General features: G+C 44.2%; 4 protein-coding genes, 3 long non-coding RNA genes, 1 other non-coding gene and 2 pseudogenes across 22 annotated transcripts; 3 read left to right on the plus strand and 7 right to left on the minus strand.

Moving 5' to 3' along the window:
• Nucleotides 1-44,636: 44,636 nt before the first annotated feature.
• Nucleotides 44,637-44,743, minus strand: LOC133073136 (U6 spliceosomal RNA). Its single transcript, XR_009696846.1, has one exon. It is a non-coding gene; the product is annotated as a U6 spliceosomal RNA (small nuclear RNA).
• Nucleotides 44,744-49,774: 5,031 nt separating this feature from the next.
• Nucleotides 49,775-211,363, plus strand: TBXAS1 (thromboxane A synthase 1). The gene is made up of 13 exons (XM_061165908.1): nucleotides 49,775-50,092; nucleotides 88,050-88,143; nucleotides 91,473-91,525; nucleotides 121,972-122,068; nucleotides 133,836-133,952; nucleotides 150,712-150,800; nucleotides 152,788-152,936; nucleotides 154,587-154,717; nucleotides 159,629-159,943; nucleotides 202,874-202,965; nucleotides 207,505-207,642; nucleotides 209,404-209,566; nucleotides 211,138-211,363. The coding sequence occupies exons 1-13, from the start codon at nucleotides 50,004-50,006 to the stop codon at nucleotides 211,210-211,212; spliced, it is 1,602 nt and encodes a 533-aa protein (XP_061021891.1). The 5' UTR covers nucleotides 49,775-50,003; the 3' UTR covers nucleotides 211,213-211,363.
• On the minus strand, nucleotides 175,214-198,897 carry LOC133072543 (uncharacterized). Its single transcript, XR_009696761.1, has 2 exons — nucleotides 198,693-198,897; nucleotides 175,214-177,236 (listed from the first exon to the last, which is right to left on the minus strand). It is a non-coding gene; the product is annotated as an uncharacterized LOC133072543 (long non-coding RNA).
• Nucleotides 211,364-214,747: 3,384 nt separating the features above from the next.
• On the minus strand, nucleotides 214,748-256,376 carry PARP12 (poly(ADP-ribose) polymerase family member 12). Of its 5 annotated transcripts, XM_061165914.1 has the most exons (13): nucleotides 255,639-255,886; nucleotides 251,691-251,826; nucleotides 248,691-248,991; nucleotides 244,255-244,353; nucleotides 240,742-240,865; nucleotides 230,723-230,918; nucleotides 229,127-229,268; nucleotides 226,068-226,164; nucleotides 219,951-220,026; nucleotides 218,038-218,168; nucleotides 217,014-217,165; nucleotides 215,942-216,005; nucleotides 215,672-215,860 (listed from the first exon to the last, which is right to left on the minus strand). In XM_061165914.1, the coding sequence occupies exons 1-13, from the start codon at nucleotides 255,827-255,829 to the stop codon at nucleotides 215,809-215,811; spliced, it is 1,761 nt and encodes a 586-aa protein (XP_061021897.1). In that variant the 5' UTR covers nucleotides 255,830-255,886; the 3' UTR covers nucleotides 215,672-215,808. The 5 variants fall into 5 exon arrangements, with proteins under 5 accessions (XP_061021893.1, XP_061021895.1, XP_061021894.1 ...); XM_061165910.1 differs by lacking the exon at nucleotides 215,942-216,005 and having other exon boundaries at nucleotides 214,748-215,860; nucleotides 255,725-256,376; XM_061165912.1 differs by lacking the exon at nucleotides 215,942-216,005 and having other exon boundaries at nucleotides 214,748-215,860; nucleotides 219,951-220,023; nucleotides 255,639-255,884.
• LOC133072710 (thymosin beta-4-like) lies at nucleotides 231,726-233,396 on the plus strand (annotated as a pseudogene).
• Nucleotides 256,377-262,536: 6,160 nt separating the features above from the next.
• On the plus strand, nucleotides 262,537-279,305 carry LOC133072546 (uncharacterized). 3 transcript variants are annotated; one of them, XR_009696762.1, is made up of 6 exons: nucleotides 262,537-262,988; nucleotides 272,650-272,865; nucleotides 273,786-273,984; nucleotides 276,437-276,554; nucleotides 277,516-277,668; nucleotides 279,173-279,305. It is a non-coding gene; the product is annotated as an uncharacterized LOC133072546 (long non-coding RNA). The 3 variants fall into 3 exon arrangements; XR_009696764.1 differs by having other exon boundaries at nucleotides 262,537-262,947; XR_009696763.1 differs by having other exon boundaries at nucleotides 262,540-262,988; nucleotides 273,896-273,984.
• KDM7A (lysine demethylase 7A) lies at nucleotides 269,156-339,386 on the minus strand. The gene is made up of 20 exons (XM_061165915.1): nucleotides 339,193-339,386; nucleotides 306,252-306,337; nucleotides 300,245-300,362; nucleotides 295,848-296,008; nucleotides 293,869-294,010; nucleotides 293,391-293,577; nucleotides 292,274-292,436; nucleotides 287,165-287,252; nucleotides 285,861-285,967; nucleotides 284,533-284,624; nucleotides 281,163-281,252; nucleotides 279,224-279,433; nucleotides 277,608-277,732; nucleotides 277,241-277,395; nucleotides 275,923-276,020; nucleotides 275,285-275,433; nucleotides 274,886-275,094; nucleotides 273,451-273,536; nucleotides 271,361-271,634; nucleotides 269,156-270,761 (listed from the first exon to the last, which is right to left on the minus strand). The coding sequence occupies exons 1-20, from the start codon at nucleotides 339,384-339,386 to the stop codon at nucleotides 270,667-270,669; spliced, it is 2,829 nt and encodes a 942-aa protein (XP_061021898.1). The 3' UTR covers nucleotides 269,156-270,666.
• LOC133072711 (large ribosomal subunit protein uL16-like) lies at nucleotides 315,158-318,068 on the minus strand (annotated as a pseudogene).
• Nucleotides 339,387-431,459: 92,073 nt separating the features above from the next.
• On the minus strand, nucleotides 431,460-435,713 carry LOC133072903 (uncharacterized). The gene is made up of 3 exons (XR_009696824.1): nucleotides 435,626-435,713; nucleotides 435,162-435,297; nucleotides 431,460-431,629 (listed from the first exon to the last, which is right to left on the minus strand). It is a non-coding gene; the product is annotated as an uncharacterized LOC133072903 (long non-coding RNA).
• An 11,570-nt stretch (nucleotides 435,714-447,283) lies between these two features.
• Nucleotides 447,284-521,307, minus strand: SLC37A3 (solute carrier family 37 member 3). Of its 9 annotated transcripts, XR_009696766.1 has the most exons (18): nucleotides 521,166-521,303; nucleotides 512,983-513,142; nucleotides 511,504-511,615; nucleotides 502,816-502,908; nucleotides 499,534-499,617; nucleotides 497,512-497,657; nucleotides 493,005-493,101; nucleotides 490,278-490,362; nucleotides 489,357-489,535; nucleotides 487,025-487,166; nucleotides 484,527-484,628; nucleotides 483,882-483,929; nucleotides 482,816-482,967; nucleotides 477,955-478,020; nucleotides 465,378-465,474; nucleotides 464,018-464,101; nucleotides 449,805-450,219; nucleotides 447,284-447,395 (listed from the first exon to the last, which is right to left on the minus strand). XR_009696766.1 is itself a non-coding variant. In XM_061165920.1 (16 exons), exons 2-15 carry the CDS (start codon nucleotides 513,069-513,071, stop codon nucleotides 465,409-465,411), a joined length of 1,461 nt encoding a protein of 486 aa, XP_061021903.1. In that variant the 5' UTR covers nucleotides 513,072-513,142; nucleotides 521,166-521,303; the 3' UTR covers nucleotides 448,900-450,219; nucleotides 465,378-465,408. The 9 variants fall into 9 exon arrangements, 6 of the variants coding, with proteins under 6 accessions (XP_061021903.1, XP_061021904.1, XP_061021901.1 ...); XR_009696765.1 differs by lacking the exon at nucleotides 447,284-447,395 and having other exon boundaries at nucleotides 448,900-450,219; XR_009696767.1 differs by lacking the exons at nucleotides 447,284-447,395; nucleotides 449,805-450,219 and adding an exon at nucleotides 463,175-463,296.
• Between the last annotated feature and the right edge of the window lie 900 nt (nucleotides 521,308-522,207).

Here is a 522,207-nt window from a genome sequence, read left to right on the forward strand (position 1 = left end):
CTCCGCCGGGCGGCGGTGCATGCGCTTAGGTTCTGATTGGCAAAGGGAAGCCGGTCCGCGGGGGTGGCAGCCAGAACTTTGTGTGCGCGCGAGCTGGGCGGGAGGGAAACCGACTGGAAGGGAAGCCTCGACCGCCGGCGGCTCGCCCTTTCTCGCACCTGGTTGGCGCTCCCCGAGATGGGTTTGGAATGAATGAATGAATGGAGGAGTGGGCGCACGCGGTCCTCCCCGGACGCTTGAGTGAGTGGAGGAGCTTTGGAAATCCAAATGAGGTCAGAGATGCGGGAGCCATTCCGCGAACGCTTAAGAAATGCAGCCTTCGGGTGGTCGCTGGATTCCTGCGGAAATCTGGTTTCCGCCCCCGTCCTCAGGTCTACCAGGTCTTGAGGGTTAATCCCCTAACCCTTATCACCTAGACGAGTAGTTGCCACCGATTGGTTCCCAGGCCTCTGCCTTCCTCAACACTCATGCCTCACAGAGCTTCAGAAGCGCTCCAGACTCCCCAGCCCCGAGGCTCGCCAGTTTACTCTTGCAGCTAGCCTTGGGTTCTTTGATGGGATGCCTGCCATCGCCCCCAACTTAAGAAGACTTGATCTTCCTCTTAGGCAGTGTTTTTAAAACTGTGGGTCGTGACACAGTAATTGATCATAACAGACATTCAATGGACGGCAACCAACTTTTTAAAATAATAAAATGTACTAGAATAGAAAGTATTAGACGCCATTGCCCTTAGAAAGGATAATTATTTGTTTCATAAACACTTTGTTTCATTTATATATACTGGACAACTGTACTGGACCAAGATACAAGTTGAATTTCCTGCTGTGGGTCATGGGTCAAAAAAAAAAAAAAGTTTAAAGTCTGTATTTGGGGCATGTAAAATAATGAACAAACCATTATTTTCCCCCTCCAAAAAAACCCCCAAACTCACCTTGTTTTGTTAATAGCACATCTTTCCCCCTTTGCCACGGATGACCTTTGACTCTGTTGTCTTCCTTGCCCCGTATTCAATGCTACACTTTGCACTGCTTCTCTGAGCCTAATGTCATTCTGATTTGCAGAATCCTAGACTACCATTGCTGAAGGGGCTCTCAGAAATCACCTGGGCCAGCCATGCCCCCTTAGAACTGAAAGGATGAGGCCCAGGGAAATGAAGTATATTGTCCAGTGTTATACAGTGTTAAATCTTGGGGTTCAGTATGGAGATTCCTTTAAAAACTAAAAAATAAAACTACCGTATGATCCAGCAATCCCACTCATGGTTGTATATGTGGAGAAAACCATAATTGGAAAAAATACATGCACCACAGTGTTCATTGCAGTGCTATTCATAATAGTCAAGATGCAGAATCAACCTAAATGTTCCTCAACAGAAGAATGGATAAAGATGTGGTTACATATAGACAATGGAATATCACTCAGCCATAAAAAGAATGAAATAATGCCATTTGCAGCAACATGGATGGATCTACATTATCATACTAAGTGAAGTAAGTCAGAGAGAGAAGGACAAATATCACATGACATCACTCATATGTGGAATCTAATTTTTTAAAGGATATAGATGAAGTTATTTACAAAAAAAGAAACAGACTTACAGATATTGAGAACAAACTTATGGTTACCAAAGGGGAAAAAAGTCAGAAGTTTGAAATGAACATATACACACGACTATCTATAAGATAGCCAAAAAAGACCTACTTTATAATGCAGGGAACTCTACTCAATATTCTGTGATAACCTATATGAGAAAAGAATCTGAAAAAGAATATATATATATATATATATATATATATATATATATATATATAACTGAATTAATTTGGTGTACACCTGAAACTAACACATTGTAAATCAACTATACTCCAATAAAATTAAAATTTTTAAAAAGGGAGAAAGCAAAATCAATCAATCAATCAATCTTGGGGTTAAGCTCTTGGCTCCCTCTCTTGTGTTTTTTGCTTCACATCATTATTCATCCCTTCCTTCTATCCCCCCTGTCGTCTACAGGTCACAGCCCACTTTACCCTAAGCACTTCAGCCTTCAAAACACAGCTCTGACCATGCCATGCTCCTGCTAACATCCTTCAAAGAGTCAACCTCTGCACTCAGGGCTGAATTTCCTTGCTTCTTGGCTCTTAATCAAGGCAGGCAGGCTCTGACTTACATTTCTAAGCACATAAGTTGAGTTCAGCAAGTCACTGCCTCTCCAGCCAGACTGGTTTTCTCATGGTCCTCTGCCAGCCTTGCCCATCTGTGCCTTTGTCCAAGCTGCTATTTCCCCACCAAGGATGGCTTCTCCATCTTCTGTCTTTAAACAGACTACCTGTGCCTGTCTCATTTCCTCCACAAAACAGCCTGAGGGAGCATGAGATTAAGACAGGCCTCGGTTCCAATCCCAGCTCTTCCACTTAGTAGCTGTGTGAATTTGATCAAATAGTTTATCCTCTCAGAGCTTCAGTGTCCACATCTTGATTATAACATGAATAGTAATTGTTCCTCCATGCTACCTATAAGTCTCTATCATGACCTTTACCATATAGGTTTTATCTCTCATCCCTTTCCAGTATTACCTAATAGAACTTTCTGCAGGAATGGAAATGTAACCCTTGGTGGCTGTGGAGTGCATGAAGTGTGGCTGGTGTGACTGAAGTACTGAATTTTTCATTTTAATTAACTTTAATAGCCAACTATTATGGTAGCCAGGCTAGTGGCTACCGTACTGGATAATGCACATAAACCGTAAGCTCAATGGGGACAGAGACCATCTTGGCTGATGTTCTATCCCCAGCAGTGAGCACATTGCCCGACACATGGCAGGTACTGCACAAATATTTGTTGGATGAATAATTAGCTGTCATTTATTGCATGCTCCCTTATGCCAAGCACACCACCAAGAACTTGGTGTAATTTATTTTGTACAGTCCTCCCCACGGCCCCTGGGATGGGATTAGATTAGAGATAAAATGTGTACAAAGGGCTGACAGATAGTAGAGTTCCATAAAAGGTTGTTATTTTTATCATGAAAACCTCCCTGTGACCAATCCAGCTGATGTTTATCTCTTCTTCTAGGAAGCACAGTTCCTGCCTGTTGCACACACTCTGTTGTGCTCTGCACACCCCAGTCTAGATGGCTGACTCTTCTTTTCTGTAGCAGCGCCCTGTCCCCACAACTGGGCTGGCAGCATCCTGGGGCAAGGTCCATGACACATTTGTTTGCCTGTCCCTCGGCTCAGAGCTTGCACCGATCCACGTTTAGTAGTTGCTCCTAACTTCGTCCCAGCTGTTGTCTAGCCATGAGTGACTCTAGGCAGTCTCACTCTCTGGAATGCCTCCTCTGTCCTCCCAAAATTCATAGGTTAAAGCCCTAACACCTGAGAGCCTCAGATGGTGACTATATTTGGAGATGTGGGGGTCTTTAAAGAGGTAACTGAGTGAAAGGAAGGTCATTTGGGTGGACCCTAATCCAGTACAACTAGGGTCCTTCTAGAAAGGGAATTAGGACAGAGACATATAAAGGAAAAGTCACATGAAGACACGGAAAAGGAGGCCCTCTGCAAGCCAAGGAGAGGGGTCTTAAAAGAAACCAACCCTGTCAACGCTTTGATCTCAGAGCCTCCAGAACTGTGAGAAAATTAATTTCCATTGTTAAAGCTGCCTGCAGTATAGCAGTCCAAGCAAACTAATATACATCCCCTAGGAGGTGAATTAAAGTGAAGAAAGATCACTTGTGTCCAGTAGAAACATCTTGAGGGCAGCTTCCTTCCTATAGGAAGGAGGAAATGAGCGTGGAACTGGAGTCCCATAAAAGGAGAAGAAGATGCAGCCAAATAGACAAGGCCTCCTCCCACCCCTACCCGCTTTTCAGTCACTTTGACCAAAGCCGAACCACGTGATACACAACTTCAGCAGAAGACAGTCAGCTGAGCCAGCATACTTGGCTTCGCATAGGTGGGGAGATGTTCTTTGAATGGATTTAGGTATGTTTTCATGAACTGGCAGGTTGAGTCCACTTACCTGTTTCTCTTCTCTCCAGTGATTGCAATCAGGTGAGAGTGGGATATAAACCACACAGTGAAATGCCACGAGGGGCAGCGTGAGAGCTGGAAGGGAGAGAGTCTGAGACGGAGGCCCACAGGGCACCAGCGTTTGAAAGATGGGAAGAGAGAAAAGAGCGGGAGAGAGCAGGGAAGAAGCAGGACAACTTTGATGCATGGCCCCTCGACATCCCAGGGCAGAAACCACTGCAAAGGGAGGTGAGGTCAGCCGTGCTAATCAGAGGTCACACGAGATGCAGGTGGGGGGGCGTCCAAAGGGCTGAGCAACAAGAGTGACATCGGTCCTTTCGTGAGACTAATTATGGGGCAAATGTAGGGTTCTTAATTCAGCTGAAAAGAATGTGCAGTGTTTGATGGATGGAGACTGGAGGAGGGGAAAAGGGTCAGGGAGATACCAGGAGAGGGCACTAGATAGCATTCCAGACCCAGAGCAAGACCCAAGTCCTGGGGTGAGACCTGAGATAGGGCCAGGAGCTAGCATGATTGGTTTAGAGACAGTAGGCATTGTATTTTGCTTATTTAATAAACACATGAGCCCCTAGACAGTGTTCTAATGTTAGTTGCTCAGTCCTGTCTGACTCTTTGTGACCCTATGGACTGTAGCCCTCCAGGCTCCTCCGTCCATGGGATTTTCCAGGCAAGCATACTGGAGCGGATAACCATTCCCTTCTCTAGGGGATCTTCCTAACCCAGGGGTCGAACCCGGGTCTCCTGCATTGCAGGCAAATTCTTTACCACTTGAGCCACCTAAGAAGTTAACAAATATTAGCTCATTTAACAAATTCAGTATTTTACACCACAGAGAATTCTGGTTTGCCGAAAGACCACTTAACTTCGGTACACTTGAGAAACATAAAGCAAAGGCAAGAGAACTGGAAAGGATATAGTAATTCGCTACAGCAGTTCTCTCTTCTTCATTTGCCTTTCTACAAAACGGCACTGCCTTTCTCAGGGGTTAGTAGAGTAAACACGGGGGAGCTTGGACCTCGTTTCAGGTTCATTTTGCTCACAGAACCAGTGACGAAAGGTCTTTTCTTTTTTTGTGCCTATAGTTGTGAAAATGCACAGCACCACACTATCCTCGAGGCCACAAGATGGAGACATTTCTCTTTGAGGGGTGTGTGTTCAGGTGTGCACGTCTTCTTCCTTCCTCTCAGCCCGACGGTCCCTCATTCATTCTTGCTGTGAGCTACCCGCATTTTCCATCTTGGTCTGTATTTCTGGGTGGGAGCCTGTGGCTTTGTATTGGAGGATGTGGCCAGTGCGTGGGAGGGAGGTGATTCACTTTTCCGTATTCTTTTCAGATCACGCCTCTCTTTTGGCCTCTGGTTCTTTGGATATTTCCCTCTGCCTCTTTGACGGCGTATCTGTCTCACCTTCTTTTTCTCTGCGTCTTTCTCCCTCTTCTACACATGATTTCTTCTCTCCTTTCCTCTTTTTTATGATTATGTTTCTTAACAAGTCCCAATACAAGCCTATATTTGCTTTAGTTATTCTTAAGACATTCCTGGGCTTCCCTGGTGACCCCGTGGTAAAGAATCCACCTGCCAGTGCAGGAGAACATGGATCTGATCCCTGATCTGGGGAGATCCCAGTGCCAAGGAGCAACTAAGCCCCTATGCCACAACTACTGAGTCTCTGCTCTACAGCCCGGGAGTCACAACTGCTGATCCCACGTGCCGCAACTACTGAAGCCAGGGCCCTGGAGCCTGTGCTCCACAACAAGAGAAGCCACTGCAGTGAGAAACCTGAGCACTGAAACTAGAGAAAAGCCCCAGGCAGCAACAAAGACCCAGCACAGCCAAAAATAAATAAATCATTTTTTAAAAAAGAAATTACTTCTTATTTCTGCTTTAAACCTTTGATTGTCTCAAATGAGACATTTTGCACAGAACTGATGTTTAATAACTACAGGACACTCCTGAAACAAAACCTCCAGAAGCAAGGTATTATACCACAGAGGATGTGAAAGGCTGGACACTGCACTCAAACCGGGAAAAACAGGAGCTGTGGCTTTAAGGGCAAAGGGTAGAGCGAGGCTTGGCAGGGTGAAGGGAATCTGATTGTGGAAATGGCAGCCTTGGAGGAATTACAAGATCAGGGGAGTAGGGGGACATCATTCATTTTCCACTTCTGCTCCTAGAAGAAAAATGATCAGACACCTGAACAGGGATTCAGGAAAGACAGAGAGAGGGAACAACATTCCGCAGAAAAGAGAAGAAAGTAAAGAAACCCAAAACACCCCAAACCATAATCAGCCTATGAATGTAAAAGAAGGTGTGATGTACACACACGGAAGACAGGGTGTTTGTGTTGGGGTTTCAGGAATGGTAGGTCTGGGCAGATCTGAGGAGGAAAAGAAACAATCCAGCCCTGCAGGGAAATGTTTGTGATGAGAGGAGATGGGTAACAGCTTGGTTTGCCTGACGTGCAGTCCAGGCTGAACTTGGACAAACTGGGAAGACAGGGCGCAGAGGGAAGCCACTAGCTCAGGAGCGGATGTAGAAAAGAGGGTGGACACAGGAGAGCTCTTTTAAAAAGCCCGAGGGTCCTGTTAAGCCAAGTTAAACCTAGCTCTGTGATTAATCAGCAGGATTGGGCATTTTTGTGCTGTGCAAAAATTGTGTCATGAAGTCTCCTCCCACTGACATGAAAGTAAGATTGCCCCTCTGTGGCAACCCCCGCAGGGAGACTGACCGTAAGGGCCGAGGGCTGGCAGGGCAGACTCTGCTGTGAATTCCTGGATGCCAAATCGAGTGCCCTTTTCCAACCCCTCCCCTGGTTGATCTCTAGACAAACATTAGTTAGACGCTGTTAATCCCTTCATCCTACTTGAATCAATCTCCTCCCTTTTCATAACAAAGCACTTCTAGAATTTCCTTTCAACTTTTCAAATCAAGCTTCTCTCTTCCTTTCTCTCTCTTTCTCTCTTCCTTCCTTTCTTTTTCACCAAGAAATTCAGTTCATCAAATGTTCGGTGATTGCTTACTATGTGTTAGACTCTACACAGAGGTGAGAGTAAAAAAAGAATAAGGCACAGAGCCCCCTTCCCCGCTTTCGAGGAGCTCAAGTTCAAAACCTCCAGGTAAAGAGTGTAATACCATTTGGTGAGTACAGCAATTAAAGGATGCGCGTGGTCCAAAGATGGCACAGAAGGACAAATAGCAAGGAGTGTGTTTATAGGCGGGGGGAGAGTGGTGTCTGAGTCCAGCAGCATGGATTCTGCCCAGGGGACAATATATAGAAAGACATGTGTGTCCAGGATCTGCAAGAAGTCAGAATGTTGCTAAACACGGAGAAGAAGGCCCAGGCAGTGGTCCGGGATGGAGCTGAAGACAGAGGCAGGGTCTTGGATGCCAAGTCAAGGAATTTGGGCTTTATTCTATATATGCCAGGCGTGGGGAGAAAATGAGTTCAATTTTGAACTGCTGGGTTTAGGGTTCCTATGAAATATTCAGATAGGGATGCTCAGTTGCCAAGTGGGTGTAGGGAGCTGGGCGATAGAATTTTGAGTCATCAGCATAAAATGCGTGACTAATCCCTAGGAGTGGGGAGGTCACACAGAGAGAGGTGATACATGGTGTTTCTCAAAGTGAGGTCCTTGGGTCACCTGCTTCAAAACTCCAGAGGGGTTTTCTAAAGATGCAGATTCCTCAGGGGGAACCCCAAGCCTACTGACTCGGGAATCTCTGGGGTAGTGCCTGGGATTCTGCATTTTAAATTCACTCACTAAGGAATACAGTTACAGAAGGGAAGTTCAACAGCTACTGGTCTGGGGCAGCCACTGGTAAGAGAAGAGGCTGTTAGGTGTCAGCCCAGAGCCTTGACATCGTGGACATGAACCACTAATTTCCAAGCTTCTTGTTAAATCAGAGGAGTGAGGTCATACATCTCCTTCAGCTGGGGCTCTCATAACTTACAGCTCGTGTGTGTGTGCTCAGTCATTCAATTGTGTCCAACTCTTTTGTGACCCTACGGACTGTAGCCCATCAGACTCCTCTGTCCATGGGATTTTCTCAGTGATAGTACTGAGTGGGTTGTCATTTCCTCCTCCAGGGGATCTTCCTGACCCAGAGATCAAACCCTCATCTCCTGCATTGCAGGTGGAGTTGTTTTTTTTTTTTTTTCACTGCTGAGCCATCAGGGAAGCCCCCAAATAATAGCTCACATCTTTTGTATACGAAGAATTGAATTTGGTGGTTTCCAGATAGTTTTATTTTTTTAGTCTATTTGTAGATTTAAAAAAACTCTTCAGCAGCCTCAAAGTGTAATTTTTTGTTTTTAAAAAAGGACCTTTTGTCACAAAAGCCTGAGGACTTTCACTGTACATGTGAGATAAATTTGAATCTTTAAAGAATTCCTTTTGAAAAACATGGCTGTATCTTCAGCTCACATTCCATTCGCTATAGGTGATACACTTCATCAACACTCAGAAACTGCCGATTTGCTTATCTCTTCTTGAGGAGACGTATACTGCCTGACTAATTTGTCTGGTTGAGTTGGATGTTTCAATAGAAGGCAGAACAACAACACAAAATAAGATTTCTTTTTAATATTCTTGAATTTCCTTGTGTTCTTTCAACCCTGTTTTGTTGATTCTAAACTCCTGAGTGTTATGTGTGCTGAGTCACTTCAGTCTTGTCCGACTCCTTACGACCGCATGGACTGTAGCCCCGGCCCACCAGGCTCCTCTGTCTGTGGGATTTCTCAGGCAAGCATACTGGAGGGGCTTGCCATGTCCTCCTCCAGGGGATCTTCTTGACCCAGGGATTGAACCCTCATCTCTTATGTCTTCTAAATTGGCAGGCAGGTTCTTTACCACGAGCGCCCCCTGGGAAGGCCAGGTGTTATATCCTGTGGTAAAAAACCGCTGAGAGGGGAAGGCGGTGAGCAGCAGGAAGGGGTCAGAGTTCTTTCATCAGGAAAACTCACTGGTGAATGACAAGAATACATCATAGGGCACCCGAGTCTGAACTCTGGGCAAAGCCAAGGCCATGCCTGGGGACGGCCCAGGAGAGCATGAACTACGTCGGCTCAAGAGGACATAAGGCGTGAGACTGACCCTGCCCACCCTGTCTGCTCACCCCCTTGTCCTCTGCTGCACCCCGTTTCCCTTCCCCATGTTCTTAACCTTTTTTCTTCCATGAACTCCCTGGACAGTCTGGTGGAGCCTAGGGACAGGCTCCTTAGAGAAATGCTTTAAGATGCATTTAGAAAGATACATAAGGTTACAAAAAATCTAATCATATTGAGATACTTACCAAATATATGTTTCTTTATTGATTAAAGACATTAAATAACAAAATCTAACTGCAGGCCCAATAGTTACAAAATTTAATGAATATGAAAAGTAATTCAAGATACCCATAACAACTGTCAATACAACATAAAAATACCTGTGACTTCCATTGGTAACACGTCACAGGTTCTGCAGTTTCTCCTGTGGTTAGCTGCCTTTAGTCAGATTTGAAGATTTAAGGTTCATGAAAATAAAGACGTCGTTTCTTTTCCCCGTGTAAGTTCACGGATCTCCTGAATTCTATCCATGAATCCCTCATGGATACAGAACTCCAGGATAAGAATCACTGCCCTTATTCTATTCCGCTATCTTTCTACATAGTATTTATTATTTACTAACATATTATTTACTTATTTTTAAGTTCATTTTTAATCATCTGATTCTCCTTATTAAAATGTAAGCTCCACAAAGTCTGGAGACTTTGTCTTTTTTGTTTGCTGATGTATCATGAAAATCTAGAACAGTGTCCGGCACATCCTGCTGCTGCTGCTGCTGCTAAGTCGTTTCAATCGTGTCTGACTCTGTGCGACCCCATAGACGGCAGCCCACCAGGCTCCCCCGTCCCTGGGATTCTCCAGGCAAGAACACTGGAGCGGGTTGCCATTGCCTTCTTCGCTGGCACATCCTAGAGAACCGTAAATACTAGGGGAGTGAGAGAGGCCAGAAGATACTAGCTCTGAGTCTAGGTAGGAGGCATGGACTTCTCTTGTCTTCTCTCTGACTTCCCTTCCTCCTCTCCTTCTCCATTTTCTATCCTCTTTATTTATCTTTACAGTCTCTCTTTCCATTCTCTTTTATTAGCCTCTTTTTATTTCTCTCTCATTCAACAAGTATGTATGGTCACCCTCCATATCCAGGGTTCCTCATCCTCAGATTCAATCAACCTCAGTAATTTCTAAGGAGAAGACTCTACTATTAATCTGTCTATCACTTGAGGCTCCCCAGACTTTTGTATCCATGGGGGATCTTGACTCCCACCCCTACCGTGGAAATGGAATGATGATCATACTGACAATGCAACTGTGACAAGGCAGACCCAGGTGTCGGGCTCTAGAGCTCATCACCCCCTGGCTAAGGACATGGCCTTGTGTGTGCGTTCAGTCGTGTCTGACTCTGCGACCCCATCATGGACTGTAGCCTGCCAGGCTCCTCTGGTCATGGGATTCTCCCGGCCAAAATACTAGAGTGGGTTGCCATTCCCTCCTCCAGGGGACCTTCCCAACCTAGGGATTGAACTGGCATTGCCTGGATTTTAGGCAGATTCTTTACCACTGAGCCACCAGGGAAGCCCAAGGATGTGGCTTTTAGGCTAGTCCAAGTTCAATATCTGCCTCTACATCCTACTTGTGGTCCAACCTTGGGCAATCTCTTCATCTTTCTGTGACTTCGTTTCTTTTCCATCATTTATTCATTCATCGGTCAATCTTTAGAGGGCTTACCCACCATGCACCTGGTCCTGTGCTGGGTATTTGCAGTCTAGTGGGGAGAGAGACAAGGATACACATAAGAGTATAATATGGTTAATGCTTTGATGGACAAAGGGCACATGCGCAGGAGAGTAACTCATGAAATTCTGAGGCCCATGAAATTCTGTCTTAGAGCCATAGTCAAGGATGATCCATTGACTCCAAGTAATTTATATATATATATATATATATATATATATATATATATTGCATTTCTGGAAAAACACTAATGTGGATTCAAACTCATAGTGCTTGACAAGAATAATTAAATCTCCTTTCATTTTACCCTCAGATTTTTCTTCTTCCAAGCACCTTAGGATTTTGTTGTGTGGATGGACTTAAACCTTTGCCTTCCTTTTGGGGTTGAAGGAAGAAGCCAGGCAGAAATTACATGGCTGTCAATTTCAGGATTCTCTTTGGTTCGGTTCAGTTCAGTCACTCAGTCATGTCCAACTCTTTGCAACTTCCATGGATTGCAGCATGCCAGGCCTCCCTGTCCATCACCTACTCCCGGAGCCTACTCAAACTCACATCCATTGCATCAGTGATGCCATCCAACCATCTCATTCTCTGTCGTCCCCTTCTCTTCCCGCCTTCAATCTTCCCCAGCATCAGGGTCTTTTCCAATGAGTCGGTTCTTCACATCAGGTGGCCAAAGTAATGGAGTTTCAGCTTCAGCATCAGTCCTTCCAATGAATATTCAGGACTGATTTCCTTTAGGATGGACTGGTTGGATCTCCTTGCAGTCTCTTTGATAGATAACAAAATAGAGGGGGTTGTGGATGCCCCCCTTAGGGCTAATTTTGCCCAGACATCCCAGGGAAGTGATATGTAAGCCAAACACTGAAGGATGAAGAGAGCGGGGCAGAGTTCCTGGTAGTGTGGGGGTCTGGGGAATGAGAGGTCATGGCCCTTGACTGGGGGAATTCAGTCTGCCTGGAGCATAGAGGATGAGTAAGAGGCTGGCAAGAGGAAGAGTGATGGGGAAGGTGGAATGGAGGGAGATGGGAGCGGCAGTGGGCTAAGTCACGCATGGCCTTATAAACCTCATCAGAACATTGGGATGTATCGAGAAATAACAGAAAGTGATAATGGAAAGTTACAGGGTGACAAGATCAGGGTTTGTAAAAGTCCTTATTGACTGCAAAGTGGGAATAGATCAGAGGCCATAAGATTAGGAGGCAGAGGATGAGTGAGACCTGGGCCATGGTGGTGGTGACAGCAGAAATGACTGGCTTCAAGAGATGTTCCAGGGACTTCCCTGGTAGTCCACTGGCTAAGATTCTGCACTCCCAATGCAGGGACCTGGGTTTGCGCCCTGGTTGGGAAGCTAGATTCCACAGGCTGCAACTAAAGATCCCACAAGCCTCAACCCAGCACAAACACATTTTTTTTTCTTTTTTCTTTTTTTTTTAGAAAAAGAGAGAGACATTCCAGAGTTGGAATCTATAGACCTTAATGACTAGCAGTATATAGGGTAGGGGTGGGGGTGGGGGGAGTATTACCTGTTAAATTGTGTCTCCCACCAAAAAAGACATGTTGAAGTCCTAGCCCTCAACACCTCAGAATGGGAATTTACTTGGAAGTTGGGCCATTACAGATGTAATTAGTTAAATCAGTATGAGGTGGTGGTGGAGCAGTGTTAGTGCTACTCCAAAAGAACCGATGTTCTTATTTATGAGAAGACAGCCATGTGAAGGCAGAGACACTGGGAGGAGGCCCTGTGAAAATGGAAAATTGGAGGGATGCACCCACGAGCCAAGGAGTGCCAAGGGTTGCCAGAGCATCCTCGGAAGAGGCAAGGGTGGATCTCCCACAGGTTTCAGAGGGAGCATGGCGTGTAGACACTGATGTCAGACTTTGTGCCTCAAGAACTGTGAGATAATATATTTCTGGTGTTTAAGTCACTGAGTCTGTGGTACTTGATTACACCAGCTAAAGGAAACGAATACTGGAGGCCAGAGTGCTAAACATAGGCTACTCTGAACTTTGATTATTATAACAATTACAGAGCAAGAGGTGCTGGAAAATGTGAACACAAGCTAAAAGGGAAATGCCCAAAGGCTTCAGATGGGTTCAGAAATGCCTGGAGACCCACAACTGCTGCTGGAATTCAGCCTCCTCACTCCATGGGTTTGTCTGGTAGTTTAGATGTGGTGTTGTTGTTTAGTCAGTCATGTCTGACTCTTCACGACCCTGTGGACTGTAGCCCACCAAAATGGAACCCTCTTTCCATGGGATTCCCCAGGCAAGAATGCTGGAGAGGGGTTGCCATTTCCTTCTCCAGAGGATCTTCCTGACCCAGGGATCGAACCCAAGTCTCCTGCATTGGCAGGGGGATTCTTTACTGCTGAGCCACCAGGGAAGCCTTTAGATGCGGTGGTGTGTATAAAATTGCTTTGTACACAGAAAGTGCTCTGGGTATGTTAAAAGCTTTGTCTTCATTTTTAATTAAATAAAAACACAAAGCAGTGTGTTGGAGTTGTCCACATAAATAGTTCCCACCCACAGACCTGGTGACATAATTTGTGGAGCCCAGTGCAAGTTGAAAATGTGAGCCTCTAGTTCAGAAATTATTGAGAATTTCCAGAGTCAGCAGAGCATCAGGTCAAGCACACGATCCTGTGTACCTGCCCTTGGGAGGGGGGAGCTAGACCAAGGGGGCGGCATTAGAATGCTGAGCTGTGCTCAGAGCATCACAGGATCCAGCTGGAGGGACAAATGGAGGCAGGGAGGAAAAGTTCAGGGCTGGGAATGGAGGGATGAAAGTCACGCATCTGAATGGAGACTGCCCTGCTCAACAGAGGACAGAGGTTCAGTGAGAATGAATGCAAAATACATGTAGACAGATTGGACCTATATTGCAGACAGCCTTTAGTGTCAAGGATGTTCAACTCTATATTTCTATCAGCAAAGGAGAAGCACTGAATATTTTGGAGCAAGAGTCCAAGCTGGTAGGGAGTGAAATATAGAAAGGGATGTTGGAAACAAGAGCTATAAGGTTGTGAGTTTAGATCAATCTCACTTTGTAAACTATAACCAAAAGAAGACTTAATCCCTCTCCCAGCTCTGTATGCCTATTTGTGGAATCACATCCTTGGTGTGATGGTGTATCATTCCAACCGGATTTAGCACACACACCCACCCCAAGATATACCTGTTCACTTTTTGGTCTGTTTTGTAATAATTGGAGAAGTTACAGAAAATACATATACATTTTCTGCTGCTGCTGTTTAGTCACTAAGTTGGGTGTGACTCTTTGTGACCCCATGGACTGTAGCCTGCCAGGCTCCTCTGTTCATGGGATTTCCCAGGCAAGAATACAGGAGTGGGTTGTCATTTCCTTCTCCAGAGGATCTTCCCGACCCAGGGATTGAACCCTCATCTCCTGCTTGGCAGGCAGATTCTTTACCACTGAGCCACCATGGAGGCTATAGCTATATGTTTAGTATCTCTTTATTAATAAAATTTCCAACCCGGTGACTAGGATTTGAGGATCTTTTTACTATGGTCTCAGATCACTGTATCCTGAAAGAGAATTTTCTTCTATAGTATGTTGAGGTCTAGTTCTAGGTCAATTCTTCCTTCGACCCCCCACTGAGCTTTAATTGCTGCTTTGTCATCTGAGGGCTTCCCTGATAGTTCAGTCGGTAAAGAATCCACCTGCAGTGCAGGTGACCTCGGTTCGATTCCTGGGTTGGGAAGATCCACTGAAGAAGGGATAGGCTACCCACCACAGTATTCTTGGGCTTCCCTCATGGCTCAACTGGTAAAGAATCCGCCCGCAATGCGGGATACCTGGGTTTGATCCCTGGGTTGGGAAGATCCCCTGAAGAAGAGAAAGGCTACCCACACCAGTATTCTGGCCTGGAGAATTCCATGGCCTCTATAGTCCATGGGGTCGCAAAAAGTCGGATGCGACTGAGCAACTTTGACTTTGTCATCTGAACAACATGGCTAGTTAGGTCCATGGGTGAAATGCCAAGGCATCTGTTTGTATGTTCCATCATTTTCTCCGCATCATCAAGTGTACCTACCTCTCTACAATAACGCCCCTTTATCCCACAGACCTGTGATCACATGGCAATCCTTCTAGCCCAAAAGGCTGCATCAGGATCTCAGGCTTTCTAAATAATCTGTCTGAGCTATAGAGCCAGTGGAGCTCTAGTTTAAAGTGCAGGTAGGGCCAGGAGCATCCTTCAGGTTTTGTGCTTGAAAGAAATATTCAAATGTCCCCTATTTCAACCACAACCATTAACAGTATGATTTTTTGACAATGGGAACAGCTTGTGCCTGTGTGTGTGCTAAGTTGCTTCAGTCATGTTCAACTCTTTGTGGCCCTGTGGACTGTAACCCACCTGCCTCCTCTGTCCACGGGATTCTCCAGGCAAGAATACTGGAGTGAGCTGCCATGCCCTCCTCCAGGAGAGCTACCTGACCCAGGGATCAAACCTGCGTCTCTTATATCTCCTGCATTGGCAGGTGGGCTCTTTACCACAACTGCCACCTGAGAAGCCCAGGAACACCTCAAGTCCCAGTAGCTTCCTTTCATCCTCTTTTCTTTTTCCTCCACAGCTATTTTCTATTCACCTTTTATCCTACCTTTAAAGCAAGAAAAACTTAAACAATTATTTGGTAAATCTCCCCTCCTATCAAGACAACAAATATAGCATGAGTGATTGGGCAATTGGCAAAAAAACAATGCTCAAAAAGAGAAATGATTCCTTAAACTCTTGGAGGAAATAAATCAAGTTTGCACTGGGATCAAACTAAATGAAGTTACATGGTAGGTAGAAAAATGTTAATGTCAGACCATTTTCTCACTTGCTCCTATGTATTCAGTCTCATGGTAATTAAGGTGGGAGGTTTAGGTCTCCACATGAACTTTGTATGACTTAGTGGGTGTAATCATGGTGGCATTGCTGATTGATACAGGTTCTGGATTTTATGTCTGCTTATTCATAAATCAAACAAACAAAAAGAAAGTCTAATAGGTACAGTGGAAGCCATGGCCCCAGTTATGTAACACAGCTGATGTAACAGATCAAAAGTTACAACAGCCTAACACAATGGAAGTTGACGTCTCATAACAGTCCAGAGTCTGTGTTTAGCAGGTGGCCTTCTGAGCAGTGATGCAGGGACTCAGGCTTCCTCCACTGGTGTGTGGGACCTTGGGATCCTTGGCTTCCAGCTGAGAAACAAGAGAGAACGGGGGTTCCCAGGGGGAGGTTTTCATGGGTGAGGACTATGCGTGGTGTTCCTCTCTTCTGTCTTCACTCCAAGGGCTGTAACTTAGTCTTGTGGCTTCATCTAACCACATGGGGACTAGCAAACAGGTCTATGGGAGTGTCCAGGAGGAGGAATGCAGATTACAGGAAACCTCACAGTCCTTGAACCACCAAAGGTCTGGTTCTGCACCAGGTCATGTTCAAAGAAATAGAGGTCACAAGAAATCATCGCAGGAAAGTTAAATTTAAACCCTGGCTGCTGCCATTCAAGAAAACATCAAAAAAGAATCGTATTCTTAATGCACAAACTCTGTAAGTCTTCTTCTCTCGACCTCTGTGTGTGTCCTGTACTCATGGCCACACCCCAAAGTCCTCCCCTCCCTACTCCAAGCCCCTAAATCTCTTTGCAGCTTAGATCGCTTGGACTTTTTCCTTCCTTTCACCCTAGCTGTGCCTCACTTAACCCTCTGAGCTTCAATTTCCCCATGTGTGAAATGAGAAACTTGAACAAGATGACCTTCATGTATTCAACACTCAATGAATATTTATTTAAGTGCCCACTGGGCTAGACCAGTTCAAACATTCTCAGACACTATGAAAAGGGCAAAATGCTTAAATCAGGGACTTTCTCCCATGGTGACGGAGACTCTTACAAGAATTCACATCCCATAGGTTTTAACAGCCCTTTCGTGTAATGAGGAGACAGATTTTTCTGATAAAAGTAAGGTCCTTATCTTTGTGTCATTAAGAAATGGTCAGCAAAATTCACTGCAATTTATGAAAAACAGCTTATACAACTGAAACTACCATTTCTTTAAAAAAGGCATTCTCTTTGGGGAATCCAGTTTCTAGAAGTGAGAAGATCAATATGTAACAATATAGGCATGGGAGTGTTTGACACCTTATTGTTTAATAGTTTATTGTTCTTGTCATGGTCAAAGACTAGACTCTGATCTGAAGAAGGACCCTAGGCATATCTACCCAAAGCAGGGGACATGATGTAGCCACTAAAAAATAATGGATTTTTTTCAATAATTCATTGATGAATTAAGTGAGTTTCAGAGTAAGGTGCCTCATGTAAGCCCACATTTGTAAAAAGAATTTGAAAACTCCTAACTGTGCTGCGTGTGTCTTTGTGTGATCCTGGCAAAAGGTGCAGAAAGTTGCTTACCCCAGTCTTTCCACTTTGGTCATGACAAGGGTCAGGAATGGAGATGTGAGGTGATTAACTTTCTTTGCACATCTTTGGAGTTGGTGTTTTTCTTTTTTTCCTTTTCTTGCAATGATTGCATGCATGTGTGCATGCTCAGTTTCTTGGTTTTGTCTGACTTTTTTTGATACTGTGGATGGTAGCCTGCCAGGCTCCTCTGTCCACGGAATTCTTCAGACAAGAACACTGGAGTGGGTTGTCATTTCCTCCTCCAGGAGATCTTCCTCAACCCAGGGATTGTACCCATGTCTCTTATGTCTCCTGCATTGGCAGGCAGATTCTTTACCACTGAGCCAATGATTGCATACTTTGGAATTAAAAGAATTTTCAGTATGATTTAAAGATACTAGAAAAATGATGCAGATGAACCTATTTGCAGGACAGGAATAGAGGTGCAGCAGTCGAGAATGGACATGTGGACACAGTGGGGGAAGGGAGGGAAGGATGAATCGGGAAACTGAGGCTGACATGTATCACCACCATGTATAAAATAGCTAGCTAGCGGGAACCTGCTGTAGAGAGCAGGGAGCTCAGCTCGGTGGTGACCTAGGTGGGTGGGATGGGGTTGGGGTGGGAGGGAGGCTCAAGAGAGATGGGATATATGCATACATACAGCTGATTCGCTTCATTGTACAGCAGAAACTGACATAACATTGCAAGGCACATATACTCCAATTTTAAAGGGGCAAATAAAAGTGAGTGTTAGTCGCTCAGACTTGTCCGACTCTTTGCCACTCCATAGACTGGAGCTTGCCAGGCTCCTCTGTCCTTGGAATTCTCCAGGCAAGAAGACTGGAGTGGGTTGTCATTCCATCCTACAGGGGATCTTCCTGACCCAGGATGGAACCCCGGTCTCCTGCATTGCAGGTGAATTTTTTTACCATCTGAGCCACCAGGGAAGCCCCTTTAAAGTGTAGCGTGGAACAAAGATACTAAACATAAACAAAGATGCATCTTCTTTTTTTTTTTCTAAAAAATATTTATTTGATTTTGGCTGCACTGGGTCTTCATTGCTGCATGCGTGCTTTCTCTAGCTACAGTGAGCCAGGGCTTCTCTTCGTTGCAGGGCTTCTCGTTGCGGTGGCCTCTCTTGTTGCAGAGCACAGGCTCTAGGCTCGAAGGTTTCAGTTATTTCGGCACATGGGCTCAGCAGTTGGGCTCTAGAGTGTGGGCTCAGTATTCGTGGCATGGGGGCTTAGTTGCTCCTCGGCTTGTGGGATCTTCCTGGACCCAGGATTGAACCCGTGTCCCCTGCATTGGCAGGCGAATTCTCAACCACTAGACCACCAGGGAAGCCCCCAAAGATGCTTTTTATGATGACATGTAAACGGGTGGTAGTTTTCATGAAATTTAGACAAAAGTGATGAGGAAGAGAGTGCCTCTGCATCTCCATGCCATAACATTCTCTTCCCTGGGAAAGCACTTTCCAAAGCAGGACTTGTGTGTGTATCAGGCTATGCTGTTCACCATAGCAAGTGCCCTGTAGACTTTGCCTCCGTGTCTGGCAAGCTCTCTCCCCTTTAGAAATGTAATTTATCAGTTTTGTGTACATCAGAAGTGAAAGTGAAAGCCGCTCAACCATGTCCAACACTCTGTGACCCCACGGACTATACATTCCATGGAATTCTCCAGGCCAGAATACTGGTGTGGGTAGCCTTTCTCTTCTCCAGGGGATCTTCCCAACCCAGGGACTGAACCCAGGTCTCCTGCATTGCAGGCAGATTCTTTACCAGCTGAGCCATGAGCAAAGCCCAAGAATACTGGGTTGGGTAGCCTTTCCCTTCTCCAGTGGATCTTCCTGACCCAGGAATCGAACCGGGGTCTCCTGCATTGCAGGCAGATTCTTTACCAACTGAGCTATCAGGGAAGCCCATGTATCAGAAGGCAACGGGACTAAACACTCGGATGTAGATCTCTCACTCTCCTACACTGGTGCTGTGATTTGGGGGAAAAACAAAGCTAGTCTGTGGTTTGGTTACAGTGAATCAACTCATCAGATCCTGATGACTCTTGGATAAAATGAAAACCAAAAAAAACAGAGTTATCAAAACCACAAGGCTGAGACCTGGACCCCAGCTCTGCAAGATTTGGTGGAGACGCAATCCCTCTCAGGCAAAGAGCCAACCAGCCTGACTCATGATCTGTTTGGTGGTTGGCTTCTGGCCTGTATTATCACCCACTCTCTTGTCTTTATTCTCTCTGCAGTTCCCAGAGGTTGAAGATGCTATGTTTTACGTCAAGTTATTAGAGAACTTTGGGCTTCCCAGGAGGTACTAGTGGTGAAGAACCCACCTGCCAATGTAAAAGACTTGGGAGATATGGGTTTGATCCCTGGGTTGGGAAGATCCCCTGGAGGAGGGCATGGCAACTCACTTCAGTATTCAAATTAAAACATTCATAGCCATGTAGGTGGTTATGCTTCAGGAATTCCACGAAGAAAAGTTGGTTAGCCAGGATGTTGGAACAGTGAGAAGGGTCAGGCACCTGTCTACTTAGACAGTCGGAGGAGCTGAGCTTGCTCTGAGCCAGGCCTTTGTCTACTAGATCAAGCCTGCTGCGAAGGATGAATGAGGGAGAAGAGAAAGGATTACTCTTATTCCTCTCCTCCAAAAGAGATGTCTTGAAAAATGCACTTTTTAAGTTATAAGCACCATTTGGTATTATTTGAAGTTCAGACAGGGGCTTCCCAGGTGGTGCTAGTGGTAAAGAACCTGCCTGCCAATTCAGGAGATATAAGAGATGCAGTTTCGATCCCTGGGTCAGGTAGCTCCCCTGGAGGAGGGCAAGGCAACCCACTCCAGTATTCTGGCCTGGAGAATCCCATGGACAGAGGAGGCTGGCAGGCTACAGTCCATAGGATCATAGAGTCGGACATGACTGATGCGGCTTAGCACACACGCATGAGGTTCAGATAAGAGACCATCAGTAGGAAACAAGGCAAAATGGTAATGGAAGAGAGGAGCGGTGTGTATTTGATGTAACATCATCTGACCTACACCAAGAAGGGTCATATGGGCTATCTGTCTATAGCCTGCCAAATTCATGGCTAACTAGGATCACCAGTTCTACACATGCAATCGAGTGGATATCTATCAGGTGAATGGCACAAATTAAAACTTTGTGAGGAAGAAAACTAGCATAAAACATCTCTGCAGGTATCCCATTTGTCACGGGTACATTTTAAAAGTATTTATTGAACATCTATTATGTGCCACTGTTTTAGCACATGGCATCTATCAGTGAATGCCTCTCACAATCTTATAGTACTAGGCAGAAGAGAAACCCAGAAGAAATGAACAATCAAATAATATCCAGGCAGTATGTGATACAGGCCAAACGAAAGACTCATATTATAAATTCTATTGACTTTTAGGGGATGGAAAGATCACAGTCTGCTGAAATAGTCAAGAAAAGCTTAAATTTTGAGCCAAACATTTAGGGATGGATTTGATTTAGAAAAGCAGAGAAGAAAAGGAAACATATTTCACATGAGTTGGGACAGCATAATAGCAGGAACAATTACAAAGTGCTCTACGGTTTGCAGGGCATTTTCTCATCCATGCTATAGAGTGGAAAATGAGCAAAGTGTTTCAGAGCCAAGAGCTGAGATTAAGCTGACTTAACAGAAGGGAACCATCCCTCCTTTCACCTCCACCCTTCCTTCCAGGTCAGGATTCACGGTTTCACATGGACTTGCTAATCTAGAGCTCTGCTACATGGGAATTTCTCCCCACAGACGTGGCAAAGGGAACCAGGAAGCTATATTCTTCTGGATATCACTCACGAGTGTGTGTGTGTGTGTGTGTGTGTGTGTGTGTGTGTGTGTATGCACGCATGCAAACCGACAGTTGGCATGGGGCATTGTATTTGGGGTGAATAAGACATTTTGCAGCTTATAATTTCAAATTAAGTAACTGCTGGACCTTGAAGGACTTCTCTTTCTTAGCCAACCTTACTTCTCATCTGTTCACAGTTCAGATCTATTCTTCCTCCCTATCTCACAGCCCCACCCGGCTTTCCCCCTTCTACTCTTGCTGTGTGCTGCTTGCTCCACCAAACCAGATCCTACCATCACCCTTCAGTTTTCAGGTCAAGCCCTACTAGCGTCACTAGCTCCTCTCCATCTGTTTGTGCTGTAGTGATTGTTGGCACCCTCCTCATCTCTTCAATGGTTCTTACTGTTAGGTGGAGGTGCAACATATCCTTTTGAAAATCCGATGAATGCTTTGGACCCTGGACACATATTGCAAGAAAAAAAAAATGTGTCTAATTTCAAGAGACTCATGTTTCCTTGAGAGCTTCACTCTCATAGCACACATTTCTTTGGTGCAAACCATATACTTCAATGCTTTCAAATATACTTTTATATTATTTTGTCTAACATATATTTTAATGTCATAATTAGAAGTAACCTTGAAAATAAAGCTATTTCAGAATTTTTGGTAGCCCTCATAGAATTAGGTAGAATATAGAGTACATGGGAGGTATACAATAATAGAAAAAAAGAATGGGTAGACAAACTGTGGTACATCCGTACAATGGAATATCATTCAGTAATGAAAACAAATGAGCTATGAAACCACAGAAAGATGTGCAAAAACCTTAAATGCGTATTGCCAAATGAAAGAAGCCAGTCTGAAAAGGCCACATGCTATGTAATGTCGTCTATGACATTCTCGAGTAGGCAAGCCTTTGGAGATGTTAAAAAGCTCATTGGTTTCCAGAGATCCCAGGGGGAGGGCAGGATAACAAAGATCACAGGGGATTTGGGAGGCAGTGAAACTACTCTGTCTGAGCCCGTAATGGTGGATACATGTCACTGCACATTTTTCAAAACCCACAGAATGTATAATACCAAGAGGGAACTCTAGTGTGAACTGTGGACTTCAGTTAATAATGTATCAATATTGGCTTATCAATTGTACAAATGTACTATACTAAGGTTTGTAGTTGTTCTTTAGTCGCTAAGTTGTGTCCAACTCTCTTGTGACCTCCATGAACTATAACCTGCCAGGTTCCTCTGTCCATGCAATCTCCCAGGCAAGAATGCTGGAGTGAGCTGCCATGCCCTCCTCCAGGGAATCTTCCCCACTCAGGTATCGAACCTGTGTCTCCCGTGTCTCCTGCATTGGTAGGCGGATTCTTTAACATTGAGTCCCTGGGGGAAGTCCACTAAGTTAAGATGTTAATAACAGAGGAAACTGGGGAGGGGTAATAATTGAAATTCTGTATTTTCTGCTTCCTTTTTCTATAAAATTTCTGAACTTCTAAAACTGTCCTAAAAATAAAGTCTATGAGTTTTTTTTAAAAAAAAAAAAGAGCTTCAGATTTGACTATAGCCTCTAATGACTATTGGGATAGAGAATATGCAACTCCTAGCTGCGATGCATGTGTTTTAGATTCTCAGAGGCTGTACTTATAGCTGTTAAAGTCAATTAAACTTGTTGTTTGACATCATAGTGACACAATATCCAGGATTTTTAAATGAACTAACTGAACTATTAATATTAAGATATGTTCTCATGATATGCTGCTGCTGCTGCTAAGTCATTTCAGTCGTGTCCGACCCTGTGCTACCCCATAGCCAGCAGCCCACCAGGCTCCTCTGTCCCTGGGATTCTCCAGGCAAGAACACTGGAGTGGGTTGCCATTTCCTTCTCCAATGCATGAAGGTGAAAAGTGAAATGAAGTCACTCAGTCGTGTCCGACTCTTTGCGACCCCATGGACTGTAGCCTACCAGGCTCCACCGTCCATGTGATTTTCCAAGCAAGAGTACTGGAGTGGATTGCCATTTCCTTTTCTAGTTCTCATGATATAGGCTCAGTCCAATCCTAATGTCAACGAAAGATTCAACATTATTATCATCATTATTATTTTGGCCGTTTCATGCAGCGGATAGAATCTTAGTTCCAGGACCAGTGATCCAACCTGGGCCCCTGCAGTGAAAGTGGAGAATCTTAACGACTGGATTGCCAGGGAAGTGCAATGATTCAACATTTAATACACATTTCAACGTGAAAAACCCCATTAGCATGTAACTGATGAGTCAGACATAAATGGAAAGAAGGCCCAGAAAGACATGGTAGTTGCTTAAAAGAGTTCTTTCTTGGTTTGTGTCTATATTCCTAACAGAAGCTTTGAGGAAAGCCATATCTCTCTGGAACAAAATGAGTATTTGGGGCCACAGAATATCAGTTTAGTGAGTAAAGGGCCAATTCAGAGTCTTGTTCTCAATTTTGAAGGAACAGTTAGAGGTGACTGACCCAGGAAACTTCTCCCCCGAGGTTATTTATGCCTGAATTGATTACTCTGAGGTCAACCAAGGATTTTGGCCACAGTATTAGCCATTTGCCCCACATTGATTCTTACATAATATCATCTTGTTTGGATTTTTTTTTTTTTGGGGGGGGGTTTTGTCATACATTGATATGAATCAGCCATAGATTTACATGTATTCCCCATCCCGATCCCCTCTCCCACCTCCCTCTCCACCCGATTCCCCTGGGTCTTCCCAGTGCACCAGGCCCGAGCACTTAAAAGCCTGAATTGATGAAGTGACCGTTCCAAAGTCCTAGTATTCGGTTCGTCTTAACAAGTAAAGCTAATTATGCAGTGATTCAGCTGGTTGGGTGGAAAGCGATCCATTATGAGATAAGAAAAAAGGAACGCTTTCCTCTATTCAACCATCCTTTTCTATCCCAAACAAATCTCCCAACTCTTTTACCTTCCTGTTTGCTTTTTGGCTTTGGGGTGAAGAGAGGGAAAGAGAGAAGCGTTAAGTCAAGGATCAGCAAATGAAGGTTCCCAGGTGGTCCCTGGGTCGCTCTGCTGTCCCCTGAGTCCACTCACACAGGACACAGTGGACACAATATTCAAGCTTCCCAAGGAGAGCCATGCTGCCCTCTCAGTGACTTTTGACCTCAACCGCTGTTCTGGCCATGCAAAGTATTAATTTGATTCTGTTTATTATCTTCTTCAATAATTATAAAAATAAAGCTTTCCAGATAAAACAAAGACACTGCTTGCTTCAACTCTTCTCCTCGATGATTCGTGATACGCATTCAAGGTGCATAGCCTGGGGGTCGCCATTGTATACACATAATAAATCTTAGTTTATGGGGAAATCCAGGCAGTCATGAAGCTTGGATGACAAGGATTTTTCTTTTCTTTTTTAACAGACAGAAGTCAGGGAGGGCAGTCATTGCTCAGACAAGTGTTGTTCTGAATCTCTGAGCTCTGTAGGGGAGAAGTTGGGTGAGCAGGCAAACTGAGACAGAAGACAAGTGAGCCGGAGGGAAAGAAAGAAGTTGTTGAAGCAGGAAAAGAAAAAGGCATTTAAGGGAAGGAAGATAAGACATGGGAGCTAGGAGGGGAGAAGGGGATTGTCAGCAGGGGAGACTGCGGAGACTGAGTGGGTGGAGCAAGTTTTTGCTGTGCTGTGAACAGAGGCAACCAGGTACATTGTTCTGCAAACCACATTATTAGCTGCCTACCATATGGCTTCTGAGATAGGTGGGGAAAGCAAAGACAGAAAATAAAATGTTAGTCAGCTGTGCTAACACTGAAAAAGAATGTGTAAATTTTGAGAAGGGAGAGAACAGGAGCCCTCTAAGGTGGAGATCAGTGTCTTTGTACATTTTATCTATCAAGGTTCAAAAAGGATGTTTTCCCAAAGAGGATGTTAATTCCATCTCAAAGTTTCAAACCAACCATAACTCATGTTCTTAATGGTAACCCTGAAGCATGGTAAGAACCTAAAGGAAATTTCTGAATTTTCAGAGATTAGCTATGTTGAGCATGGTTTGATTGGCAAATGCAGATTGAATGTTAAGTGAGTGTTGGTGAATGTTAAGTGAATGTTGGTGTTTTCACATTTTTGGAAGATTGTGAATCCACGTGTGAGAAAGTCACCCTCAGTTACCTAGCATGCAGTCCATTTGGCAACCAGTTTAGACATCAGATCTGATACCATTAACTGTATTTATTGGCTGATGGACATTTCCGTCTGGGAGCCCTGTCATCATTTTAAAACATTATCGGAAATTGCCTCATCTCTCCACCTGTCCTTTTCTGGAACATTGGCATCATTCATCTTTCATCTCACCTTTGATTCTCTTTTCTTTATCTCCAAGGGCTGCCAACTATCTCTTCTAAATTTCTTAGTCCCTCCTCAACATCCTCACTGCCCTGAATTATGCCCTGGTGGGCTTCCGCGGTAGCTCAACTGATAAAGAATCTGCCTGCAATGCAGGAGACCCCGGTTCAACTCCTGGGTAGGGAAGACCCCCTGAAGAAAGGATAGACTACCCACTCCAGTATTCTTGGACTTCCCTGGTAGCTCAGCTGGTAAAGAATCTGCTTGCAATGTGGGAGACCTGGGTTCGATCCCTGGGTTGGGAAGATCCCCTGGAGGAAGGAGGCTACCTACTCCAGTATTTCTGGCCTGGAGAATTCCACAGACTGTATAGAGCAGAAAGTGAAAGTGTTAGTTGCTCAGTTGTGTCCCACTCTTGGACTGTAGCCTGCCTGGCTCCTCTGTCCATGGGATTCTCCAGGTAAGACTACAGGAGTGGGTTGCCATTTCCTTCTCCAGGGGATACGGGGTCGCAAAGAGTGGGACACGACTGAGTGATTTTCCTTACTTACTGGCCTGCCTCTCCACTCTTTTTATTCATGGCATTTTCATCCTAGAACAACTTTCTCAACATTGCTTTCATCTGGATCTGATCTCAGAGCCCAGAAGGTCTTCAGGTTGCCCTGGCTGCCTGCCTTAGCCTGCCCTGCCTGACTTATTATCAAGTCTTATCTGTTTATTTCTGGGCACCCTCCAACCACATCTTTTCCAGTGGGGAGCAAGTTTTCACACCAGAAACTTGCAGATCATCCTGTACTCTCCCTCTCTTTTGACTATCCACCACCAAGCTCTGCAGGCTTCCCTGGTGGCTCAGCAGTAGAGAGTCTGCCTGCAATGCAGGAGACGCGTATTTGGTCCCTGGGTGAGAAAGGTTGCCTGGAGAAGGAAATGGCAACCCACTCCAGTATTCTTGCCTGGAGATAAATGTGCCAGTCTGGTGGTACCAGCTCACCCGTGCCTTCTCACTGCACTGCAGATAAAAGTTCAAAACCCTGCTGTCACCTCCAAGGTCCTGCATGACTGCCTCCCTGCCTCCTTCCCCCAGACCTCACATTGCCTGATCACACCGGCCTCACCACGCTGCCCCACCTCACCCAGGGTCTCTGCCTGCTACCCGTTTGGACCACCCTTCTCTCTGCTTGAACTGCAGGTGCCTTCCCCTCTCTGGGCCCTTGGCTTCAATATCATATCTTCAGGGAAGACCTTCTGGGCCTCCCTAAGCACTGTCCTTCCTCCTTCCCACCATTATTCCTATTGCCATGTTCATTTCCCCCAAACGTTTCATCCTAATTTACAGTTATTTTGTTTATTTGCATTTTGTCTGTCTGCCCTCTGAACTCTATAAGTTCCAAGAGGATCTAGACCATGTCTGTCTTGTTGACCATCATTTCCCCAGCTTCAGCGCAAGGCTCAGCATATTAGGTTTGCATCAATTTAATATACTAGCTGTTGTAATACTATTTTACAGTTTATGTTATTATGAATTTGTATGTTATTATGTATTCTTCTTATTATTAAATTTTTATTTATGTTTCTTCATGATTCCAGACTTTGTGGATGGAATATCCTCTCTTCTAGTTAGATATGTCTGTGCCTTTTTCTCCCTCCCCTTGTCTCCTCTGGTACATTCTCCCATGGGCATTCTTACTCTCCCAAATTTTCAGTCTTTTCCCATCAACTGGTTAACTGTTTCTTTCACCTTAAAAAACTCTCATATGACTCAATCCCACCTTTCTTCTTCTTTTTATACAAAACCTGCCATAGGAATAGTCTATGCATGCATGCTAAGTCGCCTCAGTCGTGTCCAGCTCCTTGCGACCCTATGGGCTATAGCCCGCCAGGCTTCTGTGCCCATGGGATTCTCCAGGCAAGAATACTGGCGTGGAGCAATGCCCTCCTCCAGGGGATCTTCCCGCCTCAGGGAGCAAACCCGTGTCTCTGTCTCCTGTGTTAGCAGGTCCGTTCTTTACCACCAGCGCCACCTGGGAAGCCCAGGAATGGTCTATACCCAGCTATATTTCCTCACTCTCATTTATTTCTTCCCTGTATTCAACGTCTTCCTATCAAGTGTTTTCCATTACTTCAAATTAATTTCAGAAGCACTTTTTAGAAAAATTTGAAAATAATCCCACTGGTATTTTACTTAAGATCACACTAACTTTAGTTAGTTTTCTTAGTTTGAGGGGAATTAACATCTTTGTAATATGGAATTCTTTCTAATCAAGGACTCAATATATTTTTCCATTCATGTATTTTTAAATTAAATGATGTTTTCTTTGTGTTGGCCCTTTCATATTACTGTTAAGTTTCCCCTCAATATTCAACAGTTTCAATAGAGTATGTCTATTCTTGGACTCTTCTTACTAATTTTGCCTGACATATAATGAGCTTTGATCCATGATTGTAGGTCTTGCTTCAACTTAAAAAGATTTTCTTTTCTAATAGCCTTATATTATCATATATTATCCTTATAATATTATTAAAAATCTAGATTTCTGTTGTTTATCCTCTACTTCCAGACCTAGTTTCAGATAATTTTGACCTGTTTGCCCTTTTCTCTATTGTGAAATAAAGCCCCAAGCCAGTCTTTCTTTTCACGGCTTGAATTTATTTTGTGTCAGTACTAACCATAGTTTATGCTAAGTTCCTTCAAAATCCCACTGTCATTAAATGCTTTCTTTCATTATTTTCTTAATTTTGACAACTCCTTTATATCACAATATTGACTCATCTCATTTTTTACCTTTTATTTCATGGAGTCTATAATTTTTATTTTGCCTTCTAGCAAATGTAGCTTAAATTTACTTCTATTTTCTATGGCAATTTTTTGTTTCAATATGTAATTTTAACATTTCTTGAGTGTTGTGTTTATCTTCATTCATGTTACAGAATTATTTCATAGGTCATGTGTTTTTTTAATTTTCCTCTTCATTTATTTTAGAGTGAAGAAAGATCTGTCTTGACTAAACATTCACTCCAGGTCTCTCCCTCCTTCTTCCTTTTCCCTCTCTCTCCTTCCTCTTGAAACCCTCTTCTTGGCCTTCTCTCTTGCTTTGTTCTCAAAAGTGAGTCTCTGAATGAGCCTCTCTGTCCAGCCCTTTTCCCTCAGCACCTTGCTTCTCCCCTTTGCTCCATCCTCCACCTCCTGTTCTTTCCACTCTAGACACTCTCCTTGGCAGCCTCACATGCCCTGAAGTTTTCACTACCGTCCCTACACTGATGGTGTCCAGCCGAGGGCCCCAGCCCAGCTGCCTTTGCAGCTTCGTTTAAGCACCCAGTTGTCTGCTGGATAGTCTCTCCCAGTACTCATGGACCAGACACCGAAAATTCAGTACCCTGGGCTCACAGAATATGCCTCCCCCACGGTGAGTGAGTCCATCTAGCTCAGCAGGTGTCCCTGACCTCTAGTTTGGCCACTCTCCAAGCAGGTGATGCTCCCCGCTTCTGTAAGGATGATCACCCCTCCTAAACTTCCTTGACGTCTCCAGCCCCAGCTCCTCAAGGTGGCTGCAAGTTCATGTGGGGTCTGGCCTCCTATACCTTCCACCTGCTGGGTTCTCTCCCCAGCTCTCCACTCAGCTTGGAGGGCCCACCTTTATTTTCTGTGGTCTTGTCCTCGCCTGCTGTTAAATGACCTTCTGGGGAGGAAGTAACCCCTGATCTGTAGCCCTTGTGTCTTTCCTGGGGTAAACATGGCCATCACAGTCAATTTCAGTCTAACCTGATATGAGTTAATGTGGAGCTGGGAAGAGTAGCTACCATTAGACAGTATTTCCATCATACACATATTAATACAATAGCCCTAAAAACCCTTGAGGCATAGATAATAGTAAAATGTAATACCGTAATTAGGAAGTAATACATTTTCAGTATTTGTTATCTTTACTTTTCATATTATCTAATTGTAAATGAATATAATCCAATTGTTAATAATGACCATGTTTTACAACCAGCTTGCAAGATTCCTAAATATTTAATGATCAGTCCTAGTGAACTGATTTGAACCAGCTCCAGGGCACCACTGACCCCGTTCCCAGAGCGCCCTCCTCCCCACTGACATCTGGTCAATACGTGTTCTTTTAGGGATCAGTGCTGCTTAGGCAGGGAAACCTGAGTCTAATTTGTCTCAACCATTGTTCTTACCACACTGAGTCTATTTATACACCTATCTCTCCTCCTATTCCACGAGCTTCTGGAAGGCAGAGGCTGTGTCTTTGTAATCCTAGTACAATGCCTGGTACAAAGTGGACACTCTAGTAAACTATTGTTCAAAGAATGGATGATGCCTTCCCTGCTGGTACCTACTGTCCTTTCCTCATTCATATCCCTTCCCATTCACTACCGGAAGGGTCTTTGGCTGCAAGATGGAACAGTGTTCTGGGTCTTAATGAAAACAATGCTTGCTGATTGGATTAACTGACCAAGTGGACTAGAACGTTTACAGGTGAGAATAGTTTACCCATATATATTAGAGGTAGGAAAGGGTGTACTCTCCCAACAAGTCTCCAGACATGGGGCTCCCATGCGTATCACAGCTCATGTCAATAGGATGCAAATTCATCACTCCTGGGAAAGTGGCCATCCAAAGCACTTGTACACATTTGATGTCCTGCAGCCTTTGAAGCTCAGACCTAGTCTTTTTTTATGGAATGAAAATTAACATTCTAAAGCATCATTCTGGCTGATAAAATCAGACCACAGGGCTCCCCTGGTGGCTTAATGGTAATGAATCTGTCTGCCAATGCAAGAGACGTGGGTTCAATCCCTGATCGGGGAAGATCCCACAAGTTGTGGAGCAATTAAGCCCATATGCCACAACTATTGAGGCTATGCCTAGAGCCTGGGAGCCACAACTATGCAGCCCATGTGCTGCAACTATTGAAGCCCACACACCCTAGAGCCTGTGCTCTGCAACAAGAGAAGCCACTGCAATGAGAAGCCCAAGCACTGCAATTAGAGAGTAGCCGACACTTGTCGCAGCTAGAGAAAAGCCCTTGCAGCAGTAAAGGTCCAGCACAGCCAAAAAATAAATAAATAAAATTTCAAAAAAAAAAAAGAAAGAAACCAGACCAGTCCACCAGGAAGACGGAACAGTGACTGAGATTTTTGTGTAACAAATACTGTATTAGCCACGGGGATGGATCAATGGGAAAGGAATCTGGAAATGTCCTAATGATGTTTTTTTCAGTTTTTCAACTGAATGCTTGTCATTTTAATGACATAGACTCTAATTTCTCAGCATTTTCAGAGTCACTCACATTTTTCGTAGCCGCTGAACCACATAGACTATGATCTAGAGTGACATATTTGTAGATGTGAAGGGGTAGGAGTGCATTTTCTAGAACTGTTATTTCATACTTCACTGGGATGATGTGTTTATACAAGGAATCTTTCTGTTTTCCAAGAAGATTCAACTGTTCCATTAAGCAGCAGCAAAAGCAAGAGTCACTTCTCTCTCACAGATTTCAATCTTAGCAAGATTTATATTTCACAAATAAATATTTAAAAGCAAATCATAACAGACTGACAACCAACATTACCACACATACCCAAACTACGCCAGTTAGTCTGGGTCCACTTCTCCTAGGAATTAGGTGTTTTTGAAACCTATGTCGATTTCACTGTCAGCTGAAAGAAAAGTTTATGTGTCTTTATGGCTCTATCTAGACACACACACACACACACACACACACATACATGTCTGAAAAGAAAAATCAGAAGACTGAGGCTACTCTGCTTTAACTCATTCAAGTAAGTCAAATTTGAAAGAACTTGCTGTTTTGATTTGATTCAGCCTAAATAACTGATATTTCTTGATATCTCCTTTTATCAACCCTGAATATTCATTGGAAGGACTGATGCTGAAGCTCCAGTACTTTGGCCACCTGATTCGAGAAGCCTACTCATTGGAAAAGATTGAGGGCAGGGAAAGATTGAGGGCAGGAGGAGAAGAGGGTGACAGAGGATGAGATGGTTGAATGGTATCATCGACTCAGTGGATGTGAATTTGAGCAAACTCCAGGAGATAGTGAAGGACGGGGAAGCCTGGCATGCTGCAGTCCATGGGGTCAAAAAGAGTTGGACACAACTTAGTGACTGAACAACAATATCTCCTTTCACAGGGGACATTATTTCTTGCCTATGAGAGGCACAAATCTATATACACTCGGCACATACAGTCACTATTTGTCGCCTTGGGTAATGGGGCCCCCCTGTGCTGGACAGAGAGTTCCCAAGAGTCTAAGACTCGTGAGCAAAGGTATGTCATGGGGACAGTGGTGCCTCTTCTAGCTGACGTGTCAAAAGAGAGCTGTGTCCACAGTTCGTCTGGCAGCCCAGTGAGTTCTTTGGAAGCAGACAGAATGGCATGGGTGGGCTGTTTTGCTTGTCTTTGGAAAGATCAATATCTTTGGAGGATTGAATCTCTCTGTTCCAGATGATTCTGGACTAGAAATGATTCCCTGGCATGACTGAGGCTCTTGAAAAGGGACGCTATGGCACTCACTTCTACAAGAAAGATCTAGACATGGTCTGCAGGCTCAAGAACTAACCGTTAAAAGAAAAAAGTAAGGGAAGGAAGAAAAAAGGAAAAGGACTTTTTCACTCTGACAAGAACCTCAGGAATAGTTAACCCTGAAGATGGAAATAGCAAATGACCTTTGGTGAGGGGTATTCTCTGAGCATTTCAAGCAGGATTGACTACTTTATAACACTTCACAAGGCATGTAAAGTTCCCTTATCATGGGTGAGAAATATCCCCTTTAAAATGAGCAAAGCCTTAAATTAGTCCATATGACAGTGTCTGGCCAGGTGGAATATTTCAATCCTGCACTCCCAGGCCTGTACCCTTTAGAGCAATTGTGTTTCATAAATTAACAGGAATGTGCCTGGAGAAGATGGTTGAGACATGGAAATGGTCATAAATCTGGGGCTCAAGGGCTTCTAGCCCCCCAAATCAAGGCTCTCAAGTGCTGGCCTTGGCACAACTGGAATTCCTGCCATACGACAGTCTTACACAGGTGGAAGTTCAGTATCTTGTGTGTATTTCTGATCATCATCCTTGAAAAGCTGCAGTGTATAGGAATGTTAAAAGAGCTCTCTTTTTCCATTACACCATAAAAGGTTAGATGGAACCTCTTTCCAAAGCAAAGATAAGTAGGTTGAAATGTTCTACACTCTGTGGCCAAGGCTGAATTCCTACTGAGCAAATAATGCATGAACACAGGGAGGTGATATTGACCCCACATCGTTGGGGTGAACTTCTCAGAGAGACTCAGACGGAAGTAACATCTTCACCCATGAACTTATGCAGCCCAAATCAAAAGTTTTCCCAGAAGTTTTTCTTTTCCATTACAAAAGTAATACATATCCCAGCAAGATTTTTTAAGAACTCCAGACAAACATAAGTAAGAAAATTTCCCTTGCTTTCTCTTTGCCAAAACATGTCTTTTGCCCTGTCTTGCATTTTATGGATTAGGTCTCAAGAATGACAGAACTCTTCCTAGAGATGGGTTTCAAAATGAGTAGAAGGGTCAGGAAAGGAGAAGCAGAGGTAGCATATAATATTTCTCCACATATCTGTTTCCTTTTTGGGAGGAAAGGATCGAGATCCTCAATGTTCCTGCATGAATAACATGGCACTTGATCAGCTTCCCATGAAAAATCAAAGGCCAGGATGTGGTGGTCAGACATCTCCCAACATTGGGCCAATGATGTCCTTTTGCCCACCTTGGAGGCATCTTATCTTTCCCCTATTGTGTAAGTCATTTCATGCCACTACTGGACTGGCTGCCAAGAAAAAACACTGCTAGTCAAGGGGCTGAGGAAAACTTACTACCCAAGGGGCTGTTTATAGCTTCTGGAAAAGTGTTCGAGATAAAAGAATGCCAGGGTTCCTCAGGTTTATCCAAATGTTTAGCTATTTTGCATCCTCCTTCTTTTGAATAATAACACCCATTACAGACTTATGAACTATGTCTCCGGACCCTGGATTGGGTACCCAAATCCCATCATAACTACTTCTCTCTAATTATGTAAATTGAAGCCAAAGCCATTTTACCTGTGTCAGGAAAACTAGAACTCAAACTCTATGGATTTTTCCAGATCTTCTTTATAACTGTGTTGTTTAGTTGCTAAGTCATGTCTGACTCTTTTCTGACCCCATAGACTGTAGCCCACCAGGCTCCTCTGTCCATGGGATTTTCCAGGCAAGAATGCTGGAGTGAGTTGCCATTCCCTTCTCCAGGGGCATCTTCCCGACCCAGGGAATAATTGTGCTAAATGTTAGCAAATACTAGGCTCAATGATGACAGACATAGAATGTACTTCTTTTTTTCTGCCAAAAGCAGGTGTAAATTGGAGTTATGACCTTTGGAACCCACTGGAGCCTCCAGGGAAGTCCTGGATGGTATTTCTATTGGACTATTCATGTGGCTTACATGCCTCTCCCGGACACCATCCCCCTTGTCTGTCCTGAATGGACCACTGCACTGTGAGGGGGTGTCACCCCCTCACTACAGACAAATCATCGGAGAGCGAAGTAGCCTGAATCAATCTCTCTACATAGCATTGTGAGGAGCAGGCTTCCCTCTGACCCTCAGTTCACTTCTCCATCTGCTCAGGCCACCGCCTGGGCAATCACTCCTGTTCTCCACAAAGAGGAAATCCTGGAGCCCAGGGTTTCAGCCCTCACGCTGGCATGCAGGCTCACTGGGGAGGTTGGCTGGTGGGTCCACGTCAGATTCAGGAAGCTGGACTCTGACCGCTCTCAGCACGATGCAGCACGTGATGAAAGTGCTGTCGGCTCAGCGGGCGAGCAACCCGAGTTCTAGTCTTGTCTTTGTCAAAGTTCACTGAACCTGACCAAGCTGGAGTGTAACTGCTTGGTCGAGCAGGCACCCTCTGGCCCTGCCTAAACCTGAGGGTGGTTGTCACTGCATGCTCAGTCATTTCAGTCGTGTCTGACTCTTTGCGACCCCATGAACTGTATGTTCATGGGGTGCTCCAGGCAAGAATACTGGAGTGGGTAGCCCTTCCCTTCTCCAGGTATCTTCCCAACCTAGGGATCGAACTCTGGTCTCCTGTATTGCAGACAAATTCTTTACTGTCTGAGCCGCCAGGGAAGCCCTAGGAGTCTGAGCAGAGGTGGGGAAATTAGATGCACGTTCTGACACTGTATAACAAGAGAAGGGCAGCTCTACAGAACTGTGCTCCCCGGAAGTAGGGGGATTCAAGCAGAGACCCCCGCGGACTAGCTTCCAGGGATGCTCTGAAGGTGGGAGGCTAGATGAGGCGCCTGGAGTCTCTGCTTGATTTTCCAAAGATTGTGATTCTCCAGACTTGCCCAAAGATGGTGATTTGTGACCGAAAGAGGACTGGCCTGGAGTCCTCACATAGATGCCGCCTCCTGTGGTCTTGACTGGGGTCTGATGTCCTGGGTCACCCCGTGGTGAGCTCCTTCCTTGGGACCTTTCTCATACTTCTTCCTCTCCCAGACCCTGACCCTAAGTCTCTCACCTCCTGGGTGGTTCAGAGTGTTCACTAAAGGACGATGCCATGCTTGGCTCCTCTGACCTCAGCTTGGAGCCCAAGTCCTGTTTCAAATTCAAACTGGCTTGGCCAGTTTTTACAAAACTTGTTGGGAGAAGGAGGGCTTGCACGATACCGACAGTGAGCATGATCTGAATCTCAGTGTTGCCATCCAAGTCTTTTATGTAAGGGAATGTGAATTTGAGGCAGACCTTAGCCTGGCTGGTCTGTACTGTGCTGGCCTTGCGGTACCATGGCTGTGGAAGTGGCATCAGGAGCAGGACGGACGGGAGGACAGGGCAGATATGAAAAGGAGACAGACAGACAGACAGGAGGATGTTCAGTAAAGCAATCTATGGGCATAGAGCTTACCCTGCAGCCCCCAGCCTTCTGCTGGCAATTTTCCTAGCTTCCAGGTAGCCTGACCAAGCAGACAGAATAATGTGGCCACTTCCATGAAGAGGGTGCCTCTTTTCCTGTGTATGCGGCTAATCCATGGCTCACTCAACTAAGCAAAAGCAGCAACTGACACACCCCAGCTGATTTTGTTGGTAAACATCACCCAACTGTTTTCTTATTAATTTACCTTGGCAATACCTCTCTATTATGTAATTATGTGGAATTTCAGATCCATATTTACTTCTATCCCCCACACACCTTCTGTTCCTTCATCTTCCTGCCACCATATTGAGGGAAAGGACACACATCTTGTCTCAGCTCCTGCAGAACCTCAAATAGTCCTCTTGGGAGAGAGGACAGATGTCATCCAAAGAGTGGGGTGAAACCAGGGCTGTGGCAGGAAGTGGTGACCGGAGGTGGGGGGGGCGGCTAGGGGCGCACACCTGCTCAGCAGGTGAGCTGGCCTGCCCGGAGCAGGCAGGATCCACCTACAGGAAATGCCAAATAGATATTTCTGGGAACAAGAGCCAGAAAAGCAAAGTGACAAGTGCCTATTGTGAAACAACCTAGTTTGAAATAGTTCATGTTGATCATTAGGGAGGACTAGAGAATTCTGGCCAGTTGAGTACAACTGTCAGGGAAAGAGGGGAAGCTGAGATCTTTCCTGAGGTAAAGAGGAGGGCGTGAGAGACAAAATAGGGGGAAACTCATAAACCAGAAACCAAAGAATTGCACTGCCGCTCAAACCCAGCAACATCTTCAGAGCTTCAGCACCCAGAGGTGCTATCTTTGAAGCCACTGTGTAGGTGGAGGAAATCCCTCTGGGAGAGTCTTTTCAGCCAGATCAGATTCTGGTGGTTTGAGTAGGACTTCCCTGGTGACTCAGATGGTAAAGCGTCTGCCTAGAGAGTGGGAGACCCAGGTTCAATCCCTGGGTTGGGAAGATCCTCTGGAGAAGGAAATGGCAACCCACTCCAGTACTTGTGCCTGGAAAATCCCATGGATGGAGGAGCATGGTAGGCTACAGTCCATGGGGTCCCAAAGAGTCAGACATGACTGAGCGACTTAACTTTCACTTTCACTTTTCTGATTTAAGCATTAAAAAAAAAAAAAAACCAACTCCTGCTATGTTTATAATACAAGGGCTTCCCTTCCCTTGTGGCTCAGCTGGTAAAGAATCCGCCTGCAATGCAGGAGACCTGGGTTCGATCCCTGGGTTGGGAAGATCTCCTGGAGAAGGGAGAGGCTACCTGCTTCAGTATTCTGGCCTGGAGAATTCCGTGGACTGTATAGTCCATGGGGTGGCAAAGAGTCAGACACGACTGATTGACTTTCACTTTCACTTTCAGGGGCCAGAAGGAAGCTGTTCTCTAAGGGCAGGCCAAAGCTGCAGCATCAGAGTCACCTGGGAATTTGATAGACATGCAGATTCTCAGGCTCCAGCCCTGCAGAATCAGAAACTGAAGCGGGGGTCGGGGGTGCCAAGAAGTCTGTGTTTTAAAAGCCCTCTCATGTGTATCTGACATCCCATCTTGTTTGAAAATCACTGCGCTAGCGACATAGACACCTGGGGATGCTCCTGCGCTTAAAAATGGCTCTCCCTCTATCTTCCTCATCTCTCTAGAATCACCAGCCCTGTCTCTCTCATCCAGACTGGGGACCTTGGAGTGTGCCCCACAGGGCTGCTGGTGGAGGGGGGCAGCACAGAATAACTGAGTCGAGGGGTGCTGGTCACCCGGGAACTTGCTAGACTAGATAAATTGTCCAGCAGGCGGAAGTGTCCTGGGGAAGGCGTGCCTTATTTCTAAGTTGTACAAAGTCAGGGTTTAGTCCCATGGTGGGGTTCCATCACAGGCTCTCTTTGCTCTCTCTTCTTCCCAGTCCGTCATCGAATCCTCCAGGGGTTCTACCTACAGAGCATCTCCCGAATCCACCCACCACCACCATCCTTCTCAACACCATCTGATACATGTCCCTCCCTCCCCATCCCACTGCCCTTTCACGCATGAACACACACATGTGCATGCCCGCCCTCACATGCATGCACATATGTGCACAACACAGGAAAACTCTGCCAGTAACTCTTGCCTGCGGGGTAAAGTTCATGCTCATCCTGGTATCCAGAGGTCTCCTCCTGCCAGCCACTCCTGACTGCTCCCATGTTATCTCCTAGCCTTCTTCATGAACCCTCTGATCCAGCCAAACTGGTCTACTGGTAAACCCTGATAAGATAAGCTAGTCAAATTAGAGCCAGTGAACCCAGAACAGGTACAGGCAGCCACGAAGGTGTCTGGGTGGTACAGCTGCAGAAACGTGAAATACTTAGGAGCCCAGATGGACACTCTTTGATAAACAGTCCCACACTTAGATCAAGTGGAGAATGGTACTCACTTGAGTGGAAAGGAACTCACTCAACAGGGCTTTCTCTGTACCTCTTCCTTTCTTTTGTTATATCTTTCTTAGAAAGTCTAGATTGAGAAACGGTTTTGTGGTTGTTTCTCAACAAACAATATATTTTATAGAAAATTAATCAAGTACTTGGATTATGGGAGCAAATCTCAGTTGATTTCAGTGTTCCTGCACAAAGAACATGACCACCTACCTTCATGACCCAAAGAGCACTATTGCCATCTGGTGGTTGCTACCTGAAACACAGGCAGAAGTGCATTCATTCATTCGACAAACATTGCGGGAGCACCTATTGAGTGACAGACAGGCTTTCTCCTGGCCTCTGAGAATACACTGTTGAATCAGATAAGGTCTCTGTTCCCAAAACATTTACATCTACAGGGTAGACATGCAATTAGTCAGGCAACTTCAGTGGAGAAAGCTTGGGGACCTGTGGTAGGACAGGGAACTCATCACCATGGGTGGCCCTGGAGGACTTCCTTGATGAGATGGAGTCCAGCCCAAGTGTCTTGAAAATGCACAGGAAGGAGTCTGGCCTGTTAGAGGACATAAGATGACACAGGGCTTGCCATAACTCAGGTGGGCACAGGTACAAGGCCGGCTGGGACTTTAGTACACAGACCAGTGCAGCTGGGACCAGTAAAGGCAGGAACTTGACAAAGTTTTCAAGGTACAAGGTTGACTTCTTCAGGCAGAGCAAATGGTTTTGATTCACAGTATCCCCTGGGGAGTGGAGAACTGAGGCTTGACTCAAGTAGCACTGGAGTCTGGGAGGGTCTTGGTTGGGCAGATTAGTCTTGTCTAGTTAGGTCTAGATGAGCATCACATGTAGGAGGATGGTACTAGTGGCCTCATGGAGCTGCAGGAAGGCTCCTGGAAGTGAATTAGAGCAGAAACCTAGCTAGCAGCTGGGGCTTGGGTGGTAGGCTCAGTCTCCTGGAGAGAGATACAAAAACTTGGCCAGACATCAGCATCATTGTGGAGGCCAGACCCACTTTCTCTCTGATCCCTGAACTGACTACAAGCTTTGACTTTTAGTGTGTTAGTCTCTAAGTTGTGTCCGACTCTTGCGACCTCATAGACTACACGGTAGCCCGCCAGGCTCCTCTGTCCATGGGATTCTCCAGGCAAGGATACTGGAGTGGGTTGCCATCCCCTTCTCCAGGGGCTCTTCCCAACCCAGGGATCGAACTTACATCTCCTGCATCCCAGACAGATTCTTTACCATCTGAGCCACCAGGGAGGCCCTTGGCTTTTAGGGGGGCCTCAGTTACCATTTCTCACCCTGTTCTGGCAGCCTGTTTCCTATGTAGGGGTTGTTGGATGGAGAACATGCCCAGGACGGGATCGATCTGTGGCAGGAATGCTGTGTGTTCGCCAGCCTTGTTTCTTTCTCCTCCCGAGTCTGGGGCATTTCTCAGCCTTTTTCGCAGGCAGGTATGGCCCGTGTCTGAATTCTGTCCAAGGAAGTATAGGTGGGTGTGTTGATGACACTTCAGAGTCTGACCTGTGAAGACCTTCCTCCCATCTTTTTCCTTTTTCCCATCTGTCAGCTGGTTGTAGATGATCCAGCATCTGAGGGTTAGTAGGTGGGGGCGGGGTAGGGCCACAAGACCAGAAGAGCCTGCATTCTGGAGTCCCTGCCTGGAAGTTTGGCCACCAAATGCCCACTTTCAGATTGTTTAAGGTGAGTGAGAAGTAGACTTCTATAGGTAAAGCCCTTGAGATCTCCTTGTGTGTGTGTGTGTGTGTGTGTGTGTGTGTGTGTGTGTGTGTGTGTGTGTGTGAGTTGCTTAGTCGTGTCCAACTCTTTGCAACCCCATAGACTGTAGCCTACCAGGCCCCTCCATCCATGGGATTCTCCAGGCAAGAACACAGGAGTGGGTTGCCATTTCCTTCTATAAAAGCAACTATAGAAAGAAAGAAAGTAAAGTCACTCAGTCGTGTCCGACTCTTTGCGACCCTATGCGACCAGACTCCTCCGTCCATGGAATTTCCCAGGCAAGAGTACTGGAGTGGGTTGCCATGTCCTTCTCCATGAGATCTCCTTATTCAACACTTATTCTATCCATTCCTCCCCGCCAGGAAACAATTCTTTCTATATTGCTGTTCTGGGGTCTGGGTGGTCCTACTATCTGCTGATGGGCATATTTCCTTGAAGGCAGCTCCTGTGGAAATTTCTAATTATCTTCTGTTTGGGGACTCCTCCTTTGGGGGCCTGTGCATATGTCATAGTGCCCTCTTTCCTCTATGCCAGGAGTTGGTGGTGCCAACTTGTTGCCTGGAATAGTATTGCAATCTGCTATCAAACTCTATAGACACTGGATTCTACTTTCTGGGTGTGTCTCCACCATGTCTGCCCCACCTTCTGCAGCTAAGAGGTGAAAAATGGCTGTTCCAGACATTCACTTGCTAGAAAGCTCCAAGACTCGCTTTAAGGCAGTCAAGCTGTCTGCTGACCCTCCATCCACAAGCAGAAGGATGCTCAATTGTCCACATGTGACCACACTCTGCCATGAGAAGCGCCAGGAGAGCTTCGACAACAATTTAGGAAGTACGAACCTCTGACAAGCTGAGACGATGGGTGATGTACATTGACAGGCTGAGATGTGAGAGAAATGGGCTGGGCCATAGCATTCTTGCCTGACAAATCCCATGAAGAGGAGCATGGTGGGTGACAGTCCATGCGGTCACAAGAGTTCAACATGACTTAGTGACTAAACCACCAGTATGTCTGATTAGCAATATCAAGAGCAGGTTGGGACTTTCCTGGTGGTCCTGTGGCTAAGACTCTGTGTTCCCAATGCAGAGGGACTCGGTTCAATCCTTGGTGGGGGAACTAGATCCCACAAGCCACAGCTAAGATCCCGATCGGCCAAATAAATACATATTTTAAAAAAGAGCAGCTTGTAGTCAACAACTTCCAGTGACGATACAGTCAAGGTCTGGACGGTGGCACTGCTTCAGCATCCCCACTGTGTGACTGCGGACTTGAGCGACGTTGACATGCAGAGGGTAGACTGTAGTCTGATGAGCTCCATACTCGTTTCAATAATGAAGCCAGAGGAGAAACAGTTGACCTACGTAGAATCACATCACTCTCCTGCTTAAAGGCCTTTCTTCAGTGGTTCCCCTTTTCTCTGGGAAGGAAAGAGTACATTTTACACACCACAAACCAGGTCTTAGGTGTTCTGACCCTCCCTTTTCCTCCTCCATCATCCAATCTCACGTTTCCCTCAGTGTTTCCCAGGCACACTGGCCTTCTCTGCGTTCTTCAGGTCCTCCCAGGACAAACTCAGCAAATAAATGTTGATGAATGGACAAGAAACAGGGAGGCTGTTAGGAGACGGAGACCGTAGTGCTGCGATTTGGGTCTCGGTCTAGATAATATACAAGCACTCTCTTTATTTTTTTTTTTTTGTATTGGCTATGCTGGGTCTTCTTTGTGCCATGTGGGTTTAGTTGCCCTGATGCATGCGGGATATTAGGTCCCTGACCAGGGATCGAACCCACATCCCCTGCACTGGAAGGCAGATTCTTTTTTTTAATATATGTGCTGCTGAAGTGAGCACCAGAAGGCAGATTCTTAACCACTAGACCACCAGGGAAGACCCCAGATACAAGCTCTCTGAGATCAGAAACTTCCCATGTTTGCTGCCCCAGTGGATTCCCATTGCCTAGAACAGTAGCTAACACGGAGTAGAGGCCGATACATTTATTGAGCAAGTGAGATGAAGTGGAATGAATGAAAGAATGAATGACTTAAGGGAGCATAAACGGGAGAGACAGTCGGCAGAAGCAATAGGCTTTGGTGATTAGCTGGGTGCAGAGGTGGGGGGGCTAGGAGAGAAGGAAGAGGCAAGGATGAGCCCAAACTCTTGACTTGGGAGCTGAGGGGAAGGAGGTATGATTCACGGAGGTAAGAGACGTGGGATGAAGGAGAGGTTAATGCAGGAAGGAGGCTGCTCTGATGGGTCTAGTTTTTAGACATTTGGAGTCTGTAACATCTGTAGGGGATCTGAGAAGAGGTCCAGTGGGCAGCTGGATATATTAATCTGAACTCAGGAATGAGAACTGGGGGGAGAGAACAGACTGGAGAGTGATCAGCCTGTGGGTGTTAATTAAAGCCAAGCCAGTGTTTAAGATTGCAATGTGACAGGCGGCATGGCTGTATGATGATATATAAAATATGGTCCCTGCCCTCATAGCCAATACAAAATCAAGATTTGACACAGACCTTTAAACTGTTTACAAACTCATTCCTGTCTCCATAGCAACCTGGAGGAGAAAAGATAGTTCTGTCCTTATCTCAGGAGGGAAAGACACAGATGGCAGCCATGTCTTAACAAAGGAGATGTTCTGGTTTCACATGGGTTCCTCAAAAAGTAGACCTGTGCGTTCCCCCACATCTCAGCCATGGGGCCAGAGAGAAGGACAGAGAAGTCTGAATCAGTCCTTTCCAAATTGCCTTTTCTGTCCCTCTCTCTCTCTATACCCACCATTTCACCAAAGCCATTCTGGGGGTGGCAGCAATGATCAAATTGCTGAATCCAAATGAGGATGCTTCAGGAACCGCCTCACCTGGTTTTTCAGTAACGTTCATACCCTTGGACTTTTCCGGCTTCTTAAAACTGTCCCCCTGTGGCTTTGGTGGGAACGATCACAGACCATGTGCACAAGTGCTTCCCGTGTGTCAGGGCTCTGCTGAGCATGCTCCACGGGCACCTCATCTTCCCCACAAGAGCCCTGGGCAGTATGTACGGGTATCCCCACTTTACAGATGAGAAAGAATATATAAGAGATTAAGTAGCCTCCCTAGAATATCCAAGCTAGAGAGCTAAAGGGGTTGGGTTTGATTGAATCTAGGACTTGCAAAGAAAAAGCAATGCTTTAAGCACTAGAAAGAAAGTGTCCCTCGGGCACTTCCGTTGCTCCCTCTCAGAGCGACCCTCCTCTACTTCTTTTCAGGCCCCTCTCTGCCCCGTCCCCTGCAAGGCTGCTCTTGTTAGTGTCCTTCCCATGACCCACTTCTCAGCACCCTACCTTTTCTCCGTGGCCAATTTTGTCCTTATAGCCTTGCTCCATCTCTATACAAATGGCTCTCAAAAACTCCTTCTCTACTTCAGATTTCTCTCCCGACCTCGCCAGGGCCTGGGGCCTCCTGAGCATCCTTACCTGTCTGCCCACCAGGGACTTTGTGCTCAGCTTGCTCACCACGGAAGCCATAATAACTTCCCTCCACTTATTCCTTCCCCAAGCCCTTATCCTGTTACACGACACCACATGGGCCCCATCAGTGGGGCCCGAAATTGGAGGGTTATCTTCAGCAGCACTTCACCACCACACTCAATGACCAAGAACTGTTGGTTCTGCCCTCCCCGCAATCTCAAAACCCAGCCCCTTCCTCCCCATTTCCACATCTACTGCTCCGTTCAGACCATCCTCTCTCACTTAGCTGACCAGTGTCTCTTCGCTGGTCTCCCATCTCAGCTGTAACCCCTCTGATCTGCCTTCCGAGAAGTATTTCTGTTTAGAAATAATAATAATACTGTTGGTGCTCAATTTTTGGTCCTGCCCTGGCTTCTCACTGATCCTAGGATAAAGTATAAACTCTCTGGTGTGGCCCAACTGCCTTGCCTCACCTGACCCCCTCCACTCACCCCCAGCATCCGATGCCCTCAGGCTAGCCTTAGCTGTGCGCTGCCTGCCAACTCCGTCTGTCCTGTCGTCGTCGGTCCAGTCTAAGCTCAGGTGTCATTTGTTCAAAGCCTTGACTAAGGAATCCCCTGGTGGTCTAGTGGTTAGGACTTCAATCCCTGGTCGGGGAACTAGGATCCTGCAAGCTGTGCAGTGTGGCCAAAACTTTTTTAAAAAATAAATAAAGCCTTTACCAATCTCCTTCCTCCTGTTTTTGCCCCTTTCATGCCCTGTCTGTCTTTATGTCACAGTCTCTAGAACATGGACGGGAGGTAGGTGTTTACGTGTCTGCTTCCCTATCCTGGAAGCTGAGCTCCTTGGCGGCAAGACCTGCAATGTGAGGCCTTATATGCAAGGATTCTGTCCCCCAGTGCCAAGTGCACACAGACGGTCCAATGCTCGTGAGCTGATTGGAATGATAAATGGAGGAACCTGTGAATCTGACCCCTGTTCTCAGAAACTGGACAGGGAGTCCGTAATACACGGGATGCTGCTGAGGAGGCTGGGCTATATTAGAGCTAGCTAAGGTTTTCTGCCTTCCAAATAGTCCCAGCATCTTCTCCATGGAGATAAAGCAGCTGGCGCATCCCCTCTGTCTTTAACTGCAGCAACTCTGTACCCCAGGGGCAGAAACACAGAATAAACTGTATCATACCAGGCTCTGGCTGGGTGAACTATGAATATTTAAATCAATATGTGATTTTAAGTTTAGGGAACAAAACTTTGGGTTTAAAGCCAGAAGATTGGGGTTTGAGCCTGGCCTCTAGGATTTATGAAAAGTATGATATCAGATGAACTCCCTCAGTGGCTCAGCTGTAAAGAATCCTCCTGTAATGCAGGAGACGTGGATTCGATCCCTGGGTCAGGAAGATCCCCTGGAGGAGGCCATGGCTACCCACTCCAGTATTCTTTTTTTTTTTTTTTTACTTGAACAGATATTTAATATATATACATACATGTTATATTTGTTCTGGAAAACTATTATTTGTTTTTTTTTCCATTTATTTTTATTAGTTGGAGGCTAATTACTTTACAATATTGTAGTGGTTTTCGTCATACATTGACATGAATCAGTCATGGATTTACATGTATTCCCCATCCTGATCCCCCCTCCCACTTCCCTCTCTACCCGATCCCTCTGGGTCTTCCCAGTGCACCAGGCCCGAGCACTTGTCTCATGCATCCAACCTGGGCTGGTGATCTGTTTAAAAATATGGAACGCTTCACGAATTTGCATGTCATCCTTGCGCAGGGGCCATGCTAATCTTCTCTGTATCATTCCAATTTTAGTATACGTGCTGCCGAAGCGAGCACCCCACTCCAGTATTCTTGTGTGGAGGAATCCCATGGACAGAGGAGCCTGGTGGGCTACAGTCCAGAGGGTCTCAAAGAGCTGGGCATGAATGAAGTGACTGAGCACATACACACAAGATCTCGGACAGTCTTATAACATCTCTGAGCTCCAGTTTTTCCCTCTGGGAACCCAGGAATGAAAAGTCCTGCTCACCTACTGCCCAAGTTTGCTATGAGGCTGAAATGAAGTTACAGGTCAGTGTTCCTTGATCAGCTATGATGCTGAGGACACCCCGCTGTCCTTCCCCTCAGGGTCTCGTAGGGCAGAGGGAACACATTCTGAGGCTTCAAACCTTGTCAGAGACGTTGGGTTTCATGCAGGCCAGCTGGGAAGCTTCGACAGAGAAGGAAGGCATTTGCACAGGCAGTTTTTAAACACAGGGAACATGGAGGAAATACCACACAATTTATGGATGAAAGCTTTAAAAAGAAACACAAGACTTAAGTCAAAACAGTTGACTCAACTCTGGGGGAGGTGTCTGCCTAGATCTAGGAGACAAAGAAGCTAGAATTGGAGTGGGTTGAGACAGAGGGGTGTCCCACTGAGTGGGGTAAATGGACACATTGATACACAGCTAGGGGCAGGTAGCCAACTGCCTCTCTAGAGGGTATCACCTACTAGCATTTTTGAAATTCTACTTCTGAGACTGTCACTTGGGTTATCCTCACAGTAATATGTATAAGGATGTTCACCAAAGATTCATTTGTAGTTGGGAAAACTTGAAAACAGCTTGAATGCCATTTAACAGAGGATGGACCTGTATGAATTACAACACAGCCAACCAGGGGAATTCCAAGAAGCAAATGATGCATGTGTCTGTGGTTGTTTAGTTGTTGTGTCTGATTCTTTTTGAGACCCCATGGACTGTAGCCCACCAGGCTCCTCTGTCCATGGGATTTCCCAGGCAAGAATACTGGGGTGGGTGGCCATTTCCTCCTCCAGGGGATCTTCCCAACCCAGGGATTGAACTCGAGTCTCCTGCATTGAAGGCAGATTCTTTACCTCTGAGCCACCAGGGAAGCTCCATATGTCTGAGTATGAACACGGAAAGATATTCATCATAAGGTGAACGAGAAAGGCCAGTTGCACATGGCATGGATATGATGATCTTGTTTTCATAAAAACTAAAAATATACCAATGTTTGCATATGTGTAGAAAAAGATAGTGGGGGACATAGACAAATTGGTTAACCGTTTATCTCTGGGAGTTGGGATTATAGACTATTTTTTATACAGTTCTGTAGAATTGGTTGTTCGTTTTCTATTTTGGATGCATTGGGTCTTTATTGCAGTGCTCAGGCTTAGTAGCCCTGAGGCCTGTGTGATCTTAGTTCCCTGACCAAGGATCAAACCCGAGTCTCCAGCATTGGAAGGCAGGTTGTCAATCAGTGGACCACCAGGTAAGTCCTAAGTTGGTTGTTTTTAATAGATATATATTGAAAAGAAAATATCTTGAGAATCAATTCAGTTCAGTCCCTCAGTCATGTCTGACTCTTCGCGAGAATAAAAAATCTAGAGAATAAAGGCCTAATATTTAATGATGGTATATATTATGGCAACAGTTTCCTCCTCATTCTGGAAAAATCTCAACCAGCATGTCCCTGCATTGCATCACAGACACTCAAACTATAAAACATCCTTAATCATGTTACTCTACTGATGCAAAGCCTAAAACCTCTCTTGTTTGACTCTTCTGTTCCATCTGGATTAATTACTGTCCACAATTCACTGAGTATTATCTCTGTTCTGAGGCGAGCATAGAAAGGGGGTGATGATCTCTCTACAGCATTTACAGCTTCCACAAATCACAAATCCCACACAAAGGACTCCAGAAATACTAGTTGAGGAATTAGTTGGGCTTTCCTCATGGCTCAGATGGTAAAGAATCCACCTGCAAAGTGGGAGACCTGGGTTCGATCCCTGGATTGGGACGATCCCCTGGAGGAGGGCATGGCAACCCACTCTAGTATCCCTGCCTGGAGAATCCCCTGGGCAGAGGTGCCTGATGGGCTGCAGACCATGGGGTCGCAAAGGGTCGGACATGACTGAGCGAATAAACTCAGCACATGAATGAGAGGAACTGGTGTTACTAGGGGAGGTTGACCACCCCTCAGGACATCTCTGAACTGATTGCCAACATCAAAGTCATCTCCGTGAACCAGGCAGGGTCTCTGACAGGTCCATCAAAGCCATCTCCATGGAAAGGGTAGGGCCTATGACAGTCCCACAGGTCCATAGCAGGATGGGAGGCATATATTCTAGATGCAGAGTCTGAAAGAGAGATGAGGGCCCTGGTCTCTGTCACCAGGTGGCTGTGGGACTTTGTACCATCACTTTCTCTTTCTGGATTTCCGTTTCTTCCTCTGTAAATAAGAGCCGGGCTTGGTCGATATTTCTCCAAGCACATTCCTAAGAGCACAACATCCAGGCTGTGTTCATACATGTCCCTTAAGAGGGATTCTGTGGTCTAATGCACTTGAGGAATGCCGCTCTCTGCACCCCACTGTTGGAGAGTCACCATGCATGTCGGTAGGTTCAAGTCTCCAGGAGGTCTTACGTAAATAAACTTATGTATCAACTCACTCCAATATTCTTGCCTGGAAAATCCTATGGACAGAGGAGCCTGGCAGGCTACAGTCCACATGGTTGCAAAGAGTCGGACACAACTGAGTGACTTCGCATACACACACACATGGTACTGGTCACAGGGGACAAAAGAGATGTAGAATATGGAGAGAGGACAGGAAGTCCTAAAGGGCTTGGCTGGAACATGGGGCATTGTCCAGATAGGTGTAGCCGCTGGGGGACACCCAACTAGAGATGCAAAACAGGGAGGCAGGTCAAATGGTTAGAGAATAGCGAAGGTGCTTGGAAGGAAGCTATTTGGTATTTGCATGGCTCACTCTCTTATTTGGGGCTGTTGCTCATCAATGCATCTGGATTTAACTACCATTTGCATATTGGTGCCTTGAATGACTGACTATCGCCTTTTGATAAAGAGTATGGGCTTTGGAGTCATATCTCCTGTGCCTCAGTTTCTACTTCTCTAAAGTGGGATTAATAATTAAACATTGCCTCTTAGAGTAGCTTATGAGGATTAAGTGAGCTAATATATCTGGATGTTCTTAGACTAGTATCTAGCACATAGTAAGTACTCCATTAATGGCGTTGTCAGTATTAAGGATTATTATTTGTATTTCCAGCTGAGATTCCTCTCTGACTTGACAGCTCCACTCCGGTGTCTCCCAGGCATCTCAACAGCACCAAAACCCAACTTTTGACCCCAACAGTACCCCATCTTTTCCCAACCTTCTTCATCTCAGTGAAAGGCGTTTCCTCAAGTCAGGAACATGGGGGTCAGATATGCCACTTCCCTTCCCTTCCGTCTTCCTCCAACCCACCAGGAAATTCTGTGGGGTCTGTCTCCCAGAATAGATTTCAAACTCATCTACTTCTCTCCTCCTCCCATCCCTTCTCTAGTCTGAGCAGCCTCGTCTCAAGATGAGCGAAATCATCTTCCAAGCGGCTCCCTGCTTCTCTTTCCATGAATTCTTCACGCACGGTCAGAACAACTCTAACAAACAGAAATATGACCACACTAAACTGCTAAGTGGCACATAAAATGAAGCCCTGGCTGCTCACTGTGGCTCTGAGCTGTCTGGCCTCTGTGGTGTCTCCTCCTTCCCCAGCTGCTCCTCCAGCTGGCCCACTGGCCTCTCTCCAGTTCCCACAACAAGGGGAGTTCACTCCCACCTTAGAGCCTTTATCTGGTCACCTTTTTGGCCCAAAGGCTTTGCCTTTGGCACTTTACCTGATGTCTCCCCCTCATCTGCGGCTCTTGGCTTCAAGCTGTCCTCCCCACATTTCCCCCCACACTCTCCTAATGAGTTATCCCAATTATTCCCAGTCACAGCCCTGTGTTCACGACCTTCACAATGCTGTTCTCAACATAAAATTACTTATTTATTTATCTACTTGTTTATTGTCGGTCTGTCCCCAGAGAAAAGTCTCTGGAGCCCAGTGCTTCTCTTCCAAGCACTGTAAACTCAGCATACAGCCTGGCCCCCCGACCCTTGATGAATGAACAAAAGACTGTCATGGCGAGTGAACGGCTTCCTCTCTGATACACCCTTCCTGTTACTAAAGGTGTCACCAGCTGATTAATAAGCAAAAAATAATCCAGTCCACCTTAGTCAGATAAGCTCAGAGCTAGAACAAAGGGCCCTTACACAAACCTACAGGTATGCTTTTAGACATTTGAGAAATCCTCCAAGTCATGATGAGAGGGCTGACTCGAGGCAAGATCCTTAGGCATTGAGCAGGGACCCCGCTGAGCAGGGACCCCATGGACTAAATGACCTTGAAAAGGGAAAGTACAAGTCGCTCAGTCGTGTCCGACTCTTTGTGACCCCAGGGACTTTACAGTCCATGGAACTCTCCAGGCCAGAATACAGGAGTGGGTAGCTTTCCCTTCTCCAGGGGATTTTCCCAACCCAGGGATCAAACCCAAGTCTCCCACATTGTAGGCGGATTCTTTACCAGCTGAGCCACAAGGGAAGACCAAGAATACTGGAGTGGGTAGCCTATCCCTTTTCCAGGGGATCTTCCTGACCCAGGAATTGAACTGGGGTCTCCTGCATTACAGGCAGATTCTTTACCAACTAAACTATTAGGGAATCCCAAATGACCTTAGTGGGATGGATTTCCTCAGCATGGGATAGATGTCCTCAATGCAGCTGGCATTTTTCATCAGTCTGAAGTCTGGCCTCAAATTTTTCTGGGACATTCAGTTTCCTGATCCATATGACCATTTAATGACAAATTAATTTTTTTTTAAAGCATGTTCTTTCTTTAAGAAGTACTTGTCATGATAGAATTCTACGGTTGAAGCCATTTTCTTTCCCAGCAGACCTTGGGTCAGGTCTGCTGCTGCTTCTTCCCGGGGAAGTTAATGTAAATGTTTATTGGCGGTACAGTCATGAAGAAAATTAAGTTGCTGATTCATTGCCTTACAATGAAACCTTTTGCTTTTCCCTCCTCTTCCTTCCTCTTTATAAGGAGACGCTTCTGAGAAAGAGCACACTTCGGGGACCCACGTCTTGGGATATTTTCTTGGTTGCCTATGTCTTCTGTCTGCAGACTGTGGGTTCCTGTAACAGCTGGGGGATCAGCCTTTCTCTTTCCTCTTCAGTATTACCGCTTTAGGGTCTTTGAGGAACAATGGAAGTCTTAGGGTTCTTCAGGCTGGAAGTGAGTGGCCCCACGGTGACGGTGGCCCTGTCCGTGGTCCTCTTGGCCCTCCTGAAATGGTAAGTGCAGCCAGTATGTCCCAACCCCGGTGACATTGTCAGAAATTGCAGTCGCGGAGCCGTGCTGGAGCCAGGGTGGGGTCTGTGGGAGTGTGTTTTTCTTCCCCTCTAATCTAGAGGGAGTTGAGTATTAACACAGCTTCAGAATTAAAAGCAAACAGCCTGGTTAATCTTTTGCTCTAATGCATGCGATGGAGGTGTCAGGAAAGGCTGGTGATTCAGTGACTGAGAATGCTACACATAATTAAGTTTGAAAGAGAGGGAGAAAGCAACAGATTGGCAAGGTTTGGGCAGAAGTATTTTCTTGCATCCCCATCCTATCTCCCTAGTCTGGATTTACAGAAGATTCAGCCTCTTGGTTCTGATGATGTTAAAAGCAAAAAAAAAAAAAAAAAGAAAGATAAAGGAGCTGTCCGGTGTCGTGGTCTGGAGATGTGCATGGGAAAGTCACTGTGAAGGGATTTCTGTAGGTTCAAAGATAAAGAGGGGGAACTAATTTCCTCGTTTTCTAATATTTGATAGAAAGGGATGAATGTAGTGTATGCAGTGCCACAAAGTCTGAGACCTGGGAGGATCTCAGATTTAAACTGAAAAGAACTCCCCGTGATCTTATTAATTCAACAGAAGGTTTTCTGAAGTCTGACTTGATCAGAGACTGGATGTGAGGCCCCACAATATGCTTCATTTATGCATATTCACCTTGTCAGTGGAAGTTATTAAAATTACCCACTCCATCAAAAGCACCTGGATTTAGGCAGCTCTGGTTTTTGAGGGGAAAGTGGAAAAAATAATGGAGAGTTTGAGTTTGAACAGAATTTCAATTTACGTTTCTGGTAGTAATAAAGCCTCCTCTCGATTAATAACTGGGAAAGCACTTTGAAAAGCATCAAGCATTATGCAAATGTGAGGTATTATTCTTTTGGAATTTGCATAGCTGAAAATGGAATTCACGTTTGATGTTCTATGATGATGAAATTACTTCTTGGAAATTGGCTCTGAAACCCAGCTTCAGTCCCAGTGCTGTTTTGCTTTCTAACTGGTTTAATTATCTTTTGAACTTTTCTCAGTGTGGCTTATCTTGCCTTGAAACCAGCCACATGCAAACCCAGGAGCAAGTGGTACCCTCCCTCCCCCACCCTCCTCCATCCTTCCATCCATCTCCGTGTGTTTCTGCTCAGAGATGGACTTAGCACAGTGCCTGATATGTTCTGGGTGCTCAGTAGACATCAACCAGGACCATTAACTATCGTTTAATGTGACCTAAACACAGAGGGAAATAAGTCTTTTGTGCTTCAGGTATATTTAAAATTTCTCATGAATATGCTTATTAATATTAGTTTCTCATCAATAGTGCACTGACTGTAATTCTCCGTGTGTCCTGTTTGAGGGCCCCGTGGTCTCACAGCATCCATGTTTCTATTGTATACTTCACTTCACTTCTGTTTCTGTCTTTATTGGGCCTTTTCAATTTCTGTAGTCTTAATTTCCAGCTCAGTGCCTGATATATATAGTATGGCTCTGATAAATGTCTGATGAATGGGTGAGTGAATTGCATACATTAATGTTTGTGCTTGTCCTGGAAAGGGGCATGTGTCCTGAGTGATAAGCTGCTGTAACTGGGTGTTTCTAATCAGCGTAGATCAGAGTCACGGCTAATAACACCATACCATTCAGCAAGGCAGTTGTGCATTTGTAATCTGTTCTGGGGCCATGCTAATAACCTGGGTCAAAGACACTGAGATTAGAGACAGGCACGAAACAGAGGTGCTGAATAGGAAGCCAAAGCCGACTTCTATTTGTTCTTGCGAAAATATTTACCGATTTGTTCATGTGCGCCAGGCATGGCATGAGGCCCTGGAACAAGGTCAGAAAACAAGAGGTCTAGATCAGATGCCCAAGGTGGGGGAGACGTGAAGACTGTGGCTGAGCTGGGTGTCTGGGGAGGATGACGCTGAAGAGGAGGAGCCGCAGCCTTGAGGGGCCGTGGATGTGGTTCTTATTATCCTGGGTCTATCCTGGGATCAGCTCAAGGTCACCATCCTTGAGCTCTCAACACTCATTTTCCAGACAAGATTCCTGAAGTGAAGTGAAGTGAAGTGAAAGTCAGTTGTGTCTGACTCTTTGTGACCCCATGGACACAAAGAATTGCAGAGAATTGCAGTCCATGCAATTCTCCAGGCCAGAATACTGGAGTGGGTAGCCTTTCCCTTCTCCAGGGGATCTTCCCAACCCAGGGATCGAACCCAGGTTTCCTGCATTTCAGGTGGATTCTTTACCAGCTGAGCCACAAGGGAAGCCCAAGAATACTTGAGTGGGTAGCCTATCCCTTCTCCAGTGGATCTTCCTGATCCAGGGATTGAACTGGGGTCTCCTGCATTGCAGGTGGATTCTTTACCAACTGAGCTATCAGGGAATCCCCAAGACTCCTGAGCAACAGACATCGGCTTGAATGAGGCAGGGCCTCCCTCCCACTTCATTTTCTTGAAAATATGCACTTGGGAAAGACAAAGGCTCTCAGGGAGAGCTAGAGACCCTCACAGCATCTGCCCCCAAGGAGATCTTGTGCAGGGTGCAGTTTTGAAGGTTTAAACTCATTAGTCTTTCCTGTTAAGAGTTCCCCCTGCCTCTGGACCAGGAGAAGGTGCGATAAGAGCCTCGACTCTGGGAAGGTAACACGAGGAGGGCCGCTTCTTGCCTGCTCCACCAGCCTGGGGGTTCACTCAAGTTAGGGGTGAGGTCCCGTATCTCACTGCAGTTCTGGAAACTTCTGTCCATGACTTGCCTGTTCTAGTGTCTGCTTTCATGCAGACAGGTAAAGTGAAGAAGTACACACGCATCAGCTCAGCACTCAGGATGTAGGCTTTGGTTCTCGTCTCTTTCAGCAACATCATCCCCCAGATGCTGACTCCATCCTGTGGGCTTGGCAGTTCCGTGAATGGTCACATGCTCCACGCATCCAGGCCCCTGTTCTTGCTGTTCTCATGCTTGGAATCCCCTTCCTCTCCTCTTTCCTTGAAGGAGCTCGGGGGCACCTCCCCACTGAAGGTTCTGCTTGCCCACAGCACTGACCAGTCCCACTCACTGTGGCTTTCCTTATTCTCACCTCTGTCCCCCACTCCTCCACAATCCACACATGCAGTTGGCGCCTAATGAATGTTGGTTCTAACCTCCACTGGTATTTTCTTGCTGACTCTTCCCTTAGGCGTCACAGCTCAATACAAGTATTAATTTTTCTGCCTACATGCATCATCCTTTTCCTATGGCCTTTTCAGTTTGGACCAGCTTGGGGTCCATGTTCTAACTGGACCCCAATAGGTGTGCTGTGTTGGGATCTCCACTCACCTTGCAGAGCAAGACTATGGCATGTACTTAAACATTTCATTACGAAGTATATGTATGAATTTAGAAAGCAGGATAGAAAAGAATCAATTTCATTTAAAAAGAGACTAAACTAGGCATAGTATATTTTGATAGTTTTCCCTCAAATGGTATTTGACACAATTTTTTTTGATGACAGTCACTAAAATTGATAGTTATGAGGCTGAACAGTGTGCAATGGGGTTTAAGGGGATCAGGGTTACTCCACTGGGGGTTGGAGATGGAGCTGGGGATGTAGCAAGAAGCCCACGAAGCTCATGATCAAAACATGTGACAAAACATCTTAAAAACTCATTTTTCTGTATAAAATTGTTTGAAATCCTGACTTTTGGAAGAGATTTATGTCCAAGAAGTAAGTGGTATGAGTTGAATAGTGCTAGAGGCAATTTTAAGTACAATGTAATTAAACTTTGAAGAGCACCTATGAACTGGCAGCTTTTGGTAAGATGAGGATTTCTTTATTAAGAGAGTGTAAAGTGAAGTGAAAGTGAAAGTCGCTCAGTCATATCTGACTCTTTGTGACCCCATGGCCTATACAGTCCATGGAGTTCTCCAGGCCAGAATACTGGAGTAGGTAACCTTTCCCTTCTCCAGGGGATGGATCTTCCCAACCCAGGGATCAAACCCAGGTCATGTGGGCAGATTCTTTACCAGCTGAGCCACAAGGGAAGACCAAGTATACTGGAGTGGGTAGCCTATCCCTTCTCCAGTGGATCTTACCAACCCAGGAATTGAACCAGGGTCTCCTGCATTGAAGGCAAATTCTTTACCAACTGAGCTATCAGAGAAGCCCTAAGAAAGAATGTAAGGATTCCCTGTTTAATAATGTGCAAATTCACTTGCCCCATCCATACAGACAGAAAGTAGATTAGTGGTTGTCAGGAGCTGGAGGAGGGGAGATGGGAGTGGCCACTGGTAGGTGTGGAGTTTCTTTTGGGAGTGATGAAAATGTTCTGAAATTAGATAACACTAATGGTTACACAACTCAGTGAATATATTAAAACCACTGAATCACATACTTTAAAAGGATGAATTTTATGACATGTGAATTATATCACAATAAAAAATTCATCTGTACAGGGGGGAAAAAAAAAGCAAGAGAAAGAATGTAAGGAAATAGCCCAAATATCAATTGTGGTGGTTTAATTGCTAAGTCGTGTATGACTCTTGCGATCCCATGGACTGTAGCCTGTCAGGCTCCTCTGTCCATAGGATTCTCCAGGCAGGAATACTGGAATGGGTTACCATTTCCTTCACCAGGGGATCTTTCCCACCCAGGAATCAAACCTTCCTGCATTGCAGGAAGATTCTTTACCGACTGAGCTACGAGGAATAGTGTTAGGATTGTGGGGTTTTTTCTTCCTTTCCTCTTTCTGCATCTTCCATATTTTTAAAACAAATATCAATTACTGAGCAAAACAACAACAACAAAAAAGGTTTTTCTAAAACGAGTAGGGAATTCCTCCTCTGTAGCAATGAAGAGGAAAGCAGTCTTCTGCTTTGAACATGGAGGTTTCAAGACGTACTCTCGCTATTCCAACAGTGGAGTAGAACATACAGGAGAATTTGGAACAATTGGAGAACTTCCTGGCTGATGAAGCAGTGATAAAAGTAAACTGTGGTTGTTGCAATAAGTGGCTAAACAAGGAAGAGTTGTTCTGGGAAGGTGGAAGGGCTCTTAATGCCAAGCTGCATTTAAGTCTGAGGAGCCTGAGACCCAGAGGTATAAACTAAATGGACATTAAAATAGGAAACAGGGTAAGTTAGGGTTCTGATCAAGTCTCATTCTCAGTTCAGTTCAGTTCAGTTGCTCAGTCGCTTCCGACTCTTTGCGACCCCATGGTCTGCAGCATGCCAGGCTTCCCCATCCATCACCAACTCCTGCAGCTTGCTCAAACTCATGTCCATCGAGTCAGTGATGCAATCCCAGTCATCTCACCTTTTGTCATCCCCTTCTCCTCCCGCCTTCAATATTTCCCAGCATCAGGGTCTTTTCCAATGAGTCAGTTCTTCGCATCAGGTGGCCAAAGTACTGGAGCTTCAGCTTCAGCATCAGTCCTTCCAATGAATATTCAGGACTGATTTCCTTTAGGATCAACTGGTTTGATTTCCTTGCTGTCCAAGGGACTCTCAAGAGTCTTCCCAGCACCACAGTTCAAAAGCATCAATTCTTCGGCGCTTAGCTTTCTCATTCTAAGTCTCATCCTAAGATCAGGTTAAATTAAATTGTGAATGCTGCTGCTAAGTCACTTCAGTCGTGTCCGACTCTGTGCGACCCCATGGATGGCAGCCCACCAGGCTCCCCCGTCCCTGGGATTCTCCAGGTAAGAACACTGGAGTGGGTTGCCATGTTCTTCTCCAATGCGTGAAAGTGAAAAGTGAAAGTGAAGTCGCTCAGTCGTGTCTGACCCTTTGTGACCCCATGGACTGCAGCCCACCAGGCTTCTCTGTCCATGAGATTTCCCAGGCAAGAGCACTGGAGTGGGATGCCATTGCCTTCTACGACAATGAAAAGGTCCATCCATGTCTGTACCTGGAAGTTTCTTTCTCATAGAGCTTGCTTTACATGTAGAAAAACTAGATTCTAACTCTAGACCTACATCTAATTTCAGACCATATTTAAAAGAAACCACTTGAACTTCCCTGGTGGTTCAGTACTAAGACTCTGAGCTTCCAATGCAGAAGGCCCAGGTTTAATCCCTGATCAGGGAACTAGATCCCATATGCCACAACTAAGAGTTTGCATGCCGCAACTAAAAGTCCTGTGTGCCACAACTAAAAATTTCACATGCTGCAGCTACAGATCCCACATCCCTCAACTAAGACCTGGCACAGTCAAATAAACATTTAAAAAAGAAAAGAAACCACTGCTCCCAGGGCGCAAGTTGGTTCAATGTATGCAAATCAATAAACGTGATACACCACATTAACAGAATGAAGATACACCACATTAACAGATAATCTACAATTATCTCAATAGATGTAGGAAATGCAGTTGACAAAATTTGACTTCCTTTCCTGTTAAAAACTCTCAACAAATTAGGAAGGAAAGTACCTCAACACAATAAAGGCCATAGTTCAGGACAAATTCACAGCTAACATCATTCTCAAGAGTGAGAAGCTGAAAGACTTTTCTCTAAGATCAGGAACAAGACAAGAATGCCCACTTTTGTCATTCAGCATAACGCTAGAAGTCCTAGCAGAGCAATTAGACAAGAAAAGGAAACCATTGATATCTAAATTAGAAAGGAAGAAGTAAAACTATCTGTTTGCAAAGCATATGATCTTATACATGCAATATCCTAGACTCCCCCCCCACCAAAAACCATTAGAACTAATGAAGGAATTCATTAAAGTTGCAGGACACAAAATCAACATTAAAAAGTCAGTTGCATTTCTACAGACTAACAACAAACTTTCTGAAAAAGAAATCAATCCCATTTACAATAGCATCAAAGAGAATGAAATACTTAAGGATAACTTTAATCAAGGAAGTAAAAGATCTGTACACTGAAAATTATATGACATTGATGAAAGAAATGGAAAAAGCCACAAAATACATGGAAAAAATCCCATGTTTATATGTGGGAAGAATTAATATTGTTAAAATGTTCATAGTACCCAAAGTGATCTATGGAGTCAATGTAATACCTATCAAAATTCCAATGGCATTTTCCACAGAAATAGGAAAAAAATCTTAAAATTTGCATAGATCCACAAAAGACTGAATTGTAAAGTCACTGTTGAGAAAGAAGAACAAATTTGGAGCCGTCACAATTCCTGATTTCAAACTATATTACAGAGATATAGTAGTCAAAACATGTGGTTCTGGAATTAAAAACAGACACATAAATCAACACAATAGAATAAAATATCCAGAAACAAACAGTCAACTAATTTTGACAAAGAAGTCAAAAATAGACAATGGGGAAAAGATAGTCTCTTTAATAAATGATGTTGGGGAAATTAGATAATCATATTCAAAAGAGTGAAATTGGACCCTTATACCATAAATAAAAATAAACCCAAATCAGATTAACAACTTAAATGTAAGACCTACAACTGAAAAACTCTTAGAAGAAAACACAGATAGAAAGCCCCTTGACTTTGGTCTTGGCAATTATTTTTTTGGATATGACACTAAAAGCACAGGCAATGACATCACAAATAAGCTAGTGGGACTACATCACACTAAAATCGTCTACATAGCAAAGGAAACAATGAACAAAATGAAAGGCCACCCAGTACCTTCTAGATTTACTCCATGACTGCTTCATCTGTTGATGGTCTTGCCTGGGCTGATCTGTGCTAAATCTAGCTGCTACTGGTGCTGGTGAAAAACAAGTTGGATAAGACCCAAGGGGTCCGCTAAGGACTGCTCCCTCTCCTGCCTGGACACCCTACTCTTCCTCCTTGGCAGTTCCTATGGTTCTGAGTGTCCCAGGGCCCAGAAAATACCCTCAGGAGGCAGCTTTTGGGGGCCTCCTTGTAGCTTCATGCATGATTCTTGCTTCCCATCTTCCTGTCTTATTCCTTCAGCCTTTCTGGGTCACCAGCCAGGCACAGGTGGCTTTGGAAAACAGGAAGGTATTGAGCTAGGTCTTGAGATGCAGGGAAGCACTAGCAGAGAAGAGGAGGGTGGACACTTCAGGTGGGAAGGTGTCAGAAGTGAGGGCAACATCGGGCTTTGTAAAGTTTGGTGGAACAGACCATTCACAGTGTGAATAATGGCCACATTTTAGAAATACATTTTAGAGGCCATGGATAATTTCCGGTGCCCCAGAGCATCATAGAAAAGATGCATGCTGTTTCCTTATTTTTTTGTGCTTCTGTCTAGGATATGATGGGTACTTCGGTTTAATAATTCAGTGATGAGCTTGGAGATAAAATTGAGCCTGCTTATGAAAACTAGGTCTGTGTTTCCTTGAGGACCATTTTCACAGAATATTATTTTTTGTTTTCTCTCTTTTAAATAGTTGTACACAATATCCCCAGCCTTCTTCTCACTTTATTGATTTTCCAGAATGAGAGGACGAGGTGTGACTATAAAGTAACGTGACTGATTATTTTAGCATACGCATCAGAACTTATACAGCCAAATGAATTTTATGACCTTCAAAGGCATTTTCCTGATAGGCTGAAACCTTACTGCAGATATGCCATATCAGAAAACACATTCTTAGCACTTTTCTCTGGAAACGGTCCTTGGTGTGTGAATGCAGTCTTTCGACCACCCTCAAGGCACAAATCATTGTCTTTGTTGAGAACAGATTGATTTTTTCAAAAACAGCCCAAATTTTGGCAATTAGGCAATTAGACTGGGTAATATTATTTTTAATCCCAAGCAAAATGTGATTATAAAATAATAAGGCTTGCTGTCTTTTACCGAGAAGTTTATGAGCCATTTCTGGAAGCCGGGGGATTCTGTTGGGCCATACTCATTGGACATATGAGTTGCTCTTAGTCAAACTTAGTTTCACTTTAAAGACAACAGCAGCAATCATCTTAACACTATGGTCATACATCCTTTTATCTTGTAAGGAATTCAGGCTTCTGGAATTGGTAACACTGACTCTTTGGGCAGAGATGAAAGAAGATGCTCATTCACTCTATAAACAAAGCAGACCATCTGATTTGTGTTTGGGCCTTACTGAGCTGTTTGCTGCTCCCCCTGGGAGGGTGGTGGTTCTTCCAGAAATAAAACTACTGCAGGGACCCTCTCCTTCACCCCCGAACATCATGATCACAACCAACCAAACAGGCCGCCGTCTGACTTTGAAGGCAAGGGCCTCATCTTTGGGAACCTGAACAGTGTGGCAGGGACTTGTTTCTGCTGGCCAAAATGACACACATCTGCACAAGAAGGCGAGACTTTGGAAAGAGAGGGGATGGAGGCAGGTATCACGCAGCTAATGGATTGGCACTTCAGCGAGGAAGGGCCACCTTGTCCCTGGTTTGCCAGAAATATGTGATGCTGCACAATGTCCCGGGGCCTGGGGGACGGGAGGCACATCAGCTGAGCGGGGCGACCCCTGGAGCCCTGCTGTCTCACAGTCCCCACCCCACCCCACCCCGGACAGACCCTAGAGCTGGGTGACCCTGCAGAGCCATCTTAAAGTCCCAGGTAGTCTTGCAAAGACGTGTTTGCTTGCACCTCTGCAGACGGCAATTCCTGAGCTTGGTCCCAGAAAAAAGATGGCCCCCTCTTTTTTTGGCTCAAAGGTTTCTGGGAAAATGGTGTCAGAGAGTGAAGGCAAGGCCAACCACTTACCGATAGCAGCTTCAACCGAAACCCTGTTTCCCAAGCGTCGCCCAGACCCCCGGCAAGAGCCAGTGCCGGGCACCAAACCCCGCAGCTGCCTTTGCCCTCTGAGCTGGGAGGTATGCCAGGATCCTCCCGAATCACCTTCCTCTACACACAATCCGCCCCTTACGCCACACGCTGCACATCGCAGTCCCCGCTGCCCGGTGCCCTTGCCTCTCAGTTTAAAGGAAATCCAACCCATCCCTCAAGCACTTGTCTAAACATCGCCTTCCTGAAGCTCTCCTTAGCCAGGCCAGCCGTCAACGAGCCTGGCTTCCTCTGAATTTCTGTCTCTACTGTGGTCTTGGCACTCGCTGTACTATTCCATTGTCTGCGCCTGTGTCCTCCTTCCTGGCCTGACGATAAGGCCCTGAGGGCAGGAGCTGAATCTTAAACCCATGAGTGCCTTGTGTATAGTAGCTGCTCAGTAAACTTTAATGACCACATGCATGGCACAGCTTCTAAATGATTGCTGTCCTGTGTGTATGTGGGTATGTGTGTGAGCATCTGTGTGTGCTCTGATGGATACACTGTGGCACCATGACCTCAACATCTGGCAGAATGCCTTGCACATGGGTCATTGAAAGAGTATATTCCTTCTTTGTTCATATTCTCACTGACTGCTGAAGGCTTTCCAGGCTGTGTGCTGGTTCTACCTCATTGATGGGCTATGGATCACATGCCCATTAACTCAGTAATTATCACATTAGAAATAGAGGAGCAAAGCTCTGATGCAGAAGTTGGAGATGGGATAGAAGGCAGAACCCAGCCATTTAGAAGATGAGGTATGTGGGGAACACAGAACGCCTGCCGAGTAGGCAGAGTATCCTGACCACAGCATGGGGGAGGGGAGGCCCAGCCCCCAGCAGAGGCATCGAAGGACAAACCCTTCATCCTTCACTGTTTTATTAACCGCTAATCCCCATAGTTCAAAGCAACGCTATCTAAACTCTTCACCAGCATCTTTGTTTATGTTATTTCCCCATAGGTCCTGTGTTCTATTGTCCAAACAGTGATGTATATTTAAGTAATGATTGATTGATTTTCTCATTTTAATTATTCGAAGACAAGCTGATGGAAACCCTGCCAATGAGAATAGTGATCAATGAGAGAACTGGCATTTGTATACCCAGTTATAATTCTACTCCAAAGCAAAGAAACTTGACATTTTTGTTAACCTGCACAATCTTATTGTCAATAGAGGCACAATTTCCATTGAGGCTCTTTGAAATGTTGAAAATATCTCATGTACCCCCTTCCTATCTCTACAAATCAATAGGCATCTGGGATCCCCAGGCTGTAAGCATTGTGAAGGATAGTCAGCTATACATTTGATGGTTTGAATGCTATCTGTACAGAGAGTGACAGAAATTGGTAGCATCGTCTCATGATATAAGGGATGATAGAAGGAGGTAATTCGGCAGTTCTCAGGAGAAGTATGGCACCATGTGAGTCAGCAAGGCCTTCCTAGTTTAGGGCAGCTACACTTTTCCCCTAGAGGAGCTTGGGTACATCACTCCATCCTTGCCAGATTTTTCGCTGATAAGAGAGGGCTGACCGTCCATGGCTCTCCAACTATGGCATTTTTTCCACCCAAACCCCCAGGCCAGCTCTCCCTTACCTGGATAGTCAACCCAGTCTTGTTTCCTAAGTGGTCCCTGAATCATTCTTTTCCCTCTATCTGCTCTTCTACTCCTGGAGTTGTGGATTTCAAGATCATCTGGAAATAAGCACCCATTTTGTTTCCCTGTCTCCTGTCTTGTGTCCCTCAAAATTGTCCTTCACATCTGCAGCCCAAAGAACAACCAGCCTCTCACCACTGGGGCAGAAAGCCCTCCCATGGCCCTCCCAGCCTGCGGAATTGGTCTCTTCGGCTGGCACAGGAGGCCCTGTCCAACCTGTTCTCATCCACTGCCCCATGGTCACCTCCTCAACTGCCGCTTTGCTCACTCCTCCCTCCGTTCCTTCCACACACCATGTTGTATGCCATTCATTTCCTCCCCTCTCCTGGGATGCTCTTGATTCCTTCATTCTGGTGAGAGCCCTGCGTCCCTGTGATCTTGGCCCCACCACACCTGGTGCCTTCTCTCTCTCGAACCACTTTCCTGGCTCCCCTGTTAGAAGGTAAGCAGGACTGGATCGTAAGTGCCCGGCACTGTGCTTGTACATTTCTTTTGGGTAATAGCCACTTATTTATTTGCTGACAAAGTTGAATTAAGAGGGACAGTATATAGGATTTTGTGTGGCACATGCTTGGCATATATAGACACAAATTCATGTTGTTCTTTGAAGCTATGAATATCCTCATAGAGAATTTCCGTTTATTTCTAAATGCATATCATTGCAACCAAGCTGCCACCCTCACTTGTTATATAACAAAATTTCACTGCATTGAACTCTGGATCTCAGTGAAGGATTTCATCTTTATAATTCAGGTGTCACTAGGCTGTGGGTTGAAGTTCATCTCTGTACAGTGTATGAAGGAAGGATTACTAAACAAAATCTTATTGCAAAGGTGACTTTTGAACGTCTTTAGGAAAATAAACTATTCTCAAGCACTTTCACTGATGTTAGTTCATCAACACTGCTTTTAAAAACACACTAAAAATACTTCACTCTTGGCTGCCTTTCCCCCATGTATGTAATGTCTCAGAGCTTGGGCTTTGAAGTCTGATTGCCTGGGTTCAAGCCTTGGCTAGCTTTGTGATCTTAAGGAAGTTGGTAAGGTCACTGTGTCTCAGATTCCCCCACTGTTAAATAGGGATAATAACAGTGCTCACCTCATAGCATGTTGGAAGGATTTTACGAGTAGACTTGGAGCAGTGCTGGGCATGGTTAGTGGTCAGTAAGTGTTAGCTATTGTTGCTGCTGTTTAGTTGCTAAGTTGTGTCCAACTCTTTTGCAATCCCATGGACTGTAACCCACCAGGATCCTCTGTCCTTGTAATTCTCCAGGCAAGAATACTGGAGTGGGTTGCCATTCCCTTCTCCAGGGGATCTTCCCGACCCAGGGATTAAACCTGTATCTCCTGCTTGGCAGGTGGATTCTCTACCACTGGGAAGGTTGATATTAGTCAGCATGTGTTCAATGAATGACCCCAAACTTAGCAAACAGAACACAGGATGATGTGGATTAGCTGTTTGTGTTTACAAAGCACTACTGCAAACTTCAAAGAATTCACTGCCACAATTAGCCAGGTGGTGCTAGTGGTAAAGAACCGCCTGCCAATGCAGGAGACCTAAGAGACACGGGTTCGATCCCTGGGTCGGGAAGATCCGCTGGGGAAGGAAATGGCAACCCACTCCAGTATTCTTGCCTGGAGAATCCCATGGACAGAGGAGCCTGGTGGGCTAGAGTCTATAGGGTCGCACAGAGTTGGACATGACGGAAGCAACTTAACACACATGCATACACCCCATTATTAACTGCAGGCTTGTACCCAACAATAATCGTGTGGGTCCTAGGTTATTAATTTTATTTATTTTTTTAAAACACCATTTGGAATTCTCATATGATCTCGAGGACTGCATTGAAGTGAAAAGTAAAGAGAGCTAAAGTTCAACCAAGTGGCCTCATTTTGAATGATCCTGGGCCTATACCATTAGGGAGCTTCTGATCTTGAGCAAGGCAGATGAAGTTTAAAAAATAACTACTGGATTTAGCAGCTAGGAAGTTTTAGGTGATGTTGGAATTGGGGGTGGTGAGAACAGAAACCAGAATGCAGCAGGCTTAGAAGTGATTGGGAAAGAAGGTAGGAGGGGGTGCCCTTTCTCTCAAGAAGAAGGTCTAGAACATCAGCTGCCATTCTGAGCTTCAGTTTCCAGTGGTAAAGCAGAGACAGTCATCCTTTTCCTGTCTCCTTGACAGGAGTAGGAACACTTTGCTAATGGTAACTTTTACATCAACATATATTATTATTAGCCTATTGATGCAACCGTTGGTCTCTTAGCTGTAGGCTTCCCTGGTGGCTTTGATGGTAAAGAATCTGCCCTCACTGTAGGAGACTAGGGTTCGATCCCTGGGTTGGGAAGATCCCCTGGAGGAGGGAATGGCTACCCACTCCAGTATTCTCGCCTGGAGAATTCCGTGGACAGAGAAGCCTGGTGGGCTACAGTCTATAAAGTCACAAAGAGTTGACCTGGCTAACACTTTCACTTTCACTTGTAGATTTTTAAACTTAAAAAAAAAAAAAAATCTGTTTCTTGAAAAGTGCTCTATAAATGAAGTTTTAAACTCAATTTGCTTTTCAGAAAATTTTCAAATTTTCTCATGAGAAAATTTACATTTATCCTCTGATTTGAACAATAACAGCACGATTCTGTTGGTAGCCAAAAAAGTTTATTTGGACTTTTCTGTAACATTTTACTGAAAAACCCAAATGAACTTTTGACCAATACAATATTTTTCATTTGGCCTTTGTTTCACTGGTTGATGCTTGCCTTGTCCTTGGGTTTGAGAACTTGACATGTAAATGATGCATAGCAAATAAATCCTGGTAAGTTCTCACTCTAGTCTCTCTCATACACCAGACCTCTGGTTTTCTGCACACTCTGGTCCAAGACTCTGCCTTCATCTTGCCTTTATTGTGACACTGGAAATGTATTTCTGCAAGTTCAATTCTCTCCCATCTTAAAGCATACAAGCAAGCCAGCCAACCAACAACCACCTCTTCTTGGACTATGTATTCTACCCCCACCTCCACTCCATCCCACCTTTCTCTTTCCAGACAAGACCCCACACTCCTCACTTTCTCAATTCCCGTTTACCCTCAGCCCTGCAATGGGGCTTCTTCTCCATTGTCCACTGAAGGGACTCTCTCCAAGGCCACCACTAACTTATGGTTCCTGAACAGAATTCACATTTCCGTCTTTGTCTTTCTTTAGTGATTTGCAGTATTTGACTCTGATATGCTTAGTCCCTTATTACTCTCTTGAGTTCACAGTAGGAGTCTCAGTTGTACAGTTGTGCAGAAAAGCCTAAGCACCTTAAATACAGTCCAATGGCCTGCTTTTACAGATGAGGAAATGAAGGTCAAGAGAAGTTACATGAACTGACCTCTATCAGTCAGCTAGTGCTGCAATAACATTGTGTAACAAACCACCCCAAACCCATTGGCTAACAACAACATTAATTTTTCTCATGGTCTGGGTGTTGGCTGGGGGAGCTATGTTCTAGGTTGTAGGTGGGATTCATATCTGCTTCACATGGGTTTGTAATGGGGCAGAGGCTGAAGAGGATACTTCAGGAAAGTTCTACTTCTGGTAGATCATAGGAGTGCAAGAAACACAAAAGGAGGGAATTCCATGGTGGTCCAGTGGTTAGGACTCTGTGCTTCCACTGCAGAGTTTTAATCCTTGGCTGGGGAACTAAGATCCCATAAGCCTGTGAGAGATGGCAAAAAAAAAAAAAAAAAAAATGCTAGAGGAAATAAGCAATGTCTCTTCAGGGCTCAGCCTTAAAGTGGCTGAATGTTATATCTGCCTGTATTCTTTGGTTAAAGCAAATCGCATGCGAAAGTCTAACATGAATGAGATGAGGAAGAAGACTCCACTGAAGTGGGAGGTATTGATACTTCAGAGTATCAATATTTCCTCTGATCATGTAGAATTTTGATAAAAGCGGGGGACGTGACGAGTTGGGAGGAATGATTCAGTCTACCACATGCCCAAAGATCACCCATGTGCATTCTGACCTCTGAAAAAGGAGAAAGAGGACATGTGTGACAACAAAAGAAGAAACAAAGATAAAAACAAACAAAGAGCAAGCAAAACAAAAACGTAAAGCTAATGGAAGTTTGGATTTTTATTGTAAACGACAGCAATGATGTTTTCTGGAAAAAGAGCAGACATGGATGGGAGTTTGACAAGACTCCAAGGTGGTGAGTCGCAGTAGGTCTTGGCCGTGAGGAGCTAGCCCCAGGAGGGCTGAAGCAGGGTCGTGTGCGCCCAGTGCAGGGGCTCAGCTTGGACCTTGACTGAGCCTGGGGGTGAACCCAAGAATTTCTAGCTGAATAAGTGATGGAGATCAGGAACTGACCAATGATGGAGCTACAACTCACCCTGAGAAGGGTAAATATTGATTCAGGGATGGGGTGGGGAAGAGAGTAGCTGCCACATAGAGGGTCCAACTTGAGTCTGAAAAAGCAGGATTGGAGGGGAACATTTCTGAAGTACTCTGGAAGCCTGAAAGCCGAAAGTCTGCTGTGTTCACTATACCCTGAACTATAACAACCAGGGGACATCCTTGTAGATTGTGAGCTCCATTGTTTGGGACAAATTCATTGTTTTATACTTGGCAATACATTTATGTAAGACGTTATGCCAAGACATGGCTACAGCTGGAAATATAAACAGCTCCAGAATTACTATAAATATTCTCATGGATGCTGGGGCCCTACTGAGTTATTAAAGAAAAAAAAATGTTTTAGGATGATCACTTGCCCTTCCAGAAAATTTCCCATGGTGCTGGCTAGAGGCTGAAAGGAGAAAGGGTGTGTCACAGCATCACAAGGCCTGTGAGACAAGGTGAACTGAACCTGGATTCTGAAAGATCAAAAGAGCCATGCTCTTCCCAGTCACACGCTTTTGCACGTTCTCCTCTAGGAAGTTATTGGTGAGTCTCAACAGGGAGGTGCTCTTGCAATCCAAAATCAGCCATCAATTTCATTTCCTTTTTTTCCTATAAAAAGGATATGCTGACTCAAACAACTAAAATATAGATTAGTTAGCATACCAATAATAAAGACCGAAAAATCCCCAATAGACAAAAATCCCCACCAAAAAAACAAAGTCCAACATTCAAAGTGAGCCAGGAAAAAAATGATTTTGAATTAGCATTTTCTTTCGTGAGAGTCAGTTGCTTTCCATGTCACCTCCTCTGACTCCAGGGTGGACAAGAAGACCTGTCCCCATCCACCTAGCCATGTGTTGGCCTCTTCCATGGCTGGTGACAGCTCTGATGGTCTTTATACTGGATTGAGTAGTGTTAGTGTTCCCCCGCCCTCCCCAAATTCATAGTCACTTGGCACCTCCAAATAAGGCCTTAATTGGAAACAGTGTCTTTATAGAGGCAACCAAGTTGAATGCTAGTGAGTCCTAATCCAAGACTGATATCCTCCTACAAGGGGATCTGGACACAGAGACACGCAGAGTGGACGTGACGTGAATACAGACACATGAGGAGAACACCATGTGAGGATGGAGGCAGAGACTGGAGCGATATATCTGCACAGCAACCCCAAGGATTTCTAACAACCACCAGAAGCTAGGAAGAGCCAGGGAGGGGCTTCCCTCAGAGCCTCAGGGTGGGCAAGGCCCTGCCGACATCTTGATTTCAGGCTTCCAGAACCTCCAGAACTGTGAGAGAGTAAATGTCTGTTGTTGTAAGTCCCCAGTTTGTGATATTTGGTTATGGTAGCCCTAGGAGGTGACTGTGGTCTCCTTCCCCTCATTGGCCTTGCTGATCCAGAACAGACCAGTCAAAGGCCTGGCTATAGGCTCAGGCCCTTCGGTCAGACAGACTAGGATTGGGCTGCAGGCTGGCTACTGACCAGTGGGCTCAAAGTCTCAGTTTCCCCATCTATATGATGGACATAACAAGGATGTTGGTGGAGATTAAAGGCTGCCATGTTTATAAAGTGTTTGGTACAATGCCTGGCCCATAGCACATGTTTAGTAAATGTTAGCTGCTAATAGCCATTGGTTTTCACCTCAGTGTGAAGTTTTCTTGATTTTACTATTTTGATAAAAGCCAAGTGGACATCTATTCCCTTGGCATCTAGCTCAGGGTTCACACTAAAAAACATCTTTATGGAATGAAGAATGGAACAACTACATCTCATCATAGAAGGAAATGGCTTACAGGCTTCATAAGGTTTAGTAATCAGCTCAAAAAGACGAAGAAAAAGGATATATTTTTATCAAATTATGAAAGTTTGAGGCTTCCATCATGGGCTCTTTCTCCTGGGTTGCTTGTTTTGGGGGAAGCCAGCTGCCATGTTGGGCAGCCTGATGAAGGGCCCACAAGATGAAGCCTGCCAACAGCTACATAAGGGAACATGACTGTGATTCTCTAGGCCCAAGGCAAACTTTAGATCACTGCAGTCTCAGCTGACAGCTTGACTTACCCTTATGAAAAACTCTCACCCCCAACTGCCCAGGTAACATACTCCCAGGTTCCTAGAAACTGTGTAAGATGATAAATGTTTGTTGTTTTAACCCACTTAGGTGTTGGGGCTAATTTGTTACACAGCACTAGATAACCAATACAGGTGATGAGATAAGAATGGCCAGGATGGGCCAGGGCCGAGAGCAGGGACTGTAATGGGAGGCTAAAACATAGGAGGCAGAGAAGAGGTCAGACCCAGATGGGTTGGACATGGAGATGATCAGGCAGGTTCTGTGGGTCTGTGCCTCTGGCCCAGAGCCCAGGGCAGATAAGAGCCAGAACCAACCACATCACTGAGCAGAAGGCACTGAGATCTTGGTGATCTTGGACTAGAGTATCGCCTTTTGACATAATTTTACACAATTCCCAGTTGGACCTTCAGTTGATCATGGTAGCTATGAGGTGATCAAAGACCAATGAGTGAATTTGTCCAGAATTAGGTCAATACAAAGATTTGGGGATTCCAGTAACAAACAAAATGCAATGGGATTATAAATATTTTTGAAACACTCACAATATTCTTTTGTTATTTTGATATTCTTAGCTCTTTAAGTTGGCCGCCAAGCTGGGAGGCAGACTTAAGTTTCCTGTTCCAGGAAACTGTTTCCTGTTCCAGGCTATTGGGCTGGTCATGGTGCAATAGAAAGTTAAAGATATTGCCTGGGTTTATAAAGACATACCTCACATCCAATTGGCAAATGTTTTCTGAATGCTTACTAAGCTCATTATATAAGAACTTAGAGTCATTCTGTACATCTAGTATAAGTACCCACTGCTCCTTATCCCACCTGTGATTACTCATGAATATGGAACCTCAAGGGATCAAAAAACAGTTCCTCTATTCTTTGCACAGGCCAGGTCTCCCCTTTGAATTGACCTTTGTCTCAAGTCTTGGAACCCTGCTGACTTAGTGGCAATCACTCGATATTCAAGGGATAACAGGATCCCGTGAATAGCATCCACTTTTTCACCAGTAAATCAGAGTCCTTACTCTACAGAAGTGAGCAAAGCTTCCAACAGCCCCTGTCTTGTCGACAGGTTGAGCTCTAGGCAATTTGCTGCTCGGCAAATGCAAAATGAGAGACAGGCTGCTAGCTAAGGGCACAGGCTCAGAGCCAGACAGCCTGGGTTTATATGTCAGCTCCACTCCTTCCTAGCTGTGCAACCTTGGGTGAGTGACTTAATCTTTCTGAGCCTCAGTTTTCCCAAATGCAAAATGGTGATCATAAGAGCACCTCCCACACAGAGTATGGAGAGGAATAAATGAGTTGATGTATGAAGCACTTAGAACGGCTCCTGGTCCCTGGGAAATAGTCTGTAACTGCTGGTGATTATTATGCAGGATATGGAGGTAAAAGTAGCCCCCTCTGCCCTCTCTGGGCTCAAATGTCATTGTCTGTTGGGGTTCACTCAAGGCAGATGTCCCTCTTTCACAACATGCAAAGGGTTCTTCAAGGACTTCACGAAAACAAAAGGATTAACTACAGATGACTAAGCCCACATGATGGAAACAGAATCAGGTACAGTAAATAATGACCTTAGGCAGGATTATATTCCTACAAACAATACACTGAGTTCTTAGGCTTTCGGTGTGCAATCCATCTACCACAAGGGAGCCAGTGGCCAAGGACAATGTCCGTGTGCCCAGGATAATCTGCGTGGGCTCCTGGAGGAGGCAGCCCTCAAGCAGAGACTTGAAGAATTCAGGACTTGCCAGGTGGAGAAAGAAGATGCGTATACCAGGCAGAGAAGAGTGTGCTGGCACCAGGGTGAGATAAGCAGGTACCTGGGACACAAGATTTAAGGGGGCACTCACTCTCAGGGCTATGTGAGAGCCGTCAGCGTCTGCACACCCCTGGGATTAAGCGCCTCCTTTAGTTTTGCATCCTAAATGCCTCTGTTGTGTCACCCTAGTCCTGGCCCTGGAGAAGAACCTGGGTAAGAGCCTGGAAAGAAATGTCTGTAACTAGAAATGTCCAAGTCATGAAAAATGGCTTGAGGACAGAGGTCACTTGGAGCGAGCCTGAGAAGTCAGGCTGGGGTGAGATCATAAAAGGTCTTATGCTCCAAATAAAAGAATTTAGAGTTGGTCTAAAAGTGACAGGGAGCCAGTGAAGAATTCTGAACTGATCTACAACATGATCAGATTTGCCTGTTAGCAAGATTCTTCTGGCATTGGCATGAACGGCAGATTGGTAGATGAGGGAAGAGAGAGAGATTAGGAGGCCAATTCAGGACTCCGCTGAAGAGTCCATGCCCAAGGGAAAGACAATGATGGCCTGAAATAGGGCAGTGCCAGTTAGAAAACTAACTGAGCGTTCTCTAGAGAGCTGGTTTGAAGGTAGAATTGACAGTCCATGGTGACTGAGGGCAGATGAGGGTTGACGGCAAGAGTCAAAAATGGCACAGTTTAGGGATTTCCCTGGTAGTCCAGTGGTGAACAATCCGCCTGCCAATGCAGAGGAAGTGGGTTCGATCCCTGGTCCAGGAAGATCCCACATGCCATGGTGCAACGAAGCCAGTGTGTCGCGACTACTGAAGACCTCACCCTAGAGCGTGTGCTCCTCAACCAGAGAAGCCACAGCCATGAGAAGCCGTCAGACCGCAAACTGGAGAGTAGGCCCTGCTCGCCGCAACTAGAGAAAGCCCACGTGCAGCAATGAAGACACAGTGAAGCCAAAAAGTATAAATAAAGAAATAAAAATGCTTTCCAAATGGCACAGTTTAGAAGCCGCTGGGAGCTACTAGGTAAGATAGAAGCATACCAAAGGCAGTTAGCAGGGCTTCCCCAAGTCCAAGGGAAACCTCCCCACCCCCCTCCCTATTGGTTTTCCATAGGATACAGTCTCTGGGGGTCAGACATGCCTCACCCTCTGAATGGTACCCACACTCTCTTAGCATCGCCAAGCTGAGCTGAGCCACTTCCAGACCCCATTGGCTTTCCAAGCAGTCTTAAGGTTGTCAAAGTCCTTTTAAAGACAACCAGGCAGCTGGGCTCAGACCGACACCCTGCCACGCCCAGCCTCCCATTCTGGATGTGTTGACCCCCAGGGCGCTGACCTGCTCCATATGACCTGGCCAGGGGGCTCTGGGAGGTGCAGGGAGGAAGGGACGAGGGGGTGTGAGGGCCTGTCCAGAGCCCGGGAGTCTTCAGCCGCCTGTGAAGAGCCTTCTGAGAGACGAAGACCAGAAAGGCAACTGGAGGGCGGCTGGGTTCGGAGGCGCTGTCCAGAATGGTGGAGGCAGCAATGCTGGGGAAGGAGGGCAGTGTTCAGGGGCCAAGCCCGGGGCAGGGGAAGTACTAGGGCTGTGGGACTGCGCATGGAGGCAACCCTGGGACTGACTTCCTCTGACCCCGCCGCAGCTGCACACGCTGACCCCATGATCCACCGAAGCCCTCGGATCTTCTATGAACTTGAATGAAGCCATGTCTCCTGCCCTCCCTGCACTTGAGAAGTCTGGAGAAGGCTGGTTTTGCACACATTTCTCCATGTTCTCACAAAAATCAAGGGAGTGAAAGAGCAAGTCTGAGCTCTTTGAAACATTAATTAAAGACACCATCGTTTCCTTATTTCACGGAGGGTTGCTACCCCATTTGGGATTATTAGCAAAGCCAGACAGCCTTTGTTGTGCTTGACAAAGTGATTAATTCAGACTCTAGGTGAGTCTTGGCTTTCTCAACATCTTTTGATGTGCTAAGATTCCCCAGTGAGGCAAAAAATATCATCAATTACTTAAACAAGCCATTACCTTGAGAGCCCAATTACCAGTGAGGCCCAATCTACTAATTGGCAGATGAAGAGAGAGAAATGAACTTGGGCTGTGCCCTGGACACTTACCTGTCCAGCAGGTGTAAGAGTCCTTTCAGATGTGTCATGGCAATGCTCCTGCTGATCTGGGACTGCCTAGAAATTTTTCCGTCTCCACAAAAATTCATCTTGGGCCACTTGAGTCTTGGAAGCCAGAAGCTTCCCATCCGAGAACTGTATTCTGGTAGGCGAAGTTGTAGGTCTCAGCGCAATGGCAACACAGAAGTGTTCACAGAAGTAAACTTCTTGCTTGAAGGGAGCTGGGAAAAATTTCTTTGGCTTGCTCTTTTCCTTGAAAGTCACAAATTCTCCAGCTCCTGGGGCAAGCAGGGTGGCGGGGTCTTCTGCAGAATGCTACATCTGAGTGGACAATCCCTGACACATAAGAAATTCAAGGCCTAAATAAAAGAGGCAGGTTTTCACTTTAAAACATGTAAACATATGAAATTAAATTTATAAATTCAAGTAGAGTGTAATGCACTTAAATATATTTTATTTTAGAAATACTTACTATAAATATACTTTTTAACGCACTAGGTCATGACTGTTTTTTTCCCTCTCCTTGCTAGAAGAGAGGTTCAGGGGGAGATTTTTTTGCTGTACTTATAGATGTCATTGGTTTTTCCGAATGGGGAAGGGGAGCTCAGTCTAGTTAAATTCAGTCAAATAACCAATACATAAAAAAATCCAGAAGTGTTCCATAAATATCAGCCACTGCACTGGCCTTGTCACACAATTCAATTGTTCTGTCCTATTTTTAAAATAGAAAGATGGGTTGCATGTGTGTTCATATTGTGAAACTACTTTGGGTACTACCTTGATCGTTCTCCTCTAATTCTCACTGGTGCGAAAGGGCAATGCGCCTTTCAGAATTCTTCCAGGAGAAGTGGTGGAGAACCGGGGTGGGGGGGGCGGGGTGAAGGCAGAGGCGGAGGCTGGGCTGAGGCCTCACTCTGAGTCCCCTCCCTGCTTAACCACCATCTCCCCCTGGCTCCGCTTTCTTCCTTAATTCCCGGATGGTGTCAGCTGGGTGGGGCCGGGCGCCTGAAGGCACACCTGGGGAAGCAGAGCACACAGTGCCCAGGGCTTCCTCCACAGGAACCCCCAGCGCTGGCTCTTTCCGGGGCGGGGTGGGGGGGGCCCCCCCCAGGACACCCCTCCTCTCCAGGCAGCAGCCTCTCCCAGCACCTTCCCCTGCTGCACCTCTGTCCTCAGTTTCCTGGATTTTTGGAAACTGGTCTGCTTTGGAGGGCCCTGCTTTTGGAAAACTAGCCTTGGGGGAAAATAATAATGAGCCTAAGGACCACTTGCCATTTTTTTTTCCAAGTTCCACAAATATGCCCCATCCAATAGCTGGACAGAAGACGTGCTCTTAAGTGATCAAAACACAGTTCAACTGGCACACCCTGTGACACGTGACGCTTCTTTGCTGCAAGGGTCATCATGTAAATACTGCTTTGGCTGCTTGTCATTAGCCATTGATTGCATGTCGGGTCCGCAAGGCTGTAAGTACCGCCTCCCTGTGGCTTCCCCCAGTGCTTCGCACATGCCTGGCTTGTAGGAGACAACGTGTGTGTCTGCCTGATCATTCTTGTAACGTGTCACTTGTAACATGTCGGTTACCATCAACCGACAGAGATGAAGGAGGTCATTCCAGGACTCCTCCCCTTTGTGAAGGTAAAGTGCTATCACAGTTTGGAGTAAATCCAAATCAAATGCAGACCAACTCTCTTTAGTTCTTAGAAATGAAATACACAAGATCCATTAGATCTAATTCTCCACATCTCAGTCCTTTGAGAGGAGGCTGAGATTCCTTCATTGTTCTCCAGCTGTGGTTTTAGATTGTCAGCTGAGCTAAGGCAACCTAGACAGAGCACATTTGAAAATGTGGCCCACTTGGACCAGCCTTGAGAGCCCCATCTTTCCGGTATCATTCTTGTGGACCATCCGTGGCCAGTGAGATCACTTTAGGGAGTTCCTGGGCTTTAAAATGTCCCACGTGTTTATTTTTAAACATGTTTATTTTTTATTTTTATTTTATTTTAACATTTTATTTTATTTTAACATTTTATTTATTTTAAACATGTTTATTTTATATAAACGTGTTTATTTTTAAAATGTGTTTATTTTTACTGTTAGTTTTTCTTTATGGAAGTGGTAATGGTTTTCATTTATGGTCATGACATAAAGTTACCTTTTGTTTAAGTCTATATCAAAGAAAGTGGGAAGCAAGTGCTAGCCTAGGTGATTTGCAGATATGGCAAAAATTGTCAAGATGTTGTAGATTTAGAAGGTTAACCTCTTAATGCCAATTGAGACTCATTGACTCAACTCTCCTGTCCTGGCAAGGTGAGATAAAGCTGGAAAAGTTAGCTAATTCTATGCACTACATTAACCAACAACTGGATGGCACGATAATTTGTAAATTGTAGTCTTTTCTTTAAAATACTTATCTGTTTGGGTGGTAGGGCCCCCAAACCTGGTTCAGTGGTGCTTCAGACAGAGGCTGAGTGCTGTGGTAGCTCTGGGCGGTCCCTCCCCACCCATCCCCAGCAGCTGGCTCATCAGTTTTCTCTAAACAGGAAGCCTTGAGAACCTCAGCCTCCACCCCAGACACTTCTTCTTTTCAAGCACACTCCAGAAGACAGTCATCTGTACACAACAGAAACTGGTGTGGGAGCTGAATAATGGCCTCCAAAGATGTCCACATCCTAATCAGAACCTGGGAATGCCACTTTACACAGCAAAAGGGACTGAGGATGTGCTTAAGGGTCCTGAGATCAGGAGAGTATCCTGGTTATCTGGGTGGACCCTCAATGGGATCACAAGGGTCCTTATAAGAGGGAGGCAGGAGGAGTCAGGCAGAGGGGTTGATGTGATGTCTGGGAGCAGAGACTGGAATGACGTGCCCGCAAGCTAAGCATGCAAAAACTGGATGCTCTCCAGGAGCCCACAGAAAGAACCAGCCCTGCTGACATCTCAGCTTCAGACTAAAGAGACTGATTTTGGATTTTGGGCCCCAGATCTGCAAGATAAATTGTGTTATCTTAAACCACTATGCTTGTGGTTACTTGTTTTAGCAACCGTAGGAAACTAATGCAATTGAGAAAGATTAAACAATGCCTTAACTTTCTGATAGGTTTCACCACTTTAATCCTTTATGTAAGGTATCCCTATAAATTTAAAATAATTCTAATTACAAGAGATTCAGTTAACATGTTTTTAAAATCTATTTAAGTTTTTGAATCGGCATCCACGTGGTTGAAATCTCAAACATAGTATCATGAAGTATTACCAAAATAGAGTGAGAAGTCTTCTTCCTGTTATGGCCCCTAGACACTGTTTTCTACTGAAAGGAAACACGGTTTCTCAGGAAAATGGCTGATTCAGGTCTAGGGCAAGAAATGTACAAGATGTACCTGGAACAACTTGTCATTTCAGAAAGTGGGGAGGCTGTTCTCCCCAAAAGTACTCAGGGACAAACTTATAGTGCTCCCCCTAGCCAAAGATGGGACAATTTGATGAATAGAAAAATCATGGCAATGGATCAAAACACATCAAAATACTCTAAAACACAGTCGTCTGTACACAATAGAAGTTGGTGTGGGAGCTGAATCATGGCAGTGGATCAAAACACATCAGGTAAATTTAAATTCATGAGTTCATAATGATACAAAAACAGCATGCGTACCCAATGTAAGATGCTACAGAATCAACTCACTACTTCGAACACTAACAATAAAAGGAAAGAATCAAGCACTGATCCTGCTTTTCTCATGTGAACTGTCCCTAGCAGAGGAGGATAAATTCAGAATTATTCCAGCTGGTAAATGGAGAAGGAATAACATGACTGCAGCCCCTGGTGCATGAATGGACTCAGGTGATAATCCTCACAGCTGCTCGGGTCATAATAAAAGAGACAACTAGATTATGAACCTCCTCTGGTGTAGTCTTGAAGAAAAAGCCGCGGGATCAGTGGTTCCTAAACGTGGCTGATCACTGGAAACACCTGAGGATCTTATAAAAATTCCAAAGCCTAATCACACCCCAGGCAATTAAGGGGTATGGGGAAGGATGGGGATGGGGTGAATGGGACACAGGCACCAGAAGTTTTGGAAGCTTCTCCAGGTGCAGACAAATTCGGGAATCAAGGGTTTAGATCCAGCTACAGGGGTTTCCCTTGTGGCTCAGATGGTAAAGAATCCACCTGCAATGCAGGAGACCCAGGTTCAATCCCTGGGTCAGGAAGATCCTCTGCCGAAGGGAATGGCAACCCACACCAGTATTCTTGCCTGCAGAAATTCATGGACAGAGGAACCTGGCAGGCTGTAGTCCACAGGGTTGCAAAGAGTCAGGCACGACTGAGCGACTAACACTTTCACTTTTCACTAGGACTGAAGAACAGGTTAAACCACATCACGGGAGGCAACCAGCAGAATTTAGACTGTGGGAAACCCTATGAGACATCACCTGGTTTTGTTGTGTAAAAATTGCAAGGGGGAAAATGGGGGTGGAGGGGTGGGATTGGAAGGAGGATTTAAAGACTTAAAGATACTTACGAGACATCTGACCCAATTCTAGTATCTAGTCAGTGTTTCAATTTCCTCAATTGTCTCACAATTTTTCTTTGTAGTATGTTTATTGAGTGAGAATCTAAAGTCAGATGACACAATTCAAACTATAGACCTTAGATTCTCACTCAATAAAAATACTATAAAGAAAAATTGTGAGACAATTGGGGGAATTGAAAGACTGACTAGCTATTTGAAGATACTAAGGAACTATTGTTATTTTTAATTGTAATAGTAATACTGTGGTTATTTTTGGGAAGAGTCATAATTTAGCAAAGGGATATGGAAATATTTACAGTTGGAATGATGTGATGTCATAGATTTGCTTCAAAAAAGTCTGGGCATGAGGTGGGTAGGAGTGTAAAGCTGAGAAAAGATTGGCCACAAGTTGATAACTGTTAGAATGGTAGGTACATGGGAATTCATTTTACTCTTTTGTCTACTTTTGCACCAAAACATCAAACTAAACATCTCCTTCCTGCCCAGCGTCATCCCCGCAGTTCCTTCCATCTGTGCAACTGGTAACCTCTTCAATTAACTCCTTATTTAGACTTATAGAGATATTTTTAATAAGCATAAAAGCAAATATAAATAATGTTAGGTTTCCTCTCATCATTTTTTTTTTACATAAATGGAAGCACACTAAACTCAATTTTCTGCATCTTACTACTTTCATGTAATAGCATATTTTGATGACTTTCCATCTTTGTTGCATAGTATATTATTGAATGGATGCATCATAATTTATTTAAACAGTCCCAAACAGATGGACATTTAGGTTGCTTCCAATTTTTTGCTGTTATAAACACGTTAAAAATAAATACCTCTGTACATATTTGTGTAAAAGTATATGTGTAGAACAAATTCCCAGGGGCAGATTTGATGGTTCAGTGGATAAATGCATATGCAAGATGCTAGCAAATAACCCTGGCTTATACCAGGGTAGAAAGAGAATAGATGGAAAGAAGTGGGCAGATATGGAGATGGAGCTAATTTGAAGATGGAGCTAAAATTATTTGCTGATAGATCGTTTGAAAAATAAAAAAGAAAAATTAAGCATGTCTAAAACCAGTCAGCTTCAGGTAAGTTCTGCCTGGGTAACAACTGACTCCCTTCATGCCCACAGCGGATCTCAGTGATTTACATACTCAAATATTTATTTCTTGGTCATGCGAAACATCTATCATGGACCACTTCCTTCTTTACCCCTCATCATCTCCATTGCACGGCCCAGGCTTCAGGAACAGCTCTCATCTGGGAGACTACAGGCCTCAGGTCAGAAGGAGAAGGACAAAGGCTCATCACGTGTGGCTCTCAAAGCTCCCACTTGGATGTAGCACACTTGGCATCTTTTCATGATCAGTTGACCAAAGAAAGCCACATGATCAAGCCTCATGGAAATAAGGCGGAGATGTATAAGCCTCCAATTGGGAAAGATTGTCATATTTTACATAATTACACACTCCACTAGTGAGAAATCCCACCTGCTAATGCAGGAGACCTAAGAGATGAGGGTTTGATCCCTGGGTCGGCAAGATCCCCTAGAGGAGGAGGGCATGGCAGCCCACTCCACTATTCTTACCTGGAGAATCCCATGGATAGAAGAGCCTGGTGGGCTACAGTCCATGGGGTTGCAAAGAGTCAGACACAACTGAAACGACTTAGCATGTCAGCATGCACCACATCTCAACGGTTGCTGGCTTGAGCAATTGGTGGGTTGTGGTTGTAACAGGGATATAGAGATGAAAGAGGAGATAGAGTTCTAGGGGGAAAATTGAGTTCAGATTTAGATATAAGTTTAAAACGCCTAATAAAACCATGATCACCCAGGTATTTTGGATACTAGACGGGTAGACAGCAGTGCATTTCCAGGTTCCCCTAATAACTGGGCTAGAACTTCCAAAATGCTCCCAGGGGGTGACCCCACTGCCTTGATACCCAGGGGCAGCTGTACTGGACAGTATCCAATCCACCAGGCCGGCTCAGGAGAAGGCAAGTTTAGGCAGGACCAGCCAGGGCACAGTCAGCTCTATATAATACCACTTTAAGAGCCCCAGACAGTTTCCTGATTTTGAACTCAATGCTTCTGTACACACCTGTGTGACTGGAAATCAGCAGAGTTTTGAGGGACAGAAGTTTTCAATATGTTCAAGAACCTTTAAAGCCATGACAGCTTTGATCAGTCATGTAATGACTTGAAGTCTAACTTAATTTTAAAAGTCATATGGTAAAATGCTTCATATGCAAAAGATATTTATTGTAGAATTCTGTATTGAATTGAATTGTATTGAATTGAAAATAGTTTACATGTCAACAACAAGGGAATGGTGATGGTTTAGTTGCTAAATCATGTCTGACTCTTGTGAACCCATGGCCTATACCCTGTCAATCTCTGTCCATGGGATTTCCCAGGCAAGAATACTAGAGTGGGTATACATTTCTTTCTCCACAAGATCTTCCTGACCCAGGAATCAAACCTGGGTCTCCTGCATTGCAGATGAATTCCTTACTGATTGAGCTACAAGGGGAGCCTAACGAGGGAATAAGCAAACAAATTATGAAATGTAAAACATGCCTAATAAACATCAAGAGAGTGCAGCCAAGGTGATGTCTGGATTAAGATGAGTTCAGTGGAGAGAATGGGGCTAAAGATAGCAATGTAGAAATTATTGACATATAGATGGTGTTGAAAGTGATGGGACTAATTGAAGGAAAGGAGCCGGAAAAGACTCTGAGGACCAGCCCCTGAGGTAGGAGGTGTGATGTCATGGAAACCAAGAGAAGAGAATGTTTCAGGAAGAAGGAAGTGTTTATCTGTATCAAAATTCTGCTGAGCGCAAGTGGAAAAAATAAAAACAAAACTAGCTAGAAATGACTAGAATGACAAGATCAAAACCTTGGACAAGTGACAAGTGACCTTGACAAGGCCCCTTCCAATTAAGTGGTGGGTGCAGAAACCTAGTTGGGAAGATGGAGAAGAGAGTAGGAGTGTAGAAGAGGAAGAGAACATGTCTAGATCATGCTTTTAAGAGGTTTTACTGGGAAGAGAAAAGAAAAATAAGGGAAAATGAGGAAATGGCTGGAATCACAGGAGTCTGCTTTTCTTTTCTTTAGAATAGAAGACACTGATAGCAGTGATCCAGTAGAAAAGGAGAAATTGGTGCAACTGAAAAAAGAAACAGTTGAGAATTCTGAGCAAAAGCAGAAGTGCGGGCAGTGGCTTCAGAAAGGCAAAGACTCTCTCGCTCATTATGGTCACAGTTAATTAGTATCTGTTATAATTATACCTTTGGTTTCTAAGAAACCTGCCCTTGCTCTCAGTATATTCTGTGCTTGTTCTCCTGCAGTGGTTTGTCCACAACAGCCTACCTTAGAGGACAGGAAGAAACAGGTCAGTAGGGTTCACACGGCACCTGTCTGAAATGTGGCAGGCCTGGTTTCATCTCTGGCTCAATCTCTTAGCAGCACTGCCACCTTGGGGGTGCTAATTAATTTCCTTAAGCATTAATTTCTTCATCAGTAATATAAGAAGAATATTTATGCCTATGTTTATAAAATTGTTGGAAGGCTCATACAGGAGAATGTATAGAGAGTTCTTGGCATAGTCTCTGGTACACAGGGAAGGTTAAAAATTATAATAATGGTGAGTGTGTGTGTTAGTCGTTCAGTTGTGTCCAACTCTTGGTAACCCCATGGACTGTAGCCTTCCAAGATCCTCTGTCCATGGAATTTTCCAGGCAAGAATACTAGAGTGGGTTGCCATTCCCTTCTCCAGGGGATCTTCCCAACCCAGGGATTGAACCCAGGTCTCCTGCATCAGAGGTGAATTCTTTACCGTCTGAGCCACTAGAGCAGCCTCTTTGTTGATATAAATGTATTTTTCTTGTGCTGTGACAAAATTGTTGTCAGACTAATAACTACAGTGAGCAAACTCCAGGAGACAGTGAAGGGCAGAAGAGCCTGGCGTGCTGCAGTCCATGGGGTCACAGAGTCGGACACAACTTAGCGACTGAACAACAACAACGTTTTTGTGGTTCTTCTATTATCAGAGAAAGAACTGCACATCAATCAGATATTTGTGTATTTGTTCAGTAGTCCTCTATTTTTTTCCCAGAAGAGTGAAGATTGTAAACAGTCTCCTTTCCTGAGTCTTTGGGAACAAATTATAATGACTGTTACTTAATTTCTTGGATAGGGTTTAACAAAATTGAAAAACAATGGGAAATTCAACTCCAGAATATCTGTCCCACTGAGTTTTGCCTATGTATATTTTATATTCAGAAGTCTCCTGTTAGACAATGAACTATCAGACAATGAATAGTACGTTTCAAAATGCATGGGGTGCAGCTAAAGAAGAAGAGGGAGATTTATATTCTTAAATGTGCTTATTAGAAATAAAATAATATTGACAATAAGTGAGCCAAGTTGTTAACTTAAGAAGCTAAAAGACACACTCACACACACACACACACACAGAAACCCAGAGAACTAAGAAGAAACCCAAAGAAAATAGTAGGAAGATCGTAATAAAAAATGAGCATAAAATTATGCAACAGACAACAGCAAAAAGGCAACGTAGAAATGAGTGACAAAAGCAAAAAGTTGGGGCTTTGAACAGATAGATAAACCTATAGCAAGACTCTTCAAGGAAAACTCTTCCAAGCAAACTAGGAATGGAAGGAATGTCCTTTATAAGGACATTAACATGAAAATCTATGGCAAAATCCTACACTTAATTTTAAAACATTAGATATATTCCTATAGAGTCAGGAACAAGGAAAAGATGTTCACTCTTACTGAATCTTTTAAACCTTGTACTAACGGTCTTAGCCAGTGTGATAAGAAAACGAAAAGTGAGATAAAGGGATTAGGGAAAAAAGAGAACAAAGTGATACTGTTTGTATAAAATATAACTGTCAGCATAAGAAATCAAAGAGAATCCACATGTAAACCAGAAGAACTAATAAGAAATTTTAGAAGGATCTTGATTACAAGACTGATGTAAAAAACAAATGGTGTTCCTACACATGAGCAATAAAAATAACCCAATATATGTAAATAGCAAAAAGATACTCTCTGTGCACAAAACTGCAAAATGTTACAAAGGACAGAGAATGAGTCAAGGGAGAGATATATACATAGATGAGAAGACTCAGGGTTGTAATAACATTGGTACTGATTTATAAATTTAATGCAATTCCAATAAAAATTCCAAGAGGATTTTTCATCAAACTAGACTAATCAATTCTAAAATTAATGGGAGAAAGTAAGATATTATAAGGTGTTACAGAGTTATCATAGTTAAAATAGGGAGGCACTGGGACAAGTCAGACAAACAGTCAGAATAGACCAGAGCTCCGATATTCCTAGGGTGTAGGATGGAGCCAGAGCTTCCCAGCTGGCAATAGCAGCAAAGAAATTGCCAGCTAAGGCAGGAGACATAAGAGTCGTGGGTTCGATCCCTGAGTCAGGAAGATCCCCTGGTGGAGAGCTTGGCAACCCACTCCAGTATTCTTGCCTGGAGAATTCCATGGATAGAGGAGCCTGGTGGGCTATAATCCATAGGGTTGGTCGCAAAGAGTTGGACATGACTGAAGAGTTGGACGCAACTGCAGCAACTTACCATGCACCCATGATGGAGGCAGCCCTATAAACCAGTGGAGAGAGGGGTGGGTCTCTTTGTCAACCCATAATAGAAGTGCACTCAGTTGTGGGGCAGGATTATTTTTCCCCAGGGTCCCAGTGACATATGTTTTTGATGAGCCACCTCTTATTGTAGAACCTGCCTTAACACATCACCCTCTGATGATTGATTTGACTTCTCAAGTAGCTGAAAAGGAAGTCAGCATCTTGTTTCTGGAAAAGGACACCTACTCTTATAAGTTAATGAACATTCTGCTTTGCAGTTTATAACTCATGAGCTTCTCTAACTCCTGCTAACTGACACATGAGTGAATGCACACTGGATGGTTTCCAGTCCTGAGGGCAAGGTCTTAAGGCAATGGGTCTCAAGAGAGGGCACCACATGTGAAGATGAGGATGTGAAAAAAGAAATGAGGCACTAAAAGAGGAACTGAGATGATCTCATAGAGAAATTCTATTTCCAAGGAACTCCTGTCTTGAGACATGATTGAAGAAGCAATTTGTATACTTACTGTTCCTTTAAGTGTTGTTGTAGGGGAAGAATGGGGGAAGGAAGAAGAAAACAATTTAAAGTCAGCTAACAAGGCTGCAGCTAGTTATTTGCTAAACAAAAGCTGATCAGAATTCCTCTGCGTGTCCTCCTCTCCCTGCCCAAATACGTGCTTGCCGTCAGCTTGCAGTCACCTATTGACTACTGCTTGGTTCCCAACGAAGTTTTTAACCAATCCGTGCAGCACGATTCTGCCTGCCACCTAGATAAACTGTAATGGGAATAAGGGGGAAAGAAAGGGGAATTTCAAAGTTGGAAAATATTTTTGAAATTGGAGGAAAAGCAATGGCAAAAAACGTCTTCTCTCAAAAAAAGTACAGACATCGAGATATTGATACATGGATGTGTCTACAAAACTCGGAAAAATTTAATGAGAGTGTTTGTTCAAATGGATGTACACTGACACTGAAGCTAATTGGGGCAAACTTTCTGGAAAAGAGTCTGGTATTGCACGCCAGTGTTTAAAACCAGTGACTCAGGGATTTCAGATCCAGAAAAGCTTCATGTGTAAAATATTGGAAAAGCTTGATGTATAGAGTTGTAGTGGCCTAACTTAAATTAGCTAAAAAGCTGAAATCATCCTAAATATTTAACAATAAAAATAGTTTAGTAAACTTTGATATGTCCACAAGAGGCATATATAACCATAAAAATAATATTCATAAGGGATTTATAACATGGAGATATCTTCCTTATGCTGAATGGAAAAAGTAGAAAAATAAAGAAATAGAAAAAAATTACAGAGACTAGGATCTCAAATACATTAAAATATACTCAGAAAAAATTTACAATTTTAATAAAATGGGAATAGGCTTTCTCCCTGATATTTCTAGCTCTTTTGCCCAAATTTCTGTCAAGGATCTCAAGATTTATTTTCTGGAAAGCTGGCAAATCTCATCTTCTGCTCCTGTGTCTTAAAATCTTTTGACGAGCCAAAAATGTAAGTCCTTATCTAATAAAGTTTCCCATGTGGCCACACAGCCTTTTATGGAATTGCTGGCTAAGCCTTTAATGGCTGTGTGTGTCACAAGGAAAGCGTAACCATGACAAAGGCCTTTTCTTCTCCAGAGGTGGGACAGGTGGGTTACCTGGCGCCCTTGGGCTTCATCTCTTCCTGGAACACCATGATTTTTATCCAAGGAAAATTGCTGTTTGCCAAAGGAATCTTCCACTATTTCAAAAAATATCAATAGCCTCTGAAATTTCCAAAAGCAGCTCACTAAGTAGAAATTCTTTGATAGGGATCGTGAAGACATAAAGAATGGATTGAGGATCTGTGATTCCCAAAAGCACAGAAGAGAAAAGCCAAGTCCTCTATGGCTGCAGCTTAAGATACACAGTGAGGGAAACTTGTATAACAGACCACTGTTTGACTCTTTTCTACTTTGGCTCTGATCTCAGCTTCCCTGGTAGTTCAGATGGTAAAGAATCTGCTTGCAGTGCAGGAGACCCAGGTTTGATCCTTGAGTCAGGAAGATCCCCTGGAGAAAGGAATGACAACCCACTCCAGTATTCTTTCTTGGAGAATCCCATGGACAGAGGAGCCTGGCGGGCTACAGTCCATGGGGTGGCAAAGAATCAGACAGGACTGAATGACTCTCACTTCAATTCAACCAGTTCAGTCATCTCTATAATACATCAATTTAATACACAATTTATCAAAATATCCCTCAGTTTATTATGAGTGGCTTCTTTGGCTAAGCAATTGGCTGACCACTCTTGTTGAATGCATCAGGAAAGGGCTTTGTCTTGTGGAAGACAAAGTATTGGGGAATTTCTTATTGAAAACAATCCCATGTGGTTCCATGTGTTGTTTTTTTTTTTTTTTTTTAGAATGGTCAGTAGAAGGAGCATCACTGGTACTGCAGGGTTTGAATCCTCTGGGGATAAATGAAACTTTGGTTGTAAGCATAAAACCAAAGAATGCTATTTGAAGCTACTTCATATACTTTCCATTGTCATTTTCCAAGATAAGCGTCCTTACTATAAACAATGATAGATGTTCAAGATCATACTTGTGAAATACAGTTGCATTAATTCCCATCAGAGAAGCTGTTCTAAATATCACAACATGGCGGCCACACGATGGCTGAATATTATCTGATTTACTAGCATCCTGGGCCACCAGAACTGTTTTATTTTATTATTTTTTTGGCTTCACCATGTGGCATGCAGGATCTCAGTTCCTAGACTAAGGATTGAATACATGCCCCATGCAGTGGAGACACGAAATCTTAACCACTGGACCGCCAGGAAGTCCCTGCCAGTTCTTTTCTAATAGCCCAGGACTTAATGGTATAATTTGAGACAAAAAAGAAATTTCTTTCAAAATGATAATTTTTAAGGTAACAGGAAATTTTTTTAAAAAATCTTTTTTCATTGACTCTCTAAACTCGTCCATGGGTATTCCTGGTGTACCAGTTTCCTAGGGCTGCCATGTTAAAATAACACAAACTGGGCTTAAAACACCAGAGTTTGTCTCACAATTCTGGAAGCCAGAAGTCTGAAATGAAGGCTTTTTGCAGAGCTATGTTCCCTCTGTAGAGGAGAAGCCATCCTTCTTTTTCCTAGCTTCCAGTCATCTGCTGACAATCTTTGGTATTTCCTAGCTTGCAGGCATATAACTCCAATTTCTGTCTTTATTATCACATGGCATTCTCCCTGTGTCTCCATGTCTTCACGAGGCATCCTCCTGTAAGGACACCAGCCATAATGGCTTAGAGAGCCACTCTGCTTCAGTATGACCATCCTCAATCCTAAGTTGCTTCAGTCACGTCCAACTCTGCAGCCCCATGGACTGTAGCCCCCTGGGCCCCTCTGTCCGTGGGATTCTCCAGGCAAGAATACTGGAGTGCATTGCCATTTCCTTCTCCAGGGGATCTTCCCAAGCCAGGGATTGAATCCGAATCTCTTTCATTGCCTACAGTGGCAGGTGGGTTCTTCACCACTAGAACCCCTGAGAAGCCCCTCATCTTTAACTAATTACATTTGCAACCACCCTATCTCCAAATAAGGTAGTATTTTGAGAACAGGAATCCAACTGATTTTTGGAGGGGTGACATAATTCAACCCCTAATTCCTAGAGTCCATGGATTCTGGGTTAAGAACCTATTGAGACAGACAGAGGGGAGTCTGGGAGGGGAGAATATGAAACATGGATGCAGAGAAGGAGCTGCGAGCAAGACAAATGGAGCACACTTTGTAATTCTGCTCAGAAGTCTGGAGGCAATGATACATCCCTGTTGATTTCAGTGCAAGGTCTCTAGTTACTGACGGCAACATTTGGCCCATTCCTAGCTGAAGACGCTTCAGTTCTATACTTGACTCTGGGCTGCAAAGTGAAGTTTATGGTTATGTCCAGAACATTCTCTGCTGATGCCATATGTTTGGAAATGTCTGAATTTTGTGCAGAGACACACAAGAGGTATTTTTGTAAGTGGAGTTACATAATTAGGGCATGGGCTTGCATGATAATTAGCATGTGTAATTAGGCACAGACTTCTTGTCCTTTAATTAGACAATCAAGACATCTAATTACAAAATTAAGATGTAATTACGTGGCCCAAGATCGACATATTTCTTTCTACCCATTAGAGATTACATTTTAGAAAATAATTCATAAAAATTGATGAAAAAATGAACCAGAAACCAGATTTGAGGCCGTTGAGGGAAGTGTTAAGTAGACTGGTAAGTCACCTTTGGTCTTTCGTCTTAAGTGTTCAGGGGATTATTTAAAACATCACGGTCTACTTGAAATACTTTTACATTCTGCTGTCAACCTTTGGCATATGCACTAATGAAGAGGAATGCTGGCATGACAAGTCCATGTAATTCACACGAGGCTCTTGAGTGTGGTTTGTAATTACCCTTGAATGTGGACTTAAATGTGATGTCTGGGGACCCATTCAAACCCAATAGTACAGCCACTCAGTGGAAACCTTGGTTTGGAGAACTGGGAGGAGAACCCACTTTCCCTTTTCACCCTGGCTTGATTCTCCCTGTGGCCACTTTAAAGGTAGGCAACGTTGCTCAAAGTAACACAAATCAACAGTTAACCTGTTGTCCTTTCCCTGAATATTTGAGTATTCATTGCAATGTGCTTAAGTGCTCCTTCTTGGACTGCAGGCAAGAACAGGAAGGTCAGAGTCTACAGCAAACATTCCATCTTTCTAATGATAAGTGAGGCTTGGAGCTGCAGGATTTTTTAAGTTCCAGTGCACTGTGAAGTCTGACTGAATGGATATTCTGTTTCCCTTGCTCTGAAATTGAGATTTGGCTGATCTTTGTACAATGCTAAACACCCAGTTTGATTCATTAATTTTTCTGAACTAACTGAACTTTTGACATAATTGGCTGGCTGATTAGGGATTACAGCCATATGCCCAGGTTTTTCTAAGCTAGTTCTGACTTTCACTGTGTTATCCCTCTGTTCCCATAAACTGTTGAAATATCCTAGTAATTCCAATGTTTTGACAGCAACACTGTACTTCTCAAACTGTCGCTTTCTACTGGAAGGTGGCACAGAAATCTGTGGGGCCATGTTTCCTGATTTGGGGCTAGGAAAATATGCTTCCCATATGGTCTCAGGCCATGAAAACAAAGACATAAAGGGTTTGCAAGTGGTTGGTGATGAGGTCTTGTTCCATAGAGTGCCCCTTCCTTCCTTGTTTTTTATTTTTCCCTATTAGGTCATGGAATGTGATGAGGGATAAATTATGTGCAGGGGTCAATTTGACAAAGAAAAACCACAGATTTGTGCAGAGAACTGATTTTTGCCATTGTTACTATTTTCACCTCACCTTGCGAGAGAATTGTTGATGGTAGATTTAAAGGTTGAGGAGCCACTGAAGAAGGAAATGGCAACCCACTTCAGTATTCTTGCCTGGAGAATCCCATGAAGAGAGGAGCCTGGCGGGCTGTAGTCCATGGGGTCCCAAGAGTCAGGGAATCTGTGAATAAAAGAATGACTATATCAGGAATTCCCTAGTGGGCTCCATGATTCTACTGCTGGGGGCCCAGTTTCGAAAAAAAAAAAAAGAGAGAAAAAAAAAAAAATAAAGGTTGAGGAGCTGAAATGCGCAGAGGTGCAGCTTTTTGGGGGTGGGGTGGGGCTATGCTGTGCAGCTTGTGGAATATTAGTTCTCTGACCAGGATCGAACCCAGACCCTTGGCAGTAAAAGTGCAGAGTTGTAACCACTGAACTGCCAGGGAATTCCCAAAGTGCAGTTTTAAATACTATTTATTGACAGAAATTGTAGGTGGGGAAGGGGTGTCTGGGCTACATCATCTCTAAGGGGACTTTCAGCTAAGACATCTGAGGATGTCTTAATCTCTAGCCTGTTAATCAGGAGGAATTTACCGAGTTCATGCCACTCACACACCTCTAGGCCTCCACCTCGTCAGTCTTAAGATGTTGTCACTTGGAAACTTCTCCTACCCTTACATCTGAAGAGCTCAACAATTCTGATATCTGACAGGGCCAAAAGTGTGAATGTAAACCTGTGTCTCAGTTTTTAAAATGTGCTTTTCCCCTCAGGTACTCCACATCAGCATTTTCAAGACTAGAGAAGTTGGGCATCAGACATCCCAAGCCTTCTCCTTTTATTGGAAACTTAGCATTTTTTCGCCAGGTAAGGGTTGCCTTCCACTGTCTTCTGATATAAGATGCTCTGAGCCCAGAGCAGCTTTACCCACAAAGCATTGCTTCCACTCAGGTCACCCACACTCAGGGAGGTCTGTGTGTGAATTGCATCAGTGCTTATGTGATGAGAATGATCCATCACTGATCACTCATCAACACATATAGAGTCCTGGTATCCTGTCATTCATGTAAAAACCCATTTAATGAGTGTCTAAGTGTGCCAGGCCCTGGAATGTGGAAGAAAGTAAAAGTTGCCCATGCCCTAGTGCTAGTGTGGGTGGTAGACATGGCAATTGTGGTTTGTCCTTCAGAGGAGGGGGAGATCCGTCAGGGCTAGAGTCATCCTGGAGGACTTCCTGGAGGAGGGGGGTCTTCAGGAGTGATAGACACAAAGACAAGGAGACCCACACCAGGTGGGAGCAATGATGTGTGTGATGGCACCATATAAGAAACAGGGCACCGCTTGGGGAGCAGCCTGGACTAAAAAGCAGAGATTGGGGAGCACCAGGGAACACTGCTGTGAGAAAGAGAGAAGAGCAGGCTTCCCAGGTGGCGCTAGAGGTGAAGAACCCACCTGCCAATGCAGGAGATGTGAAAGATATGGGTTCAATCCCTGGGTTGGGAAGATCCCTGGAGAAGGGCACGGCAACCCACGTCAGTGCTCTTGCCTGGAGAATGCCATGGACAGAGGAGCCTGGTGGGCTACAGTCATGGGGTCGCAAAGAGTTGGACACAACTGAGCAACGAACACTTACTTAGATCACTGACAGTTCAGAAAGGCAAGTGAAAAGCTGTGCGTGTCCTACTGGTGAGTAGGAGGGGGACACCGAAGGGGAAGATTTCTCTGCGAGATTTAGATCAGGTCTGTAGAATCCAACTGCTGTTGAGGCCTCACTGTGAAGCGGTGAGGGCTTGGCCAGGGTGGAGATGAGAGCAAAAGAGAACTTTGGGGGCAAAATTAGTAACTCTCATGGCGAATTAGGTGAGGAGAAGTCAAGGCAGAATGAGTCAACTCGTCTTTAAGTTTGGAGCCAGACAACAGTGATAATGGCCAGGAGTCCAGGAAAATAAAAGGTCGGGAGGTCAGCTGGTTTAGGGAGGTGACTTTGATTTGTCAGAGTGACTCGAATGCCCTCTGGGCATTTGGAGATAAAGTCCTGGGACTTTATCTTAGCAGGTTATTTTTGTTTCTCACATTGGGTTTTCTCAGAAGCCAGATGATTTATTCTGCCAACTCCTGTGGGGGGTGCTGCCCCCAGACCCAACATTAGGAGCCTACAGATCCTACATGTGAAGCCACTAAGCCAAACAAAGGCAGGAAGGACTAAATTGGGGCCAATCCTGATAACACCCCTCTAAGATCTCTTTAGGCTTTCCCCACCCCTGCCCCCGGAAAGACTGGCCCTTGGCGTCAGATAGAAAATAACATACGCTATTTCTGTCCCTTTCCTTTCTCATCAGTTTCTCTTCTCTTCCTTTCTGTCCCTTTCTTGGTCCAACACCCCTTCCCACTGTTTATTGTTGTTTCTCTCTTTCCCACTGTTATTTTTTAGCACCTCCTTCTCTCCTCTCTAGCTCAGGGGTGGCCAGGCCACAACTTTCAGCCCACAAACAGCATCACAGTAAGGCTCCCCATCAGCTTCGTGAAGCAAGTGTGAAGACATTTCTTAGTGTCAAAACACAACAACAAACCAGATAGGAAATTAAAGCAAATCCATTTCACAAATTTCTATGGGGGAAATGATCAGTTGCATTCAGACTTGACTGAATTAATTCAGTATCAACATGTTGAGTTAAACCATATCCCTGTCGATGTGCCGAGAACAATGTGCCTGCCTTTGGCTAATTTCCACGTGTGCTCCTTTTTAGCTGCTCATTCTCGTGTGGGCAAACCCTGCCAAGTTCTTGCTAGAATATAGTCATTTCATTGGCTGTTTTTACAGTCATATGAGCTTTCCTTGGTATTAATATATGGCAAGCTTAGATGGAGGTGGAGCTATGGTTTTCCCAGTAGTCATGTAGGAATGGGAGAGTTGGACCATAAAGAAGACTAAGTGCTGAAGAATTGATGCTTTCAAACTGCGGTGGTAGAGAAAACTCTTGAGGGTCCCTTGGACAGCAAGGAGATCAAACCAGTCAATCCTAAAGGAAATCAACCCTGAATTTTCATTGGAAGGACTGATGCTGAAGCTCCAATACTTCGGCCACCTGATGCAAAGAGCCAACTCTTTGGAAAAGACCCTGATGCTGGGAAAGATTGAGGGCAGGAGGAGAAGGGGGCCACAGAGGATGAGATGTTTGGATGGCGTCACTGACTCAGTAGACAAGAGTTTGAGCAAACTCTGGGAGATAGCGAAGGACAGGGAAGCTTGGCCTGGTGCAGTCCATAGGATTGCAGAGTCAGATAAGACTGAGCAACTGAAGAGCAACTAGATGGTGGAGCTAGATTGAAAGAGCCTGGGATGGATTTTCATTAAGAACATCCACCTCTTCTACTTTCCCAACTCTCTACTCTCATCCACCCTTTATGTGTCTACTTGTCCACTCCATTCCAACAACACAAGTTTAGGGGTTTTCTCTCTTCCACTTCCATCCCAGTTGAAGCATGGTTTCATGTTTATTTCTTTCCTATAACACAATGGATCCAGCCGTTTTCAACCCTTTACCCTTACTATCCCCCTGTGTATATCCACACACAGACCCCATCTCAAAAACACGGTTCGTCAAGCATTTTCTGACCCTGCTCCATGCCGTGTATATCTCCTGGAACCCTCCTTTCCCACCCCAAAATGTGTCTCATATATAAAGTAGCTCTAAGGTTCTTATGCCTTGAATATGTTGATTTTAGTTAAAATTTAACTTGGATCATAATTCAGAGTTTGTGATAATTTGGGTGCACTCAGCAGACATTTATGCCTATAGTGGCTGTGAAAAGAGGCTCTGCCAAAAATAATAATAATATAAACCAAATTGCAGAGGGGAATGTTAGTATAGTTGAGAAAGCAAACAGTTTTCAAATATTTTAGCAGCAATTATACACAAATAGTATAAGTATAGATGATCTCATCTGTCCATTAAAACAGAGTTGACAGCGACTGTCTCTTGGCAATGTTATTTTTTCAAGCCACTAGTTTATTCTAATACTCCAAAGTACTGGAGTACTGAGAACTGAAACAGTTCTGAAAACAATACCACTTCAATGATTTTTTTATGGTTGATGTAATTGTGTTCTCATGATTGCAGACTTTTTTCTTGAAGAAGTTTGAATATTTGAAATTCTGTTTCATTTGATTTTTACTATAGTGCTATTTTCTGCAGGGTTTCTGGGAAAGCCACATGGAGCTCAGGAAGCAATATGGACCTCTGAGTGGGTAAGAAGAAAACTCCATTCTTCCCCCATGTATTTTGATTTGTGTGTGTTGAAGTGACATGGAAGGAATGATGAGAATGGGCATGCTGCCTGTGTTTATCACTTTTGAGGACCCACAAAGAGTATGCTCAGCTATACAGAAGGGGCTCCTAGAGAAGATCCCAGGGTGGCCCAGGCTACATGGTGCTAGCCTAAAGAACACCATTTCCCAGTCTTTAAAGCCCGACCAGCTGGGTCAGACGCTGGGTGCCTTGACCATCTCTGATCACTGTACCAAAGGTGTGTTCCAAGGGGGTAAGTGGCCCTCCACATCTCGGTCTAATTTGCCTTGACAACCCATGGCAAGTCTTTCCCCACGATCTTATGTAAACTGTTGTTGTTGTTGTTTAGTCACTCAGTCGTGTCCAACTCCTTTGGGACCCCATGGACTGTAGCCCACCAGGCTCCTCTGTCCATGGGATTTTCCAGGCAAGCATACTGGAATGGGTTGGCATTTCCTTCTCCAGGGAATCTTCCTGATCCAGGGGTCAAACTCACGTCTCCTGCATTAGCAGACAGATTCTTTACCACTGAGCTACCAGGGAAGCCCCTTATAAACCTTATTTGGGCCCATTTTATTCAACTCTATGGGTACAATATGCATCAGCCGTATGGCCATATCATCTGTTATCCAACACTGTACACATTTCAAAGTAACAGGGGGTGTTACTCATACTTACTGCAGGACAGCAGTGGAAACTAAGACTGGCCTCAGTAGACTGGGTTGCGTGGTCACCCTAATTCTCAGCCATGTAAAGTAATATAGGCCTTCCCTTTCTTTTTCCTGTATTTCCCCTTTTTTTAAAAAAAAATTCTTCATGTTTTCTTTTAATTGTGAGATATATAGGCCAAAGAGCATGTAACATGTAGAATTTAAAGAATATTAATAAAATGAACATATTCCTATCACCAAGCTTAAGAAATTGCATACCAGTATCCTGTGTAGATTTTTCTTTTATTTATTTTAATAGGAAGGTAATCACTTTACAGTGTTGTGTTGGTTTTTGCTGTACATCATTGCAAATCAGTCATAACTATATATACATTTGTTGCTGTTCAGTCACTAAGTTGTGTCTGACTCTGAGACCCCATGAACTGCAGCACGCCAAGCTTCCCTATCCTTCACTGTCTCCCAGAGCTTGCTCCATTGAGCCAGTGATACCATCCAACCATCTCATCCTCTGTCACCCCCATCTCCTATAGCCCCTATAGTTTCCCTTTTTATGCTTCAGAGTATGCTCCTTTAAAAAAAAAAAAATTCTGGCACCTGACAAACAAACCCATGGTCAGACCATTTACCCTCTTCAATATTTAATAGACTTGAATCATACTGATTCTCAGCCTATGTCCTTCTAGGCCGGAGTCCTAATCATTTTAGTCTGTTCTTGCACATCTTCTCCTCAGTTGCTGGATGATTTGGGGTAGCTTTTTTCCAGACTTTCAGGTCTCTGATAACTTTTCTAGGGGCAGCAAGGTTCTATGGTGTTCCTATTGTATATCCTAATGGGGTCCACTTGGTCTGTGAGCCCTTCTATCCATGGGGCATGTGATGCTTATTCTCTCAGTGATGATTTTCAAGAGGGATTGACATGTACTCTTTGTGGAAATGCCAGGAGACCCACAGTTTTGACCAAGTTCTTCTCATTTAGTTTGCTATGTAGCCCTGAAAATGTGGTACATGAAGATATTCTACTCGATGGTCTTGGATTAGTTTGTCATTTCTGGATAAGAAACGACTCTAAAATGCAGTGACTTAAGGAACAAGTTATAATTGATTGTGTGCCTAAGGGTTGGCTCTAGTTGGCTGATCTGAGCTCGCCTGTCTGGGAAGCTCAGCTGGGCTTCCTGGGGCTTCTGCAGGTTCAGCGGGGGCAACTGTGCCCCACCCTTTCTTCATTATCCTTGGAAAGGAAGGAGGGCCAGGGCAGGCTCGTCTTGGGAAGGAAAAGTATCGGGAGAGCAAGCCCAATGGTGCGAGAACATATTAAGTTTCTGCCAACATCCTACCAGCCAAACCAAGTTATATGCAGAAACCAAAAGTCTGGGAGAAAGCACACTCTGTGTGCAGTTAGGCCAAAGCAAGTTACTTGGCCAAGCCCGACACTGGTGGAGCAGGGAGATGTGTTCCTCTAAAAGAAGAGTGGGGAGATGGTGCATACTTTTAATAACAGGCAATTCCATCTCACTCTCTGTGATCCCTTTTAGCTTGGTCCCTTCCCACCCCTTGCCCCATTTTTTTTTAAGTGCATAGCTTCTTGCACTGAGTATAATAGGTACTGAGGAACTTATCTTTCCAACAGTCTCATTCTGCTGTGGATTGGCATTGACCTTGGAGACTGAAGTACATTTCCAAGACATAGCACTGACTCACGAGGACAGTGGTTTCCCCAGAACTAGAAAAAGGCCTCTCTAAGTCTGATTCTAGGAATCACTCCCTTGAAGTAGTTCTGTACAGATTTTCAGAGTAGAGCTCTTGAGTATTTTAAAACAATTTTAAAACCTCAGATGAAGAGTTTAAATGGCACTGTATTAGCTGGTGGATTGTGTGGTGGTGGTGATGGTGGTGTGTGTATGTGTGCATGAGACAGAGATAGAGACAGATTGCTTTCCTTGACGACAGGATGGCCAATCAACTTCCCACTCCCCCAACTTTAACACAATTTACCCTTTTCATTTCAAGAAAACTTGAATCATAGAGAACACTCTCAAATGAGGTTGCAGAGATAGAAATTGCAGTATGATCTTTGGTAAAAAGGAAAAAAAATGAAAGGTGATGGCATAATTTCTTCATACAAAGCTATCAACTTTCTCTGCTTTAGAAAAATTGATGAGCCTTAAAATGCTGACTTCTTTTTAAATGTGTCCACTGCCAAATTGAGAGGCACTGTAGTGGTGGGGTAAAGTCCTGTTTGAGCTCTGTAAAAAGTGAAAGTTGCTCAGTCGTGTCTGACTATTTGTGACCCCAAGGACTGTAGCCCTGACCCCCCCAGGCTCCTCTGTCCATGGGGATTCTCCAGGCAAGGATATTAGAGTGGTTTCCATGTCCTCCTCCAGGGGATCTTCTCAACTCAGGGATTGAACCCAGGTCTCCCATATTGCAAGTGGATTCTTTACCAACTGAGCCACCAGGGAAGCCCAAGAATACTGGAGTGAGTAGCCTGTCCCTTCTTCAGGGGATCTTTCCAATGCAGGCATCGAACCAGGGTCTCCTGCATTGCAGGTAGATTCTTTACCAACTGAGCCACTGGGAAAGCCTGTTTGAGTTCTGTAAACTGGGTGAGACTCAGTATGTTCACCCTTTCAGATGAAAGGGTTAAACTCGTCTGTATTTAAGGGCCTTTCTAGCCCTAAAAATTATTTTGTTACATTTTAAATTTGAACAAAATGGTTTCACTGATTGGGAATGGCAAGAATGGACCAAGTTCAATGAAAGACCTCCTTCTTTTGGGAAATGATTTGGTTTGAATTGTCTTAACTTTTGGATTCCTTCTGTCATTAGGAAATATTATTGATCCCAGATTGGTCCCGTTAACATTGAAATAATAGATTGATTCATCATTCGATGAGGGAATCCCCACGCTGTTGATGCCACATGGTGATGCATGACAGAGCATATATGTTGAAAGTGTGGGCAGACAGGATCTCTTTACTCTGTACCTGAACACCAAACATGATGAGTATTTATGCTTATTATCTGTGGTCATCATAGCAACTCAGTCAGAGTTTGGGTCCCCAAACTGGAAACCTGCCTCTTACCCTTTTCCCTTTCCTGTTATGAGGAAAGTTAATTGCTGGAGAAGCCTTCTGCCAAAAGGGGTTGAGAGCACCAATGTTTGTTACAATCACCACCACCACCACCACCACTGAGAATAAAATGACTTCATCAAGGGTCTAGTTTTGCAACTTGCTTTGCAAGATCCTGTGCAAATAAATCTAGGCACATTGTTGTGGTTTCTCTGAACTTGAATGTAAAACAGGAAGGCTGGCACACACACCTATACAACTGTCATGCACAACATAACATGACTGAATCTACTTAAACACACATGCACACACAGTAGCCTCTAGGAGTATGTTCCAAAACTCCCAGTGGATGCCTAAAACCACTGAACACTGTATATATCATGTTTTTCCTATACATATGTACCAAAGATTAGGCACAGCAACAATAATAAAAGAATCAACAACAATAATAATTAACTAGAACAATTATGGGCTTCCCTGACAGCTCAGTTGGTAAAGAATCTGCCTGCAATGCAGGTTCAATTCCTGGATCGGGAAGACCCCCTGGAGAAGGGATAGGTTACCCACTCCAGTATTCTTGGTCTTCCCTTGTGGCTCAACTGGTAAAGAACCCACCTGCAATGTGGGAGACCTGGGTTCGATCCCTGGGTTGGGAAGATCCCCTGGAGAAGGAAAAGGCTATCACTCCAGTATTTTGGCCTGGAAAATTCCATGGACTATACAGAGTCGGACACGACTGAGCGACTTTCACTCTCACTTTTCAGAACAATTATGAAAGTGTTAGTTGCTCAGTTGTATCTGACTCTTTGCGATCCTATGGACTGTAGCCCACACGCTTCTCTGTCCATGGGATCTCCCAGGCAAGGACACTGGAGTGGGTAGCTATTCCCTTCTCCAGGGGATCTTCCTGATCCAGGGATCAAACCTGGGTCTCCCGCATTACAGGCAGATTCTTTACCAACTGAGCCACCAGGGAAGCCCACTATAACAATATATTTAATAAAAGTTATGTGATTGTGGTCTCTTTCCCTCTCTTTCTTAGAATACCTTACTATACAAATTTAGTGCCTTTTCCATCTTAACTAAGCATTTATCATGCACTGTGGCCATAACTTTTATAGTTTGAGGTGCAACTGAAAAACTAGCAGAAATTTCTTTTTCCTTCTCCACACTTTCACATATAAATGATTTCCTCTTACTGTAGATCTTAGCAGCTGCTGAATATGAGTTTTTTTCTCTCCTTATTAAGTGGAGAACTTCCACATTTTCACTTAAAGGAAGTACTTTATTGCTTCTCTTCAGTGTATCCGAATCGCAATACAAGAACACTGTTCTTGTGTTTTGGGACTGTTATTAAGTAAAATAAGGGCTACTTGAACACAAGCATTGGGCTACCAGGACAGTCAGATGATCTGAAAACTGATTTGGCTACTAAGCAACCAATGGGAGGGCAGGATGTGCTGGACAAAGAGATGATTCACATCCTGGGTGGGATGGAACTTAAAGGTAGGAGATTTTATCACACAGAACATTCTAACACTTAACAATCTAACACTTATGAGTTGCTTATTTCCAGAATTTTCCACTTAATACTTTTGGACTACAGTTGACCACAGTTAACTGAAACCAGGTAAAACAAAACTGCAGATAAAGGGGGACTAATGTACCCTTGGCAACAAAATATGGAGAAAGAAAGGCTTTGTTGTTTTAGATAAGCTTTGATTAAAGATTACTGGTTATCTCCTTTAGTCTGAGATTGAACCCCAAGTTGGATCTATATTCCTCCCCAAACCCTAAAAGAATAGTATCAACATAATATGTTTGTGATTGGGCATGGCAGCCCACTCTAGTATTCTCTCTGGGAAAATCCCATGGACAGAGGACCCTGATGGGCTATGATGCATGGTGTCCCAAAAAGTTGGGTACAACAGAGGTGACTGAGCATGCATAAACAGGATAGAGATTATGTCCCCTTCAATTTGTGACAAATTTTGTAATCCAGTGGGTGACAAGGATTTATTGTGCCAATACCAGTAATTACTTCTACTTACACAGCGATCTAATTTCAGTTCATGTGCAACTCCTGAGGCTCCTGTTCAAAGGCCCCTTTCCCCATATCACCTCTCTTGTAAGCGATAGCTCTATTATGTTTTATTAATATAAAAAAGTATATATATATATATATATATATATATATATATATATACAGTTCCGATCAGAAAATCTTTTTGTATTGTTGAATTTAATCTACTTTAATAGTATCTACATTTTGTATCTTGCTCAGTAAGGCTTTCTTCACTAAGGATATATATTTTTTAACTTCCATTTTTTCCCCTAGTGTTTCTTTGTTTTATTAAAAAACTTAGATATTTGATCCATCAGAAATTCATTTGAGGGTAAGGGTGGAAGTAGGGTGGTGTTCCTTCTGGAAATGCATCCTTTCCCAATTGATTTAAAATGTCATTTTTAAAAATCATCTCTTGGTTCCTATATGTATTTCTGACTTCTCTGCTCCATCTTTCTGCCCAATCTCATGCCAGTGCCATACTGAATACCCTCCTTTGGTACAGTGCCTTCTTGTACCTAGTAGCACTAGAGTGTTCTAAGAACATCTTTGTAAGTATCATAATCTAAAACAGTCTATCTCCCAGGGAACCTTGGGTCTTTGCACTTAAAACAAATCAATCTAGCAAATAAAGAAAACCTTAGTTTGGACATAAAGAACCTGGCACTTAGACCCAAAGTTCAGGCCCAGGGGAGGTAGAGGTGTCTCATATGCCTCCAACCTGGACGTTCTTAGCACCATATTTTATTTAACTAGTGGCACTCATGAACTCATAGCACCTGGTCAACAGGGAGTGAGGAAGCTGAGAACTTTGGGATATATACAGAATGTGGTATCAGCTAAGAAAACAATAGGGTTGTTCAGATATTTTTTTAAGCTCAGCTTCCATCACGCCATCCATGAGGGGAGCGTGTTCTCTGGAAGTGACTAAGGTGTGAACACTTCTCTGTAAGTGCTCGTCACCATCATGGTTATGTACTATTTAGATGAAGTTGAAGAGCTGCATAGAGATGGTTTACTTCAAGGCAGTCAGCTGGCCCTGTCATCATCATGTGGGAGGTTTGCTGGCCTACTTCCAGAGGACCCAAAATCCTGGGAACGAAAGGGCTCCTAAGGACTCAACCTGGTGCATTCCTCTGCCACGGGACCAGTCTTTGTTTAGAGGACACCGAGACAGCTCAATATGCTGGACTTGAAAACAAGGGAGAGGATGAGTTAGAGTGGAAACTATTGCCAATTGGTTCAAGAAAATACAAATATTCAGACCCACACTGGGCAACAGATATAGGGAGATTGTTCTCATTTTTAAACTGGACTGAGCGCAATAAAATAGATGTGGAAGAATGGCAGAAATCTTAGGCAGGAATGGAGCCGCAGATGCAAAAGAGCCTCACAGACAATGTACAGGAGTCCAACTTAAATAAAGTTTCTGCTGCCAATATGGAGCACACACCTCAGAATGAGATTCACTTACTAAGTGACCTAAAAATGTGACTCTGTCTTAAGAGGAATTGATGTAAATGAAAACACAGTACCCTTGAAACTATGGAATTAAGTACAGAAATCCTAAATTATCTTCACATTTGCCCAGAAGGCCAGCCTGGGGGCAATATTTGGGTCCCCAAGCTTGGTAAAAGTTGAGCCTTTTATGAAAATGTTGAAAGCAAAGCTTAGAATTACTAGCTTCAAGTAATTTGAGTCTGAAACCAAAATTAATAGGAGACCTGATGGTCTCTATGCCACAATTATTGAGAATCATTCAATGAGTTAGCTATCAATACTCACTGGTCAACATAGATCAATCCTGATACTCTGCCTTTTAGAATACATGTTTAAGTGAGTGTTTATTAAAGTGATACTGTAGTTTAGGGGGCCACATGATTTCATAAAAGCAAATACCCTGATAAGATTGGCTGTTCTTTTCAGGAGGTCATTGAGAACAGGAAGAAAGCTGTCAGAAAGAACATATTTGACAGTTACCACCAATCCAAAGGAGCTTCCCAGGTGGCTCAGTGGTAAAGAATCCACCTACCAATGCAGGAGACGCAGGTTTGATCCCTGGATTGGGAAGATCCCCTGGAGGAGGAAATTGTAGCCCACTCCAGTATTCTTGCCAGGACAATCCCATGGACAGAGGAGCCTGGTGGGCTACAGTCCATGGGGTCGTATTGACCAAGCAACTGAGCACCCACGCACACACATCGATCTAAATGCCTAGCCCAATCGGGAGGATTATCGAAAGAACAACTGTTCTCAGACAAATGGGCGATTTAGACCAAGAAGAGAGAGATTTCTATTACAGCCCCATTTTTATCAAATGAAACTTTAATAGACTCTTCATCCCTGGCTGTCCCTCTCATGGCCTTTTGTGATCCCAAATGGTGAATTACTACAGAACTTTCTTCTTCTGTGCAATTTAAGACTTTCCCTCTTCCTAAAAGTCATCCAAAGACCCTTCTGAAATTTACCCACTCTCCTGGACCTCTGACCTCCTCTTTCACCCCTTATTTCACACCGCTTTCTTGCCCTCCCCCCATCTTCATTCTATGACAACCTATAGGTGACAGTTGCTGTGCATTTTAGCGACTACTGATGTCCAAGTCTTTGTGACCCACACTTCTAAACATCAACAGCCTATCCTAATTCCTCTTGTTCGGCTAGAGAAACATCAAATAGAGCATGCCAACTTACAATAGAAAACTGAGGTTCACATTTCACCTCCAACTCTCTTTCTATTACTACCTGTTGGCTTCAAGGATTTGGGTCAGTAGCTTCCCCTCTCGGAGTCTCAGTTTTCTCAGGCACAAAATCAGGGGGTTGGGACAAGATCAGGGACTTTGACCCTTTGTTTAATTATGAGCCTCAGTAAATAATATATTTTACATTATGATCCAGTACACACATATACCTGAAATCAAAGTTTTACTAAATATCTTTTACTATGCAAGATCTGCTTTGATCCAGTCTATTCTCCTCTTCTATTCTACTCTATTCCATGAAAAAACAAAACAAATGCAATCTGATCACGACCCACGAAATTGGTTTCATCGTCACTGGTGAGTCAAGATAAGCAATTTGAAGAGCAAAGGGCCAGATGATAACTGCAGTCCTTTCCAGTTCAAAACTAGGTGACTGCAAACCGGATGACCCAGTTCCAACCGTCTACATTAGAAACATTTTATTAGACGCTGGTTTTATCTTGCCCCGGTATGGTTTAAGATTCTGAGAAATCTCTGACCAAAGAGATTTTGTCAGCTGAAGTAGAATCAAAGATGAGACACTATTTCTCCAGGGATGGGGCTCCTGAACAATGAGGGCCTGAGCAGAGCTCTGGCTGCCCAATAGCTTTTCCTTCTTTAAAATCTGAAGTTAATTAATTAAAATTAATTCTCAGAATTAACCCCGAATATTTCAAGCTAAAAAGCTTACCAAAATATATATAATTTGTCTATATACAATTAGTTGACAATGTAAAACATCTCTCCATAAGATTTCTGCTCATCCCCTGGGGTGTCTGGGCATGGACACCCAACCAGGCTGTGTGCGCTGAGAGAGTGGGTTCCCGCCAATGAGCAAAGCAGAACCTTTAAAGGGGAAGAAGCTGACAGCTCCATTCTAGGAATCACTGGACAGTCCAGGAGAAAACTGCCCACTGAGAAGGTGCTGGCTGGTCAGTAGCCAGGAGTCCAGTAAAGTAGAAATCAAAAAAGCCCATTAGTGGCCATTAGGGCCTAACTCGGGGGTGTTTGGGGCTTCCCAGGTGCTTCAGTGTAAAGAAACCACCTACCAATGCAGGAGATGCAGGTTTGATCCCTAGGTTGGGAAGATCCCCTGGAGGAGGAAATGGCAACCCTCTCCAGTATTCTTGCCTGGAGAATCTCATGGACAGAGGAGCCTGGCGGGCTACAGTCTATGGGGTCACAAAAGATTTGGACACGACTGAGTGACTAAAAACAAAATAGAAAAAAAGGGGATGTTCTTGGCCCTGAGAAGAGAGTCTGGCAGGAGCCCAAGCAGGGCCTCACGGGGAGGGGCCCAGGGAATAAATCTTGTGCAGATTCTCAGTCCTGAGACTGAGAGCACGATGTGAGGCTTGGGACTCAGCAACCAGACTCAACCCCTGTGACCAGCTGGGAACAAAAGGTCCATCCTGGCTGGGACAGAGTGAGGCCGAGGAGGCTGGCCATCACTTCACCTCTGGGGGCAGCCGGACTGCGGGTGGGAGATGAACATCCCTCTGGGAAGTCAGCCATGGACCTTCAGTTTGATGTGTTTCCCAAAATCCACCAATACACCAGGTCCAAGGTGGAAGGGGGCTTTTGCTCCATTGGTGACAATCAAACACGGCATCAGTAACTTCTTTATCCCCCACAAATGACAGCCCTGCAAAGATGCGTTCCCAAACAATAGAACATCTTCAAATGAAAATCACATAAGAGCTGTTTCCAGCTAATATTTTTGAATAATAAATCCCATATTTAATTGTATTGTACCTGCAACAAATCCAAGTTTTTCAACCCCAAATGCAAAATAGAGTTATGTAACATAGTCATGAATCACTGTGGCATTTGCCAAAACATTCTCCCATCTGGAAGCAGGTCCAGAGAACACATGGCATGAGGCATGTATCTTCTGTCAACAACTCTTTTGCACAGATAATTCCCCAAACGGCACACACTTACCCCATTCTCATGGCTGTTAACCCTAATTAACTGAGAATGCAAATAGCTTCCCTATTCTATTCAAAGAGAAGAATGACAAACCATCTTCGATTTCATAATTTAAAAAACATCTTTGCTAAATTCAAGTTCAGTCACTTGGTCATGTCCGACTCTTTGCAACCCATGGACTGCAGCACGCCAGTCTTCCCTGTCCATCACCAACTACCAGAGCTTACTCAAACTCATGTCCATAGAGTTCGTGATGTCATCCAGCTATCTCGTCACCTGTTGTCCCCTTCTCCTCCTGCCTTCAATCTTTCCCAGCATCAGGGTCTTTTCCCATGAGTCAGTTCTCTGCATCAGGTGGCTAAATTCAAAGAAGCAGCTAATTCCTAGTTCCCATGGAGCTTCAAGTTCCTCTTTGATCACTATTTTGTAAGCAGAAAAACTTCTCTCAAATAAGTTCTCAGAACCCTTGAATGATTTAAAAAAAAAAAAAAAAACGGTTTTAAAGTGTGTTCCTCACAGAGGGCAAAAGGCAATGCAAAAACTAAATTAACTCTAGATCCACAGTGTAAGTTGTCAAACAAAAAAAGTCAGATACTGCACACATTTGAAATTCTACTGAAGATTGAGTAATCAAAGTTTATCTTTAAAATGGAACATGTTCTCCTTTCTTCCTCAGGACCCTTAAATCTTTCAGAGTTTGGGTTGTTTACTATACATTCCCATTCTTCCTGGTCAGTCTTCTGTGTAACATTTCTGCAGCTGTGGACACGAAGTAATTCCCAGCGAGGCACTGCCAAGTTTTATGATGCCTATAGGCCTGGGGCAGATCATAGAAACTTGACTACTCAAATAAGTCCCTTGATTATTTTTCACATCTCAAGACCATGTTCCTAACAACTTCTCCCCCATCTCACCCCCAAGATGCAAGAATTCTGCAGCCCACTATATCAACTTTTCCACTCTGGGTGAGGCTCTCAGTTTATTGGCCTGTTTTAAAAGGCCTGACTCTCTGACATATTTACCACGTTCCCCACATTAACCACTAAGGAGGCACTGTGAGCAGATGATTCTATTTTTGCCTCCGCTTAGAGAAGAACTCACTGATCTTTGCTCTGAACACACGGCTGGTGGATGGCCTGTCACCACATGGTAGGTGGACGTGGGAAGTGTGGTCTGTTGTGGTACAACATCCACCAACACCTCTTGATGCTACTCAGGCTACAGGGGAAATGGGCGTCCTGGTATTAATCAAGACCACGGCCCTTCACAACAGGACCTCAGGGAGAAGCAACTCCAAGACTTCCCTAGTTGGAGAAGCGATTCCAAGACTTCCCTAGTTTGTCCCACTCCATGTTCTCTGCTGTGAATGCAGTACCTGGGTCATAGGACCCACCAGAGAGGCAGTTCTTGAGTGGATCTTCCATTTGTCTTTGAAAGTTGTCTGTAACTCCTCAGGCTCTCTCCTCTATCTCACTGCTGGACCACAGGTTGTATCTTACGAGTGACATGGCCCCTGGATCTTTGCAAAGGACTCCAGCCCAAAGATTCTTAACTGATGCCCCCAAACCTTAGACTTCTCTGCTAGAGGTTGGGTTCTTCTGCACAGGCTCTAGGCACATGGGTCCAATAGTTGTGGCACACAGGCTCTAGAGCATAGGGTCAATAGTTGCCCCGTGGCATGTGGGATCTTCCTGGATCAAAGATTGAACTCTGGTCCCCTGCATTGGCAGACAGATTCTTAACCACTGGACCACCAGAGATGACCCCATCCTAGCCATTTTTAAGTGTAGAGTTCAGTGGCATGAAGGACATTCACATTGTGCAACCGTGACTACTATTCTTCTCCAGAACTCTTTTTCATCTTGAAAAATGGAAACTCTCTACCCATTAAACAATAACTCTTCATTCTCCCTTCCCCTAGCCCTGAGAAGCCACCATTCTACTTACTGTCTCTATGAATTTGGCTAGTCTAGGTACCTGATATAAGTGGAATCATAATCTTTGTCCTTTTGTGATTGGCTTATTTCACTTGGCATGATGTCCTCAGGGCTCATCCATGGAGCATGTATCAGAATTTTCTTCCCTTCTAGGGTTGAATAACAATCTATTTTTTGTATTTACTACATTTTGTTTATCCGTTCATCTGTCGATGGACACTGGGGTGGCTTCCAACTTTGAGCTATTGTGAACAATGCTGCTATGAACACCAGTGTACAAATCTCTCTTCAATACCTCCTTTCCATTTTTTTTTTTTTTTAGATCTATATCCAGAAGTGGAATTGCTGAGATCCTATGTTAATTCTAGGCTTAATATTTTTTATTAATTAATTACTTTATTTTTGGCTGTGCTGAGTCTCTGTTCCTACGAGGGCTTTTTTCTCTAGTTGCGGGTGCTACTCTCTAGTTGTGACGCATGGGTTTCTCATTGCTGTATCTCCTCTTGTTGCAAAGCACAGGCTCTAGGGTATGTGGGCTTCAGTATCTGCAGCACGTGGGCTCAGTAATCTAGATTCTCCAGGCTCTAGAGCACAGGCTTGGTAGTTGTGGTGCACGGGCTTAGTTGGTCCGTGGCATGTGGGATATTCCTGAATCAAGGATGGAACTCATGTCTCTTGCATTGGCAGGTGGATTCTTGACCACTGAGCCTGCAGAGAAGCCCTATGTTTAATTTTTTGCAGAACTTGCCGTACTGTTTAATGTAGCAATTGCATTTGGAGTTGCAATGCTGTATTTTTCCTTTTGACCGTGACTGAGTGGCTGTCACTTCTTGCCTTCAAACCTCACAAGTGACCTCCAGAAGAAATGTAAACCCCTCCCTGTGCTCCGGAACCTTGCTGGTCAGCCTGAATGACACAGTTGTGATCGGAATGCCCGGCCCTTGTCATCTTGCCCCAGCTTCCTGTTGACTACAAGCCAGTGAGCACATTCTTTACCACACTCGCCCCGTTATCAACAGATGCTTGTACTGCACCATAAATTCAGTTTGTTTTAATAAATTCCCAGTAGTCCTTACCCAGAGCCCCTTTTTGCCTTATCTCACTCCTCTCTGCCAAGCCTTTTACAATTTATATGTTTGCTTTTCAATTCTGCTTTTAGCCCCCTCCAAGTTTCCTCTTTCCCAGCAGGTCACTGTGGCCTTTGGGTCTCATTTAAACGTAACCTTCTCTATCTGGAACTCTTTCTCGTTCACAAGGCCTACTCTTCTCTCCCCGGCACTTTCCATCTCCAGGCTTCCTACCTGCAGCAATTTGTCAAGATCAGGTCACTGTCATTTGAAACCTCTGAGTTCTCTCCCTCTGTGCTTCTTTCACAGTCTTTTAGCTATTTTTTGAGGCCTATGTTCCAGCTTTGTGGCCGTTTGCTGGAGGAGACTCACTGAACTCCCCTGGGGTCCTCCCCAGGGCATAGCGTGTGCTTTCATTGAGAGATTAGCTAGCTCTGTAGCTACCCAGGTAAGGGAGAGCTGGCAGGTGGCCTATGGGCTCAGGCACATAGGCTTGGGAGGAAGTTTAGAGGTTTTATCTGAGATGTTGAAAGGGAGACTATAGAGGCCAAAGGTGTGGTGATGGTTCGGACACTGGAGAGGACAACCTCTCTGCAGTGGCAGGAGGGGAGATGGATCTAAGGAATGGTGCTAAGGAAGCGGGTTATTTGAAGTAGGTTATTGTACAGATGCACAGAATGGAGAAGGGCAAGGTGAGGAATGAAGGGGGTGTGTGTGTGTGTGTGAGTCACTCAGTCATGTCTAACCCTTTGCGACCCCATGGACTGTGGTCCGCCAGACTCCTCTGTCCATGGAATTCTACAGGTACAAATACTGGAGTGGGTTGCCATGCCCTCCTCCAGGGGATATTTCCAACCCAGGGATCAAACCTGGGTCTCCTGCCTTGCAGGCAGATTCTTTATCATCTGAGCCACCAGGGATGAAGAGAGAGGATGGAATTTGTAAAAGACAAGCAGACAACCATTCTAACAACCCAGGTGAGCGATAACAGTGATTTGGATCATCAGAAACATGAGGAAGAGAGAGATAGACTTTCATAAAGGACAGCAGAGTTGAACTACTAGTTAGTTACAAGGAATAAGGGCTAGGCAACATTAATCACTGATGTTGGCTTTGAATTCGAGAGAGAAAACGATCATTCCCTATGTAATGAGGAGATGGAGCATAGCAGAGGGGAAGACAGCACCATCCTCGCCACCATCAGTTGTAACTATGACTGAGACTTTGGGTCCAAGGTGGCTTGGGAACAGAGCACTGGAAGAAATTGCCTGGCCACGCTGGGACAGAGGAGTGGGTTGGGGAGCCCCAGGCTACACTTGGAATCTGGAATCTCCCGCCTCTTATCCTCCAGTGGCATTTCCCACAGGGCAGCTTCTGGACCATTTCCATTGACAAAAATAATAGTTACATGGAACTAAAGTGGGGAGTTCCCCTTGGTCAAAGGCTGGAAACACTGGGTTAATCCTTGGAACACAGGTCTCTACTGTTCACGTAATAATGTGCTTGGAACATCTCCAAGTGGGAAATTTAGTATGCAGTGTTTATTTGACCACAGAACTTTTTTTTTCATTTTTCCCCTTTCTGGAATGTCTCTTGGGACTAGAATATGGAGAACAGGCACTGAAAGGAAATGCTGATCTAATAAGCAGCAGCATTTTACTTCAAAAGAATTCCACATGAAAAACAGGCATTGATAAGAAGAGTTTACTTCACCGTTGTAAATTATCAGTGTTACTGCCAGTGATTATTAATCACCTCCCTTTGGAGGTTGTGTGGGTGGGAGTGTGTTTATTCTGTGGCGCTATGGAGAACTGGGGACACAGCCTCATGCTTTGCATGTTTGATTACCTTTTATTCCCACACCTTTCTCTCTGGTCCCTTCCTGTCCCCAACAGACAACCATTCCATTGTGCTTAATGTATATTTTGGGAGGGGGGTGAGTGTTGCAAGTTCTTGCAAACTGGGTATTGTGGTTCATGTGTGTTCTCTTTGTTGTTATTCAGTCACTAAGTCATGTCCGACTCTTTGAAACCCTGTAGACTGCAGCACACAAGTCTTCCCTGTCCTTCACCATCTCCCAGAACTTGCTCAAACTCATGTCCATTGAGTCAGTGATGCCATCCAACCAACTCATCCTCTGTCATCCCCTTCTCCTCCTGCCCTCAATCTTTCCCAGCAATAGGGTCTTTTCCAATGAGTTGACTCTTTGCATCAGGTGGCCAGAATATTGGAGCTTCAGCATCAGTCCTTCCAATGAATATTCAGGGTTGATTTCCTTTAGGATGGGCTGGTTTGATCTACTTTCTGTCCAAGGGACTCTTCAGCTCATGCCAATGGTGGTGTCACATCACTCATTTATCCCTTAGTTTCTTTACTTTGCACTACGCTTTGAAGCTCCATCACGACGCTGTGCGCCCATCATGTCTGTTACCTCCAACTTCTGCCTGTCATTCTGCAGTGCAACCCTGCCCAGCTTTCCCATCCACTCTCCCAGAGGGGGATACCCAGTGGCCTCCAGCAAACAACACTGCAGTGGACATCCTTTTTTGGGCACTTTCTGGACTGGTGCATGTATTCTATGGGCTATGGCCTGCTTTTAAGACCATAAGAAAGAGAGATCTTTGTAGTAGTAAATGTTATTTACCACATGTAGTGAAATGTTATTAATCCATAATAGTTTTCCAGTCCTCTGTCTGGGTCTTGACCTTTCAATACAGTATCTCATGTGACTATCCCAAGAACACTTCAAGTTTACCTGGCCTAATTGCATTAGCCCCAATTTATTGCAGTGACCAAAAAGTCTGTTTTGGACTTGATGGACTTTTTGGCCAGTGCAATATTTGGGAACATCAGTGACTTTAAAACAAGAATGACATGCAGTTAGTAAGAGGTACACACAGGGAAGAGCAGGTTCTCCTTGTTATGTACATGTGTGCTCAGTTGGGTCCAACTCTTTGCAACCCTGTGGACTGTAGCCTGCCAGGCTGTCCATGGAATTCTCCAGTCAAGAATAGTGGAGTGGGTTGCCCTTTCCTCTTCCAGGGGATCTTCCCAACCCAGGGATCGAACCTCTATCTCCTGCATTGGCAGGCAGATTCTTTACCACTGAGCCACCCGGGAAGCCCTTGTTGATCCAAAGCCTCTTCTGTTCCCCTGTCCGCTTGGTTGTTCCTGGGACACTCTGCACTCCTGCCTTAGGATGACGGCCCTCACAGCAGTTGTGTCATTGTTTACTGTCCTGCTGTCCTGCTAGAGTATAAACTCCATGAGGACAGAAACTCTGTCTCTTGTTTGCTTGCATACTCCCAGGGCCTAGACTGCACAAGAAATGCTCAGGAACTATTTGCTTAATAACCAAAGGAATCTCCACTGAATACGTGCCTTTCAGGACATGTTTGTCCCCAAGAAAACCTCAAACGGGAAGGTCTTGCTGTTTTGATGATTTTGGTAATTAGTGTTATTTCCCTGGAACATAATGAAAGGACTTGGGGAAAGTCTTTCATCCTAAAATCAAGGCTTTGGGTGGCAGCGTCTATAATCTTTCCCCTTCTGTGACCTATGAGCCATCCATCTAGGAATTAGCCCATAAAAATATAAAATTGATTTAATCCCACATCAAGCCATCTTGGGACCCATAGGATAAGGTGAAGGGCAGACTCTTATGATGTGCTCCACTGGGTTGGGCTCTGCTCTCAGATCACTGGTTTTCCCTCCCCAGGAAAGCCTTTTCTCTAGCCCTACTCTTAGGGGTCTGCCTAAGGTGACAGGAAGTGCATTGGATTGGGAGGCAGAGCTGGGTCTGGTCTGAGCTCAGCTCCTCCCAGCTGTGGGACTAGAATGAGTGACTTGACCATGATATTCACTTTTAACAGATACCCAAGCGCCTGCCCGCCTCGCAGGCTGATGTGAAACCAAAGGAACCATCAGTGGTCTCCATGAGCACAGCCCCCATCCCTGCAGGGAGCAGGGATCCTGACCATGATGCCTCAGCCCCTCAGGGTGGGCTTTCAAAGGTCCTCTTGCAGCCACCTGCCATCCCAGAGGAGTGCCCACTGCAGGAGCCCGTCCCTGGCTAACTCTGGGGTGAATCTCCCCAGTTCTGCATGTGGGTGTTCTCTGGCCTCTCATGCCTCCTCCTGCACAGGGGCTGCTCCAGGGCAGGGGCCTGTGTCCAAGTGCTGCCCCCTAGTCAGCTCACCTCTTGCGACCTCTGTTTTCCTAGCTATGAAATGGGGGTGTTTGGCTAGAATGATGGTCAAGCTTCCTTCTGTTCCTGAAATACTATGATCTGTGCTTTAATTTCCATCCCCTCACTGCCCTGCCTCTTATTTTTCCCCAGCTGTGTCTAAAATTCTGTGGCCATTAAATTCTCCTTTCTTGACAGTTCCACATCTGGGCTTTCTAATAATCCCTAGCCCGAGACAGCACATTCCTTGGGTGGCATGGAGTTCCAGGCCACACTGTCTTTTCAGGACTCATTCTAGCTCTTGCCAAGCCCCTCAATTCGTATTCTGAGTTCACACATCATTGAGAGAGAGGAGATTTTGCTACATACTCTCACACAAATATATGTCCTGCACATATTCTATGTAATAGCATGCGTGTGCACTCTCACACACACACACACACACACACACACACACCTCCTTCTGATGCCTGTGAATCTACACACTTGGGCATAACTGTGTGGGTGCAAATATTCTGGGACAGCCAAATGCCTATTTTAATGTTTCTTTGTCCCTGCAGTGCCATCTAACTATTTATTTAGTAGCTTGACGCTGTTTGCATCAACAACTTTGCCTTATAGGCTCTTCTTCATGTTTATGATTCTTACTGTGAAAAAAATTGCTTGCCTAACATCTGTTCTGAATTTGTTTTTTCTTCCTTTTTATTTATCTGTTCCCTACTGAATTAAATTTGCACCAAGGACAGTAACTCGAATTGGAAACTTCAGTGTCCTTCAGGATTTCTATACACTTCAATACATCTCTTAATTACTCTTTTTTTATTGTTATGAGATATACATATATATTCATGCTCACACGGGCAGATTGGTTTGTAGTTTACCTCTGTCTGTCCCCCTCTGGGGAATAAGTTTTATTAACTGAATAAATTAAATGGGCGGGTGTATCCAATAGAGTAGAGAGGTTTATCGTTGTAGATTTGCTTCAGATAATTTTCCCCCATTGCTGCCCAATTCCCTCCTTTAGCCACAGCTCTGTTTGGGAGAAAGCTTGACTAGAGCTCGATGCAGCCACAATTCAGCAGGAACTAGAAGGGCCCTTTGTCCTCCAGGCCCACTTATGTGAACTCAGATCCGATTCCTTATTAAGCCCCTATTCTGACTACTTATAAACCCCCACAGGGACCAAGCATGCATGTCCCCAGTGGTAGAAGGTCCCTAAAGAAGAGTAATGAGATCTGCTTTTCCACCCGCTATCTCTGCCAGGTGAATAGACTGTGACACCCAAGACTCAAGGAACTGGCCCCATGTCACCCAGTTCTAATTCCAAATGCAATTCCCTCTCTACCCTCAGGTCCTCGCTCATTCAGGGAGGCTCTCCATCCCTCCCCTCTTTCTGAGCTTTCCCATACTCACTTCAGTCTGTGTCTCTGTCTTCGGATGGCACAAAGACTGACAAGATGGTACCCCCACATCTGAAGAACTAGCTCCCTCTTGGCCCCTCTCCAGACATCATCCACTCAACAGATAATTCGATTTCCGCTAAGTGTCTATCCTTGGGCTGACGGTGGTGGGAGAAACCGCTCCACTCTTCTCCCAAAAGTATCACTCATGTCTCATTTCCTGAAGAAAATCTGGCACCTAATTTAGAAGAGAAACACAGACCTGGGCCAAGTCTGACAAGAATGCCGGGTGATATGAGTGACTGAATACGCCACATTGAACAGACAATCTGAAGCCAGGAATTGGGTAGAATCATGGGCCAGTGAAAGCAGAGAAGGCTTCCAGGAGGACGCAGCAGTCGAGCACAGTCTGGAATAATGGGGAGATGAGGAGGAGAAGGGAACAACGGTCTACCTGGTGAGAACAGTCAGAAGGACCTTAGGGTGGGGATGGTGGGAGGAGGGGTAGCTGACGGCTAGAGATGGAGACACAGAAGAGATGGGGACACAGAAGGGGTGGCCAGTTGCTGTTAGGTGACCCTGAAGGGATGCGGAAGGCTCTGGGCCAACTGCACTCTCTGCTGGAGCAAGATCTCGGCGCCAACACATGAGGGAAACTTTGATTCAAACACGCTTTCTGGCAGAGCCGTTGGCTTGCAACAGGAGCCTGGCTCACCTCGGTGACTCCACACACAGCCAGACCTGGGATGACCACAAAGATTAGCGCTCAGCTGAAGAAGCCAGTAGGGTGGACGCAAAGGTGATGCCCCTGCCAAGCGGTAGAAGAGAAAGACAAAGAGTTAGCCACACATTTCAGAGGGGATGGGGACCAGTGACTTTGAGAATGCAAGATAAAGGCCAGTAAAGAGAAACAAGGTTCGAGTCTGGCTTCAGATCTGCCAGTAGCAGGAACTGAGAATGCAGGAAGATAAGAAGTGATTTCTTAGAACTAGAAAGGCAGATGCAGAATCGTCTTCCCAGCTACCTGTTGGTATGAGGTGCTCTGCCAGCTTCTCAGGGATGCAAGACAAATCAAGACAGGGCTTTGTCCTCAAAGAACTCACAGAGTAGTGAGGAGACTGTCAAGGAAGCCCAAGAAATAAAACAGTGAGATGCAAGTCAATAAGATGAATGGACACGATGCCACGGAAACTACGGGAAGTGAAGGGTCTGAGAAGACTCCACAGAAGAAGCGACAGGTGACCTGACTGTCAGAAAGGTTTTCCAGACAAGATACAGACCAGGACTTCTGAAGGACAATCATGTGCAAAGGAACGGAAGCGTAGAAAAACAGTGCAAATGAAGGGAACTGCAAATAACTGTTTCATAGCAGCAATGTATGGTTACAGTTCCCAAACTGTGCGCTAAGGCACCCAAAGGTGCCATAGAGAATTCACAGGGGCTTCCTGGGATATCTTCAATATTCATGGTGAACACAGTGACATCTGTGGGTCATGATGAGAACTACTTAGTGCAATATGTGCTTTCTTTTTCAAATGTTTACTTAGTTGTTAGAACATGTGTTGTTGTCGTTGTTTAGTCCCTCAGTTGTGTCCCACTCTTCACGACCCCATGGACCTCAGCACGCCAGGCTTCGCTGTCCTTCACTATCTCTCTCCTGGAGTTTGCTCAAACTCATGTCCATTGAGTCAATAAGGCCATCCAACCATCTCATCCTCTGTCACCCCCTTCTCTTTCTGTCCTCTATCTTTCCCAGCATCAGGGTCTTTTCCAATGTCAGCTCTTTGAATCAGGTGGCCAAAGTATTGGAGTTTCAGCTTCAGCATGAGTCCTTCCAATGAATATTCAGGGTTGATTTCCTTTAGGATTGACTGATTTGAACTCTTTGCTGTCCAAGGGACTCTCAAGAGTCTTCTCTAGCACCACAGTTTGAAAACATCAATTCTTCAGTGCTCAGCTTTCTTTATGTGAACTTTCTCTCACATCCATACATGACTACTGGAAAAACCATAGCTTTGACTAGACAGACCTTTGTCGGCAAAGTGATGTCTCGGCTTTTTACTACACTGTCTAGGTTTGTCATAGCTTTCCTCCCAAGAAGCAAGCATCTATTAATTTCATGGCTTCAGTCACTGTCTGCAGTGATTTTGGAGCCCAAGAAAATAAAATCTGTCACTGTTTCCCCTTTTCCCCCTTCTGTTTGCCATGAAGTGAAGGGACTGGATGCCATGATCTTCATCTTTTGAATGTTGAGTTTAAAGCCAGCTTTTTCCACTCTCCTTGGTGGAAGAGGAGTGGGACAGGAGAGAGTTCCTACAGGGCTCCTCATTGCAGTTAAGAAGCTTGGACATTCTTGCTTCAAACAATGGAGAGTCATTAGAGGTTTGCTGATGGTGGGATAGCACGGTCAGTTTCTGTTTCACAAAGGTAGACTTGGCCTTGATGGGGCTGTTGGTCTGGGAGCAGCAATCCGTATAGTGAGCTACTTGAGTGTCCTAGTGAGAGAGATGGGCCTGGGCTCGGGGGCTTAAGAGGTCGGGCCTAGATACAGCCTGCTCCACTAACATTACAGAACCCCTGGGGGAGGAGCTAAGATGGCGGAGGAATAGGACGGGGAGACCACTTTTTCCCCTACAAATTCATCGAAAGAACATTTGAACGCTGAGCAAACTCCACAGAACTCCTATAATAAATTCAATCCTGTAATATAAATGTTAGACTTCAATGTTAGAAAATGACCAGATCCTTGCATTTAAACCACTCACAACCAAGTAAAAATATAGCCAAGAAAAGAACTACAGTTAGTGGAATACTGCTAGAAGTTAACCTGGCGAGATAGAAAGAAGGACGACTGATCCAGGGAGGCAGGGGACCAGCATATGCAAAGGCCCCCGTGGATGTGAGAGGTGATGGAGAGTGTCAGGAAGACAGGTTGATCATTGGTGCTGGCTCTTGTGTGGTGGGCAATACGGAGGGATGAGGCCAGAAGCAAGGCAGGGGCTGGGCTGTGAAGGACATTTGCACGTGCTCAGGACTCCCAAAGGCTTTCGTGGAAACAAACCACTGAAGGATGTTAAGCAAAGAGAGCTACAATCAGATTGGCTTCCCCACCCCTACCCCACTTAGGACTGCAACAAGAGGCACACAGGATTTTAAGTTCCCTGACTGGGGATCGAACCCAAGTCCCCTGAAGTGGAAATGCAGTCTTAACCACTGGACCATCAGGCAAGTCCCCAGACTTGCATTTTACAAAGCCCTGATGGATAAATGGAATCAGGGCCCTTGTGCAGATAAGCAGTTGGTCAGGAAGACAAGTCAGAGGGGCGGAGGCATAAATCTGAGTGCATGGTCCAATGTCCAGCCGGGAAGTGAAGAACCACAGAGTCCACCGGCATCTGAGGGCAGGAGAGGAGAGCTGACCTGGCTCCAAGTATCGCAGAGAGGGAAAAGGCTGACTCAGTCCTTGTGGCTCTGAGGGGCTCTGTGAGGTCAGGGCCCGCCCCCAGGCACCAGTGCCCTGAGGCTTCCCTAGGCAGGTAAGGCACACCCTGACCTGAGTGACAGGAGAGAGCCAGAAGAAAGCAGCTCCAACTCCAGGGACCTGTGTCTGTCACTGGCTCCTCAAGAAAAGCGTCCCCAGCAACTTGAGTAGATTCCGCCTCTCTGCTAACTCAGTCCTGCCTTGTTCTAATGACAGATCAGGTTGCTAATGAGAAAGGGCAGGATGCTCGGCTGAGTCAAGCTGGGAAGGAGCCACAGGACCGCGAAGCCATGGCTTCTCCACAGACTGTGGGTCGCCCAGCCCGCCTACGGCCCACCACAAGGCTTGGATGCCTACTTAGCTCCCTTGGAACATTTTAGAGACTGATCACTCATGTGGGATCTCCAGCGGTCAACGCCCACCCTTCCCCACTGAGCTGCCCACGACCTTCTCATCCACAGTCTAGGGCAGAGGTCAGACTGAAGGCCAGGACGACAGTTACCCTATTAGCCTCCTCAACCTGCTGGGACATGGCCCTGACACTGAGGCAAGGAGTCATCTGATGCTCACTGTTTAGCAGTCATCAGTTGCTAGAGGCCCGCATCTTTGGAAAAGACCCTAATGCTGGGAAAGATGGAGGGCTTGAGGAGAGGGAACGACAGAGGATGAGATGGTTGGATGGCATCACTGATTCAAGGGGACATGAGTTTGAGCAAGCTCTGGGAGATGCTGAAGGACAGGGAAGCCTGGCGTGCTACAGTCCACGGGGTCACAGAGAGTAGTTGGACATGACTGCGCGACTGAACACCAACAAAAGAGGCCTGCATCAGTTTTTCAGTCTCTACCTGGAAACCTGAAGTCTCCAGAAGCACATTCAGGTTCTTTGTACCTGACCTCCTGGGGACGCTTATCACTCAGCTTCTTCATTCCTACAAAGTGACACCAGCAGCCACCCACCCCACCCCCCATGAGCTGGGGCCTTCACTCCTGATTGGGAGGTTATCATGACCGGTATTTGCCTAAAACCTTACTACAGACAAAGCATTCTCTTGTTTCTCCTCTGACCCTCATAACAGCCTCTTTATCCAGGAAATTGGCTCAGGAAGGTTGTGGTTTGCTCAAGGTGACACAGCTGTTAAAACACAAGGACACGGCCTTGAACCTGAGTCCTGACAGCTGCACCACCGCCGACCCCCACCTCAGCTCCTGACAAGACGAACCTCTTTTTTTTTTTTTTTCCTTATTACAAAAGCACTCACTGTAAACTAGTGGAACATTAAAGACATTTGTTCGTTGTTCAGTCACTAAGTCATGTCAGACTCTTTTTGTGACCCCACGGACTGTAGCCCACCAGGCTCCTCTGTCTATGGGATTCTCCAGGTGAGAATACTGGAGTGGGTTGCCATGCCCTCCTCCAGGGGATCTTCCTGACTCAGGGACTGATCCTATGTTTCCTGCATTGGCAGGCAGATTCTTTACCACTGCACCACCTGAGAAGCCCCTATTAAAGATACACAATGTGAAAAGTAAAAGTCCCCATAATATGCACCGTTAGCTATACATCTTCCTCCAGAGTTTTTCTAGGGATACTGTTAACATACATGAGCCTAGTGCCTGACAGTTTGTGCTCAATACATGCTTGTTGAATGAGCTAACCATCAAATGGATTATTATTTTATTTCCACAACTGTATGTACTATTTCCCAATGTGCTTTTTCATTCAGCTGTGTGACTTAGACATCCTTTTGTACTGATGCTTGTAGGTACCTCCCGATCAACCACTCTTTATAGCTTAGCCAACCCTTGATGGGGGCAGACCTTCTGGAACAGAGCCAGGCAGCCCACAGGCTAAGAGCAGCAGGCCACCAGGCCTCAATTCCCAGAAGGCAATTGTGAACTATCTTGGTTGAACCGACTGGTCAATGTTTTTAAAAAATAAGAAAACAACTACTTAAACAAGCCAAACAAGTATTATTTTTGCCTGCACAATACTTCACTGATTTGCCTAAGTTTTCTCTTCCACCAGGTGCTTCAGAGTTGAGTAAGAACATTCTTATGTGCGTAAATAAGTATAAATGAGTAACTGGCTAAGAATTTTTTGCCCCCCAAAGTGACGATCCATACATTTCAGTTAGAAAGGAGCAAGAAGTTACCTTCGTAATTAGGCTGGGGTGGAGGGTTGTTTCTGGGCCATTAAACAAGAAGCTGCTCTGACTTTCCACCTTTAAAAGACACAGTCTGCACAGCTAGAAGCCTGGCTGTTCACACACCTGCTCGGCCTGAGGAAGAAGTGTCGCTGGTATAGATGATGGCAAGGTCCTGGCCACAGGCCCAGGCTCTGGCAGTCGTCAGATTGGGATCAAATCCCTATCTTGGGCAATTACTTAACAACTCTAACATCTCTTAACTTAACATCTCTTGTCAGTTTTCTATTCTGACAAGTGGGTATAGTAACTACCCTATCCATTTTCTATGAGGAAAAAATGAAATCCTACAGGCAGTGCACTCAGAACATGGCTGGTAGGTAGTAAGCACTCAATAAACACTAGCAATTGTGCTTATCAGATTCTGAGAAGGGTCTTCAAGTCATTCAAATACTTCACTGATTGATTCCACTGTTAACAGGATATGTTTTCAAGCCCTATAGTTGTTCAGTCGCTAAGTCATGTCCAACCCTTTGCAGCCTCATGAACTTTAGCATGCCAGGCTTCCCTGTCTTTCACCATCTGCTGGAGTTTGCTCAAACTAATTTCCATTGAATCAATGATGCCATCCAACCATCTCATCCTCTGTCATCCCCTTCTCGTCCTGCCTTCAATCCTTCCCAGCATCAGGATCTTTTCCAATGAGTTGGCTCTTCACATCAGGTGGCCAAAGGATTGGAGCGTCAGCCTCAGCATCAGTCCTTCCAATGAATATTCAGGGTTGATATCCTTTAGGACTGACTGCTTTACTCTCTATGCCCTATGGAAAGTAGACTTAAAATTCAAAGACTATTATTTAACTTCCTTTTTAATTCATAAGAACTACAGGATTTAAAGCAGAGCAAACTGTTGAGATTGCGTGGTTTTACTCCCATGTTTCAGGGGCAAGGAAGCTGAAATGCAGAATTCCCAGAGTCCACCTATAAGGCTTGTATGGGTAAGCAGCAGAGCTGGGTGATCCTGGATCCTGACCTGGCCCTAGGGCACATGGCTTTGCAGTATTCCACCCCCTCAGGGCTTCTTGGTGGCTCAGATGGTAAAGAATCTGCCTGCAATGCAGGACACCCAGGTTCCATCCCTAGATTGGGAAGATCCCTGGAGAAGGGACTGGCTATCCACTCCAGTATTCTTGCCTGGAGAATCCCATGACAGAGGAGCCTGGTGGGCTACAGTCCAAGAGGTCACAGAGAGTCAGATACGACTGAGCCTCTAGCACTTTCACCCCACCTCAGGAGGCAGTGACATGTGGCCATACGTTCACACCAGTGTACAAAACTGAGATCAGACCCTCTTTTTTAAAAAAAAAGAAAAAAATTGTTTATATATTTATTTGTCTTTGTTGGGTCTTCATGTGACGTGCAGGACCTTCATTGAGGCATGCGGGCCAGAGCATGGGGGCTCAGTAGTTGCAGTTCCTGGGCTTAGTTGCCCCAAAGGATGTGGGATCGTAGTTTCCTTACCAAGGATCAAATGCACGTCCCCTGAATCGGAAGGCAGATTCTTAACTGCTGAACCACGGGGGAAGCCTCTGAGATCAGAGCCTCTTGGGGAAGTATGTTTTGAGAGGCAGAATGGCATTAGGTATTCACAAGGTTGAAAAGGAAAAGGAATACCTTGCAGTATTTAGGACTTCTGGATTACAAATGATAGAAATCCAGCTCAAACACACTTAAAAGTGCAAGCTAATTTAAGCTTGGAAGATGCAAGGAACACTGCAGGAAGCATATCTTGACCTGGAGTTTGTGCCAGCATGTGGTACAAAGATGGCCACTGACTGTTCTGGGTTCATATATTCCTAGTTAAGCACCTTCAGGAGAAAAACAGAGCTTTCCTCAAGCAGCCTCCAAGTATATACTTACACATACACCCAATGAAGGATTCTGACTGGTCCTGACTCAGTCATGCACCCACCCTGTGGACCAGTCACTGTTGTCAAGGAAATGAGATACCGTAATCAGCCATGCCTGATGGTGAGTCCACCCCCATGGCCAAAAGGGCAGGCTCTGTCATCGACAGCTCCTCCAGAACTGGTGGTACGGGGGAGGGTGCTTCCTCAAGGAGGGCTGGGCAGACAAAAACAGGGCAGCCATTCAGACATCCGAAAGGAAAAACAAGCTTCATTTAAATGTTTCTCTGATCAAGATCTTTCCAGGAGCTCCTCAAACTACAGATGAGTGTTTGTATAAATATAAATCCATAAGATTACACAATTTACATGTAAAATGGGGCCAGTTTTCTCACGAGGTTCATAAACCAGCTCTGAAGCAATTCTAAAGAAATGGTGACAAAATTGTTTTTAGCATTAGCAACATTACTAAAAAAAAGCTCAAAGGCTCCCAAGGTGCCCACTTGGAAGGACAACTTTCGTCTGAATGTAGAAGTATTATTTGGGTTTTTTTTTTTTTTTGGAAATCCAGATTATATGGACATGAGTTTGAGTAGGCTCCGGGAGTTGGTGATTGACAGGGAAGCCTGGCATGCTGCAGTCCATGGGGTCGCAAAGAGTCAGACACGACTGGGCGACTGAACTTACTGTAAAATTATTTTGGTAATAACTAAATCAATACAAATGATTGTATTATTTGTAAATTATTTTGGTAATAACTAAATCAATACAAATGAATCATTACCAAAATAGGTGTGCATCTCAATGTAAATGCTTTCCTTTTAGAACTAAGAATTTAGGGAAATGAGAATCACAGCATGAGCTTTAGTTAAATCTAAAGCGGGGTTTTTAACATGGGGTTTGTGGGTCCCCCAATCTGGTTACTGTCGATCAGCTGTCAGTACTGGTTACTGGAGAGCTTATTAAAGTTAGAAGGGACTGGGTCCCACCCCAGAGATGCTGGTCAGGAGGTCAGGCATCACTACTTTTTGAATCCTTAGTCGGTGCTTTTGACCAGTCCTTGAGGCTGAAAACCACTGCCCTAGAACAGCATTTCTTGAATTGTGGGAGTAATCCTTTACATCAGAATCTGGAGAGCCTGTTCAAATGCAGATTTCTGGGCTCCTCCCAGCCTACTAGATCTGCTCCAGAGAGGAACAGAGCTGTGGCTATCTTTTAAGTTCCCAAGTGACTTTTAAACATTTGAAATTTTTTGAGATAATTATAGATTTACAGGAAGTTGCAAAAAAATGTACAAAAGATCCTGTGTACCCTTTTACCCTGTTTCCCCCAATGATTACCTCTTGCATAGCTACAGTACATCATCAAAACCAGGAAATTAACATTGATACAATCCATAATGGGCTTCCCAGGGGGCTCAGTAGGTAAAGAGTCAGCCTGCAATGCAAGAGATGCAGGTTCAATCCCTGGGTTGGGAAGATTCCCTGGAGGAGGGCATGGTAACCCACTCCAGGATCCTTGTCTGGAGAATCCCAAGGACGAGGGAGCCTGGCAGGCTACAGTCTATAGGATCGCAAAGAGCTGGACACGTCTGAAGCTACTGAGCACACACAGCATGATCCATACTTATTCAGATTTTATCAGATTTTCAAGCCTTTGTGTGTGTGTGTGTGTGTGTGTGTGTGTAGAATCCTCTGAAGTTTTATCAGATGTGTAGGTTTGTGTAACCACTACTGTACGTTAAGACTCAAAACTGGTCACCACAAGGCTCTCTTGTGCTACTTTTTACAGTCACACCACCCTATCACACCCCCCCACATCCCTAGAGTTTAGAATCTACTCATCTCTTTTCCTTTAGAAACAACTAATCTCACTGCTGTTTCAAAAACATATAAATGAAATCATATAATATGTAACCTTCCTAGATTGGCTTTTTTCATTTCAGGTGTCGAACAATTCCTCAAATTTCATTTTAAAATGCTATGAAAGGGAAATGTCTTGGGGAAATGTCCACAGTTTTTACCAGATTCTCAAAAAAATTCTATGACATGCCCCATAAAGTTTATAAAAGCATTGGTTCATGGTTTTTTGGGCGTTATTTCTGGTCTTCTTGGCTAAAATCAATTTTAAAAAAACAAACTAGTGAATATTTTTTCTTCTACCACATCTGTTGAATTCCTGTGTCCCAAAGATTTCTCTAACAGTTTGGGAAATATGATCACTCAGATGAATATTTCTGAGTGCCTGACATGTGCCAGACAAATATTATTTTTTCCCTAGTTAGTAAGAAGGGGAAGAGTTAAAACATTAAAGACTCTTTTAGCTTATGAAAAGTTCTAAGTAACTAAGAAGTCAGAGCAAACTTTGCTGCTTTCTTGCCATATGACTTAAACTTGCTCTGCTCTTTACCTCTCGGAACTGGATGTGCCAGTGATCAAATAACATCCTGAAAAATAATTCCATACACAGTACTGAAAACATGGCATTATGCAGTGGGGCTACTTGTCATCACTCTGGTTGGCTTTATACAGTTGCTAGTCAAGAGCTCATAGCTCTTCCAGGCATGCTTGTCCCTGGGCAATTGTTGAACTGATTCCTCTGCCTGCCACACCCTCACTCCCCTTTGCCACCCGCCTATCTGGACTAATTCTTGCCCATCCTTTGAAACTCACGTTAGGAAGCACCACCTCTAGGAAGATTTCATTCTCTCTTCACGCTTTCAGTGGGGTGTGCCCCCAATGTCACCCATGCTTGCCAGATGTCATGGTGGATGGTGATTATCTAATCGCCACTGCCACCAGGCTCTGAAACCCTTGAAGGCTATGACTGGGTCTTAGATGCTTTTACGTCCCCAACACTTTAACAAATAGCAAAATTTATTTAATAAATAAATGACAATATGTCCTTAAACAGCTTCCTTTTGGCGTTTACCACAACTGCTGACTGGCTTAGATTTTCCTCCATTTCTTTTTTTTTTTAAAGTTTTGATGTGGATCATTTTCAAAGTCTTTATTGAATTTGTTACAATATTGCTTCTGTTGGATGTTCTGGGTTTTTGGCCCCGAGGTGTGTGGGATCTTAGCCTCCCCAACAAGGGATTGAACCCGCATCCCCTGCGTTAGAAGGCTAAGTCTTAACCACTGGACCACCAGGGAAGTCCCTCTGTTTCTTCATTAGTGTCATAGTATCTCCTGAGCTCCTTCACATGTAGGTGTAACACCCAGCTGTTCGGTCTTTCCCTGCAAGTTTAATCTTCCCTGAATTCTTATAAAGGTTTATCACTACACTTTAGGCTTTTGCCTAAGAATCAGTATATACAAGTCACTGATCTTCTCTTGCTAGAATGCCTGTCTCCCCAGTTTTGGCAAATAGGGACAACACTGACCTGTACCATTTTCCTTCTTGGTCTTACTACTGGATCCTATAAATTCTGTATTATTGTGTTTAAACTTACAGATCTGTCTTTCCTATCAAGGGGGTGAGTTTCCTGGGGCTAAAGACTGTCTCTTATTCATCCCAGAGTCTCCAGGGACTGGTACCAGGTGGGATTCCATAAATGCTTGTGGAATGAAGTTTGGTGTTAGGTCATCAGAGCTCTGCCGTTCCTCACGCTTAGCACATGCATTTCCTCATCTTCTCCACACCGTCACTCCCTATTTATCCTTTATCCCTGATTCTAAGCCACTGTGAATTCTTTCTGGAAAGGAGAAGAGAACAGACAAATACAACATTTATCATTTTTAATTTAAATTTAATTTAAAGTCATTTTAAATTAAACATTTTAAAGTAATTCTCTTATTCCTCCCAGGTACTATCTTGGTCGTCGGATGTTTATTGTTATCTCTGAGCCAGACATGATTGAGCAGGTATTGGTTGAGAAGTTCAGTAACTTTACCAACAGAATGGTATGTAATTTTCTTTCTGCATATGGATGGAGGGGGAATCCTTCTAAGATGCAAGGACCACACATCACATCTAACAGGGACGTGATTGGGCCTCTTACAGGGTTTAGATCAGTTCAACTCAAAACTGAGCTCCCCAGTGAATTCAAGTTTTCAGAAGAGATGTACAGGACTGTTACAAAAGAATAGCGTTTACATTTAAAAAATGCTTCAAGAAAGCGAAAGCTCAAGAGAAGTGGTAGCTGATAAAAATGCTGAAACTGGGAGGGTTTTAAAAGCTGTGTTCAAAGCTAGAGGAATCCAGAGAGCATAGGTCAAGCATTTGAGGAAGACCAAGGAAGGTTAATAAATATCAGAGGGAAAGTAACATTTCAAGACTCCTGTGCTTACATCTTTCCCAGAGAGTATCAACGTCTTAAGATTGGAAAAGGAAGACAAGTAACATGACCAGGGAAATTCATCACCAAGTAACAAGTCTCTAACCCACTAAAGGAGGTACATATTCCATCTTTTTTTTTTTTTTTTTTTTTCACCCAGTACATATCCTACTCTTTGTTTTTGATGAGAAAGCCCAACGAATGGAAGAGATGACAGACAACGGCACAGGTCAGGGCTATCCGTATTTTCCGAAAATGAGGAGATAAGAATCCTAATAGAGATGATCAACAGCCTTCATGCTGACTTTTGGAAAATAGTCTAAAGTGAATGAATAAACAGTTGCTTGTGAGAATTCAGAAAATCTCTATGTGCCAATCTTTTTTTTTGTCAAATTAAACTCATCTTCCATTCTTATAGGAATAGTAAGCAATGTATTCACTCTTTTGTTGGTTATTTAACCAACCTTTGCACACTTGTGCTATATACCAGGCACTGTCTAGGTACGGATTAGAAAGAGATAGAAAATTCAGTATTGTCCTCAAGGAGCTCATAGGCTAATGACAGAGGCAGAGAGGAAGAAAACCAGTATAATACAGAATGGTGAGCATGGAAAACACTGCTCCACCCAAAATGGAAAAAGGGAAAGACTTCTTAGAGGTGAGGTGGCTGAGACTGTCTTATTAAAGAAATTAGTGCCCACCTGTGTTCTGTACTGGTTGAGCTGTCCAGAGTATTTCTTCACATTAAATTTCACAGAAACTTATAAGACTGGTACAGTTACCATCTGTATTTTACTGACAAAGAAATAAGACTCAGGTTATAGGAGGAAGACTAATAGAATCCATGTGCCATCTCCCAACTCATGTCCAGGACTTTTTCTACTGCCATTATTGTAACACCTGCCTAGGTGATATTTCTGGATTGTTAAGGTTTCACGGAGTAATTGGTTACTTACCCCAAACACACTCACCTTCCAGTCCCAGAGTAGCATGTCCAATTGCTATTAACAAGAGAATCCCTCACCTTTACTACACCCATCCAAACCCTTGGTATTCTTCCAGGCTCTCCTCAAATTCTTTCTCCCCCATTAAACTTTCCCTACTTCAACTTTTATTTACTATTCCCACCTCTCTTAAGTGTAACAGCATTGATCATCTGCATCAGTGGTACCCAACCTTTTTGGTACTGGGGACTAGTTTTATGGAAGATAATTTTCTCAACAGGCTTGGTGTGGGGAATAGTTTCATAATGATTCAAGCACATCATATTTATTGTGCACTTTATGTCTATTATTATTACATCAGCTCCACCTCAGATCATCAGGCATTAGATCCCAGAGGCTGGGCAGCCCTGGACTATGTCACTGCCATCATTTTCTCAGTCACTCCCATTGTGCCTTCGACTATTTACTGTAAATGAATGCATGACTTTCACCCTAACTTGATTAACTTTAAGCTTATCCTTCTATTTTATACCCAGGGCCCAACCACATAATGACTCCTCAGTATTCAATATACCCTTGTTCAAACTGAATTGACTCTCCATCAACTTAATATTCTCCCCAGATGATTGAGGTAGTACTTGGAGATTCAGTATACACTCTTCCTCTTGTAAGTCATTCACAAACATGTAAGAAGATCCATCATGAATTAGACCTCTAGGAAACCCTAATGTTTTTCCATCTGGGAATGTATCTATTTATCTTCAGCTTAGTTTATGGTCTTTAAGCCAACCCCATATTCATGATAAAAACAATCCTTAGTGACTCAGTTTTTAGAAGACCATCTTTAGAGTGGGATTTTCTCATAGGTTTTGAAAGTCAAATTAAACTGGGCTCTGCGGTTCTCTCTTATCCATATGCTTATATATCTGCTCAAAGAACTCAAGGAGATTAGTGAGGCATGATTTCTTCTTCCTGACACCATGCCGCCTCCCCTCTAATAAGCCATGTTTACTTAAGTGTTCAGCGATTCAGCTTTATTACACATTCATTCAGTAAACACTAAATGCTTACTCCATGCAAGCCTCTACCAAATGGTCCCTTGTGATACAGAAAATACCTCCGCATGTTAGTTTGACGCATTAAGTGAAAAGGAACTTAAATAACGCATGGTTTCATTTGCCAACTATGAGAACCCATCTCTGCTCACAAATCCAGGCTTGACTTACGTGGTACACATGACAGCCTGGTGGAGAGTGGTGCGGATGGGTTCACCTCTGAACTTGGATGTCGGCTGTAGGCATCCCATGAGGGACTAAATAGGGCACATTTGGCTGGAGGTGGGGTGACACCATGGGGAAGTCCCTGACATAAGTCAGTACTGATCATATATTTGAATTAAAAAACTGTTCAATGATACATTTTTTTTCCAGTTCAAGAACACGGGGCTGAACAAACTCTCTGGGTTGGACCCAAGGTGGCAGCTGCTATTTTGAGTTTTCCAATTCACATTTTCAAGGCACTCAGTGGAACGTGACTGCTCCGTCCTGCCTGTTTTCCAAATGGACCCCTTGGGTCTCTCTTACACCCTCAGCACTTCCTCAAGTTGCTTCCGGTTGGGTGCAACCACACTTTATCGTTAAACCCCAGTCAGTCTGCTTAGCATGTACAGAACCTCAGTTTTCCCAGCACTTCCGGTCTTGGTTATTTTTATGCAGATATTTTTACTTAGCTCCTCGTGGCTATCAGGTACTTGGTAAAGCCATGGGGCAGCTCTTTTTTTTTTTTTTTTAAATCTGCAGAAACTGGAGCTGGGTCCATGTGACTCAGCAGAAATGGTCTTACCAGTAGTAGACCACTTCACTCCTGGCCTGTCATAAAGGCTCAGGGTTGGGAAGCCGTGGGAAGGGTGATAAGAGGAAGGGGTGGGGGGTCTTTGATCCACATGAGGTTGGTCTAGCTGGATGCAGATCCGAACTGAGGGAGTTTAACCACTAAAGCTGCCACCTGGAGCTCTTGAGTTCTGGTCTGAAATGAGCCTGGCAAGCGGGTCAGGCAGCAGGCGTGCCCATTGCCAGGTTTTGTTATGTGTTTGTGGAGGGGACTGGAAGGTGGTGGTAGTCACATGTGTGTGGGGTGGGGGTGCCAACCCTCAGGTCCTCGCAGGCAACTCAGGGTCAACTGTCCAGGCACAGGTCCAGCCACACTGTTAACTCACATCTAAAACTACGTGATGGAGTTGGTGAGTGGTTTTATCCAGGACCATAAAACCTGCTTCCCAGATGGCACTAGTGGTAAAGAACCCACCTGCCAATGTAGGAGACAAAAGAGGTGCGGGTTCGATCCCTGGGTCAGGAAGATCCCCTGGAGGAGGGCATGGCAACCCACTCCAGTATACTTGCCTGGGAAACCCCATGGACAGAGGAGCCTATTGGACTACAGTCCATAGGATCACAAAGAGTCAGACACAACTGAGTGACTTAGTACATAACATGCACATAAAACCCCTGGGCCTGACTCCCCAGGGGCAGCCTCTTCAAGGCTACCTTCGCCATCTCACTGCATGGACACTGGAATCTTAGGACGAGTTCGTGTGAAGCCATGAAGCCCTTGGCACCGCAAAGAGTGCTAAAGTTCTGAGGCAAATGCGTCACTGCAGACCTTATAACCCACTGCATCTGTAGCCAGGCCCCATCCTAGGAGCAGGAGCGCGTGGCTGGTCGCAGAGCTCAAGAGCAAGGCAGACTCCACCCAGTGCTCCAGGTGGGTCAGGCCACCTGAGCTGGGCCCCCAGGAACCAGCCTGCTGCCACTCACTGAGGACAAAAGAGCCTTGGCCAGCTAGCCACAAACATGCCCCCTCCACCTGCAGCCAGCACCTCTCCACCAATGCTTTGGAATCTTCACTCATCTAGAGTTTCTGGGCCCCTTTCTTTTAAATAAAACATTGAGTCAGAGAAAACATTCCAGTTTTCAAGTGGGTGCAGGAAGATTTAAGTTGTGAGGATGGTTTTGGTCCATAACGGGGAAGCTCTCATCACCAAGTCAAATACTGACTACCTTTTTCAGCTTTGCATTTCTCAAGAAGGGTCAACTCACATGATGGATTCATAGCTCTGGGGGCCATTCTTGCTTAAAGCCTAAACAGACTGCAGAGAACCAGAAGCACAGGTGTGTGACCTAATTTGCCTGGCCCCTGTCTGTTTTGAGGCAGATCTCATTGGGTTTTTAATATATAATTGAATTTATTTATTTTTAATTGAAGGATAACTGCTTTACAACCAACCAATTGTACTGGTTTCTGCCAAACATCAACATGAATCAGCCATAGGTATATATATGTCCCCTCCCTCTTGAACCTCCCTCCCACCCACCTCCTCTCATTGAGTTTTTTGGTTTGTTTTATTATTTATTTATTTGACTGTGTTGGGTCTTAGTTGCGTCATGAGGGATCTTTCGTTTTGGGGCACAGGCTCAGTCCTTGTGGTACACGGGCTTAGTTGCCCCTTGGCATGTGGCATCTTCGTTCCTCACCAGGGATCAAACCTGAGTCCCAGCATTGGAAGGTGGATTCTTAACCACTGGACCACCAGGAAGTCTCAGGTCTTGTTGTTTTATGTGAAACACTGTACCGTGCACAGGAAACCCTGCAGCCTGAGCTGAGTGCGTCTCCTCCCGGGCTGCACTGCCCACGGGAAGCCCCCATGGAAGTGGCCACAATGGGATGCCTGCAACCTGAAGGTCTCTCCTCTCACCAGCTTTCCCCATTTCTAAAAAAGCCAGAGCCATGGAATTGCACTTGATGATCTCAAACATCTTCCAGGGCACCGGGTGTTCTGTGAAGCCTCAGTAATGTAGTAACAGTGCTAAGTGGTATTGATTGAACCCTCAGCTGTTCTATCAGTGCCTTGCAGAGCTTTTCTAAACTTCAAAATCTTGTTGAAAGTAATTTTATATTTTTGTCTTACTAGACCTTTGGTTCAGTGGGAAGCCATCTTTAAATTTTTAAAAGAGGTATAAGTAAAATTTGGTTCTTAGATTTGTATCTTCCTTCTCTGACTTTTGTGGTGGCAGAGGTAAAAATAAATGTGTAGGGACCCCCCTGGTGGTCCAGTGGTTAAGAACCCACCTTCCAACGCAAGGGACACGGGTTCAGTCCCTGGTCAGAGAACTGAGATCCCACATGCTGTGGGGCACCAAAGACCCAGAGCAACCAAAAATTTTAAAACTGTGTGAACCAGGAGATTAATAGCTAGAATTCTGGGAAGAGATCAGGAAATAAGCCATAGAAGTAATTCTGGTCTCTTAGTGGTTGTGTTCCTGAACTTTCTTGGGCAGGGCTGCCATAGGCCAGTTCTTGCCTTTGTTCAAATTAGAAGACTCCCCACCCCCTCACCTTTCATTGGCGGCTGCGGAGTTGGCAGATGGAGCCCAAGTTGGAGTTAGCCCCACCTGTCCCCTGAACCTTAAATAAAATGTGCTGGGTCCCCTTGAGCTCTGGGCATGCCACATCCCTTGCTTGGAGGCCATGCCCTTGGGCTGGTCACAGTCTGAAGCCGAGAGAGGGAAGACGGTGTGATATTCATGACCATCTTCTACTGGCAAAGAGTGAAGGGACAAAAATTGCCTTGTGGAGATGCAACACTTTAAATATTTCAAACACCGAAATAAAAGTCCTGCTCAGCTGGCTCAGTTGCTCAGTCTTTGTACAGCCAGATAGTGGTGGTCATAGGTTGAAAATAGTGTATGTTCTCAGGCCTAGGATTGTGGGTTCCCCAGGTGACAGAGTCCTAGGGTTTTCATTGACTGTAATAGACTGAGGGACCGGGCGCAGTGTTTCACACACCTGGGGGTAGGAGAGAGAGGGCCAGTAACCCTCTGCTTCCTTATCTGTGCAAGGTTGTGTGAGGAAGACTGTAACCATGGACCTGGCCTTTCTGTGATCATGGCATCCTTTCTGATAGCAATATTTCTGCAGCCTCCTTGACATAACACCAAGCAAATCAGCAACACTCTCGGCCTGACCACTGAAGTAGGACAGCATCTCCTGAGTGTTTAAATCACCTCGCTGCCTGCAGCTCTGTGTGGTCGTGGGAGAACTGCGGACTGCCCTGCAAGGATATCACAGAGCTGATACAGGCCTTGCGTCAATCCTCTGGCATGTTCCAGGACACAAGAAAACTATTTTTGGCTATGGCTTTATATCCCATTATGCCTTTTTCATGGTAACACGTGTGCCCATTTACAGCAAATGTGCATTGCATGCATCTTGCAGCACTCTGGGAAGACGCTGGCGGTTCTTACGTGGCTCCACTGGGCCAGTCGAGAAACACTGGTTTGGCCCGGGATAAACCACCCTATGACTGCTTCTTCGCTTCATGTGAGCACAGGATGCAAGGGAATCGGCTTGAAAATCTGCTCCTCAGGATTGTTTGATTCTTCAGTGTTTAAAGTTTATGCTTAGTTGGTCTGAGTTAGACTCTATTTTAAAGAGTCCTTAATTGAGGGGCTTCCGTGGTGGTCCAGTGGTTAAGAATCTGCCTTCCACTGCAGGGAACCCGGGTTTGATCTCTGGTCGGGGAACTAGTCCACATACCTAGGGGCAACTAAGCCCAGGCACTGCAACTACTGGGCCCATGTGCTCTGGAGCCCAAGCTCCACACAGAGAGAAAGTCCACACGCCCAGTGGAGACCCAGGGCCGCCACAAAAATGTTTTTTAAAAAGATCTGAATTGAAAAGACAAATACTTTCAACTGTCTGAGGGAAATTTAGCAAGGGAGCCATGAGGCCACGGCTGAACCAGGCTGCTCGTCAGGACAGCTTCCTAACTATTGGAGAATTATCCCCAAACTAATGAAATAATGTGAAAAGCACTTTGATTCTTGTGAGATCCACAGTATTGGTTATGAACCACCCCATCTCCATCTCCAAATCAGCTGTGAGCTCCTTGAGGACAAAGGGTTCCATTCTTTGACTCAATAGTTTCAGAGCCACCACGGCACTGACACATACTAATAGTAGGTGCTCAATAAACGTGCACAGCTTGGTAGCATGATGACTGACATGATTTCAGCTGAGGGTGAGGATGTCTCTCAGGTTTGGGGTTAGAGTAGGGTTTTCAAATGTTTTTGACTGTGACCTCCAGTAGGAAATGTATTTCACGTCGGGACACAACACATAGCACTTTCTCTCTCATATACACACACTCACATACTCTCTCCAACATTCTCGAAGACACACCCATAGATATATGCCCATCTTGAACAAAAGTTTGACAACAAAACCCTTCCCTTCACTTCACAAAATATCCCTCTAATATTTTCTACTCTGCCCCATTCCTTGTTTCTCTCTTTTCTTCTTTTCAATGCTGGTTGCCATCCACAAAATTCATTCGTGACCAGTTATGGCCTGCAGTCTGGAAGCCCCTGACCAGAGTCTGAGTGGAGCCTGGCTCCCTGGACCTCCCTTCCTCAGCCAGGTCTTCCCTTCCTGCCTCAGCACTCACAGTCTGGCCCCATCAGTTTTACCAGTCTCATCCCTGCAGGGCAACCCCCCCCCCCCCATACCTTTCAAAGGCCTCGCTCAGTACATCTAATCAGTTATTATGTGTAGATGGGGCTGGGGGAAGGGGATAGATGGGGAGTTATTGTGACAGGGGTGTGGAGTTTCAGTTATGCAGGATGAAGTTCTGGGGATGGATGGGGTGATGGCTGCACAGCAATGTGAGTGTCCTTAATACCACCGAACTGTCCACTTAAAAATGGTTAAGATGGTAAATGTTACATTATGTGTATTTTGCCACAACTAAAAAATACCTGTATTGTGTGTGTGTGTGTAAACAAACAAACTGGCTTCCCTGGTGGTTCAGACAGTAAAGAATCTGCCTGCAGTGAAGGAGAGCCAGGTTCTATCCCTGGGTGGGGAAGATCCCCTGGAGAAGGGAATGGCTACCCACTCCAGTATTCTTGTCTGGAGAATCCCATGGACAGAGGAGCCTGGTGGGCTATAGTCCATGGGGTTGCAGAGTCAGACGTAACTAAGCAACTTTCACTTTGAAACAAACTAATTTTAAAATAGCTGTAGTGGTTTAGAGAAGGAACTTATGGTTCTCAGGGGGAAAGGATGGGAGGAAGGGATAGTTAGGGAGTTTGAGAAGGTCGTGTACACACTGCTGTATTTTAGATGGATAACCAACAAGGACCTACTAGATAGCACCTGGAACTCTGCTCAATGTCATGTGGCAGTCTGGATGGGAGGGGAGTTTGGGAGAGAATGGATACATGTATATGTTTAAACTATACCTGGTGTGGTCATCAGGAGGTTAAGTCTTTGAGGTTGAGAAAGTTCTTAAAAGTCATTTAGACACCCCCCTCCACCCGGGTGTGACCCCGTGGACTGTAGCCTGTCAGGCTCCTCCATCCATGGGATTTTCCAGGCAAGAATACTAGAGTGGGTTGCCATTTCCTCCTCCAGGGGATCTTCCCAACCCAGGGATCGAACCCAAGTCTCCTGCATTGCAGGCAGACTCTTTACTGCCTGAGCCAGCAGGGAAGCCCATATTTTAAATGGATAACCAACAAGGACCTACTGTATAGCACCAGGAACTCTGCTCAAGGTCATGTGGCAGCCTGGGTGGGAGGGGAGTTTGGGGGAGAATGGATACATGTATACCTTTAAACTATATATATATATCTCGTGTGGTCATCTGGAGGTTAAGTCCTCAGGGTTGAGAGAGTTCTTAAAAGTCATTTATACTCCCCGCTCCACCCAGGCCACTCAAACCTCCCATGAAGAATTTCCAAGAAGTAGGATACAGTCTCCAGTGACAGGGGCTCACCACTCCAGGCAGGTTATTTTTATCTTGGAACCTTCTGACTTTATTGGGAAGTTCTTTAGGTGAACTGGAATTTTCCCCACAGCTCCCACTATTGACCCCAGTTCTACCACCCAGGGTCAAAAAACAAGCCAAGTTTCCTCCTCCATGTAACATGCATTCAAGAAATAGCTTTTGAGCACAGATTAAGGACCATGATCTGATCTCCCAAGCCTTTTCTTTCCAGCTATTCATTCCCAGATCTGTTAGCTTGTCCCCTCACCATCCGACCACTCTTCTGGAATGACCAATTGGCTGCTTTCCCTCTTTCAGTATCATATCTAGAAATGAAACCGTTACTCTAATCAGTGCCCCTGAAATCCTCCATCAAGGAAGGAAGAATTCTAATAGAAACTGTAGGCCCAGGGGACAGTATTGTCTTGCCAGGCCGATAAGGGAGACCAATGCTGACATATTACACAGGGACTGGATTTCTCCTCTAAGTGCAAGATAAAAATTTTCATGGAGACTATCCTTAGGTCTGAAGGACAGACATGAAATCCAATCAACCTTGGCTCATCTCCAATTTATTCTGTTTCATCAGAACCCTATAAACCACCACCCATCTTTCCTTGGAGTGAAATGCTTTATCACATGTAGTGTAACACAGGGCTGGCATTTGCCAACATACAAATAAACATAATGTACGATTTTCTCCTTTGACTCTGGAACCTAAACAAATGGGTTATGTTCTAAAAACTCCATAAAACCACAATTCTGTATAGTGACCACAGTACTCCTAAAGAATTTTATTCTAAATATGGAGAGGTATTCCTCTGCAGAAAAATATCCCAGCAACTTGGTTCTATTTAATAACACATAATTAAGTCCCTCCAGATATTTTGCAGTTATGTTTTATAGCTTATTTTGAGTGTTCATATTTTATCAGAAAATTATAATTTTCTTCTAAACAGGAGTTCTTACAAGGCTTTTGAGTTATGGTGGCTGGCTTCATGTTTCAGCTATAATTAAAATAGTGAAAAGAAATAGCAAAACCATACATCACATGTGTGGTTCTGAAGAAAGCTTGGTCCTCCAGTCCCCCTGCTTCCTCTCACCCAGCAGTCCTAGGGCTAGGGGTGCTCTGAACAGCTGTGGAGGCCCCCCAGTTTTGACCATTTGGTCAGAGTGGCTGGTTTTAGGAAGGAAGAAAATGACCTGGGAAGAAGGGATGATGAGAAGAGATTTCCCTGGTGGTCCAGTGGTTAAGAATCCACTGTGCAATGCAAGGGATGTGGGTTCGATCCCTGATCGGGGAACTAAGATCCCACATGCTATGAAGCAACTAAGGCAGCACGCCACAACTAGAGAACTCGTGCACTGCAACTAAGACTGGATGCAGCCAAATAAATTAAATATTTAAAAAAAAAGAAGGGACAAGAAGACCTCATTCTTCGCATGCTTCCAGATTCAGCAGGACTATCTCCTCCTCAGAGAAGCCTTCCTGGCCATTTAATCCCCTATCATTTTCTCACCTTGCTGCCCACCCTCCACTCCCTTCATAACGGGCTTCCCTGGTAGCTCAGCTGGTAAAGAATCTGCCTGCAATGCAGGAGACCCTGATTCAATTCCTGGGTCAGGAAGCTCCCTGGAGAAGGGATAGGCTACCCACTCCAGTATTCTTGGGCTTCCCTCGTGAACAGATGGTAAAGAATCCGCCTGCAATATGGGATACCTGAGTTCAATCCCTGGATTGGGAAGATCCCCTGGAGGAGGGCATGGCAACCCACTCCAGTATTCTTGCCTGGAGAAACCCCATGGACAGCAGGGCCTGGTGGGCTACAGTCCATGGGGTCACAAAGAGTTGGACATGACTGAGCAAATAAGCACAGCACTCCCTTTGTAACACACACTTTCCCCTGAACTATAATGATAGCTATCTGTCAGTTTAGGAGCCATCTGCTTCCCCACTAGATTACCAACTCGGTGAGAGTCAATGCAATGTCTTCTTCATGTAGCACTGTATAGGCAACTTCTCACATAGACATTCAACAAACATTTGCTGAATGAGGAAAATGAATGAATGAATGAGTGAAAGCACACACAAACATGGTGACAGGCGTTCTCTTGGAAGCAGCTCTGTTGATGCATGCTTCTTAAGGACTCTCTTTCTTCCCCTCCCCTCTCCTCCCCCATCCCACCCATATTCCAAGGACCCAGACATCTGGCCCAGCCTAACCAATCCAGCCACACAAAACCCCTTGCCACGTAGTTCAGACATGACATTCAATCCCAGAAAACACCAGCCCACCTCCAAGAAGCCTGCTGCTGGGTCTTCAGGGAACATTCACTCAGCAAGGGGCTACAGAACACACAGAAGCCTCTGAGTTCCCTATGATGACCACAGAGTAACGAGGTAAAACTGGGCCAGAGGAGCTCCCCGTCTGCTCCCAGGGGAACTCAGCCATGGATCTTGAGATCACTGTCCATGAGACTTTATATTCCTCATACCCTTGTGAGAGAAATCTAATTGTTGGTCACGGGTAACTTTAACCAGAGTGTTTATCGTGGACTCTGTGGCCACCGAGCTGGCTTGGGTGTCCTGGTGTCCTAATTCTCTGCTTGTCTCTTTCCAAAAGGCAACGGGTTTGGAGCCCAAACCAGTGGCCGACAGTGTCCTGTTCTTACGTGATAAAAGATGGGAAGAGGTCAGAAGTGTCCTGACTACTGCTTTCAGTCCTGAAAAACTGAGTGAGGTAAGACACAAGAAATGCAGAGTGTCTTCTATAAGGAGCAGGTTTCCTCTCTCCAGATTGTGAGGGGAGGGCGTTCACTTTGCGTCACTTGTCCAATGTCCTGCCCACTGTGCCCTTCAATCCTGCTATCCAGAAAGCACATGAAACTGTCCTGGAGAGTCTTCCCTTTCTCCAACCTATCACAGCCCCAGTTGCCATGAACCTGTAGTGAGTCAGCATGCACACGGGACTTTCCTGCTGAATCCCAAGCTCTGGCCAGGGCACTTTGAAGGCACCCAGGAGAAAACTGGAGGGGCTCTCCCCAGACTTTCCTGTATAACAGATCACCTGGAGATCTTGTTAAAATGCAGATTCTGATTCAGTAGGTCTGGGGTGGGCCCTGAGATTCTGCATCTCTAACAAGCTCCCCAGTGATGTGGACACTTCTGAGCAGTTTATGTGTTGTTGTTATTCAGTTGTGTCTGACTCTTTGCGACCCCATGGACTGCAGCTCACCAAGCTTCCCTGTCCTTCACCATTTCTCAGAGTTAGCTCAAGCTCATGTCCTTTGAGTTGATGATGCCATCAACCATCTCATCCTCTGTTGTCCCCTTCTCCTCCTGTCTTCAGTCTTTACGTAGTAAGGAACTAAAGAACATCCTGAAACAAACGGGAGCTTTGAGTCAAGTCCGAAATAGGGAAGAAATGGCCACGGATTATTAGGGAGGGGTATGAGAATGGCCTTGGCAGACCTCCAGGCAGGCAGGCACACCAAAGCTAATCTTCATGGCCAAGTCAGAGGGAAGAGTCTCACTTACAAGACGCCATTAAACCCGGGGCTCCCTCCTTCCCCCAACCAGGGATCCACCCTTCCCTACCAGTTGTACAAATAAAACCTACTGTTTGTCCTGCTTCCTGGCCGAGTTCTCTCACTTGATCCTCACTAAAGGCACCTCAACTGCTGGTCTGACTTCGATGTCTGTTCTGAATTCTGCAACAGCTCAGGACTGAGTCCTTGAGCACCGAAGAGAAACGGCTAAGGGGCTGCTATGGTCTTTCCAGTAGTCACGTATCGATGTGAGAGTTGGACCATAAAAAAGGCTGATCAGTGAAGAATTGATGCTTTCAAACTGTGATGTTGGAGTAGACTCTTGAGTGTCCCTTGGACTGCAAGGAGATCAAACCAGTCAATCCTAAAGGAATCAACTCGGAATATTCATTGGAAGGACTGATGCTGAAACTGAAGCTCCAATACTTTGGCTACCTGATGTGAAGAGCTGACTCATTGGAAAAGACCTTGATGCTGGGAAAGATTGAAGGCGGGAAAAGAAGGGGATGAGAGAGGATGAGATGGTTGGATGGCATCACCAACTCAATGGACATGCATTTGAGCAAGCTCCAGGAGATGGTGAAGGACAGGGAAGCCTGGAGTGAGGCAGTCCACGGGGTTGCAAAGAGTCGGACAACTGAACGACTGAATGCTAACGGAAGCTCACATCCCCTGGAGAAAGATACGGCAACCTACTCCAGTATCTTGCCTGGAGAAGTCCCTGGGCAGAGGAGACTGGCGGGCTACAGTCCATAGGGTCTCAAAGAGTCGGACACGTCAGAGCAACTAACACTTTCACTTTCGCTTCAAAGCTCACACATTTCTTACCACGTGCCGGACAACACTCTAAGGGTTCCCACTTGTTTCAGACAGAAACCTCCTTTCTCTCTAGTAAAGCTGTTTGAGAAATGAACTCTGTCTTCAGGGTGTGGGCTTGCTAATGCTTCACTGTGAGGGGGCAACAGCAGCCTATCCCAGCAGGAGGGCGTGGCCCGCATGGCGCAAGAGCAGGCCTGCGCATGCTCAGTTCCGCGCCAGGGCCTGATAACGGGAGGGCGTGTAGAGCCGGAGTGGGTAAGCAGTCCTGTCACCTGGGGACCTCTGCAAACTGTTGCTGTCTGGGCCCCACATGGAGACGAAATTGGTTTGGTTTGGAATGCAGCCTGGTTTTGAGGGGACTTTACAGCTCCCCAGGCAATTCTGATGTAAAGCTGGAGTTGGGAACCACCGCTGGTAGAGAAATTCCCCACAAGGAAATATGAGAAGGGGATTGTCCTTCTATAGCTGGAGCCCAGAGCCCTGCTCCACAGTCAGCAGGGTTATAGACTGAGGTTTCATGTGAGAATTAGTTTGAAAGAAGGGCCTGCTTCTTTTAAAAGCTGTAAAGCATTATCTGGATCACCTTTATTACACCTGGTCACTAAAACGTTGAGTTAACCAAAAGGAGGGGAGGGAGGAGCAGAGACAGGTAAACTGTGGGCCCACATCAGGAGCTCAAACAGGCTGCGGCACACTTCCTTATTCAAGAGTAAACAATGACTTGATAGTGCTGCAGATGCGGAAAGAATCTCATCATTCGTTAAAAAAAAGAAATAGATGAAGGGTATCTGATTTTTCTCTTTTTTTAAGTAAGAAAGAAAGATTTTGTTTGTTTTTGACAGTTTTGTGCCCTGTTTTTTGAAGGAACAAAAGAAAAAAGAGGGACTTCTTTGGTGGTCCAGTGGTTAAGGCTTCAACTTCCAATGCAGAGGGTGTGGGTTCAATCCCTGGTTGGGGAGCTAAGATCTCATATGCCTTGAGGCCAAAAAACCAAAATATAAAACAGAAGCAATATTGTAACAAATTCAATAAAGACTTTTAAAAATGGTCCATATAAAAGAAAAGATAAGACCCTTATCTTTTCTTGTAATTTCTTTAACATTTTAATGTAATTTCTTTAACATTTTACAGGATGCACTCTAGAAACTGATACAGTGTCATTGCCCAAACAAATTTCTCCTTTTGGTTCAGAAATCAAATTCTTAGTGCCTGAATTAGCTGCAGAAAACAGAGTTCCTCTAAGAGGTTCATAGCACTAAGATGTCTAGGAGAAAGGGGCTGGTAAGAAACAAGAGGGAGGGCGAGGAGAGTGGAGGAAAGAGAAAGGGGAAGAAATTTCATAGATTACCTAGGTTTTGCTTCAGATCCACCTAATTGTTTAACATATTCTGCAAGTAAACTTAAAGCTCCATTGGAAATCATCTTTCTACTCAATACAGTTCAGTTTAGGTTCTTGGGTTTCAATCAAAGGGATGCTGTTCCTGGGCAGAGGGAGTCACCTTTGTCCCCACCTGTGGAGAGCTTAGACCTGGTGACTTTAAGGTTTCTGGGTCACATCTAAGGCAGAAGTTGGCAGCACATCTTCGGCTCAGGAGAGAAAGGTAGGAAAGATGGGCCATGGGGATGTAAATATATAGTGTAAGGAATATGATCAATAATACTGTAATAACTTCATATGAGGACTGATGGTAACTAGACATAGGGTAGTCATCATTTCATAATGAATGCAAATGTCATATCAGCTTGTAGTATGCCTGAAAGTAACATAATATTGTATGTCAACTATATTTCAATTTTTAAAAAGAAAAGAAATTTTTTAAAAAAGAAAGAAAACCCAGATATGGGTGAGGTCACCCCAGGAGTATACAGAGAATGAGAAGAGAGTCACAGGGAGAACCATACATAAGTGAGGGGCAGAGGAGGGATCTATTAATACAAAGATGACTTGGGAAGAACAGCTTGACATTGAAGTCTAGGAGAATGTGGATGGGAAAATGTTTTTCGAGGATGAAGAAGTAGCCAAAGGTGTTAAATGCTGCTTAAACAGAAAGAAACACAAGGACTTATAAGCACGTGACAAGATAATAGTTTTTGAATGTTAAACCAATGTCTGCGTGCTTCATGCTCCATAAACCGTGGCCTGGATTTTCTCTTCCCTGGTGAATCCTTGCTTCAGAAGTAGGTGGCAGGTGCCATCTTGGAACTGGGAGTTTTGTAGGGAGTGAAGTTTTCCTAATTCCCAAAGCAGCTCTCTCTGCATGTGAACAGCAGAGTTTGGAGCTCTGAGCAAGGAGTGTTACTGTATACCAAGGTGTAGACAGATGGAGGCTCTTCTATCCTATGGAAGATAGGTGAAGGAGAGAAAAAGGGAGAGCTGGCTGCCAGATACCAGTGTCCTGACTGCCTCCTTTCCCAGTTTCCATGACCCTCAAGGTTTCTGGATGCTCCCCTGGACTTTAACCTCTCACTGGCTTTTGCTTTCTAAACACTGGTTCTCAAGCCCTGTGTGACAAGGGGCTGTATAAAAATTACCTAATATCCTTGTTTAAAACAGTTAATTCCAAGGACTTCTCTTCGGGAGACTCCATGCTCCCAGGGCAGCAGGCCCAGGTTCAATCCCTGATCAGGGAACTAGACTTTATATGCTGCAACTAAAGAGGTCCTACACTGGCAATGAAGACTCAGTGCAGTCAAATAAATAAAGAAATAAAAATGTATGGGCTTCCCAGGTGGTGCTAGTGGTAAAGAGCCCACCTGCCAATGCAGGAGATGCAAGAGATTCGTATTTGATCCCTGGGTCAAGAATATCCCCTGGAACAGGAAATAGCAACCCACTCCAGTATTCTTGCCTGGAGAACCCCACGGACAGAGGAGCCTGGTGGGCTACAGTCCATGGGGTTGCAAAGAGTGGGACATGATTGAGCGACTTAGCACAGCACACCACACCCCAGAAGCTGCAGAATGAGGATTTCTAGGGTGACTGAGAATTCTGTATGCTTCACAAGTTCCCTGGCAGGATTCTGGTTAGAGCCAAAGTGGAACGCACTGGTGGTTCCAATCTTCCTCTTGGTCCCTTGTCTGACCTTCTCAACCTGTATCCTTCCCAGGCTTGCAAGGGCTGGGCCCCAGAACCCCCCACTCCCTTCCCAGTTTTATTTTTCTCTGTAGTACTATCACCAGCTAACATTCCATATATTTTACTTATTTTTCTCCTTTATTGTTCATTGTATAGCATGAAGCACAAGATGGGCACACAATAATGATTTGCAGGATGGATGGATGGATGGATGGATGGACGGATGGGGAATCATAGAACCAGGAAGCTTTCTACCTAAGGATATATTACAACTAAGATAAAAAGGAAATGAAAGGGAAAGAGTTTCATCAAAGAACAATTGTGTAAGAGGATGCAGCCAATTGTTGGCTCTCTCTTTAGAGGGTCTCAGGCCTACACATTGCAGAAATAGAGAAAGCAGATCACAGAGACACAGAGATGGGAAGGAGGCTCACCGAGGGCCTGGGGTGGAGGAGATGGAAGAGAGAAGCTCAGGAACCCACAAGGAGCCCTAAGTCCACTCAGATGAGGGTACCTGACTCAGTTTTCCCAGAAATAGCTTTGAAATATCAATATAATCTCCAGTCCTTTCTGAATTTGTAAGTTGCTTTTTTATCAAACCTCAGAGTTTATTATTATCATTATTTTGCTGCACCGTGCAACAAACAGGATTCTTAGTTCCTTGACCAGGGATCAAACCCATGCCCCCTGCATCGGGAGTGTGGAGTCTTAACCACTGGACTGCCAGGCAAGTCCCACTTCAGTGTTTATTCTTGAAATAAAGATTTGTTTTCTTTATTCAAATAAAGATTTGAATTCTGAGGCTTTTCCCTTCAGCCCCTGGCAGCCTAAGTCTTTCACTTCCTGGGTCTGTGTCATTAATATTCAAAAAGCTTTGGATGGCACCATCTTTATTTGTGTGGATATTAGGCTGCCTTGGCCAACAAGGCTTGAAAGCTCCTCTAAAATCAGCATTCTTTCATGAATCCTTAGTTTTATTTAAAATAAAATTGGTTTTTGGTTTATGTCTTACCAGGGATAATATAGAGAGATAAAGAAGGAGTGAAAATTTGATTGACGGTTCCCTGGTTTCAGAAGAGACCATTGCAATCATGGTCCAGTGACAGACAAGTTATTGGGGTTTATATTAAAAGATGGCTGAGAGTTACAGGGAAAACAACTTTTTTTTTTATTAGAGAAAATCTTGTCTGATTAGCCTGCCAAATTTTCACCCTAAAAGATTATTTTTTTAAAGGGTGCAATGAGTAGATTTATGTGAATTTTTACAGACTCTTTGCTAGATTCTTTCCAAAGACTATTAATAAGTAACCCTGGGATTGTGTAAAAATTTATTATGGGTCAGGAAGTAAATAGATTTAACTTCAAGGAACAAAACTGGGAATAAATTAATCCTTCTCTGAGGGAAATATATAAATAATAGGATTCACTGGGGACCCAGGTTAGTGCTAATTTTATTTTCAAATTTTATAACTCATCTGAGAAAGGGAGAACACCATGAAATTTATGCATTTGGATATTTCTCCAAATTCTTCTGATGTGAAAAATATTAAATCAATTGGGATAAGTTTCTAAAACTCTTCTAAGATTGTGTAAGTCAGCATGAAAGCGACAGATAACCTTCAGGGTAAGCAAGAATAAAATAGTACATTTAGGACACAAGCATTTAAATGGTACTTATATGATGATGAACTTCAAGCTATGAATTACTACCAAGGAAAAGGATTTGAAATCCTTGAGGACTGGGAAGGCCCCATGGTCATCTAATTCAGCAAAATATTGCAAACCAGATTTCTCTATGCATAGCGATTCACTATGCATATTAAAGACTTAGGGGAAAAACTGCAGTAAAGAAATATGTTTACTTTTGTTTATTCTGGGTTCAAATAAGTTTCTAATAAGTGAAAACAGAAGGAGTTAACATCAGAGTTGACTATGGAAAGAAATAAGGCATTGAGCACTGTGCCTTTGGAAGTAGATTCTACCAGGAACTCCATGACCAAGCATCCCTAGCAGAAACCAAGTTCCAAATTAGATGGACCATGGATCCAACCGAGTATGGCAGCTCGAATCTCGTCTGTCCTTAAAGCCTAATAGAAGAGATGGGTATTTGTTCATCACCCAGATAACTAAGCCCATGGTGACCCACAGAGCAGATAGAAACAGCCCTGGCAGCTCCATACATGAGAGCCTGAAGCTGGGTGTGTCACTCAAGAGTAAGAGCCAATCATATGTCTGCACGTGGAGGACTCGGTTAAAGAGAACTCAGACCTACAGGGAAGTAGCTGCGAATCTAGCTCTATGCCTAATTGTTCACTTTCATCCAGATGTTCCCTGTCAGGAAGGCACCGTCAATAATGTATGAATCTTGAAGGCGGAGACAGATGCGGTTATTATTCCCTCTAGGCCTTTCCTGCCTTGGAGAAGACATATGACTCGGGAATGACTACAATTTAAAAAAATTTAAGTTGATACCGCCAGCTTATGAGTAAATGCGTAGCTCCGACCATTTCAGAGCAAACGTCTTTGCAGAATTCCCGTCATCGTCGCAGTTTAGTTTGGCCTGTAAATTTGCACAGTAAACGCTTCAGACAATAACACACGAGGGCTTCTCGAAGGGAACACAGCCTTCCTGCGGTGTTGGAGCAGGCAGCTTTCTCTGGGCTGCATCAGCCTCCAGAAGCCTATTTTTAATATTTGCTTTTATTTCTTAATCCTTCCAGACAATAAACATGAAAGTCATTATAACCAAGTGTGGCTGGGGTAATAAATACTTCACAGTCCAAAAATACATGGTCCCTGCCTGACCAATTGCCCATTTTCCAGAAGGTCTAGTTATTTATCTAGCAGCAAGAGACCATTATCTTGCCACACAGTTTATTCCACTGACACCTAATCTCCTAATTAAAATCGGTATAATGATGGACTGTTTAAATTCTGGTTAAACATGTTCCTTTTCCATTTGCATTCAAAAGAAAACACACTCCTCATCACAGGCACCCCATCCTGGGTTCTAATTTGGTTTTCCCTTGCCGGCATCATCATGGCACTCTGACTTGCCGCTGGTTAAATCTAAAAGAGCATCTAAATGTGCCTCCCAGCTTGCCTGTTGCTTGGCAACACCAGCAGTCACCTCCTCATCAGGGTGAGTTCTAATTGGTCACAACTCTTGACAGGAGCCACTGACTTGTTAGAAATGACACTTGATTATTCACCTGGATGGCTAGAGCTAATCCTTATCAGCAGGAAATTTTGCGTAAGATGTCATGGATGTTTTTAATTATCTGGGTGGCAGAAGGAGGCCATAAGTTTCGTTAACTGCTGTTAATTTTACATTTGTTAGTCACCAGTTTACAGTGCTCTTAACGTATTACTTTTTCCATTATCCAACAATATGTTTAAGTACCATCCCCCGTCCCTCTTAGCTGACCCTTATTTATTCAGGAAATCCCCCTTCTGATATCCATTCCCAAACGGCATTACAAAGGGGTCTAAGAATGCCACACAGAAGGAAACATTGAATTCATACAATTCAACCAATATTTATCAGCTCCTGCCCCTAAGGAGTTTATCATATAGGAGGTGCAGAAATTCCTACATTATTACAGATTGTGACAGAGCTCACGTCTTCTCTTGAGCACCAGAAACCTCTTTAGGAGGGCTGGGGGTGAGCAGCATTGCAACTGGGCCTTGATTCTCTTAACTGAGTTTTGACGGAAGGAGAAGGTGCGTGGCAGGTGGAATGAGAGGCAGGAACAAAGACATCTAGATAGAAAGTACAGGGTGTCTTCAGGGACTGGGGGAGTACGAATGGCCTGGAACACAAAGTCCGTGTAAGGGATTAGTGAGGGGAGACTGGAAGGAGGGGTGAGGCATGACTGCGGCTGTTCTGTGCCAGGGCAAGGCTTGGTGTGAACTTCACTGGAGAGTGAGGAGCTATTAAATCACTGAAAGCAGGGGAGTGAGGAAAAAGGATTTCCTCTTCAGCTGTTTAACCTCCAAGATGCCACCCTGGACCCTGGGGTGGAGGAGGAGAACTGCAAGGCCACAGTCTAAAGTCTCCACTCTGCCGTGGCCCCCAGGCAAGAGACTCCCAGAGGCATGTTTGATCTGAGGGGTGTCCTCTGCTCAGGCTCTTCTCTGCATCCCTCTTCGTGGGTGGACACATGTGTCCCCTAGCCTACACACCATCTATGTGGAGGACATCTCAGTTGACACAGGAGGGACCTTCTCCTTCCCTCCCTCTGCTCAGGAATTGTGTCTTCCTTAGCACTCAGACCTATTCCTTTCACCAGATTTCCAGGAACTCGGCAGCCTTCATGGCGTGTGTTTGTTTGCTTTTCAAGTTCATGGCATCAGAGCTGCACTGAGCAAAATTATAACCTAGAAGTTAATTAACAGAGGAGCAAAAGGAATGTGGATGCTGACTTTGGAGGGAAAGGCAACAAGCCAGGAGTCAGTGGACCTAGAATTCTGACTCTCACTTTTATTGAATTATTGAGCATAAATATAACCAGGTTCTTCCTTTTAGATCTTTATGTATTTCTGAAGTCAGTGCATCAAAGAGACGCCAAAAGGCCTTCTTAGGGATGTCACTGTTGGAGACTTTGTTGGGCCCCACTAGGAAGCTGCCTGCTCTTTCCAAGGTCCCCAAGCAACTGTCTCAGCTGCTGTTTAGTGACCTTGGAATCCGAGAATGTCCATGGAAAGGGACTTTGCAGCTTATTGTAATTAGCTCCTCACTTGGGAGTGAGGACTCAACTGCAGAGAGAGTCAAAGGACTTGTCCACAGTAAGAGACAGAACCAGCATGGGTCTCAGGTCTTTCATGCAGGGCTAGCTCCCAGCAAACTGCACTATATCCTTGCTACAACAGGAAGAACACCTCAATCTATTAATGTTTCTTACATCGATTCTATGTTAAAGCCCTTAAGGAACATTGGCATCATATTCTAGAGAATCCACTGAATGTGTTGCCCTGCACTCCTTTCTAACAGAGCAAATACTAAAACCTTCAATCATACATGACAACATACACTAGTTGCCAGAAGAGGGTGACAATGTAAGTGTGTTAGTTATCTCTTGCTGTGTGACAAATTACCCCCAAACTTAGTTTAAAACAACAAACTTTTAGTAGTTCATTGATTCTGTGAGTCAGGAATCTGCATGTCTTAGCTGGGTACGTCTGCATCAAGGTCAAGTAGTCAAACTGTTGACCCTGGGCTATGATCTCATCTGAAGTCTTGACCAGGGGAAATCTGTTTCCAAGCTTATTCACATGGTTATTGGCAGTGTTCAGTTCTTAACAGGCTTTGGAAAATAGGAAAGTTGTCCTATGCCCTTCAATCAATGGGAATCTCCACAGAATCTTAGCAATACATTGCTCAGATGACACGTATTTTCAGAAGACCCAGCTGGTGACTGAATATAGGATAGACTGGAAAGTGAAAAGACATGAGGCATTTTCAAAAATTGCTTTCTTAGTATACCTATCTGCCAGGCACCATACAAGGCATTGCATGCCTAGTTGCTCAGTCGTGTCCGACTCTCTGAGAGCCCGTGGACTGTAGCCCGCCAGGCTCCTCTGTCCTTGGGATTCTCCAGGCAAGAATTCTGGAGTGGGTTGCCATGCCCTCCTCCAATACAAGGCATTAGGACTATTAATATAAAAATGCTTAAGATACAGTCTTTGTTTTCAAGAAGCAGATGTCAGCTCTGTTCCAAGTGATGAGTAGCAAAGCCTGAATTAGAGTGATCACTGGGGAGATAAAAAATGAAGGGACAGATGCCAGAACGGAAGTGATGTTAACATGGTAAGGAAAGAACAGGTGACTCCAACAGGACTTGTCTGGGAGGAATAAGAGATGCCAGGCATCCAAACAGTCTGGGAGCATGGGACTGTTCCAGAGGAAGACACTTTGGGTACTCACTGCATTCTAAACCTTTTACACATTTGTTCTTAATCTTTGACACAAATTTTCAACATAAATATCATTATTCCCATTTTGCAGATGACTAAATAGACTGACTAAGGTTAAATGATTTGCCCAAGGTCACACAACTAGAAAGGGCCAAGGAGAGGAAACCTATTCACTGGTTTTGAGTGTTTTCTCTCCCCAGGTCAAGTGTCTTTAACAACTTCAGAGTCTTAGCCTCAAGAAGACCTCTCTACCTCTTGGAATTAACTCTGTTGTGCTCTGTCTACACCTTGAATCACAGTTCCTCAGACTCAGTCCATAAAGATACCATTTGTTTTTCGCTGGGCAATTGAATAATGCTGTAAACTCCAGATGAGCAAGGACTTCCTTCTTTGTGGAATTTCCTTCCCAGACTGATGATAGTGCTTTGCCCTTGATGACTACTAAGCTAAGCAGCCATACACTCAGCATCACCTTATAATAAAGATAGCCAATGTGAGAGGTGAGAGAAGGAGAATGGGAAATTTTTCCCCAGGCTTGGCTGCTGGACGATAACCCTTCCCCCCAAATCATTCTTTAAAAAATTAATAACATTAATATTTTATCTAATTATAAATATAACATGTATGCTTTACAAAGAAATGTGGGATAAACAAAAATAGGAAGCATTCATTATCCTACAAAGAAGATGAAACAGAACAACCAAATGAGAGTCTTGTTCAGATCTGTGAGATGATAGCATTGTATGTTCATCTGTGTCTGTGTGTTTGCACAAGCCACCTAGGCCTGCTTGTCTGCAAATCTAGGGAAAAAACTGTGGGGTTTGTGGATTGTATAAAGATGATTGCAAGCCCAGCAAAGAGAGCTTTTGTTTGTATGCAACTCATGTAAGAGTAAATATTCCATAACTGCTCGGGTACAGGCAAGGAAGAAAACCTGAAATGATGGCTATTGGCGAACAGACAGATTATGCTCCACTGTCTTATAATATTTTCTCCGCACTGTTTTTTAAAACATTTTTCGTATTACATGCCCCATCTCATATCACATTAACCTAAATAAAAATGTCATTATCCATTCAGTTCGACAGACAGCAGGCAGAGTATGGTAGAAATTACAATCACGCCAGCTGACAACAAAGCATTCTAATCATGAGCACACAGAAGAACCGAGGGTAGGCAGCCGGTCCAGCCCCCATTTTGCGCTGTCCAGGCATACAATTGGGGTCAATAAGGGGAGACCCTTCTTTCTACACAGGACATGCTTCTGAAGAGTTGCGTGTAAATCAAATTTCATGCTGCATCCCTGTTTTGTTGCATTAAGGAAGCTTCTAGCTTGATATCTAAAGAGACTTCCTTTCAAATGGCATTTTTCTTTTTACCATGTTACTATTCCTCTGAAATAAATCGAAAAGATATTTTGGCATATGAAATTATATTAAAGCACAGTTCACTTGAACTACTAATTTTATTAAAATAATGGAAGGAAAGGTGGTCAGTGAGCCAGTCATAGGAATGTGGCTTAGACAGTATTGAGTTTCTCCATCATTAAGTGAGTCTGAGATTTACTGAGAGTAACAGCCTAGAGGCTATTAGAAGTGACCCCTTGGCCCATACTTTTGTACTAATGGATTATTAAATTGATGGTTTGTGAAAATTTAGAAAAGAATGCAGTAGTTGTAAGAGTCCGCACATAATTACCAAGATAGTAATTCAGAATAGTCATCCTCATTTCTTTTCTCCCTTTCTTTCTTTCTCTCACTCTCTCTCTTTTTTCTTTTTTTTTTTTTCCTTTTGTTTAATGGACTTCAGGATAGATAGATGAGATAAATTACATTTCTGTTTTGGCAAGTCACTTGACAAAGTCTTCCTATGCTAACAATGATAAGATGGTGCCTGATAGAACCTTTATTTAGGTTCATGCACAGCTGGCCAAAGAGCTGGAAACAGTGATACTGACCAATTCCACGGCTGCTGAAAGTAGAGGGCCATAGCTCTGTGTCTGATCCTGTGTATACAGTGACAAACCAAAGGCTTACAAGGCACACTGACCAACCTTCAAATGGAACAAAGAAGGAATAGCCAAGGATACAGGAGATGAGTTTTGAATGCGTGAGTACATCCTTGGTCCACCCATGCCTAGTACAATCAACCAGCACTCTAAACCTTTCTGGCTCGATGAGCAGAAAATTCTTCCCTAGCTGTCCTCTACAAATGCTCCCTCCAAGAGTCTCTGCAGTAGGGAACATAGGAAGGGTCTCAGATACTCTGCCATCTCTCCACTGGGTGTGTAGGTGTGTTGTGCTTTAAATATCTACTCCTTGACCTGTTGCCCGGCTGCTCACAGGTTCCCGTGCTGAGGAACCCATGCAATCCTGAACTCAGACCAGCTCGCTCACTCTCACTCAACAGAGGTGCCCTTCTGCTTCTCTGACTATCCCCCACAGACAGCAGGGAGGCCCCTGGGGACACAGCACTTTCATTACACCCCAGACCACGTAGGGCTGGCTTGGAGGAAGTTACGGAAGGGAGGGGTCCAACAAGACCCTGTGCCGCTCCAACCTTGGGCAGCAGCAACCCAGGCTGGCCCCCTACCAGGCCTCTCCAATCACCTGACTGTCTCAGGGCAGGGAAGAAATGGCTCTGCTCAGAACAGATGGCAGGACAACTTTCTACAGAGGTACATGTTAGGTAAATGTAAAGCCTTTCTAATGAATGGACACTCAAGCATCAAAAAACCAACTGCACCTGATGATGACTCATGGAAAGAAAATTTGTGGTTTTCGTTGACCTGAACCTCAGTATTTGCCTGTGTTATGTGTCTTCAGTCAACACATACCTGGCTTTGCAACTGACATGCAGGGAAGTGATCTCTTCATGACTTATGGGACTGCACCTGAGGTGCTGCTCCATTTATGGGACTGCCTTTCAGGAGTGAAGTGAAGTGAAGTGAAGTGAAGTCGCTCAGTTGTGTCCGACTCTTTGCGACCCCATGGACTGTAGCCTACCAGGATCCTCAGTCCATGGGATTTTCCAGGCAAGAATACTGGAGTGGGTTGCCATTTCCTTTTCCAGGGGATCTACAATGCGGGGACCCGGGTCTCCCACATTGTAGGCAGACGCTTTACTATCTGAGCTACCAGGGAAGCCTTTCAGGAGTGATGCTGATTAAAAGAGAGAGAGAGAAGTAAGAGTGGAGAGTGTAGGCAAACTATGTGGTGCCCAGAGTAGCTGAAGGGCTAGGGAACAACAGTCCAGCAGATGCTGAGGGGTGAGGGTCAAAACTTCCTGTCCAGGTATCTGAAGCATCCAGGTGGCTCACTGGTAAAGAATCCACCTGCCAATGCAGGAGACGCAGGATTGATCCCTGGGTTGGGAAGATCCCCCAGGGGAGGAAATGGCAACCCACTCCAGTATTCTTGCTGGGAAAATCCCATGGACAGAGGAGCTGATGGGCTATAGTCCAAGTTCAAGTTCAGTCACTCAGTCGTGTCTCACTCTTTGTGACCCCCTGGACTGCAGCATGCCAGGCTTCCCTGTCCATCACCAATTCTCGGAGCTTGCTCAAACTCATGTCCATTCAGTCGGTGATGCCATACAACCATCTCATCCTCTCTTATCCCCTTCTCCTTCTGCCCTCAAACTTTTCCAGCATCAGGGTCTTTTCCAGTCAGTCAACTCTTTGCATCAGGAGGCCAAAGTATTGGAGTTTCAGCTTCAACATCAGTCCTTCCAGTGAATATTCAGGACTGATTTTCTTTAGGATGGACTGGTTGGATCTCCTTGCAGTCCCAGGGACTCTCAAGAGTCTTCTCCAACATTGCAGTTCAAAAGCATCAGTTCTTCAGTGCTCAGCTTTCTTTGTGGTCCAACTCTCGCATCCACACATGACTACTGGAAAAACCATAACTTTGACTAGATGTATCTTTGTTGGCAAAGTAATGTTTCTGCTTTTTAATATGCTTTCTAGGTTGGTCATAACTTTTCTTCCAAGGAGCAAGTGTCTTCTAATTTCATGGGTGTGGTCACCATCTGCAGTGATTTTGGAGCCCAAGAAAATAAAGTCACTCACTGTTTCCATTGTTTCCCCATCTATTTGCCATGAACTGATGGGATCAGATGCCATGATCTTAGTTTTCTAAATGTTGACTTTTAAGCCAACTTTTTCACTCTCCTCTTTCACTTTCATCAAGAGGCTCTTTGGTTCCTCTTCGCTTTCTGCCATAAGGGTGGCATCATCTGCATATCTGAGGTTATTGCTATTTCTCCCAGAAATCTTGATTCCAATTTGTGCTTCATCCAGCCCAGCATTTCACATGATGTATTCTGCATATAAGTTAAATAAGCAGGGTGACAATATACAGCCTTGACATACTCCTTTCCTGATTTGGAACTAGTCTGTTGTTCCATGTCCAGTTCTAATTGTTGCTTCTTGACATGCATACAGATTTCTCAGGAGGCAGGTCATGTGGTCTGGTAATCCCATCTCTTTAAGATGGGCTATAGTCCATGGGGTAACAAAGAGTCAGACACGACTATGTACACACACACATGAAAGAAGAAAGAAATGAAACCAGCCAGGGGTTGTTAGAGAGAGTCAGATTCTGCCTCAGTACAACAATATACCTTCTAACAAATAGATTAACGTTTTATAACCTTTCCCAGTGCCTCAAGCCTTAATTGAACAGTGGTCTTATGTAATCATTAAAACTCATTCATTCTGTGAAGTAATTAGCCTCCAACTAATAAAAAAAAAAAAAAAGAAAGAAAAGAAAACTCAACGTTCAGAAAACTAAAAAAAAAAAAAAGAAAACTCAACGTTCAGAAAACAAAAAAAAAAACCTCATTCATTCATTCAATGAATTACTATGTACCAAGTGTTGTTCTAAGTGCTGAGGATACAAAAATGAACAAACAGACAAAAATCTCCCCTGATCTCAGAAACTGATATTTTAGTGTCAAAAAAGTAAAAGCTAAACATAAGCAACATTTCAAAGGAAGTTTTCCATAAGAAATACTCAAAACACTAGGTCACAGCATGTTGTTTTAGCTATGGTGTCAGTCCTGATTGTGACCTGGTTCAAAGAATTCCCTCTGATGTTTCCAACTTGGCTTTTCAAAAATACAGGAGAAAATAAAAGGTCATGTGGGTGTCCATTGGGTTCCACAAAGAATTCCACTCACTGAAGTCAGACTTTTAGGGTCAACATGGCGGGCAGCCAAAATGAGAACTAAATTTGTTGAAGCCTGATCATAGTGACATGAAAGTTCATAATCCCTACCATTCTTTCTGTGTGTATGTTAGGTATTTTCCATAAGAAAGATATTTTAGTATTCAAAAAAGAAATTCAGGGGACTGCCCTGGCAGTCCAGCAGCTGAGAATCCGCCTTCCAATGGAGGGGACGGTGGGTTGGGTTCCTAGTCTGGGAACCAAGACCCCACATGCTGCAAGGCAACTACGCCCATGTGCTGCAACTAGAGAAAGCCCGTGCACCGCAACAAAGACCCAGCACAGCCAAAAAAACAAAAGAGAAATTCAGCAGTAGTCCTGGATATCAAAGGCCTCTTGAAATCGAGGGTTCCCTATATTCGAAGTTTTAAACAGCTTAAGCAGAAATGAATAACCATCCATCCACATGGTCTAAAAATGATTTTTGTATTGAATAAGCAGTAGAAAGGGATGAACCTTAGGTTCCTCTCAGGACTGAGATTCTACATTCTAGTGGAAGATCTAAAGTATAATTGGAATCAAGCAAACATGGATTTGGGCTAATTCCCGAGTTAGTACATACGGATTGTGGTCTATTTACTCTCTAATGCTAACCAAATGTCAGAAAACTCAGTGCTGATTCTCATTTCTAAGCATGTAATGATCACTTTCATAATTATTTCACAGTATTTACTCTAAATCCTTTCTCCTTTTTGCTTTAAAAAAAAAACAGATTGAGCTAAAATAGGCATTTACAGCGATTGTATTTTACAATATTCGTGAATTTTATATCTTATTCTCAGGTACCCTAAAGTTACATCAAAATGATAACCATTTTCCCAGGAAGCACCATACGTAACCTCTTCATTTGTTGCTAATTTAGGTGTGCTCCCTGCATGGTGTCCTAATTGCACCTTTGTTATCTGTTCTCAGATGACCCCTTTAATCAGCCAGGCCTGCGAAGTGCTCCTGGCTCACCTAGAGCATTACGCACAATCCGGGGAGGCTTTTGACATCCAGAGGTAAGGGCACTGCGTGGCTATATTATAGATGAGAAATCATATTTTTAAACGGCTGCTTCTTGCAACTCTACATAATTGCTGAACAATTACCTGGGGACCAACAAACTATGGAAATACTTACAAGTTCCAAAAAGTGTGGGTGGACCAAGAAGAAGAAATGAAACCCATGGAAAATGTGAAGCAAATACAAATGAAGCCCCAGAGGCTGTGACTTGTGCAGGGAACCCTGAGTGGGCGTGTTTTGTGGGGAGACTTGCCCTCTGACCTCTGTAGACCCAGGAGTGGGCAAGATATGTCTGCGCAGAAAGGACAGGGTCTGGAGGGGGTGCAGTCCATGCAGTTTTAATTCAAGAAAAACTGTGGCCCCCACCTCAGCCTGAAAGTCATGACTTAGCGGTGGAGCCTCAATTTAAACAACTGATTGTCTGGCTTTTTGCCTAATTGACCTCTGCTAAATTATGGTTTATATCAGATTAAGAGTCACACAGCAGATCAGCCAGAAGCCAGCTCGCTCTCATTATCAATGTTAATAAAATCATAACATAATCATCACCAGCATTTACATTCTACCATATTGTTTACAAAATTCTCTCCTCCACATTCTCACTGGTCATGACATGCATGAGCTGGGTGAGGGTATGGCTTTACCCAACTCAGGGAGCTGGGTGCTCAGTTGGCCCAGCAGCCATAAAAGCAAAGTTAATAACTCTTAAAACCTTTACATCTTCAATATTTAGGATCAGAAGAAATCACATTCAGCAGTCACGTTGTTGTTTTTGCTGTCACCGGGAAATGTGTAATCAATTGTAGAGATGTTCTCAGTAAAAGAGGTCAAAATAAAATACGTCATCTGGAGATGTCATGTAGTCCTTAATGATAAGTGGTTATAGAATTTATGAAGAAGAGGAACTAAGTGTGTACCTACGTCAAGCCACAAAAATAGACCCTTTCATTAGCAAAGGATATGAATTCCCAGCTGTTAGCCTTTTTAGAAGCAACCTAAGTACCCCTACAAAGAAAACCAAAAAAGATTATTCTCTTAGAGCTTAAAATGGCCATTTGAGGGGCAGGTTTCCTAGAGCCTAAGAGGTTAATTTTTCTGGAGCTACTGCCAGACACTTTTCCTTCTGTTTGTTTCTAAAGTGCAACGTGTGTTTCCTGTAATAATATACATATGTTCGTGAAACTGCTCCCAAAGTTTGTTTTGTGTTTATTTGAGTGTAAAGGGGCCCTGGTTTTTTTTATTTGTTGCTCCAATGAAAACTGTAAAACCATTAGGAGGAAGAGGGAGACAGAGTCAATAAAACTAGACAATCAGCTTGTTATTAATAATTTCATCAGTCACAACTTGCTCTATCTACATCAGTCAGTCGTTAGACACTGGCCTCGGAAGGGCTCTGCACAACTTTGGAGTAAAGCACATAGACTCTGGGCCAAGTGTTTTCCCTCCTTCATGGGGAGGAAAAAGTAAAGTGTATTTCTTGGTATTTGACTTTGTCAGGATGACCCCATCTTTGTCTAGATTGGCTCCCTGTTATGTATTTATGTCTCCCCTTGAATGGGCTTCCCAGGTGGCTCAGTGGATAGAGAATCTGTCTGCAATGCAGAAACCTCAGGAGACCTGGGTTTGATCCCTGGGTGGGGAAGATCCCCTGGAGAAGGGAATGGCCACCCACTCCAGTATCCTTGCCTGGAGAATCCCATGGACAGAGGAGCCTGGCGGGCTACAGTCCATGGGGTCACAGAGTCGGACACGACTGAAATGACTGAACACACACATACACTCCCCTTGAACTCTGCTGTCACCGTCCCAGGATCTCACTCCGACGTGGTAGTGGGGAGGGTTCCTCTCCTACCAGCCCACTCCAGATCTGCTGGAGCCCCACTTTGAACAGGTAGATGGTGGAGTCGTGCACTCCGGGAGGAGGTGGATGGGGAGGCCAGTGGCCACCTCCTTCCTGAACACAAATGGTTCCCTCCCCCGTAGGACCTACTGCTGCTACACCACCAATGTGGTGGCCAGTGTCGCCTTCGGCACCGAAGTGGACTCCCAGGAGACTCCCGAGCACCCCTTCGTGGAGCACTGCAGGCGCTTCTTTGCATCCTCCATCCCCAAACCTCTCCTGGTTTTACTCTGTAAGTGCAGCTGCTGCTGACCGGGGTAAACTGGGCAAGTTGGGCAGACCCCGTGGCACCCCAGGGGCCTCGGGTAGCTTCAGGGCTCCACCCCAGCCACCAGGAAAAGGGCACTCGGGGTGACTCTGAGTCACCCTGTGGAGTCTGCCCTGCAGAGCCCTGGTCTCCCTGGAGATGCCCAGGCTCCTCTGCACCAACCTGGGGCCACTTAGCCGCACAGGCAGGCCTGGCCCAGCTCACCGTCCCCGCAGTGAGCACGGCCGCAGTGCACGGGGCTGAGAGGCCTGCTGCACTGCCTCCGCTAGAGCCTGTTTCCACCCTGTGAGGAAGGCATTCTCCTCCCCACTTCACAGATGAGAAAACTGAGGCTGGAAAGGCAGAGCCAAGATGGGAACCTAAAACCTTTCATTTTCTAGGACATATTCCTCCCCTCCAGCAAAACCCTCTTTAGAACACTACTCTGCTTGAAGCCCAACACATAGTGAATGAGAAACCAAGTGATGGGTGACTAGCAGATTACCCACTGGTGAGGAGACTGGTCCATTTATCTTATTTCTATTTTAGAAGTGAGTGTTTACCCTCTGGCCAATTCCAGTGTCTTCTTGCTTTTATGGAAGCACTGCAGTGTTGTTATTATGGTTATTGATTATTGCCATAATTCCAAACCATTCTGCTGAGCTGGTAAATTCTATTTCCTTCCTTGGTCAGTTTCATTCCCATTTCCGAGTCAATTTCTGTGGAAGCCCCTGTCACCTCCATCTGCTCTGCACTGATACGGTATGGCAATTGTCGCTATGGCAGTCAAATCACAGAGGGTCACCCCTCACCCTCTATACCCCAGGGGAACTGGCTCCCCTTGCCATCAACAACAGGGCATCATGTGCACTGCAGGGCACATGGGTCCACTTCCCATGGTGGCTGCCACTCCAAGCCCTCCCTCCCTGCTGTGTCATTTTGATGCAGGCCCCTGCTCTTGAAAATGGGCAGAGCCTGTTGAGACATGCATGGATCAGAAGGGTCCTCTCCCCCAACTCCCACATGTGCCTGTGCACGGGAGACCCACCATGAATGCTGAGAATCTGAACTGAGCCACGCTCCCCAGGGACAGGCTTGGCCGCCACCCCCCGCCCCCCCATCCCCTCCCCCCGCCCCCCCCGCCACGGTTCAGGCTATCTTCCAGGAGGGAATAAGTGGCAGCTCTGGGGAAAATGATCCAAAGGAAAAATCAAAAAATGCAAATGACCAGAAAGTTAAAAAAGGAGATCAGCTTCTACCACTTGCTAAGACTTGAAACATGGCCTGCAATCTCTTCTTTCCTGATGAAATACACAAACCTTGGACCCTCCTATCTAGGACTAGGGAAATTAACTTATAAACATGAGACTGGCTGCTTGAAGGCCAGATGGAAGTGGGCCCTCAAGTGAAGCCCCACTTCCATCGTATAGACATTTATCAAGCACTTACTTCGTGCAAGGAAGAGTGAGGAGTCCAGAGGTAGAACCCTGCTCTGAGCAGTGGCAATTCAGAGGGGAAGACAGGCCTTCAAAAGACTAATTCAAGGCCAGGGCTTGCTTCCTGGCAACAGGCATCTAATAGCCCTGGTTTATTCTCACCCCCTTTTCAATGCCACTTTTGTTTTTCTCTTTCAAGTATCATTTCCATCCATAATGGTCCCACTGGCCCGGATTTTGCCCAATAAGAACCGAGATGAACTGAATGGCTTTTTTAACAAACTCATTAGGAATGTGATTGCCTTGCGGGACCAGCAAGCAGCCGAAGAGGTAACGTATTTTAATAGGACACGGCGTTGAAATGGAATAGAAGCTAATTTGGCATCGCTGTCTGCTTTCTCTCCCTCCCCTCCCAGCCCCACACACTCACGCATGCTGTCCTTCAGTGGCCTAGCACTTAGAGCTTGCCGGGGCAGCCAAGAGAGAGAAGGCGGGTGGGAGGCGGGGAGCCAGAGGAGGAACAAAAAAGGAGAGAGAGGTGAAAGCAGGCAGGAAGGACGGCGGGGAGCAGCAGCCCAGAGCAATCTGTCCACCCTCTGACCCAGGGGAGTAGAATTAAAGCTGCCCTCCCCTCAAGCTCACAGGCCGCCTTATTTCAAGCATCACCCCCAGCACAGGTTATGGCCACCCCAGAGAATTTTCTAGATAAATCTGCCCACATGTGCTTTTCATCACTATATTCTTTATACTGAAAAACAGCAAGATGGAGCTTTATAGCATGAACAGCATCGTTTTGAGAGGGGAGTTCAGGCAGCTGTCACCAATCCCACAATCCCTCTCTGCATGGAGGGATGGAGGGTGTTACGGCAAAATGCATGGCTGAGGGCCCTCACGTGCTTCACTGAGAGCTAGAAATTTCTTTCCCCTTTGTGGATATGCCCTACGCTTGGCACACAGTAGGAATCGAGTAAATATTTGTTGATTGAACTTGGCTGAGAATAGAAATAGGAATGTTCAGTGTTAAGGAAAATAGTTTCAATATTGGATATGCTCGTGCATGTATAATGCTATTCTTTATGGGCCTTACTCTAGTCAACAAAATTGCTGAAAAGGAAAAAACAGGGCTGAAATGTCTCTTCCTGAATTGGCTTGCATAAGATGTAGCTTTAAAAGTGTTTTCTCGGGCTTCCTGGGGTGCTCAGTGGTAAAGAATCTGCCTGCCAATGCAGGGGATGTGGGTTCCATCCCCGGTCCCGAAAGATTCCACATGCCACGAAGCAGCTCAGCCAGTGCACCACATCTATCAAGCCTGTGTCCCAAAGCCTGGGATCTGCAATTACTGAGCCCAAGTGCCCCAACTACTGAAGCCCCCGTGCGCTAGAGCGTGTGCTCTGCAACAAGAGAAGGCACCACAGTGAGAAACCTGCCTATCCCAACTAGAGAGTAGCCCTTGCTCGCTACAACTAGAGAAAAGCCCACACAGCAACAAAGACCCAGCACAACCAAACTTAAAAATAAATAAAAAGGGACCTTCCCTAGTGGTCCAGTGGTTAAGAATCTGCCTTCCAATGCAAGGGATGCAGGTTTGAACCTGCTTGAAGAACTAAGATCCCACATTCCACCTGATGACTAAGCCACAACTAAAATCTGACACAGCCAAGTAAACAAACATTTTAAAACACAAATAAATAAAATTATTTTTTTAAGGTGTTTTCTCAAAGACTGGGCAGGTCAGAGAGATTACCAAGGGGAAGATGTGTGGTCCAGTGTCACCATGCTGGCCGAAGATGAGATCAAGGCGAACGCAGTCAGTTAGTGGCCAGTCGCATGGAGTAGCCTCTACCTGCCCCAGCTTCACATTCTAGACACTGTGCAGCAAAGGTGTCCTTGTCCAGAAGGTGGGGGAAGGTGCAGACAAGCTTGCCCGTTGGCCCATACCACTTGGAACTCAACCTGCCACCCTTAGAGGTGTGAGAAGAATCAGTTCCTGGTGTCCTTGGCCCAGCTCCGCCATCTGAAAGGACAGAACATTCTTATCCAGGTCCATGCTTCTCCAGGGTGAGCCTGGGGAAGGAGGGATGAGCAAAGTCCCGTTTTCAAACCTTAATACTATTGTGAAGGCCTTCCTTCATGCATGTAAGATTTGTCACACACCCCTCCTACCCCCAGCCTGAAACCCACTGGTGGTGGAATCAGGCTGAAAATTCTCAAACTGTTGCACCAAATAGCTTGCTAAGAGGTGAAGGGTTATTAAAGATCCAATTACTAGGATTGCCTCAAGCTTTTCCTTTTTTAAACTCAAGAGCTATTTGTTTCAAACAACAAGTTGATCTGAGAAAAACCTCCCAACCATGAATCTAGGACTGCCCGTGTCAAGACAGAGCTATATGGTTACTAAGAAAACTTGCTTTAAACCCTTCTAAAGTCCGTAGACATTCCATCAAGCAGATGTGTGTTTGCGCAGTGGAAAATGCAGCACAGATGTTAAAAGGTAAATATTTTTCTAAGCTCTCGCCAATGGGTGGATTAGACACCTACATCTATCAGGGTGCATATTTTTCTTGGATATAACCATAAACCAGCACTGTTGCCGGCCTAAATGGGCAGTGTTCAAATAGCCTCTGTGATACAGTGCAAATAAAAGGAACCCATCAACACTAATGCTCCTCTCCAGCGCACAGGCCCCAGAGAGCCGCCCTTTCCTCTGGCTTCTGGGGTTGGAGGTTAAGACAGATTTCTATAAGGCTCAGCAGCCCTGATGCAGCCTGGCTGAGGGGGGATGAGAGGAAAGGATGCCAGCTGCAGCTCTGCCCCAGGGTAGACCCAATGAGGTGGATGTGGCTTTGCCCTCCCTTCTACCATTGTCCTCATGTGACTCCAGCAAAGCCACAAGCAAGCCTCGGGGATCACAACCATATAGCATCTGAGGAGTTTCAAATGGGCCGGCCAAAAGAGAGCCTGGGATGCTCTGGGGTCCCCGAATGGCAACTGGGAGCCGAGAGAGCTCACCTCCCATTCATGCCATCATGCCCGGCCCCGGGACCAGGGTTAGAGTCTCAAATGTTGCCCAGGCAACAGAAAGGAAGCTGGGGAAAGTCAGCCCTGTGGATGCTGTTTGGGAAGCAGATTGAGCAGGGCCAGGGTGGAAAGAGAGAGGCAAGGGCCATCCTCTCAGCCAATCCCATGCAAGCAGGCTGGCAGTATGTGGGGCCTTGCCTCCCTAAGTCTCAAGATTCTTGTGGCCCACAGGCTGAGCTGGGAGCCCCACTGGAATCTCCACAGAAGACACCTTCCAACCAGTAGAGCTGCAAGGGTGTCATGACCCAAGGGTGTCATGACCCAAGGGTCTCCTGATCTAAGGGGGTCACAACCCAAGGGTCTCATGATCTAAGGGTCTCATGATCCAAGATTCCTGCTCCAAAGCATGCAGTAACAAGTAAATCCAACACAACCTTCCTCAAAATACACTTAGGACACTGCAGGTTTATTAGTATTTGTGGAGTTGCTGATTGAAAACCTAACATGTGCTTGGCCCAAAACAGGCATGGGGTGGGGATGGGGGTGGGGGTGGGGCACAGGATCCTGCCCTGGAGATGCAAGCAACCCTGTGTGACCTGACAACCATCTTTGTTGTTGTTGTTATTGTTGTTTAGTCGCTAAGTCGTATCTGACTCTTTGCGACCCCATGGACTGTAGCCTGCCACGCTCCTTTGTTGATGGGATTTCCCAGGTAAAAACACTGGCGTGGGTTGCCATTTCCTTCTTCAAACAACCTCCTTAAAAGACGCTAATGTGTATGACATAGATTGTGGATTCAATAGAAATCCAGAAGCCAAAGAACTGAGAAAATGATGCAACAAGTCAAGAACTTTGAAATGATCATTTTTTCTCTTGGTGGTTCTAATATTTGCCCTTTTGGTGTTGAGTCCCATAGACTTCAGGATAGAGAAACCCATCGGTGGTCCTTCATCACATTCAAGAGCTGTTCAAAGATGAGATGTGTCAGGGACACACTTTGTCAACGCTAAAGTGAAAGTCGCTCAGTCGTGTCTAACTCTTTGAGATCCCATGGACTGAATTCTCCAGGCCAGAATACTGGAATAGGTAGCCATTTCTTTCTCCAGGGGATCTTACCAACCCAAGAATCGAACCCAGGTCTTCTGCATTGCAGGCAGATTCTTTACCAGCTGAGCTACCAGCAGTATCAGCACTAAAGTAATACATAAACACTCCATTGTTACACTTAGGGGTAGTATAAATAGAGAGGATCTGCAAACTACTGATAAGGAAGGAGGGGGAAATGGTGAGAAAGCTCTAACTTAAATGGGGCAGGAGGTTACTGAGGATAGCAGGGACCCAACCTGAGGAGGATGAGCAAAATGCAGGCTGGACTTGGAAGGCAGGCTTCTTCAGATGAGTTCCCTCCCTGGCCCCAGGTCCTGTGAACTCCCTGTTGAGACAAAAACTAGACACAGAAGTCTGCCCTGGAGGATGGGGTATGAACAATGGAGCACTTACTTTGATTTATATTTTAAATATTTATCTATTTCGCTGCGCCTGGGCAGGCGGGATCCTTAGTTGTGGCATTCAAACTCTTAGTCGCAGCATGTGGGATTTAGTTCCTTGACCAGGGATCGAACCCAGGCCTCCTGCACTGGGAGCGCAGAGTCTTAGCCCCTGGACTACCAGGGAAGTCCCTAATTTAATTCTATATGATGCTCGGATTGCTTTATTATCAGAAAAACCAACCAACCAACCAACAATACAAACGCAGATGAAGGAAAATAATAAAAACCTCCCTGGTTTTTCCAGCTCCTTCAGCTCACCGTGAACTGCTGGGTAGGATGTTGCTAAACATTTTCTACACGTGGACACATGTAATCACAGACATTGTCCAGGTGCCGTTCTTACAGACATGAGGTTCTGCTATACATCCTGTTCAGCAACTTGCTCTCTTTACTTATCAAAGTGGCTTAACAGCTTCCTGAATCAGCCCAGAAGAACGGCCTCATGCTGTATCGGCAGCAACACTGTCTGCTGCTGGCTGTACTCAGTGCCATAATGAGGGGCGCTGGGAGGGTGAGGTCCCAGGTTCCCCCAATCTCAGACAATCCCGCAAAGAAAATCCTTGTTCCTGTGGACTCTTTGAAAGCTGCGTGTGCTCATCTTCTTTTTGCTGTGAGAGCACTCTCTTACGTGACTCTAAGGCCCAAATGTGTGTTTTCTTCGTTCCTCCCTTAGAGGCGTAGAGATTTCCTCCAAATGGTCCAGGATGTGCGCCATTCTGCCACCACCGTAGGCGTGGAGAACTTTGATATCGTCCGTCAGGTCTTTTCTGCCACCAGATGCCCAGCAAACCCTTCCCGGCGACACCCACCCAGACCCCTGTCCAAGTCTTTGAGTGTGGATGAGGTGGTGGGCCAGGCCTTCATCTTCCTTATCGCCGGCTATGAGATCGTCACCAACACTCTCTCTTTCGCCACCTACCTCCTGGCCACCAACCCTGAGTGCCAAGAGAAGCTTCTGGAAGAGGTGGACCGTTTCAGCAAGAAACATGTGAGTACAGTCATCTGTGTGGCTTTGTGTTCATCAAAGTGAAACTTACTTGCTAAAATCACATTCTAAGTGTATAAGCATGCTGTGGCCCAACTTCTCCATCTCTCTGGGTTAACAAGTAAAATGGAGTACTCAGAACAACATATTGGAAAAAAAAAGAATTGTCACATGCCTTCATTGCCTGGGATGGTCCATGAACCAAGCCTGGCTCAGGGAAAATGCAGAACCCCAGGCAGTCAGAGGTCAAAGGTCAGGGAAAGGGAAGGAGACCTGATTTCCCAACACTCTGTGGATTCTCCATGCTCAGGGAGGTGGCAGTCAGCCAGAAAATGGGGCCAAGTGGAAGACAGAAGCAGGCCTAAGGACAGGCCGAGTCAACGCAGGAATGGAGATGGGGAGAGTGCTAGGGAAGAGGTCTGGGAATGAAGTGGCTGAAACAGGGCTGGATTCTAGATATTCCTTCTAGATGGGGCTGCTCATTGCTGGACCAGAAGCAAACTTCAGGGTGCAGAGCTTGGCTACTTCTTCACATCATTTTTTCCTGGATGCTTATGTGTGCATTACTTTAACTTATGAGCTGTTAAAGAAAGTCATTTAAAAAATCTGTGCTGTCAAAGGAAGACCACCATAATAGAATCCTTTCTAATACATTCTGATGATGTAAGGACTATTACATTCACAATGTTGGGAGGAGAGCTGTTCCATTATAGGAACTGTCAGAATTTTTTTTCATATATTGAGTTGAAAACTGATTCCCAGGAAATTCCACTTGCTTATTCCACTGGGGAAAGTATTGGGTTGGCCAAAAAGTTTGGGTTATTTTGACGCAAGGTTAGCTTTTCTTTTGAAAACTGCATTAACTGTGTTGCTAGTTGCCTCAACTTCTGGCTCATCGAGAGCTTGCGGTCAACTTAAAGTCCTGTAATGTTTTGACATCTGCCAAGCCAGGTTTCCCCAGTCCATTGCTTGGACTATTGATTTTCTGAGCCTAGATGCAAGAGTATATATTTATCCTTATTATTGCTCAAGTCAGTCAAAATAATTTTGAATCTTGATTCTGGCATCTGTCATATTATAATTCCTCCAGCTTTGTGTCATCTGGGACTTGCTCAGCTTGTCTCCTATTTCATCCAAGTCATTGATTAAAGTGTTGAACAGGACAAGTCTTCCCTCCAGGTTGACATTGATCTATTAATCAATATTCTTTGGGCAGGGAGTCTCAACAAGTCATGAATTCAAATAATCCTACCACCTCCTACCATCGCCCATCTCATCCTATTTAATATGTAGTTGTGTTTTTGTTCTCAGTTGAGATGGGGATAGAGGAAGGAACAAAGATGATTGGGGTACATTACTGCAAGAGAAAAGCAGGGAGCTGAAGGTATATTAGGATGCTGTTTGGGGCAGGTGACAAAACCCCAAACCAAACTGACTTAAGAACTAAAAAAAAGGCGGGGAGACGTTTATGAATACAGATAATAGAGCAGCTTAGGAATAGATGATGTTGTTATTTAGTCACTAAGTTAGAGCTGACTCTTTGTGACCGCATGGACTGTAGCCTGTCAGACTCCTCTGTGCATGGGATTTTCCAGGCAAGAATAATGGAGTGTGTCGCCATTCCCTTTTCCAGGGGCTCTTCCTGACCCAGGGATCAAACCTGCTTTTCCTGCATTGACAGGTAGATTCTTTATCACTGAGCCACCAGGGAAGTCCAGTAATAGATGTGGCTTCAAACAAATCTTTATCTAGGCTCAAAGATGGGCTCTGGTCCTAGTTTCTCCCCACTTCTTGGCTGGGCTCTCTTCATATTGGTCCCATTCTCAGGTGTTCCCTTCTCTTGAAGCCCCAGGCAACCTGCTGAGAACATCTGGGAGACAGGCTTCCACTCATAACCAAAGGAGAAGAGTCTGTGACCCCAAATTCTCAGCAAGAGTCATTGGGTTCACTCTGGTCAGAATGCTTAGGTCACTGCCCATTCTTGAACAGACTATTGTGGCCAAGAGAACAGGGGCATGGGTGGGCTTAAGTCAATCCACCCTACCCTCAGAGTCAACCCTAGACAAGTCCTATGACTAAGAACTTGGGAGCGGACACTCTGGCAGTTACTCCAGGAGGTGGTCAAGGCAGAAGAGGCAATTCAGCCCCCTGGTCTCAAATAAACCAGGAGGCAGGTCAAACTAAAGACTTTCACACATCTGGAGAGTGGTCCGCCATGTAGTGGATGTGGTTGTGGGTTGGAGAGGGGGCAACAGCTCTGAGAGGTAGAAGTCATGACTCACCTTCACGGAATTTAATTGCCAATTAAAACAATAGTCTATGTCTATTACAACAGTACCTCCTTCCAAGTGAAATTCTCCAGGGCAACAGAAGGCAGCACTTGATCGAGTCTAGAATGAGTGATGTCATGCAGAGAGCTTGGGGCTCTAGGAGTCTGTCCCACCAGCTACTCTGTAATTCCATCTTGTTATGTTCATCCATCAGGAGGATACAGAGCGGGTTTCCACAGACCTGCATTCAGAGACCTTCGGCACATAACCCCTTACCTCTGAGGTGGCCTAAACCGAACTTGACCTTGAGGAGGGCGATACTATCTCACTTTACCCTGCGCTCCTTCAAATCCCCTCAGCCTAGGATGGAGGCTTCTTTCCTCAGAGAACTACCTCCTATGGGACTGTGCAAAATGTGTGTGTGTGTATGCATGCGTGTGCATTCATGCCCAGTTGTGTCCAACTCTTTGTGACTCCATGGACTGTAGCCCGCCAGGCTCCTCTGTCCGTGAAATTTTCCAGGCAAGAACAGTGGAGTTGTTTGCCATTTCCTTCTCCAGGGGAACTTCCCCACCCAGGGATAGAACCTGCATCTCTTGTGTCCCCTGAATGTTGCCAGTCAAATAAACAGATTTTAGGAGGTAAAGTTTCTCAAACTTTAGCATACATAAAATCATCTAGGAAGTCTGTTAAGATGTAGAGTCTAGGGCCCTTTCCACAGAGATTCTCCTTCCATAAGTCTGGGCGAGGGCCAATGAACCCCCATTTTAAATACACGTCCCAGGTGATTTTCATACAGACGATCCCTGTTTCTACCTTGAGAATATAGCCTTTGTACCCAATGCCCTGCCCCAGCTATGCAGGCTCCTGGGTCATTTTCTCTCTGCAGGTAACAGCTGGGACTGTCTCTGAAAAATGGGAATATATGGAAATGGTCTATAAATCAAATAAATTTGGCAGTCACAATAGTGTTAATAGTTGTATAGCCTTGCACATGGTATACATGCAATAAATATTTTCAGGTTCTCTTTTTTTCTGTTCATTTTTTTTTTCTATAATCAGAGTTCTGTTAATATGGGCCATCTGTCAGAACATGGAAATGCAGATTAGCTGTTCACACATTAGATATTTTCCTGAAAATATTCCTGAAAATTTGCATGTAAAGTAGGACTTGTGATAATTTTCCTGCTGGTTTCCATTCAACAAATATTTTTTGAGTGCCAGTTAATGCCAGAGTCAGGCTCCAGACATTGCACCCAAGAATGTTCTGACCTAGTTCTTCCATAATATCCCTGAGACCCCCACGCATCTCATTAGATGGTCTTCTCTTGTATTTGTCAATGAGATCATTAGATTTGAGCTTTTGAGTTTCTCTTCCCTGAGCCATACCATTTTTTAGCAATGCCCTATGGGAATCCAATGAAAGCTATGTTTTCTCCCCATGAAAAAGTCTTTGTGCACTGTATTGGGATTCTTTCTGCTGACAGTGACAGAGAATTCAACCCAGGTTGGCTCGGGAAATACATTTACCCATATAACTGAAAACTCCAGCATAAATCTACCTTCAGGTATGGCTTGACACAGGGGCTCAAACTCTGTCACTGAGACCCAGGTTGTCCTCTCTCCCCTTCTCAGCTCCAATCATGCTGGGCATATGCCATTCTCACACAAGATCTCCCCTAATGGTCTCAAGACAGCTGTATAACCAGTTTGTTTAATAGCCTGAACTAAGTGAAGTATTGATACAAACATGGAATCCTTTTGCGCTTTCCCCCCAATTATTTCTTTTTAAAATGCTCTGATAAATCGCCTTCCCTCTCCTAGATGATATCTTGAACAGATTGCAAAGGTTTCCATTCCCTTTGGCATTAAATAGTTCAAAACAGTCTGGTCCAGTTTACAACTTCAGTCTCAGACCCAATCCAATGCCCTTAGCTCAGGATGACCTGTGGTCTGAGGAAGCCGTCTAGGGGAGGGCCCTTGGTCTGTTCTTTCACCCTCCTTCCTCTTCTCCCTCTGATTCCTGGACCTCCATCTCCTCCCAGGAGTGGGCTTCTAACAGATCCCCAAATCCTGTCTAAAGGGGGCATCTGTCAGCCCTTCCCCTGTGTTGCCCTCTGGTATGGAGCGGAAGCAGGCTGTCTCCTGAGACCACCCCTTCCCCACAGCTTCCTGACAGAGGAGGGGCTCCTGCCTCACAGCTTCTGGGTGCTGGGGTCTCCTGGTGGCAGCCAACCCTCCTAGTGCTGGCAAGACGGCTCGAGCTGACCCATGATGCCTTGCGCAGGATCTGAGTGGTCACACACCTTGGCAGTACCAACAGGGGCTGCTCCCTCTGTTGTCCCCTCTCTGAGCCCTGACATCTCTCTCCAGTTACTTAGCCTTTGCTCAAATAAACAGAGGTCAAATGAACAACCGTGCTGCATGGGCAGGCGGCTCCCTGAAGAACCACAGCCAGACTCAGGCAGCTGCCCCACTCTCTAGGTATGGCTCTTTTGAACCCTCTTCCCCCCGCTGCCGTTTGACTCACGACAGGAGAACTCTTCTCTAGGCTGAATAATCCTTGCTCCGACAAGTCTTCCTTAAATCCCTCTCATCTTTTCATGGGCTGAGGATAGGGACATTCAGTGTGAGAGCCCATTCAACTCCAGCGTGAAGAAAAGTCTCTTTCCTGGGGATCTCAGTGAAAGTCTCGCGTCATCTCACTGACAGAGATTGATTGGGTCACGTGCGCTACTCTCAGCCAATCACCTGGACTCAGGGAAATACGACGCTTTGATTGGCTCAGACCTGGGTCACTCTCCTAGTCCCTGGATGAGGACTCAAATGGAGTCAGTCCCCAAATGCCCACTACAAGGAACCCACAGTTCCCTGACAGGGGAGGGGCTCCTGCCTCACAGCTTACTAGAGTGGGGTGAATGGCTGCTGGGCGCCAGAAAACAGTGTCCATCCCGGGACCTAGAATCCATGGTTTCCCCCTTTCAAATTACGTGTTCTGCAATCTCTCTCACCTTCGTTCTGAGCGTCTAAAAACTAGTTTTCCAGACTTGAAGGTACAAATCCAACAGTGCTCAGTACTGCCAGCTCTTTTGCATTACTAAATGGTGTGTACTCCTAGCAAATGATGTGACCACTTCATACCAAGTGTCTGGTGATGTTCACAAAGCCAGCCAATGCTTCTTTATTGGTTAGAATGACACCCAGGTTGGCAGTTGGCCTTGTAGTATCCTTTCCCAGTGAAGACGGGAAATTATCCGTGGTAAGGTCACTAATACAGGGACTCTCCTTGAACAGATTGAACGTCTGGCAGATATAGGACTACTCCAAGGTCTTCCTTCACTATTGAGGATTATCTTAATATATGTTTTACAACCCACTTATTTACTTTGGTAATACCCTACCTCTCACCATCCTTTTTGATTCAAGTGGCCTTGATTACGTCTCTCCTTTCAGGGCAGAGATCTCTGTTCCAGATATAAAACAGCTATGTGTGTGCTCAGTGGCTGTCACGTCTGACTCTTTGGGACCCCGTGGATTGTAGCCCGCCAGGCTCCTCTGTTCATGGGATTTCCCAGGCAAGAATACTGGAGTGGATTGCCATTTCCTATTCCAGGGGATCTTCCTGACCCATGGATTGAACCCACGTCTCCTGCATTTCCTGTATTAGCAGGTGGATTCTCTACCACTGAGCCAATTGGGAAGCCTATAATATAGCTACAATCCATTCTCTAATGCATGCCTAGGGCTACTTCTTTCTAGAACATATATGTTTTCTCCCAAATCATCTGACTTTGGAATCGTGTACTTGGCTTCCCCTCCTTTCACAAAACCTTCTTTCTCAAGTCACCAATCTCTTGGCGAACTCTTGCTTTCCCCATGTGTTTCCTTATTCATCTTAAAGGGGAGGTACCTTCATTAAATTCAGTAGTGGAGGAGCAGGGAAAAATTTGTACCATTTGGACCACTCATAAAATTGAGAAAACATGCCAATTATTTAATAAGACCTCTGTACTATGGATGCTTCATTGTGTTCTCCAATACCTAATTTTGACAAGGATGAGAGGAGGGGGGAAAAAAAACTTCTTTCCATATAAATTGTTTTTGCTATAGCTTTAGCACTTTATGTTGAAATTATTGACTTTTGATCTGGCTAAACCATTCTCTTCTATTCTTGTTGGTGCTGGACTGTGCCAGCCAAAATTTATGACCCATTTTCCTTCTGTTTAATTGTTGTTATAAATCTGCTGTGAAGAACCTAGTTGTAAATTTATCACAAATTGGACTAGATTGATATACAGCCTCTCTTTAGGATAATTTGAGCACAGTTATGCCTTAGAAGGAAGGCCAAATTCTTAACTTCTCTTGAGGAGCTGCTTTGTAACCATTATAAATACCTAATTAAAATACAACTTACTCTCTTTTTCTCTTAAGGATAAAAGAGCATTTCATGCTGGGTATTTCAGCTGATTAGCTCATACTGCTAATATGAGCAAGGCTGAGGATTTGTTCCTTGAAGTAGCCAGAGGATCTCAAAGGAAAAAAGCATATTCTGTGGCTATACACACACACACACATACATACACACACACACAGTCATTTCACTCCAACCAATTCTTTGGCACTCTTTATGGTCCAACTCTCACATCCATACATGACTACTGGAAAAACCATAGCTTTGACTTAGACGGACCTTTGTTGGCAATTAATGTCTCTACTTCACAGTAGCCTCACCTGTATACTAATCATTATAAAGTTTCTATGGTATACAGTATTACAGTCATATTCATAATACAGTATTGGAAACATTGTTACATTTTTTGAAAAACCACTGACCCGTGATGCTAGGCTGTTACAGTGTCTTCAGTTATGGGAGAAGCATACCATAGATAATGTAATTCTTCGAATGCAAAGTTACAAAACAGTAAGAAGATAATATAAGTTTTTATATTAAACATCACCTTTATGCCTATGTAAGAATAAACTAATATCTATCCATCTATCTGCTATCTATCTATATATTTTTGGGGCAGTGCCATGCATCATGTGGGATCTTAGTTCCCTGACCAGGAATCAAACCCATACCCCCTGTGTTGGAAGCACAGAGACTTAACCACTAGACTGCCAGGGAAGTCCCAGTATCTATATATATATTTCATGCATGTGTGACATACCTTTTTCTTAATCTTTTCAATATTACTAGGCTGTGTGACTTTGAGTTTTTTCAAATTGTCACAAACCTCCAAAAATTTTTTTCCAAAATATTTATTAGAAAAAAATCTTCATAAGCAGAAAAAAATCTGCTTATAAGTAGACCTGCACAGTTCAAACCTGTCTTGTTCATGGGTCAACTCTTAATTTCCTCCAGGAGGTATTTTGGAGGCGGGGGTAGGTTTTGAGTTGATTTAAAGTTGTTTTCAAGGCAGATGAAGGTGGCAACCAGAGCTTTCTCTCTGGATGCATGTATAGACTGGGGACCTGTCGCACCCAATAAGCACCCCCCCAGCAACTGCACCTTTTGGGCAGGCACCATCGAGACCATAAACACCCCTTACCAGCCCTTGGTGTATACGGCAGCTCTTGGTGTCAGTTGAAAGGCCATGGCAAAGAGAATGTTTCTGATGCTCTCTCCCCAGGGGGCTATACTGTTTTCACTGCAGGAGCAGGAGCTGCAGGGGGAGAACCCTGGGATGTGTCCAACTTGCCCACTTTCCTGTCCTCTCTGGAAGTGTCTGCCCCAGAGAAGCAGACTCTCTCACCCTCCCCTGGTATCCCAACAACTAACATCAGAGCAGAGAAGTCTTGACAGTTTCCCTGGTGTATGCCTGGATCTCCATCTTGTTAATTAGGATTTGTGGCTACTGCTTTCAAACACCAATTCCAGGAAGGAAGAAGGAAGACAGGATAGGAGGCATCTCTGTGCCCATCTTTAGACAACTCAAGAATCCCCAAAGCAAGGTGAACAGCCAACCTGGATCAGGGGGACAGGGGCCCCGGTGTTCAAGTTCTCAGATACACGCACCACCGAGGGCTCAAATGCTGCCACATTGATTGAAGATGTCCAAAGACACAGCATGTATTAGTCGCTCAGTCATGTCTGACTCTTTTGTGACCCCATGGACTGTAGCCCACTAGGCTCCTCTGTCCAGGGAATTCTCCAGGCAAGAATACTGGAGTGGGTTACCATTCCCTTCTCCAGGGCATCTTCCCCACAGAGGGATCGAACCCTCAGGGTCTCCTGCATTGCAGGCAGATTCTTCACCATCTGATGGCCAAAGTGACCCGTGGGGAAACCGACCTGCTCTGACTTTGAACCACCCCCAGGGACCTCAGCAGTGGCAGCCGCATCCCCAGGCCTTGTGCTGTCCAGAACTCAAGAGATCTGGGCGGCTCCCTGGCCTCTTCCTCTCTTTCCAGTCCCTTCTCATCTACCTCATTTCTCTGTTTCCTCTCCTCTCTTCAACATCTACAGCACCTCTTAGCCTTCTTGCTCTCTCTCTTTCCCTGAGTCTTCTTCTGGCTCTCTTCCCCAGGTTCAGAGAGATACAGAAGCTCTCCCACTCCACCCCATGACCCACTGCCAACTTGGGAGCCTCTGGCCGTCCCAGAAGCCTGTACCCACACGGCGATGTCCCACGTGTGTGCACTGGGGGTGGGCAAGTGGGAGGCTGACTGAGAGCTGGAAGGACTTACAAGTGTGTTTTCTGGGCCACCCGGCCAAGTGTGGCACGACAGCACAGTGCAGTGTGGTGAATTTTCAGCAATGAATGCTCCAACCCCCACCTCCCCTGAGTCCCTGCAGAGCAGTTCCGTCTCGGCAGAGGAGAGGTGACCTGCAAAGAGATGCTTCCCCCGGGAGTGGGCCACACCAATCAGCACAGATTTTGGTGTCTTTCATGTGGCGACTCAGAGTATTTTATATTCAATACCTGGGCCTCTAGAGGCGCTGGGCTTTGCAAAGCAAATAAGCCAGTGGTGTTGATTCACATCAATCCAGAAAAGCAAGAATTTAAAAATAAAGTTGGGAAGGTGAACGCCACAGGTGAAGCTCGGTGTTCGGTGGGTCTACTTGGCACTGAACTGGATTCTCAACTGCATGGCTCATTTATTTAACTACTGCTCACATTATGGGCTTTTAAGACATCAAAAGTCTGTGTTTTATTCCCAACAATTAGATTCTGAAATAATAAATAAACACACACTTTTTTAAAAAACACACTTCAGTGAACTCTATTGGCCAGTGGTGGAGCAGGAACCTCAGAATGGTGACATCCTGGGCAAATGTAAAGACTTTCTTGATCTACCCATCACTGGGCATCACATTCTGCCATTAGGAGATGCTTCCTTTGTCTCAATGCTTATCCCTTATTAAATGCCACTGCTCCTGGGAGGGGTGCTGTAATCAAGTCCCCACCAGGGTGTTATTCCCATGAAAGCAGGGGCTCCGCTTGGCATGCTGGTGTATCCCAGGCACTCCAACAGCACCTGGTATGCAGGAGGCTTGTGGCAAATAAATGTTTAATGAATGAACGTATATTCGTGGCTGAGTGCTTGCTTAGTTGTGTCTGACTCTTTGTGATCCCATGGACTGCAGCCCACCAGGCTCCCCTGTCCATGGGATTATCCTGGCAGGATAATGGACAGGTTGCCATTTTCTTCTCCAGGGGATATTCCCGACCCAGGGATCAAAAGCCCTGTCTCTTGAAACTCCTGCAACGGCAGGTGGATTCTTTACCATTGAGCCACCTGGGAAGCCCGAATGAATGTTCACTCCTTTTCTAACTGGAGACTAACTGAAAGCAAACTTGCAGTGGGGAGGCATAGGGAGGTTCCTGCAAACTGGATGGAAGGAAGTAGGCTGAAGTCAGAGAGAGAGAAGGCACTGCCGAGGGACATGCAGGCAGATGAGAGCGGTGCTCAAGGCCCCTGTAGACCTACAGTCTTGTTCCCGCAAGGCTCCCATGGGGCCCAGAGCCTGCCATGCCAAGGAAAGGATGGAAGCTGAGCCCTCAGGCTGCAAGGGGACCTTAGAGGTTAGGTAGAACAGCCTCCCACCCAGAACTAATATCTGAGAGAAGATCATGCCCCTCTGCTTGATTGCTCCCAGGTACAGGGAACTCACTATCTATCATCTTCCCTTTATCCTTGATAAAGCACTTCCTTACAGAGGATTGAACTCTGCCTTGGCTGACAGCCCACCCACTAGCCCTTGTTCCACTTCTCTCTCAGTTCATGGTATTTGTCCACTAGCAGTCAGCAAATTAATAGTTTCTGCCAGGAGGCAACTTCCACACTCACTAACAGCCAGTCACTGGGCATCTCAGAGACAGAAAGAGGAAGGAAAATTGAGAAATCAGTAGAGAATAAAGAGACCTTTCTAAAATGTTTGCTTGTGGTCCAGATATTCAATTTACTCTGTTTTCTGGTAAGACTGTTTTGCCCCAGGACTGTGGACAGTATTATGAGTCGCTTTTTTTTTTCCCCAGCATTATAGCTGAATATGGTATGTGTGAAAAATATCAACCACGTGAGCCTGTTACTCCAGGCTTAGGAATATTCCATATCACAGGGACTGTTTGGCTCCCCTAGGAATTGCAATGTGTAAGGTTTATAAAGTTAAGCACTTAAGAATTCTGTCTTTAAAATTTAAATATTTAGATTGGGTCTCTAGGACACAAAAGGCAATGCTGGTTTCTTGCTTGCTTAATTTGATTTTTTTTTCTTCCTTTTTGGTAGCACAAGTTGTGTTTCAAAGCCTCATTCCTTGAATGTTCCCTATAGGAGGAATGTAATTAAACTCCACTGGCCTCCCCTGCTGGGACCAAACTGGGGCCAGAGCTGTAGGAAGCATGAGGCAGATACCCTGCAAAAAGACGCCTTATTATAAAGATGAGAAGAGAATCACCTTCCCTCCGGTTATGAACAAGATGCTTTAGAAAGCCACCCAGGCTCCTTTTGCAATGGGCTTAGTTTCCAAGACATTTTAATTAGTCATTTAAGACTGCAAGAAAGAGGATCAACTCCTCACCTCCTTACAGTAGACAGGGACTTCAGCTCCAGGAGAAATTGGTTCAAGTGGCTGAGGAGGTGGGAGGCCCAGTCGGAGGGGGGTTCTCGACAAAGGACAGATTTTTTTCATGGAAACGGCACAGCTAGGTATCGTGCCCACCCGTTCACTGTGTTTGAGGTCCCATTTGTCAAAGGTGGTTCTCAGCCTTCCTGGGGGACAGGCATCACCTTTTGCTGGGACACCTGGAGAGGGCAGAGCCAAGAATCACTCACTGAGGGAGGGGCTCCCGATCACACACAGACTAAACCTCAACTTCTCTCTGATCCAGGAGCAATGCCGCCCCACCAGGAAGGGCTAGGCTCAGCCCTGCCCAGTGTCCTCAGGAAACACAGAGCTGCCACTTGCTGGCAGTGTGGTGTGGTGACTGGCATCCTCTCTTTGTTCCTCAATTTTTCTTATCTGCTAAATAGGAATTGCAACAGTGTGTAGCTCATAAGGCTGTTGAAAGGGCTATTGGACCAAATCCATGTATGATTCTGGGCACAGTGTCTGGGTATGTGTATGTGGGTATATATATGTGTGTGTGGGTGTTTATTGTTGTTGTTTAGTTGCTAGGACATGTCCAACTCTGTAGCCCACTAGGCTTCTCTGTCCATGGGATTCTCCAGGCAAGAATATGACTGGATTGCCATTTCCTTCTCCTAGGCATCTTCTGGAGCCAGGAATCGATCCCATGTCTCCTGCATTGCAGGCGGATTCTTTACCAGCTGATCCACCAGGGAAGCCCCCTATTCTTTGGTAAAGAGCAGGAAATGAGCATCTGAGATGTTTGTCTTGCAGCCTCATTACCAGCCTGCTCCCCACGCCCCCACCCCATCTGTCAGTCCCTGGTGCTGTGGTGGAGAGGAGCACTGTCCTCTCTCTCCCTGGGTCTCTATTAGATGCTATTAGAGCATCTATCCAATGCTTTCCCGGCTGCAGCCAATCGCTAACAGCTGCTGCAGCCATCTATTTTCATTTCAGTTAAGGAGAGTCCTTGGATGGTCAGGAGCCAGGGAACAGCCCTGAAGCCTGAGGCTAGGGAGATACTGCCCTCCCTCCGACCAGAAGGAGGCTCTTCTCACCTGACCCCTCCCTGACATCACCGCTGCACGTGGCTGCTCTCCTCGGAGGCCATCAGAGCAGGACCACCCCCTCCCCAAATTCCCAGAGCCTCTGACTGAAGTGGGCTGAGCCCTGGTGTTACAGAGCACAGCCCAGCCCACTTCTAGGCAGAATCGGACTTCCAGCAACTAGAGACTTCCTCACACTTCCTTCTCTTATCTGTAGGGCAGCTCGGAGCAAAGGACCCAGTGCAAATCACGGCCCAGGGGTATCCCACCTCCCCGAGAATGTCCTAAAAAAATCTCATCTGCTGGGATCCACCCAACAAGGTTCTGACTAGTTGGACCAGGCAGCCCTTTCTTTAAAAGCCCCTGGGTGACTCTAAGATGAAGCCAGGTGACGAGCCATTGCCATACTTCTGTAAGGTATATTTGTTGTTGTTGTTCAGTCGCTCAGTCATGTCTGACTCTTTGCAACCCATGGACTGCAGTACATCAGGCTTCCCCGTCCTTCTCCATCTCCCAGAGCTTGCTCAAAGTCACATCCATTGATGTGATGCCATCCAACCATCTCATCCTCTGTCACCCCCTTCTCCTCCTGCCTTCAATCTTTCCCAGCATCAGGGTCTTTTCCAATGAGTCAGCTCTTCACATCAGGTGGCCCAAGTATTGGAGCTTCAGCTTCAGCATCAGTCCTTCCAATGAATATTCAGGGTTGATTTCCTTTAGGATTGACTGGTTTGATCTCCTTGCTGTCCCAGGGACTCTCAAGAGTCTTCTCCAACACCACAGTTGGAAAGCATCAAATTTTTGGCATTCAGCCTTCCTTATGGTCCAACTCTCACATCCATACATGACTACTGGAAAAACCACAGCTTTGACTATACAGACCTTTGTTGGCAAAGTGATGTCTCTACTTTTTAACACACTCTCTAGGTTTGTCATAGCTTTTCTTCCAAGGAGCAAGCGTCTACGCAAACTTAACTTTAATAGAGACCTTGGGTTGCTTTCTTAAGGACAAGACTAATTTTATAAATACAATGCATAATGACTGGAGCTGCTTTTTGGTTTTTAGACAAGTCACTCATTGGACCACCAGAAAGTAGTGGGTTTTCTGTGACTGTGTTGTCATTCAGATCCAGCCCATCTAGAGAGCGAAGAAACAAAGGCCGTGCCTGGAGAGAACCACTAGGTGGTTGTTCTGAAATACTGAACAGACTGGCTTGTTTGATAGCACCTCCTAGAGTTACGGTCCTTGGATCTGGAGGCTACCAAACGCAAGAGGTCATCTGGTCTGTGCCCTGCCTCCAGGGGCAGGATGGGCTATTTCTCCATCATACAAACAAGAGGACGGAGCCCCAGGGAGGTTTTCTCAGGCCAAGTGTTATCTCTGAAATGAAAGGGGTGTTTTTCTGGCTGCTCTGAGCCTTCCCCTCCTGCATCCTCTCACCTTTCCCTGAAAAGCTCCTTTAATGATTCCCCAGCCTGTGCACACATTAGTGATTTGTAGACCTGCAAGATACTAATTACGGTGGTCACCACCATCATCATCATAACAGTAAACATTTATGGAGCACCATAATTATTCATCATAAATTTTACGTGGTAAATAAACCTGATATGACTCTATAAAGGAAGAGGCCCTTGCAAACCAAGAATACCACATTAATTAGAAAATTCCCAGAAGTTTTCTAATCCATCAGGTTCCATGACACAGGGAACACAGGGAACGCGTCAGTTTCCATGACACACATACCTACCATTCGGCGGTTTGGTTTCTGGGCCTGATTTCCGGTGAGTCCCTTGTACAATGTCAGGGCTGTTGTCCATCTTCCCCGCTCTCCGTCTGTGATCTGTGGCCAGTTGTAACCTTCTGCTGTTCATGTGAGCTGTGTTAAGGTCTGCTGCAGAAACACTCGTGTCCAACTTCTTTTTTTTTTTTTTTTCATTTATTTATGCTTACTCTAGATCTCTGTGGCTGCCCTGGGGCTTTCCCTAGTTGCGGAGAGCAGGGGCCACTCTCTAGTTGCAGCGTGAGGGGCTCTCACCGCTGTGGAGCACAGGCTTTAGTAGTTTCGGCATGTGGGCTCAGCAGTTGCAGCTCACGGACTTAGTTGCTCCCCGGAACGTGGAGTCCTCCCAGTCCAGGGATCGAACTCACGTCTCCTGCAATGGCAGGTAGATTCCTATCCACTGTACCACCAGGGAAATCCATCCAACTTGTTTCTATCCTGGAGTGATCCTTAGGGATCAAGTGTTCAATACTGACTAATATTGATCATAATTATGAAGGACATAAGAAGAATCACTGTTCATTGAACACACACTCTGTGTAACTGGGCCAAGCAATTCTAACAACCAACTGGATATTCTCTAAATACAGAAAATAATTTCCACTTTAGAGATTAAGAAACTGAAACTCAAAGATTAAGTGTCTCACTCAAAGTGGAAGCAGAATCCAGATTTGAACTCAGATACACAGGCTCAGAGTTTTTCCGTGCTGTCTTGAGAATGACCACCTGGTCTGCAGGAGATTGTTCTATGAGAGCAGATCGTTGGCCAGAGTGGTTTAGCACAGCTTTGGGACATATCTGTGACCATTTTACTAGCATCATAACAGTGGGGTCTCTGTCAGGGTGTTCGGGAATCCCCAAAGTCATCCTTTCTTGGGCATTCCCTCCCTGTCCTCTGCCAAGTACCTAAGGATATTATCAGAATAAATGCCTTTTTTACTTGAATCTTTGGCTTTGAGAACCTAAGAAATCCTAGTAAGTCAAGATGTGTTGGTCTTTACCATAAAAACAACAAATATATCAATTTACTTCAACAACAAATAAACAGATCAAACAACATAAAAATCCATAGCAAAAGAAAGGGGAAAAAAAAACCATAAGCCAAGAAATACAATTTCTTTTTACTTAACATTTGACCAATTTACAATCTCCTCATCTGCCCTTGGGTGTCTTAAAATAAAATTCTATTGATATTTCCATGTAAAAAAATTTTTTTCCATGTAAAATCTACTATATAATGAATCCCTCTATCATTCTGTCCCTTGAGTTTCAGAGAGACAGATTCTTCCTTTGGGAATAAGTCATGTGTCAGGCTTGTCATTTATCACCATGTCTAGTAGAGTTTTTCTTCCTGTCCCTCAAATTTTAGCTTCAAGCCCACTTAATGTCTGTGAATATCCTGACAAACATCCTCCTTAGGTGCCATGAGATTTCTGGTGACACAGGCCATAATCTAGCAAAAAAAAATCCCTATCCCCTGTTGGCATCAAAAGAGTATCCATGAATTTCCCTTGCGGTCCAGTGGTTTAGAATCCATCTCGCAATCCAGGGGACAAAGGTTTGATCCTTGGTCTGGGAATTAAGGTCCTATAGGTAGCAACTAGAACTTGACACAGCCAAATAAACAAATAGTTGTTCAGTTGCTCAGTCATGTCCAGTTCTTTGTGATTCCATGGACTGCAGCACACCAGGCTTCCCTGTCCTTCACTGTCTCCCGGAGTTTGCTCAAACTCATGTCCATTGAGTTGGTGATGCCATCCAACCATCTTATCCTCTATCATCCCCTTCTCCTCCCACCTTCAATTTTTCTCAGCATCAGGGTCTTTTCCAATGAGTCATCTCTTCACATAAGGTGGCCAAAGTATTGGAGCTTCAGCATCAGTCCTCCAGTGAATATTCAGGATTGATTTCCTTTAGGATACATGAATACTGGAAAGACCGTAGCTTTGACTATGTGGACATTTGTCGGGAAAGTGATGTCTCTGCTTTTTAATACACTGGCTAGGTTTGTCATAGCTTTTCTTCCAAGGAGCAAGTGTCTTTTAATTTCATGGCTGCAGTCACATTCTGCTGCAATTTTGGAGCATAAGAAAATAAAGTTTGTCACTGTTTCCATTTTCTCCCCATCTATTTGCCATGAAGTGATGGGACCAGATACCATGATGTTAGTTTTCTGAATATTGGGTTTTAAGCCAGCTTTTTAAAAATAAATAAAATAAAAATATGAAAATAATTTTTTTTAAAGAATATCCTGTTACATGTCCATACTTACTTTCCTTTTCAACAACTGGAATAAGGATGAAAACATCACCCATGCCTCCAAATCTTTTTCCTACAACTTGAAAGCCTTGGAGATGCAATCAACTTTCTTCTGAAGAGGTCATTAATGTCCATGTGAATCAGTTGAAGTGAGAAGTGGCCTATGGGTTTAATCCATCTCTTCAGGTGCTCCGTCATGAACAGAAATTTCTAGAAATCAGCACATCCTGGTTGTCCAGGTTAGGTCATTAGAGGCCTCTCCCTCATCAACTGGGAAAACCAGTGATCAGAAAAGCAACAGATTTTCCCCTTAGAACTTGTCTTCCTTAGTCATTTTCAGAAAGTCAGGAGTCAGCAACCTTAGAAGGAATTTCATACATCCTCCCCTTCCTCCTCCTCCTCTCATTTTCTTAGGCGGAATGACATGCTTCTGCTTGTTGGCCCCTGGACAAGCTCAGCTGTTGACACCCTGAGTGTGGGGTCCTCTTGGTCCTTACCTCTGGGCACATTGTAGGTATTCAATGCTAGTTGAATGAATGAATGAAACCTAACTTGGAAAAAAACACAGAAATCATTCAACCTAAAGTCCCTTTATTTTGCAGATGAGGAAACTGGAATAAAGGAAATTAGGAAACTACCCATGCTATTTGGGTGAGGTTTCGAACTCCCAGGCCTGTCCTCATTTCTCAGTGCATTCTAATAGCCTGTCCTCCTCTCCTAGCACAGAGTGTAGATGGATGATGCACCTTTGTCCCTACCCCCACCGCTGGGGCAGAGAGAGTTGGCATTTGCAGTGGGGGAGTGAGAACGGCACAACCCCAGAACGCCACTTTGAGTCCTTCCTCAGCATCTGTATTTTCTCTTCTGGATGAACAAAGAAGCGAAAAGTGAAAGTATTAGTTGCTCAGTCGTGTCTGACTCTTTGTGACTTCACAGACCATAGCCTGCCAGGCTCCTCTGTCTATCAGATTCTCCAGGCAAGAATATTGGAGTGGGTTGCCATTCCCTTCTCCAGGGGATCTTTCTGACCCAGGGATCAAACCCGGGTCTCCTGCATTACAGGCAGATTCTTTATTTTATTTTATTTATTTATTTATTTGCAGGCAGATTCTTTACCATCTGAGCCACCAGGGAAACTGAATGAACAAAGAATCGTTTTTAAATTGTATAGGCATTACCTGCCTTCCTCCTGTAATTTCTGCTGCAAACAGCCTGCCTTCCAAGCCTGGCCTGGCAATCTTCAAAGATTCCTTAAGGCCATCTGGCTCCCTTGTTCTCCTTTAAGCTTCTGCTGTCAGGACCCCTTTGGGGGTTGTAATGTACCGTTAACAAGATTTTACCCCTCCTTTCCAGAACAGACACAGGCAACTCATCCACAAATATTATTCCACATTTTAAAAAAAAAATTATAAATGTTTAAAAAAAAAACTGGTGGTATACAAGGAGCCTCCAAGAGGATGATGATCATCAGGTAAAAAATCCAGCAAATCAGCCTAAAGATAAGGCATATCTATTATGCTCTGAATATTAAATTAGCCAACTGGTGGCCATTTCTGCAGCAATGCTATAGAAAGGAAACAGCAGAAATCACTTTTTTCCCTCTCTGTGTATAATCACCAAGAAACATGAAGGCAGAGATTAAAAATGAAAAAAATTTTCCTGCCTTGCTTGTCCAGTCAAGCTAACCTTCATAATGCACAGTGTTTACTGGTGCATGTGCATGTTCAGTCGCATCTGACTTTTTGCGACCCCATGGACTGTAGCCCACAAAGTTCCTCTGTCCATGGGATTTTCCAGGCAAAAATACTGGAGTGGTCGCCATTTCCCACTCCAGGGGATCTTCCCCACCCAGGGGTTGAACCCTTGTCTCTTGTGTCTCCTGCATTGGCAGGTGGATTCTTTACCACTGCACCACCTGGGAAGCCTGGCAGTTTATTGGTGGGAAACTGTCAACTTCTAGATGACAGGCAGGGGTCTTCTTGCCTGTTATTTCACCACCAAATTATGTTTTCTTCTGAAAGGCATTAAAATGGAGGGAAAAGAACCACTGGCCACTCACTGGGATTGTTCTCAAGGATTCTAGACACACTATAAGTAATTCAGTGAGTCACTCACAAAGACCCTGGCTCTGTGAGTTTGTGGCTGCAGCATTCAGGCAAGCCAAAGGTAATCAGTGCCACTGAAATGCAGTGCAATACTCTTATCAGAAGATGTCATTTTTCTCTAAATGTCATATATACAATTTTTATTGGAGCGTGATGACAGATAGTGAATAACTTCACATAAATTTGCATAATACAATACAGCTGTTAATTTATGAGCATATTAAAGCACAAAGTTTTGTAGTTTGGGGCACTTAAAAATCTTACTCTTTTGCAACTTTCTCTCCTGTTTGCCTTTTATTTATTACTTACTTAGGGTTGCTGGATAAAATACAGGTGTCTGGTTAAATTTAAATTTCTGATAAACAATGATTCATTTTTTAGTATGAGTCTGTTTCATACAGTATTTGGGACATACTTATATTAAAATATGATTCATCATAGATCTGAAATTCACATTTAATTAGATGCTTGTATTTTTATTTGATAAATCTGGTACCTCTATTCTTGCTTCATGAACACCTTGGCCTCCATTGGCTCCTTGCTGGCAGGGGAAAGGGGGCTGTTATGGAGGAATCTATGGGCCCTTGGTATCTTCATGCAGATTCAAAAGGATCAGGTTATCGAAGAGCCAGTGCAAAGGGCGAAACTGAGGTAGGCAGACACCTTTGCTTTTCTGGCAGCACTGGGGGTGTTCATGCTATGTTTTTCAAACTTTTTTGACCACAACCCATCATAAGAAATATAATTTATTTTATTTTTTAAGATAAATGTGTTAAATTTTAAGAAATATTTATTTATTTACTTGACTGTACCAGGTCTTAGTTGCAGCATGCAAACTCATAATTGTAACATGTGGGACCTAGGTCCCTAACCAAAGGTTGAACCTGGGCCCCCTGCAATGGGCGCACAGTATCTTAGTTATTGGACCACCAGGGAAGTCCATGGAAATATAATTTATAATTCATCCCAACACACACATAGCTTTGTCACTTAGAACTTTTATGAAGCAATAAGTAGTCTTCTGGTATACCCAGGTGGCTCAATGGTAAAGAACCTGCCTGCCAATGCAGGAGCCCTGGGTTCAATCCCTGGGTTGGGAAGATCTCCTGGAGGAGGAAATGGCAACCTAACCCTAGTGTTCTTGCTGGGACAATCCCATAGACAGAGGAGCCTAGTGAGCTGTAGTCCACGGTGTCATAAAGAGTCAGACACGACTGAACATGCACAAAAGCAGTTTTCTCTGTGTGATAGACTCTGTCTTCTATTCTATTTCATTTTTTAAAATTCTGGTCTTAATCCTCTAAATTGAATTCATAATTCCCTAAAGGATCATAGCCCACATTTTGAAAAACACTGGGTTAGGTGGTGACAGCTCAGGAAAGTGAATGAGGAGATTAAAAACTTCGCTTTACAATGAGGAAACATGTCAGATCAATTAAGAGACCTTCCAAGTCATTTCACTGATTTGTGGCCAAACAAGGAATGAAGCTTATGGGTGTGTGCTCAGTCACTTCAGTTGTGTCTGACTCTTTGTGGCCCCATGGACTGTAGTCCGCCAGGCTCCTCTATCCATGGGATTCTCTAGGCAAGTATACTGGAGTGGGTTGCCATGCCCTTCTCTCGGGGATCTTCCCGACCCAGGGATCCAACCTATGTCTCCAGCATTTCAGGCTGATTCTTTTATTGCTGAGCCATGGGAGAAGCCCAGGCATGAAACTTGGGTCTGCCACCTCCCAAGCCTCTGTGTTTTGCTTTCATTCTATCACACTTTCTAGCACTCATTTTCCTGATCTCCAGGTTATAAACCACATTCTGAGAGCCACATTTTTTTGGTTTTATTTTCTCTAATTATATTACATCTATACCATTTTGTTATGACTTCAGGTTCTTCTAAAATTCCCAAAATTTATATCAATCTCTGATCTAAACTGACTACATCATTGCTTGTGACATCCATCTGACTTATATCGACATATAAACTAATTCATCTTGGTACTTACCCTTTGATCTTTAGCATCTTACTGCCCTCCTCCCCCACCGACCCCAGCCTTGTCTAGTGAGAAAAATGTCTCAGGACCTCTTTTCAGTGAGTCTTCCCTGGCACCCCCACCCCCAGGACTGGCACTGCCAGAGATGTGTAGTGTGTGGTTTAGTCGCTAAGTTGTGTCAGACTCTTGTGACCCCAGGGACTGTAGCCAGCCAGGCTCCTCTGTCCACGGGATTCTTCAGGCAAGAATACTGGAGTGGGTTACCGTTTCCTTCTCCAGAGGATCTTCCCAACCCAGGACTCGAACCCGGGTCTCCTGCACTGCAGGTAGATTCTTTACCTACTGAGTTATGAGGGAAGCACGGCAGAGGTGTAGAGAAAACATTAACTATTAATTGTTGGCATTTGTTCTCCCTAATCTATGAAGTTGATAGACTCTCTTTTATGAAGTTGAGACAACATTGTCTCAGCAAGGTTAAGTATCTTGCTCAAAGTAACATAGCAAATACAGAGCTCAAGTTTTCTTGCTCTGACTCTTACACTCTGTCATCAGGACATGGGGGTCTGCTAAGACGCCTGCAAACTGGCAGGAAAAAGACATCAAAGAGATGTCCAATATATATTGCATATTTTTCTCACATGCTAAGTCTAGACATTGAAAGTCCATACAGAAGTTTTCGCATCTTATTCAGTTTACTATCCTCTAGATCCTCTCCATGGCCACCCACCCCACACATTTTTTTTCCTAGTTATAGTAGACAAATTCCAGGGAAATGCATGGTCTCTGAAGCACTGTTCCCATTCCTCCTCTTGCAACTGTGCAAGAGTGCATCTTGGCTTGCAGAATTCAAATTCAGGGGCTCCTTCCAATATTTTTGTTAGCTCAGTAGTCAGTCAATTTACACAGGAAGTCAGCCTGGCGCTCTCCCATCCCATGGAATGAGCTTGCCATTTGGCTCATCTTGAGCTGCCAGTGGAGAAGGTAGTTCTGGGCAACCCCACAGGGCTCAGGGCAGGGAGCCTCAGCCATCCCTCCAGGGAGGTGCAAAAGACCCACAGACAACATTCAGCAAGTCCCATGGCCCTTTCACCGACTGATTTTCACCCATCCTGGATGGAGCCAGGCTGACAGCTAAGAACACAGGCTCCAGGTCAGACTCTCTGTCTCAAAGCCAGGCAGAGCCCACAAAGCAGCCATGTGACCCTAAACCTGTCTCCTCAGCTGTAAAAGGGGATAAAAATCGTATCTGATTAAGTGAGATAACATGTAAGTGCTCAGCACAGAGCCTGGCACCTAGGGGCTCTCCAGAAACACTCATTTCTATTTTGCTGTTGTTTCAAATCTTCCCATTATCCGCATCTTACGGATTGTTTCAGAAACCCTGCCTGTGTGCGTGCTCAGGTGCTCAGTCGTGTCTGACTCTTTGTGACCCTATGGACTGTAGCCCACCAGGCTCCCCTGTCCATGGGATTCTCCAGGCAAGAATACTGCAGTGGGTTGCCATTTTACCCTCCAGGGGATCATCCCAACCCAGGGATCAAATCTGCATCTCCCATGTCTCCTGCATTGCAGGCAGATTCTTTACCTGCTAAGCCAACATGGAAGCCTCAGAAACCCTAAGTTGTCACATGTCTCCTCTGAGTGTTCTTTCCCACCCCACAGCCATGCTGCTACTCCACCCAGAGTCTCAGCATCTGCTCCCCACCCCTGCCACTCCCAGGTCCCTCACTGCATGGTTCCTCTGACTGCCCCCACCCCCCACTACCACTTTCAGCTCAGAACATTTCTGTCCTCATTCTATCCCAACAAAACTCACTCTTTCAATACCCCAGTTGCCAAGACACTATTTTCCACTTGGACTTGGAAGGATTCCAGAGATCACTGGTTGGTCCCAGACACCACATCAGGCCCTGCTGGAGACTGATCCTCCAGCCACTTGCTCCAGGAATGCAGGATCCCCTCTCTCATGTCACATGGCTGGACAAGACCATTGATCCCTTTTCCTATAGCTTCCGACCATGGCTTCACACTCTGGGACCACATAGAACAGCCTTTTTAAAAGTTGGAGACTACAGCCCCTCTGGCTTCTGCCCTCTTTCCCATGTGGCAAGGTTTCAAGCCCCCTGCCTACCTGAGGCCCCCTCCAGCCTAACTGACTCTGTCCCTCTCGGGGGTGACACAGCTGGAGTGGTGGCAGCTGTTTCCCAGGGCCACAGTGGCCGCATTAATAACTGACCACCTAGTTACCTCCCCTGAATTTATCAAAATCTATCTCAATCATTGTAACCCTGTAGTGTAGTAAGTCCTGTAAGTTTAAAATACCCTGGATGAAAAACATAACTCCTTTCATTTGCTCCCCAAAGTTAACTCTTTCAAGCATTCTGCATGCTCAGTCGCTTCAGCTGTGTCTGGTGCTTTGTGATCCTACAGACTGTAGCCCACCAGGCTCCTCTGTCCATGGGGATTCTCCAAGGAAGAATACTTGGAGAGAGTTGCCATGCCTTCCTCCGGGGGATCTTCCTAACCCAGGGATCAAACCCACGTGTCTTATGTGTCCTGCATTGGCAGGTGGGTTTTTACCACTAGCACCACCTGGGAAGCCCTCACATGAAGCAGGGCAAACAATCACACATTTTACCCTCCTCGGATCTTTTCTTCAAAACCCTTAGCTCCGTTGTGGTTTTGCACTTATCGACGGGATTGACGGCTCCTACACTGGGCTAGGAGCACCATGTAGGGAGGGACGCACTATAGCAGCCCCCCTGTAGCACAGGACCGGGGCACCCAGAGGACCCTGAGGGAAGGGCAGGAGAATCCTTCCTCTAGACTCTGATGAACTCCATCTGCTTCTGTCTTGTGTCCCAGACAGTCAGGGTCCTAGACCTGAGGCTGGGGAAGCACCCAGGGCCCCATCCTGTTCTCAGCCTGGTCTCCAGGGAGGTGTGAGACCTGAGCAGTCATTCTAGGATCATCTTCAGGGAGAAACCAAGTTAAAGAGCTGGTCAGGCCTACCAGAGATGTGGCCAGTCTGAACCCAGTGGCCGAGGGGCGGAACTGAGGGGACCAGCCTGGATGGATCTGGGGAGGCCCTATAAGGCTACAGCTGCCATGGCAACCAACACTCCCCGGTCCTGGCAGCTCAGGCCATGTTAAGTGCTATCCATGAGCCAGGCTCTTGGCCGACTGTGACTTGACGGAGGAGAGCTAGTTCTGTCCCTGTTTTACCCGTGGGAAACTGGGGCTGACAGTTAAGCTGCCCATGGCTGCACCGCTGGATAGTGGTGAGACGCCAACTCAGGCTTGGGCAGAGTGACTCCTGTGTGCGTCTAAGTGCTGCATGACCTTCTCCCAGGGTGGAAGTTTAAAGTGGGAAACAGGGGGCAGAGCCTAGAAGAATTCCTCAGGCTCTCTGCACAGGGCTAGACTTTCTACCATGTTCCAGAAGCGGTGGGCTTGACCAGTGCCCCGGGAGGTTACATGTACAGCCTTGAGCTTGGGTCTCTCTCAAGGCTTCCCTCCGGGACATCTCAGGGTCCCCAGTGATCCCAGGGTGAACCGCTGTGATGCTCTTTCCATAGCAGAGCCCAGAGGCCTGAGGGAGTCCAGAACCCAGGTCTCACTTCCATCCCCCAACGGAAGCTAGTTTCAAATCCACACAGACTGAGTAAGGGGCCAGAGTTACTGGCCCTGAAGGCTGACCAACAGTTCTGATAACCTGGGCCAGAGACTGGATGCATTTTCTTTAGACCGTATTTCATGCTTTTCAATTCATTGGGCCATTATTCTCACAGGGACCCCAGGACCAAAGGCTCCTTCCCTGGCTACATACATATAAAGCCTCACCCTGTGCTTCCCGGTTTCACTTGCCATAAGTCAGTTTTCAGGGCCTCTGAGCCTAAAACAGTCACCTAATTATAAAACACATGTTTGATTATAACACGACCCTTCCACTAAGTTTACTCATCAGAAAGGTAACCCACAGGGACAGTAAGAGCTTTCTGAAATGAGTTCTAAGGCATTTTGACTTTAAATCCATGTCACTGTTGCCCTATTTTTTTGAGTTGTCATTTTAAAAAGTCACTAGGAAAATAAGTAACCTGAGGGTCCCAAAGATCGGAGCAGGTTGACCAGGGCAGTTTTTGCCTTGACCTAGAAGATTCTCTGGATCACAGGCCCCCCTGGAGCTCCGAGGGTAGGGGCATTCATAAAGGAATGGTGCTTTTCCATCAGGCAGATCTTCCCAGTTTTACACAGTTCAACTCCCAAACCAGAAATCCAACTCTGCTTCCCGATCGACTAGGTTTTTGGAAAGGACTCTCTTTTTTTCACTGGGGCAGTGCTCATGGCATCCTGTAGGCTGGGCCAAGCAAACAGATACAAGAACAATTTCTGGGGAAGTTGATGGCTCCTTAGCGGGGTCCACAAGCCTTGAGAAGTTCCCGAGGGTGCCCCTCCTCTGGCTAGATTTAAGTCCATTTCCTCCTGCCAAGCCCTTAGCAGAAATTAAGAACAGCTGGGCACCGTGCTATTTTCAGTAAATTTGCAAATATACTCACTGGTCTGGCCATGATCCTCAGGGGTGGCCCCTTTGGCCCCTTGTTCTTTGAGAAGACTTCTCAAGAGTCTTGGAAGAGCAACAGCTGCCTGTGGGCCCGGTGCCTCCTGAGATGCTCAGAGCGCTTAAAGGTCGAGTCAAAGGAAAGCAATAAGACAAGGACTCACCAGATCTAACACGTGAGAGCAGGTGCCCGAGAAATTCTCTGCGGCTTCCTCTCCCTTCCTGGGAGCAGAGAGGTGAGACGGGGCCTCACCAGTCGAGCACCCTGCCGGCACCCAGGGGACTAGGAGGTCTCTGTGTGGCCCCGTCTGCTCCTGGCCTGGGTTTGGGGACACTCAGGATGCGCCCAGGTCCTCCCTCTTCCTGGATTCTCCCAGCTGCCCCCTCGTGCGCTCCTTCTGGGTTTCTGTCCCCGCTTCTGAAGCATCCACCCCTGATCCCTGCTGCTCCTACTCCTCCTCCAACGCCCTGCTGAATAAGGAAGGAAAAAGCCTGCCTTTCCTGTTTGTCTTTTTTGTGTGTGCGTATTTTTGTTTAAAACTTTTTGTGTTGGGGGATAGCCAGTTAACAATGTTGTGATAGTTTCAAATGAACGGTGAAGGTGTATATGCTCAGCTGTGCATATACACGTATCCCTTCTCCCCCAAACTCCCCTCCACCCAGGCTGCCTCATAACATAGAGCAGAGATTCTTGTTCCTGTTTGTCTTTACTCGGCCTTATCATGGCCTCTGGAATTGAGTAGACGGGTCCTTCAGTGGGCCCTATGAAAGTGAAAGTTGAGTCGCTCAGTCGTGTCTGACTCTCTGCAACCCTGTGGACTGTAGCCTGCCAGGCTCCTCTGTCCCTGGGATTCTCCAGCAAGAATACTGGAGTGGGTTGCCATTCCCTTCTCCAGGGGATCTTCTTGACCCAGGGATTGAACCAAGGTCTCCTGCATTGTAGGCAGATTCTTTACCATCTGAGTCAATAAGCCCTACGAGCCCCTCTTTCTGCCAGGCTCCATCCCCTCTCTGCCTACTGACTTTCCGCATAGACCCCCCTGAGCCTCAGTTTTCTCAGCTCAGTGGGACTCCCCTGGTGGTCCAGTGGCTGGGGCTCTGCGCTCCCTACGCAGGCGCCCTGGGTTCTACTCCTGGTTGGGAAGCTGGGTCCCACATGACACAACTAGGGATCCCTGGAGCCGCAACTGAGACCCAATGCAACCAAATATATATATATTTTATATAACAGCTCAGTGAAGTGATCTGCTGAAACTCACCCTGTGCCCACCCCCAGAACTGGGTCAGGAATGCTGGGTGAAGCTGCAGGACTTTGTGCTGGTCTCCCGTCTCCCTCCCCAACATTTTCTCCACATCTCCCCACTTCCCTGCCCTCCTCAGGGCCTTGGCTCCAGGGGGGAGACGGACCAGCTGCGAGGGCACAGCTGGCTTCCAGGGGTCTGGGGGAGCGCTTTGCCCAGGCCACCTCTCCTCCTCATAAACGCACACATGGGTCCGGCATTTATGGGCAGATTCACCAGCTCCAGCAGAAGAGCCTCCAGCAGCCTGGGCCTGCCGGAGCAAGTGGCGACCTTGAGAGGAGGGAGCTGGAGGCAGCAGCTGGCCCCCAGACCCATCACCATGAGGCACACAGCCCTCATGGTGTCCTCCAGGGAGCCCAGCCTCCTTTGTCTGCTTCGAGGGCATCCCACCACCTCTGGTCCTGACCCCCTGGGGCTGCCAGGCTGTGAGGATCTTGGCCCAGGAGCTCCCGGGGGCCGCTCTGCCATCACCCCATCAAGGGAGATGTAAACGGCCTTGCCCAGCTCCCCTGTGCCCACCCTCTCAGGGCAGCTTCTCTGTCCCCCGGGTGTCCAAGGGTCCATCCCTGCCCTGACCCCACCTAGCCTACAGCTGTCTTGGCCCCAGTGCCCTCTGTACCTATGATCCGGCAAAACCGCTCCAGCCAGTTGGTCCCATCTCTTTTGGGGCCTCCTGGTGTGACACTGCCCCTCGGAGGGACGCCAGCCTGCCCCCACCCTGAGGTTAAGTCCCCCTTGAGAAACCTCACTGCCCGTGCAGGGGCAAAGGCAGTCAGGCCATGAGGCTGATGGAGGCTGTCTGACACGAGGCAGCAGGCACGGAAGACAAAAGAAACAATTCCTTCAGATCCACGGCCAAAACAAATTGCCGTAATTAACACGCGCCACGCAACCAGCTAGCGGCTGAGACGTGGCTGGCGTGAGGCAGAGGCGTGAGCCACAGAGAGCACGCACTCCAGTAAAACGGCAATAAATGGTGCGGCTGTGATGGAACGCGTTTCAATTTGGTTCCAAAACCTTGCTTAAGTGCTTTTATTGTTTCTGTGTGAAAGAACAGAAAAGCTGTTTGGAAACGGCTGCTAAAGAAACCGCACCATCCCCGTCGTTCTGACTCCCCAACCCCCACCCCGGGCAGGTTCCGTGGCCCCTAGGATGGCCCCTCCAAGTTCTCAGGGCACCCACGCTCCCCTCCCTTGGCACCCAGGTGTCCCCTGGGCTTCTCTGCCTCCAGGGACAGAGCGCTGCCCATCTCCGCCCCACCCCCGGGACCCTGCAGGATACACAGCAGGCACGAGGTGACAGCCAGCCCAGAGGAAGATGGTCAGGGCATGGAAGCAGCACTTTATAAGCATCAAGGGGACCCCAGAGGTGGCTCAGGGGGACCCTTGCAGGACCGGGGAAATTCCTTAAGAGATCTTATTAGAAATTTCCCTAAATTAATACTAAAAATAAAAGCAGAAACATAGGAACACATTCAACAGAATCTTGTTTTCACGGGAGGAGGAATAGGGAGGGTTGATTTGCCATCTTGTGGCCACAGTCACCCTTCTGGGGTTTGTTCCACATGAAAAGGATGGCCCAATATCAGAGGTAAGAAAACCAAAACCGGATTGACAAGTGTGAGGTCAGAGTGGGGAAGGGTGGAAGTCCCCCTGGGCCTGGGCAGCTCTGCTGGCAGAGTGGAGTCCGGTGGGGGGCTCCTAACCCAAGCCTTCCTTGGATGCCTCCAAGGGGAGGCAAGGAGCGTGGGCTGGGAGTCCTTCTGTGAGATGCCGCGCGTCCCCCACCCCCTACCCCCAATTTCATGAGATGGAGCGCATGGCTCTCATTTTGGGGAAGCCATTCTGTGACCTTCTCTCCCTCCTGCAGGCATGGTGGGGCACATGAAGGGCGGAGGATGGCGTGGAGTAGCTGTCATCTCCTCCCATGCCCACCCCGGAGGGGTGAGCCCTCCACATCTGTAATGTGGATAGAGGGGGTGGATCTTCCAGGCCCCTCCTGAGAGGCTGGGTGCAGGAGGTAGGAGGGGACCACCTGCAGGCCAGCTGGCAGGAGCCTGGCCGTCTGGTCTCTGCAGCCCCCCTCCACCTGGGGCCCCAGCCTGCACCCAGCGGACCAGAGCTGAAGCACGAATGCCTTGGTCTCAGCTTCTCTGAAGAGCAATCAGCTCTCAAGGCTGTAAGCACATGCCATCTGTGATTTAGTAAGTCTCCTCCCACCCCTAATTCAATTTAAAAGAAAAAAAAAAAAATCCTTCCTATGGACCTCATTCTTATTTATCCAAACCTACACCTCCAGCTCCCAGTAAAGGAGAGGAATGTGTTTTTGTGTACCTGGGCCCACAGTAGTGAGGACACTTGTGTCAGCTATTATTCTGGGACCAATTTTCATATGCTTGGCCCTTATCAAGGACATTCTTGGCAAGGGAGTAAAATGAAAGTTGCTCAGTCGTGTCCAACTTTTTGTGACCCCATGGACAATGCAGTCCATGGAATTCTCTAGGTCAGAATACTGGAGTTGGTAGCCCTTCCCTTCTCCAGGGATCTTCCCAACCCAGGGATCAAACCCAGGTCTCCTGCATTGCAGGTGGATTATTTACCCGCTGAGCCACCAGGGAACCCCAAGAAAACTGGAGTTGGTAGCCCTTCCCTTTTCCAGGGGATCTTCCCAGCCCAGGAATCGAACCAGGGTTTCCTGCATTGCAGGCAGATATGCCAGCTGAGCTACCAGGCTAGGGAGCCTTTTCACTAAAAGCCACCAGCGCAGAAAAGGGGATACAGCTAAGCTCGCCTCAGGTGGAAGAGATGAGGAGGTGGTAAGATGGTCCTCAGGAAACTCCAGCTCCCCCAGGGACTGGCTGTGTGACTCGGGGCAAGCTACCTGAGCTCCAGAAAGCCCAACTCCTCCTGAGAAAAGTGGGGTCTTCTGAGAACCTGTCGAGATGATGGGGAGGCCCTCGGCTTGGAGCTTGGCAAAGGCAAGAGTTGAGAGGGGGGTTTCCAAGGATCAGCTGCAGCTCGGCTGTAGCCCCTGCTGCATCTTCTAGGGTGTATCTTCCAGCCTCCTCTGATGAGAGGAATGGGGACTTCTCACCAGCCTCTCCCCTACTGCCCCCAGCTAATTTCTTAATTCTCATCAGCACAGCTGTTTCCATGTCTCCTGAGATGACCCCAGGCTCGCAGCTACCACTCATAGGGTTGCTCATGTACCAAATCAGGAGAGTTACAAACCCAAAACTTCTTAAGAAAAAAACCCTACAGGGCACTCATGAGGAATCCTCACTGCAACCTTCAAGATGTGGTTTCTCCCCATTTTACAGATGAGCAAATTGAATGTTGACATGGCTTAATAACTTGCCGGCTGTCTTCCAGCTATGTCTGATGAATTCCACATATCTGCTCTTCCTGTTTATAATTCTGCCTGCCGCTCATAAATTTCAAAATCTCAGGAGTTAATTGGGGTCAAAATGTTAGTTGTTCAGTCGTGTCTGACTTTCTGTGACCCCAAAGACTGTAGGCCCCCAGGCTCCTCTGTCCATAGGATTCTCCAGGCAAGAATACTGGTGTGGGTAGCCATTCCCTTCTCCAGGGGATCTTCCCAACCCAGGAATGGAACCTGGGTCTCCCACATTGCAGGCAGATTCTTTACCATCAGAGCCAACAGGGAAGCCCTCAGGAGTTGATTATTACACAAATAAACAAAACAAGCGAAAAACAGTAAATTGCTCTTTAGACTTTTTTGTCCCTTCAAAACTTACACTTAACTAGGGTTGGGTTTATATTAAAGCTGAGCTGGTCTAGTAGATCTTTTTAAAGAATAATAAGTGAGAATTTCTGGGTGGGCAAAAGTGAGGGCAAGTGCCCTCAGCTCTCTGGGCTGGGGCCACTCATTGGAACAACAGAAAGATTGAACTCTTGTTGCTTCTTAGTCTCTGTTCTTTCTTCCCAGTCACGTGCCAGCTGAGAGTACTGGGTGACTCTCCTTTCCCCTGAACTGGCCACCAGATAAGCCTCACTTCCAGCATTTTTTACAGTCTGGTACCAGATGCCACTTGGACCTTTGGACATCGTTCTTAGGAAAAGAGATTTTTTTTTTCTTTTGCTTTTCTTTTTTTTTTTTTTTATAGCTCCAGCCTAGCTTTTCCCACTTACATCCTGAACTGTGAAAATGGACTGAGCAGGCAACAGAGAATTTAAAATGAGCTGGGGGAAAAAAAAGTCCTGCGACAATAAATCGCATCACAGTGGCGATCTCTATCTAACCAGAAAATTCTCAGCCCAGACAATGGCTCATTTATTTCCAACAATATTCAATACAGCGGAATTCCAGGCCCACAAAAGGATTTCTACAGATTCTTGGAGTTGCTTGCAAAGGGGTTTAACCTACATAGAAAAGAGACCTGTTCAATTATAGATTCCCAGGCGTGAGGGAGACCTTTGTAAATAAATCGTAAGGTGGTCTGCTGAAAACGTGGCTTCTTCCCTAAGTGGGGGAGCACCTCACCTCCTGACAGTGTGAGGCAGCAGCCCCAGGCCTCACCTGGGGAGGATGTTTGGGTGAACATCTGGGTTGAGATGTCCGCTGGCGGGGTGGGGAGCAGAGCCCGCTACCCGAGGATAGGAGCCCCCTCTCCCAGGCCCTCAGCTGATATATTTTATAAACATCCAGGCAGGTCAGCCTCGCAAGACTCCTGGGCTTTACAAATACATTTCAGATTCCACGGTCAGCAAGACCATGTTCTAAGCATGGGCGGGAAAGAGGCGGCAGGAAACAGGAGGGCAGGGAGGGGTCTGGAAGCAGCCTTCTAAATTTAACATGCAGTTGCTTTTAGGCCAAGTGGATGAAGAGTAAATTCCAGCGCTTAAAGCTCTTATCTTTGTTTACCATTTCCCCAAACAGTAAGTGACCTGGGCTCTGCTTTCAGCCTGAATTAGCAACCAAGATGCACACAGGAATGAACGATGGGATGCTGGGGGCTGGGCCAGGGGGATAAACAGGGCAAGCTGACCCCTCCCCACCTTGACGGGACATTTGCCCGAGTGACCCGACATGACGTCGCAGGCCATCCCTGGGCAGGCGAGGGCGCAGTCGTGATGCATCAGATCATCCCAGATGGGGGAGGACCATGGAGCCTTCCACCTCCTTGATGAGGGAGCCATAAATATCCTAGAGCGACCTTTTCTGATGCTCAGTAATAGCTTCTCAACATCTCCAGCGGGCACAGAGCGTGGCTGCTTTATTGTTAACTTCTAGTCATTTGAAAATCCCTCTGTGTATGCTGAGGCATAATTTTTTCTCTCTGGGACTTACCACTGGGCTTGGTTCCCTCCTCGGTCACAGTAGGAGCGGCATGTCCTTTCTGTCACACGCCTGCCACTCAGACAGGTGACCGTGCCCTCCCGTCTCCCGGTGGTTCTCCTGAGTTCTCCCAGTGTGCCTCACTGAAGCGAGTCGATCCACTTTACTCGTCCTGGCCCCACCTCTCTCCCTGCCCACCCCTCAGCCTCGTAGACGCTGACTCTGGCCTCACCTTTCTCCCCAGATGACGGCCCAATGGCCTTTCCAACCCCTCTGCCATCTTCCCCTGGACAGTCCTCACATTTCAGTCCTCGGCTACACGTCAGTCCACGGCATCTGCTTTTCTCTTCTCCCTCCATACCAGCGGACCTGTGCACACGCTGTGGGTTGAACTGCACACCATTCCCTGCTGGGGCCCCCAACGCCACCCTACCAAGGCCAAGATCTTCCTGCAAGAGGCAGCTCCAGCCAGAGCCATCCCAGTTCCCTCATTTTTTTTTTTTCAGCCACCCCAGGATGAAATCTGAAAATCACATTTATCTCTTGGTTCCCTGACCCCTTATATCCAGAGACTCGCCTGCCCGGCTAGTCATCCTTTGCACCAGTGACTCTGAGAATTACCCTGGGAGCTTTTAAAACCATATTAACTCCTGTGCCCAGTCCAGACCAATTAAAGTGGAATGTTTCTAACTGGGGCTGGGCATCAGCTGAGAACAACCAAGAGGGGGAGTCACTGCTAACATTCCTCCTGTTTCTACCCCGTTTCCTGTTCTGACAGCTGACACTGTCCTCAGAGCTCATCATCTCTGCCTGGACTCTGGCACAGTCTCCTGTTTTATTGCCTCATCCCCCCAACACTTCCAACTATCCCCACATGTCATTGTCAGGTCATAAAATAACATCTTCCGTGTGTCACCTCTACGCATCAAACACCTTTAGTGGCTCCCTAGTACCAAAATAACAAATCTTTGAACAAGTAGACCGTTTCCTGAACATATAGTAAGTGGTAGGTATGGGACTGTACCCCCGCCCCCAACACTCTGCTAAGTGCAGGTCAGGTACTCAATGTCTATCTGAGGAGAGAATGAACAAAAAAAAAAATTTCTCTGCAAATTAATGCCATAACTCCCTCCGCAAGGGCAGAGAAAACAGGCTGGGTATTTAACTATCATTTACTAAGGGGGTTATTTCTTTAAACATCACCTATAATCAACTGTGGACAATCCCTGCTAATGGAGAGAACCGAATCCTAAATATTACAGCACAGCAGATAATTCAAAAACTTGAATCTGGTTGATCTGGGAATGTGTTTTATGCTTATGAGGGCTTGCGTCTGATAACTGAGATGATTTTAAAATTAGGTAATTAGATGTGTCTTATTTGTTCCTCCCCCTACGCGGTCCCCATATACACTCTAGGAATAAATAACTCAGCTCCCAAAATAATATGCTATTTTTTCCCCTCAACCCTTTCCTGAAATAGAGATAGTGGTTACATTCCAGGGTACTGAAGGGGTAGGCAGAGGGAAGAAGGCAGAAACCCACAGTGACAGTAAAGAGAGGGGATGGGATGGGGGGTGTCAACAGACTGCCCTTCAACTGATTCACCGTTAAAATGTAGCCAGTACACACAACCAGCCTGCAAACTGTTCACAGTATCTGCTAAAGCTGACCACACACATCCCGTGACCCAGCAATTCCACCCCTAGGTTCATAGCCAACAGAACCGTGACCTACGTTCACCAAAAGCTACATACAAGAGTGTCCCGCTTTCTTCATGATGGCCCCCAAACTGGGGACAATGCAAATGTCCACCCACAGCTGGAAGGATGAACAGATATGGAATGGACACACAACTCCACATCATACCACCAGTGAGTCTCAAACACACAACAGTGAACACAAGAAAGCAGGCGCAAAAGCTGAGGTTCTGGATGTTCCATTTACGTAAAGTTTTAAGAAAGACAAGATAACCTCTTGTTTTAGAGATCAGGATGATGGTTACTTTTTCTGGGGGGAGCTGTGATGGGAAGGGGTCACTGAGGTACTTGGGAGTGCTGGAACTGTTTTGCATCCTGATCTGAATGCTGGTGACGCAGGTGCGCTTACTTTGTGAAAATTCAGTAAGCAGTATGCTTTTGTTTGCATTATATTGAATACTTTCCTGTGTGCATGTTATTCTTCCAAAAAGTATACAAAGGAAAGTAAGGGAGGAAGGAGGGGAGGGGAGAGAGAGGATGAAAGGAGAGTGGGAGGGTGGCAACGCTTGATGGTAAAATCCTTGGAATCTGAAGATCTGCGTTTAGTTCTCTGCCATGTGCTAGCTGTGTGACCTTGAACAAGCCACTAACCTCTCTGAGTCTTTTTTTTTTCATCTACAAAATAGGAAACAAAATGCCCTACCTGCTCCACAGTGCAGTTGTGAGGACCAAATGATGTAAGGGATATAAAAATTCTTCAGAAGGCAGTAGAGTACTGCAGAAGAGTACTATTATTGTCATAATAGAGCACTGCAGACAGAATTCCTGCAGATTGTCAGGACCATCAATAAAGCTGAACCTAGGGCAGTCAGCGGGGAGGGCTGACATGGTGGAGGGGTATGTGTGTGTGGGGGGTGCACAGGCAGGCTGGTTTATGGTCTTTCATTACATCTCCTCATCTAATCCCTTAATGGCCGAGGCCTCAGTGTACAAGAGCACCTGGAATAATCCCTGTGTTTATGTGAGATGGGGCTGTCTCATTCCTTTTAAAACGGATATAAATAGATGCCACACACACCCTCCTAATTACCTTTTCTAAGGTAGGAGGCTCGTCTACTCCTAAACCTGCCAAATTCTTTAGATTAGCATATGCAGGACTGTCTGGGTATTAGGGAGGCAAGCCAGCCTTGTAGAAGAACCCCACCCCCACCCCCAACAGCTTTCCCCCCATTACTTCTTGCTCCAGGCCTGAAACAACTCCCTCCGAACATCTATGGATGTCAAAGTTGAACAGTCAGAGCCAGAAGAACCCCAGCGCCCCAGTTTAAGTGGGTCATGAGGAACCCAGGCCTGGGCTCAGCCTCGCCCTGCGGACTCAGCGCTCTGCCTGGAGACTGGCCGCCAGGGGACTACGGTTTTTCTTCCAGGTCAGGGGGCAAAAGGGCAAAGTGAGAGTTGCCACCCTTTCCCTGGGAGGATTCCATCTTATGGTCCATGTTCCCTAGAGAATGAGCACAAATGGAAACCTTGAGTCTTCCCGGGTCTCTGTTGTCCCTTCTGTCTCTAGGCTTGACCTCCCTAGGCCTTATCTTATGGGACGCCAGGGTCCCAGCTTCTAGCGGGTGGGGGCTAACCTGACCCCATTCGCTATGTGCAACACCAAATCTGCTGCATGTGTGTGAGCATTTGGCAAAACCATCTGATGCTGGTACTTCTTGGGAGGAACAAAATCAAGACCTCCCCCACTTCTATTTCCTTTAGAAAAATAAGAAAAGACTAATTTTTCTATTAGATCCCTGAACCTCCAGGAAAAATCTTTTTGAAAGCAATGACATTTTAATTTTCTTTTTATCATTCTACTCCACATGGTATCACCACACACCCAGAGTGAGGTGTACATGTAGGTATGAGTGACTCAGAGAGAGTGTGTGTAACTTGCAGAGAAAATGGTACACAAAAATCCAAATGTAACAAAGTAAGGTTAATAGGCAAGGATAGTATTTCCCACTTAAAATTATTTATCAATAGAGTTTCCCATAGAGTTCCCTTGTGTGTGCTCAGTCATGTCTGATACTTTGTGACCCCATGGACTGTAGCCTGCCAGGCTCCTCTGTCCATGGGATTTCCCAGGCAAGAATACTGGAATGGGTTGCCATTTCCTCCTCCAGGGATCTTCTCGACCCACGGATTGAACTCACATTTCTTGCCTCTCTTGCTTTGACAGGTAGATTCTTCACCACTGTGCCACCTATCAAATTTAGCTACCGCATTTAAATATCAGTTTGCGAGCCTAAACTAAATGATAGAAAGACCAAGAGACTGGGCGATTTAGACATAAAATTAGCAGTTATTGCCCATTGAAAAATCAAATATAGATGAAAACATCTCTCTGAAAATGAAAGAACTCTGGATTGAGAGTGCATACCATAAGGCAAAGACTCCATTCCCTTTTTGCTTCTATTTTCCCCCGATATTTAAGATTTAATCAATATTTCCCAATATTAAATGTTAGTAAATATTTAATATTTATTTTCAACCATCTAAGAGTATGTGCGTGTATGCTAAGCCCCTTCAGTCATGTCTGACTCTTTGCAACCCTATGGCCTGTAGCCCTCCAGGCTCCTCTGTCCATGGGATTCTCCAAGCTGGCATACTGGAGTGGGTTGCCATGCCCTCCTCCAGGGGTTTTCCCAACCCAGAGATCGAACCCATGTCTCTTACGTCTCCTGCATTGGCAGGCGGGTTCTTTACCACTGAGCCACCTGGGAAGCCCGTCTAAGAGTACAGTTACTTGTTTTGCAGAACTGGTGCCAGCTGAACTGGATTCTGTAAGATTGTAGAATGGCTTTCCTTTTTGACACATCCTTCCAGGGTAGTTCAACATGGAGAACAGAGGGCCTCATGACGAAACGTGCTCCTGGCCTCTGAATATTACATTTAAACAGAAGTCCTGTCTGCCTGTTCAGTACCTTAGTTTCCAGAGACTTTTCACCTCTACCATCTCGTTGGCTCTGCTCCAAGAGATGGGTGGGGAAACATCATGACCTGGAACTCAGAGACCAAGGGACCTGTTGATGTTGCCTTGGTGACTGGCCCAAGGCCAGGGCTACTGGGCAATGGATGCAGGACAAAACCCCTGGCGGGACATGGTGACCACCCTGAGGCCTGGCCCAGGCCAGCCAGAGAGGCTGTAGGGGCATCCTCGTGGGGTGAGAGGCAGATTGTAAGGGCTCTCCCAACTCTTAATTCTGGTAGCCTGGCCTGTGCTATAGGCTTTGGGGGGAGTGGGTACCCTTGGGGATCCAATTTTAACATTATCCCTTGGAAACTCAGATGCTTGAAGTGCTTCCTGCCTTGAAATACTCTGCTCAGATCCCACTCCCCGCAAGTCCCCCAACACTCCAGGCCAAGCAGACCCCCTCGGCCCTTGCCAGCACAGACAGAGAGTCTCAGCACGCCCAGGGGTACAGTCCAGGGCCAACCAGTGCAAATCTCAGCCCCAGCTCCCCAGGCTCTTGCCAGCAAGGCCTCTGCTTCTATTTAAACATCTGGGCCGAGCCCACCAACCTTTTCTTCCAAGGAAATGCACTTCCTTGACTAAACTTTCTTTTCTTTCTCTTTTACTTCAAATAAATTCTACTCCCACCCTCATTTTAAAAAATATTTATTTATTTGGCTGCCCAGGGTCTTAGTTGCAACATGTGGGACCTAGTTCCCTGACCAGGGATTGAACCTGGGCCCCCTGCATTGGGAGCGTGGAGTCTTAGCCACTGGACCACCAGGGAAGGCCCCCACCCCCATTTTTTTTAATGTGTTTATTTTTCTAGATGGCAAAGAAAAGCATGCCACCTCTTCCATTTCATTTCCCCCACCACGACCCATGCCTGCTGCATTTCATTCATGTCTGCCCCAGCCCCGGGTGCCCTGCACAGAGGCCCTTCTGTCTCCTGTGCCCAGAGCTCTGCTCTCCAGCCTCCAAGACATCCCAGAACAGCCCCTCTCCCACTCAGCCAGCCTAACACAACCATTTCGGATTCTTTCACGCATCTCAGAGTCTTTACATAGGCTGTTCCATGCTCTATTGTTGTTTAAATTTCTATCTAGTACCTTAATTTCTTATGAAGGAAAACGTAAGTTGGCAGAATAGCTGGGTGAACCCCTGTGTACCCATCACTCAGCTTTAACAAGTGTCAACGGTGGCCACTCTGGTTCCCCCGCCCTTCCCTACTCTGCCATTTTCTTTTTTGGTTTTTAAATCCCAGACATCGTCTCACGTTTTTCATCTCTATTGTGAAGACTTTGGATTCAAGATTGCCGAGGTCCTTTTGGATTCAGTTTGACTCTGAGCAGAAGCGCAGGTTCCCGCCCGGGGAGTCCCCATTTGCCATACACTTGCTGCCCTCTGCTGGCCGGGTTGACTCAGGACACCTCTGCCCTCGATGCTGGCCCAGATTTTCCTCAAAGAACTTAACCCAGGAGGTGGGGATAACCGGGTTCTAAGGGGTGAAAGGGCATCTGAGTGGGTGGGTGGGGACTGCCTCGCCTGGGTTTGGTTAAAACGTTGAGACCTGAGCATCCCCCTCAACCACATCCGTACATCCATGCAGAAAAGATCACTAGGGCAGGTCAGACATAGTCTGCAGCGGTTTCACCTCCATTGGCTGCACAAAACCAGCATCCAGGCCCCACCCTGGACCAACAGTCAAACCCCTGAGGGACCAGGGATCAAGCATTCTTATATGCTAAAAGCCCCCTTGGCCGCATCTAACGCTCAAGCCCATCAAGAACTGCTGGGCCAACGCGCTGATGTTGGTATGCATCTTGAGTCCATGGTTAAGAAGTAGTGATTTAAAAAAAAAAAGGCTCAACGGGGAAAAGAATAAATGAAGACTTGACGTCACAATACAAATTACCCTTGGCCTACCTTAAAAAGTTCCCTTCCAAGTGCTGACAGCTTCCGGCCAGACACTTTTGTTTGAGGAACCAATACTATGGACTTGTTAGGGATGCTACTCCTAGATCTGGTTTCCTTTTCTTTTTTGAGATACAGTTCTACATTTGGGTGAACAGTACCACTGTTCTGTCCTGGCTTTTTACATGTCTGCATTTGTTAAGACTCCCTTGGTTGCAGATAACAGAATTCGGCTGTCAGTAAGTTAGGTCAAAAATTAGAACTTGCTGGAAGGGTCCTGAGACGCCACCCGCAGAGCTCATGCCAGGAGCAGTTGGCAAACGGGACACAGGAAATGGACTCTGTCCTCTGCCTCTGATTCTCCGCACATCTAATTCTTTGCTTCTTTCTCATGGCAAACGTGTTTACTGCTCATTAGTCCACAAGGTGGAACATGGCCACCAACAGATCACGACTCACCTGTGTTCAGGTTCCAGCTGCTGGAGAAAAACTCCTTCTCCTTCTGCCTAGGTCCAAATGTCCAGTCTGATGCTTTCACGTCAGAGCCCCACTCGTGAGCCAGTCAACTGTGGCCTGCAGGGCTGACTATGTAATTTGTCCAACCTGATGCCAAGTGGAGAAAAGCAAGGGAAAGTGCCATTAACAGTACATAGAAAGGCTCTTCCTTTCTTTTCCCATCTCTCAAATTATCACAGTGTTTTTTATTTTCTATTTGACACCAGTCTAAGTAAAGAAAACTCTAAATTTTAAATTATCAGTGTGAATTTTACCACTCATCTCTGGATCATGCAATGCCACTTTTAAATGGTAATATCGGAGCATTTAACTCACATGCAGAACCACTGAAATTATATAACCAGTATTTTGTGACTCATGGGCCAGAAGAAATAAAGATAAACCAAACTCAAGATTGGAATGAAGATGAGGGGGTGTGCCAGGTTACCCCAGAGTGTGGGGGCACAGGATGAGCTGGGAGAGTCAGGGGCCTGGGACCTCTGACCCCCTTCCAGCCACCAAGCCCACCTACATAATGGTGCCCCTAGACGCCGAGGCAGGGTCTAGGGAAGATGAGCCAGGTGTCCCCCCTTCCCAGATCCAGCCTCCAAACCCACAATAGGCTGTGACTCCCCAAAGATCTTTAAACTTCTGTGCCAGGAAACATTCAGTATTAGACCAGGAGTGGGCAGAGCCTGCCAGAGTGGGCAGGCCAACACACAGCCACAGTGCTGCCTGCCCAGGGCAGGGACGGCCAACACCAAGCCCACTCCAAGATGCTTCAGGGTGAATGCCTCCCATGCCTACCTTCTCCACACCTGATCCTAGGCCCCTGAGGAATGGAGGGCAATGGTGGTCAAAGGGAAAGCAGAGAGGGGTGGCCAGGCCGGGCCCAGAGCACCATGGGCAGGAGAGCAGACAGCTGAGAACCTGCCCTGGGGAAGAAGCCAAGGGGGCAGCCCTCACGGGTAAGGCTCCAAGCCCCAGTGCACACCCCAGTGTCCCCTCAGACTCTGCTCCCTAAACACAAATTCAAAGATATGACGATTAAGAATCTCCACAGGGGACTCCCCTGGCAGTCCAGGGTTAAGACTTCGCCTTCCAATGCAGGGGGTGTGTGTTCCATCCCTGGTCTGGAAGCTAAGATCCCACATGCCTCAACAGCCAAAAAAAAAAAATATATATATATATATATATATATAATAGAAACAGTATTGTGACAAATTCAATAAAAATTTTAAAAAAGAAGAAGAATCTCCACTTGGCAACCACAGAGCATTAAACCCCAAGCATTAGAGTCCCTCCCCAGTCACATGTTTATCAGGCCGGCCCTGGTGGCCTGTGGGGAGGTGGAAGTGTGGGGTCAGGAGATAACGTTCTAAAAAAACAGTTCCCAGAAATGAAGATGGAGAATGTTGGGAAAGCCAACTGTTTTCATTTTTGCCTTTCAAATTTGTAAACATTAGGCTGCACGTGAGCAACTTGACTGTGTGTGTGTGTGTATGTGTGTGTGTATGTTAGTCACTCAGTCGTGTCCAACTCTTTGTGATCCTGTGGACTGTAGCCCGCCAGGCTCCTCTGTCCATGGAATTCACCAGGTAAGATTAGTGGAGTGGGTTGCTATTCTCTTCTCCAGGGGATCTTCCCGACACAGGGATCCAACTCAGGTCCCCCTTGTTGCAGACAGATTATTTACCATCTCAGCCACCAGTGACATTTTTCACTCAGCAGTATTTTATGCACTAATGGCTACATTATATTGAACATTATACTCTAACAGATTAGCTAAGATATTTACCATGGACTTCAGAACTCCACGTGTTCTGGCCCATCACGCTCCCCTCTGCCTGTCTGCCCCTCACACACTAAGCACCTCCCACCCGGACCTGTGCATCTGCTCCTGCCAGCGTGGTCCCCTCCCTCATGGGGACAGGCTATTGGCCCTACCTTAGAGTTTCAGTTCTGTCCTGGTGTGTGACGCTGCCCAAGGATAGGTGTTTCTAAGGCAACCCTGATGTTGCTGATCCAGGGAGTTCTCTCTTACAGTCATTGGTTTAGATCCCATGCAAGGCGGCCGCTGCAGGCTTGTGAGCAGCTCCCAGGGATAGATGGGGCCTGCAGAACGGACTTGCCCCAAGTGCTGCCCCCTGTTGTCCTGAGAGGAGAAGACAGAAGCAAGCCGACCTCCCAAACTGAAGACTTCTCTTTGAACATCATTAACTGATTTATGACTTCCCAGGTGGCACTAGTGGTAAAGAACCCACCTGCCAATGCAGGAGGCATGGGATATGTGGGTTTGATCCCTGTGTCAGGAAGATCCCCTGGAGGAGGAAATGGTAACCCACTCCAGTATTCCCATGGATAGAGGAGTCTGATGGGATACAGTCCATGGGGTCACAAAGAGTCTGACACAGAGTCAGACACAACTTAGCTACTGAGCATTCCCACAACTGATTTAAAAAGATGAGACTGTCATCAAGCAGGTAACTTCACCCAAGCGCTGAAGGGAGTGGAGAGACAGGACGGGAGAAATGGGAGGGGGAAATATCCTGCAGTCAGCAGAGCAGCTAATAAACTTCTATAACCCTGCACTAACTCATCCCACCCACTGGTGTGCCCACACCTAGCTTCTCAACATCCCACCAATTCACTATCACCCCTTCCTCGCATCATGGGGTGACGGCAGAGAGTGACAATGTCACCCCATGGAAGTCATCCAGGGGATGTTAGGGCTCCCCAACACTGGGTGCTGGACCTGTGCTTCTCCACACCTTTGCCCTGATCAATATTTTCCAGCTTTTTACAATCTGATGAATGAAAACCAAATCTCGTGCTATTAATTTGTATTTTTCATCAAGGCAACTCATACTTGTTGCCTCTTCATTTCTCTTGACCACTTTTCTGAAGAGTTTCCTTTCTTACTGATTTACTGTAGCTCTTGGAGTTTTGGGGCTTTCCGCACAGCTCAGTTGGTAAAGAATCTGCCTGCAATGCTGGAGACCTGGGTTTGATTCCTGGGGTGCGAAGATTGCCTGGAGAAGGAAATGGCAACCCACTCCCGTATTCTGGCTTGGAAAATCCCAAGGACAGAGGAGCCCGGCAGGCTACAGTCCATAGGTCACAAGTCGGACATGATTTAGCGCTATCTTTCTTTCTTTTTGAGCTTTTGTTACCACTGATCCTTTCTAGATGCAGCAGTTGTTGTTGTTTTGCTATTTTACTATTTGTCTTTTAACTTTATGATGTGCCCATTACTACCCTGTGGCAACCTCCCTGATATTTGCTAGAGGGTAAGTGACAACAAAAATAATCAATAAACAATCACTAATAAGAATAGAAAAGAGTTTTATTTGAGCCAAACTAGTCCAGAAGCCCGCTTCCCAGATTACTCTGAGAAACTGCTCTGGAGAAGTAGGGTTTTCAGCCCAGTTTTATATCTTATCAGAACAAAGAACATTAAACAAGTCAGGGTTACATTTCTTCAAGGTTTCAAAAAAAAAGACCACCTCATACATAGCAAGTCATCATGGCCTTGGCACCTGGGAAGGGAGTCTTATCATCAAAGGAGAACCAGCATTGGCTTCCCAGGAAGAAAGGCATTTAATCTTTATTTTTAACACAGACATTCTTTACTCCTGGTCAATGTGCCGGTTTCTTTAATAATTGAATCAGTTGTACAGTGTATGTTTGACAGGCCACAAAGGGGCTACTTTAGTTAGCGTAAAATTCAAGTGAACTCATGTATAAGCCAGAATAACTTCCCTATATCTTGATATGAAAAATTTTCCTTTATCATAAAGGAGTGTGTACAATACGTAGCCTGCCACACCATCCGTTCTCAATAATCGCTAGCAGGGCAGCTGCCGCCGTTGTTTTATAACACACGTCTGACACCCAGAGGCCCTGCAGTCCCAGGCCTGCTGGTCTTCAGTAACGCGCAGCACCGTGAAACCAGCGTAATAGAATATGTAGACTGTTCTGCGGAGTGCTAATCTAATGCCATTTGGATGGGATCATGTTTCATCTTGTGGGGTTTCCATGTAAGCGTTTGTGAGCACTGAAGCTCTAAAGTTAGTGGGAAAGACTGAAAGCTGTGTGATTCGATCTAACTCGGCGTTCCTCCTCTGTCACCACCCCTCCATCAGCCGGCCCCTGAGTACTGCAGCCTCCAGGAAGGCCTGCCCTACTTGGACATGGTGATTAAAGAGACCTTGAGGATGTACCCACCAGCTTTCAGGTAAGCCTGCACCCCAGGTTTTCAGTCTGTCACCACCTGCATTGTGAAGAATGCTGGACCCAAGCTCCTAGAGGGGAAGGTCTGAGTATTGGGGGTTATCTCTGGGGGACACAGGACACCATGCCTGACATACGGTCACTATGGCAGTAAATGTCTGGCCTATATTCCTATATGTTAACTATCTTTTCAAAGCATCATTGCTGTTTTCTTAACATGACCTTCCTCCCCAATCCAAGCCAATCTCTTTGGCCTCCTAGCCTCAGATGGCTTTTGTTCTTTACCCAGCCTGTTCATTCATACATTCATGGGCTACTTATTAAGCATCTACTTTATGCCACACGCTGAGAAATCAGCCAAAAGAGATAAAGCATCTGCCTTTGGAGTTGACAGTCCAGAGGGGAGCATCCAAGGCCTGGGATGCTCCTTCATTCTCTCCAACGATCCACACCCCGCCCCATCCTCAGAGCTCCCACCCAGGACTTGGCGCTCCAGGAGGTCTGACTCAGCCAGCCTCACCTGTTCCCCACTGGCTCTCTCCCCCCACAGCAGTCTGCACACTGACTCTACTTCGTATTATATTTTTGGACACTTTCCAACCGCTCTACAACTTTTCACCAAGGTGCATCCAGCCACACCAACCTGTAAATGCCTTGAGAGCAGGACTCAGGTCTTCTGCTTCTTTCAAATTCCCCCTAAATGAGATGTTACCAAATACCAGCCTCATTCACCCCAAGCACAGTAAGCCAAGAGCTGAGATGCTGAGGTTTGCAGCAGAGAACAGACATGTTCACACGGCAGCCAAGAGTGGAGTCAGAACAAATCTCCAAGCTGCCTCTCCCACGGCAAGTGGCCCAGGTATTCATGGGATAAAGCAGCAGCTGAGGAGCGTGGGGAAAGGTAATGATTGGCGATGAGAAAAAGGTGAGGCAATTGTAGTTCTAAGCAGGTGCAAGGAAGCTATAGGGGTCTCCATGGGAAGCAAGTTCAGAATATGGCGGCCTTAGCGTCAAAACAGAAGATAGTTTTGAGCCCTCTGAGGTCAAAAGGTCAGCGAGAAGCCGCTTGCGCATGCCCAGTTGGAGCGTCAGCGATGTTAACCAGTCTTAACTTGGCTCAAGCTCCAACTAGACACAGCTGTCTCCAAGTTCCTGAAAAAAAGCAACTTGGGCAAACATCTTACGTTGAAGTGGCCTAGCCCTTACAGTACGTGCAGGTTGTTGTGTAGCAACAATTAAAGCGAGCTTCATCAATGAAGGCAAGCTGAATGGATCTAACTGAGGACTACCCTGGGTTTCAGAGGCGGCCCAAGGAGCACAGGGTCTTAACTTGGGTCTCCAGACCCTCAGAGAGTGAAACATTGCTAGAGCTCAGACTCTAGGAACAGAGGCAACCCAAAGCATGTAACTTATAAATTCTACTCTACATCTCTAGGAAGCATTGTACCACATAAACCATATGGAACTAACTTTTGCCATTTCAAAAAGAGAAAATGTGGATGATGTGAAGGTATCTCAAAATTATATTCCAAACCGAAAATATCCTAGAGAGTGTGATTGTAGATACTGTCCAAAACATTCAGACCCAGAGCCAAGAGAGAATTCCCAGGGTGTGAGTCAAATCACATCCTTCTCAAGCACACACGGGTTCAATCTCCTGGTCCAGGAGCAGACAGGAACGCCAGGGCTCGCCTCGTTGCTCTCTTGACACTAGTATTAAGAGCTGATCCTGGGACTTCCCTGGTGGTCCAATGGTTAAGACTCTGCGATTCCACTGCAGGGGGCACAGGTTTGAGCCCTTGTTGGGAAGCTAACATTCTGCATGCTGCATGGCCAAAAAAATAAAAGACCCAATTTCACCTGACTTCCTTGGGAGCCTCAGAGCAAACTGTCATCTGGTCTATTTTTTGTTTTTGTTTTCATTTTTTAATGATTTATACCAACTTCCTTGCAAGGGAACTGTGGGCAGCTGCTATACACATGAAATTCAAAATAAGACATTCAGTGATATAACAGATCAAAGACTGTTCAGAGGAAAGAATCCATGATGGGACCCCAGAGATGGTGACAGCTGGGGTCAGGCTTGGTGGCTGAGGCTCCCAGGAGAGAGGAAAACTGGTTGAGTTGAACCATCCTGTTCTCTATTGGGAGGAAAATGTAGACACTGATCAAAGACACATCATTTCCTGGATCTTAAGTCAATCAAGCATTCATCATATGAGACCTTGCATAGATGACATATTGAGCAACGAAGTCCACAGTCTCTTCAGCACTAAAATTCTTCAGGCAATTCTCCTCCTGATCCTTTATAAGCAGCAAAGTGTAAAAGGAAGTCAGTGAAGGCATTGTTCTGGGGAACCAGGATGCTGCGATCTCACCTGAGGGCAGGACAGACCCAGAGTATCTAGATGGATTTGTTAAAATTCCCACTATATATAAAAAAAATAGATCCAGGCTTCCCTAATGACAGAGCCAGTCTGGACGGAAAGTCAAGACAGTCTTGGTCCTGCCATTAGTTTATTGTGTGATCCTGGGTAAGTTCCGGGCTGTTCTGGGCTTCTGTTTCCTGTGTCTTTAGAGGGTACATGACAGCTGCTCTGCCTACTCTGGGAGTGTTGGGAGGATCAGTGAGACAGCAGCCGTGGAAACACGGTACCCCACAGGCAGCATGTCGTGCGAGGTGTGAAGTAAAGAGTGAGAAGCGTTTGAGTTGAACAGCCTGCACCCAGTCCGGTCCCAGTCTCAGGCAAGCCATGGCCTCCCTTCCTCCAGACCTACTCCTCTGGCGGCTTAAACCCAGTCACTCTATGGACTTCTGTCATCAAACAGCAGAAGTGAGAGGGGCAGACAAGAGGCCCATTTGCTTTAGCCCAAGCATAGGGTTTGGGGATGAACATAGAATTTTGCTTTTTAATTTTTTCACTTTATTATTTTCATCTCAGAAAAACACTTGACTTTTCCCAAGCACTGACACATTTGACTGATACCCTTATTCCTAAAAGAAAAAACCCTCAAAATTGCCTTTGTGGAAAATGTAACAATTCTCTTTGAAGAATTAATTAATGTCAACCCAGGAATCTATGCAGTATAATTCAGCAGATTCTGGCCTGGTATGCAGCACCGATATTTTGGCCACCTGATATGAAGAGTCGACTCATTGGAAAAGACCCTGATGCTGGGAAAGACTTAAGGGCAGGAGTAGAAGGGGGCAACAGAGGATGAGAGGGTTGAATGGCATCACTGACTCAATGGACATGAGTTTGAGCAAACTCCGAGAAACAGGAAAGGACAGGGAAGCCTGGCGTGCTGCAGTTCTTGGGGTCGCAGGGTTGGACATGACCTAGCAACTGAACAAACCAAAACTGCGGCCTAGTCTAGCCAGATAGGAGGTCCGATGATGTATAGAAGGGAAGGCCCCGTTTTCCGGCTTTTAGGGGGTCTTGCCTCTAGATCCAAGCTATTTCTGGTAACTGAAAAGGAAGGAGGTTAGGGTATATCCTTATCTGTTCCCCCAGGGCTGAGGGTACATACATCAGAGCCCCCGCCTGCTCTGATTAGAGCAAGAGTGTTTTGTGACCAGTTCCAAGCACACGATAACTGCATTTGTTGCTTAGGCTCTGAATGGGAGTCTCACAGCCCTGACCTTTCACGTTCCTGATATAGTGAAGGCTCATAACAGTGACAAATGCAGCAAGGAGCCACGAGTTACTCTTCATTTCTTTTATAAGCAGGAACACGGTACAACAGTGATTTGTGTAATAACTTTATCTCCTCTGAGATATTTAGGGAAACCTAGTTCTGCAACCTGAAGTAAAAGCCAGCATAAATTATTTTTAATTTTTAAAGTAATTATTCATATTACCAAAATAAAATTGCTTATACTTAAAAAAAGAATGAAGAAATACAGAAGGATACAAAGAAAAAGTCGGCCCCCCTGGTCCCCCACCATCCTCTGCCCCAGCGCCACCCCTTACGGGAGGTCATGGGAGAAGTTTAGGTATTCTTCCGTAAACATTATGTTCATAGGCAGACACATATAGTCTAGCCTTTTCAAATAAGACATGAATGGAAGTAAGCCATTGTCCTTTGGTGAAAGAAACAATCTGATCAAGATGCTTTCCTCTCCAGTAGAAGTTCTCCATAGCCACACAATGAAGGGGAACAGATGTGCAAACCCAAATTTCCTGTCGGTAAAGCAAGTGTGTGGCCCCAAAGGGAATAGGAAGAAGATGGCATGGTGGCCGAGGGACGATCCCTGCACGGCTTCCAATGCCAAGGCTCTCGTGCATCCCAACACCAGGCATAAGACAGGTTCTTCAAGCTGAAGGAAGGGATGGATGAACCTAGAGACCCCCGGGTCCCGGGCAATGTAGGGTTAATAGCCAAAGTGGGGGTGGGACTGGCGTCAGGGTTGGTACCTGTCCAGGTCACCTCTGCCAGCCCCCTCCCACACTGCAGTCCTGGGCCCCAGCACGGCTACCCCCAGGCTCTCCAGCTCGTCTCTGCTCTGCCTCAAGGCGGGGCTGACTCGTGTGTCCCGCAGGTTCACGCGGGTGGCGGCACAGGACTGCGAGGTGCTGGGCCAGCGCATCCCCGCAGGCGCCGTGCTGGAGACGGCCGTGGGCGCCCTGCACTACGACCCCAAACACTGGCCGAACCCCGAGAACTTCGACCCCGAGAGGTGAGTACTGCCCCTTCTAAAGGGCTGGTGGGGGGAGTGAGTGTGAGGATTGGAGGCAGCTGCCAGGAGACACAGATTTCGTGAAGTGCCCCCAAAGTCAAAAGCTGCGGCAACCAGAGAGAAGTTTTTGAGGCATAATTTCTAAAGGAACTAAGCGTACCATCTTTGAAGAGATCAAAACCCAATCCAGAGGTTTAGCCATCTCCACAGCACTGTGTGCAAGTAACAAGGCACTCTCAGACGGGTGTCCACTGTTTGTTCACACTGAGAAACAGGACACCTTTCAGAAACGTGTTAAGATGTAGCAGGATATCACTTCCTTTTTTAAAAAATGAATGCCTGTTCCAAAACAAGAGTATCAACAATTTCTTTAGGAATTCATGAAGCCCGGCTCTGCTAACATGGTAGACCTGAATGCCCCCTTCTGTCCCCGGCATGGATTTGGTCCATTGTCTAAATTTCATTTCCAGACTCCCAATTTAAAATGTCTGAGCAGGCATCCGCACTTCCTCCTCATGAGAGTGGATGCATGCCACTTCCTGGTTGATCTGGCAAGTGGGGGGCTGGCCAGCTGGCAGCTGTGTTTCCACCATAGTGGCTGCATCTTCCTGTTAATGCAGCCCCGACTGTACAACCCTGGTCCCTGGGAAACCATGGGCAGTGGGACCCAGATAAGTAACACTGTGCTGCTCAGCAGCTCCTGGAATTACGGTAGAGATCCAGACATACAAACAGCAGCTGCAGGGTTTATAGCATCACCTTTGAAAACAAATGGCCTTGAAACAAAAAAGGCTTCCCTGGTGGCTCAGGCGGTAAAGAGTCCCGCCCGCAGTGTGGGAGACCTGAGTTTGATCCCTGGGTCGGGAAGATCCCCTGGAGAAGGAAATGGCAACCCACTCCAGTATCCTTGTCTGGAGAATTCCATGGACGAAGGAGCCTGGCAGGCTACAGTCCATGGGGTCGCAAGGAGTCAGACACAACTGAGTGACTTCACTTGAAAACAAAAGTGCCTTAACAAGATGTTGAAAAGGTGGGCCAAGGGCTTCTTGGGCCCATGAGGTTCAGAGGCAGTAATAAGTGAGCTGGCTACTATTACAAAATAGTGGTTGTCACCGAGCGTTACTGTCACAGAACACATGTGGCAAATGTCATTTGGAGCTGAAGAAGAGCTTCCAGTGAGTCAAATACTGCCACCCGCAGAGGTTCAAGTTGTGTTCTTGAACCAGAAAGGCAAACATGGGCAGGGAGACAGCTCCCATCATGGCATCAAGAGACAAACTGGTAGGACACAGCTGTCAGAGGGGGCTGGTGCCCAGGGACTCTGCTTAGGAAGTGGATGTCAGAGGGTGACACTCTGGCTGCTGGGGAAACTGGAGCCATGGGTGAAGGGAGGGCTGTGGTTTCTTGGAGACTTTCACCCAAGGATTCTAGTGAGTCTGCAGGCACGTTAACCACACAGTGAATTCATAAGAAGAGGCAGAGAGGGCAAAGGGGACGTTCCCGGTGATTCTTTGAATTCAACAGTGCTTGGAGGGCTTGGCAGGACGGGAGGAGGGGAGCCTGGACTGAAGCGTGTGGACAGGCGGCCACCTCCTCCGGAGCCTTGGGGACTGACGGGTCCAGCAGAAAACGATCCTGCAGACCCCGGGTGCGGGGTGCAGAGGGTGGAGGATTGAGGCCCCACCTGCCTGGTAGGAGGAGCGTGAAGCCCTGTGAAGGGTGGCGGGGTTGCGAGCCCACCCTGACCGAACCACCCTGCAGGTTCACGGCCGAGGCGCAGGAGCGTCGGCGGCCCTACGCGTACCTGCCGTTTGGGGCGGGCCCCCGGAGCTGCCTCGGGGTGCGGCTGGGGCTCCTGGAGCTCAAGCTGACGCTGCTCCACGTCCTGCGCAAGTTCCGGTTCGAAGCCTGTCCCGAGACGCAGGTGAGCCCCGCCCGCTGCTCTGGGCGCAGGGGTGCCCACCGCACCCCAACTTCCCATTCCAAGAGCCTTCCACCCACACCTCCTGCCTGCTCAGGCCACTTCCCTTTCTGGAATGCCACCCCTCTCCCTTCCCCACCCCCAGTCTAATCCCACCCTCCAAATTCAAATTGGTGTTCCCTCAGACCCCAAAGTGTCCCCAAGAAGTCCTGCTCATAGGGCATCTCCCATTCCTACCCCACCTCAGGTGCCAGTTCCTCCAGGAAGCCCTTCCTGACGACTTTGCCAGCCACAGCAGACTACTTTTTCTGAAGTCCTGTTTCAAGTGTGCCTATACCTGCACTGTCTGGTGTTACAGCCACTAGCCACATATGGCTATTTATGTTAGTAATAAATCAATACAATTAAAAATTCAGCTCCTCATTTGCATTAACCACACTTCAAGCACCCAGCACCCACTTTCACTAGTGGCTGCCACAGGGGATAAGGACAAGTCTAGATCATCTTGTTTCTTGAACCTATAACTGGTCTTCCATCAGGACTCAAAGACATCAATGGGAAAGCCTGCCTGGCCCCAGCACTAAGGCCTGGTGGCACTTCTCTCCTTGGAGGTTCCATGGTAGCCACTGAACAGTCCTTTCACACGCACCTGTAGAGGATACCCTGCTTCTCGAGTAATTCTGTGGCTTTTCTTCCTAATCTCCATCCCACCATCCACCTGCCTAAGTTGGACATAAGGAAAGCCTTCTGAATGGCAGCGGACTTTAAGCAGGGAGCTCTCCCCAAGCTCCTGAAAACGGGAGAGGGGGTCCAACTCAGTTTCTGGCTGGGCCCCAGGGTGAGAGATGAGAGTAGATGAGGAAGGTCTGAGGTTTCATTCACCACTTGGCACTCTGTGCCCTTGGGCAGGTCGGGTGGCCTCTCTGAGCCTGTATTTTTTCATCTGCAGTGTTCTGCTCCCACCTTACAAGCAGGCTTGTTAGGGTAACTGGGGGACCTCTCCCCTGTGAGATTCCCTGGTAGCTCAGCTGGTAAAGAATCCACCTGCAATGGAGAAGACTTGGGTTTGATTCCTAGGTCAGGAAAATTCCCTGAGGAGGTACAGGCTACCCACTCTGGTATTTTGGGACCTCCCTGGCGGCTCAGTTGGTAAAAGAATTCACCTGAAAGGTGTGAGACCTAGGTTCAATCCCTAGGTTGGGAAGATCCCCTGGAGAAAGGAATGGCTACCCACTCCAGTATTCTGGCCTGGAGAATTCCATGGACAGAGGAGCCTGGCAGGCTACAGTCCATGGAGTTGCAATGAGTCAGACACAACTGAGCAACTTTCACTTTCACTTTCCTCTGCTGGACGTTATTAACATAGGAAAGGGGTGAGTCCCTGTCCAACACCAGGCTCAAGACACAACTCTGCAGCCTCTCAGAGTCCCCCTGGGGAGGCCACTTTGCTCACTCTCAGCCCTGACCTCCCTCAGCCCTCAGCCCAATCCCCACAACCTGCCTCAGGCCCATTCCCAGGGTACTTTCTCATCAATAGGGTTATTTCTGACAGATATCTTAATTTCCTATTTTAGGTACCACTGCAGCTAGAATCCAAATCTGCCCTAGGTCCAAAAAATGGTGTCTACATCAGAATCGTCTCCCGCTGACGCTACCCTCTCATCCAAAGAAAATCGTGTGGAAACGTGGATTTTTGTTAAAACATCACTGAAGCAGTTGAAAGCGTGCCTGGCCTATGAATATAAAAGTGGCCACTTATGTAACATTTCCTAAATGCTTAATAAATGTGTGTTGCACTTAGTTTTGACTTTGCTAATGGTGTCTGAAGAACAGATCGTCCTCTCAATAAAGAACTGCTGCTAAATGAGTTAAAACATAGTTTGGACAAAATGACTGAGAACTTGGGGTTTTGGAAGAAGGTCTAGCCTCAGGATGGAAGGCATCGATAGGGTAGGGGACACACAGATGCTCAAGTTAAGTGGTCCTGATGGCCCGAGTATGGGGGTCTTTTCAGTGTCTGGTGCATTGTGATGTTTAACTTAAGAGAATAATGTTCACCAGAAGCTCAACTTTAAAAGTGGTTCAAAAGCTTTATAATGCTTTGATTTTTCTAGGTAGAGTACTACCAACATTCTAAGTTTCAATGCACAGAAAAGTGATACAGGCCACAGTGTACTTTTTGCTTTAAAGAACATCCTATCTTAATGCTCTGTGGTGACCTGAATGGGAAGTTAGAAAGGGGGAGGTTCTATGTATACATGTAGCTGATTAACTTGCTGTACACTAGAAACTAACACAACATTGTACAGCAACTACTGTTGCTGATCAGTCACACCGTCGTGTCTCTTTGCCACCCCACGGACTGCAGCACACCAGGCTACCCTGTTCTTCACCATCTCCCAGAGCTTGCTCAAACTCATGCCCATTGAGTTGGTGATGCCATCCAACCATCTCATCCTCTGTCGTCCCCTTCTTCTCCTGCCTCAATCTTTCCCAGCATCAGGGTCTTTTCAAATGAGTCAGCTCTTCGCATCAGGTGGCCAGAGTATTGGAGCTTCAGCATCAGTGCTTCCAATGAATATTCAGGGCTGATTTCCTTTAGGATGGACTGTTAGGATCTCCTTGCAGCCCAAGTGACTCTCAAGCGTCTTCTCCAACATCACAGGTCAAAAGCATCAATTCTTCAGTGCTTAGTTTTCTTTATGGTCCAACTCTCACATCCATACATGACTACTAGAAAAACCATAGCTTTGACTATACAGACCTTTGTTGGCAAAGTCATGTCTCTGCTTTTTAATATGCTGTCTAGATTTGTCATAGCTTTTCTTCCAAAGAGCAAGCGTCTTTTAATTTCATGGCTTTAATCACCATCTGCAGTGATTTCGGAGTCCAAAAAAAAGTCTGCCACTGTTTCTTTCCATTTTCTCCCATCTATTTGCCATGAAGTAATGGGACCAGATGCCATGATCTTATTTTTTTTTAATGTTGAGTTTTAAGCCAGCTTTTTCACTCTTCTTTCACCTTCATCAAGAGGCACTTTAATTCCTCTTCACTTTCTGCCATAAGGCTGTGTCATCTGCATATCCGAGATTATTGGTATTTCTCCTGGCAACCTTGATTCCAGCTTGTGATTCATCCAGCCCAGCATTTCACATGATGTACTCTGCATATAAGTTAAATAAGCAGGGTAACAATATATAGCCTTGACATACTCCTTTACCAATTTGGAACCAGTCTGTTGTTCCATGCCTGGTTCTAACTGTTGCTTCCTGACCTGCATACAGGTTTCTCAGGAGGCAGGTAAAGTGGTCTGATACTCCCATCTCTTTAAGAATTGTCCAGTTTGTTGTGATCCACACAGTCAAAGGCTTTAGCATAGTCAATGAAGCAGAAGTAGATGCTCTTCTGGAATTCTCTTGCTTTTTCTGTGATCTAACAGACGTTGGCAATTTGATCCATGGTTCCTCTGCAACTATACTCCAAAATTTTAAAAAGAACATTATAATTTTCTGTTTCTGGCTATGCGAGGTCTTTGTTGCTGTGTGTGCTGCGGGCTTTCTTTAGTTGCAGTGAGTGGGCAGTTACTCTTCATTGCAGCACATGGGCTTCTCATTGCGAAGGCTTCTCTTGTTGCAGAGCACAGGCTCAGTAGTTATGACATGCAGGCCTAGTTGCTCAGAGGCATATGGAATCTTCCTGAATCAGGGATCAAATCCGTGTCCCCTGTGTTGGCAGGCAGATTCTTAATGACTGTACCACCAGGGAGGTCCCCATCCTATCATAATTTTGATTAAAAAATCAAAATACAGAACTGAATTTATTAAGAATAATTATTGTGTTGCTGAGAAGTTCAAATGTAACAAACAACTTGCAAACTGAGTCTCAGATCTGCTGCCAGCAGCCGTGTGGTCTTTTCACCTCTGTGCCGTTTCCTCATGTATAAAACAAGGACCACAGCCCCCTCCTCTACACAACATCCAAGCAGCATCACAGGGCTGATGTTGTATAGGTAACGTAGCAGGAATCTGCAAGGATGTGGTACCAAGGCTGACCCTCCAGTAGGAAGTGCAGGCTGTTGCAGGAGAGCCTCCCCGTGTCCACCGCTGTGATTGCAGCTTCTGCTGTTTTCCCTGCCTCCCGCTCCCAGCACCCCATGCTTTCCCCAAAGCGCCCACCTGGAGAGATCCCTTCTCTTTCTGGCCTCTTAGAATATAAGAGGCCAGCCTCATGACTATTTGTTGTCAATCTCTCTCTCTCTCATACACACATATGCATGCTCTGCACCCCACTACCTCTTTGCATGGGAATTCTGAGAGGTCTTTTTGACTTCTTCCCATCACAGTCCCATTCCCCTCCCATGCCCACAGGAACAGCTGCCCTCCACTCCTACCCACAAACCCTGGTCCTTTCCTCAATGTCCAGTCCAGGAAGGTGGCAATGTGCTTTCTCAAAGGTCAGCAAGGGTAGAGGCCTTGGCCGTCTCCACAGTTCACTTGACTTTTCTGGAGCATTTGATCAGCTCCTGCTGTTCTCACCCACACCCCCAATGAAGCCACTCCTGCTGCTTCCCACCACTCAGCTCCTAGCAGTCTCAGATCTGAGAACCGCAGGCAGAGGCATCGTGTGGGAACTAGACACACCGTATCAGGAGGCTGAGGGATGGAAAGGAAGGTGCCGGGGAAGGAAAGACACCTTGCTGAGGTCTGAACCGAGGCCAGTGGGCACAGCCACCCAGGAGGGGTGGAGGGCCTCCAGGGGTGGAGCCATCCTGCCAGCCCCTCCACCCGTCAGAGACCCTCCCAGCCGCTGTGCGTGGACGAGACACAGAACACACCATCCCCTCCACGTCCAGAACACCCTGCACAACAGTGGGTCTGGGTTTTGTGGGGCTTGAAATCTGAGTTGAGGGAAAGAAAAAGAAACAAATATGTAACTTTCAAATTAACCCAAATGTATGATCATGCAGCCAGGTAGCAGTGGTTTCCCCTGAGGGCTGTGGAAGGAGCCCCAGTAAATGAGGGGCCGTGAAGCTTCAGCTTCATCGCCTTCATGATGAAACCATGCACAGCCCTCCTCGAGGCCAGAAACAGGGGCTCTGTTTTATCCTGACACCCAGAAAAGTGACTCACCCCACAGGCGCTCGATAAACAGACACTGAAGAATGAGCTGCAGCTGTCACCCAGGTCAGATAAATATTTTTTTATTCCCAGACTCTGCTGTGACACTGCAGCACAGGTATTCAGATTTCATGGGGACATAAAACCCTTATTCAGAGGGTATTCTGTGCAGAGGCAGGGACAGGCATTCACAGGCCAGGCCAGGTCCTGGGAGAGCCACTCACTCCTATCACCTGCCACGACTAAGGGACACCAACAGGGATTCAGTGACACTACACAGCAGCCACTGGTCTAACAGCTGGTCTAGCCACTGGTCTAACATGGGCCAATTTCAAGGCCAGAAGCCCAGGAGAAGCAGCAGAAATGTTGTCTGGATTAGACACATCGCAACGGACATGATGTGCCCTGCCAGGCCCACAACCCAGGACTTCTGTACCAATGGCTACTGTGTCATTCTGATAAAAACAAATCCAGGTGCCACAAAGACCCTGAAATGTCAAACCACTGAAGAGACAGAAATTGTTGCAAATTAAAACCAATCCATAAAATAGTGTCTGGAAAATCTGTGCCTGATGCCAATCCGCAGCAAAGTCAACAAAGAGTAAAAAATAAAACTTTAACACCCGAGTAAAAAGCAATAATGGATTCGCCTACCATCATTACTGGCAAGTCCAAAAGTGATTTAAAAGTGAAAATATTATCATCAGCCAGAGATTAAGAATCTTCGTAACTTCATCACGAAGTCAATGTTAAATGAACAGTTCATTAAAAGTTTTTTGTTTAAAAAAAAAAACTTTCCCTAAAGAACTACTTCAAGTAAGATAAGCCAGAAAGGCATAAAACCATCGGGGTGCTCACTGCCGGCCGCTGAAGAAAGAAGCCAAGGACAAGAGGGTGGGAGCAGCGGCCGGGGGCTTGGTGGAGGCAGTGTACTGGATGACGTACTCCGGGTAGGCCTGGTGCTTCTCGAAGATCACAAAGATGGACGGTTCGGACATGCTGTTGACGCAGCTGTCGTACAGGATGTTGCCTTGGGCCTCCTTGATCGGGGGGCGGACGTAGGCAGTGCTGCCCCGGACGAACTCGCCCACCAGCACCCGAGCCAAGAACATGGCGTGGGTGTTGGTGTCAGTTTTGCTGTAATGGTGGGAGTATGCGGCGTCCCGGGCAAAGTAGCTCCCTACAAGGACACCAGGGTCAGCCTGTGGCCAGAAAAGGCGTGCCCACTTCCTGTCAACAGGGCAAGATCTACAGCCATTACCTTCCCTCTGCTCCCGTTTTTCCAACTTCTTCCTCATGAAGGGCTTCAGAGGGGTCATGAAACTCTGAGATGGAAAACTCTTTTCAAGCAAGATCTGTCACTCCAACTCTAAAGGTCTCTGGGCCCCTCATCACTGACCCCCTCTCCCAGAATGTCAGCTTCCTGAGCCATAAGATGGGGCTGTCGGCCCGGCTTCCCAGGGTTAGTGTGGAAAATGACCAAGACCCCACCCATGGAACACGCTGCAGACACCCACCACCCGATACACAGATTCATGGATGGGAATCTGAGTTGGAAGCTGCTGCCTGCACATTCAGATTAACAACCCACCACTGGCTCCCATGCACCCTGACCCCACAGCCGTCAGCACGCAGACTGAAGCCAACGGACAGACCTGGCCGAGAAGCTGCTGACTACAGATCACACCACTACGAGGTTCTCTCAATTTAGCAACCACTGAAGAGGAGAGGAGAATGTTCCTGTTCTCAAGAGGTGTTTAAGGGTAAAGTGGTATGATACATGCCACCTACTCACAAACGGTTCAGAAGTAAGAGACGGGGGTGATAAATCCAATGTGAAGTGTTAAAGCTGATGAACTGGTAAAATTTACGTGGGAGGGTTTTTTAAATATTATTCTTGCACCTTTCCTGTTAGAAATTATTTTCAAATAAATTTTAAAAATAACCAAGAGACAAAACCAGGTAACACATTACAACAAGAATGACGTATTTACCTAAGCGTATCTGAGCGTTCAGATTTTTACTCTAAGGTAACAGCGTGGACAGGTGGGGACCTGACTCCTCTCCTCACTCCTCCAGACAGATGCAGGCCCATCTCCCAGGGAAGCCAAACCCCAGCCTAAGCAGGGGTCAGACCTGGGGCTGCACACGGCGGGGAGGGAGAGTCAGGTGCCGACAGCTGGGTTCCCCACATCCTGGCCCGTCCTCCCCGAGTCTGAACTACTAGTGCAACTCATGCTGGTTCCCCCCACGCCCTCTGTCAATTTGTTTTAAGGTGGTTTCTGGGTCCTGGACAGTGAGGCCAAGAGGATTCTGCCAGCAGGGGCACTTACCCTTGCCATAGGAAGTACCGTGGAGACCACTAACCCGCCAGTCAAAGTTCTGCTGGCAAATGGCGTCGACAAGACCAGTGCTGGTGCCATGGAACAGCTGCCTTTCATCCACCGTCTTCCCACCATTTCTCTTCTGCATCTGCTCCTTTTGCCTAGAATCACGCAGGGAATGTGTGCTGGAGGCAGAGGACACTTGCCACCAAATAAAGGCTGCCCAACCCAAGAAAACATGTCTTACTAGACATGCCATGAGACCAGGAGCCATGAGACTCCAGTCACGGGCCAGGAGCCTAGAAAGCTGAGAGCAGGACCTGGGTGAGAGCAGAAGGAAGCTCTCCCTCCTGGGCTCCAGGCTTCCACGGCTCCTTGAACCCCCAAAGTAGATGGACAAGCCTTGAGAAGCCAGGCTACTTCTCCCCAGTATCCTGCTCCTGCCTGAAGCCTAGCCAAGGGGGCTGGAAGATGCTGGACAGCAGGAGCATCCTCATCCCTCTCCTCTAAGTTCCCTGATCTCATCACCAGGCTGGAGTTCAGATGACCCTGCTCCAGCCTCTTGTGGGGAAAGGGGAGCAGGACTCCAGGCCCACCACGGAGACCTGCTGTGGATTTCCTTCCCACACGGACATGTGCCCAGGGACATGCCAGTCCTTGGGCACAAAAAGGAGGCCCTTGCCCTCTGGCTGCCAGGACTATAGCTTTACGTACCCCAGGGTGAGGGGTGGCTTCTATGGACCCCAGCAACAGGGGACTGTTGCTCTTCAGAGTGTCTAGTGCAGGAGCTGGCTTTGTCCCTGGGGAAGCCACAGCACCCACCCCCGACTCCGCCCCATCTCTGGAGGGACATGCTGGCCCTGAGTTGTACAGATGAAGAGGGGGACAGAAGAGGGACGCAGCTTCTGATCCCTGTGGCCTGGGGCAAGCAGCAGCTGCTGTGGCAGATTGTCGCTGCCGCACCAGCATGTCTGGGAAGCAGCTGTCTGAGGGAACAAGGGACTAGCCCACCGAGAGCGAGCCCTGGACACACCACTGGTAGACTTCCCAGAGGGCGGGGTTCTGGACCCGTTCAATCTTCTGAATGGAGTAGAGAGGCATTGTACAGGTGAAGAGGCTCCAGACCTTCTGAAACTCTTCTGAGGATGAAGGGATGGTAATCCTCTGTAAGGGCCAAACATTTTCACTCTGTTATCGTCAAAGTGTAGAATACAGCTCTCTTCCCAAGGCTGCTCATGGAATGCCAGAACCACAAGCAAACACAGACATCTTTCTGTGTTTCAGTAAAGGGGAGCATTTTCCCCACTCCCCTTAACTCCGAGGGGCAGTCTCTCCAGGCTCAGATGTGTGCAATCTGTGGTCACTTCCCTCCTCTCCCCGGCGAAGCCAGCCAGCCAGAAGGACAGGCAGGCACTGCTACATCAGTACCACCACAGGAGTTCAAGCACGGTCCCTGCTCCCCTCCTGACCCCACTCAGGGCCAACTACAGGGTCTACAAGACCCAGAGCTGGTGCTGGTGGATGTGGAACACACACGTCTGGCAGAGAAGGGGTAAATCCTGCCACGGGCAGTGATGAGGCCACGCACAGCACATGCTGAGGGAGAGGCCAGGCTGGCGGACGGCACACAGCAGCTCAGCTCAGTGAGACCACGGGTACCCCCTCCCAGCTGGGTCTGCACCTCCCCTAGCGTCTGGCTCTAGGAAAGCACTCCTGATGAGCCCGCAGAGGCCCCTGACTGTCACACAGAGCAACACACACAAATCCCTGCTCCTGTTGTCTGGACCCCAACCAGCTTGCCTATTGCCAGGTCCACGAGGCTGGGCCCAGTGACCCTGTTCCAGGATCTCTGGGGATTCTCTCTGCATCATCCTTTCCCCGACCCAAGTGCAGCCTTATAATAACCATCTCATCCCCCACAGACCCTAAATGATCTGGGCTCTATGTGAACATCCATGGCTCTCTGCAATCTACAATCTGACTCTGGTTTCCCTGCTCCTGTCTCTGGAGGCCACCATGCCCTCTCCCTCAAGCCTGCCCTCCCAGCCCAGAGCCCGACAAGGACTCCCACACCTGTCATGGCCTGCAGCTCAGCCCCCTGACCAGGGCACTCCACAGCAGGGCCTGACTTCCCTCTCCTGTGCCCCCACATCTATGCATGCCCTCCACCCGAGACACTCTGTGTCCTGTCTTAGGTTCCTTCCCCATCCAGTTCGCATCCACCAGCATGTTCCTCCCAACCCTCTCCTGTGTAAGCGCCAGCCGTCACCAGGTGTGGACCCCGGTGAGGCCTTCCTTGATCCCTGAAATACAGCGGCCTGGTCCCTGATGGCCAAGTACTGCATCTGCAGTCGCCCAGCCCTCCGACGTCCTCCCAGGGCTGCTGGGGTCTGGCTGTGCTTTGGGCATCTCCCAGGCAGGGGCTGTTGAGTTGGAAAAGCCAGTATGCACAGTGCTTGCCGGGTCAGAGGCCAGAAGCTCCACGTACACCTGGCGTCACCAGACCCCAGCCTGAGCTCTCTACCCAACTCAGCACAGAGCCCACTGCAAGCTGCTAAATGGAGTGTTCATTCTCTCATCTTCCAGTAAGTTCCTAGTATCCTCCTCCCAACTGCAACTCCTCTTTTAGATGGCCCTCATCACACTGAACCCTCTCCTGGCTTCTTTCCCTTTCCTTCTTAGTAAAACTGTAATCGGCTAAGCAGCTTATTTATGCCCTTCCTAGAAAATTTCCAGTTCATCTTCCTCCCTCCACCATACATCCTTCTCCCCTCAGGCCACAGCCACCTCCTAAGTAGTCATTTAGCTGTAAATAAGCCCCAAGATCTGAAAGATATCAAACTTAGGACTCACCTCTCAGCAGCAGAGGACACAGCACAGTCTGCTCACACCTACCTGTGTCTAAGAACACCCTCCTCCCAGACTAGGTCAGTGCCAGTCTCATACCTTAAAGCCAGTGTCCGGCAGGGCCGAGAGATCCCAATGGTCAGGAATGTTCTTTAGGCCTTGAGAATTGATGCTGCTACAAAATGTAAAGAAAAACACTTAGTCTGTTCTTAGACATAAGTAGGCCTCTCAGAGGTGCCTCCAACAGCCTAGGCCATCAGCCTTGAGTCTCAGCATGTCGTCTGTAAAGTCAGGGAGAAGGCAAGGAAGCACATAAACACGTTCTCCACCATGGGACAGCACTTCCATTTTGGCCTGTGTGGTCAAAACCAGTCGGGCACAAGGGATCTGTTTCTCACCTGCACCCTAACTCTACCACATAAGGGAGAGAGCATTATGACTAAAGCCGCACACACAAACCCTCCCCATAATTTTATAAAATTCAAAGAGCCTTGAAACTTTCATTAAAAACAGCCTCAGGGCTTCCCCAGTGGTGCAGTTAAGAGCCTGCCTTGCAATGCAGGGGACAGTGGTTCGACTGCCAGTCCAAGAAGATTCCACATGCCATGGAACAATGAAGCTTGTATCCCACAACTAATGAGCCCATACACCTCAACTACTGAAGCGTTTGGGTCCTAGAGCCTGCACTCCACAAGAGAAGCCACTACGATGAGAAACCCGTGCACAGAGCAGCCCCAGCTTGCTACAGAGAGAAGGCCCACACAGCAAAGACAACCCAGCACAGCCAAAATTAACTAAATAAATAATTAAAAAAAAAAAAAAAACAGCCTCAGTGAAACACAACACTATAAATCAACTATACTCTAATAAAAAACAAATTAAGTTTAAAAAAACTCAGCTTCAATGATGTTTAGTTGGCAGAACTACATATGTTTACATAAACACAACATAAACATATGTTTACATAAACATATGTGGTGTTTAAAAACATTTTTTTAAAACATAAAATTGATGTCAAAATTCACTTGGCAGTAGAAATTTGACTTGAACTGCCAAGAGGCTACTTGTGGTCTCTCTCTTCCCTTCTTAAAGTGACTATGCAAAAAATATTAGCATGTGTCATTGCATGTATCACATAATACAAGCAGCACATGCTTTTTTTAAAAATGAAATAAAAACTGAGTTCTAAAAAACATGTGGACCAAAGGGTTTAAAACAAGGACTGTGAAACTAACTCCAAATCATTCCTAGTCAGTTTCAGAAGGCTCTGTTCTTCCCACAATAGATCTACCTTCTGTTTCTGCTGGCATGAGATATGTACCTTCTTCCTAAGCCTCAAAGAACTCCCACAAATAACTTTCCTAGGAAAATGGCACAGTTTAAAAATAACTTAAAAAGGTCCCACAAGCAAGAATCAGCCAGAAACAGACCCATGTAGATGTAAGATGCTAAAATTAGCAGGCAGGTTATAAAACAACTGCCTGCTAATTTCTTTCTATGTTTAAAGAAATTTAAGACAAACTTTAAAAACATATGCAAGGAACAGAAAACTATAAATAGGCCTGAAGGATTTGGAAAAAAAAAATGTAGAAATAAAAAAAAATCTTTGAAGTATAAGTTCAATGGACAGGCTTATTAGCAGATCAGACAATCTAAAGAGAGGGTGGGTGAGCTGAAAAGTAAGAGCAGTGAAATTATCCAGAATGTGGGGCAGAGCAGCAAGAAGATGGGCAAGGAGGGGAAGAAGCCAAGACGTGGAGAACACAGTGAGAAGGCCTGAATCTGGCCACAGCCAAACTGAAGCTCCAAAAAGACAATACCAAGAACAGGGTGAAGGCAATTTTCAAAGAGCACTAATGAGACACACCAACCTACAGATTTAAGAAGCACAAAGAATCTTCAACAGGACAAATAAAAATGCATATCTAGACACACCAGAGTGACAGTGCATGATACAAAGACAAATGGAAAACCTTAAAAGCAGCCAGAAGGGGAGAAAAAAAGTGATTCTGGCAAAAAGCTTCAGTTAGACCAACAGCTGACTTCTCAGAAACAGCAATGGAAACCAAAGGACAGTGGAGTGATATCTTCAATGTTCCAAGAGAAAGAGAAACAAGCAAAACGTCTGTACTTGCGTAGATCCAATGTGGAGATCATATACTGTGACCCCACTAACTGTGTAAATATAAAGCATTTCTTTCTAAAAGCCACCCACACTAGAGTCCCAGTGGCCATGGAGGACCAAGCAAACTCGCTTGCTGGAGTCATGACCACCAGCTTCCGTCACACAGGATAGAGGGAAGCACCATGCACTTTCCTGCATCAATGCGTGCAAAAGAGCAGGAAGATCCTGATCCCTCATGTCTCAGTCTGAATCTCACCAAAATGACCACTCTTATTTCTGACATGTGGTGTCTGCCATGGGCCCCTGAAAACAAAGTAGAGTGAGGACAAAAGAGACCCAGTTTCAGAAAAGAGACAGGTTTTTCTAAACTGTATCAGGGGTAGGCTCTGGATAGGGAAGGAAAGAAAAAAAGACGTCCAGGACTTCCCTGGTGATCCAGTGGTTAAGAATCCACCTTCCAATGCAGGAGACATGGGTTAGATCCCTGGTGGGAAATTAAGTTCCCATATGCTTTGGGGCAACTAAACCCACGTGCCACAACTACTAGGCCTGTACACCATATCAACGATTCCACATGCTGCAGCCAAGGCCTGACACAGTCAAGTAACACAAATATTTTAGAAAAATGATGTCCAGAAGTAGGATCACTCATAATTAACCAAAACTAAATCCAGAAGCAATCTAAATAGAAGAGACAGATACATTTAACTAAATGATAAATATTTCTGATTGGTAAAATACTTCATAGACAAAGCCAAAAGGCAAACAACAAGCAAAGAAAAAATACTGCAACTTACATGACAAACTAAGGGCTGATCTCCCCAACAGAAAGAAGACTCAATGTTTAAGAAACATACCAAAATGTTGGCTGAAAAATGGACAAAAAGACAAATAATCCCCAGAAAAAGAAATGCAAACGGCCCTTACATGTTAGGAAATAATATTAAACCTCACGCATAAGAGAAAGTGAATTAAATACACTGAAATACCCTTTCCCACCTTTACTGAAGAGCTTGATGACTTCCTCTGTTTCAAGGCTGAAGGAAACAGGCACCTCACACATTCTGGGGTGAGGGCATTAAACCCCACAAAGAGGAACTTGCATTTACCATCTAGGACTCCAACCTGATGGCTCACCTCCACAACCAACAAATAGCACATACAGCATACATTCTCTGTGGTATCATACTCATACTAGCAGATCACAAAAAGGCAAAGCATTCCTCAAAAGGGGACAGATTAAATCATGGCAAATACACATGATGGAGAATCACGAAGACGGAAACAGAATTGGGAAGACTTCAATGAACTGAAAGAGAGTAATTTCTTTTCCCCCCAGATTTGTATAATACTCTAAGTGAAGCTTTCCTGGTGGTTCAGATGGTGAAGAATCCACCTGCAATGCAGGAGACTGGGTTTGATCCCTGAGTCAGCCCTGGAAAAGGAAATGTGCAATCCACTCTGGTAGTTTTGCCTGGAGAATTTCAGGGACAGAGGAGCCTGGAGGGCTAGAGTCCATGGGGTTGCAGAGAGTTGGACAAGACTGAGCAACCAATACACATATTGAAGTGATCACCACAGTAAGTCTAGTAATGATGTATTAAGTGAAAGACAAAAGGTACAGAATAGTATAGATAGAATGCTACCTTTTATTCAACAAAAGACAACACTTTTATGTACACTCATTTGCTCATTTTTGCAAAAAGAAACACAGTAAAGATAAACCAAAAACTGATGAAAATGGCTGCCCGCCAAGGAAACAGTACAGAGATATAGAGAGGAGAATTCTAACTACTGAGTATATCTTTTCACAGTTTTGACTTCTAAATCATGTTTTACACATAGCCAAAAATAAATTTTATTAAGAAAGGGAGGAAAGAAGGCACACCTGGCTTCAAGGAAACAGGGAAGGGTTACTCTGTTAGACTCACAGGCACTCTATTCGCTTGGATTGATAATACCTTTTCCCTCTAGCTTCTTTAAATGACCTTCCCGTGCTCCACAAGTACAACCACTGAAGTCCATATGTGACATCTTAAAATAAGAAACGGAAACACTCTCGGTCCTCTGTGAAACAGAAATGAGCCAGATGTCTCCAGCTAATGGAAGGGGCAGTCCGCTTGACAGCAGCGCTGGCTACAGTCCTGGCCTGGGCTGTCACACATCAAACTAATGGGCACTGTGGTACCTCTCGCAATCCAAGCCACCATCCCCCAGTAACTGGCCGTAGGGGTTGGAGAGAACTGACCCCTCCCCCAGCTCCAATCCCAGCCCACATGCCTCAAACCTAAAACTACCAATTCAGGTGTCTGATCAGTGCAGAGCTCACAAATTTGTCCCCGTCAGCAGCAGGAGAGCCCTGCTCCTAAATGCTCTTAAGGCCAGGCACAGCCCTACTGGCTTCTGGTAGTCTGGGATGTAAGGGAGCCCACTTTGGGGATGAATTTGGCCCATTAGTGCCTGCAGCATCTGCTTTTGGTATTTTTAATATTCCATGATATTCAAGTATTAAAATAATGGAGTTTTGGAGGCGTATTCCATTATTTCAACATTTACAAAAATTCAAGTCTTGAAAAGACAAGCTGATAAGCTAGCTTCAAGTCTAGACTGGCCTGCAGATCACAACAAGCAGCCTTGCAGTTAGATATCCCAACACTGCTACCCATAAGGATAATTCTTTCTCTGGTCCAATGCCTTCACAACTAGTGGAATATGTATGCCAGTAGTCAAACTGCTTTAGATGACTCTGAACTGGAATTGCCATTCATACATACAACTGGAGGACAAAGAGGAACTTTAAATGCTTTGTTAGAAACAAAAACCAGTTTGCTACCAGTGGGGGAAAAAAAACCAGCCCTGAAAGATGATATTGATGAACCTATTTGCAGGAGAGGAACAGAGACACAGATGTAGAGAACAGATTTGTAGACACAAGGATGGAAAGAGAGAAAGAGAGGGTGGGACAAATTGAGAGAGTAGCACTGACATGTATACACTACCATGTGTAAAGTAGATGACTAGTGAGAATCCGCTGTAGGGCACAGGGAGCTCAGCTCTGTGCGTTGTAATGACCTAGAGGGGTGGAATGGGCGTGGAGGGAGGCTCAAGAGAGAAGGGGTGTATGTACACATATAGCTGATTCATGTTGTACAGCAGAAACTAAGATAATTTTGTAAAACAATGATATTCCAATTAAAAAATAAAAACAAACATACAAACAGAAAAACCCAGAGCTGTTCAAAAAGATATCCTCCAAGTTATAAAGCAAAAGATATAATCACTTGAAAATGGAACCAGAAAATTATCAGAGTTAGATTATTATTATTTCTTCACATTCTCTAAGTTAACTCTAAACTAAGAAAGAATTTTCTGGTTTCTGGGAAAATCTGCACAAGAATACCTTCATGTCACAGTAACACCACTGGCCATCTTAAAGATAAAACATCTAATTAAGTGATTTTGAGGTATCTTTTCCTTTCTGTTGTATTTGGCTTATCATTTAATGCTTTGTTAATTGTATCTGTATCATCATTAAAACAATTATACATCAAGCATTTACCTTTTTATAACTGTTAAATATTATACCTTTATAATACATTTTTACTTGAAGTGTGGTAAATATACAGATTTTTCCATTTCATGAAGCCTCCACCTTCTTACAGATCACTCATATAAAGAGAAGCACTTTGGTATTAAGTGAAAAGTAAAGTGGCTCAGTCATGTCCCGACTCTTTGTGACCCCCATGGACTGTACAGTCCACGCAATTCTCCAGGCCAGAATACTGGATTGGGGAGCCTTTCCCTTCTCCGGGGATATTCCCAACCCAGAGATTGAACCAGGTCTCCCGCACTGCAGGCAGATTCTTTACAAGCTGAGCCACAGGGTAAGCCTGGTATTAAGTGAAGCAAAGTACAAATATACTCAGAGGAGGGCAAGACATAGGAAATAGAGACAGAGTGCCAGGGCATAAGTTTGCGAGCCCACTAACCCTCTTGATGCTACAGCCAGTCTGAGTAGGATCAGTACCTGCAGTTGAGCACATACCAGCTGATACACATATTACATAACAAATTCCCCAAATGCCACCTACCAGGTTTGCTTCATCTTCACATCTTGGGGAGACACATATTTGGGTCTCCGGCAAACCTTTCTAACTGTGCCATAGATCACGTTTTTCTGAATGAAGGCTGGGGGGAAAAAACCACAAATATACATATAGGACAGCAATGTTTTATAAACACAAATTAAACAGGTTGTAATGCTAATCCAAATGTTACAGCCCACAATTAATCTGTTAAAAATAAGGCAGTTTTACACATTTCAAATATTCCTAATAGGTATCTGTAGGAGACTGGATTTAATGAATAGATGAATGATTAGTAATTGACATATCAATTATACATGAGTGCTTTTAAATTGTTCCTTCCAATCTTGTTTAAACTATTATTTTGCTCAGCAATTTTTCCCAGCTTGGATATAAAAAAGCTTCAGCCCAGCCTGAGACCAAATTACCACATCTTGAGCCAGTGGGATTTAGAGTTAATATAATCATTTTATTCTTACAACTTTTTTTTCTTAGTTTGACTAAATTTACTCAACAGCAATATTTCTCAACCTTTTAAAACCTGTATCGTCATTAATAAATGAAATTCTTACCCTATGCCAACCCCCAAGATTCTTAGATTCATCCTGAGGGCAGAGAGGAGAACCTATCTTTCAGGCTGAAAAGTCACGATACCTATAGATTGCATGTCCCAACCACCAGGAAATCTCTGTCAAGTCTTACTTTCTGCACTTAAACAATTTATTTGACTTGAAAAACTAATTCGCCCTACTGCATTTGAGCATACACCCTGTGATCACCTAGGCATGTGTCCCTCGTGCCAGAGTCCAGGCAGTCAAGAATGGGCACTCCCTGCCAGTCCCCCACATTCTGATCGGGAGACCACACTCCAGACAAGGCTACCACACCCCCTTCAGTTACCCATCACTCAGCCTCTCACCAATACTCTGCTAATTAGCTTACTTAAACAGGTTTTTCACTGGTCTGTTGACTAGCATTGCAATGACTCTTAAATAAGCTTTTATAGATAAAATTCAAAGGTATTTGAGATACGTGAATGGGCTAAGCATTTGTGAGACCCGTTCCCTACGTCCCTTGAACAGAGTAAAGCATGAGGCCATCTCCCTAATTTACCATTAAAGAGGATACACTAGGTGAAGTCCTAAACAAGCCCTGACCATGGGGATTCTGCCAACCGATACCAGCTAACAGACATCAGAATTCTGCCTTTGGAGTGGTGGCATTTGCCTTCAGTGACTGTTCTGTGACAGGAGTCCTTGAAAGGACAGAGTCAAGTCTTCCCTGATGCTACAGAACGAGTCATTTGGCCTGCTGTGTGTGTTTTTGAAACAAACTTGCTTCCTAATAAATGTTTAGTAAATAAACTTGAGTGGCAGACTGCTGTCTGAGACTTGCTTTCACTCTGCCGAGTAGTGAGGTTATGGAGGGAGAAGCTAAGTCACCTCAAACTTCTGTGGCTACTGTCATCTACCAACACACAGACCAAAGAGTTTTGCCCACCAAGTGCGCTTGGGGCAGTCTGTAGGAAATATGCTTTTCTTGAGTTTGCAGTAAACTCAGTGTGTGTTCTTCCCCACCCTCATCTTGACTATTCTGTCCCCTGGGGGAGCTGCCTGTGTTGACAGGCTGCATCTGACATTTCTGGTTGATTTGTTTTGATAGTGTTCAGATACTTTAAAGAAATATTTCAAACTGTGGTCAGCAGCAGTCAGATGGGTGCTAGTTGTACTGACTTGATCTTCAAGCCAGTCCCAACTTATTATTCCATAGATTTCTCACGATCCCCTTGAGTGCACTTGTGTTTATCAGACTGTGGATTGTAAAACCACCTCACACATGATTGATGTTTCCCAGCAAATACTGAAAGCTGGAAGCAGTTCTCATTGTAGAGCTGAAGAAACTTTTAGGCTCTGTGCACAGGCACATCGAGGGGGCAGCGATTCTACCTTAAGCAAAATTACAAGTACTATGAAACCACAAGCAAAACTAACTGGATAAAAATAGGCAGATAGAGTGGACTTAGGATAATTCACCAAAGACAGTTTGCTGCCCTCCAAACAGATGGTCCACAAAAGCAAACAACAAACAGTGCTTAAAGTGCTGTTTAAAAGTGCTTAAAAGGAGGTCCACTTAATTTCCTTAAAAAAAAATGCTGAAAATTCAGAAGGATTCAGAGATTAAAAAGTGAATTTAAAGGCAAAACTGAATTGAACATGGATGAACTGATAAATCCATGTGAAAATGGCTTGAAAGAAGCCACAAGAAACTGAAACTAAAGGAAAAAAAACACCACACCTCACAAATAAGTCACTGGAAGACCTGACCAAAGGGTGTTTGGTCTGCTTCTGTCTGTCTGTCAAGGCAAGCAGAACAAGCCATTAAGGCCCAGACTCAGGCTACCACAAGCAGAACACCTGTTAATCTGCTTCACAGCAATTTTTAGCTGATGTGTGTGTCTACCATGTGTTTCCAGCCAACCACCAGTGCTGAAGGCGCCTACAGAAAAGCTGACATGGACTCTGCAGCTGGGAGCAGGAGGCGGAGCTGTAGAGCAGAACCACTGTGACGCATGTCAGTCACTAAAGTTAATCCTTGGACACAAGGACGTACTTGCCCACGGCCTACAGGACCCTGCCTCAGTGCTGCCTACACCACCACTGCCCACAGGCTGATGCCACTGTCCCTCCACACTCGGGGTTCCCATCGCCTGCTATCTACCCCAGGCAGCTCCCCCTGCATCCTGCTGGCTGGCTCATCGGTTGACAGGTCTATCCTCCCTTCTAGATCCACAGCACTTCAGATCAGGGACCACTGCATCCTTCTCTTTCCTGGCCCTCAATGTGTATACAGTTTCTCCAGGGTTAAGATGGAAAAGGCAGAGCCAGCAGATGATCAGGCCCTACTGGGTGAGTGCAGTGGATCAGGAAATACCTTCCCCCAACCTCACCTTGGCTATGCCACACAGCTTGTGGGATCTCAGTTTCCTGACCAGGGACTGAATACAGGCAAAGCAGTGAAAACCCAGAATCCTAATCACTAGGCCACCGGGGAACCCCAGGAAGTACCTTTGAAGTCTAACTCATATGTGTGCTTTCCTGCTTGGAACCTCAGGGTGGCTGCCTGGGGGTTAGACCCCGGGGCACAGTACGCCAGGTAGGCCTTCTCCAAGTCACTGCTGGTGATGCTGGTCACAGGGTGATCCATGCCCTATGAAGGGAAAGCCAGATAGATACATGGTGAAGGCAAGAAGATAAGACGTTGGGGGCCATCCACACACCCTGCAGACGAGCCCACAGTGGGTGTCCGTGTCCTGGGGGAAGCACACGAGAGGAGCTGGGAGGGGCTATGGTCGTAGAGAGAGACACAGAATAGGAGCCAACAGGACTACCTGCTGTAAGCTGCTCAGAAAAATGGAAGACAGCCCACATGGGCCCAATTAACCTGGATAACTGTGACGGGAGCAATGGAAGAGAGGATATTCAATTACTTGTAACAGATAACACAACCCTTCAAGTGCAAGTGACCTCGCAAACGCTATTTCACTGAGGGCCTGAGCACCACAGCCTCTTCTGTCCATTGTTTCGGCCTCTCCCCTCCCACTCCTGACCAAACCCAGAGCCACACTAGAAAGCCTCCCTGAACAAACCCAGGGAAGACGGAGGAAATCCCAGGATGCTCGGGGGGAGACAGGTGGGGCAGAAGACGGATGGAGCAATGATACAGGAAGGCTGGCACTGAAAGAAGAGGGAAGGAGGAGGGAACAAGTCATCTGCTGAGAGTGCCCATGTCCACCTGCCACTCTATAGTGGCAATACCTCTGTGTTTCAAATGGCCAACGTCTTTCTCCTGAGGACCTGCTATGTGCAAACACTGTCCTCAGCCCGGGGGCACATCAGTGGCAAAAGCTCCCACGAAGCTCACATTACAGAGTTCCCAGAGAGAGAGACATTCCAAATGCAGTCAAGAGCATGAAACTAAAGCTTTAATATAGCCTCTCACAACCCAGAAAAATACAAATGTCTATTAGACCACATATCCCAACTGTCATTTGGGAGAAGCTGTCACTATAGAAATGGTGACCTCCCTACACATGTATCTCTACAGGTAACCGGGGCAGGGGGGGAGCTCCCTCTAAACTTGATTCATCTATGAACATCTCCGAATAGTTGACAGCAGCAGTTACTTGACCCAGATACCAAATCAATAGCTGAAACAAGTTAATTTCATATACTTGTAAACCTTTTGTAAAGCGACTACTATAGATAAAGCAGAAAGCCAGTTTTGAAAAGCCTTAAGCTTTATTCCACAGCTACACAAACACTCCTGCACACCCAGGCACTCACTCTACAGTTACCTGCTCAACAGTAAGAGAGACATTTTTCTACCTCATTTAACAAACTATGATATCACTACAACCAAAGATACTCAGTCCTCATGAACTAACAGATAGCTAATTGTTCCAAGATGTGACCTCATACAAATGAACTCTAAATTAACCAGTTCTGCCATAATTCCCCCAAAGCAAGTGAGTCATAAGGGGACATGGGGATCTTTGGCTCTGTCAAGGGCTCCCTGGAGCAGTCCTTGTGCCCATGTTTGGAAAGGCTCCTCCATCATGGACCCACAGGAAGAAACACTCACCCTCTTTCCATGACACTTACTTGTCTTCCATATTCCTGCCAAGAGCCGAACTCATCAGTCCAGTACCAAACCCAGTTGGTGGTGAGGATGAAGTGTGGCGGTTTGGTGACCGAGGAGGCCGTGGAGAGACGGCGAGCCTGGGTGGCACCAAACTTCATGGTGTCAAAGTTCAGAAAACCAATGAGAAAGCTACTGGATGTCTCGGTGCACGTGACCCTGCAAAAGAACACAAGACGTAAGCTGAAAGTCCACCAGCCACATGAACATGGGTCCCTCAGCCTCCCTGTGGTCCCCGAGTCACTCGGCTGAAAGATGTGAACATACGTGGGACCTGCACATTTAAAACAATGTGTCAGGGTGGGAGGGGACTTGCTTTAAGATCCATTTTGCTGTGTGAAAATAATAAAATCACAATACTATGGAAAAGAGCCCCTGGAGGAGAAAATGGCAACCCACTCCAGTATTATTGCCTGGGAAATGCCATGGACAGAGGAGGCTGTCAGGCTACCATCCATGGGAGAGTCAGACACAACTGAGCAACTAAGCGCACAAATACACACACACACACACACTATGGGAACCTGTTATCATGATATTCCTTTCACTACACAAAAATGCTAGGTAAAACAGCTTTTTAAAAAATGCATTACTGAGCTGACAAGAAACAAAAATCCTTAGAAGCCAAAAACAGTTAATATACACTGAATGCATGTGGGCTGGGCCAGTCCCCCTACTAAGTACTTTATACATTTTAAGGGATTAAGGTCTTCATTGTACCAAATCTGTGACTTATCCCCATTTTCACAAATGTGAAAATAGAAACCCAGGGAGGTTCAGAAACCTGTTCAAAGTTAAACAGCTAATAGATGGCAGAGCTGGGGTTTAAGTTAGGCAGTTTGGCAGAACAGCCTGCACTCTGAGCCGCCAGGATCTACTCACTTTCCAAATGCTGTACTGCCCCAAGAGCAAAGGGAAGGTCTGGAACCAGTGAGGTGAATGAGAACTAAAGCCAGTTCAAAGGCAATGTCAGTGAGTAATGACAAACAGCCCTATTTTTAGTGGCAATGAGGACACAGGAAACAAATGCAGGATCTGAATATGGTCAAGGGTTAAATCTCCAAAGAGACATTTCAGCATAAAATCATGATTCTAAGAGACTTCACATCCTTAGTGAAGGGAGCTGGGAAAGAAATCTGCTTTGCAAAGGAAGTCAGCAAGGAAATTTGCCTATGTCAGAGTTGGCTTTAGAAGGAAAGGAAGAAAACTTCCACTGAGAACTCACAAACTGATCACGCCTCAAGGAAGTTAAGCTGATTCACACTTCTTTTGTGAGAATTAAATTTAGAGACCCACAGTGGCAGTTCCCATAGAAGCAAACACAAATCCTCTCTGGAAGGAATTCACCTTCAACTCAGGCCTCAAAAGAATTTCTATAATGCTGAAGAGGGTATAAAAAGAAGGGAACTCTCCTACACTGCTGGTGGGAATTTAGATTGGTATAGCCACTATGGAGAACAGTATGGAGGTTCCTTAAAAAACTAAAAATAGAGCTACTATATGATCCTGCAATCCCACTCCTGGGCATATATCTGGAGAAAAACATGATCCAAAAGGATACATGAACCCCAGTATTCATTGCATCACTGTTTATAATAGCCAAGACATGGAAGCAACCTAAATGTCCATCAACAGAGGAATGGATAAAGAAGATATGGTGCATATATAGAAAGATATATATGAATATTACTCAGCCATTAAAAAGAAATAATGCCATTTGTAATATGGCATTATTCTGGGTGGATGGACCCATACTGTCTGGGTGGATGGACCCAGAGCATCATACTGAGTGAAGTCAGTCAGACAGAAGGAGAAACATTGTATGACATCCCTTATATGTGGTATCTTAAAAGAAATGACGCAAATGAACTTAAAGAACAGAAAAAGACTCACAGACTTAGAAACTGAATTTATGGTTTCTGGAGGAAAGGGACAGTTAGGGACTTTGGGAAGGTCATGGACATCGCTATGTTTAAAATGGATAACCAACAAGGACCTACTGCATAGCACATGGAACTCTTCTCAATGTTGTGTGCCAGTTTGGATGGGAGGTGGGTTTGGGGGAGAATGGATACGTGTGTGTGTGTGTGTGTGTGTGTGTGTGTATGGTTGGGGGAGAATGGATACGTGTGTGTGTGTATGGTTGGGGGAGAATGGATACGTGTGTGTGTGTGTGTGTGTGTATGGTTGGGGGAGAATGGATGTGTGTGTGTGTGTGTGTGTGTGGCTGAGTCCCTTTGCTATTCACCTGAAACTACAACAATATTGTTAGTCAGCTACACCCCAATACATAATAAAAGGTTTAAACTTTTAAAAATTTCTACAGATAAAGTTTCAGCAAACATGAGCTTATAATCAAATAAACCAGAAACAAGACACCATCAGCAAAATCCAGCAAAAACAGTCTGCTAAAGACAACAAATATTAAGAGTTGTTGGAGCACTCATTGGCCATCGCAGACCGGATTCCTCTCCTTTGCAGCTCTCTCTGCTCCCTCTGTAACTGTCTGACAAACCCAAAATGACTGAGATTGAAAAGTTCGATAAATCAAAATTGAAGAAAACAGAAACGCAAGAGAAAAATCCACTGCCTTCAAAAGAAACTATTGAACAGGAGAAGCAAGCAGGCGAATCCTAATGAAGCATACGCTGCCAGTATGCACTGTATATTCCACAAGCACTGCCTTCTTATTTTACTTTTAGATGTTTAGCTTTGTAAGATGTAAAAGGTTGGATCAATTAAATGACTGCCAACCTTTTTCACATAAGAGAAAGGAGAACTACTCTAACAATGTGTAGGCCATGGCCTGACTCTCTCATCTGCCTGTCTGACTGGGAGGGGGAAAAAAAACTGTTGGTGAAGGAGGAAGCTGGGTGGGATGACAGTGAACTCTAGAGTAAAAAGCAAGCTAGTCGAAGATGTCCTCTGGTCTTTGAAGTGCAGTTTGGAGTGCCATTTCCTTTTTGTTACAGTGATTTTAAATACTGGTGTACAAACATTTTTTAACACAAATAAAAAATTTTTTAATGTAAAAAAAAAAAAGTTGTTGGATATAAATATACAATATGAATAAAGTGTTTTTTAAAGTTAATATTGAGTATCAAAAATATGAGTACAGATTAAGAAACTATAAGAATTAAGCAGATAAAATATGAAGAAAAAAACAGAATCTTTAGAAGTAAATAATTATAATTTTAAAATCACAGTAGACAGGACACACTGCATCTCAGACAAGGCTGAACTGATGAACTAGGAAACCAAGTGAAGAAATTCCCCTGCATATAGCACAAAGGATGACGTGAGAGAGAAGTCAAAAGACATAAAAAATAGAGTAAGAAGATCCTAATATATGTCTAATTAGAAGTCCAGAAAAGCAGTATTTTTGAGGAATTTTCAGAACTGATTAAACATAAAACCTCCCACTCAAGAAAAATGAATTATAGACTAAATAAAAATAAATCCACACATAGACAGATCTTAGTGAAACTGTAGCACCAGAGGTTGACTGTATGTTTAGTCAGACAGAAAAAAACAGATTACCTACTGTAATGTGTTGAACTGTATCCTCACTCGTGGCAGCTGAAATGTGATCTCACTAGGAAATAAGGTCTTCTCAGATATAATTAAGATGAGGTCATACTCAATTAGGGTGAGCCCTAATCCAATGACTTGGTGTCCTCATAAAAAGACAAATTTAGACACAAAAACACATAAGAGAAAGCCATGAGACAACAAATAAAGAGATTAGAGTAACGCAGCTATAAACCAAGGAACGCCAAGGAACATGAAGGATTGCCACCAACCACCAGGAGCTAGGAAGAGGCAAGAAGGATCTTCCCCTGGCATCTACAGACAGCGCATAGCCCTGCTGACACCTTGACTTTGGAATTCTAGCCTCCAGAAACATAAGAATAAATTCTTGCTCCTAAGACACCAAGTTTGTGGTCATCTGTTATGGCAGCATCCCAGCCCCAAGCCAAACAATGTATTTATACTGATAACTAACTTCTAAATAGAAGCAATGGAAGCCAGAAAACAATGGAATAATCTTTGAAGAATTGAGATAAAACACCCAATAAACCTATTTTTCAAGAATGAAGATGAAATAAACACTTTCAGACAAACAAAAAACACATCTGTCACTAGACTCTCACTAAACCAACTTCTAAAAGATGAAGTTAAAAGAAAATGATCCACAAGGAAATGTATGCAATTTTATACAGCACATTTTATATGCCTGGCACTATTCTGAGCATTTTACACATTAATTCTTTTAATTCTCAAAATAATTAATCCTTTAATGTAGAACTATTATTTTTATATACTTGACATAAGGAAAAACTGGGGCACATGAAGACTAAGTAATGTGCCCAAATTCACACTGTGGTAAATGAGTTTGAATGGAACTAGTCAGAATTCAAGTGTTCAAGACTCTCTTACTGTTCAAGAGAATGATAGACTATATTGATTAGCTTAAGTTGTTAAGCTAAAGTTTATTAAGTTAAAGGGTCTGTATTCCAGAGTAACCACTAAAAGAACAGAAAGTCACTATATAACTTTCAAATTAATAGATAAGGGGGGAAAAAATCAAATGAGGAAACATCTAAGAGAAGACCAAAAAGAGAAAAGAAAAACAGAAAAAGCAGGTCAAATAGCAAAAACAGACAGTAGAAATAAATTCAAATGTAATCACAATGTGTAAATAGGCAATCCCAACAAATGAATAAACCACTATAAAAAAAAGACTAAAAGACAAAGATTGTCAAACTGAAAAAATATCCAGTTTTGTGACATTTACAGGAACTATATCTAAAATAGAAACAAAAGAGCTTGAAAGTAAAATAGTGAAGTGTGGCTAAAAGAAAGCAGGCATAGTTATATTAATATCAAATGAAACAAGATGTAAGGCAAAAAAAGCATTACTAGAAATACTAATAAAAAGCATTCATTTTATATTACTATCAGGTTCAATTTACTGGGAAGATAGAATTTTTAACTTCTATATACTTCATAATAGTTTTTAAAATATAAACTAAAAATTGATGGGATTACAAGGAGAAACCAACAAATTCATAGTCAATTGTTAACATACCTTTCTGGCTAACTGATACAAGAAGCAGACAAAGAAATCAATAAAGATACAAAAGATTAGAGCCACACAATTAACACCCTTCATCTGACACCACATACAAAACATTTTGTATACACAGAACTTTTACCAAAATTAACAATGTACTAGCCTCCCTGATAGCTCAGTTAGTAAAGAATCCCCCTGCAGTGCAGAAGACCCGGGTTCGATTCCTGGGTCAGGAAGATCCCCTGGAGAAGGGATAGGCTACCTACTCCAGTATTCTTCGGTTTCCCTTGTGGCTCAGCTGGTAAAGAATCCGCCAGCAATGCAGGAGACCTGGGTTCAATCTCTGAGTTGGAAAGATCCCCTGAGGAAGGGAAAGGCTATTCTGGCCTGGAGAATTCTATGTGGTCACAAAGAGTCAGAAGCGACTGAGCAACTTTCACTTTCACAACAAAATTCAAAGAATCTGTTACTATACAGCCTGATCACAATGCAATTCATTTGAATTTTAATTTAAAAATTAATTTTAAAATATACTTAGAAATAAACCATAGGTCATCTAATCTATGGGGTCAAAAACGGACAAAAGTCTGTTCCTCCAAAAAAGAAAAATATGAGTAATAAATCTCTGCAAGACTGATGAAGAAAAAAGGGAGGGAAGAAAAAAAGATTAAAAGTATAAATGGGAACAAAATTAAAGATGGCATAGACACTAACAGGGATATTACAAGTAACTTTATGACAGTAAGTTTAAAATAAACAAAATGACCAAACTCCTAGAAAAAATATCAACTAACCAACTGACTCAAGGAAAAACTGAAAACCTGACTGATCCTATAATAATTATAAGAAATTGGGTTATAATAGTTTAAAATCTTCCCAAGAATTAAACATCAAGACTAGAAACTTTTAGATGCATAATCATTCAGGAAAAAATAACTCTAATTTCACATGACCTTTTGAGAATAGAAAAAATACCCATCCCAATCTCATTTTTATGAGGCCAGTAATTTCATGAGATAAAAACCAGGCATCATTATACCATACATCTGTAACATAAAATATTGTACATCAACTGTACTTCAATTTTAAAAAACAGGCAAAGACAACATGAAACAATTATAGACCAATCTTATTCAAACATAAATTCAAAAATCTTAAACCAAATAGTGGCAATCCAAATTCACCATTGGGTGTGTGTGTGTGTGTGTACATGTGTGTCTACATATGCACAGGCATGACTTAGGCCTGGGAGTGAAATGGACTTAACATTAGAAAATTAATGTAAATCACTGCATTAACAAGCAAAACAGAACAAAACATAGGCTCTTAATGCAGAAATAGCACTCAATAAAATTTAATTTCCATACACAATTAAAGAAAAACTCCTGGCCTATTAGGCATAAATCAGAATTGATTAGCAATGCTAAAGGTTGCAAACATTCACATATGCTTAAGGGAAAACATTTTTAAATTACTCCTTTTAAAATTAGGAAAAAAAGTTATTATCACTTCTGTTCAGCATGGTATAGGATATAATAAGGTATAATAAGGCAATCAAAAGAAATAAAATTTTTAAGAATTAAAAAGGAAAAGCTTAAGAGTGCTATTCACAGATATTAATTTCTAAACATGTATCAACTATATCAAGAATTATATAGATAATTCAAATAAATTATCAGTAGTTAAGATATTTCAGTAAAGTTGCAGGAGATAAGGTAGAAAAGTCAACTGCCTTTCTACACATCAGCAGGGAGAAAATAAAAAAACTTAGCTAGGGATGCAAGGCACAGTATGATTAACTATAGTTTATGATGCTGTATAGCAATATTGGCATGTTGCTAACAGAATGAATCCTAAAAAATTCTTATCACAAGGAAAAAAAAGGTATTAAAGAACATTTAACTGAGTTGCTATATTATGATGTCAGTTCTCCCCAAACTGGTAATAGACAATGCAATTTCAAGTTAAAAAAATCACAACAGAAATTTCTGTGAAAACCAACAGGCAGATTTTTTAATTTCTGAAGAGGAGAAAAAGACCAAGAGGCAAGACAATCTGAAGGAAAACAAGGTGGGAAACTGCCTTACCACATGCCTAAACTTACTGTAAGGCTCTTCTACAGTGTGAGACAGTGTGATACAGACAAGAGACACACAGACCAATGAAGCAGAAGGGGCCAGAAAAAGAAGGGGCGTGCATTTGCTAACTCAATGCCTGACACAGACAGCATTGAAAGCAGGTGCAAAAGAGATGGCCTACTTACAAAAGCAGTACTTGGCATCTAAGTCTGAAATTAACCTATAAAATGTATTAGCATTTTGTCAAATCTGAGTCAGTTTGGGTGGGTTTAAAAATCGACTGACTTCTGGAAATGAACAATGTAAGACAGCTGAACAACATGAATGTATTTAATGTCACTGAACCTTACACTTAAAAATGGTTAAGATGGTAGGTAAATTTTTTATCTGTTTCATTACAATTTTTTCTTTTGCTGAGTAGAGTTTAACATTTGGCAGGAGGTGGTGTTCTTTTGTCCATAAGATACAGGGTTGAATTACAAATGTATTTTTTAAAAAATCACCTGAAATACTTCTCTCTCTCTCCCTCTCTCTCTCTCTCTCTCTCTCTCTCTCTATATATATATATATATATATATATATGTCCCAAATATATTTTGGCTCACTTTTCTCAGTTTGGTTATTTTGGTGTTTTTTTTCACATGGACTGTTTTTAAAGTCTTTATTAAATTTGTTACAATATTGCTTCTGTTTTACATTTTGGTTTTCTGGCCACAAGGCATGTGGGATCTTAGTTCCCTGACCAGATTGAACTTATACTTCTTGCACTGGAAGGTGAAGTTCTAACCTTTGGACTGCCAGGGAAGTCCCTGCCTCATTGAGATTTACTTTTTGAATTTTTTATGTTTTTAATCTTAACCTTTAATTTATTTTTTAATGCTTTATTTGTTTTAAAATTTTTCATTTTGGAGTGTCATTGGTTAACGATGTCATCTTAGTTTCAGGTGCAGAGCAATGTGATTCAGTTATACATACATATATATATATATACACACACACACACTTATCTATTGTTTGTCAAATTCTTCTCCCATTTAGATTATTGCAGAATACTGAGCAGAGTTCCCTCTGCTCTACAGTAGGTCCTTGTTATCTATTTGAAATATAGCAGTGTGTACATGGCAATCCCAAACTCTAAATTTTTAATTGAATATATTTTTTAAAGTGGTCTTTGGAAATTCATCTGCATAAGAATGAAACTGGACACATACTCCATCACAGGCAAGGAGAGGTTAATGCAGTCCTTAAAATGTTAAGAATTTTTAAAGAAAATTCAGGACAATTTTTTGATGGCCTCAGGATAAGGAAGAATTTCTTATGACACAAAAAGTAGAAACCCTCCAAAAAAAAGGAAAAGAAAAAAACAGTATAAAACCACAAAGAGGAGGATGGAAAAATACTTTTCTTCATTAACAGATACCATAAGCTGACAGGAGGAGTTCATTTATTTTCAACATATACTTAATACCCAGACACTTGAAGAATTCCAAAACTAAGGAAAAGCACAACCTTTCCCCTCAACAAAACAGGCCAACTACAAACACAGACATTTCACAGCAGATAAAGCACAAGTGGGCACTGAACATGAGAGGAGACACCTTTCCTCACAAGGACTCAAGGATATGCAAACAGAGACCTCATTTTACACTGAAGACTAGAAAAGCGCAGATATCAGACTGCACCAAATTGAGAGCCACGTTGTTACAGACCGCTAATGGGGGTTGGAAGCAGTACAGTCACTGTGGAAAACAACCTGGCACCCCCCAACAGAGCTGAGGAGGGACCAGCCTGGTTCCCAGCAGGCTGACTCCCAACACCTATCCCACAGAAGCTGGAGTACATGTGAAGACATAAACACATGGGAACAGTCCAGAGCAGCTCCCTTCAGACCAGGTTCAAGGACAGGCAAGACTATCTGTGCTGGCAGACGTCGGAACAGCAGTGGTTTGTGGCGTGGACACTGACTGGAAGAGGGCTGGAAGGGGGGCTTCTGGGTGATGAAAATGGTCTACAGCTGGATCAGGGCACTGGCTGCACAAGTTATGCCTTCCTCAAAATTCACTGACCTATATGCTTAGTATCTGTGCATATCACCAAGTATCCATTTTAACTTAAAAAGCCTCAGAAAAGGAGAGGAAGAGAAGGGGAGACTTAGATAAGGGCTGGCTACATGAGCCACTTAATCTTCCAAAAAGGGGATAATTTGTTTCACATACTTTACCAGCATCAAATTGCACATAACTGCACCCTAAGCACAAATTTATTTTACCCACTCAAAAAACGGGCTCAAATTCTCTTCTTGGCAACATATGTTCCAAGGAGTCCAAGATACGGTAAGCATTTGAAAATAAAGTTACTCAACACTTCCCGATTTACTCTAAGTGAAAATTCTAGGACATACATAGAAAAATAAAAAAGACTGAATGATAAACAGTAGTTCAGCTGCATGACTTTACAGGCAAAGGCTAAAATTTCACAAATGACTACTTGCTTTTCTGGACTAATCAATGAGGATATATTTACATGATCAATCCTAGCATCAAATAATTCAGAACTTACTTGGTACCCCTCCCTCACTCCTCTCCCCATAGCTCCTCCTTGAAAAAAGAGGAAGATGAGGGAACAGAGGTATCAACCACCAGCATGACTATCAGCCCTCAATTTCGAGCCCAGAGCCTCTGCTTGTACACCAGGTAGCCTACTTACTCCACATATGTGTGTGTGTCTGTGTCTGAAGCCCATCAAAACTAAACCCCACTGTGTCTGAACTTCTTATACTGCACACAAAAGCCCAGGCACAAACAGACACAGGTGACATATTTCATACCCGTCTCTTGCAGGATTGCTATATGCCTCTTCAATAAGCTCCATTTTGTGCAAATCCTTCCACTTGCCTCCATCTAAGACTTGCCATCGATATGGCAAGTGGAAATGAACTCTACTGCACTTATCTGAAATAAAAATATAAAGAAGTAAGCACATTGGCAGCACATAGCATGGTCCAGCCCTGTGGTTCCCAATGGGTGTGGTGCTGCCTGCTGACCTGGCAACATTTTAGAAATCTGTGAGGGAACCTTTTTTAATGAAATCATACCTGAGCATTTAGATACTGAATTTTATTATACACACTTCCCTTTTATGTCTCCCTTTTAACAGGACATTAAACACATCAAACTTATTTTTTTAAACTGTGTGTTGGTAGGTTACATTATGCATGAATTACATCTCATGAGAGTAAAGCAGCTGATCATGAGATGGTCAAAGCTTCCATCCCTGCAGGGGGCAGTCTGTCCATGCATTATTGCCATATACGTGATATCTGGATGGGGAGCGACCACACCAGAAATGGAGGCAGGTTCATCTCTACTAGGACCATCCCAACCCAAACAGGTCCTACCACAGGTGGGTCAGCAGTGCGGTTCCAGTCTGCCTTGATCTTTGTGGCTACCAACATGCTTGCCCCTTCTCAACACACCCCACTCCTGGAATGTATTATACACTTGGCCTAGGTCTGTGGTTGCCAGCCAACTGCTCCCACCGCCTTCCCTGTGCTCCCTGGGTCTGTCCTCCTAGTACGTCCTGCCTGCTGTGCCTTGGCCAATGCCAGCAGCTCACCTGGAATGCTGCTCACACCCCACCCCCCTACCTGCAGAGGTTCTGGTACATCCTGATGGAGGAATGTTGTGAGAGGAAAGGGAGACAGCAAAGAAGTGCAGTGGCAATCTCCACACTCTGATACCTGCGGGATCTATAGTATTAGGCAGAAAGATACACAGGTGTGGAATGCCTCTATTTGGGTGAAAAAATAGAAAAGACAGGATTAGATATATTCTCACTAAATACACATGTGGGAATGGGAGAGGGAAGACTAGGTGGCTGGGCAAAAAGGTATGAGGAAAGATTTGCTTTGAATTTTGAAATGAAAATATAGTCCAAAAAAATCAAACATCTGTATTATTTGAAAAAAGGTACAAAATAGTGTGCATAGTGACCTTGTGCAAAAAGAGACTAGGTATACACTTCTGCTTGAATAAAATCTTTACGGAAGGATATTCAAGGAACTAGTAATAAGGACTGTTTCTGGAGGGAATCTTGGTGCTGGGAAAAAGGGGTGTGAGGAAGACATTTTTTACTGTCTTTTGTACATTCTTAATTCATCTTCCAAAGTAATAACAATGAAGTCTGGCTAATTTGATAGACAAAGATGTGAATAAAGAATATTGAAAACTATTACAAATCAATAATGAGATCAAACAACGCAATAAAAAATGGGCAAAACAGTCACAAAAGACCATACACTGTATGATTCCATTTATATGAACTATCCAGGCAAACCCATAGAGACATAATGTAAAGATGTAGTTACCAGGAGCCTGGGGGAGGGGAGAAGGGGCAGTGACTGCAAATGGGTTTCTTTGTGGGTGATGAAAATGTTTTAATATTGACTGTGATGATGGTTGTACAAATCTGACTATGTTAAAAACCATTAAATAAATTGTATACTATGTGAAATATACTTAATATCTTAACAAAGCTGTTATCTGCCTGCAAAATAGGCAAAAGATTTAAACAGATACTTCACAGAAGATATGCAAACAGCCAAAAGGCATATGAAAATAAATGTTAAACATCATTACTTATCAGGGAAATACAAATGAAGGTCACAATGAATATTAGTACTCATTTACTAGGATGGCTAAAATTTACAGGACTGACAATACCAAGTGATGACAATGATGCAGAGCAACCAAAACTCTACTACACTGCTGGTGGGAAAGCGAAATGGATCCACTTTGGAAGACAGTTTGGCAGTAACTTGTAATGTTAAATACATGTTTATCATATGATCAGATATTTCACTTTTAAGTCTTTACCCAAGAGATGAAGACATATACCCATATGAAAACTTGTACATGAAAACTGACATAGAGGTTTCATTCATAAAAGACCCAAACTGGAAATAACCCAAATGTTCATTAATGTATATATGTATAAACAAATTGTAGTTAATCAATGCAACAGAATACATGATTACATTTATTTAAAATTCTGGAAAAGGCAAATCTAGTCTCCATCAACAAAAAGCAGATCAGGGATTGCCTTGGGTTAGGAAACTGGGTGGTGAGGACCAACTGAATGGGGGCATAAGAGCAATTTTTGGAATGAGAGAACTGTTTCACATCCAGATTATAGTGATAGTTATATGGGCAAATATATTCACCAAAACTCAAAGGGTGCATTTTATTTTGTATTAGTTCTATCTAATAATGCTGATTTTTTAAAACATATATACACATACACACACACACACGTGTATGTGTGTGTGTGTGTATCTCACACATTGCCTGACCTAGTATTCCATTTCCAGGAATCTATCCATGGTAATATACATGTATACTCAGATGTTCAAGGAAAAATCAATCTAATCAAATACTACACAGTTGTTTTTAAAATCCAGGTAGATATACACATATGTACTAACATAGAAAAAACCACCAAGACACACCATTAGGTAAAAGAAGTAGGTTAAATTATGCATACCACATGTTCCTATCTGTTGAAAAATATGTAAAACAAATATGACCGGAGTCCCAGGTTTACCTTTGGAAGGCTGAAGGAAGACTTCAGTCTTTACTCTGTACCATTTCACTCATTTACAAAGTGAAAGTATTCGTGAATTGCACGGGTAGCTTTTTAAAGACTGAAAACAAAACAGGAAGTTTGGGTGTTTGGTTTTTTTCAAGAAGAGTCACCAAATTTGAGAAGGAATCATTCTTTAGTCAAAGCCCAGGATAGCAGCAAGAACAAAGATTTAGTAAAAGTACAGTCACAGACACACACACATAGACACAAAACATTTGCTACATCTGATAAAAAAGAGAGTATTGAGAGAAACTCCGAACTTAAAACAAATTCTCATCCCCCAAGAGTGCACACAGGGGTCTCCTCCTGAGAAGAGGGTGTTCCTAGGTTCTGAGGCATCTCTGAGACTACGATCTCCTAGAAGGGAACTAGACTGGGCATCCGAGTGTTTCTGTGGGTTTGTGACCTCACACTAAGCTAACCAAGGGGCAACACCTGACATTCGTTTGTTGCATGAAACAAACAGTCCCCCAAACTCATCTTACAGTTTGATTTTTAGAAACTCAAGTATTCAATAATTGTTACCACTCTCAACTCCCCCAAAAAATTACTGAAGTGCCACCAGCTTGCAGTTAAGAATGCCTGAACCTCTCTAGATGGGGGAGAGGACCTTGAGGGGTGACGTCACAGCAGAGCTCTGGGAACCAGGAGCAGCTGTCCCGCCTGCAAGTGGACGAAGGGGTTTCCCCTGACTCACCTTGAAAGCTACAGCTCTTCCAGATATGGAACAAGCAGATCTGATCACTCTCCTCTTGGGTGGCAGTGTTTAGGGACACAGGACCTGTGTCTCTTCTTTCTACAAAGAAAGACCACAAAGATGTGTCACCAGTGCTTCTGATATGGGGCTGGAGTAGTTCAAGGTACAAAGAAGAGAGAACAGAATTCATTCATTCCTCTGCATGAGGCAAAAGTGGGCAAGGCAACCTCACAAAATCTTATAATGTTCTAGATGAAAGCCCCCTCAGACATACAGGTGGACCCTCTCTGCCTTTTAGGGAGGAATCCAGGAGCTCAAGGCCATATGACTGAGGCCAAATCCAGGATATCATGGTTGGGGGTGAGCTTTTTCTCAGCTCTGGCTGTGCACCCAATTTACTAGGAGACCTGTTTATAAACAGAAGTACCCAGCTCTCCCTCAGACTGACTCAATCAGAAGCTTTCAACAGTGGAACCTGGGACACTTTAATGGGGAGGGGTGGGGAACCACTAACCAACACATTTTCCTTCTGTATCTACGGCTGTGATTACCCCAGAGAGCAAGTGAAGGCTGCATTTTATAAACTAGATTTGATTCCAAAAGCAAATGAACTATGAGAATTGGGTTCCAATACCAAGAAAAAATAATTAATGGAAAGCCTACAATTCAAAAATGAAACCTAATTTAGGTTAATTATAACAATTTCCCAGGTGGCATAATGGTAAAGAATCCACCTGCCATTGCAAGGAGACACCAGTTTGATCCCTGGGATGGGAAATCCCCTGGGGTAGGAAATGGCAACTCACTCCAATATCCTTGCCTATAAAATTCCATGGACACAGGAGCCCAGCAGGCTCTAGTCCATGGGGTCACAAAAAGTCAGACACAACTGAACAACTGAGAATGCACACACACAGACAGATTTTAATGTAACAGGAAGATGCACATGCTTTCAAAGACTACCTTTACTAGAAGTGCTTCAATGAGCCATTACCTAATAATTACATTTGGGCATGCCTCAACTGCCACCATGTAAGCCTATAAAACTCATAAGCAAACGCTCCCTATTTAGCATCACCTATCATTTTGTTATTCATCTTCCCTTTTTGTTTTCCAGGCCCCTCAGACATCCACCGGAGAAGGCAATGGCACCCCACTCCAGTACTCTTGCCTGGAAAATCCCTGGTAGGCTGCAGTCCATGGAGTCGAAAAGAGTTGGACACGACTGAGCGACTTCACTTTCACTTTTCACTTTCATGCACTGGAGAAGGAAATGGCAACCCACTCCAGTGGGAGAATTCCAGGAACGGAGGAGCCTGGTGGGTTGCCATCTACGGGGTAGCACAGAGTTGGACAAGACTAAAGCGACTTAGCCAGCAAATCTGGAAAACTCAGCAGTGGCCACAGGACTGGAAAAGGTCCGTTTTCATTCCAATCCCAAAGAAAGGCAATTCCAAAGAATGCTCAAACTACCGCACAATTGCACTCATCTTACATGCTAGTAAAGTAATGCTCAAAATTCTCCAAGCCAGGCTTCAACAATACGTGAACCGTGAACTTCCAGATGTTCAAGCTGGTTTTAGAAAAGGCAGAGGAACCAGAGATCAAATTGCCAACATCTGCTGGATCATCAGAAAAGCAAGAGAGTTCCAGAAAAACATCTATTTCTGCTTTATTGACTATGCCAAAGCCTTTGACTGTGTAGATCACAATAAACTGTGGAAAATTCTGAAAGAGATGGGAATACCAAACCACCTGACCTGCCTCTTGAGAAACCTGTATGCAGGTCAGGAAACAACAGTTAGAACTGGATATGAAACAACAGACTGGTTCCAAACAGGAAAAGGAGTACGTCAAGGCTGTATGTTGTCACCCTGCTTATTTAACTCACATGCAGAGTACATCATGAGAAATGCTGGGCTGGAAGAAGCACAAGCTGGAATCAAGACTGCCGGGAGAAAGAGCAATAACCTCAGATTTGCAGATGACACCACCCTTATGGCAGAAAGTGAAGAGGAACTAAAAAGCCTCTTGATGAAAGTGAAAGCGGAGAGTGAAAAAGTTGACTTAAAGCTCAACATTCAGAAAACTAAGATCATGGCATCTGGTCCCATCACTTCATGGGAAATAGATGGGGAAACAGGGGAAACAGTGTCAGACGTTATTTTTTGGGGCTCCAAAATCACTGCAGATAGTGACTGCAGCCATGAAATTAAAAGACGATTACTCCTTGGAAGGAAAGTTATGACCAACCTAGATAGCATATTAAAAAGCAGAGACATTACTTTGTCAACAAAGGTCCGTCTAGTCAAGGCTATGGTTTTTCCAGTGGTCAAGTATGGATGTGAGAGTTGGATTGTGAAGAAAGCTGAGTGCTGAAAAATTGATGCTTTTGAACTGTGGTGTTGGAGAAGACTCTTGAGAGTCCCTTGGACTGCAAGGAGATCCAACCAGTCCATCCTAAAGGAGATCAGTCCTGGGTGTTCATTGGAAGGACTGATGCTGAAGCTGAAACTCCAATACTTTGGCCATTTCATGTGAAGAGTTGACTCACTGGAAAAGACCCTGATGCTGGGAGGGATTGGGGGCAGGAGGAGAAGGGGACGACAGAGGATGAGATGGCTTGATGGCATCACCGACTCGATGGACATGAGTTTGAGTAAACTCCGGGAGTTGGTGATGGATAGGGAGGCCTGGTGTGCTGCAATTCGTGGGGTCACAAAGAGTCGGACACAACTGAGTGACTGAACTGAACTGAAAGCGACTTAGCAGCAGCAGCAGCAGACATCCACAGGCTGGACCTTAAAGCTCACACCTGTGGCGCTTCAGAGGTTGCCTCCCACTCCCTCCAGGGGCAGGTATCCTTCCCTGCCTTTCTAACAAGGCCATAATCCAACTGACACTCTTAACAATCTATTAAAGCAAAATTGTTTGCTTCTAGGCTTCCTACTGTTAGAAGAAACTAGCCAAAAGTAATTGAAGAAAATGTAAAGGAAACATACAGTGAGGACACCTTTCAAATATAAATCTCAGGTAAGTTTAGAGTGGTAAGTTAGTTTGCTGCTCATCCTGGCATTAATAATTTAGGAAGTGGTCTATTAAAAACCCTAGATTAGAGACAAGTGCTCCGGCCTGGTGTACTGGGAAGACCCAGAGGAATCGGGTGGAGAGGGAGGTGGGAGGGGGGATCGGGATTGGGAATACATGTAAATCCATGGCTGATTCATATCAATGTATGACAAAACCCACTGGAAAAAAAAAATAATAATAATAATAAAAATTAAAAAAAAAAAAAAAAAAAAACCCTAGATTATCAGTACAGCTAACAAGTTGGGGGAGCCGTGTCTCAGAAACACCAAAGTAGAACCAAGGCCCAGGACACTGGCCAGTACACGGCAAGGACTCAAATTTGTTGAATGAGAAAATGGATTATCAGGATGGCCAGCCAGCAGCAGATAATGTGAAATTCACAGGACACCAAGGCATCTTAGCCTCCCTGGTATTGAACCATGGTATTCACTTCCCACACTGTAACAGGTACTCAAGAAATGCTTACTGGGACTTCCCTGGTGGTCCAGTGGTTAAGAATCCACCTTGCAATGCAGGGGACAGGAGTTTGATCTCTGGTCAGGGAACTAATAGTCCATGTGCAACAGAGCAACTATGCCCATGCAAGGCAATTAGAGAGTCTGTGCTCTGTGACAAAAGATCCTGTGTGATGCAATGAAGATCCCATGTGCCACAACTAAGACCCGACAGAGTCTAGTCACAAGCTTTATATAAAAAAAGAAACACTTACTAAAGAAACAATCTCTGCTCAAAATTCCCCCATATGCCTGTCGCTAAGCATGAAATTCCTGAAAAAATAAAAAGTATCCTGGCAGGTTCATCATTCAACAAAAGTCAGTGCCAACTGTGGCCCAGCAGGTACCACTTAGAGATGAGCACTGAACAAAGTAAATTTGCAATGATGAAAAGAAATTCCGTTCATGTCAAAAGAGAGCCAAAATTTTAAAAAATAGATAAAATGTGCCTCATGCACTCATTAAAAAAAAAAATTTAATAGAACATAACAGAACATAATGCAAAGGATGACCCCAGAATTGTAGAGCATGGCATTCTTAACTGTGGGGTCCTTCACAGGAAAACAAGCTCTTCAGGGTGGAATAGGGAAGACTGGATAGGGAGAAGCAGCATCGCTCATCTCCATGCAGATCTCAGGCCCAGAAGGAATTCACCCACTGTCCACACCAACCCAAATTTGTTTAGAATGTCTTGTTTGTTCACAGCTCTGATTTCAATTCATCTTCACAGCCCCCACTGGCTGGAAAGGGGTAGCCAACTCCCTTTTTCTCGGAGCAGCACAGACTTGCCCAAAGTCACACATTCCATTTGGCAGCCAGCTGGAATCCAGGAGCCCCAACCCAGAGCCTTACCGGAAGTCCCCTGTGACTTCGAGGGTGGAGGTGGCACCCGGATGGAAGCAGAGCTCTTACTCTTGATGTCATGAGCATTTCTGTAAATGGAAGGCAGCTTGCTCACCAGCTCCGGCCTCATGCCCAACTTCTCCAGTTTTTCCAGGTTCTCAGAATTAGAGAAGTCATGGGATCTCTTACAGCCAGTGCCAAACTTGCATTCACCCTGCGAAAAATACTGGCAGACATGGAGCTTGATACAGTGCTTTTTAAAGGAACAAGAGCCGTATGGTCCATCTCCTTTGTTGTAATGAAGGCAGATCTGTTAACGAAGAAGGAAAAAATACAGCAGCTTAGAAAGGCCTCACATGACACTACCTCCTTACTGAGCAGTCTCTGGTTAATTGATGCTCCTCCAGAGACCTAGCCAAGGCTGTGACCCCCTCGTGACATGGGTCACAAGCTCTGAGAACATCCCTCACTCTAGATGGACAACTGCTAGCACATGCCCTTGGTAAATGGGAACGAGGAGGACAGCAGACTGCCCAGAGCAAGCTTCTCTGGTTGGAAAAAAACAAAACAAAACCTCCAGCTGATCAGAGTTGCTCCCTTCATGAGACATTTTAATGTAACTCACACAGGAGCATCCTAACAATCCCTGCATTCTACCGACTGCACCCCCCCACACCGATTCACCAACTCCCTCTAATCCAGGACCCAGCTTCTCCCAACTTTTTTTTTCTCCAATTCAAGGTCAAAGAGACTCTGAGGGTTTCAAGAAGGCCAAACACCGCCCTTTCAAAATGAGACTCAGTGAAGTTAACAGGCTTGCTCTAAGTCACACAGCTATCTAGTACACCTGGCACAGGCAGTGTCTCCTGAACTGGGTTGTTGGTAAGGTGGGGCTTGAATTTCAATCAGCTGTTCCTTCTCCTCTACATTCCACATTCCTGGAGCTAGGAACCAAGCCAGAGACCACCATGGGCCCACCCACTCAACTCACAGGCATTATATCAAACAGAGGGCTGCAGAGCCCAGACCTAGATCATCAGGGACCACCTTCTGGGGATGGAAGCCCCAGGGAGAAGATCAGCAACAGCTGAGCCCCAACCTTGATCCTGTCACTTACAAGCTGCCCGACCTTGCGCAGGCCACTCACCAGCTCTGAGATTCCGTTTCTTAACCCCCTAAATGGGACTAATGCTACCTACAAAGCTGGGCTATTGTGAGAATTAAATGAAAAATATACAAGTGACTAGAACCAGTGGGTGCTCAGTTCATGGGGGGGGCCCATCAACGGTCACCTGATGATGAAGGGACTAGCCTGAGAGCAGCAGTCCTGAAGGAAAGCCGCAGTGGATCCGAGCTTATAGCCACAGCCCGTGTGCTAGCACTGTGTCCTGAACCACCTCACACAGCCCAGGAGACAGACTGCACATTCCAGATGGATTACCTGCTGATTCACTACTCACACCACTAACAAGGTGATTGCTCCAAAAAGTTAATGCCTACCCTCCCAATACAACCTCGATCCAACTTCCTCCTGTGACACAGGAGGCTGTGCAAATAAGCCTCCACCCACCTAGTTCTCTCTCTCCCTCCCACCCTAAATCCAGGTCATGCTGACATACACATTGTGCCCTGACCAGGCAGGCTCTCTGCCTCCCTCTTCCCAGATCTTCATCCTCCACTCATTCTCCAGCACCCAGAGCAACCACTATCTGCTCCAGGACTCCTTCCCTGGTGCCCAAACTGTGCCCCTGAGACCAGAGCACCAACTCCAACTAAAGCACTGACAATCCCACTAAAGCACTGACAACCAACAGCACCTTGCTATCAACCGCCAACTCGTCCCACCCAGTAGCTGTGCCCTGCCTGGAAGAGCAGAAGGGGTTTCTCATCTCCTTAATTCCAGTGCCTCACCTGTAGTGGATACCCAATAAAGGTTAACTGAATTAAATTGATACTAACTTTCAAAAGGCAAAGAAAAACAGTTAATACCTATTATGTGCCAGTCATTTGCTCTATAGCATCTTTCTCAAATAAGTGATTTCAACTGAATAATAATTCATTAAAATATAAATGTTTTGTTGTTAAATGTCATTAAAATATATCCATCTCATCGCTGTCACCTCATCCAAGAAGCAGGGCCAGAACAGCCCGCAGAACCCATGCTGGCCAGAGAATGACCACTCAGATCTGCCGCAAAGCACAGCCAACACTCGGCCTGGCTGCTGCCCTCCGCACACAGAGGTCCCGCCCTCAGAGGCAGGCCGTTCTGGGGAGACACAGATGTCGCCAACAGGGACTTCAGCTGAGAACTTTGTGCAGGCTGGGCAGAAGCTCTTGGGGAACTGTGCGCAGTCGGGGTTCTTTCCGACCCAGTCTCCTTTCCTTCCCCTCTCCTGCCACAGATTTCAGGGCACCATCATCACATGGAGGCTCCCCCACCTTCCTCTGCTCCCCTGAAATAAATCTCTCCCACTTCCAATCCCGTCTTGGTGTCCACTTCTCTTAGGACTCGAACTCGTCCACGACCACTGCAGGGAGCTTCAAAACAAGTGGTCTCTGTCTGAAGTGCAGTATGAGAATTCACAATGACCCAAGTTAGAAAACTTCCCCACAGACCTCCAAAGCCCAGTGGTACCTGCATTTTTTTCTAAGTCCAGCTAGACAGGGAGGGGCTGGCTGGAATCCCAAACCCCCCCTAAGCTCTGTGTAACCACTGACTGCAATCATTGGCCAAACAAGCTCCCCCAACCTCACAGAAGCCCTGTAAAGGAAGTACCAGCCCAACTGACATAGAAGGAAAGGAGGCTTCAAGAAGTGGCAAGGTTGGTGCAAGATCACGAGTCTAAAATTCAGCAGAGCCGGGAATCCAGTCCAAGGCTTCCGACAGACAGACCTCAGTGATCACTGTGGGGCCCCTGGAGTCTCTTCTGCCATAGTGTTTCCCTGTCTTCCAACCTCCTGGCCTCTTCCTCATCACTTACCCTCAGGCCCACCCCTCCTGGCACTCACCTCTGGCAAGAGCAAGGGGTCGTTCTGAAACAGGAGCATGCAGAGCTCACCATAGTTGAGGTGGTCCACGCCATGTGTTTTCAGCACGCTCACGTTGTGATTGGACATCAAGTTGTGACCGTTCCTACATTCCTTCCTGCAAAGGAACAGGGCTAGGGTCACAGCTGAAATGTCTCCCCCCAAACTCTTGTGCTGAAGTCTTAACCCCCAGTACTTCAGAAGTAGTTGGAGTCTTTAAAAAAAGTGATTAAGTTAAAAAAAAATGAAGTCACTGCAGGGGGTGGGGGGCACGAGGGGCAGGCTAATCCAATCTGGCTGGTGTCTTTATTAAAACAGGCGGGGGGATTAGGACACAGAGGGAAGACAATGTGAAGAAACAAGGAGAAAATGGCATCTACAAGCCAAGGAGAGATGCCTCAGAATATGTTGACACCTTGACAGTTCTAGCCTCCAGAACTGTGAAAAAATAAGTTTCTTAAGCTACCCTGTCTGTGGAACCTTATTAACGGCAGCCTGAGCAAACTGAAACGACTGGTAAAATCAATCCTTAAGATAATTTTTCAGGAACAGTTCCTGACATTGTTTAGAAGCATCAGAGAAAACCTGCATGTCCATGAAAAATCATAGTGCTCATTTGCAAAGGAAGAGATGGTGCTTTGTGAGTTCTAGGCCCAGAGAAGCACCTCTCAGCAGGTATTTAGTGAGACTTACAGGGCCATTCCCCGAAAGGTCAGTGTGCCAGTCACTGAGCACTTACTGGCATTTAACATTGGCTGAATAAATGAGTGTGGATGGCTTATGACTACAAGTGTGTATACATACACAGACACACACAAACACACCACTGAGGCCCAGCCCTTTTTTCTGCTCCCTTCTTCCATTCTTTTGATCAACAATTGCTTCTTGAAAACTGTGAGCCAAGAACTGGCACTATGCCCCCAAAGATCCAAAGATAAGCCTTCAAATGATCACCTGGGTCAACAGAACCCAGCAGAGTCAGGTAAATCACATCTGCTTGACTCAGACACTGCCATACCTATGATAAGCATCTCAAAAGAAAACTGAACCACTGACCTACTCCCCAAACCCATACTTCCCCTGGGCTCCCCCAACACAATAAAGAGCAACTTCCCTCTTCCACTGCATAGGCCAAAAACCATGGAGTCATCCAACCCCCCTCCTCTCTAGTGGATACACAAGACATTGAGATGACTCTAAAAGGTGGGAAGCACAAGGTCAGCTGTACTCAGGATCCATCATCACACAGAGCGGCACCTGAGCCTGAGAGGAGTGGAGAAGCAATCAGGGAGGGTGCCTGAATGGTATAAAGTCTGAGCCTGATACTAAGGGTTGAGGAGCCAGGCACGGAGAGCAGGAAAGACCATTCTAGGCAGAAAAGTGAAAGTGTTAGTTGCTCAGTAGTGTCTGACTCTTTGTGATCCCATGGACTGCAGCCTGCCAGTCTCTTCTGTCTATGGAATTCTCTAGGCAAGAATACTGGAGTGGGTAGCCATTCCTTTTCTCCAGGGTATCTTCCTGACCCAGGGATCGAACCCAGGTCTCCTGCACTGCAGGCGGATTCTTTAAGATCTGAGGCACCAGGGAAGTCCCATTCTAGGCAGAGGGGCTTCATAATTACAATGATCATCATGATGATGATGGCTATTAAAAGGGCATTTACCACAAACCAGGGTTTGCCTAAATGTTTTGTGAATTAACTCATAGTGTCCTCAACAAGCCTGTAAGATTGGTAATACCATCCCATTTTGGAGATAAGAGAACTGAGGCTCAGATAAAAACTAATTCGTCCAAGATCACTCAGCTGGCAAGGAGCAGAGCCAAGGCAGACTTGTCTTGGGGCTGGGTTCTTGACCACTTGCTCACTGTCCCCTAAGCAAAGGATGGAATCAGGGACCTGGGACCCTGTCCAGAGGTCACCAACAAAAGCAGCAGTGATGATCTATGTCTGCGACAGCTGATCCTGCAGTTGAGGAGGACAGATAGCTTCGCAGGGAAAGCACAGAACATACAGCTGACCACACCCACTCTCCCTTATGTAATCCGGAAACAGTCAAAGAAGGAAGGTTCAAGGGACTGTCCTGTGTAAACCACAAAGAAGACAGAAAAAAAAAAAGAGAGAACTCAGGATCATCCAGGCCAATAAATACTAGATTTCCAAGACAAAATCTGACCCCAATTTTGGGAATTAGCCTATCTAAAGATAGCAGGTCTGCTATCTTTATTTTAACCAACTATAGACATTAACAAGACCCACTAGTGATCTCTGTCATTAGATCCCTCCATCTACCACCTACTGTATCTACCTTCCTCTCTGCATGCTGCTCCTCTTTCCACCCTGAGATGCTGCCTCTCCACCAGCCTCTGAAGGCTCAATTGCCATGGTGCTCCACCCTCAGCTTCCACCTCAGATCAGACCCACTCTTGCTGCTGCAGCCACAGTAAACGCTGCCCCCAAACTCCCAAAACCTGCATCTCAGCGTCCTGGCAATCCTCCCAAGTTTCAGATCCTCAAAACAAAACCCTCTCCCACTCTGTCAACAGTAAGAAAGAAGTCATCTCCAAGTGAACGATAACAAGGAAAAATGAGTGATCAACTCTCGAATCCTGTCACCCTCCTCTTACCAACTCTCCCAAATTTCTCACACATACATCCGTTCCTCATAAGGCCTTATCTGGGTCTTGAAATACTCGAATCTAAGGATTTCTGGACAGCTGCTTCTCAGGGACATTTTCCAACTCCCTCTGCATCCAGGTAGAGACATCCTGTGGTGTTTGGGTCATGGACAGAAAAATAGCTACCATTCCAGAACTGGCCCATAAAAATCTCCAACTAGCCCTCTACTATCCATCTTCTCTACCTGCTCCTTGGAACCTGATACCCAGATGGCCTTAAGAGTCATGGGTTGAAGAGGACAGAGTCTAGGTCTGCCAGCCCGGGTCCCTAAACAACTATATGGATCAAGGTCCATACTTCACGCTGTTAAATCTCACAATTAGACCTAATGTGAGCATGAAGGTCTACCCTGTTGCGGCAGAAAAAAGAAAAATAACTAAAATTCTTCCAGATGACTGGACTAGCTTCCAAACGGAATCATCATATCCTCCTCTAAATGAGCATGCGTACCACTATCTAAGCTAGCTTCCTACAATGCACACCTGATGGCTGCCCTCTCCTGCTACTTGACGGGCCCCCATTACCTTCAGGGTAGGTCCAAATTCTTTAGCATTTACCTCATGAATCTACTCCACCAATCTGAGCACCTGCCAGGTGCAGAGCACAGAGCTGAGGGCCGGGAGAGGCCAGCCAGGACGAAGACGGATGGGGTCTCTGTCCTCCCGAGTTTACATTCTACTGAAACAGTGGGGAGGCCATGATGGGCGCTATGAGAAAAGTAAACAGAACGTGACGGAGAAGAAAAGGGCTCCAAAGGAAAGAGATGCCTGAGTCGAGTCCTGAAGGATACTAGGCAAACCAAGGAAGGCGGTCCAGGAGAGCAGAGGTCACCCGTTGAGCAAAGGCTGGAGCTGTGCCCGGACCGGAAGGACACCCTGAGGAGCCCAGGATGGAGGGCCGGCGGGGACTCGTTCCGTTCCCTCAGGGGCACTGGGGGCCAGGGTTAGAAGCTTGCATTGTATTCCAAATACAACGGAAGCCGCCAGCGTCTAGTCAGCAGGTGAAGAGAGGGTTTCAAAAGATGCCTTCCGGGGCGAGGCAGAGAGAGCTGAGCGGCCCACAGAGCGGGCTCTGGGCACCCGGGGCCGTGGGCCCACCCCCAGCCCGGTTCGGCCATTCCCAGGCTGTCCCTCCCCCAGGCCACCGCTCGACGCGGAGCCCCACGCCCAGTTCCACATATTCAGAAAGCGCTCAATAAACGTTCGCTGAAGAGGGAGGAGGAGGAAGCGGGGAACAAGCCAAGGAACAGCTACCTCATAGTCTCTCCCCCAAATTGACGAAGGGCGGGGAGCGAAGAAGACGCCCTCCCCGCCGTCGGGCTCCCGGCGCGGCGCCTTACCCGTCCCTGAGGAACTTGCACTTGCCGTAGAACAAGAACTTGCAGAGGTGCAGCTGCGCGCACAGCCCCGCGCAGCCTGGCTTCGGGCCCAGATGGGCGCCGCATAGCCGCAGCGGCGACACGGCCAGCACCACGCGCTCGACGGCCGCCGCGCCCGCCCCGGCCGCCCGCCGCGCCACCACGAAGCGCCCGCGCTCCCGCAGCAGCCGGTCCAGCACATCGCTGCTGACGCCCGGCCGCACGCGGCGCCGTAGCTCCTCCAGCTCCAAGGCGCCCCCGGCCGCGCATAGCACCTGGGTCACCTCACGGAGGAGGGCGGCCGGCGCCATGGTCGTGGGGCCCGCGACTGAAGGGGCGCAGGCGGCTCCCGCGGGGAGGAGACTGCGGCTGAAAACGAAACTGAAAGCTCCCACCGGCCGGGGGAAAACAAAACCCGGCGGCCTCGCCACGCCTCCGGCTCTCAGCTGAGCGAAGCTCGGCGCCTTCCGGCACCGGGCCCCTCAGCTGTGCGCGCCCGCCCCGTCGGAAGCCCGCAGGAGCTTCTTCAGCGCCCGGGGGACTCGCCGAAGAGTCCCCTCAGAGTGCTGACAGGAAGAGTCGACCCAGCCGAGGGGTCGCGCTTGACGTTCTGGTAGCGCCTTCGCCGGGACGAGGGGGGTGGGGCCGCCCGGGAGCGCGCGCCGCCCGCTTTTGAGTCCGGGCGTCGGGAAATAGTGCGGCAGGCGGACCGCGCACCTTTGCGCCGGGCGCTGGGAGGAGCGGCTTGGGACGCGCACTTGCGAACCGCTAGGCGGCGTCGCGCGAGTCAAACGCTAGATGCTGAGGGAAACCGGGAAGACGCGCTGGGGCCGCCTCAGGTGGAAGCAATCACACAGAGTCGCAAAGCCGGCCTCAGTTTTACTTTCTCTGCGCAGGCTGGGAATCCCTTGTTTTAAGCGTGAAAATCCCTTCTTTTCAAACGAAAAGCCATTTCTCCCCGCGCCTGCTGAATGGACTGTATTAAAGGCCATGGGGGCACAGGAACACCTCACGGGCGTGGCTGACTGACATGTGATGTGTTAGAGCCCTTTGGGAAAGTAATCCCGGAACAGTTACTACAGTGTTTAATGTGCGTGATCTTTGACCTAGCCATTTTTCTGAGAATCTTCTAGAAGTAAAAGGAAAGGTAGATAAGGTACGTACAGAAGCACTTGTGTGGAGGAAGTAGGGTGATGGGAGCAATGCGGTTGATCGTTATCCAGACTGGGAGACAGCTCTAACCAGCGTGCGTTAACTCTCTGCCTGTTGACCTGGAAAGACATCTATGATGTGAAGTGAAAAAAGAAAGCTGTATAAAAATGTCTAAATCGGTAGCAAGAAGCGAATCCCATGTGTGTGTGTATGAATGTGGTGGAGTATTTTTGAACGGGCAGAGAAAGCTGAGGCAGGACCAGGGCTGTGGGCACTGATACTGTAGGAAGTATGCAGTAGGAGGTGTTAGCAAAGTGGGAAAGAAAGTTGAGGGGCAGAAAGATTGTGGGGGGAAAAATACTTACCGTATTCTGTTAACTTAAAATGAACATAAAATTCTAGTTTTAATATTACTACCAAAGTGCTATTAAGTGCTGTTAAGCTACCAAAGATCTATTAAGTGTATGGATGAAGAGTAGATAGTAATACAGACAGATGAAAATGAATTAGGGGATGGGGTGAGGAGCAATTTTTCTCCTGGATTTTAATTGCTTAAAAAATTGTCGTTGTGTATTTTTTAATAAAATTGTATTTTAAGTTCAGTTTTGTTTGTTTATTTTTGGCCATGCTATAGGGCTTGCAGGTTCTTAGTTCGCTGATCAGGGATTGAACTTGGGCCCCCAAAGTGAAAGTGCTGAGTCCTAACCACTGAATCACCAGGGGATTTACTGAACTTTTAAATTTTAATTGTGGTTTTAGTACAGTTTGACAATAAAATAACATTTTTTTTTAAAAAAGTAAAGGTGATTTTGTTATCCGAAAGCTTGGTTTGCCCCTTGGCGGGTGTTGAGCCAAAAGACACAACCAAGCCAAAGATCTATCAGGAGAAAGGACTTATTACCTGCAGCAAGGAAGAACACTGGTGATCTTTCCCAAGGCAGTGTCTCCCCAAACAGCAGAATTGGGGAAGGTTTAAGCTAAAGGTACATGCATATTCATGAAAGGACTTGAGCAGAAGTCAGCATAGAATTGGGGTAAACTGACAGAGCCCAAGCTTTAGTTGATTGCAGTCATGAGGTTCAGAAAAGGTCAACAGCATCAGGCCTTAGTTTCTAGTTGATCTGCTGGTTGAGCACCTGTTGTTGCTTAGTCACTAAATTGTGTCTGACTCTTCAACCCCATGGATTGTAGCCTACCAGACTCCTTTATCCATGGGATTTCTCAGGTAAGAATACCAGGGTGGGTTGCCATTTCCTTCTCCAGGTTGAGCACCTGAGGGGTGGTTAACTTCTGCAGAACAGCTCAAGAAAGTGCTTCAGACTAGTCTTTACCATTGAAACAGAACTGGGAGTCTTTACAACTGCTTTGTTATCTTTGCTGTTGTTACTTCTCTTGCCTGTTAACAGTTTGTCCTTTTGTTCCCTTAAGATCATTATTACTGAGACCTGTTCAAGGACAAGCATTGTGGCCAGAACTAGATCTCAAAATAGCTTAGGCCTAAAATGGCTTCAGCCAAAATGGCTTCTCTTCTGTCAAGGAAGCCATGCTTGGTTTTCGTTCCCCAGGGATCTCCTACCTTATCTGCTTACAGGATAACAATGGAGGCAGAGATTGTAATGATATGTACAAATCTAGGAATGCTAAAGATTGCCATCAGTCATTAGAGGCTTGGAAGATGCAAGGAGGGATTCTTTGGAGCCTTCAAAGGAAGCACCACCCTGCTGATGTCTTGATTTCGGATTTCTAGCCTCCAGATCTGTGGGAGAATAGATTTCTATTGTGTTAAGCCCAGTACTTTTTGTTGCAGCCCAGGCTTCTATTTTCCCAGTAGGATGTGGAGAAGGATTATCAGCTGCAAGTGGGACTAGAGTGGGGGCCAGGGAGGGAGAAGATACGACCCAGGGATCATATCAATGGCTAGATTAGTTGCTTCCAATTTTCAGGGAAGTTGGGTTCAGCTTGGATTTGGGTTTTGCCCTTTGAATTCAACGTGAATGGAGATCAGGACAAGTTTTGGAGGGCTTTTGCAAAGGATAATTGTCTTAATAGATCATGAAAACCAGTCTGGGTTGAAAGGAGAGCAAAGGTGAAGGGAGTATAAGAGATAATAATTGGACATCCAAGTTAGAACGACCCCTGCAAGAAAAAAAAAAAAAATTTAGGGATGAAAACCTGGGGAATACATGACACAGAGTAGATAAATAAGTAAATAAAGACAATAGACAATAGTGAAGGCATAGAAAGTAAAAAGAGTTTGGAGGATAGAAGATGGTGAGCAGAAAGTGGTGACTTGAAACTTAGTAAAACTTGTCTATGAGGGAATTAAATCCTTATATAGGGAATGAACCTGTTTTGAAATGTCCTGCTGCTGTTTATGGGAAGTTGAAGTCACCTCATTTGTTCTAGGAACAATCACTGTGTAACCCCTCTGTAGTATGTATTATAGGGAACGTGGGAGTCTCATTGTCTGAGCAACCCTATAACAAGACCTTGTTACTTTGTGGCTTGACCACATTGCCCTCCCAATACCCTGGGTTACACAGAGCTGGTCTCTGGGGAGGAGGAGAGGACAGCAATACCTTCCTTGATCATCACCCTGCCCCGAATTTAAAGCAGAAGGAGCAGCACCCATGAAGGGCCCTGCCTCAAAACTCTGAAAAAACTGCTCTGTGGAATCCAATAACACCTTCAGGAAGCACCTTTTCCTTTCCTTTTGATAGAAAAAAAAAGTCCTCTCATAATCTAATCTGTTTAGTTTTACACAGTAACCATTAGAACAATCTATATTTCAAATCAAGTCACATATACACTAAAGTTTGTAAAGCATTACCATAAAATTTTCAGTTTTAGGTTCTAAGGGAGGGAGAGACTGGGGGAGGGAATGATGAAAATGAGGACTATCCATATTTGTTCACCTGTTTATCCAATGTATTTTTAGTATGCTAAACTCTGGGGATGCGAAGAGCTGACTCATCTGAAAAGACCCTGATGCTGGGAAAGATTGAAGGTGGGAGGAGAAAGGGACGACAGAGGATGAGATGGTGGGATGGCATCACCTACTCAATGGACATGAGTGTGAGTAAACTCCAGGAGTTGGTGATGGACAGGGTGGCCTGGCGTGCAGCAGTCCATGGGGTTGCAAAGAGTAGGACACAACTGAGCGACTGAACTGAACAGAAACTCTGGGGAGGTGCTGATGATAGAAAACACATGTAGTCCCAGCCCTAAACTCAGGCTGGTAGTTCAGACAAAACAAGGGACTCTGCAGAGTGAGACAATGGAGCACAGACGTGGCTGAGAACAGGGGTGGAGGGGGTGTTTTCCCCCTGGTGACTGGCTCTGTGTCCCATTCAGCATCCTGACCCAGCCCAGCCCTGCTAGGCTGCACCCCGGGGAGCAGAAGTGATAGGGCCAGAGTAAAGGGACAAAGTAGGTGATTAAATAGTTATTCCCACTGGGGGATTGTAAGTAGAAAAAATATGGGAAACCCCTGTAAGTTAACGGTTACTCAAGAAAGCAGGTTTGCTTAGCAACAAAATGCTAAAAAGCTTGTTAGCAACAATGCAGCAGAAGCATGAGACATGCCCCAAAACAATAAAACAAGGGCGGCATGAGACCTACATACTGCCCAGTGATCTCAGTAAATTAATAATCCCTAGGATATGCTTTCTACATACATAAAAAACAATTTGTGGACCTAGCTTGGCCTTGCAGACAAGAAAACTCCCCTGCTCAACCTGGAGGAGCTGATGATGTAAGCATGAAGTCTACTCAAGAAAAACAAAGTTATTCTCCCCCTCCCCACTTTTCCTCTGATTATAAAACTGTAGCCCAATAAGTTCTTGTGGCCTAACATTTCTTGCCCACCCGTTTGTAAGCTTCACAAGCGTCCTGTTCTGATGAATCACTTATCACTGCCTCTGGTTGAATTCTTTTCTGCACTAACACTAAGGACTATGGTATAGCAGAGCTCTTCGGAGCCCCTGAAATGACATCTAATGGTTTCAGAAGGGCCTGTTTCTGATGGGTGTGAATAGGTACATGGTATAATTAGCATCTTCGGGCGGCTAATCCATAACCCTTGATTTGTCTTTTTTAATTACAAAACTGACATGTTATTTGAATTAGGAAAAAGACCACCCAAATCATAAAATCAGAGTGTGTGCAGATTCCCAGCTTCAGTGACCCCTCTGTCCTATTCCCATTCCCTAGAGGTCATCTGCCACCCATGGGTGTTACTCCAGAACCTGAAATCAAGTTCCCTAGGTAGGACAGCTTCTAGAATAAATGCTTAAGGGAACGTCAAAATACTATTTTAATATTACTGTGAACCTTTTGTTGCAAGTTATATCTGCCACATGTATTACATTCTGTTTTTAAGCCCTTCATTTTTTCCTCTGTGTCCAACTCCGGCATAGAAGGAATATAAATCTACAAAACTTCAGAACTGGCTTTTTAATAAAGCATGTTTCTGGGCCCAACGGTAGCAAGAGTCCAGCAAGGAAGGAGAGTCCGGGGAACTTAAGAGTGATGATGTGTGGATGGTGATTGGGATGGGAGTGGGAGGGGAGCCAGGCTCTGGAAATCAGAGCCTCTGTATCAGCAGGCGCAGGCAGAACGGACAGTCTTTTTCCTTCCTCATCTGGGCCAATCCCCTCATGGAGCCAGCAGCCGAGGCGCTGAACAGGATGGCAGAGAGGCCACAGGGAAGGGCTGCAGTGGTGGAGGCAGCGCATCCCGGAGGGGGCGCGGGCCAAGCTGGCGGAGGATGCACCGACACGGCCTTTACACAGACCCTGGGGGCTGCGACTGTGTGGATTCAAGCTTGCTTCCTGTGTCACGTGCCCCTTGTTTACAGCCAGGAGGTGGGTTCCTAGAAGAGAAACCTCAGTCTTTTCATGTGTACCCAGCCCCTGGGAAAGTACAGACTCAAAACTTCAGTTGAGTGACAGGAAACTTCTGTTAAAAAAATATGTTTTGAATCCCAAATGGGTGCCTACAAAGAAAATTTTAGAACAGAACCATTCCTAAAGATCATCTACTCCTTTTGATCCCAAATAAGTGCCTACAAAGAAAATTTTAGGACAGAACCATTCCTAAAGACCATCTACTCCTTTTCAATAATTCAAAGTATATAATAATTTAATCAGGAGAACTAAGATGGCTTTTAGATTTGGGCTTTGATTCCTCTCTCAGTTCTACTCATTGGCGGTGTGTTATTTACCCTCTGGCCTCAGTTCCATCAGTAGGGTGGGGAGGACAGTGCCTCGCCCTTTGGGTGACTGTGAGGAAGAAATTAAAATATGCCTTGCCTACAGTGAGTACTTAATGAAACAAAGATAATGAGGGCTTCTGTTCAAAACCCTGCCTGCCTGTTCCCCCCACTCTCCAACACCCATATCCTGCGCTCCTGTGTATCTCACAGTCTCACTGCTTGGTAGAAACAAAAAAATTAGGCTCAAAGTCTAATGAGTGCAGGTCCTGATCATCAGTCCCAACAGATAAACTGGAGGAAGAGTAAACACCTCACAGGCTTACAGAGAGCATGTAGATTTTTTTTGAAACAGCTTTCCTCAGATCTAGGTTTCCGTCAGTGGGAGGAAAGCAGGCCAGTCAGTAGAAAGAGGTGGTGTAAACGTGGCTTGGGTAACACTCTGGTAAGGCTGCTGGGGTGTGCGCCCTGGGGACCCCTACTCTTGGGCAGGGGCAGAGCAGAAGCCTCTGCCCGTCTGTTGCTTTGGTTTCCCGGATCCTCCTCCAAGGTGGTCTCTCCGCCCACTTCCCGCCCTGCTCCTAGGCCCCTCTTGTGCCCTGCGCCCTGAAGCGCTGCCTGCTCGGGTCCTGCCTCTGTGCTCTTCTCTCCCGGCGCCCTCAGGTCCCGCCAGGCCTGGCTCTCAGAGTCCTCAGAGCACCTTGTCCAGAGGGACCGCATTCTCCTCAGTAAAGCTACTCCACTCCCACCTTCACGAGGCAGCCAGGCCCCAGGTGCCGTGTCCTTTCACAGCCACAGCAGCTTCTGGAAAAAGAGAACAGGTCTGCTGTTTGTTCACCCTGTAAGTAGAGCAGCGTCCGGGTTACTGCAGGTGCTCTAAAGGTAGGTGTGTGTGTGTGTGTGTGTGTGTGTGTGTGTGTGTGTGTGTGTGTGTGTGCTGGGATACTGTGGAGGGGTGTGTGTGTGTGTGTGTGTGTGTGACACTGCGGGTGCTCTAAGGGGGTGTGTGTGTGTGCTGGAATACGGCAAAGGGGTGTGTGTGTGTGTGTGATGTGTGTGTGTGCCGGGATACTGCGGGTGCTCTAAGGGGATGTGTGTGCATGAGAGATACTGCAGGTGCTCTAAGGGTGTGTGTGTGTGTGTGTGTGTGTGTGTGTATGAGAGACACTGCGGCTGCTCTAAGGGGGTGTGTGTGTGTGTTTGAGAGATACTGCGGGTGCTCTAAGGGGGTGTGTGTGTGTGTGTTCGAAGGGGTGGTGTGGGGGGGGGTGTGTTCTAAGGGGTGTATGTGTGAGAGAGATACTGCAGGTGCTCTAAGGGTGTGTGTGTGTGTGTGTGTGTGTGTGTGTGTTTGAGAGATACTGCGGGTGCTCTAAGGGTGTGTGTGTGTGTGTGTGTTCGAAGGGGTGGGTGTGGGGGGGGGTGTGTTCTAAGGGGTGTATGTGTGAGAGAGATACTGCGGGTGCTCTAAGGGGGTGTGTGTGTGTGTTCGAAGGGGTGGGTGTGTGGGGGGGTGTGTTCTAAGGGGTGTATGTGTGAAAGAGATACTGCGGGTGCTCTAAGGGTGTGTGTGTGTGTGTGTGTGTGTGTGTTTGAGAGATACTGCGGGTGCTCTAAGGGGGTGGGTGTGTGTGTGAGAGATACTGCGGGTGCTCTAAGGGGGTGTGGGTATGTGGGGGGATGTGTTCTAAGGGGTGTATGTGTGAGAGAGATACTGTGGGTGCTCTAAAGGGTGTGTGTGATACTGCGGGTGCTCTAAGAGGGGTGTGTGTGTGTGCTTTTAAGTGACCATGAGGAAGCACCCCCACCCATGACCACAGCGCAGCCAGTCACCCCTCTGTGTTCCTGTTTGAACAACTGCTTCCTTAACAACACATCTAATAAGGTAATAAGACATTCAAACTTTTCACACTGAAACCTTCAGAACTCGAAGGAGCCTAAGTTTGACACAGCTTTTCACATTCTCAAATAATTCTCTCAAGACTCAATAAGCAGAAAACGGGAACAGAAAGTCAGAATTGGATATAGAATTCAGATTTTTTTCTTTCAAAGACACATTTTATACAACTTTCAACATTTATACTTTCAAACAAAAGGAGCAAAAAATACACCGAGTACTAAAAAAAAAAAATCAAAACAGAAGTAATACAATTTTAATTTCAATATTTTAAAATACAGAAATTGAAAAGTAGGAATACCAAATACAACTTTAAACAAGTCACTTGTCCTTCTCTATAATAATCAATGTAAACTACTTAAAAACTTACAAATTTAAAACAGAAACAAAATAAATACTGTACACTTTCCCTGCCTGCAGGCAAAAGATGGGAAATACTGTTATGAATCCGAAAAAAAAAAAATGCTCTTAAAGCTTCAGCATCCCACTTCCCAGCCACACCCCACTCCACCGTCACAGTGTGCTTCTGTATTCAAAGGACACACATGTGCACACACGCTGACTGCCTACCCACACAACAAGACACTACTCTGCAGACACCCCGAACAAGAAAGGCTACCAGTCACCTGGGACCATGGGCATGAGAATTAGGTCAGGAAAGTCAGTCAGGCTAGCAAAACATTACTACAAAACTAGTAAATACCAGAGCCAACAACTGTCCCTTTTCAAATTTCACAGATTTCAACCCCCTAAAACCAAGACTACCCCTCCCTGTCACCACCCTCTACCCTCCCCCTTGCCCCCCCAAATCAAACAAACCTGCTGAAGCACTGGCGAAGTTAGACATTTCACAGCAAATGTGAAAATTCATATTATATAATCTCTTAAAATGAACCTTTTCACCCTCTTTCCACAGCATGAAACTGTTATGGCTTAATTTATATTAAAAGTAGAAAAGTCTTTTCGGAAGGAAACGCGGTCTGCCAAGATGCATGTGCATTTCCTGATCAGTGCTATTTCATACCTAACAACTGCATGACTTGCTTTGCAGTCAGAAGCTGTTTTTGGAAAAACTGAGGTTATAGCTTTTGATTCAGTCTAACCATAAATGTAAGGCCCTTAGTTTGGTTTAGGTTTCTTTTGCAAGATAAAATAACCTTGGGGTTCACTTAGCAAGTTACACCTCAGGTCCCTGACTATAATGTGGAAGTTATATGTAAGCTTTGCAAAAATAAAAGGTGAATCCTATGAATCTTAGAGGGAAGAAATGATTCTAGGCAAGGAATCAACTCCTTATTATATATTACACCTGCTGCTGGTAATGGTTACCCACCAAAATCCACCAAAGAAATATGAGTATTTCTGGGTTATTTTTTTTCCTGCAAAATATTATATATTCTAGCACTTATGATCATTGTTTTGGTGAAAAATCTTGGGGGAAAACAGCTGACACTTTGAAAACAAAATGGCCAAAATAAAACTGGGTGGAGGCAAGGTTTGTCTTTATGATTAAGTTTCATTTAAGTTTGTCTTCTGAAATAAAAGTGAATTCAGAACGTCACAGGTCTTGCATAGGTAAACTACTTGGAGGTCTTGGGCTACGTGGTAGCCAAGGTTTATTAGTGAAATAGTGCAGAGCAGATAAAACTTGTTGGAAGAATCACTGAACACAGTTTCAAAAAGGCTTTAACAAAAAGAAAATTCAGTATTACACTTGTTAAGACAAAACTTCAGGACACTAGAAAAGGATAGGAAGGGTGACAGGGAGACTCTAAGGAGTAGAATGCAGGTAAATGAGTATTAAGTTTCCTCTACCCACTGAAGAAGAAAAGAAATACCATAACAGAATAAAACCACAGTCTGATAAGCTAATTGCTTTGGAAATAGGCAATTGCTTCTTAATGTCCGTAACTTAAATTTTTAGGTAAGGGGTATCAAATATTTGACTTATGGCATGACGTTTACTGAAAAGTAAAAAAATAAGGGAAGGTTGTTTAGTAAGGCTACAGCATTAAAATTACATTACGTTCAACAGCAATATAGTGAGTATGTCACTTCCTCTGTCTTTCCCCCAGCTTCTAGGAAGCATATCAACATCACCCACCACAGACGAGCCGAGGCTGCAGTGTCCCAGAAAAGGGGCTGCCGCAGGGAGCAAAGTACCAGAGGCCTAGTATCCACCGAGCCCCCAGCTGGTCACTGCCCTCTCTGGGTTTCATTTGTCTCTTTTCTCAAGCTAAAGATCAGATGTTCAACCTTCTCAAAACTGCTTTAAATGAAAATCTGGGGCATCTGAAAATGACTGATGACCTTTAACTTCTCTTTTTGGAGGAAGCAATTAGCTTAATAACTGATGAGAAAAATGAATTTTTGAAAACATTTCAAATTTATGATGAAGCCCTCGTCTCTTAACATGAAATCATAAAATGCTTATATACTGCAATAGCTACTACAGCAGTAGTATACTGGGCCATACAGTTATTCATCAACTCTTTGAGGAGTTGACATCACTAGAGAGCACTTCTTGCAAAAAGCAGAATCTTTTCTTCTGAAGCTTCCAGCCAAGACTCCCTTCCTACACTACAGGGGTTTCTCTCTACCCAATGAGCCACTGTTGGCCAACTCAGAGCTGTCTTTGCTCAGAACTGATCCCCCATTAGTCTTCCACCTTACTTTCCTGCCCTACTACCGTGAGTAGTTGCTAAACCATCCTAATTCCATAATTTATTTTACCCTATTCTAGTGCCTTGAAGAGTACGCAGAATCTGTGAAGCAGTAATCTCTGAGAAGAACTCAAAACTAATTTTAATTACTTTAAATCATCTAATCATCTTAATGATTACTTGGGGATAAACATTCTCACTCTTCTCCACAAACTATCTCATTCCTTTTTCTTTCACCTCACACACTGATTCTGACTTTAATTCAGCACCTTGTTAGAGACTCTTCAGGTTTTTTTTAGGTAGCATGCTCTGGGCACATATTTGATATGAAGCAAATTTTATGAGTAACAGCAGTTTTCATTTAAAAATGCACATAAATGTGCATTTATTGTCAGTTGTAACTTATCATAAATTCTCTGCAAGTATGAAGTGTAATTAGATTAACACTTTTCTATGTTTTTCTTAACCGAGTTTTGATCCAAATTTACAAATGAGAAAACTAAGACTCAGAAAGAATAAGTGACTTATTCAAGGTCACACAACTGAAATATAAAGGGCAGAACTTGGACAAACACCCAGGTCTTCTGCTCCTTTCATGCTGTAACATGCTCCTGTGATTATGAACATTAAATTATTAAATTTTGAAAGGTCTTTTAAATTTTGAAAATAATTGTTTTTTTACTTCTATAGTTATAGAGTGTATTTCCACTGAAACTAATAAAGTTATGTCTTGTTTTTTCTATGAATGGGCCCTCTTTTGTTTAAGTTTGCCTAGAGGTGAAAATAATACTGCCTGTTTCCTAGAGAATACCTTCAAGAGCACAGACCACAACTCCAACTTTATATCCCCCCACTCCCACAGTACTAAGTAGTGCTGGGCACACAGTAGATGCATGATAAATATCTGATCTCATATGAATAAATACAGTAGAGTTCATTAAAAAGGCAATAATTGGATTAAAAAACAGAGCAGTATTCAGTGCTGAATATTTAAGTAGTGATACAGATGAGCTTGTTTTCTGAGTTTATAAGATGGTTCTGGTCAGAATTTTCAATTCTGTATGCTTTAAAAATCAACTGATGCTTATTAAGTTCGAAGTACTTCTAGGATATTGGACTATTATGAACTGCCAGCTTTGTAGAGTATACATCATTAATCAATACTGGAGAGCTTAGTAGTATGTGATATTATGAATTAGAGTACAGTGGATCCCAGGTTAACAGAAGTCACTTATTTGAATCAATAAAGGAAAATGATCACCTGCTACTACAATTAAAATTGCATATGTTAAATGACAATTGTTGGTCATTATTTGTATTTGCTTATAACTAACTAAATGCCACCACTGCTGTCTTCCTAAGTTGCAGTGTCTGTAGGGTGGTATTATTTATAAATGAGACTGAGGGAAAGATGAAAGGTTATTACAGTCGAGTCCAGATGCTGGCAGCAGTCACTTCAAAGTTCAGTCATTTCCACAAGATACAGGGATGCAGCACAGTCAGTGATTTTATAAGAGCTTTGACTATGGAGGTCATTGGATTCAGTGGCTGAATTTTTACCAATTCACAAAAAGTTTACATGTATTCTATTTTAGTGGTTATTTCATCTTACTGAAAGGTTTTAAAATTTAGGCAGTTAATGGGCTAACACTGCCAAAAATGAATCCACAGTACCTTCACTTAGAAGTTCCATATACTGGCTACTTAAAATTAGTATTTATTGGCCTAAGTACACAGGGCAGATACTGGCCACAATTTTAATTCATAAAAATAAATTATTTTCATTTTTATGGTTAAAGGAAAAAAAGAGTCAGGTAATTAAAAATACTTGGAGCTGTGAAAAATGTAAAGACAACAAAAGAACCCAGAGCATGATGTAGCTGGAAAAGAAATGATAATTCTCATTTCTAAACTAAAACCAAAACGTGTACTATAACACTAAAATGGTTTATCTACAGAAAACCAAAACATCACAGTACTATATTGTGTGGGGGAAGGTGGGAGAATCACACAAACCCACATTTTTGATATCTTGAGATCTGATGACCAACCAAATGACTGACTGTACCTACTTCTTTCCTAGTTTTGGCAAAGTGTAGACAGAGTTTTAAGTCAGCCTATTATAGACATTTAGTACTTCCATAAAAATTCTTCCTGAAACCCAGATAAGACTCAGACAGTGGTCCAGTCATTTAAACCAAAAAGGCTAATTCATAAGATATATCATATATATTCCATGAAATATTGGAATGGAAACAGTAAGAAATACTTCTCTTTGAAACCATGAAAGACAATGATATAGACTTCTTTTTTCTTAGCTCTTCAAGTGATACTTAAAAGGGAAAGCCCTGCTACCTTGCTGAGTGAAAAAAAAAAAAGACAAATCCATAATATGGCCATATTTCTTTTCCATAAAAATAAATTTTATCCAATTTGCCTGTATTTTTTGTAGGAACTTATAAAATGCTCTATTGTCAGAACTGGAAATATCTCCACCCCACCCCCCAAGAAACAAGAAATTACTTGTTTTTATGTCACAGGCGGAGAGGAAAACATAAGCTATTGCAAGCAGCTGAAAACTGGCATTTAGTAAAAATTGTGCACAAAGGATATAAATGATTCCTTAAAGCTCAACCGGATACTTAACCTCACTATGCACTGGTTAAGTTAGGACAGATGGAAGAAACTACAGAAAGCACCCATTTTACTCCAAATCCACATCTTAAATAATGCTTTAGAAGGTTAAGAAATAAAAAACTAAACACACACACACACACACACACACACACCCAATTCATCTACTCCAACATGCTTGCTTCTATACAACTTAATATAGTATAGTCTTATATTACGGCTTATTATGCAGATTTGAATATTCTAAGTCAAACCATATTTCATATTTTCCAACAGATTAGGTATACAGAATAAAAGCATCATAAAATATAACCTCTGTGGCAGGTGCTGGCCCTGCCCTCCAACACCAGCAGTATGAAGGCCCTCTGGAGTTACAAATGTATTTGGAAAACTACAAACATGACAATTTAACCAAACTTATAATACTTTTCCCACAAGTAGGGAAAAGATATTAAAGCTGTACTCTTTGGGACCCAGATATCATCAGCAAAAGTGAAAATGCAAGAAGCCTATTTTTCTATTTAGAAGAAAACTGCAATGTCAAACGAAATGAGAAATGTGGCGTCTTGAATGTAGTTCTTACACACTGGCTACGAAAGTGTTTCCCTGCAAAGAGAAGAGTCTTGTGTCATCACAAAATGAGGGGGAGTGCAGAGGGAAGGTGGGACATAGGTAATCGACCTGGATAACAGTATGCACCTTGGATGTTAGCAAAAGCGAAGCTAATAGCTTATAAAAAACACATGAAATATATAAAATAAAATGATTTTCATATACATCTTAATTTAAAATAATTAATGCATCAAATCCCTGTTTAAGACTTTAACCTGAATAGCAAATTTAAGAGTCCAGACTAGTTACTGTTACCGTGGCTCTTCCCCACGTGTAACACACACACTATCAAAAATAATTTAAAAACCTTCACATTCTTAAATCTAAATTAGTGAGATATTTCTCCAGAAATCTTCCAAATAAATAGCTTTAAAAAAGAAAGAATTTAAAAGCTGTTAACTTTAAAAAAAAAAATCTGTTAAATAAATTACTGATAATTCTCTACCCTATCACTGAAAATAAATCAAAACACTACCAACAACAAAATGAAATTCAAGCCCTGACAAGAGACCCTTTCCAGTTCAAGGTCTCTTTTTAAGGTTCTACCCTCCTTCTTCCTCTCCCCACCAGGTCCAAAATGGTTATTGCTGAGTGGGTGTGGCACAGTGAAAATGCAGCATCAGGTTCATTTTGTTCTTCAGGCAGTGTTCCCTACTGTACATGCAAACTGCTTCAGTGGGGCGCGTGGAAGCTCCAGGCTCCCGCACCCCAAGGCCGGTCTCCGAAGGGAATAGTGGCCACAGCCACAGCTCCGTCACACAAAGAAACGTGCGTGGCCATTTCTGTTCAGTTTAAGGATCTTCCCAAGACGTTGCTTGGCTGTTGCCATTCCTTTTTTTGGACGTTTACCTACAAAACACAGCACACCAACAGCAGTGTAAGTAACAGTGAAAATCACAGTTGACAGGACCTGGAAGGCTTAAAGCAGAACAACACGGCAGGCAAAGGCTTTCAGGCGTCTTGAATGGGTGGAGTCACATGCCTGGAAGTCCACTGCTTAAAACCGTTCCAGCTCACCCACGAGATAAGGGCCAACCTCCTTCCTAAGACTTATTAGACTCTCCCCCGGTCTGAGCCCTGCCTATCTCTTCAGCACCAGCTCTTACCCATCCTGCCTCAAACTGTGCTTCAGCAACGCAACTGCTTCCTACCTCACCCCATGCTGTTTCTTCCCTTTGTCCTACGGGTGACGCTGTCTCCTTCGCCTTCAGTGCTGTCTACACTGTCCCCCCCACCTCAGCATGGCCAACCCATTACCGCCTTTCCAGGATCGACCTCCCCCTTCAGGAAACCCCTCCTGCTCCTCAGGGTTGACTGAGATACCTTCTTCTCTGTCCCCACAGTAATCTGAGCACCTGCTATCAATGCTGTGTCCACACCCAGCAGGCTGTGAGCAATGACTGCAGAGACATGTCTATTTAACTTAACCTACACACATGTGACGTTACCTTTTGTTGCCTGGTTGCTGATAGGTGGTGGATTTGACGCAGGTCTCTTGGTGGGGTGAAGGGGCACTGAAAAGGAAGTTTCACCAACAGGCCTTTCTGGGCTTATACTGCCGTTACTTAGCTGGCACGCCCCTGATATCAAGCTTGAACTCTGCGTATACTTTGCATTCTGAAGGCTTGAGCCACTGCTGTCCACACAATTCCTACTTTGTACTTTCTGACTGATTTCTGATGAAACTTCCTTTTTGATGCATTTCTGGCCTCTGTTTAGATCCTAAGAAAGAAGGAAATAAGGCCAAATTTTTAGGGTTTCTTTAAGATAAGTAGCAACAATTTAAGAGAGAGAAGAAACAGATTACTGAACTTGGGTTTTCTTAACATGAAGTAGCCATAGATGACCCCTCCTGATGGTCATCTCATTCCAATACCTAGTAGCTCTGAAGGATTCAGGTTTTGAAGATGCCTTGTAACTTAGGTTGAGACATCTTCAAGTCAAGAAGAAAACATTATAGATAGATAGATAGATGACTGGTGGGTCTTGAAATCAAAACAGAGAGGGTCCCAACCAGAATTAAAAAGAGAAAAGGAAAAGAACTTTCCATAAACTTGGAAGGAGCATACTGTAGCTGTACTGTTTCATGAAACTAGTTTTAAGTGTGTGTTTGTGTGTGTGTATTAAAGTGAATTTCTGATTCTGTAATGGTAAAGTTTTAAAAACAGCATTAAACACAGACTTGCTTTAAAACAGTCTTACAAATACGCTTGAGCATGAAGAAACAGCTTTTCAATTTAACACACTTTTCTAATACCACTCTAGATTACAAGAAACAGAAATTCTATTTTCTCTAAGGATCTTGCTAATCATTTGTCTTCTACTTCTTTATTTTCAAACACAATTATAAAAGCAACAGCTAGATTTAAATAACAGCTTACCTTTTAATACTAAATCCTATAATGCTGAGTTATAAATTTTATAACCAGTGAGGCACTATAAAATCATACATTAATAAGTGAATTCTTAATAGTTAAGGAATTTCTTACCTGACCTTTGTCTCTGGAGCATATCCTCCCATTAAAAGAACTTGTACTTGCCTTTAAAAAATAACTTGGTTCTTTCTCTTTTTATAAAAGTAATTGACAAGTATTTAGAAAATATAGATAAGCCAAATGAAGAACATTAAAACCACCCATATTTCTGTTATTCAGAGAGCAAATGGGGTTGGGAGGCTTGGAGACTCCACTGTGCCACCTAAGAGTTTTGATTCTTTCTTTGGTTGTCATTTTCCAAGGTCTGCAGCAAAAAGGTCATGCTACTGCTGCTGCTACTGCTAAGTCGATTCAGTCGTGTCCGACTCTGTGTGACCCCATAGACGGCAGCCCACCAGACTCCTCTGTCCCTGGGATTCTCCAAGCAAGAATACTGGAGTGGGTTGCCATTTCCTCCTCCAAAAAAGGTCATATAGTCTTCCTTTTTTGGTGCTACTGGCAACGTTTTTTTAAAAAAGGTATTTTGGGGGTTCATTTTGTTTGGTATAAGCATTCATACACGAGAATCCTAAGACATCAAGTGTCTTCTCTTGGAGCAGTGACTCTTAATCTGGAGTTAACGAATGGTCTGGGGTGAGGGTGGGGCATAAACATGAGAAAAATGTAAGCACAAGTCATATTTATGGAGAACATTTTTTGGAAAGAAAACATTTTCCTGTAACTGTCATCAAATTCTCAAAGAAATTTGGTATCTAAAAATGCTCAACAAACAACAGCAGAGATTAAAAGGATCCTTGTGGTATTGTGGTACTTTTTTCCTTTCATGTTTCATTCTAGCCAGACATAACCTAAAGGTGTTGGCAGCCAGGAGTTTTTAACTGCTTTCTTAAATAAGTTGCTTTTTTCCAGATAACATTCTATCCATAAGCCTTTCATTGGTTAGTCAGAATCCCTAAAAATGGACAGCTGTTCAAATGTACATTTAATGATAATTGTTAAGCTTTCTATATCTGGGGGGTTGATTATTGATTGCAGTTTTAAAAACAAAAGCAAAAACAGAGCTAATGACAATCCTATTTCAATATTTCAAACCTTGAATATACCTGAAGATTAAATCTGGAAGTTGTATCAAATTGTTTAATCCAGGAAGAACTCCTCAAGTCTTGATCTTCAGTCTTGACATGATATCCTAAAGAGAAATTTTATTTAAAAATCTTCTCACAAACTGGATCTTAAAGAACAAAATTAGCCTGCTGCTTAAAACTGAAAGTAAATTTATGTTGACATTTTATTTAAAAAATGAGCATGCTAACTCTTTATTCATATACTTTCACCATACTCCTTTCCCTCTCAAAAACAAAACAGTCACCAGCTTGCAATCCAACATGTTAATTATTTCAATTCTCTCAAAGACTGTCTGTCTTTCTTTCTATGGCAGGTTTTGGGCCAGATGCTGGAGGACCTAGATCAAATTCTGTGGCCATCTGTTGTAGATGTAAAACCAAGTGCAATACGGTTTCTCTAAAAATAGTATATTTTCCCATACAGAATAAAGGCATATGTTTGTCTGAATCTGGCAGCATTTCCAGAGAAGCTTTCTTTTCAAGGGGCCAAAGAGATTATAGGAAGACAGAATGGTAAGTGGAAAGACAGAAAAATCCAGATTTGAACTTGAGACTTTTTATTACCAATGCAGCTTTCAGCAAGTTATATAACCTCTTTAAACCTGAGTTTCCTCTTATACAATAAGCAAAGATTTTGAAATCACATGATCTAGTCTTGGGTTCAAATTCCAGTCACCGAGTAGCCATGTAAGTCTGGGCAAGTTAACTCCACTAAATCTTTTTTTCCTTACCTATTAAAGCTACATTACACACACCCCATGTGTCGTTTCAAGAATTAAGTGAAATGAATGCCAAACTCCTGGCACATAGCTGACACAGCTAGGTGGGAATTAACATAATTCCTACAGGAGACTTCAGTTTTAATGTAGTACCATCTTTTCCCTAATCCTCCTCAGATTTTTAGGGAAACAAAATTTCTCCCTAAAGGCAGACAGAAGAGACCACTACGCGGCACCACTGATATTGCCACTGAGTCTTCTCTCTTTCCCAAAGCCCTCTTTTCAAGTAGGAGAGAATACCCTCAAGCAGAAACAGTTCCCTTCCATAAAAGGAAAAAGAGTGGATTGTTCAAATTTAGCACATCAATTAAGACACAAACATTCCCTCCATTCTGATCAGCTTATAAAAGGGAAACAATACTGTCTTGCAAGTCAGAGAACACAAATTCTTAATCCATTAATTTACATTTTAAGTTATTCTATTTGCATCTAACATTTGTCAACATTTTATACATATATATACATATATATATATGTATATATATATATAGCCAATATGTCTAACACCATCTTCAACTGAAGATGTTTAATAAACATTTCTTCTTCATAATCTCTAACCTCAAACTAGGATTACAGGGCTATTAAAGTGAGGGTTCTATGTTGTTTTTCAGAGACTTACAATTTATGTTTCTTACCACTTTCCACTGGCTTATCACAGCGATACAACTGCCTGACGTCATGGTTACTGCTGTGGCAGCTGCTGGGGTCCTGGAGAGAGGGTCTTTCACCACCGCAGTCTGTGCTTTGTATCTGCCTTTGTAAACACGTGGAATAGTGCAACCCTGCCATAGACAGCATGCCCTGAATAGCTTCTTCCTCTGTGCTCGTCGAGGTAGGACATTCCCTGAAGGGCAGATCAGCAGAAAAGACAAGAACTTTCTTACTCAAAGGAAATATTTGGTAAAATTTAAAACCAAAACACACACACACACACACACAACAAAAACCCCCAAACAAAACAAACAAAAAATAACAAATGTTTTCCTATCATTTATATCACATTGTAGTAAGACCATCATCGTCAGCATGCCTACCTTTTAACTGGAATTTCGCTTCGAGATGGCTTCTGGCTCTTTTGAAGGAAGTTCCTCATCACATTAGATTCTTCCTTAAAGTTTGATGTTATCTCTTGTTTCTTTTCATCACCTGAACTTTCAGACTCTTCAGTGGTAAAATTATTTTTCTGAGATAATTAAATGGAGGGAAATCTATATAAGAAATCGGAACACGATTGTACTAACTAACCAAAAACACTTTATCCATCTAAAGGGAAAGTGAAAACTTAATTATCATGGAATTATTTCTGTATTTCATGTGAAAAAGGAAATCTCTAGTTACTGCAGTAACGTAATTCCTTAGTTTAAAAAAACAACCCACACAGTACAGGCTTTCTTTAACGCAAAATGAAACATAACCTATGAGGAAACATGAGAAACATGAGAGCTGGATCTCCCTCTACCCTTTCCAAAATCAGACAGAAGCTGTGTTGATCAGATGTAAGTAGTCACATGACAGGGTATGTGTGTAATTCCCACTGCAGAGAAGCCTCTGTACCACAAAGGTCAGACAGACAGGCTTTGGGAAAGCTGTCATCCACTTTCCTCCCACATAAAGGAAAGTGGGTGTTCATCTTTCCATCACATAACTCTAAGTTACAGAGTCCCAGGCGTACCAGTGCAGTGCAATCAGGTCCAGAGTCTTCTGAATCAGAAATATCAGAATATTCAGATGATCGATTCCTGAGTTCTGATTTCACACTTGTTAAAAACCCTGAGAAGGAAAATGATCAGAGAAACAGAGCCATCAGAATTGGAACAAAGTGCCATCCAAAGGCTGTCCAACTCCTTTCTCACTGCTTTCATTGTCTTCATTTCATTCTTCCCCCAAGGACTTTTTCCTTAATTAACCCAAGATACAGACTGAAGTGTATTCTTAAAAGTTCTGTGGTATTTATAGAATATGGTTTACAACCCTTGCATGGGTGGGTTGACTATTATATATTTCTTCCCAGAAAAAAATCTCAACACTGAAATTAGCTATGATGCTTTTCACTTTCTGTTGTGCTTTATTTGTCTCAACAAAAAACAAAACAAAAAGACTCTCCTGGGCCTAAGACACATTCAAGTAGACAGTGAATTCAACAAGCTTACAGACCAGGCTTCACCCTTGCCTCTCTTTCCCCACAGCACTTTCAGCTAGCAACTGCTGGATAAAGTTTCCATTGATCGGCTGCCTCTCCCCGGCATGTGAACAAATGTAGAGTCACAACAATAACAGACTTATCTGGAATTAGCAGGAACTGAGGTATTTGGCATGGATTAAATAATGTTAATTATCTAGAACTTTCACTTATCAGTACTAAAATGTTTAACTACTTTTTAAGATAGAAGGGTATATGGAGGCTCTGAAAAATGTTGAGAAAATGAAGACTTCATTCAAAGAAGATCTCAAGGAGGAGGAGGTGTTACTATTCATTGCATTGATGGTAACCAATTAATAACCAAGTAGAGGGCTTCTTGTCAATATGCAATCAAATAAAATAATACTTGAGTTACTAATAGCTTCAGATCAGCCAGTTATATATGTCTCCTAATTCTGAAAACCGTATGTATCTTAGCTAAAATTGTCTTGGAAATTGCACTACATTTGCAACTGCTTCATAATTTGGAGTAGAGGCCCATAAAATGCATGAGCTTTTATGTGACTCTTGTAAAAACTGTCATTAGATGAGGGTGTCACTGGCCGATGACATCCTTGTCACTAATACCACCTTCCCCGGCTGCCACCCCTCATTGGGAGGTCACATTCAGCATTTCCCTGATGGAGAGATGACTCAGAAATGTTCCAGATTTCTCAAAAGAGTATTAGGGACGTAAGAAATTTTTATCCTACTACTAATTTAAGCACTTTAAAATGAGCGAGTTACCTGTCATATTATTAGCATGTTAATAATGAACAGACCTTTAAAATGACCATTAAAACAGACATACTGTTAAGTGGTTTTTGAGACTCTTCATTCTCCACTCCCTCTATTCCTGAACTCTCTTCCATCTTCACTTTTGCCTTTTTTGTCCTTCTCTTATCCTCTTCATTTTCACTATCTGCTGTATAAAGACTCTGATCTGTGAAGGGTTGTCTCTCATCCCTGTATATAGAGGGAAAAATAATCAGTCAGAAAATAGTGCAACTGTGCAGCCAAACAGTATCACACCCTCCTTACTTTGCAGAGCAAACTGAGAATTGAGACACTTTCCCCATATTTCAGGCAGGTGTGCAATGGTCTGGACCCGGAATAAAATGAACAGAGGGAATCCACGGAAAACTAAATGCTCTGATACTTTGATCTACTTCACGTACTTAATTATCCTTCCATTTGTCAGCAGCAATCGAAGATCATTATCTTTCGCTCTCCATTCAGGTACTGTGGAAGATGGCTGGAGATGTTTGTTGAATTTTCCGTTCAGTTTTGAGCTCAAGATGTCCTTAAAGTATAAAAACAGAACTTACTTAACCTCCACCCTCAAATATACCTGCCTGACAAGTAAAGGAGCAGGATAGTATACCACCACCTCCCCCTGCCCCCGGCCCCACTGCCCTGCATCCTAAGAGTGCTGGGCAGCCTCCAAGGCTAGGGCATTTGCAGTGCTGCAACACGGAAACTAAATGGTTCCTAAAACCAGAATGAATGTGGTTCATCTTTCTGTAGGGCCAGTAACAGTAAAACACACTCTACAAAGCAGAATATAAAATCTGCCTCACGTGAATTCAGACATTTCACTCTTGTAGAAAGCTGAAAAACTGGAGACGTACTGCCGTAGCACGTACTTTGAATTCGCTTTCCCTTGTTTCTCCCTAACTGCTGGGTCCTTGCCGGTCCCCCTATTTCTGACCTAATCTCTAGTCCTCCCACCAGGTACTCTCAGCAATTTACGGGTCACCACCCTGCTATCACCAGGAACAAAGGCCACCGAGTGACATAAAGGCACAACAGTAGCTGGTTTTTAAAACATAAAGAATATTTCCTTTAATATTTTTCTTTAATAATACATAGAGCTTCTTATAATAACCTGAAGCTTCTCCCAGACGGCTATGGGTTGAAGGAGGTTTAGAACAACAAGAGCTTAAAACAGTAGAAATATAATTATACAAAATTTAAACTATTTAAGGAAGCTTTAATTTCTATATAACTTCTGTAAATATGTTAATTCAGAGATACTGCTATCTTTCCTCATTTTAAACTGTCCTCTCCTTAAGATGTACAATCATGGATGACATGGATCTCACCACAGGTCAGTGGCATGTTTTACAAAGGCCCCACGCTGAGCTCATGACTCCGTTAGGCCAGCATTTCTCAAACTGTAATGAGTTTAACAGTCTCCCAGACTAACAGTGATGCATGCTGCTGCTGCTGGGCCAGGGAAAGGCCTACAGCACCTGCACTTTCCTCTGCCTTCAATACTCCTCCTCAAGTCTGTATATCCACCTGACGTCTTCTGCTATGTAAGTTTCTGTCAAATGCACCCACCTGAGAGGTTCTCCGACCACCTCAGCAGAAGCAACCAGCCACCCCAGCCCCTTTATTCCACTGCTCTCTTCCTTTACGACCTTTTTATCTGAAATTACATGACTTTAATACCTGTCTCTGACTTTGATCCTTCCAACTTGAGCTTGGGTGGAAGCTACATGAGGGCAGGGCCCTGGGTTCTGCCCACTCTGGTAGCTTCCCCAGAGCCTAGAAGAGAACCTGGCACTCAGTAAACACTCCATATACAGGTCAGCAAACCGATGGGACCTTTTCATCCTACTTCTACACCGAAGCAAGTCCCCATCACGAGCAGAAGTGCTGCTGACCCCTAGGGTGCTAAGCAAAGATCAGACAACAAGAATGGCCAGCCTGTTCTCTTTCTATCTTCCTTCTGAAGGCACTTCAGAAATGACTGAGTCTCTCATGTGACCATGGAACAGAAGCTTGCCTCTTCCCAGGGACACATCTCCAGTCTTCTGAGCACCTCCCTCGTGTGGAGCTCCAGGATGTCGAGGTTGGAAGGGGTTCGGACATTGTGGTCTCGAAGTTTCCGCATCCTTCGTCGGGAATGGTATGGGGAAGCTGCTTCACTTGAGGACCGTGAAACTGGACACACAGAAGGGATTCCCTGAGATTTAACTGGTTTGCCGTTTTCCTCCTTTAAGAACAAAATTTGGGGCATTTTTATGACAAGGCCACAAACATAGATGACTAAGTAATCATCTATAAAAATATTTTAGAAAACAAAAAACATTCCTTTTAATCATATAAACAAAAAACACCAAATTATAAAACTTGAACAGTTCTGCTGAGATCTTTTCCCCTTCTCTCCCACCTAAAATACTGTGAACATATATCCTTGATTTTCAACATCATTTTAAAGGCTGTGTCATATTCTACTGTAGAGATATAGCATAATTTATTGACCTAATACTTAGGGATAGATATTGTTTTCATTCTTTTACTATCATTTTGGTTCCAAGAGGTGATAGTGGTAAGTGGGTATAGTGATATATCAAGTTTAACTGGAACTGTCTCATTTACTTTATTAAAGTAATGCTAAGTCAGGTATATGCCAGTTAGAAATCATAAACTAATTTATACTTCCTATCAGCAGAGCAAAAATATAGAATTTTATCTTTGCCAATGTGATAAACCATCATTTGAAATCATAAATTATGTGGTAATATGTGGTTGAATACTTTTTCACATATTGAGAATATTTTTCATATTTTTATTGAATTGGCCATTTCCATCTCTTCTTTAGTGAAATTCCTGTTTATATTTTCTTTGTACATTTTTCTACAGCCATTTTGCTGCCTTCTGTACTCCCTACCCTCCAATTAAAAAAAAAAAAAAAACCACTTTGGTGACTATTTTTGTCTAATTATTCTTCCAAGAATATTTCACCATTTTCAATTTGTAATACTAATTTGGAATTGACATATTTTAGAAATGACACTCCCATTTATTAAACTAGAGTTTTATTTCTCTTAGTAAAGATTTATAGTTTTTCATATAGACCTACACTTTCTTATTGAGTGTATTCCTAGTTTTGGTTGTTGTTGTTATATATGATATTTATATATCTATACATTTACATATATTAAAATTAAATATATGACTTTTTACTTTAAAAATTCATTTATATGCAGCTCTTCAAAAACATAAAATAATCTCCTACTATATGTGGACATGTTGAGAATTATATGAAATACTCTATCCAAGGATATTAAACCCAACATTTTAATACCTCTTTTTTGTTTCCCAAATACAGCCCTGATCTGAGCCGTTAAATCATCAGCATCCATTCCTCCACTTAACTTCCTTTCAGTTCAAGCTAGACACTAAAATAGAACCACCTTCCTGAAGAATTACTTTAATTAAAATCCCCTATCTTTAACACCTAGAATATCTTCTAATTAATAAAATACCTAATCTCCCACTTTATGGGCTTTTATCAAAGGGCATATACCTAACCCAGTTGTCATAATATTTTCAGTTGAGTGGGTCTCCTTGCCCCAACCCTCTTTCCAATCCAGCTTCACCGGTTCTTACTCATCTTACACATCTTAACATGTATTCATCTTTGCATTGCAGAAATGAATGACATCTGAAAGTTTTGTCTATTCTGTATTTTTTCATTTTTGGAGTAACCTGAAGAACCTGAAGTAACTCGGTAACTACATCCTTATTACTTCATTATGATAAAACATTCCAGATTTCTCTGTAGGGCTTTGAAACCCTGAGACTTCTTTCAAGATACAGTTCATTCTAGTTCTTCTAAGAATGTCAAGGCTTTCCAATATTTGTAGTATGGTGGTAGATCCAACTGCCTCTCAAAGTAGACAGGAACCAAGCATTTAGATGATAGTTTCTACTCTTACCTCTATTGCTCGAATTACTTTAGAAAGTTCTTTAATAAGATGTCCAGGTCTAACATTGTCTGGAATTTCAAAGGCATGTTCAGATACAAGCTGTATTTGGATTAACAAAGATAAGACAACCAAAGTTATTTACATTTTAAGATGTAAAAACTAATCGATTTTTAGATTCTCTAGGTTTCATAGACACAGTCAAATACCAAGAAGCCAGGTCTCAGAACTCATGGAGCTGGTTTCATATCTTCTAAGGAGATCCTTATTAACTTATGAAATCCTTTTACTTTGAGTTAAACATGAACTTGTCTTTCTGTGAATTTTGCTCAATATGGACTAAAAGCCTACTGTAATTCTAAATACTACTATAATTAGTAAAGAAACTAATTAAGCCTTAAATTTAATTCATAATACAAAAGGATTTGTAAGGGGAAACACAGGCACTAAAATAATCCTAGCTTCTCATGGTAAGTCTAATTCATAAAGTCTTTTTTTTTTTTTTTGCTTTTCAAAAGTAAAACAGGAAAAAGATTCCATCAATAGGAAAGAGGAATTAATTGGCAAGTTACCATATCTACTGAAGTGCAAACTGCTATCATTGTTTTATTATGTCTAATTCCAAATATTAATCTGTTTATCTAAGAACAGGCTTCCCAGGTGGCTCAGTGGTAAAGAATGCACCTGCGATGCAGGTTCAATCCTTGGGTCAGGAAGATCCCCTGGAGAAGGAAATGGCAACCCACTTCAGTTTTCTTGCCTGGGAAATCCCATGGACAGAGAAGCCTGGTGGGCTACAGTCCATGGGGTTGAACTGAACACAACTTAGCAACTAAACAACAACAAATCTAAGAACATTTGACCTTTAGATGCCCTTAACATACTTATTGCTACTCCTGCTTTATATCCTCTCCCTGGTTTTAGCATAATTTATTAAAACAAACTAACAATAACAGTAACACTAAGTGCGAACCATGTGCCAGGCTGAGCAACAACAAATTAAATAACAACAACAACAAGAAAATAACTGAGCGACTGAACAACAGCAAATGTGCCAGGCAAGATACAGCTGAGTATGTTACAGATGTTAACTCATAAATCACTTCAACACTAGACAAGAGGTTCTACTAGGACTCTCATTGTACAGGTTCGCGCTTTATCAGCAGCACGGCTGAGACTTGAATCCAAGCCTCTGACTCTGGAGTCCACACCCTGAACCACTAGGCTACTAAGCTGCCTCTCAGTTTAGAGCAAGGTTAACAATTAACTACAAACATCATGCTTTTAAAAGTGTACTTCAGATGTAATGAATTAACAGTATCTATCATTGATGAACTTTGTTGTTGTTCAGTTGCTTGGTCATGTCCGACTCTTTTCAACCCCGTGGACGGCAGCACGCCAGGCTCCTCTGTCCTCACTGTGCGTCAAAATCACCCACAAGTTTGTTACAGACAAAGGTTCATAGCCTACTACAGATCTATTACACCAAAATCTCTCAGGAAAAAAGGTTATTTCTAAAAATCTCTATAGGCAATTTTGATAAACACACAAGCTTGAGAACAACTTGTCTAAAGCTTTCAGAAGGAAAGGAATTACACAGTTTTTGCAAGATACCCTTTGTTTTTACCTTGTTATATACGATATACTTTTGCAATCTGTTTTTGCCTTTATTTGTCATTTAGATGATGACATCTCTGATGCTGATTTTTATTTTCCTATATGCTTCCACAGTACCCCTGCTCTAATGGGTATACAGCAATGATTAAAAAAAAAAAAAAATGAAAGGAAGCATAAAATTATTGGGAGGGTAATCTATTACCCTCAGAGAGTAAAGAATCTGCAGGCAATGCAAGAGACGCAGGTTTGATCCCTGGATGGGGAAGATCCCCGAGAAGGTAATGGCAACCTACTCCAGTAGGGCTGCCTGGACAATCCCATGGACAGAGGAGCCTGGCAGGCTACAGTCCATGGGGTCGCAGAGTCGGACTCAACTGACAGACTAACACTTCCCAGTATCTTTTAGGTGGCTCAGTAGTAAAGAATCCGCCAGTCAATGCAGGTGATGCAGGTTTAATCCCTGGGTCGGGAAACTCCCCTGGAGTAGGAAATGGCAACCCAGTCCAGTATTCCTGCCTGGAATATTCCATGGACAGAGGAGCCTGGTGTGACAATCCATGGGGTCACAAAGAGTCAGACACAACTGAGCGACTGAACACAAGCACACAGCAAGTATCTTTTAAGAGCAGGATTTTTATTTCAAGTGCACATTCGAGAAATTAGTAGGGAAATGTATTTTCATCAGATAAAATATTTATCACTTATTAAAGCATTGTGTGTAAAGTTACAGGAAGGAAATAAAGATGAGAAAGTCCCTGTTTTTTAAGAGCTCATAAATGTAGACAATCGGAAATGGACACATTACTTTTAAGTCCACTGGCACAAGAGACATGCTATGGACATATAATGAAAGGACCTATGAATTCCAAATGGAGAGATCTGAGATGACCTCTTAGAGGTGGCAGGATTCACATGCAAACTAGACCACAGTTCAGGGAAAATGGACAGCTCCTGCTTGAGCCTGGACATCTCTTTTCCTTTGTTCTTACATAAGACCAGCAGAGGGATAACAGCATAGACTTCGCAAACACAGAGACCAAGCTTTCGTCTTAGCTCCACCAGTTGTCTTGGGCAAGCACTTAAACTCTGAATCCCAACTTCTCCATATGTAAAATGGGGACAACAAAAGCACCCCAGACTCATTTAGTTGCTCTGAAGAGTAAATGAGTTAGTAAATGCATTTACAGATATAAAGACTAAACACAGTGGTTAGCACACTATGTGAGCACAAAGTTATAATTATTATTCTATATCTACATGTTAATTTCTTAGTCAATATCCCAGATAGTCTCAAATTTACTTTCTTTTCAATATTAAAGAAATACTAGGTACTTCATTCTCATAAATATAAACAAAAACCAGCACATCTGTATATACTAATAAAACACAGGTTGTACTTCTCAGTTAAAGCATGATTCCTATTCCTTCTACCACTCCCACTCATTGACAAAACAGCATAAGGGCTCTGTTTTCCTGACCTTGCCATATGAAAATTAACAGTTTCCCTGATGGCTCAGATGGTAAAGAATTTGCCTGCAGCACAGGAGACCCAGATTCAATCCCTGGGTTGGGAAGATAGGGAATGGCTACCCACTCCAGTATTCCTGCCTGGAGGATTCCATGGACAGAGGAGCCTGGAGGGGCTACAGTCCATGGTGTTGCAAAGAGCCGTGGACACGACTGAAAGACTAACAATTTCACACTTTTCACTTTCCTGATCTTGCCATATAAAAATTAAGTTATTTCACCAAAGACAACTACTTACTTCTTTTTTCATCCATAATTTTAAAGCAGTATGCAGTGCTTTCACTCCCTGTACTAGGTAAGTCTGAGGCTGGAAACCATCCTCTCTCAATTCTGTGGGAATGAAGTTAAGGGGGAAAGGAGTTAGGTTCTGTGGCAAAGTGTTTAACTTTAGGTTCACCAAATATCAAACAAGTTAATAGAGAGGGAAAAAAGTGAAATAAGAAACAATCAATTGACAAGATGAGAAAGAAAAAGAAACAGAACTACACTAAATACTAACTACTACCTCCATCTCACACAGCAGCACCACTCTCAAGACACCCACCTCCACACAGTGCTACAAGGTGTGAGATGGGGTTCTTACTACTTGTTCCTTCCAAAGAAAGTGAGCCCCCCTCACCCCTTCTCAGGAAAGAAACCATGCATGGGTTCCATCATTTAATTCTGGGCATGCTATCCTGCGAAAACAGTCATTGATTTGCTTCTTTTCATTCTACCTTTTCTTCTTGTGCAACTTTTAAATGAGAAAACCCCCAATGTTTAGAATAGACTTTGCTGTTTAATCTGTTTATATCTCTTATTCTGTGGAAGTTAATTATAATAGTAGCTCTATTTCCAAACTTACTAGAAATGTAAGACAACACAAAAACTAGATCGACTGTATTCTCATGGGCACAAGGGTAAAGCAAAATAGATAAAAGTTAGAAGTGACACTGAGTCTCCAACTTGACTGCTCAAAAATCATTAAACCAATACTAAAACACTAAAATCTGAAAAGCCACAAAATGTAGCTTTCACATTTAAAGGGATATTCCCCCACCCACCCGCCCCCCAAAACCATTCTTCTTCAGCCACAGATGTACAGCCTGACACTAGCTGGTTTGCACTAACAGGTGCCTTATACTGACCACGTAACGGTCACAACAGTAACAGCACAGGCACCACCTGATTCTCTCAGGACAAGAGAATTATTCCCTTGAATTTTTTTAAAGCAAATGCTTGGGGACAAATATTAAGTAACAGTCTTTGGCTTCAACTGCGCTTTTTGCTAGGGAGGCACTTTTACATGCCTGATAATCTGTGCAGGTGACTAGAGTCCCAGGAGAAAGAACACCTTTCAGTACTACCTATGTGGTCCCAATGCAGCAGTTCATGTATTTTTACAACTATGGACTAGAGATCTCCTAATTTGTTAAAAAGGTTCTGAATAGGGGGAAATCATGCATTTAAAAAACAAAATAGGGACACTAGCCATCATATTTTTAAAAGGACCTCTCTATCAGTGACTTTAAGTGAATTTACAAATATCATGCATCACATGAAACAACAAAATGTTCCGATTATTACCTTTTAGGGTTTCCAGCAAGTTTTTGGCTACAAACCAACATATGGCTTCAAAGAAAGGGAATTTGAAAAGATCTGGTGTTTTAAGTCTTTTTTCCATCTCATAACACCTAAAATAAAAGTTGAAGAAATTCAACATTAGCATTTCCAAAGTTAAATGGAGGCAACCAACTTAACTGAAATAAGGCAGCCCATCAAACAGAAGACCAATGGGGTCCTACACATTGCTCAACACCACACACGTGGGTAGGACTGAGTCGTGATTTGACTCAGGTCTGCCCTTATCAGACCTGACAGTATACTGAAGAATTTACACTGGGCTTCAAAAAGATCACCCCTAGGGATCTGTAGCCTAGTTTTAACAGAAGGAATTTTACAAGGGTTCCACTGTAATAAATACAATGTGTTTAGAAACCAGCTCCCTGTATTGGACAGCACCCCAACATCCACTCGTGGAGTTTTCTTTAAAAGTCCCACTAAGCATTCCAGCTCAGGACCACACTTGGGAGGGGTCAAGGTGAGACGGCAGAAACCATAGGGTGAGTTTTCTCCAAGAGTCCTTGCAGCAGTCCATATGGCCAGGAGCCGTCTTTCTCCAGGGACAGCTCAAGATTCACTTGGCAAGTGCGAGAGTTTGGCTTAAAGCTTCATGCCCCATAAGAACCATAATCTCTTGTAATAACTCCACTGATGCATGGCTTCCAGGGTTCCCCATGGGCATGCCAAGTTACAAGTCAGAAAAGTCAAAAGACATGGCTCCCTACCAGGTATTTCCAGTTCTCCCAGTCCTTGCACAGTTTATCAATGAGGAATCATTTTACCATAAGCAATGTTGCCTAATAACATTCTTCTCTTATTAGGCTACCAGAGGAAGTTTTTGCCCAAAAGTCAGATTGTCATGCAGAAGGGGAAATAGTTGGTAATCCTTCACCACAGCAAAATTAAAACAGGTGTTTCCTAACTTCGAATTGTTCTGTCCCAGCCCCATATGTTACACCTGAGTCTGACCTGATTTAGTTCAATTCTCTCACTGGAAAAAGAGCCAAAGGAGAGCCTATCCATCTCTCTAAAATTCTGAAATGTGTTTAGTCTCAACTTGAATAAATGATTCTTTTTGTTTTAGATTCATCAAGGTGTCCTCCTGTCAAAATTTTAAGGCAATGTTTTTGTCAAAAGTTTCAAATAATTTCTAAGAGCCTATCTCCATGAGATCACAATCAAATGTGTTGCTGAAATTATTTATCTTTAACTTTCAAGTCCTATTCAAGAAAGAATGAAAAGATCCTTCAAGAGCTGATAACACAAACCTGAGCTGCATGCCAATGTTAAGGTTGTGCAGAAAGTTCCCCCCAAAAGCCATACAGTCCTGAGAAGTGAGCACAGCATGAATCCACCCTGAAACGGTTAAAAGGATATGTCAGGGACTGTTTGATATTTAAACAACACAAATGTGATATCTACCTGTTTTATGAAACACACAAAAAATCAGTTTACCTCATACTTCAGTGCCAGAGAAGCTAATGTCTATTATGATCTAAAGATGCAATGATTCAAGTATTTATGAAATGCCTATTCTATGCCAGCTTCTATGCTGTGTTTCAGATTAACGCATTGACCCAGTTAGACAAAATTATGGTACAGAACAGAAGGAGGTTTTGGTAGTTGTTACTGTTTTTATTTTTTAGTTTAAAAACACATCTAACTTTATGTTAAAGATTTTACTCTAAGACAAGTCAAATCTGGTTAGAGTGAGGCAAGCATGTTTTCATTAAATGAACAATTGGAACTGGCTGAGCCCCTGGCCTTCCTAGTGTCATCCTGAAATGACTGCCCGTAGGGACCAAGCAGAGGAGGATTGGTGGGACTCCACCCAGGACCTGCCTCTAAGAAAGAAAAGGTAGATCCCCCATATTCCATTAGGCAGGGTTCCATTATGGCCCTACAAATACAAATGTTGGCGATTAGAATGATATCTTCCCATAAAGCCAACATGTTTCCAAAGTGAGGCTCATTTCTTTTTTTTTTTTTTCATTTATTTTTATTAGTTGGAGGCTAATTACTTTACAATATTGTAGTGGTTTTTGCCATACATTGACATGAATCAGCCATGGATTTACATGTGTTCCCCATCCTGAACCCCCCCCTCCCACCTCCCTCCCCATCCCACCCCTCTGGGTCATCCCAGTGCACCAGCCCCGAGCACTTGTCTCATGCATCCAACCTGGACGGGAGATCTGTTTCACTTGGTAATATATATGTTTCAATGCTATTCTCTCAGATCATCCCACCCTCGCCTTCTCCCATAGAGTCCAAAAGTTTGTTCTATACATCTGTGTCTCTTTTTCTGTCTTGTATATAGGGTTATCGTTACCATCTTTCTAAATTCCATATATATGCGTTAGTATACTGTATTGGTCTTTATCTTTCTGGCTTACTTCACTCTGTATAATGGGCTCCAGTTTCATCCATCTCATTAGAACTGATTCAAATGAATTCTTTTTAATGGCTGAGTAATATTCCATGGTGTATATGTACCACAGCTTCCTTATCCATTCATCTGCTGATGGGCATCTAGGTTGCTTCCACGTCCTGGCTATTATAAACAGTGCTGCGATGAACATTGGGGTGCACGTGTCTCTTTCAGAACTGGTTTCCTCGGTGTGTATGCCCAGGAGTGGGATTGCTGGGTCATATGGCAGTTCTATTTCCAGTTTTTTAAGGAATCTCCACACTGTTCTCCATAGTGGCTGTACTAGTTTGCATTCCCACCAACAGTGTAAGAGGCTTCCCTTTTCTCTACACCGTCTCCAGCATTTATTGCTTGTAGACTTTTGGATAGCAGCCATCCTGACTGGTGTGTAATGGTACCTCATTGAGGTTTTGATTTGCATTTCTCTGACAATGAGTGATGTTTAGCATCTTTTCATGTGTTTGTTAGCCATCTGTATGTCTTCTTTGGAGAAATGTGCTTAGTTGTTTGGCCCATTTTTTGATTGGGTCATTTATTTTTCTGGAATTGAGCTGCAGGAGTTGCTTGTATATTTTTGAGATTAATCCTCTGTCTGTTTCTTCATTTGCTGTTATTTTCTCCCATTCTGGAGGCTGTCTTTTCACCTTGCTTATAGTTTCCTTTGTAGTGCAAAAGCTTTTAAGTTTCATTAGGTCCCATTTGTTTATTTTTGCTTTTATTTCCAATATTCTGGGAGGTGGGTCATAGAGGATCTTGCTGTGGTTTATGTCGGAGAGTATTTTGCCTATGTTCTCCTCTAGGACTTTTATAGTTTCTGGTCTTACATTTAAATCTTTAATCCATTTTGAGTTTATTTTTGTGTATGGTGTTAGAAAGTGTACTAATTTCATTCTTTTACAAGTGGTTGACCAGTTTTCCCAGCACCACTTGTTAAAGAGGTTGTCTTTTTTCCATTGTATATTCTTGGTGAGGCTCATTTCTAAGAGATGATGTGTAACTTTTGAAAGAAAGGTCTTGGAGACCAAACGTAAAGACATTATACAAATGTAAATAAATATATTCGCATACATTTGCATGGAAAAATTGACTGTTAAAATAGACGGATGCCATTTTCTTTATACTTTTCATAATTTGATTTGTCATTGTTCTGTGATACAGTATCTATAAAAGGCCAAGAAGACTAGATTTCAAGTGGTGGCCATTTGTGTGCTCAAAGGCACAAAGTCTTAAGCTTGACCCTGAAATCACAAATTTGAAGTCTGTGTCGGCTTCAGATTCTGGTTTGGAGAGTTCGGGGCGGGGTGGGCGGGGCTGTCACAAGGATCGGGATGCTCCACTGTCATCTTGTGAGCGGGAGCCAGGGTGCGACAGGCAGGACAGGGCCACACAGCAAGGCTGTCCTGCATTGGCCAGGACTTTCAAATACCTGCTGGGCATTCAGACAGGTACAGAATCTGTCACTGACTGAGCCCAGAAATGACAGCTCCACTAATGTGAAACACAGCATCTTTTGCAGGGTTTTGGCACAATTTTCTAGGGACACAACTAGGTAGCCTGTACACTGAAGAAAATTTATCAGTTGCCAAATACCTTGGGGGAAAAAAAACCCACACTATCTATAGCAGTGGTTCTTCAAATGTGGTCCCCAGACCAGCAGCATCAGCCTCAGCTGCGAGCTTATTAGAAATGCAAATTTTCAGGCCCACCCCAGAGCTGCTGAATCAGAACCACTGGGTTAAGGCCCAATGCTCTGTGTTTTGGGCTTCCCAGGTGGCGCCAGTGGTAAAGAACCCCCCCTCCCAATGAAGAAGATGCAAGAGATGCAAGTTTGATCCCAGGGGTGGGAAGATCCCCTGGAGGAGGGCCTGGCAACCCACTCCAGTATTCTTGCCTGGAGAATCCCATGGTCAAAGGAGCCTAGTGGGCTATGGTCCACACGGTCGCAAAGAGCTGGGCAGGACTGAGCACACACATGCTTTGTGTTTTAATAAACCCTCCAGGTGACTCTGAGGGTCCACGTAGTTTGAGAACCGTAATCCACACCAACGCTATAGACCCTGAGCTACCCGCCACACACCTGTACTGCTTAGCTGGCCTGTGCATCACCCTGCCTTCCAATGCTGCTGTGCCTGAGCAGGGACATTGCAAAACAGTATTTTATTATAAATTACTTCTAATTTCTTTATAATCTAATTAGGTTATTACATCAATTGGGGGGAGGGAACTATTGGTGCTGGCGGTTATACTGATGATAAATTTGAATTTAAGATTTTAAAACAGATATAACAAAATATTTACTACAAAAGGGAGCTTTGGGGGTCTTTAAGGGAGGGGTTTGGCCCATTCACAGTGAAAATATTGATAGGTATCTAGATTTTATAAATTCTGGTACTTCTAGGCATTTACTCATTCATTTATTCAAGACATACTTATTATATACTCCAGAGCCAAAGTAAGAAAGCAGGGCCTGTAACAGATCCTCGCAAACTCTGCAGCCATTGAGGTCACCCAAATCAGAAGAACACAACTCTTAGAACCACTGGCCTGCAGAATCCATACCCTGCATTCAGTCACCTCTCAAAATGATATACCTGATGCCTGTACCTGAGGCTATAACTAAGGCTGATACTCAATCCCTTCCTAGGCTCCCTCAGAACAGACTCATTTGCCTCCTAATTATCCCAGGACACCAGCCCAGATTCCTACAGCAGCCTTGGCCTTCAGCATCAGCGTAGAGCTGACCAGTTAAAAACTGAAGGGAATTTCATCAAAATTTTAAAATTTTGTGCAAAGGACATTATCAAGAAAGTGAAAAGACAACCCACAGAATGAGAGAAAACATTGCAAATCATATATCTGAAAAGGGTCTATTCAGAATATATAAAGAATTCTTACAACACAACAATAAAAAGACAGCTCAGCTTAAAGGCGGGCAAAGGATTTAACAGACATTTCTCCAAAGAAGACATACAAATAGCCAGTATGAAAAATGCTTAGCATCGTTACTCATTAAGGAAACACAAATTAAAACCACAATGAGATACTAGTACTTCACACCTACTAGAATGTCAAAAGCACAGTGTTGGTGAAGATGTGGAGAAACTGAAATAACTTTACATTGTTGGTAGGGATGTAAAATGGTGCAGCCATTAAGAAAACAGTTTGGCAGTTCCTCAAAAAGTTAAACATCATTTAACCATATGACCCAGCAATTCCACTACTAGGTATAAACCCAAGGGAAATGAAAACAAACCTCCACACAAAAACTATCACACAAATGTTCAAAGCAACACTATTCATAACAGCCAAAAAGTGGAACCAACCCAAATGTCCATCAACTGATGAGGGGATAAATGAAATGTGATCCATACATGCAATGGAATATTATTTGGCCATAAAAAGCAATGAAACACTGATAAGAGATACAACATGGATAAGTCTAGTAAACATGATGCTAACTAAAAGAAGCTGGATACAAAAGGTCACCTATTATATATGAAATGTCCCAAACAGGCAAATCCAGAGCCAAAAGAAAATTAGAGGTTACTAGGGGCTGAGAGGAGGGGAAACAGGGAGTGACTGCTACTGGTACAGGGTTTCTTTTTGAGGTGATGAAATGTTCTGGAATTAGACAGGGAGAGGGTTGCACAGTTCTATTAATCTACTAAAAACCACTAAATTGTACACTTTTAAAGGGTGTATATTAAGGTATGTGAATTTTTCAAAATAAAAATGAAGGCAAATGACATAAAAACACAATGCCAAAACAAGTTGAACCACAAGAGAAACCCTCTAAGGGACAAAGACGTGAAAAGTTCAACATGAGAATTATCTCTCAGGCTATGCAAAGCTACTTCCCAAACATGTTAAACTCAGAGGTTCCAATCAAAAGCTGACTCTGTGATGAGCAATCGCTATGGGGAGGGGGATGGGATTAAAACCTTACCTGTAGGAACAAATAAGGTATGTCCCTGCTTTACCACACATTTGTAGCATTTATCCACCTTATCTCCAAAGAACACTTCACTCTGGGTCACAGATGAACTCCAAGATTCATAGAGGGCCAAATTGTCATCTGTTGGCTTTATCAAATAAAAAACCTTCTCGCCCTAGGAGGAAGTAATCACACTATTTTTGAAAAAGGAAATGCCATTCTCAGGGTGGCCTATATTGATGCAATTTCCCAATACAATGTTCGAAATTACATTAGATAATTGTCAGATTTCTCAGAAAGACATATTTCACATGCCTGATCAACAGCTATTGCCTTTAGTAAGCATCTTCACAGGTACTAAGGCTCCCCCTCCCAATACGACAAGGGGTCAGTAAAGCCGTGATGGAGAAACAGTTACAGGAGAGGAGGGTAAAGAATCACAAGCATCCCACTGATCTCATGTTCAAGGTATAGAAGTAAATACAGGTTAACGGGCCCCAGGTTACAGAGAGTCATCTCTGCAAACTCTGCCCTTTCTCCTAAGACCTGTAACACTACAGCTGTTTTTAAAGACTTGTGAACAGACTTTCTTTAGTGACCTGACCCTCTGCTTTCACATGAAGCAAAAGAAGAGCTCAAGGCACAGCATCAGAGTCCAGAGCGTTGCTGATGCACAGGCACGTGGTTTAGACGAAGATCTGGTTCAAGACTGTCACTGTTCTGTGACGATGGAAATGCTTCCTATCTGTGCTACCCGATACAGTAGATGAAAAGCCCTAAGTGGCTACAGAGCACTTGAAATGTGGTTAGTACAAATGACGAACTGAATTTGACATTATGTTTCATTATTTACATTTAGCCCCATGTGCTGAATGGCTACTGTATGGAAAAGCACAGTTCTAGATAAAGCAAGGTGAATATAAGCTCCCAAGGAGAATTCGTAATCTTATGGGCACTCCTGACTTATCCAACTAGCTGTCTTTAGCCTGACCTTAAGATCAGAAGCAATTATTACTCTAATTTTGCTCCTTCTCAGGTATCTGATTCATGGATTGACTGGTAATTGACTAGAGGGAAGAAGACTGTATGTTTTTGTAGTTAAGTGAACAAAGAAATACGCGAAGCTTACCCAGAGGACATGGTACCAAACTGAAGTCCCACCAAAATCAATGTGGAAATCTGTGTAGCTGTCTTGAACTCCCATTAAGCAGTATTTCTGAACAAATGGCTTGGGAAAGACTGAATCATCTGGCCAATAATTTTCCACCCAGGAAAGTTTTCTGGCTATATCAGGAACCTCCACCAATTCAGACATCCTTTAAAAAAAAACAAAACAGACACACACAAACACACACACCCACATCATGCAAATTAAAACTTCTTAAAACTGCATCTCCCATCTCAACCCCAACCAAGAAATTAACTGAAACTCAAGGCTAACAAGAATACTTAAAAGTTTGAGCATGCCAAAGCAAAATGTACAACATAGCTATATCTCTGGACCACTTTAGGAGTCACAATTATGTTTCTTACTAAAATAAATTCATCATTTAACTACATTTAGCTAACATTCACAAGGCTAAATCAAAATGCCCAGAACTACTCACTTCGTATCTGAAAATTCAAGGCTGATCACATTTAACACTTTTGGTCTGTTGGGATTCGTGAAGTATTTCACATAATTGTGAAGTGTCATTTTGCTGTCTGCCTGCCTTGCCACATCAATGACATCTATCACTTTGTCACCACCTGCAGAGAAAAATTATCGTCTTATTATTTTGCTTAAGAGTTTCATCAATAGCTGCCCTAAAGAAAAATATTTTAAAGACCATATTTACTGCACATGATAATTAAGCTATCTGTAAGAACTACATAGCCTAGACAAAGACTCTTCCTATATCCTCACTTTTTAAGTCCAACTGGAACTTCTGAACAAAGGAACAATTTTTCAAAGAATAAAGCAATTAAGACAGAGCTGCATAATTAACACCGAGTGTGAAAATTTATGTGTTTACAAAGGTTTCCATACAACAATGGTTTCTTGTGCAGCTTATGACAAAAATGCATATTACACTGGTAGGTAAAAACTGTGCCACATGTTCTGGCTGTTAATTCCTGGTGATCAATAATTATAATTAATAATTCTACACAAAATGTGGACACAGACTTTTCCCTTTTACTTCAGCACTTAAGATTCTGAGTCCATCATTTTGAGAAACCAATCAGTCATTGGGGAATTAGTGAACAAATTAACCAGGACAAACAATTTCTGCTTGCCTGGTAGTGTCTTCTCTCCTAATATTCTGCTTCAAGAAAAAAATGAAACAAAAATCAGTTCATATTATTGTCTGTGAAATGAGTTTTGAATTGGGATTAATTTACAATTTTCCTATAAAACCATGAGGTACTGCATGTACAACACTGAATCACCCTAAAAACCAGTTAATTTTACAATGCCCTATAGGATAAGGTGAAATTCAAAATACGGCAATACTTAATCTGAAACAGGAAACAAATAAGTGCCAGCTTCTTACCTGAATGTAACTTTAAACAAATTAAGAAAGTCAAATAGACTATATTATATTTAGCAGGCAAAACAATTCTGTTAACTGAAGCATTTTGCAGTATTAAAAAAGTTAGCTATCAAGTAGTGTGAACATTTTACCTACACTTTTATTACACTAGCTATTTATTTTACAATGTTATCTATACAAACAGGTTTATGTGAAACCTCAGCCTCATCTTCTAATTTATCAAATAGTTCAAAACTAAGCTGAATGTGAAGTCAGACAATTTAACTGGATTTCCTCAGTGAAACAATTGGCAATGTCAACCAATGGATCGATAAAGGGACAAATGCTCAGATTATTTCATGCTCAGAAGATAACATACTGGAAAGAATAGACAGTTTGAGTCAAGATAGACTTGAGATCTAATCCTTAAATAATCTTTATCTACTTTGCTGACAAGGAATGAGATCTACATAGAGTCAGCTTTCTCTCTCAATACCCCAATGAGAATGAAAGAAGTAACTGAAAATGTCAACAATAATGCAACAGATAAAAGGTCTTCCACCCTGCTTCTTATACCTTTCTGGGACTCAATACAAAGCATTAAGTCCAGACATCATTAAATGGCAGTATCCTCAAGTCATTAAAGTAACACTAGGTTTGAAAATAAGCTTCTCTTTTCTAGGCAGCAGGAGGTTACTAAACCAGGATCCAGAAATCTTGCACCTGAATGCTGCTACCAAGGTCTAGAACTCACCCAGTTTCCGAAAGACTTCTTTTTCATATCTGTAGCTACCCCTCTGTAGTATTTTTTCCTAGCAAGTATCAGTAAATTTGAGGACAAAAAAACAAATAAAGTAACAGGATGAGGCTGTAGAGAATGCTTCCTTCTGTCTTTCTGAAAGTAGGTCTGCTGAGAAAAACGTTTTCAATGTACATGACATTGCATTTCACTTTTCCTGACCCAGAAACTGAACTAAACTAACACCTCTTCATTCAGTTTTTGGTATTTTAAGATAATATCAAGTTTATTTTTACCGTGTTTTCCCAAGCAATTAAAGGAATCAAGTTCGTACCTACATAACGTTCCACATCCATAACAGAAAAAGTTGGTGGAGGGAGCCTGAGTCCTAGATCATCTAATTTGGGAACCATTATAGGGACTTCAAATCCATGTTTCTCCAGGTATCTTTGTGTCAGCTGGCTGCCATGCATCTTTACAATGATTTCATCGGCACTAAAGAAAACATAAAAGTAAAATGTCATCTTTGCTGATAAGTTCAGCTAAAAAAAAATCTGGTAATGGATTAATTCATATGCTATATTATTACCTGTATCAGTGGTTCTCAACCTATCTCATACCTAATTTTCCTTTTTTATAACTAATGTTTTATAAAGCTCCTTTTAGTATCCTACATATAATTGGAAAAATATATGTGAATTATATAAAATGGCTTAACTATAACAAGAGAAAAAACAAACTATAGCAAACTATGGATTGCAATATGTAAATATTCAGGTAAACAACACTAGAAAAGGTAACAGAATAACAGTTCAGTTCAGTCTCTGGTCATGTCCTACTCTTTGCTACCCCATGGACTGCAGCATGCCAGGCTTCCCTAACAGAATAACAAAATAATGGGATGCCTACAATTAGTCGTAATGAATGGTTGGATTTAAAAGAAGTAACAAGATTAGAAGTAACTCAACACATGCTGCATAGAAGCCAGAAGAACAAAAGGGAGGGGTACAATACAATAAGAGCTGGTTAGGATAAGTAAAACCAGATCATATTTTATCTGGCTATAAAATTCTACAAATATTTATTAAACATCATAAAGTCGCCCGAGACACAGAACAATTCATGTTTTCCTGCAGACTGGAGGATGACTAGCATCCATAGTCCTTACTCATTGAAACAACGTCCAAATGCCCCAGTTGAGAATTCCTGATTTAAAAGATCATTATCCTAAGTATTTAATAAGTTTTAATACATTAGTCACCTTCAGTCATTAAAAACAGGTGCATTCTGGCTGCATTCTTTAATGACTAACCTGTTCTAGGCATTACACTCAAGTGAGGTTTGTCTGTCCCTTTTCACTGTCTCCTCAGTTCAGTTCAGTCACTCAGTCGTGTCCAACTCTTTGCTACTCCATGAACTGCAGCATGCCAGGCTTCCCTATCCATCACCAACTCCTGGAGCTTGCTCAAACTCATGTTCATTGAGTCTGTGATGCCATCCAACCATCTCATCCTCTGTCGTCCCCTTCTCTTCCTGCCTTCAGTCTTTCCCAGCATCAGGGTCTTTTCCAATGAGTCAGTTCTTTGCATCAGGTGGCCAAAGTATTTGAGCTTCACCTTCAACATCAACCCTTCCAATGAATATTCAGGACTGATCTCCTTTAGGATGGACTGGTTGGATCTCCTTGCAGTTCAAGGGACTCTCAAGAGTCTTCTCCAACACCACAGTTCAAAAGCATCAATTTTTTGGCATTCAACCTTCTTTATGGTCCAGCTCTCACATCCATTCATTACTACTGGAAAAACCATAGCTTTGACTAGATGGACCTTTGTTGGCAAAGTAATGTCTCTGGTTTTTTTTTTGTTTTTTTTTTTTTTTTAATGTCTCTGTTTTTTAATATGCTGTCTAGGTTGGTCATAGTTTTTCTTCCAAGGAGCAAGCGTCTTTTAATTTCATGGCTGCAGTCACCATCTGCAGTGATTTTGGAGCCCAAGAAAATAAAGTCTGCCACTGTTTCCACTGTTTCCCCATCTATTTGCCATGAAGTGATGGGACCAGATGCCATGATCTTAGTTTTTTGAATGTTGAGTTTTAAGCCAGCTTTTTCACTCTCCTCTTTCACTTTCATCAAAAGGCTATTTAGTTCCTCTTAGTTTTCTGCCATAAGGGTGCTGTCATCTGCATATGTGAAGTTACTGATAATGTCTCCTGGAAATCTTGATTCCAGCTTGTGTTTCATCCAGCCCAACATTTCGCATCATGTACTCTGCATCGAAGTTAAATAAGCAGGGTGACAACAGTCTGCCTTGGCACACTCCTTTCCAAATTTGGGACCAGTCTGTTTTTCCATGCCTGGTTCTAACTGTTGCTTCTTGACCTGCATATAGATTTCTCAGGAGGTAGGTCAGGTGGGTCTGGTATTCCCATCTCTTTAAGAATTTTCCAGTTTTGTTGATTGTTCCCTAACCATAAATCAGAGATCTCTAAAAATGGAGATAGTCTCAATTTTATATTCCAAATGCTCACAGAATTGCAGCTGCTATACATTGAAAGTTAAGGGCAATATTTGCATAATAGGTTAAACACAACAGTTTCCTTTTTTACAATCAGATCTTAGCTGTCTTGATGTCATCTGTAGCCTAGCTGTCAAGGAGATAACAGGAGAAACTAGGTCCCTGAATTACTGAGCTCAGATCATCCCACCTTCTCAGAAACAGCAGGTCAGTTTAAGGCCTTAAAATATCCAGACAGACTCTCCTTGGACAGTCATGTAAGTAGAAGGCTTAGAGCTTCTCTACCTGACTCACTGAGTTCTGTATTGCCTTTTATTTTCCCCATAAATATTCCCAAGTGTTCCTTCTTCCTCAGCCTCTGAGAACTTAACAATTCCTTAAACCCAATCTAAAGGAGAATCTTAAATCTCTTGTACTCCTTCATCTTAAATGTTTGGTGTTCTACTCCTCCAAAGTGATCAAAAATATATAGATTCAAGTGCTCAAAAATATAGGTACATCATTACTTACAAGAGAAAAAAAAACTGGACCCTTTACCATAGTGGGACGGTTAAGTAAACAATGGTACATATATATGGTACACACACACACACACATACTATTGCACACTACATAGCAGTTAAAGAGTGAGATAAATTTATGTATATATACGGAAGGGTATCTATTAAATATAACAGTAAAAAAAAAAGCAAGTTGCACAACATATGTGTAACATAACTCCATTTTATCTTTTAAAATTAGAAGTGTATATCCATCACACATCTGTACACATAATTGTTTTTAAAAATTATCATTTACATAAAAAAAGGATCTGAAAAAACTTTAAGTCTTAAAATAAGGGTGGAGAAGATAACCCATTCACTTTATTTTACACATTTCTATGCTAATCCCATTGAATATGTGTGATTTAGTTAATTATTGTCACTCTGTCTTTGGAGGTTTATGGAGTTAAACAAAATAAAACCAAGACCTTTAATTAATGGTAAGTACAGTGTGGACATTTGTGAGCATCTCTGTAATCTGTATTTAACTCATTTGTGTTTAACACTTTGGCAGAGAAACCACAGGAATCACTGGGCCAGGATTTTTGACACTACTCTTTTGGGTTACAAACCTATTTAAAAAAATGAAAACTATGGCCTTGCTCCCTGAAAAAAATCACATCAACAATAAATAGTTTATACAGTTTTAGGGAACTCACAAGCCTCTCTGAAGCCAGCCGAGAGACACTGGCTGAAAATTTGGGCTCCAAATCAATCAATGAAAAGAAACATTTCTCCAATGACTTTGATACTGATAAAAGAGAATATTTGAGAACAGGACCTTTAATATCGCAAAAAGCACATGGAAATCACTGTGTTTCATATTTTTTTCTCTCTGTTACCTGTGGGAGCCAACAGAAGCCGCTTATCACTTATGCTTCTGTTTAAGGGAGGGGACTGGCCAGGTATCCTCAAGATTACAAAGAAAGAGCAAGGGTTTTACACTTACAGGATCTGAAATAATTCCATAATAGGCTGCAGGTGATATTGTGATTGAAATTTGAATTGTACTTCCCCTTTTTAACAAGCCTGGATGTGATCCTGTGTAAAAAGCCTATTAAGCATTATCACTTTAAATAGATGTCAGGCAGTGAGTAGGAAATGATCTAAATTAGCGTGACTAAGTGCTGCATAATGCTTTTGACACTCTTCTCTCGGGCCACACAACTCAAACACATTATCTTAAAAACAAAACACAAAAAACAAAACCTAGTCTTGCTGCCAGCAGAGGCTGAGCAACAGCTGTGAGGACTTCCGGCCGAAGTAGAGTGGAGACGGATCAGAAAACAACGTAAGGGAAAACAGCGTGAAAACAGGAGCAGGTGAGATAAAGAGGAAGGAGGAGCTGCAGGTGTACAACATAAGGAGTCAAGAATGGGACTAAGTGCCTCAGATCAGTGTGCTTCAAACTTCTCAGATCGGGACCTACAGTTAAGAAACACATTTTTACACAGTAATCCAGTACACATACATAGAACAAAACTTCCACGAAGCTATGCTTATTTACTCCTATTACATGCAATGCACCAAACTTTTCTATTTTATTTTCAAAAAGTAAAAAGCTGGTTGAGAACAGTAATGGCTTGCAACCTGAAGCTTGAAAACGCTGCTTTAGATAATTTCACCTTATTAGGTAACATTCTTAAATGTTCTTTGGTCATAACAGGTTTCCATACCTTGGGAAGACTCGAGAACGTAGTTCCTTCACAAAAGTTCTAGTTCCAGCCTGCACTGGTTTGGAACCATCATCAATTTCTGTGTAGTCATGCCTGTGCCAGTTCCTCCTCTTTTTCACTGGATTTTGAGAAGATTGAAAGAAGAAAACATCTCTGTAACTGGTGGTACCACGTACTTTCTATCATTATAGTCTACATAATCAGAAACAATTGTTAAGTATAATAATACTCACATTTTTAAATGTATTTCTAAGGCTGAAGAAGTAAAATTTACTTTATGGAATGCTGCAACTATAGGCAGTTAACTGTGGGGTTTTTTAAATCCTTCTACTACTATTATTATTATTATTTTGGCCATGCCTCACAGCATGCAGGATATTAATTCCCCCAACCAGGATTCAAACCCGCACCCCCTGCAATGGAACCTCAGAATCTTAACCAGTGGACCACCAAGGAAGTCCTTTAAATCTTTTTACTTCAAAAATTATTTTAAAATTAAATCAAGGAATTCAAATTAGCAGATTGAGCCTTTTATAATACCCATATTTATATATGCTATAAACCTCACTACTATTTAAAATCTGGACTGTCACTAGAACTTTAGGTCATAACAGGATTTTTATAGATCATCCAAATCAGTCTCTCAGGACAGGGCCTTTGATCTCACATCAGAAATCTATTTTAACAGCACAGTCACTTCTCTTTTATGTCAAGATTTATTCCCAAAATAAGCATGGTTACATTGACAGAGGAACAGCATCATAATATAAGGAAGACAAGTGAGGTGACAGAATAAATACCGGAGGGTTCACTCTAACGCTCAGATCCTGTGAGTCTGTAGCTCTGGGAGGCTAAAACCTGAGTAGGCACAGCAACCACAATCAGGACACTTGGCTTTGACTCCTAGTTTAGTCACAACTTACTCTGCGCATGTGTGTGCACGCTCAGTCACTTAGTTCTGTCTGATTCTTCTGCAAGCCCATGAACTGTAGCCCACTAGGCTCCTCTGTCCAAGGAATATTCCGGGCAAGAACACTGGATGGAGTAGGATGCCATACCCTCCACTAGGGCATCTTCCCGACTCAGGGACTGAACCTGCATCCCCTGCACTGGCAGGCAGATTCTTCACCACTAGTGCCACATGGGAAGCCCCGACCTACTCTGCAACATGTCTGGGTGCAGTGTCCTCGATGTGGAAATGAAGGGGCTGAGTTCTATTTTTCAGACTGTGCTGCGGAACCCTTAATATAAGGGAAGATGGAGAAGAGACTGAGGTAGGAGCTCTGGACCTCATTCATTCCTCTTTTCCTCAGGGTGGAACTACCTGCACATCTTTTGTGTGGCATCGAGGTAAGATTTCAGTTTTACATCTTTTTTTTTTTAATTTGAAAATCACTTTTAAGCCTAAAACTTCCGTAATTGTGGGAAATGCATGTGAGCGAGTGAAAGTCATTCAGTCATGTCTGACTCTTTGCGATCCCCATGGACTATACATATAGTCCATGGAAGTCTCTAGGCCAGAATACTGGAGTGGGTAGCCGCTCCCTTCTCCAGGGGATCTTCCCAACTCAGGAATTGAACCCAGGTCTCCCTCATTGCAGGCGGATTCTTTACCATCTGAGCCACTAGGGAAGCCCGGGAAATGTACTGATGTCTGTAATTTACTTAGATTGAATCAAAAAATAAGATGGGCAGTGTACAGTGGGATAGTTAATGGACAGATATGAGATAAACAAGCAACGTGAAATGCTGATAAGTGGAATCTGGATGGTTGGTTTAGAGGTAACATTCTTTCAGCTTTTCCTGTATATTTGAACATTTTCATAATAAAACCTTGGCAGGGGTGACAACTCTATGAGTCTAAGTTATTTCAAACCCTTCACCTTACAAAGATCATAATAATAAAATACTGCTGGATCCTCATACGGATAAGGAGAAGCCACATTTAAATAATCAACAGGGGTAGAAATTAGGTTCCTTCATATCTAAGTCTCAAACAAGATTCCCAAGTAATTTATGGCAGTCAGACCCTCAACATGGAAAAGAGTAAATCCCACTTTTTAAAAAAACCTCATGGAGAAAAACTGACAATCATTAGGCAACCTTCTTTTCCTTACTTAAAATCACTTCTAGGGAATTCCCTGGCCATCCGGTGGTTAGGACTCTGTGCTTTCACTGCTGTGGGCCCTAATTCGGCCCCTGGTTGGGGAATGAAGATCCCGAAAGCCTCGCTACACAGTCAAAAAACGAAACAAAACAAAAATCAAAGGTATATGATTCAAAGGTATTTGATTCCAGGCTTTTTGCTTACATATACACAGATATAACCCCATTTTATTTTCAGCTGGGATCATAATATTTATGCTTATCTTTACTATCATGGGCATTTTGTCCTTATTAAATGCTCAAAAACAATTTAAAGGCAGCCTAGAGTTTTAAAATGTAAATGAAGATGTATCTTTAAACAAAGATGAAATTAATATTTATATACGTAAGTCTGTTTCTGGCTACATACTACAAAATTGCCTCCAGAACAGTAGTAGCTAACCTATTCTCACCGATATATATGAGCAACCTGGTCAACAGGGGGAAAGAGGGAGGAAGGGGAAAAAGAAAAAGAACAAACTGCCCATTTGAAAGTTAATAATGATGTCACATTGTTTTAATTTTCATTTTGACATAACAGATTAGAATTAAAACAGATTGGGATTGGACAGCTGCAGGTTCAAACTCCAGCTCTGCCAAAAAGCTACATCACAGACCTAGTAAGATCATTTTTCTCACATCAAGGTGTTACAAATATCAAAGGAGATGATATAAATCTATTAACTGTACTTCTCAGCACAGTGTCTGGGGCAACCAATAAGCTGCCAATTACTTTTCTTTCCTTTTAAATGTGTTGACTTGCAGGATGTTAATAGAAGACTATACTGTCCTGTTAGACCAACATCCTCAACACATCAAATCAGCCACTGCAAGAGCTGACTGGATTTCTCAAAGGAAGGAGGCCAGGGAAAGAATATTTTAATAATGGTCATAGGGAAAGGAGAGAAAATTTTGCATTTGGATTGCATGTGCCTGAGGAGCACTGAGAATATGTGTTTAAGTATTGGGCTGGGTTTTTTGATACTGGGCCTCGAATAGAGTTCTTAATTCCCATTAAGAAGGTAAAGTCTAAATTCACCATATTAATGAATATTTTACTGTCTAAATGGAATCTGTAGTAAGAATTCCTAGGGAACTCTGAAAGAAACAGAAAATCTTTGGTAGCAAGTAAGAGAGGCTTAAGAGCAGAGAGAAAAATGTCCAAAAGGGATTACCCAAATTAGGTGTGAGGGTGAGGGGTGGGGAAATGGAACGTTAAACCGGGATAAAAGAGATTGCTGGATCTGTGGCATTTTTCTTATGGGTACTTAGAGCTGGACTTTTTTCCCAGAAGACAGCCCATGCCTGATTTTATATTATTCACGGATGAGAAGAATATGAAAGGGCAGGTAATAGTCAAGCTCCCCTCTGAAGCATTGTTATTCAAAGTGTAGCTTCATGATCCATTATGGATTGTGAAATCAATTTAGTGAGCATGACAAGCTTTTAAAAAAATTAAATCACACAGGAAAAAAGAAAATAAGAGTGCATTACATGGAGCAGTGTTTTAAATACTACATTATTCTGATTCATAATAACCCATATAACATTTCATAGAAATTAAATTCAAATTATTTCATTTGGGGGTTATTTACTTAAATTCTAAACTGAAACTTACATTTCAGTTCTGTTTCTCGTCTTGATATAACAAGCCAGTATTATTTATTTCCTCCAAGAATTACACTTGGTCAATAATTACTTCAAGTTATATACTACATACTTCAGCACTACACAAAATATGAAATTTTATAAACATTTATGGGACTTCCCTGGTGGTCCAGTGGTTAAGAATTTGCCTTCCAGTATGGGGAACATGGGTGCAATCCCTGGCTGGGGAACCAAGATCCCACATGTGTGGGATCACACATGGGATCACACATGGGATCACAAGCCCATGGGCCACAACTAGAGAGCCTGCGCTGTAATTACCGAGCCTACTCGCCACAAACAGGATGTGGGTCACAACTAAGACCTGAGGCAGCCAAGTACACAGATAAGTAGTATCTTCTTTAAATTTGTGACAATAAGTCAATTATACATGTAACAATTCAACCAATTGGCTAACCTCAAATTTTATACTGCATAACTAACAAAAAGGATAACCTGTACTTTACAAAAAAAATTTTCAATAATTTATATAGCTTAAATTGTTAAATCTCTTAGAAACTAGGTAAATTATTAATATTTCTAACAAAACAGATAAGCAGTCAGTTGTGACTTAAGTCGCTTTTGAAAAATCACTTGCCCATAATCAAAAAACACAATTTCTACTTTAAAAAAGTACTAGGGAAAAAACTGAATTCAGAAAAAGAAATTGTCTACGTTACCCACATCTGACCCAAGCGTGTACAAGGTATGTTTGGGAAAAGGTAGTTCTAAAGTGATTAAGTCTACAGTTTTCCCCTTTAGTTTTACGAACGCAAAAATGCTAGGATGCAGTCTAAGTTTTTAAGAGAAGAAATAGTTAAAATATATTCCAAAGCCTCTTAAAAATCGCTTCTCTACTCTCACATCTGTACAATAACTAATACTCCAATATATTCTGAAGCATTTGTAAGAGGCTAGCAACAAAGGGGATGACAGAGGATGAGATGGTTGGAAGGCATCATCGACTCAACAGACGTGAGTTTGAGCAAGCTCCAGGAGATAGTAAAGGGAAGCCTGGCGTGCAACAGTGCATGGGGTCGCAAAGAGTCAGACACGACTGAGCGACTGAACAACAATCTCCTTTCCTATGTGTTGCTGGTGCACTCCAGAAGATGTGTGAGCTTCCCTGCCCATGCCCACGGCCCTCAGAAAGGACAGTGTGGGCAGAGACTTGGTCTGGCCTCTGTCCTTGGGACAGGATGACTGTGGGAAGGTTACTTCCATCATAGAGGACTGCTAGACAGGACTCTAGGCCATACTCAACAGCCGGACCTAATTCGGACAACAGAAGTAATACCTTGGCATGTCAGTGCCCTAATTTTTTCCTCCAAGTGTACTGCACATGTGCATTAAAGTCTTGTCCTATACACTGTCCCAAATAGTACTGATTATTTTCTTCTTCTTTCAGTTTTATTGGGATATAATTGACATACACCAATGAATAAGTTTAAGTTATACAACATAATGGTCTGACTGACATACATCATTTCATGATGACCACAGTAAGTTTAATGACTGTCCATCATCTCATGTAGACCCAAAATAAACAAAATTTTTTTCCTGTAATGAGAACTCTTAGGATCCACTTTCTTAACAACTTTCACAAAGAACATACAGCAGTGCTGAATCATATTTACATGTTGTACAGCCCTAGTACTTATTTATCTTATAGCTGGAAGTTTGTACTTTTTGATCACCTTCATCAAATCCTGCCCCCCACCCCCCACCCCTGCCTCTGGTAACCACAAATCCGTTCTCTTTTTTTATGAGCCTTTGTCTTTGAAACATAAATGGCCAATAACTCTGTGTTAGTTTCTAGCACACAAAGTAGTGATTCAGTATTTCTATACATTTCAGACTGAGCACCAGTAAGTCTAGTTACAATCCTTTTAAAAAAAAACATTTAGAGATAAAAACAGCCAGAATCAGAAAAAGTTTACTTTATTTTACTTCTCAAGTTGAAAGCTTTGAAAAATATGTGTTTTGAGTTTGGAGCTTTGCACTGGCAATTAAGAACGATAGTGTTTTTTCACTTAGTGCTCTGACTTGTTAAATAAGTCAGTAATTCAAACAAACACTGTACTCTCAGTACCTTCAGAAAAACCTTTCTTACAGTTCTTGGTGGGTGTATAAAACTAGCCAGAGTATCATCAAGTATTGTCATGTACATATTAAGTTCTAAATCCCAATTTTGATTTAAGCTTCTAGTACTCACTCAAGGAGGAGCCATGCAGAAGCGCACAGTTGGGACAGTGATACAGGTCAATGTCGACGGCATGATGTTCTTCTACTCCAACACAGCTAAGGTAGAGAAACATAAGGCCAATATGTAAATAAGGTAAAAATCTTTACTTAACTATAATAGATTGGTTAGAATCTAGCTAAGAAATGCACAACAATCTCACCAACACATTTTGAAGAGTACAGAAACGCATGTAAGAATAAATTTTATTGTCTACTCTGCATACTGGAGAAGTGGCAACCCACTCCAGCACTCTTGCCTGGAAAATCCCACGGACGGAGGAGGCTGGCAGGCTACAGTCCATGGGGCAGCAAAGAGTCGGACACAAGTGAGCGACTTAACTTCACTTCTGCATGCTGGAGTGGGTAGCCTTTCCCTTCTCCAGGGGATCTTCCCAACCCAGGGATCGAACCCAGGTCTCCCACAGTGCAGGCGGATTCTTAACCAGCTGAGCCACCAGGGAAACCCAAGAATACTGGAGTGGGTAGCTGATCCCTTCTCCAGCGGATCTTTCCCACCCAGGAATCAAACTGGGGTCTCCTGCACTGCAGGCAGATTCTTTACCAGCTGAGCTACCAGGGAAGCCCCTTTTCTCTGCATATTTGCTGAATAATTGTGGGGGAGAATATACCCAAATACATGGGCAGTGATTCACTATTAGCAGCAGTAGAGACAGCATAGGTATAACATATTTATAACATAATAAGTATATTTTATTTTATAAATATATATTTTATTTATAATGTTATAAATAATTATAACATAAACCGTAAGACCCTCAACCATTATGTAAATGCTACCTGCTATGGACTCAATGTGTTTGTGTCCTTCCAAAATTCACATGCTGAAGCTGTAAACCCCGGTGTGACTATGTTTGGAGATAGGGTCTCTAAGGAAGTAATAAGGGTTCAGTGAGGTCATAAGGAGGGGGCCTTAATCCAATAGGATTACTGTCCTTTTAAGAAGCGACTCCAGAGAACTCACAAATCCTCTCTCTCTCTCTCTCCAGTTTCTTCTCTCTGCCTCCCTTTCCTGGGTAGATTAAAACACCACCTAACTGCAAAATATGGTCGTCATCAGCCAGGGTGGCTAGCAAATTTGGGTTAACGTCACTGACGTGGCAAGAGCACTGAGTCCTAAAAATTCTGCATTAGGTCTCATATCCCTAATTAACCAGTTAAATCAGTTTGAGGCATTGTATCTGGAATACTCTATTCCATGGAGTACAGAGCAGTAGCATTTAAATAAAGATTGAGGGAACTAGGAACTTGAAAAACTATATAGTGACATCTTGAACACAGGAGTAGTTCATCAATCAAAGACCACAGCAGCTTTGCTTACTTTCTAAGTAATTTATTAGGGTAAAATTCTACACGTTTGTATTCCCCAAAAGTGTCAGAACAAAAACACAACCACAACTAGTACCTGAAAAAGAGCCAAAGCAGTACTAACACAGAATTTGGGGGTGTCAGTTGATAGGTGTTACAGTGGAAGAGAAAATCAGTGAAACGGACGGTGGTCACATTACTCAGAAGGCAACAAAGAGAATAAGACGACAGGAAATACAAACAAGAGCGTGAGAACCATGAAGGAGAGAATGAAAATGTAACATACATTTAACCAGAGCCTCAGAAGGTAAAGTAGAGAGAACAGGGGCAGAAGCAATACCATGAGCTAACAGCTACAAATTTGCAGAAATAATGAAAGACACTGGTCTCCAGATGAATAAAAAGTCAATTCACATCACAGTAAATCTGTACAAAACAAAATTTGGGAAAGTTCAAAGCCATAAGACGAAAAAAGCACAGATTACATGCAAGGATGAGAGACTTCTCAAAGAAATAATGAAAACTGGAACACATTAGAATACCTTACATGTGCTTAAAGAAACGATCTGCTAACCTAAAATATCTATTAACTGAGCATTCAATATTCAGTTAAAATGTGTTTCAAGGAGGGGGAAAGAAAGAAGCTGTACAACCAAAACAGAGTTTAGCCCCAGCCAACCCACAGCAAAGAAAATGCCAATGGATGCACTTCTGGCAGAAGGAAGACGGTCACAGACAGGTCTGAGATGCAAGAAAAATGGAAAAGCCAAGAAAAGTAGAGCAATATCTCCGACAGAATATGTAGGCAAATCATAATCTATGAAACATACAAGGTTTGAACTGCAGAATTAAAAAAAAAACATGACCTAATGAACATTTATAGAACCCTACACCCAACATCCATAGAACACACCCTTCCTTTCAAGCACACATGGACCATTCTTAACAAAAAACCACACACTGGGCCACAGTCAGTTTTGCAGGTGTGAAATCAGAAATTCTCTGGCCACAGTTCAGTTAAGAGAGAAAGAAATGACAAAAAAGGTAACTGGAAAATCTTCATGTGTCTAGAAATTAAGAAATAATATTATAAATAAGCCAAGTAAAAAGATAAATCATAACGAAACTCTAAAAATTATTTTGAGCTGAACAGTAATGAAAATGCTACATAACAAAATTTGCCAAATGCAGAACCTGTAAACAGAAATATATAACCTTAAATATATGCATTACAGGAAAAGGGGGTTAAAATTAATGAAGTAATAAAATCTATCTCAAATAGTAACAAAAAGAATAGCAAAATAAACCTTAAACACACAGACAGAAGGAAAACTAAAAGAACAGAATTGATGACACAGAAAACAAACATACAATAGAGCACTGTGGCCAAAAATTGATTCTTTGGAAAGACTTATAAAATTGTCAAACCTCTGGCAAGCTTATGAAAAATAAGATAAAACATAAATAACCAATGGTAAGAATAAAAAGAGGGAGAAAACTATAGATTCTATAGATACTAAATGTAAAAGAGGGTATTATGAATGATTTTATGCTAAAGGATTAGAAAATATAAGACAGGCAAACCTGAGTCACAAAGAAAAAATATTTGCATAGTCCTAAAATTATTACTTATAACATTAAAAAGTTATGCCCCCCTCAAAAAATTCCCAGGCCCAGATGGGTTCACAAGAAAGTTCTATTAAGTATTAAGGGAATAAATAATTCCAATATTATAAATTTGCACAAGCAAGTAGAAAAAAAGGACTTACTTTCTAACTCATTTTATGATAACACAACCTTGACATTAAAACTTAGAAAAGATGATACAAGAAAGAAAAACTATAAGCCACTCTCATTTGGAAATATCAAGTTTGGTTTATCTCAGGAATGCAAGGTGGTTTTAACACTAAAAAAAATTTAATCTGTGAAATTTGCCACATTAAACAGATTAAAAGAAAAACCCACATGACCGTTTAAAAAGGAGCAGGACAAGTATTTGATAAAACATTTATTTCTGACTAAAATGCAACAAAATTCCTTAGAAAATTAAGACAAGGATACTTACTAAATCTATATTACTAATACTCACTAAAGGATTCTTATAAAACTCCTAAGCAAGTAACATGAAAGTAGTCTCGGAACTTCCCAAATAAATTAATAAATTTAAAAAAAACCAAATTAAACATAAAAATTAAATATCCCTAAACCAAGAAAGTTATTTCAGATCTTTAAGTAGATCTAAAAGGAACTACATATGTTTCCGTTTCCTCTCTCAGAAGGAAGGATAACTTCTCCCACTCCTCAGCCCCCATTAAAAAAATTCTACAGTCACTACGGTTTCCCTGATGGCTCAGACAGCAAAGAATCTGCCTGCAATGCAGGAGACCAGGGTTTGATTCCTGGGTCGGGAAGATCCCCTGGAGAAAGGAATGGCTACCCACACCAGTATTCTTGCCTGGAAAATTCCATGGACAGAGGAGCCTGGCAGGCTACATACAGTCCATGGGGCTGCAAAGAAGTCAGACATGACTGAGTGACTAACACTTTCACTTTTCTAAGTCCCTACAGCTTTAACAGATATGTTAAGAGCAAATGCAGTAGGACACATAAGATGCAGAACTCTGAAAGCAAACTTTCTAAGAATAACTTTCAAATCTCCTTCAGTCTCTCACAAAACCTTCCTTAATATACCAATCGCTCCATTTTCTCCTAATGGCAAAATGCTCAGTGTTTCTTAGACTGTTGTGAGTGTGTGTGTGGAGGGGGGTGCCTTCCTGTGGGGGTGACAATCTGACCTTTGCTGACTAGCTTCCATCTACAGAACAGCCTCAGTGCCTTTTGGTAAGTGGGACAGTGACAACTTTAGCACTTTCTATTGTCTTAACCTTCTGAAATTGTTGCTTAGCTAGCTTTTTTGTGTGTGTGTGTGACACTTGACAAGAACAGAATTTAATTAATGACTAACCAGGATTCCCTGGGATCTGCCAAACATTCTTTTTTTTCCTCCTGGATAATGCTCCCATTTATATTCCCTCCTCTCAATGTCAGAAGAGTTGGAGGCCAAATTTTTAAAGATGTTCCTGCCAGCAGACTTCATTAGATATTCCTCTTGCTTCAAATCCTCTCCCCATTCCTCACCAAGCAATCTTACAGACTCTCCTTGGTGAAACTTCACTGGATCACCCCACAGAAAGTTCTGCAACACTTTATTCACACATATCTCCACTTGTGGATGTCTAATACTGAGCTGTTTTACATACCTTACTTCCTGACTTGAGCTCAGACTTCTCCCAGGATCACTTATAGTGACCTCTCAACATGATGATCCCAGTAAATTTTTTATGATTATTAACTGTGCTGAAAACTTATTTGAAAATCGATCCATTGTGGCAAAGTTACATGCAAGTTTAAAAAAAAAAAAAATGTCCAGCTTGAATTTCTGAAGAATTTAGTATAGGAACTAAAGGCAACACAATCTGTAAAAAAAAAAAAAAAAAAAAAAAAGGGGGGCGGGGGGGGAAACTATCTTTCAATGTATGAATTAGTAGATTTCTCATCTTTCCTTAGATGGTAGAAGGATGCAGTAATAAAATTCATTAATTCACAATTTTGCTTCATTGCAAGTTTTCACCTGTGTTTCAAAAGTTCACCCTTCTACCCAAAAGTAATTTTTACGACTTCTCCATAAAGGACTGAGTCATCCATTGTGGAAGCCCCAAAACCTCACAGTAATACCACCAAAGGGGCTGGGGAGTGGCCTTTGAGATGAAGTAACTCCAGGAATAGAGAGGGAGGTTTATAACCTGCTCGTCATATTTCCTTTCATGTAACTCTAGAGTCAGCTGAGGCCTTGGGACAGCTATAATCCAGGCAAGGACTACTCAGACCAGTTTCAAGCCACCAGAAAAATAGGGGTCACTTGGCTTGAGTGGGATGCATAGATTCTGGAATCAGGAAAACTGATTTGATTTCTAGCTCCAGTAGTTTTGACTTTGAGCAACTTTTTAATTCCTCTGAGTAGGAGTTCCCCTAGGACTAAACAGGACAATGCAGGTAAATATGTAACGCATATGGCTTAGCATATAAGCAATGGTACAGTAAATACATTAATAAATAGCAACCATTAACATTATTATGCTTCTATTAGGTACTAATCACAGCTCATACAGGTCTGGGCTTATTACCTATGAGGTCTGAGCCCACACAGGAAACTTGGCCTTATGATTAGGCTTAATATTTTTTCCTTCAGTGATGTCTCTTCAGAGTACACGTTAGACACTCAAATGGCCATTCTTAAAGGGAAAAAGAAGATAATTCTTTTCCAATTTTTAATTACTTTTTGATGGTTGAGTTCTCTGGAGTCAATCTACCTATGTTAAAATCCTGGACTACTACCTATGTATGACTTCGGGTAACTTTGTCTGTTCTTTGTCTCACTGTAAGGATGGAGATGACTGTATCTCCCTCAAAGTTAAGCAAATTAATTAAGTTAATAAACATAGAATGTTTACAATGAAACTGTAGAACAATTGTTTTGAAGGTCCAAAAACCTTACTTTGTTTATTGATATTGGCTTAATAGGTTGACATTCCTGCTAAAACTAAACTAGAATGCCAAAAGCCATTTTCACATCTAAATTACATTTCATGCAGTGTTTTAACCCTAAGATACTTTATTATCAGGTATCAGCTAAAGCAAAAAGTTATAATTTGCATGTATGAGATATTTTCACTGAAAATCAAACTGGTAATTTTTAATTAAATCTTTGATTCAGAAAAACCCAACGTCTGTTATTCTCTTGCTGACATTAAACTGTGTTCATAAAATTAAGTGCTTTTCCTTACACGTTGAGCATGACATTGAAGACTTTATTTTTGACACATCAAAGCTATTTACTGGCATATTATGTGCTTAACTATATTTAACAAGGATTTTGAATGAAGTGCATACTGAACCAAATTCTTTCAGTTCATAATAATCTCAGAAAAAATGTGACACTCTTCCTACCTCTAACAGTTGGCTCATCCTTCCAACCGTCCTAACGGCTTCCTGAGTTATTTCCAACCAGCTGACTCAGAACATTCAGGTTACCAAGGGTGAGGAAGACAACATAAAAAGGAATTGAACGGGGATTTCTTGGTGGTCCAGTGGCTAAAACTTCATGCTCCCCGATGCAGTGGGCTGGGGTTTGATCCCTGGTCAGGGAACTAGATCCCATGTGCTGCAATTAATACCTGGTGCAGTCAAATAAATAAATAAAACTTTTTTTTTTTTAAAGGAATTGAACAAAGAATATGACAGAAAAATAAGAGGGACTGAAGAACCAAGAGATGAGCTCACTGATACAAAACACCCTTCAAAAAGCTGAAAATCCTGTTGGTATGCTTCTAATAAAACTTGTTTCAGGATGAATGTGTGAAATATACACATCAAATATAATTGACATTACACTATTTACCCCTAGAGCACAGAAAAACATGCTTGTTCTGCTTGTCACTGCCTGACACCTGAGTACATAGAAGAGGCGATATAAATGGTAAATAGTTTAAAGGATCTTTGTGAAAGTGGCTTAGTCGTGTCTGACTGTTTGTGATCTGATGGACTATACAGTCCATGGAATTCTCCAGGACAGAATACTAGAGTGGACAGGTCTAGAGGATCCCTCCCCCAGGGGATCTTCCCAACCCAGGGATAGAACCTACGTCTCCCGCATTGCGGGTGGATTCTTTACCAGCTGAGCCACAAGGGAAACCCAAGAATACTGGAGTGGTAGCCTATATCGTCTCCAGCGGACTTTTCCAACCCAGGAATCTTAACAGGGTCTCCTGCTTTGCAGGTGGATTCTTTACCAACTGAGCTATCAGAAAGAAAAGTACTATTATACTTTTCAAGGTACTGTAAGATTAAAATTGTTTATTTTTTCTGTTTAGTTTTTATGTACTATTTGTGTGAAAAGTATTATAAACATATTATAGTACAGTGCTGTGTAACCAACTGTGTTAGCTGGGTACCTAGGCTAACTTTATTGGACTTGCAAACAAACTGTACTTACGAACCCGCTCTTGAAATGGAACCTGTATTTATGGGACTTACTATGCTGTTCTACTCTTTAGCAATCTACTTTGGCTTGTCCGGCTATGTGTGGGGTGTGTCTACAGTGACTAAGGAAAGCTATAATGCAGACAGTGCCCAGCAGATTTGCTATTTCACGGAGATAGACTATACTTCTATTTATAACCAGTGAAAGGGCAAATAAATGCCATCCCAAAATGAATATTATTTGAGAATTAAGTAAGAACTTTGTAAATCATCTCGAGGGAGAAAAAACTTGTCATGATGATAAAGGATAAACAGAAACAATTATATAAAGGTTTGCTTAGAAATGTCCTTAAGTTAATAACGGAAAGAATTAAGGACTATGCCATCAGTATATACATTACTGCCTTCGTATATGTTTTAATAATTAATTTAATGAGAAATTTAAACTCTACATCTGCAGCTATAGGATTAAAAAAAATTTTGATTTCATAAATGCATTTGTGTATTTTTGACTGATGATTTCTCAGTTCAGTTCAGTTGCTCAGTCGTGTCCAACTCTTTGCAACCCCATGGACTGCAGCACACCAGACCTCCCTGTCCATCACCAACTCTCAGACTTTACTCAAACTCATGTCCGTTGAGTCAGTGATGCCATCCAACCATCTCATCCTCTGTCATCCCCTTCTCCTCCCACCTTCAATCCTTCCCAGCATCAGGGTCTTTTCAAATGAGTCAGTTCTTCGCATCAGGTGGCCAGAGTATTGGAGTTTCAGCTTCAGCATCAGTCCTTCCAATGAACATTCAGGACTGATTTCCTTTAGGATTGACTGCTTTAATCTCCTTGCAGTCCAAGGGACTCTAAAGAGTCTTCTCCAACACCACAGTTCAAAAGCATCAATTCTTTGGCGCTCAGCTTTCCTCACAGTCCAACTCTCACATCCCAATAACTAAAGTAAAAAACATACAAAAATCTGTCCTAAAGCAATTTGAATTTAGAAGTACAAGAAATGTTTGTGGAGTTCAGTTCCTTACTGAGAAACCAAGAGACTTAGGGAGCTAACATCTAAGAAAACTTTTTCTAAACCCATTTAACACTCTAGTCTATCTGCGGGCTCCAAACCTGGCTATGCATTAGAATCTCCTGTGGAGCTTTTACAGGCTGTGTGAGGCAGCCTTTCAAAAGAATGAGGCAGATCTGCAAGAAAGGATATGGAAAGATCTGCAGGACATGCTGGAAAGCAACAAAAGCCGGGTGCCAAAGAGTATGCCCCCACCCACCCATGCCTGCATGCCTGCAAATGCAGAGTATAATGTGTGGAACCATCTGCAAAAAAAAAAAAAAAACGTGTAAGAGAAAGAAAACTGAATGGATACAGAATGGAAGGGAGGGACAATTGCTTTCACCATACAACTTTCTACTGTGGTTTTTTAAAATTATTGTTTTTGTTTTGCTTTGATAGGAAAGTAGGATATATTGGTGGGCATGCATAAGGAGAGGACAGTGCCAGGCTCTCATGAGCGCGGGGCCCACCATTTGTCCAGGGGAACATGAGCAGGGATATATTTGACTCCACAGCCACCCTGGATGGGCCGCTTTTCTATCATGTTTTCAAATTCATCAGCATCAAACTTAGTAAATCTCCACTTCTTGGAGATGTGGATCTTCTGGCAGCCAGGGAACTTGAACTTGGCCCTAGGGAGGGCCTTAATCACACGCTCCTTGCTCCGCAGCTTGGTGCGGATGGACACCGTGACTTGGCCGATGTCGCCCCTGGCCGCTGTGCACACCTGTCTGGAGCCCACTAGCTCCAGCACAGCATAGCATCTTGTTCGTGTGGATAACGTGGAAGGCGTGGAGCCACATGGATGTGAAAGTCATCTTTGCCACTGCTTTTCACCATGTACAAATACAGGCACTTGTTGGCACAAATACAGGCAGCCTCCAGGGCTTCAGAGGAGAGTGGCTCCTACGCATCTGACACTGTGTGGCCACAGGGTGGGAACTCAGCTTCTTTTGGCTTCTTCTGCCCCAGGTCAAAGATGCGGATCTTGGCATCAGGGATACACCTCGACCAGAAGCCAGACTTTGAATAGAGCTTGTTCTCACAGTACAGGTAACACCAGGAGGGGTGGCAGTCATGGTGACACCAGGATCTTCAGTGAAAAGAGATGTTTTTCTTAAAAGAAAAAAATACATTCTTGAGCCCCACCTTAGATCTACAGGGAAAAGTTAATGGGTGGTACCTAATAATCTTCATTTTTAACAAGCTCCCAGGCAATTCTTTTGCTCAGTAGAGAAATGGCGGTTAGGGAACTATTGATCTAAAGCCCTAGCAGAGAGGCTAGGGCAATGCCTTATTCACAGCTGTTTCCTGTGAAAACTTTGTTACTCCAATTAGACTTCATATTTCTTAAAGATATGAGTAATGAGATCCAACCAGTCCATTCTAAAGGAGATCAGTCCTGGGTGTTCAATGGTAGGACTGATGTTGAAGCTGAAACTCCAATACTTTGGTCACCTCATGTGAAGAGCTGACTCATTTGAAAAGATCCTGATGCTGGGAAAGATTGAGGGCAGGAGGAGAAGGGGACGACAGAGGATGAGATGGTTGGATGGCATCACCAACTCAATGGACATGGGTTTGGGCAGACTCTGGGAGTTTGTGATGGACAGGGAGGCCTGGTGTGCTGCGGTTCATGGGGTCACAGAGAGTCGGACACAACTGAGCGACTGAACTGGACTGAATAGTTGCTTCCCTTGTGGCTCAACTGGTTAAGAATTCGCCTGCAATGTGGGAGACCTGGTTTCGATCCCTGGGTTGGGAAGAAACCCTGGAGAAGGGAAAGGCTACTCACTTCAGTATTCTGGCCTGGAGAATCCCATGGACTGTATAGTCCATGGGGTTGCAAAGAGTTGGACACAACTGAGCAACTTTCACTTCACATCACTTGACTGCTGCTGCTGCTAAGTCACTTCAGTCGTGTCCCACTCTGTGCGACCCCATAGACAGCAGCCCACCAGGCTCCCCCGTCCCTGGGATTCTCCAGGCAAGAACACTGGAGTGGGTTGCCATTTCCTTCTACAATGCATGAAAGTGAAAAATGAAAGTGAAATCACTCAGTCGTGTCCAACTCCCAGTGACCCCATGGACTGCAGCCCACCGGTCTCCTCCGTCCATGGGATTCTCCAGGCAAGAGTACTGCAGAGGGTTGCCATTGCCTTCTCCACCACTAATAACTTAGAATTTCCTATTCTCTGATCTACCTAAAGCTGACTATACAGTAGATGCTCAAAGAATATTTACTGATTGACAGAAAGCAGAAATTCCAAGCACATTACAGAGGCATTAGTTTGGGCTACTATCCTGGCCAATATTCTACCATACTCAAATTAAATGTGAATTTTGAAGATAGAAAGGGGTAGAAAATGGATGTGACAGGGGAAAAATTAATAACAGATGACTTTTTCTTTCAAGATCTTATTTTGAAATGTCCATACTTTTTGTTAATGAAAAATAATGTAGTATTACTCAATGTTCAAATTTAGTCATAGGTATTTATAACCCTATTGTGCAAAAAAGGATCTCTGTTCTTTACAGATTTATATATTACGTCCATTTACTCTGTTCTCCTTTCTTGTAGCTTCTAAGTGTCCCTATCTTAATTTTCCAAGTGGGGTTATCTACTAGAAGAATACACAGATTAAAAAGATTATAGGTTGAAACAGACTTTTAAAAGATGAACCAATAGCCCAGCCCACAGTTCTATTGTCCACTGTGAGTATGGGAAGGAAAGCTATGTGTTCTAGGGTCTAATGACATCTACAAAAAATTTAATGTATACAGGGCTAAGAAATCACACCCTGGGGTAAAATACAACAGCAAGTCATAAACTTTTATATTGAGGACACTTCAGAGATGAGTCAGCTACAAAGGACAGGAATCAAGTCAAGCAGATCTAGTGCCCTAGTAACCTTTCTCCTCTTGTAACAGTCTTCAGTGCCCAAACCTAAGGGAAGAGACTACATGCCGAGCCCAGCCAAGAGTAAGGATTCATCTTAGAGAACTTCCTGTTGGAACAGAAACTAAAGTTTCTGGGAGGTCTCCTCAACACCCTTAGCAGGCTTTTTCATTCTCAATGAAGGATGAGTTAGAGTAGAGGTTTGGATCATAGAAACCTTGACATAATCCTTAACAAATATCCCTACAGCAAGATTTCAAAGAACTTCAACAAAATTACAAATCAGAAGTACTCAACAAAAGCAAAATGGGTAGTGCTAATTGTCCAGAAAAGTCAGCAGCAAATAGTGCACCATACTATTTCAAAACACACCGTAAGGGCAAAGTGTAAAGTGTATAATATGCAGGGATTTTTACCTATTAGATCCATTCTGAAGAAAATGTATAAGTTCCTCAAAGTTCATTTTGTAATTTTTCTTTATTTCCACTAGAGGTCAGATGATAGATGACTGGCAAATACAAGAAAAATCCAGGCAGTCCTTGCTTTGCATGGTAGTGTGGGACCATAAAAATACTTACACAAGTTGAAACCACACAAAGCTATCTTAGTAATCATTGGGAAAATCACAACTGTCCCCTGAGCTTCAAAAATGTTTGTGAAAACATTTAAAACTCTCTTACTGTTAATTGTCATGTATAGAGAAATGAAAAATCAGTAAAACATTTATTTAGTACACTGTAATTTAAAACATGATGCTATTAAGTATACCTTCCCTAAGTGCTTCTGGCTGCACATCAAAGAGCCTCTCAAACGGCAGCAATGTCAACACTCTCACCATCAGTTACTCATTTTACTATTTCATTTATGCTCAATTTAAATTTCACTTCCAGAAACATCACTTTTTGTTCTTTGCTGGACTTTTGTCTTTATTGACCACTTCCCTCTTTTGATCACCCAGCTTTGCATGATAAGATGGGTAAGATGTCGGGTTTATCGGTGGGAAAGCAGGATGCAGCACGACATCCTTTCCTGTCTGTGTGTGAGCTGAAGGATCGATGCCCAGCTGTCACTGACATACTGACTTGCTGACCTGCAAACTGAAGAGCTAGCAGCAAACTCTATACTTTATTTGCACAGTTAATATATCATGGCGGCCAAAATTTGAAACGTGTTATTCGGGGACTGGTATTTAACTAAACCATGGTGATACAGTGATATAAGGAGAAATATATATTTGGTCTTCCTTCCTGGTTCCTCACACAACAGTACCTAAAACCTTTGTAAAGTTCCTGACTTTACATCTGGAGGAGCATCTTTGTTATTCATAACAAGCCCCTCTCAACACACTTGAGTTTATGGTAATACAGTGACTCTGGACAGGCCCATGGATAGCTTCACGATGGTCAAGTTGCCCCCAGAACCAACTGTGTGATTAGAGATTTAGAGCTTTCAGCCCATGTCCAACCTTCAAGGAAGGGAGAGAAGTTGGAAATTAAAAAAAAAAAAAAAAATCACCAATGGCAAATGATTTAATCTATCATGTCTACGTAGTGAAGCTTCTATAAAAACCCTACCCAAAGGGTTTGGAGTGCTTCAGGGTTGGTGAATGCATTCAGGGGCCAGAAGAGTGGCATATCCCCAACTCCAAAGGGACGGAAGCATGTGGGACCCTTAGGGACCTTGCCCTATGTACCTCTTCACCTGGTTATTCATTTATAACCTTTATAATATCTTTTATAATTATATAAAGGATAGTGCAAAGGAAAGTGCTTCCCTGGGTTCTGTGAGCCATCAGAGCAAATTATCAAACCTAAACAGGGAGTCGTGGAAACCCCATTTGCAACAAATTCAGACAGAAATGGATGTAACCCAAGAATTCACTATTTGTGATTGCTGTCTGAAGTAGGGGGGACGTGGTGAGCCCTTAACCTGTGGTGGTGATGTTGTATAGTTGCTAAGTCATGTCCGACTCTCTGCAACCCCATGGACTGTAGCTTACCATGCTGCTCTGTCCATGGAATTGTCCAGGCAAGAATAACGGAGTGCATTGCCATTTCCTTCTCGGATGGCATCTTCCCGACCCAACGATCAAACCCGTGTCTCCTGCATTGGCAGGCAGATTCTTTACCACTGAGCCACCAGGGAAGACCCCAAAATATGGAACATTTCACAGTTAACCTGTGAGGTCTACTCTAACTCGAGGTAATCACTATCAGAGTTGAATTAAATTGTAGGACACCCAGTTGGTGTCTACAGAGAACTGAGTGTAGAAAACCCACACATTTGGTGTCAGAAGTGCTATAACCAGAGAAACAGTTTTCCTTTGCATGGTGACTGAAATCTGTGCAAATCAGAACCACACAAAGTACGGACTGCCTATACAGCATTCTCTAAAACAGTATTTCTGAAACCGTCCCACAGAAGTTAAGGTTACACACATAAAGATTCCACAGTCAAATAAGACTAGGGAGGTGCTGGGCTGAGATCAAATCACTTTGTTTACCAGCAAAATGCCTTGGAGAATTCAACCAGTTGATGTGCACATTGCATTTCCCAGATGAGGATCAAGATGGTGCTATTATTTCCCACCTTAGGAATGTGTTATAGAAGTTAATGTTCAGACTCACCAGCTGTAAATATTTACTACAAACTTAATGTTTTATAATTACAATTGTTATAGTTTAAATTTACAATTTTTTTAATTTACAATTTTTACAATTGGTACAAAGTACTGGTATATTCAATGTTTAGTAAAACCACTCCTTTAACACAGGATACCAAATTAGCAACAGCAGTACCAATCACTTACAGCATACAGTATTGGAAAACATATGAGTAAGAAAAGTCAATAACTAATAACACACTAAAACTTTTGAAACCTATCTCTGTCTCTCTCTTTTTTTGCACTGGGGATCCAGTAGTGGCTCAGAGGGTAAAGAATCTGCCCGTAATGAGGGAGGACCTGGGTTCGATCCCTAGGTTGGGAAGATCCCTTGGAGGAGGGCCTGGCAACCCACTCCAGTATTCTTGCCTGGAGAATCCCCATGGACAGAGGATCCTGGCGGGCTATGGTCTGTGGTCGCAAAGAGACACGACTGAGAGACTGGGCAAATCACCGCACAGGGGACCCTAGTTCCCGATCAGGGATCCTGGAACCCATGACCCCTGCAGTGGAAACTGGGAGTCTAAACCACTGGACAGCCAGGAAAGTCACTAAAACTATCCTTTTCACCTTAAAAGAAACTTATCGAGATGTGTGTCTCATGTTTCCCTTATCACAATATAATTGTGTGTGTGCTCAGTCGCTCAGTTGTGTCAGACTCCTTGTGACCCCATCACGATGTAATTAACAAATATTGATAGGGCACTTCCTAGGCTCAAGCCTAAAAGCTGTACCCTTACCTTAAAGAGCTGACAATTTTATCAAAATACACAAGAAGAAGCAAGATACACCATATCGCTATGCCAGGCGTCTGATTTTCTTCTGGGCAAAATTACCTATGAGCCAGGACCACCCTTCTCCACAGAGCTTCTTTCCTAGGGTTAGGAATTCAAAGCTACCATCCAGCATTGTGAGCTCTCTGACCGCAAAATGATAACCCTGCCTGCCAAGCCTGTTTAGGTGATATCTGCAATGTTCCTTCTGCGTTGCTTGACTCCATTCCTGGCTAGGCCCATCCAGCTGTCACCAATGTATCAGAATGAGAATGGGCAATTTAAGAAGACCTCTTACTGAATTCCCCATCAAAATCTTGAAGTTTTTCTCTAGGTAAGAAAACAAAATCAGAAGCAGCAACAGGAACCAGTTAAAAGAAGATAAGAGATAGCAGGAAAAACATATATCAAGGAAGGAGATGAACACTGTTAAATAAATGCCCATCTGACCTGCGGCAATATAGCGCACAAACTGAACACCACATGCCAGGAGCTCACAGAGCAGAGAGTAACTTAGGCCCATGATGGTGAGACATTAAAATTAAGTGGCATGGTATTCTATCAAGAAGAGCATAGCATATTACGAAAATCCTTCTAAAAATAGTTGACACATAAAGAATTTTAACTCCTGAGTAACTTTTCTGAGGATACTCAGCCACATTTCACAAGTAGAACCTTGGGGGAAATCTTGTTTAAGTAGTCTATAACATTTCCCAAAGATGGCAATGCCATTGCTAGTTTATTATATGCTACTTAATCTGTAAAATGTTAACACTTCATTGCAGTTGTTCCCAGGTTAAATGTTACCTATTACTATGACATGTTTCTAGCATTTTAAAAAGTAGGGATTCAAAAGGAATAAAGGGAGAAATAAATTAAAACAGTTTCAAATTAAAATCATATCACACAGAAACTCCAAGTCAAGGCATCTTTCTAAGGTAGTAGGACCAGAAAATTATTCCGTGAAGTAAGCAAGCAACTTTCACATTCTACTTTGGTAGTTGTGGTCCCAAAATATCTGCACAGACATAAGTAAATAAAACACTCTTATTATACAGGCATAATATTGTATATTATTATATAATGCATATAATAGACTGTCATGCTATTAATAAGTGGAATCCAAACTCTACTTTTGAATCCAGTTATCTTTCAACCATTTGAAAGATAACAATCAACAAATTTCAACCCATTGAGGTTGGAGTGTCCCAGAAGCAGATCGTGACACACAAATCTGAGTGGGGTGTCCATAGGGGAGGTCATCTCTGGAAGCACTGGCCGGCGAATGGAAAGGGGGGGACAGGGAAGGGGAGGAGGCCACAGCGGGCACCTTCAGGAGCATTTACCCCTTTGGGGACACCTGGAAGACAAATCCATGCAGAAGGGGTTTCAGGTGGTCCCAGCAGTGGAAGAGGAAGCTAAGGTATTTATCCACTGTCTCCCAATCAACAATGGTTGAGGGCTATCCAGAGGCATTAACTGCCTAGAATTCTCAGCCTGCTTCAACTGGTAAGCTGCTGAGCACCTGGAGCCAGAAAAAGCCCTCAGGTCAATTCTCAGGTGCTTTCAACAAGAAGGTATTCCAGACATAGGGAGGGAGACAAAGACAGAGATGATGATGTCATTCAATTGTGTCTGACTCTTTGCAACCCCATGGACTGCGGCACACCAGGCTTCCCGGTCTTTCACTATCTCCCAAACTCTGGGAGAGACAGAGATGGAAATTCAGAAGCCAGGGGAGATGGGTGGGGTTCAGGAGAGCCTGCTACCTGGGTGGACTCTAGTCGAGCCAAACTAATGTGCAGCAATACTGAATTTGTTTACTCTTTGTACATACACACATGCTCATCTTAACATTCACTATGTTCTTCATCCTTCTGTCCATTATTCCTCCATTCTCTCTGTGACGAATAATGAACAAGCATATACATAAAATACATATGATGGGTGTGGAGAAAAGGGAACCCTCCTACACTGTTGGTGGGAATGCAAACTAGTACAGCCACTATGGAGAACAGTGGGCAGATTTCTTAAGAAACGTAATAGAACTGCCATATGACCCAGCAATCCCACTCCTGGGCATACACACCAAGGAAACCAGATCTGAAAGAGACACGTGCACCCCAATGTTCACTGCAGCACTGTTTACAATAGCCGGGACATGGAAGCAACCTAGATGCCCGTCAGCAGATGAATGGATAAAGAAGTTGTGGTACATATATACAATGGAATATTACTCAGCTATAAAAAGGAACACATTTGAGTCAGTTCTGATGAGGTGGATGAAACTGGAGCCTATTATACAGAGTGAAATCAGTCAGAAAGAGAAACACAAATACTGTATATTAACATGTATATATGGAATTTAGAAAGACACTAACGACAATACCATATGCAAGGCAGCAAAAGACGCACAGATGTAAAGAACAGACTTTAGGACTATGTCAGAGAAGGCAAGGGGGTATGATTTGAGAGAACAGCATTGAAACATGTACATTATCATATGTAAAATAGATGACCAGTGCAAGTTCCATGCATGAAGCAGGGCACTCAAAGCCGGTGCTCTGGAAAAACCCAGAGGGATGGGGTGGAGAGGGAGGTGGGAGGGGGTTCAGGATGGGGGGGACACATGGCTGATTCATGTCAATGTATGGCAAAAACCATCACAATATTCTAATTATCCTCCAACTAAAGTAATTAATTTTAAAAATAAATAAAGGCATATGCTACACACACACAAAAATACATATGATAAAGTTATTATACATAATAAATAGGTACAGACTAAGTAAATAATATTAATAATGTTGCCAATTACTAAGTAATATTTAATACTTAATTTCTGAACAAAGATTAAGGACAAAGTTGTCCAACTTGATGAGGAAATCCAAAACTGATTTGTGCATATGGGAACTCAGCAACACTCCAGAGGGAGAAATAACCATTCCTACCAGTTCCAGAGACACACATAAAGTTGATGGGTTGTAAAGATCTGTTCTGTCCCACCTCTGAGAGCAGCCTCAGCTCTGGGCCCGCTACCATGAATCCCGTGTGAGACAGGACATGATGCAGAAGAAATGAGACGGGGAGCAGACGGAAGGAGGGCAATCATCTTTTAGACAAAAGGGATTAAAATATTTTAGCTATTTTAAGAGAAGTTCCACAGAGAAAGTAGCACTTCAGGAACTATTTTTGAATGAAGAAAAGACATTATGGTGATGACCAGGGAATTTCCAGAGATTTTTTTTTTTCCTGCTGAAGAAGGAAAGTGTTGTGCTATACTTATATATCTGTGGTGAGGGCTGGGGGTTGGGGGGATGGCTAGAGGGAGGGTAAACACTAAGGAAAGGAGGGGCGGGGGCTACTCTGAGAATGAGGAAGGAAAACAAAGAAAGCTAGGATAAGGCAGAAGAGATGAGATCACGCAGCGACAGCAAGAGGCAGAAATAAAGTGAAGAGGGATTTCTGCAGGTGGAGGTACAAGCTGTATTAGTTCATTCGTTTGTACGCCCCAGTATGGTACAGGAGTAAAACAGGCACTTGACACGATCTGCTTTCCTTCCATCAAGCGATGAACTCACAGTGTAAAATGAACCCAAATGCTTTCTGTGGCTCAACTACTCACTCATTCAAAGCACTCTCAGGACGCTGGAAACACAGCAATGATAAAAGCAACAAACCAAGTGCCTACACTCTTGAGGCTTACATTTTACTGGAAGGAGATAGACAGAAATGACGCTGGTACAGCCCAAAGGAGCAGTGGCAGGGGACGATGCCGGATGGACAGCTGGGGACAATCTGCTGGGTCTTACAGGCCACAGGAAGGCTTCCGCTCTGAGTGGGATTCCAGCAGAGGAGTCACAGGATCCGACGCTTTAAAAGTACTACTCTGGTTGCTGTGTTGGCAGGAGGAGGACTAGTTAGGCAGCTACTGCAATAATCTCAATTTATATCGGAGAGGGAAGTGAAACGATGAGAAGCAGTGAGATTCTGAAGGTGAGCCAACAGGATTTTGCTGAAAATTTAGCGCAGATTACACAAGAAAAGTGAAAGTGTTAGTCGCTCAGTCAAGTCTGACTCTGAGACCCCGTGGACTGTAGCCAGTCTCCTCTGTCCATGAGATTCTCCAGGCAAGAATACTGGAGTGGGTTGCCATTCCCTTCTTCAGAGAAGAAGCGAGGATGACTCCAAAGATTCTTGCCCAAAGGAACTGCCATTAACTGAGATGAAGAGGACTGTGGGAAGAGTGGGGCTGACTGGGAAGCCAGATCTGGAGTTTGACTTTAGACACACTAGAGGATCGGATGCTTACTATTCATCCAAGTAGAGATACTAAGTTGGCAATTACATATTTAAGATGACAGCTCAGGGAAGAGGTCTACAAAGGTGATAAAAATTGAGGGATCACCCACACACAGATGAAAGCTGAAGTGGTGAGACCAGATAAATGTCAAAAAAAGAGAACTACTGAGGAATGAACCCTGCGGCACCCAGTGACAAAAGACCAGGGAGATAAGAAGGAACTGCAATGAGGACTGAGGATAAGGAGAAGGAAGGAAGGGTGAAGCACGGGAACTATCAGTATAGGGATCTTCTAGAAGCCAAGTAAGGTGAAACTCATCCATAACTTTGAAAAGAACTGCTCCAACGGCGTAGCAAAGATGAAAGTCCCACTGGACTAGGTTCAGAGAGAATGGACCTCAACTAAATAGAGACGGGAAGGAAAACCACAACTGGAGGCAGCAAATACAGACAATCCTTCTGGTGAATTTTACTACAAAGGGAGAAAAGAAATGAGGCTGCAACTGAAGGATGAATGTCAGATCAATAATTTTTTTAATGAAGTTAAATCTTATTTGCACACTAATGGGGGGGAAATGATACTAGGGAAGGGGGTAACTGCTGGGGTCAAGTCCTTGAATCAGGGAAAGGAGATGGGATCTTCTACAACGAATACACCTACAGATAATCTCCAATGACTTAGCAGTTTCCTTTTCTTTCTGAAATTACATTTCCAGAAAATTTCCTATTTCTGAAAATACATCTCTCCAACTAAAGCAAACTTTGGCTCACATACAAATGGTTGAATGTGAGATGTGTAGCACTGACACTTCAAAAACAGTGACTAGAATAAAAAATGTCTGAAGGGGAAAATGTCATTTATTTGAAGAATATATACTATTTTGACAAAACAGATAAACTACTTTTCATAATTTAAGGACCCCTTCTTTCTGTGGGTGTGTACAAACCCTTTAGCTACATTTTATTAATCTACTTCAAGGTCTACCGAAGTGTACCGTTATGCATACTTGAATGAATAGATTTCAAGCAGGCTTGAAGTCTGCTAGAAAGATGGCCCGCCTGAGCAGCTGATCTACAAGTCATCCAGTCTTGCCATAAATGCTGAGGAATGTGCTGAGGCTGTGAGTAGTTACTCACACTGCTGGGCGGGCAAGGTCACCATTAAAACAGAGGAACCCAGAGGACCCTAGCACGGTCAACACCGTGAGAATGGCTGAACCTGATGGGATCCAGTTTCTGGATGGCACTGTCATTGGCAACAGGACATCAGTATGAGAACGGAAGACCAGGTTAGCTTGTCCTGCCAATGGGACAAATTCTGCAGAGCCTTCCGCTTTACAGAGCCATTCTCATTTGGTTAAATTCTTCAATCCTTTACTTCTATAACCAAAACCTGTATCCTTTACCTGTGTCTGTATTATCCTTTCAGCAATCACCATCACCCTTCTGACAATCTTACACATAAACATTTTAGATGATAACACCTCTTTATCTCAATAAATATATCTTTTCTCACAAATATTAAAATATGTAGTAAGCACTGCAAACACAGGATTTAACAGATACCACTGTTTAGGACAAAATTAAATTTAAAAAACCAAAATCCATTTAAAGTGGTTTTAAGGAAAAACATTAAGTAAACAGTACAAGTGCCACGCAGAAACCATGATGGTGGTCAATGAAAGCTTGAAATGCGACAGTGGTAATGAAACCAAAAATCACTGATGTGGTGAAGAGAGACGAAAAATCATGCATATCTTAACATCACTTGATCCTTAAGTTCTAAAAAACTTGTACCACAATCTTCCTCTGTCCCATCCAAAGAAACAGAGAACCTCTCAAAACACCAAAACCAGTGAATGCATCGTGCAGCGGCCCTGCAGCAAGGACAAGGCTGAAAACAAAGCACCGTGCAACTGGCAGGAGGTAGGTGGAGAGAGCCACTGGGAGACACTCCTGAAGGGACAGGCAGCCCCCAGCGAGGCGATCCTGGGGGAGAGGGGTGTGCGCAAGACTGTGGAGCTTCCAAAGGCTAATTAATTTCCAACAAGGGCTTCAAGGAATGAGAACCCAAGCTCAGGGCAGGGAATCTGAGCTCTCCTCCCACAAGGGAAGAGTAGAGAAGAGTAAAATAAGGCAGGCAGGGTCCAGTGCTGACTGCTTGGCATCTGGATGGCTGGAAAAGTGGGCATGAGGAGAGAAGTCCCTGAATCAAACAGAAGGGACTCTGCTCTCCCCGTAACCATGGCATCGAAGGAAATGTTGATCCTCCGATATGCAGAAAATAAGGACAGGCCAGCAAAAAAAAAGGAAAGTGACTTCAAGAACCAGACACACAGAAAGCCGGCCTTAAAATAGTAAGAATGTAAGAGGAATATGAGTCAGACCTGTGACAAGTTAAATTAAGTAAAAAAGCTCCAATTCCTCTAATCTGCAGACAGCTTATATCCTAAGGCTCCTTCATGAAGCAGTGATGTGAAAAAGACTGACCACATGTCTATGGTGCAGCGTGTGTGACCCCTGAGGCTCTGAGGGAGGTCACAGAGAAGAGGAAGGTCCCAGGAACCCAAAAGCCCAGGGTCTGGAGAGAAGGTGCCCATGTGGTCGGCCACCGCAGAAAGCTTCTCAAGTCATCGATGGGAACCATCCAGAAAGTCTCTGCTTCAAAAGATGCCTTTTGCCCCATACTTGTCACAGAGATTCCTGGGCAGTGCAAATATCTCCAGGACTTCCAGACAGATGTCCAGGGCCATCTTATTTTCTTTTTAATATTTATTAATATTTAAGTATCCATAGGATACTGCATAAATCAAAAGGACCACAGTGGACTGTGTCCCAATTTCTTTGTCAAAGAGGACCACTCATCTGCCAACACCTTCTGTGCATACAAAACCACTAAATTATCTACAATGGTATAGCTTTACCCAGCTTCTGCAGTTTCGTAATTTATTGCACACGATGTCAAGACTGTTATGATTACTGATAAACAGAAGTCGATATTATGTTTGAACTCCTGTGTTATGAGCTCAAGGAAAACATTTCCACTTTACAAAGGAAGAGAAGTTTAACACTTCACAAAGCATTCTGAAAGTTTTACTTCCCCCTACCCGTAAAATGAGCTTCCCTGGTGGCTCAGATGGTAAAGCATCTGCCTGCAATGAGGGAGACCCGGGTTTCATCACCGGGTTGGGAGGATCTCCTGGAGGAGGAAATGGCAACCCACTCTAGTATTCTTGCCTGGAGAATCCCATGGACGGAGGAGCCTGGTAGGCTACAGTCCATGGGGTCACAAAGAGTCAGACACGACTGAGCGACCTCACTTTCACTTCACCCGTAAAATAAAAACTGGATATGTCATTGTATTTCCTCTAACAATGATTTTTTGATATATTAGAATTATCAGATGAATGCAACCTATAGCCCCGATAAAGAAGTATCTTACATTTGCATAGTTAGTATGTTTAAGCTTATCAAACTTATATTTCACTACAAGTGCTCCTTACCCTTTCTGTCTTTGATCAACAGTCTCTTTAGAAAATAAATTTTAAATAGGGTTACAGCTAAAAAAAAAAAGTGGGCTTCCCTAGTAGCTCAGCTGCTAAAGAACCTGCCTACAATGCAGAAGACCCCAGTTCGATTCCTGGGTTGGGAAAATTGCCTGGAGAAGGGATAGGCTATTCACTCCAGTATTCTGGCCTAGAGAATTCCATGGACTGTATAGTCCATAGGGTCACAAAGAGTCAGACACAACTGAGCGACTTTCACAGCTAAAAACAATTTCAGAGTGTATAATGCTAGGAACTTAAGAATGTACCTAAATGCTTATCAAGAATAAAGAGAAACACAAAAATATCTACATATATATTGCAGCACTGTTAAGTACTAAAAAAGAGAGAGAGAGAGAAACCAGCTGAAGAATTCATCAACAGAGAATCAGGTAAATTATGGTAAATCCACAGAATGGAATTCTATGTAGCCATTAAAAAGCATGAGATATCTGTATATGCTGATGTGAAGAGCTCTCCTAGACCACTGGAATATTTTTAAAAATTAAGACGAACAAGGTACAAAACCATATATACCATATGACCCCTTCCATCTGGATAGAAATTCAAAATTGTTAACGGTATTTTCCACTGAGGAAAGGGGACTGTAGGAAGGAGACAAGACACTTCCACTTTTCATTTTTTTATCTTTCTATATTGCTTGAATTGCTTACCAGATTTTGGAGGTTTTTTGTTTCTTAGTTAAGTTATGTGGTCAAAGGAGACATGGACCTTTTTTAAGATTCATCATTTTACTTCACATTGCTTAAAACTAATACATATTATACATTGAAATTTTTCCTTTAATAACCAATAGAAGATACTGAGCCAATTAATTTCAAAACCAGTGATTAAGGGAAAGAATCAAGCATTTAAATCTGCCTTTCCTATATAAACTGTACCACTATGTAACCAAAGGAGTAGACAAAGGGAAGTTTTCTTGTTATAAAAGTACTCCAGCTAATACATGAAGAAGAAATTTTATAATTAAAATATCATTTTGCAACTGCTAATGAACAAATGAATGGATACTGGCATTGACCAATGGCAGCAAATGTAACAAAAATAGAAACTCCCAGACATTTCATGCCTCCCAATGGAAGACTATACCATCCATTCATAAAATACTCTTGGGGGGAAAAATACCTGAAATCGGGTCAAGATCTTCTACCTCCAACTATCAACTTACAGGGAAGAGAGGAACATGTTGAGAGATACTACAGGGATGTAATAAGCAAAATCCAGAAAGTGGATAAACCACCACTTTCTGCAAGAAATAAATTGCAAAGGAAAAAAGAAAGAAGACCAAAACAGACAAATCAGGGTTTCCAACAGCAGGACTGTTGACATTTAGGACTAGGTAACTCTTCCTTAGGGGGCTGCGCTGTGCGTGACGCTCAGCAGCACACCTGCCCTCTCCTCTGACACGCCTGGAACAGCTCCACCCACCCCCTGCCAAAATAACAGACGTCTCCAGACACTGCCTCGTGTCCTCTGGGAGGCAGCATCCCATCCAGCTGAGAATCAAATGTGTGGACCTTACTTGGACCTCGATGCAAACTATTAATACAGTACCAAGATTTGCCATTTATTGTAGTTTTTCTTAGAAGAGGCCTTATCTTAAGAGAAACACGTGCTAAAATAGTCACAGATATAATGATACACCCCAAGTTCACTAAAAATAACACCAAGGGCAAGGGAAATCAGGGCAGGGTTAAATGAAGCAAGATTGGTCATGAATGAATTGTTAATCACTAAAACGGAGTGATGGTCTCTGGGAGCCCATTATACTGTCCTGTTTATTTCTGTTTATGTCTGAAATTTTCTTAAAAAAAAAAAAAAAAAAACACAAAAATAAAAATCAAAGCCAAGACCATTGTGGTGGCTAGCAACATTCAACTGAATGACAAACCAACCCACTGAAAGAATCTTAACTAGTTTCCATTAACCATGCTTGGGGCTCTCAGAATATATAAACAGATGATTCTTTAAAAAAAAAGAAAAAAGAAAAGGAAAAAGAAAATGGCCCTGAGTCCCATGAAAAATTTTTCAAATTCATTTGTAATTTTTAGAGATATGCAAATCAAAACATGGATACCATTTTTGATCTCTTAGGTTGGCAAAGATTAAAAATATGACAACAGGTCCTGATGTCAAGAATGTGGAAAGTGGAACTCTCCTACACTGATGGTGGGAATGAAAACTAGTCCAACCATTCAGAAGAGGAATCTGGTGAGCCTGACAAAACAGTGCACTCATTTTTGACCAAGTAATTCTACTTCTAGCAATCTAACCTGGAGATACACTTCCATTAAAGCAAAAATACATATGCACAAGGTTACTCATTACTGTAATTATAAAAACAACCTAGATGCCCATACACAAGAAAATGGATAAATAGATCAGGGTATATGCACACAAAGGAGTACCATACAGCTGTTAAAAAGAATAAAGAAGAGTGATTTCCAGTATACACTGTCAAAGTTAAAAAAAAAGCAAAGAGTATCTATTGTATGATACACTTTGTGGGGGGAAAAAAAGCGGTTGTGAGAAAATACACATGGATCTGCTTGTTTTGTGAGAAAACAAACAGAAGACTTCACACGGAAAGAAACTTGATGACTCACGGGGACAGGGGAGATGGGGGACGCAGAGGGGCAAGGAGGAGTGAAGGGGGCGTTGACACTTCTGAGTATACCTTTTCAAATAACTTCTGGTTTCTTAAAACCACAACCATGTATCACATTCTCAAAATACAAACCAACAATTAAAACCAACCAGGACAGAGGAGGAATCCAGAATGCAATATAAACAGTAACAAATAAACCTAAGTGAAAGTCACTCAGCTCAGTCATGTCGACTCTCTGCGATCTCATGGTCTATACAGTCCATGGAATTCTCCAGGCCAGAATACTGGAGGGGGCAGCCTTTCCCTTCTCCAGGGGATCTTCCCAACCCAGGGATCAAACCCAGGCCTCCCGCATTGCAGGCAGATTCTTCACCAACTGAGCCACCAGGGAAGCCCCACAAATAAACCTAACCATGTTACAAATAAATAACTCACTAAAGTAGAGGAAAAGAACTAAGGTAACTTTGGAAAACAGTCTTCTGCCTAGATATAAGGCTATAAAGCTAAAGACAAAAAAAAAAACCCTACACAGATACTAGAATCTACTTAGCAAATTGCCTTTCTCAGAAGCACATAGGTTACCAACTTGAGAACTATTTTATGTACTTTATGTATACACTAGGATTGAAGAAATAAGTAAATTATATATTATAGATAATGAGAGCTGCATCTCTGTTAGTCAATAAAGTTATAAGGAAAGGGGAAGGTTAAAATGAACTTTGTGATGTTAGATTAGAATCAAAGGTATTATAAAACTTTACAGTCTTAATACAGATAGACGCAAACACACACACGTGTGTGACTAGAGTATTTCCTAGCTCTGTCCACGGAGAAGGCCTGGAAGCAATGAGTCCACCGAGTGCCAGACCTTGGTCTCTAACAACCATTCTCCAATAAAAGGAACCAGGGTTCACACAAATCCTCACAAAAATCACAGAAGTTACCACTAACTCCCACTGTAGTTCATATTCATAGAAAAGTAAGTAAGCAATCACTGCAACAATAAAACATAACTTCCAAGAAGAATTAGACACTCGGTAGCAGCTGCAACCTCAGCACTGACCTGCTGCTCAAAAGCTGCGCAAGTTATTGTGGTGTTTCAACTGCTCAACCCGCCAAAGCTCGCTTTGTGATCAATTTCCTTCACACCTGTTCTATTCTTATTCTTGAGCTCCACCACATCAGATCATCAAATAAAAAGGCGTTCTTCCCCTTGGTGATCAGTAAACTCAATTTCATGCCTAAGAACACGAGATATGAGAGCAAACCAAGCAGAAATCTGCCCCCAAACTAATGGTTTACAATTTTTTAAAGCTTGATGGGAGAACTATATGTTAGTGTCACTAAGCATTCTATGACTCCATTTCACAACATATTTTCGTTCAAAAAGTAAAACTGAGCATGTATGTATAATTACAATTGTAAGTGAAACATATGAAGAAAATACTCATATATTCTCCCATGATAAACTGTCACATCAAAAAAAAGATGTTGAGAAATTCAATAAATAGACTTTTTGTCTCTTACAGGGAGATGATACATGTTCACGTAGTATGTTTATAATACTAAAAGACTTGATCATTAAGCAGAAATGTATATAAAACCAATTTTAAAAGTAATTCCCAACCTTGACATTAAGAAAAACCAAAATACACTCCAATAAGAAGTCCATTATAAGAAGGATGAAACAGTTAATTATAAAATTTTTCAAGTAACTATTTTACACTCTGTTCCCAAGCCAGTTATGTTTATTTTAAACCTATTTATGCCACAGAAATTAATTGTAATAAAGAAAAATAAGGAAGATGTTTACAGATGTATTTCTGTGGAACCCTGTCACATCTGTTCATCTATGCCCCCACCCCAGCGCACCAGCCACCCCAGGACAGAGGCGGAGTTCAGATCTCGCTCTATGACCTTCTAGCTCTGCAACCCCGGGAAAGTTACTGACCTCTCAACCCTCGGACTCCTCATCTGTAAAATGGAGATAACACCACCACTTATCCAGCAAGGTTACAATGAGAATTAGATGAGTTAGTTAAGAGAGCTAACGCAGTTAGAACAGCGCCTAGCGCTGGTAAAGCATTCAGTTTAAGAGTTCGAGTAAGTTCCCAGGACTCCACAGTGAGTAGCTGGGAAACTCCTATCCAATAGCATTATTCTTGGTAACATGCTTCTATCCTCACAAACCAGGCTCTTCATTCATTCAAACTTCAGGAATAAAAATTAATATAGGACCTGTGTAAATTACCAAAACCCACTCAAACATTCTAAATCATCTCTCATCTGGATTATCACAATGGCTTTCTGACTCATCTGCCTGTCACCTTTATCTCCCCTCTCTTTTCTCCATGTAGCAGCCAGAGTGAATCTTTTAAAGTTTAGGTCAAATGGTTTATTCCTCCACTCAAAATATTTGACTATTTGCTCCGAGTGAAATCCAAAATTTTTTTAGCATTCCAATGTCTCTTTCTCAAAACCTCCCATAATCACACCATATGAACACAGACTTACACTACCCCCAGTCCTTTCTCTTCTAACTCAATTTTTCTTCACAGCACTAAACATTCTTTTGGCATGCATATTTGTTCATCTATCCCACCTCCCCACCACCCCTGTGCATGTGTGCTCAGTTCTATCTGACTCTCTGCAACCCCACGGACTGCAGCCCACCAGGTTCCTCTGTTCATGGGATTGCCCAGGCTAGAATATTGGAGCAGGTTGCCATTTCCATAGAGTATGTTACAGGAGACCAAGGACTTTGCTTTACTCACCACTGTATTTCTAGCACCAAGAACAGCGCCAGGCATACTGAAAATTGGGCCAAAGCCAACAGCATACTTGATAAAACCCAAGAGGCAATCCCTTGTGTCAGGAACAAGAGATGAAATAAAATCACAAAATACTATGTGTTGTCTATTTACACCACGGAAAATAATTGTAATAAAGAAAAATAAGATGTTTTACAGATGTATTTCTGTAAATAGACCTTGCTCTATGACCTTCTAGCTTTGCAACCCTGGGATAGTTACTGACCTCTCAACCCTCAGATGCCTCCTCTGTAAAATGGAGATAATAACAACACTTATCCAGCAAGGTTACAGTGAGAATTAGACGCAAAGTGGCAAATTTTTATTTTTTTATACTATTCATTTTAATATTTGAAGTATAATAAAGTTTTAAGAAATCTTCAATGTGTATGCAGATCAGTGAACTTCTCCACCTGTACACACACATGACCAAGATACAGAATATTTCCTGCACCTTGGAAGCTCCCTTCCGCCTCCTCTCAGGAAACACCCCTGGAGAGGTAAGTACCAGTCTGACTTCTATCACCCAATTATGCCTGCACTTGAACTTCACAGAAGTAGAATCAAATAGTATATGCTTTCATGCCTGTCTTCCTTTGTTCAACTTCATATCCATGAGATCCACCCACGTCATTGCACACATCAGGAGTACAGTCCTTCTTGAAGGCTAAGTAGCATTCCATGAGTATGCCACAATTCATACAATCAAGTCTTGATGATATTTAAGCTGTTCCCATTTGGGGATAATAGAACAGTGCTGCCATGAATGGTTTTCTGGGTTCATGGGTACGTCATTTGGTAGAAATATTCAATTATCTGCAGAATGGCGACATTTTTTGTTTGAGGATTTTTGGGGGGGAGGAGGGTAGTAATGGTTAATAATAATACCTTAGTGAGAACCCAGGAAAATACAAGTGGGCAATGGGTGAAAGTATAAACTGAAATAACCTTTCTGGAAGACAATCTGGCAATAGCCACAAGAAGCCTAAAAATATCTATGCCCTGTGACTAACCATTCTACTTCAAGGAAATTTCTTACTGAGTATTTACATGGCTCAGATCATCTTCTAAGTGTTTTACATGTGTTAACTCATTTGATTTATTCTAAGGAAATGATTAGAAATGTTCACAATTGGTTTGTTTAGAAGGCTGTCGACCATCCATCATTAGGAAATACAAGAAGTCGTAAACAAAGTAAAAAACTAACAAGAGGGGAATGATTTCAAAATGCATTGTACTTCCTTGAAATTAACCTCTGTGCAGCCACTGAAAATGTTTTTCAAGAACATTAAAGATAGGAAAAAGTAAACATTGATAAATGATAGGAAACAGTAGAATGCATAAATTCCTAGTTTTATTTTCTCCAGTTTTATTTTTAAAAGTACATACCTATAACTTAAATGTTAAAATGAATGTGACTAACAAGACTAGTAAATAAAGATATTTACATTACAATAGGGAGAGAAAAGACATTATAATACAACTAAATTAGGGCAATGATGCAATTCTACAAAGGATGAAATAAAAGCACTATGGAAAGACATCTAGCCTAGAGATTAGGGGGAAGGGCATTGTCAAGAAAGTTGTCCATTGTCTTACTTCCACTAAGGACTCTGAGGAAGAACTCTGTCTCCAGGTTGGAAGGAACCTGCCCAGGAAAGTCCTGTTAATTCCTCAGCTCACCACCCCCAAGGTATCAATTATCAGTTGTACCCTGAACCCATATTCTTTTCCTCCCTGGACCCATATTCTTTTTCCCTCCTACTTACAGAAAAGACTTAGGTAGACTTGAAGAACAGGAATTCCTAAACACTAAGGATGCAATCAAAGTTCAAAAGCCTCAAACTTGGAGGAAGCTGGTTCCATCTGACCTCATGCCTGACTAAAAAGCCTCAAGGAAGGTCTTCCCAGTCAGGATAGTTTAGGACAAAACCTTTTTGTATTTCCAGATGCCAGGAACTCCAGACAGAGTAAACCCAAATTTATACCAAAATTCACTGACTCCTTGAGATTAAAAAATTTTTTCTACTTGAAAAAATAAAAAGTATCAAGAAGTTATCCAGGTAGAGATAAACCTCTGTATCCATTCTCCTATGCTTTCTTCCTCTTCTGCAGATAGACCATCCCTGGAAACCAAAGGAAAGTTGAGCATGGAGATTAAAGATACATGGGGAAGCTTAGTTGCTCAGTCATGTTCCACTCTTGCGACCCGTGGACTGCAGCCCACAAGGCTCCTCTGTCCATGGGATTCTCCAGGCAAGACTACTGGAGTGGGCTGCCATTTCCTTCTCCAAGATTAAAGATACACCATGGTATTTTAGGGGCCAATTCTCACATAAGCAAATGACATCTGTTTAATAATTAATACATAAGAACATTTTGCTGTGTTCACTAAACCATTCACTTGTGGTACAATAAACAGAATAAATATTGATTACAAGAGAAACATATGGACCCCAAATTACCAATATTTCACTGAGTTAAACTTGCTAATAAGATACTGCTTTTGCACCGTATGGCATTATGTATCACTAGATTTTCTAACTTTTGACATCTGAATCACATTAAGTTCTCAAGGGTTGCTGGTCAAAAAAGCCCTGGGTTCAAAAAAACATTTTTCAAAGTCACCTCCACAGATACAAAGTCACACAAATTCATGTGACAAAGTAGCCCACACTCCTGCTCTCCCTCCTTTATACACGCCCTCTGTTTTCCCTTCAACCTTTTCTGTTTACAAATTTAATACTTAAATGTATTAACAAGAGTTCTCATAAACTACCTGCAGCTTTTCACGGTTATAGTGTTACCTAAATTAAGATAAATAAAATTCCAGTCTAAAATTGATTAACCTAGCAAACCGCTACATTGTACAATGGGATAAATTTCTTATGAAGCTAAAACAGCTAAAAAATAAGTCTGCATAATCACCAGGGATTCGGGATTTATTCTGCACGGAACCTAGATTTCTGGATAATCTCTATTCTGGTTGCATATGATGGGAAAAGAGGATATAGAGATACAACTGGCAAGACTTGTAGCTTCCTATTTCAGTTTTACGTACAACCAAAATATAGGAAAAGCATCGGTTCCAAGTAACGAAAAAGAACTTCAGAGAATTTGTTTTTGATTACAAGCGGCACGGCTGTAATAACACTCCCAGCATATACCAGACTGTGAAAAGAGGATCTGCCATACAAAGCAAGGACGCTGTCTTAACTTTTACGTCGACAATTTGCTGGTTTTACTCTCCTTCTGCTGTTGCTGTCAGAATTAGGCAACCTGAAAACGGATCAAGTAAAACTAGCTGTACTTGAAAATTAAGTAAAACTAACTGTACCTAGCGCTCAGCACTGACAGGAACGCTGCAAGTGAACTGGTTTTCTCTCCCAGGGCCAGTAGAGGGAGACTAAGACATCTGGCCTGGTCGTGTAGTGTTTCTGCAAAATTGGGGAGGGGGGGAGTGGAGGCTGTATTTAAATGTCCTGCTGTCAATCAAAGGACACTTCCTACAATCACAGTCACCATATCTGCTATTACCCGCGAGCGTACTCTCGCCCAGAAACACCCCGAAACGGGGCTCGGGAAACCTGCTTCACCTAAAAGTGACCGCAGGCCTTGCCACAACACCCAAATAAGGACTTGGGGAGCCCAACCTCAACTAGTTTCTTTGTTTAAATGCCTGCGAATCCCTCCCACGCCGGAGTCAAGAGGCTGTGGCGCCGCCCTTTATTAGCCTCACACTTTGATTACAAAACACACGAGTCGGCGGCTCGGCGGCGGGGGCGGCCCGAGCTCTCACAAACGTCAAACCCGAGACACAGGCGGCGGCCGAGGCAGAAGGCGACGCTCGCCGCCCCCGCCACCCGCCCCGAAGTCCCCACCGGCCGGCCAAAGTTCGCCCGCCCCAGGCCCCCCGGGCGCTGGCCCCCGGATCGCCAGCCCCCGGTCGCCGTCCCCTCGGGCGATTGGGGACGTTTCACTCTTTGTAACAAAGTTTGAGCCGCGGCGCGGGGGCGGCCGCGGGGGACTGGGGCGCGAGGCTGTCCCTCGGGGCCCCGCTGCCCACTCCATCCGCTCCACCCGCGCCGGGACGGGCTGAGCCGCTCCGGCGGCTGGGGGCCGAGACCCGAGCCGCCCCGCCGCCCCGCCCGGGACCCCCGGCCCGAACTTCCGACTGGCATCTCTCTCGAGTCCCCGCAAGTGCCTCCTCATCTGTTGCTCTGTTTACTCCGCTGGAGCCCCGCCGGGCCGGCGCTGCCGACGCCCCCGTCCCAGCGCCCCGCGGCCGAGGAAGTTTGATAAAAAGCCCGGGGAAGGGGGCGCGACCGCGACCCGCGGGCGGGCGAGCGGCGGAGGCGAGGAGGGCAATTTCTGGAGACCCCGGGCTGGGGCCGGCCGCTCGCCGCCCGGAAGGAAGGAGCGGCGACCGGTCGGGCAGGGCGGCCAGCCGGGTGGCGACTCCGGGCCGGGAGCCCCGGCCGGGCGGGGCGGCGGTCGGGCTGCGGGCGCGGCGGGCCGGGCCGGGCCGGCGCTCCGACCGCCGCCTCCGCTGGCGCCTGCCCTGGCCGCGTCCCCTCGCCCCGGTACTCCCCCTGCCAACTTCTCGGCCGGTCCCCTTTGTTCCCGTTTGTTGTGGCGACTCTTCGGCCGGCCGGGCGATCCCACCAGCCCCCTCTAAGCCCGCTGGGCGCCCGGCGAGCCCGGGGCCCCGCGCGCCCCGCTGCCCGGGCCGGGGGGCTAGGCACCCGGGCCCCTCGGCGCTCGGTGCGGCTCGGCGGCCGGCGGCGCGGGCGGCCGGCGCGGCGACGGCGGCGGTTGGCCGGTGGCCGGCGGCGGCGGCGGCGGGGCTGGAGGGGGTTTATTTACCTGCCGTGGAACCAGTCCTTGCAGATATCGCACTCGATCATGAAGCGGTTCACGTCGTACGGCTGCCGGCACACACAGTACACCGGCGGGGGCGGCGGGGCTGCCGAGGCCCGGCCCGGAGCCGCCACCGACACGGCTGCCGCGGCGGCTCCAGCTGCTGCTCCCGCGGCCACCGCCGCCGCCGCTCCGGCCATCTTTAAAAAACACACACACACACGCTCGCTCGCTGCTCCGCTTGCAGACTGAAGCGAGCGCAGCCGCCAGCCAGCGCCGCCTCCTGCAGCAGCCGGAGCAGCAGCCGCGGCGGCGGCGGCGGCGGCGGCGGCGGCGGCGCCTCAGTGCGCGCGCGCGAGGCCGCAGCCGGGCCCGGAGGGGGCGGGCGGCGAGCGGCGGCGCGCGCACGCCGCGCGGGGACCGAGCCCGGCTCCTTCCGGCGCTCCGCGCGGGGCCGCGCGTGTCGCGCACGTCGTTCTGCCGCCCGGCGCGCGCGCCCGCTCCGCTCGCGTCGGCCGGGCGGAGGGAGACGCGCTGAAGGGCACGCGGGGCGGGGGAGGCGGAGGGAAGCAGAGGCTCCCTGAGGACACGCGCGGCGGCGCGGGGCGCGCGGCCGCGGGAGGAGGGCGGCGGGTGCGTGCGAACGGCCGGCTCCGGCATTTCTGAGTGACCGCGGAGGCCGGAGGAGTTACTGCGCAGTGGAAAGCGGCGCGCTACGTCTGTGCCCTGGCCCTGGACCCGAGGAAATTAGAGCCCCGCCGGGGCCTCCTCCCGACCCCGGGAGTATCTTAAATCAATTAACCTCCGCGGGTCCGAGCCGAGGGTTAACAGCACAGCGATCTGCTTAAGTCCTGCTGAGGGGCAGGAGTATGCTAGGGAGTCATTCAAAGTTCCAAAAACGTCCCACCCGAATTCCCACCGACCAAGCCAGGAATGCAGTGTTGATGGAGCCACTGGTAGGTGAAGGAGGTTGTTCCCAAGAGGAATTCATTTAATGTCTGGGAGCCCAGAGGAACCAGTCTTGAAATGTGGTGGGTGGAGAAAGGACCGGAGAGGAATCTGGAGTGCTTATAAACAACACGACTTAGATGGGAATACTTAGATGAGTTCCAAGTTTGGAAAACAGAAATAAAATTCTAAGTGACAGTGACACGTCGGAAAGGGACTATTAGAAAAACGGTAATACGGGACTTGGCAGATGATAGGCCACTAATAAGTATTTTTGAATGAAGGATGAGACTGATAATAAAAACAGCTAACACATCCAATAGAAATGGATTGCCTTGGTATCATAATTGGGGCGAGTTGGAAGGGATGTTAAGAATTATGGAACATTGTAAATTAACTATACTTCAATAAAATTATATATATGTATATATATAGGAATTATGGGAACAGATGTTCACAGCTACATTTCAAAGGCATGTCTATCATTGATTTAAAAAACAACAAAAAAATCCTGTAGCTGCCATCTCACTCAACCCAAGGCAGAGACTCACTGATACCTAGTCTAACCTTTTTATAAATGAGGAAAGCACTTAACTTGCTTAAAGTCTCAGATCTGGGCTTGAACTAAAGTTTTTAAGTTTCTTGATTCCGCAACCAGTCCTTTTTCTATCACACCATTGCTTGTCTCATATTTTGCATGAAAAGAAACACCTGGAAGTCAGAGTTGACCACAGAATGAATGAGTTGGAAACCTGTTTCTGCTAGTGAAAAAAGAAAAGTTACTGTAATTTCAGCATAAGTTTAGAGGCATCCTGGATTGGGGTAGTGAAGAGGCTTACGTTCAAATCCTGTTTTGTCGAAGCTGTGTGACTTTGAGCGGGTCACTCTGTTTCTCTTGAATTAGATTTTGAAGATCTCTTCGAAGAAAAATTATGGATAATAATATCTTACTTAACTACCTCACAGAGACTTTTATCTCAAGCAGAAGAGACCATGTATTTTTAAAAGTACACCGTAGAGGATGTGTGTTGTCACAGAAGGGGAGGCAGTAGAAGCTGTCATGTTGGAGTCGTGATGAGAAGGGCATTCAGACAGGCACGTGGCCTGGTATGGGGGTGCTCTTGGTGCTAGAGGAGCCTCCTGGCCTTGGGATGTCAGCATGGATGGAGTGAGAGGGTAGCCAAGCAGAGGAGGAGGCAGCAGTGACGATCATAGATAGGTTATGTACAAGAGGATTGGTAAGTAAATATATTAAGGAAAATGGGAGCTCATTTCTCACTGTTGAGAAAGAGAGTTAGAAATATGGAAAGAAAACTAAACTGAAACTTGTTGTAGTGAACTGGTAATGGAGGTATCAATCTATTTCTATTTATAGAAATAAATATTGGTATATAAGTCGGTGCATACTCTGTCCATCAAGAGAGTCTGGGACACAACACAATGATGAGGACATCTAGCCCAGATCTTGGTTTCTAAATACTATTCTCCACTTCATTTTTCTTCTTGGCCAGATGGCTGATTCCAGGACTGGAGGAGAGAAGTAAAACAAGAGACTGGAGTCCCTATTTGTGCCAGAAAACAAGGATATGTTCAAGAATGATGGTGCATGTCAAAAGGACACAGGGCAATTTGTGTCCCAAATCTGGGACCAAAAAATGTGTTAAAACCCATTGAATAGCACAGGAAACCATACAGATGTAAATCAACACAAATTGAAAGTTTGAAAATAATTGGAATATTTACATACTTTCAAAGTATCTACTCACAAAACTCTTACTAACTACAAAGAGAATTAAAGAAACTTGACGGTGGAGAAGTCTGACAAGCACCACCTTTTCAGACTTCAACGGACGTCAGCAATGGGACAAATCAGACACTCACACCTGACAGGATCCAGTGAGGAAACTAGCATCACTTCTGTGTGTTTTCACCTGGCCTACTTAGTTGAGTCTCCAGTTTCAAAGGCACATCAGAAAAATCTGCAAGAATATAAATACTATAAGGCATATAGATCTGTAAGGAAAGATTAAAGAAATTTAAACACAAAGATTGGACCTCGAAAAGAAAAGGATGCAGGCTGGACCTCTGAATGATGCTGAAATTTTAGTGACAAGCTCCATGCCTTATAATTAAGAGCATGTGCTTGAGTTCCATAGTCTCCTATCTCTGTGGCAACTAGCTATTGGATTTTAGTGTTCTTATTTTAAGGCATGATAAGAATATCTACTTCACACAGTTCAGTGCATTAAATGAGATAACAAAATGCAGGTCACAATTCCTGGTACATACTAATCCATATAGCTGTTATTTATGAGTGTGGCTCAGTGGTAAAGAATGTGCCTGCTAAGGCTGGAAACTCAGGTTTGATCCCTGGGTCGGGAAGAGCCCCTGGAGAAGGAAATAGCACCCCACTCGAGCATTCTTGCTTAAGAAATCCCATGAACAGAGGAGCCTAATGGGCTACAGTCCATAGGGTCACAAAGACTCAGACACGACTTAGCAACTAAACAGTAATAATTATCTGTAATTATTTTATTTGTTTATTAATAATAGTAGGACAGAAGGAAGAGAAGCTAGAAAGTTAGGAGAGAAGATTAGGAAAGTATTATCCCAAAAACAAGGGGGAAGAGAATTTCAGAAAGAAAATATCTTGAGGAGAGACACCCAGCTCCATGCCAGCATTGATTGGCAATGACATGGGACTCCCTCAGCCTTTCTCCTTTGAGGGTCCTCTAGTAACTACCATGGACTTTCCTGATAGCTCAGTTGGTAAATAATCCACCTGCAATGCAGGAGACCCTGGTTTGATTCCTGGGTCAAGAAGATCCACTGGAGAAGGGATAGGCTACCCACTCCAGTATTCTTGGGCTTCCCTTGTGGCTCAGCTGGTAAAGAATCTGCCCTCAATGCGGGAGATCTGGGTTCAATCCCTGGGTTGGGAAGATCCCTTGGAGAAGAGAAAGGCTACCCACTCCAGTACTTTGGCCTGGAGAATTCCATGAACTGTATAATCCATGGGTTCACAAAGAGTTGGACACAACTGAGTGACTTTCACTTTCGTAACTACCATACATCTTACTTAACATTTATATCAAATGTAAGTCATTTGTGGATTTTTTTAATACTTCACTTATCTGTAAACCCTCATTTCTCTGATAAGAAATGTTTGCTCCAGCCTGACAACTTTGCTCCTCTCTACGGCCAATACTGGTCTATCTCCATGACCATGTCTGCTAGTCCCTTCCTCAGTATTCCCTCTCCTTCCTTTTTCTTTAAAACCCACCTTCTTGATTGTTTTATAATTTAAATTGTCTGTGTGGAATAAAATTCTTAACCTTAAAAAAAAAAAAAACCCACCTTCTCTGACCTCTGATTCTTCCATGTTCCTTTCTATACAAAAAATTTAATTTGCATATCACTGGTGTGCTCCTCAGACCTTCAGTCAGTGCCAATACATTTTTTTTCCCTAGAGGATATTTACTTTTCTTCTTACAGATTCAGAAAAAGAAGGAGCTTGTTTCCAAAACACTATCCATACTTGAAGAAAAAACAGAATCATTAGAAAAAATGAATAACTTTGCTGTACCCCTGAAAGTAAACATTATAAATCAACTATAGTTCAATAAAAAGAAGAAAAGAACTGTAATTTATGAACTTTAATCCTGATTGAAATAAAGTCTAGACAATATAGTTAGGGGTATTTGAGGATATCTTAATACAACCTGTAGATAACATTAAATGAACATTCATTTTCTTTGGTGTGAACAACATTGTGCTTTTATAGAAGAACGCCCTTATTTTTAGGAGACACATGCTAAGATATTGATGCTTTCTAACTGTAATGCCAGAGAAGACTCTTGAGAGTCCTTTGGACTAAAAGGAGATCAAACGAGTCAGTCCTAAAGGAAATCAACCCTGAATATTCATTGGAAGGACTGATGCTGAAGTTCCAATACTTTGGCCACCTGATGTGGAAGAGCCCACTCATTGGAAAAGACTGATGCTGGGAAGGATTGAAGGCAAAAGGAGAAGGGGGCGGCAGAGGATGAGATGGTTGGATAGCATCACCCACTCAGTGGACGTGAGTTTGAGCAAACTCCAGGAGATGGTGAAGGACTAGGAAGCCTGGCATGCTACATACAGTCCACAGAGTCGAAGAGAGTCGGACACGACTTAGCAACTGAACAACAAAACTAAGGCTTTAAAAGTAAAGCATTATGATGTCAGCACTTGCTTTGAAAGGTCCAGCAAAAAAAAAAAAAAAGGAAAAGCAAGATGGAGATAAATGAAGCAAATCCGATAATATTAACAATTGTTGAATCTAGGTAATGAGATGTGTATGAATGTTTATGGTACTAGTCTTTCAACTTATCTGTATTTTTATAAGTCTTCATAAGTTTAAAAATATAACCTTTCCTGAGTCTTTTCAGAAGTTAAATGATATTTTTGCAGTGGATAACACTTTTTAGAGTTACACCTGTCTTTCAGAGATCAAAATGCTATGGGACTATTTTTTGTTTGTTTGTTTAAGCTTTACAAACCAAAGGGTTATGAAATAAGAGGGAAAATTTGACCCTTCTAAAGAGGAATAGGGAGGGGTACCTTTTACAAAATAAGTTTTCTAAATGCTCCTAGTGCTCCCACCACTCCATCCCTTGTGTAATGAGAGATGATATTACTCGTGGGCCTGTGCCCCACATGTGGACAACGACAATGCAGCAAACTGTTGATAACCACTGTTTTGGACTATTATCTCCTTACAAAAAGCTCCAGCTGTGCCCCAGTCTAACCATGAAAAACACACAAATTCCATTAGAGGGGCATTCTACAAAGTACCTCACCAGTACTCCCCAAAACTGTCAGGGTCATGAAAAACAAGAAAAACCCGAGAAAATGTCACAGCCAAGAGTCGTCTAAGGAAACATGACAATTAAATGTCATTTAAATCCTCACCAGGCAGAGAAGTTAACTACGTGATGGCCAGACTGTAGCCATGGAGAAGCTGCCAGTTCTGAGAACTGGTCTCAGAGAAATGGGAACAGACCCACCGTTCATTGAAGTTTAACTGTTCTTAAAATGACCCAGATGCTGCTGACCACACCACCACATGACCAATTTCAAGATGACTGTCACAGCTGAATGTTCTAATTCTGTATGTAGCCCCCTCCCTCAGTCTAGAACTCTCTTGCCCACTGATTGTCAGTGTGGGGAGTCAGCCTTTGGACAGGAGTCTGCCATCCCTCTCTCCCCACCCCCAATTGCTGGCATCCAAAATAAATCAAACTTTCCTTTCCACCAAAAAATTAAAAAATAAAAGCAAGTCTAATGTAGTATCCTAGATGGGATTCTGGAAAAGAAAAGGGATGTTAGGTTAAAACTAAGGAAATATGAATAAACCATGAGCTTTAGTCAATTATAATGCATCAATGTCCGTTTGTTAATCGTAGCAAATGTATTGGACAAGTGGAGGATGTTAATAACAGGGGAAACTTGGTAACTGCTATCGTCTCAATTTTTCTGTAAATTTAAAACTCTTCTTTCAGGGGCCTAGAGCTTAGAGTTAGCCCATAATCACAACGCTTTGGATTTGTCACTGTTTTGATCTATCAAAAAACTCTTGGGTATGTTACCGACATAGCCCCCATGTTTCAAATACCAATCCAATTACTAAAAGACCTATGCAGGGCATTAGATCATGGTTTCGCGTTCTGAGTTCTGGCGTACTTCAATGCAGTTGGAAAAGATACACCTGGTAGGGTAAGCAACATCTTATTAAGAATTATTTAGTCTGGAAAATGTTGCATGTCTGTGTCTGTATGCATATGTACCTGTCATTAGCCTGAGGGGTTGGCAAAAATTAAAAGTATTTATTCATCCATCTACCTCTTCATACATGAATTCATTGTTGAGTGTCTGCTCCATCCAGCTGGTCGTCGCTAAGAACACAAGAGCAAAAGACACATCACGTGTGCTCAGTGTCCTCATCATGAGTGGGATAAACAAGTAAATATAAAATTGTAACATAACACACTGTAGAAGACAAATGCAGAGAGCTCTGGCCACACATAGGATGGACATCTAATCTGGTGGGGTTAATCAGGGAATGTTTAGTCTGAAAGGACAGAAAACTACTGAAAAATTATATTTCCTTCACCATCTCTGTTTATGAAATAATAAAACAGATTTACTTTCCAAGCAGTATAAAGAAGTTATACTCCCACCTCTAGAAGAGGTGGGATTTATACATTGGTTTATGGGTGTCAGGTTATAAGAAGCAAACCAAATAATCAAGGTCAAGTACTTACTAGTCATGAGTCTGGGGTATCTATCATTAAAGGGGACTGAATGAGTGGCAGCAGAAAAATCTGATGTGTAACAACAGAATTTATAAGTACTCGAGGTGGTGTATTCAGCCGTACTGTAGATTTAAGAAAAATTTGCTAAACACTGTAATAAAAATTGTAGAGAAGTTATTGGGACTTCCCTGGTGGTCCAGTGGTTAAGATTCCATAGTCCCAATGCAGAGGGCACAGGTTTGATCCCTGGTTGGGGGACTAAGACCCCATATGCCACACGGCACAGCCAAATAAAAAGAGAAAATTATGGACAAGTTCTTAATAAATTTTGTTTGCATTCTTATGTTAGGGGTGAGTCCTCCTTGTTTCTGATTGATGGCAATCAGCAGTTGCTCCTAATGATCAGTAAACAAATGTTTTTAAAACTCAAAGAATCTCTTTCAAATTGAACCCAAATGACAAGTAATACTTTTTGTGGCCTAAAAATTGCAACATTAATCTATACATAATGTTTGGATATTGTTCATCATCTTTGAATCCCTCAGGACTTATAAACCTTTTGCCTATGGATAATTTACAAGAATAACTTACAACCTATTACGTCTGTAGATTTAATTAAATTGTGAGTCCTGCCTCTTAATTGTATTGCATCACAGATTTATTCTTTTATAAGTCCTAATTAAGAAATTAACATTAAAACAAAAAGGGTGAGTGGGAGGAAGGCGTAAGAGGGAGGGATATACATATACATGTGCACGTTGAGGTACAGCAGAAACTAACACATAATTGTAAAGCAATTATCCTCCAATTTTTAAAACCAAGTGCTTTGAAGTTTTAGTTTTGTTTTCTAATTGCACAGAAACTATAAAATACTATAGTACTAAAGATAGGGTTTAGAATTCCCAGCTATCTTTTGCTTAAGTACTTAAAAATAGTAATTCATGTAGAGTCAGCCTTAATATTCAGGGCCAGTTACGGGAAAGAAGCTTATAGTCTCATATATTTGAGAAAAAATTGCTTTAAAGATGATTTTTAACAAAAATACTAAAAAGAATTACTTTAGCATGTAGAAACAAAAATAAGTTGGGTTAATAAGATTTTACTGAGGCCTGTTTCATGTAAGGCAGTATATTAGATGCCATGAAGAAAATGAAAGAAATGTATAAATGATTCCTGCTTTTAAGAAACTTATGATTTACAAGATTAAAAAAATAGTGAGCCAAGAGTTAATCATGTAGTACACAGGCAGCCCTTTTAATCCACGATTTTCAAAGAACTTTGTGAAAAGAACATTCAGTCAAAAACAAATACAAAATTGCAGCACAGATTTGTATAAAAGGTGTGAGGAAGACCAAAGCCTAGGATGAGCTGGGCCTTGCCAAAATAAATGTGGGACAACTAAAAGGACTCTTGGATCTATATTTAGAGTAGGGAAAAGAACAAGGAAGGTGTAGGCATAATGGTAGAGGCGGATGGCAGAGTATTGACAGATGATAAAGCAAAATTCTCAACATCTATTTAATTTTCATCTCTTATCAGATGTCTTTTGAGCTAGAAAATAGTCTCTGCCAAAAAAAGATGGTATGTGAGACTAAGTATGGATTTGACCTACTTATTTGTAGCAGCATTGGGAAGACTAGAAATGTTCTCTATTTGATTCTAGACTTAGCTTCTTGAGTGAGCCAAAGGGAAGTATCAAAGGATGGAAGACGCAGAGGCAGGTGATCCTAGAGAGGCAGAAGCAGGTGATCCTAGAGAGATCCAGGCGAAGATGCACAAAGGACCAGTATATCCACCGGAAACAGTAAAACCAGATGACAGTGCAAAGAAGACTGTTGGTGATAGGACTGGAGACAAGGCGGTAGAGAATGGAATCTAGAGCTATCAGGTTGGCTGAAAAAGGTTCATTCTGTTAGTGAATAGGTTGTTCAATAAAATTCTTGGTGAAAATGATAAATGTGTCTTTTACTTACAGCCAATCAAACGTTTTAGCCAACCCAATATATATATATGTGCAGAAACTATCCTAGATTCTTAGTGTACATTATCATATATATGTGTGTGTATGTGTATATATATATATATAAAAAATTAAGATATGATGGCAACCCACTCCAGTATTCTTGCCTGGAGAATACCATGGACAGAGGAGCCTGGAGGGCTACAATCCATAGGGTCACAAAGAGTTGGACACAACTGAAGCAACTTAGCGCATGCACACACACACACACACACACATATATCTTAATGAGAGTAGTATTTTGATCCTTGGACTTTTCTGATGTAGAAAATAAGACAACTTGCTCAGGCTATGCAGCTAGTAAGAGGAACAGGTGAGATATGACCCCAGGTCCATAAGACTTCACAGTCTCTTTCCTCTGTGTGCCAAAGATGGCCCAATAATACAGAATCCAAAGGATAATAAACTAAAGAATCAAAGGTATCCATTGGCATCAAGGAAGTGTGTCAGCAGCTATGAGGGTTCCTATCTTAGAACTGGAGTTGAGGAGTCGGGTGGCCTTCCCTGGGCAAAGAGACTGGCAGGAACAAAGTTAGACACTAGGCCTATGTGGTCTTGGATATATCAAAAGAATGACCTGTCACAGGGCCTAGGACAGAGGCCAGGAATTAGAAATACAATTCAAGGAAGATGACTTGCTGCTGAGGTGCTTAAGTACTTCCTGCTAAGACTCATGCAACCCAGGAGACTGGTAAAGGGAAATCCCAGGGTTATAGAGAGCAGAAGGCCTAGAGAGCGATCTGTCAGATGAGTGAGGATGGTAGAACAGGAGGACAAGGGAAAGGTCTGCAGGGACCAAAAAATAATGAAACTGATTGCTTCGAATGATCTTGTTAACATAAAAAAAAAAAAAACTGACGACAGATGTATTGGAGCATGTGTGCTAAGTCACTTCAGTTCAGTTCAGTCGTTCAGCTCAGTTCAGTTCAGTCGTGTCCGACTCTGCGACCCCATGAATCGCAGCACGCAAGTCCATCACCAACTCCCGGATTTCACTCAAACTCATGTCCATCGAGTCGGTGATGCCATCCTCTGTCATCCCCTTCAGTTGTGTCCAGCTCTTTGCAACCCTATGGACTGTAGCCCACCAGACTCCTCTGTCTATGCGATTCTCCAGGCAAGAATACTGGAGTGGGTTGCCATTTCCTTCTCCAGATATTGGAGCATGGGGTAGCGGGGGAGGGGGGGAGGAGAATTAATAATTAAGTATTTAGAAAAATAAGCAAATTAAAAAATAAGTTGATTCTAATTTTAGGATACACTAAAGTTGTAAGAGAAAGGAAACAATCGGAGTACACTATGGAGTTCTATAGTGAATCCTATTTAAACTCTGGCTATTTTTTTTTTTTTTAATGGTAGTATAAGTGTACTTAGAAGATGGAGAGTCTAGAAGAGGGGTTGGATTGAAAGAGTTAAATCCTCAATAACAATAACAGGAAGTCATTAGGCAATATCCAAAATTGAGAAATAGCCATATAGGTATTTTATTTAGAAACATGAAGTGGAATAACAGAAAAGTGGATAAAAGCGTTCAAAGTACTTGCCAGTAGAGACTAGGTCTGGGAGGCATGGGGACAGAGTGTGGCAGGGTAGGGGTAGCCAAGGTGTAGCAATGATACCAAAGGACTACTTTTTTTTCACTGTTCAGTTCAGTCGCTCAGTCATGTCCAGCTCTTTGCGACCCTGTGAACTGCAGCACACCAGGCTTCCCTGTCCATCACCAACTCCCGGAGTTTACCCAAACTCATGTCCATTGAGTCGGTGACGCCATCCAACCATCTCATCCTCTGTTGTCCCCTTTTCCTCCCACCTTCAATATTTCCCAGATTTTTTCACTGTAGTTCCATACTATTTGATTTATTATTACTTATATCCTTACATCATTATGAAAAATTTGCGAGCATTTTAAATACAGATGGGATTGGATTGGTTGAAAAAGAGAAAGGAACCACACCAAAAGTAACTGTGGATCGTCTCAAGAAAGCTTTCGGGAAGCTTCAAGTTCCAGTCAATACATTTAAGGACAAAGAGAGAACTATGGGACAATCATGAGGGTAACTCATTAAAGAAACCTTCAACCTCCTGGAACAGGTGTATCCTCGCCTCTCCTCCTCAGAAACAGAGTTGCTGGCGGCACTGGCTTTGCCTTAGGCTGATAACCAATGTCAGATTTGTTGTTGTTGCTCAGTTTGTTCAGTCGTGTCCGACTGTTTGTGACCCATAAACTGCAGCACGCCAGGCTTCCCTGTCCATCACCAACTCCCAGAGACTACTCAAACAGATGTCCATTGAGTCAGTGATGCCATCCAACCATCTCATGCTCTGTCATCCCCTTCTCCTCCTGCCTTCAATCTTTCCCAGCATCAGGGTCTTTTCCAGGCTCTTCGCATCAGGTGGCCAAAGTAGTGGAGCTTCAGCTTCAGCATCAGTCCCTCCAATGAATATTCAGGGTTGATCTCCTTTAGGATTGACTGGCTTGATCTCCTTGCAGTCCAAGGGATTCTCAAAAGTCTTCTCCAACACCACAGTTCGACAGCATCGATTCTTCAGTGCTCAGCCTTCTTTATGCCAGCTGTCAGATTACTCGGCATGTTTTCAGGCTTGTTAAAAGCCAGATTGCTGAGCCCCACCCCCAGAGTCTCAGTAGGTCTAGGGTGGGGCAGAGAATTTGCATTTATAACAAGCTCCCAGGTGATCCCTAGGCTGCTGCTGGTCTGGGACCACACTGAGAACCACTGAGCTCGAGGGAAACTAGAACTGCCCTCTGAAGAAAGAGGGCAGCATGCCTACAGAGCTCCTAATCAGGTTACTGAGGGATGGGAGAGAAATGCAGCGGAGCTTAAGGTAACCCCAGGCCTCCATAACAGACGCCAGGAAAAAAAAAGGGAAGAAACGGAGTGGACGATGAGGATAGAAATACATCAAGCAGCCATTTCCCCAGAATAAAGCCCTTCCTCCTTTGATAATTGAGAACTTCCCCAACCTGCTGGCCTGCTGTTCACACACCTGATCTGAATGCCTGTAAACACTCCTTGCCCATCTACCTAAAATACACAATCAGGGTTCCTATTGAGGAAAGAACCATGTGGATAAACTGCAGAAAAAGCCCAAACCAACTCATACTAATAAACAGAAATGTGTATTACAAAGTGAAGGACAAAAAGGCACATGAGGAAAATCTACAGCATAAAAGAGAAGGACTAACGTGGAAAACAAGCTCACAAAGAAACAGCTCACTAGAAGCATAATTCAGGAACATAAGAGAAACATCTTCTCTTAATTCTAATGAGTAGCCTCAGAGAACGTTGAGAGAGAATTTCAAGAAACAAGAGGAAGATGCCACAGAAAAAGGAGCCTTCTTGGCTCCTTCAGAGTTCCTCACAGAGTTTGAGGAACCTGAAAAATATGACTACTGGAATAAAAGAAAAGAAGTGAATAAGTAAAATGATGAATGAACAAAGTTAAAGGCCAAATTAGTGATCTGGAAGATAAACCTAAGGACATCTCCCAAAACATAATGCAAAAAGGCAAGCAAATAGAAGGTATGTGAGGGAAATTGAGTCATAGAAGATGAAGAACGTCCAATATTTATTAAATGGAAGTTCTGCAAGAAGAGAAACAAAGAGGGGGCAGAGAAATCAGAGAAACAATAAGGAGAAAATTCTCTACACTGAAGAATGAATGATTTCAGATGGAAAGGACCCACTAAATGCTGAAGCAGAGCAGTTATAATGAGACCCAAAGAAAGGCGCATCTTGGTGAAAATCCAGAATAAAATTCAGATTAAAACATTTATTTACTTATGCATATTGAAAGTTTCCAGAAAGATAAAGCCTATTGCCTGCCAAGGAATAATAATTAGTCTGTAGCCAATGGGAATTTGCTGTATGTCTCATGAAACTCAGAGGCTCTGTATCAACCTAAAGGGGTTGGGATGGGGAGGAAGATGGGAGGGAGGTTCAAGAGGGAGGGGACATATGTATACCTGTGGCTGATTCATGATGAGGTTTGACAGAAAACAACACAATTCTGTAAAGCAATTATCCTTCAATTAAAAAAAAAAATTAGTCTGACTTCAGACTTGTCCACATGGCTAGAGGCTTGACTGTCTTCTGAAGAGGGCTTCATAATTTGCAGGGCTCAGGGAAAATGAAAATGTGGGACTCCACAAAAAGAATTATTAACAATTTCAAGACCCTGGGGCTTCTCTGGTGGCTCAGTGGTAAAGAATCCACCTGCCAATTCAAGAGACATGGGTTCAGTTCCCAGTTGGAGAAGATCCCACATGCCTCAGAGCAACTAAGCCCACGTGCCACCAACTACTGAGCCTGGGCCCTAGAGCTGGGGAATCCCAACTTCGGAAGTCTGTGCTCTGCAAAAAAAAGAAGTCACTGCAAGGAGAAGCCTGAGCACCACAACTAGAGAGGAGCCTCTGCTCGCCAAAGCTAGAGAAAAGCTTGCATAGCAACAAAGACCCAGTGTAGCCAAAAATAAATAGGTACAAGATTTTCAAGATGGGACAGGAGAGATTTAAGCCAAACTAGGGCCCTTCTAAATATAAAGCCCCTTTAATCAGTACTTAAGTTATTTCCAGGTCATTCGCAGCTACCAGTGGTTGTTGTATTTCATGCCGCTCTCATCCTTGGAGTAAAGGCAGCCCTACTTCCAAGGTTGGAGAAGCAAAGACTTTGAACGTAAAATTTTATACTCAACCAAACTGTCGATTAAGTAGAAGTGCAAACTGATGTTTCTGGACTTTCAGAATTTAGAAAATTTGACACTTGCCCTGCATGGAAAAAAAAAAGTATCTGAGTGGTTTTCAAAAACAAACAAACAAAAAAACAAAACCCCAGAACTTCCAGAAAAAAAAATCAAGAACTCCAAGAAATAGAGTGACTTAAAAAATCAGAAGCAATGGTAGCTGACAATGACCTAGAAGTAAAAGAAGATTAAAAAAACAGGAGCTACGTTAGGCATTGATGCATCAGTGATTTTTCTTTAGGCTTCAAGGATTTAATAACATTGGATTACATTCTTTCCCTACAGAGCTAATCACTGTTGGTTCAATGGCAAATAACATTTGTTTATTTATTTCTGCCTATGCTGGGTCCTCATTGCTATGCAGGTTTTTCTCTAGTTGTGGCGAGCAGGGGCTTTTCTCTAGTTGCAGTGCAAGGGCTTCCCATGGCGGTGGTTTCTCTTGTTGTGGCCCACGGGTTCTAGAGCATGGGCTCTGTAGTTGTGGCGCTCAGGCTTAGTTGTTCCACAGCATGTTGGATCTTTCCAGACCAGGGATGGAACTTGTGTCCCCTGAACCGGCAGGTGGATTCCCAACCACTGGACCACCAGGGAAGTCCCTGAATAATATTTAAATAATTATAATACTGTTATGACTTTTTACATGATTTTTATTTTTAGAATCAATCTATAGTCAAAACATGAAAAACTTGACTTATGGCTACAGAACAGAATGTATGTTTTAAATCTTGATAACATAAAAAAATGTCTAATAAAGAAATGAGAGGCAGATGAGAAAAGAAAGGAATTAAGGCAATGTGCAAATTTCTTCATCTGTCAGCAGAGATTCAATAGGATCTGCCTAAATTTGATAAACACAGAAAAAAGGCTTCAATATTTTATGTGAGGTTATAAGCTATCCCATAGAAGATGTAAAGAACTGAAATAACATATCTAATAAACTGGTTAGGGAGAGTAGGCAGCATTATAGATATGTTAAATTCTTTATTTGCATAGCAGGGAATTAGTAGATACTTTCTACATTGATAAATCAAGAAACAGTCATAAACAAATTATTTCAGTTTGTATCATAACTACCATAAAATGTAAAGCAGAAAATCTTGACAGTGGGGGCTTCTGAGGAGTGAATCTGAGGGAGCAGTTTGGGGAAGGGAATGTGAAGTTTATTTTCCATCTTATACTTTTATTTTGTGCTTTTTTGTATCATTCTAATTTTGTTATGTGCATGCATTATTTCTAAAATTACAAAGCAGTTAAGCAAAAAAGGAAACGAGGGAGATAGAGATCAGCAGGAGCCGTTATGATTTGAATTTGACTTTCTTTCCTGATTACTAGACTAGGAGATCACAAGAATTCATTACCATTGTGTCTCAGACCTGCTTCTTGGAGCCAGGGGTACAAGCAGTGAACTTTAAAAAGTTAAAAAAAAAAAAAATTAACTGTCTTCATGGAACTTGCATCCTAATGTAGGAAGCTCACATCCTAGGCAATACACTCTTATAAATAAACTTCAACTAAGAAAATGTCCATATAGCCAAAGCTATGGCTTTTCCTGTAGTCATTTACGAATATGAGAGTTGGACCATAAGGAAGGCTGAGCACTGAAGAATTGATGCTTTCGAAATTATGGTGCTGGAGAAGACTCTTGAGAGTCTCTTGGACTGCAAGGAAATCAAATCAGTCAATCCTAAGGGAAATCAACCCTGAATATTCATTGGAAGGACTGATGCTGAAGCTGAAGCTCCAATAATTTGGCCACCTGATGCTAAGAGGAACTCATTGGAAAAGACCCTACTATTGGGAAAGATTGATGACAAAAGGAGAAGAGGGCAGCAGAAGATGAGATGGTTAGACAGTGTCACCAACTCAATGGACATGAGTCTGAGCAAACTCTGGGAGGAAGTGGAAGACAGAGGAGCCTGGCATGCTACAGTCCACAGGGTCGCAAAGAGTCAGACACTACTTAGCAACTGAACAAAAGAAAGGACAAGGGGATAACTGAGTGTGAGGGTTGATGGATGGTAGTTTTAGATTGAGGGAAGACCTCATGAGAAAGTGACTAAATGACTTAGACATGATAATGATGAAGGACTGGTAGTCTGGCTACCTTGGCCAAGTATTCCAGAAAAAAAACATAGTGCACAGGCTCTGGAGCAGGAATATACCCTGTAAATTCCAGGAACAGCAAGGAGGCCAGAGTGGCTGGGGTATAAAAAGTAAATGGGAGTGTTGTCAGGGAGGATATGAGAGAAGAAAGCGGATGGGGCTAAGAACCATCAAAATTTCCTTTTAACTCTATGGAGAATTTATAATTGTATAAACTGCATTATCAGTCATATTCTTGACAGGCAAGAGCTATCATTTCAACTAGACATTGATGAGAACCAAATCATCTATGTGCAAATTTATATACCTGATGACTGAAAGAATTTTCCAGACTAGCTTCTGGTTCCAAATGTTTAAAAATCTAGTTTCTCCTCCTTTATTCACATGTTTCATAGCAAATTCCTGATTCTAGCCCTGCACCTTTCTGACATAAAACAGGGTGAATCTACAAGGTGGGCAGTAGACATGTCCTAGTTCATAGCCCTGTGATGAAGCTGGCTCCCTCTGGCTCACGGGAGTCCACTGTCAGGTTTTCAGAAATTTGGGGAGTCTATTGTTAAACAGAGACATTATTAAAAGCTAAATAAATAAATAATAACTAAAAGATAATAAGTACTCAAAACTCATCATCTCCCAATTATCTCACTACATTTTACCATTACTATGCTGTTAAGGTTATTTACATCTATTGCGTCTATTGGATGTGAATACTATATAATGGTGTGTCCTCTTTCCAGCTCTGTTTACAGTGATGTCACATTGACAGCTTGAAATGTGCGCCGGTGGGAGTATTTATACCATGTTGCTATAGTTGTTCATTCGCTTAGTCATGTCCGACTCTGCAACCCCATGGACTGCAGCAGACCAGGCTTTCCTGTCCATCACCAGCTCCTGGAGGTGGCTCACACTCATGTCCATCAAGTCAGTGATGCCATTCAACCATCTTATCCTCTGCCGCCTCCTTCTCCTTTTGCAGTCCATCTCTCCCAGCATCAGGGTCTTTTCCAATGAATTGGCTCTTCACATAATATGGCCAAAGTATTGGAGCTTCAGCTTCAGCTTCAGTCCTTCCAATGAATATTCAGGGTTGATTCCCCTTAGGATTGACTGGTTGGATCTCCATGCAGTCCAAGTGACTCTCAAGAATCTTCTCCAGCACCACAGTTCAAAAGCATCAATTCTTCAGTGCTCAACCTTCTTTATGGTCCAACTCTCACAACTATTGATGACCACTGGAAAGTCCATAGCTTTGACTAGACAGACCTTTGCCAAAAAAGTGATGTCTTTGCTTTGGAAATCAGCAAACACCACAAATCCACTGCTAAACATTCACTAGTGCGCCTCAACCTGGTAGCCATTCCTACCCCAGGACAGCTAGCCATCAAATAACTGTACACAGACGTGACTACAACGTACACAAATATGTTCCACAAAAACAAACAAAATGAAACTCCAACTCAAATTTTCCTTAACTGTAGCTACTCTCAACAGGAGAATAAGTGTAAATATTTATTTATTTACTCAGCTGCATCGGGTCTTAGTTGCCACGTGCAGGCTTAGTTGCTCCTCACCATGTGGGATCTTGGTTACCCAACCAGGGATCAAACCCACGTCCCCTTCTGTCAATCAAGGGCAAGATGGATTCTTAAACACTGGACCATCAGGGAAGTTCCTTGCCAATTTTTAAAAGCAATATTATGTGAATACTCTGCTAGGGCACCTCCTCAGATGTTGGAAGAAGCTCCAACAAGTTAGGGGCCCTGAAACATAAGCTTCATTAGCTTTGTGGTAAATGTGCCTCTGCTCCAGTAGTCTGGAGATATTTCTACTGCCCCTCAGTGGCTCCCCCCAGGGCCAACTCTAGGGCTGGAAGCAAGTGGAGTATGGGGACAGCGAGAGCCCCGGGCCACACATGTTCTCCATGCTCCACTTGAGTTCTGCGTGGTGGCTCTCCTGCACATATTCTGGAAGGACTTCGTGTTCCCCTCCAATCTTCCTATCTGAACATCACTGTCCTAGTAGCATGGCTTTCTTATTCTTAGTTGCCAAATCTATATTAATTTGCTAGGAGCGCTGCAACAAAGTGCCATTGACTGGGAACTGTAAACAATAGAAATCATTTTCTCGTGGTTCTGGAGGCTTAAAGTCCAAGATCAAGGTGTTGGCAGGATTGCTTTCTCCTGAGGCCTCTTTCCTTGGCTTGGAGACCACCATCCTTGTGCTGTCCCTCTGTGCTATCATGTTTCCTGGTGCTTCTCTATATGGCCAAATTTTCCTCTTCTTAGGACACCAGTAAGATCAGATCAGGGCCCACTCTAAAGACCTCATCTTAACTTCATCACCTCTGAAGATATTATCTTTAGTCACATTCTGAGGTACTGGAGGTTAGTACCTGAACAGTTGAATTGGGTCGGGGGGCAGGGTCACAAATCATCATAGAACTCTATCCTCCCTGGAGACACTAAGCCTCAGACTCTTATCCTACCGTTAATATTGATAGTGAAAAGACCACTAAAGGACTTGACTTACCAAGAAGGAAAATACAGCAGTGTTTTAAAACCTATCACACTGTTATAGAAGGATTCAATAGAGATCCATAAAGAACAGGAATCAGAACTAGGGTTTGGAAGCTACAGGGAGGCAGGTTTTAGTTTTGTGTGAAAGTACTGTGCAGAAGAGGTACTTCCTGGTACCCAAAGAGCTCTCCATCACCTAATGCATTCAAACAGAACTCAGCTATCAAAGAGAAGTGCCCACATAAGGTTTTATTTATTTATGGTTGTGCTGGATCTTCATTGCTAAGCACAGGCTTTCTCTAGTTGCAATGAGCACGGGCTACACTCTGGTTGTGGTTACATTGGTCTTCTCATTACTGGTGGCTTCCCTTGTGAAGTCCAGGCTCTAGGATGGGCAGGTTTCTATAGTTGCAGCTCACAGACTCTAGATCGTGGGCTCAGTAATTATTGCACAGAGGCTTAGTCACCCCATGGCACGCAGGATCTTCCCAGACCAGGGATCAAACCCACGTTCCCTGCATTGGCAGGTAGACTCTCAACCACCAGATCACCAGGGAAGTCCACAGATAAGGTTTTGAATTAGATGATCTTCAGAACACTACTCACCCAATATTCCCCAATTTTTTTTTACAACCAAGATGGCAAACACACTCCTAGATTCAGCAAATTTTTTATTTTTCAAATGTAGGATATGTTATAATTCAAAATATATTTCACAACTTAGAACTATGGCTCAGTAATTTAAAGTCATTTTCTTTTAACATTTTATCTGGGAAAGATCTGAAATGATCGAGAAGCAAAACGAAAACAAAAATTGCCCAAGCTCCAAGATTTGAAATTCAAGAAAAAGTTTTCAGATCTCAGCACGAAATGATCCAAAATAGGCAATATAATTTTTACATCTCTTGGAAAAATACTGAGTCATATTGCCCACCCACATCTTACAAAAATAACAGAAATCCAATGATTCAAGCAAGATACACTCTGCCATTGTCTGAAGCAAACATTTGAGTCATTCAGGAAAATGAGGAGCAAAGTCTCGTCAGTGACAGAAGTTTAAATACTGTGTCCCAAGGAAAATTTTGGAGTGAGGAATTTTTTCCAGCTTCAAACATGATTTTTCCTTGCACCCCTGGTTACCCGAAGACCAGAAATCACCCTCTGCCATGAGAACACCACAGAGCGTTCGCCGAACGGGCAGAGCATGGCCAGGAATCCAGCCAGCAGTTATTTGGACTCAACAAACAGTCCCCAGGGAGAAAACGAAACATCCCGGATGAAAAATGCAAAAGACTTAGAGACCCTCACGGCCCAGGGCAGAAGGAGGCCACACTTCACCCCCCACTCTGAACTCCCTCTCCCAGACTTTCTCTTTTTCTAGATTCAGAAGCCACAGCCTAGGGGCATCCCTGGCGGTCCAGTGCTTAACACTCCCAGCTCCCACTGTAGGGGACACAGGTTCAATCCCTGGCCAGGGAAATAAGATCCCGCATGTCACAGAGTGTGGCCAAAAAAATTAAAGAGTTTGGACAAGAGTTTGAATATAGAGCCCAAACCTGTTTGGCTTTTGAGGGGTGTGTTGCCCTAGGTTGGCAAGCCTCAAAGCCTCTCTTTCCAGAACAAATAACCCTCACTCCCGGAAAGGAAAGTAGAGAAGGTGTCTTGTGCGTGCCAGGACCACTAGCCTGAACCACTGGACGGAGGATAAAAGGAGCACAGAATAGACCTGAGTGGTCACAGGTGCTCAGTCCTGCTGCAGTGACACCCTCTACACCCTGGTGGAGAACAGGTCACCTGAAGTTCCCTGACTGCACGGACAGCATGCCCTCATCCCCTCCTCCTTGGGGCTGCCCTGGTGGTTCAGTTGGTGAGACCACCTGCAATGTAGGAGACCCAGGTTCAGTCCCTGAGTTGGGAAGATCCCCTGGAGAAGGGAATGGCAACCCACTCCAGTATTCTTGCCTGGAGAATTCCATGGAGAGAGGAGCCTGGCGGGCTACAGTCCATGGGGTCGCAAAGAGCCAAACACGATTGAGTGACTGACTAGACTAACACCACCACCTCCTCCTTGTGCCCTGCTCACACCAGGCAGACCACTATTGGTTGGAATCATGAAAGGAATATATGAATAAGATAGGTTTCTGAAAAGCCATGTGTTTTTCTGGAAAGCTCAGTCTCTCCGTGAAACACCTTAATGGTGTTTCATTAGCGCTGCCCACAGCAGACCTGAGGTGTCCTGCACTCACTCCACAGGGACACGGGGTCTAATTAATTGGTTCACAGACGCAGAAGTTTTTATCACCCTTCTGTTTTCATTTGTCTGACCCTCAACCATTGTTTAGGGAGCCAGGCCAGCATCCTTTAACTCCTGTCATTGACCTCTGACCTTTCTATTGTTTTCAGTGGTTCTCTGTCTAGGAGCAACAGGGAGGCTGGGGAGGGGAGAAGGAAGTTCAAGTGTCTACTAAGCATCAGTAGAAGAGATTCTCTTTTGATGAGAATCCGACAGAAAGCCTTGAAATAGACAGCAAGAGAGCACAGGGAGAGAGGGTGAGAACCAGATATAGAATCTTTTTTTCTATGTTAAGTACTGGTGACCCTGAGGGTGGAGACAGCCAAGAAGCATCAGCTCAGACAAGCTCAGTAGCACCCAGGAAAAACATCCTGCACGCACGGTAATCATGTATCAGTTCTCATTAACTGGGCTGAAGCAAGAGCCTCCATTTCCCCTGTTCCTCATCTTGGTCAGGAAGGCAGACAGGATGTTACGGTAGCTGAGAGCACAGGCTCAGGGCATTACCCACCAGAGTTCGCACTCCAGCCCCATCAACAAATACCAGCGTGACCTTGGGCGAAACTCCCACGTGCGTGGTCGGGCTGAGTTAAAAGAACCTGCCTCACGAGGTTGTTGTGAAGATTCAATGAGGTAGGAGTGTAACATGTTTAGAAAGGCCCTGGGACATAGCAAATCTCGGTAAATCTGAACTGTTAGTCTTTTATTTTCCAGAACTTTCTCCTTCCATGTTCCTTTATTTATTATTATTATTTGGCTGCGCTAGGTCTTCGTTGCTGCTCGGGCTCTCTCTAGTTGCAGCGAGCGAGGAATACTCTCTAGTTGTGGTGACTTATCACGTCGCAGAGCATGGGCTCTAAGGTGTGCCAGCTCAGTGGCTGAAGCACGAGGGCTTGATTGCCCCATAGTATGTGGAATTTTCCCAGACCAGGGATCAGACCCATGAGCCCTTCATGGCAGGCAGATTCTTAACCAGTGGACTACCAAGGAAGTCCTATTTGAGGGTAGAGTGGTAGATTGTTACAAAAACCTGAAGACATGATGAAACAAATGTCTCTGGGGAATAAAAAGGAAACAGGGACACTTAGAGAAAGAGAAATACATTTAATGGGAAAGATACACAAATGCCCTTTTGAAGGCTGAAATCGCTTTGCTATTCGGGAACATTAAAATGTGTTGTGTATATAGCCCACCAGGCTCCTCCATCCATGAAATTCTCCAGGCAAGAATACTGGAATGGGTTGTCATTTCCTTCTCCAGGGGATCTTCCCAACCTAGGGATCGAACTTGGGTCTCCTGCATTGGAGGCGGATTCTTTAGCTCTGAGCCACCAGGGAAGCCCATAACTTCTGGTCAAATGCTTTATATAGCAACTCTAAGAGCATAGCTTACCTAAGCCTTGGCTGTAAGTTTATCAGTTGACTTTCTTGGTATATGTTTTGAATTCTTGTTGTGAACGAAACTAATGTCAAAGGAAACTGACTTGTCAGTTTTTGCCTGTTTTATGAGAATCAGACAAAATCTAAGAACTGGGGGTTGAGGGTGGGGGGTGGGGGTCAGCCTCGTAGTAAAACAAAGAAAGTCGTTATGTTCTCTGTATTCAGTGTCCTCCACTGTGTCAAAAAGATACAGAAAGCCCTGTTTCCAGAAAAGGAGCTGAGAATAAAACAACCCAGGTTCATAGAGAACATCTTGTTTTCTCTCTCCCCAGTTTTCTAATCAGTCTTGTTTTCTGCGCTGCCACTAACGTTGTCAGCTTTTTTCTTTGTTTCCTTTTTATCACCTTCAAGGATTGTGGAAGAATAACGTTTCCCAGCTAGTTCAAATGGTAAAGAATCCACCTGCAATGCAGGACACCTGGGTTTGATCCCTGGGGTCAGGAAGATTCCCTGGAGAAGGGCATGGCAAGTATTCTTGCCTGGAGAATAACATGAACAGAGGAGCCTGGCAGGCTACAGTCCATGTGGTGGTGAAGAGTCGGACATGACTGTGACTAACACACACACACAAAATGAATTGCCCTATCTTTCCCATGCTAGATTATTTCTGGAAGGAATGTATGTCATTTGTTGGTTCACTCAATAAATACTAAGGCTCCCCTCCCCCACCTCACGTGCCAGGCACTGCGGTCATGGATGTAAGTACAGGCCTGGCCCCTGCCCCTCCGGAGCTCACAGGCTGGGGAGGAGAAACTTGCCCAGAAGTAAGTGCAGTGCAGAGTTACATGAGCAGATCCTGGTGTTCAGAGGAGGCCCTGGGGGCTGGTGCCGTCCAAGGGGAGGGTAGGCCGAGTCTGCCCATGGGTGGGAGGGTTAGGAAAGCTTTGGGGAGAGGCAGTTGAGGACTCCTTTTCAGATACACTTTCCAAATGGACTTCCTCTTTCACATTCTGTAGGACTCAGTGGGGCTGGGGGGTCTCTGGAATCTTCAGGGGCCACTACTTGCAAAGGTCTCATGGAAGCATGGTGGGAGTATTTTTAGAGTCTCAAAATTAGCTGACATTGGAACTACCCTGGTAGTCCAGTGGCTACAACTCCCTACTCCTAACGCAGGGGGTCTAGATTCAACCCTTGATCTGGGAGCTAGATCCCATGAGCTGCAACTAAGAGTTTGCACGCCCCAACTAAAGAGCCCACACGGCCCAACAAGGATCAAAGATCCTGAGTGCCACAACTAAGCCCCAGCACAGCCATATAAATTAATTAGTTAAAATAAATATGTATTTTTTAAATTAGTTGACATCATTAGTGTTTCTCAGGAAGAGATATCTGACAGAGAGATCAACCCAGCCTACATTTCCTTACTCAGTCGGTATTTGTTCAAAGCCTACTGCAAGCCCAGAGGCTAGTCCTCCTGACTGCCTTTGAGGAGCTTCCCTAGTTCAACCCAGAAGTCATTCTATTTTTTTTTTTTTTAATAATTTTGTTTATTTATTTATTTATGTTTGGCTGTGCTGGGTCTTCATTGCTGTGAGGGCTTTTCTCTCGTTGCAGCAAGTGGGGGCTACTCATCGTGGCGGCTTCTCTTGTTGCAGAGCACATGGTCTCAGTAGTTGAGGCTCCTTGACTCTCAGAGCACAAGCTCAGTAGTTGTGGTATACAGGCTTAGTTGCCCCGTGGCATGTGTGACCTTCCAGGACCAGGGATTGAACTCGTGTCTCCCACACCAGCAGGTGGATTTTTCACCACGGAGCCACCACAGAAGCCCAGAAGTCATTCTTATCAAGTACAGCAATCTTGAAGTCCTTTGGGCACCTCATGTTTCAAGAGCTTCTTTGCTTTTTATAAATGCTCAGAGCGCCTTATCAGGGGACCCCTTCAAAGATTCCCTGCATAGTTTCAGTGTTGTTTTCCTTCCAGACATCTCTTCCTGAAGATGGTATCTACCCAAGTGGCTTTTATGGCGATAAAAGGTCATGACTGACAGATGAGTATCTTCTCTGTAGTAATATCTTAGGACTTAGTACAAGGAAGAATTCGAAAGGAACCAGAGTCTGGGTGGAAGGGAGTGAGCAGATAGACTGAGTTAAAGTCCCAGGAGAGGAGCAAGCTACAAATCTCAGGCCTCCAGGGTCTCAGGAGCAAGGAGCCAGTGCAGAAGGCAGGAAAATGCTTCCAGACCCCATCACTGCCCCATCTTCTTCATATGAATACCAGGTCCTAAAGACAGAACCCTCCTCTGATTTCTAGAAGTGTTCATTCTCTGGTCTACCTTCCCCAGATTTAGAGATAAACAGGAAAGCTGAGCACTGAAGAATTGATGCTTTTGAACTGTGGTGCTGGAAAAGACTTTTGAGAGTTCCTTGGACTGCAAGGAGATCCAATCAGTCCATCCTAAAGATCAGTCCTGAGTATTCATTGGAAGGACTGATGCTGAAGCTGAAACTCCAATACTTTGGCCACCTGATGTGAAAAACTGATTCATTTGAAAAGACCCTGATGCTGGCAAAGATTGAAGGCGGGAGGAGAAGGTGACGACAGAGGATGAAATGGCTGGATGGCATCACCAATTCAGTGGACATGAATTTGGGTAAACCCCGGGAGTTGGTGATGGACAGGGAGGCCTGGTGTGCTGCAGTCCATGGGCTTGCAAAGAGTCAGACAAGACTGAGCAACTGAACTGAACTGAACTGATGGTTTTCCCAGTAGTCATGTATGAATGTGAGTACTGGACCATGAAAAAGGCTGAGCACCAAAAAACTGATGCTTCTGAACTTTGGTGCTGGAGAAGACTCTTGAGAGTCCCCTGGACTTCAAGGAGATCAAACCAGTCAATCCTAAAGGAAATCAACCCTGAATATTCATTGGAAGGACTGATGCTGAAGCCGAAGCTCCAATACTTTGGTCACCTGATTCAAAGAGCCAACTCATTGGAGAAGACCTTGATGCTGGGAAAGATTGAAGGTGGGAGGAAAAGGGGGCAACAGAGGATGAGATGGTTGGATTCATCACTGATTCAATGGACATGAGTTTGAGCAAACTCCAGGAGATGGTGAAGGACAAAGAAGCCTGGTATGTTGTAGTCCTCAGGGTTGCAAGGAGTTGGACATGACTTACCGACCAAACAACAACAACAGATGTCTCAGGTTCCCAGGCACACAGACTCTGGGACACACACTGGCACACAGGAGGTTTACTGGGAAGGCCCTCGGGTTTAATGATGGGCAAGGAGTGAAGGTTGCAGACTCAGGCAGAGGGAGGAGCTGAGCTGTGAGGGGGTCATGAGAAAGGCCTCACTCCCCCACAGGGAGCTCTGGAGCTGGGATAACCCCTCAGAGGGTCCAGAATCTAGGTAAGGGGGCCATACCCTAGCACTGACCAGTCAAGGGATGTGGCTTGTCCCTGGAGGAAGGAGGTAATCTTGAACAAAGAGGGCAATTCCTGGCAGGGACTCAAGAGTTGAGTCCACCTGCTCCCAGCAGCACCCTCAGAACCCACTACTGAGTGATGTGATTACATTAAAAGTGACTAATCATTACCCCTACTTCTCATTTTGTGTCTCCACTGGGTGATAAACACGTTGTGGGGAAGTCTTGCCCTTCCAGCTCTAAGCATCCCTCGATCAGCACTCCATGGTTTCTGAAGGCATGCCCAGACAGGAATACCAGGTGGCTCTGCCATGACCAAACTCAGTCCTTCATGCTACAGGGACACCAGCCATGAGAAACTTGTCTGCGGAAGACTGTCATCCTAGCTCGGGATCCCTCGTCTTCTGATCAGGAAGCCAGAAGTCAAGAACTCCTCTCATAAACTCAACCTCCTACTGACCCAGAAACTTTAGTACACACAGTGGGTCCCAGAGCATGGCCCTGGGTCCAGCCTCAGCATCACCTTGGAACTTGATAGACATGCAAATTCTCACAGCCCAGACCTCTGAATCTGAAAATCCAGAGGTGGGGCCAGCTACAAGCGTTCTGACATGCCCTCCTGTGACTCAGGCCCACTATTTGGGAGCTGGGCTTTAGTGAAGCAGCCTCCAAGGGCCACACCTAGCTGGGGAAGTCAAGGGCAGGCACGGAAGGGCAGAGTATCAAGGGCAAGGTGTCCACCAAGGACCCACCCTGGCCTGGGGGAACAGGGGAAGGAGCCAGGCAGGCCCGATGCCACCTGAGACAAGGTGCAACCAAGGTGGACGAGCATCTCTGAGGGCACCCCCCCGCCCCGGGCTGTGTTCTAAGGGTCCCTGGGCTGGGCTGTATTTCCTTACTGCAGTGGAAGGGAGGTGCCCTGGGTGTCACTTCCTTGGTGGAGAAAAAAACAAACTTCTGCTCAAGCCACTCCTCTCTGTGGGAAGGAGAAGTGAAACGGGGCTGCAGAGCAGAGAGAGGGGGGCAGACTGGGGTCCTCCAGAGACACCGAGACTTTCTGGTTTAGTCTGCCTGCACAACCCCAGCCGTTCTAGGAAAACAGAAGTGGCTCCCTGAGGAAGCTGCTTCCATTTCTGTAACTGCTCATGAAGCAAGAATTTACTGAAACCTGTACGTGTGCTGAACACGAAAGGCAGAGCTTTGTCTGCCAGGCTCGTGGAGCCCAGTGAAGACAGACAGGAGTCACCTGTCTCATTCAGCACCTGAATGAGCAGCTGATGGACTGGCTTGTATCAGCAAGAGGAAGATACAGGAAGATGGAGGAAGATGCCCCGGAAGAGGCTGGAAGGAAGGAAAGGCCCTGAAGCCAGGAGGAAGGAGGGGAGAGAGCTGGAGGCATGAAAGTGAAGAACCAGAAACCAGGAGGCTGGGAGGCCAGGAAGGACCCAGCTCCACTAAAGTTGAGAATCCTGAGCTGGGCAAGGGGTCAATCCTGCCTGGGAGCCCCCTTCCATAGGGTGGCCAGATAAAATACAGGACATTTGGTTCCATTAGAATTTCAGACAAAGCAAAGAGTAATTTTTAGTATGAGTGTGTCCCAAATATTGCAAAACTTTTTGTTCTAAAATATTATCTGTTGTGTATATTTTCTAGTTCGTCACCTGCTCTTCAGTAGCATCTTGTGAAGTGGTTCTAGTAACACCATCATTCCTATTTACAGACGAACAAACTTGAGTCCTGGAGTTGCCCTTGGCCACACAACTAGCGAGTCTGTTCCCACAGTCCGTGCTCCCAGCTTCTGAGCTACCTTACAGAGTTTGGAGTCCATCAGACCTTGATGCAAAGTCTGGCTCTGCCACCCACTAGGTAAGGACCTAGTAACAGTCACCACTGGCAGGTCATTGAACCTCTCTGAGCCTCAGTTTCCTCAAGGAGTTCCTGCCTCAGTACATTTGTGCAAATTAAGTGAGGTAACTGAACAAAAAGGAAGTCCTCAATAAACAGTAGTTTGATGACGAAGGGGAGGAAGATGAAGATGATGGTGGCGATACCAAGCTTTGAAAGGCGTTAAGAGGGTCACTTATGTTACAGAGAATGGGCTACCAGCTGGGCTGGAGCAGATCCTACCATTTCTTCCACTTTCTCATGCAGCCTTCTCCCTAGACCTGGCTCTAGTCTATTCAGTTCTCTAACTTGTCTCCCTGTCCCGACCTGAGCTGCCCCATCCCCTGTATGTCAGAGGCTTCTTTCCCAGAGCTCCCAGGAGCCCGTGAGTTCAGAGTCTCTCATTACTGGAGGCAGGGGTTCCCTCCCTGCACTGCTAGCTCATGTTCTCGCCTGTAAGCAACACAGGCCTTTCCTCTTGTCTGTCAGCCCCTCGGTTCCCTGTGCAGATGTGCCTACCTCCCAGTTCTTGCTGCCACTGGGGGAAAAAAATCCAACAGATGGAGTATTTTGCGCCCATCGCCAACCACATATGACAAACGGTTTCCCCTCTCTGTTACGCAACTCAATCTGCTTCAGACTGCCAGTGCGCATGCTCGGAACTCCTTTAATCTACATATGCACTGAGTAAGATCCAGATAGAAACTCTCTGATGATTGGGTTCAGTTTTAGTCATTTCCTGCCTTCCCAGGACAAGTCAGGTCTAGAGTTTCGCTCCTGGCCCCTCAGTTTCCCACTGAAGCCACCTCCCTCCTCCAAGGTCGCCTTAGCAATGGGGCATCCCTGACAAAACAACCTCACCCTCTAATACCTGGGGTAGGTGTCTGAGGTGCTGGGGACCTAAAGCGCTTCAGTCGTGTCCGACTCTTTGCGACCCTATGGACTGTAGCCCACCGGTCTCCTCTGTCCATGGGATTCTCCGGACAAGAATACTGGAGTAGGTTGTCATGTCCTCCTCCAGGGGAATCTTCCCGACCCAGGGATTGAACCCACATCTCTTATGTCTCCTGCACCGGCAGGGGTTCTTTACCACTAGCACCACCTGGGAAGCAGGACCATGACTGTTTACAAGTTTATTCCTCATGGCTTTTTACCATCAGTGCTTCATGTGCGTATTAATCCTAGTAAATAAACATTTTAAAAATGTCTGGTCAGTTCTCTCATTAGACTGCTCTGTCTCCCGGGACTGAAAGGGCCACCATCAGCCCTGACCTTCAAGAGCCACAACTGGCTCTCAATGTGATAGTGTGACGCTTTCATTCCAGACTGTGTTCTAAGCAGTGTAGATTACAGCAGAGAAAAAGCGAGACAAGTTCCTTCTTTCATGGGGCAAATAATATTTTGGACCCAGATACCAACCGTGTGGTCACTCCCAAGTCTCTAAGTCACTTTCTTACCTTGACGTCAGGACATGTGGCCTTGCCTGCCAACCAGGCTCTGGCTCTGCACATTCCCAACTGCCAACGGTGATGGACATCTCCAGATCTTACCTGTTCCCATGCCCCTCACCTGTGTGGTCCCTGTGAGTTTCTAGCCTTTCTCAGACCCTCCCAGCCGTAGTGCTGAGTCCTAACCTGAAGACCCTCAGCCACCCACTCTGCAACACTGACAACACCCACAGTCTGGCCATCTGGCCCTCGAAAACTGTCCCCAACTCCATGCCAAGCTGTCCTACAGATTGGCCCTCAGTTCCCTAGGAAACCACAGGCTGAACTGGCTGCCAAGTCAATGGAGGGTTTCGGCCATGTGGTTGGCCACCTGGGCAGAAGGCTTGCTCATTGCTCTCCTACCTAGCACTTCCCCTTCCTGAACTCTGGAGCCCAACCCTATCTGAGTCACCTGGGCCTTGGAAACCTGTTGCTTTGAAGTCACGTACAAACTTGGAAACCCAGTCCTGCTGGATCACAGGCACCGTGCATATCTGATGAGTGTTCTGCCTTAATTAAATCTTTATGTCTCTGAAATATCTCTTCCTGTTTCTGGTATTCCCGCTGGATGCCCTAAACCTGTGAGAGCTGGACCCCAAGAACTGGCGCCCCCGTCCCTAGAAACTAAGTCACCAGAGACTTGGTTACATTCCTAGATCAACAACACCCTGCAGCCCCGTCAGAGTCCTGCCTTCACTCGCCCCTCTGCTCATTCATCTATTCATCCAGGCAACAAATGTTTACCGAACATGTGCTTTGGAGCCAGATAATGTGCAAGTTGCCCAAGAAGGAATGGTGAGACATGCTTCCTGGACCAGAGGAGTTCCCAGCCCATTGGAAGGTATCCAAGCAGATCTAATCTATTTCAACGATGTGATCAGTGTCCCAGTGGGGTGAAGCAAGTTCAAGGTGCTCGGGGAACACTAGGAAGGCATCTACTTCATGCCTGGGGTGCAGGGACTGTCTTCCTCAGCGAGCAATGTAGAGTCTAAGCTGCATCCTGAAAGGCAACAAGAGCTGGTGAATGGGTCCAAGTGGGAATGGCAGATCTCACATGAGAAAAGCCTCAGGGAAACTGAAAAGGTCAATGTGACTGGGGCAGTTTGGAGGAAGAGGCAGGGCCCAACCACAGAGGAGTTGGTTGGCATACCGAGGGCGAAGGGGAGCCATCAGGGGGTCTGAGTGGTACCCACTGCACCTGCTCTGCTCTTCATGACCAAGGGCTATTATCTGGGAAGCTTGCTCAGCCACCTGATGGAGAATGAGTGAGAGGGAAGGCAGGTTCTGGGCAGGAAGGGGGGAGACCGTGGCAGGATTCCAAGCATGTGATGATAACAGCTTGCACCAAGGGAGTAGTAAAAAGGACTGGGAATGTAAGATCAATGGGACTTAGTGGTTGACTGGGCGTGAAGTGTGAGGGGAAGGGGAGGGGTCTGGAGGCCAGGATGATGGACGATGGGAGCGTGGTGGTGCCATAAACTGTCATCAAGGGACAGAGGAGGGATGGAGACAAGGCCCTGGACAGGAAGAGCAGTGCTGACTCTAAGGTGGCCACGGGTGAGGGAGTTGTGCCTGCAGGAGCCATCTCGGCCAAAGACAGAGGTCTGAGAGAGGTGCACCCAGAGTAGCTGAAGCTACACACACTGCCGAGTGAGAAGAGCCAAAAGCTAACCAGGGAGCATGAAGATGTAGGAAGTTTTATAATCCTGGGACTTCCCTGGAGGTCCAATGGTTAAGACCCCAGGCTTCCACTGCAAGGAACATGTGTTCAATCCTTGGTTGGGGAACCTTATAAGACCCAACGTGCTGTATGGCCAAAAGTAAGTAAAATAAAATAAAATGATGAAGAAAAATATTATTGAAAAAGATACATACATAGTCTCAAAGTGTCTTCCATATATGACACTTTTATTATCACCAAAATGTAACTTTACAATGTAAAAACATTGAAGTTACTAACAAAAGTAACTTTACAATGGAGACACCTGCCGGATACCACCCTCACCCAATGATCAAAATGAACATCGCCACTAATGGGGGAGATAGACATCACAGCCCTCCTGATATGAATCACTGGGAAGGAAACAACATCACTCCCATGACATTCCTGCCCAAAATTCATAATCTGAGTCTAATCATGAGGGAACATAGGACAAATCCATATCGAAGGACATTCTACAGCATTCTTATTTAGCTAGGAAAGTAATCAAGACTCTGGTGACTCACAGAAATGGTTCCTAGGGGCAGGGTGGCCAGTTCTTGGCATGCAGCTCTCACTGGTCTAGGACATCCAGGAGGAACTCCAGAAACAAGATGAGATATTTCAAAGACCTAAAGATTTAACTAAGACAGGGCAAAATAACTGGCCTGTGCTCTTCAAAAATTTCAAGATCATGAAAGGCTAAGGAACTGTTCCAGATTAAAGGGGACTAAGTCACAAACATAATAACTGAAGAATTCAATGTATGATCCTAGATTAGATCCTGTAGCAGGAAATACAATTTATACAATTGCTCTGTAATAATCAGCAAAATTTGAGATAATGTTTACAGTCAATATAGACATTAGTACTAAATCAGGAGTTTTATCATTTTGATCTGACTTTTGTCACTGTACTGTGTAAGAGAAAGCCCCTTTTAGGAAATACCAATAGAAGTATTTAGAGCTAAAGGAGAATTATGTCTATAGCTTACTCTCTATAGATCAGGAAAAAAGTAACATAGATAGACAGATGATAGGTAGATAGATAAGTAAACAGATAAGGATAAAGCAAATGTGATAAAAGGTTAGCTGTTAACATTTGGGGAACCTGGGTACAGGTATTCTGGAATTCTCTGTGGCAATGTTTTCAACTTTTCTGTAAATCCCAAATTATTTTGAGGTGCGGATTAAAGGCTAGACATTTACTAAGTAGTGTCAAAACTGACTTGTGAATTGTTCCTCCAAAAATTTCAACTCTCATTTCTACCCCTTCCTTTCCTTTGCAATGTAACTAAGACTTCAAGTGTTAGTCACTTAGTCGTGTCTGACTCTTTTTCAATCCCATGGACTGTAGCCTGCCAGGTTCCTCTGTCTATGGGATTTCCCAGGCAACAATACTGGAGTGAGTTGCCATTTCTTTCTCCATGGGATCTTCTCAATCCAGGGATCAAATTAGTGTCTCCTCCATTGGCAGGCAGATTCTTTACCACTGAGCAACCTGGGAAGCCCAAGACGTCAAATGGCATTCTTTTTTATTTTTTTAAATTGTGATAACATAACACTAAACTTACCATCTTAACCACTTTTCAAGTGCACAGTTCAAAGTGTCAAGTTTATTTACCTTGTTATGCAACAGCTTTCGGTAACTCTGAAAGTTTTTTTTTTTTTTTTTAAGTAAGAAGCTTTATTTTGTATTGGAGTATAACTGATTAACAATGTTGTGACAGTTTGGGGCGGAGAGCATGAAAGTATTTTTAAGTAAAAGTTTTTAGGGGCTTCTCTGGTGGCCCAGTGGCTAACAATCTGAGGCTCCACTGCAGGGGGCCCAGGTTCAATCACTGGTCAAGGAAATAAAATCCCACACATTGTGCAGTGGCCAAAAAATAAATAAAAATTTTAAAAAGAAAAGAAAAAAGCAGAGAAAGAGGTTCCCTGGAAGGAGACAAGAAAGAATAGGCACAGAGGAAGCAAGAAAATTTGAGACAGTAAGGTGACGACAGCCCAGGGAGGAGAGTGTCAGGATGTTGAGCAGGAACTTGTGGTCTGAGGGGTCAGCTCTGCAGACAGGTCACAGAAATGTAAGGGGGAGACAAACAAGACAAACAAACCACAACCCCAAGTGTTTGCTCTAGAAAACATCATACTCCTCCCACAGGTGCTAATGGTGGGGAGGGAAGCCGAGAATATTCTTTGAAATCACTGACTCCATGAAAGAAGGTTTGGCCTCAGAATACCTGCCAGTGTTAAATGTGGCTAACCGTGGAGCCCCCAGGATGGAAGGGTGAATCAGGGCCTGCTGGGTAAGTCCAGGGGGGCTCACCCCCAGGCACCCATCCTCACCCTCACCAAAAAGAGAACATCAAGTCAACACGGAACTGAAATTGCCCAGCGTAAAGAGTAAGAGTTATTTTCATGGGCCTTTGGTGACCCCAGAGACAGAACGTTGGGGTGGGCCTTTTGACTCAAAGAAACTGAAATCTGGGAGGAGATTCCAGGTGGGGAGTAAGGAGGCTGTAGCCACAAAGCAAGAGAGAGCAGCCAAGAAGAGAGGTGCTGGGAAGAGGTTCCATAGGCCCAGTGGCCAGCAGGTCACAGGTCATGGGAAGGGTGTTCCGTGCTCTCTGCTTCCTCACCTGTGTGGTAATGCCCTGGAAGCATCTATAAACTTAATAAATGTCTTTTCACCCTGTTGCACTGAGTGAGTGGTGTGTCCTTGGTATAAAGACAGAGGGGATGTGTTCTTATCTGAGGGATCACGTAAACCAGAGAGAACTGGGACAGCCTTTGGGAGCAGGACTGAGATAGCCATGGGAAGGGGGATGGGAACAGTGGAGAGAAAAATTGCAAGAGTTTAAAAACATACAACAAAGGTTCATCTAGTCAAGGCTCTGGTTTTTCCAGTAGTCATGTATGGATGTGAGAGTTGGACTATAAAGAAAGCTAAGCACCGAAGAATTGATGTTTTTGAACTATGGTGTTGGAGAAGACTCTTGAGAGTCCCTTGGACTGCAAGGAGATCCAACCAGTCCATCTTAAACGAGATCAGTCCTGAGTGTTCATTGTAAGGACTGATGTTGAAGCTGAAATACCAATACTCTGGCCACCTGATGCAAAGAAATGACTCATTTGAAAAGACCCTGATGCTGGGAAAGATTGAAGGCAAGAGGAGAAGGGGACGACAGAGGATGAGATAGTTGGATGGCATCACCAACTCAACGGACATGAGTTTGGGTAGACTCTGGGAGTTGGTGATGGACAGGGAGGGCTGGCATGCTGCAACCCATGGGGTTGCAAAGAGTGGGACACAACTGAGCGACTGAACTGAACTGAACTGAACTAAAAAACATACAGGTACCACATCCCCTCTGAGGTGGGAAGATCCTCAGAAACAGTGGGGGGGGTCACATTGTACTATGACTGTTACCTACATGCCGATTTTTCTTTGTTAGGTTAAAGGGTAACCAGGACTTCTCTGGCTGTCCAGTGGTTAGGACTCTACGCACTCACTACTGTGGCCCTGGGTTAAATTCCTGGCTGGGGAACTAGGATCCCACAAGCCTTGCGGTATAGCAAAACAAAAAGAAAGTAAAAAAGTAAAGGAGCCAAAGTAAGTAAGCTCAAGGAGCCAAAAGAATTAGAGATACTCGGCCACAGAAGAAGGGAAATTGGTTATTGGGGCTGTCTGGGACCTTGGCAGGAACAGATTCCATGGACAGATGTGGCATAAATCCATCACAGGGAGCTAGGAGAGCATAGGTGGGGAGGAAGGAGAGGCAGCCAGTGTAGACAGCTTGTCCAAGGTTCTTGGCAGTGAAAAGAGGAAAGACAAGGGTACTGGAAGGTGGAAAGGATTTTGGTTTGTTCAAGATGGGAATGACTTCAGAATAATTAATTGGTGGTGAGTGGGGCAGAAATCAGTAAAGAGGAAGAAATGGAAGATTTGGAGGAGAAAGTAAATAATAGCCATGGGATTTGGTTGGTTCAGCCTTGTCTAACTCAATGAAACTATGAGCTATGCCGTGTAGGGCCACCCAAGACGGACGGGTCATCTTGGGTGGACGGGTCTCCACCCAAGATGGTGGAGAGAGAGGTCTGACAGAATGTGGTCCACTGGAGAAGGGAATGGCAAGCCACTTCAGTAGTCTTGCCTTGAGAACCCCATGAACAGTATGGAAAGCCAAAAAGATACGACACTGAAAGATGAACTCCCCAGGTCAGTAGGTGCCCAATATGCTACTGGAGATCAATGGAGAAATAACTCCAAAAAGAATGAAGAGACAGAGTCAAAGCAAAAAAAACACCCCATTGTGGATGTGACTGGTGATGGAAGTAAAGTCTGATGCTGCAAAGAGCAATACTGCATAGGAACCTGGAATGTTAGGTCCATGAATCAAGGCAAATTGGCAGTGATCAAACAGGAGATGGTAAGAGTGAACATCAACATTTTAGGAATCAGTGAACTAAAATGGACTGGAATGGGTGAATTTAACTCAGGTGACCATTATATCTACTACTGTGGGCAAGAATCCCTTAGAAGAAATGGAGTAGCCATCAGAGTAAACAAAAGAGTCTGAAATGCAGTACTTGGATGCAATCTCAAACATGACAGAATGATCACTGTTTGTTTCCATGGCAAACCATTCAATATCACAGTAATCCAAGTCTATGCCCTGACCAGTAATGCTGAAGAACCTGAACAGTTCTATGAAGACCTATAAGACCTTTTAGAACTAACACCCAAAAAAGATGTCCTTTTCATTATAGGGGACTGGAATGCAGAAGTAAGAAGTCAAGAGTTACATGGAGTAACAGGCAAATTTGGCCTTGGAGTACAGCATGAAGCAGGGCAAAGGCTAATAGAGTTCTGCCAAGAGAACGCACTGGTCATAGCAAACACCCTCTTCCAACAACGCAAGAGAAGACTCTACACATGGACATCACCAGATGGTCAATACCGAAATCAGATTGATTATATTCTTTGAAGCCAAAGATGGAAAAACTCTATACAGTTAGCAAAAACAAGACTGGGAGCTGCCTATGGCTCAGATCATGAATTCTTTACTGCCAAATTCAGACTTAAATTGAAGAAAGTAGGGAAAACCACTAGACCATTCAGATATGACCTAAATAAAATTCCTTATGGTTATATAGTGGAAGTAACAAATAGATTCAAGGGATTAGATCTGATAGACAGACTGCCTGAAAAACTATGGATGGAGGTTCATGACATTGTACAGGAGGCAGGGATCAAGATCATCTCCAAGAAAAAGAAATGCAAAAAGGCAAAATGGTTGTCTGAGGAGGCCTTACAAATATCTGTGAAAAGAAGAGAAGCAAAAAGCAAAGGAGAAAAGGAACGATATACCCATTTGAATGCAGAGTTGTAAAGAAGAGCAAAGAGAGACAAGAAAGCCTTCCTCAGTGATCAATGTAAAGAAATAGAGGAAAACAATAGAATGGGAGAGACTAGAGATCTCTTCAAGAAAATTAGAGATACCAAGAGAACTTTTCATGCAAAGATGGGCACAATAAAGGACAGAAATGGTATGGACCTAATAGAAGCAGAAGATATTAAGAAGAGGCAGCAAGAATACACAGAACTATAAAAAAAAGATCTTCATGACCTATACAATCTCGATGATGTGATCACTCACCTAGAGTCAGACATCCTGGAATTCGGTCAAGTGAGCCTTAGGAAGGATCACAACAAACAAAGACTGGAGGCGACGGAATTCCAGTTGAGCTATTTCAAATTCTAAAAGATGATACTGTGAAAGTGCTGCACTCAATATGCCAGAAAATTTGGAAATCTCAGCAGTGGCCACAGGACTGGAAAAGTTCAGTTTTCATTCCAATCCCAAAGAAAGACAATGCCAAAGAATGCCCAAACTATCGCACAATTGCACTCACCTCACACTCTCGTAAAGTAATGCTCAAAATTCTCCAAGCCAGGCTTCAAAAATATGTGAACCGTGAACTTCCAGATGTTCAAACTGGATTTAGAAAAGGCAGAGGAATCGAAGATCAAATTCCCAACATCTGTTGAATCAACAAAAAAGCAAGAGAGTTCCAGAAAAACATCTACTTTTGCTTTATTGACTATGCCAAAGCCTTTGACTGTGTAGGTCACAACAAACTGTGGAAAATTCTTAAAGAGATGGGAATACCAGACCACCTGACTTGCCTCCTGAGAAATCTGTATGCAGGTCAATAAGCAACAGTTAGAACTAGATATGGAATAACAGACTGTTTCCCAATCAGGAAAGGAGCATGTCAATGCTGTATATTGTCACCCTGCTTATTTAACTTATATGCAGAGTACACCATGAGAAATGCTGGATTGGATGAAGCACAAGCTGAAATCAAGATTGCAAGGAGAAACATCAATAACCTCAGATATGCAGATGACACCACCCTTATGGCAGAAGGAGAAGAAGAACTAAAGAGCATCTTGATGAAAGTGAAAGAGGAGCGTGAAGAAGTTGACTTAAAGCTCAACATTCAGAAAACTAAGATCATGGCATCCAGTCCCATCACTTCATGGCAAATAGATGGGGAAACAGTGGAAACAGTGAGAGACTTTATTTTTGGGGGCTCCAAAATCACTGCAGATGGTGACTGAAGCCATGAAATTAAAAGATGCTTAGTCCTTGGAAGCAAAGTTATGACCAACCTAGATAGCATATTAAAAAGCAGAGACATTACTTTGCCAACAAAGGTCCATCTAGTGAAAGCTATGGTTTTTCCAGTAGTCATGTATGGATGTGAGAGTTGGACTATAAAGAAAGCTGAGTGCCAAAGAACTGATGCTTTTAACTATGGTGTTGGAGAAGACTCTTGAGAGTCCCTTGAATAGCAAGGAGATCTAACCAGTCCATCCTAAAGGAAATCAGTCCTGAATATTCACTGGAAGGACTGATGCTGAAGCTGAAATTCCAATACTTTGGCCACCTGATGTGAAGAACTGACTCATTGGAAAAAACCCTGATGCTGGCAAAGATTGAAGGCGGGAGGAGAAGGGGACGATAGAGGATGAGACGGTTGGATGGCATCACTGACTCAATGGACATGAGTTTGAGCAAGGTCTGGGAGTTGGTGATGGACAGGGAGGCCTGGCGTGCTGCAGTCCATGGGGCCGCGAAGAGTCGGACACGACTGAGCGACTGAACTGGCCAACTGTCCTGGGCTTCCCTAATGGCTCAGGCAGTAAAGAATCTAGCTGCGATGCAGAGACCCGGGTTCAATCCGTGGGTTGGGAAGATCCCAGGAAGGAGGAAATGGATACCCACTCTAGTATTCTTGCCTGGAGCATTCCAGGGACAGAGGAGCCTTGTGGGCTACAGTCCACAGGGTCGCAAAGAGTGGGTCGTGACTGAGCAACTAACACTTTCACTTTCATTTTGTTTGGTTCTAGGGCACTACACAAACCCTGTGGGATTGGGGCTTGGCCCAGACGGCGTTCAAAGTGATGTTTCAAATCCCCCGTGTCATCATTTTTATCTTGAGCTAACTGGAACTCATTGGCAGAATCCATAAGTCTAGGCCTTTCTACTCTACCATAGCCCCCTAAGTGGTGGGGACCCTCTTATGAAGGGGTAACATTCAATAAAGTAACAGAATGTTCTGGAGTTGAAAAAAGTCATACAGGACTGGGCGACTAACACTTTTATTTTCTTTTTCAACTGAATGTTCACAGCCTACTAATCATTACGTACTTGATTACCTTTAGTTCTCACAGCAGGCATTATTAATCCCATTTTATAGATGAGCAAACTGAGACTCAAAGAGACTGAGAATAAGCAGCAGGGGGCAGAGGAAGAAAGCAAGCCTGGATCTCATTCTGAAGATCATTTTCTCTTCACTCTAGCCCTTAGGAAATACACCCTAAGTCCCTGAGTCAAGAAAATTATGTCTGATTATCTACAGATTCATAAAAGTATCACCAAGCTTTTTTTCTGACACCTCCCTGGATTTTCAGAATTACAGAAATGCCTCTGTCTATATCCTGAACCAAAGAAATTTGAGCCTACATAAGCTGTCCAGTTTGCTCCTCTTGAAACCCAGAAACTCTGCACTATTGCTCCTACGTGTCTCCCCCCAGGCCATGGAGACTTAGAGCTGCTGAGCTCCATGGTAACTTAACAAATCCGATAAGACAGACATTCATGGACTCCTCTCCTGCCTCAGCTGGTACCTCCCATTCACCTCTGAGGCAATTCCCAGAAACCCCAAGACTTCATGGAACCATTTAACAGCCTCAACTATTGATCATAAAATCTCACTTTTTTTATGAAGATACTAAAGCTTGAAGAAGTAAAGTGATCTACCTATGGTCACACAAATAAGTGAATTATAAATTGGAATAAGATGTTCATTTTACAGCTTCTAAGTCCAGCTTTCTCTGATATAGGCTTCTAGCTGCCTGCCTAACCCAACAGCAATGTTCCTTGTCCCCCTTTGAATAACAGAACTCCAAATTTATTCTGAGTAACACCATACCCTGCTAAAAGATTAATTTTCCCAGTCTTCCTCCAACTTCACTTGGCCATTAAGTTCTAGCCAATGAGCTATTAGCAAAAGCATAGTATGGTTCTTCCAGAAAGTCTCTTTGTCCTGCTGCTTGGAAGTCAGATGTGATGGCTGGAGCTCCAGCAGTCAATTTGGACCCAGACCATGAGGGTGGATCACACTGTTTAGGGAGAGCAGACAGTTCTGGAAGAAGCTTGGGTGACTTAAGATGGTAAAGCAACTAGACTATGTACATGAAAAGCTATTTAGTATATCTTGGTTAAGTTGCTGTTGTTGCAGCTTAATCTGAAATAATTGATACAAATCAGGAGCAAGTTCAACAGTTTTCTCTAGGCCCTAAGGATAATTCTCAACTGTATGGCCTGGGAAGTATGACCAGCAACCTTCCATTCACTCTCAAAGCCCCTGTGTGCTGTGTTTCCTGAGGCAGAAGGCCAGCCTGGCTGCATTACTCAGTCCTTGGAGTACCAGGTCATCTAAGTCACCAATATAGTCTCATCAAGAATGTGTAAGTCTACAACTGGGCTCTATTTCCAGAACTCCCAAAGCCCAACCACTTCCTGAGCCTTCAAGCTGCTATATTCCCTTAACCTCAGAAAACCCCTGAGGTTGTGTGATTAAGAAACCCAAACAGGGGTCAGTGAAAACTGCAAGAAGTCATAAAAAGAGACTACTTAACCTTGTCCACAGAAACTCAGTAAAAATATTAATACACCTAGTAGCCATGAGTGAGGCAAAAAGAATAAATATAAGGAGATTAGAATCCAACAGTGATAGAAATAGCTAGAATGGGATCCTGAAAACTTCAGTAAAGTTTTTCATTCAAGCAACAAATTCAATCTGGCTGGAAGAGACCAGAATGTAGGAAATTTCCACCTACTTCCCACAGATGAGACACAACTTAGGAAATACAGCCCTGTCTGAACCTAGCAGTTCCACAATCATGCAAACACTACATCTCTGGAGCTCTGACCTCAGTCCTAGGAGTGAAATGGGGAGATGGTAAACATCTGTCAGTGTGAAGACACGTGGGCACTGGTTAGCACCTTAGCCGAGCTGTCCGGGCAGCTAACAGGGATGGAAAGCACGGTATTGGTTCCCATACTTATGAAATGAGGCAAAAGGAAGGTTATCTTTTGATCAAGGTGGATCCTGACATTTGCAATCATCTCGATTATAAAAACTGCAAGAGAAGGGTGAAAGTGAAAGTTGCTCAGTTGTGTCTGACTCTTTGCAACCCCATGGACGTCCATGGAATTCTCTAGACCAGAATATAGGAGTGGGTAGCCTTTCCTTTCTCCAGGGGATCTTCCCAACCGAGGAATCGAAACCAGGTCTTCTGCATTGCAGGTGGATTCTTTACCAGCTGAGCCATAAGGGAAGCCCAAGAAACTGGAGTGGGTAGCCTACCCCTTCTCCAGGGGATCTTCCCGATCCAGGAATTGAACCGGGGTCTCCTGCATTGCAGGCAGATTCTTTACCAACTGAGCTGTCAGGGAAGCCAAGAGAAGGGTAGTATGTTCCCATGGAAGAGATTAGCCACAATGGAAGTGGTCAACGAGCAGATAAGAGATTACCTCACCCGTGATGCTGAGCACTATGGTGGGAACCACAGGTGGAGAACCTAAGGAGAACTCTTCCTCCTGGTGCTGTTAGCACTGATGAGGAAAGTCCCCCTAGTGATGCTGAACACCTGCATGGGTGGGACGTTGTGCCTCACACCCTCTTTCTGCTCCAGCCCTAGCTTTGGCAACCAGCTGCAAGGGAGGGTCATCTACAATGCCTTGTCTCAGCTATGCCCTGAATCTCTTGCTTTCTGGCCCAGGGTCTCTCTGCTATTGTGTGTCATTGGTAGCCTGCAGGAACCCCCTCACCATGGGACAATGGCTTGACTCTCAGGAAGCAAGAACCAGTGAACATCCTCCTCCCCTTCCCCTTGAGTGAACAACACTTAGGTGTGGGCTATGCAGCCCCCAGGGATATTAAGCTCCAATCTGTTGTTGTTGTTTAGTCACTCAATCATGTCTGACTCTTTGTGACCCTGTGGACTACAGCACACCAGGCTCCTCTGTCCATGGATTTCCCAGGCAAGAATACTGAAGTGGGTTGCCATTTCCTTCTCCAGGGAATCTTCCCAACCCAGGGGTTGAACCCCTGTCTCCTGTGTCTCCTGTATTAACAGCGGATTCTTTACCACTAAGTCACCAAAGTCCAGTTACCCAAAGCCAATAGGATGAGCTTTTCCCCTTCCTGTTTCACTGCCCCAGTCCTCTCTCTTGTTCCTTGGAATCTCTTTGCAAAATAAATGAGAGGCACATCTCATTTTATTGTACTTCATTTTATTGTGCTTCCCAGACACTGTATTTTTTTTTTCCATTTATTTTTATTAGTTGGAGGCTAATTACTTTACAATGTTGTAGTGGTTTTTGTCATACATTGACATGAATCAGCCTTGGATTTACATGTATTCCCCATCCCGATCCCCCCTCCCACCTCCCTCTCCACCCCATCCCTCTGGGTCTTTCCAGTGCACCAGGCCCGAGCACTTGTCTCATGCATCCAACCTGGGCTGGTGATCTGTTTCACCCTAGATAATATATATGTTTCGACGCTGTTCTCTCGAAACATCCCACCCTCGTCTTCTCCCACAGAGTCCAAAAGTCTGTTCTGTACATCTGCAGACACTGTATTTAAAAAAAAAAAAAAATTGAAGGTTTGTGGCGACGCTGCATGGAGCCGGTCTACCCGTACCATTTATTTCAACAGCATTTGCTACTCTGTATCTCGGTGTCACATTTTGGTAATTTGCACAATATTTCAAACATTTTCATTATTATTCTCTTTTTCATGGTATTCTGTCATCTTTGATGTTACTATTGCAAAAAGATTACAACTCACTGAAGGCTCAGGTGATTGTTAGTATCTTTTTAGCAACTAACTATTTTAAATTAAGGGATTCATATCTTGCTATTGCACACTTAACCAACTACAGGATAGTGTAAGCAAAACTTTTATACGCACTGGAAAGCCAAAACATTCATGTGAGTCGCCTTATTGTGAAATTCGCCTTTTTTGCAGAGGTCTGGAACGTAACCCCCGGCATCTCTGAGGTCTGCCTGTAACCTGCCAGCCAGTCCTCCTCTCAGGCTGTAAATTCCAAGGAGAATCAGGCCAGGAGAATGTGGAATAGCACAGGTGCACCACCTTTGGAAATGACCAGCCTTGTGAGGTCAGAATGGAATAGCTCTCACGTGTAAAAAATATCAAAGGGAAAACTATTATAGTAATTGGGAACATGCCCCAAAGCCAGGGACCCTGAATTCCGGGACAGTGTGGCTTGCGTGTATGCTCTTTGGGCTTCATTCCCTTTCTTCAACTCTTCTCCTCCGAACAGTTCCATCCACAAGACCTCTCCTTCTCAATTTCTACTGAGTTTCTGATATCGCATCAGGTTCACAGCTCCATCGTCTCACCCAGGCTCTAGGCTCATCTTAAAGCATCTCACCCTCAGCATCTCACTGAGAGCCTACCTGGATCAGAAATGGTCTCCCCTTCCCAATTTCTTCCCTGAATGTACAACCACCAGTCTTGAGTTTCACATTCAGAATTATTTTCAGCCTCCCGTCCTTTCCCTGCCATGTTCAATCAGGCAACAAGTCCCGTGGTTCCTTTAGAGACGTGCTTAATGTCTTCACTTCTTCTTCCATACCCGGCTCCACCCCGGGCTGGGACACCTTCCCCCAAAATTCCCCATGTGGCAGGTCTGCCAGTCGGTGATCTTCAGCGCTTTCTTCCTCTTATCTGCCCTGTGAGCTGTGCTCAAGTATCACTGACATGGCTGAGGTTTCATCTCTGCACCCCTGCAGTAAGGCAGGCTCACGGGGCTCAAAGGTCCTCTGTTCCTCCTGGGGGTGCACAGAAGGGCCCCAGAAGTTCACAGCAGCCTGGTCTCCCGGGAGTGAGTGGGGAGACGGGCCTGGTTTATCTGGCACCTGCTGGCTGAGTTGCTTTCTCTGTAGACTCAGCCTAAGTACTATGGCTCCCAATCTTTCCCACAATATAGCCCTTGCTTTTACAAAATGTCAGAGCTGAGGGTCATTCCAAAGCCTTCCACTTTTGTTTTTGACAGTTTTCACTGTTGCAAAGTTTTTTTGTTACTTTGAACCAAGATTGCTCTCACTCTAATTTTGCCGCGGGCTCCTGTCCTGCCCCTGGGCTGTCTCTGCCTTGCTCTGGACTTACACAAATCAGCCTCATATGGGGGCTTTTCAGACGTGAAGACATTTCTCCTGCCTACACGCTTTCAGCTCTTTCAGCTACTTCCTAAATGACTTGGCTTCCAAGTCTTTCATCATCTCCCCAATTCATTCATTTATCCAATAAATGGACATGAGTTGGAGCAAACTCTGGGAGATGGTGAAGGACAGGGAAGCCTGGCGTGCTGCAGTTTGTGGGGCCACAAGGAGTCGGACATGACTTAGCAGCTGAACGACAACAACATCCACTAAATAAATGATGGTGCACCCACTTTGTGTCAGATCTTGTTAGGCACTGGGATACAATGTTGAAAAGGACTGACCTGATCTGATTTCATGAAGCTTATTTCAATCTAGGGAATGCTTAAGTTTATTCTTGTTCCCCTGAAAATGTGATTTGTTGTTGCTGTTCAGTCACTAAGTCGTGTCCAATTCTTTGCAACCCCATGGACTGCAGCGTGCCAGGCTTCCCTATCCTTCACTATCTCCCCGAATTTGCTCAGATTCATGTGATACCTTTGTCCCTCGGACCTGTTACATGTTCAGTGGGGCTGCTATGTCCCCTGTAATCTTCCTGTGACTTGAATTTCATATTCAATGAAAGTAGAAAAGCACTGGAGTTGGGGTCCAGTTCCCTCTCTGTCACTGAAGGATATAAGCCTCTTCAAAACTTTGATTTTCCATCCATAAAATAGGGGTAAAAAATACCCCGCCGATCCAGCATCATTCCTGGTGGCTCAGCTGGTAAATAATCCGCCTGCAATGCGGGAGACCTGGGATCAGTCCCTGGGTGGGGAAGATCCCCTGGAGAAGGGAAAAGCTGCCCACTCCAGTTTTCTGGCCTGGAGAATTCCATGGACTGTACAGTCCATGGAGTCGCAAGGAGTCAGATGTGACTGAGCCACTTTCTCTTTCAAACCCAGTTTTCAGCAGCCTGGAGTAGGTAGTTTTTAGACTGGGACTCCAAGTCATGATGATTCCGAGGCCCCAGATGAATCTGAATGCAGGCCCACAGCTCCATCCCTGAAAAGTCTCCCCTGGGTCTTTCAGGGAGCCCTGAAAAGGGTCCCCCAATTAGTCCCTATCATTAACATGCCCCTCCTCTGCCCTGGCTTCTCTGGCTGAGGTCCACAGCCCCGAAACCACCAGTAGGAGCCTTGGGGGCTAATGTTAGGGAGCCTATTTGGCTCCAGGCTTGTATGTGTGTGTGTGTGTGGGAGATAACTGCCAACCCCAAAGCTCACACCCTGATGACCCAGCAGTGCTGACTCTATACATAGGTGGAAAAAATGCATCTTCCATTCATCCACTCCTACAAGCAACTTGCAGCAAATACATACCCCTTCCCCCTCAAAACAATTAAGAAAAACACCAATTTCCACAGGAGTTCAGAAATCTCAATCATTTGCACCCCCCAGATTCAGACCTGGCTCAGCCTGATGAATGATTAACAGGCTCAAACTGGACCTGTGAGTCTCTGTACTCGGGTGACATAAGCGGCATCTTCCAGCTTCCCCTAGGACAACAAGGCACACCTGCTCATCGGGCGGTCTTCAGGAAATAGAAACTCTGCCCCAGAGCCGGATTGAAACATCCACTTCAAAAAGCCAGAAAACTGCCAACTGCTTTTAAAAGGCAGTGCCTCCTCCCTCCCAGCACGTGGGCTGCCCTGCGGCTGAAGCCACCTGATCACATTGAAGTAGGAGGCCAGAGACCATCACCGGGAAAAAAGTGAAGGATGAGGCGGGAGCGGGGGTGGGCGCTGGGGGTGGTACCTGGGGAGAAATGGTGACAGTGGTGTGGCGGAGATGGGAGAGCACGTGGGGAATGAGGCGTTTCACAGAAAATCAAGCGAATGCAAACACAAAGCAGCTACCACTCCAGGGGAAGACAAGGGTTGCAGGTGAAGGGGGGATAGCCTATAGCACTGCCTGGCTCAGAGGCCCATAGCACTTGTCTGGTCCTAATAACATGAAAACTAATCATTTCATCAAATGATGTGATGCGGGGGCAGGTGACCCCTTGGCTACCACAGTTAGAAGTAACCAGGTAGTATCCAAAACTGAAAAATCAAGCAATAGTAACAGAAGCATATTATTTAGAACAATAGAGTTAAACACCAGGATAAACGCTATTGGGATTGGCTGTCTCTGGAGAGAGCCACGGGGCAATGGATGAGGGTGATGGCTGTTTTTCATCACAATTTAATATATTTATTCCATTTCACTTTTTTTTTTTTTTACTGCACTGTGCAGCGTGCAGGATCTTAGCTCCCTAACCAGAGATCAAACCCGTGCCCCCTGCAGTGGGAGTGTGGAGTCTTTAACTGCTGGACCACCAAGGAAGTCCCTCATTTCATTTTTTCAACTACGTCCATGTATCATTCTGTTAGAGAAAGAGAGAGGGGAGATAATTTTATATAAAACAGATCCTCTCGGCTTCTATTAACACAAAGCAGGATTTCAAAAACCTCAGGGCTCTGCTCTACCCGGGAAGTCATCAGATACGTGGCCATGTGTATTACTTACCAGGCTGCAGCAACCAAGCGCTACAGACAGCAGCTTAACCAACAGACATTTATCGTCTCATGCTGCTGGAGGCAGAGGCTGAGATCAAGGTGCTGGCAGGGGTAATGCCTTCTGAGGCTGTGAGTGAGAATCTCCTCTGGGCCTCCCTCGTAGTTCTAATGATTTGCTGGTGATCCTTTGCCTTCCTTGACTTGTAGACACATCACCCCCTTCTCTGCCTTCATGTTCACAAGGCATGTGTTCACATGTTCACTCCGTGTGAATGTGTGTGTGTGTTAATCGCTCAGTCGTGTCTCTTTGTGATCCAATGGCCGTGGAAATCCATGTGACTTTTCAGGCAAGAATACTGGAGTAGGTAGCCATTTCCTTCTCCAGAGGCTCTTCCTGACCCAGGTCTCCTGCACTGCAGGCAGATTCTTCACCGTCTGAGCCACCAGGGAAGCCCCCTGTGTAGATATCTGTGTCCCAATCTCCCCTTTTCATAAGGTTTTGTTTTCAGCCGCGCAACCTGGCTTGTGGGATCTTAGTTCCCTGATTATGGGTTGAAACCAGGCCCTCAACCGTGAGAGCGCCGAGTCCTAACCACAGGTCCACCAGGGAATTCCCACTTTATTCTAAATGAGCAAATTACACCTGCTATGAACCTATTTCCAAATAAGGTCACATTCTGAGGCGGTGGAGGCCAGGACCTCAATATATGACGGGGGGACACAACTCAACCCATCACACTGTGGTGGAACTGGGCGATGTCACTGCTATGCTCTGACACAAATTGGCCACGGTGCAGGCACGTGACATTCCAGCCTTCAGGCTCGCCACCTGCTGCTCCTGATTCAGTTCAGCAAGGGCCCATCCCTCCTCTCTGCTCGCTGAGTACACACCTCTGAAAGGCCCTCTCACCTCCTGCTAACACAACAGCGATCCCCGTGTCGTCCCACATGTCATTTCCCTCAGCCGCCCGCTCAGCCACCATCCGTAGCTGTCCTCCCCTTCCCTCTGATTCAGCCAGCTCCTTTACCCCTCACATGGACTCAGCCCAGGAGGCCCCTAGTTCCCCACAGCAAGAACCTGTACTCAATCCACGGCACAAAAGAACGAATGCTCCCATCCCCACGTGTCTGAGCTGGACATCATGAACAGGAGTCCTTACCATCCACTCACTAGTCCAGTGTGTGCGTGCTCAGGCACTAAGCCGTGTCTAACTCTTTGTGAGCCCATAGACTGTAGCCCGCCAGGCTCCTCTGTACATGGGATTCTCCAGGCAAGCATACTGGAGTGGGTTACCCTCCTCCAGGGGATCTTCCCAACCCAAGAATTGAACTCACATCTCTTACGTCTCCTGCATTAGCAGGCAGGTTCTTTTACCACTAGTGCCACCGGGGAAGCCTATATATATATATATATATATATATATATAGCTCCCCTCTCTCTTGAGCCCGCCTCCCATCCCCCCCATCCCACCGCTGTAGGTTGTCAGAGAGCGCTGGGCTGGGCTCCCTGTGTTATGGGGCGGCTTCCCACTAGCAACCTGTTTTACACATAGTAGTATATATATGTCAGTGCTGCTCTCTCAATTTGTCCGACCCTCACCTTCCTCCTCTGTGTCCACAAGTCCGTTCTCTACATCTGCGTTTCTATTCCTGCCCTGCCAATAGGTTCATCAGTATCACTTTTCTAGACTCCATACATATGCATTAATACACGATGTTTGTTTTTCTCTTTCTGATGTACTTCACTCTGTATAACAGGCTCAAGGTTCATCCATCTCAGTTCAACTGAGTCACATTCATTCCTTTTATACGGCTGAGTAAACACTCTTAAAAAGTAAATGATTCAGTAAATAATGTTGATTTGCTCTATGAAATTTTAAGACCAAGTTAAGTTACATTACCCATATCAATTTGACACCCTCAGGCCTAGAAGCACCCTGCTGAGCGCTGGACCACATGTTTGTGAGAACTTTCTCCCATGGGGAAGGAAGGACAGATCAAGCCTGGGAGCACGTCTCCACAGGAAAACACACTGTATAGGTTGTCTTGGAGCATCTTGGTCAAGAATCCACTGCTAGAGCCATCTGGAGATGGCTCAAAGTAAAAAACAGCCAACCCCTACAAGTTTCTAAAGGAATTCATTCAGGACCTAGAGAGTGTTATATAGAGTGAAGTAAGTCAGACAGAGAAAAAGAAATATCGTATGACATCCCTTGTATGTGGAATCTAAAAAGAAATGATACAAACGAACTTACAAAACAAAAAGGGACAGAAAACGAACTTATGGTTGCCGAGGGGAAAGGATAGTTAGGGAGTTTGGGAAGATCATGTACACACTGCTGTATTCAAAATGGATAACCAATAAGGACCTATTGTATAGCACAAGGAACTCAATGTTATGCGCTGCCTGGATGGGAGGGAGGTTTCAGGGAGAACGGATACGCATATATGTATGGCTGAGTCCCCTCGCTGTTCACGTCAAACTATCACGATTGGCTATACACTAATACAAAATAAAAAGTTTAAAAAATAAGGGACTTCCCTGGTGGTCCTGTGGCTGAGACTCTGCACTTCCAGTGCCGGGGGTGCAGGTTCAGTTTCTGGTCAGGGAACTAAGACCCCACATGCTACACAGCCGCCCTCAAAAAGAGTTTAATAAATAAAGGAATTCACCCAGGTCTGCTGCCTACAATTTCTTTAGAACTTGCCAACGCAATAGAGGGAAGCCTTATGCTTATTATTTGTAACAATAACAGTGATGAAAAGAACAGCTAAACTTTCATCATGGGCGGACTGTGGTTCAGGCACTGTTGTTTTGTGAGGCTTGATTCGTTTGATTCACCCAATTAACTTTTAGTGAGGAGGTGCTCAGGAAGGAGGGCTCATTCCCACAGCTGCCTGGCCCTAGGCCTTCAAGTTCTCTCTATAAAGGGAGGATAAGACCCGTGTAATAGCTTTGTTTTGAGGATTAAATGAAGCCATGTAGGTAGAGCACTTTAGCCCAAGATTTTCCATTGTAATTTCACAGACATAGAGAACTGAACGATACGTTTGAAAAATATGTACTGCGTTAGTTAAAAAACAACGGGAAAGGGGGAAATGTGAGCTCCTTTCCAGAGTATGTCAACCGGCCCCTCAAGACGTCCGTCCCGGTGGAGGTGAACTTGGAGCGCTGTTTGATCGCTTGATCCCGGTAGCCAGTCTCTGCTAGGCCTGGCGTCACCCCACATCAAAGCAGACAACGCGAAGTCAGAAGAGCCGAAATGCAGCCCCCACTTCAAAGGGAGTTCCTCTCCCGGAAGCTGTTAGAGTCTTACAAGGACGGTAAACAGCAATACACCTCAGGGGCCTCACAGCGAGGTACAGCTCCATCCAACCAGCTGCCTCTCGCATCCAACTCAGACCTCCCTGGGACCCAAAGAGGACACCCGACAATGAAGATGCCGCTGTGTTTGAGGATGTTGGTCCCTCGCCTTCCTAAGTTCCCTACAGCCAGAAAGCCCCACCGCAGAGTGGGCCGTGACGGCGGTGCCCCGTCTTCCTTTCTGCCCACTGTACAGTCCACACCGACAGCGCTGATTCCTGGGCTCCAGTCCTCTGGCTTATATATACTGTATGCTTCTGTGTTTATAACTCACAGCCAGAAGTAAAACACTCCTTTTTAGAGCGCGATTGGGGTATGAGTCCGATGGTGAAGGAGGCACCTAAAACGATCTGCCTTCTCCTGCCCTAGGTCCAGCATTTGCAGCCCCGCCTCCCTGCCCTCCGACCCTTGGCTAAGCTACCACAAGGAGGATGCGCGGGTCATCACACCCTTCTCCACCTGTCTGTGGCCCAGATTCTAGCGACAGGCAGGCTGAGGCCGACGCGGGAGTTTCCCGGAGCTCCCTTGTATATTACAGCTGGGCGAGGGGGGAGTTGGGGGGGTGGTAGTGGGCGAGCGGCAGAGGACCCTCCCGTGACCCAAGGGTGCCCGGATAAACCCATTTGGCGTGCCCGTACTCCCCCGGCCCCCCCAAATTCAGACGCTTCCCCTTTCACCACCCCCGCCCCCAGGGCCTTCACACCCCACCACTGCCACGCCTGCCAGCGCCTTCCAGACCCCTGAGAAACCTTCCGCCCCGCACGCTCCCATCCTCGAGACCCCTTCGCAGCCCCGCCCCCCGCGCGCTCGCATCCCCAGACCACCGCACGCCCCCCGAGGGCACACCCCCACCCCCGCACCCCCAGCCGAGCCGGCGCCGGGCGGGGGCCCGGATGCGCAGACGTGCCGCACGTGCGCCGCGCGGTGATTGGCAGCGCCGGCCCCGCCCGCGCCCCCGCCGAGCTCTCCACGCAGCTCGCCCAGGGGCGTCCTGGACCGCAGCCGCTGATTTCCCGGCGCTGGGGCCGCCCGGGCGCATCGGCCGGGCTGCGGGGTTCGCCGCTCCGGGAACAATGCAGGCTGATGGGAAGTGCGTGTGTGGTGCGGGGGTGGGGGGGAGAAGGAGAAACCGCTAGAAAACGCCCCCAGCTCACCAGTGTTCTCTAGCTAGGCGGTGTTAAAATAAGCTTGCTCTGAGGAGCTGGAGATGCTATTCCTGCCGAGTGAAAATACTTTCTGTAAGTGATGAAAGAAATGTTCCACTTTATTCGGTTGTGCACTGGGGCCCAGGGCATTCACGCCCCAGCATCCTTCACTTCCCCGGGAAGGGGAAGCATCGGGAAGAAGCCTAAGCTTTTTAATGCCGCCGGCTGCGGGCCTGAGAAAGTGACAAAGGCACAGCTCGCGTGGCGCTGAGTGATGCTCCGCCTCCGAGTAGAGAACCAGAAAGACGTCTTTTAAGGGGCCGGTGGTGGCTGGGTTTACCTGGGAAATGTTTCCCAAAGAAGGCGATTTGAGCAGAGGCTGGAGATGGCGGGTCTAAGACTGGAATTGCGGCCCGGGACAGACTGAGCGCGCGGAGGAGGAGCGCGCTCCCAGGGATCGATGGGCACCGGGGGGGCGGCGAAGGCGCAAGCAGCCCTGAGTGGTTCTCGGCGGTGAACCTCAGAGGAGCTGTCTCTCCTCATCCCAGTCGCAGTCAGCCAATGAAAAACACGCGCAGGGGGCTCCCCAGCCAATGGAAACGTGCCGCCTGCCGAGGCATTGCCACTGGAAACACCGATGGAGACCCGGGCAAGCGCTTTTTCTCGGAGGCTGCTTTCCCAGAAGTCTAGGATCGGTGTGTACCAAGGACCGAAATACCCAGAGCGAGTTCATTTACTCAGTCTCTCGGCTTAGAGCGCCTGCTGTTTGTAAGGCACGCGCCGTGGCAGGTGGAGGGGGCCAAGGAAGAAAGGGAGGAGGGCCGAGGGACGGAAACGCGCTTCCTGTCCTGAGCGTCGCGGAAGCTGCCGAAGGGCTCCTCCGGCTCCTCTACGTCCCGCGTCGTTTCTCCTACTAGAAACGTTAGCATTTTGTGCTTGTGCCGTGCTTTACAGATTCCAACTTGCTCTCACAAGCGTGATCTTATTCGGCAATCATTATAACCTAAGAAACGGGTGTTATTACTCATATCTTACTAGGGAGAGAAGTGGGGCTCCAGATCAATTAAATCATATACCCAGTGACACAGCTGTTAGCGTTGGGACTAGAACTCAGGTGTCCAGGCTGCAAATCCAGGGCTCTTTAAATTTTTCAAAGGAAGGAAACCAGTTCTGCTTTATGACCCTGGTGCCCAGGGCACACCCAGCAATTAAACTGAAATCCAGAAGGGCTGGGTTAATTTTTTTTTTTTAAGCCTTAGTCATTGCCCTTTCAAATTGCCCTTTGAAACGCAGTTTAGCAATGCTGTTGTACACCTGGGTGTGAAGAGGAGTGTCCATGGACTCACCACCAGGAAAGTCAGTACCATAGGGAAAAGCAGAATGAGAAGAATGAGGATGGGTTAGCAACTGTGGGTTTCCTCCTCACCTACATCCCTGGGGCCAGTCTCTGCCTTCTCTCCTATTGGTCCACAACTGAAGATGCTGCTTCCTGCTCCTTGGGCTACGCTCTGCCTGCCTAGTATAGGCTATACTCAAGGGGACCGGTGAGACCTCCCCGACAGACACCGTCATCACCCCAGCACTGAGGAAATGAAAACGCCCCACTCCTTCCCTGGCCACAGTGACCTTGAGGTCTGTTTTTTGTTTGGGGCTGTAAAGCACGTGGGATCTTAGTTCCCCAAGCAGGGATTGAACCTGCATTCTGCATTGGGAGAGCAGAGTCTTAACGATTGGACTCCAGGGATGTCACACAATGGCATTGTTAAAAGGAATTTTGCTCCCAAAGGATATGTTACTTTGGAACTTGCTGTGTCTCTGTTACAGACAAAGTCTCTGTCCTGGTCAGCAAAATCGATAGTGCCCGAGGCTGAATGCCCATAACAGTCATCTGAGATTTTATATTATTATATTATTTTTCCAAGACTCACCTGGGGATCTTCGTTCCCTGCAGGGATGGAACTCTCTATCACCGGCCGTGGAAGCTCAGAGTCTTAACCACTGGACTACCAGGGAAGTCCCTGCTGGTCATTTTTTTTAATGCACATCACTGAACACAACTCTGGATTGTGATTCAGGAGGTCCTAGATGTGTTATTTGTTTTGTCTTCTTTTAAATACTCTGAAGTGATTGAGATGACCAGCCAAGTTGGGAACCCACAGATGTAGAAAGACTTTCATCAGGAAGTTTGAGATAACCCAAGGGTGAAACTGGCAGGTGATTGGTTAGATGAGGAACCTGTCATTCATATGTTGATACTGCCTAAGGATGTGCAGAATGACAACTCCATTCATTAGAGAGCCTAAAGGGGAACTAAAACTCCTCAAAGAAAGAAAATACTATGTTGAGTAATCTAAGACTTCACAGGAGTATAGGGCTAGGGAACTGAGAATGGGTGGTACCTTACTTTAACTAAAAGTTGTTGTTCAGTCGCTCAGTTGTATCTGATTCTTTGTGGCCCCATGGACTGCAGCACACCGGGCGCCCCTATCCTTTACCATCTCCTGGAGTTTGCTCAAACTCATGTCCATTGAGTCAGTGATGCCATCCAACCATCTCATTCTCTGTTGTCCCCTCCTCCTCCTGCCTTCAATCTTTCCCAGCCTCAGGGTCTTTTCCACTGAGTTGGTTCTTCACATCAGGTGGCCAAAGCATTGGAGCTTAAGCATCAGTCCTTACAATGATCTCGTTTAGGATGGACTGGTTGGATCTCCTTGCAGTCCAAGGGACTCTCAAGAGGCTTCTCCAACACCACAGTTCAAAAGCATCAATTCTTTGGCGCTCAGCCTTCTTTATGATCCAACTCTCACATCCATACATGACTACTGGAAAAACCATAGCTTTCACTAGATGGACCTTTGTTGGCAAAGTCACGTCTCTGCTTTTTAATATACTGTCTAGGTTGGTCGTAGCTTTTCTTCCAAGGAGCAAGCATCTTTTAATTTCATGGCTGCAGTCACCATCTACAGTGATTTTGAAGCCCAAGAAAATAAAGTCTCTCACTGTTTCCACTGTTTCCCCATCTATTTGCCATGAAGTGATGGGACTGGATGCCATGACCTTAGTTTTTTGAATGTTGAGTTGTAAGCCAGCTTTTTCACTGTCCTCTTTCACTTTCTTCAAGAGGCTTTTTAGTTCTTCTTCACTTTCTGCCATAAGGGTGGTGTCATCTGCACATCTGATGTTACTGTTATTTCTCCTTGTAATCTTAATTCCAGTTTGTGCTTCATCCAGCCTGGTATTTCGTATGATGTACTCTGCATATAAGTTAAATAAGCAGGGTGACAATATACAGCCTTGATGTACTCCTTTCCCAATTTGGAACCAGTCCATTGTTCCATGTCCGGTTCTAACTGTTGCTTCTTGACCTGCATACCAGGTTCTCAGGAGGCAGGTCAGGTGATCTGGTATTCCCATCTCTTTAAGAATTTTCCACAGTTTGTTGTGATCCACACAAAGACTTTAGTGTGGTCAATGAAGCAGAAGTAGGTACTCTAAAGAGAGATAAGGTCAGTGACTCACATCTTACATAACTTCTATTCTGATCAGTGGACACTGTTTGCTTTAGTTCTTTATCATGCTTACCCTCTAGACCAGCACATACATTGTACTGTATAATGTTCAATACAATAGCCACCAGTCATGTATGGCTATTGAGCCCTTGAAATGTGGCTGGTCCAAACTGAGATGTGCTACCAGTGTAAAATGTACACTGGATTTCAAAGACTTAGCCAGAAGAAAATGGATAGTTCAGTAACACCTTTAACACTGATTACATATTAAAACAATATGTTAGATCTGCTGGGGGTAAATCAAATACATTGTTATAATTAATTACACCTGGGTTTTTGTTTTTACTTGTTTTAATGTGGCTGCTAGAAAATTTGAAATTCCATATATGACCTGTAGGGGCTAAAAACATTCGTGATCAGGGTGATGGAGATGTATGTGTATGTGTGTGAGCTTAGGCACAAATTGTGCCCTAAGCTTTGTGCATCCTGCTGCTGTATGTAAATAAAAATCAAATTTAAAAAGTAAACAAACAACGGTTTCCTGTTGCATTTAAAGCAATATCTAAGATCCTCTCCTGGTCATCAAGACCCAGCCTGCTTCTCTGCCTCATCAGATATCATGAGGGCTTCCCAGGACTCATTCACTGTCCTGCTTTTCACTTGTGCCTGGCTCATGCCCACTTCTGCACATTGGCATTTGCTTCTTCCTCTGTTTGAAACGGATTTCCCTCCAGATCTTTACAGTCATTTACGTCTCAGCTCAAACATCACCTCCTTTTTCCCTTGGGCATCTATAGCAGTTAGAATGTTGTTGGTCCAAAGAAACAAGAAACTCAGATTGGCTTAAACATTGAACAGAATATAGTGGCTTGTGGACCTAAAATGTCCAGCAGCCAATCAGGCTCCAGTCAGGGCCCTGGATCTGTCTCTATGATTCTTTGGGTGGTGGGTCAGCTCTGTCCTCATGCTAGCACAATGGCTGCAGCAATTCCTGGCCTCACATCTATCCCACCTCATGCAGAAAGAGAGTTCCTTATCCTCCAACACTCAAAGGAAAGTCCTAGACTTTACCTAGCCCATCGATTAACCTAAAAGACTCCATGTGCTGATCAGCGTATCCCTGAACCAGTCACTGCTGAAAGGACGCAGATTAGGCTTAGGCAGCTAAGGTCCTCTCCCACCCAGATCTCTAGGCTGTCATGTACTGGAGAGATGCTGATGGATGCTATAGAGGTCTCCAGCAGTGTTCTCTAGACCAACTGTCCCCACCTCCGGGATCTAATGCCTGATGATCTGAGGTGGAACTGATGTAATAATAAACTGCAGTATAAATGAAATGTGCTTGATTCATCCTGAAACAATGCCACCCCAGTCTGGAAAAATTGTGATCCATGAAATCAGTCTCTAGTGCCAAAATGATTGGGGGGCGACTGCTCTAGACCACCCTACCACCTAGGGCTGGGCAAACTTTGTAAAGGGCTGAAGAGTGGGTCATTAGTCTTTGTATTTCCTAAGGGTTTATTTTGTTTTATAATCCCTTAAAAATATAAAAATTGTTCTCAGCTGATGGACCTTAGAAAAATAGGCCACGGGCTGGATTTTGCCCAAGGGTCATAGTTTGCCAATCCCTGAACTAAACTATTGTGATGCTTGTGGTGTCTAAATTTACTTTGTTAATTGGCTTCCCCTGGCTACAACATACACTCTGTGAGAGCAGGAACCATGTTTGTCTTCTCAACACCTAAAAATAGTGCTGGGCACACAGCAGATGCTCATTAAGTGGTCCCTGGACAGATTACGAAGAAAAGTTTCTGGTGGAGCATGTCAGGACCCAGGACCTAGCTCTGACCTGTGTTTTTCTGCCCTCCCTGTAGGGGACACAGCTGCTCCCATACTGACCAATGCAGGAATGGGCAGGGCTACTAATGTTTACTTTGTATTTACACAAATTAAGGGGTTTCTTCTGGCTGGTGCAGCCCAGAACCCAGGACCATGGTGAGTGGGTGAGGACTGGGCTGTAGCCCCCACCTAACCCCTTGGAGGGCATCCTTGGGTAAGACGCAACTTGCACATCTAAGATCTCACCTTTTATTGTTCTGACAAAAAAGATCTCACCTTTTATTCAGTGGCCAAACCCTCTGCTGGTGCTCTGCCTTCTTTTATTCTTTCTTTCACCCACTCCCAATCCCCTCTTTTTCCACTTTTCTTCAATCAAATATCTACAATTTTTATGTGTCAAACCAAAATTCTCATTTGGTTCTTGGAAGTGTATCCCAGTATAATAGAATGCAGCAGAGGGGGAATTGTGGCTGAGGAGGGATTTCCATCCTGTGTGATTTCTGTGCCTTGGGAAAGACAGTGGGCAACAAGAAAAAGGACCAACCAAAGTTGCCAAAAGAATAGGGAAGCTGCTGAAAATATACAGAGTGATACATTAAGGGTTTTTCTATCTGGAAAGATAAAGGCTAAGAAGGAATAATATGTTTGATCATGAATATTATGGTCAGTGAACTCATTCACCCAATCCCGAACTATAACCAGGGGCTCTGGTTAAAGCTAGAGGGAATGTGGTTTCAGAATAAAAGAAAATCAGACCTCACTTGGTGGGTGGTAAGTTCATGGAACTTATTACCCCAAGCAAGAGTCAGACTGGAAATGAAAATACCCAGTATGCTGTGGAAGATTTTGTTGTTGACAGACTGTAATGTCTTAGGAAGAGGAATGAGGATGCCTTGGGATATGTCTCCAAGATGTGCTCTTGGAATTCCCAGACGGGAGGAAAAACTGGTTGTTCACAGTCCTTCCCAGCATGTCCTTGGTGGAAGCAGAGTTCTGAGCTGGGCAGGACCTAGAGCCCAGGCTGCTTACCACATACCCTGGGCAGTCCGGAGGACTGTTTTGCTAAGGAGAGGGGATCTCATAGAAGACTTTTCCTGCTTGGATTTCCTTACCCAACTACAATCTATTGCCGAGAATCCAGGGGTCACTGAGGCAATAAAATGTGGAAACCTTGCATTAATGTCTACTCTGCCCAATGGGAACCCACCTGCTGTCATTAATGATAGCTAACAAACACTATGTTGTTATTGTTCAGTCACTCAGACTCTTTGCAACCCCATGGACTGCAGCAAGCCAGGCTTCCCTGTCCTTCACTGTCTGCTGGAATTTATTCAAACTCATGTCCATTGAGATGGTGATGCCATCCAACCATCTCATCCTCTGTTGCCCCCTTCTCCTCCTGTACAACAAATACTATGTACTATGTGCTGTTATAAGCAGGTAATGACTTAATCCTTCTAACAACCCTGTGGGATGGATCCCATTGTCATCATCTTCCCTGGTGGCTCAGACGGTAAAGAATCTGCCTAAAATGTGGGAGACCTGAGTTCGATCCCTGGGTCAGGAAGATCCCCGGGAGAAGGGAATGGCAACCCACTCTGGTATTCTTGCCTGGAAAATCCCATGGACAGAGAAGCCTGGAGAGCTACAGTCCATGGGGTCGCAAAGAGTCAGACATGACTAGGCAACTAACACTATTTGACAGATGGGAAAACAAAGGCACAGAGAAGTAACTTTTCCAAGGTCTCATAGCTAATAAGTGTTCCAGGATTGAAACTCTGGCTGGCTGACTCTGGAATACACAAACCCCACTACACTGGCCTTCAGGCCACTCCTGCACATCTGCTGGGGTGACACCGCTCAGCTCTAGTCAGGTGCTACCAGAATGCAGACCCATTGTAACCTTTCTTTCTTTTTCTTTTTTTCCCCAAGAAAAGCCATAAGGGTCCACACTGGGTTCTGGATTGAATAAACCCAGCTAAATCCCCCAGAACTCATCCAGTTTCTGACTTCTCTTCAGCCCACGCCACCTCTCCAACCGACTTGTCTTACGGAGAGGGTGCTGTGGTCCATGTCCAAGGACATGAGTCACTAGATGTGGGCTCTAAACAGAGCAAGGGAGACAGGCAGGGCATGTGTATAGAAGCAGCTCGGGGCAGGGTGGGGCGGGGTGGGGCGAGGTGGTGGGCAAAGGCTGTGAGTTGGGGTGCTTCTGTGTCGGGTCTGTCCCCAAGGGAACAGGCTTGCTGGCCTTGTCAGTCAGCAGTGATTTGTAATCTCTGGGTCCCTTGCAGTTCCGGGACTCAATGAATCTATGGATGTTATCACAGAAAGCAACATCTAAGGCAGAGAGAGATGTTTAATGTTGGGAAGATAGGCTCTGTGGCACATATATATATATATATATATATATGTATAACCTGATTGTCCATCCTAAGGTCATCAACCACACAAAATGTACAGAGCCCAAGGCTATGCAGTGTGGTGTGGGCTAAGAGAACTGCAGGGCAGAGGCTGGGCAAGGAGTCCAAAGCATCAACAGAAGCCTTCCTACAGGGTCGCCCCATGAGCTTGGGCTGGTGAAGCACTGCCCCTCGAGTGCACAGAGAGACCGGGGGCATTCTTCTAGCTTGCACAAAGGCACTGTTCACTATGCTGAGCACTCATGGGGCTGTGTCCCCCCAGAGGAGGGACCTTTTCTAATTAACACTGAGTCCCCATATGTAGCAGGGGTCCCTAAAGAAGTCTGAGGTGCCACTATACTCTTTCACATACCCCCACTTTATTCGATTTCTTTCTTTCCATCTTTTCTACTCTTGAGAATGCAGGTGGGATTTGGGGGTAGGGCACAGGATTCTGCCCTTATTCACCCACCCCTTCTTTCCTGTGGGGCTCCAGGGACCAGAGCCTGACACACCAGCTGGGGGCAGGAACACCGGATCCAGAACTCTGACTCCCCTGCCCCCCGACATGAATCCCGGGAAGAAGCTGCGGGGGAACCAGGAGGCCAGGCTGCCAGAGGACCTTGGTTATTTCCTCATTCTGTCCCAGGCTGGAAAAGCCAGGGATGAGAGCGAGGTCACCCAGCCCCCAGGAGTCGGGGGGTGGAGGGGGGACACGGGCGGAGGCTGTCCCATTGCAGAAACAAGGTCTCCCAGTTTCCCTCATCACAGATTAGGAAATGCTGACTGAATAAGGATGAGGAAACTGGTCAAGGTCACATAACTAGAAATTGCAGAGCTGGGCTTTGAACCGGAGGTGGACGCTGTGGCCTCTGCCCAGGTTCCCCTTCAGGACTAGGGGCAGCCCCCAGCCGGTCCCTTCTCAGGAAAGACCTCGCCTCAAGGCAGCCGCCATGTCCATGGCCAACAGGGACAGTCCCCGGGCCAGCTCACTCCTGCGGGGATGGGGTGGGGACACAAGCCCGGCCCCAGTTTGGGATGACTCTGGGATGGAGGGAAGACGGGGCTCTTACGGCATCTCTGCTGCATTTCAACACCTTCTGCCCAGTCCTGCTGCCCTCTCTGCTCCTGTTGGGAACAGTCCCCAGGAAACGCTCAGCCTACAATTCCCCCTCTTAGCGTAGGGAGACACCCACCTAACACGCCTCTGTGACATGCTGCCTCTCCGCCTCCAGCCTGCCAGGAGGGAAAAACCAGGAGTCCACCGAGAAGAGAGTGTGGGGACCCAGAGATGAACAACGGCAGGAGGCCACCACCTCCTCCAGGCTGGAGGGATAGGAATGGGGGCAGTGAGACCTGAGCCCAGGGACCACCCAGGAAACACAGCGGGTCACACTGGGTCTGTCCGGAAGAAACCGAAGCCCCTTGCAAGAGACACCCCCAAAGGTGGGAGTGGGTGGGTGAGACCCTGGCATCTCCCTTCCTTCCAGCTTGAATTTTATGATTATGGACAACTTATGCACATATGGAGCTTATACTGAGGTTGAAATTTGCACATATTGGGGTAATACTAAAAATTCAAAGTTTTAAATCTGTTCAGGGTCCATGATAATTTTTTTCTTTTCAGAGGGAAACACTGCTGTAGAATGATATGCTGGTGGCCAAGTGGAAGGGGGTGTCCCAGGGAGGGGGTGTGCAGACCATGGCTAGCCCCAACCCCAGTGCCAGCCCACACCCTAAAAGGTACAGAGTTTCAATTGGCTTGATCCTTTCTGGATTGGGGGTGGGCAGCTTTAAACAGCTCTTAGAGCCAGAGAATTTTAGGGCCAGGAGGGTTTCTAGAGGTTTCCCAATTAACTCATTCTCCCCCAGGCCCAGAGCCCTGTAGTGAAGCTTAGACAATACATCCCATGGAGAGAACCCCATAGCTTTGGGGGGCCATTGTTCTGGGGACTGGGGACAGCTTGAGGCTTCTTAATCTTAGCCTAGATGGGTATGAGTGTGGGTGTGTGTGTGAGGAATGTGTGTACATGTGTGTGCGCGCATAGTCCCACTTTCATAGTTCACCCGAGAATGGTGTCTGGACACATCTTTTCAATCTAAAGGAGTCACTGGCATTGGTAATAGATTGTGACTATGTCCAGCTTGCATTCCAACGGAGGGAAAGTCCCTCTGGCCCATTTTCCCAGGAAGGGAAACAGGATCCAATGGAGAGATGAGAATGGAGGGGCCTGTCCCAGCTCCCAGCTCCCAGGAGGCCAGGCCCAGCTCCGGAGCCTAGCTCTTATCAGTCGGCTGGGGACCTGGGCCAAGGGCACACCTGCTTCTGTTTATTCTTCCTCTTTATCTTAATGGGCCCCCCACCTGTCACTCCCTGCAATATCCCACACCACTGCCCTTGGTACTTGGGTACCTCTCCCTGCTCCCGGGCAAAGACCCAGGGAGGGAGGGCATGGGGACAGACAGGCCGGAGACTTGGTATCTGGGTTAAGGCTCCTCACTAAACACAGGCTTAACTGGACGCTGAGGTCAAGGTGGAAAAGAAGGAAGAGTAAGAGGCTGGAGCCCTTCCTCCTGGGAAGGGAACTGGCAGGTTGCTACGAGCAAACTCAGCTCTAAGAGAAATGTAATTACATTTAAATTTCAGGTTACACCTAAGCTAATAACTCTAACTGGAAATTCCTGTTGGGAGCAGAAAGTTTTCTCTCATTAGGAGATAATAGGGAGTCACTCACCCTTGAACCCAAAACAGTCAGTCTCAAGCTGGGAGGACTTTACTTGGGTAGAGCCTCTACAGCCCACATGGCACCTTTGTGCAGATTAGAAAAAGGGGCCCCTTCTTCCAGGCATCACAGCCCTTGACTGGGCAAGTCCCCCCTATCTTCCCTGGCATCCTAGGACATTGAGAACCAGGACACAGTTACATAATCACAACAGATCTCCCTCCAGCCCCCAGCTATCCCTCTCATTAACCTGGACAGCTGAAGCGCTAAACAGACCACCCCAGAAACAGAAAAGTGCTGCAACTGGGAGAAGCTTGGAAGGTTTTGACAATGACTTGGTCCAGAGTCCCTGCTCCAATTCTTTCCATGATAAGGCTTCTGGTTGAGCTACCAATCACATTCCAGTCCTCACCCAGGTTATCCTAAACGGTGATTATTGGCGTTTTGGAATGAATGAGAACGTTACCAAATCTCTCAAGGATTTCTTTCTTTACATTTTGTGTAATGGCTATCATTTTAAAGCATGGGGCTTTTGCGTTACTATCTATATTATGAAGTTCAACTCTTTTAAAGTAGTTTTTTTTTTTTGTAGCAAAATTGGCAATATATCATGGGGGTTCCAAGCTTGATTTTGGAGTCAGAATGATCTGAGTTCTGATTTTAACTCCTCCACTTGCTAGGTGAATGGCCCTGTGCAGCCTGCTTTACTTCACACCCTGGTTTCCTCCTCTGTAAAATGGGGATATATAAAAGTATTTACCGCAAAAAATTCAGTATTATTATTCGTGAATTAATTGAGGTAATGCATAGAAAACACTTGCAGAGTACCTGGCACACAGTAATAATAAACAATTAGCTAGCATTAAAACTTATTTTAAGTGGTAAGGAAAGTGACATCTTACTTATAGGTAATTGAGGAGGATGGCCATGTTTTCTGTCACTTGAACAAATAGCCAATCCCAAATCTCAGGCAGGGAAAGTGAGCCTAGGGCATCAAATTGTGCCAGAAAACAAAAAAGTATTCAAAAGACATAGGAGCTAGCTGAAAAGGATTCTTACAGGCCAAATTTGAGAAAACCGGAGCATCAAAACAAATAATGACTACAATTGGTAGCACAATGAATAAAACAAAATCTACATGATCACTGTGATAATCAAAACAAAAGAGAAAGGAAACAAAATACTGGTCAATAAAACTGGAAGGAATGATAGAATTGGAAATCACTATTTTGCACCCTGCAAAAAAATTAATGATCTAAGCAAAGACCATCAGTGGAACTACTGGGTGAAAGAATAAAATATTTACATTGGGTTAAAGTAACATCCACAGATGACTTACAAATTACTTACAAATGGAAAACTTCTCTTTACACTGGAGAGACCTGGTAGTCACCATCTTAACCAAGCAATCAAACTGAGCACTAATAGTGCAACAATTATGCACCTTCTGATATGATATAATCCAAAATACACAATACCACCTATGAATTATTCTTGTCGAAGTGATGAACATACTTCTAACCAAGCCTCATGACCTACACTCCAGTTTACAGAAAATATGGGGATAGAGGAAAAGTTAAATTATACCAAGAGAAATCAGAAAGACACATTCACTGTGTGGAACACAGTATAAGACAATTAAGCTATGACAAAGGCTCTCTCTTTTTGTGAGGTTCCTCTGAACGCTCTTTCATCAAGGCCTCCGCCTTGGGCCTACCCCACCCAATCTCTGCAGTGGTAATGGTGGTGCATACATGCTCAGTGACCCCATGGGCTCCTCTATCCATGGAATTTTCCAAGCAAGAATACTAGAGTGGGTTGCTATTTCCTTCTCCAGGGGATCTTCCTGACCCAGGGATTGAATCCTCATCTCTTGGGTCTCCTGATTTTGTGGGTGGGTTCTTTACCAGTCAAGCCACCCCGATATCTTATCTCCTTTAATATCTGATCAAGTTCCTCCTTTTCTACGCACGATCAGGTCTAAGCTCTTGACATATCTTTAGCGAGAATCCTGTTAAGCAAGTTTAGACAAGGACCCCCACCTTGTCTCCATCTCCAAACACTGACTTCCGCACCTGCCTTTTGGCCATATATCCCCACCTAACCTTGCTGTATCCAGAGTTGAACTCCTTCTCTCTCCCTTGTTGCAATAATCATGCATAAAGTCTTCTTTATAGTTTGAGAGTAATTTTTTCTCTATAACCTGGATACTTGAAAAATTAATGTCTTTCCTTTTTTTTTTTTTTTAAAAAGGTAGATTACTATAGAATGAAAGAAATTAGAGAGACATAACAATCAAATGAATATAAGATACCTTGGTTGGATCCTGACCAAAAAAGAAAGTCTGCAAAAGTTACTTTGAGCACAATTGGATCCTTTTGATTATGAATTGGAAATTATAGAATGAGTCTTAATTTTCTTAGATGTGGCATTGATATGAAGAGAATGTTCTTACTCCTATGAAATATCTGGCTTTTGGGAATTCCTATAATTTTCTAAAACTTCTATAACAAACAATCATAAGCTAGGTGGCTTACAACAACAGAAATGTATCCTCTTTCAGTTCTGGGGGCTAGATGTCTCAAACCAGGTATCAGCTGGACCATGCCGTGTCTGAAGGCACCAAGAGATGATGATCTTTTCTTGCTTCTTCCTAGCATCTGGTGTTTGCTGGCAATCTGAGGAGTTCTTGGCTCATGACAGCACTAACTCCATCTCTGCCTTTGTGGTCGCTTGTCCTTCCCTGTGTGTTTCTCTGGGACTTCAATCTCTCTCTCCTTATAAGGACATCAGTTATTGGATTTAGGGCCCACCCTAACCCAATATTCTCTCATTTTAACCTGATTACATCTGCAAAGACCCTGCTTATAATAAGGTCACATTCACTGGTACCAGGGGTTAGGACTTCTCCTTGGGGGGAACATAATTTGACCCACAATGAGAATAAAAAATGTCAAGATGTCTGAAATTTACTTTCAGATGTCTCAGCAGAAAATTTTATAGCCAGAGAGAGAGAAACAGAGAGAGAAAAGAAAAAAAAAAATTCTTGAAATGTTAATAATTGTAGGATCTAGGTAGAAGGTAGAGGATGAACATTATATTCTTTCAACCTTTCTCTAATTTTGAAATTTTCAAAGTAAAAAGTTGAAGGAAAAATAGATTCATAGCAATTCCCCCATCCACAATCCTGTTCTGTTTCATAAACATGAGGAAGGGCCTAGGAATATGTATTTTTAACAAAGATTCTCACTGTTAATAAGCACTCAAAAGTGATTCTAATGCACTGCTAGGATTGAAAAGTACTAGTTGATATTATAAACTCACATGGATATATTTAAGTTCCTGGCCACCTTTCTACCAATATACTCTAAGATGTATTCTTTTGAGGACATAAATTATGTAAAGTTAAATCAACCAACACAGCATGTAGACACTTTACATAAAAATGGTGAGAGTCTCTATCACTAATCAATGTAACAATATCTAACAATTTTTTATCACATATGTGTTTCACAGTAGGGAAATATCTCTGAAGTAAATGTATTTCTCCAGAACATCAATAGGCTTCCGCTGGAATTTTTTTTCCTGATCCCTCTTTCTACTCTTCTCTCTCCTACAGATATATTTGGTTTTTAAGATTGTGCTCGTGCTTGGTCGTGTCCAACTCTTTGTGACCCTTTGGACTGTAGCCCCCGAGACTCTTCTGTCCATTGGATTTCCCTGGCAAGCATACTGGAGTGGGTTGCCATTTCCTCCTCCGGGGGATCTTCCTGACCCAGGGAGTGAACCTGCGTTTCCCATGTCTCCTGCATTGCAGGCAGATTCTTTACCCGCTGAGCCATCAGGGAAGCCCAATGGATGCATGCCTTTTTCCTTTTTTAAAGTCTCTTTACTTACGTTTCAGTGGGGCTTGGGGAGGAGGCTAAAGTTTATACACATGTTCAATCTGCTGTTTAATAGGAAGTCCTCAGAACCCACAGTTTTCAACTCTAGTTTTACTGATGTCAGCTTCCTCATGTAAACTAGTCCCGATTTCAAAATGGAAGGCAAGCAGAAATGTGACTTGATTCACGGAGTTGGAAGACCCACTTTCCCAAAATGCTTTTGGCCCGTGTGGTTCAGGCTGAATGATCAGTCTGAGTATAATTGTCTGACCATCATGTGTGGACTGGGTACACACAGCCCAGCCCCACAATCCAGCCCCGTCCCTTCTGATGAAACACGAGTGCCCACAAACAGAAGGTTCCTCTTCTCTCAGCCTGGAATGAACAGGAAGGTCTCTTGGGGCTGTGGTCTTAGGACTCTAGCTCTGCCCCTAATGTCTTCAGTCCCTTCACTGAGAACTGAGTCATTGCAACACCATGCTCTGCCAGCTGCCTCAGCACAAGAAAAGCTTTGCTGTGGTATGAGGTTTTGTGGGCTGCAAATGACATCTAGGTCAGCAAATTAAACTCCACAGTGTGGTTACCAAGTCCAGCTTCATCTGGCTAAAGGGCTGTCTGATTTCACCCTCTGGGCACTGGCTCTTCTGGTGTTTGGGATACAAGGCCCCTCTGCGGGTGTTTAAGGTACAACCCTGCAGGCCTAAACCCCGGGGTGACATGTGCCTAAGCTCAGAATCTTATTTTCTCCACCAGGGCTCCTGGGCACTTAAGAGTAACAATACTCTGTCCCTGCAGATATATTGTGATTTGTGTCTGTGTGCTGGGACAAAGTGGGGAAATGGAGATGTATTTCTTTGTTCCTCAGTTTCACGCACTGTTTTTCTTTCCTGCCACGTGGACCCAAACATGAGCCTTTCTTCTCAGTTCCCTTTCATGGAAGTTTTTCAGAGAGCTCACAACAGATGGCAAACTGGTCTACCTAGATAGGGCTTTACAAAGAGCAGTATCTCTGGAATTCCCTGGCAGGCCAGTGGTTAGGACTTGGGGCTTTCACTGTCATGATCCTGGGTTCCATCCCTAGTTGCGGAACTAAGATCTTGCAAGCTATACAGCCAGAAAACAACAACATCAACAAAGAGCAATGTCTCAATGGGCTATGGTTTTATATCTTGGTTCAGGAACTGGGTCTCATTTTTACAGTGGATAAAGTCCTCAGAGACTAAATCATATTAAAAATTCAAAATAATTCAGGAAATATTTATCTGAAGGCTTGATGCTATCCAGGTCTCAGGAATACAGGAAAGAACACCAGATTTGTTGTCTTCCAGAAACTCTTTAACTATGGGGGAAGAATAACATTCTAGTGGACAGCTACATATTTTACTGCCTAGCACCTATTCATGCTCTTCTTGGTAATAGAAACCCAAGTTTACTCTGAGGAGAACCCTCTCCTCCATCCTTAGTCTGTGTACTTTCAATGCCTGGTTCTCGAGCTGAGGAATAGACTCAGGCCTGGCCACAGTGACTGATTTAGAGATATGCATGAAACCTAATCAAAACCAAGATTTTATTTGCAGAACAGAAATAGAGATGGAGGTAGAGAATAGACATGTGGACACCGAGTGGGAGGGGAGGGCGGGATGAACTGGGAGACTAGCACTGATACATATACACTCAATTCAGTTCAGTTCAGTCGCTCAGTCGTGTCGAACTCTTTGCAATCCCATGGAATGCAGCATGCCAGGCTTCCCTGTCCATCACCAACTCCCGGGGCTTGCTCAAACTCATGCCCATTGAGTTGGTGATACCAGTCAACCATCTCATCCTCTGTCATCCCCTTCTCCTCCCGCCTTCAATCTTTCCCAGCATCAGGATCTTTTTAAAGGAGTCAGCTCTTCACATCAGGTAGCCAAAGTATTGGAGTTTCAGCTTCAGCATCAGTCCTTCCAATGAACATTCAGGACTGATTTCCTTTAGGATTGACTGGTTAGATCTCCTTGCAGTCCAGGGGATTCTCAAGAGTCTTCTCCAACACCACAGTTCAAAAGCATCAATTCTTCAGCACTCAGCTTTCTTTATGGTCCAACTCTCACATCCATACATGACTACTGGAAAAACCATAGCTTTGACTAGATGAACCTTTGTTGGCAAAGTAATGTCTCTGCTTTTTAATATGCTATCTAGGTTGGTCATAACTTTGCTTCCAAGGAGCAAGTGTCTTTTAATTTCATGGCTTCAGTCACCATCTGCAGTGATTTTGGAGCCCCAAAAAATAAAGTCTGTCACTCTTTCCATTGTTTCCCCATCTATGTGCCAAGAAGTGATGGGACTGGATGCCATGATCTTAGTTTTCTGAATGTTGAGCTTTAAGCCAACTTTTTCATTCTCCTCTTTCACTTTCATCAAGAGGCCCTTTGGTTCTTCTTTGCTTTCTGCCATAAGGGTGGTGTCATCTGCCTACCTGAGGTTATTGATATTTCTCCAGGAAATCTTGATTCTAGCTTGTGCTTCTTCCAGCCCGGCATTTCACATGATATACTCTGCATATAAGTTAAATAAGCAGGGTGACAATATACAGCCTTGATGTACTCCTTTCCTGACTTGGAACCAGCCTGTTGTTTCATGTCCAGTTCTAACTGTTGCTTCCTGACCTGCATACAGATTTCTCAGGAGGCAGGTCAGGTGGTCTGGTATTCCCATCTCTTTCAGAATTTTCCACAGTTTGTTGTGATGTACACAGTCAAAGGCTTTGGCAGTCAATAAAGCAAAAGTAGATGTTTTTCTGGAACTCTCTTGCTTTTTTGATGATCCAACAGATGTTGGCAATTTGATCTCTGGTTCCTCTGCCTTTTCTAAAACCAGCTTGAACATCTGGAAGTTCATGGTTCATGTATTGCTGAAGCCTGGCTTGGAGAATTTCGAGCATTACTTTACTAGCATGTGAGATGAGTGCAATTGTGCAGTAGTTTGAGCATTCTTTGGGATTGCCTTTCTTAGGGATTGGAATGAAAACTGACCTTTTCCAGTCCTGTGCCACTGCTGAGTTTTCCAAATTTGCTGGTATATTGAGTGCAGCACTTTCACAGCATCATCTTTTAGGGTTTGAAATACCTCAACTGGAATTCCATCACCTCCACTAGCTTTGTTCATAGCGATGCTTCCTAAGGCCCACTTCACTTCACATTCCAGGATGTCTGGCTCTAGGTCAGTGATCACACCATCGTAGTTATCTGGGTCACGAAGATCTTTTTGTGTAGTTCTTTTGTGTATTCTTGCCACCTGTTCTTAATATCTTCTGCTTCTATTAGGTCCATACCATTTCTGTCCTTTATTGTGCCCATCTTTGCATGAAATGTTCCCTTGGTATCTCTAATTTTCCTGAAGAGATCCCTAGTCTTTCCCATTCTATTGGTTTCCTCTATTTCTTTGCATTGATCACTGAGGAAGGTTTTCTTATCTCTCTTTGCTCTTCTTTACAACTCTGCATTCAAATGGGTATATCTTTCCTTTTCTCCTTTACCTTTCACATCTTTTCTTTTCTCAGCACACTACCATGTGTAAATTAGATGGCCAGTGGGAAGCTGCTATATAGCACAGGGAGCTGAATTTGGTGCTCTGTGATGACCTAGAGGGGTGGAATGGGGGTGGGAAAGAAGATGAAGGGGAAGGGGATATATGCATCAGTTCAGTTCAGTTCAGTTCAGTCACTCAGTTGTGTCCAACTCTTTGAGACCCCATGGACTGGAGCACACCAGGCTTCCCTGTCCATCACCAGCTCCCGGAGGCTGCTCAAACTCATGTTCATTGAGTCAGTGATGCCATCCAACCATCTCATCCTCTGTCATTCCCTTCTCCTCTTGCCCTCAATCTTTCCCAGCATCAGGGTCTTTTCCAATAAGTTAGTTCTTCGCATCAGGTGGCCAGAGTATTGGCATTTCAGCTTCAGCATCGGTCCTTCCAATGAATATTCAGGGTTGATTTCCTTTAGGATTGACTGGTTTGATCTCCTTGCAGTCCAAGGAACTCTCAAGAGTCTTCGCCAACACCACAGTTCAAAAGCACCAATTCTTCGGTGTTCAGCTTTCTTTACAGTCCATACATGTGTATGTATACACATGGCCAGTTCACTTCCTTGTACAGCAGAAACTAACACATTATAAAGCAATTATACTCCAGAAAAAAAGCTAATGATGCGCATGAAGTGTTTGATCATACTGTTTTGGGGAGAGACAATAGATCATTTTTGCTTAGATTACAAGGAGGATGTGAACCAAGAGTTGCCAAAAGCCACACGATAGAGCCTAAGAATGAGGCCAACACAGCAAAAGACAGATCAGAATGAAAGAGAAAGACTGACTTTCTTGGTCAAGCCATTCTTGATGTTCCATATATTTCTAGGCTTTTCTGCTAATTGTTCCAACAGTTATTTTTATTTGTTTACGCTAGTTAGATGGGGTTCTAAGGTGCAACTAAAAAAGCTCTATGTTGCATCTAAAAACTTGAATAGTGTCCCGCCCCTGCCCTGCCAAATTCACATCCACCCAGAATTTCATAATGTGACTTTATTTGAAAATAGAGTCTTTGAAGATGTAACTAGTTAAGGGTGTTAAGGTGAAAGAATCTTGGATATAGGGTATGCCCTAAATCCAATGACTGGTGTCCTTGAAAGATGAGGCAAGGACTAAGAGACACAGAGAAGAAAGCCATGTGGAGGGAGAGACAGAGATTGGAGCCATGCGACTAAAGGCCTAGGATTGCCTAGGGCCACCAGAAGCTAAGAAGAAGCAAGGAAGTAACCTACGAGCATCAGGGGGAACCTGGTCCTTCTGATACCTTTTTTTTTTTTTTTAACATTTTTTGTAATGCAGCATGTGGCATCTTAGTTCTCCAACCAGGGATCAAACCCATGCCTCTTGAATCCAAAGCATGGAGTCTTAACCACTGGATCACCAAGGAAGTCCCTCTTCTGACACCTTGATTTCAAACTTCTAGCCTCTAGAACTGTAAAAGTTCCATTGTTTTAAGCCAGTTTGTGTTCTTTGTTCCAGCAGCCCTAGGAACAAAACTACTCTAATACATGAAAGGATTCAAGAAATATTTATTGATACCTAATATGTGTCTGAAGAGGTTTTAGCTCATTATTGACCAGGGGATTTTTGCAGAAACTAATGTCTGTGGCTGGTGACTTTTATTTTGGCCGGCTAAAAATGATTTCTGTTATTGCACTAACACTTTGCAGGTTATTACATTCAATAATGTGGGTAACCTGAGTTTGGTCCCTGGGTTGGGAAGATCCCCTGGAGAAGGGAAAGGCTACCCACTCCAGTATTCTGGCCTGGAGAATACCATGGACTGTATAGTTCATGGGGTCACAAAGAGTCAGACATGACTGACTGACTTTCACTTTCACATTCAACAGTTACACATGAAGCACCTGTGAAGTGGAGTAAAGCGAAGTCACTCAGTCGTGTCTGACTCTCTGCAACCCCATGGACTATAGCCTACCAGGCTCCTCAGTCTATGGCATTTTCCAGGCAAGGGTACTGGAGTGGGCTGCCATTTCCTTCTCTGAAACACCTGTAAAGTCTTCTAATTTTTGTGAAATATTATCTTCAATCTACTATTCTGTAGAAACAAAGGAGCGTTCTCCAGCACTGTGAGTTTTATTTTCACTTTCTGTATCAGAATCAATCAATAAGGTTTTTTTTGTCTTTGTTGGTGTAACATTCACATCATCTGAATCAGAACTATATTCTGAAGTACTGTCATCTTCTGAGACACTAATGTAAACGTTGCTCAGACAATCAGAATACGTATCTGCATAAAATTCACCAAAAAATTCTTCTTCACTCAAAATTTCATGATGTATCATTTTGAAAAAATTTTACATTTATAATATACACAAGGTTGGAACAGGCTTCCCTGGTGACTCACTGGTAAGGAATCCACCTGCCAATTCAGGAGACGTGGGTTTGATCCCTGGGTCGGGAAGATCCCCTGGAGAAGGAAATGGCAACCCACTCCAGTATTCTTGCCTGGGAAATCCATGGACAGAGGAGCCTGGGCTGTAGTTCATGGAGTTGAAAAAGAGTCAGACACAACTTAGTGACTCAACAGCAGCAGCAGCAACGCTGGAACAAAAACCCAATGGGGCAAAATGTGAATGGACTATCACAAGTTGTATAATGAACCTTGATCAGTTTTAAGCTCTAACAACTTCCTCCAGTGATGTTAATTGTCTCACTCTCTAAAAACGTATTGATACATCTGAGATCAATAATGTTTGGGTAACAAAAGATATATTGATCCGTCTCTGCTCAATAATGTGCTGTTACCACAAAATTCAGAGAAAAACAGTACGGAGAATGTAGAAGGATATTTGGGCTGGGACATGATGAAGCCTGAAGAACTGTCTGTCCCACCAACCTGCCCCACCATGGGTACCTCTGCAAGACCCTGCAGAAACTATAGAATTCTTGTTCTTCAGCCTCCCTTTCTGGCCTTCTGACAGGCCTTTCTCCTAATATATGGACTTCCTTCTTCAGCATGGGAATGAACTCTGTTTGATATAATTGAAAATATTTCTCCTCGTTTGTTCTTTGTCTTTTGACTTTGCATGGACTGATCTTTGCCCTGTAGAATTTTCACTTTTTACATAGTCAAATTTATCAATGACTTTGTGGCTAATAGTTGTTTTTTTTTTTTTTTTTTTTTCTATTCCCCTGTTTTCATCAAGTGTACTGTACTGTGGAAGAAGGTATTCCTTTTCCAATTTTTTCTTCTTGTGGTGAAATACACGTAACTTACAATTTACTATCTTAATCGTTTTTAATTGTATAATTCCGTGGTTTTCAGTACATTCATGTTGCTATGCAATCACCACCACCATCCATCTGCAGGAGTCTTTTCATCTTACAAAACTGAAATTATACCCGTTGAACAATAACTCCCCGTTTCTCCCTTCACCCAGCCCCTGGCAACCACCATTCTACTTTTTGTCTCTGTGATTTTGACTAAGGATAACGTAGCTTTCTTTTATCTTTACCGTGTTTCCCTTCCCTGCTCCTCCATTACCTTTATTGAGTGTTCCCCCAAAATGGCAACAGTAATAACACTACCGTTTGTGTCCAGGCATTACAGCCAAGGCTTAAGTACAGAGGCTCCAGTCTTCCCGGTATCTGCTAGGCAGGTGATATGCTGCCCATTTTACAGCTAAGGAAAGTATGGTCCATAGAAGTTACACAGTTGCCCCCAGTTAAAGGTCTCACAGTTCCTAATCGGAAGAGGGAAGAGTCATGCTCGTGTTTGTCCAAACCAAAGCCAAGGTTCCTCCTGTCACACCATTCAGAAGCCTTGTGTCTACACCCTCAGACTACAGATGGCTGATCTTGCCTCTGTTGATTATTCCTAGCTTGCCTATCACAGGAAAAGCTTTCAATTATTACATATAACTTTTTCACCTTACAACTTAGTTATAAGATGTAGCTGTATTAACATCATGGGAGAACACAAGGAAATAGTTACTAAAAAGCAAATTCTATCCTCATGGTCAAAGTTCCAAAGTATAGCCCTCAGAGGCTCCCATGGTCTGGGGCCCCCTCCACTATCTGATCTCTCTCAGATGGATGACCTCCCGCTGCCATCTGGATTGCCCTAACCACAGGAAAGCACAGGGGAGTTTGAACTTCACCCCAGTGGAACTCTTTTTCCTATGTGAGAGCTGTGCTTCATTTAAGGAAGTGTAAACAATGGTAAATAATACTTGTATGTTGTCTAGGGCTGCCCTAAGGATGTGGCTCACAACAGAAATGTTTCTCACTTGTAAAGAACAAACATTTGAGGTGAAGGTGTGAGGGGGGTAGGTTTCTTCTGAGGCCTCTCTCCTTGGCTTGTAGATGACTGTCTTTGTATCGTGTATTGGTCTGCTTGGGTTGCCATAACAACACAGCACAGACTGCGTGCCTTAAACAACAGAAATTTGTTTTCTCACAGCTGTGGAAGCCGGAGTCCAAGATCAAGGTGCTGGCCTGGTCGGGCTCTGGGGAGCACTCCCTTCTCAGCTCTGAGACAGCCACCTTCTCTCTCTGTCTTCCCATTTCCTCACAGGGTGGAAAGGGTTCTGGGGTCTCTTTCTCTTCTTACAAAGGTGCTATCATGCAGTCCTGCCTTAGCTCAGACTGCTATAGCAAAACACCATAAACTGGGTGGTATCTATAAGCAAAAGTTTATTTCTCAGAGTCCTAGAAACTGGAAGTCCAGGCTCGGGTGCCAGCATTGGTCACATTCTGGTGAAGACCTTCTTCCAGGTTGTAGACTGTGGACTTCTGTGTCCTCAGGTGGCAGAGAGCAGAGCATAGGAAGCAAGCTCTCTGGTGACTATTAGAAGGGTGCTAATCCCATTCATGAGAGCTCCAACCCATGACCTCATCTCATGCTTGTTACCCCACAGAAGCCCCACCTCCTACCACCACCACATGGAGGGGTGTATAGTTTCAGCATACGCATTTTGGAGGACACAAACCTTTAGTCCCTAACAGAGCTCTGCCCTCATAACTTCATTTAAACCTAATTATCTCCCGAAGTCTCCATCCCCAAATACCATCACCCTGAAGGGTGAAACCTTCAACACATAAATTTGGGGGGTAGGGGACACAAACATTTAATCCATTGCACACTGTTTTCTCTGCCAGTCTGTGTCCAAATTTCCTCTTCTTACAGGACAGTATTCCAGTGACCTCAGTTAACCTCTGTAAAGGTCCTATCTCTAAAGGCAGTCACATTCTGAGGTCCTGGGAGTTAGCATTTCAATATATGGATTTTTTTGGCCATGTCACCAACATGTATGATCTTAGTTCGCCAACTGAGGATCGAACCTGTGCTCCCTGCAGTGGAAGCACTGAGTCTTAACCACTGGATGACCAGGGAAGCCCCTCAGTGTATGAATTTTGAGGGGACAAAATTCAGCCCCAAACACTACTCTTTGAGCCTCACAGAAAGAAAAGATTTTTCCAAGTCTGGTGTAACTAAACCCTCCCATGCCTGTGATATACTCAAGGACTCTCAGATTCACCAGGTGTCTACCGCCCCTACCCTCACTCTCAGCAACTTATTATTACAAAAGTGCTCAAATAGAAATATATAGAAAGATTGAAAGAACAGCACAACGATCACTTAGATTTAAAAGTTGCTGACATTTGGGGGGGCTTCTCTAGTGGCTCAGTGGTTAAGGGTCCCCCTGCCAGTGCAGGAGACTCAGGTTCGATGCCTGGTCCAGGAGGATCCCACTTGCCTCAGAGCAACTAAGCCCGAGCTCCACAGCTACTCAGCCTGTGCCCTAGAGCCCGGGAGCCGCAACTATCGAGCCCATGCCCTAGAGCCCATGCTTTGCAAGTGAAGCCACTGCATTGAGAAGCCCATGCACCTCAATGGAGAGTAGCCTGCAGTCTCCAAAACTAGAGAAAATCCCACGCAGCAACACAGACCCAGCACAGCCAAAAAGAAATAAAGTTTTAAAAGACTGAAGATACTTTTTGCTTTATCTCTAGGTGTGTGTGTTTTCCCAAAATGCTTGAAAATAAGTTTTGGAAATCATATTTCACTAAACGCTTTAGTAGGTGCCTCCTAAAAATCAACATAGCAGACAATCCTTGCCTAAAGTTATTTCCTTGATTGGACTCCTACCAGTTTGAACCTGAGTTTAACCCCTCAAAAGGCTTAACATTCAGTAATTAACGTATGTAGTAGGATGAGGCTCAATCCCTTGTTCTTAGAAGCTTTTCTCTTTCCTATGATTCCTCTAACTTATCTCCTCTGTCTGTAGAGATCAGACCCGCTGGCTGGCTCCCTGGTGCCCGGAAATTCAACACCAGGAGAGAGAATCTAAACCATTTGTGGGGGTCAGTGGCAGGGAGGAGAAGTGCCAAGATGAAATAAGACAAACCAAATAAATACATCTGAAATTACGAGCAGTATAAGTTGAAGAAAGTACCTGATGCAGAGGTAAAGATCCCAGCAGAGAGGAATTCTGTGACTTGGGGAGGTGGGGTCCAGAAGAGCCCAGCTTCTGTGTGCAGCCCAGGGGGTACCAGCCATCACAGGGTCTCCCAGGCCATCACGGGGTCTCCCAGGTGACCCCAAAGCCCCCCATCTTCTGTCCCAAGGCCCCCATGGCCAGCACCAACACTGGTTGCTGCAGGAACCCCAGGAAGTGCGTCTGTGGAGCTTGTGAGAAGCCAGGGCAGCAGGGCCGGGCTCTGCTCCTCACAAACCCCACTTTCCTCCTGCCCTTCGGTGGGCCATCTTCCTGCCCCAACCCCACTAAGCAGGAGCTTCCCGCTGCGTTTCCCTGTTGCCTTAGCACCTGGAAGAGATTAGCTTAGCTGGCAAACCTGGAGAGCTTGCGGTGTGCTTCCTTTTCAACGTGATTTGTAAAACAAAATATTGAATGAGATCAGTTCCAGCACTCTCCCTTGAGATCCACATAAAATCTACAGAGAAGTGTCCATTTATCACTACCCTGGGGCTTCCTGTTTTGAGCCTGACCTGTTCTTGGCAGACCCTCCACCCTGGTTTCATCACGTTGAAAGACCTGGGCAGACTTAACTCTCTCTTTCCCCTCCTTCTCTTCGTTCCCTGCCCTGTTCCTCCTGGTTCAGGCACCAGGGCAGGACTCTGGGACCCAAAAGACAGGAGAGGTGGCTGAGTCACTTTTGAGTCACATCCTCTCTGGTCTATACTCGCCTCTTTTCTTTCCCAGGTAACATTTCATGAATGTGGGGAACCCACCTGCTTCATTCTGGGCAGACAGAGGAAATGCAGACCCCTCTGGACAAAACTCACCCTGATGTTCTCAGAGAGAGCAATCGTCAGAGTGGGGTGTGGCTTAGGAAGAGCCAACAGGTCAAGTTCAAAAGCAAAGACCTGGCTAGGCCTGCCTGTCAGGGAAAACAACGGGAGTGTTGGTCGCAAAATAGGGAAGGGGAACCACAGAGCTCTTTCGACCTACTTTAAGGTCACTAAACCCTAATGACAAATAGCCAGATGATTGCTGTACGTCTACCCAGCACCCCTTCCCAGCTTCTCTTAGACTCAGACCCCAGCTCCCAAATACAGGGTGTGCACGTGACCCTGGCTATCCAATCACGGTGCCCCATTGCCCTGGGCCTGCTGCCACGCAGCCCAGAGAGACCTATTGTAATTGATTGCAATTTAAAAGCAAGTACGGGGATTTCCTGGTGGTCCAGTGGCTAAGATTCTGCACTCCCAGTCCAAGGGTTTGATCCTTAGATAGGGACACAGGAGACGTGGGTTCGATCCCTGGGTCAGGAAGATCCCCTGGACAAGGAAATGACAACCCTCTCCAGTACTCTTGTTTGGAAAATCCCATGGACAGAAGAGCCTGGCGGGTGACAGTCCGTACGGTTGCAAAGAGTCAGACTCGACTGAGCAACTGAGCATCACACAGGCCTGGAACTAGATCCCACATGCTGCAACTAAAGATCCTGTGTGCCCTGCTAAGACCCTGTACAGCCAAATAAATAAATAAAAATAAACAAACATGTAAAACTGCTGGGTGCCTGCCCCAGTATTCATCTTACTCTCAAGGGACAGAAGTCCAATTTCTAAAAATCGTGGTAAAGTTCACATAACAACATTCATACTTCTCAGGTGTACAGTCACAAGGTGGCCCAACCATCACCACCATCTAGTTCCAGAACACTTTCATCAACCACAGAGTTTATTCTATTCAGTTGCCAGTGCTGCAAGCTCAAGGACTTCATTTCTCAACTTCCCTTTCCGTGAGATGTGGTTTTCTGATTAGGTTTCAGCCAATGAAATGTGAGCAGAAGTGTGAGGGACTCCCAGAAAAGCTCCTTAAAAGGATGTGATACCCTTTGGTCCTTTCTTGTTTCTTTCCTCTGCTGACCTTAAACATCAGCGTTTCATCTATCGGTCTGGTGGAAGAACTGGGCTAGTCAGGGTGTTCACCCTCGCTGTGGTCAGTATGGGTCTTAAGGAGAAGTTCCCTTCTTAGTTGAGATAAAGAGATACACACTATTTATACCAAAAAAAAAGATAAACAGGGGCATTCCCTGGCAGTCCAGTTAGGACTCCATGCTTCCATGGCAGGGGACATGGGTTCAGTCCCTAGTCAGGGAACTAAGATCGCGAATGCCAGGTGGTGCTCAGTCAAAAAAGAAAGATAAACAACACGGACCTCCTGTATAGCACAGGGAACAATACTCATCATCTTGTAATAACCTACAATGGAAAATAATCTGAAAAAGAACATATAAAGAGAATATATGACTGAATCACTTCACTGTACACCTCAATCATTGTCAATCAACTAAACTTCAGTTAAAAAAAAATAATAAAAGGAGTTCCCACTGCTACATGTTAATGCTGAGAGCAGCCTGGCCCAGATCCACACACAGGTATGAAAACTCCTTGGAGAGACGCCAGCGGAACAGGCCACCAGCCCTGCCCATGGTCCTGGGTGTCTTGGCTGAAGACCCAGCTCTGAGGCACGCCCATTTGACTTGACTCTTCCGACATCACCTAGTGTCTGTTTCCAAGTCACTTGAACCTTGACAGCTAGAGTCCCCCTCCCGTGCCTGATAACCTCCCTCAGTTACATGTGTGCCCTGGACAATAAGTTCATACAGTGCTCGCTCTGCGCCAGGCTCTGATCTAAGCACGTGTATCGACCTACAGCAATCCTTACAGTGACCCTAGGAGGTTAGAATCGTCATCTCCTTTTCAGAGGTGAAGAAACTGAGGCACAGGGCACATTTATTTCACTGTGTGGCATTTCGTCTTAGAACATAGGATGAAATGCCAGACAGTGAAATAAAGGTAAATCTTCCTTCCACCCCTGTCCTCCCCCAACCCACCCCCATATCTTAGCTCCACAGCTCAGATGGTGGTATAAATAAGCAGAAATTTATTTAACCAGTCACCTATTGGTTGTTTCCAAACTTTTGCTGCGTCAACAACACTGCAACAATTATTTTTGTATTATATATACTATATATACTTAATATGTACTACATATATATATAATTTAGTTCATGCACTTAATCTGTTAGATGAATTACTAGAAATGGGATTTCTGAGCCAAAATCCTGTGCATTTGCAATCTTGATGGATATTGCTCTCTGCAGAGATTGAACCAATTTGTCCTCCCATGAACAATGTTTGGGACCACCTGCTTTTTTGTTTTTTCTTTTAATTTTTATTGCAGCATAGTTGATTTACAATGTTGTGTTAGTTTTAGGTGTACAGCAAAGTGAATCAGTGAAACGTATACATACATCCACCCTTTAAGATTCTTTGCCAAAAAAAAAAGATTCTTTGCCATACATGAGACCACCTGTTTTGCCATAGCTTTACCAACACACCAAAATATTACCAGGTTTTGCCAAACTGATAGGCAAAAAATATACAGAGAACTTCGTTGTACTTTAAATTGCTATGTACTGAGTTAGACTGAGCATCTTTTTTACATGTTCAAGGGCTACGACTTATGGTTTTTGCTGTTGTACTGACAACCCTCTTTTATTGGACCTTTATAGCATCGTCATTCTTACCTTATAAGCAATACTCCGGGAACGTCCTTGGGCATACTGCCCTGAGCACACGTGCAAGTGTTTCTCTGAGGATAAAGGCCAAGAAGTATGGCTGCTAGATGGAACGGTTATGTACACGTAAAACTTCATTAGATTCTGCCAGATGGCTTTTCAAAAAAGGCAGTGCCAATTTATACTTCACTAGTGTTTGAGATTACCCATATCTCACCAGCAGCTAATAACGTATACCTTTTCTTAGATGTAACCATTTTTTTCTACATATGCATAGTTATATGTGTGTGTGTGTGTGTGTGTATGAACATAAGGTTTTAATGAAAACCAACCATTCCCTGCCTTAAGCTTTCTCACCACCAGGATCTATTACACTTGAGGCAGCCAATGAAACTCTTCTGGCTACTTTCTCTGACATTTACCTCCATATTTAAGAATATTATGCTTCTGCTGATATTTCTTTTCTTTTTGGCTGCACCACGCAGCATGTGGGCTCTTAGTTCCCTGACCAAGGATTGAACCCCGGGCCACGGCAGTGAAAGCATAGAGTCCCAACCACTGGACTGCCAGTGAACTCCTTACTGCTCTTTCTTAATTTATCATCCTTAGACATTCTACACTGCCTCTGACAGGTGAGTATCTAACTGTCCCACATGTACATCCATCACTTCTCCCGCATCACCCCAACACAGTGCTATTACATGAATAAAGAGTTGGGGTGAATAAATAATATTTACATTATAATGACTGTGCAAGTATCATTCACTGCTAAGCTGAGTGAGCATTACTTAGCTCAATTCTGGTGCAGCCTTCAGTATTCCTAAGGTTAAGGAGGGCATTGTTTTTTTATTCGCTTAATTTTCTATGACTCATCATTAGTGTTCTCTAAAAGCTCTAACATCTCTGCCAAAGGCCTTCCCATGATATTTTCCATATGCTCAAGCACATCAGTTCCATTTCTTCTTTTCCAGAGCCTCTCAAGAAGCCTCCTTCCTCCTTCCCCCAGAGCTGGCTAGGCTCTGGCTTAATGCTCTGCTGTTACGCCTAGGACTTCATCACACCTCCAGGGATGGATACCCTAATCCCTAAGTTGAGAATCCCACCTGTCTCTCTCCCTCTCTCTGCCCTCTTTAAAAATTTTTTTACTCCTTTATTCTTTTATTTTTTGGCTGTGCTGGGTCTTCATTGTTGCATATTGGCTTTCTCCAGTTGCAGCAAGTGGGGGCTACTCTCTTGTTGCAATGTACAGGCTTCTCATTGCGGTGGCTTCTCTTGTTGAAGAACACAGGCTTTAGGGCACCTGGGCTCTAGAGCAAGGGTACTCCCTCCTTTTGATGAAGCATATTTTCTAGTAGCGGCTTTCCAGGTTGTGCTAGTGGTAAAGGACCACCTGCCAATGCAGGAGACATAAGAGACATGGGTTCGATCCCTGGGTTGGGAAGACTTCCCTAGAAGAGGGCATGGCAACGTACTCCAGTGTTCTTGCCTGGAGCATCCCACGGACAGAGGAGCCTGGCGGGCTTTCGGTCCATAGAGTCACAGAGAGTCCGACACAACTGAAGCAACCTACATGCGCGTCCATTCTCTAGTAGTGTCCTAATAAATCGAGAGTGTGCTCAGATAATTTTGTGATTGGGTGAAAAACTATGCATTGTTTAGACCACATCCCTTCAGAGTTTTCTGATTTTCATTCTATGGGGGCTCTGTGCCTTTCATCACCTTTGAGTTATTTTATAACACTGTAAATTGTAGATAACTGATAACAGTACAAAATAAATCATATCTAGAGATATACAAATAAATAATGCATGTCCCTCTCCCCATCCCACACAAGGCTCCTTACAAAAGGCAATTTCATATCTGTTTGTAAACTGATTTCTTTTTTGAAATTCCATATATATTTGTGCTTCTTTGACTTCTTTAAACTGGTTATAACATCTTACTGATTCCCTCATTAATAATGAGTTAAATATGATATTTAACACACATTCATTTTATATGTGTGAGGCTATTCATTTATATTTCACTATGCATTCATTTATATTTATATTAATGATCTTATTAATACTTTAAAAACATATTCCTTTAATAGAAATATATTTTTCAAGTCACTGAAGTCTGAAAATATCTTTGTTCTACATGCACTCTTGATTGACAAATTGGCTGGGTATAAAATTACAGGTAAAAAATCCAGTGAGATAGGTACTATTATTATCTACATTTTGAAGGTAAACTAACTTATCTGAAAGCTTAAGTGACTGAGCTGAGATTTAGCTCCAAATATTATTCTTTTAACCATCAGATTAGGTGCCTCTTTAGTTGGCTCAGCTCATAAACCAATTCTGATCTATTTATAGTAGTGTCAGACACATATTGTTCTTTTTTTTTTTTTTTTATTAGTTGGAGGCTAATTACTTCACAAGACACATATTGTTGAGAAGAATTCTAGGGCAGCATTTAGTTCCATAGTAAAAAACAAAACAAAACAAACAAACAAAACTACCTTGATTGATTAATGATGTCTGCCACAAGCTCAGGAATGGGGAGTTGGGTTATTTTTTTTTTAAACACTGTTTAATCATTCCTTGAAGAAAGAGATTGTCTTTGGGGTTATACATAGCTCTAGCACTTTTGAAATTAGGGCATGTTGACATCAAAAGTGTTTAAAGGCTGCTTTGTTTCTTTGCTGTAGTAGGAGAATTTTTTAACAGCTTGTTTATAATTTATCTGAGAGAAGCACTGGTAATTAGGCATTTGATCGCTTCTCTGATTCCCTCGCTTCTTCCTTTTCTTGTGGCAAAAACAGAAAGTCAGGAAAATGATCACATTGCATCATACCAGTGGGCCATATAAAAAACCATGTGATGTTGTTTTTCCAATCATGGGTTTCCTTAACAGCCAGCATTTCAACACTTCCAAATACCCCTCCCATCCATCATTAGCAATGACGGTAGGACTGGTCTCTTTACTAACCTTTCTATGTCCCAAAGAGCTTTACAACTTGGCTTCATCTGCAGGGCAGCCCAGCCTTTAAAGGAATTATGTTCTTTTCCCAGAATATCTATTAAACAGAACTTAACCCAGTTTGAAGAGAGGTATAAAGTGACTTTCTCCCGTCTCTCCTCACTTTTCGAAGTGCACTTTTACGCTCAAGACCAGCATCTACTTGTTGAGGAAAATTCTATAAAGTGTTCATTATTCCCTTTCTCATCCTTAACAATTTTTTTTCAGCACAAATCATACACATTTACTGAGAATTCTGGGACGGCTACTATCTCCTCTTAACTACAAGGCAGGGAACCAAGCAGAGAAAAAAAAAATCACCAATAAATCCCATGGCCCTGATACCCCTGGCTGAGCAAAGGGAAGAGGCTGGTTGCTTGGGGAAAGCTCTTATGAGGCCCATGGAGGTTTTCTGGGCTGGGTCTGCACTGCTCTGCGGTCACTTCTTTAGTGGTGGTAAGCGGGGACTACTCTCCAGTTGCAGCACACAGGCTTCTCATTGTGATGGCTTCTCTTATCGTGGAGCATGGGGTGCACCGGCTTGGTAGTTGTGGTGCATGAGCTTAGTAGCACAAGGGATCTTCCCAACCCAGGGATCAAACCTGTGTCTCCTGCATTGGCAAGCAGATTCTTTGCCACTGAGCCACAAGGGAAGCCTGCCAATGGAGTTTTGAAGGAGGCGTGTTGGAAGAAATCCCCTGACACCAGGGATGGCAGCTGGGGTGAAGGCTGCTCTTTCCTACCAGTGGCTCCTCTATCCAATTTCTTGAAGGGGCTCCTTCTGGTCTGTAATGAGGTCTTCTTCCTGGAAGCTCCATAGGGCACCAAAGGACAGTCGAGTGTGGCCCCAGGTTGTAAAGAGCATCTTGGAGAGGGCAGAACTGCTCAGACTGTGCCCATCTTGCAGTGGACAGGGCTCCCACTTAGCTATGCCCCAAGCATCCCCCATCAGGGTGAAGAAGGAAGACCTTGGGCTGCTTCCTGCACATTTGCTGCAGGTTGGCAGGCCCCCACAGAGCTTCCTGAGGGACCTTCCCCACTTCCGCTGCCCAGTCCATGACCTTCCTCTGAGGGGACCTGGCTGCTGCACCCAGGAAGGAGGCACATCCCACTGTTTTATTGAGTTGGCACCTCCTGCAATGGTGTCTGGTCTGTGATCACATGAAACGTTCATACACAAGACGAGAAGCGTCCACCAGCCCTCTACCATTTGCTGTATCCCATAATTTATGATGTTCAAGTTCAACCCCAGAGAGTCCCCTCCCAGATGAGTCCCAGGGACCTGCCATGATCTTGGCACACAGAAGACCTATAGCCAAAAATGCCCCACCTAAACTCATCTTCAAAGTTCAGACCCTTGCTGGATATTCCTTTTCTGCTGTTATTTATTTTTATTTTTGTTAATGTGAAATCATATATGTACGGTTTAAAAACAATCCTAAAGCCAACCCCCTAGCACTCATAACCCAGGTGAAGAAATATCACATTAGCAAAGCTTTGGGGCTTGTGTTAGTTTCCCATGATTGCTGTAACAAATTATCATAACCAAAGTGGCTTAAAACAAAGGGAATTTACTCACTTCCAGTTCTGGGGGCTACAAGTCTGCAGTCAGGGTGTCTGATGGTTCCTGAGGGAAGTCTTTTCTTTTCCTGGCTTCTGGTGGCTCCCAGCAATCCTGGGCACTGCTTGGTTTGTCCCTGCATCACTCCAGTCTCTGCTTCCATCGTCACCAGTCTCCTTCCTTCTCCTCTCTCTTATAAAGACACCAGTCATTTCATGGAAGCAACATAAATCCATCGACGGAGGAATGGATGAAGAAGATGTGGTACATATATACAATGGAGTATTATTCAGCCAGAAAAAGACTGAAATAATGCCATTGGCAGCAACAGTGGATGAACCTAGAGCTTATCACAGTAAGTAAAGTCAGTCAGACAGAGAAAGAGAAATATTGTATGAATCTAAAGAAATGATGCAAACAAACTTATTTACAAAACAGAAACAGACTCACAGACTTTGAGAACGAACTTATAGTTAGCAGCGGGGAGGGATGGGTGGGAAAATATTTAGGGAGTTTGGGATCACCATGTACACACTGCTATATTTAAAGTGGATAACCAGCAAGGACCGACTGTATAGCACAGGGAACCCCGCTCAGTGCTATGTGGCAGCCTGGATGGGAGGGGAGTTTAGGGGAAAATGGATACATGCATGTGTAGGCCTGAGTCCCTTTGCTCTCCACCTGAAACTATCACAGCGTGTTAATCAGTCTGTGCTGTGCTGTGCTTAGAGGTTCAGTTGTGTCCAACTCTTTGTGACCCCCATGAACTGTAACCTGCCAGGCTCCTCTGTTCATGGGATTCTCCAGGCAAGAATACTGGAGCTGGTAGCCACTCCCTTCTCCCGGGGATCGTCCCGACCCAGGGACTGACCTCGGATCTCCCGCATTGCAGGCAGTCTTTACTGCCTGACCCACCAGGGGAAGTCCAGTACAGCCTGTTGTACAGATGCAGGCGCAGGGACGAGGTCTCTCTTCGCTGCATCTACTGCGAGAATGAAAACCATTTTTAGCAACAGGCAGTTGACAATCCAGAAAATTGTAGACATCGCTTGGAAGGGATACACAGGTGTTACAAAGGGCCCCAGAGGAGGCTGCAGAGGAACTTCAATCACATCTGTGTAGAACTCTGTCTCCTTAGAAAGAAAAAGCAGAGGCTTTGGGAGGACAAATGGTGCAGAAATAGGAAGGAAGCGGCTATGGTTTGCACTGTGTTGCCATGTATAGACTGTAATGGAGGGTGTAAGCCTGGCTTCTGTTTCAAGAAGAGGTGTGTGTGCCCATCCCCATCACTGCTGTCATTCAGGAGGACGGGTCTCTGGCTGAAATCTGGAAATTCTTGGATGAGAAAAATGTCAGCAGTGCTTAAAAGTATTTGAACCAGGAATTGCTTGTTCAGTGTCTCAAGCCCAGCGAGAGGAGTTAATTCTTAAAGGTAAAGACATTGGCCTTGTATCAGCTTTAGGTTGTTCCTTTGATTCTGCAAGCCACAACAGTTAAAAGGATACCAGGACACTTTGGGATGGTATCTCAGTCTCTGAAAATTGAACGTTTCAGCAGGCAGATGGAAATCTAAGAGCTGGAAATAACTAGATGGTGGATGATTCTTAAGACCTAATCCTAATATTTGAATGATGTAGTAAAGGCCTTCTATTGAAGAATCAAAAGGACAGGGAGGTTAAGCTACGTGTGCAAAGTAACTCTGTGAGTGGGTAGCAGAACTGGATCTAAACCCAGGCAGGTGGACTCACAAATTCACACCCTTACCCATGTGCAACCTCTCCCTGCTGGTCTTCAGGTGGCGAATCAGACAGATCGCTCTTCAGTGGGAAGCCAGAAGAGTCCAGAGCTCAGCTGGGGTCAGTCATGACTCCAGATAATCCGATGGTACAGAAGATGGAGATCAAGCAGAAGAGGGCAAACCTGCTGGCAAGAGCACCAGTGTGCTTTTCTCCAGAGCACTAAGGGAAAGCAAGCAACTCAGGGCAGGTGAGGGTGGAGTTATCAGCCAGGGCTGCAGCAAGGAGCCCAAAGCTTTAAAAGCACCCAGGTCTCTGTGAACTATTGGGGTTTACAGGTAAGACATCGCTTGAGTCTAGCACGTGCTGGTCTCATAGCTCCTTCCCACTGCACTCAGCTGTTCCTCGCCAGGCCAAGCACCACATCTAAGCTCCCACCTCTGGGTCTCTGTAATTTCACCCTCTGTCTAGAACAGTCTTCTGCACACATCCTCGCTCCCCTGAGGCCTGTGATCCAAGGAGGCTCAGGGAGGGAATGTGCCTCTCTTCCCCACTTGCCTCTCTTCCTTCACTCTCCCCTTGCTGTGTGGATGGTGTTTTCCAAAGATGCCGCAGCAATCTCTTCCATCCCATGTTCTTTCTCCCACCCCTTGAATCTGGGGCCCCCGTCACTGCTCTAACCAACAGAATACAGCAGAAGGGATGCTGATCCAGCCCCCAGGCACGTCATTGCCCTGGCTGCTTCTGCTTCCTGCTTCACGGAACACTTACTCCTGGAGCGCTCCTTCTGGAGCCAAGCTGCCAGGCTGAGAAGCCCGGGCCATGTGGAGAGGCCACCCGGAGAAGTGCCAGGTGGCAGCCTAGTCAAACTCCCAGCTGGCGGTCAACATCCACAGCAGCCAAACGAGCGAGGTACCTCGATGTCCAACCCAGCCAGTCCTCCAGATGACTCGAGGCCAGTCCAACATCTGGCTGCACCCCATGGGAGACCCCCAGCGAGACCACCCTGATGGACCCAGAACACCAAAGAACCATGAGAGAGACTACAAAATTGTTTCAGGCCACTGAGTTTCAGGGCTGTTTTCTTCTGCAGCAATAGTCATCAGGAATATTGACCCTGCCTAATTAGCTATCACAGCACCTCTCACCACCAGACATTGTACAAGCTGTTTGTTTACTGTCTTTTTCCCCCTCTTGGTTTTGTTTACTACTATTCCTAATGGTTCATAGTTTCATTGAGTTAGACAAGGCTGTGGTCCATGTGATCAGTTTCATTAGTTTTCTGTGATTGTGGTTTTCATTCTGTCTGCCCTCTAATGGATAAGGATAAGAGGCTTATGGAAGCTTCCTGATGGGAGAGACTGACTGAGGGGGAAACTGGGTCTTGCTCTAACGGGCAGGGCCATTCTCAGTAAATCTTTAATCCCATTTTCTGTTGATGGGCAGAGCTGTGTTCCCTCCCTGTTGTTTGATCTGAAGCCAAACTATGGTGGAGGCAATGGAGATAATGCACTTCTACACTCAGTGCCCCTGACCCTGCAGTAGGCCACTCAATGAAACTAGGAGTCATGTCTTGTAGGGTCACCATGGAGAGTTCTGACAAAACATGGCCCACTGGAGAAGGGAATGGCAAGCCACTTCAGTATTCTTGCCTTGAGAACCCCATGAACAGTATGAAAGGCAAAAAGATAGGACACTGAAAGGTGAACTCCCCAGGTCGGTAGGTGCCCAACATGCTACTGGAGATCAGTGGAGAAATAACTCCAGAAAAAATGAAGAGACAGAGCCAAAGCAAAAACAACACACAGTTGTGGATGTGACTGATGATGGAGGTAAAGTCTGATGCTGTACAGGGCAATATTGCATAGGAACCTGGAATATTAGGTCCATGAATCAAGGCAAATTGAAAGTGATCAAACAGGAGATGGTAAGAGTGAACATCAACATTTTAGGAATCAGTGAACTAAAATGGACTGGAATGGGTGAATTTAACTCAGATGACCATTATATCTACTACTGTGGGCAAGAATCTGTTAGAAGAAATGGAGTAGCCATCATAGTAAAACAAAAAAGTCTGAAATGCAGTATTTGGATGCAATCTCAAAAACAACAGAACGATCTCTGTTTGTTTCCACAGCAAACCATTCAATATCACAGTAATCCAAGTCTATGTCCCGACCAGTAATGCTGAAAAAGCTGAGGTTGAACAGTGCTATGAAGGCCTACAAGACCCTCTAGAACTAACACCCCAAAAAGATGTCCTTTTATTATAGGGGACTGGAATGCAAAAGTAGGAAGTCAAGAGTTACATGGAGTAACAGACAAATTTGATCTTGGAGTATAGAATGAAGCAGGGCAAAGGCTAATAGAGTTCTGCCAAGAGAATGCACTGGTCATAGCAAACACCCTCTTCCAACAACACAAAAGAAGGTTCTACACATGGACATCACCAGATGGTTAATACCAAAATCAGCTTGATTATATTCTTTGAAGCCAAAGATGGAGAAGCTCTATACAGTTAGTACAAACAAGACTGGGAGCTGCCTGTGGCTCAGATCATGAACTCCTTACTGCCAAATTCAGACTTAAATTGAAGAAAGTAGGGAAAACCACTAGACCATTCAGATATGACCTAAATAAAATTCCTTACGGTTATATAGTGGAAGTAACAAATAGATTCAAAGGATTAGATCTGATAGACAGAGTGCCTGAAGAGCTATGGATGGAGGTTTGTGACATTGTACAGGAGGCAGGGATCAAGATCATCTCCAAGAAAAAGAAATGCAAAAAGGCAAAACGGTTGTCTGAGGAGGCCTTACAAATAGCTATGAAAAGAAGAGAAGTGAAAGGCAAAGGAGAAAAGGAAGGATATCCCCATTTGAATGCAGAGTTGTAAGGAAGAGCAAAGAGAGTTAAGAAATCCTTCCTCAGTGATCAATGCAAAGAAATAGAGGAAAACAATAGAATGGTAAAGACTAGAGATCTCTTCAAGAAAATCAGAGATACCAAGAGAACTTTTCATGCAAAGATGGGCACAATAAAGGACAGAAATTGTATGGGCCTAAGGAAATAGCAACCCACTCCAGTATTCATGCCTGGAAAATCACATGGACCAAGGAGCCTGGTGGCTATAGTCCACAGGGTCACAAAGAGTCGGACACGACTGAGCAACTTCACTCACTCGCTCAACAGACACAGAAGATATTAAGAAGAGGTGGCAAGAATACACAGAAGAACTCTACAAAAAGATCTTCATTAAAAAAAAAAAAATCTTCATGACCCAGATAACCACAATGGTGTGATCACTCACCTAGAGCCAGACATCCTGGAATGTGAAGTCAAGTGGGCCTTAGGAAGCATCACTATGAACAAAGCTAGTGGAGGTGATGGAATTCCAGTTGAGCTATTTCAAATCCTGAAAGATGATGCTGTGAAAGTGCTGCACGCAATATGCCAGCAAATTTGGAAAACTCAGCAGTGGCCACAGGACTGGAAACGTTCAGTTTTCATTCCAATCCCAAAGAAAGACAATGCCAAAGAAAGCTCAAACTATCACACAATTACACTCATCTCACACTCTAGCAAAGTAATGCTCAAAATTCTCCAAGCCAGGCTTCAACAGCACATGAATCATGAAATTCCAGATGTTCAAACTGGATCTCGAAAAGGCAGAGGAACCAGAGATCAAATTGCCAGCATCCGTTGGATCATTGAAAAAGCAAGAGAGTTCCAGGAAAATATCTACTTTTGCTTTATTGACTATGCCAAAGCCTTTGACTGTGTGGATCACAACAAACTGTAGGAAATTCTTAAAGAGATGGGAATACCAGACCAGCTGACCTGCCCCCTGAGAAATCTGTGTGCAGGTCAGGAAACAACAGTTAGAACTGGACACGGAACAACAGACTCATTCCAAATTGGGAGAGGAGTACATCAAAGTTGTATATTGTCACCCTGCTTATTTAGCTTTTATGCAGAGTACATCATGTGAAATGCTGGGCTGGAAGAAGCACAATCTGAAATCAAGATTGCCAGGAGAAATAGCAATAACCTCACATATGCAGATGACACCACGCTTATGGCAGAAAGCAAAGAACCAAAGAGCCTCTTGATGAAAGTGAAAGAGGAGAATGAAAAAGTTGGCTTAAAACTCAACATTCAGAAAACTAAGATCATGGCATCTGGTCCCATCACTTCATGGCAAATAGATGGGGAAACAATGGAAACAGTGATAGACTTTATTTTCTTGGGCTCCAAAATCACTGTAGATGGTGACTGCAGCCATGAAATTAAAAGATGCCTACTCCTTGGAAGAAAAGTTATGACCAACCTAGACAGCGTATTAAAAAGCAGAGACATGACTTTGTCAACAAAGGTCTGTCTAGTCAAAGGTATGGTTTTTCCAGTAGTCATATATGGATGTGAGAGTTGGACCATAAAGAAAGCTGAGTGCTGAAGAATTGATGCTTTTCAACTATGGTGTTGGAGAAGACTCTTGAGAGTCCCTTGGACTGCAAGGAGATCCAACCAGTCCATCCTAAAGGAAATCAGTCCTGGAAGGACTGATGCTGAAGGTGAAACTCCAATACTTTGGCCACCTGATGCGAAGAACTGACTCATTGGAAAAGATCCTGATGCTGGGAAAGATTGAAGGCAGGAGGAGAAGGGGTCGACAGAGGATGAGATGGTTGGATGGCATCACCGACTCAATGGACATGAATTTGAGTAAACTCCGGGAGTTGGTGATGGACAGGAAAGCCTGGCGTGATGCAGTCCATGGGGTTGCAAAGAGTTGGACTCGACTGAACGACTGAACTGAACTATACTCTTAATTGGCTTCCCAGGTAGCACTGGTGGTAAAGAACCTACCTGCCAACGCAGGAGATTTAAGAGATGCAGGTTGAATCCCTGGGTCAGAAAGACCCCCAGGAGGAGGGCATGGCAACCCACTCCATTATTCTTGCCTGGAGAATCCCCTTGAAGAGAGGAGCCTGGAGGCTACAGTCCACAGAGTTGCAAAGAGTCGGACATAACTAAGTGACTAAGCACACATACATGAATTCTTAACACTTGAGAGCAGTGCCTGGCATGCAGTTGATGCTCAATAAATATTCTCTAAATAGATGAATGAATCCAGGGAACTCCCTGGCAGTCCAGTGGTTAGGACTTGTGCTTTCCCTGCTGAGGCCCAGGTTCAACCCCTAGTTGGGGAACTAAGATCCCACGAGCCACACAACATGGCCCCAAAAAAGAACAGGCAAAAAGATGAATGAACCCAAAGACATTTTCCCCCAAATCACAAAGCAATAGTCAGTGTGATTCCATTAGTTCTCAGGAAGCCTAACACTGAGCACAGGCCAGGCATCAGATGTGGTTGTATTTATTCACTCAGCAGTGTTTTATTTTCAATTATGTGCTGCTCTCCTGGTGACTCAGTGGTAAAGAATCCATCTGCAAGGGAGGAGACACAGGAGATGATCCCTGAGTGAGAAGATCCCCTGGATGAAGAAATGGCAACCCACTCCAGTATTCTTGCCTGGAAAATCCCATGCACAGAGAAGCCTAATGGGCTACAATCCACAGGGTTGCAAAGAGCCGGACATGACTATGTGCTAAGCCCTACAGACAACAGTGAACTAAAACAAAAGTCCCTGCCTGCACTCTAGTCGGGGGAGACGGGCAATAAAATAAATAAGGAGATAACACTGCATACTAGAAGGATATAATTTGCAAAGAAGGAAAATAGAGCAAAGAAAAGGGAGAGAGGGTCCTGGGGTCAGGGTAGAATGTTAAGTAAGTTGACTAAGTGTACAGCAAGTCCCCTACATATGAGTAAGTTCTGTTCTGAGGGTGCGTTGGTAAGAACAATTTGTTCATAAGTCCAACAAAAAAGTCTAGGTACCCAATTAACACAATCGGCTGTTTAGTACTGTAATAGGTTTATAGTATTGATACTTTCCACACAAATAATGCCTAGAAAGCAAACACAAAAAATAAAGAAGGCATTTTTAATCTGACAGTACAGGACCTTGGAAAGTAGAGTAGCATAGGACGACAGCTGGCATACAGGGCCTGGCACCGAGCGGCCAGGCAAGGCAAGTCACTGATGGAGGAGGAGAGGAGGCGGGCGACGGCCGACGGCAGAGCTGAGGGGCGTCAGCAGCGGCAGGAGAGCGCGGGCAGTGCTTGATGTTGGTGGAATGCATGTTCGCATCTTTGAAAGTTCACAAGTTGAATGTTTGTACATAGGGGACTGACAGTATTGGCTTGCTAGGGCTGCCAAAGCAAAGCCCCACAAACTGGGTGGCTTAGACAATAGAAATGTATTATCTCACAGTCCTGGAGACTAGAACCCAAATAAGAGAGATGGATTCTCTGTAAGTGCTTTGCATTTTAGAATAATGTAGGATGACTTTAATTTAATAAAAACGAGAACTGAAAAATGATGCTATAAAGTAACAGGATGAGATGAAAAGGGAGGTTGCAGAGCTAAGGAAATAAGCTGAAAACCGAAATACTATGATTATATATACAATAAATAAGTTAGAATAGAAAATAATAAAATAATCACGGTTGAAAATCAAATTAGCATCTTGGAAGAGAGACTTGAGATAACAGATGTACAGGGAAAAGACATAGAGACTGAAGCAATTAGAAAGAATGTGATAGAAGCCAAGGATGTTCTAACTTAAGGACATTTGATACCCCTTGTGTACAGATCTCAACAAAAGAAACTTAATATTCAGAGATATAACACAGCAAAATATCTGACTTGAATAAAAACTTAAAGATTGAAAAGATCATGTATATATGTTAGGAAAACTTGTTTTAGTAAAACTAACATTGACATGTCCTATTTAAGATTCTGAACATCAGATTTAAAGGAAAAAAATTGTTCAAGTAATTCCCTGGTGGTCCTGGTGGATCAGTGGACACCACTCTCTCACTGCCCAGGGCCTGGGTTTCATCCCTGATCAGGAAACTGAGATCCCCCAAGCTGCATGGTGCAGTCAAAAACAAAAAATTATTCAGACATTCTGGTGGAAAAAAAAAAAAAATCACTTTCAAAGGAGGGAGGGAAAATCAAGCTGGTCTCAGGCTCCACTTATAGCAACATTCAACGCCAGAAGACACAGTTGTTGTTCACTCAGTCGTGTCTGACTCTTGGTGACCCCATGGACTGCAGCACGCCAGGCTTCCCTGCCCTTCACCATCTCCCGGAGCCTGCTCAAACTCATGTCCATTGAGTCAGTGATGCCATCCAACCATCTCGTCCTCTGCCTTTAATCTTTCCCAGCATCAGGGTCTTTCCCAATGAGTCAGTTCTTCAAATCAGGTGGCCAAAGTACTGGAGCTTCAGCCTTAGTATCAATCCCTCCAGTGAATATTCAGGATTGATTTCCTTTGGGATTGACTGGTTTGATTTCCTTGCAGTCCAAGGGATTCTCAAGAGTCTTCTCCAACACCACAGTTCAAAAGGATCAATTCTTCAGCGCTCAGACTTCTTTATGGTCCAACTCTCACATTTGTACACGACTGCTGGTTTTTCCAGCAGTCATAAAACCATGGTTTTTCCTGTGGAGAAGACACAGAGTTGATCTAAAAAGATCTGAGAGGAAAGTATAACCTAAGAATGTCACATTCAATCAAACTGACATGGAAGCAACAGGCAAACCCTCTCAAACATGAAATAATTCAGAAACTACAGTCACTTCTTAAAAAAAAAAAGTATTGATGATGAAATCTAGCCAAGAGATGAGTCAAAATAAAGAATTCCACAATAGGGGCATCACACAGAGGCATAGATGGTAGGCACTTAATCCACTTAAACAGAAAAATAGGATGTAAGGAAGAACAGTACAAACAAAAACTGGGAGTGAGGAAAGGGGAGAAGGAAGGCAATGAAGCAGCATTATCACTTCATCTTTTACAGCTTGGAGCAAACAAGTCTATCCAAAACTGAAATGTGATTTCAAAAACTAGTGGATTCAAACCTCTGACAGTTACCAAAATTCACAATTTTTTAGACTTCAAAGATTATTTTAGGAATTAACATCTCTTGTGGTGAAGAAACATTTCATTTTAGCAAATTTTTGTTTCACCTTCTTTAAAAAAAAAAAAAGATTTTAGATTCAGACTACTATATATGGTAGAATGCATTAGTTTCTAATTCTTCAGCTCTCCATGCACCCAAGCCCTTTCTTTGTAACTTCAGAGCTCTTCTTACTAGAGGCAGGATATTTTTACCTGCCACACTGATGGCTGGGTTGGCTATGTGTTTCAGCCGAGTTTCAGTGAGTGAAGCATAACTACCGGGTATGAGTGGTGGTGGGGAGGGGCATGGTGGTGAATTTTTTCATGTGCCAGATAATAAATATATTTTAGGCTTTGGGAGCCATATGGTTTTTGTCAGACCTACACAACTTAGTCATGAAGCAGCCACAGATAATATGTAAATGAACAGGTGCATCTGTGTTCCAATTAAACTTTATTTACAAAAACAGATGGCAGGTTGGATTTGACCCATGACCCGTAGTCTGCCAACTGCTGGGTTAATGTGTAAAGGATTTACAATGTACTCAGACCCTACATTTGGAGAAGTAAAAGTCCAGGAGAGAAGCTGGAAGATCACAGATAAATCACCCATCCGTCAATCTGAAACCCAAGCGCTTCCAACTGCCAAAGGGAACTGCAACGGGAAAGCTCACGGAGACGTCACAGGACATTGTCATTCTAGGAGGCGCCCTGGGATCCTCGGCTCTCCAGCTTTCTTCCTCCTTACCCACATTGTGAGGTAGCCATCCCACAATTCTATCAAGCCAGCTCCCTCCAGATAATGGGGAACATGCTAAGACCAATGAATTCTATGAGTATGAGCCAATTGTCTCTCTTCATTTGCAGTGAAAAGAGCTTCTGGTCAGAACTGATGCTATGTGGAATACCTTGGTGGTGGATAAGGCACTCTGCAAAGTGCATGGATGGGAGTTTTGACAGAAGTATTGTGAGCAGGAAAGGCACATCTAAAACCCGAGTAAGAGTTCTAGTAAGGAAAAACTCCGTCCCTTCTTTGGTGGAAGTGGCCCAGTGTAACTACTCTGTAACTCTTGACTATTGTGAATAACGTAACAGTAAACTTGCATGTGCCAATATCTTTTTGAGATCTTGTTTTCAATTATTTTGGACATATGCCTGAAAGTGGTACTTCTGGATTGTATGGTAATTCTATTTTCAATTTTTTGAGGCAACTCTATTCTGTTTTCCATGGTTTCTGTACCATTTTACATTCCTACTAACAGTGCACCAGGTTTCCAATTTCTGCACACTCATCAACACTTGGGTTTGTTTTTTTCTTAATTTGATTGGTTGGCTGGTTTGTTTTGATTGTGGCCATCCTAAAGGTTTTAAGGTGAATCTCATTGGAGTTTGATTTGCATTCCCCTAATGATTAATGGTGTTGAATATCTTTTCATGTGCTTGTTGGCTATTTGCATGTCTTCTTTGGAGAAATGTCTATTTACCCATTTGTTAATTAGGTTATCTGGGTGTTTTGGTGGTGAGTTGTATGAGTTCTTTATGTATTCTGGATACTAATCCCTTAATAGATATATAGTTGGAAAATATTCTCTCTCATTCTGTAGGTTGCCTTTTTCCCTCTGTTGATTGTTCCCTTTGGACTTGAAGTTTTTGTAATTAAGCACAGCATTTTAAGGGAAGACTAAGAAACTATCACAGATCAAAGGGACCCAAAGAGACAGGACAGTGAAATAGTATTCCCTTTTTTTTCTTTCTGGCTACGCTGGGTCTTTGTTGGATTTGCACCTGCTTTCTCTAGTTGTGGTGAGCAGGGGCGACTCTCCACTGTGGTTTGTGGGCTGCTAATTAAAGTGGCTTCTCCTGTTGCAGAGCACAGGCTCTAGGGCACACGGGCTTCAGTAGTTGTGGCTCTCGGAGGCAGCTGCTCCACCACATGTGAAATCTTCCAGATCAGGGATCAAACCCGTACCCCTTGCATTGGCAGGCGGACTCCCATCCACCAAGCCATTAGGGAGGTCCTATGCTTTTTATTTATTTATTTATTTTGGCTGTGCTGCACCACATGTGGGATTCCAGTTTCCTAAGGATTGAATCGGCGCCCCTACACTGGAAGCAAGGAGTCTTAACCAGTGGACTGCCAGGGAAATCTTATGCTCTATCTCGATTGGGTTCTAGGACAGAAAAAAAGACATTAGTGGAAAAACTGGTAAAATCCTAATTAAAATCTATATTGAGTTAACCTACCATGGTTATATAAGATGTTAACACTCGGGGAATCTGGATGAAGGAACATGAGGACTCTCTGTACTACCTGTAAATGTTCTGTAAATCTAAAATTACCCTCCTCCAAAATATGTGTATATTTAAATAAAACTGTGAGTCATCAAAGAGATATCACATTGCCAACAAAGGTCTGTATAGTCAAAGCTATGGTTTTTCCAGTAATTGTGTATGGATGTGAGAGTTGGACCATAAAGAAGACTGAGTGCTGAAGAATTGATGCTTTTGAACTGTGGTGTTAGTGAAGACTTGAGGGTCCCTTGGACAATAAGGAGATCAAGCCAGTCAATCCTAAAGGAAATCAACCCTGAATATTCATTGGAAGTGAAATAGAGCAGGACCTTATGGTCCTTCCCCTCATCCCCACTATGTCCTCTGTCTGCCTTTTGTCTGTGGAAAATTTTACTCAAAGAATAAGTTTAATTAGAGAAGTGGGAAATGCAGAAACAAAGGAAAACAGTCAAAGAAGACTAAATAATAATAATGTGGTCATTAAGCATAGTCAAGGACCTTGAGTTTTTTTTCCTCAAGGGCTATAGATAATATTCTGAGGCATATCCTGGGAGCTGTCTTATAGACACCAAATCACGAGGTGGAGAAGTTAACCACACGGTGACCAGACTGTACCCAGAACATGAGCTGCCACAATTCTGAGAATTGACCACAAAAAAATGGGAACAAATGGACCTTGCAACTGAAGGTTAATTGTACCTAAAACAACCAAGATGACGTCGGCCTCACCCCCTGCCAGCTGCTGGCATCTGAAATAAAGCAAACTTTCCTTTCTACCAACCTGGACTATTTATTGGTGTTTGAGTGGCAAGCAGCTGGACTCCACACATCTTTCAGTAACAGAAGGACTGATGCTGAAGCGCCAATGCTTTGGCCACTTGATGTGAAGGGCTGACTCACTGGAAAAGACTCTGAGGCTGGGAAAGATGGACATCAAAAGGAGAAAGAGACGGCAGAGGACGAGATGGTTAGATGGCATCACCGACACAATGGACATGAATTTGAGCAAACTCTGGAAGATAGTGAAGAACAGAGGAACCTGGTGTGCTTCAGTCCATGGGGTTGCAAAGAGTTGGACATGATTTAGCAACTGAACAACAAGAAATCATATAAAATAAAATGGTGTAAGCACTTACCTTTAAAGCTGATGAGAGGATTAAATGGGCTGGTTTCAGTGACGTATTCACACAGGGCACAAAGCTAAAAGGTCAATAAATGCAGGTTATTGTAATAGTTGTTACTTACCTCCAAATTCTCTTCTACCTCTTGGATTCGGTGAATACCGCTACTTGGTAGCAGTGTACATACACACTGCTTCCACTATGGGGAAAATAAAGTTGCAACACAGTTCCACTTGCTGGCGTCCTACTAAACATGACATATAGCAGTTCTGTTTCACCCACTCCATTTCCTTCTTTTAAGACCACAAAAAAGACTGCCAAACTAATACACGACGTATCTGAGAATGTGAAAAGCTCTTTGAAAAAAATTTTAGAAGAGTCTACTCATCCTTTTCATCTTCTCCAGGCATTATCCCTCTCCCCCAGCCTTCTCTTTTCCTTCCTCCCTCCCTCCCTTTCTTTATTTCTCTTATTTTCAGACACCTTAGAGCTGAAGGGCAATGTCTTCTTTTGGCAAAGAAAAGTTCTCTAAACCTGCAGTTCCCAGTCTTCTGAATGTCACAGATCAAGTTAACTTTTAAAAAAGGAAGGGACTGGGGTGGCGGGGTTGTGGGGGGGATGGGGGATGATTTACAGTTGTCAATTTGTTATTTAACGTGTAAGGGATTTTTTGGTTTTAAATCAATATTTAAACAACATTTCATTAAAACGTCATCAAAGAAAAGGGCCATTTAATATCCAAAAAGTAAGAAGAGTGGAATCTCAAAATAAAGTGTCCTTCCAAAAAATCATAGTTGCCAGCTTAACTATGTTATGTCAAAAACTTTTGAGTAACAGAATATCCTAAAAAGAATCAAGCACAAGGAATTTTTTTCATTTATTTATATTAGTTGGAGGCTAATTACTTTACAATATTGTAGTGGCTTTGCCATACACTGACATGAATCACCCATGGATTTACATGTGTTCCCCATCTTGAATCCCCCTCCCACCTCCCTCCCCATCCCATCCCTCTGGGTCATCCCAGTGCACCAGCCCCGAGCACTTGTCTCATGCATCAAACCTGGACTGGCGATCTGTTTCACACTTGATAATATACATGTTTCAGTGCTATTCTCTCAGATCATCCCACCCTCACCTTCTCCCACAGAATCTAAAAGTCTGTTCTATACATCTGTGTCTCTTTTGCTGTCTCACATATAGGGTTATTGTTACCATCTTTTTAAATTCCACATATATGCATTAGTATACTGTATTGGTGTTTTTCTTTCTGGCTTACTTCACTCTGTATAATGGGCTCCAGTTTCATCCACCTCATTAGAATTGATTCAAATGTATTCTTTTTAATGGCTGAGTAATATTCCATTGTGTATATGTACCATAGCTCTCTTATCCATTCTTCTGCTGATGGGCATCTAGGTTGCTTCCATGTCCTGGTTATTATAAACAGTGCTGCGATGAACATTGGGGTGCACGTGTCTCTTTCAGATCTGGTTTCCTCGGTGTGTATGCCCAGGAGTGGGATTGCTGGGTCATATGGCAGTTCTATTTCCAGTTTTTTAAGAAATCTCCACACTGTTCTCCATAGCGGCTGTACTAGTTTGCATTCCCACCAACAGTGTAAGAGGGTTCCCTTTTCTCCACACCCTCTCCAGCATTTATTGCTTGTAGACTTTTGGATAGCAGCCATTCTGACTGGCGTGAAATGGTACCTCGTTGTGGTTTTGATTTGCATTTCTCTAATAATGAGTGATGTTGAGCATCTTTTCATGTGTTTGTTAGCCATCTGTATGTCTTCTTTGGAGAAATGTCTACTTAGTTCTTTGGCCCATTTTTTGTTTGGGTCGTTTATTTTTCTGGAATTGAGCTGCAGGAGTTGTTTGTATATTTTTGAGATTAATCTGTAAGCACAAGGAAATTTCAACATAAAATGTTATCTTAAGATATTACAGTGCATTTTCACTTTTAGACTGTGAACAAGGCACACAAATGAAAGAGGACAGAATGTGTATGCGCTGGGCAGTCTAAAGAGTAATAATAGAATACACAGCTGTGGACCTCCCTGGGAGTCCAGTGGCTAAGACTCTGCGCTGCCAATGGAGGGAGCATGGGTTCGATCCCTGGTGATAAACCCAAACTACAGGATATTACTAATACTTTGGAAGGCCCTGAGTGGCCCCTCCTTGCTTTCCTGCTCCCAGAGAACACTGCCTCCTTAGTATTTAGTAGTTATCTCCTGTCTTTTCTTTATATTTTACTACGTACATCTTTATCCCTGAACAAGGCATTGACTAGCTTCACCTGGCTTTACTGCTTCTATGAAAGGAATCCTACTGTGTGTGACTTGATTTTTGTCCCTCAAAATCATGTTTGTTTGTTTGTTTGTTTGTTTTTAATGGTTGCTGCACATGTGCTTTCTCCAGTTGCAGTGCTCAGGCTTCTCACTGAAGTGGTTTCTTTTGTTGTGGAACATGGGCTCTAGACGTGTGCACTCAGTAGTTGCGGCTCTCAAGCTTCGTTGCTCCATGGCAGGTGGAACCTTCCCCGACCAGGGATCAAACCCGTGTACCCTGCATTGTCAGACAGATTCTTTACCATTGAGCCACCGGGAAGCCCCAGCCCCAATCATGGTTTTTCCTGCTATAAGTTTGGCATTTATGGATCTGTATCCTGCAGAGCTTCACAGAAGAGCTGGGATGTCCAGTTCACTCACACGGCACTCCTAGCTAGCAATCCGGTTTTCATGTGCGTGTGGATGGAGAGGGACCGAGGCCCCCAGTACCCTCAGTGCGCCCCTTGGGGGTAAGCTGGCGGCTTCTACGGCCTAGACAGGCCAAGATTCCTAACGTGAGCTGCAGAGGTTGGAAACTAGCTGGTCACTTTTCTCAAATGGCCCAACTTTAGGCTCTGATCACCACCCAGCAGTCAGAAAAGCCTCCACAAAGGTGCTGAGAGCGAGCAGATATCACAGTCCAGCCAACTATGAGCTGGTTTTGGAAACCACCGTCTGGGTGTTAATAACATTCTAGGTTAACATCTCTGCACACTGACTCCTTCACCACAGGTCAAGAGGGGCCCGGGACACTTTCCTCTGGATCTCTCTAAGGAAAGATCCTGAAGATGCCAGTCTCTAGCAGTGCAGATTCTCATGTCCTACCCAAGGCCAAAAGAGTAAGAATTTTGTATTTTTATAAGATTCCCAGTTGACTTGTATGTACTTTCAAGTTTGAGAAGCACTGGTCATTGTGTGTGTGTGTGTGTGTGTGTGTGTGTGTTTTAATGAATATTTTTATTGAAGTACAACCCATATGAAAAATGGCTAAGTCTGGTAAAAGAATCTGACAAAGAACAGATCTATGTACATGTATAACTGAATCCCTTTGCAGTACACCTGAAACTAACACAAAATTGTAAATCAATTATACTCAATGTAAAATAAAATCTTTTTAAAACTAGGTGAGGGAGATTAAGAGGTATAAATTTTCAACTACAGTTGGGAGATTGGGACTGACATATATACACAACACATGAACCGTGAACTTCCAGATGTTCAAGCTGGTTTTAGAAAAGGCCGAGGAACCAGAGATCAAATTGCTAACATCTGCTGGATCATTGAAAAAACAAGAGAGTTCCAGAAAAACATCTATTTCTGCTTTATTGACTATGCCAAAGCCTTTGACTGTGTGGATCACAATAAACTGTGGAAAATTCTGAAAGAGATGGGAATACCAGACCACCTGACCTGCCTCTTGAGAAACCTGTATGAAGGTCAGGAAGCAACAGTTAGAACTGGACGTGGAACAACAGACTGGTTCCAAATAGGAAAAGGAGTACGTCAAGGCTGTATATTGTCACCCTGCTTATTTAACCTATATGTAGAGTACATCATGAGAAATGCAGGAAGAAGCACAAGCTGGAATCAAGATTGCCGGGAGAAATATTAATAACCTCAGGTATGCAGATGACACCACCCTTATGGTAGAGAGTGAAGAAGAACTAAAAAGCCTCTTGATGAAAGTGAAAGAGAGTGAAAAAGTTGGCTTAAAACTCAACATTCAGAAAACTAAGATCATGGCCTCTGGTCCCTTCACCTCATGGAAATAGATGGGGAAACAGTGGAAACAGTGTCAGACTTTATTTTTTTGGGCTCCAAAATCACTGCAGATGGTGATTGCAGCCATGAAATTAAAAGACGCTTACTCCTTGGAAGGAAAGTTATGACCAACCTAGACAGCATATTAAAAAGCAGAGACATTACTTTGCCAACAAAGGTCCGTCTGGTCAAGGCTATGGTTTTTCCAGTGTCATATATGGATGTGAGAATTGGACTGTGAAGAAAGCTGAGCACCAAAAAATTGATGCTTTTGAACTATGGTGTTGGAGAAGACTCTTGAGAGTCCCGTGGACTGCAGAGATCCAACCAGTCCATCCTAAAGGAGATCAGCCCTGGGTGTTCATTGGAAGGACTGATGCTGAGGCTGAAACTCCAATACTTTAGCCACCTCATGCGAAGAGTTAACTCATTGGAAAAGACCCTGATTCTGGGAGGGATTGGGGGCAGGAGGAGAAGGGGACAATAGAGGACGAGATGGCTGGATGGCATCACCGACTCGATGGACATGAGTTTGAGTAAACTCCGGGAGTTGGTGATGGACAGAGAGGCCTGGCATGCTGCGATTCATGGGGTTGCAGAGTCGGACACGATTGAGCGACTGAACTGAACTGAACTGAACTGAATATATAAAATAAATAAGAAGAACCTGCTATCCAGCACAGGGAACTATACTTAATACTCTGTAATGGCCTATATGAGAAAATAATCTGAAAGAAAGTGGATATATACATAATTTATTCACTTTGCTGTATACCCAAAACTAAAACATTTAAAATCAACTATTTTCCAATAAAAATTTTAAAATAATAATAAACTTTCAGTTGCAAAATAAATGAGTCATGGGTATGAAACATACAGGGTGGGAAATATAATCAATAACTATGCAATACATTTGTACAGTGATTGATCGTAACTAGATTTATCGTGGTGATCATTTTGAAAGGTACAGAAATATTGAATCACTGGGTTGTGTAATAGAAACTAACATAGTGTTGGAGGTCAATTATACTTCAAATATAAGTAAACAAACTCATAGGAAAAGATATCAGATTTGTGGTTACCAGTGGCAGGGGGATGAAGGCAGTCAAAAGGTACAAACTTTCAGTTATAAGCTAAGTAAGAATTAGGGATGGAATGTAACAACATGAAGAATCTAATTAGCACTGCTGTATGTTATATATGAAAGTTGTTAAGAGTGTAAATCCTAAGAGTTCTCATCACCTGGAAAATTTTTTCTATTTCTTTAATTTTGTATTGATATGAGATGATGGATGTTTACTACATTTATGGTGAAATCATTTCATGACGTATGTCAGTCAAACTGCTTTGCTGTACACAAACATACTTGCTGTATGTCATTATATCTCAAGAAAACTGGAAGAAAAAAAGTACTAAGTCATAGGAGTATCATTTCATGAATTATATATCACAAAGTGAGTCTACAGGTATACCTGGCACCCAGATCCAGAAACACTGCCAAAACTCTAGAAGCCCCCTTTTCACATGTCCTCCATAACCAAACCACCACTCACCAAAGTTATCTTACCAGAATTCCAGTTACTAAAAGCACAGGTTCATAAGGTCCATATTTGTTTTCCATGTAAGTGGAATCATCTTTTGTGTCTGGCTTATTTTGCTCAACATTATGCTTTTAAGACTCTAAAACCCTCACTAGGAACCCCAACTTTCCTTTGTGTACTTATTGTGTATTGGTGGCTCTCTAGTTTTCTGCATCTCTCATCTCCAGAGACCTGTAATAGTGTGAAACAAACCCTTTATTCAGATAAATACTTATTGAGCATCCAGACGATGCCAGGGATTGTGTCAGGGGATGAACCCCAAAGGGTGCTGCCAAACTGAGACTTCTGTTTCCATGAGGCATCTTGACTAAAGAGTGCTGGGGTGCGGGTGCGGTGGAAGATTCACACTGGTATGTGACTGCAAATTTTGAAAGGAATGTATTACCTGCCTTAAAACAACACCCCAAGTTGCAGCTTAGCGCACAGCTCTCAACTAGCAGTAGGGTTTCTCACTTGGGTCTTTTGAATGGATCATAAAGTCTAGGTCCCATTTCTGGTTCAGTTACTTCTACTTTTCTTCAAATGTGATTTGGCTAAATATTGGGATTCTTCCAGCCAACACTTCAAAAAAACTCTCGGCACTTGTCGTTTGGGACCTTCAGGAATAAATTATGTGCAGACACGCACCCCTGGTTTCCCTGTGGACATCTGTGGTACTTCAGTCCTCTTGTCTAGTTAGTTAACCACAAGCATTGCTATGAGACCAATGGTCAACCACCTTCTGTTTGAGTGTTAACTTTCTCATCTACAAAAAGACGGAAGTATACTACATTAGAGACGCTTAACCTGAAATCTGTGGATTTGCTGGGGAATACACTAACCCCTAACCTCATGCGAAGAATTGACTCATTGGAAAAGACCCTGATGCTGGGAGGGATTGGAGGCAGGAGGAGGAGGGGACAACAAGAGGATGAGATGGCTGGATGGCATCACTGACTCAATGGACATGAGTTTGAGTAAACTCCGGGAGTTGGTGATGGACAGGGAGGCCTGGCGTGCTGCGATTCATGGGGTTGCAAAGAGTCGGACATGACTGAGCGACTGAACTGAACTGAACTGACACTAACCCCTTGGGCTTCCCTTGTGGCTCAGCTGGTAAAGAATCTTCCTGAAATGCAGGAGACCCTGGTTCGATTCCTGGGTTGGGAAGATTCCCCTGGAGAAGGGATAGGCTACCCACTCCAGTATTCTTGGGTTTCCCTGGTGGCTCAGACGATAAAGAATCTGTCTGCAATGCAGGAGACCTGGGCTGGGAAGATCCCCTGGAGGAGGGCCTGGCAACCCACGCCAGCATTCTTGCCTGGAGAATCCCCACGGACAGAGGAGCCTGGCGGGCTACGGTCTGCGGGTCGCAAAGAGTCGGACACGACTGAGCCACTAGTAACACAGCCAGCACATACTAACCCCCGGAAATGACATGGAAGATTGTGAATGTGTGTGTTTTTGGTGGACTAGAGTCCCGACTATAACAATACCCGCCCTCTCCCCCGAAAATTAAACACCATCATGATAGGTGGTCTCCAAGAACCGTTTTAGCACTCGATATTTTGCAATCATGTGGCTCCTTGTGTCAACAGAAGGGCTTAATTTTCGCTTAGTGTCTGGCTCCAGCTGAATCTTAAAAAAAATAGATGGCCTTGCTTTTTAGCTTCTGTCGATTTTTCTGCCTCAACAGAAATGATACTGTAAAGCTGCAGGGCCACACAGTAGCATCCCTCTCTGATCTCTGTAGGTGAGATAGCATCAAGGGTCCACTCCTTTAAAATAGCCTGGCCCTGAATCGAGTCCCGTTTTTAATATGACCTCAATTAGGGTCCTACTGTATGTAGCTGGCTTGTTTCCTAAACGCTGTATCTATTGTAACCCTCAGAACTCACTGGTGGGTCTGGCTGTCACAACCAAATTGATGTGAACACACCAAGATACTCTGATCAGTTCAACAATCCCGTTATCTCTACCCAGAGAAAGGGCCTGCAGCAGTCCTGCGTGGAGAAGGGCACCCTGGTTTGCCTGCCCAGGCCGGGGCTGGCCTGTCACCTGAGCAAGGGGCCGAAACAGAACCTGTCCTATCTCTCCAAGGCTCAAGCTCATCATTCACACACAGTGAGATTAGGTTTCGCGTTCCCTCTGTGTGACTGGTTCCCCTGGCAGTGCCTCAGCAACAATTTGAGTCCAAAGTTTTCATCACAAACCACCTCAGTCAGTATGCATGTTCGCTCTACTACATTCAACTCTTTGCAACCCCACGGATGGCAGCCCACCAGGGTCCTCTGTCCATGGGATTTCCCAGGCAAGAATATTGGAGTGGGTTGCCACTTCCTCCTCCAGGGTCAGTCAGTATGAGGAAACATCTTATATTCCTTTCATGGAGAAAGACACGTGGACTTGTAAACAGTTCTTAATCATTATATTGGTTTCACTGTAGACCAAAGAGTGATCTCAGAGCTCATCCTCTTCCTACAAACATCCTTTTCTGCTCATACTTATCTAAAAGAGAAGTAGAGCCACATTTTCAATCCTTGCTCCTCTAAGTGTGGACCACGGACCAGTAGCATCCGCCTCACCCAGGGGCTTGTTGTTCAGTTGCTAGGTCGTGTCTGACTCTGCGAGCCCTTGCACTGCAGCTCACCAGATTCCTCTGTCCAATTTCCCAGGCAAGAACACTGGAGTGGGTTGCCATTTCCTCCTCCAGGAGATCTTCTGGGACCAGGTATTGAACCCGAGTCTCTTGCATTGGCAGGCGGATTCCTAACCATTGAGCCACCAGGGGAGGGGGCTTGTTAGAAATGCAAACTTCCTGGCCCCACCCCAGATCTACTGGACCAGAATCCGCATTTTAACCAGCTCTCCAGATGATTCTTAATCAGAGGCATTTTAAAATCTGAGAAGCACTCTCAAGAAATTACCAATATCTTGCTAATATTATGTCTGTAACCTTCCAGCAAATAATGAAAGAGCAGTAAATGTGGGCTTTCTTCCATTTCCCTTTTAAAACCCAGAGGACCACCAGGGATGCTTTGAGGAAGAAAGAAGAGTAGGAACAAGCTCAGAAGAGGAGAAACTTAGAGAGAGAAGAAGGAAAAAGAGGAAAAGCAAAGAGAGAAGGGGGGTGATGGGCAGAGTGAGGGCCCAGGGTGTCTGTACTTCCACCACGGGAGCGCCACACCTGAGATCTGCAGATCCCACCTTCATGGCCCTCTCTAGCCATGTGCTGCCTCCTGTGTTTACCTATTTAATAGTTTTGAAAATTGGCTCACTTTCAAACTCTGATTCCTTTTGAGAAGAAAGTTCCTATCTTGGGGTTTATGTGTTTGTTATGTTTTATTTTCTTGGGCTCCAAAGTCACTGCAGATGGTGACTGCAGCCATGAAATTAAAAGACACTTGCTCCTTGGAAGAAAAGCTATGACCAATCTAGACAGCATATTAAAAAGCAAAGACATTACTTAGCCAGCAAAGGTCCATCTAGTCCAAGCTATGGCTTTCCCAGTAGTCATGTGTAAAGATGTAAGAGTTGGACTATAAAGAAAGCTGAGCACCAAAGAACTGATGCTTTTGAACTGTGGTGTTGGAGAAGATGCTTGAGAGTCCCTTGGACTGCAAGCAGATCCAACAGTCCATCCTAAAGGAAATGAGACCTGAATATTCATTGGAAGGACTGATGCTGAAGCTGAAACTCCAATACTCTGGCCACCTGATGTGAAGAACTGACTCATCTGAAAAGACCCTGATACTGGGAAAGATTGAAGGCAGGAGGAGAAGGAAACAACAGCGGATGAGATGGTTGGATGGCATTACCAACTTGATGGACATGAGTTTGAGCAAGTTCTGGGTGTTGGTGATGGACAGGGAAGCCTGGAATGCGGCAGTCCATGGGGTTGCAAAGAGTTGGACATGACTGAGTGACTGAGCTGAACTGAACTGTTTTTTTTCTAATACCCATGAAAAGAGATTCATGGCTATTAACATTTTGTTAGATGTTTGTAAGCCCCCCAGGTGATTCCCTAGTGACGATCCGTAGCCACACCTGGAAACCCTGCCCCAGGGGAATGGTCGTCCCAGTGGTACAGGAGGCCCCTCAGAGCCCCCACAAAGTATACAGAGGTAGGTCCTATGTTCCCATGTTTTTAAACTGCACTGGAGGACATGAGGTGTTATTCAGGCTAAAACAAGCAGATTAAACTCTTGCAGGGCTGCTCATCTGGAACCTGCGAAATCAGTGGTCCCCAACCTTTCTGGCACCAGGGACTGGTTTCCAGGAAGACAGTTTTTTCACCAACGGGCAGGGGAGGCGGGAGGAGAGGGAAAGGTTTGGGCCGGGGGACAGGGAACAGTGTCAGGATGGTTCAAGTGCATTATATCTATCCTGCCCTGCTGATTTGACAGGAGGCAGAGCTCAGGTGCTAATACAAGTGATGGAGAGTGGCTGTAAATACAGATGAAGCTTTGCTCACTTGCCCACTGCTCACCTCCTACTGTGTGGCCCATTTCCTGGGCCTGGGGACTGTGGACCCCTGAGCTAGATTCTTAAGGATACTGGCAAGAACTTAGGATAAAGTCCACAGAGTAACAAGCAAATGCTGACTCAGTACTCCAGGTAACTCAAGGCACGTTAGGTTTACTAAACCCCCACAACTAGGCTCAGAGCAAAGATCTGAAATAGTAAGCAGCCCTTGTCGGGCTGTGGCCTGGCCTGAAGAAGGCCGGGGGTTTCTGGTCACCTATAAGGTATCAGCACCCCTTTCCTTCACTCTGTCTTCACAGAGTTTTCAGCAATTTATAGAACACGTTCTTCCCTGTCTTTTGAGAAAAGGGAGATGAGCAAAACAAATCAAAGAAATTACAAAGTGAACACAGTGAGCTGCTACTTGTTAAAAGAAACAGAGAGAAACCAAAGGTAACAACAGAAAACAATAAATAACCAGGAGGTCAGAAACACACACTAGAAAAGAAGGTGGCAATTATTTACATGTGCCAGTTAGCGGTGGTTCTTAGGAATTTAACAGGTACACATATGTCGTAGACGACAGTGTCTTTTCCACCTCCACTGAGAACATGACATAAAAGGAATAGACTCAAATCATAGCCAGAGCACAAAGCAACGTTGACATGTTGGGGCTATTAGACTCTGATCCAAACTAACAAAGGAAATAATGGGCTCGCCACAGAAGGCCCTTTTTAACAGATAGTTTAAAAAAAAAAAAAAAAAATCCCCTTGGTTCTATTGTGGATTACGTGAGCTTCTGACAGGATGTCAGGGGTAAGTCTATGGATCCTTTCAATCCAGTTATAAAAAGCTCCTAGGACCTTAGTCCCAGGCCCTTCTAGTGGTACAATTAATTCTATCTCATTAAATATTGCTTGTGATAAGTGAACCATCAACGGGCTCTGAGCCTTTCTGTTATTCATGTTTCCGTGCTTTCAAGAAAAGGGATCTTCTTACAGAGGCTGTTGTAAACAGACTTTCTACGAATTGTATATAGTATATTAATTGCACTGGAAGAGGAGGGAGAAATGGGGTTTACTGTAAAACAGAATCTTTTGTAAATTCGAATTTTAAAGAGCAAGATAGAAGAGCCCAAGGTAAAAGAATGAATTAGTCTTAAACACATGACAGAAATTCAGGGCAGCTGACAGGTACCTGAGGCACGTACAGTGGGGAGCAGAGCGCCTCACCCTGAGGACCCAGGCAATACGTGGATGCTCTGAGAACACCACTGTCCACCTTGTCTGGGTGCTGTGTACTGCACTTGTACCCAGGGGTCGGGGCCCCAACGATCAATGTCCTACCTCATGCTCACCTGTCTTTTCATCTCTGCCCAGGAGCCCATGGCGGCTCACCTCTAAGCTCCAGACCAGAGCCCAAGTCCACTCTGGCCATCATCTCCCTGCATCTGGGTCAGGCCAGCCTCCTCCCTCCCTCTCCTCTGAAGAGCATCAACTCCTTCCCTCCCAGGCCTTTCCTGATCCCCCTGTGAGATGAAAACAAACAGGCTGAAAATCATTCGTATCAATCAGATCCGAAATCCAAGTCAAAGATGGCTGTGGAGACCCTGAAGGAGCCCCAGACCCAGCCTTTCCCCTCCTACCTCTATTCCTTCCAACGTCCTCTGCAAAGTCACCAAAGCCAGAGGTCCACACAGTAGTGAGCACGGAGGAGCATGCCGGCCTCCAGGAAACTCTTCAAGTGAGTATCTGGAACTACACAGCAATTACGAGATATCTTAGTTACTAGAATAAAGTTATGTATATTTTACGAACCATGCATTGGCAGGCAAATTCTTTTACCACCAGGCTTCCCACATGGCTTGGTGGTACAGAATCCACCTGCCAATGAGGGAGCCACAGGTTCAATCCCTGGGCCAGGAAGATCCCCTGGAGAAGGATATGGCAACCCACTCCAGTATTCTTGTCTGGGAAATCCCATGGACAGAGGGGCCTGGCGGGCTACAGTCCATGGGGTCACAAAAGAGTCAGACATGACTTGGTGACTGGACAACAAGAAGAAGAACCACCTTACATGGAAGTCTGATGTTACTGCTTTTGCTCAAAGGCCAGAGTAAGACTGCAGAGCAAACAACAGCACAATGTAATCCTCAGTTAAAAAGTTGGAGGGAATAGCATTTCAGAGGAAGTTTCAAAGGAGGAATGATTTCTGGGTCAATTTAACTGGAGAGTCTAAAATAACTGCAGCAGCCAGCTCACAAGAGAAACTCTAAACGTACCGTGCCTGTCTGTGTCAGAGAGGAGGAAACTGACTTTTCTGAGCTTTATCTCAAGTGAATGATGGTCAGAATTATCCCCAAGAACCTTCTGGTGAAAGGATGGACTGGAAGCGTCCAGATGCGTCACTCATCAGTCAAGGCTGCCAAGTGGGAAACGGGTCCCAGAAAAGGCTTGTGTGGGTTTGGGAGAGATAAAGCTGGCAGGGGGAGGGGTGCGTTTTGCTCAGGTCTAGTCATCGCCAGCATGGCGTCCACCGTGGCCCGCCTGAGGGAGGGACTGCTGACGACCCAGCAGTAGGACGTGTGCTGCTGGGAACTGTCTTCTTCCTTCTGCTTGATCTGCCCTGCGCCCTTGCAGGGGTTGAACTGTGTCTCCCCAACTGCCCCCAAAGGCAGGCTGGAGTCCTAACCCCTGCTCCCTGAGAATGTGGCCTTTCTGGAAATAGGGTCTCTGCAGAGATGATCAAATCATGATGGGGTCACACTCCCTTAGGGGTGTGTCCCAGGGAGTCGGGAAAATAGAGCTGGAGACAGACACACAGAGGGAAGACCACTTGAAGAGTGGTGGGGAGACGGCCACGTGCTCACAGAGGCAGAGGTGGGACGGGTGCAATCTGGCAGCCCGGAACCCCAAGGATTGCCAGCTAGAGGAAGCAAGGAAGGATCCTCCCCCGGAGGCTCAGAGAGAGGCTGCTGACACCTCGAGTTCAGACTTGAAAGCCTTCAGAATTTCGAGGGAATAAATTTCTGTAGTTTTAAGCCCCCGGGTTTGCAGAACGCTGTATAGCAGGCCTGGGAAACTAACACATCCCCGAACTGCTCTGGCCTTTCACCCCTCCTCGTCCACATGGGTACACGAGCCTGGGGAGAACCCTGTGGAGTCCACAGTCACAGCTCTCCACAGGGAGCACCCCAGACAAAGACAGTATGACGTCTCGGCTTTTTTTTTTTTTTTTTTTAATTTATTATGGGGAAAAAAAAATTCACATCCACAAAAACAGAGCAATATAATAAACTCCATGTGCCCATCCTCCAGCATCAACAACGATCCACATTTTGTCCATTTTATTTCATCCAACCCCCACCCAAGTGTATTTTGCATGGAAGGATGCCTGGAGCATTTAAAAGCTAACTCAACACATCATTCCAGGTCATCTGTAAATGCTTTAGTCTAAATGACTTTAGACACTTTTTTTTTGGTCATCTTTGAGTATTGTGTACTTTATTAGTTATGTAAAAGGAATGAATAGCACTTTATGTCTGGGTCCTCTGTTTCTTCTCTGGTTTTTATAGTTCAGTAGTTTCCAGTATATTCACAGAGTTGTGCAACCATCACTATGACCCAGTTTTAGAACATTTTCATCACCCCAAAAAATAAACCCTGTACCAGTAAGCAGTTGCTCCTCACTGCCCCTGCCCTCCAGTTCCAGACAACTACTAAGCTACTTTCTATCTCTATAGATTTACCTAATGTAAACATTTCATATTAACATAAATGGAATCACAGTGCAGTATGTATTTTCTTGTGTCTGACTTATTTCACTTGGCATAATGTTTACAAGATGCATCTATGTTACAGATCAATACTATGTTACTTATCAATATGTCATTCCTTTTTCTGGCTGAATAATATTCCATTGCGTGGATATGCTGCATTTTGTTTATCCATTCATTAGTTGTTAGAAATCTGAGTTGCTTCCAGTTTGGGGCTATTATGAGCAACAATGCAATGAACACTTGTGTACAAGTTTTAGTGTGGATGTATGTTTTTATGTCTCTTGCTGGTTGACCTAAGAGTAGAATTGCTGGACCCCATGGTAATGCCATTTTAATATTTCAAGGAACTACCTGTTTTTCAAAGTGGCTACACCATTTACAAACCTACCAGCAATGGATGAGAGTTCCAGTTTCTCCATAAATTCTCCAAAACTTACTATAATTTTTTTAAAATTATTATAGCCATCCTAGTGAGTATGAAGTGGTAGGTATCTTGTAGTTTTGATTTATGTTTCTTCGATAACTGATGTTAGACTTTTTCAGGTTCTTGGTATAACTTCTTTGAAGAAATACCTCTTCAGATTCTTTGCCTATTTTTTAATTGGGTTGTTTGTCCTTTTACTGTTGAGTTGTCAGAGCTCTTTATGTATTCCGGATGCAATTTCCTTCTCAGATTTACGATTTGCAAATATCTTCTCCCATTCTGTGAGCTTTTTCATTTTCTCACTGGTGTCCTTTGAAACACAAAGTTTTCAACTTCATGAAGTCCAATGTATTTTTTTATTTTGTCACTTCCGCTTTATCTAAAAAAAAAACAAAACATTGCCTTACTCAAAGATTTATTCCTATATTTTCTACTAAGGGTTTTACTGTTTTAGCTCTTACATTTAGATGATGTCTATCTTTAACTGAGATATAGTTGATTTACAATACTATATTAGTTTCAGGTATACAGAAAAGTAATTCAGTTATATATATATTTTTATTTCAGATTATTTTCCACTATAGGTTATCACAAGACATTAAATATAGTTGGGTGTGTGTACATGCTAAGTCACTTCAATCATGTCCAACCTTTGCAACCCTATGGACTGTAGCCCACCAGGCTCCTCAGTCTATGGGATTCTCCAGGCAAGAATACTGGAGAGGGTTGTCATGCCCTCCTCCAAGGGATCTCCCTGTGCTATACAGTAAATCCTTGTTGCTTATTTTTTTTTACATATAGTAGTTTGTATCTGTTAATCTTATATTCATAATTTATCCCTTTCCCCTTTCAGTTCAGTTCAACTCTTTGCAACCCCATCGACTACAGCACACCAGGCTTCCCTGTCCTTCACCAACTCCCGGAGCTTGCTCAAACTCCTGTCCATCGAGTCAGTGATACCATCCAACCATCTCATCCTCTGCCATCCCCTTCTCCTCCTGCCTTCAATCTTCCCCAGCATCAGGGTCTTTCCCAATGAGTCAGTTCTTGGCATCGGGTGGCCAAAGTATTGGAGCTTTAGCACCAGTCCTTCCAATGAATATACAGGACTCAATTCCTTTAGGACTGACTGGTTTGATCTTGAAGTCCAAGGGACTCTCAAGAGTATTCTCCAACACCACAGTTCAAAAGCATCCCCTTTCCCCTTTGGTAACCATAAATTTGTTTTCTATCTCTGTGACTCTACTTCTGTTTTGTAAATAAGTTCATCTGTATCATCTTTTAAGATTTCACATATATGTGATGTCATATGACATTTGTCTTTGTCTATCTGACTTACTTTACTCAGTAAGATAGTCTCTAGATTCATCCATGTTGCTGCAAATGGCATTATTCCATTCATTTTCATGACTGAGTAGTACTCCGCTGTTCATACATCCCACATCTTCTTAAACCAATCGCCTGTTCATGGGCACTTGGGCTGTTTCCATGTCTCTACTGCTGTGAATACTGTTATGATAAACACTGGGGTACATGTATATTTTCAAATTAAGAGTTTTCATCTTTTCTGAATAAGTGTCCAGTAGTGGGACTGCTGGATCATATGGTAGCTCTACCTTTAGTTTTTTAAGGAAACTCCATACTGTTTTCCATAGTGGTTACATCACCAATAGTTAGTTTTTACATTATGATGTGAGGTAGGGGTCCAAATTTATTTTCTTACATATGGATACAGACATTATACTTTTTACATTTTTATTACTCATTCACTTTATTTATTTACTCTGGCTGGGCTGGGTCTTTGATGCTGCGTGCAGGCTTTCTCTAGCTGCAGCGAGCGGGGGCTGCTCTCTAGTTGCGGTGTGTGGGCTTCTTACTGTGGTGGTTTCTCTTGTTGTGGAGCATGGGCTCTGGGTGCACACACTCAGTAGTTGCGGCACTTGGGCTTATTTGCTCTGGGGTACGTGGGATCTTCCCGGACCAGGGATGGAACTCATTGGTGTGAGGATTCTCAACCACTGGATCACCAGGGAAGTCCCTAGACCTTACACTTTAGTTCTATTTCTTAATAACATGTTCTGTATTATACCTCAGTTTTGGTTTCCCATAAATCATCTTTTAGATTATTTTCATCCAACTACAGCCTAGAGTGATAAAAAAGAAAACTCTAGGGAAGAAATATTTTACATGAGGAAGTGGTTAGCACTTCCCGCATTGCCTGTAATCTATAATTCATTTCCCCAGTTTTAGGCTTTTCCCCTTTTCTTATAACATGCGACAATGCAGTCTTGCGTGACTCAGTCAGTCATAATCATAAAATTAGGTCTGCCCTAAACCTAAGTCATTCAACTTAAATTTTAATATAAGACTTTGGGTATAAACAATGTGCCAGTCAGCTCTAGTAAATCAGAGATAAAAAGACAGGTATTCTGCTCTCAGACAATTACAGCCTAGATGGGGAGAGGAATGGCGTGTACACAAATAATAACATGGAGTGAGTGCCAACACAGGAGGGAAACAGTGCCCATAAGGGAGGGGTGGGGAAGCCACAGTGAAGGGAGGGGAGCAGGACTGGGCCCAGATAGGGAGTGCCAACCTGTAACACCAGCTGGGTAAGGACCTTGCTGAGCTGGAGACTAGACATCCCGTCCACAGGCGGATGTTCCCCATAGTGATGGGGATGTTCCCCACTCATTCCCAGCAGATCGTATCTCTACAGAGACATGGATCCAGGACTTACTGGAGGTCCAGTGGTTAAGACTCTACGTTTCCAGTGCAGAGGGATGGGGTTTAATCCCTCATCAGGAAACTAGGACCCCACATGCTGGGCAGCCAAAAAAAAAATTTTTTTTTAAAACAAAACAAACCAAACAGAGACATGGACCCAGGACAGTCAGACTTCAGACTTTCTCATTTTTTTCAAGAGAAGTTGAGGGGGAAAAAATCCGATTTTATGTGTAATCCTTCATTATTTAAAGTTGTTAAGAAATTTGAATTTTAAAAGCTCTACAGTGGGTTTCTCAAAAAGTTAAACATAGAATTACTATATGACTCAGCAGTTTCATCCCTAAGTATATACTCAGAAAAAGTGAAAACAGAGAGTCAGACGGATACTTTTATGCCAGTGTTCACTTCAGCATTCTTCACAATAGCTAAAACGTGAAAATGTCCATTGACAGACAAATAAAATCTGGTACAGCCACACCATGGCGTATTATTCAGCCATGAAAAGGAGCAAAGCATTGATAGTGTAACACAGATAAACCTTGAAAACATTACACTAAGTGACACAAAGGCGCAAATATTGTATGATTCCACTGATGTGACATATCTAGAAGACACAAATCCACAGACGGAAAGTAGATAAGAGGTTACCAGGGGTTGGAGGGTTATTGCTTAATGGTTATAGAGTTTCTGTTTTGGGGTGATGAAAACACTTTTGAAATAGACAGTGGTGATGCTTGCACAACACCTTGAATGTAATTGATGCCAGTGAACCATGCACTTAAAAATGGCTACAATGGAAACTTTTTATATTTTATGTGTTTTAACACACACAACAACAACTCAACTCTAGAATGGCCAAACAAAACATGTGCAATATTACCATGTCAGCTGTGAGCACCAATTTGGGATCTCAGGTTCACTGATTAACACTGGACACCTCATGTGCACCAAGCAAGGACTCAGCAGTGAGGTAAACATCTCACTGATGCTGCAGTAGGGGCAGAGGAGATGGACAAAATTAAAGATACATATGTCTATATAGTCAAAGCTATGGTTTTTCCCAGTAGTCATACACAGATGTGAGAGTCAGACCATAAAGAAGGCTAAGCGCTGAAGAACGGATGCTTTCAAACTGTGGTGTTAGAGAAGACTCTTGAGAGTCCCTTGGACCGCAAAGAGATCAAACCAGTGAATCCTAAAAGATATCAACCCTGAGTATTCATTGGACGGACTGATGCTGAAGCTCCAATATTATGGCCACCTGATGCAAAGAGAAGAATCATTGGAAAAGACCTCGATGAAAGACTGAGGGCAGGAGGAGAAGGGGTGACAGAGGATAAGATGGTTGGATGGCATCGTCGACTCAATGGACATCAGTTTGAGTAAACTCTGGGAGACAATGAAGGGCAGGGAAGCCTGGCGTGCTGCAGTCCATGGGGTCGCAAAGAGTTGGACACAAATGAGCAACTGAAAAACAACAATTCCTTATCCTTAAGGAGATTAAAGGCTAGAAATAGACCTAATTGTAGTAATACAGCAATGCTCTCAGGAAGTTATAAAAATATGCTTCAGGAAATTCACAGGGGAGATCACACCTGGTCGGGGGATCTCTAAAGGATTCATGAAGGTGACTGGGCTGCAGCTGAGCTTTGCAAGATGGGCAAGCAGGTGGGGCTGCTCCAAAAGCAGCAGCTGGAGTCAAGGTTTAGAGGAAGAACAGCAGATGGCATATTTTAGTATCGGCTCCAGTTTGGCTGGAGAAGACTCCAAGTAGAAAGGGAGCTGGAGAGGCAGGAGGGGGGACCAGCACCAGGATGCCATGAATACCAAATCAAGAATTTTCCATTTAATTCTGAGCAGAAGAATGAAGTTCTCAATGCTATCCCTGAGACTGATTAGCCAGGCATCCGTGTATAAGATATATTGAAAAGAGGAGACCAGGGCCCCTAAATAGTCAGGTGAGAGATAAGAAAGGGCTGGGCCTGACTAGTGGCCATGGTATGCAAAGGAAGGGGTGAGTAGGGACAGGAGGTGGCTCCTTGGATGGATAATAGCTAGAAGCTGATGGCTGCAAGGGGGAGAGGGTGGTTTGTCTCATCTCTATGTGAAAGAGGCTTCCTGAAAAGAAAGCAGTGTGACAGAAATCAAACATACGGCAGGAGTCTAGTCCCAGCTGTGCTAACCAAGCCTGTGCCCTTTGGAACAAATGCGGAATGACCTCATTCATTTATTCATTCATTCATGGTGCTTCAGTGTCCTCACTTTACGATGGGCCTAAATCTCTGTTCTACCCATTTCATAGCATTGCTCTGATGATAAAAACGAAAACTACTTCAAACCACTTCACATTTAAGCGCCCCACGTTACTTCATTGAAATGAATTTTAGATAACTATCTCTTGTGCTTTAAAATATTGTGTAATGTGTTTGAAATAAATGGGTCATCGGCTGGGGCTTAGAATTAGCTGTGATCCAGAGACCCGATCATATTCATTCCAAGTGTCGATCCCACAAAAGTGATGTGTTATTCACACCCAGCCTCCTCCTGTTTCCTATGCTCAGATAAGGTAAAATCTCCACTTCCCCAGTGCTTCATCTCGTTCAGCTCTTTCGGGAAATAAAAACTCTTGGATGTTTTGTTACTAAAGCCGCGTTTTCTTCAGAGCATGTGTGCCGACCAGCCATGAGGAACGGAACACGGAAAACCTTTAAAAGAATTTGTTATATGACTCAGGGAACTCAAACCAGGGTTCTGTAACAACCTAGCGGGGTTGGATGGGAAGGGAGATGGGAGGGAGGGTCAAGAGAGAGTGGACATATGTATACCTATGACTGATTCCTGTTGATGTTTGGCAGAAACCAACACAATTCTGTAAAGCAATTATCCTTCAATTAAAAAATAAACAGAAAAATTTTTTAAAAAAGAGTAAGTTATCATTCGTGCCAGACAGTGCTATGTCATCTTAGGCAAGCCACCAAGCCTAGCTGTGCCTGGATTTCTAAAAGGTGTCGTGGAATGCGTCTGGTGACAGACACATGCAGAGATGGAAGCAAAGGGCTCCCGCTGTGAAGGAGGAACAGGAACACTTCAGTTTTAACTTGAGTGGATCCAAGAAAATGAGCACTGGAAAAGTGGCAAAGAGGAAAATGACTTGCTACAAAAGTGAAGCGGGACACAGACTAAGAGCCGCGCACTGAGGAGAGAAAGAGAGTTCAGCTGAAGGAGATTCTGAGACTCGGGGCCTGGCTCAGGTCGAAGATGAAGAAGGATGCTTTTTATTTTTTTAATTTTTAAAATTATTTTCATTGAAATATAGTTGCTTTACAATGTTGTGTTAGTTTCTGTTACGCAGCAAAATGAGTCAGCCATATATTTATACATACACCAGGCTCCTCTGTCCATGGGATTCTCCAGACAAGAACACTGGAGTGGGTTGCCATTTTCTCCTCCAGGGGATCTTCCCAACCCAGGGATCAAACCTGTGTCTCCTGAATTGACAGGCAGATTCTTTACCACTGAGCCACCAGGGTAGCCCATATATACATATACCCCCTCCCTTTTGGGTTTCCTTCCCATTTAGGACACCTGGTGGTCCAGTGATTAAGACTTGGCACATTTTTAAGCATCTTATGGTGGGTATTAGGATGATTTTTCAACTAGTGATTCTACTGTGGGTCAAAGGGGAGTCTGGGTCCAGACAGGGCAGGTTGGTGTAGAGAACCCTGGGCTATTCTCTCTGCTAGGACTAGGATAGGGAGCACCAGCCAAGAGATGTGGCCTGAGAAGGAAAAATTCCAATAGCTGTGATTTCATAAAAACAAATAATCCTTGCTGAGCAAGGGGAGAGAGAAAAGAAGGAAGAGACAAGGATACGGAAAGCAAGAGAACGGAATGCCCATCCGATGGGAGAGGGCAGGACAGCAGAGATGAGGGCTCTTGTAGGGATCCACATGGCAGCACTGTCCAGCCCAGTGGGACGAAGTGGCCTCAATTTTAGAAAAGCCCCTAAATTTACTCTTTCTTCCAAATATCAAATTCTTCTCCTCCAAATTTCCCTAGGGCTTGGTGCAGTGCATGCATGCTAAGTCACTTCATTCGTGTTTGACTCTGCAACTCCATGGAATGTAGCCTGTCAAGCTCCTCTGTCCATGGGATTCTTCAGGCAAGAATACTAGAGTGGGCTGCCATGCCCTTCTCCAGGGGATCTTCCTGACCAAGGGATTGAACCTACGCCTCTTACGTCTCCAGCATTGGCAGGTGGGATCTTTACCACTAGCGCCACCTGGGAAGCCCAGGGCTTGGTACAGACAGGAGCAGAAACCCCTTCAGGAAGGAACAGACCAGAAAAGGCACCCTTTCCTGGCTGGCCCCGCCTCCTGGGTCACGGGCCCCCCCTCAGCTCCGACCCGACCCAGAAAGTCCAGGGAGGAAGCTGCGGAGGCCTGACTCACGGAGCGCTCAGCCGCTCGGATCACGGGTGGGCAGCGCCGCGCGTGATGAATCACTGAGAGCCTGACTGCTATTCTGAGCGCCTCCAAGGACACGAAGGCTCTTGTTCTTTCCTTCCCTGTCTGGCTGCCAGGAGACGAGCGCTTTAGGAACTGAGTATCTTCATTTTTTTTTTTATAGCCCAAGGCAGAAACTATCTTACACTTTCTATTCTTCCTGCACCCCCTTCTCAATTCCTGGAAATCAGCCATAGGAGAAGAGGACCAAGAGCCAGCTCTGTCCAAGCCCAGCGAAATCAGCCTTGCTGAGAATCCATCCCAGGGAGGGGCCAGGGAGGGCAGGGCACACCTTGTGGAATTTCCCAAGTGAATCACCTGGCTATTTATTTTGAATAAAAGTGCCCAAGAAATATGTAATTTTAAGTCCTAAATTCTATTAATACAAGGAAAAACCAGACTGGTACCTACAGCTCTATATAACTGCACAGCATTTGGATTAACTTCTCGATTTTTTCAGCTCCCTTGTAGTCCGTGACTAAAAGTTACAAAAGACAATCACAGGCGACGATGAGAACATGGAGAAACTGGGACTTTCACAGGTTGCTGGCGGGACTGTAAAATGGCACAGCCACTTTAGAAAATAGCTTGGTAATTCTTTATGTTAAATATAGCTCCCATACGACCCAGGAGTCCCACACCCAGGTATATACTCAAGGGGCCTGAAAACATATAGCCACACAAAAGCTTGTACACAAATGCCCCTATCAGCACTACTCATCGTAGCCAAAAAGTGGGACCAACCCCAATGTCCATTAACTGATGAGTGAATAAACATGTGGTAAATGCATATAATTCAGTCATAAAAAGAAATGAAGTACTGATATTATACATACCACAGCAGAAATGAGCCTTTGTCTCAGTTGTACCTGTGGGATATTTATTTATTTAGTTTAGGTGAAAGAAAAAACAGATTTTAATGTATAATAGTGTTTGCTGGGCTTTCCAGTGGTTAGGAATCTGCCTGTCAATGCAGGGGACACAGGTTCAATCCCTGGTTCAGGAAGAGTCACATGCCATGGGGCAATTAGACCATATGCCACAACCATAATTGTAAAAAAAAAAAAAACAACAGTGCTTGCTTTGGTAGCACATATTTTCAAATATAAATAATGTAACTGCAGAATAAAAACACAAATTATGTCAGTAAATATAAATAAGCCAAACATTGAAGAGGATTAGATTAAATCACAACCCAATTTTTTAAAATTTTTTTTAATTGGAGGATAGTTGCTTTATAATGTTGTGTTGGTTTCTGCCACACATCAACATGAATCAGTTACAGGCATGCATACGTCCCCTTCCCCTTGAACCTCCCTCCCACCCCTCTAGGCTGTCACAGAGCACCGGGCTGAGCTTCCTCCTTCATACAGCAAATTCCCACTGGCTATGTTTTACCTATGGTAGCGTATGTGTTTTCAATGCTGCTCTCTCAGTTCATCCCAAGCCCTCCTTCCCCCAGCACCATGGCCACAAGTCTGTTCTCCACATCTGCGTTTCTATTGCTGCTCTACAAACAGACTTATCAGCACCATTTTTCTAGATTCCATACATATATATGTTAATATATGGTGTCTGTTTTCCTCTTTCTGACTTAGCTCACTCTGTATAACAGGCTCTAGTATCCACCTCATAAGAACTGATGCAAATTCATTCCTTTTTATGGCCGAGTCATGTTTACTGTATGTCGTTGCTGTTGTTCAGTTGCTGAGTCGTGTCCAACTCTTGGCAACGCCACGAACTGCAGCACACCAGGTTTCCCTGTCCATCACCATTTCCCTGAATTGGCTCAAACTCTTCTCCATTGAGTTGGTGACGCCATCCAACCATCTCATTCTCTACTGCCTCCTTCTCCTCTTGCCCTCAGTCTTTCCCAGCATCAGGGTCTTTTCCAATGCGCCAGTTCTTCACATCAGGTGACCAAAGTATTGGAGCTTCAGTTTCAGCACCAGTCCTTCCAATGAATATTCAGGGTTGATTTCCTTTAGGATTGACTAGTTTAGCTCCTTGCAGTCCAAGGGATTCTCAAGAGTCTTCTTCAGCACCACAGTTCCAAAGCATCAATTCTTTGGGGCTCAGCCTTCTTTGTGGTCCAGCTCTCATAACCATACATGACTACTTGGATAAACCGTAGCTTTGACTATTCAGACCTTTGTTGGCAAAGTCATGTCTCTGCCTTTTAATACACTATCTAGGTTTATCATAGCTATACTTCCAAGGAGCAAGCATCTTATAATTTTGTGGCTGCAGTCACCACCTGCATTGATTTTGGAGACCAAGAAAATGAACTCTGTCCCTGTTTCCACATTTTCCCCGTCTATTTGCCATGAAGTGGTGCAACCAGATGTCATGATATTCGTTTTCTGAAAGTTGATTTTTAAGCCAGCTTTTTCACTCTCCTCTTTCACCTTCATCAAGAGGCTCTTTAGTTCCTCTTCACTTTCTGCCATTAAACTGGTATCATCTGTATATCTGAGGTTGTTGATATTTCTCCTGGCAATCTTGATTCCAGCTTGTGATTTGTCCAGCCTGGCATTTTGCACGATTTATTCTGAATATAAGTTAAATAAGCAGGGTGACAAGCAGCCTTAACATACTCCTTTCCCAATTTTGACCTAGTCCATTGTTCCATGTTCAACAGTCAAAGGCTTTAGTAGAAGTAGTTTTTTTGGAATTCTCTTACTTTTTCTAGGATCCAGTGTATGCTGGCAATTTGATCTCTGGTTCCTCTGCCTTTTCTAAATCCAGCTTGTATATATTGTACCACAACTTCTCTTTTTTTTTTTTTCATTTGTTTTTATTAGTTGGAGGCTAATTACTTTACAATATTGTATTGGTTTTTGCCATACACTGACATGAATCAGCCATGGATTTACATGTGTTCCCATCCTGAACCCCCCTCCCACCTCCCTCCCCATCCCATCCCTCTGGGTCATCCCAGTGCACCAGCCCCGAGCACTTGTGTACCACAACTTCTTTATCCATTATTCTGTCGATGGACGTCTAGGTTCCTTCTATGTCCTGGCTATTATATATGGTGCTGCAACTAATATTAGGGTACATGGGCAACACTCAGTTCTCAAAGTGATTCAGAAAGGTTGAAAACGGAAATTATATTATACTAGGACAGTTACATTAGGCAAATTCAAACAAAGAGAATATCAGACATGGTTCAATTCAGAGACAAAAAGCATTAAACAAAAACAAACAAAACCCTTTGCAGTACTCAAGGGTGCAATTTATAATCCAATTATATAATGAAGAAAAATATATACAAATGTACTTTCATTAATTAAGATGGTATGAACATTTATACATAAAAAATTATAAAAGATATGAGAAGAAATATATACTAATAATAATCACTTTTCTCAGTTCACTATTCAGTGGACAAAAGGTATCTAAGAGTACAGAAGCTTTCAATATCAAAAATAAGATTAAATTGATACACTGAACTCTGTAGCCTGAAAACAAAGTGCATTTTCATTCAAGTCCTGTGGGATTTTAATTTAGGGCGGTGACTGAGTGCTGACAAGGGGAGGTCAGAGCCACTGGAAGATCTCTGTTGCTCACTGTTCCTGAAAGGCGGACACCACACCTGCAAGGCCACACAGGAAGCTCGAGTGTGGACCAGGAGACGGAAGGCGCTGGGGAAACCTTCAGTCAGTTCAGTTCAGTGCAGCTGCTCAGTCGTGTCCGACTCTTTGCGACCCCATGAACCGCAGCACGCCAGGCCCCCCTGTCCATCACCAACTCCCGGAGTCCACTCAAACTCATGCCCATTGAGTGGGTGATGCCATCCAGTCATCTCATCCTCTGTCGTCCCCTTCTTCTCCTGCCCCCAATGCCTCCCAGCATCAGGGTCTTTTCCAATGAGTCAGCTCTTCGCATGAGGTGGCCAAAGTACTGGAGTTTCAGCTTCAGCATCAGTCCTTGCAATGAACACCCAGGACTGATCTCATTTAAGATGGACTGGTTGGATCTCCTTGCAGTCCAAGGGACTCTCAAGAGTCTTCTCCAACATCACAGTTCAAAAGCATCAATTTTTTGGCGCTCAGCTTTCTTCACAGTCCAACTCTCACATCCATACATGACCACTGGAAAAACCATAGCCTTGACCAGACGGACCTTTGTTGACAAAGTAATGTCTCTGCTTTTTAATATGCTGTCTAGGTTGGTCATAACTTTCCTTCCAAGGAGTAAGAGTCTTTTAATTTCATGGCTGCAGTCACCATCTGCAGTGATTTTGGAGCCCAAAAAAATGAAGTCTGACACTGTTTCCACTGTTTCCCCATCTATTTCCCATGAGGTGAAGGGACCAGAGGCCATGATCTTAGTTTTCTGAATGTTGAGCTTTAAGCCAACTTTTTCACTCTCCTCTTTCACTTTCATCAAGAGGCTTTTTAGTTCCTCTTCTCTCTCTGCCATAAGGGTGGTGTCATCTGCATATCTCAGGCTATTGATGTTTCTCCCGGCAATCTTGATTCCAGCTTGTGCTTCTTCCAGCCCAGCATTTCTCATGATGTACTCTGCATATAAGTTAAATAAGCAGGGTGACAATATACAGCCTTGACGGACTCCTTTTCCTATTTGGAACCAGTCTGTTGTTCCATGTCCAGTTCTAACTGTTGCTTCCTGACCTGCATACAGGTTTCTCAAGAGGCAGGTCAGGTGGTCTGGTATTCCCATCTCTTTCAGAATTTTCCACAGTTTATTGTGATCCACACAGTCGAAGGCTTTGGCATAGTCAATAAAGCAGAAATAGATGTTTTTCTGGAACTCTCTTGCTTTTTTGATGATCCAGCGGATATTGGCAATTTGATCTCTGGCTCCTCGGCCTTTTCTAAAACCAGCTTGAGCATCTGGAAGTTCACGGTTCACGTATTGCTGAAGCCTGGCTTGGAGAATTTTGAGCATTACTTTACTAGTGTGTGAGATGAGTGCAACTGTGTGGTAGTTTGAGCATTCTTTGGGATTGCCTTTCTTAGGGATTGGAATGAAAACTGACCTTTTCCAGTCCTTTGGCCACTGCTGAGTTTTCCAAATTTGCTGGCATATTGAGTGCAGCACTTTAACTGCATCATCTTTCAGGATCTGAAATAGCTCAACTGGAATTCCATCACATCCACTAGCTTTGTTCGTAGTGATGCTTTCTAAGGCCCACTTGACTTCACATTCCAGGATGTCTGGCTCTAGGTCAGTGATCACACCATTGTGATTATCTGCATCGTGAAGATCTTTTTTGTACAGTTCTTCTGTGTATTCTTGCCACCTCTTCTTAATATCTTCTGCTTCCGTTAGGTCCATACCATTTCGGTCCTTTATCGAACCCATCTTTGCCTGAAATGTTCCCTTGATATCTCTAATTTTCTTGAAGAGATCTCTAGTCTTTCCCATTCTGTTGTTTTCCTCTATTTCTTTGCATTGATCACTGAAGAAGCCTTTCTTATCTCTCCTGGCTATTCTTTGGAACTCTGCTTTCATATGGGAATATCTTTCCTTTTCTCCTTTGCTTTTTGCTTCTCTTCTTTTCACAGCTGTTTGTAAGGCCTCCTCAGACAACCATTTTGCCTTTTTGCATTTCTTTTCCTTGGGGATGGTCTTGATCCCTGTCTCCTGTACAGTGTCACGAACCTCCGTCCATAGTTCATCAGGCTCTCTGTCTATCAGATCTAGTCCCTTAAGTGTATTTCTCACTTCCACTGTGTAGTCATAAGGAATTTGATTTAGGTCATACCTGAATGGTCTAGTGCTTTTCCCTACTTTCTTCAATTTAAGTCTGAATTTGGCAATCAGGAGTTCATGATCTGAGCCACAGTCAGCTCCTTGTCTTGTTTTTGCTGATTGTATAGAGCTTCTCCATCTTTGGCTGCAAAGAATATAATCAATCTGATTTCGGTGTTGACCATCTGGTGATGTCCATGTGTAGAGTCTTCTCTTGTGTTGTTGGAAGAGGGTGTTTGCTATGACCAGTGAGTTCTCTTGGCAAAACTCTATTAGCCTTTGCCCTGCTTCCTTCCGTACTCCAAGGCCAAATTTGCCTGTTACTCCAGGTGTTTCTTGGCTTCCTACTTTTGCATTCCAGTCCCCTAAAAAAAGGACATCTTTTTTGGGTGTTAGTTCTAAAAGGTCCTGTAGGTCTTCATAGAACCATTCAACTTCAGCTTCTTCAGCGTTACTGGTTGGGGTATAGCCTTGGATTACCGTGATATTGAATGGTTTGCCTTGGAAAAGAACAGAGATCATTCTGTCGTTTTTGAGATTGCACCCAAGTACTGCATTTCGGACTCTCTTGTTGACCATGATGGCTACTCCATTTCTTCTAAGGGATTCCTGCCCACAGTAGTAGATATAATGGTCACCTGAGTTAAATTCACCCATTCCAGTCCATTTTAGTTCGCTGATTCCTAGAATGTCGGCATTCACTCTTGCCATGTCCTGTTTGACCACTTCCAATTTGCCTTGATTCATGGACCTAACATTCCAGGTTCCTATGCAATAGTGCTCTTTACAGCATCAGACCTTGCTTCTATCACCAGTCCCATCCACAACTGGGTATTGTTTTTGCTTTGGCTCCATCCCTTCATTCTTTCTGGAGTTATTTCTCCTCTGATCTCCAGTAGCATATTGGGCACCTACCGACCTGGGGAGTTCCTCTTTCAGTATCCTATCATTTTGCCTTCTCATACTGTTCATGGGGTTCTCAAGGCAAGAATACTGAAGTGGGTTGCCATTCCCTTCTCCAGTGGACCACATTCTGTCAGACCTCTCCACCATGACCCTACCGTCTTGGGTGGCCCCACATGGCATGGCTTAGTTTCATTGAGTTAGACACGACTGTGGCCCTGTGATCAGATTGGCTAGTTTTCTGTGATTATGGTTTTAGTATGTCTGCCCTCTGATGCCCTCTCGCAACACCTACCGTCTTACTTGGGTTTCTCTTACCTCAGAAGTAGGGTATCTCTTCACGGCTGCTCCAACAAAGTGCAGCCACTGCGGAAACCTTAGCCATAGCCTTTATTGTGTTTCCTGCAGGAAAGGCAAGACATGACAGGATAAACAGTTTAGGACTGACTAGTCCCTATAATTCTGGCAGGCTTTGGGAAGAGCTGTCTCCTAGTTGTTTGGCACCTGCCTTTCAGATGACTTAGGGAGGGGGAGAGATTGGCTTGGTGTGTGAGAGTCTGATAAAGGGTGTGGTTGGTTTGGTGTGCAGGCTCCGGACAGACTATTTGCATATGAAAAGTGTACTGTAGGGCAAGCCCTTTGCTAAGGCTAAGAGCTGGCTAGTCCTGGGAGGGGGGCTGTCTCTGCCCCGAGGCCACAAATGCCAGAGCATCAAGAAAACAGAAAATAAAACATAATTAAGATAGTTGGTCTTCTGATGAATGGACACCAAATAGACAAATCCAGGATCTAAGAAAACCCAGTTAGAACAGCCTCAGAAACATTATGCTTAAGTGAAAGGTGCTAATCACAAAAGACCATTTATTTGAAATGTCTACAATAGGCAGATCCACAGGTACAGATGATATCTCCGACTCAATGGACATGAGTTTGAGCAAACTCCAGGAGATGGTGAAGGACAGGGAAGCCTAGGGTGCTGTTGTCCACGGGGTTGCAAAGAGTCAGACATGACTGAGCAACTACACAACAGTAGGTACAGAGGCTTCCCCAGCAGCTCAATGGAAAAGCATCCGCCTGCAGTGCAGAAGACACAGGTTCGATCACTGGGTTGGGAAGCTCCCCTGGAGAAGGAAATGGCAACTCACTCCAGTATTCTTGCATGGAAAAACCAACAGACAGAGGAGCCTGGTGTGTTACAGTCCATGGGATCGCAAAGAATAGGACACAACTTAGCGACTGAGCATGCACCATAGATATAGAATGTAAATCATGAGTTGTCAGGAACTGGGGAAAGCGGAGAATAGAACTTAGAATGGCTGCTAAGAGATATGAGGTTTCTTTGGGGATTGATGAAAATGTTCTAAAATTAGATAGACCTGTGACTATCCCTAAAACCATTGTTCAATTTTTTTATTAATTTTTATTGAAGTGTAGTTTCTAAATGACTATATATTTTGAAGGGTGAGTTATATATATGCAAATTATATCTCAATAAAGTTGTTATTTTTTAAAAAAATATACATATATATATGGACTTCCTTAGTGGTCCAATGGTTAAGATTCTGCCCTTTCAATGCAGTGGATGCAGGTTCAATCCCTGGTCAGGGAACTAGATGCCACAAGCCACATGGTGTGGTGAAGAAAAAAAATCAGCGGAAGAGGTATCGCTACTACTTACCCTCAGGTCTCTGATGTCTCAGATTTTCTAGTTAGAGATGAGGATCATGTAAGACATCAACGTTAACCCAGGAAACAAGAGAGTCCCCTTTTGATAGCTGAGCAGGAGAAAAACAACACAAAAATACTGTTTAGCAGGATTATTCTAAGAGTCGAGCATGGGGCAGACTGGAAAAGGGAAGACTAGAAGGGGGAACACTAGAAATAAGGCCCTTGAGAATAATTCAAGTAGAGGAAAGTGACTTAGACATCAACAAGATGAGTTCAAAAAGCAAGCCAGTTGTATAACTGATTCACTTTGCCGTACAGCAGAAACACGAACAACACTGTAAATCAACTACACATCCCAATAAAAATTTTAAAAAAAGAAAAGCAAGGGAGAAAGAATCAGCAACACCTGGAGACTGAGGACAAGGAGCGAGGGAAAGATACAGCCGCAAGTATCCTTAAGGCTGTGAGCCTGGGGCTGATGGTGTTGCCACGGACAGTTCAAGTCAACTCAGGAAACGTGAGAATTAGGGCTCAGTGGAAATTCTCAATCACTTAATGAGAGCCCCTTAATGAATAAGGATCAAAATGTGCCTTGATGCCTAAGGTTACCCAGAAATGGTTCAAGCAACTTATTAAGCAAGACCAGTAGCAGAGTATGTAGGAAGTAGCTTTGCGGGGACTGGGGTGAGAAAATGAACTCTACTACTTTGGGCTGCTGGCAGGATGTCAGGGTGATCACCAGGCAATTTAAGATTGGAAAATGAGTAACAAATAGGGGCTAGAGAGAAAAATCTGGTAGTCGTCAGGAGGTTTTAGGAAAGTATGAAAAAGTGAACCGTGTAAAAGAAGTATCAGAATGGGCACAGAGAAAATTAAACATTTAAGTTCTACCTCCTATGTGCCCTGCACTGTAGGAAAGGATTTTTTTAAATGATGAGAAGGTAGTCCTGACTTTCTAGAGTTTTGCAGACAGGTGATGACAAAACTAAAAATAGAGTATGAACAAGAGTATCTGGAACACAGAAGATGAAACAATTTTGTCTGGAGAGTTCTCTTAGGATTGAGGATTAGGAAGAAAAGGGGGAAATCAAAATGGAGAGAAACATAAAATTCAAAGAATAAGAAGGTAGTTACAACATCAAAAGTAGAGAATGAAGATGGTCAGCTTTGATCAGGAAGCAACGGCAGGGAGAATAGCTTCAGTAAAGATTTAAGATTAGAAGCATAAAAAGCTGAAAGGGAAAGATGGAAGTTGTCTTCAATATATCAGGGGAAAATATAGACCTGTCTTGCTTTCAGTTCAGTCACTCAGTTGTGTCCAACTTCTTGCAACCCCATGGACTGCAGCACACCAGGTTTCCCTGTCCATCACCAACTCCCAGAGCTTGCTCAAACTCATGTCCATCGAGTCGGTGATGTCATCCAACCATCTCATCCTCTGTCATCCCCTTCTCCTCCTGCCTTCAATCTTTCCCAGCATCAGGGTCTTTTCAGATGAGTCAGTTCTTCACATCAGGTGGCCTAAGTATTGGGAGTTTCAGCTTCAGCATCAGGGGCTTCCAATGAATATTCAGGACTGATTTCCTTTAGGATTAACTGGTTGTATCTCCTTGCAGTCCAAGGGACTCTCAAGAGTCTTCTCCAACACCACAGTTCAAAAGCATCAATTCTTCAGGGTTCAGCTTTCTTTATAGTCCAACTCTCACTTCCATATATGACTACAGGAAAAACCATAGTTTTGACTAGACGGACCTCTGTCAGCAAAGTAATGTCTCTGCTTTTTAATATGCTGTCTAGGTTGGTCATAGCTTTTCTTCCAAAGAGTGTCTTTTAATTTCATGGCTTGAATTTAATTTCATTGTTGCTTTGGAAGGGAGAATTAGGACCACTGGAAGAAACTGTTAAGATTTTCACTCAGAAGAACTCATTCTCTAAGGAGAGCACTCCCACAATGAATGGCCTCATGTGGGAGGGCCTGGCTGGGGGGGGGGGGCACATGGGTAGAGCATCCATTCAGAGAACTGATGTGGAAAGCAAGGGTGAGAGTCTCACCGGAGAGGCCCAGAGAACTGAAAAAGTCAGGGGTGGGGGAGGAAGATGGAGAGAAGGTAATCAAAAGGAGTGGAATTTAAAGTGATGTTAAGGCCTCAGTTCCTGTGCAGAACAGAGACTTGCCCAAGCAGAGAACCTCTAGACAGTCCTGATCTTTCAATGAAACAGGCAGGCTGTGTCGCCGGTGGTGATAAGAGGCCGGTGGGGTGGGGATGGGGGCGGGTGGGTGGACCTAGAACTTCTGAGAGAATGACTAGCCGGGAGGGTTTCAAAGCCAATGGATGTAGAGTAATAATGAAACGAAGCACCCGTGCCACTCTAACAAGTGCAGTGGGCAGGGTCTTTGGAACTTTGTCTCCCCCTGCTGAGGCCAGAGGTGTGAGCAACTGAGACGAGGAAAGGAGACCCGGAGCAAAGAACAGTTTCTCTGGGGGGGTTGGGGAGTAGAAAGAGGAAAATATAAATGCTGATTTTCATAAAGCGCCTTATTAGTTAGATCCTGCAGCATGAAGTGAGGTGCTGTGCCAAAGCCAAACAGAAGACAGATGTGGGAAGGGGGCCAGCGCTGGTCATCCCCGTGGGCCACTCTTGCTAATGTTTTTTGGGACTTCCCTGGTGGTCCAGTGGTTAAGACTCCACGCTTCCACTGCAGGCGGATGGGTTCAATCCCTGGTCGGGGAACTAAGATGGCCAAAAAAAAAAAAATCTTGCTAGGCTTTTCTCTAAAAGGCTCTTCTCTTAAGTAACCCATCCCTTTATCCAGACGCTGTTTCAACAGCCTCAAAGTGACTGCAGAGACCAAGAGCGGGAGCTTTGGTCTTAATTAAGGGCTTTTCCCTCAGACAAGGCACAGGCTTGTTTTGAATTTTCGAAGTTCTAATAAATTATCTTCTCTTCAAGACCTTGTTCACAGAATCATCATCTTTAGGAGAATCGACCTAGTAATGCAAACAAGCATGAAACCTCTCTCACACCTGGGGGCATTTAGAGAAGAGTCTACCTGCTTCCTCCACTTCAGTCACCGCTCCTTCCTCCCCCAGCCCTACCCTCCTGGCCTCAGAGCAGTCCCTCTGTTTTTTGTAACCTCATTAACATCTTCATCCCATGCAACAAAGGCAAGTTATGTATGCTACTCCTTAGGTATTATTTTTTTTAACGAAACCCACAGCAACAGTTAGGTTCCTGAAACTCTCTATGGTGAGCCTAGGCAAACAAACAAAATGCTAAATAAAGAAGCAAACGTGCACATACACACATACACTCATGGACTGTGTATCCTGATGTCACTCTTTGGGGCATAATGATAACTATTAAACAAGCTGAAGGCCTTTGAAGTGCTTAGATGAAAGGCTTTACCTAAATTCAGTTATCCTATTACAATCCACAACAACATTTTCATCCAAAGGGGTGGCATTTTTATGAGTATTTCACTGATGATGAAGTTATGACAACCTCCTTAGGATTCAAGGGGATTTGAAATGGTTACAAATGATTTTGTTACTTGTTATCTAATTTCTGAAAGGACAAAAGGGAAAAATAAGTTATTTCTTTCATCGGAGGGCAGTGGCAGATGAAAAAAAGCTGACTCAAGGCACTTTAGATGCAAGACCGTTATTCAAAGTGTGTTAAACATTCATTAGAAAGAAGGGTAGGGATGGGGGCTACTTCCCTGGTGGGTCAGTAGTAAAGAATCTGCCTGCCAGTGCGGGAGACGCAGGCTAGATCCCTGGTCCAGGAAGATCCCATGTGCTGCAGGGCAACTAAGCCCAGGCACCACAACTACCGAGCCCGTGCTCCAGAGCCCGTTCTCTGCCAACGAGAGAAGCCACCACAATGAGAAGCCCATGCGCCGCAGCTAGAGAGGAGACCCCACTGCTGCGACCAGAGAAAATCCCACACAGTAACGAAGACCCAGCACCAGCCAACAGATAACCTTAAAAAAAGAAAGACGAGTAAGGGAACTGCCTGGCAGTCCAGTGGTTAGGACTCAAGAGTTTTCACTGTCAGGACCCAGTTTAATCCCTGGTTGGGGAACTAAGATCCCACAAGCTATGCAACTTGGCCACGAATAAAGAACAAGAAGGGTGAGAGTAGGGACCGTGGTCAAGAGGAAGGAGCAGAGCTGGCTCGGACGGGCACGTGACATCATCACCTCCACCGACTCCAGGGCAGAGAGGAGGGAAGACTAGAGTCTGTCGGGTGGGAGATCGTCCCGAGCCTCAGGCGGAAGGACCAGGAAAGAGGGAAGAGACGCTCTTTAAAAAGGCAAACTTGGAGCAGAGGACGTTGCAGAGCAGGGCGTGGAGGGGCGCTCAGCCCAGCAGCAGGAACGAGGCAGAAGGCAGTTTTAAGACAAAGCTTTGCAGCACTGGCCGGCCTCTCACTTGTGGGACTCTGGCGCTCAGAGGATGAGAGCTTTTGCACAGCACATAGGTTGGAAAGAAGCCTAGGACAAGATTCAAGTCAAACGAGAAAAGGATGCGTGGCATCACAGAAACCAACAATGATGTCAGAAGACCTGGATTCTGAGTCAGTCTTGCTGTCGGGTACTAGATGTGTGTCCCCAGGTAAACCCATGAGCTTCTCAGAGCCTTAGCTCTCCCATCTAAAGGACCAGATCCATCATGGGTCCTCCTACATCACAGAGGCAGTGGGGGTAAGACACAACGATGGATAGGAGCGCACTTGTAAGTCATGTGAAGGAAGGAAGGCAAGGAGGGAGGAAGAAAATTAGGCCAGGAAGATGAGAAGCTTAAAATAAACAAATAAAAGAGGTGCACACACATGAAGCATTGTTCTGGTGATGGTGGAAAGACCACGCCCCTGGGGCTTAAGCACAGAATGCCCTTTCAAATATTAGTCTTGACATACACATACATTTGTATATAGTTATATGTGTGTGTGCAGTTAACCGTAAAAGTTTTATATATATATATATATATATATATATATATATATAGTCACCTAGAATTACCTATAACACATATATAACAATTTAATTATTTGTATTATCTGTGTTCACATATATAAATTTCATACAGATCTGATTTCTTCTGGATATACGCTGAAACAAACTTGGGTCACAGGAAATGATCGGGGCATTTATAGAAAAGCAAAAGGAAGATGGGGCTTCCCTGGTGGCTGAGACAGTAAAGAATTCTGCCTGCAATGCAGGAGACCAGGTTTCGATCCCTGTGTCGGGAAGATCCCCTGGAGAAGCGAACAGCTACCCACTCCAGTATTCTTGCCTAGAGAATCCCAGGGACAAGGGAGTCTGGCAGGCTACAGTCCACAGGGTCACAGAGGCAGACACGGCTGAGTGACTAAGCACGCACACACACAAAAGGAAGATGAGCCTGAACCTGAAAGTACAGAGGCCACACGCGAAGGTAAACCAGCTGTCTGATTAAATAGCTGCTGCAACCTTGGACATGGAGTTGACTCCTTCATGTTCCCAATGTAATTGAGGAAATGACAACTTAACCAGAACAACCAGAGAATAAAATAAGGCAGTAAAACCACTCAGCCCGGGCAGACTGCATAGTCTACCTGCAATGGCTCGAGAAGTTCAAAGGAAGGAAACAGCATTAGAAGGGGGTCAACAGGAAAAGCTCCATGGAGATTAACACATACACACAACTATATATAAAGTAGATACTCTGGATAGCACAGGGAAGTCTATTCAGTATTTTTTAACAACCTATAAAGGAAAAAAATCTGAAAAAGGATACACACACACACACACACACATATATAAAACTGAATCATTTTGCTGTACACCTAAAACTAGTACAACATTGTAAATCAACTACACTTCAGTTTAAGCAACCTGGCCACTCACTGCAGGAAGCGGTGTCCTAGTCAAAGCAAGAGCAAGGGCGAGGTGCAGGGTCAGGAACACACATCCACTAGATCCCCTCTCCACTCTCATTTTCCTTCCACCTTTTCCAACATGATCAACATTTACTCAGCATCAACCATGCGAGGAACTAGGCACTGGAGAAAATGACCAATAATCTCTTGGAGAGTCAGATATAAACACAGGTAAGCAGATAAGCACCAAATAAGTCATCTTACGATCACTACCAAAAAAAAAGGCAAGACAGTGGACTCTAGTATGGCTGGCTGGGAAGCTGTTCTTGGACCACATGATGCTTGGCCAAGACATGAAGGAGAAGTAAGGCTCAGAAAGCAGAGAGCTAATATAGAGGTATTATGGACAGAAAGTAGGAATCAACACAAGACGTTAAGCACTACAGTGTGAGTATATCAGTACTTAACTAGTGGACTGTACACTTAAAATGGTTAAGAGCACACATTTTATGTTACATGTATTCTATCACAATTAAGCTTTTTTTCATCTAAAAACCAAACCAAAAAACTGGTACTTCCTTAAAAAAAAAAAAAAAAAAAAAAAAACAGGCATAAATACTGCCATTTGTAGCCAAGTAATAAGATGACTGGGCTTCCCTGGTAGCTCAGCAATAAAGAATCTGCCTGCCAATCCGGAAGACACAGGTTTCGATCCCTGGGTTGGGAAGATCCCCTGGAGAAGGAAATGGCAACCCACTCCAGTATTCTTGCCTGAAGAATCCAATGGACAGAGGAGCCTGGCAGGCCCCAGTCTGTGGGGTCGCAGAAGAGTCAGGCACAACTTAGCAACTAAACAACAGTTAAGATTCTGTAGCAAGTTCGAGCAGAGGGAAATTCAATAAAGAAACAGAAGTTGGGTGGTGGGAAACCTCAGGCAAACAGGTACACCCAGTTCTCTCAATTAAGGTTTCTAACTTTGTGGCCCAAGGACTAGCTTCAAGCTTTGGTCCACGAACACCCTGTAATAAATCTTTTTTTTTCCCCTCTTTAGTAATTTTATTTATCACTTTTGGCTGGGCTGGGTCTTTGTCACTGCTCTTCTCCCTTTGTAAAGCACAGGCTCTAGGGCTCACGGGCTTCTGTAGTCGCAGCTCCAAAGCACAGGCTCAATAGTCGTGGAGCATGGACTTAGTCACTCCACAGCATGTGGGATCTTCCTGGATCAGGGATCGAACTTGAGTCTCCTGCATTGGCAGGCAGATTGTTTACCACTGAGCCACCAGGGAAGTCCCCTTTATAACAAATCTTTAATGTTTATTAATAAGAGCATTTTGATCTGGTAAGAGGGTACATGGGTTTTGGATTCTCAGAAGAGCTTCTGAGGAAAATCTGAAAACCATTCATGAAGGCAATTGGCAGTGTGGTCTGGGTGGGGACAGGATGGGGATTGAGGCTCCGTAAGTTGAGCTCACTTCCCTTGAGACTTGCTCTTAACTAAACACCAGATAGTATTATGTAAACAGGTGCCATACCTCTCTTTAGGACTTAATAGAGCTATTGTTAGGTTCTAAGAACTGCTCTCTGAGAAAGCTGGTGACCCCTATTATAGAAAATAGCAGAGGATGAGCAGAGAAGAGAACCCAGTGAAAAAACAGGAGGTAAAAAGATTCACTATGTTGAAATGCCATAGAAGCCAAAGGAAAAAAAGTCCTGGAGAAGATGAAGGGGTTACCGGCGTCAAGTTTAAGAAGAGGGATTAAGAAAGGAATGAGAAAAAAAAGATCGCTAAGTTCTATGACATTCTGTTGCACTGTTTCTGCAGTGTACAGAAAAAAAGGTCAGAGGTTAAGGGTAAGATATCCAAACTAGAACACTTGGGAGAGCAGAGAGAGGTGCTGTAATTATGACATGATAATTATGTCAGAGCTTCAGACATAAACTAGGACTGTCTTGGATGAATGGATATACAGTTAGTTCCCTAGTTGAGGAAGTACAACAGCCAGGAAGGCAGCAGATACCATCTGTTAACTCAAAGGACTTGGTCTTGAAAAGGAAAATAGGACATAAATCAGAAGACCTAGTCGGGATAAGAAACGGCTGTGTCAGCTACCTATGTGGGAGGCAGGAGGACGTCGAAGGTTGAAAAGGAGAGGGAAGGAGTGGACAAGAACATCTTGTACCCTCCATCTCTCTGAACATCACAACACACAAAGGGGCGGGCCCTCAAGACACTTCTGTGTGAGTGTTGACTGTGGGGACCATTTTCCAGGAAGCAGCAAAGACTCGAGTAAGCAAGAGTGGAGAGGGGGCCTTCTACCTTTGAAACGACAACGAAGGAAAACGGGCTTCCCAGGTGGCACCAGTGGCAAAGAGCCTGCCTGCCGATGCAGGTGACGTGAGAGACGTGTGTTCAATCCTTGGGTCGGGAAGATCTCCTGGAGGAGGAAATGGCAACCCACTCCAGTATTCTTGCTTGGAGAATCTCATGGAGAGAGGAGCCTGGTGGGCTACAGTCCATGGGGTCACAAAAAAGTCAAACACGACTGAAGCGACTTTAGTATGCACAGAAGAAGAAATCACCACATGACAAGAAATGGCAGGCCGGAGCATTCTATCAGAGACCCAGGTGTCAGAGAATGCTTTTCCAAACTAGCCTTCATGACGGCCTTTTCTTCAAGGGAAAAACAGTAAGAACGTGAGGTCAATTCTTACGAGTTCTTTAAAGCGAATCCGTACGCAGACTGCCAGAACCAGAACAATAGGCAATCCACCTGTAGTGCAAGATATAATTCATTCAATGCCAAGGAATTATTTATAATTTCATTGCAGGTACAGCTTGGGTGCTACAGAGAGGTCAGATGAACACTACGTCCAGCTAAGTTTAAACTGGGGCAAGAAAACAATGGTTGGTGTCAGGATATGAAGGTGTGACCACACTGATTACATGGCAGGGGAGAGGAAATTCTCTCAGCCAAGGGTCACCAAGAGGCTAAATAACCAAAATGGGATTCATCCACAGACAATTCTTAAACTACAACTAGGCCACTCATCCAAACTCAGCAGTCCTGCACAAAGAAGAAGGGGAGGCTTTTTCAGAGTGCAGTAGACATAGACCTGTACAATCCAGCAGCCCGGCAGGGTCAGAGGCTGGTCAGCAGGGAACACTCAGGAGCAGGAAATCTCCAGGCGTGAGTCACATTCTACAACGCGGAGCTCAGAGTATAAAGAAAATAACCAGACGGACAGCTATTTATTATAAAAGTCAGTTTATTTTCCCTGTGTTTCAAAAGTTTCCCTTTCTGTCAGTAATGCGCAGTTAACCGATTGGAAGTCTGCTTGATTAAATAACATTAACAAGTTCATAAACACACATTTGAGTATAAAGCAAGAGGTTGAAAATTTTCCCCTAACTTCATGTAAATTAGGCAGCCCTCAAAATTGCACGTTTTTCGCCTGCTCACTTTCATAATTTAAAATATATATACAGGATGACCTTAAAATATTGATAATTAGTATAGAATTCACAGCCTTGAAGATGTATATTCTACAAACATCTAAAGAATAGACACCTAGATACCTCTCAGGCCCTAGTAATCCACTGTGATTCAATGTCACGTACTTAATGCATAGAAGGCCAAAAGGTCTTTCCTTTTTCTCTAATTCTAGTCTTCTGCTGAGGTAACTCAAGGAACCTGGTTATGACAGAGACCGAGACTCTGAAAATAGGTCTAAGCCGACTGGCTTCCTAGTGGATCCTAAAAAGTTCCCAGAGAACAAGCCTGGGGTTGAGTACTTCGGTTATAAATTACATCCTGGAATGTTCACAACCGAGGTACCTCATGGTCCTTGACAGGAAGACAAAAGACTTCCAGGAGTTGAAGGTAATTCTGAATGAAGATGGAGGAGAACAGCTGACAATCACCAGAAGATATTTCTGCTTCAGAGCAGACACAAAGTAACTGAGTCACTCAGCACGTAGTGTGACTTTTCCCACTTTAGAGTTTAACTAAGGGATTCTCTGTCCAAGACAGGCTTACGCTGGACCCAGCTGGAGTGCTGCAGCAGGATGTGATGCTTCAGAGATGAGCTGCTCTCTGTAATCTCATGACCGAAGCAAAATGCAATGATCCTTTCTATTTGTGGAGCACATCGTTGCTACAAAACCAGGCACAATTGCCTCGTGGTCACTCAGCTTTCCAGGCTGGAGAACAAGGGTCCAAGTTCAATAAAGCATTTACGGTTAAAGGGATGAACCTCCACAGGCCAACAGAGTTGCTGGCAGATTCACAGGCCATTCGGTACATTCACGGAACAAGGGTGATAAATAAAAATCATTAATTCCTGTAGTGTAGAAAAAACAACCCAGCCTTCACTCTGGTCAGCATCTCCGGCGGCTGACAATGCTGAAAGAGGCCTGATAATCTGAGGTTATGTTGGAGTTCTTAAGACAAACCCAAAATAGGGAGAATTAAAAGAAGGAAGAGTCCTGATGTTCTTTGTGGGCACCAGTCACTCATTCAATACGCGAGTTTGTCGTCTTTGCATAAGAGAGCATGTTTCCCTCACTATTAATGGTGAAATAAACAGAATTGTGCAACTTGTCTGTGAAGAGAAAAAGAGCATTAAATGTGCAGTGATAATTTAATTCTGTTAGTGCATCATCGTTTGAACATAATAATGAATTTGGACTACATTCTTTTGACTTTGTACAAAAATAACTCTTAATCTTTAAAGAAACAGAAAATGATTTTGAAAATTACAGTTACTGTAACAAAGTACTTAATGTAACATTACAGTCTCCTCAAAAAAAGTACCTAATGAAATAATTTGCTCTAAGTAGAGCAGAGAATTGATACTGGAGCTCAGATTTCAAACAGTATTTCTTCTAATAGATTCAGTTTTCTATGACAATTTCTGGTATGATTAGACCAGCAGGTACATCAGGAGATATCTCCCTCTGCTTAGGGTGGATATCAGAAGTGGAACACATAGTTTTAGGGCCCAGCCTTTAGGAGGCAGAAACCAGTGAAGCTAACAGAAGCATCCTTTGTGATAGCAGAGGACATAAGCCTTAAGGCCGCTCCAGGAGATTCCAGGTGCCGAGCTGTCTCCAAGGCCCCTTGGACGAGGCTGGAGGACAGTGTCTGGACTTGGGCAATGGAGGCTGCCTCCAATTAGGATGCTCTCAACTGAGGGAGAGGATACTGAATATACCCCCTGGTGCATGAAGCTGTCCCCAGACTCTCAAGTGGACCAGTCTCGAGCACTGCGTCTCAACAACGTGGTAAGAACATGTCACGTGCTTATTCAACAGAGAGCAATGTTTTAAAAGCAGAAGGCCTTATTCTGTATTGGCTGTTTCCCTGAAAATACAGACTTCCAGCCAAGAATATCTAAGGCGCAACAGATATTTTCTCAGGAGACTCAAGGTTCATTTTAGAACTTGCATGCCACAGTGTTAATTATAGCAATGGTTCTTTTTTAACCCTACGTGGTTTGGCATACACATTCCCTTCAGACTTCCCAAATTGTATTTAGCAACAGAGAGTACCCTGGAAGAAGTACCCTGATTAACAGCTGGGGATGTGAGTCTCTCACCGTTTTTTCTGGAATCATGAATGACGACACTCATTAGACTCAGGTCAAGGGCAAACATAACAGCCCTTTCCCTCCTTGAAAAATGAATGTGTCTTTTAGAATAGTAAGATGTTACTTTTCACAAAAGAATCTTTAAAAGCAGTCAGCAATGTTGCTGGTTTAAGAAGTGATTTAACCATAAGAAGAAATGAACTACTGACACATGAAACAACATGGATGAATTGCAAAATAATTATGCTGACTGGAAGAAGCTGACAAAAATACGGAGTGTATAATTCCATGTACATTAAACTCAAGAAATTGCAAACTAGTCGACACAGCAACAGAAAAGTGGTCCAGCAGTGACCTGGTGGAGAGAGGTGGGATGGTGAAGAGAGGTGGGAGACAGGCATGACCAAGGGGCTGTGGTGAAACTTTTGGGAGTGACGGACACTTCCTGCCCTGATCCAGATAATGGTTTCACAGATGTGTATGGACATATGTTAAATCTTCCTGAATTTTATATCTTAAATACATGCCATTTATTTTAAGCCAATTATTCAACAACAACAAAAGACTACTTTGCATGTTAAAACAAACAAGCAAACAAACCAAAAAAAAAAACCACAGTGATTTAAGTAAATGTTTTGAACGTGGAGAAGGAAATGGCAACCCACTCCAGTGTTCTTGCCTGGAGAATCCCATGGACGGAGGCGCCTGGTAGGCTACAGTCCATGTAGCACAAGTCGCAAAGAGTCAGACACAACTAAGCGACTTCACTTCACTTTGAACTAATTTAATTTAAAAACTGCTAGCTAAAGGCTTCTCTGGTGGACTAGTGGTTAGGAATTCGCCTGCCAGTAGAGTGGACACAGGTTCGATCCCTGATCTGGGATCCCACGTGCTGCAGAGCAAAAAGGCTGCGCACCAGAACTATTGAGCTTGTGCTCTGCAACAAGAGAAGCCACTGCAATGAGATGCCCACACATCACAACAAAGAGGAGCTCCTGCTTGCCTCAACTAAAGAAAGCCCATGCAGCAAAAAAGACCCAGCACAGCCAAAGATAAATAATGAAATAAATATGTAAATCTTAAGGAAAAAAAACTACTAGTTTATTAAAAAAAAAAAAAGGGCACATACTTACCATAAGAATGAAAAAGTAGAAAACCCACATCCATCCCAGGTTGTCCTGGATCAAAGACACTAAATACTAAAAGGAAGAAAAAGAAACCACAATATAATCCTTTATAAATTAATAAAATGAAGTAGCTAAACAGCAGATGAAACATGGCTCTTCTAGAAAGTGAGAAGGGAGTCAGGGTGTGTATAATGTTTTGCAGTTTGCAGAGCTCCTATATATACGTGCTCAAGTTAAGCTTTACTGACAGCCTGCGTTTGGTAAGCTGGCAGAATCCAAATAAAAAATGGGACAGAAGGCCTAAGTCCAAGAAGTCTATATTTTTTTCACTTTGCTATTAACAGAGAATGATGAACAGCCTCAAACCACTTCTGTTTAATCATCCCTTCTTCCAGTGAAAGGTACTGTAACTGATGCTTTTAAAAATAGTTCATCTTTTAAGTATACCACTCATTTTTCAATTACGCTATTTGCTCACAGGATTACTGCACGACTTTGACACTCTACAGCATATTCTTTTATTTTCAATTACTAAAAAGTATCCAATAGCTTTTAACCCATCTTCTTTTTTTTAAATTATGGCAAAATACATGTAACATACAACTTGCCATTTTATTTATTTTTTTTATTTATTTTTTTTTACAACTTGCCATTTTAGCAATCTTTTGTTGTACATACAACTCACCAGCACCAAATACATTCATGACTTTGCACAACCATCACCACTACCTATTTTCAAACTTTTTCATCACCCCAAACAGAAACTCTGCACCTATGAACTCTCTACAAGAACTCTCCATGACCGGTCTCCTCAGCCCCTGACAAACTCTAATCTGCTTTCTATTCCTATGAATTTGCCCATTCTAGATATTCTGTGTTAAGTAGAATCACCCAATATTTGGCCTTCTGTGCATGGCTGATTTCACTTAGCACAATGTCGTTAAGGTTCATTGATGCCGTAGCACACATCAGAACTCCACTCCTTCTACGGCTGAGTAATATCCCACTGCATAGATATATACCACATTTTGTTTATCTATTCATCTATCCATGGACACTTCAGTTGTTTCCACCTTGTGGCTATTATGAATAATGCCACAGTGAACAATGGCAAACAAATAACTGAAACTGTCTTCAAGTCTTTGGAGTACAGCATACCTAGGAGTGGAACTGCTGGGTCATATGATGTTTACCTTTTTGAGGAACCATCATAGCATTTTCAACAACAGCTGTGTGATTTTACATTCCTACCAGCACTGTATGGAATTTCTCCACATCCTCACCAATACTTACTACTTTGTTCTACTTTGCTTTAATTACAGACATCCTAATTAGGTGTGAAGTGGTAGTTCATGTTTTTCCTTTGCATTTCCCTAACAGACTAAGGATGCTGAGAATCTTTTCAAGGGTTAACCGACCATTGGTACACATCTGTCATAAGGAGCTGTCCCTATGTTTTCCTCTAAGGGTTTTATTAGTTTTAGCTCTTAAAGTTAGGTATGTGATCCATTTTGAGTTAATTCTTATACATAGTGTAAGGTAAGGGTCCAAATTCATCAATTTGCAATGTGTACATCCTGCTTTCCCAGCACCTTTTGGTGAAGAAACCACTCTTTCTCCAATGAGTGGTCTTGGTACCCTTCTCAAAACTCAGCTGACCACCGAAATTATCATTTAACCCATGTTCTTTGATCACATTATTAGTAAAATTGGGAGAAATTAAAGGAGAACAACTGAGTGATTTAGCCTAGACGGCTTCATGGGAAACAGAAAAGCAGAGGTGTAATCACCCATTAGAGGAAGCACAGTGGCCCTCCAAACTCTCTGAATGCTACTTTATCTTTTAAATAGCTTTACTGACATAAAATTTACATAATACTAAACTCATATCACTCAATGGATTTTAGTATACTTGTGCAACTATCACCATAATCTAATTTTAGACCATCCTCATCACCCCAAGAGAAACCCATTAGGAGTCACTCTCCAGACCCACCCAACCCAAAGCAACCACTAATCTAATTTCTTTCTCTATAGATTTGCCTATTCCGGGTATCTCAAATGAATGAAATCACATAAATAGGTGGTCTTTGGTGACTGGCTCCTTTTACTTAGCATAATAGAGTTGAAGTTCATCCATACTGTAGCATCTATCAAACCTTCATTCCTCTTGAACTGCCAAATAATACTCCATTATATGAATATATCATATTTTACTTATCCATTCATCGGTAGATGGACGTAAGGATGTTTCTACTTCTTAGCTATTGTAAATAATCATTTGCTGTGAAATACATTTGTGTAAAAATGTTTATGTGGACATTTGTTCTCATCTCTCTTGGGAAAACACTGCAATTTAACCTACTGAGCCCCTGTTGTGCGGCAAAAACATATTAAGCATTGGGAATGCAAAGAGGAAGGACACAGCACAGTTCTATCCTCAAGGAAGGCAGAGTCTGATACAGGGGATCAATCAACCAGTCAGTGTGAAACACTGGGGCAATTGTTCTACTACAGGTGTGCGCCAACTGCTGTGGAAACCAGGGGGAGAAAGCAATGTTTTCCTTGGGAAGTCAAGGGGAGGTTGGGAGAACAAAGCTATTCAATGTGAATTGGGCGAGTGCTAGGGACCAAGTTTATAGAATTTTTGTTTTTGTTTTGGCCACACTGCGGCATGTGGGGTCTTAGTTCTCTGACCAGGAACTGAACCTGCGCCCCCTGCAGTGGAAGCGAGGAGTCTTAACCACTGGACCACCAGAGGTAGTCCGAAGCTTTTAATATTAAGTTACGAAGTTTGGGGTTTTATACCTCAAACAGTAGGAAATCATTCAAAAATCAACATGCCAGGGGAATGACTAAAGCGAACAATGATTTACTCCTGATTCTGTTTCTAAAACCACGAAAGTCAGTCTAATGCTGACCCCCTCAAGTTCCTAGTTAGGGATCTTAAGACTGGCAGGCATTCTAATTAAAAAGAAACTCCTTGAAATGCTAATTACAATCCATCCATCTGATTAATGAAGAAAACATTAGCTAAGAAGGAAAATCTAAAATAGAGTCATTTCAGAAAAGGATGCCCAATACCCTTTATATGAAGACATCTGAACAGGTGGCCAACAGCATTTTTTAGTTCCTACTCCAGAGCATGGCAAGAAAACAAAGTTCTCTTACCTTTGCTAAGTTTTATTTTTTCCCTTTAGTTTCATAATCAAATAAGCTAACACCCTGATCCTATAAACCATTCTTGTTACAACCATTCAACAAGTACCTGAACGTCTCACATGTGCCAGGCACCCTTCCTAGGACTGGGGTGACAGCAAAACACAGAACAAAACACTGCCCTCACGAAGCTCATCTTACAGTGGGAGAGACAGACGTGAACAAATACACGTGCACCGTATGACCAGGGAGAGACGTGCGCTGAGGTGGTGTATCCCCTGCAGTGCGCTTCCCAGGTGGCTCAGAGGTAAAGAATCCACCTGCCAGTGCAAAAGATGTGGGTTCGATCCCTGGGTCGGGAAGATCCCCTGGAGAAGGAAATGGCAACCCGCTCCGGTATCTTTGTCTGGGAAATCCATGGACAGAGGAGCCTGGTGGGTCCACGAGGTCGCAAAAGAGCCAGACACGACTGAGGAACTAAACAACAACAATCTCCAGCGACATCTGCTCTCGTATTAACCACTCACGATCAGATACCAGTGATCTACCCCCATTAAGCGAGCAAAAGCATCAGTCTTCAAGGCCATCTAATGACCTCAGTGTCAAAACTACAAGCCTTTTCCCTTCCATTCTCTTTCTCCTGACCTCTCTTCATTTATGATCTGAGTAACACCCCCACCCCTCAAATTCTGGCTTCCTGTTTCTGTGACCACTGAGCATCCTCTGAGGTTTTGCCCATATTTTCTTTCCCCATTAAACATGACGTCGTTGTCAAAGTTTCAAATATTTTATCCATGCAGTTGATTCTCAAATCTATATTTTACAAAGTAAGCACTACATGACTGAGAGTGGTATACCACAGCAGAGACACATACTCATGACTGTCCCAGAGAAACAATGCCTTTCTGAAGCTGAATGTAAGCAAGACAGATCAATTTGAATGGTTCTGACAAGGACTTCCCTGGTGGTCCCGTGGTTAAGACTTCACGCTTCCAATGTAGGGAGTGCAGGTTCGATGCCCAGTTGGGGAACTAAGATCCCACACGCTGTGCAGCGCGGCCAAAAAAAGAGAGACAACAGTTCTGACTACCTACAGTAGGCCACTCTTAGCCTAGAAGATCTCAGACTTTATAGAGTGCACAGGACTCGCCAGGATGGCTTGTTGAAATACAGATCCCCAGGCCCTCACTCAGCAAATCCACAGTAAGCTAAGTGTTCTGTACTTTAATGAATTCCCAGATTGATTCTGACATAAGACATTTATGAACTGTCTTTTGAAACACAGTTGTAGGAAGCAGAGAAAGCATCTCAGGGCAGCTGCAGGGTCCGTGGCAACTTCTGGCAGGGATCTGTGGCAAGAATGTGTGTTTGGCGGGTGAGAGAGCTGGGGCCTGCGTGTCAAGTGTGGGGTAATGAGAAGCATGTGTCTCCTTGCCTCCCTGAAGTGCCAAGTTCAGGCTGGAAGAGGGGGCAGCGGGCAGAGGGACTGAAGGATCTGTCTTACGAAGTGTTCGCTTCTTTCTAGACAGGAAGAATCTGGAGGTAAAAGTGGAAAGGAGGAACTGATAAATGTAGAGGGGCCTTCCATGTTAGGTCACTAGAACCCAAAGCTTTCAGTACAGTGCACTACAGCACAAGAACGCCACCTGCCGGGGCCCTGCAGGCGGGGGCAGACCCTCCCACCGCTACACACTCCCCGCTCTTTCACCTGGCCCACTGCAGCTCCAATGCTCCCGGTTCCATCAACGATCCCAGTGACGGTCGCCAAAGCCTCGCTGCTCCCTTGGATCAGCTCCTGACGACCCAGGTCCGCAGAAATAGCAGAGCTTATCATATTAGAAGGTCCACCAATAAAGAATCCTAAAGTCAGAAACAGAACGGGTTCTTATTAAGACACTACACAAAACAACGTGTTAGGAATCTATTGAGAATTACGTAAACTCTAATCCCAATATTCTAACTGGTATGCTGGAGAGAAACGGAAAGAAGGGGAAAAAATTACCTGTAAAAATGGAAACCCCCCCGGTTGTAACATCTTAGTTAGCACCCACTTTCCTCTAGAAACCAGAGTGAACACAGACCTTTCTAATCAGGTGAAGTGTGCATTCACTGACAACTGCACTAGTTTATCAAATTCTATTATGGCAGAGATGACTCAAAGCATCTGAATGCCCAAATTCAACCAAACATTGAGAGAGAGAAAGAGAGCAGAAAAAGCGATTTAAACGGTGCAGGGGGTTCCATCTGCCTCTGTTCTCGGTGAGGCTGCCAACAGGACTGAACGCAGACAGGGCTAAGAGTCTCACAGAGCAGCAGCAGCCCCAGCGATGCCATGAGCTCAAATTTAAGAACAGGAGTTTTTCTATAACATGATCCCGACTGGCACCCAACTGATTCATCTGGGATTCAAGGGAAGAAATACTGACCAATTCCAACACAGGAGGAAAAACCAGCTATACTGGACTTTTCGAAAGTTGGTGAACTGGTTTCCAACGGGGCATTCTTCCTACACCACTTCTGGGAGTGATATGAGCGGATGTGGGCCGCGATCAAAAATCAGAGGAAATCTCTAAAGGACTGCTTCTGCCACCCCAGGACTGAGGCAGTAACGTGAGAGCAGAGAAGCAGGATCTGGGGGAGGCATCTTTCCTTTTACCACTTGCGTTTTCTATAATTAAGGCTTTAGAATAACTCAGCTTGAAGGAGCAAGCAATTTCCTTTTTCCCTTTTTATTTGCAGAGGAACAAGACAGTGAAATGGAGCCTGTGCCGTACCTGTGACAGCCATCAGAAGCGCATTGATGGACTTGTCGTTTGGAGAACCTGCGAGGAGAGACACAGACATGGGGTAATGACGTGAGGAACGCAGTACGTGTGTCTCCACCCAACAGGACACACAGGCCTGGATTCTGTGACCACAGATCACTCCCAGAGAGAGCAAGCGGACATGGCTCCATCACCGCCGCTCCCGACTTTTACTTGTAATGTCTGCTTCTGGCTGCTGCTCAAGCTACTGTGACTTCTAAAAGCTACAGGAAAACTCCTATCTCAGCAGCATCTTAAGGGACATATACCAAACCTACTAATTACCATCTTTCCTCTTTTGAAATCTTGTCCCTTTTATTGTTTTATTGGCTCTAATGCTGCACGGCTGGAGCCTACCCTTAGACAAAGCATATACACTCCCAAGCAAGCTTTTAAACAAACCGACAAAGCACAAGAGATGCCAGTTTCCTCCCCAACGCAAATAAACCTACGTGATGATACTTCTGCCGCTTTCACAGGACAATACAAAGATCCCATTTATGCCCTGGTGGCTGGTCTCAACCACCTCCCCAGGGCTGATCACTGACTCAAGGCAAGTAAACGCCTTAGTCCTAAGAGATGAGGCAAACAGTTCAACTGCAAGGAAATACTCACGACTGTATCCAACCAGGGACCCGATGGCCAGAAGCAGACTGAGAGCTAACACCGGTGCTCTCCTCTGTAACATGTCAGAGATGAAGCCTTGCAGCGTTCCACCTTCGAGCACAAAGAAGGGCAACCCAGTCAACAACTCTAAATTAGCTTAGTTACCTGACTCTTGCTTACCACGTACCCTCCACCTGCCGGCAGGATCCTAACACTGGTCTATCCAACAAGAGAGCTGACTCTCCTAAAAAAAAATCTCCTCCATAATTTCCTTTTAGAAAGATCATCTGTCAACTCACACGATGGCAGATGGGGACAGACACCACCAGTCAGACACCCAAATCAGGAAAAATCATCAGACCCACCCTCACTGTTCCTTGCTGTTTTCCCTTCTCCAATCAGCTGTGAAGTCTTTTCTTGCCTTTTTTCCCCACTGCTTTTTATTTGAAAGATAATTAATTAGACTCTGTGTGTCACAGGTTATGAGTAGTAGTGAACATAAATATTCACTAAAATTAAACGCAGCAATTATGGTTTGGCAAAAACCAAGTCAAGATGTTTAAAAAAAAATTTATGTGGGGGACTTCCCTGGGGGTCCAGTGGCTAAGACTCTGCACTCCCAATGCAGGTGGCCTGAATTCAATCCCTGGTCAGGGAACCAGATCCCACATGCTGCAACTGAAGAGTCTGCATGTGGCAGCTAAAGAGCCAGAATATCACAATGAAGATTGAAGATCTCGGGTGTTGCAACTAAGATCCAGCACAGCCAAATAAATAAATAAACAGTTTAAAGAAAAAAAGAAGAAGAGGTGATGTGGATCCTTGAAGCAACACAGTCACATTCAGATACAGTCCTGTTTAGAATCTCAGGGCATTGGGACATCTGGTACACCCTCATCAGAAGTCTGTTCAGGACACAAAAGTATGTGCAAGTCTAAAGGCAGCATCCTCTCCTTTGGCTCTGAGTCTAAGAATGAGGGCACACAAGTTCAAATACAGTAACAGCTTATCACCTAAGGATATACTTTGTTTTCATGTGCTCAGGGCAGTTGAGTCTGTCCACAGGTCTAAATGTAAAGGACGGCTACCAAGGTTCTGCCACAGTCATGCAGGTGGTACCCACTACCAGGCCTTCTGTATATCCATCTGGTTTTGAAGATTCCTACTTCCCTGTTTGGGCCTCCCTGGTGGCTCAGAGGCACAGAACCTGCCTGCTAATGCAGGACACGTGGGTGCAAGCCCTGGTCTGGAAAGATCTCCTGGAGAAGGAAATGGCAACCCACTCCAGTATTCTTTAGGAGAATCCTAAAGACAGAGGAGCCTGGCGGGTTACAGTCCATGGGGTCACAAAGAGTCAGACACAACTGAGCAACTGAACAACAACTTCCTTGCTTACACTTCCAGCTATAGCAAAAAGTCACTATTAAAATCTGCTGTGGGGCTTCCCTCATGACTCAGCGGTGAAGAATCTGCCTGCCAATTCAGGAGCCATAGGTTTGATCCCTGATCTGAGAGGATCCCACATGCCATGGAACAACTAAGTCCATGCGCCACAACTAGTGAGCCTGTGCTCTCCAGCCTGGAAGCGGCAACTACTGAAGCCCACGCGCCCTAGGGCCGGTGCTCTGCAGCAAGAGAAGCCACTGCAAGGAGAAGTCTGTGTACCCCTGTTCTCTACAACCAGAGGGAAGAAAAAAAAAAACCCTGGGCAGCAACGAAGACCCAGCACAGCCAAAAATAATAAATAAATAAAATCAACTTTAAAAGAATGGGACACACAAGTTCAAACACAGTAACAGCACACCACCTAAGGGTACACTGTGCTTCCATATGCTCAGGGCAGTTTAGTCTGTCCACATGTCTAAATGTAAACATTACGCAAAGGTTACCAAGGTTCTGCCACAGACATGTAGGTGGTACCCACAGACATGCATGCTGTACGTCTGTCTGATTTTAAAGTTTCCCACTTCCTTGTTTACCCTTCCAGCTATAGCAAAAAGAGACTATTGAAGTCTGCTGTGTACAAGGAAGCAACTGCAAATCAAAATAATCCCTGCTGTTATTCCTACCTTTATAATCCGACAGTACACTCAGCTAGTATGTTTCCCTTCTTCGGCTGCGGGTGATAGGTAAAATGAACATAACTCAGATCTCTGACGTACAATTAGCTTTAGAGCTAAGCAATCCCTGGGAGTGTACAAAAGGCTCACACTTAAAGAGATCAGAGAGAGCAACATCCCGGTGCATCCCAGGACAAAAGAACTGATCCAGCAACAAAGGGCTGAGAAAAAAGAGCTCTATACATCACAGGGCTGCCGCAGGCTGGGTCTTCTTTTCTATGGGCTTTTTTTTTTTAAAAGAGTTTGGCTATTTACCAGTAGGACAATTTAAGAAAAATGGCTGTGGAATAAGTGATAAAACTTTAAATGATGTCAGATTTCATAACCCAATAAAATCTGACTAGTGACTCACTCTTGCTAGAGGAAAAGATGCTTCATTGGCCATACCTATAATTCCTCCGACGTCGTACCAGATGGACAGCTGGTCAGCTTCAGCCTCCTTCCATCCAAAGTTGTTACTCAGATAAAAGGGCAACCAGAAGAAGAAGGAGTAATTCACTAGCTTCAAGCATGCGTAGGCCAGTGAATACTACAAGGAAAACACCCCACTGTTAGTAAGGAACGAACAGCACAGCGTGACTACTGTTCTAATGTAATTAAAGAGCAAAACAAAACGGAAGAGCTGGGGGCAAACAGTACCTGATTTTAAACTTAAATGTTCCTACAAATTCCCACTGCCCACGTGTCCTGGTCCTCCTCTTCTCTTCCCCTGACTTAAGTGTCTAGAGAGGCAGTACGCTAAGCTTTGGGATTAAAAACACAGAGGACTACTCCCTAATTGTCCCCACTGTCTTCTCCTTTCAGCTCTCTGGTAGAAGCAAACCGGTATTTTGAACCATAAGGCAGGGCATGGACTCACATTTCTTTATTTAGATAAAGATAAAAGGTATTCATGCCACTGAGGAACACTAACCATAAGCAAACGAATCCAGTAAACATCACAGCTTTTATTGCAAGCAGCCAGGCCTTTCAGGTTCTACTTCCTTCAAAGTTAATATGATGACCAATGCAAAGCAACATGACTGGACTCTAGTTCCAAAGGTCTAAGAAAAGCATCAGCATGAAAACTACTTTCACAGGGTAGTTTCTGGAAGCTCTGAGTCAAAAATGAAAGCACAGGATCGTCACAGGCCTTGTGGCTCTAGGTTGAGGAGTAAGTGAGAGCTGCCTTAACATGGCAGCGGGGCTGAGAAGCCTATATTCAACACATTATTACCAGGAAATCCTGACATTCAGCATCAAAGGAAGAAGGGGGAGGAACAGAGAGACACTTCAAAGGGTGTCTGGCTAGTATATTCTCTTCCCTGGAGCTGCCACTTATTCCCTAGGTATCACTTGTTTTAAAGGGGCTTTCCTGGCAGGACGGCTGCCCCCTCGAGAGCCAAATTTCAACCATTTTGTCCAGACAGCCGGCCACAAAGACAAAGGGATTAAGTTCACTGGATTTACTTTATACCCTGCCCAAGGCGGGGAACAATAGCTTGTGAAATACAAAGGGATAGCAAGAGAGCGCCACGTTTAATCACAACAAATCTAAGTCCTGCCTTAGAAATTAAACTCTTACCAGCAGAATATTTTAATAACTACTGTAAAAAAATAACTAATCATTAGCATAAGAAAAGGCCCCTGGGGAGCATGCATTTCCCTGTATGACACATCATCTTTTGATTGAAGAATTGTGGGAACTTACACTTCCATCTGAACTCACGCTTAAACCTTATCTGTTGGCAAGTATCAGTTCTCTTAGCTTGGCATAGGGAGAAGGGAGCAGGTAAGTATGAAATAGGACCAGCAGACTCTGAATCTAGTTGAGAGGCTGTATTCATAAAGCACCATTAAACAATAAAATTAAAAAGGTGTTTATTCACAATAACTCGACACTGCAGACTTTAGGGAGGATGGACTGGCAGGCCTCCTATCCACAGAAGGGGAACTGAGACACAAGGAAGAGCTGAGTAACGCCACAGGCCTCACAGTGGGTAAGCGGGCAACATAACCGAGGCCTCTGAACTTCCACTCCCGCGCTGGAGGCCCGAAACACCAAGACAGAAAAACTGTGGCAGAATGGACTCAGTTTAGACGTTAGGGAATAAACCTGACTGTGGAAGTTATGGAAACACTGGAATGCACTACCAAGGGATATGGTGGAGCATCCTGCTCTGGCCTTTTACAGAAGGGCAAACTATTTTTTTCCCTAGAATGGCAAGAATATAGGCAAAGAAGACAGACTTAATGAACCACTCAAGCCCCTCTTGCTCTACTTATAATTCTATAAGACTTCAACAGGCCAAAAGGCATATATTCAGAAATACTCATTTTTGCCTTCTTACTCAAAATCTAGTATCAGGGTCAGGAAACTGGGGCTCATGGGCCACTTCCAGTCAGGTCCGCTGGTTCCATGTTGGCTGTGGAGTCCTCTGGTCTACCGGGCTGAGTGGCTGTGGCAGAGACAGTACGGGGCCCCAGAGCTGAAAACATTTACATCTGGCTCTGCACAGAAACGGTGCCAACCCCCGCACTGGGTATCAGATGCAAGTTCAAGTGGTGTCAATACAGAAACAAGCTGAGGGCCACTGTTCGCGATTCCCCTGGACATATATTCCTGAAATAAAGTCTCAAAGAGAGGCTAACAGCTTCAAGGTGCCTTATCCCCGGCAGCGCTACTATCCAGGCTATGGTATCACCCAAGTTTCGGTGGGGAGATCTGAACAGTCCTTACCGCTATAACTCCAGGAAGGCAACAAGCCTGGAAGAAGCTTATTGCCTTCACTTGGGTCACAGTATTGCCTTCTTGGATTGAATAATTAGGCTCAGCTTCATCTTCGTTTTCAGCACCATTAATTAATGGCCTGTGCGAGTCTTCTTCAAAATTTTCTTCTGTCTCGATACCTGGGATACCTACAACAGCGACAGCCACAGTGAGAGGGTGCCCTCCAGGTGCCCGGCGCTGTGCTAAGCGCTTTACATGTACCATTACTTATGCAGTCCACGCTATTTTTATTTGCATTTTACAGAAAAAGTTACTAAGGTTCGGAGTCCAAGGTCAATTAAGGTCACACAGCTAATGAGCAACAAACCCAGGACTCAAATTCTCCTTTATCTGGCTTCAAAGCAATGTTTTTTCAACTACATCACGCTATCTCTCTTACACACAGAAACTCGTTAATTACGTACTATTAAACTGACGTGTCCCTTCAGTAAAACTCAAAAGATAGAAGAATCATACATCTATCTGCTTCTGTGGTTTCACTTGTACGTTCAGCCTGTACAATCTGTATTTAACCACAGATAAGTATTTCACTGAATTATTCTTCTGAAGAAAAAAAGATCTGTCTCAAAAAGCAAAATTCGAAATCCATCCATGCTAATTTCAAGCCAGTGTCTCCATTATAAAACCTCATTTGCAAATGATGAGTTTCCCTGAATCTATAAAAAGGTGAGCCTCACTCCCTCAAACATTTGCAGCTGTGCCAGGCGAGGCTGTGGCGTCGACAGGACACAAAACAGCAAGACTGCTCTTTTAATTCACTGAAAGGAGCTCACAGTTCTCCTAGAGAGAAAGATCCGGGCTGTTCCAGCCTCGGGTTTCTCTTTGCCCATCTTAGCAAGACGATCTGAGTAGAAAAGTAGCTTCTCTCACCTATTTCTTCCGGTGACACCAGGAGTCCAAAGAAGATGACAATCCCACCAGCAAACTGCACGGCCGCTGTCACCAGGAAGGCATACTGTGGGGTGGGAAGGGGAAAGGGGCTCCTGACACATCTGGGATGCTCATTAACCACACAGTCGTTAGAGGCACACGTGGGAGGACGGGGCGACTGGGAAGGAAATGAGCACCGGGCGCCTGGCCTGTGCCAGGCACTGAGCTAAGTGTTTTACTTGTTTTCTCACAAGTTTTTCCCAGGGACTCTGTGGAGCTCAGAGAGGATAATTAAGGTCTCCTGGACACTGCGTGGTACTATTACAACTGGGAAGTCAGAATTAGCTCCAAAAATAGCGCTCTTGCCACCACTCAGCCTCACGCAACAGACAGTATCTGCCCTCAAAGACAGTTTCCAGTCGAGGGGGGTTCCACACTACACACAACATTAATAATAGGAACTTCCCTGGTGGTCCAGCAGTTAAGAACCGGCCTTGCAATGCAGAGGATGTGGGTTCGATCCCTGGTTGGGTAAATAACATCCCACATGCCGTGGAGCAAGTGACCGGTGTGACTACGAAGACTCTGAGTGCTGCAACCAAGACCTCACACAGCCAAAAACTAAATCAAGATAAATTTTAAAAAGAGACACCACACATTAATATAGGCAGCATGGAGCTGGATAAATGAGAAGGCTGAGTCCCCATAGGAAGCATACAGAAGAACTGAATTTGGAAGAAAAAAGCCAAGGAGGTTTTGAAGGAGGGAGACAGTGCTTCAAGGGAAGAGCTGAAAATCCTGGCAAGTGACCACCTTTCCCAGCACAACTGAAGCCCCCGCACCGGGCGGGTGGGAGACGGGAAGCCTTCTGCACGGGGGGAGCTGAGGGCTGTGCTGGAGGTCACAGGGAAGAACAGTGTCCTTCTGACGGTCCAGGTGAGACACTTGAGAGTCAGGCGGCATCAGTGAATTTTATTTAAGACAGAATGGAGCCTGAGGTGTCAATGAGTGTTTCCAGAATTCAAATCTGGGAGCAGCCCATAGGGTGACCTGAAATTCCCATTTGAGCCAATTAGTACAATCCAGGTGTGAAGCTAAGAAACCTGGGAAAAGGTGACTATGAACACAGGAAGGACTTCCCACTGGCCCTAACTAGACCAAAACTCCTCAAGGACCAAACACTTGGCAAGCTGTTTAAAAACTGTTACCTACTTTCTAAAAGAGCAACTTTCAGTTATTAGGTTTGGGGTTTTGTTTTGTTTTCTCTGCACTGCATGGCTTGAGGGATGTTAGTTCCTGGACCAAGGATTGAACCCACATCCTCAGCAGTGAAAGTTTGGAGTCCTAACCACTGGACTACCAGGGAAGTCCCAATTATTAGGTTTTTGAACAGGCAATCCGTTGACATGAGCCATTCGATTTTTATTTGTCAAACATATAAGCACTGTTATTTAGCTTGTACTTTCCAAAGTTTGTTTTGGAAACATACAAGCCAATACAATAGATACTCTTTAACTCTTCCTCCATTTCACTTCACTGAGCTCTATCCCAATCTGGACACGCAGGACTGCCTAATTCTACTTCACAGCTGCACGGGTTCCACTGAACAGGTGTTTCGTGGTTTAACTATTTCCCATTTGGTTGACACCTGTTACCAATCTTTTGCTATTACAAACAATGCTGAAGTAAATAACCTTGCAGATGTACTCTCTGTATATGATGAAGTATACTCATCAGTCAGATTAATTCACAGAGGTCGAACTGCTAAGTCAGAGCCATTATAATTCTGATGTGTCAGTCGATCAGTCATGTCTGACTCTTCACAACCCCATGGACTATAGCCCACCAGGCTCCTCTGTTCATGGGATTCTCCAGGCAAGAATATGGAAGTGGGTTGCTATTCTCTTCTCCAGGGGATCGTCCCGACCCAGGGATCAAACCCAGGTCTCCCGCATTGCGGGCAGATTCTTTACCATCTGAGCCACCAAGGAAGCCCTGTTAAGTAACTGGGCTTTTGACAGACATGCCTATGTTGAGCCCAAGAAAAGTTTTTTACTCTCCCACACGGCAATGCCTGCTCTGTCACCTCCTAATAAACATGGTATCAAACTTCTGGAATTTTACCAATCTAATAAGGATACGGTGTAGGTTTTTTCTCTCTTTTTTTTTTTTTACAGTGTAGTTTTAATTTGCATTTCTTTACCACTTAATACCTAAACTCCTGTAAGGGCAAAGAGTTTTGGCTCTTTGGGTCAAGGCTCTATCCTCTACTGCCTTGGGGCACTTAAGAGGAACTTAAGAATATTACTGAATGAATAAACAAGTTCTGAGTGAAGTGGAATATCCTGTCATGTGTTTACAAGCCATTTCTCTTTCCTTTCCATGAACTACACATTCAAATCCTTTATCTTTCTTTCCATGTGTTGTTAGTCTTTTTCTTTATCAATTTGTGGGCACTCTTTATATATTAAGGAGATTAGCTCTTTATCTGTAACATGAGTGGCAAGTACTTTTCCCCAAATGATTATGTCTTTAGACTTAGGTGTTTTTCCATGACTAATTTTTTTCAATGTGTTTTAATTTACCATAAGCTTGTCCACTCTTAATACAAACCTTGCTCCTCCCAGACACAGCACTAGGTCATTTTAAATGGTCACAGGATTACTTCCTAAAAATAAAACATATATTTATATACTGAAGAAAAAGCTAGGAAAAAAAAACACCTACCTCATAACCATACTGCAGAACAGAAGAAGCGAGACATGCGCCCAAAATATTGCCCACTGAGGCACAGGCACTCCAGAGACCAAAAACAACCCCTCGCCTAGGAAGGGAACAGAGCAGAATGGAAGACAACACAATCAGAATGGGTTCCGTGTGCAGCTCAAGTACAAAATGGCCAAACAGTGCAGGTTCACATTACACAGAATCAATGTTCCATTCCAGCGTGTTTTTTTTTTTTAAAGTACACCCAAATGGCAAAACACTTAACTGGGTAGCTCTTCTTCTAAGACTTTATTATACTAAAGTTCAATTTGGAGCTCACTGAAAGACACTATTAAGAGAATTTAAAAATACAAGCCCCATGGATTGGGAGAAACTATCTGGATACCACTTATCTGACAAAAGACTTGCTGCTGGGATATAAAGAAATCTCAGAACTCAATACTGTGAAAAATGAACAATGCAATAAAATTCTAAGGAGTGTTACATCTATAATCATCTCAAATACAAAGTTTCTGAAAAGGGGGCAAAGATTTTAATAAATGCTTTAAACACACACACACACTCTTAAAATAAGATGCAAATAAGCACATGAATGGAGAAGGAAATGGTAACCCACTCCAGTATTCTTGCCTGGAAAATTCCACAGATAGAGGAGCCTGGTGGGCTGCAGTCCATGGAGTCACAAGAGTCAGACACCACTTAGCAACTAAACTACCACCAAGCACATGAAAAGATGCTCAGCATCATCAAACGCAGGGAGATGCAAATTAAAATCACAACACGGTATCACTACACACCTAACAGAAGAGCAAAGTCAAACCACACTGAGCATACCAAGTGTTGGCAAGGGTGCCCAGCACCTAGAACCCGCACACTGCTGGTAGGGATGTAAAGCAGTTCAACCACTTTAGAACAAACTGCCAGTTTCTTAAAAAGATAAACACGCTCCTACCATAAGATCCAGCCATTCTACTCCAAGGTATTTATCCAAGGGAACACAAGCATGTGTCCATACAAGGATCTATGAACAAGTAAGCACAGTGGCTTCAATAGTAAAAGCCAAAACCTAAAAACCTAGATGTTCACCAACAGCTGAACAGATAAACTGTGATACAATGGATGACTCCTTAGCCATAAAAAGGAATGAACTATTGATGCAGACATGGATGAATCTCAACATTACTGTGCCGAATGGAAGAAGAGAGACAAGAAAACATACTGCAGGGACTTTCCGGGTGGTCCGGCAGTTAAAACTGTAAGCTCCCAATGCAGGGGGTACCAGTTTGATCTCTGGTTGGGGAACTAAGATCCCCCATGCTGCAAGGTACAGCCCCCAAAAAAATCAAAAACAAAAACGGAGAGGGAGACAACACTGTGCAGTGAAAAAGCGTGTTCAGAAGCCACTTCCAGCTGTGCAGAGTGATCGCCACCAGCTCACGGCCTGGGCTCGATGCTCTCATCTGGAAAAGCGCTGAGCTCCTCAAAGGCCTGGGTGCAGTGGCAGAATTGACATTTGGGGCCTACAAAGGTGTATCTACTAGTACTACCAGCCTCAATGTGTTCTAAAATACTATGATCCCAGGACTTCCCTGGCAGTCCAGCGTTTAAGACTCCAAGCTCACAATATAGAGGATACGGGTTCGACCCCTGACTAGGGAACTGAGATCCTGCATGCTATATGGCGAGACATGAAAAAAAACAATGACCCCTGACAACGGGAGGGGAGATGTGACTCACGCAAGGGAACAGCTTTTCAGGGCAATGTCTTCAGTAGATCATTTAACTTTTTTCACTTGGAAATCAAATGATTTGAACTAGACAATCTCTATATTTTTACCAGTACGATAATGCCCCAAGCCTTTAAAACACAAAACCTACCAAGAGGATCCCAGAGGGAAGAGCAAAGGTCAGGGTCTGAAGAACATGCTGACCAAAGACATGATTTGGGAAGAAACTGGTTGAAAACAATTGTGACTCTAAGTTGTCACAGTTTTACTGGTACTTTGTGGTTTACTGCTACATTTCACAGGAAGTCACTCTGTGTCAAGTGCAGCATCATCGATTTCACTTACTAGTTGTTATTTGCTTAAAAACAGACTGTCTTACTTTCAAAAGTAAACTGCAATGGCTTTCTTGAATGAGCTGTTTGTCTTTGTGACTGAAACAGAGAAATAATGAAGAGTTAAGACTGTCCAGTCACTGCTACCAAACACCCAGTGTCATCCAAATTTGGAAAAGCTCAGACAAGCTTTTATGATACATGTCAAAGTGATTATCTTGAAATAATAGGATTTCAGGTGGTTTTGCCTTTATTTCTCTTTGTTCATTTGTATAGCTGGTTTCATGACAATTATCAAGTAGCCTTGGTATAATTTTCAAAAATCATGAATGGAAAGACATTACCTTAAAAATTTTAATAAAAATAAACAGCACACAAACAGCATCACCTACTCCAAAAGGAAACTAAAGTATAAGAGGGGAGGGACTTCCCTGGTGGTCCAGGGGTTAAGAATCTGCCTTGTAATACAGATGATGTGGGTTTGATCCATGTTTGGGGAACTAAGATCCCACATGCCACAGAACAACTAAGCCCGTGCACCTCAACTACTGAAGGCCACGCCCTCAGGAGCCCACACGCCACAACTAGGCAGTTCCTGCACTGAAAGGAAAGATTCCACAGGATGTGACCAAGATCCACGTGCTGCAACTAAGACCTGGTGTAGCTAGTAAATAAATTTTTTAAAGTATCACTGGGGAATGAGTACCTCTGAAAATCAATTCTACTAAACCAGCGACAGTAGAGCTGGAAAGAAACAGAAATCACTAGCGCAGGGCTTCCCTAGTGGTACGGTGGGTAAGAATCCACCCGCCAGTGCAGGGCACACGGGTTCAACCCCTGGTCCAGGAAGATTCCACATGCCAAGAAGCAAGTAAGCCCACACGCCACAACTGCTGAGCCCGCACTCCAGAGCCGGAGAGCCGCAACTACTGAAGCCCGTGCACCGACAGCCCATGCTCTGCAACCACAGAAGCCACAATGAGCAGATCATGCACTCCAACTAGAGAAAGCCCACGGACAGCAACAAGGACCCAACGTACACAAAAATAAATAACAGTATTTAAACAAACAAAAAAAAAGAAATCACTAGCACACTGAACATAAACATTATTTCACAACAAATACAGGTCATTATCAAGCAAGCACCATTACTCCCATTAGGAAACTGGGGAAACTAGAAAACCGAGAGGAGCTGCCTAAAGTATGCACTGATCACCATGACGGGTGGGGAGTATCTGCTGGGTACACTGGCCCCTGTGTAAGAGAGTAGACAAAAAAGACAGAGCTATCAATAAAATAAATGTGTGTTTCACAACACATGAATATTTATCCAGGACAAAAACTAGAAATCCAAATTAACAGTCCCTGAAGGCAGAGAGTCATAAATGATGATAAACCACAAAGGCAGAGTGTCACGAATGGTAATAAGAATCAAAGCCAAGTCTCTGGGTATCTCTGTGATTTTCCATCTGTAGGTTAGTATGGGTCTTCCTGAGTGGCCCCGAAGATCTGCTGGCAGGAGCCCCTCCATATACCATGGCTCCCTGTCACACACACCAACTCACATACAACTGATAAATAACAGAAGGTATGGGGGGGAATGGCCAATTTAACTAGGGCCCGAAGTCTGGCATTCTTCATCTGCATCTTCTTAAAGCCTTTGCTCTGTGACTCTAGGCAAGTCCCAAGGACAACTTCTCAGCTCAGTTTCCTTATCTTTCATTTTAGAAGGTCAAACTAGATCACTGAGTCTTAAAACAGGGAAGGCAAAAACCCACAGGAAGATACATGATGAGATGGCATGCAAGATGTCTATTATTATGATGTGTTATTTATGTTCTCTAAAGGGAAGATTAAAAAAATAATAATTTGAGATGTACTGCCTCAGCCACACTCAAAGTCTGACTGTGGTCAGAACAGTGCTGTGAACGTGTCTCACGGGCGAGACCTTCTCTGTAGAGTCCACACCATCTCCCAATGTCCTCTGACGTGAAACCTCCTCTCTCTGCTATTCTAAACTTCCTCAAATAGAGGGAAGACATGGGTGGTGTTGAAAAGATCAAGTGATGGACAGCTGGACACAGAGGGGTAAGGGGAGGAGGGTGGGACGAACTGGGAGGACGGCACAGACGCATATATACTACCACGTATAAAGCGGACAGCTAGTGGGAAGCTGCTGTATGACATGGAGCTCGGCTCGGTGCTCTGTGATGACCTGGAGTGGCAGGGTGGGCGGTGGGCGGGAGGGAGGTTCAAGAGGGAGAGGATATGCGTACACATATAGCTGATCCACTTCACTGTAACACTGTAAAGCAATTATACTCCAGGAATAGAATTTTAAAATTAAAAAAAAAAGGGGATAGAGAGAATTGACTCCGACAAATCTGAACAATCAGATATTAAAACTACTATCAAACAGGGAAATGAAAGAGGAAGGAAGTGGCATACCCAGCTTTCCCAAACCAGTTGCCCATAACAGCAACCACGCAGGGCCAGCCGGTGGACTGCAGCAGGCCGTTCACGATCCACAGGCTGCAGTACAGTCCCTTGTTGTAGAAATGCAGCCATTCCGTGAGAGTGCCAAAGACGAACACCTTAGGGAAGAAGAGAGAATGAGACGCGTATCACATCCACATGGACCCACCAACTCAAGACCCTCTGTGACAGACACATTCAATGTCTGCAGCCTGAGAGACTCACAGCAGACTCTTCAGATGCCCTTGCTCAGAGCAGCCCTGAGCAAGACAAGCATCAAACCACCCCGACCAGAGAGGGCAAACAGCGTAAAACGCAGCGAGGACCATCCTTCCAGCTTGCATCTTCAACTCTAAAAGATTGAGTCCCCATTGTGTGACCTTACATCTACTTCCCTTTCCTCTGGTTTATGGAGGACGGTAAAAAAGACTACTGGAGTTCACATGTGTTGATTCCCACAAGAACATGTGTAAATTCCAGGCACACTGTGGGGGCCAGAAAGCACCAGCTATTTTTATTAACCGTGGCTACCCAGTGTATCAGCATAGCTTGTGACTGACTCAGTCATTTGGTGGCATGTATCAAGTGACTGCTTTTTTCCAGGCATTCTGCTTGGGGTGGGCGTTTTATTTGCAGTCAGTCTCCTTTGGGAATGTTTGGCGTGGGTTCAAAAATGGTGTATGTCTAATACTGTATGATTCCAGTTACATGACATTCTGCAATGAGCAAAACTGTAAGGACAGACAAACGGGCAGCGGTTGCCAGAGGCTGGGGACAGAAGGCAGGATGGCAGTTACACAACTATAGTCACTTGTCAAAATTCAAAACTGTACACTGAAACGGGTGAGTTTACGGACATACTTCAGTTTTTCTAAAAGTGTGTAAAAAAAAAAAAAAGGAAAGAAGACACTGGGTTGGCCAAAAAGTTCGTTCAGGTTTGTCCCTAAACCCAAATGAACTTTTTGGCCAACGCAATACATATACAGGTTTTAAAACAGTGTGTGTGTATGTGGGAGTGAGCAGCTTGTGAATAAAGTGCTTCAACCTCTGAAATATAAAGGAAAATAATTTTTTCCCCCATCCAACAAAGGCAGACATTGAAAAACAATTAATAGGGTCTAACTAAGCCCCATGCTTTTATTCAATCAACAAATGCTTGTGAACAAATACAGATGATTCAAATATGGATCCTGCCCTCTGGAGCACGGAATATGCCAGGAACTGGTCCAAATGCCCCCCACCCCCACACTAACTCACAGGACCCTCACTGCAACCTTGGGTGCAGGTATTGAAAAGCGGATCCTGAAGCACAGCGAGACCACAGCTGGAAGCTGCAGGGGAAGGACTGAAAGCCTGGCAGTGCAGCCCTGCGGAGTCCATCGTCTCCACCACCCTGCTGCAGACTCCTAGGGACGACAAGGCTGACCGGAAACAAGCAGGCTGAGCAGCAGACAAAGGAAGTGCCTTCGAGGAAAGTCAGGGGCCAGGGACCAGGACAGGGAGCGACAACTTCCAGGAGCGGGGTGGATAAAGTCAGGCATCTGACCGGTGACTTGAAGGAGACGCTGAGTTAGACTATGAAGAGCTGAGCAGAGGACACTGAAGGCAGGAAGAGCAGGAACAGCAGCAGTGAGGTAGAAAGGAGCAGGATACGTGAGGCCGCGGAAGGCAGGGTGGTTCGGGAAAGCAGAGGGGTGACACGCGGGGCAGACGCGACTGCAGAAGAGAGCTGGGACTGGGTTCTCGAGAGCGCGCTGGAGGCCACTCGACTTACGCGGTGACTTTTGTTGGTGACTGAGAATCAAAGAAGGGGTGTGATCGAAATCACACTCTCAAGATGTCCCTTAACCAAAAAGGCACCCAAGGGATCAGAAAACCAAAGATTCATCTTACTGTTCTATTCTATAGATAGAAGTAGGGGGCTTTCTTGGATTCTAAAATTCCTGGCCAAGATAACAGTAACTGGAATGAAAACAACAATGCTTTTCAACTTACCACTAAAGCAGAAGAGCACATGCCAAAAGACAGAACCCATCGCAAATTCAGCCGATCCCCGACGATACCGCTGACGAAAAGGCCCTAAGAGGAAAGCATTTCATTTTACAGCTCTGGGTAACAACACAGCCTGCAAAAAGTAAGATACATTCCAAAGCAAATGAGGCAAACAAAGCCCCAAAATTACACCTCACTCTCGTGCTTAGCCTGACCTCTGTATCAGTCTCACCAGTGTTTCAAGAAACAACAACTACTTCTGCACACTGTAAACATTTCATGCACCAAGACAGGGCAATTCAGTGCAAATTTCCCTTCTATATGATCCCCCTAACTGCCTGAGACACCTAGGGGAAAAAAAGAATAATTATAATAAAACAAGCACACAAATATACTTCATCTTCTAGAGCAGATAAACTCCAACATCAGTAACTGCTTTCCCAAAGGGATTTGTCTTAGCCATTTGCATTCTGAATGAAGATGTTACAACATGTCCTACGGAACAGAAGCTTCGGGGGCACGTGCCCTGCCTGTTTAATCTAACCCTTGGGTTTCATCACACCACAAGGCAAGGAGACCAGGGAGGCAGAGATGGTAATTAGCTGAAGATAAGTACAAGTGTTCTGCCTCTGCTTTCCTCCCACTGAGTGGTAGGAATTAAAAGGCTGAGCTCACGGCAGGACTTTTCAGGCTTCCCTGGTGGCTCAGACGATAAATAATCCACCTGCCAATGCAGGAGACCTGGGTTCGATCCCTGGGTTGGGAAGATCCCCTGGAGAAGGGAATAGCAACCCACTCCAGTATTCTTGCCTGGAGAATTCCACAGACAGAGAAACCTAGCAGGCTATAGTCCATGGGGTCGCAAAGAGTCAGACACAACTAAGCAACTAAAACACACACATAGCAGGAAGGCAGACCAAAAAGCTAAGGGCAACACACTTCAGGTTTCTTCCACAAACATGTGAAATGAATAAATGTCTTAACTAAATACCTAAATTCAGATACAGCTGTTTCTAATAAATTGACTGTATTATACATATAATATATATATTGTGGCTCAGCTGGTAAAGAATCTGCCTGCAATGCGGGAGACCTGGATTGCGGGAGACCTGGATTCGATCCCTGGGTTAGGAAGTTTCCCCTGGAGAAGGGAAAGACTACCCACTCCAGTATTCTGGATTCTGGCCCGGAGAATTCCATGGACTGTGTAGGTCATGGGGTCGCAAAGAGTCAGACATGACTGAGCGACTTTCACTAACACACACACACACACACGAGAAAATTTAGATGATAAACATCGTAATAAATATTTCTCCCTCAATACTGTCAACTTTTCACTAAGTCAAAAGAGGCACCCACAAGCGTTAGAGAAGATTCTACGTTCTAAAGCTCCAATTCACATGGTCTCATGCTATACACAGGGCTTTCCTGGGGGCTCAACAGTGAAGAATCTACCTGCCGCTGCAGGAGATAAGGGTTCAATCCCTGAGTCAAGAAGATCCCCTGGAGGAGGAAATGGCAACCCATACCAGTATTCTTGCCTGGAAAATTCCATGGACAGAGAGGCCTGTGGGGTACAGTCCACGGGGTCACAAAGGAGTCAGACACGACTGAGCAGCTAAACAACAACCACCTTATATATAGTAAAGGCAGAGAAGAAAATCTCTCAATTGTGTTTCACGTTAGGAACCTAATTTATTCTGTACTGCTCCAAATGCCCAGACAATACCTGGAAGTTACAGAAGGAAATGCAGCTCAATATAAAGAGCTACAATCACTGATTTTTTTTTTAATTTTGCCGCACCATATAGTACATGGGATCTCAGCTCCCTGACCAGGGATCAAATCCCCATCACCTGTACTGGAAGCAGAGTCTTAAATTCTGGACAGCCAGGGAAGTCCAGATCATTGATTTTTCATGGCACTTACCTTTTATCTCCTAAACCTATTTAATCCTATAGACAACTATATTATCATAACTCTATAGATAAGGAAACGATAAAAAAAAAAGTTAAATTCCATTTTGATACTGAGTTTACCATGGCTACTTGGTAGCCCTGAGCCACCATGACACCACAAGCCTTCCTCTAATACTTCCTCAGAGGCTGAAGGAGAAGCGCCACTGGATGGGACTCTGTACCGAAAAGGCTGGGCTGAGGAGCTGGGCCAAATGATCCAACATCTGCTCCAACTGTGTCTGTAAGTTTCCGCTTCACAGAAAGGACATTCTAACAATTACCCAAATAAACACATGGAGATGACGTTGGGACTTTCACCCAGTACTTCACATCGCCTGCACGGCTGCTGCTGTTTAGTCGCTCAGCCGTGTCTGATTCTTGGTGACCCCATGGACTGTAGCCCGCCAGGCTCCCCTGTCCATGGGATTCTCCAGGCAAGAATACTGGAGTGGGTTGCCATTTCCTTCTCCAGGGGATCTTCCCCACCCAAGGATCGAACCCTCATCTCCTGCTTGGTAGGCGGGTTCTTTACCATTGAGCCACCTCTGCAGCCACCACAGATGTCCCCGATGACCGGTCAGGGACTCCAGCTGCCCGATTCCAGGATACTACCTCAGTCAGAGCTGGCCCCAGCCACCCTCTTGTGGTTCCTCTGCTCCCTCCCAGCCTCCCCGCCCCACCCCTCGTCTTCCCCAGCTGCAGATGCAGGAACATCTTTCCCAGGGCCCAGCTCAGTCCTCCCACCTCATCAACTCTCCCTGACCTCTCTTCCCTCTCCTTACCAACTCTCTTGATGATTTTCATCCAGTCTTGAAAAAAAATCATCTATGTGCAAAGGGCTCCGAAATCTCTACCTACACTCATGTCTCTGCTCTTCTCAAGGTCCTTCCTGGCCATCCTACCTACAGGACAAACTCACTGCCTGCCTGGCTCCACTCCACAGCACTTACCACCTTTGAACACACTCAGGAATGTGCTTCCTTATGGGACTGTATTACTGTTTGTCAAGTTTGTCAAGTTCCCAGTCAAGAACAGAAGCTTTTTAAAGGTCGGGAGTTTTCCTGTGCTGCTCACTGATGAACTCCCCTCAATGAGAAAACTACAAGGCATACACTAGGTGCTGGAGAAATATCTGTCACATGGATGGACGGAGGGATAGATGGATGGACGGGTGGATAGATGGATGGATGGGAAGGACACAGAATATACACTCCAGGGAAACTGAACTCTTCTCAGTCAGCACATTCAAAATCCCTCACCAACTTGGCAAGATGTGGAGTCATTTACATCTTTCCTCAACAGAAAAGCCTAGTGTTCTAAAACTTACCACGGCATAGGAGAAGAGGAAAATGGTGTCCAGCGTTCCGAGGAAAAGAGTGGCTTCCTCTGCACTGGGAAACAAATGGTTGCTGCTCCAAATCTGTGGTCACACAACAAGAACCTGTTAAGTCTCACTGGGTCAAAGCACCTTCTGGAACCACCTCCGCCCACCCTCGCAGAAACCTGGGGAGGTTGAAAAGAGCAAATCAGCACTCTGTACCTGAGGAAACCCATATGCAAACAGGTCCATGAGGCCACAGCGATTTGCATAATAACACTAAAATGCTATCTGCTTCTTCCCTTTTAACTGTTCCCCTGATGGTGCAAAAGCAGTGGTGGGTAAAACTCCTGTGCCTGAGCATGGACGGAGGCAGTTACACCGAACTATACTATTCAGCACTGTATCTTTTACTGCCTCACAGTTCCCAAAAAGGGGCTATTTCACTGAAGAAAGTCCTTGGCACACACTAGACGTTCAATAAATATTTGTCAAGCATTAAAAATCATTAATCTTATTAAATCTGGCCAGAGGCCCCACGCCACCCCCTTTTTTTTAAATATTCTGTTCCATGAAGTAGAAAATACTACGCATCTAGTATTGAGCACACCAAAGAAAGACAGCTGTTTTGAGAAAACTGTGAGTTGCAGGCTGGAATGTCATTTTTCCTTGAAAGAATGACTGACAGACAAAGGCTAGTTATTCAGATTTGGGTTTCTGGCAGATATTTCCTCCGAAAAGAATGAAATGAGCCTGTCACTTCCAAGACCCATTCAAAGGACAAGACAGACAAATGGATCTTAATGTAAGAGGATAAAAAAGTTAATTAATATAGTTTCAGATTCCACATTGTCACTAACCTTTAAGAAATTGCCTCTTGTCAAATTCTGGTATAGTATCAAAGACAAATATCCACAATTAACTAAAAAGGCTATTAAAATACTTCTCCCCTTTCCACCATGTATCTCTGAAAGCCAAACTCTCTTCATACCCTTCAAAGGATCCTGCTACAAGAGACTGAATTCGGAAGCAGACACGAAAATCTATTGTCTTCTATTAAGTTAGACATGAAGAGATTTGCAAAAATGTTAAGTCAAGGTCACTCTCCTTAGCAAGTGATTCTTTTTGTGGTTTTGAAAAAGTCATTTTTCATAAAATGCTATTTATGTTAACATGTTATGGGTTACTTAGTTCATTTTTTTAGTAATTTAAAACCAATGTATTTTGGTGGGGGGGAGGGGCAAGAAAAAAAATTAAAAAAAAATAAAACCAATATATTTTTTTAATTTTTTAAAATTTCTCAGTTTTAATTTCTGAAACAGTAAGTCTTTATAAATACAAACTCATAGCTCTTTGGGATCTCCAGATCAAGGAGTTGTACTAAATGATTTCTCAGATAGGTTATTATAGGAAAGAAAATTTGGGGATCTCCCTGGTAGTCTAGAGTTAAGACGTCACCTTCCAATGCAGAGGGTGAGGATTCGATCCCTGGTCAGGGAGCTAAGACCCCGCAAGTGCGCTAAAAAGCCAAAACATAAACCAGAAGCAATATTGTAACAAATTCAATAAAGACTTTAAAAGTGCCCCACATTAAGAAAAAAAAAAATCTTGTCAAACAGAAAATTTTTTGACTTCAGAATATTAAAAAGAGGACCTTCTCCAGTGGCTCAGTGGGGAATCTGTTGGCCAGTGTAGGAGACAGGGGTTCGATCCGTGATGCAGGAAGATCCCACACGCTGCGTGCCACAGCTACTGAGCCTGTGCTCTACATCCTGCAAGCCACAACTGCCGAGCCCACGTGCCGCAACCACTGAGGCCTGTGAGCCTAGAGCCCGGACGTGCTCCGCTGCAGTGAGAAGACTCTGCCCCGCAACTAGAGAGTAGCCTCTGCTCTCCACCACTAAAGAAAGACCTAGCACAGCCAAAAATACAATAACTCACTAAATAAAATGATTTTTTTTAAAAAAAGAATATTAAAGAGAAAAACCACAAGCAGTAACTTTGAAAATACATCATCGCTTCACAGAATGCAAAATCCCCAAATTGTCAAGAGAATCTATAAACTGTGACTGCAGTCCAGTGACTCATTTCTGGGTGGCCTGTGCCATCTGTCTTGTTACTGACACCTTAACACTCACACTCTGCTTTCAGGAGCAAAAGAAAGACACTCACAACTGAAACCCATCAGAACGTCAGGGTGACAACCTGGGGCCCTAAACACTTCCAATGAGAGTTACCTCATCACCTTTCCCTCGAGCCACAAGCTCTGACCCCTGATCCCGTCCAGGCTCAACAGGACCCAGGATGAAGCCCTGTGGGGCACAAGCCAACGTGAGCCAGAGCTCACATTCAAGCAGCTGCTCACATTCAAGCAGTTTCAAGCATTTTTTTCTTCACTCTCATGAGAAGCCACCGAAAACTCCCTGCAGGTGTGGCTGTCACGAAAACGGACAGATTTTAAACAGCTTTTTTCTGTTTTACTGCCAGAGTTCAGCTGAAGATACTACTGACTGCCTCCTTCACAAGTGCAAACAAATCCCAAAACTAAAAGAAAAAAAGCAGGATGAACAAAAAGATTCAGAAAATAGGATGAAAGAAAAAAGGCTGGTGAAGAAAATTTACATCAATAATGCAGCTCCGATCAAGACAATTATACTAACAGGAGAGAAGATGACTGTCTTGAGGAAAACTGTGGGTCACAAGTTGAAAGGTCATTTTTGCTTGTAAGAGGGGCTGACAGATGAACTCTAGTTATTCAGATTTGTTTACTGGCAGATATTTCCTCAAAAGAGAAGGAAATGAGCCTGAAAGTCAACCGGCAAAGTAACTTTAAGTTGCCACAGTCTCTCATGCCAGGCGGCACCTACATACAGCTACCAGGTGAAAGGACCAGCCTGTAGAGGCCACAGGAATGGAGGCTCTTCTTGTGGGAGGAGGGCCTGTATTAAGCTACAATGATTGCTACATGTTGGGACACTTCCTGGAAGCACCAAAGGTCGCGGTGTGGGTTTCCTAAGCGAGAATGTTTATCACAGAGTGACAGCTCTGCATGGGGGTGGGGGAACTTCTGACATGAAAGAGCTTCCTGAAGCGGTGCACAGAGGATGAGCTGAAGCTGACTTGGGTTCAGGGCTCTGGTATCGGGTGCCGTGAGAACCGGTGTTAAGAGCAGCTGTGGTCAAGGTTGAGCTGGAATGCTGAGGGCACCTTGAATCCTGCTTTAGACTGGAGAGAAGTTTAGACTCTGCACTCTGGAAGGACTGTGCTGTCTGGAATGATAAGACTTTCTAATTTAATAGAAAAAAAATTCTTGTATAAAAAAAAATTGTTTTTAAGTTTCAGTCAAGTTGTCCTCAAATATTAGATTCAACCATTTCCTCTCCATTATCTATTAACTTAGATTTTATATTATGTTCTCTTACTATTTCCAACGTTTGTCCACATCAGTGGGATCCATTATGAAGTCTCAAGGTACAGAGACTATGTCTGCTTATGTCTTTTGTAAAGCACCTAAGATAGCTATACATAAACATGAGAGCTATAAGAAGTACTTTATGAAGACACTATTTAGGGTACTTAAGAAACATTGAATAATATATATAAAAAAACATTTTTTGGATTTTACACATACTTCTGGTTCTAAGAATCTTTCCACTTTGGACAAGAAAGGAAGGCTCAGAGGGAAGCTAGAGTCAAGACAAGTTACAGACACAGAAACACAGGAGGAGTGAAAGTAAATACTGCCCTAGCCACTCTGCTCCCAGCAGCAGCCTTCAGGAAAGAAAAAACCTGGATGTTTAAGTCTAAAAGGGAATGGAAAGCTGGCACTGCTCTCCACCAGGGCAGGTAAGGAAATACAAAGATCCCCAGTTAAGTCGGAACCTGACTTCTACATAACCAATCCATCTGAACTCCTGAAGCCACAGTTTTGAACAAATCAAAATTTGTTGCTGTTCAGTCGCTAAGTCATATCTAACACTTTGCAACTCGGAGGACTGCAGTACATCAGGGTTCCCTGTCCTTCACTATCACCCAGAGTTTCCTCAAACTCAGGTCCATTGAGTTGGTGATGCCATCCAACCATCTCATCCTCTGCCACCCTCTTCTCCTCCTGCCTGAAATCTTTCCCAGCATCAGGGTCGTTTCCCATGAAACCTATTTATTAAGCAGCAATTAGAATAAGTAAGTAAATAAATATCTTAGCAGGAAAGTTAATGGAAGTTCAACATGCACTAACAACATAACTTGGTTACTAGCAGGAAAGAGTTACATAGCAGACCTGATGCGTATCTTTAAACAGATCTATCTGGCAAGGTTGGCCCCTGGAACCTTGGGACGGTTCCCATCATTCCCTGCCAAGAGTGGCTCCCTGTGCCTCCACTGCCTGTCCCAATAATATGGTTTGTGCTGAACACTTGCTTTCCTCTTGGGAATGTGGAATTTTCATACATGCCAGGCAGAGGATGCTGTTATGACCAGCCCCAATAAAAATCCTGCCACCAAGTCTCCAACGGGACTCCCTGGTATACAATACCTCACCAGGGTGTCAGGACTTGTTGCTGGAAGAATTAAGCACATCTATGATGCAGACAGACACGACTGAGCGGCTAAGTGAGCACCACACACACACACACACACACACACACACGAGGGACTCCTGGAAGGCTTTGCCTACTTTCCTCTAGACCTGACCCTATGTGTTTTCCCTTTGCTGACTTTGCTCTGTATCCTTCCACTGTAACAAACCAAGTTTTGAGTCATTTGCTGAGTCCTGTGAATCCCTCTAGTGAATCACTAAATCTGAGGGTGGTCTTGGGGACCACCTATCAATTATCTTAAAAACAAAGGCAGTATAACCAAAACTGTAGTGCCTAAATCAATTCTGTTATTCTATATACTGATCAGCCTATATCTGAAATAGCACATTTACAGCTTGGCGTCACAAAATTATACCTGAAGAAGCAGCACAGATGTTCTGCCTAAACAGGAGAAATTTAGGGAGACGGATTTTCTGCAAATATTTGAGAGGCAGCAAGAATCAACTCAGTACACAAGGCTCAGGAAAAAAACCTAAGATCAAAATTAAAGAGAACACTCTTCCCTTAGCATAAGAAAGAACTTCTGAACAATGAGAGTTAAATAACAATGTAATTGTCCACCTGAGAAAACAAGGAGTTTCTTCACCCTGAAGTACTAACGCAGAAGTTGGGTGGTCACCATTCAATGATGGTTAAGAAAGGATTTGATGCTGGCTGAGAGGTTAGAGCACATGACCTCTCTTGGCCACTTCATCTCTAGGGTTAATGACACGTCAGTGAATGATCAAAGGTACTCACTATGCATGCAGCACTGGTCAAGCCCCAGTCAAGAAATCTAGCCATCTAGTCTTAAAAGCTTGCCTTTCAAAAGTCATAGTCAATAGAAGAGTTCAAAACGCAATACTTGGGTGCAACCTCAAAAATGACAATGATCTCAGTTCATTTTCCAAGGCAAACCATTCCATATCATAGTAATCCAAGTCTATGTCCCAACCACGGATGCCGAAGAAGCTAGAGTTAACGGGTTCTATGAAGACCTACAACACCTTCTAGAATTAACAATAAAAAAAAGATGTCCTTTTCATCACAGGAGATTAGAATGCAAAAGTAGGAAATCAAGAGACATCCGTAGTAACAGGTAACTTTGGCCGTGGAGTACAAAAATGAAGCAGGCAAAGGCTAACAGAGTTTTGTCAAGAGAACACAACAATCACAGCAAATACCCTTTCACAACAACCTTAGAGACAACTCCACACGTATACATCACCAAATAGATGGTCAGTATCAAAATCAGATTGATTACGTTCTTTGCAGCCTAAGGAGGAAAAGTTCTATATGGTCAGCAGAAACAAGACCTGGAGCTGACTGTGGCTCAGAACTAGAGTTCCCTATTGCAAAATTCAGGCTTAAATGAAAGAACGTAGGAAAACCACTATGCATTCAGGTATGACCTAAATCAAATCTCATGATTGATTATACAGTGAGGTGATGGACAGATTCAAGGGATTAGGCCTGGTAGACAGAGTGCCTGAAGAACTATGGACAGGGGTTCATAATACTATGCCGGAGGCAGTGATCAAAGCCATCCCAAAGAGAAAGAAATGGAAGTAGGCAAATGGTTGTCTGAGGCTTTACAAATAGCTGAGGAAAGAAGAGAAGTGAAAGGCAAGGGAGAAAGGCAAAAATATATCCAACTGAATGCAGAGTTCGAGAGACTAGCAAGAAGAGATAAGAAAGCCTTATTCAATGAACAACACAAAGAAATAGAGGAAAACAATAAAATGGGAAAGACTAGAGGTCTCTTCAAGATAATTGGAGATACTAAGTGAACATTTCATGCAAGGATGGGTGTGAGAAAGGACAGAAACAGTAAGGACCTAACAGAATCAAGAGATTAAGAAGTGGCAAGAATACACAGAACAACTACACAAGAAAGGTCTTCATGACCCAGATAACCATGGTTGTGCGGTCAGTCACCTAGAGCCAGATCTCCTAGAATGCGAAGTCAAGTGGGCCTTAGAAGCATCACTACGAACAAAGCTAGTGGAGGTGATGGAATTACAGCTGAGCTATTTCAAATCCTAAAAGATGATGCCGTTAAAGTGCTGCACTCAATATGCCAGCAAATTTGTAAAGCTCAGCAGTGGCCATAGAACTGGTAAGGTCAGTTTTAATTCCAATCCCAAAGAAAGATAATGCCAAAGAATGTTCAAACTACTGCACAACTACACTCATTTCACATGTAAACAAGGTTATGCTCAAAAATCCTTCAAGCTAGGTTTCAGCAGTACATAAACTGAGAACTTCTAGATGTACAAGATGATTTAGAAAGGGCAGAAGAACCACAGATCCAATTGCCAACATTTGCTAGATCATGGAGAAAGCAGTGGCACCCCACTCCAGTACTCTTGCCTAGGAAATCCCATGGACGGAGGAGCCTGGTAGGCTGCAGTCCATGGGGTTGCGAAGAGTCGGACACAACTGAGCGACTTCACTTTCACTTTTCACCTTCATGCACTGGAGAAGGAAACGGCAACCCACTCCAGTGTTCTTGCCTGGAGAATCCCAGGGATGGGGGGGCCTGGTGGGCTGCTGTCTATGGGATCGCACAGAGTTGGACATGACTGAAGGGGCTTAACAGCAGCAGCAGCAGCTAGATCATGGAGAAAGCAAGGGAATTCCAAGAAAAACATCTACTACTGCTTCACTGACTACGCCAAAGCCTTTGACTGTGTGGATCACAACAAACTGGAAAATTCTTAAAGAGATAGGAATACCAAACCACCTCACCTGACTCCTGAGAAACCTGTGTGCAGGTCAAGAAGCAACAGTTAGAACTGGACATGGAACATTGGACTGGTTCAAAATTGGGAAAGGGTATGCCAAGGCTGTATATTGTCACTCTGTTTATTTAACTTACATGCAGAGTACATCATGTGCAATGCTGGGTTGGATGAATCACAAGCTGGAATCAAAATTGCTGGGAAAAATATCAACAACCTCAGATAAACAGATGATACCACTCTAATAGCAGAAAGTGAAGAGGAACTAAAGAGCTGCTTGATGCGGGTGAAAGAGAGTGAAAAGCTGGCTTAAAATTCAACATTCAAAAAACTAATATCCTAGCATCCAGTCCCATCATTTTATGGCAAATAGAAGGGGAAAAAGTGGGCTTCCCTCATAGCTCAGTTAGTAAAGAATCCACCTGCAATGCAGGAGACCCGGGTTCGATCCCTGGGTCAGGAAGATCCCCTGGAGAAGGGAAAGGCTACCCACGCCAGTATTCTGGCCTGGAGAATTCCATGGACTGTATAGTCCATGGGTCGAAAAGAGTCGGACATGACTAAGTGACTTTCACTTCACTTCACTTCAAGTGTAAACAGTGGTAGATTTTATGTTCTTAGGCTCCAAAATCACTAGGATGGTGACTACAGCCATTGATGCAGCGTATTAAAAAGCAGAGACATCACTTTGCCAACAAAGGTCTGTAGAGTTAAAGCTGTGGTTTTTCCAGTAGTCATGAACAGATGTGAGAGTTGGACCATAAAGAAGACTAAGCACCAAGGAATTGATGCTTTTGAATTGTGGTGCTGGAGAAGATTCCTGAGAGTCCCCTGGACAGCAAGGAGATTAATCCAGTCAATCCTAAAGGAAATCAACCCTGAATATTCATTGGAAGGACTTATGCTGAAGGTGAAGCTCCAACACTGGCTACTTGATGCAAAGAACCAACTCATGGAAAAGACCCTGATGCTGGGAAAGACCAAAGGCAAAAGAAGTGGGTGGCAGAGGATGAGATGGTTAGATGGCATCAATGACTCAATGGACATGAATTTGAGCAAAAACTCCAGAAGACAGTGGAGAACAGAGGAGCCTGGTGTGCTGCAGTCTATGGGGTCACAAAGAGTCAGGTGTGAGTTAGCCACTAAACAATAAGAAAAACAGAATTGTGTGATTTCAAAACAGTGAGAAATAAGTTGGTTGAAATGGTAAAACAGACCTAAATCAGAGCAAGCTAAGAAAGCAGGCAGAACAGTTTGGATTTTATACCACAGGAAAAAATAAGTCATCCAAAGGATGAATGAAATAAAACAGAACTTAATTTATGGGTGGACAAGGTTCCCTTCTTAAATTTATCCCAGCTCTTTCTTCTGCTTACCTCCACAGGCAGTAATTCAATTGACTTGTTAAAAGCACTTGGGGTCCACTGCTTAGAGATACTGACTTTGACATTGCTAAATGTTTTTCTTGACGCATGGAGCAACGAGTAACTACAAAAGAAAGAGGAAATATAGCTGAACGCATAAAAAAGAAAACACATTCAATAAAATCACAGGTGTATTGCCATGTTTGACCCAATTTTAGAATTCTTCTCTTTTAAAAAAGAAAAAAAAAAAGAAAGAGTACTGCTTTATAAGAACTATCCATTGAAACAGCCTCCACTAAGCAAAGAAGCAATTAACTTGTCTTCTTCCATATAAACTCCCATGTTCACCTGTAACAGGTCCCTGGACCTAGAAGATGGAGATGTGATGGATCCCAACCCTTAAAATCATGGTTGCAGTTCTGTAAGGTCAAGTCTTTAGCAACCTCTGGCCACTCCCTACACTAGCCATTCAGTAGCTTTTTCCTTGAGGCCTGTCTTTTCCTCAACCCCTCACAAGTGGATTTCCTGTAAAGCAAGTATCTAAAATTACCTACTAACTCTTATATAATTAGAAAAACATTTTCCTAGTTTCTGCCTTGAAAAAAAAATTATTTGTGGTGCCTTCAATAAACATTAATAATAAATAAAATCTACTCAGAAGAAATAGTCAAAATACTGAGTCACAGAATTTGTGAATACTGTGCCCCTAACACCAAAAAGTCTGGCTGACATCATCAACAGACCAATATCGAGAGCGACCAAGGGCCCTTGAGTCAGACAGTCTATTCTTCGGTCATGCTGATTGGGCAGCTCTCATAAGAGTAACCAAAATTCCTCACAGAGGTCTCCTACCATCTCTACTGCTCAATGAGGCACAGAACACTCCCTGGAAATGCACATCCTTTGCTTTCAAGCTCCTGGTTTTAACAATTAAAGGACTTTATATCAGATCAAGGTTTTTTAATCATAGCAATACTGACATTTTGTGTTAGTTGCTCAGTTATGTCCGACTCTTTGAGACCCCATTGACTGTAGCCTGCCAGGCTCCTCTGTCCATGGGATTCTCCAGGAAAGAATACTGGAGTGGGTAGCCATTCCCTTCTCCAGGGGATCTTCCCAACCCAGGGATCAAACCTGCAGCTCCTGCATCGCACACAGATTCTTCACCGTCTGAGCCACCAGGGAAGCCGTACTGACATTTTGGGCTCCCCAAGTTCTCTACCATGGGGGGTTGTCCCAGGCACTGTAAGATGTTTAGTAGCATCCCTGGTCTCTACTTACTAGATACAAGCAGCACCGATTCCCCCAGCATGACAACTAAAAATGTCTTCAAACATTGCCAAATACAGGAGAGAATGGAGAACCACAATACTAGAGCTATCACAAAGAACAGCAGACCTTTAGTCAGGCCAATCTTGCCATGCAACAAACAGCTCCTTCAAAAGGAAAACAAGAACAACAACAAGAGCAGAGCTTCGGAGGTCCACTTGCCTGAAGAAGGTGAGCAGGAACACGACCACGTGATGATGGCTGAACCGGGAGAGCAGAGTTCCTCTTTGAAAAATATTTGGCCAGGCCATGTTCCTCCTGACCTTCCTTCTCACTGTGACCTTAAAGTCTGGATAGTGAATGCTTTAATCATTTCTTCTTTCTGGAAAGACAAAACACATAATTAACATTACTCATAATAGGCATACTATCCAAAAATGGAATTATTTAGACTTAACACTATATAATCAGGCCTGGAGGGGAAAAAACATCAGACAGATTAGTTGACACCAGAAAACCAGATTGATAATTATGTTTTAGAGCTATTAGCCAGTCTTTTAAAAAGAAATCCTGGACAAAAGATTACGTCCTAACAGAATGAACTCTCACACAGACTGACAGGAAAATCACTAATTCAGACCCGCAAATGAGCAAAGGAAATGAATAGACAACTCAGAAGAAATGAAACAGCTATTAAACTTATCAAACAAAAGTTCTAATTTCATTAGAACATAAGAAATGCCAATTATGGTAATAAAAAAAAGTTTGCACAGTTAAAAAGACTGTTCAATGTAGCTCAAGATCTAAAGATCCTAAACTCTCATACACTGCTGATAGAAGTGAAAATTAATACATTTTACAGGAAGATGATCTGGCCATGTTCATCAAGAGCCGCTGACCGAAAAAAAAAAAAAAAAAGAATTCAACCATCAGGGATCTATTCCTAAAGAACTACAAGATACATTCAACTCTATACAAAAGGAAGTTTTCACAAAAAGTCATCTCTTCTTATGTGAAGAAACAAACTCTAAGCAACGGGGGAAACAGGGCCATTCCTCTGCCATCTCTTTCCACTACTTCGTCTCACCTCTCCTCTGCCCTCTCAGAAAGTCTCATCCATGCTCTGACGTCCAAGAATAATAAAGCATAAAGTAAGCATCTAAACTTACTGTCTCCAGTTATGAGTCTGCAGAAACAACCTAAACATGTAATAAGATGGGAACAATTAAACGAATTACAGTGGCTGAATTACATCTGGCTGAATATTTTATCATTTGACATGATGATTAAGACTTTTTTTTTGGCTGTGCTGGGTCTTCATTGAGCCGCCCGAGCTTTCTCTAGTTGGGGCCAGTAGGCTGAGTTGCTCCAAGGCACGTAGGTTCTCAGTTTCCCAACCAAGGATCGAACCTACATCCCCTGCACTGGAAGGCAATTAAGACTTCTTCATAACATGAGAAAATGTCAGGTGAAAAAAGTAGGATATGACATATAAATGTAATCAACCGAACTCTGCTGCTGCTGCTAAGTCACTTCAGTCGTGTCCGACTCTGTGCAACCCCACAGACGGCAGCCCACCAGGCTCCTCCATCCCTGGGATTCTCCATGCAAGAACACTGGAGTGGGTTGCCATTTCCTTCTCCAAAGCATAAAAGTGAAAGTGAAATCGCTCAGTCGTGTCTCTTCTCGACCCCATGGACTGCAGCAGGCTCCTCCGTCCATGGGATTTTCCAGGCAAGAGTACTGGAGTGGGGTGCCATTGCCTTCTCCGAACCAAACTCTAGGTTTACATAATATTTACAAGTATATAAGGAATATATAGCTCTTTCTGGGTAGCAGGAATATAGGTAGTTTTAGTTTTCTATATACTTCCCTAAAAGTTCTACAACAAAAGTGTATCTTATTGTGGAAAACATCCACAGGGTTGGGAAAGTTCTGTGATTTATCTGCACAGTAGGAAAAAATAAAATTAACAAAGTATCTTGTATTTTAAACATAAATATCGTGTATTATAAACAGTCAAGGTAGGAGACAAACTCAAGAGCTCCCAACACCAAAGTCAATTTATCACAGGACTTTGCCCAAGGCTGTGTTCCCTGTACCTGCTATTTATAATCCTGTTCTTTATTATAATTTATACTACTCCTTGGCAGGTGAACTGAAAACCTTAAATGTTGAAGATACCGAGCTGAAAGGCCATTCTTGAAACTTTGCAATAAAAAGTACAAAGCTGAGGTGGTTAAAATTATATAAACACACACACAAAAAAAAATTATATAAACACGATAGCTGATTCACCAACTGGCTGTGAGCCTTAGGACTAGTCAGTCTCTCTGATTCACAGATACGTCACTTGTAAAATGGCCTGTCTCTTCTGAGTTATGAGACCACAATAAACAACATATGCAAGGTATTAAGATAATTATTTCGGTCACTGATTTTGCCCACGGTTAATCCCGTAACAGGAATATGTAGCTAATTTCATATACTCATTCTCCTTGAAAAATGTTAACAAAATTATGAGCCGAGTAAGATTATAAATTTCCACTCACAAAAATGTAAATGAACTTTCTGTCTATAATTCCAGGAAGTGACAAACCCAAGAGCTACTAGTGTTACTGCTAAATTTACCTCCATCCCCCAAATTAAATGTGACGCCCAAGGGAAACAACTCCAAGCTTTAACCATTCTTTACAAATCCTAGTTCTTTGAACTGAACACATTCACAACTCAAAATGCTGGACTGAATACTTCAGAAAAGGGCATGGGTTACAAAATTCTATAATTAATCAGGTAAGATAATAATTACAAAAATATATGCTCCAACAGACCTCGATTACGTTGCTTCGGCAATAATGGTTGAGGATTTCAGGGCTGTAAGCAACAATAATGGTTTTAAATGACTACCATCTGGAAAGAATCCTGGCATGGGTTGCCATTTCCTTCTCCAAGGGATCTTTCCAACCCAGGGATCAAGCCCAGGTCTCCTGCATTGCAAGCAGGCTTGCACTGCAGGCGGATTCTTTACTTACTGAGCCACCTGGGAAGCCCAATGGTTTTAAACGACTACTAAGATATTTGAGACTACCTAGATTTAGTTCCTTCCCACTCCAGTACTCTTGCCTGGAAAATCCCATGGACGGAGGAGCCTGGTGGGCTGCGGTCCATGGGGTCCCGAAGAGCTGGACACGACTGAGTGACTTTACTTTCACTTTTCACTTTCACGCACTGGAGAAGGAAATGGCAACCCACTCCAGTGTTCTTGCCTGGAGAATACCAGGGACGGAGGAGCCTGGTGGGCTGCCATCTATGGGGTTGCACAGGGTCGGTCGGACACAACTGAAGTGACTTAGCAGCAGATTTAGTTTGTAAATAAACCACTTTTTCCTTAGCTACAGTGACGGGAGAGAAAATGCTTCACAATTACAATGGGAAAGTGTTTTAAACATTCACCTGATGTTGGCAGAAAGCCATTTAAAATGAATATTATTACAACACCTGGTCCTAGGTAATTATAATCATTAACAATACCTTGTACTTATATGCCCTACGTCACAGAAGTGATTTCTGATCATCTGTGAGCTCTGGGGCCCTTGGGAAGCACAGAGTTTTTACCAAGTCTGAGTCCATCAAGCACATTCTATTTTTACACCATTTTCTTTCTGGCTCTTAGTATAGATTGAATAAATCTAACATTTTTCAAGTGTAAGTGCTGTTATAATCAATAAAAACCAAAATTCATTTTAAGTGTTTCTGAATTAATAGAAACTGGTCATTTAGTATTTTCTTAATCCATGAATACTGAATATACAAATGTCATGGGAGAATAAGAATGATCTTCAAAAAAATTAAACATATAAGAAGTTAGGTCCTAAAAAAAAAAAAAGAACTTAGGTCCTTACCATCAGAAAGAACCATCAAGCCCTGTTCTATAATACTTCTCAAGGCAAGATCGAGATCACTAACTCATTTGATTTGTCAGGAAGCTTTCTGGAGCCCCACAGCATCTTCCACACAAGGTGGAATGGAATTCCCAGAATGGAATACTCTGTATCATGTGATCCAGGCTGAATGAAAGATGGCTTCACCTGTGACACATCCAAGCAGAGGGGAATCTCCCCCTTATAAACACTGCCTTGGAATATAAGACGTTCCACAAATTTCACTTTCCACACATATTTAGAATCCATTCCAACTCAAATATAAGAATTAAAGTTTTCTTGGGGGGAAAGAGACTGCAAAGAGGAAAGGCAGAAAAAGTGACCACTTGCTACCTCCATCTCATCAGACCCAACCTCGCCCAGCCACCCCACCCCACTGCAGGAAGGAAATGCTCTCTGGAAATGGACAGAAGTGGTTAATCAAGTTCTGTATATCAGGACCCTGTTTTGCAAGTTCCTGCCTTTCTTACTTACCCTGGTGGACTCCTGCCTGCCCCTAGATAACACCACTTCCCCCCAGGGTCTTTCAGGGAGAAGCAATCTTACTTCTCACAACCACTTTTCCTCCTGGCGAAACCGCAGCTTCTCTGAAGCTCCTGGGCCTTGCTGCCCACTGCCCCTCCCAGCTCTTGTCCCCTGCTCTCCCACTGTCCCCCTGTTCTGTCTCTTGTCAACACCCAAGGGGATAACCCCACAGTCCCTTGGCCTCTTCCCCACCAATCTTCTCTTCTATTGCACAAGAAAAACCCACTCTGTGGTCAAAACCCAGCCAGTTTCCAGTCAATAGTAAGGGCTTCAACCAGTCAGCGCTAAGTGCATCCAGTATTCTCCAGGCAAGAATACTGGAGTGGGTTGCCATTTCCTTCCAGAGGATCTTCCTAACCCAGGGATCGAACCTGGGTCTCTCACAGTGCAGGCAGATTCTTTACCAGCTAAGCCATGTCTGCCTTTTCACCTTCCAAACTGGATTTCAAACATCCAACTTTCCTTCCTTCCAGAAAACTGCTTACTTCAAACTCTCCACTCAAACAGTCATTTTACCTCAGCAAGCTCCCAACTCGGTCACCTCCCCATGTTTTCATCCATGACCCTCCTCTTGTCCTCCTCCTCTTCCTTCCCAACTTAGAATCTAGGCTTATCTGCCTTATGAGCCTTTTTTCCTGGCTTGCCTCTGGCCTCCTCCTCTGCACCTAAACGGTGGAGTTTTGCCAGAGAAAAAATCACATGAGCGGGCTGGTTTTGCTTTTTAGATTCAAAACCACAAACCTCAAAGGGCATGCAACACTGCCCAGCAAGTCTTTGCTTCCCTAACGACCTGCTTTCTCAGCCTCTAAGATAACCATTTACATGGCTCTCTCTTAACTTCCAACCTCTGTCTCCCCGTCATCTGGTACCACGGCTTTCTGCCAACGACTCCCAAAGCACCAGCTCTAACCTGGACCCTCCAGGGCTCCAACATGACAGCCAACTGACCACTTGGCCATCCTTGGAGCTACAACACAATTCTTCACTGTCTCCCTCTAAACCTGTCCCTCACCAGCACTGTCCTCAGAAGATGGTACCACCAAGGCAACTAGCACATAACCCTCATTTCTTCCTACCTCTCAGCTTCCGCATCCTCAGTTCAGTCACTCAGTCGTATCCGACTCTTTGCGACCCCATGAATCTCAGCACGCCAGGCCTCCCTGTCCATCACTAATTCCCAGAGTTCACTCAAACTCATGTCCATCAAGTCAGTGATGCCATCCAACCATCTTATCCTCTGTCATCCCCTTCTCCTCCTGCCCCCAATCCCTCCCAGCATCAGGGTCTTTTCCAATGAGTCAACTCTTCGCATGAGGTGGCCAAAGTACTGGAGTTTCAGCTTCAGCGTCAGTCCTTCCAATGAACACCCAGGACTGATCTCCTTTAGGATGGACCGGTTGGATCTCCTTGCAGTCCAATAGACTCTCAAGAGTCTCTGCATCCTACCCATTGCTAAATCCATCCTTTCACCTCCAAAGTTCATCCCCAATGCATCCTCTTCTATCCATCCCCACGCCGCTACCAAAATCAACCACCCATCTCTTCCATCAAGTCTAGTGCAACAGCCTCCTACAAGGTTTCACTATTTTACATCTAGCGTGCACACACACACACACACACACACACAAGCCTTCCTGTAATTTTTCTCTTTTCTCAAATTTTTCCTTACCATAGATGTGGTTGGTCAAGAATCCACCTACAATGCAGGAGACCCCGGTTCGATTCCTGGGTTGGGAAGATCCACTGTTAACACTGTCACTGACTCACCTACTTGGGTGTTCCAAGAATTGAATTAAAATTGTGCATGAATGCAACGAGGGAAAAAAATAGAAGAAACAGGCTACCCACTCCAGTGTTCTTGGGCTTCCCTTGTGGCTCACCTGGTAAAGAATCTGCCTGCAATGCAGGAGACCTGGGTTCAATCCCTGGGTTGGGAAGATCCCCTGGAGAAGGGAAAGGTTACCCACTCCAGTATTCTGGCCTGGAGAATTCCATGGACTGTATAGTCTATTGGGTCGCAGAGAGTCTAACACGACTGAGCGACTTTCACTCACTCACAGATGTAAAATACTTATCACTTTTCTAGAAAATTCTCTCAGCTCCTTCTAGCATTCCCCAAACCACATTCTTCCTACCTATTCTGAACATATTCCAAAGACAGTAGTTTTCAAGATAGAAATCTTTCCCTCTCCGGGAGACAAAGGACTTACAGTCAAGGTAAACGTAACTGCTGACATTTCCTTATCACTGATGAACAAGACAAATCAGAACCTGAGACAATGACTAATACACACTGCTAGTCAGCAACAATTCACCACACCGATTCTGAGCTTCTCAAAGTATCCTTTTGGGGCTATTTTCTGATGCAGAGACTGAAATCAAAGATTAACAGGACTTCCCTGGTGGAGCAGTGGATAAGAATCCACCTGCCAATGCAGGGGACATGGGTTTGATCCCCAGTCCAGGAAGATTCCATATGCAGAGGAGTAACTAAGCCCATGTGCCACAGCTACTGAAGCCCAAGCACCTAGAGCCTGTGTTCGGCAAAAAGTGAAGCCATTACAAGAAGCCTGTGCATCGCAACTAGAGAGTGGACCCTGATCACTGCAACTAAAGAGGAGCCCCGCCTCCCCCCATCAGGACAACTAGAAAAAGCCTGCAGGCAGCAAGGAAGACCCAGCACAATCAAAACTAATAAATAAATTAATAATAAAAAAAGATTAAGAGAAGACTGTTATCTGAAGTCACACATGGCCCACACAACAGCATGAAAGTTCCAGCTAGAATCCAAGACCCTCGACTCCACACTTTGAGTCTCAATTTCCTCACTGAAGGATTTACATGAGATCATTTAAAAAGACTTCTATGCATAGTGCCTGCCATACAGCAAACATTCAACAATGGAAAAAAATAATAATTCAGGCATCAAAACACTGAAGAAAGCTGTTCGAGCTGGAACTTTCATGCTGTGTGTGTGGGCCATCTTAAGTCCAGATGACAGCCTTCTCTTAATCTTTATTATAAATTATTATTTTTGATTGCTCTGGGTCTTCCTTGCAGCGTGCAGGCTTTCTCTAGCTGCCGTGATGGGGGGAGGGGTGCGGGAGCGGGGACGGGCTCCTCTCTAGTTGCAGTGATCAGGGGCCACTCTCTAGTTTCGGTGCACAGGCTTCTCCTTGTAATGGCTTCACTTTTTGCCGAACACAGGCTCTAGGCGCTTGGGCTTCAGTAGTTGTGGCACTTGGGCTTAGTTGTTCCTCTGCATATGGCCATTAAGAGTTAGACTTTGCTGACCCCACGAACTCCCTATAATCATTTCTGTAAATTATCAGGCGATCGCCTAATTTCTAGAAACACCAAAGCTCTGCAGGCACATTCCCAAAATCCCGTCAAAAGTTTGACTAAACAGACCACATTCGGCAAAGAAGAATACCGAGTTAACGACGAAAAAGCAAACAGATCAAATTCCTGGCTGAGACCCACGGTTGTTGTCAAAAAGCAAAACCCAGTTATTCCACTAAGACTCTGCTCCTTCTCTGGCCTCCATACATCCTTTCCAAAAGCCTCCTCGCCCTACGTGTGAGCGATCCTTTCACCTGGTCTAGACGAGGAGACCTTGACTTGCACAAGCGCCGCCGCGCTGGCTGGGGGCCAGGCTCTCCCCGGAGGCCCTCCAATCCCCTCGCCCCGCTCCGCTGCGGTCCTCGCCGGCCTCGCCAGGCTCCGGAGCACCTGGGCGCCGAGAAGCCAGGCCCGGCGTGGAGGAAACGAGCGGCAGCCGGCCTGGCCTGCCGCGCCGCACCCACCGGCTGCCACCATCTGCCTATCCGCCCCGGCTCCCGGGTAGCCTGGAAGCCCCTCGGACCTACCCTCGCCTGCGGCGCCCCCACCCCTGCCCCACACCAGGTTCCCGCCCTTCTGGGCGTGGGCCCCACGCACCGCCACTCGCGCACCCGAGACCCGCAATAGTCGTCACGTTCCTGGCCGGCCGCTCGGCTTGCTACGCTTGCTCAGCCTCGCCCGCAACCCCACCACTCTCGCCGCCACCTCACCCGGGCCGCCGCGGCCAGGGTTTCCGGGCGCTCACGTGACACGCGGGTGCCCGCGGCATGCTGGGAGTTGTAGTCCGACCGCGCCTCTTTACCTACGGGCCGCAGGGGCGGGAACAGAGAGAGGAGCGGAGAAAGTTAACTTCCGGCCGCCTTGCAAGTCCTGGGTGAACCGGGCGGGTCTGAGGGAGAAGTCGGGGGCGGACGGACGGTCATCGGCCGGGACTCTTAGAAAAAGAGGCAGCGACGGAGAGAGAAGTTACAATCTGCGAAGAAATGATGTATAGATCATCTTTTTTCAAAAAACTTTATTCTGTCTTTTGTTTTGAGAGACTCACACTGTGTGCCACTGACCTGCCATGAGAGCGTAAGATTTAGATTTTTTTTTTTTTTTTAATAAATGCAGTTGCTGATAAAAACAGGGCTACTAGTCCGTTGGTATCATTCACTGTTGTACATTGAAACAATAAATGAAAATGTTAAGATCCTGATAGTCAGTTCAGTCGCTCAGTCCTGTCTGAAGCTTTGCGACGCTATGGACTGCAGCACGCCAGGTTTTCCTGTCCATCACCAACTCCCGGAGCTTATTCAAACTTATGTCCATCGTGTCGGTGATGCCATCCAATCACCTCATCCTCTGTCCCCCCTTTCCTCCCACCTTCAATGTTTCCCGGCATCAGGGTTTTTTCCAATGAGTCAGTTCCTCACGTCAGGTGGCCCAAGTATTGGAGCTTCAGCTCCAGCATCAGTCTTTCCAATGAATAGTCAGGACTGAGACTCAAGCAAAAATTAAAGACCTTGTAACACACAACATCAAACAAGAGTGTTCTGCTCTCCTGGGCTCCCTTTCGACAGCGAGGGAATTTTTTTCCCCCCAAGTCTTCCAACTCAGAAAACCACTCCACAAAGATGGCAGATTAAGAAAAATTTTA

Source organism: Dama dama, chromosome 18, assembly GCF_033118175.1.
Source record: "Dama dama isolate Ldn47 chromosome 18, ASM3311817v1, whole genome shotgun sequence".
In the NCBI taxonomy this organism is placed as follows: Eukaryota; Metazoa; Chordata; class Mammalia; order Artiodactyla; family Cervidae; genus Dama; species Dama dama.

What these genes read in the sequence shown, in the direction of transcription:
- SLC37A3 (XM_061165918.1), bottom strand. Translation starts at nt 513,071, where the DNA reads ATGGCCTGGCCAAATATTTTTCAAAGAGGAACTCTGCTCTCCCGGTTC. An exon ending in AACTGGTTTGGGAAAGCTGG is followed by an intron (nt 493,102 to 497,511) that starts GTATGCCACTTC and finishes TTCCCTTCCTAG; the next exon opens with GCGAGGGGTTGTTTTTGGTC. An exon ending in TTCTGCAGTATGGTTATGAG is followed by an intron (nt 490,363 to 493,004) that starts GTAGGTGTTTTT and finishes CCCACCCCACAG; the next exon opens with TATGCCTTCCTGGTGACAGC.
- PARP12 (XM_061165910.1), bottom strand. Translation starts at nt 256,053, where the DNA reads ATGGCGCCGGCCGCCCTCCTCCGTGAGGTGACCCAGGTGCTATGCGCG. An exon ending in GAAGTCACAGGGGACTTCCG is followed by an intron (nt 244,354 to 248,690) that starts GTAAGGCTCTGG and finishes CTTTCTTTGTAG; the next exon opens with AAAGAAGAGACACAGGTCCT. An exon ending in TGCCGGACACTGGCTTTAAG is followed by an intron (nt 218,169 to 219,950) that starts GTATGAGACTGG and finishes TGGCCCTTACAG; the next exon opens with AGGATTACCATCCCTTCATC.
- KDM7A (XM_061165915.1), bottom strand. Translation starts at nt 339,386, where the DNA reads ATGGCCGGAGCGGCGGCGGCGGTGGCCGCGGGAGCAGCAGCTGGAGCC. An exon ending in GACCTGATTGCACTGCACTG is followed by an intron (nt 275,434 to 275,922) that starts GTACGCCTGGGA and finishes TAATTATCTCAG; the next exon opens with AAAAATAATTTTACCACTGA. An exon ending in AGCGAAATTCCAGTTAAAAG is followed by an intron (nt 275,095 to 275,284) that starts GTAGGCATGCTG and finishes TCTGCCCTTCAG; the next exon opens with GGAATGTCCTACCTCGACGA.
- TBXAS1 (XM_061165908.1), top strand. Translation starts at nt 50,004, where the DNA reads ATGGAAGTCTTAGGGTTCTTCAGGCTGGAAGTGAGTGGCCCCACGGTG. An exon ending in ACTTAGCATTTTTTCGCCAG is followed by an intron (nt 88,144 to 91,472) that starts GTAAGGGTTGCC and finishes TATTTTCTGCAG; the next exon opens with GGTTTCTGGGAAAGCCACAT. An exon ending in GTCCTGAAAAACTGAGTGAG is followed by an intron (nt 133,953 to 150,711) that starts GTAAGACACAAG and finishes ATCTGTTCTCAG; the next exon opens with ATGACCCCTTTAATCAGCCA.